The 562,988-nt window shown below is 38.6% G+C and overlaps 63 protein-coding genes, 3 long non-coding RNA genes and 1 other non-coding gene across 91 annotated transcripts in view; 33 read left to right on the top strand and 34 right to left on the bottom strand.

The window, feature by feature from the left end:
* Nucleotides 1-21,085, bottom strand: part of LOC148904930 (serologically defined colon cancer antigen 8-like) — a 35,598-nt gene extending 14,513 nt beyond the window's left edge. Inside the window, exons 1-4 of the mRNA XM_089040839.1 lie at nt 21,042-21,085; nt 13,817-13,906; nt 13,697-13,740; nt 12,734-12,883 (exon numbers count right to left, since the gene is read on the bottom strand). The gene's annotated coding sequence lies outside the window, so the exon portion shown is untranslated. The remainder of the gene's footprint in view (nt 1-12,733; nt 12,884-13,696; nt 13,741-13,816; nt 13,907-21,041) is intronic.
* On the bottom strand, nt 16,006-82,472 carry LOC116289372 (uncharacterized). 3 transcript variants are annotated; one of them, XR_016121844.1, is made up of 2 exons: nt 82,361-82,472; nt 16,006-16,739 (listed from the first exon to the last, which is right to left on the bottom strand). It is a non-coding gene; the product is annotated as an uncharacterized LOC116289372 (long non-coding RNA). The 3 variants fall into 3 exon arrangements; XR_016121845.1 differs by lacking the exon at nt 82,361-82,472 and adding an exon at nt 17,576-17,846; XR_004196327.2 differs by lacking the exon at nt 82,361-82,472 and adding an exon at nt 17,304-17,546.
* LOC116289373 (uncharacterized) lies at nt 18,207-30,256 on the top strand. Of its 2 annotated transcripts, none has more exons than XM_089040840.1 (6): nt 18,207-19,096; nt 25,169-25,263; nt 25,479-25,568; nt 26,862-26,948; nt 27,060-27,302; nt 28,156-30,256. In XM_089040840.1, exons 1-6 carry the CDS (start codon nt 18,349-18,351, stop codon nt 28,372-28,374), a joined length of 1,482 nt encoding a protein of 493 aa, XP_088896966.1. In that variant the 5' UTR covers nt 18,207-18,348; the 3' UTR covers nt 28,375-30,256. The 2 variants fall into 2 exon arrangements, with proteins under 2 accessions (XP_088896966.1, XP_088896967.1); XM_089040841.1 differs by lacking the exon at nt 18,207-19,096 and adding an exon at nt 19,247-22,486.
* LOC116286439 (uncharacterized) lies at nt 49,101-52,443 on the bottom strand. Its single transcript, XM_089023939.1, has 2 exons — nt 51,355-52,443; nt 49,101-51,041 (listed from the first exon to the last, which is right to left on the bottom strand). The coding sequence occupies exons 1-2, from the start codon at nt 52,054-52,056 to the stop codon at nt 49,101-49,103; spliced, it is 2,643 nt and encodes an 880-aa protein (XP_088880065.1). The 5' UTR covers nt 52,057-52,443.
* On the top strand, nt 64,202-73,605 carry LOC148904929 (uncharacterized). The gene is made up of 6 exons (XM_089024106.1): nt 64,202-64,685; nt 67,402-67,466; nt 67,682-67,771; nt 68,543-68,629; nt 68,741-68,992; nt 71,504-73,605. Exons 1-6 carry the CDS (start codon nt 64,202-64,204, stop codon nt 71,720-71,722), a joined length of 1,197 nt encoding a protein of 398 aa, XP_088880232.1. The 3' UTR covers nt 71,723-73,605.
* A 2,581-nt stretch (nt 82,473-85,053) lies between the features above and the next one.
* LOC148904926 (uncharacterized) lies at nt 85,054-95,669 on the top strand. Its single transcript, XM_089040838.1, has 6 exons — nt 85,054-85,407; nt 91,292-93,267; nt 93,370-93,456; nt 93,841-93,927; nt 94,268-94,381; nt 94,720-95,669. The coding sequence occupies exons 1-6, from the start codon at nt 85,101-85,103 to the stop codon at nt 94,900-94,902; spliced, it is 2,754 nt and encodes a 917-aa protein (XP_088896964.1). The 5' UTR covers nt 85,054-85,100; the 3' UTR covers nt 94,903-95,669.
* LOC148904928 (uncharacterized) lies at nt 85,811-87,806 on the top strand. 3 transcript variants are annotated; one of them, XM_089040848.1, is made up of 4 exons: nt 85,811-86,093; nt 86,294-86,487; nt 86,616-86,779; nt 86,971-87,806. In XM_089040848.1, exons 1-4 carry the CDS (start codon nt 86,078-86,080, stop codon nt 87,569-87,571), a joined length of 975 nt encoding a protein of 324 aa, XP_088896974.1. In that variant the 5' UTR covers nt 85,811-86,077; the 3' UTR covers nt 87,572-87,806. The 3 variants fall into 3 exon arrangements, with proteins under 3 accessions (XP_088896974.1, XP_088896975.1, XP_088896973.1); XM_089040849.1 differs by having other exon boundaries at nt 85,811-86,487; nt 86,971-87,192; nt 87,544-87,806; XM_089040847.1 differs by having other exon boundaries at nt 85,811-86,487.
* On the bottom strand, nt 87,881-90,359 carry LOC148904927 (uncharacterized). Of its 2 annotated transcripts, XM_089040846.1 has the most exons (4): nt 90,074-90,358; nt 89,680-89,873; nt 89,388-89,551; nt 87,881-89,196 (listed from the first exon to the last, which is right to left on the bottom strand). In XM_089040846.1, exons 1-4 carry the CDS (start codon nt 90,087-90,089, stop codon nt 88,473-88,475), a joined length of 1,098 nt encoding a protein of 365 aa, XP_088896972.1. In that variant the 5' UTR covers nt 90,090-90,358; the 3' UTR covers nt 87,881-88,472. The 2 variants fall into 2 exon arrangements, with proteins under 2 accessions (XP_088896972.1, XP_088896971.1); XM_089040845.1 differs by having other exon boundaries at nt 89,680-90,359.
* Nucleotides 95,670-117,400: 21,731 nt separating the features above from the next.
* LOC116288491 (uncharacterized) lies at nt 117,401-121,470 on the top strand. The gene is made up of 4 exons (XM_089040851.1): nt 117,401-117,824; nt 118,355-118,452; nt 119,384-119,713; nt 119,956-121,470. The coding sequence occupies exons 1-4, from the start codon at nt 117,644-117,646 to the stop codon at nt 120,136-120,138; spliced, it is 792 nt and encodes a 263-aa protein (XP_088896977.1). The 5' UTR covers nt 117,401-117,643; the 3' UTR covers nt 120,139-121,470.
* An 824-nt stretch (nt 121,471-122,294) lies between these two features.
* LOC116302989 (uncharacterized) lies at nt 122,295-127,916 on the top strand. The gene is made up of 6 exons (XM_089040842.1): nt 122,295-122,798; nt 125,065-125,162; nt 125,600-125,851; nt 126,296-126,382; nt 126,781-127,110; nt 127,350-127,916. Exons 1-6 carry the CDS (start codon nt 122,381-122,383, stop codon nt 127,536-127,538), a joined length of 1,374 nt encoding a protein of 457 aa, XP_088896968.1. The 5' UTR covers nt 122,295-122,380; the 3' UTR covers nt 127,539-127,916.
* A 2,468-nt stretch (nt 127,917-130,384) lies between these two features.
* On the bottom strand, nt 130,385-132,156 carry LOC148904925 (uncharacterized). Its single transcript, XM_089040844.1, has 2 exons — nt 131,868-132,156; nt 130,385-131,719 (listed from the first exon to the last, which is right to left on the bottom strand). The coding sequence occupies exon 2, from the start codon at nt 131,667-131,669 to the stop codon at nt 130,392-130,394; it is 1,278 nt and encodes a 425-aa protein (XP_088896970.1). The 5' UTR covers nt 131,670-131,719; nt 131,868-132,156; the 3' UTR covers nt 130,385-130,391.
* Nucleotides 132,157-132,736: 580 nt separating this feature from the next.
* Nucleotides 132,737-165,165, top strand: LOC116295295 (uncharacterized). The gene is made up of 6 exons (XM_089040843.1): nt 132,737-133,126; nt 162,256-162,353; nt 162,789-163,040; nt 163,487-163,573; nt 164,055-164,384; nt 164,621-165,165. The coding sequence occupies exons 1-6, from the start codon at nt 132,760-132,762 to the stop codon at nt 164,807-164,809; spliced, it is 1,323 nt and encodes a 440-aa protein (XP_088896969.1). The 5' UTR covers nt 132,737-132,759; the 3' UTR covers nt 164,810-165,165.
* Nucleotides 139,583-142,258, top strand: LOC148904924 (uncharacterized; the record flags this gene model as incomplete). The annotated part of the gene is made up of 3 exons (XM_089023938.1): nt 139,583-139,737; nt 140,082-141,101; nt 141,176-142,258. Coding segments are annotated over exons 1-3 (2,172 nt in total), but the record flags the coding sequence as incomplete, so codon positions are not given.
* LOC148904923 (uncharacterized) lies at nt 142,267-144,441 on the top strand. The gene is made up of 2 exons (XM_089040852.1): nt 142,267-143,129; nt 143,308-144,441. The coding sequence occupies exons 1-2, from the start codon at nt 142,468-142,470 to the stop codon at nt 143,312-143,314; spliced, it is 669 nt and encodes a 222-aa protein (XP_088896978.1). The 5' UTR covers nt 142,267-142,467; the 3' UTR covers nt 143,315-144,441.
* LOC116302976 (uncharacterized) lies at nt 149,009-183,849 on the bottom strand. Its single transcript, XM_089023967.1, has 16 exons — nt 183,690-183,849; nt 183,167-183,306; nt 182,892-182,996; nt 182,338-182,412; nt 182,005-182,082; nt 181,873-181,933; nt 181,435-181,547; nt 180,768-180,907; nt 180,174-180,293; nt 179,834-179,916; nt 178,683-179,378; nt 177,906-178,020; nt 177,537-177,631; nt 177,224-177,355; nt 176,765-176,891; nt 149,009-149,112 (listed from the first exon to the last, which is right to left on the bottom strand). Exons 1-15 carry the CDS (start codon nt 183,847-183,849, stop codon nt 176,776-176,778), a joined length of 2,229 nt encoding a protein of 742 aa, XP_088880093.1. The 3' UTR covers nt 149,009-149,112; nt 176,765-176,775.
* LOC148904922 (uncharacterized) lies at nt 150,772-151,756 on the bottom strand. Its single transcript, XM_089040850.1, has one exon. It carries the CDS (start codon nt 151,751-151,753, stop codon nt 150,833-150,835), a length of 921 nt encoding a protein of 306 aa, XP_088896976.1. The 5' UTR covers nt 151,754-151,756; the 3' UTR covers nt 150,772-150,832.
* LOC116302977 (uncharacterized) lies at nt 169,189-170,609 on the top strand. The gene is made up of 4 exons (XR_016121843.1): nt 169,189-169,410; nt 169,832-170,026; nt 170,167-170,446; nt 170,536-170,609. It is a non-coding gene; the product is annotated as an uncharacterized LOC116302977 (long non-coding RNA).
* Nucleotides 170,210-176,479, top strand: LOC148904921 (uncharacterized). The gene is made up of 9 exons (XM_089023968.1): nt 170,210-170,251; nt 170,369-170,446; nt 170,536-170,622; nt 170,829-171,104; nt 171,360-171,539; nt 173,024-173,432; nt 174,608-174,690; nt 174,956-175,480; nt 175,654-176,479. The coding sequence occupies exons 1-9, from the start codon at nt 170,210-170,212 to the stop codon at nt 175,846-175,848; spliced, it is 1,875 nt and encodes a 624-aa protein (XP_088880094.1). The 3' UTR covers nt 175,849-176,479.
* Nucleotides 183,850-184,137: 288 nt separating the features above from the next.
* On the bottom strand, nt 184,138-185,272 carry LOC116302987 (ribonucleoside-diphosphate reductase subunit M2-like). Its single transcript, XM_089024074.1, has one exon. It carries the CDS (start codon nt 185,210-185,212, stop codon nt 184,220-184,222), a length of 993 nt encoding a protein of 330 aa, XP_088880200.1. The 5' UTR covers nt 185,213-185,272; the 3' UTR covers nt 184,138-184,219.
* Nucleotides 185,273-185,534: 262 nt separating this feature from the next.
* Nucleotides 185,535-196,828, top strand: LOC116302986 (peroxisomal ATPase PEX6). Its single transcript, XM_031712426.2, has 9 exons — nt 185,535-187,205; nt 187,755-187,906; nt 188,022-188,197; nt 188,632-189,372; nt 189,862-189,946; nt 191,416-191,586; nt 193,376-193,570; nt 193,834-193,970; nt 194,458-196,828. The coding sequence occupies exons 1-9, from the start codon at nt 185,535-185,537 to the stop codon at nt 194,592-194,594; spliced, it is 3,465 nt and encodes a 1,154-aa protein (XP_031568286.2). The 3' UTR covers nt 194,595-196,828.
* A 3,217-nt stretch (nt 196,829-200,045) lies between these two features.
* LOC116302988 (uncharacterized) lies at nt 200,046-203,161 on the top strand. The gene is made up of 2 exons (XM_031712427.2): nt 200,046-200,512; nt 201,653-203,161. Exons 1-2 carry the CDS (start codon nt 200,463-200,465, stop codon nt 202,158-202,160), a joined length of 558 nt encoding a protein of 185 aa, XP_031568287.1. The 5' UTR covers nt 200,046-200,462; the 3' UTR covers nt 202,161-203,161.
* A 2,956-nt stretch (nt 203,162-206,117) lies between these two features.
* LOC116302985 (uncharacterized) lies at nt 206,118-219,245 on the bottom strand. Of its 4 annotated transcripts, XM_031712421.2 has the most exons (16): nt 218,950-219,245; nt 218,531-218,620; nt 217,678-217,747; nt 214,941-215,065; nt 214,242-214,330; nt 213,195-213,766; nt 212,391-212,540; nt 211,769-211,848; nt 210,678-211,440; nt 209,896-210,254; nt 209,380-209,465; nt 208,548-208,665; nt 207,827-207,878; nt 207,667-207,722; nt 207,003-207,042; nt 206,118-206,502 (listed from the first exon to the last, which is right to left on the bottom strand). In XM_031712421.2, the coding sequence occupies exons 1-16, from the start codon at nt 219,064-219,066 to the stop codon at nt 206,384-206,386; spliced, it is 2,886 nt and encodes a 961-aa protein (XP_031568281.2). In that variant the 5' UTR covers nt 219,067-219,245; the 3' UTR covers nt 206,118-206,383. The 4 variants fall into 4 exon arrangements, with proteins under 4 accessions (XP_031568281.2, XP_031568284.2, XP_031568282.2 ...); XM_031712424.2 differs by lacking the exons at nt 214,941-215,065; nt 218,531-218,620; nt 218,950-219,245 and having other exon boundaries at nt 217,653-217,748; XM_031712422.2 differs by lacking the exons at nt 214,941-215,065; nt 217,678-217,747; nt 218,531-218,620; nt 218,950-219,245 and adding an exon at nt 216,214-216,646.
* A 76-nt stretch (nt 219,246-219,321) lies between these two features.
* On the bottom strand, nt 219,322-219,968 carry LOC148904920 (uncharacterized). The gene is made up of 2 exons (XM_089024234.1): nt 219,838-219,968; nt 219,322-219,704 (listed from the first exon to the last, which is right to left on the bottom strand). The coding sequence occupies exons 1-2, from the start codon at nt 219,961-219,963 to the stop codon at nt 219,609-219,611; spliced, it is 222 nt and encodes a 73-aa protein (XP_088880360.1). The 5' UTR covers nt 219,964-219,968; the 3' UTR covers nt 219,322-219,608.
* Nucleotides 219,969-220,047: 79 nt separating this feature from the next.
* LOC116302970 (abscission/NoCut checkpoint regulator) lies at nt 220,048-225,748 on the top strand. Its single transcript, XM_031712406.2, has 12 exons — nt 220,048-220,107; nt 220,471-220,592; nt 221,817-221,922; nt 222,165-222,261; nt 222,443-222,528; nt 222,683-222,787; nt 223,189-223,342; nt 223,416-223,486; nt 223,715-223,763; nt 224,077-224,153; nt 224,461-224,627; nt 225,187-225,748. The coding sequence occupies exons 1-12, from the start codon at nt 220,048-220,050 to the stop codon at nt 225,266-225,268; spliced, it is 1,176 nt and encodes a 391-aa protein (XP_031568266.2). The 3' UTR covers nt 225,269-225,748.
* Nucleotides 225,706-226,581, bottom strand: LOC116302975 (large ribosomal subunit protein mL40-like). The gene has a single exon (XM_031712410.1). It carries the CDS (start codon nt 226,567-226,569, stop codon nt 226,042-226,044), a length of 528 nt encoding a protein of 175 aa, XP_031568270.1. The 5' UTR covers nt 226,570-226,581; the 3' UTR covers nt 225,706-226,041.
* Nucleotides 226,582-227,741: 1,160 nt separating this feature from the next.
* Nucleotides 227,742-229,529, bottom strand: LOC116302971 (uncharacterized). Its single transcript, XM_031712407.2, has one exon. The coding sequence runs from the start codon at nt 229,284-229,286 to the stop codon at nt 228,219-228,221; it is 1,068 nt and encodes a 355-aa protein (XP_031568267.1). The 5' UTR covers nt 229,287-229,529; the 3' UTR covers nt 227,742-228,218.
* A 148-nt stretch (nt 229,530-229,677) lies between these two features.
* On the top strand, nt 229,678-231,764 carry LOC116302972 (uncharacterized). The gene has a single exon (XM_031712408.2). The coding sequence runs from the start codon at nt 230,056-230,058 to the stop codon at nt 230,887-230,889; it is 834 nt and encodes a 277-aa protein (XP_031568268.1). The 5' UTR covers nt 229,678-230,055; the 3' UTR covers nt 230,890-231,764.
* Nucleotides 231,765-232,317: 553 nt separating this feature from the next.
* Nucleotides 232,318-234,827, bottom strand: LOC116302973 (rRNA N(6)-adenosine-methyltransferase METTL5). The gene is made up of 2 exons (XM_031712409.1): nt 234,331-234,827; nt 232,318-233,991 (listed from the first exon to the last, which is right to left on the bottom strand). The coding sequence occupies exons 1-2, from the start codon at nt 234,782-234,784 to the stop codon at nt 233,759-233,761; spliced, it is 687 nt and encodes a 228-aa protein (XP_031568269.1). The 5' UTR covers nt 234,785-234,827; the 3' UTR covers nt 232,318-233,758.
* A 202-nt stretch (nt 234,828-235,029) lies between these two features.
* Nucleotides 235,030-236,890, top strand: LOC116302969 (uncharacterized). The gene is made up of 2 exons (XM_031712405.2): nt 235,030-235,188; nt 236,005-236,890. The coding sequence occupies exons 1-2, from the start codon at nt 235,050-235,052 to the stop codon at nt 236,343-236,345; spliced, it is 480 nt and encodes a 159-aa protein (XP_031568265.1). The 5' UTR covers nt 235,030-235,049; the 3' UTR covers nt 236,346-236,890.
* Nucleotides 236,891-237,591: 701 nt separating this feature from the next.
* Nucleotides 237,592-251,719, top strand: LOC116302980 (protein O-mannosyl-transferase 2). Of its 2 annotated transcripts, none has more exons than XM_089040866.1 (22): nt 237,592-238,065; nt 239,991-240,075; nt 240,754-240,858; nt 240,999-241,107; nt 241,394-241,502; nt 242,155-242,220; nt 242,353-242,446; nt 242,798-242,904; nt 243,268-243,350; nt 243,591-243,700; nt 244,070-244,136; nt 244,274-244,334; nt 244,804-244,882; nt 245,216-245,370; nt 245,817-245,905; nt 245,981-246,057; nt 246,283-246,354; nt 246,746-246,796; nt 247,532-247,637; nt 249,018-249,158; nt 249,950-250,064; nt 250,252-251,719. In XM_089040866.1, exons 1-22 carry the CDS (start codon nt 237,689-237,691, stop codon nt 250,355-250,357), a joined length of 2,364 nt encoding a protein of 787 aa, XP_088896992.1. In that variant the 5' UTR covers nt 237,592-237,688; the 3' UTR covers nt 250,358-251,719. The 2 variants fall into 2 exon arrangements, with proteins under 2 accessions (XP_088896992.1, XP_088896993.1); XM_089040867.1 differs by lacking the exon at nt 237,592-238,065 and adding an exon at nt 238,564-238,920.
* On the bottom strand, nt 250,484-256,313 carry LOC116302981 (uncharacterized). The gene is made up of 9 exons (XM_031712418.2): nt 256,047-256,313; nt 255,253-255,385; nt 254,432-254,534; nt 254,258-254,326; nt 253,742-253,843; nt 253,172-253,218; nt 252,472-252,506; nt 252,279-252,396; nt 250,484-251,654 (listed from the first exon to the last, which is right to left on the bottom strand). Exons 1-9 carry the CDS (start codon nt 256,183-256,185, stop codon nt 251,498-251,500), a joined length of 903 nt encoding a protein of 300 aa, XP_031568278.1. The 5' UTR covers nt 256,186-256,313; the 3' UTR covers nt 250,484-251,497.
* Nucleotides 256,314-256,569: 256 nt separating this feature from the next.
* Nucleotides 256,570-295,134, bottom strand: LOC116302983 (uncharacterized). The gene is given in 17 exon segments (XM_089023981.1): nt 256,570-257,926; nt 258,061-258,207; nt 258,488-258,809; nt 259,265-259,495; nt 259,869-260,192; nt 260,584-260,910; nt 261,309-261,691; nt 262,051-262,329; nt 262,551-262,699; nt 262,701-262,821; nt 263,840-264,481; nt 264,615-265,299; nt 265,606-266,049; nt 266,472-266,879; nt 267,326-267,597; nt 267,989-273,894; nt 295,068-295,134. Coding segments are annotated over 17 exon segments (10,914 nt in total). The 5' UTR covers nt 295,118-295,134; the 3' UTR covers nt 256,570-257,702.
* Nucleotides 294,954-308,981, top strand: LOC116289563 (patched domain-containing protein 3). 4 transcript variants are annotated; one of them, XR_016118693.1, is made up of 7 exons: nt 294,954-295,843; nt 296,079-296,165; nt 303,827-304,645; nt 304,878-305,965; nt 306,302-306,748; nt 307,459-307,949; nt 308,082-308,981. XR_016118693.1 is itself a non-coding variant. In XM_089023982.1 (6 exons), the coding sequence occupies exons 2-6, from the start codon at nt 296,086-296,088 to the stop codon at nt 307,878-307,880; spliced, it is 2,856 nt and encodes a 951-aa protein (XP_088880108.1). In that variant the 5' UTR covers nt 294,954-295,843; nt 296,079-296,085; the 3' UTR covers nt 307,881-308,981. The 4 variants fall into 4 exon arrangements, 3 of the variants coding, with proteins under 3 accessions (XP_088880108.1, XP_088880109.1, XP_088880110.1); XM_089023982.1 differs by having other exon boundaries at nt 307,459-308,981; XM_089023983.1 differs by lacking the exon at nt 294,954-295,843 and having other exon boundaries at nt 295,874-296,165; nt 307,459-308,981.
* A 1,404-nt stretch (nt 308,982-310,385) lies between these two features.
* Nucleotides 310,386-317,289, top strand: LOC116289562 (pecanex-like protein 4). The gene is made up of 7 exons (XM_031696511.1): nt 310,386-311,427; nt 311,681-311,851; nt 312,523-313,004; nt 313,254-313,360; nt 314,171-315,939; nt 316,022-316,208; nt 316,409-317,289. Exons 1-7 carry the CDS (start codon nt 310,739-310,741, stop codon nt 316,670-316,672), a joined length of 3,669 nt encoding a protein of 1,222 aa, XP_031552371.1. The 5' UTR covers nt 310,386-310,738; the 3' UTR covers nt 316,673-317,289.
* Nucleotides 317,290-317,300: 11 nt separating this feature from the next.
* LOC116289565 (actin-related protein 2) lies at nt 317,301-321,924 on the bottom strand. The gene is made up of 10 exons (XM_031696513.2): nt 321,774-321,924; nt 321,596-321,706; nt 321,328-321,486; nt 321,157-321,213; nt 320,558-320,630; nt 320,195-320,331; nt 319,919-320,004; nt 319,741-319,804; nt 319,094-319,372; nt 317,301-318,741 (listed from the first exon to the last, which is right to left on the bottom strand). The coding sequence occupies exons 1-10, from the start codon at nt 321,819-321,821 to the stop codon at nt 318,571-318,573; spliced, it is 1,185 nt and encodes a 394-aa protein (XP_031552373.1). The 5' UTR covers nt 321,822-321,924; the 3' UTR covers nt 317,301-318,570.
* An 804-nt stretch (nt 321,925-322,728) lies between these two features.
* On the bottom strand, nt 322,729-326,715 carry LOC116289561 (uncharacterized). The gene is made up of 2 exons (XM_031696510.2): nt 326,638-326,715; nt 322,729-325,457 (listed from the first exon to the last, which is right to left on the bottom strand). The coding sequence occupies exon 2, from the start codon at nt 325,440-325,442 to the stop codon at nt 323,562-323,564; it is 1,881 nt and encodes a 626-aa protein (XP_031552370.2). The 5' UTR covers nt 325,443-325,457; nt 326,638-326,715; the 3' UTR covers nt 322,729-323,561.
* An 820-nt stretch (nt 326,716-327,535) lies between these two features.
* LOC148904919 (protein YIF1B-B-like) lies at nt 327,536-333,092 on the bottom strand. 3 transcript variants are annotated; one of them, XM_089024151.1, is made up of 5 exons: nt 330,393-330,530; nt 330,039-330,095; nt 329,729-329,884; nt 329,288-329,381; nt 327,536-328,723 (listed from the first exon to the last, which is right to left on the bottom strand). In XM_089024151.1, exons 2-5 carry the CDS (start codon nt 330,092-330,094, stop codon nt 328,556-328,558), a joined length of 474 nt encoding a protein of 157 aa, XP_088880277.1. In that variant the 5' UTR covers nt 330,095; nt 330,393-330,530; the 3' UTR covers nt 327,536-328,555. The 3 variants fall into 3 exon arrangements, 1 of the variants encoding a protein (XP_088880277.1); XR_016118713.1 differs by lacking the exons at nt 327,536-328,723; nt 329,288-329,381 and adding exons at nt 330,714-330,960; nt 331,425-333,092 and having other exon boundaries at nt 329,803-329,884; nt 330,393-330,586; XR_016118712.1 differs by lacking the exons at nt 327,536-328,723; nt 329,288-329,381 and adding an exon at nt 330,714-331,112 and having other exon boundaries at nt 329,803-329,884; nt 330,393-330,586.
* A 2,349-nt stretch (nt 333,093-335,441) lies between these two features.
* On the bottom strand, nt 335,442-356,730 carry LOC148904917 (uncharacterized). The gene is made up of 2 exons (XM_089024071.1): nt 356,638-356,730; nt 335,442-338,551 (listed from the first exon to the last, which is right to left on the bottom strand). The coding sequence occupies exon 2, from the start codon at nt 338,534-338,536 to the stop codon at nt 336,656-336,658; it is 1,881 nt and encodes a 626-aa protein (XP_088880197.1). The 5' UTR covers nt 338,537-338,551; nt 356,638-356,730; the 3' UTR covers nt 335,442-336,655.
* On the top strand, nt 344,653-351,592 carry LOC148904918 (uncharacterized). The gene is made up of 2 exons (XM_089040934.1): nt 344,653-345,316; nt 351,180-351,592. The coding sequence occupies exons 1-2, from the start codon at nt 344,653-344,655 to the stop codon at nt 351,590-351,592; spliced, it is 1,077 nt and encodes a 358-aa protein (XP_088897060.1).
* Nucleotides 352,825-354,874, bottom strand: LOC116306353 (uncharacterized). Its single transcript, XR_016118698.1, has 2 exons — nt 354,418-354,874; nt 352,825-353,905 (listed from the first exon to the last, which is right to left on the bottom strand). It is a non-coding gene; the product is annotated as an uncharacterized LOC116306353 (transcript).
* A 1,257-nt stretch (nt 356,731-357,987) lies between the features above and the next one.
* LOC116306352 (protein YIF1B-B) lies at nt 357,988-363,528 on the bottom strand. Of its 4 annotated transcripts, XM_031716392.2 has the most exons (10): nt 363,380-363,522; nt 362,488-362,544; nt 361,392-361,445; nt 360,765-360,976; nt 360,546-360,650; nt 360,120-360,198; nt 359,701-359,758; nt 359,391-359,546; nt 358,950-359,043; nt 357,988-358,385 (listed from the first exon to the last, which is right to left on the bottom strand). In XM_031716392.2, the coding sequence occupies exons 1-10, from the start codon at nt 363,396-363,398 to the stop codon at nt 358,218-358,220; spliced, it is 1,002 nt and encodes a 333-aa protein (XP_031572252.2). In that variant the 5' UTR covers nt 363,399-363,522; the 3' UTR covers nt 357,988-358,217. The 4 variants fall into 4 exon arrangements, with proteins under 4 accessions (XP_031572252.2, XP_031572254.2, XP_031572253.2 ...); XM_031716394.2 differs by lacking the exon at nt 362,488-362,544 and having other exon boundaries at nt 363,380-363,523; XM_031716393.2 differs by lacking the exon at nt 361,392-361,445.
* Nucleotides 363,529-363,677: 149 nt separating this feature from the next.
* Nucleotides 363,678-376,451, bottom strand: LOC116306350 (uncharacterized). Of its 2 annotated transcripts, none has more exons than XM_031716388.2 (15): nt 375,559-376,451; nt 375,334-375,436; nt 374,356-374,501; nt 373,732-373,887; nt 373,128-373,210; nt 372,451-372,609; nt 372,009-372,113; nt 371,768-371,874; nt 370,651-370,968; nt 369,503-369,648; nt 369,163-369,354; nt 368,551-368,683; nt 367,749-368,018; nt 367,409-367,547; nt 363,678-364,801 (listed from the first exon to the last, which is right to left on the bottom strand). In XM_031716388.2, exons 1-15 carry the CDS (start codon nt 376,389-376,391, stop codon nt 364,509-364,511), a joined length of 3,183 nt encoding a protein of 1,060 aa, XP_031572248.2. In that variant the 5' UTR covers nt 376,392-376,451; the 3' UTR covers nt 363,678-364,508. The 2 variants fall into 2 exon arrangements, with proteins under 2 accessions (XP_031572248.2, XP_031572249.2); XM_031716389.2 differs by having other exon boundaries at nt 373,128-373,207.
* A 39-nt stretch (nt 376,452-376,490) lies between these two features.
* On the top strand, nt 376,491-381,716 carry LOC116306351 (adipocyte plasma membrane-associated protein). Its single transcript, XM_031716391.2, has 7 exons — nt 376,491-376,653; nt 378,111-378,212; nt 378,296-378,510; nt 378,750-379,008; nt 379,570-379,734; nt 380,575-380,764; nt 381,367-381,716. The coding sequence occupies exons 1-7, from the start codon at nt 376,580-376,582 to the stop codon at nt 381,565-381,567; spliced, it is 1,206 nt and encodes a 401-aa protein (XP_031572251.1). The 5' UTR covers nt 376,491-376,579; the 3' UTR covers nt 381,568-381,716.
* Nucleotides 381,717-382,186: 470 nt separating this feature from the next.
* Nucleotides 382,187-386,761, bottom strand: LOC116306359 (2-oxoisovalerate dehydrogenase subunit alpha, mitochondrial). Its single transcript, XM_031716406.2, has 8 exons — nt 386,657-386,761; nt 386,398-386,580; nt 385,657-386,014; nt 384,991-385,135; nt 384,765-384,826; nt 384,467-384,608; nt 384,281-384,379; nt 382,187-383,879 (listed from the first exon to the last, which is right to left on the bottom strand). Exons 1-8 carry the CDS (start codon nt 386,753-386,755, stop codon nt 383,633-383,635), a joined length of 1,335 nt encoding a protein of 444 aa, XP_031572266.1. The 5' UTR covers nt 386,756-386,761; the 3' UTR covers nt 382,187-383,632.
* A 283-nt stretch (nt 386,762-387,044) lies between these two features.
* LOC116306362 (exosome complex component RRP46) lies at nt 387,045-390,156 on the top strand. Its single transcript, XM_031716410.2, has 7 exons — nt 387,045-387,217; nt 387,360-387,473; nt 387,907-388,028; nt 388,143-388,283; nt 388,545-388,634; nt 388,788-388,874; nt 389,062-390,156. The coding sequence occupies exons 1-7, from the start codon at nt 387,118-387,120 to the stop codon at nt 389,104-389,106; spliced, it is 699 nt and encodes a 232-aa protein (XP_031572270.1). The 5' UTR covers nt 387,045-387,117; the 3' UTR covers nt 389,107-390,156.
* LOC116306360 (arginase-1) lies at nt 389,139-397,820 on the bottom strand. The gene is made up of 12 exons (XM_031716407.2): nt 397,449-397,820; nt 397,267-397,339; nt 394,941-395,065; nt 394,341-394,408; nt 393,827-393,887; nt 393,236-393,331; nt 393,088-393,125; nt 392,676-392,732; nt 392,267-392,371; nt 391,611-391,687; nt 391,396-391,455; nt 389,139-390,832 (listed from the first exon to the last, which is right to left on the bottom strand). The coding sequence occupies exons 1-12, from the start codon at nt 397,551-397,553 to the stop codon at nt 390,651-390,653; spliced, it is 1,047 nt and encodes a 348-aa protein (XP_031572267.1). The 5' UTR covers nt 397,554-397,820; the 3' UTR covers nt 389,139-390,650.
* A 760-nt stretch (nt 397,821-398,580) lies between these two features.
* Nucleotides 398,581-402,936, bottom strand: LOC116306357 (mitochondrial intermediate peptidase). The gene is made up of 3 exons (XM_031716405.2): nt 401,388-402,936; nt 400,509-400,991; nt 398,581-400,007 (listed from the first exon to the last, which is right to left on the bottom strand). The coding sequence occupies exons 1-3, from the start codon at nt 402,718-402,720 to the stop codon at nt 399,721-399,723; spliced, it is 2,103 nt and encodes a 700-aa protein (XP_031572265.1). The 5' UTR covers nt 402,721-402,936; the 3' UTR covers nt 398,581-399,720.
* A 97-nt stretch (nt 402,937-403,033) lies between these two features.
* Nucleotides 403,034-409,084, top strand: LOC116306361 (dehydrogenase/reductase SDR family member 7). The gene is made up of 8 exons (XM_031716408.2): nt 403,034-403,381; nt 404,542-404,666; nt 405,954-406,149; nt 406,581-406,627; nt 407,361-407,480; nt 407,702-407,874; nt 408,421-408,488; nt 408,708-409,084. Exons 1-8 carry the CDS (start codon nt 403,117-403,119, stop codon nt 408,719-408,721), a joined length of 1,008 nt encoding a protein of 335 aa, XP_031572268.1. The 5' UTR covers nt 403,034-403,116; the 3' UTR covers nt 408,722-409,084.
* LOC116306363 (uncharacterized) lies at nt 407,777-410,143 on the bottom strand. The gene is made up of 3 exons (XR_004198253.1): nt 410,026-410,143; nt 409,832-409,931; nt 407,777-407,912 (listed from the first exon to the last, which is right to left on the bottom strand). It is a non-coding gene; the product is annotated as an uncharacterized LOC116306363 (long non-coding RNA).
* Nucleotides 410,144-410,183: 40 nt separating this feature from the next.
* On the top strand, nt 410,184-429,287 carry LOC116306356 (pleckstrin homology domain-containing family H member 2). 3 transcript variants are annotated; one of them, XM_031716402.2, is made up of 31 exons: nt 410,194-410,325; nt 410,673-410,899; nt 413,839-413,901; nt 414,076-414,138; nt 414,508-414,582; nt 414,665-414,748; nt 414,966-415,098; nt 415,404-416,414; nt 416,711-416,766; nt 416,849-416,887; nt 417,549-417,770; nt 417,910-418,020; nt 418,424-418,510; nt 418,723-418,792; nt 419,204-419,292; nt 420,776-420,856; nt 420,978-421,157; nt 421,347-421,455; nt 421,773-421,885; nt 422,188-422,364; nt 422,764-422,963; nt 423,369-423,462; nt 423,742-423,825; nt 423,932-423,988; nt 424,156-424,251; nt 424,458-424,619; nt 424,888-424,965; nt 425,490-425,738; nt 426,326-426,439; nt 426,982-427,134; nt 427,954-429,287. In XM_031716402.2, exons 2-31 carry the CDS (start codon nt 410,792-410,794, stop codon nt 428,134-428,136), a joined length of 4,341 nt encoding a protein of 1,446 aa, XP_031572262.1. In that variant the 5' UTR covers nt 410,194-410,325; nt 410,673-410,791; the 3' UTR covers nt 428,137-429,287. The 3 variants fall into 3 exon arrangements, with proteins under 3 accessions (XP_031572264.1, XP_031572262.1, XP_031572263.1); XM_031716404.1 differs by lacking the exon at nt 410,673-410,899 and having other exon boundaries at nt 410,184-410,325; XM_031716403.2 differs by lacking the exons at nt 410,194-410,325; nt 413,839-413,901 and having other exon boundaries at nt 410,466-410,899.
* Nucleotides 429,288-430,748: 1,461 nt separating this feature from the next.
* LOC116306355 (uncharacterized) lies at nt 430,749-436,245 on the top strand. Of its 2 annotated transcripts, none has more exons than XM_031716400.2 (3): nt 430,749-430,896; nt 432,991-433,156; nt 433,474-436,245. In XM_031716400.2, the coding sequence occupies exons 2-3, from the start codon at nt 433,018-433,020 to the stop codon at nt 434,094-434,096; spliced, it is 762 nt and encodes a 253-aa protein (XP_031572260.1). In that variant the 5' UTR covers nt 430,749-430,896; nt 432,991-433,017; the 3' UTR covers nt 434,097-436,245. The 2 variants fall into 2 exon arrangements, with proteins under 2 accessions (XP_031572260.1, XP_031572259.1); XM_031716399.2 differs by lacking the exon at nt 430,749-430,896 and adding an exon at nt 432,425-432,795.
* A 2,082-nt stretch (nt 436,246-438,327) lies between these two features.
* On the bottom strand, nt 438,328-440,453 carry LOC116306354 (SERTA domain-containing protein 2). The gene is made up of 2 exons (XM_031716398.2): nt 440,244-440,453; nt 438,328-439,877 (listed from the first exon to the last, which is right to left on the bottom strand). Exon 2 carries the CDS (start codon nt 439,874-439,876, stop codon nt 439,097-439,099), a length of 780 nt encoding a protein of 259 aa, XP_031572258.2. The 5' UTR covers nt 439,877; nt 440,244-440,453; the 3' UTR covers nt 438,328-439,096.
* A 1,247-nt stretch (nt 440,454-441,700) lies between these two features.
* On the top strand, nt 441,701-456,770 carry LOC116300849 (uncharacterized). Its single transcript, XM_089023966.1, is given in 5 exon segments — nt 441,701-442,175; nt 442,974-443,157; nt 443,159-443,822; nt 447,410-447,479; nt 452,897-456,770. Coding segments are annotated over 5 exon segments (4,587 nt in total). The 5' UTR covers nt 441,701-442,105; the 3' UTR covers nt 456,496-456,770.
* On the bottom strand, nt 445,630-447,914 carry LOC148904916 (uncharacterized). Its single transcript, XM_089024098.1, has 5 exons — nt 446,929-447,914; nt 446,516-446,589; nt 446,321-446,412; nt 445,886-445,995; nt 445,630-445,800 (listed from the first exon to the last, which is right to left on the bottom strand). The coding sequence occupies exons 1-5, from the start codon at nt 447,307-447,309 to the stop codon at nt 445,684-445,686; spliced, it is 774 nt and encodes a 257-aa protein (XP_088880224.1). The 5' UTR covers nt 447,310-447,914; the 3' UTR covers nt 445,630-445,683.
* A 698-nt stretch (nt 456,771-457,468) lies between the features above and the next one.
* LOC116300862 (uncharacterized) lies at nt 457,469-462,675 on the bottom strand. The gene is made up of 6 exons (XM_031709824.2): nt 462,535-462,675; nt 461,895-462,103; nt 460,983-461,535; nt 460,490-460,901; nt 459,702-459,987; nt 457,469-458,743 (listed from the first exon to the last, which is right to left on the bottom strand). Exons 1-6 carry the CDS (start codon nt 462,643-462,645, stop codon nt 458,158-458,160), a joined length of 2,157 nt encoding a protein of 718 aa, XP_031565684.2. The 5' UTR covers nt 462,646-462,675; the 3' UTR covers nt 457,469-458,157.
* Nucleotides 462,676-463,273: 598 nt separating this feature from the next.
* LOC116300863 (major facilitator superfamily domain-containing protein 8) lies at nt 463,274-468,723 on the top strand. Its single transcript, XM_031709825.2, has 7 exons — nt 463,274-463,408; nt 463,688-463,931; nt 464,480-464,596; nt 465,329-465,487; nt 465,763-466,097; nt 466,216-466,350; nt 467,023-468,723. The coding sequence occupies exons 1-7, from the start codon at nt 463,304-463,306 to the stop codon at nt 467,302-467,304; spliced, it is 1,377 nt and encodes a 458-aa protein (XP_031565685.1). The 5' UTR covers nt 463,274-463,303; the 3' UTR covers nt 467,305-468,723.
* Nucleotides 468,724-472,181: 3,458 nt separating this feature from the next.
* Nucleotides 472,182-476,293, bottom strand: LOC116300856 (uncharacterized). Its single transcript, XM_031709817.2, has 8 exons — nt 476,095-476,293; nt 475,486-475,631; nt 474,893-475,148; nt 474,338-474,582; nt 474,002-474,107; nt 473,702-473,842; nt 473,119-473,274; nt 472,182-472,801 (listed from the first exon to the last, which is right to left on the bottom strand). The coding sequence occupies exons 1-8, from the start codon at nt 476,170-476,172 to the stop codon at nt 472,481-472,483; spliced, it is 1,449 nt and encodes a 482-aa protein (XP_031565677.1). The 5' UTR covers nt 476,173-476,293; the 3' UTR covers nt 472,182-472,480.
* A 1,140-nt stretch (nt 476,294-477,433) lies between these two features.
* Nucleotides 477,434-480,025, top strand: LOC116300857 (uncharacterized). Its single transcript, XM_031709818.2, has 3 exons — nt 477,434-477,949; nt 478,144-478,345; nt 479,186-480,025. The coding sequence occupies exons 1-3, from the start codon at nt 477,653-477,655 to the stop codon at nt 479,413-479,415; spliced, it is 729 nt and encodes a 242-aa protein (XP_031565678.1). The 5' UTR covers nt 477,434-477,652; the 3' UTR covers nt 479,416-480,025.
* Nucleotides 480,026-480,066: 41 nt separating this feature from the next.
* On the bottom strand, nt 480,067-493,638 carry LOC116300855 (WD repeat-containing protein 27). The gene is made up of 23 exons (XM_031709816.2): nt 493,501-493,638; nt 493,061-493,211; nt 492,856-492,986; nt 492,192-492,305; nt 491,261-491,312; nt 490,840-490,910; nt 490,162-490,282; nt 489,211-489,418; nt 488,638-488,741; nt 488,137-488,228; nt 487,029-487,252; nt 486,523-486,608; nt 485,802-485,895; nt 485,583-485,666; nt 485,173-485,372; nt 484,480-484,655; nt 483,532-483,665; nt 482,986-483,083; nt 482,588-482,709; nt 482,045-482,142; nt 481,605-481,707; nt 480,698-480,796; nt 480,067-480,294 (listed from the first exon to the last, which is right to left on the bottom strand). Exons 1-23 carry the CDS (start codon nt 493,636-493,638, stop codon nt 480,238-480,240), a joined length of 2,757 nt encoding a protein of 918 aa, XP_031565676.1. The 3' UTR covers nt 480,067-480,237.
* Nucleotides 493,639-493,882: 244 nt separating this feature from the next.
* LOC116300852 (mediator of RNA polymerase II transcription subunit 29) lies at nt 493,883-496,671 on the top strand. The gene is made up of 4 exons (XM_031709811.2): nt 493,883-493,981; nt 494,270-494,328; nt 494,479-494,563; nt 495,585-496,671. The coding sequence occupies exons 1-4, from the start codon at nt 493,883-493,885 to the stop codon at nt 495,780-495,782; spliced, it is 441 nt and encodes a 146-aa protein (XP_031565671.2). The 3' UTR covers nt 495,783-496,671.
* A 266-nt stretch (nt 496,672-496,937) lies between these two features.
* Nucleotides 496,938-508,220, top strand: LOC116300854 (RNA-binding protein 25). 3 transcript variants are annotated; one of them, XM_031709815.2, is made up of 21 exons: nt 496,938-497,211; nt 498,118-498,188; nt 498,830-498,916; nt 499,230-499,319; nt 499,592-499,649; nt 500,035-500,126; nt 500,982-501,092; nt 501,606-501,659; nt 501,776-501,857; nt 502,047-502,084; nt 502,585-502,668; nt 503,148-503,534; nt 503,776-503,865; nt 504,170-504,243; nt 504,497-504,635; nt 504,778-504,873; nt 505,010-505,171; nt 505,818-506,063; nt 506,665-506,763; nt 507,118-507,165; nt 507,548-508,220. In XM_031709815.2, the coding sequence occupies exons 1-21, from the start codon at nt 497,016-497,018 to the stop codon at nt 507,638-507,640; spliced, it is 2,397 nt and encodes a 798-aa protein (XP_031565675.2). In that variant the 5' UTR covers nt 496,938-497,015; the 3' UTR covers nt 507,641-508,220. The 3 variants fall into 3 exon arrangements, with proteins under 3 accessions (XP_031565675.2, XP_031565674.2, XP_088896982.1); XM_031709814.2 differs by having other exon boundaries at nt 503,145-503,534; XM_089040856.1 differs by lacking the exon at nt 496,938-497,211 and adding an exon at nt 497,708-497,808 and having other exon boundaries at nt 503,145-503,534.
* Nucleotides 508,221-508,333: 113 nt separating this feature from the next.
* Nucleotides 508,334-521,287, bottom strand: LOC116300853 (uncharacterized). The gene is made up of 24 exons (XM_031709812.2): nt 521,115-521,287; nt 520,140-520,297; nt 519,543-519,697; nt 518,930-519,060; nt 518,492-518,627; nt 518,276-518,418; nt 517,888-518,109; nt 517,048-517,140; nt 516,702-516,805; nt 516,248-516,349; nt 515,901-515,972; nt 515,528-515,658; nt 515,110-515,196; nt 514,729-514,794; nt 514,262-514,354; nt 513,609-513,675; nt 513,257-513,421; nt 512,782-512,828; nt 512,226-512,267; nt 511,959-512,145; nt 511,102-511,365; nt 510,509-510,633; nt 510,127-510,222; nt 508,334-509,651 (listed from the first exon to the last, which is right to left on the bottom strand). Exons 1-24 carry the CDS (start codon nt 521,218-521,220, stop codon nt 509,516-509,518), a joined length of 2,928 nt encoding a protein of 975 aa, XP_031565672.2. The 5' UTR covers nt 521,221-521,287; the 3' UTR covers nt 508,334-509,515.
* A 94-nt stretch (nt 521,288-521,381) lies between these two features.
* On the top strand, nt 521,382-529,588 carry LOC116300865 (kanadaptin). The gene is made up of 13 exons (XM_031709828.2): nt 521,382-522,008; nt 522,443-522,614; nt 522,837-522,953; nt 523,105-523,174; nt 524,698-524,840; nt 524,939-525,025; nt 525,467-525,540; nt 525,624-525,693; nt 525,950-526,068; nt 526,574-526,638; nt 526,876-527,341; nt 528,062-528,194; nt 528,828-529,588. The coding sequence occupies exons 1-13, from the start codon at nt 521,382-521,384 to the stop codon at nt 528,875-528,877; spliced, it is 2,193 nt and encodes a 730-aa protein (XP_031565688.2). The 3' UTR covers nt 528,878-529,588.
* On the bottom strand, nt 529,302-531,035 carry LOC116300867 (glutaredoxin-related protein 5, mitochondrial-like). Its single transcript, XM_031709829.2, has one exon. The coding sequence runs from the start codon at nt 530,982-530,984 to the stop codon at nt 530,520-530,522; it is 465 nt and encodes a 154-aa protein (XP_031565689.1). The 5' UTR covers nt 530,985-531,035; the 3' UTR covers nt 529,302-530,519.
* A 5,548-nt stretch (nt 531,036-536,583) lies between these two features.
* Nucleotides 536,584-539,217, top strand: LOC116300858 (sphingolipid delta(4)-desaturase DES1). The gene is made up of 2 exons (XM_031709819.2): nt 536,584-536,721; nt 537,776-539,217. Exons 1-2 carry the CDS (start codon nt 536,640-536,642, stop codon nt 538,687-538,689), a joined length of 996 nt encoding a protein of 331 aa, XP_031565679.1. The 5' UTR covers nt 536,584-536,639; the 3' UTR covers nt 538,690-539,217.
* Nucleotides 539,218-556,616: 17,399 nt separating this feature from the next.
* On the bottom strand, nt 556,617-559,789 carry LOC116300851 (uncharacterized). The gene is made up of 3 exons (XM_031709810.2): nt 559,571-559,789; nt 559,231-559,358; nt 556,617-558,313 (listed from the first exon to the last, which is right to left on the bottom strand). The coding sequence occupies exons 1-3, from the start codon at nt 559,787-559,789 to the stop codon at nt 558,139-558,141; spliced, it is 522 nt and encodes a 173-aa protein (XP_031565670.1). The 3' UTR covers nt 556,617-558,138.
* Nucleotides 559,790-560,097: 308 nt separating this feature from the next.
* The window catches only part of LOC116300859 (two pore channel protein 1), a 10,538-nt gene continuing 7,647 nt past the window's right edge, over nt 560,098-562,988 (top strand). Inside the window, exons 1-5 of the mRNA XM_031709820.2 lie at nt 560,098-560,313; nt 560,528-560,610; nt 560,818-560,938; nt 561,619-561,747; nt 562,480-562,602. Coding sequence (XP_031565680.2) covers nt 560,158-560,313; nt 560,528-560,610; nt 560,818-560,938; nt 561,619-561,747; nt 562,480-562,602 — 612 coding nt within the window. The 5' untranslated portion in view covers nt 560,098-560,157. The remainder of the gene's footprint in view (nt 560,314-560,527; nt 560,611-560,817; nt 560,939-561,618; nt 561,748-562,479; nt 562,603-562,988) is intronic.

Here is a 562,988-nt window from a genome sequence, read left to right as displayed (position 1 = left end):
CTTGCTTTCTAGCTGGGTAGAAAAGAACTGAACTTTTCCTCTCACTTTCTAGCAGGGTAGAAAAGAACTGAACTTTTCCTCTTGCTTTCTAGCTGGGTAGAAAATAACTGAACTTTTCCTCTTACTTTCTGGCTGGGTAGAAAAGAACTGAACTTTTCCTCTTGCTTTCTAGCGGGGTAGAAAAGAACTGAACTTTTCCTCTTGCTTTCTAGCAGGGTAGAAAAGAACTGAACTTTTCCTCTTGCTTCCTGGCGGGGTGGAAAAGAACTGAACTTTTCCTCTCACTTTCTAGCTGGGTAGAAAAGAACTGAACTTTTCCTCTTACTTTCTAGCTGGGTAGAAAAGAACTGAACTTTTCCTCTCACTTTCTAGCTGGGTAGAAAAGAACTGAACTTTTCCTCTTGCTTTCTAGCGGGGTAGAAAAGAACTGAACTTTTCCTCTCACTTTCTAGCTGGGTAGAAAAGAACTGAACTTTTCCTCTTGCTTTCTAGCTGGGTAGAAAAGAACTGAACTTTTCCTTTTGCTTTCTAGCTGGGTAGAAAAGAACTGAACTTTTCCTCTTGCTTTCTAGCTGGGTAGAAAAGAACTGAACTTTTCCTCTCACTTTCTGGCTGGGTAGAAAAGAACTGAACTTTTCCTCTTGCTTTCTAGCGGGGTAGAAAAGAACTGAACTTTTCCTCTCACTTTGTAGCTGGGTAGAAAAGAACTGAACTTTTCCTCGTGCTTTCTAGCTGGGTAGAAAAGAACTGAACTTTTCCTCTCACTTTCTAGCTGAGTAGAAAAGAACTGAACTTTTCCTCTTGCTTTCTAGCTGGGTAAAAAAGAACTGAACTTTTCCTCTTGCTTTCTAGCTGGGTAGAAAAGAACTGAACTTTTGAGCTTGCTTTCTAGCGGTGTAGAAAAGAACTGAACTTTTCCTCTTGCTTTCTAGCTGGGTAGAAAAGAACTGAACTTTTCCTCTCACTTTCTAGCTGGGTAGAAAAGAACTGAACTTTTCCTCTTGCTTTCTAGCTGGGTAGAAAAGAACTGAACTTTTCCTTTTGCTTTCTAGCTGGGTAGAAAAGAACTGAACTTTTCCTCTTGCTTTCTAGCTGGGTAGAAAAGAACTGAACTTTTCCTCTCACTTTCTGGCTGGGTAGAAAAGAACTGAACTTTTCCTCTTGCTTTCTAGCTGGGTAGAAAAGAACTGAACTTTTCCTCTTGCTTTCTAGCGGGGTAGAAAAGAACTGAACTTTTCCTCTAACTTTGTAGCTGGGTAGAAAAGAACTGAACTTTTCCTCGTGCTTTCTAGCTGGGTATAAAAGAACTGAACTTTTCCTCTCACTTTCTAGCTGAGTAGAAAAGAACTGAACTTTTCCTCTTGCTTTCTAGCTGGGTAGAAAAGAACTGAACTTTTCCTCTTGCTTTCTAGCTGGGTAGAAAAGAACTGAACTTTTGAGCTTGCTTTCTAGCGGTGTAGAAAAGAACTGAACTTTTCCTCTTGCTTTCTAGCTGGGTAGAAAAGAACTGAACTTTTCCTCTCACTTTATAGCTGGGTAGAAAAGAACTGAACTTTTCCTCTCACTTTCTAGCTGCATAGAAAAGAACTGAACTTTTCCTCTCACTTTCTAGCGGGGTAGAAAAGAACTGAACTTTTCCTCTTGCTTTCTAGCTGGGTAGAAAAGAACTGAACTTTTCCTCTTGCTTTCTCGGAGGGTAGAAAAGAACTGAACTTTTCCTCTTGCTTTCTAGCTGGGTAGAAAAGAACTGAACTTTTCCTCTTGCTTTCTAGCTGGGTAGAAAAGAACTGAACTTTTCCTCTTGCTTTCTAGCTGGGTAGAAAAGAACTGAACTTTTCCTCTTGCTTTCTAGCTGGGTAGAAAAGAACTGAACTTTTCCTCTCACTTTCTAGCTGGGTATAAAAGCACTGAACTTTTCCTCTCCCTTTCTAGCGGGGTAGAAAAGAACTGACCTTTTCCTCTTGCTTTCTGGCTGGGTAGAAAAGAACTGAACTTTTCCTCTTGCTTTCTAGCTGGGTACAAAAGAACTGAACTTTTCCTCTTGCTTTCTAGCTGTGTAGAAAAGAACTGAACTTTTTCTCTCACTTTCTAGCTGGGTAGAAAAGAACTGAACTTTTCCTCTTGCTTTCTAGCTGGGTAGAAAAGAACTGAACTTTTCCTCTTGCTTCCTGGCGGGGTGAAAAAAAACTGAACTTTTCCTCTTCCTTTCTAGCTGGGTAGAAAAGAACTGAACTTTTCCTCTCACTTTCTAGCTGGGTAGAAAAGAACTGAACTTTTCCTCTTGCTTTCTAGCTGGGTAGAAAAGAACTGAACTTTTCCTCTCACTTTCTAGCTGGGAAGAAAATAACTGAATTTTTCCTCTCACTTTCTAGCTGGGTAGAAAAGAACTGAAATTTTCCTCTTGCTTTCTAGCTGGGTAGAAAAGAACTGAACTTTTCCTCTCACTTTCTAGCTGAGTAGAAAAGAACTGAACTTTTCCTCTTGCTTTCTAGCTGGGTAAAAAAGAACTGAACTTTTCCTCTTGCTTTCTAGCTGGGTAGAAAAGAACTGAACTTTTCCTCTTGCTTTCTAGCGGTGTAGAAAAGAACTGAACTTTTCCTCTTGCTTTCTAGCTGGGTAAAAAAGAACTGAACTTTTCCTCTCACTTTCTAGCTGAGTAGAAAAGAACTGAACTTTTCCTCTTGCCTTCTAGCTGGGTAAAAAAAAACTGAACTTTTCCTCTTGCTTTCTAGCTGGGTAGAAAAGAACTGAACTTTTCCTCTTGCTTTCTAGCTGGGTAGAAAAGAACTGAACTTTTCCTCTCACTTTCTAGCTGGGTAAAAAACAACTGAACTTTTCCTCTCACTTTCTAGCGGGGTAGAAAAGAACTGAACTTTTGCTCTTGTTTTCTAGCTGGGTAGAAAAGAAGTGAACATTTCCTCTTGCTTTCTAGCTGGGTAGAAAAGAACTGAACTTTTCCTCTTGCTTTCTAGCTGAGTAGAAAAGAACTGAACTTTTCCTCTCACTTTCTAGCTGGGTAAAAAACAACTGAACTTTTCCTCTCACTTTCTAGCGGGGTAGAAAAGAACCGAACTTTTCCTTTTGCTTTCTGGCTGGGTAGAAAAGAACTGAACTTTTCCTCTTGCTTTCTAGCTGGGTATAAAAGAACTGAACTTTTCCTCTGGCTTTCTAGCTGTGTAGAAAAGAACTGAACTTTTTCTCTCACTTTCTAGCTGGGTAGAAAAGAACTGAACTTTTCCTCTTGCTTTCTAGCTGGGTAGAAAAGAACTGAACTTTTCTTCTTGCTTCCTGGCGGGGTGGAAAAAAACTGAACTTTTCCTCTTGCTTTCTAGCTGGGTAGAAAAGAACTGAACTTTTCCTCTCACTTTCTAGCTGGGTAGAAAAGAACTGAACTTTTCCTCTTGCTTCCTGGCGGGGTGGAAAAGAACTGAACTTTTCCTCTTGCTTTCTAGCTGGGTAGAAAAGAACTGAACTTTTCCTCTTGCTTCCTGAAGGGGTAGAAAAGAACTGAACTTTTCCTCTTGCTTCCTGGCGTGGTAGAAAAGAACTGAAATTTTCCTTTTGCTTTCTAGCTGGGTAGAAAAGAACTGAACTTTTCCTCTTGCTTTCTAGCTGGGTAGAAAAGAACTGAATATTTCATCTTGCTTTCTAGCTGGGTAGAAAAGAACTTAACTTTTCCTCTTGCTTTCTAGCGGTGTAGAAAAGAACTGAACTTTTCCTCTTGCTTTCTAGCTGGGTAAAAAAGAACTGAACTTTTCCTCTCACTTTCTAGCTATGTAGAAAAGAACTGAACTTTTCCTCTTGCCTTCTAGCTCGGTACAAAAGAACTGAACTTTTCCTCTTGCTTTCTAGCTGGGTAGAAAAGAACTGAACTTTTCCTCTTGCTTTCTAGCTGGGTAGAAAAGAACTGAACTTTTCCTCTCACTTTCTAGCTGGGTAAAAAACAACTGAACTTTTCCTCTCACTTTCTAGCTGGGTAGAAAAGAACTGAACTTTTCCTCTTGCTTTCTGGCTGGGTAGAAAAGAACTGAAATTTTCCTTTTGCTTTCTAGCTGGGTAGAAAAGAACTGAACTTTTCCTCTTGCTTTATAGCTGGGTAGAAAAGAACTGAACTTTTCCTCTTGCTTTCTAGCTGGGTATAAAAGAACTGAACTTTTCCTCTTGCTTTCTAGTTGGGTAGAAAAGAACTGAACTTTTCCTCTCACTTTCTAGCGGGTTAGAAAAGAACTGAACTTTTCCTCTTGCTTTCTAGCTTCGTAGAAAAGAACTGAACTTTTCCTCTCACTTTCTAGCTGGGTAGAAAAGAACTGAACTTTTCCTGTTGCTTTCTAGCTGGGTAGAAAAGAACTGAACTTTTCCTCTTGGTTTCTAGCTGCATAGAAAAGAACTGAACTTTTCCTCTCACTTTCTAGCGGGGTAGAAAAGAACTGAACTTTTCCTCTTGCTTTCTAGCTGGGTAGAAAAGAACTGAACTTTTCCTCTTGCTTTCTAGCATCGTAGAAAAGAACTGAACTTTTCCTCTTGCTTTCTAGCTGGGTAGAAAAGAACTGAACTTTTCCTCTCGCTTTCTAGCTGGGTAGAAAAGAACTGAACTTTTCCTCTCACTTTCTAGCTGAGTAGAAAAGAACTGAACTTTTCCTCTTGCTTTCTAGCTGGGTAAAAAAGAACTGAACTTTTCCTCTTGCTTTCTAGCTGGGTAGAAAAGAACTGAACTTTTCCTCTTGCTTTCTAGCGGTGTAGAAAAGAACTGAACTTTTCCTCTTGCTTTCTAGCTGGGTAGAAAAGAACTGAACTTTTCCTCTTGCTTCCTGCCGGGGTGGAAAAAAACTGAACTTTTCCTCTTGCTTTCTAGCTGGGTAGAAAGGAACTGAACTTTTCCTCTCTCTTTCTAGCTGGGTAGAAAAGAACTGAACTTTTCCTCTCACTTTCTAGCTGGGTAGTAAAGAACTGAAACTTTCCTCTTGCTTTCTAGCTGGGTAGAAAAGAACTGAACTTTTCCTCCCACTTTCTAGCTGAGTAGAAAAGAACTGAACTTTTGCTCTTGCTTTCTAGCTGGGTAAAAAAGAACTGAACTTTTCCTCTCACTTTCTAGCTGGGTAGAAAAGAACTGAACTTTTCCTCCTGCTTTATAAGCTGGGTAGAAAAGAACTGAACTTTTCCTCTTGCTTCTAGCTGGGTAGAAAGAACTGAACTTTTCCTCTTGCTTTCAAGTTGGGTAGAAAAGAACTGAACTTTTCCTCTCACTTTCTAGCGCTGGGGTTAAAAACACGAACTAGCAACTGTCCTCTCACTTTCAGCGGGTTAGATAAAGAGACTGAACTTTTCCTCTTGCTTTCTAGGCTGAGGTAGAAAGACGGACTCTGACTTTTCCTCTTGCACTTCTCTAGCTGGGTAGAAAGCGAACTGAACTTTGCCTGTTGCCTTTCTAGCTGGGTTTAGAAAGAACTGAAACTTTTCTTGGTTGCTAGCTCATGACAAAGAACTGAACTTTTTCCTCTCCCTCACTTTCACTAGCTGGGGTTTAACTGAACGTGTTCCTCTTGCTTCTAGAAGCTTTCTAGCCAAATTAGAACTGTTTCTCTTGCTTCTTTCGTAGCTGGGTAGAAAATGACAAAAACTGACTTTTCCTCTGGCAAAGTAGACTGAACTTTTTCCTCTCACTTTTCCCTCTTGCTTTCTAGCTGGGTAGTAAAAGAACTTTTTCCTCGTTTCCCTGGGGGGGTGAAAAAAACTGAAAAAAAACGAACTTTTCCTCTTGCTTTCTAGCTGAAAAAAAACTTACCTTTTTCGCTTGCTTTCTAGCTGGGTAAAAAAGAACTACTCTTTTCGGGTTAAAGAAAAGAACTTAGAAATAGAACTTTTCCCTCTTGAGACAGAATTTTTGCCTCTCACTATGGAAGAACTGAATTCTAGCTGGGTACTTTTTCCCTCTTTATAGCAGTAGAAAGAACTGACGTGCTTTCTAGCAAGTAGAAAAAGACTGCACTTTTTCCTACCTCTGAGCTTGGTAAAATGAACTTTTCCTCTCACTTTCACTTTTTTTTCCTCTTGCTTGCTTGAAAGGAAAAATCTCCTGATTTCTAGGGGTGGAAAGAACGGACTTCCTACTTTCTTAGAGTAAAGTCTATTTCCTCTTGCTTTCTAGCTGGGTTAGAAAGGAACTTTTTCTCCCCTCTACACTGAACTTTTTTTCCTCTCACTTAAATCTAGCTGAATGCTGGTTAGAAAGACTTTGCTTTTCCGGGGTAGAAAAGAACTAACTTTTTCCTCTTGCTGCTTTCTCCTGAGACTAACTTTTTCTCTTGCTGTCTGGTGGTAAGACTGGTTCCCCGCTGCTAGCTGGGTGAAAGAAAAGAACTGGGTAGCTGAGGGAAAGAAACTTAATAGTTCATTTTCGGCTTATCTCGAATTGCTATTCTAGCTGCGGTTTAGGGGTTAAACTTGAAAAAAAGAACTTTCCTCTGCTCACGGTTGTAGAAGAGCAACTTAGCTTCAGAAAAGAACCGCTAACTTTTTTTTTCCTAGATGATAGAAGAACAAAGAACTGAACTTTTCCTCTTGCTGTTTCTACGCTCGGGTACAAAGGTTCCTCTCGTTTATAGCTGGGTTAAGAAGACTACACAAACTGAACTTTTCCTCCTTTCCAGAAAAGAACACTGAATCTAGCTTGGTGAGAAAAGAACTGAAAACTTTTTCTCTTCGCTGCTTAGAAAAGAAACTACTTTCTAGCTCGTAGAAAAGCACTGAAAACTTTTCTCTAGAACTGCTTTTTTTTTTTCAGCTCTCAGAAAGAACTTTTTCTATTGTTTCTAGCAAAGTAGAAAGAACTGAACTTTTTCCTCTCACTTTCTAGCGGGGTTAACTCGCGTGGGGGTAAGAACTGAACTGAACATTTTCTCTCAGATGGGTAGAAAAGTGAACCTTTTCCGTTTCTTGCTTCTAAGCCGGGGGTGTGAGAAGAAATGAACGTTCCCTTGCGACTTGCTCGCGGTATTAGAACTGAACTTTTACCTCTCTTTCTAGTGGGGTAGAAAGAACTGAACTTTGTCCTTCACTTTCTAGCTTGAACTCCTCTTGATTTCTGGGTAGGTAAAAAGAATGAACTTTTCCTCCTTTTCTAGCTGGGTAGAAAAGAACTGAAACTTTTCCTCTTTTCTCTGGGTAGAAAAATGCTTTCCTAGCTTTCTGGGGGGGTCTCTCACTTCAAAGTAGAACTGAAACTGTCCTTCTAGTGAGTAGAAAAGACTGAACTTTTCTCAGCTGGGTAAAAAGAACTGAACTTTTCCTCTTGCTTTCTAGCGGTGTAGAAAGAACTGAACTTTTCCCCTTGCTTTCTAGCTGGGTAGAAAAGAACTGAACTTTTCCTCTCACTTTCTAGCTGGTAAAAAAAAACTGAACTTTTCCTCACTTTCTAGCGTGGTAGAAAAGAACTGAACTTTTCCTATTGTTTTCTAGCTGGGGTAGAAAAGAAGGTGAACAGTATTCCTCTTGCTTTCTAGGCTGGGTAGAAAAGAACTTGAACTTTTCCTCTTGCCTTTCTAGCTGAGTAGAAAAGAAACTAGAACATTTTTCCTCTTGTTTTCTAGCTGGGTAAGAAAAGAAGTGAACATTTCCTCTTGCTTTCTAGCTGGGTAGAAAAGAACTGAACTTTTCCTCTTGCTTTCTAGCTGAGTAGAAAAGAACTGAACTTTTCCTCTCACTTTCTAGCTGGGTAAAAAACAACTGAACTTTTCCTCTCACTTTCTAGCGGGGTAGAAAAGAACCGAACTTTTCCTTTTGCTTTCTGGCTGGGGTAGAAAAGAACTGAACTTTTCCTCTTGCTTTCTAGCTGGGTATAAAAGAACTGAACTTTTCCTCTGGCTTTCTAGCTGTGTAGAAAAGAACTGAACTTTTTCTCTCACTTTCTAGCTGGGTAGAAAAGAACTGAACTTTTCCTCTTGCTTTCTAGCTGGGTAGAAAAGAACTGAACTTTTCTTCTTGCTTCCTGGCGGGGTGGAAAAAAACTGAACTTTTCCTCTTGCTTTCTAGCTGGGTAGAAAAGAACTGAACTTTTCCTCTCACTTTCTAGCTGGGTAGAAAAGAACTGAACTTTTCCTCTTGCTTCCTGGCGGGGTGGAAAAGAACTGAACTTTTCCTCTTGCTTTCTAGCTGGGTAGAAAAGAACTGAACTTTTCCTCTTGCTTCCTGAAGGGGTAGAAAAGAACTGAACTTTTCCTCTTGCTTCCTGGCGTGGTAGAAAAGAACTGAAATTTTCCTTTTGCTTTCTAGCTGGGTAGAAAAGAACTGAACTTTTCCTCTTGCTTTCTAGCTGGGTAGAAAAGAACTGAATATTTCATCTTGCTTTCTAGCTGGGTAGAAAAGAACTTAACTTTTCCTCTTGCTTTCTAGCGGTTGTAGAAAAGAACTGAACTTTTCCTCTTGCTTTCTTGCTGGGTATAAAAGAACTGAACTTTTCCTCTCACTTTCTAGCTATGTAGAAAAGAACTGAACTTTTCCTCTTGCCTTCTAGCTCGGTACAAAAGAACTGAACTTTTCCTCTTGCTTTCTAGCTGGGTAGAAAAGAACTGAACTTTTCCTCTTGCTTTCTAGCTGGGTAGAAAAGAACTGAACTTTTCCTCTCACTTTCTAGCTGGGTAAAAAACAACTGAACTTTTCCTCTCACTTTCTAGCGGGGTAGAAAAGAACTGAACTTTTCCTCTTGCTTTCTGGCTGGGTAGAAAAGAACTGAAATTTTCCTCTTGCTTCTAGCTGGGTAGAAAAGAACTGAACTTTTCCTCCTGCTTTATAGCTGGGTAGAAAAGAACTGAACTTTTCCTCTTGCTTTCTAGCTGGGTATAAAAGAACTGAACTTTTCCTCTTGCTTTCTAGTTGGGTAGAAAAGAACTGAACTTTTCCTCTCACTTTCTAGCGGGTTAGAAAAGAACTGAACTTTTCCTCTTGCTTTCTAGCTTCGTAGAAAAGAACTGAACTTTTCCTCTCACTTTCTAGCTGGGTAGAAAAGAACTGAACTTTTCCTGTTGCTTTCTAGCTGGGTAGAAAAGAACTGAACTTTTCCTCTTGGTTTCTAGCTGCATAGAAAGAACTGAACTTTTCCTCTCACTTTCTAGCGGGACTTGCTTAGCTGGTAAAAGAACTGAACTTTTCCTCTTGCTTTCTAGCAAAGTAGAAAAGAACTGAACTTTTCCTCTTGCTTTCTAGCTGGGTAGAAAAGAACTGAACTTTTCCTCTAGCTTTCTAGCTGGGTAGAAAAGAACTGAACTTTTCCTCTAACTTTCTAGCTGAGTAGAAAAGAACTGAACTTTTCCTCTTGCTTTCTAGCTGGGTAAAAAAAGAACTGAACTTTCCTCTTGCTTTCTAGCTGGGTAGAAAAGAACTGAACTTTTCCTCTTGCTTTCTAGCTGGGTAGAAAAGAACTGAACTTTTCCTGTTGCTTTCTAGCTGGGTAGAAAAGAACTGAACTTTTCCTCTTGGTTTCTAGCTGCATAGAAAAGAACTGAACTTTTCCTCTCACTTTCTAGCGGGGGTAGAAAAGAACTGAACTTTTCCTCTTGCTTTCTAGCTGGGTAGAAAAGAACTGAACTTTTCCTCTTGCTTTCTAGCAAAGTAGAAAAGAACTGAACTTTTCCTCTTGCTTTCTAGCTGGGTAGAAAAGAACTGAACTTTTCCTCTTGCTTCCTGCCGGGGTGGAAAAAACTGAACTTTTCCTCTTGCTTTCTAGCTGGGTAGAAAGGAACTGAACTTTTCCTCTCACTTTCTAGCTGGGTAGAAAAGAACTGAACTTTTCCTCTCACTTTCTAGCTGGGTAGTAAAGAACTGAAACTTTCCTCTTGCTTTCTAGCTGGGTAGAAAAGAACTGAACTTTTCCTCCCACTTTCTAGCTGAGTAGAAAAGAACTGAACTTTTTCTCTTGCTTTCTAGCTGGGTAAAAAAGAACTGAACTTTTCCTCTCACTTTCTAGCTGGGTAGAAAAGAACTGAACTTTTCCTCATGCTTTATAGCTGGGTAGAAAAGAACTGAACTTTTCCTCTTGCTTTCTAGCTGGGTAGAAAAGAACTGAACTTTTCCTCTTGCTTTCAAGTTGGGTAGAAAAGAACTGAACTTTTCCTCTCACTTTCTAGCGGGTTAGAAAAGAACTGAACTTTTCCTCTTGCTTTCTAGCTGAGTAGAAAAGAACTGAACTTTTCCTCTCACTTTCTAGCTGGGTAGAAAAGAACTGAACTTTTCCTGTTGCTTTCTAGCTGGGTAGAAAAGAACTGAACTTTTCCTCTTGGTTTCTAGCTGCATAGAAAAGAACTGAACTTTTCCTCTCACTTTCTAGCGGGGTAGAAAAGAACTGAACTTTTCCTCTTGCTTTCTAGCTGGGTAGAAAAGAACTGAACTTTTCCTCTTGCTTTCTAGCAAAGTAGAAAAGAACTGAACTTTTCCTCTTGCTTTCTAGCTGGGTAGAAAAGAACTGAACTTTTCCTCTTGCTTCCTGCCGGGGTGGAAAAAAACTGAACTTTTCCTCTTGCTTTCTAGCTGGGTAGAAAGGAACTGAACTTTTCCTCTCACTTTCTAGCTGGGTAGAAAAGAACTGAACTTTTCCTCTCACTTTCTAGCTGGGTAGTAAAGAACTGAAACTTTCCTCTTGCTTTCTAGCTGGGTAGAAAAGAACTGAACTTTTCCTCCCACTTTCTAGCTGAGTAGAAAAGAACTGAACTTTTTCTCTTGCTTTCTAGCTGGGTAAAAAAGAACTGAACTTTTCCTCTTGCTTTCTAGCTGGGTAGAAAAGAACTGAACTTTTCCTCTTGCTTTCTAGCGGTGTAGAAAAGAACTGAACTTTTCCTCTTGCTTTCTGGCTGGTTAGAAAAGAACTGAACTTTTCCTCTCACTTTCTAGCTGGGTAGAAAAGAACTGAAATTTTCCTCTTGCTTTCTAGCTGGGTAGAAAAGAACTGAAATTTTCCTCTTGCTTTCTAGCTGGGTAGAAAAGAACTGAACTTTTCCTCCTGCTTTATAGCTGGGTAGAAAAGAACTGAACTTTTCCTCTTGCTTTCTAGCTGGGTAGAAAAGAACTGAACTTTTCCTCTTGCTTTCAAGTTGGGTAGAAAAGAACTGAACTTTTCCTCTCACTTTCTAGCGGGTTAGAAAAGAACTGAACTTTTCCTCTTGCTTTCTAGCTTCGTAGAAAAGAACTGAACTTTTCCTCTCACTTTCTAGCTGGGTAGAAAAGAACTGAACTTTTCCTCTTGCTTTCTAGCTGGGTAGAAAAGAACTGAACTTTTCCTCTTGCTTTCTAGCAAAGTAGAAAAGAACTGAACTTTTCCTCTCACTTTCTAGCGGGGTAGAAAAGAACTGAACTTTTCCTCTTGCTTTCTAGCTGGGTAGAAAAGAACTGAACTTTTCCTCTAGCTTTCTAGCTGAGTAGAAAAGAACTGAACTTTTCCTCTTGCTTTCTAGCTGGGTAGAAAAGAACTGAACTTTTCCTCTTGCTTCCTGCCGGGGTGGAAAACAACTGAACTTTTCCTCTTGCTTTCTAGCTGGGTAGAAAGGAACTGAACTTTTCCTCTCACTTTCTAGCTGGGTAGAAAAGAACTGAACTTTTCCTCTCACTTTCTAGCTGGGTAGTAAAGAACTGAAACTTTCCTCTTGCTTTCTAGCTGGGTAGAAAAGAACTGAACTTTTCCTCCCACTTTCTAGCTGAGTAGAAAAGAACTGAACTTTTTCTCTTGCTTTCTAGCTGGGTAAAAAAGAACTGAACTTTTCCTCTTGCTTTCTAGCTGGGTAGAAAAGAACTGAACTTTTCCTCTTGCTTTCTAGCAGTGTAGAAAAGAACTGAACTTTTCCTCTTGCTTTCTAGCTGGGTAGAAAAGAACTGAACTTTTCCTCTCACTTTCTAGCTGAGTAGAAAAGAACTGAACTTTTCCTCTTGCTTTCTAGCTGGGTAAAAAAGAACTGAACTTTTCTTCTTGCTTTCTAGCTGGGTAGAAAAGAACTGAACTTTTCCTCTTGCTTTCTAGCGGTGTAGAAAAGAACTGAACTTTTCCTCTTGCTTTCTAGCTGGGTAGAAAAGAACTGAACTTTTCCTTTCACTTTATAGCTGGGTAGAAAAGAACTGAACTTTTCCTCTCACTTTCTAGCTGCATAGAAAAGAACTGAACTTTTCCTCTCACTTTCTAGCGGGGTAGAAAAGAACTGAACTTTTCCTCTTGCTTTCTAGCTGGGTAGAAAAGAACTGAAGTTTTCCTCTTACTTTCTAGCGGGGTAGAAAAGAAGTGAACTTTTCCTCTTGCTTCCTGGCGGGGTGGAAAAGAACTGAACTTTTCCTCTTGCTTCCTTGCGGGGTACATGTAGAAAAGGACCCCTGCTCTAAGGTCACATAGGGGGTTGATGTTATCCTCCTTTATCCCTAAAATTTCTTATGTACGAATAATAGAAATATTGAAGAAAGAACCGTTTTTAAACACATCCCTCCATATTTATGCAGACCAATATGGATATTATAATCTAGATCTTCACGAGAATTTTCAATTATTTGTAGCCTACCTGCTTGACAGAAATTTGTTTACAAGTATACTCTTCACAACTGATTTTACTGCTACATGCTGATCAAGACAAAAGGCATGATTCGAGTGATTGATTGATGACTGTCAGTCTATTGGCAATTAACCTATCAGGCCTTTGGGTCTCAATCAGCTTAATTTCATACCTCAATAAAAACAGCTGTGGTAAATGCTGGGTTGGCATGATCGTACCTTTAAGAAATCAACTTTGGCTTGTAAATGTTGCACCACAGAATAATGTCTGTTTAGTAATTCTGTCAACTCATCAGGATCAGGAATGAATCCAGATGGATCTCCAGGTAGGTTTTGTGAGGTTGCAGGTACATGTAATGGTTCTTTTTGCTTGAAGACACAATCAGTATATGTTATTAATATATTTCAAATTTATTATAAGTATCATTAATGGCGATACAAAATCCATCATTGTTTTCATGGTTGTAATTTTATCGCTCTTTTTTTCAGACACAATCTGCAGAACTGTAGAGGTGAAAATTAAGAAGGTCTTCGTGATTCCATAATAACATTGACAACAATATTACAAAGTTTTGAAGGATATATACACCATCAAAGCTTCTCAAATGTCAAATCGTTTGGCATTTGGAAACAAGTCCCATAACCCACACAATAGTATTGTTCCAAGATCTAATGATCGCTGTCAAAAGTATAGACCACTTAGGCTCAAGCGTAATGTTTTCCCATTTCAGACCATATGTGTCAGTAGCCTCCTGTGCAGACGTTTTCAGTGTCGGCTCATTCTTTCCCCTCCCCACAGTTGCAAATGAGAAAAACACATGAATACGGATACAACTCAAACAAAGAATCTTATTCTCAAGAGAATGACAAGTGGTCTGAAATGGGAAAACATTATGCAGGAGCCAAAGGAGGTCTATTGCTAGCGACCTTAACAGGAAGGAAATTTTGAGCAAAAATTAAAAATTACAACAAAGCCATTTGCCTGAAATTGCCCTGGCTGCCCAAAATACGTTTTATAGCAATTATCATATGTCGGAATCAATCCATGTCAAACACCCTGAACTTAAAGATTGAGCTGTCAATCAATCATTAACAATGAAACTTTCACTAAGCAAAAAAAAGTATTAAAAATCATAATATCAAAAAGCAAATAAAAATTAAAGCAGAATACCAATATTTTACCTGATAATGGTTGTATCTGTGAAGAAGGTGTTTAAGGCGAGAAACTAAAATACAAAATAAGTTCGTTTTAAAATCTTTAAATGTAGCTTGTAGATTTGTTCGCATTAATGTTTTATCTACCTGCTTTAGAGTAACTGTCGTCGTTTGTTGGCGAGCTCACCGGTGAATCAAGTGCATAACGCAGATAATCAAGGCTTTCTGATGCTTTATCTGCAATAGAAAAAGGGAAAAACTGTTTAGTTTTATACCAAGTCATACACTGCAAAGCGTCACTTGACAAGCAGTGATTTGAACGAGGTTAAGTAGAAAATCTACACTCACTATGAACAGTTTTTCGATTATTCGTAACTGAATCATCTAGATCAACCATTCCACTACTAAAAACCTAGCTTATCTTAACCCCAGGGTAGCGAGAAGGGGAGAAAATTGGGATTAAAATCACAACAACAAACACAAAACTTCCTTCTTTGAAAATTATAAAAAAACGCGCGCAAATGGATCAGCGGTCATTTAGTTCCCATTCTCTCTCGACGTTTCTGATCCAAGATGGCAACATTAAAAGCGATTCGTGCAAAGTTTCCAGGTTTAAAAAACGTTTTTGTGGGTGTCTTAGTAGGCGCTGGGTTGACGAAAATATACTACGAGACGACAGGGAAGACTAAAGATGACAGCTCGGGAAATCAGGAGGAAATCGAGAAAATTATCGAGAAAAACGAGAACTTGAAATCAGGGAAGGCGTTTCGTACGATTGATTTGAATGAGGAAAGAGATTTGGTTGATTCTTCGGCTGCGAACGAATTTTGTAAATACGGAGCGCCACATAGTCCGGTGATGTTACTCAAGTACCTAAATCACTGGGTTTGTTATGATCAAGCCAAAAAGATCCCGATTTGGGTAGCTGAGCATCTGACACGAGATAAGCTGAAGGGAACAGCTGATCGAGATCAGGCGAACTTTACTGAGGATCTGAATCTTCCAGCTGTGTTTCAAGCTCATAATAAAGACTATCTGAGAAGTGGATGGCATAGAGGACACATGGCGCCAGCTGGTGAGGAAGAGGGAAGGGGTAGGGTATTGGAAGAAAGGGGAAATCGAACGAATGAAAGAGAGTGTGAGAAATTATTGAAATTGGTACCCCTTTCGTTTAGTGCAGGCTGGAGTAAGTCGTTATTCATTGCATGACTGATACTTAGCCTTTACGGAATTGAAGGACGCGTTTAATCATCTTCTTTATAATACTGACTTGTATAGCGTCTTTTTCACTTGCTCATAGTGAAGCATCAATTTTCAAATTACTTTCGATTCTTGATGCATAAAATGTCAACCGACTCAGGGGCGGATCCAGGATTTTATCACTGGTCAGCGGTCGAGGAAGGAGGATGTCGATTCCCGCGCTCTTCAAATTTAGTGTTTTGGTTTTCTAAATTTGATATTTTCTTTAGCTTTTTTTGTTTAATTACTTTTCTGATGGATCAAGAATCTATAAACACATTTTCTAAGTTACTTGATGAGAAATTAAGCCCAATAATTAGCGACCTTCGCGAACTTAAAGCGAAAGTCTCAAAGTTAGAAGAATTTGAGTGTTATCTATACCAACTTATGAAATGATAATCTTAATAGATCAAAATTTTGTTAATTACTAAAAATTTTCTTTTTTCTATTTATTGTAACAATCTAAAATGAACTGATCCATTTCCTATTTGTCTAATTTTCTTTTTTGTTTTTTTTTTCTTATTGTATTTGTCAGTATTGATTACTAACTTATATTTAGTTTTTTTTTTTTAAGTAATTTCTTTTTCTTTTTTTCTTGCACTATATAATTTTACTCATTCTCTTCCTGTACCAAATTTGCAATTATTTTTCATGTCAAGCTGTCTGCCTAGGTTAGCCTCATGGTTATTGCAGATAGCCTGTACCTTATAATTCGTTATATACACATTGTATTAGTTCTATTTTACTTTTTGGTACAATAAAATATGTATGTATGTATGTATGTATGTATCCAGGGAGGGGTGCTGTGCACAAAGTTAACCCAGGGAAGGGTGCACCCCTTAGAATTAAAGGGAAAAAACAGTACTGGTTATCTTCGAAGTAGGGGCACAAAGTGGAACGAGGAAGGGTTCGCACCTCCTGCCCCCCTCCCCTGGATCCGCCCATGCGACTGATGAAGCGTCCACCAAAATAGCAGTATGCATAATGCAACTCATTTCTACAACTCTGGAAAGGCTTATAGGTCTTTTGCTACGTAATTCACTGCAAAAGTATTGTATTTTTTTACATTGCAGCTGACAACAAGTACAGTCAAGATGCCATGAATGAATCATTTCTCTTGTCTAATATTGTACCTCAAAACTCCAACAATAATGTTAAATTTTGGTTTCGACTCGAAAGTTACTGTCGAGGCCTTACGAAACGCTATTCTGATGTGTATGTTCTATCAGGACCTCTATTTCTACCATCTTTCGACTTGGAAAATGGTAGCAAAGTAGTGAAATATGAGGTAAGAGCTCAGTATAAATTTGTTTTAAGAATCCTTTCCCTTCTATATCTCTCTTCAGTATTTTCTTCTTTCCTATCCTCGCCTCCTGCCTCTCCTCCCTCTTTCTCTTCTCCTTTCCCTTTGTCCCGTCTCTGCTCTTCAATGCTTTTCCTTCTTTGCCCGCCTCTCTTACTTAAATTGAAGGGGGAAAGCTCAGCGACATATGCCTTGTTCTTAGGTGATCGGTGATAGCGAAGTTGCTGTACCAACCCACTTATTCAAGGTCATTTTAGCAGACAGAAAAGACAGTCCTCCTCTTCTTGGCGCCTTCGTCGTCCCTAATCAACCAATCAGCGATGATCGTCAACTGCATGAATTCGAGGTTCCTATAAACACTCTAACCAAGGAATCTGGGATTTCGTTTTTCTCCGATAATTTAATCTCAAGTGCAGGCAACCTATGCCAGGTCGATGGATGCAAAATACTTTCCAAAGAATTCATGGACCGTATATTTCTTGGCAGTAATCTTCGACGTTGTAAGACTCTTGAACAACTGGAAAAACTCTGGAAAGACACAAAAGAAAGAGGTATTACAGATGATAAATCCTTGGCAATTTATGAAGAGAAGATAAAAGAGTTGACAAAGGCAGAGCTCGAGACTGCTGTTTCCAGTGATGATGAAGATAAAAGAGCAAGTGCTTGACACTGATGATGAGGAATGAAAAGCAACCGTGGTCAAGGAAAAGAAGGTCTAGATCTGGGAACGGAGCACTCTCTTCTCCAACTGAGGTTCCCAAAATAATAACTTTACCCCTCCCTCTCGTCCCATAATATTGTTGATTAGTCGTATGACATGTCAAGTAAAGTTAGCTTTGCTTACAACTGATGAACACAATTCCCTATTTGTAATATATTAGTAATTTACATGGTCCTTTAGAGAAAAAAACAAAAAACAATTCAGCCAGAGAGGGCACGTAGAAAGTTGCTTCCGTTTATAGTGCTGACTAGGACATACAACTAGTAGTATAAAACGACTAGCATAAAATGCAATGGCGTAACGACAATACGTACAAGGATAACAACTAATGGTATCTAAACAGCGTATAATAAATTTGAATAAAAATATACCGTATTGCCTCTATTAAGTCCCCAGCCTCCAAAGACTTGACCCCTCCTTTTAATAACCCCAAGTCTGAGGCGCCAAAAATTAAACAATGCTCCAGCCTCTAAAAGCCTCTAATAAGCGCTAAGCGCTGCCCCCCCTAATAAGCTCCTAGTCGGGGTCGTCCTTCACAAATTTGCAAGATGTGATCCTATTACAAGGTACACATAAGAAGAGGAAATATGGTATTTACAAGACCTTCGTCAAAGGTCAAGACTGCGATTGTATCAGTATTTACCTTGTTCATGATGTAATAAAGGTGTGCAAACTTGTGTAATGCAAATATTCCATTATCGGATGATGTCATACGACTTTCATCTGCTTTCGAGTGTCACGTCGTTTATGCATTTCCACTACTTTTTGATTTAGATTCTGATCATTAGCTGTAGTGGAGACGGTAGCCATGCATATGGATATCTCAGAAGAAAAAACTTCTTATTGTTTCCCTAAGTCTTTGAAATTTATAAATATGTAATTGGTTTTGTACTGAAACTTGCCTTGAAAGGGTCAGTGTGACCCTAAAGCGGAATTACGTGTGTGACCCTAATGACCCTAAAGCGGAATTATCATGCTCAGTTCCTACGCGTTTTCAAGAACGAGGCAAAACATGCATGTTTCGCGGCACTTTTGGGCTTTACTTTCTTTGCATTTCTTAATCTCTTGGGCTGTTAATTCCTCTCGAGAATTATGCATTGTTTTCTTTAACTTGATTTTGTTTTCATTTAATGACTTATATGATTTGTGCAGGGTGATCATGGTTGGTAACTAATGATAATATCTAATAAGTCCAAAAGGGCCAATACACACATGAATACTAGCATGACCGCCCATTGACTGACGTAGTGCTATTTCAAGCTAAAGTATTCTAGGTATAATAGCCTGTCTTGCATGGTCAGTCAACCGTAGGATAACATGAATGCTAGTACGAGTCAAATGCAAATTCAAATTAGTTTCGGGATCAAGTTGGTCTAGTAGCGAAATTATTCCTCTTGTCGAGTAATACAGTCAGTCATGTCTTTATTTAATAGACGGACCTCAAAGGATAACCATTCGCTGAATCCATACGCTATCGACTCTGGTTTTGATAATCCAGCTCATGATGAAATTGACATGCAAGATATAGTTGAGCAAGATGATCAAGGCAAAAACAAGCCGAACAATTCGCGATTGAAGTACGATCAGAATATGGCATATGAGACACCAGTCGATGGAAACGTTGTCCATCAAGATTTGTCGGATTATAGTCATATAGTACCAAGCCTTCCTCGACCATTAATTATAGTGGGTCGAAAAAACGACGCTCACGGGAGTAGAATTGTGAATCCATACGCGGTAGATGAAGCGGAGGCCGAAGTTGATCCATCGGGAATCACTAATAGGGGATTATTAAATCAAAGATATGAAGAAGTCAGCGAGAACCCAGGTCATCAATATGCTTATCTACCTAGCCCTAAGAAACCAAAGGACTATGCCCCATCGGGGGAAATCTATCAAGCCGTTTCTGAACTGGATAATGTTCCAAGACATTCGATGGCAAGGCATAAGACTAACAATCTATACGAGCCTTCTTTACAGAAAAAGCAAAGAACACCAAGTCAAAGTACTGATGAAGGCTCTAGGTGTGGCTGTCTGCGAGAAAATCGAATGATCAAACTGTGCTTGTTTGTGATTGCAATACTTTGTCTTCTATGCTTCTTTCTTCTTATTATGGTAATGACAGGACATTTAAGAGAGACCAATGACCAGGCGCAGACCAAAGGTTAGTATACGACTTTATTCATCCGAGTAAACCTTTCTTTTTCTGCATCTTTCATCACTCCCCCCCCCCCCCCCCCCCACTCCCCGTCACCCAAATCCTACCAAAATTTATCATTTTTTCCCCTAACGTCATATAATACTGAAAAATCTCATATTCAAATGAGTAGACAACAGAACTTTAGGTCAGCGGCATTATCAGACTCTGCCAATTCATGGTTTCCCCTCAAACAACAGCGAACCAATTACCGTTCCAGCAGTTTTCCCAGTGGAATTAAAATCTTGTCCCACAAAAAACTACGCAGTATCTGTTTTAAGAAGTACGACAAGGATTTGAGGCAATTTTCTTGCAACAGGGCAATAACCAATAGAAACAATTTATGATCAATTTTTCGCTATCATAGTTTAAATTTCTATGAAATATTGTAGGTAATACACGGCTTCTCCACTGTTTTCCCATTTCAGACCACGTGTCATTCCCTAGAGTATTATTTCTTTGTTTGACGGTTGCGCACGAATATGGATACACCTCAAACAAAGAATCTTATTCTCAAGGGAGTGACACGTGGTCTTAAATGGGCAAAACATTTCGTCCAAGTGGATTTGTCCCATTTGTTGAGCTTGTGGGATAGAGCTGAACGGTAACTAGGGGGAGTGGAACCATGGATTCAAACACATAAGCCTATGTTTTAAAGGGGTACATATATATATATATAGGAAAACAAATTCTCAAGGGAAAGGCAGGGATTGAAAAGAGGAACATCGTAGCTAGATAAAAACAGTCTACTCTTCTACCCTGCAATTTTGCCAAGAATAGCGGCAATATAGCTTTGGGGTGTGAATGGAGGTAGCCGATTTTCAGCTAACTACTAATTTCTTGGCCAATTGTATATATTGGCCATATTAGACTGTGTACTGCGCTCTCACCCCTAACCCCTTAAGGTGATCATGACTAAAAACGATTTCCCCACAGGGGGGAGGGATAAAAGCTGCTGTATTGGCAGGTTATTTAAAATATGAAGAATAGTCAAACATAAAGAACTACGTTTAGACTGTAAGATAGTTTTAAAGGGATATTCGCATTTAAACCTTGAAATCTCGGTTGAATGCTTTTTGTTTAATTGACCAGTCAGTATGGAAAGTGGTTATATATTGGATAGTTAACTGAGATTTTAGAGATAAGTGAGATAAGATTTTTATCAAAAGTATAAAGCTGCACTAACTTTTAGGCGACGTTCTAAAAGCCTGCTTCCCTGGTAAAGTTTCAGCTGAAGGGGTGAGGAAGCGTAACCTATTAGACGTCAATTAAACTAATTTATTTTGGACTTTTGTTAAAAATAAAAATGAAAGCCGGAAACGAGCAAAAAAAAAAGGTTGAAATGGACAGATGGCTATTAGTTTTCTAAAGCGTTGATGGACGTTACACTGAGCTATTTTAGCTTATCTTTCGGCAAGACGGCCGCGTGGAGCGCATTCTCATGAACACTGACAACAACCTGTAGCCGCGGGAGACTGAGACTCTCGAAAAAATCAAGATTCCGCATAATTGAAAACTTATGGCAACACTCAAAGAAAGACGAAGTATATACTTATTACAATAAAGTTAGTCACCTGAAAAGCTATAAAGCTGAGGCCGACAAGGATTATGGGGTAGATACATTTTACATGTTTCAACCGATTTGATAACTGTTGATGGACTTGCACATCTTACCAGTAACAGTCCCACCTCTCCTAAGCATCATCAAGCTGCAGGTTGTATAAAAAAAAGCTTTACTCGTTTGAAATGAATTGTCTCCCATGATCCTCTGTGATCTCAGCTTTCTAGGTTTTTGGTGACTAACTTTGTTGAAATAAGTATATATCGAAGTCACTAATCTGACACAGTAGCGAAGTAGAATCAAAAATATAATGAAAAAGAATACAAGTGCTAGCTGTAGTGTGTCACCTACCTGCTTGACAAGACCCGAATTGTAACACCAGGCGGGACTTGAAGCTTGTGACTAACGTGTCTTACTGTTCGTCAAAGCAGGCGGTTTTGTAATTCATTACAAGTGGTCTACAAGTCGCGCGACTTGGTTTTATTGAAAAGAAACCAAATTTGCACCTGTTTTACCGGCTTCGTTTATTTAACACCAGAACCATTAAGACAATACAAGATTCGACGGTTCCCTCAGTTGAGTAGTTTTTCGTGAACATGCTAGAGAACTGAGCCATAATAGCAGTATCCTAGGCTACTACTTCGTGCATTAAAAACTCTCGGAACGAATAAGTTGCGCAAATATAGTAATATATTCGTAGTACGTAAGTACAGTCACGTGGGAGGGGAGTGTTGTGGGTGGAAGAGGCTGCGTACGTGTCGACTCTTCGTGTGTTGTCGTTTGTCTTCAGGTGTCTTAGTCTGATGCAATAAAATTTCATCATTATACCTAAGCAAATATCATCTACCGAAACTTTTGATTTTTACCGAAAAAAGCCTATGATATAAATATGAAAATCTCGTTTCGCAGCTAAGACTAGCTTTACTAATTTGGTAGCTAGTGGTTTCCAAGTTACGTCACTACAACTGGCAACAGAACGTGACACAAGACATATACTTGGTTAAAACGAAGTCTTTTATTTCTGAAAATCATCCTTCGTACAGGCTTTATCTTGGAATAGGAATTTCTTGTGATATACAATATATTTGGTAGAAGGCTTTTATTGAATTTCCAGGCAACAGATTTGTATTAGTAAACAGCATAGCTATTATATATTGACGGTTATCGTAACACACTGAGCATCCAATCACATTACCTGGATTTTCGCGCGACGTCTGGCGTAAAACTACTGAACTCTTGACTGGTGGCACGATCTGTAGTATTATTGAAACTGCGCGAGTACGAGAACAAATCGCTGTTTGATCTGAGAAAAATGAATCGAGATTCGGCTATTATCGAACAAGAATGTTTCTCCTATGGGATCAATAGACCTGAAGTACAGTTCGTGCCAAATCCGAGTAGTAGATCCAGTCAAAGACTACTAACGCCGATGTATACTAACGAAGAAAACCAAGACACTTCAAATAATCATCACTATGAGGATCCCGCTCGCTTGGCACAACAATCACTAACTAGGGAACATGTTGGTCCAAGGAAAAAGACGAATGACTTATACGAAATGTCTATACCATTACAATCTTTGAACAAAGTCAAACGTGGAGTACGATCTATGTCTCGATCGTCAGACGACTCCGACACGGGCTACACATATCACGGACAAGAACCTGTGTGCCATCGAGTTATATTATATCTTGTTTTACTGCTATCGTTGACTGCGACTGTGTTAGTTATATTGATGATTGCTGGTAAGGTTGGACCGAAATGCCATTCTGGGAACGGTACAACAGACAGCAAAGGTAAGACCACGCGGTTTTGGAAGCACACCACGTTTGTTTTAGGCTTACAACTTCCCGTTTCTTTCAAGACATTTCAGATCGAATATAAGGTACCACTACTCGGGTATATTACTGTATATCTATCTGCTTCTTATTCATTTCAATCGTATGGAAACGCCAGTGAATTGAAACATTACTTAGGGCGTCGGTTTTTAAATAAAATTCGGCTGATGTCTTTTGATTTTCAAATTATTAAATATTTATTAGTAGAGAGAAGTAGTAAGCTTTTATAATTTTTAAAAATCTGGCTGTGGGTGTTGGCAAGGCTTGAAAGCGACACACCTAAATTTTAATCAAAAATATCAGATTTTTATATAGTTTTCATAAGAAATGTATTTCAAATAATTAATATTGTACCCCATAGACTACTGTACAAATAATCACAAGAAATAAATTATAGAGAAGGATGAAAAGGAATTAGTCTTTAGCACAATAGTTTAATATACTGTCAGCGTTAACATTTCCTTTCAATGGAAAAAATGTCTTCAAGGGAAGTTAAGTGCGAGTCTAGCATGCTTTGTTGATGGAACCAAAATGCTTGTCGATTTACGTAATTCTAGCAACATTCTCCATTTCTAGAAATCCGTCTAGAATGAATGAACTTGAGATGCATGAGTGCTTTACTGACGCCACTGCTTCGTGGTGGAAATACTAGCTCCCTCTACCACTTTCAGATGAAAAAAATCGAAAATTTGTCAATACCACCCTGAGAAGGATTGTACTACTCGTGGTTTGATTGGCACAGAATATATTCGAGACTGCATGATAGGAAGTGTATTTAAACCCAAGAAGTATCAAATTGCTAGAGCTATTCAGTTTGGGCGCATTGTTGTCATTTCTATTGTACGACAATGCCTTATCATAAAGCATGCTTTAGAATTTATTATACAATTGGTTGGAGATTAATGTAAATAAGTATATAAAATATAAAGCATTCCTTGGAACAAAGTGAGAATACGATATATAATGATTATAAATAGTGATCATACTTTTAGTACTGAAAGTAACAATGGAAAAATAGGACAAAAAAATTTGCATTCTTTGCCTTCCTGTTGGGATGGTCATTGAATTTAAAAAAAACCTAAGCGTTTGAGTGATTTTACTTAACCTGTGAAACAAAAAGTATTCAATATGTAATCGTAGCATAGTCTTATACACCAGGGGGGGGGGGGGGGGGGGGGGATGGAAATAGGAGCTACTAACCTTCCTAATTTTATTATTTTATTATTTATTTATTTTACTATCTTAGAGTACAAACACTATAGATGTGTAACATAAGTACCACTAAATATTGCTAAATTATGCTAATCCTATTGTTTCCTATTGTTTAATTAGCACTATTTACTACTAAATAGTGCAAAGTGTTGCACACTTTTAGTGTTTGTACTCTAGGAGTTAAAAACCTCTATACTTTACATAGACATATCATATATAAATTTGTCCTTTTCATGATTGTGTAGTTACAAGAAAATATCCATCCCCCACCACAGAGGGAATTTGTAAATGGACCCCCCCGACCTCCAGCAGCTTCCAATTTTCTTCCATACAAACTCTGTAATACTTTTCTGATCCCTTGCCTCCAGAATTTTCAATTTCCTCCATGTGTGGGGTATGGATATTTTCTGGGACTACACAATCAATTTTGAATTTATGGTAGGGATTGTACTTAAAAACCGATCTTACAAAATATGACACTAATGAAAAACGTTTGTGCATGTGTGTATTTCAGAATGTTTTCAAAGAATTTGGAAGAGTTCGAGTGAGAAAACAAATGTTTGTTTTCTCTGAGTATACAAAAACATTTGCGAGACCAAGATACTAAATTAACAAACAATATAAAAGAATTAGCCTTAAAGTTTCAAGTATGAACACCTAAGTTTTGGTATTTTGTAAAGTCCAATCCATCAGGCATAATTGAAAGTCCTATTTATATTTACATATTTTTGACTTAGAGCATGAGCAGATGTTTTTCATTTGTGTATTCATTGTGCATTCATCAAGTTATGCGCTTCAAGTTATGCGCTTTTCGAATTACACACTCGACCATGCCTGAATTTGACGTTGTCACATAGTGCACGTATCTTGATGTCATTAAGAAAGTTGTGTGAGTTTGAGTTATACGATAGGCACGTAACTCAACTGCAGGAAGAGATCTTTCATAGTTTGAGTTACACTCTAATGAATAAATAACAGTCAAACTTTTGAAATTTGCCTTAAAATGTTTTTCTTTTGCTTCAAACTTATGAGAAAAGCCTGCAAATCCTATCAAACTATTTAAGAAAATATTATAGCTGTTGATATCGATTTGTGCACACTGCATGACAACGTCAAATTTGGGTGTGGTCTAGCAGGTAACTCGAAAAGCATGTAACTCGAAGCATGTAGCTCATGAAGCTTTTGCTTCAAACTTATGAGAGAAGCCTGCAAATCCTATCAAACTATTTAAGCAAATATTCTAGCTGTTGACATCGATTTGTGCACACTGCATGACAATGTCAAATTTGGATGTGGTCTAGCGGGTAACTCGAAGGGCATGTAACTCGAAGCATGTAGCTCAACAAATACCTGATCCCACTAAACACATATTTTAGCTGTGTTTTACTTATCTGAGTAATTTTATTTATTTGTAAAAATGTCTTACAGAAACCTCATCACAACGACAGTCATTTTCAGAGAAACCATTGCAAGAGGCCATCACCAGTTTAAAGTCCAATCTGAGTAGAATGGAGATGTTATTGGTAAGTCGTAAATATCTTTTATCACATGTAATAAATGAAAAATAATTTATAAATAATAATTAAACTTTAGTGGGCTAAAAGAATTTATACCGAGTTAAATGTGATATAACTTTGAGGTTTTGGAAGGTTCAGATTTATTATTTAGATATTGTAATATTGATATAGATAAAACACTTTTAAGTACAGGCCTAAATGTTATTCATTTTTTCTTTCAGAATGAGCGAAGAGCCAATGAAACCATTCCATTTCCCCTAGCAAATGGATCTCTTTCAATCTTGGAGCTTCAAAGATATGTTAATTCAAAAGTGAGTCTTCTTATCCATAAACTTACAGTATATAGACTTGATGTGGGTTGTAAGCAGAGGTTGGATTTGGTGGTGATAATTGATTTAGTTCTATCAATAAAGTACTTTCATAGAATTTCTTGCTATTCAGGTGCAAAACAATACTTGTTGTTGGAAGGGGGGTGAAAACTCCCACATCTGAACTTTTTATGGTCCTATTAAACGATATATAATTTTGGGCAAAAGTATAGAACTGACTTTGCAAATTATGGACTTAATGAGCGAACAAGAGAGGATGATTTTTAGTAAAATAAGATGAATGAATGGTAACAAAAGAAGGTAATTGTGTAGAAGTAAAGCCAATCAGATTTTTTGCACAGTTATTAATAAAGTCATAACTATTCCAAAAATAAATTTTTCCAGCATCAGTTGTAACCCAATATCAGACACAAAGCAGTTTCTGCAGTACATTTTTGAAAATATTTCAAAGTCTGAACCTAGAACTTTGTTGAAATTCCAATATGACAGCTGTAACTTTGTTCATGTTCACTGGTCATTACTGTTTGTTTTCATGCTGCACCTAGCTAAAGTACGAAATGCAGCCTCAAAACAGAAAAGAGAAGTTTTGCCACTAATTAATGACTAATTCTTATTATTTCAATGCTATGTATATCAAAGTCTGAATATTTCCTGCAGTAGGGATGTGCAGTGCAAAACTACAGTAATTACCTTAAAGTGCATATGACACGAAAAAAAATTTATGTTAAAAATGTGTATTTTATTGGCATTAATAAGAATATCACAGTTAAATTTGTTTCAAAAACGTATTTCTCTAGAAATTCAAGAAAATTTAGCACATGTCGTGACATCATTTTGTTTACAATACTCCAGATTTAGTTGCAAATACACGAAATATGTTTGAATGTAGAATCTTAATTTCAGGTAGTACACTTTTCAGTTTCCCAACATTTGAAGAGTACTACGTAAGCTATCAAATGAAGCTGAATAGAATATGCCTTTTGTTGTTATTTTATACGAATTACAATTTTTATTTAGTGTGTTACTACCGAATCTAGAGTACGTGTCAACAAAATGACGTCACAAATTGGGCTTAATTTTCTCACATATCTCAAGAATTAAGCTTTTGAAACAAATTTTACTACGATATATTTATTATTATTAACAAGCTATACATTTAAAACGATGAAATGTTTTCGTGTCATATACACTTTAAATCTACCCTGTACATTCTGGTATAATAGTTGCAAAAATAAATTAACATTTCCTGTCTATTTTTTTGTCTTGTTTTCATAGCTTGCTGTAGCAAGCGATAAGCTTCATGCAGCTGATAACGGAATCATATCACAACTTATGGCAGTCAACAGTAGTCTAAATATCAAGGTAAATGTATATTCACTTTCTTTACGATGCAGCACATAAATGTCATAATACAATATAAGTACTATCCCTGAACAGATATGTAACAGAGCTTTTCATTTTATCAAATTTCAGATTAAAGACGTTGAAAAGATGGAAGGTCCACAAGGACTACCTGGGATAAATGGATCCATTGGTAAACAAGGACCTCAGGGACCAAAAGGTCCTATTGGGCCTCAAGGAGCTAAAGGTCTAAATGGCTCACAGGGGCCCCCTGGACCAGGCAACTTTAGTCTGTGCACCTATAGCAAGGAGAAAGGAGTGACACACTTGCAAGGAGATGCAACAAGTGTAACAGTTAATAAACTTCAGCCAAATGTAAGTTTCACTGATAGTATTAAAGTTCTCATTTCTCTTATCCTTTATGTGGTTAAAATGTAGTCAGACTTTAGCAAGTCCCTTTTGCAGTGAGGACTTCAATTTTTTTGTCAGTTAAAAAAATGTATACAGTAAAAAATTATCCCTGTTTTCAATCAATTGGAAATAAGTTTTATTTTGATCTCTTGTTGTATTTGAACTGAATACTTCATTTTATGATAGGGTTTGAAACAGTAGAAAGTTCACAGGAAACAACCTAAAAAAAACTTGTGTTTGCAGTTTGAATGTCCTCTCTGTAATTTATGTTTCTGCTCCCTATTCTTTGTTTGCAACCACAAGTATTTTGCTGGTGCTAAAGTACTTTTTGGTTCCAATCAAAAAACAATCCTTATAACCATGTAGAGCTACTTATAATACAACGCTGAGAAGAAAATTGGAGCATTAGAGAATTTCTAAAATAAGCTATGAGCAAACGAAGTTACCAATATTTTAGTGTAAATGTATGGCAAATGTCCCACAAGCTCAACAAATTAGCTAGAATACAGTATCTCAAAGTTTAAAACTCTGATTGTGGAAATTTGATTATAAATTGTTTTCTATCATTTGCTGTCCTTTGACTTAAAGAAAATGCCTCCTAATTCCTGTAGTACTCTTTAAAACAGAGACCGTAATTGTTTGTGGGACTAATTGCACTGGAAAAATTGCTACAATATGATTAGTTCACTATTATCTGAGGAGGAACAATGGATTAATAATGTTTTTTTAAATTTCAAGATCTATTTTTGAAAGGTTTTTGCTTAGGAAATATTCTTAAAAGAATTCTAACCCTCAGTTCATCTAATGCCTTCTACAGGGTTATGTTATCATTGGACCATTCTGTTCTACTATTGGAGCAAAAGAATACAATCTGGAAGTATATATTCCCCGAAGTGGTGGTAATCCCAACTATGAGTGCACTTGCAAGGGTGAGTCTACACTCTTTCCTCCTCAACAAGATCCAGATAACCCTGGAAATTCAGACAAGAAGGTGATGTGTATTCTTCACTATTGGCTTTGTCCAAATACCATGTAAATATATATAAAGTTTATTTTAGAACATAATAAGAAGACGTTTTTCCTATTCAAATAATTCATGACAATTTTAATCCATTTTCAAGCCTCACAATATTCAAAAAAATAACTTCTTCTGTTGTTGTTTTCGTAAAAGTATTAAATTTAGAAATGTTAAGATTAGGTTTTCTTTAGACAATCTATTTATCATTTTAGGTATATATAATTTATAATACATATATGTTTCTGTTACATTAGGTGAGGAACTTCACAGTCAAAAAATTGTACATATTAAGTGATCCCAAATTAGGATTGTCAGTGATGACAATAAACATTAAATTATAAAAAATATTAAATTAAAAGTGCACATTCTGGATTTTACTAATCTCATGTTTAAGGCCAAAAAAATAGCTCTTTCAAAAACTTTATTCATTAGTATTCAAAGTAAAGTTTTTGAAGTGAAATGAGGTGTTGTATGTTTGCATAGTTAATAGAGGGGAATGGTTATGAAACCTATTGTTATAGATCTTTGTTCACTTTTTTCAAGTGTGACAGTTGCACAGTCCTTTGTTTTACCATTGTTTTACTATTGTTGGCAATCACTGAGTGAACAGACAAAAATCTTTCTTTTGACTGCTAGTTCAAAATCCTTAAAGATTTATAAGAGACATTTGAATATTCCTTACAACAATCCCATAGACAAAGTTTATGTTTACTTATTTTGCAATTTCGGATGAGCATAAATCAAACATTGTGCACTGTCAATACCGGTTCAACCTCAAAAGCGAACAAAGACCTATAACAATAGGTTTCATAACCATTCCCCTCTATTAACTATGATGTTTGTCAAAACTTGTTGGTAGAGAGTAGTTAAATCTGTGCACTGTACTTTTTTGCCTATTCAAAGTTCAAATAAAGACTGAATTTGGGAATAAATTATGTAAGAGCTTATCATTTTGTTACCAAATCCAGATAACCTATTTTATTAGTATGAAGTTTGGAAAGGTAAATTTCATCAAAAATCCATATATTGCACAGTCCACAAGGAGTGTTGGTTTGCTAAACAAACTATAATGAGGGCAATGTATTTGTACTCTCCCTTGCAGGTGTTTTGTGCTCATACTATACTCCCAGTATATTTTAGGGAGAATGCTATAAATGGCTGCAGGGGATACTACTGCGTTTGTTTAGCAAATAATGCAAAAGTATATCAATACAACTTGCTTATTGATTACAAAATATATTGATCAATGCAATTATATTTCTGAGATCAAATGAGTTAAATCTTATGCTAAAGTTGTCTTTAATATCTGTGGAATAGATATATAAGTATATAGGTGCACTGGTACATACTGTATCATATTATAAATACTATAAAATACTATAAATACTAGTGATAAATAAATTCATGACCTGAGACTGTTTGCTGAGCAAATATAGTATTATCATTATTTTGATAAATAAAGCTCTGAACTAAGTCAAGTTTTGAGGGTTTCTTTTAGAGTGCAAACAATATTACCGTGAAACTTTAGTGATACTAAATAGTGCAATTTTATGCAAATTCTATTGTTTTCTATTGTTTAATTAGCACTATTTTGTACTATTTAGTAAACAGTGTTTCACGGATTAATTGTTTGCACTCTACTAAAATCACTGTTTATATGTAAATAGAATAAGTTTTTTGGTTTTCCATTAGTTTTCTTTTTAGGGTTTTAGAATTTTGAAGTAAACAAATAAATTTGCTGAGCAAATATTTTAATACATAATATGATTGGTATGTTTATAGGAAATAATAACCAAATAGAAGGTCTTTAGGTTCTAGTTTTATATTTCTGATGACTATGAAATAACATCAAAATGTAAACGAACATAAATGCAGTAAAATAAAGTATTGTTAACATTCATGGACTGAACGTCATTAGTGGGGATAGGAAGGATTTCAACCAACGACCGTAAAAAATTCAACCTGACAACTAGAGGTTTAACTAGTAACTACGGCTTCAAAAGTTCCAACTGCCTTAAATAATGGAAAACATCAAAATCCTTATTTTCCTTCTTCTTTTTCGGGGAAAGACGCATTGAATAAAAGAAATCATTTCAAAAATTATAATTCAAAGAAGACTCGACAGGGGAGCCTTTTAAAGTCTTAGCATTGATATTTCTTCCAAAAAAACCTTTAAAAATGCCCCTAAATTCGAAAAAAGCTTTCAAGTCTTTCACTGGGTTTATAGAAATACTAGTTAAGGGTTTTTAAAAGAGTTATATGAGCACAAACCTCCAATTTATTCTTTTTGCTTCCTGCTTCCTCCTCATCCGAGATGCGCACGCACGTTAGTGATGGATGCCTGTGAGCACCTGCCTGAGGCTAAATTAATGGCGGGAAAATGGGGCATCACCGCTGATTTATTCACTTTAGAATAAATGAAAATCCAGTACACCGTAGATAGAAATGTGCTTAATGAAACGATATATGCAACAGGATTAGTAATAAAATCAGTAGGTTAGTAAAGCAAGCGACTATTAAGGCCGGTTTAGACGGTGCGATTTTCGCCTACAACTATCGTATACAACACGCTTGCGCCATCCTACAACTCGAGTCGTAGCGTGTAAATCAAGCCTACAACTCGCCTACGACAGACGCGAGCGTGTTGTATGCGATAGTTGTAGGCGAAAATCGTATCGTCTAAACCGGCCTTTATCGCACTACTTATCTGTTGCATTCCAACCAGTTATATTTACTCGTATATTTCTAAATTAAAACATCATTATTGGAGTATTGGCTTAAATAATTTCTTAAAAATAGCTCAAAAAAAATTTTTTAAGGATATTTCCTCAATCTTCCATATTACATAGGCTTAAAAAGTCGATTTAGAAAGATTGGGATATGGAGCTTGTACAAGAGAATATGAACATATTCTCTTGGCTTGTACTATCACGTTCGACTGACCAGAGTGACGGCGCAAACATCCGTTACATTTATGGGTGTTATTATATTTAAGGACAATGCAAGAACTAGGTCAATTAAACAATTTTAAAATAGTTCACCAAGAGTATTTTTTGTCAAAGTGCAACCATGTGAAAAGACGACAACGGCTCTTTCGCGAAGGAAATGGACTTCTCTCAGTTTGGATAATTGTTTAACCATGAGCTCGTTTGGCCACGAAGAAGGGATTATCAAGAATCCCACATTTGGTGAAGACTTCTTTAAAGATCCGGTTCACATTGCAGCTGGTAAAGTTTTAGAAGAAAACAGAAATACTTTGAGAAAGAACTCAATGCAATCTTTCGGCATTGCGGAACCGGCTGAAAAACAGGCATCAGGACTGTCGGGGATTGCCAAGTTTGTCTTGTTTTTGGTGGTTTTTGGTGTCAGCTACGGCTATGGTTTTGTCTTTGCTACTTGTTACGGGTACGATAAACAGAGATGGGAGTTTGAATCAACGAGAAGGTACGGTACATATGTTATATTACACTTGACTTGTTTTAAATATCATTTAGTTGGACATTCAGGTCTATTAATTTGAATAAGTTTTTTGTTTTTTGTTTTGAAACAAAAAACAAAGAATGTTAGTTTAATGTAAATTTTTCATAATGCTAGGCTTTGTTAATCATCTTGAAAAAATTGCCCTAATACAGTCTTGTGATTCTTAAAAAAATCATTGGTTTAGTTGAGCAATTCATTTTTGTATATAGCCTATTCAGTATTACTAATATCGTACTATATAATATTCATGCAACAGATATCTGCAAAATGACACTGCTTAAAAACAATGAAACAATAAATAAAGGTTCAAACGCTAGGGCGAGGTCTTAAATTCTAATGCAAAACCGAGCCCGTGCGTTTGAACTGGTTTACGATACATCCGTGTTTGCACTCTATTGTTCCGATAGAAATCAAAATAGTATTGTTTTCATACCTTGCGTTCTCTCGGGCAAGTATAAGGAAAAGTAATTAAAAGCCTATCTCGGGTTTATAATTCAGCCCCGTTCTCCCCTGTTGATATCCATTCCGCTCCTGGCTTTAAGAATCTGGGTTTTACGCCGAATTTAAGAACCTACATCAAACAATGGATATAGGGTGTGGTTGATTTTTGAGGGCTGTCAAACTATAGTGTTTTTTATGTGCCGTCATCGACTTTTTTGTTAGAAAACTGAGAAGCTAGCTTTGCCGGGGTACGAGAATGGTATAACAAGCTACATGTTTTAAGGGCGGAATGAGTCTTCAGACATTTGGCACAAATATTTCCAAAAAAATAGTTTTAATTATCAAAATAAGAAAAGAAACAAAATACATTTTACACCGGCAATGCAATTTCTAGCACTAAGAAAAGAGAAGAAAGCAAGTCAGTGAATTTTTGTTCTTTCTTGCAATTTGAAATCATTCGTGCATCCATGTTGCAAGACTTATGAAGGTGATTCGTCGGAAGGACGGTAGAAGTGTTGATTACAGTGGGCTATAAGTGTTGATTAGATATACATAATATATACGTAGTATGTACTTGACTAATGTAGAAGGAGAAAATATTATTAAGGGAAAATATTAGAGAAAAACATTCTCGAAATAGTAACTTATTAGAGATGTTCCGTGTAAGCTCACTAACTCACTATTTATGATAATGAGTCAACAAAATATGCAAATGAGTTTAACTAACCACCCGATCAGGCATTGCGTCTACGAACCTGACTCTATCTAACCCATACACACTTTGTTCCACAAATCAAAATTGATATCTTATAAAACAAAAAAACAAGTCAAAGTATCTGGCGTACAAAGAAGTATTTCGAGTTTTACTGACATATTTAAATATAACCATAATAAGATTTATCGAAACTGTAGCATTAATTTGGTCTCATAAGTTAACAATGAATTCAGTCAGATAATGTCCTGAGTATACCATATTTAAGTATATTCGAATTAATCAGTTGAGCTGGAACTGTCCGCGTACTTGTCCAAAAGCATGTTAACCTTGTCCAATGTTTTCATGGCTTTCTTGAACGTAGCCACGTGCACGTCCTCGGCCTTGCTTTTACCTTTGGAGCGTTTTCGTTTGGTTTTGGGCTTTTTTCTTTTTTCATTCTTTTTGGCACACTCCACATCCAGATCACTTTGCTCTGCAGAACTTGAATGATTGGAATTACTGCTCGCCAAATGACCAAACACTTTGTTCCACGAATTAAAATTGATATTTTATTGAAAACAAAAACAAGTCAAAATTACATGAATTAATAAAGTGCCATTAACATTCACTAAGGCCCATGTCTCAAACTGTCTAAAATAGCTCTATGTGGCGTTGTGCTAGAATACGATGATTGTTGCTGCCGTGGGTAAAACACAGACCAAAAACAATAGCATTAAGCTCAGAGTGATTAGCAGAGTTAAAGTGTCGAGCAACTGGTTTAGATAAATCTTTCTTGCGAATGTCGTAAAGGTGGTCTCTAAAACGATCACCTAATCGGCGGCAACAACAATCATCGTAAAACAAAAGAAATGCGCTTAATTCATTCACTTGGCACCGTTAATCCCCACGGGATGAACGAACGCTTTGCTTATAATTAAGTTATTTCTGACCTATTGTGCTTTCGATCCTTTTGTTTTCCTTTGTTTTATGGCTTGCTTTTTTCTTATTGGTTTGTTTTCTCTCTCCTCTACTATATAAACATCTCTCTGACTCTTACTTTCTATTGACTCCGACGAAGGACTAACGTCCGAAACGTCAGTTCCTATTTTCACTACGGTGTATAACTTATCAATCTACGATAACTGTTTCATTAGAAACACCGACGCAGTCCACGCTAGTGTTTACTAGCCATCATCTAGATATTTGTATAAATGTATAAATGTATATGTATATATATACACTCGATTGCAGAAACGTTGTAGTACACATTTATACAAATAACCATTTTCAGCGCTTAAAAACAACTCATTTATAATCTGTACGATCTAATAGACAAGAAAAAATATTTTGACAGTCATTGAATGAAACAAACAATAAATAAAGCGATTTTTCTGTTTTGCATATCATTAAATATACTGAATAAATTAGATATATGTATAAATGTATACTACAACGTTTCTGCAATCGAGTGTAAGTATATATATATATTATACCCGATTGCAGAAACGTATATATATATATGTATATGTATATATATTTGAAAACAAATTCTCAAGGGAGAGGCAGGGATTGAAAAGAGGAACATCGTAGCTAGATAAAAACAGTCTACTCTTCTACCCTGCAGTTTTGCCAAGAATAGCGGCAATATAGCTTTGGGGTGTGAATGGAGGTAGCCGATTTTCAGCTAACTACTAATTTCTTGGCCAATTGTATATATTGGCCATATTAGACTGTGTACTGCGCTCTCACCCCTAACCCCTTAAGGTGATCATGACTAAAAACGATTTCCCCACAGGAGGGAGGGATAAAAGCTGCTGTATCGGCAGGTTATTTAAAACATGAAGAATAGTCAAACACAAACTACGTTTAGACTGTAAGATAGTTTTAAAGGGATATTCGCATTTAAACCTTGAAGTCTCGGTTGAATGCTTTTTGTTTAATTGACCAGTCAGTATGGAAAGTGGTTATATATTGGATAGTTAACTGAGATTTTAGAGATAAGTGAGGTAAGATTTTTATCAAAAGGTTAAAGCTGTACTAACTTTTAGGCGACGTTTTAAAGGCCTACTTCCCTGGTAAAGTTTCAGCTGAAGGGGTGAGGAAGCGTAACCTCTTAGACGTCAATTAAACTAATTTATTTTGGATTTTTGTTAAAAATAAAAATGAAAGCCGGAAACAAGCAAAAAGAAAAAAGGTTGAAATGGACAGATGGCTATTAGTTTTCTAAAGTGTTGATGGACGTTTACAGCTATTTTAGCTTATCTTTCGGCAAGACGGCCGCGTGGAGCGCATTCTCATGAACACTGACAACAACCTGTAGCCGCGGGAGATTGAGACTCTCGAAAAAATCAAGATTCCGTATAATTGAATACTTAGGGCAACACTCAAAGAAAGAAGAAGTATATACTTATTACAATAAAGTTAGTCACCTGAAAAGCTATAAAGCTGAGGCCGACAAGGATTATGGGGTAGATACGTTTTACATGTTTCAACCGATTTGATAACTGTTGATGGACTTGCACATCCTACCAGTAACAGTCTCACCTCTCCTGAGTATCATCAAGCTGCAGGTTGTATCAAAAAAGCTTTACTTGTTTGAGTAATGATGAAAAGGTAAATTATACACCGTGAAAAGATGAAAAAACTTACTGACGTTTCGGACGCTAGTCCTTCGTCGGAGTAAAAGAGAGAGAAGTGAATTGAGAAATGAATTGTCTCCCACGATCCTCAGTGATCTCAGCTTTCTAGGTTTTTGGTGACTAACTTGTTGAAATAAGTATATATCGAAGTCACTAATCTGACACAGTAGCGAAGTAGAATCAAAAATATAATGAAAAAGAATACAAGTGCTTGCTGTAGTGTGTCACCTACCTGCTTGACAAGACCCGAATGTAACACCAGGCGGGACTTTGAAGCTTGTGACTAACATGTGTCTTACTGTTCGTCAAAGCAGGCGGTTTTGTAATTCATTACAAGTGGTCTACAAGTCGCGCGACTTGGTTTTATTGAAAAGAAAATTCTTGCTAATAATTCACCTTCTGTGTCAGATAATCGACCCTCGATCCCAACATCAAAAAAAAAAACTCGCTTTTACAAATACTGACTTGCCATCACCGGGATTTAAACTCAGATCATCTGCGAAACAAGATAAATGCAGTACTCCCTTTGAGAGATATGTAGCAAAAACAAAGAAAGATATCGAGGAAAAGAAGAATGAGATACTTAAACTTGAACAGGTGGACCATGAAATCTCACTAAAATTGCTGAAAGTGCGTTCCAATCCATCTGACGGGAACATGTGTCGGAGTTGTCATCTGCGACTAGGGCACACTGCCCGAAATTGTAGTTATGGAAAGTGCAGTTCTGTATTCCATTGCGGAGAAGAGAAACTCCATCCTGGAGAGTCACAGAACAGGGAGCGGAGGTTGGTTATAAACAAGCTAAAATCTGAAGTTTCCAAAATGGAAAGAGAATTGGAACTGAAAAGACAGGCTTCACAGAACATAAACGAATCATTATTCAACCAAATAGAAAAAAGTATTTTGAAGGAGAATTCTCATACCTACTCATCTCCCGGAGGTTTACGAAATTGGTCGCTTCTGCGTAAACACGTATCTATTATTGAAACTTATTGCAAGATCAAATATGGTGGGAAAATACCGCCGAAACACAAAGTGTCTACACTCTTGTCAGAAGCACTTGAACAAAACATGACAAATTAAACACTGAAACAAGCTAAGTCGAGGAAAAATCCAGCACAGAGTCTTCTTGAAAGTCATGGCATTATGTTCCCACAGGATCCAGGACAACAAAAATCACAGACAGAGATGTCTACTTAATGATCTACTTTTTCGTTGTGCCCCAGTGACAAAGGAAGAAGAGAATGAACAGTTGAATATGGTTCTAAAGCAAAGCTTATTAGAAAAGACCTATAATACTACAAGTCTATTCAGTTTATATAATCAACAAACAGAATCTGAAAGCTGCCACTCGACGGAAATGACAGCACATGAGCAGCAGGTAGGAAGACTCGCGAAATCCGAGTTACTAAACATTGAATTTCACGGGTATTACCTGCGTCAAAGGCCCCTCTAAATGTATGCGTCCGCATCGGAAATAACCCGCGTTGCGAAATAATTCCTACCTGCTGCTGTGTCACGAAGGTTAAAAGATAAGTCTTATATACGATGCATGAATATAAAGGGAAATATTACAAAGCTATTCCCTATCTTTTGTCTGAAATTACCGGTAAGTCTATTCCTGAGGTTTCTGATATGGCAAAAGCCAAGTGGATGTTTTGTCGGTTGGATAAGGATATTCCTTATTACCCTGACATAATTTACGACATATTTTACGAAATAGACCCCAACCACCCCCTGTTAGGATGGATTCCAAGAAAATAAAAATGCAAAACTGGCGTTTGTTTTGCCAGAAACCCCACTGGGGAACGCATCGCGCAGAACACCAAGCTATCCCCCGTGGGGTTTTTTGCATTTTGGGCTTACGGGGCTTATTTCATCCCGCGCCAGAGGCCCTCTAGTACATACACATATATCTTTCTTACGACCCACCAGAGGGTGAACTCCGGACGGCGTCCCGAGACACCCCCTGACTTTTCCAATCGCGAAACCCCCCATCGCGGGGTTGAATCGCACTTTTTATCTTTTCCACCCCTCCCCCCACGGTTGCTGTGAGTGGGGGAGGCTTTTTTTTTCACTCACAGCAACCGGTCCAAATGCGTCTACAGCGAGGCTTGAACTCGGGACTTTAGGCCTCCCCAGCTCCAAAGTCCACGATCACAAGCGAACGCCAGACACATCTGGACGCTTATCTATGTGAAAATTATTATATTTATGTCTTGCACTCTAATTTGCATATGAACCAGACAGCCGACGTTCAATATGTAAATAGAATCCTGTCACGCTCTTTTCGAAGCAGATGCTTACTGAGCAAGCTTTCTTTGAAGCTCTTCTTTTGCCTCCTGGTAGATCTTTTTGCGAGATTCCTCGGAAAGATCTTTTACGGCTGTTTTTTTATTCCTTATTTCCGTCTTTAATTTCTCGTACTTTTCCTCTTCGGCTAAGATAAGCGAGAATTCTACATCGTCTATCTTTCTGTCACGCAAAGCCTTTGAGACAAGATCGGAAATCGTATTTACTTTAGCCCTAGACAGAGCTATTGTCGTGTCATGCTTGGATATTTTGCTTGACAACTGTTTCATAATGCCCGTAGCAACAGCAGAAATAATACCACAGGCTGCCCCAACGCCGGCCAAAGGAACTCCAACAATTATTCCCGGTCCAGTAAGCGAAGTAGCAACGCCGGAGCCCGTCAACACAACGGATATGGATCCTGAAGTTATCGCAATCTTATGTAGCGTGCTACGGGCTCTAACGTATTTCTTCCTAACTTTTTCGTAGTGTTTTGTCTGCCCTTCCAAGTAAGCCAGGATTAAGTTCGCTTTATTAAGCCTGAAGTTTTCGGCGTTTAGTTCGTTAGGTTCCTTAGGAAGTTCAGGATAAAGTGGAGGTGCTGATGGTATAACATCCATTATATATAGTATGTACGACGCTTTTGGGAATGACATTGAGGAGCAGCCACATCACGATAATTGGAGAGCATTTAGGAAGATGTTTCCGCATGCAGACCCTAGTAAGTTTGAGCGTAGACCCGACGGGATTCACTTCAACGGCGAAAGAATGTACAGTAATGCGGACTTGGAGCCAAAGGCGACCGCCAAGCATCCTAAGATTTTACCACCTGGTTATGTTAAACCAAAACCCGTGCATAAAGAAAGACTACCTAATTTTCCAAAGAATCTATTAATAACCAACCAGAATTACCCATTTTACGATGCCGAAGGTGGTGTAAACGACTTTGATAAAATAGTAACGCATTTGAAGATTCCAGTGGGTAAGCAAACGTTTGACGTAGTAGTAAGGAATATCTTTAAGGATTTTAACCTTACGCACACTTCAGGAAAAGAAGCCAGAGAATGGTTAAAGGGACCTAACTTTAAATATTGGACGCAGCAGTTAAACTTTGCAGTTTGGGCGGCTACGAAGGGCTGCGGGGTTGCCGTGGACATGTTTAACACTGCTTTTCTAAGGTTCCATGTGGCTTTTACTATACGCCGCCTATTGAAGGAGCTTAACGTGCCATTACCGGGGGAGAAGCTTTTTAATAGAATGAATAACCACTACGATTCCGCTGCCCTAGAAAGGCTAATGAATGAGTTTAAGCCGCAGCAAAGAGACTTTCGTTGTCGGGAGGGCGCCACGCATGGCTTAGGTATCATTTATCTTTACCATCCGACTGGGACATACCCCGCAGACATGTATCATCAAAAATACCCAGGTAAGTTAGAGTTTGCAGATTTAGGTGGTAGTAGGTGGAACCTTAATCTTATTGAGAAGATTGAGACGATTTACCCCAGTCCATGGGACCCATTTGTATTATTAAAAGGAAAAGGCCTAAGAAACCTAGCTCGAATTAACCGCAGCATAGAGGCATTCGTGTACTGCATCTTAGGAGCGCAGGTAAATACCCGCAGCCCCATTGTTGGATCCCAAGGTGCTTCACAGGAAACGCAACAAGAATTCCTAACTTTATTTGAGTCCGCAATAATAGAAAATGACATATCTAAATCGGTGCAGAGATATCAATTAGCGGTGCAGCAATCAAAGGTTAGACTGGATTACGCTTTGTCGCCTGGTTGTTGGTTAATGCCAAGTAATTTGGTTATCAACGCTAATTCCGTTGTGGGTTATAACAACAAGCTGCAGCGAGCTACTAAGGGTATGAAGTTTGGGGTGAATGACGTGAACTCTGACATGACCAAGGGCATTCCTCACTTCGTAGAGAAACCAAAAAAGGAACATGTAGAAAAACCATCAAAGAAGGCGCATGTAGAAAAGCCACCAAAGAAACCAGTAAAGAAGGTTACCGAGGAATATGACCATAACTTACTAAAAGCCGGCTTAGCCGCCGCAGGCGTTGGTCTGAGCTATTATATATGGCGATGAACAACCCCTACGTAGCTGGTATAGATTGTGTCTATACGACTTACACAGGCGAGAAAAAATACAACCAGGCATCTTGGGTTGATGTCACGGGGATGTCTGTGGACCTGAACTACTCAGGAAAGAAGCTGATAATATGCAGTATTTGCATTGGTACGAGCAGCCATGCCAACGTGGGCTTTAGTTTCCTGGATGAGAATGGCATACTGCAGCCTATGAGAAATAAGACAAACAACAGGGAGCCTGCGCATTTCTCCGTAGAGCCAAACCCCCAAAGCGCCGAAAATCTATCGGTTTGGACTTTCCACATGGTTGCTGATTGCCACGGGAAAGTGAAGCTGCAAATGCGCGTAGATGACTCAGGGAGCGTTTGCATAAATAGCATAGAAAATCAAAGAGATACAGCCTATAATCATAAGACCATTAGCACTTTTACGGTCCTTAGTCTCTAGAAGCAAACTATGTTTGCTGCCCCTTCTAACGAAGGGGACTTGTTCCCTGTAATATATGAATAACCCACACATGAAGGAAGATTGGTTTCTCCATTACCTGGAGGAAAAGGAGTACTCAGAACAGCATTGGTATGACACCGGGCTGTGGGTGAAGGTTGGGGGCCTGGGATTAATCATGTGTACTATTAGCATTAACACGGGGTATTCATGCAATGCTGGGTTTAGGATCGTTGATGAGAATAACCATTCATTACTACCTTACAGAAAAAAAGATAACAATAGGAACCCAGTTCATTTCTCGTCGGAGCCCCCTCCAAAAAGCGGAGAAGACTTAACGCCAGTAATTTTTCATATGATAGCCAATTGTCAATATACGAAGCTTCAGATTCTTCCCAACGACGTTGCCTACCTTCGACTGAACGCCGTAGGCGCTCCTGCTGTAGATGCTACTTGGAATCATAAGCCCATTAGCACCATGACTGCCCTACCGCTAATGCCGAATTATCAAGGCGGTGCTAACACTGTCTTTACTTATCCCCAGTCGAGGATGCCTCGGGTACCCGACGACGATAAGCCGCCAGTAACGTACAAGGATAAGATCAACCCTTCATCTTCTTCAGGAGTACCACTCCAATAGCGACGACCAAGATCCAAATGTTATTCCCCACGAACTTTAACAGTTTGCCGCCGGCCCTAAGTGCCAAGGAAACAACCGAACCCAGCAGCCCAGGAAGACCGGCTGCCATCTTTTTTCCCAAGTCCGTCAGCCCATTTCCTAATTTCTTTACGCCTGCACCCGTAGCCTTAAGCGCGTTAAGGATAACTCCTACTACGGTGCTAATAGCAACCGCAAATGCAAGAGGAATACCATACTTCAAAAGGGCTCTTTTTACTTTTTCCTTGGTGGTAAGCCCCAACTCCTTTTCCAGGTTGTCCTTTTGTGCCTGTAATTCCGCAAGGCGCACCTGAAGGGTTTCTACTTCCTTTTGGGCTGCCTCCCTTTCCTCTTCGGGACGAGTCTGGTCATTGATTATTTCCTGCTGCCGCTCTATTTGCCCCTCCAGGTCTTCAATAGCCTGATCTCTTTGCCGGATTTGCTCTTCTTTAGTGTCGATTTCGGCAACCAACTGCCGCCGTTCCTCCAAAGAGCCGGCTATGGTAATATGCAAGTTTTTGGCTTCTTCCTTGCTCATGTCCAGGTCTTGCAGGGCAAGATCGAAGGCTCTTTGGGCTTGGTCTCTTTCGCGTAGGGCATTTTCTTTTTGTTCTCTCATTTCTATCATTCTTTGGTTTTTATCGTCGATTTCTCTTTTTTGAGCATCAAGGAGTAGTTGGTTTTGTCTCATGTAATCTGCCTCCCTTTCTTCCAACGTTTCTTGCAGCTCCTCGACGCGCCTCTCTAACGCGACCCTTTCATTCAGGGTTTCCAACCTTTCTAAGTCGCTCCGGGTAGCTAGTTGAAAACCTCTTAATCTCGCCACGTCACCCCTAACTTCGCCATTTTCGTCGAAAAGGGGTTGTGGTTTCGTCCAGCGGTTTTTGTCGGGAAATCTCAGGTCTTGGACGCTTATGAAGACTCTACCGCCGCGCTCGGTAAGTTTTACTTCGTCTGGGTTAAAGTTGGAATACGTATCTTTTAGCCGCTGCACGGCCAAGCTTACGGCGCCCAAATTCTCTAGCTCTATGTGCTCGCCCGCCAATATGTACTCGCGCGCTCGGGGATGTCTTAGGGCATTCGTAATTCTATTACTTAGGGAATCGTCAGGTTGTTGGGTGGGAAGCAGCGGTGCTTCGTCGCCGTCGTTGATGTCTTCTTTGCCTTCCTCAGTGGTGGGGTCAAAGTCAGTAGTTTCGTCTACCTCCATTATATATGATAAGCTCAAAGTTAAACCCCAACGTATTACCCAAGCAGGTTGCCGGACTAAAGGCAGAACGCACCTTTCACCGGGTCACATTCACGCCCAGCAGCGCAAAACCAGGAGAAACCTTGTACGTAGGCGTACCCCGCCTAACGGATAACCTAGTCTTAGTTCCTGGCACCTTGGCTTTAAGGTTTGACTTAGCGGTGCAGCCCAGCACCAAGGACAAGCGCTATACCGTCAATAACGTGGGCAGGAACCTCGTCTCTAAGATGAGAATCAAGTTCGCCGGGGAATCCCTCTTGGACTTAAATAGGTACGATCTGTACACCACGTATAAGGATATGTGGCTAACAGCCTTCGACCGTGCGCAAAAGATAGAGCAGGGAATTGGAAGCGTTATCCTTCGTAAGCTTCGCAGCGATACCAACCCGGCGCCTACGGACTCCAGCGGAGCAACCGCAGTAGCAGACGCAACGAGGGTAAAGACCGCCTATGGTAGCAAGTACGTTATCCCTTTGGACTTTGAAGTAATTACGAACCATGGTGCGTATTACCCCAGGCAGTTATCCGAGTTACAGTTTGAAGTAACCTTGGCGGACACTACGAACGTCATTGGAGGTATGGACAGCGCAATTAGCGGGGCTGTTGATCCCTATTCTGTTACCAACTTAGAGCTACAGTACGAAACGGTATACAGCGAAGAGCTGGCCCGTAGCGCCGGCATGGAATACAGCGCCGGAAAGGCATTCCTTTACGACCACGTAGTGATGTACAAGACATTTAGCTTCCTGGATGAGACGGACGAGGTTATTAACCAAAGCATTAACCTCCCCCGAAGAAGTCTCACAGGGTTAATGCTGGTGTTTGCCAAACCCTACGAGGCCGGTAAGCGCAACTCCGAAGCCTTTCACAACCCTAACATTACGAACGTGGGGGTAAATGTCAACGGGGTCCCAAACAAGGTTTACTCCCAGGGAATAAAGCCTGCAGACGTGTACAGGGAGGCAATGCGCAAGTTTGGCGACCAAATTAGTCCTGAGGAATTCTTTAAGGATAAGTATGCGTTATGGATCGACATGCGCACCACCAACGATGAATCTATGCATGGTCAGGGTCTGCGGCTGGTCAACACCCAGGATGGTATTACTTTGGAGATCAAACGCACAAAGAATGCCTCCGCGGGCGACGGCGACAAAATAAACTGCTACGTTTTCGTGGTGTCTGACGCGCAACTGAGCGTAGAAATGAACCAATTGAAAAGCGTTGCATATTAATGACTTCGTTGCCTCAGCCATTCAAAAAGATAAAATATTTGACTAATATACCATGTTACGCGTTTTCGAAAACGACACCGAACTGCAATGCATTGCGCAAGGCGACCAATTGTATTTCAAAGCGAAGGAAGTGGCAGCCGCGTTAGGTTATGAACGTCCCAGGGACGCTATTAGAGTACACGTTTCAGAGAAATACCAGGAAAGATGGGCCGATTTACAAGGGGCTTCGAATCACCGCTCCTTTACTATGCAGCCACATTCCGTGTTCATTTCTGAGCCTGGTTTGTATGAACTGATATTTAGTTCCAAACTACCCAAGGCCGTAGAGTTCCGCGATTGGGTATTTGAAAGCGTATTGCCCACATTGAGAAAGACTGGCAAATACGAAGTACACAGGCGCTTCAATGGCCCTAACAAGTTGGTATTTAAGATCGAAAATGAATTCGACCTGCATAAAAAGGTAGTGGACTACATCCGCAAGTTTTACCCCCAAATGCTCGTGACCCCTGGTCTAGGCGAACTGCAGGACAGCGACGGCAAACGTATAAAGTGCTGGCAGAAAGGATATCAACGCGTCCAGCCCGACCTCCTTATCTTGAACGCACACGTGCGATACCGTGGCTTCTGCGTCGAGCTGAAGACCCCTAAAGGCAATGGGGTATTATCTGAGGATCAACGCCGCCTGTTGCACGAATACGAAAGAAATGGTTATAAAGTAATGATCAGCAACGATTACGACGACATCTGCAGAGCCATCACGGAGTATGCACAAGGAATGCGTTTACCATGTAGGTGGTGCTGCAAGCGCTTTAAAAGCGCGCAGACTCTGGAAACGCATTTAAAGATATTCCATAGGTATAATGGTGAGGCAAATACATTGGCGAGATCTAATAGAAGGTATTGCGTATGAAATAAAAAATTACGTTGTCTTTGAGGATATCAACCGCTTGCGGCTGGTCCTCAAAGACGGTGACGGCGTAGAGTATTCCCTGTGGGCGCCTGATAGAGTTAGGTACGTCATACAGAGCGAGGAATTCACCCATCTGCGCTCGCATGGTAAGCAGAACGGGCGGTGGGAGTTTGACATCGAAAGAAGAGTCACTCCATCTCCCCTCTGCAGTTAAGCGCGTCGGCAATGGTCCGTAGCGCCTTAGGGTCTGCGCTGCACCAATGGCCGGTAAAGTCCTCACCTAGGTAGGTGTGGCGGCAGTAGAGACAGTCATACCTTCGCTCTGCGACGAGGGTGACTCTTTTTTTTTTTAATCTGCTTGGCGCGCTCTTTGACGACCTCCTTAATGACTTCTATGACCTCAGGCCTCAAAATGCAGTCGTTGGGTATCTCGCAGGTAATACAGTCCACATATTGAAAGACTAGGAAGGTGGCTGCGTATGCTATCGTATGTCCATCCCAGAATGTTAAATGGTGGTTAAGACTTTGTTAAGCCACCCACCAAACTCTCCCGAAAGATGCCTCAGAATGTTAAGATGTGGTTAAAATATTGTTAAGGAAGGCCGGAAACTATCTCAGAAACCCTCCCAGAAGGTTAAGATGTGGTTAAGACTTTGTTAAGGAAGGCCGGAAACTATCTCAAAAGATGCCTCAGAATGTTAAGATATGGTTAAGACTTTGTTAAGGAAGGCCGGAAACTATTTCAAAAGCCCTCCCAAAATGTTAAGATATGGTTAAATTCTTGTTAAGAGACAGTTGAATATGTGTTCCTCCTCTCTTACGCATCCACATCTCTCACATTGCTGCCTCCAATATTCCCTGTTAGTCCATGGGACACCTTCTAACGCGTCAAAGCGGGGTAGCATCCTACTTATCTTCCTAAAGTAGTCTATTCGATTCCTTAGGTAATCATCTCTATGCTCACAACGACTCATAAGATCGCCGCACTGGTAACAATCCACTCCTTCCAGATCGTACGTCTCTGCAAAGAATTGGTAACTCTTCTCATGTCTTTTTTTATGCGTTTGTAAACGTTGGCGGCTACTAAGAACCTTATCACAGTAACTACATTCTGTTGTCCTACGGCAAACACCCTTCTTTACGTGTTGCTGCAGCTTCTGAAGAGTGCTGAACTCCCTGTTACAGTTACTACACACCTTACTGATTGGCTTCTTTGTGCAAACTCCATGCCAAACGTGGTATTGCAGTCTTTGTTTGGTACTAAATACCTTCTTACATTTTAAGCAGTCCATATATGCTTAACAATATTTTAACCTCCATACAACATTCTTGAAGGATTTCTGAAATAGTTTCCGACCTTCCTTAACAAAGTCTTAACCATATCTTAACATTCTGAGGCATCTTTTGAAATAGTTTCCGACCTTCCTTAACAAAGACTTAACCATATCTTAACATTCTGAGGCATCTTTTGAAATAGTTTCCGACCTTCCTTAACAAGAATTTAACCACATCTTAACATTATAAGCCATCTTTTGAAATAGTTTCCGATCTTCCTTAACAATATTTTAACCCCTACGCAACATTCTGAGGCACTTCTTACGTGAGTCTTGGACCCAGCTTAACAATATTTTAACTCCCATTTAACATTAGATTGGGTAGCGCATGAAGTCCACGACGGACTCCTTGGCCCACGTTGCCATCGTTATCAGCGCGCCAAACCGCTCTGCGCGCTTCAGACCACACATTTCCTCATATAGCTCCTTTACGCGTTCATTCAGCCGGTCTATCTCCTCCCTTTGCATTTCGACCGTCCTCTCCAGGTCTGACTTCCTTTTGGCGATGTTAACCATCTTTTCTACTGCTTCCACTGGTGTGTAGGCACCCTCCATATAAATGAACCCAGATCACATGCCTTGTAACGCTCTGATAGTAGGACCCACCGGCTGCGGAAAGACCCAGTTTGTGGTAGAGCAGCTATTAGGACCCTTTAGATACCGTTTCGACTATATCGTGCTACTTTGCCCCACCTACGTGAATAACCGCACCTGGACGGGCGTAGGCGCGAAAGATGACGACTTCTTTGTAGATATTTTGGACCCTAACGAGTTATCCAGCCATCTTAAGTTTTGGCACAAACAATTCCCCAAGAATACGCAAACCCTCCTCATACTGGTGACATTGCCTGCGGGGACGACGTAAAAAGACGCACTTCCGAGCTCGTTAAACTCGCCTTTAGCGGCAGACATGACAATATTAGCGTTTGGTTGCTCTCGCAGCAGCTTACCAGCGTCTCTAAGCCCTTCAGGGAAAACATAGGTTCACTTGTCGTATTTTATACTCTGAGCAAGTCTGATCTGGAAACCACCTTAAGCGACTACGGCGGGGAGATATCCAAGGAACAGTTGCATGAATACATGCGGGCATCTAAAGACGCACCAACATTCCAAGATGACCTTCTCTTTGAGGTTTCCGTACGAGGTAAAAATCACCGATCTTTAACTCCTAATGTATATGGAGATTGAGCAGTTGATAGAAGTCCCCACACAGCTAGATGAAAGTAACCTTAAGGAGCAACTTAACATCCTTGTGTCATCTGGGAAATGCAAAGAAATGATAGGCAAGGAACTTACCCATGAGCAGGTTAATAAGTTGTCGGAAGAGGAAGTCAAGAAATTCCATAAGAGATATGAGGCTGCCCTTGCAAGTAAGACCACGGACGCTGTAGCAGACTGAGCCATTAAGTTCGCGACTAAGTTGCTTGGACTTGCGCTGCCCATAGACGACGTGGAGCAACTACGGAAGGACATAAGCGAGGACTATGTCATCGCTCAAGAACTTAAGATAACCTGTGGGTGGTTGTCTTTGAAGTGCGGTAAGTTAATGGCAGTCGCCTCTGCGGCACTTCACGTGGCTCAGCATGTCGACTTGAAGGAACTTACGACGTCTTGGAAAGACTTTAAGAAGGACAGAGAAGTCGAAAGGGTGTTTAAGGCAGCACTTGCCGAGGTACCTGATCAAGTCGCCTCAAGTACTTAGTCAAGTCGTCCTCAGGAATTACCCAGGTCGCCTCAAGTACTTAGTCAAGTCGTCCTTAAGAGCGAGTGTCCCTAAAAATCAAACATTAGTTGGCAAAGCTCAAAAATTCAAAATCGCTCAAACTTTCACCATTTGTAACCTATGGTTAGGTGAGAAATGCTATGGGGTTGGTTTGTAAAAATACTTTTTATTTTGCGAGAAATCCGTGAAAAACTGAAATTAGATGTGGACGTAAAAAAATCACCTTCAAAAACGTCCATATTCAACGGCCTCGTGTGACTCGGAAAAGAAACTTACAAACCTCTATTTTATACCATTGAAACACTCGACTGTTTGTGAATGTATTTCGTGAATTTCAGTTAAATTGGGATAATCTTTGCTTTGGAAAGAAGTCGTTAGAAAACGCTACCAAATTCAAAACGAAATATGGAGGTACACTACAAAATTTTTTTGTCCCACTGCCTTTTGCTCAAAATTCAAGAAATTTTAGAAATGAAACCCAAAAGGGTACTAGATTTTAAATATATAAAAATATTTCTGGGCAAATGCAAGCGCGCTCTGTAATCCAGTGCTGAGTTTGGCGTATTTTTAGGAATCGGTCATGAGTTCTAATATTGCGTGACAGGCCGTGACAGTACTGTCATTACTATTTACACTGTTATTTGCCGTGGTATTATTTAATTCCTTTCGAAGATCATGTAGAAACTTCCATTTGAGTTATATATCACCCAATGAATGAAAGACCTGCAAAATATATGGTAAAAAGTTACAGGTTATATCCAAAGTTTGAAACCAAATACTGGTATGCAAATTTAGCTGAGAAATTCCGTGAGACACTACTGGGAATTAAGCAGTTTAATATACTTTCCCCACTTGCTATGAAAGTTATGAAATGAAGATAATCGACGCAGGAATACATAATCTGTATTATTATAATCATTTTTATTTTCCCCAATGATGTCGAGTCTAGGAATCTGAAGCCCGATAATTTATGCTTTTAAATAAAAAAAACTGTTCTGTACAACACCAATTTGCTTTTTTTTCTTGAATTCATAGTAAAACATAGAACACTATATTGCGCATTTAATTTTTTCCTCTAGTATATATAATACAAAATACAGAACCGGCCAGGGGGGGGGGGGGGGGGGGGGGGGGGAGTTGGGATGGTTTCGAAATAATCCATATGTTTTGCGATACCAATATACACAGAATTCCATGGATGAACGGTCAAATACCTCAAATTATCTAGAAGTGAGTTCTTGAAAATATCAAAAATTGTTCTTGATGTTGCCTTCATACCATTTACAGTGTCAGTACCAGTTTTATAGTGACTCCATTATTAAGAAGAAAAACGGCTGAGTAGAAATACAGAAAATAAAAACTGGAGGGTTAGCCTCATTTTTATACAGAATGATCATGTGTTCAAGTGAGAGTCCCGTGGGCTGTCAAAGCGTTCTTATTTATTGAAGTTGCTTTGCCTTTAGTATTTGTGAATATTTAGACACAGAAAAAGGAGCCGTCAATCAAGGAACACGACTTGATATTTTACGATTTCGAAGGGTCTATCATCTAGCTATTGGTTGCAATCACAACCCTTGACCAAATTGGTAAGCATGTCTACGTAAGGCTTCTTTCTCCTGACAACAATGTCTGATGTGTCAAGGCCAAGGGCTTCACAAATGTCCTGCAACTTGGCTATTGAAAGCGAGTTGATCTTGGAGCTCATTACCATTTCACAAATATTACTGGAATCATGCATAATTGGGTGTGAGTGTTGAACACTGATGTCGGCCAGAACCTGGTTTTGGAGTTCATGGTGCAACTCATTTTCCAAGTCGGCATCCTCTTCATCGTCACTTTCTAATTCATCCGGCACAGTACTACGCTTCGCAGCCATGCGGGAAAAATAACTACGGAGCTGTTGCGTAGACAAAAACTCGCCACTATCAAATAAGCTCATTCCGTTAATGTCTTTTGCAGTTCTCATTTCTCTAGACACATCAGATGGGTCAACTTTCTTCCCAGTGGCCTCTCCTATCAGAAACTTAGCATTAAGGTACTCTTTTTGCTTGTCAGAGAATCTCTTACGCTTACGTGTGGATTTCAGCGCCCAACCCATTTTAAGAGCAGATGATGGCGATGAAGGTGAGCTGGTACCTTGCTGATGAATAACGGGAACTTGACTTGTACCACTTTCTAGCTTGGTTGCGTACACTTTGATAGCCTTGTCATAAAGGGTCTCCTGTTCTAAACAGCGTTTGTGTTTTCCGCATTCCATGTGCGTCTGAAGGGATGAATACCTCACATACGATTTTATGCATCCTTCTTCAGGACAAGTAAACAAACCAGGTTCTTGGCATGCGTCATTGGGCTCAGTGGATTCTGATGAACTGCTGTCAGAATTGTTAGTTGTGCCACTCTTTGGCTGTTTGCAATTTGCTTTCCTGGATTTAACGGGTACAAATTTCGCATTGCCGCACACTCTACACTCGACTGTTGGTAGTTCCCCTTCATCAGGTACGTCGAATTTCTTCCAAGGCAATTCGTTCCCAGGGCCAATGTTATACGCTCTCCAAACCTTGAGTCCTGTCTTGCTAAACTGAATGTTGTTGATGTAACTGATTTTTTCCAACTTGTTGACTTTCTTCAATCGGTTTGTAGGTTGACTACACACTGTTGTACTTACCCCCTGCACGCCGCCAGACGAGTCCATGGCCTCTTTCATTTGAAAAGCTGTTTCAAGGTCGTGTCCAGCATTTAAATACCGCGCCATGTGTGACTTAATCGTGGCCGCCTTACGGTCACACGAGCCCTTTCCACCCTGTGGATCCGAAAAGTCAATTCGTGATATTTCTACATCATTGTATTTAGCGACTTGAGGGACGGTAATAAGGGTCTGTGCACTGTGGTAGCAGGCAGCATTGTCCTGCCTCAGATGAACTTTTTTTAGTTCTGGCATTATTTCTTTGAGCTGTCTGAATACATCGTTCAGAACGGACAGTGCTGCGCAGCTATCTTGGGAAATAGACTTCTCGAATACATGCGCAAATGTCATCATCTCCATCACTCCATCCTTCTTTCTAATAGCTACGGCTAGGTGCCACGAAATACCTCGTTTGGCGAACCAATCCGACTGACTTTCGCGAAATTTACGAGGAATATATTTCATCGCCCAGTCAGAGACTAATAACACTGAAGAATGATCCAGGTCTCTGAGTATGTCCAGTCTACATTCATCCTGATTGATAGAGCGAAGAAGATGAGATTTCCAGGCATGTATATCCTGCTTTGCCTGTGAGAACAGAAAGGACATTTCTTGCCTTTCATCTTCCAAGCAATCGACAACTTTCAAATTCTCTTCAATCTCTGCAATGGCCGACTCCAGAAGAGAACAACGATCGCAACTTGCGTTGTGGGTATGGTCACACGTTCCTTTGTAATGCTTATCATTGGGATCACTTAAAGCGTACACACGACAGTGGTCTGGAACCGTGGAACGTTTGGACACGTGAACCTTAAATTAGATAAAAGAACCTTAATTTCTTATATAGAATCTTTGGAACCCTTGGAAAAGTTGGCAAGAAGATGAACCCCAAAGGAGAAAAAAACGACTGCATGAACAAATGTCAGAGAATAGTGAAATTGCGCAAGGAGACGAGATAATTCTCATACTATTCAATTAGAAACACAATAAAATACATAGTTTATTACTCTTGAAAACATTAATAAAATATTGCTTGTTCTTATTCTGTCAAACCCCACCCAAAGTATCTACAGATAACTAGGCTATTAGAAAAGTTTGTATTATAATATATTTCTTGACATACCTTGTAATCACCCTTCAGGTATCTCTTGGCTTCCTTTAGTTGCTCTTTCTTTGCCTTTGCCCAAGACAAACCCAGTCCGTTGCTATCTCCAAGGCAATCGACAACTTGCTCTAGGTCTTCAAACGCTCTGGCACCCTGCGCTCCAAAATAATCTAAACCTTGGAGAGATTTCCTTATTGAAGCAGAACACACATCCAATATTCTGTAGAGGGTACTACGTCGCATGGGCTTGAAGCCTTCTTCGCTACAAAACGATTCGTACTGCTGAATAATTTGTGCCGGGATGACAGTCCTGATGACATTGGGAACAACTATTTCTTCACTGGACGATAGCTTTAACTTCCTTTCACCGAATGGGAGGTCCTGTACAATATGTGCACTTGTGATAAAGTCAATGAAGTGGCTTAGCTGTCCCGTAGATACATACATTCTAGTACAAGCAGTGTCAGGTAATGCAGCACCACGCCCATGAAGAAGTCGATGATGTCTAGCAATGTTAAATCTATAGCGCGTCAGGTCTGGAATCCACCGCTTAAGTGTCTTAAAGGTGACTTTGTCAGCTATAATCGAAAGTATTTGACGACGCGTACCCCAGTGTTTAGCGTTCTTATAGCATTCAGTCAAGGCATCTAATAAAAGAGAATCTACATCGTCTTCTTGATTTAATGGGATTTCTTGAGCTACGTTCCTTGAACTGCTCATAGCATCCCAAAGGCTTTCCACGTCTCTTGGTGCTATCTCCTCAAGAACGGCTTGAACTGCTTGCCGTGCTTTCCGTGTATAATATCGTCTTGTTCGTCCTTTAGTAGACTGCCACGAGGTCTTAAGCTGATTCCGTACAGGACTTATATCTCTACTGGACAAAAACGCATTTAACTTAGATCGGCAGCTGTTACTGGATGGTTCGGTTTCCTTGTCAGATTCTTCTGAACTTTCTAAAGGCTTATAGAGACTGATGGGTGTCTCTGCTGGCAAAGACAATAAAGTAGGTGTGGAAAGCTTCACCTCCTCATTCTCTCCCTTAACGATACAAAGACAGTAGAAAACTGCAGTGAGCTATTTTCTTTCGTGAAATTGCGAACATAAGCTAGCATGATTGTACAGTCAATCTAAGGAAAGCTGCAACAAAAAAGGTTAAATATTGAATACTGTATACATACTGAATACACCCTTCTCATAATGGCTGACAAGTGCATGAAAACGAGGTCACCCAGTCATTATTTCACAATAAAAGATCGATATAAAATTACATGAAATGACTTTAAAGAAGAAAAGTATGAAAAAATGACATTTGTTTTGATCTTAATTAGCGCTAACAGCCTTTATTTTGAATGATCAGCTTGGCTCAACCTTGCAAGATGACTGGGTGACCTCGTTTACGTGCGTTCATCAGCCATTATGAGAAGGGTGTATAGCGCATTGCAAGTGCAAATGATATTTGGGGTCTCGTTAATTTGAAATAAAAAGTAAATATACAGGTATTTGCTATTCGTATGCAGCTATGTTTCATATTTCATATTGGATGCACAAACTAAAAATAAATAAATGAACAATTATTATTGGTCATACTTTAGACAATGTTACTGTGACCCATAATGCATTTGGTCTTGGAACACATACAGTGCTAGTATTCAGTATTCAACGTTTTTGAACTAGCTCTATTTAGCAGCACGCCATCTGCCTCCCTCCCATCAAACACTTCGGCCTAAGGGTATTTTCAATGGTATGACAGGTATGACAATGGTATGACAATGGTAAAACAGTTACATTTCAGTCAGATGACTGAATTACTCGTCCTGAAGCCTATTAAAGTTAGGGGTGTATTAATAAACTTGAAGGTTTGTCACCCTAATCACTTTTATTTTCTCGGCACACCGTGTGCATCACAACAAGATAATACAAACGATCCAATAAAGAGATGGCATACGACGAAAATCCATTATATAGAGCATTAGTGAAAATCCCCGTCCTCAGACGCCCGGGGACAGGGCAGGAATTAAAGCGGCGAGACTGTGGATTTACGCACATTTAACAGTGCGAATACGGGTGTTAGGGGGAATCTGAGGCGTACTTCAACAGTTTTAGCTATTCAATAGGAGCAACTTTAACTATGTTTTAGCGGCAAGTTTTTCTCCGGGTATTCGGTACAGGGCGCCGGAATTTTAACACAAATGCATGGTAGGTTCCCCATGCTCCTTTTCTCAGACGTCAGTGCATGCATAAATACATATTACGCCTTGATTTTTTGGTTCTTACATGTCATGTTTGACGTTATAGTCTTCGACGGACACGAGTTTTTGTTCCCCAAAAACAAAAACTTGTAGATTTAACAACACATTACAGCTGCAACGTTATATATTTTTAATAAACTTATCTCTCTCTATCTTTCTAAATGTTTAAAGATGGTATACTTACCAATTTAAGAGAACCAATCTCATTCGAAAGGGCTTGTATGCTGCGGGGTGTGTCGCAGTCCCCCTGATCATATAAACAACCACTTTGGGTTTCTTTGCACACATTGAAACTTTCTCTACAATGCCTACAAATACCTTTGGATATGAAATAGTTACAGAAATCAGTGATATGCACATTTCCACGTAAAAAGAACAAAAGCGTAGAGCAAGATAAAAGGTGGCTGAAACTTTTACAACTTTGTCAGATGTAGAGCAAGAACCATATTGTCAATAATTAACTGTATGCTTATTATCATAAATTACTGATGTCGTTCTCTGCATTCCAAAATGCAAGCGTTGTGACTTGTTTTCAAACTAAGTTTACCTGAACCAACTTGAACAAGCACACCCGTCCTCTGCAAAATCTGTTCAGATATCGACAAAGAAATCCCGCGATCTCCTTTTCTTTTCTCGTGTTTCGATATTTCTTGTGGGACGGAACACTTGTTGGAATTACGTCGCCAACCTAAACCAAGCTCTGATCTGTGATGCGGGCAGATGGTACCTGTTTCGTAGAGTTTCTCCCTCTCACCAACGTTGAAAATACCAGATCGTGCTAAAATCAGCTCAGTTTCTGTATCTACTCCAGTAAAAGTCCACAGACATTTATGATTACTGATGTCCTTACAGCAGGCGCGAAGAGGAATAATCTCGATGTTCTTTTCGACATCCCTTCTCTCAAATGAACAAGCAGTACCGGTTCTACTTTGAAAACGACAAGATACTTCCATTTCAGTTTAAAAGATATGAAAATTACGCCAACTAAAACAGCAGAATAAGACTAGCTTCCACCTAGAATACTTGAAATGAATAACCGCAGCACAATCATGAACATACACTTGTTGATTTCAATCTTTGATAAACACAAACAAAGGATGCCGCTAAAGTTTAGGGGAAATAAAAATGATTATAATAATACAGATTATGTATTCCTGCGTCGATTATCTTCATTTCATAACTTTCATAGCAAGTGGGGAAAGTATATTAAACTGCTTAATTCCCAGTAGTGTCTCACGGAATTTCTCAGCTAAATTTGCATACCAGTATTTGGTTTCAAACTTTGGATATAACCTGTAACTTTTTACCATATATTTTGCAGGTCTTTCATTCATTGGGTGATATATAACTCAAATGGAAGTTTCTACATGATCTTCGAAAGGAATTAAATAATACCACGGCAAATAACAGTGTAAATAGTAATGACAGTACTGTCGCGGCCTGTCACGCAATATTAGAACTCATGACCGATTCCTAAAAATACGCCAAACTCAGCACTGGATTACAGAGCGCGCTTGCATTTGCCCAGAAATATTTTTATATATTTAAAATCTAGTACCCTTTTGGGTTTTATTTCTAAAATTTCTTGAATTTTGAGCAAAAGGCAGTGGGACAAAAAAATTTTGTAGTGTACCTCCATATTTCGTTTTGAATTTGGTAGCGTTTTCTAACGACTTCTTTCCAAAGCAAAGATTATCCCAATTTAACTGAAATTCACGAAATACATTCACAAACAGTCGAGTGTTTCAATGGTATAAAATAGAGGTTTGTAAGTTTCTTTTCCGAGTCACACGAGGCCGTTGAATATGGACGTTTTTGAAGGTGATTTTTTTACGTCCACATCTAATTTCAGTTTTTCACGGATTTCTCGCAAAATAAAAAGTATTTTTACAAACCAACCCCATAGCATTTCTCACCTAACCATAGGTTACAAATGGTGAAAGTTTGAGCGATTTTGAGTTTTTGAGCCTTGCCACAAATTTTCGATTTTGTTTGATTTTTAGGGAGACGCGCTCTTAAGTACTTAGTCAAGTCCTATTAAGTTACTTATCAAGTCCTTCAAGTCCTTAGATATAAATGGAAGCGGAGGAACCCGAGCAAAAGATTACCAAGGCTAAATCTCCAGGCAGAGTCGCTGCCGGAAAGGAGCTCGCAGAGATGAATAAGAAGAACAAAGCAAAGAAAGAGGAAAAGGTGGAAGAGAAAGAAGAGGAATCCTTTATTAATCCGGGCTACGTCATTGGCGCGTTGGGAGTCATCATAGCAGCAGGTAGCCTTTACTTACAATGGAAGGCAGCAAAGCCAAAGGTAGAATTAGAACCCGTGCACGTGGCACAGGAGCCCCCTAAGAGAAGCAAAATACCCGTAATGGAATAGCAAGGTCATTCCCATGCGGAATAACCTTCTCGCTTTGTAACCTAATGTCGACCGCGTTATTGAAAGCTGTTGAAGAAGCAGCTATGCTTACTTCCATTGTTGCGGGTATTGGTTGGGTAGGTAAGAAAGTGCTCAAAGAAGACTTTACTGAAGACCCAAGCAAGAGCTTCGCTAATTTTGCTAAGATGACCGCTGCCGTAGGCGGGGCTATCATGGTAAAGGATTACCTACGGAAGGAAAAGTACATTCCTCAGTAAGCGTAGCTTACTTCTAGAAGGGGACTTGTCCCCTGTAATATAAATGGCTAGCGTGGTCGCGGGTGGAATTATTGCAGCTTTAGCATTTACTGGAGCTAATTATGGCGATCAATATTTGGATAGATTAGTCAGAGGCGATCATAGCGGAGAATTGGCCGCTGAGAGGAAGAGACACGACTTAGCGCTGGAGAAATATCAAAGGGACGTGGCGGCTTGGAATGAAAAAAGACAAGCTTACAGGGATTGGTTGGACAAGAACTACCAAGACAAGATGCAGGCAGACAAGAACTTTGAAAATACGGACTACGCCTTTAAACTCTATGCGCAAGCACACCCCGACTTTAGGTTAAGAAAGCCTCAGTTCAAGAATTACTACCAGGCTTCTAAGAAACAAAAAGACAATGAGTTGGTATTTGTAGGAGTTGCAGGGCTGGCCGGAGGCGTAGCTTTGGCGTATCTAATATAATGATCGTCTTTTTGGAAAGCGACAGGAATAACTTTACCACTTATTTGAATCCCCCCATCAAAGCCTGTAAGGTTAGGCTGGTTAGTTGCTCTTTGTACAATTCTTGGTATAATTTAATTAATGGCATGGTCACCGTGCATAAGGGGTCTAACAATTACCAAGGCGTAATGCTACCCGATGGACATTACACACCAATCACCCTTGCTAAGGAGCTCGCCAAGCGCGGTTATACGCTCACCACAGGATTGCCGCACGAAATGACCCTCAAACATAATCTTCCTAACAATTTCTCGGTAACCCTAGGAAAAGCTGATGCATTGGGATCTTTACTAGGTGTCTCAGGCAAGGCAATTACCAACGCGGCCATACCCGTGAAATGGAAAGTCGCATCCTCTTACGAAGTCTATTGCGATTTGGTCCATAGTTACAACAATGGAGAAAAGTCTTCTCTTATGTCCAAGTTTCTGCCCAAAGGTAATCCATTTGACCCAGTAGAATACACCCCCATTTCTTTGAGCTATGACTTGTCTCATTTGGTAGAAAGCATAAACATCACCATCAAAGTGGACGGAGAGACAGTGGATTTCAACGGACGAAAGATCAATCTTGTTTTGGAATTCATATAATGGGTCGAACTGAGGACAAGCTCAAAAGGATTTACTATGGGCCCGAAGGCTATTGGAGAGGAGCGTCGGCCATCAAGAAACTCGCGACCGCGGCCAGGGTATCAGAAGAAACGGCTAAGAACTGGCTAAGAAAACAAACCCTCTGGCAGGTTTATCTTCCCGTGCCCAAGTACATTCCCAGGCCCAGCTTCACCGTAAATGCCCCCAATGTAGTTCATCAGGCGGATTTGCTTTTCTTGCCGCACGACAAGGTGAGAAGAAAGACCTATAGGTACGCTTTGACCGTAGTTGATATCGCAAGCAGATACAAGGACGCCGAACCCATAACCAGCAAGGATTCTGGGGAAGTCGCAGAAGCCCTAGGTAGGATTTATAAGCGCGTCTTGAAATGGCCTAAGCTGCTGCAAGTGGATGCGGGGACGGAGTTCATGGGCGTGGTTACCAAGACCCTGAAAGACCACGACACTAAGATTAGGAGAGTTGAAGCAGAGTACCACAGGGGTCAGAGCATCGTCGAAAGATTCAATAAGAGCCTGGCCGAGCGCCTCTTTGGGTACCAGTATTGGAAAGAGCTGGAAGATCCCTCCAAACGCAACAGGGAATGGACTCAGAGGCTCCCCCAGGTCGTCGCGGCTTTAAACAACGAGGCGGCCAGGGCTACGGGAATGAGACCCAAGGATGCTATGAAAAAGAAACACGTGGAACACAAGTCCTACGTCAGAAGTTCGAGGGCGGTCGGACTGAAGGAAAAAAAGCTCCCCCGCGACATAGTGGTCAGATACCTCTATCAGCCGGGGGAACTCGAAGGTGGCAGTAAGAGAGCCACGGATCCTAACTGGTCCCTGGAAACGTATGAGATTTCGAAGTCCGTCACCAAGGAAGGGCAACCCGTGTTGTATTACCTAAATGGCCCAAGTCACGGATTCGTCAAGGAAGAGCTGCTTATAGTCCCCAAAGACTCAGAGTAGTGCTGCTCCACGCGCCCGATTACACTCTAGGCATGTCAGTCTTACGTTACCTCTGCAATGCCCGCGCTTGTTGTTGATACGATCCACGGAGAACTGCTGATCGTCATTTGGGTCAAACCTCCATAGTAGAGGTATGTTACATTTGGCACACTTTGCCCCTTTCTTATAGACGTCGTCCACGCATAAGTCAAAGACATGACCCTTCTCTTCGTCGTGTCTTTTGTAGCGAAGGAGTTTCTTGGCAATGTTCTCCTTTGCTATGTCTTCTGGGGTGCGGTCGTAACGCAGTTGCGGCCCCCAGGCTCTTTTTAACTGTTTGGCATATTCTACGCGGCTTACGGCGGTGTAGATAAGGTTGCTCCAACACAGCCGCTGGTCTATGATCCATAAGGTTTCTTTTATGGTAAGCCCTTGCGCGCTGTGGACTGTCATACAATAGCCCAAGCGCCAGTCTGGATGGGAGGTTATTTTTTCCACCTTTTCTATGGGCACCCAGGCTTTATCATGCGTTACCGCATTTTGCAGTTGGATGTCGGTACCGGGTACGCAGACGTCGCGGCGCTGCATGCGGGTGTCGTGGGGTTTATAACAAACGGGCACGGGATGTGTAGGGAAGCGCTCTTGGTGTATTTTGAAGAGGTCTTTCTGTATGAGAAACTGTGCTGCGCGCTTACTACTTAGCACCAGATCTTTAGGATGCCAGGCGTATAGAAAGTCCTCGTACTTCTTTGCTCGTACGCGTTTGCGCAGTGTTTTGCATTGCTCGGCGTCACTGAGGCCCCTCAATTCCGCTTTCAGGTTTCTTACTTGATCCTTGCTGCGGTAGTCGGTGTTAATTTCTTCGGAGTGGTCTACGAAATCTTTCAGCCATTCGTGGGGCATTTCTCCGGTTATTGGAGGAGGCTGGCAGGGATCTCCGGCAAATATTACTTGACATTTCCCGCGGAGGAAGTCTACGAATTCTTGAAGGATTTCTAAATTCTAATTTCGTCCCAAAGTATTACTGGTGGTATGTCGTGAATAGCTTCCGGTACCCACTTTTGGCCATTCCAACGAAAGAAGCTGTGGTAGGTCTGTGCGTCGTGGCCCATTTCGCAGAGTTCTCTTTCCAAACGATGCGTTGGCGTTAGCACCTTTATCTTAGGAAAGAGTTCTAACACACGCGTCGTCTTACCGCTGCCTCCCGTACCGTAGAGGTAAGAGAAGCGTTGGTAGGAAATGGGGTCGGCAACTGAAGGTAGAGGCTCTTTGGTAGGCGTTACGGTGCCCTGGGTGTGCTCGCCGTGATATTCTACACGTGCCCTCCAAGACCTTATCTCCTCATCTTTGACGCGCCATTGGCCACTTTCTGCGAGTTCATCGGCAGTGTAGAATTCCTTCATCTTTTCCAACACGCTAGGCTTTACGTATAAGGAATCCGTGGCTACGCGGGGGATATCTTCTTTGTCAAACCGCAGGAGCATTGCGAGAAGGTTGATATGCGCGTAGGCAAGTATGCTGGCGCGGAGGTGGTAATATTGCGGTCGATGATCTTGGTAGTAGCATAAAGCATTCCATTTGCGTTCTTTTTGCTCGGCTTCTATGAAATAGTCCCACTTCTCCACGGAAACCATGGTTCCTTGGTCATGGGCACGCTTGATGAGGAAACTTAACTCACCTTCGTCTGTTATTAGGCGCCTTTGCATATGTTTCTCGCCTTCTTTGGCGCCCTGGGTGAATTTTCCTATGACAATTCGGGCCGTGGGGTTGTGTTCTGGTAACCATTTAGTGAAGGCACTATGGCAAAGTATGGCTTCATGCGCTGTGTATTTCAGGAGTTTACGCTCTTCAAGGAATTTTAGCAGCGGTATGGGTATCCATTCTTTCTCCTGTAAATGCTTGCCATACCAAGCGTAAATTGTGGGATGCGAGTCTTTAGCCAACTTCCAAGACGTTAATCTGACGAACCCTGTTGCTGGCGCGTCGTAGCTGCCATCTAAAGACACGCGAAAGAACTGCGAGTCTGGGTGTCCGTAGCGGTCGTAATATTCCTTACAATCGCCAAGACCTTTAAATGACGCAGGATAGCAATGCTTCATGTCTAAGGAGACGTATTCGTCTTCGTCGTACTCCATATTCCAAAGACCTCCATGACCGTGTTCTACGCACGCTTTGGAGATATCTTTGAACTCTTTTGGGGTAGGTTTCCAGCCGTTTCTCTTCTTGGCAGCTAAGAAGTCTAAGCTGCGGGAGCTAAGGACCTCGTCTGAGAAGTCTTCCCCAAGGGTTTCGCAGGCGCTCTGGATGCGCAGATGTTCGATTTCGGGGCGGTAAAGAGTACCATCTTGCGTCATAAACTGGCTTTCTTCGGGATCAATCAGCCAAATGGAATTTTCATGTATTAACTCTGCCAATGGCGAGGCCTTGTAGACCTTTGTCTCCTTCTTCTTGGGGAACCGAAGTTCTCTCCAAGCGTGTCCGTTGTGTTGGTAGATAATAATAGGAGCGCCTCTGCCTCCATATTTGTGAGTTCCTGGGTAAATGTACCCGTCTGTTATGTCTTTCACGTGTATTCGTCTTTCTAGGGCAGTTTCTAATTTCTTAATGTTGTCTATCGTGGCTCCTGCCCTGCGGGTGACATCTTCCCATTTCCTAATGGCTTCTCTTCTTTTCAGAGTTAACTTACCACCACGAGAGGAATCCTCAAAGAACTCCCTCACCAACTTACCCACGCAGTTGCCGGGATGTCTCATCGGCCTGAGTTTCCTAACGTCTGGCTCTTCAATCTCATACGCGCCGTAGATAACTACAGTAACAGGATAAGCAACTTCGTAGAATAACGCGTCTATACCCACCATCGCACCAGGTCTCGTATCCTTGTTTAATACAAACAGGTTTTGCTTACCTGACGCCCGGATAGGATTACGACCCCTTTCTATTACCCAATCGCCATCTAGGTACTTTATAAACGTCAATTCTAAACGGTAATCGCCTTCAGGAATTAAGTCGATTATTTTTTCAGCCCTTTCTTCATCCATGGTCTCGTCCGTATCTCCCTCCATAAAAGTCGTGAAGGCGAAGTCAGCATCCAAACGATCCAACACCTGAGTCCTCAGCTTGCGCACAGTTTTGTTCCTAATGCTCCTGATAGCGTCCATCTATATCTAAGAAATATTTTAACCCTCGTTTGCGACCCTTAACACAGCAGCAGGTAGGAATTATCGCGCAACGCGGGTTATTTCCGATGCGGACGCATACATTTAGAGGGGCCTTTGACGCAGGTAATACCCGTGAAATTCAATGTTTAGTAACTCGGATTTCGCGAGTCCCCCTACCTGCTGCTACATGTTCCACCACCACCTAGATTCTACTCCTCTGAGAGGTGTTCAAATGTTAATCCTCACACTCAGTTGCAGCAACAGAGCAGATCTACGTCTGCAACAATTACTTCTCTTCAAAGGGATCAAAGCTCCGTTCACCCTAACGAAACTGAGGACGAAAGTGCGGTAACAGAAACAGCTCATTTATTGCTATCTCTGAACAAAGGATTTCATACAAATGCATAACTCAAATAAGAATTCCTGAAACCTGAGTTTATAATATTATCGAAACTTTGAACTTTTATTGAAAATTTGTTATAAGACTTGTTGTTATCATAATGAAGTTGCGTTACAAATGAATGAACTGAATGCTTTCAGAATGCTTTCTAAGTTTTACGCATGCAGGTTTAAGCTATTTGTAATTGTGAATTTTATCATACTAGTCTCTGCGATAATATACTGTAATTTCAACGTTTTCATTTGCGTTTAGATTTGTAATCATATACTAATTTAAAAATAGAATATTTCATTTCAACCGGTAGTAACATTGCTTTAGGATGTTTTGCTCCTGTCATGTTCAGTGTATTAAACATTGGGAAACATATATGATGTTGAAAGATAAAATTTTCTAGCATCTGAGCTAGAAATGTCTTCTACTGCCTCCATGACTGCTAGCTTTAAATCGTTTTTCACGTTGTCTACCAGCCTTCCATTCAGCAAACCTTTGACTTTATTGAAACAGAACTCCACTGGGTTCAAATCTGGCGAATAACTAGGGGTATAAATCAGTTCTATACCCATGTCAGCAAGGTATTCTTCCAATACTTCCCCGCCTTCGTAATGGTGAACTGCTAAATTATCCATAACAATAATATCTCCCACCTCCAAGGCTGGTCTTCCGGTAGTTATGTTCCCTGCGATAGCTGCCTCTTCAAAAAAATTCCAGAATTCAATGGTATTACTAGCTCCATTGATTATATTGTAGTGCTCTGGACCATTCAGAGAAATCAATAAATTAAGAGTTTGATTTGGTGATTCAACTTTTTTCGCGATCTCCACACAGCGTTGCCCAACTGGTGAATTACCGTAAAGACGAGTACCAACATCGGGTGTTTTTATACCAGCCTCATCAAAGAATTTAATTTTCTGTGGATCTTTAGCAGATAGATAATTTATAAAAAGCTGTGTATAGACCATGTTGTCATTCGTGAATCGCTCTCTCGCAACATGCGTTATTTTTTTTCTAGAATATTTTCTTCCTGACAACAACTTAGATTTTATTGCCTTGGAGATCGCGGATAAGGAAATGTCTGTTACATCGCCAACATCATCTAGCACAGCATGCAACTCTCGGAGCGATATGGACCCTCGAGTAGTCTTTAGAACCTCTATCAACTCCAGATCTCCCGCAGATAGCTTGCTGCAGAAATCACCACCCCTCGCTCTTGGATTAACAGTACGGGTTGTACAAAATTCACTCCAAACTTTCCTTACGGTGTTTTTTGCAACTCCGGCTTCTTCTGCAATTGTGCTTAAAGACACAGGCAAAAAGTTGTATAAAGGATCACCACCGTAGCCAAAACACTTTGTAATTATAACCTCTCGAAGATCGTAATCAAGTGATTTCCCTGGCTGGTAAGAACGTCCTGCTTTGTTGATATTCATATTGAATTTGTACACCACAGCGACCGATTTAGTTGAACTTGTCGCCTTTCAAAATGTCAAATTATCATAAATATTTGGCCATTTATAATAAAAAATTCTAAACCCACAAAATGATCCAGCCGAACTTTATTTGCATAGGTTTTTCGATTTTATGTAGTGTATTTGTGATTTCGTGACAAAATAAAACGTTAATAAAAAGTTTCAAAACCTTGTAAAGCGTTACGAAAACATGTTAGTTGTGTTCTTCAAACTTGATATGTTCAGTCGAAACGTTAATTAACCACGCGACAAAGGCGGCCGCTCGTCTAGTCAAAGTGTCAGGTTTAACGCTTGAACAAACGCGGTAAAATGTTTTTCGTTCACGATAGCTCGAAAATGGTAGTAATATATTCGTAGTACGTAAGTACAGTCACGTGGGAGGGGGAGTGTTGTGGGTGGAAGAGGCTGCGTACGTGTCGACTCTTCGTGTGTTGTCGTTTGTCTTCAGGTGTCTTAGTCTGATACAATAAAATTTCATCATTATATCCAAGCAAATATCATCTACCGAAACTTTTGATTTTTACCGAAAAAAGCCTATGATTTAAATATGATAATCTAGTTTCGCAGTTAAAACTAGCTTTACTAATTTGGTAGCTAGTGGTTTCCAAGTTACGTCACTACAACTGGCAACAGAACGTGACACAAATACAGGCTTTACCTTGGAATAGGAATTTCTTGTGATATACAATATATTTGGTGGAAGGCTTTTATTAAATTTCGAGGCAACAGATTTGTATTAGTAAACAGCATAGCTATTATATATTGACGGTTATCGTAACACACTGAGCATCCAATCACATTACCTGGATTTTCGCGCGACGTCTGGTGTAAAACTACTGAACTCTTGACTGGTGGCACGATCTGTAGTATTATTGAAACTGCGCGAGTACGAGAACAAATCGCTGTTTGATCTGAGGAAAATGAATCGAGATTCGGCTATTATCGAACAAGAATGTTTCTCCTATGGGATCAATAGACCTGAAGTACAGTTCGTACCAAATCCGAGTAGTAGATCCAGTCAAAGGCTACTAACGCCAATGTATACTAACAAAGACAACCAAGACATTTCAAATAATCATCACTATGAGGATCCCGCTCGCTTGGCACAACAATCACTAACTAGGGAACATGTTGGTCCAAGGAAAAAGACGAATGACTTATACGAAATGTCTATACCATTACAATCTTTGAACAAAGTCAAACGTGGAGTACGATCTATGTCTCGATCGTCAGACGACTCCGACACGGGCTACACATATCCCCGACGAGAACCTGTGTGCCATCAAATTATATTATATCTTGTTTTATTGCTATCGTTGACTGCGACTGTGTTAGTTATATTGATGATTGCTGGTATGGTTGGACCGAAATGCCATTGTGGGAACGGTACAACAGACAGCAAAGGTAAGACCACGCGGTTTTGGAAGCACACCACGTTTGTTTTAGGCTTACAACTTCCCGTTTCTTTCAAGACATTTCAGATCGAATATAAGGTACCACTACTCGGGTATATTACTGTATATCTATCTGCTTCTCATTCATTTCAATCGTATGGAAACGCCAGTGAAGTGAAACATTACCTAGGGTGTCGGTTTTTAAATAAAATTCGGCTGATGTCTTTTGATTTTCAAATTATCAAATATTTATTAGTAAAGAGAAGTAGTAAGCTTTTATAATTTTTAAAAATCTGGTTGTGTTGGCAAGGCTTGAAAGCGACACACCTAAATTTTAATCAAAAATATCAGATTTTTATATAGTTTTCATAAGAAATGTATTTCAAATAATTAATATTGTACCCCATAGACTACTGTACAAATAATCACTAGAAATAAATTATAGAGAAGGATGAAAAGGAATTAGTCTTTAGCATATGGCGCTCGGAATGGTTCAAAATTGTCATTGCGATGTAATTGAATATTTGTTGTCAATTGCGTTACTTCAGTGCATTGCATTACACACCATTCCACGCGCCATATTAGCACAATAGTTTAATATACTGTAAAGATGAGAGTATGTAACTTACCTATATTATCTTATTATATTATTATTATTATATTATCTATATTATATTATATTATCTTCTACAGTTTAATATACTGTCAATGGAAAAAAAATGGAAAAAATGTCTTCAAGGGAAGTTAAGTGCGAGTCTAGCAAGCTTTGTTGATGGAACCAAAATGCTTGTCGATTTACGTAATTCTAGCAACATTCTCCATTTCTAGAACTCAGTCTAGAATGAATGAACTTGAGATGCATGAGTGTTTTACTGACGCCACTGCTTCGTGGTGGAAATACTAGCTCCCTCTACCACTTTCAGATGAAAAAAATCAAAAATTTGTCAATACCACCCTGAGAAGGATTGTACTACTCGTGGTTTGATTGGCACAGAATATATTCGAGACTGCATGATAGGAAGTGTATTTAAACCCAAGAAGTATCAAATTGCTAGAGCTATTCAGTTTGGGCGCATTGTTGTCATTTCTATTGTACGACAATGCCTTATCATAAAGCATGCTTTAGAATTTATTATACAATTGGTTGGAGATTAATGTAAATAAGTATATAAAATATAAAGCATTCCTTGGAACAAAGTGAGAATACGATATATAATGAGTATAAATAGTGATCATACTTTTAGTACTGGAAATAACAATGGAAAAATAGAACAAAAAAAATTGCATTCTTTGCCTTCCTGTTGGGATGGTCATTGAATTTAAAAAAAACCTAAGCGTTTGAGTGATTTTACTTAACCTGTGAAACAAAAAGTATTCAATATGTAATCGTAGCATAGTCTTATACACCAGGGGGGGGGGGGGGGGGGGGGATGGAAATAGGAGCTACTAACCTTCCTAATTTTATTATTTTATTATTTATTTATTTTACTATCTTAGAGTACAAACACTATAGATGTGTAACATAAGTACCACTAAATATTGCTAAATTATGCTAATCCTATTGTTTCCTATTGTTTAATTAGCACTATTTACTACTAAATAGTGCAAAGTGTTGCACACTTTTAGTGTTTGTACTCTAGGAGTTAAAAACCTCTATACTTTACATAGACATATCATATATAAATTTGTCCTTTTCATGATTGTGTAGTTACAAGAAAATATCCATCCCCCACCACAGAGGGAATTTGTAAATGGACCCCCCCGACCTCCAGCAGCTTCCAATTTTCTTCCATACAAACTCTGTAATACTTTTCTGATCCCTTGCCTCCAGAATTTTCAATTTCCTCCATGTGTGGGGTATGGATATTTTCTGGGACTACACAATCAATTTTGAATTTATGGTAGGGATTGTACTTAAAAACCGATCTTACAAAATATGACACTAATGAAAAACGTTTGTGCATGTGTGTATTTCAGAATGTTTTCAAAGAATTTGGAAGAGTTCGAGTGAGAAAACAAATGTTTGTTTTCTCTGAGTATACAAAAACATTTGCGAGACCAAGATACTAAATTAACAAACAATATAAAAGAATTAGCCTTAAAGTTTCAAGTATGAACACCTAAGTTTTGGTATTTTGTAAAGTCCAATCCATCAGGCATAATTGAAAGTCCTATTTATATTTACATATTTTTGACTTACAGCATGAGCAGATTTTTTTCACTTGTGTCACTAAATGCAAGGACAGGTATTCATCGAGTTATGCGCTTCAAGTTATGCGCTTTTCAAATTACACACAACCATGCCTAAATTTGACGTTGTCACGCAGTGCACGTATCTCTATGTCATTAAGAAAGTTGTGTGAGTTTGAGTTACATGATAGGCTCGTAACTCAACTGCAGGAAGAGATCTTTCATAGTTTGAGTTACACTCTAATGAATAAATAACAGTCAAACTTTTGAAATTTGCCTGTTTTTCTTTTGCTTCAAACTTATGAGAGAAGCCTGCAAATCCTATCAAACTATTTAAGCAAATATTCTAGCTGTTGACATTGATTTGTGCACACTGCATGACAATGCCAAATTTGGGTGTGGTCGAGTGGGCAACCTCAAAAAGCATATAACAAGAAGCGTGTAGCTCAACAAATACCCGGTCCCACTAAATACATATTTTAGCTGTGTTTTACTTATCTGAGTAATTTTATTCATTTGTAAAAATGTCTTTTCAGAGAAACCATTGCAAGAGGCCATCACCAGTTTAAAGTCCAATCTGAGTAGAATGGAGATGTTATTGGTAAGTCGTAAATATCTTTTATCACATGTAATAAATGAAAAATAATTTATAAATAATAATTAAACTTTAGTGGGCTAAAAGAATTTATACTGAGTTAAATGTGATATAACTTTGAGGTTTTGGAAGGTTCAGATTTATTATTTAGATATTGTAATATTGATATAGATAAAACACTTTTAAGTACAGGCCTAAATGCTATTTATTTTTTCTTTCAGAAGGAGCAAAGAGCCAATGAAACCATTCCATTTCTCCTAGCAAATAGATCTCTTTCAATCTTGGAGCTTCAAAGATATGTTAATTCAAAAGTGAGTCTTATTATCCATAAACTTACAGTATATAGACTTGATGTGGGCTGTAAGCAGAGGTTGGATTTGGTGGTGAGAATTGATTTAGTTCTATCAATAATGTACTACGTGCAAAACAATACTTGTTGTTGGAAGGGGGGTGAAAACTCCCACATCTGAACTTTTTATGGTCCTATTAAACGATATATAATTTTGGGCAAAAGTATAGAACTGACTTTGCAAATTATGGACTTAATGAGCGAACAAGAGAGGATGATTTTTAGTAAAATAAGATGAATAAATGGTAACAAAAGAAGGTAATTGTGTAGAAGTAAAGCCAATCAGATTTTTTGCACAGTTATTAATAAAGTCATAACTATTCCAAAAATTAATTTTTCCAGCATCAGTTGTAACCCAATATCAGACACAAAGCAGTTTCTGCAGTACATTTTTGAAAATATTTCAAAGTCTGAACCTAGAACTTTGTTGAAATTCCAATATGACAGCTGTAACTTTGTTCATGTTCACTGGTCATTACTGTTTGTTTTCATGCTGCACCTAGCTAAAGTACGAAATGCAGCCTCAAAACAGAAAAGAGAAGTTTTGCCACTAATTAATGACTAATTCTTATTATTTCAATGTTATGTATATCAAAGTCTGAATATTTACCGCAGTAGGGATTTGCAGTGAAAAACTACAGTAATTACCTTAAATCTACCCTGTACATTCTGGTATAATAGTTGCAAAAATAAATTAACATTTCCTGTCTATTTTTTTGTTTTGTTGTCATAGCTTGCTGTAGCAAGCGATAAGCTTCATGCAGCTGATAATGGAATCATATCACAACTTATGGCAGTCAACCGTAGTCTAAATATCAAGGTAAATGTAGATCTACTTTCTTTACGATGCAGCACATAAATGTCATAATACAATGTAAGTACTACCCCTGAACAGATATGTAACAAAGCTTTTCATTTTATTAAATTTCAGATTGAAGCTGTTGAAAAGATGAAAGGTCCACAAGGACTACCTGGGATAATTGGATCCATTGTTAAACAAGGACCTCAGGGACCAAAAGGTCCTATTGGGCCTCAAGGCCCTGTAGGAGCTCAAGGTCTAAATGGCTCACAAGGGCCCCCTGGACCAGGCAACTTTAGTCTGTGCACCTATAGCAAGGAGAAAGGAGTGACACACTTGCAAGGAGATGCAACAAGTGTAACAGTTAGTAAACATCAGCCAGATGTAAGTTTCACTGATAGTTTTAAAGTTCTCATTTCTCTTATCCTTTATGTGGTTAAAATGTAGTCAGACTTTAGCAAGTCCCTTTTGCAGTGAGGACTTCAATTTTTTTGTCGGTTAAAAAAATGTATACAGTAAAAAATTATCCCTGTAGCCAATCAATAATTGATTGGCTACAGGGATAATTTTTTACTGTATACATTTTTTTAACTGACAAAAAAATTGAAGTCCTCACTGCAAAAGGGACTTGCCAATTATTGGAAATAAGATATATTTTGATCTCTTATTGTATTTGAACTGAATACTTCATATGATAGGGTTTGAAACAGTAGAAAGTTCACAGGAAACAACCTAAAAAAACTTGTGTTTGCAGTTTAAATGTCCTCTCTGTAATTTATGTTTCTGCTCCTCATAGTTAACTATGGGGAGCAGAACATGTGAAATGGCAGTGAAACACCTGTGAAAACTTTCACAGGATTTTCACATATTTTTTTTCACATGTTGATGTGAAAAAACATGTGAAAACCCTGTGAAATGGGTTCCTCCTTTTCACATCCTTAACATGTGAAATAACCTGTGAAAACCAAATCCACTTTTTCAATATAAATCCATTTCACATGCTAAAAACATGTGAAAATCCTGTGAAAACTGAATCCATATAAATTCATTTCACATGGTAAAACATGTGAAAATCGTTTGAAAACCGAATCCATATAAATCCATTTCACATGGTAAAACATGTGAAAAACAAATTTACATGTTGTAATACAATTTTATTTCACATGGAAAAGAATGTGAAATTATTTTATCTTTAGATTTGAAAATACTGTGCATGTGATGTAAACTCCTTAAATTTAGATATCTGAATTAGTTGATCTAATACAGGTAGTTTTTAACTAAGAAATTTATAAATAAGCTTTAATTACACCAAATTTTCTATAAACTACAAGGCAATATTGACATCTCGTGCTAATGATTTATAAATACAGCACTTCATCATCAGTTAGGTTAGATTTACAGGAGTTAAGACCTACAAATTCGAAGGGTAAATTAGTTACATTATATAAAAGAAACAGGTTCCAATCTCAATACAACTTTCCATGAATAGCAGATTTAAGAAAATGCTAGGATTTTGACCTAAATATAGCCACCTAGATTGTCACTTCATTGATGTAAAAATCGGTTTGTAACAGAGGACATTTTGATCGCTTACCTCAGCAAAATCTCTTGGAAATTCGTTGATCTATACAAGATTACCCTCAGGTTATGAAGTATCATATACTAGTTCGTTGTTCCCTGTTTTTCTCAGGGGATTTTAGGCTATTTAAAAGCACAATTATCCATGAACCATCCATGCTTTACCACAAAGAACGATTACAAATAACTGAATGAAAAGTCCGCCTAAATTTGAACTGTTGAATCAGCCAATCAGAGCAAGCAAGGATTTTCAAATATGGCAATCCTATCCAAATATGGTCAAAACTTTACACCAGTCCGGCTCGGTTAGTCATGCCAACATGGCGTCTATCAATTTAGATCGTAATGTAGATCTCGTTCTTTAATCGATATGATTTATTGAAAGGTATAATTTAGGATGTTTAGAGAAGTATTAAAAACATGTTGGAGATGTAGTATAAATGTATTCATCGATTCCTCAAGGTTAGATGTGTAGTCTTGTAAAGTGTCTTATCAAATCAGCAGATGTATATTATCTAACCTTGAGGATCATCGATGCATTTCTCAAGGTTAGATAAATTATTATACATTTGTTTTAAGAATATGGTAGTAGTACTAGATATTTTTATATACAATAACCCACTTTTGATTATGACGAAAAGGAAGAATAATATTCTATTTACCACTTTAAGGTAAGAATTTTGTAATAATTGTATGGAACAGCTAGTATAGTTATATAAAATGTCAACATATATTAAAAGTTTCATACGGTTTTCATTACATGGCTTTGAAAATTTCTTTGTATTTCACATGCATGTGAAAAAAATGATTCAAAATTTCACATGTCAGATTTCACATGTTTCAAAATTTCACATGTTTCAAGTTTTCAATCATGACATTTCACATGTTCCGTTTCACATGTTCCCAAATTTCACAGGTGTTTCACTGCCATTTCACATGTTCTGCTCCCCATAGTTACAGTTGCTTAATGTCCCACAAGCTCAACAAATTAGCTAGAATACAGTATCTCAAAATTTAAAATTCTTATTGTGGAAGTTTGATTATGAGTTGTTTCTATCGTTTGCTGTCCTTTAACTTAAGGAAAAATGCCTCCTAATTCCTGTAGTACTCTTTAAAACAGAGAATGTGAAATTGTTTGTGGGACTAATTGCACTGGAAAAACTGCTGCAATATGATTAGTTCACTATTATCTGAGGAGGAACAATGAATTTTTTTTTTTTTTTTTAATAAATTTCAAGATCTAATTTTGAAAGGTTTTTGCTTAGGAATTATTCTTAAAAGAATTCTAACCCTCAGTTCATCTAATGCCTTCTACAGGGTTATGTTATCATTGGACCATTCTGTTCTACTATTGGAGCAAAAGAATACAATCTGGAAGTATATATTCCCCCAGATGGTGGTAATCCCAACTATGAGTGCACTTGCAAGGGTGAGTCTACACTCTTTCCTCCTCAGCAAGATCCAGATAACCCTAGAAAATCAGAGAACAAGGTGATGTGTTTTCTTCACTATTGGCTTTGTCCAAATACCACGTAAATGTAATATAAAGTTTATTTTAGAACATAATAAGAAGACTTTTTTCCTATTCAAATAATTCATGACAATTTTAATCCATTTTCAAGCCTCACAATATTCAAAAAAATAACTTCTTCTGTTGTTGTTTTCGTAAAAGTATTAAATTTAGAAATGTTAAGATTAGGTTTTCTTTAGACAATCTATTTATCATTTTAGGTATATATAATTTATAATACATATATGTTTCTGTTACATTAGGTGAGGAACTTCACAGTCAAAAAATTGTACATATTAAGTGATCGCAAATTAGGATTGTCAGTGATGACAATAAACATTAAATTATAAAAAATATTAAATTAAAAGTGCACATTCTGGATTTTACTAATCTCATGTTTAAGGCCAAAAAAATAGCTCTTTCAAAAACTTTATTTATTAGTATTCAAAGTAAAGTTTTTGAAGTGAAATGAGGTGTTGTGTGTTTGCATAGTTAATAGAGGGGAATGGTTATGAAACCTATTGTTATAGATCTTTGTTCACTTTTTTCAAGTGTGACATTGCACAATCCTTTGTTTTACCATTGTTTTACTATTGTTGGCAATCACTGAGTGAACAGACAAAAATCTTTCTTTTGACTGCTAGTTCAAAATCCTTAAAGATTTATAAGAGACATTTGAATATTCCTTACAACAATCCCATAGACAAAGTTTATGTTTACTTATTTTGCAATTTCGGATGAGCATAAATCAAACATTGTGCACTGTCAATACCGGTTCAACCTCAAAAGCGAACAAAGACCTATAACAATAGGTTTCATAACCATTCCCCTCTATTAACTATGATGTTTGTCAAAACTTGTTGGTAGAGAGTAGTTAAATCTGTGCACTGTACTTTTTTGCCTATTCAAAGTTCAAATAAAGACTGAATTTGGGAATAAATTATGTAAGAGCCTATCATTTTGTTACCAAATCCAGATAACCTATTTCATTAGTATGAAGTTTGGAAAGGTAAATTTCATCAAAAATCCATATATTGCACAGTCCACAAGGAGTGTTGGTTTGCTAAACAAACTATAAGGAGGGCAATGTGTTTGTACTCTCCCTTGCAGGTGTTTTGTGCTCATACTATATTCCCAGTATATTTTAGGGAGGACACTATAAATGGCTGCAGGGGATACTACTGTGTTTGTTTAGCAAATAATGCAAAAGCATATCAAAACGACTTGCTTATTGATTACAAAATATATTGATCAATGCAATTATATTTCTGAGATCAAATGAGTTAAATCTTATGCTAAAGTTGTCTTTAATATCTGTGGAATAGATATATAAGTATATAGGTGCACTGGTACATACTGTATCATATTATAAATACTATAAAATACTATAGATACTAGTGATAAATAAATTCATGACCTGAGACTGTTTGCTGAGCAAATAAAGTATTATCATTATTTTGATAAATAAAGCTCTGAGCTAAGTCAAGTTTTGAGGGTTTCTCTTAGAGTGCAAACAATATAACCGTGAAACTTTAATGATACTAAATAGTGCAATTTTATGCAAATGCTATTGTTTTCTATTGTTTAATTAGCACTATTTTGTACTATTTAGTAAACAGTGTTTGACGGATTAATTGTTTGCTCTCTACTAAAAATCACTGTTTATATGTAAATAGAATAAGATTTTTGGTTTTCCATTAGTTTTCTTTTTAGGGTTTTAGAATTTTGAAGTAATCAAATAAATTTGCTGAGCGAATATTTTAATACATAATTTGATTGGTATATTTATAGGAAATAATAACCAAATAGAAGGTCTTTAGGTTCTAGTTTTATATTTCTGATGACTATGAAATAACATCAAAATGTAAACGAACATAAATGCAGTAAAATAAAGTATTGTTAACATTCATGGACTGAACGTCATTAGTGGGGATAGGAAGGATTTCAACCAACTACCGTAAAAAATTCAACCTGACAACTTTAACTAGTAACTACGGCTTCAAAAGTTCCAACTGTCTTAAATAATGGAAAACATCAAAATCCTTATTTTCCTTCTTCTTTTTCGGGGAAAGACGCATTGAATAAAAAAAATCATTTCAAAAATTATAATTCAAAGAAGACTCGACAGGGGAGCCTTTTAAAGTCTTAGCATTGATATTTCTTCCAAAAAAACCTTTAAAAAATGCCCCTAAATTCGAAACAAGCTTTCGAGTCCTTCACTGGGTTTATAGAAATACTAGTTAAGGGTTTTTAAAAGAGTTATATGAGCACAAACCTCCAATTTGTTCTTCCTGCTTCCTGCTTCCTGCTTCCTCCTTCTCATCCGAGATGCGCACGCACGTTAGTGATAGATGCCTGTGAGCACCTGCCTGAGGCTAAATTAATGGCGGGAAAATTGGGCATCACCGCTGATTTATTCACTTTAGAATAAATGAAAATCCAGTACACCGTAGATAGAAATGTGCTTAATGAAACGATATATGCAACAGGATTAGTAATAAAATCAGTAGGTTAGTAAAGCAAGCGACTATTAAGGCCGTTTTAGACGGTGCGATTTTCGCCTACAACTATCGTATACAACACGCTTGCGCCATCCTACAACTCGAGTCGTAGCGTGTAAATCAAGCCTACAACTCGCCTACGACAGACGCGAGCGTGTTGTATGCGATAGTTGTAGGCGAAAATCGTATCGTCTAAACCGGCCTTTATCGCACTACTTATCTGTTGCATTCCAACCAGTTATATTTACTCGTATATTTCTAAATTAAAACATCATTATTGGAGTATTGGCTTAAATAATTTCTTAAAAATAGCTCAAAAAACTTTTTTTAAGGATATTTCCTCAATCTTCTATATTACATAGGCTTAAAAAGTCGATTTAGAAAGATTGGGATATGGAGCTTGTACAAGAGAATATGAACATATTCTCTTGGCTTGTACTATCACGTTCGACTGACCAGAGTGACGGCGCAAACATCCGTTACATTTATGGGTGTTATTATATTTAAGGACAATGCAAGAACTAGGTCAATTAAACAATTTTAAAATAGTTCACCAAGAGTATTTTTTGTCAAAGTGCAACCATGTGAAAAGACGACAACGGCTCTTTCGCGAAGGAAATGGACTTCTCTCAGTTGGGATAATTGTTTAACCATGAGCTCGTTTGGCCACGAAGAAGGGATTATCAAGAATCCCACATTTTTTGAAGTCTTCTTTGAAGATCCAGTTCACGTTGCAGCTGGTAAAGTTTTAGAAGAAAACAGAAATACTTTGAGAAAGAACTCTATGCAATCTTTCGGCATTGCGGAACCGGCTGAAAAACAGGCATCAGGACTGTCGGGGATTGCCAAGTTTATCTTGTTTTTGGTGGTTTTGGTGTCAGTTACGGCTATGGTTTTGTGTTTGCTACTTGTTACGGGTACGATAAACATTAGAGATGGGAATTTGAATCAACAAGAAGGTACGGTACATATGTTATATTACACTTGACTTGTTTTAAATATCATTTAGTTGGACATTCAGGTCTCTAGTATTAATTTGAATAAGTTTTTTTGTTTTTGTTTTGAAACAAAAAACAAAGAATGTTAGTTTAATGTGAATTTTTCATAATACTAGGCCTTGCTAATCATCTTGAAAAAAATGCCCTAATAAATAGTCTTGCGATTCTTAAAAAATTCATTGGTTTAGTTGAGCAATTCATTTTTGTATATAGCCTTTTCAGTATTACTAATATCGTACTATATAATGTTCATGCAACAGATATCTGCAAAATGACACTGCTTAAAAACAATGAAACAATAAATAAAGGTTCAAGCGCTAGGGCGAGGTCTTGAATTCTAATGCAAAACCGAGCCCGTGCGTTTGAACTGGTTTACGATATATCCGGGTTTGCACTCTATTGTTCCGATAGAAATCAAAATAGTATTGTTTTCATACCTTGCGTTCTATCGGGCAAGTATAAGGAAAAGTAATTAAAACCTATCTCGGGTTTATAATTCAGCCCCGCTCTCCCCTGTTGATATCCATTCCGCTCCCGGCTTTAAGAATCTGGGTTTTACGCCGAATTTAAGAACCTACATCAAACAATGGATTTAGGGTGTGGTTGATTTTTGAGGGCTGTCAAACTATAGTGTTTTTTATGTGCCGTCATCGACTTTTTTGTTAGAAAACTGAGAAGCTAGCTTTGCCGGGGTACGAGAATGGTATAACAAGCTACATGTTTTAAGGGCGGAATGAGTCTTCAGACATTTGGCACAAATATTTCCAAAAAAATAGTTTTAATTATCAAAATAAGAAAAGAAACAAAATAAATTTTACACCGGCAATGCAATTTCTAGCACTAAGAAAAGAGAAAAAAGCAAGTCAGTGAATTTTTGTTCTTTCTTGCAATTTGAAATCATTCGTGCATCCATGTTGCAAGACTTATGAAGGTGATTCGTCGGAAGGAGGGTAGAAGTGTTGATTACAGTGGGCTATAAGCGTTGATTAGATATACATAATATATACGTAGTATGTACTTGACTAATGTAGAAGGAGAAAATATTATTAAGGGAAAATATTAGAGAAAAACATTCTGGAAATAGTAACTTTTTTGCTAAATTTTCTTTATTAAATAACAAATGTACTTGAAATCTCCTTATTTTAATGACTTGTCAATAGACATTCTTTCATTGACCAATGGTAAGTCATTCATAATGACTTGTTCATTAACCATAGGATCAAGGATGTTTGACAAGGCCTTTCAGTTTTAATTAGGAAGTACATTTTGTAGTAAAAAGCAGCTGCAAATTAATCTACTGTACTTTTCCAGTGAAAACAGGTTTTGGTCATGTACAATTTTGTACATGCCTACTGGAAAAGAGCAGGGTTGTTTGCTGTACAAACAATCACTTCCTAAGCCTTCTTCTGATCTCTTGTTCAGAATTATCCTATTTGTAACTTTAAAATATTTTTAGTATAATCTGTTCTCTGTTAGGTAGTCAAGTCAGCAACCTCTACGTTGTACAAGAAAGCCAAATAAACCTATACTAAAGAGAGTCTGGCATAGAGGAAATCTTTGTGTCCGTAGGGAAATTATCTCTCCCCCACTTTCCCTACGTGACATTAAGTTACATATCAGTCATAAAAATTTTAGTTAATAGATATTGATGTAACAAATGCTTCAGGAAATATGACTGAATGTATAATCCACAGGTGTGGAACCACAAGTTGGTTTTCAGCTTTCAAATAAACAGCTTTATGACATGATTTTAGACCTTCGGAAGAAGATTGAAGAACTGCAAAAGGCAAATGTAACGACCAGTGAAAGAATAAGAGCACAAGAAACTAAAGAAGACTATGACGTCACCCGTTTGCAGAAGGCAATCAATGACACCATAGATATGAGCAAAGCAGATGACAACACTATCACTACACGACTAGCAGCACAAGAGGCCAAGGAACAGAACGATGTCAATCTTCTTTATACAACTCTAAATCAAACGAGAGACAATCTGCAGAAGGCCATCAATGATACCATAGACATGAGCAAAGCAGATGACACCACCATCACTACACGACTAGCAGCACAAGAGGCAAAGGAACAGAACGATATCAACCTTCTACAGAAGGCCATCAATGACACCATAGACATGAGCAAAGCAGACGACACCACCATCACTACACGACTAGCAGCACAAGAGGTGAAGGAACAGAATGATGTCAACCTTCTACAGAAGGCCATCAATGACACCATAGACATGAGCATAGCAGATGACACCACCATCACTACACGACTAGCGGCACAAGAAGCGAAGGAACAGAACGATGTCAACCTTCTTTATACAACTCTAAATCAAACGAGAGAAAATCTGCAGAAGGCCATCAATGACACCATAGACATGAGCAAAGCAGACGATACCATAATAACTACACGACTAGCGGCACAAGAAGCGAAGGAACAGAACGATGTCAACCTTCTGCAGAAGGCTATCAATGACACCATAGACATGAGCAAAGCAGACGACACCACCATCACTACACGACTAGCAGCACAAGAAGCGAAGGAACAGAATGATGTCAACCTTCTACAAAAGGCCATCAATGACACGATAGACATGAGCAAAGCAGATGACACCACCATCACTACACGACTAGCAGCACAAGAGGCCAAGGAACTGGCTGACGTCGACCTTCTGCAGAGGGCCATCAATGACACCATAGACATGAGCAAAGCAGATGACACCACCATTACTACACGACTAGCAGCACAAGAGACGAAGGAACAGAACGATGTCAACCTTCTGCAGAAGGCCATCAATGACACCATAGACATGAGCATAGCAGATGACACCACCATCACTACACGACTAGCGGCACAAGAAGCGAAGGAACAGAACGATGTCAACCTTCTTTATACAACTCTAAATCAAACGAGAGAAAATCTGCAGAAGGCCATCAATGACACCATAGACATGAGCAAAGCAGACGATACCATAATAACTACACGACTAGCGGCACAAGAAGCGAAGGAACAGAACGATGTCAACCTTCTGCAGAAGGCCATCAATGACACCATAGACATGAGCAAAGCAGATGACACCACCATCACTACACGACTAGCAGCACAAGAGGCGAAGGAACTGGCTGACGTCGACCTTCTGCAGAAAGCCATCAATGACACCATAGACATGAGCAAAGCAGATGACACCACCATTACTACACGACTAGCAGCACAAGAGACGAAGGAACAGAACGATGTCAACCTTCTGCAGAAGGCCATCAATGACACCATAGACATAAGCAAAGCAGATGACATCACCATCACTACACGACTAGCAGCACAAGAGGCGAAGGAACTGGCTGACGTCAACCTTCTGCAGAAGGCCATCAATGACACCATAGACATGAGCAAAGCAGATGACACCACCATTACTACACGACTAGCAGCACAAGAAACGAAGGAACAGAACGATGTCAACCTTCTGCAGAAGGCCATCAATGACACCATAGACATGAGTAAAGCAGATGACACCACCATTACTACAAGACTAGCAGCACAAGAGACGAAGGAACAGAACGATGTCAACCTTCTGCAGAAGGCCATCAATGACACCATAGACATGAGCAAAGCAGATGACACCACCATCACTACACGACTAGCAGCACAAGAGGCGAAGGAACTGGCTGACGTCGACCTTCTGCAGAAAGCCATCAATGACACCATAGACATGAGCAAAGCAGATGACACCACCATTACTACACGACTAGCAGCACAAGAGACGAAGGAACAGAACGATGTCAACCTTCTGCAGAAGGCCATCAATGACACCATAGACATAAGCAAAGCAGATGACATCACCATCACTACACGACTAGCAGCACAAGAGGCGAAGGAACTGGCTGACGTCAACCTTCTGCAGAAGGCCATCAATGACACCATAGACATGAGCAAAGCAGATGACACCACCATTACTACACGACTAGCAGCACAAGAAACGAAGGAACAGAACGATGTCAACCTTCTGCAGAAGGCCATCAATGACACCATAGACATGAGCAAAGCAGATGACACCACCATTACTACAAGACTAGCAGCACAAGAGGCCAAGGAACTGGCTGACGCCAACTTTCTGCAGAAGGCCATCAATTACACCATAGACATGAGCAAAGCAGGTGACACCACCATTAGTACAAGACTAGCAGCTCAAGAAGTGAAGGAACAGAACGATATTTCAAAGGTATTTTTAGTTTAGATTTGTGGTAGTATAGTATGTACTGAGAATGCACATGGTTACTGCATTATATTCAATTGTACAAAATATTATTTGATGTCTTAATTTCTTTATATATAGTTAAACGATACTCTTAACCAACTGAAAGCAACTCATACCACCATCTTGTTGAATCTCCAGACAGTGAACAACACGTTAAGTTCTGAGGTAAAATCTTACATGCTTTTCTTCTTCAACTTGCCTTGATCTTTAACTTGCCAGTGAATAAACGGTCCTGTCTTTTCGGGTTCATATCAGAGTATCCAATAGAAAAAAGTATATAATTGTCATTCATTTGCATTGCCATGCTTGAGGTCACTTGCATTTACCAGTAAGCAAGCAAACAACCTTGCCTCTTTTTATTGTATTATTGCCCTAAGAACTTCCCATTTTAATATCTGTCCGTTTTCTATGATGGATACTTTTTGCATCCCTCCCCAAATCTCATGATATCTTTCTTTGTTCATATTCCTTTTTTTTTTTTTTTTTGCTATAGACAGCATACAAAAGTTGTAAAAATTCTAACATCCAGATTCTGTTTTTGTTTAACTAGTTACAAGCTACCACAACAATTCTACAGGCAGCAGACACGTCTCTATCAAGCACCATCACCAACATCAATGACACTTTAACAGCAAAGGTATATACATGCTTACTATTTTTACACAAGTGAATATAACAAATCTGGCGCGCTCATTGGCCACAATTTACGTTTATGCTGCTATATTCACCTACAGGTGAATATAACTCGCGCACGCGCACGTTCGTTTGCCAATTTGTGCCGCTTACAAAGGTAAATAAAATTTTAAAAGACAAAAAAACCTCTCTCCGTTATTAACTAAATTCACTTCTGTTAAAAATACTAAAACAATTATTCGCCTCAAGCTCAGTGAATATCGGGGAATATTTACCTCGCCGCTCGAAGGCTCGCGTCTCGGTAAATATTTCCCAATATTCACTTTGCCTTCGGCGAATAATTGTTAAATATTTATCAAAGGGTCGAGTTGTATACCAGATAGCACCTCTTGTTAGCTTGCAATCCATATAGTTTGACATACATACAAGGAAAACTTTAGCAGAATATCTTGATATCTTGTGCGAGATTGACAGACACCAAGGTGCAAAGATTGACATCAATCAGTTAAATGATTCTCATGAAATCCTCACTGTCCACCTTCCATACATCAAGATCACCACTTACATTTATATTTCAAAAACTTGCAGTACATAACTGGCTTAGTAAAAAGAATCACAATAGACCAGAAACGTCTAATACTTTTCATAAATATTTCCATTTTCAAATAAAATAGATCGATGCTGTCTCAAAGATGCCTGGACCTCCAGGTCCAGCTGGTGCCAACGGTATTAATGGAGTCCAGGGTCCACCAGGAGATCCAGGAGTTGGAAATCTTTCACAATGTGTGGTGATCAGAAGTGCTAGCGCTCCAGAGGCTGTTAATGCGAGTTCTTCTAAAGTTGTAAACGTGCTTGAGGAAGCGGTAAGTAAATCATGTTATTTCTCAATTGACACGGTTTTCTTTGTTATTCACAAGGCTTTATTTTTGTTATAACCCGGTTAATAACTATATATAGATCGTTCGCATTTATAATGAGCAACCTTTGATAGAAAACCTTCTCAATTGATAAATGAAATACTTAATTACCTCGAACGTTGGCAATAAGCCTATACATCCCTCGGGCCTGCTTTCCTCGGGACTGATTTATATGGCTTACTGCCTCCGTTCTCGGTAATTAACTCTTATTAAATAGGAATGGAAAAATTTTGGTTTTCTCCAAAAATTCTGATCTGATTCTGATCGCCGTAAAAATCGACATGTCATGCCTTATAGTTGTGCAAGGAAATACAAAGTGCGTGTGTCAAATACATCATCCTTTGAAGTAAACTAAATTATTGATCCGTCAATAAAGTACGAGCCGGTCAAGATGTGAAAATCACAACATTAACAGATATTTGGCAATGAAATTGTTAAACGAGGACAGGAAAACATTATTTCAAACGGTTACCCTAAAACATCCTCCTTTTCAGGAGCTTTTTTAATTACTTTTTTAAATTAAAATTTCTCTTACTGCAGGGGAAAAAGATCCTACACACCTCATGTTCATCCAATATAGCAGATACAGTAGAACAAGACGTAGCAGTCAATGGTTCTGGCCAGAAAACTTTCTCATGTACATGCAGTGGTAGAGGAAGCGGCTACACTGGCTCTACGGGTGGTGACATGTTATGTTATATAACCTACACGGAATGCCCCTTAGTTTCCTAATCACTCTCCATTTCCATTTTCGCACAATAGCGTGCATTACATCAATTAATAACATATGTTCTGCATAAGTCTGTATTATATAGTATCATACAAATATTCTATTTAAAAGACACAAGTTTTCCTAAATGGATCAGAATGAACAATCGAAGTTCTGTATCATCACAGACGTGACGGCAGCCATTTTGGATGACAGATTGACATCTTGGCGGAACAGAATGCTTTCTTATATGTATATTATATTGATTTTTATTTTCCTGCCTTCCAACATGGCTGCCGGCCCGTATTGAGGAATGGAAGTTAAAAATAATAAATCAAATAAGATGATAATGGAATGATAAAGGCAATAAGTATGCTTTCAATGAATTTATCGACGTTTTCTTGTGTTTTTTTGTCTGGGGGAAAAAAGCGTTCTAGTGCTTTAGTCTACATTCAATGTTTCCGTCGTGTATAGCGAAGCGTACAATTATTAAAGGGAAAAGCCTGAGTAGAGGCGAGAAAGCTTTCTCTGATAGAAAGGTCATGGGCAAGAATGTTATCAACATGGCCGCCAAGCATGCGCCGTAATCGGTTGTCTACAACTATCAATATGGCGTCTTTAATAAATAATAAAATTGAATTCTTTACGTACCTACGAATGAGTTTCCCTTGGTCTGCACGTCTAGAAATGTGAACACATGCCACAGCTTCGCGAAGTGGTGTAACTCTGTTGTCTCGAATGAAAACATTTCGGCAAAACGTCTCCAAAGTATGTGATTTTCAATGCATATCACTGTCTCTCAATAACTGTAAGTAAGGAGAGAATTCCCAAGTTATTTGCCAAAATACTCCTCCCACTAAATGGAGAACAGCTGTACATCCACCTTCAAAATTCCATAAATAGCCAACAATTCTATGAAGTTAACGCCAAAAAATAGCTTAAATTCGTTTGGCAAAACGTATTTAAGGTAATTCCCTTGTTTTGCACTGCGCATTTTTCTGCGCATGCAACTTAAAGCATGTAACTACCAAATTTTAGGCTTTTTTCTTTCGGAAACTAAATAAGAAACATGTTCAAAACCAATTTTCCCTTTTTTCTCTTTTATGAGTAGAGAAATTTCGATTTTTATCTGACTCGCCCCAAGCTCCACTCGGAAAAGTGTCAGTTTTCGACTATTTTGATATGTTTTTTCAAGATAAATCAAAAACGAGAATTGTGACTCCCATTTTTTATTTCAGATTTTTGATAACTGCGATGCTCGCCATTATATATCAAAATATGAAGGAAAGTTTATTGGACAGATTTTGAAATATTTCGATGAGAATAGTTGACATGTGCAATTTTTGGACGTTCATACCTGCATTTTTCACTAATAGTTCAAGAATCATAGTCATCCAATGACTTTGATGGATTTAATAGTGTAGATTATCTAGTAAACTTCGAGTTATAAGTACGTTTTGTTAAATGAAAGTACTTTGAATTAAGGTTCTTGTTTACGGCTTCCGGTTGCTACCGCATTTCACTAAAAAACCCATAAATTGACATATTTCGAGAGCAACTAGCGAAAAAACGAGAATGGTGACCCCATCTTTTTATTGCAGTTTTTAAATGTCCATAACATAATTATTGTCCATGCAAAGTTTCAGGACAAAGTTATTGGCAAAATTTCTTTCAAGGGAATTACCTTAAACTTCCAGTTGTTTACACAAGTATCATGTGAATATTTTGGCTAGGTTGTGAGTAAATAACTTACCTAAAAGTGGTCCAATTCGGATAGTTTCTTTTCCCTGTTTCTCTGACGGACAAAATATATTTCTGAAGCTAAAAATAAAACAAGAACTTTAAGTGCTTTAATGAGCAGGGCCAACTTAGCTCTTTGGTTTTCAAAAGCATTTGGGGTCGAGCTAGAAAGCCTGACACTAAAAGAAGTGAAATCTGGAAAATGTGCATTACATCAGCTCTGGATGAAACAGCAACTCTGCAGAGAAGAGACAGGGAATCACCAAAAAATTGATCTTATTCCACTAGCAGAAAAGAAAAAAAAAGAGCAAATCCTGTTTCTACTTGACAAATTTTCAGTAGGGGACAATTTCTATCATGAACTGACAATGAAAACTGAGAGTTTTCCAAGATCATATCTTATCAGTCAAAGGAGAGATCAGCTAAATAATTCGTGCCACATTGTTCCCAATCTTGGTAATGCAGAAGGGAACAACAACATCACTGAAAACCAGTGAAAGAGATCTAGGAAGAAGAGATGAGAAGAAATGTCACTGACGACCAGAGAGTAAATAGCGAGAAGTGCCCCCTTATCTTAAGGACGTTCATGGGCATTGTTTGCGCGCATCCTTTCTACGCATGAATTTAGTGAGCGCACGTTCATCGTGATGACGTCATTCCAATGTTTTGATAAGCAAAATATTATAAAAACGTCTTTAGTCTCTTATAGCTCTAAATAGAAGTCGGGCACACCCTTTTTATTTCGTTTTTGAAAGTACTCAGTAATACTTATTTTTAGAGAAAAATTTTTAAAAATCTGACGATGGGATCAAATCGAAACTACGTATTTTGTGTATAATTGGAGTAGAATTTCACGTTACGCGAATGCTTCAAATCCACACTTATAGCACAATAACATTTGATATTTCTAATTTTTAACAGAAATTTCGTTTTAAACAAGTTATTTGGTTATTTTCAAGTGTTCTGTGAAAAATGGGGACGACCAATTTAAATTTTTTAATAAAATATAACTAATTTTTGCCAGCTTTTCATGTTTACCTTGATCGCGTGTTTTTACCGTAAAAATGGTGAGCTTCCACCTATTCTGACGGCTAAACGAAGTCGGGGACACCCATTTTTTATTTGCTTATTTTACTTCAAGTATGATGTCCTTTCATCGTGCAAAATTTAAAAAAAGATAAAATAAAATATAAATATAAATAAAAGACTGACGATGGGATCTTTTGCCAATGAAGGTCGACTTTTTCAGCCGTATCCCACAACTAAATTGCACTACTTATCTGTTGCATTCCACTTAATATTAACGTCACTATCAATTATTTACTCGCATACCTTTAAATTAAAACATCGTTATTGGAGTATTAGCTTAAATTATTTCTAAAAAAAATAGCTCCAAATATTTTTTAACGATTTTTTCTGTCATATAGGCTCAAAAAGTCGATTAAGAAAGATTGGGATATATAGCTTGTACTATCTCATTAGATCAGAATGACGGCGCAAACATCTTGTGATCGTCAGAATTAGGTCAATTAAACAATTTTAAAATAGTTCACCAAGAGTATTTTTTGTCAAAGTGCAACCATGTGAAAAGACGACAACGGCTCTTTCGCGAAGGAAATGGACTTCTCTCAGTTGGGATAATTGTTTAACCATGAGCTCGTTTGGCCACGAAGAAGGGATTATCAAGAATCCCATATTTGGTGAAGACTTCTTTGAAGATCCAGTTCACGTTGCAGCTGGTAAAGTTTTAGAAGAAAACAGAAATACTTTGAGAAAGAACTCTATGCAATCTTTCGGCATTGCGGAACCGGCTGAAAAACAGGCATCAGGACTGTCGGGGATTGCCAAGTTTATCTTGTTTTTGGTGGTTTTGGTGTCAGCTACGGCTATGGTTTTGTGTTTGCTACTTGTTACGGGTACGATAAACATTAGCGATGGGAGTTCAAATCAACAAGAAGGTACGATACATGTGTTATGTTACACTTGACTTGTTTTAACATCATTTAGTTGGACATCTAATTATTTACAGATTTTTTTGATCACAAACTTATCGACAATTAAACGGAAAGACACCTTATGACTTTACACTATTCATTATAAACATATTTAGTTTTCTAAACTGTATTTGAATCAATCAGAGGATTTTGTAAATTGCTAACAAAACAAATGTGCATCTTATCAATTTTATAAGCACATGTGCACATATACAGACGCCAACAAACAAAGCACGAATAACATTGTTAATAGTTAATAGAGAGAATGCATACGTCGAATATACTGAATAATCAAAGGTGCAAAGGCTGATTTTCTGAGTATCAGAGCTTAGTATTTACTGAATTCAATTAATAGGCCCTTTGCAGCTAGTGGTCACGTGCTTGGATACCGCTTAGCAACACAAAACTGGAGAGCAAGCCTTCCAGTAAACAAAAGTTGTAATAGGTCAAGCACGCGTGGTTTTATACGATAGTTTCATCGTTCAAAACGCTTAATCCTTTTGCCCTATCTACAAACACAGTAAGATAATCTTAAATTCTCTCCTTTGGACTCGATTTTTGGTTCGAAGTAACGATATTCTTCGCGTTATCGCGAAAAAATTGTCACCGCCGGCCCGCTCGACGGCTGAAAAACATGGCGACTTCGCAAGGTATGTACTTCAAAACTCTCCTTTTTTTTGGTTTCTTTTCAATTATTGGACTTCTAAAATCTCTAAAATAACAGTTTAGATTGTGAATGGTGATCGATTGTAATTGGACGGCATTTTAATGGACGATTTGTTTATTTTTTGTGAGAGTGATTCCACGTCTAAAGTCAAGACTAACCCATGTTTACATATATTCGCTGTAGATGTTAGAACTCCCGACGAGCCATCACATACCAAGAAAAATTCTTCGTACCATTGTTGTGTTCCCTTGTGTAACGGAGATTCTCGATATCATCCTGATTTAAAGTTTCACCGCTTACCAGGCCGTGCAAGGGATGAGCAATTGAAAAAGGAATGGCTGGTGAAGATACGAAGAGATGTGGGCCCACACTTCAAGGTATATAGGAATCTAACAATATCAATGCACAATACGAATTGCCTGTGGATCTTTAAAAAACTGTAATGAAGATAAAAATAGTTGAATACAGTTACATTGTTATTAAAAGGACATTTGATTTATAATAGGTTAACAAAAGTACCAGAGTGTGCTCAAAACACTTCACTGAGGAAGATTACAATCCTCCCACTGATTCTGGACGTCAGTTGCTAAAAAGAGAAGCTGTACCATCAATCTTTGACTGGTCAACCAAATCCAAAGCAAGAAGAAAGATAATTCGACAAGTAGATAGGTAATGAATATCACATATTTCTACTTCAATACATTTCATTTAGACTTGACTGATGGAATTGTACTTGATGTTTATTTTGGTTTAAACCAAAATAATTTTATAATTTTAATAATTTAGTCTTTTATAATTTTTTATTTAGTGTGAACTGAGTGTGAACTGAGTGTCATCATAATTTCAAAACCTTTTTACAGAGACACTCAGACAGATGAAAGTGATGACAATGAAGATAATAGTCCCAGCACTTCTACAACCTTCAGCATGGATGACCTACAAGCACAAGTCCAGTCACTCAGAGCACAGTTCCAAGATGCACAAAAGCAACTTGAACAAAGTAGAAATGAAACTGCAGCTGCCCTCACTGAAATAAAAAGGGTTAAAGTTGAAGCTGCAAAAGAAATTGAGGACATTAAGAGGCAAGCTGCAGAACAATTAGCACTTAATAAATTTGGGCTTGAGAGATTTGGCACAGACAATGAGATCATAAGATTTTATACAGGTTTCCCATCCTATTTACATATTCAGTTCTTTTTTAAGTTTTTGCAGCCATGTGCTGCACAAATGACATATTGTTATGCCTCTGGAGAAAGAGAAAGTAGACCAGACTCAAGAAATATGCTTCTTGTGGATGAATTGTTTATGTTTTGTGTACGCCTCAAACTAGGTCTATTCGGACAGGATTTAGCTCATAGGTTCCGAATACATAAATCGTCAGTTTGCAGGAAATTGATCACATGGACTAATTTTTTGTATTTTCTTCTTGGTAGTCAAGTGATCTGGCCTTCAAGGCAATGACACCGAGAGCTTCGTCGCGAATGAGGTCGTCGTACACCTGTTGCTGCCAGTGGATGGGTAGAACTGCTATTGTCGTTGTTTCGACCCGCGAAGATTGATGTCTCTCAGTTTGCCGACTAGAGTCTCGACGGCCGTTAATCTAATAACTGAAATTTAAAAACTGAGGAAAAAACATTGAAGGATATTTTAGATTAGAAAAAAAATCTTAATTAAATTCTTAATTTATTTTTTATTATATTTATATCATATTAGTATTATATTTATTTGTGCTATTTAGATTTTGTGTTTGTTCATTAGTTTTTTTTTTTGAGTTTTCATTTACAAACAAATTGAAATAGTTACAAAAAGCAATCCAAGACACATGATAAACCAACCTGCATTAAAGATTATCTAATGGGTTATGTAAGCCACATTAATCATACATTCACCAACTTCTTACAGACACTATGCCTCATTATTACCATTGGATAAAATAAGTGGGCCTTGAAAATTTGTAAGGAGGCAGGCTACAGTATATAACTGATTGACTGAACCTAAAGTGGACAATGGCACATCTGAATCAAAAAAGTGGTACTCTTTGACTCTTCTTATTGCCCTCTCGACATGAATTCTAAGACTTGCTAGTGTCTTTGTTTTTTGAACATCTGCGGCAGAGAATTGTTCCTGACTTTCAAGAAACGGAGGAATATTTAACTCTACCCGCTTCTCCCTAAGTAAATCTTCAATGTCAAACCCTTTGTCTGCCATGACTGAATCACCAGGTTCTAACAAATCTAGAATGCCGCTGCACCTTGTGATTTCCTTATCACTAATCCCCCCTGTGTAAAGGCTAGAAACGAAGCTAATAGCTCCATTAGGGGTAATGCCTATCAAACCCTTGAGTGTAGTATTACTCTTATAACTAGAATAAAGCTGCGACTGAAGTAGTAGGGAGGTAGGTGTTTGAACAAAAATCTCTGTACAATCTAAAATGACGTGTGCTTGCATAAAGCTTTTTAAAACCTTCTGGCATAAACCTATCAACATCTTGCCTTGAAGGCCAGATCACTTGACTACCAAGAAGAAAATACAAAAAATTAGTCCATGTGATCAATTTCCTGCAAACTGACGATTTATGTATTCGGAACCTATGAGCTAAATCCTGTCCGAATAGACCTAGTTTGAGGCGTACACAAAACATAAACAATTCATCCACAAGAAGCATATTTCTTGAGTCTGGTCTACTTTCTCTTTCTCCAGAGGCATAACAATATGTCATTTGTGCAGCACATGGCTGCAAAAACTTAAAAAAGAACTGAATATGTAAATAGGATGGGAAACCTGTATAAAATCTTATGATCTCATTGTCTGTGCCAAATCTCTCAAGCCCAAATTTATTAAGTGCTAATTGTTCTGCAGCTTGCCTCTTAATGTCCTCAATTTCTTTTGCAGCTTCAACTTTAACCCTTTTTATTTCAGTGAGGGCAGCTGCAGTTTCATTTCTACTTTGTTCAAGTTGCTTTTGTGCATCTTGGAACTGTGCTCTGAGTGACTGGACTTGTGCTTGTAGGTCATCCATGCTGAAGGTTGTAGAAGTGCTGGGACTATTATCTTCATTGTCATCACTTTCATCTGTCTGAGTGTCTCTGTAAAAAGGTTTTGAAATTATGATGACACTCAGTTCACACTCAGTTCACACTAAATAAAAAATTATAAAAGACTAAATTATTAAAATTATAAAATTATTTTGGTTTAAACCAAAATAAACATCAAGTACAATTCCATCAGTCAAGTCTAAATGAAATGTATTGAAGTAGAAATATGTGATATTCATTACCTATCTACTTGTCGAATTATCTTTCTTCTTGCTTTGGATTTGGTTGACCAGTCAAAGATTGATGGTACAGCTTCTCTTTTTAGCAACTGACGTCCAGAATCAGTGGGAGGATTGTAATCTTCCTCAGTGAAGTGTTTTGAGCACACTCTGGTACTTTTGTTAACCTATTATAAATCAAATGTCCTTTTAATAACAATGTAACTGTATTCAACTATTTTTATCTTCATTACAGTTTTTTAAAGATCCACAGGCAATTCGTATTGTGCATTGATATTGTTAGATTCCTATATACCTTGAAGTGTGGGCCCACATCTCTTCGTATCTTCACCAGCCATTCCTTTTTCAATTGCTCATCCCTTGCACGGCCTGGTAAGCGGTGAAACTTTAAATCAGGATGATATCGAGAATCTCCGTTACACAAGGGAACACAACAATGGTACGAAGAATTTTTCTTGGTATGTGATGGCTCGTCGGGAGTTCTAACATCTACAGCGAATATATGTAAACATGGGTTAGTCTTGACTTTAGACGTGGAATCACTCTCACAAAAAATAAACAAATCGTCCATTAAAATGCCGTCCAATTACAATCGATCACCATTCACAATCTAAACTGTTATTTTAGAGATTTTAGAAGTCCAATAATTGAAAAGAAACCAAAAAAAAGGAGAGTTTTGAAGTACATACCTTGCGAAGTCGCCATGTTTTTCAGCCGTCGAGCGGGCCGGCGGTGACAATTTTTTCGCGATAACGCGAAGAATATCGTTACTTCGAACCAAAAATCGAGTCCAAAGGAGAGAATTTAAGATTATCTTACTGTGTTTGTAGATAGGGCAAAAGGATTAAGCGTTTTGAACGATGAAACTATCGTATAAAACCACGCGTGCTTGACCTATTACAACTTTTGTTTACTGGAAGGCTTGCTCTCCAGTTTTGTGTTGCTAAGCGGTATCCAAGCACGTGACCACTAGCTGCAAAGGGCCTATTCAATTCATTATCATTTTTCAATTAGAATACTAATTACAATATAACACGCTCCCGCATATAGCTGTATAAAAGAATAAGAAATAAAAATAAGAAATTCAAGAAAAGCTAAAGATCAAATTGTTAGCAATTACTTGGTCTTCCATGTGGTAATTTCAAAATTTGCCAGTTTATAAATTCGTTCTTGAATTGATATCTGCAAGATGACACCGCTTAAAAACAATGAAACAATAAGGGCTGTCAAATAACTATAGTGCTTTTATGTCGTCATCGGCTTTTATATAATGGCATAACAAGCTAAGTGTTTTCACTGAAGGGCGGAATAGTTTGTGCATGAACTTCACATTGTTGTTTCTTTTAATTTTCTTTCTTCTTCTTCTTCTTCTTCTTTTATTTTATTTTATTTTATTTTTTTGGACAAATAAAAAGAAGTTTTGAAAAAAGAAACAAAATGAAGCGGCAAATTTAGCAGCAAATGCAATTTTCTTTCACTAAAAAGAGAAGAAAGCTAGTACTTTGTGCTCTTTCTTGCAATTTAGTAAAATCCTCTGTGTATCCATGTTACAAGACTAATTACAGTGAAGTGTCGGAAGGACGGTAGCAGTCTTAAATATGAACAATGAGCTATACGGATCTTCTCTTAAAATTGCTAGTTGAATGAACTGAACAAATTAATAATCGCATCGTTGCCTTGCGAGCATTTCAAGTTTTATGCATGGGTAGCGGTGCCAAATGTTGTTTGTGCCAAAAGAAATAGTTTAAAAATTATAAGGAAAATTATAAACACACGAAGTCTGCTGTCCAACGTACGAAAATCTATTTGTAGAATGCACTTGACTTGGTTACATAAGTCAATCATATCAATTTTAGTTCATGGATATTGCTGTAACACATCAGTAACTATGACTGTATAATCCACAGGTGTGGATCCACAAGTTGGTTTTCAGCTTTCAAATAAACAGCTTTATGACATGATTATAGACCTTCGGAAGAAAATTGAAGAACTGCAGCAGGCAAATGTAACGACAAGAGAAAGAATAAAAGCACAAGAGGACAAAGAAGATTATGACGTTAACCGTTTGCAGAAGGCAATCAATGACACCATAGATATTAGCAAAGCAGATGACACCACCATCACTACACGACCAGCAGCACAAGAAGCGAAGGAACAGAACGATGTCAACTTTCTTTATACAAATCTAAATCAAACGAGAGACCATCTGCAGAAGGCCATCAATGACACCATAGACATGAGCAAAGCAGACGATACCACCATTACTACACGACTAGCGGCACAAGAGGTGAAGGAACAGAACGATATCAACCTTCTACAGAAGGCCATCAATGATTCCATAGACATGAGCAAAGCAGATGACACCACCATCACTACACGACTAGCGGCACAAGAGGTGAAGGAACAGAACGATGTCAACCTTCTACAGAAGGCCATCAATGACACCATAGACATGAGCAAAGCAGATGACACCACCATCACTACACGACTAGCGGCACAAGAAGCGAAGGAACAGAACGATGTCAATCTTCTTTATACAACTCTAAATCAAACGAGAGACAATCTGCAGAAGGCCATCAATGACACTATAGACATGAGCAAAGCAGACGATACCACCATTACTACACGACTAGCAGCACAAGAGACGAAGGAACAGAACGATGTCAATCTTCTTTATACAACTCTAAATCAAACGAGAGACAATCTGCAGAAGGCCATCAATGACACTATAGACATGAGCAAAGCAGATGATACCACCATTACTACACGACTAGCAGCACAAGAGACGAAGGAACAGAACGATGTCAATCTTCTTTATGCAACTCTAAATCAAACGAGAGACAATCTGCAGAAGGCCATCAATGACACTATAGACATGAGCAAATCAGACGATACCACCATTACTACACGACTAGCAGCACAAGAGACGAAGGAACAGAACGATGTCAACCTTCTGCAGAAGGCCATCAATGACACCATAGACATGAGCAAAGCAGATGACACCACCATTACTACACGACTAGCAGCACAAGAGGCTAAGGAACAGAACGATGTCAATCTTCTTTATACAACTCTAAATCAAACGAGAGACAATCTGCAGAAGGCCATCAATGACACCATAGACATGAGCAAAGCAGACGATACCATAATAACTACACGACTAGCAGCACAAGAAGCGAAGGAACAGAACGATGTCAACCTTCTACAGAAGGCCATCAATGACACCATAGACATGAGCAAAGCAGATGACACCACCATTACTACACGACTAGCAGCACAAGAGACTAAGGAACAGAACGATGTCAACTTTCTTTATACAACTCTAAATCAAACGAGAGACAATCTGCAGAAGGCCATCAATGACACCATAGACATGAGCAAAGCAGACGATACCATAATAACTACACGACTAGCAGCACAAGAAGCGAAGGAACAGAACGATGTCAACCTTTTGCAGAAGGCCATCAATGACACCATAGACATGAGCAAAGCAGATGACACCACCATTACTACACGACTAGCAGCACAAGAAGCGAAGGAACAGAACGATGTCAACCTTCTGCAGAAGGCCATCAATGACACCATAGACATGAGCAAAGCAGATGACACCACCATCACTACACGACTAGCAGCACAAGAAGCGAAGGAACAGAACGATGTCAACCTTCTGCAGAAGGCCATCAATGACACCATAGACATGAGCAAAGCAGATGACACCACCATCACTACACGACTAGCAGCACAAGAAGCCAAGGAACAGAACGATGTCAACCTTCTGCAGAAAACCATCAATGACACCATAGACATGAGCAAAGCAGATGACGCCACCATCACTACACGACTAGCAGCACAAGAAGTGAAGGAACAGAACGATGTTTCAAAGGTACTTTCAATTTAGAATTGTGGTAGTAAAGTATGTACTGATCATGTGCATGGTTTCTGCATTTTGTACGAAATATTATTTGATGTCTTAATTTCTTTATAGTTAAACGATACTATTTACCAACTGAAAGCAAGTGATTCCACTATCTTGGGGAATCTTCAGACAGTGAACAACACGTTAAGTTCAGAGGTAAAATCTTATATTTTCTTCTTCTGGCCTCTATATCTTTAACATTCCAGTGTTTAATCGCTCCTGTCTTGTCGGGTACATATCCGAGTATCCAGTATAATTTTCATTATTTACTTTGCCATGCTTGAGGTCACTTGCATTTTCCAGTAAGCAAACAACCTTACCTCTCTTTAGTGTATTATCGCCTTAAGAACCTATCCCATTTAGTAGGGAGGTGCTAGTTAGTACGCAGATCTCCCATTTTAATTTCTGCCCATTATCTATAATGCATACTTTTTGCGTCCCTCCCTCAATCTGTATCTTTTTTTCTTTTGCTCATATTCCTTTTTTGCTGTAGACCGCGAAAATTTTAAATTCTAACATCCCGTTTCTGTTTGGAACTAGTTACAAACTACTACAACAATTCTAAAAGCAGCAGACGCGTCTCTATCAAACACCATTACCAACATCAATGACACTTTAATAGCAAAGGTATGTATATATTTATCAAAGGGTTAAGTTGTATACCAGATAGCACCTCTTGATAGCTTGCAATCCATATAGTTTGACATGCATATAAGGAAAACTTTAGCAGAATATCTCGATATTTTGTGCGAAATATACAGACACCAAGGTGCAAAGATTGACATCAATCAGCTGAATGAATGTCATGAAACACGTGGTCACCGTTCAACATCCATACTCTAAGATCAGCCATTTACATATTTCTATTTTCAAAAAGCTGCAGTTTCATCTGGTTTAGGAAAAAAGTCACAAGAGACTAGAAACGTCTAACGTTAGTAATTAATATTTCCATTTACAAATAAAATAGATTGATGCCTCGTCTGGAGCGGATCTTTCACAATGTTTAGTGATCAGACGGGGAAGTACTGGGATATTAGCCGATGGAAATGCTCTAAGTTCTGTAAGCGTTATTGAGAATGCGGTAAGTCAATTGTATACATGCAGGAATGGAAATCAATTATGAATTGATGCAAGCTTGGGCTAGACATTTTCCATTAAGAGTTTGGAGATGTCTTATATATATTCAAACAGAAATTGTTTGATGTGTTGTTCTTTCTCTTGACATAAGGATTTTTCGTAAAATCAACATCTGATGTGAGAATTTAGTGCATACTACTTAATATTAAATGTACGTAGTCAGTAGAGAATGTACAGTGTGTCGAATATAAATGTAAAATAGATAAATAATGAAGTCTTCCCACAGAGTTCTTTTCAAGAGCTAGTGTTAAGCATTCTTTTGAATTAAAATTTCTTTTACAGGGAAAAAAAATCCTGCACACATCATGTTCATCCAATATAGCAGATACAGTAGAACAAGAAATAGGAGTCAATGGTTCTGGCCAGAAAGCTTTCTCATGTACATGCAGTGGTAGAGGAAGCTACACTGGCTTCACGGGTGGTAACATGTTATGTTATATAACCTACACAGAATGTACCGTCTGATTACAGACTCTTCCACAATCTCCTTTATATACGGAAGTTGAACGATTTCTAGACGCCTATCACGCTTCCCGTCTCGCATAATACCAAAACGGTTGCATCTTTTTATTGAGTTACATAAATTCTTCGTTGCAAGCAGAGTCTATTTTCCTTTTTTTTCTCCCTCCAAAACGAAAGTAAAATAGGCTCTCCTAGGAAAGTACATAAATTCTGCATAACTCTCAGTATCATATACACCTATTTCGAAAATCGTTGTCGCACCAAGAGCCTCAAGTAACAAGTCAAGGCTCCAGAGAACATCGGTACTTTTGATTACCGAATTTATTTATTCTTGGTTCATGCAAGTGGCTATAGCTCTCCACTAATATTATCATCTCAAGCAGAGAAACTTGCTTGGAACAATTTGTGAACTCAATAAATGAAAATGCACCATGAATAAACTAATTACAGCTAAAAGTACCGGCGTTCTCTGCGGTCTTGGCTTGTAGCTTGAGGCTTTTGGTGCGACAACGATTTCTGAAATAGGTGTATATCAATGACGCATGTTACATAGACATAACTTTCCTAAATGTAAAGTACAATCGAAGTTCGGCAATCACTACATAACGACAGCCATGCTGGATGACATTATGACATCTTGAAACAAATATTTTATGTAAATTAATTTTCTTTTTCCGCCCTGCACTCCACCATGGCTGCCGGCCAATAGTAGGATGGATGCTGAAAAATATATACGCATATATATCAAATAGCATAATGATGAAACAATAAAAACAACAAATATCCTTTAGTGTTTGATGTAGTTTTTAAACTGTATGAATTAGAATGTAAAAAAGATTTATCGATTTCGGCGTTTTTACAGTCAGTGTTTACAAATATAGCTCCGAATAAACTGGATCAGTTCTTGATTTAACTGGAATTTGAACTAGCAATAAACCTTAATAATCTGTATTATGGGCCTCGGTAATTAACTGGTGATCTCTGAAGCTAGTCCACTAGGGTACACTGATGCATCTCTAATCAACATCCACTTCCACCCGTATAACATGGTTAACAAATACATGCATAGCCCGCGTCGTGAAGCCCATACGGGTCCACCAGTACAGATTGGACGAGAATATTGTTACCAAATGTCTAAGGGTACAATTTTATTTTCGACTAAAATTTGTGAGATTGAAGTTAGTTTTTCCCAAAGAAAATCCAAAGTTAATGTTGAATGCAAATGAGGATGAATCAGTATCCATTCTCCTAGGTGATCATTTCTATTGTTTTTTTTCTTTATCAATTATTCATAATTTCATGAATTCATGGTTGGTATAGCATAATTCAAAAACTATCTTTAAGTTCTTTGGAAGATCCTGCCCGGTGGGGGGGTACTCCCCTATATTTGCTATACGGGTATGTGCCGCCCTATAGGGTATGGTTTTTCGGCTTTTGGGTCTGGGGTAGGGTATCATTTTTTGACATTTTGTCTGGGATAGGGTATCATTTTAGTCTGGGATAGGGTTAACGACTTGGTCGTTTTTGTCTGGCGAATCAGGCTACGCTTTCTGCCGACCAAAAACAATGAAAATGTTAGTAAATATTGATTGCAATCGATTGTAAAACCGTATTTTCCGTCTTTTAGTCTGGGATAGGGTGTATAATTCTTAGTTTTAGTCTGGGGTAGGGTATGTAAAATCAAAATTTTAGGTCTGGGATAGGGTCAGGGTTTTAAGGTCCTGGCGGCACACCCCTACCCAAGTTGGGGTGGTAGTACCCCCCCGGGAGATCCTGTAATTCCTGTAGCGTTACATTAATTTTTTAAAAAGTACTTTATAAGAAAGAGATTGCATGACAGTATATTGATTTACATATATAAATTTTATCGGTCCATTGGTCACTATTATGTGAAAAACCTAACTTTGAAAATATAAGTACTGATGCATTTATTGATATTAGCTGAGAGAGCAAAGCTGATTCAGTAAAAATGAAAATTTATTTGATTAAATAAACTTGACATTCGCGATGGCCAACAATATACCAATGACATCAACAACATCACCGAAATCCAGTGAAATAGATGTAGGAAGAAGAGATGAGCCAAATTACGAAATACCAGATATAGGTTATGTCAATCCTGTAGACGATCTAACATCGGGATTACAAACGGCACAAAATCATAGAATAAATGCTACCGACAACCAAAGAGGAATAACAACTGCATCCACAACTAATCCAGTGGAAGAGGTGCCGCCTTATCTTGAGCTACGAAGCGATGTGGATCACAGACTATCACAAACTTGGCGCGGAGAACCGTCACAGAACTCCGAAAATATATATCAACCACTTAACACTTTAAAAGATCCTATGTATACACCTCCTGCTACCAACACGAAATCTAAAGAATCATCGGCCGGATGCAGCAAACCTAACAGAGCATACTACTTGATGTTAGTCATTCTAGTGATTTCTCTACTCGCTCTATTTCTTGTGATTTTGGATATTGCTGGAGTGGTTGGTCGTAAAAACTGCTCCTGTCCGGCCAAAGGTGGGTGTACTTGAATTTTTGCTTTAACAAAAGCTTTATTACAATATCCGTGAATGGATTCATTCTTGGTAATGGAAATATCATGTACCAGGAGTGATAATGCATCAAGTGGCCCTCTCAAGGATTTGGTCAAGCTATATCAGTACAAATGCAGATAGAGCTGTGATATTCACTATAATCCACAATTATCATGTAGAAATGCATGTAAAAATAATTGTATAATAGCTATATAAAAATACATTCTTTTCATTTATTTGCTCATCTAAGTTTGCTCAAACTAACTAATCGACTTTATTAAAAGCCGCATTTTAGAGAAATCCGTTTTTGAAACAAGCTTAATCGTGATATTCTTTTATTAATGCAATCAATTTTTTTTCGTGTCATATGCACTCTAATATTATTTAATATATAATATGATACATATTCGTTAATGAGACTTTTTCTGGTGTGTACTCAGATGCAGTGGTAGAAGAATTAGCACAGCTGAAGAACAATCTTACAAGGTTGACCAAAAGAGTGGTAAGATATGAGATATTCTTCTAATGAAATTTATAAACATTTAGTATGAACGACTTGGCAAAAACAAATTGCCTTCATGCCACTGGTTTATAATCCTACTATGCTTGGATTTCAGTATTTTTTCAATCTGATTATAGGTAGATGCTGAAGCCAAGGCACAAGGGCCAATGGGACCTCCCGGTCCACAGGGGCCACCTGGTGCAAACGGTACCCAGGGTTCACGGGGACCACCAGGGCCATCAGGGGTAAATGGTTCGGTAGGCCCTCAAGGACTGATGGGTCCTCCAGGACCACAGGGGATCAATGGTTCAATTGGAAATCTTTCACGATGTTTAGTGATCAGAAAGACCAGCTCTCGAGTAGCTGCTTATTTTAATGCTAATATTTTTGTTACCGTGTCGGAGAATGCGGTAGGTAAAATGTTTACATGCAGAAATGGCAATCAATTAGGACTTTTGCTCGAAGCTAAACTTTAAAAACAAGAATACTTCGTGGATTTTTCTTCGGTTTTCTTTCTTCCGCAAAAATCAATCTGTTAATTGAGAGTAAGACCTTAAAATGTAAATTGAAACTAGCAATTTCTTTTTCGGGAGCTATTAAACATTATCATTAGTATATGTAATAGGACTCCATGCTGTCCAATTAAGAAATAATTAGAAGAGGAAAATTCCGAGGACTTCCAAAATTGGATGAGGCCGTAGGCCGAGTCCAATTTGGCAGTCAGAGGAATTTTTCGAGTCCAATTATTTCTAGCTTGATTGGTTAATCCCATATCAACAAGAAAATAATTGAACAGTTACCTAAATGAGATTAATGAGAAGCTGTATAGTTATCATTATTATCATCATCATCATCATCATCATCATCATCACTATTACATTTCTTTAACAGGGGAAAAAGATCCTGCACACGTCATGTTCATCCAATATAGCAGATACAGTAGAACAAGACGTAGCAGTCAATGGTTCTGGCCAGAAAGCTTTCTCATGTACATGCAGTGGTAGAGGAAGCTACACTGGCTTCACGGGTGGTGACATGTTATGTTATATAACCTACACAGAATGTACCGTCTGATTACAGACTCTTCCACAATCTCCTTTATATACGGAAGTTGAACGATTTCTAGACGCCTATCACGCTTCCCGTCTCGCATAATACCAAAACGGTTGCATTTTTTTATCAGTTACATAAATTCTTCGTTGTAAGAGAGCCTATTTTCCTTTTTCTCCCTCCAAAACAAAAGTAAAATAGGCTCTCCTAGCAGGGTACATAAGTTCTGATAACTCTCAGTATCATATATATATCAATGACAAATGTTACACGAACACAGACATTACTTTCCTAAATGTAAAGTACAATCGAAGTTCGGCAATCACTTACAAAACGACAGCCATGCTGGATGACATTATGACATCTTGAAACAAATATTTTATGTAAATTAATTTTCTTTTTCCGCCCTGCACTCCAACATGGCTGCCGGCCAATAGTAGGATGGATGCTGAAAAATATATACGCATATATATCAAATAGCATAATGATGAAACAATAAAAACAACAAATATCCTTTAGTGTTTGATGTAGTTTTTAAACTGTATGAATTAGAATGTAAAAAAGATTTATCAATTTCGGCGTTTTTACAGTCAGTGTTTACAAATATAGCTCCGAATAAACTGGATCAGTTCTTGCTTTAACTGGAATTTGAACTAGCAATAAGCCTTTATAATCTGTATTATGGGTCTCGGTAATTAACTGGTGATCTCTGAAGCTAGTCCACTAGGGTACACTGATGCATCTCTAATCAACATCCACTTCCACCCGTATAACATGGTTAACAAATACATGCATAGCCCGCGTCGTGAAGCCCATACGGGTCCACCAGTACAGATTGGACGAGAATATTGTTACCAAATGTCTAACGGGTACAATTTTATTTTCGACTGAAATTTGTGAGATTGATTGATTATTTTTTTCTTTATCAATTATTCATAATTTCATGAATTCATGATTGGTATAGCATAATTCAAAAACTATCTTTAAGTTCTTTGGAAGATCCTGTAATTTCTGTAGCGTTGCATTAATTTTTTAAAAGTACTTCATAAGAAAGTGATTGACAGTATATTGATTTACATATAAATTTTATCGGTCCATTGGTCACGGCATGTGAAAAACCTAACTTTGAAAATATGGTTACTGATGCATTTATTGATACTAGCTGAGAGAGCAAGTCTGAGTCGTCTGAGTCAGTGTATATGAAAATTCAATTGATAAAAAAACTTGACATTCATGATGGCCAACAATATACCAATGACATCAACAACATCACCGAAATCCAGTGAAATGGATGTAGGAAGAAGAGATGAGCCAGATTACGAGATAGCAGATATAGGTTATGACAATCCTGTAAACGACCTAACATCGGGATTACAAACGGCACAAAATCATAGAATAAATGCTACTGACAACCAAAGAGGAATAACAACTGCATCCACAACTAATCCAGTAGCAGCAGTAAGGGGGACTCGCGATCACCATTCGGAATCGCCCGGGAATTATCCGTGTTTACGCACTAGCGTCCCCCGCGGGAATTACCCGTGTTCTGTTATATGTTGCGCGAATGTTAAGATATTTGTCTTATATATGCATGAATGTAAAAAGTTCACCAATGACTTCTGTATAATTTGCCTAAGATCCAAAGTTAACATACCTAAGCCCAAGGGTTTCTGGTGTTGTGGTAAGAAAATGCAAATAGAAGATGACACGTCAGCACAGTGTTACGAGTGTGGTAAGAATATTCGTAATGCCGTACCAAATGCTACCAGAGAGCAGTATTACGCCAATGGAGGTCGTAAGAAAACGCCATATAAGAGAATAAAATACTTCAGGGACTGGATGAGTCATATCCAAGGTTTACATCCGATATATTTAAGTGACGAAGTAAAGAAGAAAATCATAGACCATTTAGAAGAGCCAACCCCACAAAGTCTACGGAAAACGTTGAAAAAATTAAAGCTAGGGAAATATTACAAAGCTATTCCCTATCTTTTGTCTGAAATTACCGGTAAGTCTATTCCTGAGGTTTCTGATATGACAAAAGCCGAGTGGATGTTTTGTCGGCTGAATAAGGATATTCCTTATTATCCTGACGTAATTTACGAAATATTTTACAAAATAGACCCCAACCACCCCCTGTTAGGATGGATTCCGAGAAAATAAAAATGCAAAACTGGCGTTTATTTTGCCAGAAACCCCACTGGGGAATGCATCGCGCAGAACACCAAGCTATCCCCAGTGGGGTTTTTTGCATTTTGGGCTTACGGGGCTTATTTCATCCCGCGCCAGAGGCCCTCTAGTACATACACATATATCTTTCTTACGACCCACCAGAGGGTGAACTCCGGACAGCGTCCCGAGACACCCCCTGACTTTTCCAATCGCGAAACCCCCCATCGCGGGGTTGAATCGCACTTTCTACCCCTCCCCCCACGGTTGCTGTGAGTGAAAAAAAAAGCCTCCCCCACTCACAGCAACCGGTCCAAATGCATCTACAGCGAGGCTCGAACTCGGGACTTTAGGCCTCCCCAGCCCCAAAGTCCACGATCACAAGCGAACGCCAGACACATCTGGACGCTTATGTATGTGAAAATTATTATATTTAATTTGCATATGAACCAGACAGCCGGCGTTCGATATGTAAATAGAATCCCGTCACGCTCTTTTCGAAGCAGATGTTTACTGAGCAAGCTTTCTTTGAAGCTCTTCTTTCGCTTCTTGATAGATCTTTTTGCGAGATTCCTCGGAAAGATCTTTTACGACTGTTTTTTTATTCCTTATGTCCGTCTTTAATTTCTCGTATTTGTCTTCTTCGGCCAGAATAAGCGAGAATTCTACGTCGTCTATCTTTCTGTCACGCAAAGCCTTTGAGACAAGATCGGTAATAGTATTTACTTTAGCCCTAGATAGAGCTATTGTCGTGTCATGCTTGGATATTTTCGTGGATAGCTTTTTCATAATACCCGTAGCAACAGCAGAAATAATACCACAGGTTGCCCCAACGCCGGCCAAAGGAACTCCAACGATTATCCCCGGCCCAGTAAGCGAAGTAGCAACGCCGGAGCCGGCCGTTAACACAACAGAAATGGATCCTGAAGTTATCGCAATCTTATGTAGCGTACTCCGGGCTCTGACGTATTTCTTCCTAACTTTTTCGTAGTGTTTTGCTTGTCCTTCCAAGTAAGCCAGGATTAAGTTTGCTTTGTTGAGCCTAAAGTTTTCAGCGTTTAATTCGTTAGGTCCCTCCTTAGGTAAATCAGGATAAAGTGGAGGTGCTGATGGTATAACATCCATTATATATACTAATGTACGACGCTTTTGGGAATGATATTGAGGAGCAGCCACATCACGACAACAGGGATTATGCCAACTGGAGAGCATTTAGGAAAATGTTTCCGCATGCAGACCCCAGTAAGTTTGAGCGCAGACCTGATGGGATTTACTTCAACGGCGAAAGAATGTACAGCAATGCGGACTTGGAGCCAAAGGCGACCGTTAAGCATAAAGAAAGGCAGCCTAATTTCCCGGAGAATTTATTACCGGCAACAGAGGATTACCCATTTTACGACAACAAAGGTGGAGCGGATGACTTTGCTAAGATGGTTACCTCTTTGGAGATTCCCGTGGGTCCTACGAGGTTTAAGACAAAGGTCAGAGACATCTTTAGAGAAACTGCCATGAAACATACCTCAGGGAAAGAATCCAGAGAATGGTTATCAGGTCCCAACATGCGGTATTGGCCGCAGCAGTTAAACTTTGCCGTCTGGGCTGCTACTAAAGGATGCGGTATAGCCGCGGATATGTTCCATATTCCTTTCCTGCGATTTCATATTGCTTTTACTATTCGTAGGATATTGTTTGAGTTAGGAGCGCCGCTTCCTAGTGACACTATCTTTAACCCGAAGGATAACAAATATGACAAAGTTGCATGGGAGCGATTAAGGAATGAGTTTAAGCTTACCAACCCCGATTTTCGTAACAAAGAGGGTACCGCCCATGGTTTAGGAGAGACTTACACCTATGCTTCGTATGTTGGCGCCAGCATAGAAAGACCTGGTATGGGGTATCCTAGTTCATACGAATTCTCAGACTTAGGAGGCAGCGGAACGAAGGGTAATCTAATTTACTACATAGAAAGCAAAGAAAAGTATCCTTGGGCGCCTTTCTTTGCCGCAAAGGGCATTGGACTGAAAAACCTAGCAAGGATTAATCGAAGCATCGAAGCCTTTGTTTACTGCATTCTAGGGGCCCAGGTTAGCACTCGCAGCCCCATCGTAGATGCTTCCGGTGCGTCACAGGAAACGCAACAAGTATTCCTTGTCCTCTTCGAAAGCGCTGTTATCGAGAATGAGATCTCTAAGTCGGTGCAGAGATATCAACTTGCAGTGCAGCAGTCTAAAGTGCGACTGGATTATGCCTTAAGTCCTGGTTGTTGGTTAATGCCAAGTAATTTGGTTATTAACGCCAATTCCGTCGTGGGTTACAACAATAAGCTGCAGCGAGCTACTAAGGATATGAAGTTTGGGGTGAATGACGTGAACTCTGACACTCTTAGGAACATTCCTCACTTCGTAGAGAAGCCAAAAAAGTCACACGAAACGAAGCTACCCGTAGTTAAGAAACCATCAAAGAAGGTCCTGCCTGCGATACCTGAGGAATATGACCATAACTTACTAAAGGCCGGCTTAGCAGCTGCAAGCATTGGTCTGAGCTATTATATATGGCGATGAACAACCCCTACGTAGCTGGAGTAGATTGTGTCTATACGACTTACACAGGCGAGAAAAAATACACCCAGGCATCTTGGGTTGATGTCACGGGCATGTCCGTGAATTTGAACTACTCAGGAAAGAAGTTAATCCTTTGTAGTATTTGCATTGGCACGAGTAGTCACGCCAACGTGGGCTTTAGGTTCCTGGATGACAACGGCATACTGCAGCCTATGCGCGCGAAGACAAACAACAGGGAGCCTGTACATTTCTCCGTAGAACCAAATGCTAGTAGCGCCGAGAATTTATCGGTTTGGACTTTTCATATGGTTACCGATTGCCATGGGAAGGTAAAATTACAAATACGCGTAGATGACACCGGGAGCGTTTGCGTAAATAGTATAGAAAATCAAAGGGATGAAAGATATAATCACGCAACTATTAGCACTTTATCGGTAATGAGTCTCTAGTATATATGAACCCACACGCGAAGGAAGATTGGTTTCTTTATTATTTGAAGGAAAAGGTGTACTTACACAATGACGATTGGGTTGACACTGGATTGTGGGTGGAGGCTGGAGGTTTAGCATTGATTATATGTAATATTCACGTTAGCGTGAAGGAGGAACACGCCATTGGATTTAGAATCGTAGATGAGAATAATTATACGTTACCACCTTACAGGGAAAAAAAGAATAATAGAGATCCAGTTCATTTTTCATACGAACCCGGAGATACTCTAGATGACATGGCGTTGATAACTTTTCATATGATAGTTAATTGTCGATACGCAAAGCTTCAGATTAATACTTACGCGGAAAGCAATTTTAACATTTACATTTTGATAAATGCTGTTGCATCACAATCCTCTATACCGGGTAATTCTGCTTATAATCATAAGACCATTTCTACTATGACTGCCATACCGCTAGTTCCGCATTATCAAGGCGGTGCGAATACTATCTTTACTTATCCCCAGTCGAGGACGCCTCGGACACCCGACGACGATAAGCCTGACATAATACATAAGGATAAGATTAACCCTGCATCTTCTTCAGGAGGACCACCCCAATAGCGACAACCAAGATCCAAATGTTGTTACCCACGAACTTCAACAGTTCTCCGCCGGCCCTAAGTGCCAAGGAAACAACCGAACCCAGCAGCCCATGAAGACCGGCTGCCATCTTTTTTCCCAAGTCCGTTAGTCCCTTACCTAACTTGCTTACGCCCGCGCCCGTAGCCTTAAGCGCGGATAGGATAACTCCTACTACGGTGCTAATAGCAACCGCAAATGCCAGCGGAATACCATACTTCACCAGAGCTCTTTTTACCTTTTCCTTGGTGGTAAGCCCCAGCTCCTTTTCCAGCTTTTCCTTTTGAGCTCGTAATTCCGCAAGGCGTATTTCAAGTGTTTCTACTTCCTTTTGGGCTGCCTCCCTTTCTTCCTCGGTACGAGTTTGGTCCTCGATTACTTCTTGCTGCCGCTCTATTTGCCCCTCCAGGTCCTCAATGGCCTGATCTCTTTGCCGGATTTGTTCCTCCTTAGTATTGATTTCAGCCATTAACCGTCGCCGTTCCACTAAAGAGCCGGCTATGGTGGTTTGCAGGTTATCGGTATCGTCTTTAATTAAGTCTAACTCTTGCAGGGCGAGGTTAAGAGCCCTTTGAGTTTGATTTCTTTCACGTCGAATTTGGGTTCTTTGGTCTACCAGCTCCCTTATTTCTTGGTCTTTGAATTCGACCTCCCTTCTATGTGCGTCGGCGAGTCGTTGGTTTTGCTTCATGTATTCCTCCTCCCTTTCTTCCAACGTTTCCCGCAGCGCTTCCGTTGAGGCGCCTGAGCTTTTGGCCTCCTCCAGGTTCCTTTGTACTTTATCTCTTTCGCGCAGGGTTTTATCCAACTGGTTTCTCATTTCTACCATTCTTTCGTTGCCGAACTTCTTTTCAGCATCGACAATTAGCTGAGTTTGCTTTGCGTATTCTTCCTCCCTTTCTTTTAACGTTTCTTGTAGTTCCTCGACGCGTTTTTCTAGCGCAACCTTTTCATTCAGGGTTTGCAACCTTTCTAACATGCTCCTAGTAGCCTGCTGAAAGCCTTTTAATCTTGAGACGTCACCCCTAACGTCACCATTCTCATCAAAGAGGGGTTGTGGTTTCGTTCAGCGGTCTTTGTCAGGAAATCTTAGGTCTTGAACGCTTATGAGGACTTTGTTTCCGCGTTCTGTGAGCCTTACGTCGTCAGCATCAAAGTGGGAATAACGCTGCGTTAGCTCTTGCATTGCCCACTCTACGGTTTCCCGCGCGGCTGCTTCCGGCTCGCCCATGTTTTGAAGCTCTATGTGCTCACGCGGAAACGTGTACTCGCGTGCTTTGGGATGTCTTAGGGCCTTTGCAATCCTATCCCTTAGGGAATCGTCGACTTGTTGGGTGGGAAGCAGCGGTTCTTCATCACCGTCGTTAATGTCAGCCTGACCTTCCTCAGTGGTGGGATCGAAGTCTGGATCCGTTCCTTCTACTTCCATTATATATGATAAGCTCAAAGTTAAATCCCAACGTATTACCTAAGCAGGTTGGCGGGCTGAAAGCGGAACGCACCTTTCACCGGGTCACATTCACGCCATCCAGCGCAAAGCCAGGGGAAACCCTGTACGTAGGCGTACCCCGCCTAACAGATAACCTAGTCTTAGTACCCGGCACCTTGGCTTTGAGGTTTGACCTAGCGGTGCAGTCAAGCCCCACAGATGAAAGGATTATCGTTAACAACGTGGGTCGCAACATCGTTTCTAAGATGCGCGTAAAGTTCGCCGGGGAATCCTTGCTGGACTTAAATAGGTACGATCTGTATACCACCTATAAGGATCTATGGTTGACAGCCTTTGACCGCGCGCAAAGGATAGAACAAGGAATTGGTAGTGTCATTCTACGTAAGGTCCGCACACCTACGAAAACGCAACCTACTGACGGCAGCGGAGAAACCGCAGTGGCAGACGCAAAGCGAATAAAGACCGCCTATGGTAGCAAGTATGTCATACCACTGGACTTTGAAGTGATTACGAATCACGGTGTGTATTACCCAAGACAGCTTGCCGAACTGCAGTTTGAAGTAACTTTAGCAGATGCTAATAACATCATTGGTGGGCTAAGCACTGCACTTACCACAACAACCCCATACTCTATTACCAACTTAGAGCTACAGTACGAAACGGTGTACAGCGAAGAGCTGGCCCGTAGCGCCGGTATGGAATATAGTGCCGGAAAGGCATTCCTTTACGACCACGTAGTAATGTACAAGACGTTTAGCTTCTTGGATAAGACGGATGAGGTTATCAACCAAAGCATTAACCTCCCCCGAAGAAGTCTTACGGGGTTGATGCTGGTGTTTGCCAAACCCTACGAGGCCGGTAAGCGCGACTCCGAGGCCTTTCACAACCCCAACATTACTAACGTAGGGGTCAACATAAACGGAGTCCCAAACAAGGTCTACTCGCAGGGAATAAAGCCCGCAGACGTGTACAGGGAGGCAATGCGCAAGTTTGGCGACCAAATTAGCCCCGAGGAATTCTTTAAGGATAAGTATGCGCTGTGGATTGACATGCGCACCATTAACGACGAAGACCTACATGGTCAGGGTTTGCGTCTAGTAAATACGCAGGATGGTATAACATTGGAGATCAAACGCACCAAGAATGCCTCCGCGGGCGACGGTGATAAGATAAACTGCTACGTCTTCGTCGTGTCTGACGCGCAACTGAGCGTAGAAATGAATCAGCTAAAGAGCGTCGCGTACTAGGATGGCTGAGGAACGAAGTCATCAATAAAATATCCCTTACGTATAATATGCTTCGCGTATTTGAAAACAACGACACCAAACTGCAATGCATAGTGCAAGGCGACAAACTGTACTTCAAAGCAAAGGAGGTGGCCTTGGCGTTGGGTTATGAGCGCCCTAGAGATGCAATTAGAGCACACGTATCTGAGAAATACCAGAAAAAATGGGTTGATCTACAAGGGGCTGCGAATCACCGCTCCTTTACTACGCAACCAAATGCCGTGTTTATATCCGAACCTGGTTTGTACGAACTGATATTTAGCTCCAAACTACCCAAAGCTGTGGAGTTTCGTGATTGGGTCTTTGAGGAAGTCCTACCCGCGCTAAGGAAAACGGGTAAATATGCAATAGAAAGGCGGTTTGGCGGCCCAAACAAGTTAGTATTCAAGATCGAAAATGAAGCCGACCTACACGCGAAGGTCGTCGACTACACACGTAGGTTTTACCCCGATTTCATCATAGCGCCGGGTCTTGGCGAACTTCAAGATTCAGACAGCAAGCGAATAACCTGCTGGTGAAAAGGCTACCAAGCCGGTCAACCCGACCTTTTAATCCTAAATGCGCATAAGAAATACCGCGGGTTGTGTATTGAGTTGAAAACCCCAAAAGGAAACGGCGTCTTATCCGCGAAGCAATCTAAGAAAATCTCACAGCTTGACGTAAATGGTTACCTAACGATGGTTAGCAACGATTACGACATTATCTGCCGTGCCCTGATGGATTACGCGGATGGCATTCGTATTCCCTGTAAGGGCTGTGTAAAGCGGTTTAAGTCCTACGCCACTTTGAAAACGCACCTAAAGATATTCCATAGGTATAATGAAGCTCAGCTTGACTCACTGGCGTGATCTTGTCCACGGTAAAGTATACGAAATAAAAAATTACGTCGTCTTCGAAGACATTGACCGTTTACGGTTAGTCCTCAAAGACTTAGAAGGCAAGGAATATTCCCTTTGGGCGCCGGATTGCGTGCGGTACGTAATTCAGGGCGAGGAATTCACCCACTTACGCAGCTATGGTAAGGTAAATGGCCGATGGAAGTTTGACATTGAAAGAAGAGTCACTCCATCTCCTCTTTGTAGTTAAGCGCCCGCTGCGCTTTAGGATCCGCGGAGCACCAATGCCCCACAAAGGATCCTTCGGAGAATACCCTGTCGCAATGAAGGCAGGTGTATTTTTTACGCGGTTTGGGTATCGGTGGCTTACGAGGGGTAATGTAGTCGGCAGGTAGTTCGCAAGTAATACAGTCCATATATTGAAAGGGTAATTAGAATGCCTCCCAGAATGCCGTGAAGTAGGCTACCATATACTTAGGGGACTCTGCAAGGCCCCTTTAAAGGGGTCTTTATTTTTATTTATTATTATTCATTATCCTTAATAATAATAAATAAAAATAAGGATGGGATTTGAGACTCTTTGCGCAAACCCTACCTTACTATTAAAGGCCCCAAGAAATGCTATTTCAAAAGTGTCTCAGAATGTTAACAATAAGGTTAAATCTTTGTTAAGTATGTGTGGAAACTATTTCAAAGAGTGTCTCAGAATGTTAACAATAAGGTTAAATCTTTGTTAAGGCAGTTGAAGATATGTTCCTCTTCTCTAACACAACCACAACGATCGCACTCCTGCCTCCAATACTCCCTTTTAGTCCACGGAACGCCTTGGGCGCGTTCAAAGGAGGGGAAAGTGCGGACTATTTTCTTATGGTAATCTATGCGATTCCTTAAGTAATCCTCTTTATGCGGGCAGCGACTCATCAAATCCGCACATTGGTAGCAATCCACGCCTTCCAAGTCATACGCCCCAAAGAGAAATCGATAATTCACTTCATGCGTTCTCCGGTGCGTCTGTAAACGTTGACGACTACTAAGTATCTTATTACAGAAACTACACTGTCTGGTTCGATTACAGACGCCCCTTTTCAGATGCTGCTGCATTTCGAAGGGGTTGTGGAATTCCTTATTACAGTCCTTACAAAGCCCACAAATGCGTTTATCCTGATGTTGTTGCATCTTTTGAACGGTGCTGAATTCCTTACCGCAATCCTTACAAGCGCGGCTAAGGGGTTTCTTTGTACAAACGCCGCGACGAACGTGGTATTGAAGTCTTTGTTTGGTGCTGAACACCTTCTTACACAACGAGCAGTCCATATATACTTAACAATATCTTAGCCTCCATTTAACATCCTTAACAAAGATTTAACCTAAACGTCAACATTCTGAGACACTTTTTAAATAGTTTCCAGGCATCCTTAACAAAGATTTAACCTTATCGTAAACATTCTAAGACACTTTTTAAATAGTTTCCAGGCATCCTTAACAAAGATTTAACCTTATCGTAAACATTCTAAGACACTTTTTAAATAGTTTCCAGGCATCCTTAACAAAGATTTAACCTAAACGTCAACATTCTGAGACACTCTTTGAAATAGTTTCCAGGCATCCTTAACAAAGATTTAACCTAAACGTCAACATTCTGAGACACTCTTTGAAATAGTTTCCAGGCATCCTTAACAAAGATTTAACCTAAACGTCAACATTCTACAGGGGATATCGCATGAAGTCCTTAACGGACTCCTTAGCCCACGTCGCCATCGTCACCAGCGCGCCAAACCGTTCTGCACGCTTCAGACCGCACATTTCATCGTACAATTCCTGCACGCGCTCTTTTAACCGGTCTATCTCCTCCCTTTGCATCTCTATGGTGTCTCTTTTATCTTTTGCGTCGCCGGCAATTCTTCTTACTGCTTCCACTGGCTCCATCGTATATATAATGGATCCGAACCATATTCCTTGTAACGCTCTGATCGTAGGACCCACCGGCTGCGGTAAAACGCAGTTCGTGGTAGAGCAGCTATTAGGACCCTTTAGATACCGCTTCGACTACATAGTGCTGCTTTGCCCCACCTACGTGAATAACCGCACCTGGACGGGCATAGGAGTGAAAGATGACGACTTCTTTGTAGATATCTTAGATCCTAACGAGTTATCCAGCCATCTTAAGTTCTGGCACAAGCAATTCCCTAAAGATACACAGACTTTACTCATACTGGATGACATTGCCTGCGGGGATGACGTAAAAAAGCGCACCTCCGAATTAGTGAAGCTCGCCTTCAGCGGTAGACACGACAATATCAGCGTTTGGTTGCTTTCCCAACAGCTTACCAGCGTCTCTAAGCCTTTTAGGGAAAACATAGGTTCACTTGTCGTATTTTATACTCCGAGCAAGTCAGACCTGGAAACCATCTTAAGCGACTACGGCGGTGAGATATCCAAGGAACAGTTACACGAATACATGCGGCACCTAAAAACGCACCAACATTCCAAGATGATCTTCTCTTTGAGGTTTCCCTACACGGTTGGAATCTATGATTCCTAATGTATATGGACATTGAGCAGCTCTTAGATGAAGTCCCCACACAGTTAGATGAAAGTAACCTTAAGGAACAACTCAACATCCTTGTGTCATCTGGGAAGTGCAAAGAAATGATAGGCAAGGAACTTACCCATGAGCAAGTTAATAAGCTGTCGGAAGAGGAAGTTAAAAAGTTCCATAAGAGATACGAGGCCGCCCTTGCAAGTAAGACCACGGACGCCGTAGCAGACTCAGCTATTCGACTTGCGACTAAATTGCTTGGACTTGCGCTGCCCATAGACGACGTGGAGCAACTGCGGAAGGACATAAGCGAGGACTATGTCATCGCCCAAGAACTTAAGATAACCTGCGGGTGGTTGTCTTTGAAGTGCGGTAAGTTAATGGCAGTCGCCTCTGCGGCTTTGCACGTGGCTCAGCACGTTGACTTGAAGGAACTTGCGGGCACCTTTGGTGCCTCTTGGAAGGACTTCAAGAAGGACAGAGAAGTCGAAAAGGTCTTCCAGGCAGCACTTGCTGAGGTACCTGATCAAGTCGCCTCAAGTACTTAGTTAAGTCATCCCTAAGTACTTGGTCAGGTCGCGCCCAGGTTATTTCCAAGTCGTCCTTAAGTACTTAGTCAAGTACTTATCAAGTCCTTCAAGTCCTTAGATATAAATGGAAGCAGAGCAGCCCCAAGAGGAGCAACGAATCACCAAGGCTAAATCCCCAGGCAGAGTTGCCGCGGGAAAGAAGCTCGCGGAGATGAATAGGAAGAACAAAGCCAAAAAAGAAGAAAAGGTGGAGGAAAGAGAAGAGGAATCCTTCACTAATCCTGGGTACGTCATCGGCGCGTTAGGAGTTGCTATAGCAGCAGGTAGCCTCTACTTACAATGGCGGGCAGCAAAGCCAGGGGCGAAATTGGAGCCAGCGCATTACACGCCTACGGAGCCGCCCGTGAGAAGGAGCAAAATCCCTGAAATGGAGTAGATTTATCACCACGTACCGTGGCGACCTAGATTTTCCTTCTCGCTTTGTAATATAATGTCGACCGCGTTATTGAAAACTGTTGAAGAAGCAGCTATTATTACTTCCATCGTTGCGGGTATTGGTTGGGTAGGTAAGAAAGTGCTCAAAGAAGACTTTACTGAAGACCCAAGCAAGAGCTTCGCTAATTTTGCCAAGATGACCGCTGCCGTAGGCGGGGCTATCATGGTAAAGGATTACCTACGGAAGGAAAAGTACCTACCGACAACATAACTCGTGAAAATCCCTGTGATTTTCTAATATATAATGGCTAGCGTGGTCGCAGGTGGAGTCATTGCAGCTTTAGCATTCACTGGAGCTAATTATGGCGGTCAATATTTGGATAGATTAGTTAGAGGTGATCGCAGCGGAGATTTGGCCGCCGAAAGGAAAAGGCATGATTTAGCGCTGGAGAAATATCAGCGAGACGTGGCAGCTTGGAATGAAAAAAGACAAGCTTACAGGGATTGGTTGGATAAGAATTACCAAGACAAAATGCAGGCGGATAAGAACTTCGAAAACACAGACTACGCCTTTAAGCTTTATGCGCAAGCACACCCCGCGGCATTAACGGGGTTAAAAAGGCCTCAGTTTAAGAATTACTATCAGCCTTCTAAGAAACAAAAAGACAATGAGCTGGTCTTTGTAGGAATCGCAGGGCTGGCGGGAGGCGTGGCCTTGGCGTATCTAATATAATGATCGTCTTTTTGGAAAGCGACAAGAATAACTTTACTACTTATCTGAATCCTCCCATCCGAGCGGAAAGGGTCCGGCTGGTTAGTTGCTCTTTGTACAATTCTTGGTATAATTTAGTCAATGGCTTTGTCGTTGTGGGTGCCAACAAACCAAAGTTGCCAGATTCCCATTACACCCCCATAACACTGGCTAAGGAGCTAGCAAAGCATGGATATACTCTTACCACAGGATTACCCCATGAAATGAAATTCAAGAAAAATAGTGGGAGTGCCAATCTAAAGGACAGTTCATTGGTAGAACTCCTGGGCCTTACTAGTACCACGATAAATAGCGGCAGTACATATGACGTAAAATGGAAAGTCGCATCCTCTTACGAAGTCTATTGCGACTTGGTCCATAGTTACAACAATGGAGAAAAGTCTTCTCTTATGTCCAAGTTTCTGCCCAAAGGTAATCCATTTGACCCAGTAGAATACACTCCCATTTCTTTGAGCTATGATTTGTCTAATTTGGTAGAAAGCATAAACATCACCATTAAAGTGGACGGAAAGACGGTGGATTTTAACGGACGTAAGATCAATCTTGTTTTGGAATTCATATAATGGGCCGCGTAGAGGACAAACTCAAGAGGATTTACTATGGGCCTGAAGGCTATTGGAAAGGAGCGTCAGCTATCAAGAAACTCGCGACCGCGGCCAGGGTATCAGAAGAAACGGCTAAGAATTGGTTAAAAAAACAAACCCTCTGGCAGGTTTATCTTCCCGTGCCTAAGTACATTCCCAGGCCCAGCTTTACCGTAAATACCCCCAATGAAGTTCATCAGGCGGATTTGCTTTTCTTACCGCACGACAAGGTGAGAAAAAAGACCTATAGATACGCTTTGACCGTAGTTGATATCGCAAGCAGATACAAGGACGCCGAACCCATAACCAGCAAGGATTCTGGGGAAGTCGCAGAAGCCCTAGGTAGGATTTATAAGCGCGTCTTGAAATGGCCTAAGCTGCTGCAAGTGGATGCGGGGACAGAGTTCATGGGGGTGGTTACTAAGACCCTGAAAGACCACAGCACTAAAATTAGGAGAGCCGAAGCTGAGTACCACAGGGGTCAGAGCATCGTCGAAAGATTTAATAAAACCTTGGCCGAGCGTCTCTTTGGGTACCAGTATTGGAAAGAGCTGGAAGATCCCTCCAAACGCAACAGGGAATGGACTCAGAGGCTCCCCCAGGTCATCGCGGCTTTGAACAACGAGGCGGCCAGGGCTACGGGAATGAAACCCAAGGATGCCATAAAAAAGAAACACGTGGAACACAAGTCCTACGTCAGAAGTTCGAGGGCGGTCGGACTGAAGGAAAAAAAGCTACCCCGCAACATAGTGGTCAGATACCTCTATCAGCCGGGGGAACTCGAAGGTGGCAGTAAGAGAGCCACGGATCCTAACTGGTCTTTGGAAACGTATGAGATTTCGAAGTCCGTCACCAAGGAAGGGCAACCCGTGTTGTATTACCTAGATGGCCCAAGTCGTGGATTTGTCAAGGAAGAGCTGCTCATAGTTCCCAAAGACTCAGAGTAGTGCTGCTCCACGCGCCCGATTACACTCTAGGCATGTCAACCTTACGTTGCCTCTACAATGGCCGCGCTTATTATTTATACGATCCACGGAGAACTGCTGATCGTCATTCGGGTCAAACCTCCATAGTAGCGGTATGTTACACTTGGCACACCTTGCCCCTTTCTTATAAACGTCGTCTACACATAGGTCGAACGTCATATTCTTTTCTTCGTCGTGCCGCTTGTAGCGAAGGAGTTTCTTAGCAATGTTTTCTTTGGCTACGTCTTCGGGGGTGCGATCGTAACGCAGTCGTGGACCCCAAGCTCTTTTCAACTGCTTAGCGTACTCCACGCGGCTAACGGCGGTGTAGATAAGGTTGCTCCAACACAGCCGCTGGTCTATGATCCATAAGGTTTCCTTTATGGTAAGCCCCTGCGCGCTGTGGACCGTCATGCAGTAACCTAAGCGCCAGTCTGGATGGGAGGTTATTTTTTCCACCTTTTCTATGGGTACCCAGGCTTTGTCGTGCGTTACTGCGTTCTGCAGTTGGATGTTGGTACCGGGTACTAAGACATCTCTTCTTTGCATGCGGGTGTCACGCGGCTTATAACAAACGGGCACCAAATGACTAGGGAACCGCTCTCGGTGTATATTGAGTAAGTCTTTCTGTATGCGAGACTGTGCCGCGCGCTTACTACTTAGCACCAGATCCTTAGGGTGCCAGGCGTATAGAAAGTCCTCGTATTTCTTCGCTCGTACGCGTTTGCGCAGTGTTTTGCATTGCTCGGCGTCACTGAGGCCCCTCAATTCCGCTTTCAGGTTTCTTATTTGATCCTTACTGCGGTAGTCGGTGTTAATTTCCTCCGCATGGTCTGCCATTTCTTTTAACCATTCGTGGGGCATCTCTCCGGCTATTGGAGGAGGCTGGCAGGGATCTCCGGCGAATATTACTTGACACTTTCCACGGAGGAATTCTACGAATTCTTTGAGGATTTCTAAAGGAACGGTGCAAATCTCATCCCAAAGTATCACCGGAGGTATGTCATGGATGGCCTCTGGTACCCATTTTTGTCCATTCCAACGGAAGAAGCTGTGGTAGGTCTGCGCGTCGTGGCCCATTTCGCAGAGTTCTCTTTCCAAACGATGCGTTGGCGTTAGCACCTTTATCTTAGGAAAGAGTTCTAACACACGCGTCGTCTTACCGCTGCCTCCCGTACCGTAAAGGTAAGAAAAGCGTTGGTAGGAAATGGGGTCGGCAACTGAAGGCAGTGGCTCTTCCGTCGGCGTTACGGTGCCCTGGGTGTGTTCTCCGTGATATTCTACACGTGCCCTCCAAGACCTTATCTCCTCATCTTTGACGCGCCATTGGCCACTTTCTGCAAGTTCATCGGCAGTGTAGAATTCCTTCATCTTTTCCAATACGCTCGGCTTAACGTACAAAGAATCCGTAGCTACGCGGGGGATATCTTCTTTGTCAAACCGCAGGAGCATCGCGAGGAGGTTAATATGCGCGTAGGCTAACATGCTGGCACGCAGATGGTAATACTGCGGTCGATGGTCCTGGTAATAACACAGCGCATTCCATTCATGTAGTTTATCGTCGACAATGTAGTCCCATTTCTCTACGGACACCATCGTTCCTTTGTCATGCGCACGTTTTATGAGGAAGCTTAACTCGCCGGCGTCCGTTATTAGGCGCCGCTGCGTATGTTTTTCGCCTTCTTTTGCGCCCTGCGTGAATTTACCTATGACCACCCGCGCTGTGGGGTTGTGCTCTGGGAGCCATTGCGTAAAGGCGCTGTGACAAAGTATGGCTTCATGCGCTGTGTATTTTAAAAGTTTGCGCTCTTCAAAGAACTTCAATAGGGATATGGGTATCCATTCTTTCTCCTGCAGGTGCTTTCCGTACCACGCATAGATTATGGGGTGCAGACCCGCTGCTAATTTCCAGGTGGTCAACCGTACAAACCCCGTTGCTGGGGCGTCGTAGTGACCATCCAACGCAACACGAAAGAATTGCGAGTCTGGATGCCCGTATCTATCATAATATTCCTTACAGTCTCCCAGGCCCTTAAAGCTTGCGGGGTAACAATGTTTCATATCCAGCGACACGTATTCGTCTTCATCGTACTCCATGTTCCACAGACCACCGTGACCATGTTCTACACAAGCTTTAGCTATATCTTTGAACTCCTCCGGTGTGGATTTCCACCCGTTTCTTTTCTTTGCGGCTAAGAAGTCCAAACTGCGACTGCTAAGCACTTCGTCGGAGAAGTCTTCTCCTAAAGTCTCACAGGCGCTTTGAATGCGCAGCTGTTCCACTTCAGGACGATACAAAGTGCCGTCTTGGGTCATAAATTGACTTCCTTCCGCGTCCATTAACCAAATGGAATTCTCGTGCATTAGTTCTGCAAGCGGCGACTCCTTGTAAACGCGCGTCTCCTTCTTTTTGGGGAACCTCAACTCCCTCCACGCATGTGCGTTATGCTGGTAAATTACGATAGGCGCACCCCGGCCCCCATACTTGTGCGTCCCGGAGTAAATGAAGCCGTCGGTGATGTCTTTCACGTGTATGCGCCTTTCTAAAGCAACCTCTAACTTCTTGATGTTTTCAATGGTGGCTCCTGCCCTACGAGTAGCATGCTCCCATTTCCTGATGGCTTCTCTTCTCTTCAACGTAAGCTTACCTCCCCTAGAGGAATCCTCGAAGAACTCTCTAACTAACTTACCCACGCAGTTACCCGGATGCCGCATTGGTTTGAGCTTCTTAACGTCTGGGTTCTTAATTTCATACGCACCGTAAATAACCACGGTGACCGGGTAAGCAACTTCGTAGAACAACATGTCGATGCCCACCAGCGCCCCAGGACGCGTGTCCTTGTTTAAAACGAACAGGTCCTTCCTGCCAGACGCCCGTATTGGATTCCTGCCCTTTTCTATTATCCACTCGCCGTCTAAATACTTTATAAACGTCAACTCCAGGCGGTAATTACCTTCGGGCATTAAGTCAATTATCCTTTCTGCTCTTTCCTCGCTCATCGTCTCATCTATATCTCCCTCCATAAACGTTGTGAAGGCAAAGTCGGCGTCTAAGCGGTCCAGCACCTGAGTTCGCAGTCGGCGCACAGTCTTGTTACTAATGCTTTTGATGGTGTCCATCTATATCTAAGGAATATTTTATCCTCCGTTTGCGACACAAATATTTTAACCTTCGCAAACATAGCAGCAGTAAGGAAATCTTCGCGCAACATATAACAGAACACGGGTAATTCCCGCGGGGGACGCTAGTGCGTAAACACGGATAATTCCCGGGCGATTCCGAATGGTGATCGCGAGTCCCCCTTACTGCTGCTCCAGTGGAAGAGGTGCCGCCTTATCTTGAGCTACAAGGCGATGTGGATCACAGACTATCACAAACTTGGCGCGGAGAACCGTCACAGAACTCCGAAAATATATATCAACCACTTAACACTTTAAAAGATCCTATGTATACACCTCCTGCTACCAACACGAAATCTAAAGAATCATCGGCCGGATGCAGCAAACCTAACAGAGCATACTACTTGATGTTAGTCATTCTAGTGATTTCTCTACTCGCTCTATTTCTTGTGATTTTGGATATTGCTGGAGTGGTTGGTCGTAAAAACTGCTCCTGTCCGGCCAAAGGTGAGTGTACTTGAATTTTTGCTTTGACAAAAGCTTTATTACAATATCCGTGAATGGATTCATTCTCGGTAATGGAAATACCGTGTACCAGGAGTGATAACTGCTTTGACAAAAGCTTTATGACATAATTCTTAAAAATTTGAGCCGCAAATATGGGATTATATTGGCGGCTGGTTGGGAGGAAATATATTCCCTATTGGCCGTGGTCGGGGTAAGGAGAATCGCGATACATAAAGGATATTACAAGGTGGCGTGAAGATATGAAGTCTTTCTTTGAGGAGTGAAATATTTTATATTCAAATTTTTTTTTCGTGGCATACATGTTGGGGGGTCGTGGATGTTCGAATGGGGGGTCATGGTAATTAGATATTATAAGTATATATTAGTTGAGTTACTTTTAGACATAAAAAGTTAGAATATTTAAATAAACAAAATTTAGTAAGATCAGATACTTCAAAACCTTATCATTTTATGTTACTTGCATCAAACGGCCAGTCATAGTGTCATTATTTGTATTTTTTTACGCTTAGTTACGTCTGCTTATGTTGGCACACAAAAGTCTGTTAACCTTTTGTACGATGAAATGGCTGAGTTAAGAAAAAACCTTTCCATCCTGTCCACACAAATGGTAAGTTTTTTCTTGATTCTTTTTATTACTCATGAAGTTATCGAATAATCCGTAATGGTTGAGTTATACCACCTACAACTAAAAGAATCTTGTCTTAGGGATAGCTGAAAACTGTGTTTACATTTTCTTATTTTCTTTCACAAAAACCTTTGAAATACAGTGAGAAATGTTATCCGTGATGAAACAATTAGATCTTTGGACAAAAAATCCTGTAATTAAAAAAAGAAGCATGACAACATTACGAAATAAACTAAACACAGCAGGACAGTAAATAGAGCTCCTGAAGACAAATGTGAGCATAACGACTACTAGTCTCCAGCAGCAATACACAGCAGTAAACACTGAAGCCATCATGAATGCGACTGATATATAATACTATTATAAACCAAGTGTCAAAGTTCAATTTTCCTCAATTTCTATTGGTCGAGAGTGTGTCACGTGAACGTGAAGAAATTCGACTGTTTCCTGGCGACCATTCTGGGAGGAGAATATTATGTTATGGACCGGGAATAACAAAACCGGAAGTCACGTGATTGAAAAATATATAAAAACCGGAAACCAGAAAGCAACACATTTGAGCGCGCGTTTGCAAAATTCATTCACACGTTTTCTTTCACGAAACACCAGATTAAAAATGGGATCTTCGCGATTTTGTTGTTCTCTTTGACACTTGGTATGATAATAAAGCACTTATTCGGCTCGCCTCGTAAAACATCAGCGGTCGAGGGACCACAAAACATACTGTTTCCCTCGGTCCCAGTAAATAAGTGTTAATTACTAAAGAATCCGCTAAAAAAGACCCGCTTGATGGACGTGTCCCTGTGTACCGAATCATGCTTTATTGCAAAGCACCCGAAGTTCAACCTCTATCACTTTCACAGTTGTGTTTTGAAATTCAAATGAAACGTGTTTTTTTTGCTTACATAAACAGATCAATGCAGTGTCTAAGATGCCAGGACCTCCAGGACCACAGGGTCCCCCTGGAATCAACGGTACTCAAGGAATCCAGGGTCCACCGGGGATAGATGGAACTCCAGGATCACCAGGTGTACCGGGGGCTAATGGTTCAACAGGCCCGCAGGGGGCTCCTGGTGCAACAGGAGAACCAGGTCCACGGGGCTTCAATGGTTCAATAGGACCCGTTGGTCCAAAGGGAGACCAAGGAGCAGGAAATCTTACACAATGTGTGGTGAAGACAAAACAAGAAGTAGCGAATAGCGGGCCTTCTGCAGAACGGACAGTCACTGTAACAGAGGGAATTGTAAGCAATTTATCTGTTAGTTTAGTTTATTGCGGTTAGACACATTAATATTAAAAAAATAATCAGAATTATCAATATTAGATAAACATAGCACTTGGTTCAGTAACAGGGCTCTCGTCCCAATTGAAATTTTCCTCTTGCAGAGAGTTTACTCACTCTGACTTTGTCAATATAAATCGTTAATAATAACATAGAATAATATAAATTGTTGAATTTAATATTTGTTAATTTAATCTCAACAGGGGAAAAAGATTCTGAGCGCCTCATGTTCATCCAATAAAGCAGATACAGTAGAACAAGGAATAGGAGCCAATAATGCTGGACAGAAAACTTTCGTATGTACATGCTATGGACAAGGAAGCTTCACTAACTTCCCGTCAGGCGTCATGATATGTTACATAACCTACACAGAATGTTCCGTCTGATTACAGACTCTTCCACAATCACTAGAGCACAGAGAAAATGCAATAACCAAGCCAAGTCGTGGAAGAGCCAAGAAAAGATCAGTAAGACACGATAAAAAAAATGAATTACACTGCCTGATAATATGGGACAACCCCCAGAAATGTCTAAGTAGCACATTGATCCACAAACACACGTACTGAGATACACTGTCTGATAATATGGGACAACACCCAGAAATGTCTCAGTAGCACATTGATCCACAAACACACGTACTAAGATACACTGTCTGATAATATGGGACAACACCCAGAAATGTCTAAGTAGCACATTGATCCACAAACACACGTACTGAGATACACTGTCTGATAATATGGGACAACACCCAGAAATGTCTAAGTAGCACATTGATCCACAAACACACGTACTGAGATACACTGCCTGATAATATGGGACAGCACCCAGAAATGTCTAAGTAGCACATTGATCCACAAACACACGTACTGAGATACACTGTCTGATAATATGAGACAACACCCAGAATGTCTCATTAGCACATTGATCCACAAACACACGTACTAAGATACACTGCCTAATAATATGGGACAGCACCCAGAAATGTCTCAGGTAGCACATTGATCCACAAACACACGTACTGAGATACATTGTCTGATAATATGGGACAACACCCAGAAATGTCTATGTAGCACATTGATCCACAAACACATGTACTAAGATACGCTGTCTGATAATATGGGACAACACCCAGAAATGTCTAAGTAGTACATTGATCCACAAACACACGTACTAAGATACACTGTCTGATAATATGGGACAACACCCAGAAATGTCTCAATAGTACATTGATCCACAAACACACGTACTGAGATACGCTGTCTGATAATATGGGACAACACCCAGAAATGTCTAAGTAGCACATTGATCCACAAACACACGTACTGAGATACGCTGTCTGATAATATGGGACAACACCCAGAAATGTCTAAGTAGCACATTGATCCACAAACACACATACTGAGATACGCTGTCTGATAATATGGGACAACACCCAGAAATGTCTAAGTAGCACATTGATCCACAAACACACGTACTGAGATACATTGTCTGATAATATGGGACAACACCCAAAAATGTCTAAGTAGCACATTGATCCACAAACACACGTACTGAGATACCCTGTCTAATAATATTAGTTAAAGTTAACAGACAACAAATAAAGTATTGATGAACAAATGACTAACATGTTTCTTGTGTATCCTCCCCCCTCCTTTCCCAAAATAATTCGTGCTTCCTTGGCTGCCATTCGCTATCAATGTAATGATGAAATGTAATGAATGAAATGTATATTATTGTAGTTTTAGATAAGTTTAATGATCAATTTAAACTAATATTTTTAATAAATTTGATTTAAGCTTCAAACTTTTCAGTTTTATTCTAATTTTTTTTCTGATGACCAATATACTGTAAAGCGTTGTTGAAGCCTGGCGATATTGACGCTATATAAAATACTCTTTATTATTATTATTATTATTATTATTATTATTATTATTATTATCAATATTAAACCTCTCTGACGTCACTACAATATGTCATTTTTCTATGACGTCACATCGCGCTATAACTATAAATAATCTACTCTCGCCTGATCTTAGCTATTTGAACTATTCGAACCAGTTTAACCCTATTCAATTCATAATTACGAACCAAATGAACTTTGACTCAGAATTTCACTTTCACAAATTAAGGAAGTGCAGAAATATTTCAAGCTTATTTGCCAATAAGTAGGTGTTTTTCCCTGGAGCATTATTGGAATATGTCCGTGCTCGTTTCTATTGTTTTTAAATAGCGTTATTAAATATTGTAATGCGTAGGCGGATCGCATGTTGAATATTATCGTGCCAAAACAAATTATTCTAGACCTTTCTAAATGTTAAGATATCTGACTTAGTTTTGTTTTGCGAAGTTATGATATTAGTTTATACGTATTAATGACATTATGGTAGAATACATTTGTTCTCGATTAGAATCAGTGGGATTATTATTATTTTGTATATATTGTTCTTGTATAGTATGCTTGAGTTAACCAGTTTCTTGTTATGCGCATCCATTCGTGAAATGAATAAAAAAATCGTAAGATCAGATTTTACATTTAAGTAAAGCAAGGCTCACGCGACGAGCTTCTACTTGAGAAGCGTCTTCAAGTCTTAGCGTAACATCGCAGGTGACTGTTCTTTTACATTGTCCATGGCTACAGAGATTAAAATGGTTTCCAAAAACCCGACATTTAGTCCTTATGCAATTGACGAACCAGATAAGCCTTTTCCTTTTGATCTTTCATCAAAAGGACTCGAAAACCCTGCTTATGTAAACTGCGAACCGGCTGAAAAAGCCAACTTGGACCCTTCACCTCATTACGAAGATCCAGGAGCTTTACAAAGACGCAAACCCAACGCTTTGTACGAGTCCGTTGGACCTCAGCAAACGCCGAAAAAACATCAAGAAAATGACTCGGAACTCTATGGATCCTCGAAGAGAGATGCGCGCATAAACTGCATCATATTATTTGTGATCCTATTCATATCGATAATTGCGCTTCTTCTTGTCATATTCATCATACTTGGTATATTGGGACCAAGTTGTACGTGTTCTTCTAAGTCAACAGGTATACTATAAACTCTTGTCAATATTATTCAATCATTTACTATACTTATAAAATGTTAATCTATTTAACATTTGGTCTATTGTTATCATCATCATCCTGAATTCCATATCAAAAATATACTTTAGTTCTCCCTCCCACCTCCCTACTTCAATAACAGTCGAGTAGAAAAGTCTTACAAGATTACATATTTCGAATAATGATTTTCCTAGCAAGCAGTTTTCATTGAGAAAGCGCTGAATAAAAAAGCTATGAACTCCATAAGTTGAACTCTTTTGTTTTTGTTTATCACAGCACACGCATATATTACTTATTGCAATCACTTATTGCAATCACTTATTTTAGTAGACAGATTCTATAGACTCTTCAAAAGAAAACTATTGAGAAAACTAGTTTGGGTTACGTCGAAATATGAAACTTCAGTTTAGGAATATAAGAAGAGGAATGAAACGAGTAATAGAACTTTTCCCCGGTGTTTCTTCTTCAAACGAAATAAAGTATAAAGCAATCCTGACAATTAAGTTGAATTTTATATTCAGTTTTTTGTTTTATGGCGGTTGATTTAGGATATGGTAGGATTTAAAGTCAAGACCCCAGTAATAATTTTTTCGTATTTTGTCAAAACCTTTTGCTTACTTCGTTTAAGATCAAAGTTTCAAACTTTCTTGCGAGACTTTCATCATTGACTCCGACGAAGGGACTAACGTCCGAAACGTCAGTCTATTATCATTCGTACCTACGGTGATAAAATTATCTACTACGACATATTTGTTTCATCAAAGGGTTCGTTAAAGGCATTCCATTCCTAAGGGACCTGATTTAGCTAGGATAATCCTGCATCAAAATTTTCGATTTTAGTTTGAGAAAAGACAATGTTACTAAGGCTGAAGCTTTTGAGTAAAAGTCAAAAACTATGTCTCTGTAGCGCTCAACTTTCTATGTCTCGTTTTTTATCGTCGTCTTTCACTTTCGTCTTTACGGAAGACGATATTATGCTTCCTGTATGAATGTTACTTGGAAGAACCTTAGGAATTAATAATAAGAAACCAAGCCGCGAACCCTTGATGGAATATAATTAGTAAGTTGTTTTCACAAGTAGACCTCACTTTCTTGTTTTATCTCCATCATCATTGACTCTTAGTAGGTTGTGCGATGGCCCCAAGAATAGTAATGCTTATAAACAGGAGACACTGGAACCGGCTTTAATTTGAGTGACATTTCAGTCGTATTTTTATCGAACGAATATAAAACTAAGCTGGAGCAATATATTGGCTTCGATGTAGTGGCATATATTCAAGATCTACCCCAACAAACGGTTCAGTATAAATACTGTTATGTTGTACAGGTTTAAAAGAGAGTCACTTACGACTGGTTTAAAAAGGGGCGTGTTTCAGACTAACGAATTTGGTATTTGTAAATGAGATACTGACGCTTTAGATATGTAATGACGTATTAGTCGACGATCTGGTTGTCAGATCAAGTAGTGGCTGCGATTACTTTCGAAAGTGCATTCTCAATACTCTTTCTTCATGGTTCGTTTGAAGTGAAAAAAAAAATTTAGTGACACAATTTACTAAAAAAAGACTTAAACCGATTGTACCATCTACGGAATGTCAAGCAATGAATTTTGAGTCGTGTAATCGCGAGAGCATTATATTAATAGACCGTTTTACTGACACGGTCTTTAATTAAGGGATGCCAAGGGGGAAAATACGTAGAACATTTATAAAGAATATTAGAGTGGCGGGGTGACGTATTCACTAAATAATTTGAAGTCTTTGTCATTCTTCCAGCACATTTTATTTCAACTACCAGCACATTGCTTTTTAGATGTGCTTCTGATTGAAAAACGTAAAGTTATATAAGCAGAGACCCTGACAGCTCAGCAGTCTATAAATTTATAAAAGTCTATAAATAGTTGCCCCTTAGCATCCCATAATGTCTTTATATTACGACAACCAAATTCAAGATGGCTGCTGTATCTGTTTATATTGACGTCATTATATGACACAAAGTCTGTGCTTGCTGCCATCTTTTCTAGTCTCTTCTTCGTAAAAATAAGTCATAATTATTATATATCAGTCGCTCTTGGTTTATTTAGAAGTTTATTTGCAATATTTGAATAGGAAAAGTGTTTTGAATGACTTTCAACTTTTACCGGCTTATCAGTGAAGCAGTTTCGGAACTGTTTGAAATTGCATTCGCATGCTTCATAATAATGTCAATAATGTCTCAATACAGTGTTATTATTTGTATTTTTAATCGTTAGTTGCGTCTCGTAATGTTGCTTCACAAACCTCTGTTAACCCTTTGTACGATGAAATGGCTGAGTTAAGAAAAAACCTTTCCATCCTGTCCACACAAATGGTGAGTTTTTTCTTCATTCTTTTTACTATTGAAGTTATCGAATAGTCCGTAATGGTTGAGTTATACCACCTACATCTATACCTAAAACAAACTTGCATTAGATTGCTGAAAACTTTCTTTACATTTTCTTAGATATTATGGACTAAGTTGTGACGTATTTCCAGGTCAAACTGCTCACGAAAAAACGCAATGAAAGTAAAACGAAAACTTTTCCCAATGATTTAACCACCACCTGAAACAATTAGAACATTGGACAAACAATCCTGGAAAAAGAAAACTTTGTTATAGAAATACTTTTCGTTCTGGACCCAGAAGTCGTTTTTCCGTATGATTGACGTCGCACTTAAAGCTCTATATGACTATACCCCATCATGCAACGCGGTTAGGTACCAGATCCTACGCAACTTCAAGATGACATTTGTTTTTCCTTTTTTCAGACACAAGAAATGAGAACATTACAAAATAAACTAAACACAGCAGAACAGCGAATAGAACTCCTTAAGACGAACGTGAGCATCACGACTACAAGTCTCCAGCAACAATACACCGCCGTAAACACTAAAGCAAGGGAGAATACGAATGATATAACATCACTGAAGAATGGGTTGACTACAGTTTGGTTACAAGCAAACACGACTAGGGATAAACTTGATGCTCATGTTAATGAGTACAATGCTCTTAAATCACAGGTAGGGGAACGCCTTTAGCGACCAAACGAAACTTTGAAATTAGACAACACTAAATTATTTCAATCAAAAATTCTTTGAAATGCTTTTCAAGAAACTAAAACCAAACTCAATCAAACCAAGTTTGGCAAAGTTTGATTCGGTTACAATTCATTTCGTACATTCTTCATAAGAATTGGGCATCAGTCACTGACACTGAGAATATGACCGCTTTAAATACCTCAAATTACTCTTTGAGAAAAAAGTGAAAAGGAGTGCGACTTTTGTGTGTTTTTTTTTTCTGGTCTCAGTTACGCAGTGTTTGGTATTTTTTACCACCAACAGTGAGCAGATCTACATTTCATAAATAAAAGTGTTTAAAACAGCAGTTTGGTTATTCCACGTGTAAAGCCGGGGACTCAGTGCAGTCTTCACTTATTTCTTTTATCTTTTTTTCCTTCTGAAAAGCTGGAAAATTATACCACAGTGTTGAGAACAGCGGATCAGTCACTCACAACCTTTGTAGATAATATCAACGATACACTAACAGCAAAGGTAAGGTTAGCTCAAACTAAGCGAAAAACAATGAATACGAATTTGTAATGGATGGGTGGACCACGGTACCTCCTCGTTGTGAATTGACCTTTTTCAAGTAAGTAAAAGTGACTCCTTTTGGAAAACAAAGACAAAAGTGAGACTAGGTCAACGGGTTTGTGTGTTTTAAAAAGGGAGCTTCAGATCCAATTTGACCTCAGGTGACTACTTTGTCATGTGGGACCTTTTTGTAGGAACTAATTTCACACATTTCATGAATATAATTTCATAATATAATAAAGCTCGGTACATTCAAACTTTTTTCCTGGGAAAAATGAAAGAAAAAATACTCCTCCATTTCAAAATTTTAGGTTAACAGTTGTGGTTTCTAATGAGACTGTTTTTGCTTACATAAACAGATTGAAGTAGTGTCTAAGATGCCAGGACCTCCAGGACCACAGGGTCCCCCTGGAATCAACGGTACTCAAGGAATCCAGGGTCCACCGGGGATAGATGGAACTCCAGGATCACCAGGTGTACCGGGGGCTAATGGTTCAACAGGCCCGCAGGGGGCTCCTGGTGCAACAGGAGAACCAGGTCCACGGGGCTTCAATGGTTCAGCAGGACCCGTTGGTCCAAAGGGAGACCAAGGAGCAGGAAATCTTACACAATGCGTGGTGAAGACAAAAAAAGAAGTAGCGACTAGCGAGCCTGCTGCAGAACGGACAGTCACTGTAACAGAGGGAATTGTAAGCTATTTATCTGTTAGTTCAGTTTATTGCGGTTCTACACATTAATATTACAAAAAGAATCAAAAATTATCAATATATTAGATAAAAAGAAGCATAGCACTTGGCAAGGTTCAATATATCAGGGCTCTCGACCCCTAAGTAAACTCTGCTTTGTTGGCTTCTTGGCACCAATTCACTGGCTTGGAGAAATCGTTAAGATGGTCGATTTTAATATATTGTTAATTTAATCTCAACAGGGGAAAAAGATTCTGAGCGCCTCATGTTCATCCAATAAAGCAGATACAGTAGAACAAGGAATAGGAGCCAATAATGCTGGACAGAAAACTTTCGTATGTACATGCTATGGACAAGGAAGCTACACTAACTTCCCGCCAGGCAGTATGATATGTTACATAACCTACACAGAGTGTCCTCTGATCTCATGATCACTTTCCAAACAAACTTTTTATACTTCCAAACATCATTCACCATTGTGGTTCCAATATGACGTTTTGGACTAAAGGCCTTGATATTTGGCGATAGGCAATTCAACTTGTTGATCAATGTCGGCTATCGCTTGTCGTATAGAACCTCTATGGCCAACGTCTACAGCGCGGGCCACTTGACAATTCTGAGAGCGGGGTGGCGGCTAAGTCAGTAGAGGTTCTACTGTAGTTGCAATCCATTGTAGAACTGAATTTTTCGTGGTTTTAGACAGTTCTTAGTTATTAACTCTTTATATAATTTTAAAGATTTTTTAAGCAGAAAATTTTCAACTTTTCAAGTTTTTAGGGGGCTTTCATTTATTAGCACATGGAAGTTGGGGGAGGGGGGGGTACGTTATTTTGATTAAGTTTAGAGGGACACGAATAGAAGGATAATGTAAATAGTAAAATCGTATATATACTTTATAAATATCATATTCAGTACAGCTACCCGCTGGGATTGTCGCAGCTGCATTAACCAAGATACTAAGCCTAGGAACTATACCTATAAATGAAAATCACGTAAAGAAAAAAGTTTCAAATTGATACGTATCATATTTTAATGACACACCTCCATTATTACAGACAGTCATGTCATGGAGAACGGACGGGATACCCGCGGGATCCTCTTGTTAGTGATTTATACAGAAAAATGAGAAGTGACTGCAGTGTACTATAATGATAGGTTTAAATTGACTTATGAAAGAATGAAAACGAAGATAAATGAAATAATAAATGTATGGATATTTTAAAGTTTACTGAATGAAGAAATGGAATGATTATGATTCGACATTCGAACGAAGTGAATGAAAAAATAAGAGACTGGGATGAAAAGAAGCCGAGAATGACATTTTATTCATTCAGGATGTTTTACATTTTATAAAAGTTTTGTATAGAGTGGTTTTCAAAAACCCGTGAAATACACTTTAGCGTTTTACACTTTAATACACTTTATTGTCCGCATTTTCTTTTGATTTTCTTTTGTGTTTTCGGTGTATTACAATTTATTACGCATTAGTTATTACACTTTGTTTCACGGGTTTTTGAAAACCACTCTGAAGAATGAAATAAAGCACGATTATTTTAACTCTCCGAGTATTTTATTACATTTTCCAGTGTTTGAAGAAAGAAAAAATGAGGAAGAGAGGGAGGGAGGGAGGGGAGGGGGAGGCAGAAGGAATTAGGGAAGGGGAGTGGGAGGAGGAGTGAGGAAGAGTGTAAAGAGGAGGGAGGGAAAGGGAGAATGGAGGAGGGAGAGGAGATAGAGCACATGATGACAAACTATCGGGTATAACCCGCCGAAGTCGCCATTTATTAGTTCCGTTGACGGAGGAACGCCTGTGCCTTGGCAGTTTGCAATTACATTAAGATACTGTGTGCTGCCCTAAAGTTAACATCAAAAACATTAGATGGTAGGCCAATTGTGGGTGTAATATTACTGATAAGTATTGGTAGAAGAAAGGCGAAAACAGAAACGATATGGATATTCTATTTATTCCTGTCTGTAAAATGCATATACTTCAGTGTTTTTTTACATACATACGCTTACATATTATGGTGCTGAAAAAATATAATCGGATGATGCATGCATACAGTAGAGGAGTGCAAAAAGGTTTGATATAACCTCGAATTGATTTTCTTCAGCCAATAAAAAGCTTTTCCTTTCTGGTCTTCAGCAAATACGGCCTTGCCGTTATGTCTTATACTTAAAGACGCATTGCCACTTACCGCGATGCATCACAATTTGTTTACATTTTGAATTGTGTCACCACTTGTGAAAAAACAATTCTAACCTTTTGAATAAACTCTTAAAATAATGTAAAAGAATCATTTTTGTGCCTTAGTGCTATGTCGGAAAAGGATTTAATATGAAGTTATTATTTAATATACAGTCGATCCCAAAAACGTTGTCCAAGTGAAAAGAGGTTTATAGGACAATAAATGTCACGTGTGTCATTAAATATTCAGTTTTACGCGCGTGTGGAAATAGGAATCTGAACGTGCTGCATCACATGCGTGGCAGAAAATGTCGACGGCGGGTAATTCAAAACAAGTTCTTTCGACTTTAGAAGTTCGGGTTTTGGACTCCAAGAAGAAGTCTAGCTACGTTATAAGAAGTTTACCCAATTTTCCAGTGTTAGAGACCGTTTCAGAGCTACGTTCTGAGCTAGTGAAAGCCTTACCAGACTTAGAGAACGTTCTGCAAGACTGAGTAATGAGTAATGAGCAAACCAATCTGCACGTACCATACCTTCTTGCGCGTGAATCCAAGCCTGTGGACCGTTCTGCATAATGTTTGGGCACTAAAAGCAGAGCCAGTTGTATTGAATATTTTCCACGCTATTTCCGTTTGACCATTTTAGGACTTACAAACAGATTAGCGGCTATCTCCTGGTATGCTTTTGCATAAAACAAATGTTGGTATACCATTCTCCTTTCAGATTCAGTTTTCAATACTGTAATTTACTTTTGCATCAGTATGCTAATTAAAAAATCCACGAGCGTAAAACTGAATATTTAATGGCACACGTGACATTTATTGTCCTATAAACCTCTTTTCACTTGAACAACGTTTTTGGGATCGACTGTATCTATAAACCTCTTTTCACTTGAACGACGTTTTTGGGATCGACTGTATGAATCTTTGAATTTCATGGACCACGAAATTCATCTGTGACCGCGGTGCATCACGGTAAGTGGCATATTCATGTAAGTTTATATAATAATTTTAAATTCTTTAAAATATTTCTCAGTGTCACCATATTCATGTAAGTTTACATAATAATTTTAGATTCTTCAGAGCTGCAGCTGTATTTATTTTAGAAAATAATTGAAATAAAAAAGATCAACTTTATCTTTACTTTGCTCAAAAAATCCTTCATCACAGACAATTCTCTCACAATGAAATACTGATTCATTGATGAAACTAAAAAAATCACACCATGGTAGCCCTGTTAATGCCAGCTGACACTGTACCTGGTAGTAGTAATATTGTGCTCGTTTGAGCTGTAGATTACCATTTTGTCCAACAGTCATATACTGTACAGAACTGAAGTCAGTTGTACCCTCTTTAGTGACTTTGACTTCAAGAAGACCGAAAGGCATGTCATCTTGTTCCTCTGCATCCATGTCATACACCTTTCGGTCTGGGGTACATCCAAGCCAGGGGCATGCAGGGTTTATGACCAGTCCTGATGGATACAGATTCACTTTTCCATCCTTAGCAGTGCTTGCATATGTTGAGGCAGCAGTGGCCTCCATGTCTATACCACGCTGCATATCTGCAGTCACAACCCTTCTCGAAGGATTCATTTGTTTTACGAGATTTTCGAAACCTGACAATCGTTTTGCTACAAGTCCAAACTTACTTGCAGTTATGCGTTTCTCTCTCAAAGAGAACCAAAGTTGACTATCAGATTGTGATAGAGTTGCATTCTCCAGCTCAACAGCTTTATCATGAGATATGATGAGAGAATCTAAGCTTTCCTGTTTCTCTTGTGGTAAACAGATGCTGACTTTGTTTTTAATCCTATCTACAGCGCTCTCCAAAGGCAATGCTGGAAACTCTGTGCATGAAAAGTCATTAATGACATACTCTTGAGAGAGCTTTTGTTGATATGCAAGAACTGAATTTCTAGGGACATTTCCAAATTTAGATGGTACCATTTCAAGATGTTGCATATCTTCTCTCTTTGGAGCCTGGGTGAACATCAGTGGCTGAGGATCTAGGTTCATTAACTTTTCCCTTTCCATTATGGGGTACATTTCAGCAGGCGAGTACAATGTGCTCTTGATAAATCTGGAGTAGTTTGCCCCAAACCGTGGCTTCTTCACCCAAAGTTCCTGGATGGCTTTATTTGCGATCTTTTTTTCTATTGGAACACTCCATCTTTGTGGCAGGCTAGTGCAGGTAAGATCATCAGGTATTGACTTCAGACCAAGTTGCTTGCAGTGGGATATATAAAAAAGCAATCCAATGACATGATGGCAGAATCCTCCTGTACCAGCAACACAGGAACATCTACCTTTTATTGCTTTAGTAGCAAGATTGATATCTGATTCCAGTGTGTGAGGTGCCTCTGACTTTTTCATGGACCTGTAGCATCTGCATGTCACTTTTGCAATATTTGGAGAGTAAGCCACTAGAAAACAATAAAGAACAATAAGCCACTAGAAAACAATAAAAAACAATAAAGAACAATAGGGCTTACAGTATTATGCGAATAGTTTTGAAAAGTACCTAGACGTCAGCCAGCACGAAACATCTAATAAAAGTCAATCGAAAATTACCTTTGACTTCGTGCAAATAGCCAGGCTCAGCGAAGAACTTATAGGCTTTAGAAGTGTTGTCACAGCCAGATTCCTTTTTAGAATACGCCTCTATTTCACTGAAAGTGATCAGAGGAATGCCTGACAGATCACTAGATGCCACTACGAAAAAGAAAACTTCATTTCAATGAGTCATGGTATGTTCCAACAAGAGCAATGGCGATCTCAACTACACAAGCACAAGAGGTAGTTTGTTCGAACTTAAAATGGCTTAAACTCGGCGATGCCGCCTAGCAAAACCATAGTTAAGAGTCCGAAAAGAAACTCGGATGATATAGTTGTAAGTATTTCTATGAAATAATCAATATTAGTTTCTAAAATAACAGAAAACTCCGCCATTTTCACGTGCGTCTCACCCTCGACGCTTCGTCTTCAAGTCGCTAAAAAACCTTCTGTTTTTGATTTGAAACGTTTAAAACACGTTCACAAGAGAGAAAAATATCTGAACAAAGTACTTCTGGAAAATCAACGGCTTTGAGAAAGAATAAAAGGATAAAACAGACACTATAGTTCTGGAAAGGTCACGCTCCGCTACTTAAACTCTTGTTGTTGTCAAGGAATGTCTGGAAAGCTTGCCCGCCAGAGGCTTGTTGCCATGGGGGAATTTGACACGTGATCTATTGTTGCAAAAGGCCTATTACACGAGCATGGCGGTAGTGACGTCATGTGTAATAACAAACACGTTATATAACTGTTTTCTTGTTGATATAACTAGACGAGACTTGCTTAAATAGGATAAAAAAATACACAGTTTTAAATTGCCGACATGCCTCGCGCGCGTAACGTTGTTCAAAACATCACCTTCAACCCCCATTACTCGACTGAAGACCGGACCAAAGATGAGTACGTCAACATGAAACCAATCCCAAGGGCAAGCCATACTAACATAGCATACGAAGGATATGTGGACGATACTAGATGGCATCACCACCATTACGAAGATCCTTCTACTTTGACTAACAAAGACGTGCTCGCAATTTCTTCCCATCGCAGAAGGAATAACGACCTTTACGAGCCTACAGGTCCATTGCACTCCAGAAAACTGTTCCTGGGGTCGTTAGATTCTTCGAATGATAGTCGCCCGGTAAAGAATGGTAAAGATTCCTGTTTGAGTAATTTGGTGCTGTTCTTGATTCTCGTCGTATCTGTCACTGCTCTTGTACTCGTGGTGCTGCTGATCATGGGGTTTATTGGGTCTACATGTTCATGTATGGGACAAGGTGAGTTTTCAATGATATCAAACCCTGAAACAACCTCTGGGCTGATCTAAGTCAGGGCACGGCTAACTCACAGACAGATCCCTGAAACAACCTCTGGGCTGATCTAAGTCAGGGTATGGCTAACTCACAGATTGAACCCTGAAACACCCTGTGTGCTGTTCATATCAAAGTCAGGATATGGGCCAATTCACAGATTAATTTGGAATTCAGCTTGTTAGGTTTTGTAGATGTCAGAAAATCGAAAAATCGAAACAAAAAACAAAAAACACTTGAACTGAATCAAGGGAGAAAACCCATTTTGTGAGTGACAGAAAGGTGATTAGATAGATATTCATTATATATCCCTGTACCAGGTTCGTGTAGTTTTGGAATCCTAAATCTCCAAGGATCAGAGGGACACAGAATTTCTCTTAGTTATGGTTATAAACCTATTGTTATCAGGTCTTTGTTCGCTTTTGATGTTGAACCGGTCTTGAGAGTGCACAATGTTTTATTTATGCTCATCCGAAATTGCAAAATAAGTAATGATAAACTTTGTCTATGGGATTATTGTAAGGAATACTCAAATATCTCTTATAAATCTTTAAGTATTTTGAACTAGTAGCCAAAAGAAAGATTTTGGTCTGTTCACTCAGCCATTGCCAACGATGGTAAAACAATGGTAAAACAAAGGATTGTGCACTCTCACGCTTGAAAAATAGTGAACAAAGACATATAACAATAGGTTTCATACTATCTCTATTAACTATGGTTTAGCTTTATGAACTGAAGACTACAAAAGGAGAATAAAAGACTAAATTCCTAATGTATAACGACGTACAAATGATTCACGATTAATTTTTAGCAAATTGTTCTACTTGTTGAGTCGGTGGTAGAACAGAGGGCGTGGATTATAGTCGATCAGTTCTTCACTAGCTATTTTTCCTAATTCCTCGTTTTGTACGGTCGCAACGGATTAATGATCTCAGTAATCAAAAGAGTTATGCAGATATTCGTTGGTTTTCATCTAACTGCTTTGCAAAACAATAAGGAGTTTGATCACTAAGCCTTAGTTATCAAGTCGGTGTTAAGCCTCGTGGAATTTGACGTGGAAATCAAAAATAAGAGAGAAAGCCGCATAGAAGAAGCGGTCTATTAACTGAATGGAATCGTTGAGTTCAGTGTCCGGACTGAACTGATATGAAAGAGCGCTGATCATTGAGAGAAATTAAGAGATTGAACTAGGAGAGAGAAAATCATAAAGTATCGTATACAATACCGTGAAAATCAAGAATTGGATACCACCTTTTTATGTTACAACATATATATGACTGTTTATAAATTGCTACTGCTACTCTGTTGCTACTCAGCATTCCAAGGCGTTCTTAACTAGATTTATCTTTAATTTTCTATTACGAAAAGTTAAAGAAACTTCTTTAACTATATGTTTTTGTCATAGTCTGCATCATGGCCTGTGCTGTGTATTTATTGCTCAGAAAAGAGGAGTTTTAACTTTCAAACGTTTTCAAGTTCTTCACAGTCGCCATTTCAAATTAATCAAATGCTAAGCCTTCAATGTTTGTTTTTCTCGTATATTTACCGAATGTCTCTATGAATTAGTTACAACATCTTGTTACACCGAAAAATACCTCACTGGCTAAAAACGATCAGTAATAACAAACTTGATAGCGATAAAAATAATACAAAACTTCGTTATTATAAGAGAATATCAAGCCAAGACAGGCGAATTACTTGAAGCTGCTGATAAAAACATTTCATTAATAAGAGTCGAAATCTTTTTAGGATTAGGATTTTTAATCAAGTGTAGCGCAGCTAATCTCTCAATAACTTAAACACTGAAACAAAAACATCAAAGATTACTAAATCAAACATTACCTCTTCAAGGTTTAATATGTTTGATATGATGTCTTAAAAACTGGAAATCTCTGCCTTAGTAAAGAACTCAACTAAAAACTGAAAGTTATGGATACTTTTTCTGGGTTTTCTTGATAATTAATGTAGTTTGTCATTTTTTTAGAGCGTGTTTTCAGAAGCTGGGTTGCATATTTTACCAAATAACTAGATCTGTTTCGAGTTGTGTTTGTAATCATTTAAGTAATCTTCCTAGCTGTCCGACTTAACCCTGGATTGTGTCGGGCAACATAACAAACAAAATTCCACCACATTAACTAATAGAGCGAACAGTTACAACAGTTTACAACAGTTTTTTATTTCCACAAAAATATATATATACATACATAAATTGAATAAGTTACAAATATTGTGGGGGGTGCAAGAGAACAACCTCAGAGGTTAAACAAGCTCTTACACCCTTAAGACGAAAATGAGTAATATTTACATATATGTAAGATGGGAAGAATCATATATAGTACAGTAGTTTTCGTAGTTGAACAACTAGAAATTTCATAAAACAAAATAAACGTACAGGAAAAAAAAAAAAAAAAAAAAAAAGAAGAAAAAATCAGAAAAAAATCAGTAGTTTGATATAAGAGGTCATTATAACGTTACGGACTCTTGATTATGCAAAGGCAAATAGGAAAAATGATGATTTAAAAATGTAATTAGCGAATAAAAAACAATCAAGTAATTAAATGTTCTTAAAAAATCATTCATCTGAGTTAAGCAAATACTTTTTGTAATTCTTTTTGAAGGCTTTGAGTGAACAACTATTTTAATCTCAATGGGTATATCATTCCAAACTTTAACAGCCGCGAATTTTGTACCAAATTTTCCGTAATTAAGATTTTGTCTAGGTAAAAACATACTTTTGTTCGATTTGGAGCGAGTATTATAATTGTGAATTTGTGATAAGTCCGTGAAATAGTTAGAAAAAATTTCTGGCAAGTAATTGTTAGTGTGTCTGAAGACCAGTATACCCAATTGAAGATTAACAATTTCATAAACATTTAACATGTCCAGCTTCCGAAATAACGGTCTACTAGAGGCCCTTCTGTCGGCAAACGTGATGACGCGGAGAGCGCGTTTTTGAAGGACATGAATACGCTTAAGTTTTGATTTGTAAATGCTACCCCAAGTTGATGTAGCATAGGAAACGTAAGAATAAATTAGGTTGTAATATAAGTTTTTGAGTATATCAAGGTTAAGAAAATGTCTGACTCTATATAAAATACCGATTGATTTGGCGATTTTACGCGAAATAAAATCGATATGTGAATCCCATGAGAGGTTTTGGTCGATTATGACGCCAAGGAATTTCGTACTAGAAACTCTGTTTATTGCTTTATCCATTATTTTTAATATCGGTGTTTGTTCTAAGCCTTTAAGTTTTTGTATGGATCCAAACAGAATAAAATTGGTTTTAGAAATATTAACTGTTAATTTATTTGCCAGTAACCAATCCTCAAGTGAATCTAGCTCATTTTTAAGAGGCAGTCTCTGTAAAAGCGGCCCACTGCATTTCGGGTCAGAAAATAGTTTTCCCTCAAACTTTTACCATAGAAAGGTAATTACTAGTAAGTAATGAAAATGACTTTATTTTCTCGAAATTCATCAAAATGATTTTTTTACAGCGCATAAATCCTGGACCACCGTTATCGCTAAATTTGCATTTATTATCAATTGAAAATTGCCCATATTTAAGTCGTCACTGCTCGCAAAATATTAAACGCTTGAACAAACTATTATTTTTCCTGACTTTCACATTCATTCTAGTGTCAAAAATAAGCAAAATTTTGAATGTTAAGCAAAAGGGAAAAAAGGAGAAAAATAAGTATTCATACCCATTTGACGGCTTTTTGAAATCAAGACAAACCCCCCCTCACTAAAAAGCTTTTTTCTCCCAAGTCCAGAACGGGTTACTTAAGTTTTTTACTTCAATCTACTTATCAAAGGTTGATAAAAGTGGATTCATAAAAATGTTTTGCGCTTTTTATGTATCTTCTTCACAGCAACCTCGGACTTTTTCGTGTTTTTACCAAAATGTCTCATGAAATATGCAAATTAAATACTGAAATAAACTATAAATAACCATTATTATTTGCTTGAATTTTACTATATCCGGTGTTAACACACTAAATATGATCTTATTTTCCATTTTTAACTACTTTGAAGTAAAATCGTCTTCAAAAAACACGTTATGATGGCGTTTGACGCGGTCATGAACTGTTTTGAAGTTTATGCAAATTACTTATTGATAATTAAACTAATTTTTCTAAATTATATTTTCCAAAACTATATTTCTTTCCTTTTCTTGTCTTGAAATAACTTAAGAGGGCATGTCAGTAAAAATCGAACAAGAAGCGGCCACGGTTGAAAAATCGATTTTGCTCAAATTTTGTCCAGATGTACTTTATTATATCACAAAATGCACTGCATAGTTTTTTAAGGAAAATATATTTTTATTTTTGAGAAAATGCCGTTTTAAAAAGTCCTCCCGAAATCGCCATTTTAGTGGCCAAAATTTGCGTTGAGTTTACCGAGCGAGTTCAGTACAAAAATCGATTCTGATCAACTTAAAACCCCTAAGACCGTGTTCTATGCTATCTAAATATCCGGTTACGTGACTTACAGGAAATTTGAGTTACTTTTTGTGACATAAATAATCTTAGTTTTAAGACTCGTGATTCTAGGTGATTGACGATATCCCCAAAACAAAATCGATTTTCACCATGCGATAAAGCTCCAAACCCAACAAGTTTCCGAGGGTTAGTTCTTTAAGAAACGAGCTTTCAATTGATGTAAACATTTCTTTGGGCAAACAAATATTCGTTACGCGACGGGTCATTCAAATCTTCAATTTTTGACCTTTCGAAGTCATACGCCATAACTTCCCATCACTCACAAAATCAAAAAATCTCGCCTGGCTAATCTCTTATTCTTACTATTTTACCCTTACAGGCCAAAAAATACACTTGTTATAGCATTTCTTACCTTTTTAAGGCGAAAATCTGGTCTATTAACCTCGGTATTCGTTATAATGGTATCACAAGTCTTGACCATTATCTGTCAGTTGATAACTTCCGTTTACTATCCAATATGTCAACCGTCCAGCGCTTACTAAACGGCGTTTAAAACCCTTGTCGAACAGTCAAGATTGTTTTCCTTTTTATCTGAAGTTCTACGATATCATAATATATCAATATGATTTCAAAATTTATGGTACAGCTGAATTTCCGTATCGAATTTAGAGTACGTAAACAAATGGCCTGGGATTATATGCTAATCAGGTAGACTACGACTTTCTAGGGTAGGGACGGTATGTCCCATTTGCCTTTCTCTGACATCCCAGCGCTTACTAAAAGTTATTTAAAGCCTCTGATTAACTGTTAGATCAGTCGATGTTGTTAATATACCCCAATGATATATATCGTTTGCTGGATATCGTCATCATCAGGAACTGTAAAATAATATAATTTGCGTTTCTGTACTACACAGGGAGCCCGATTCGCTGGGAATCAAGTGCTTTTACAATACAATACGATACAATACGTCTTTATTCACATTTCCTCTTATGTTACATTACATTAAATTATGTATTTAGATCATTGAAAAGAAAATACTTATTTGGTCAAATAAACAAAGCTAAATATAGTTTGTAATGAGAGGAAATGCCTGGAGCCTAAATAAACCATATAGTTTCCTAGTTAGGCTTTAGTCATGTTTTGTGTCAGTTTGATGTAGACAACAAACACGAGGAAAAAGAAATGAAATAATATACAAACAGTAAACAAACAACGACAAAAAGATCGATTAATGATGTGACATGCATTTACAATTGAGTTGGGTATTACATATCGCGATCGAAAGATAAACAAAGATGAAATCAGTTTTAGATAATCTACGAACTCAAACATTTCAACAGCTTGTGAAATTGCTTTTTACTGCCGTCAGTGAAGAACATAAAAGGTACCGCCTGACTTTTTTTGATTGAAGGCAGCAGAAAAAAAAAACAAATTCCAGCTTGTGTTCATTGACTATCGAAAACCGCAGTTATTAATTAGCGATGGTTTAGTGCAGATGTTGTAAAGAAAATGGAAGCTGCGTGTTGTTCGTTTAGGTCTATCGTCGGTACTTCTTGTGGTTTTGATGCCAAAGATCGAAAGCGCCAAACCCAAATTGTACCATTGATGTCCTGTACAAAAGATACCGCAAGGCACTTGTCCACCCTGAGTTTTTCAGGTCCTGAAAATGAGGTAGATCTGATATTGTCTAGAGTAGCATTGTATGATAAGTCGAAGGAGAGCATCAAATCGATGACCATCTGCCCTTATCATCGCGCGACGCTTGGGATAAGCTGGACCAGAGGAGGAGGTACAAGATGTAGAGTTCCGCAGGAGATTTCAGACCATGGAAAGGGTAAAGGAACCTGGCCTAAAGGTGATCGAGGTTTAGGCAAGCAAGAATCATCTATTATATTACGCAATACTGGCGTGTTTGTCGCTCCTGGATCAGGTAAGTTTTTTTCAAAGAACATATATAACTAGTGACTGTTTATAAGTTACTCAGTACTGTCTCTTTACGTTAATATATACATCGATATTACTTCAGGTATTTGCAAGAAATGCCGATATCTCATTAAAACAATGGAAAGTAAAGATTCCTCAAAGTCGGATGTCATAGCTATGGGTGAACAGATAAAAGAGTTGACCTTGGTAAGACAATTTGTCATGCGATTATCATTTACACGTACATACTGCCAGGTAAAGAAGTGAGGCCATTTGAAGGTGCTTGAAGTAATTATTTACAAGTGCGGTATTTTACGGGTCAGTCGTCATTCTTCACATTAGTTTATCAGTACCAAGACTACACGCTTAAGATATATTTCATATGCAGGTACTTACGCCTTAGCTATTTAGAATTTTTCTTATTCATCTTATGAATCTGATGGCATGGCACAGGAAGCCCACCCAAACGACAAGAAAAGCTACACAAATTTTAAAACATCAATCCCCTCCTACTCACACAAACTTTAACATTTAGAACATTTAATTTACAGGAAGACGATGAGGTAACCTTTAAAGCCAGCGCACAAAGTCCAGCTTTTCAGAGCCCACCAAATACTACTATACCTGAAACACCATGCACAGCCTATGAACCCTCAGAACGCTCGCTATTAACAGAAACGGAGGACAAAGACAACTCAGAACCAATGTCAAGAGAACTGCTAAATTCATTTTTAGCCGCAAGGGACATAAGTCCTATTAGAAACCAGCTGACTACACCATGGGATGAAGCTTCGCAAAGAACTAAGCGACGCTATTCGCGTAAAGCAAAGCAGGTTGTCTTTGCAGCTTTAGAAGAAATTGCGCCTGAAAGCTCAGAAATGTTGTTCAGTGTATTACAGTCATCTGGGCAAAAGGATGAGAACGTTGATAAATCACTGATGGATGCTCTTGTTGAATGTTTCAATAACGCAAGTCATTGGAGCACAAGAAGGCAGATCTTGTCGATAATGGCAGATAAGATGCCCTATTCAGCGTTGAAAAACTGGATTCCCGGTCTCTCCAGATACAGGTTTAATGTGGCCCGCCACCACGCATTGCTTCATGGAAGAGGTACTCCCGTTACCATTACAAAGAGCCCGCGTATTTATGTGTCAACTGAGAAACTTGACCACTTTTTGACTTTTATCACAAGTGGTCAAGTGATCCAAGATTTGCCGTTTGGAGAAAAGACATTGAAGTTATCTAGCAATACAAAGATCACAGTCCCAAATGTTGTAAGGACATTAATACCTGAACAGGTGGTGCAGCAATACACTACCTATTGTCAAGAAACCTGTTTTGAACCAATGAGCCGTAGCAGTTTATGTAGAGTGTTGGGTGTATGTAGTGCTTCCGTAAGGAAGTCACTACAAGGGCTTGACTATTTTTCTGCCGATGGTGCTCAAGCCTTTGATGAAATGGAGGAAGTAGTCCAAAAGCTTGGAGATGAGTACGGAAAAGGTCATTCCTGGGCAAAGAATCAAATCAATAAATTGAAAATTGCAAAGCGCTATTTGAAAAGTGATTACAAGGTATGTAAATCATAGGCGGGTCCAGGATTTTGGTTGACGTTAAAACGACAACATCAAATCTTTGATATTTGCAGGTTCATGTGTCAAAAAGCTCACGAGTCCCCGACCACTGTAGAGCGCACGCTCTCAATCATGAAAGTGATTTGGATTTCACCACTAAATGTGACCATCAGCACGACCTAAAATGTGACCGGTGTGAGCTGATTCCATCTGTGTTTGATGAAGTTCATTCGGCTTTGGAGGATCTGGCCATTGACAATGAAGAGAAGAAAGAGATGATGTATGTCATCACCCAATCAAAGAAAAATATCCAAGCCTGGAAAGCCCACCTGCTGCGTGCTATCAATCAAGATGAAGCCCGGTTGAACGTTCTGCAGAGTCTGGGTCCAACCTCAGTGCTTGTAGTATTAGACTGGGCTATGAAGTTTCTCCCGAGGAAGTGCCGTGAAAGCCAATCTGATTGGTATGGAAAGAAAGGTATTTCTTGGCACATTGCAGTAGCTACAACAAAAAGAGAAGGTCAGTTGGAAATGTTGACATTCGTACATGTTTTCAAAAGCTGTACCCAGGACAGCTATTCAGTAATGGCTATCATTGATGATGTTGTGGGGCAACTGAAAACTGAAAGGCCTGAGCTCGAGGAAGTATTTCTAAGGCAGGACAATGCCGGCTGTTACCACAGCGCATTCAACTTACTGTCCATGAAAGAAATAGTCAAAAAACACAAAGTTAAATTAAGGGTCGATTTTTCAGACCCTCAGGGCGGTAAAGGGTCATGTGACCGAAAAGCTGCCACCATAAAGAACCACATCAAGGCATACTTAAACTCTGGAAAAGATGTCGAAACTGCAGAACAGATGAAAATAGCCATCGAATCATTGAGTGGTGTCAATGGAGTAAGAGCTATGCTATGCGACCCGCCTTCAGTCCCAAATTTAGTGCCTTTGAAATGGGATGGAGTTAGCTTCATCAACAACATCTCCTACAATAAGAATGGCATGAAAGTATGGAGAGAGTATGGCATTGGCGAGGGTAAGACCTTGAAATGGAGTGCATTTAGCCTGCCAAAAAGTATTCTTTTGCCAAAACTAAACGTCATTAAAGAAGCTACTCCCCCTAAAGCCACTTTTACAGAGGTACTGCAAGAAAGAGACCAGCGGCGAAATCTAAAAGTATCGAGACCCAGCCTACGCATACGGATGCTGAAAGCTCCAGCTCAGAAGATGAAGAGCAAACGACAAAGCTGTTTCCATGTCCCGACGACGGCTGCATTAAATCGTTCCAGCTTTTTTCATCTCTTCAACGCCATCTTGACGTCGGTAAGCATAAATATGTACTGGAACGCGAAACACTTCTAGACAAGGCGATGCTGTCATACGCCGTAAAACTTGACCAAGGAAATGCGTCATTGGAGAACCAGCCACTTGAAGAACCAAGTACTTCCCGCACATTGGCATATGGCGATGCTCTATCAAAAGGCTGGGCATTGAAGTCATCCACTGTCCAAAGGAAACGCTTGAACAAAGCTCAAAAGGACTATCTTACCAAGATGTTCGATCTTGGAGAGCAGACAGGGCACAAAGTGGATGCTAATACCGTATCTAATTCTATGAGAAAGGCAAGAAACCTTGATGGTTCTTTTATGTTTAATTCAAATGAGTACCTCACACCAAAGCAGATAAAAAGTTTTTTCTCACGTCTTGCTAAGAAAAGAAGGGAGGTTAAAGTGGATGACGTGGACTTAGAAGACGAGATGGAGGAAGATGAGGAGGCAAGGCTCGACGAGGAAGAGTTTGAAGAGCTTGCACACAACATAATTAAGGAAATCGGACTCGGTCATCCCATCATGTTTGAAGCTCACAATCTATGCGAACTAGCTACAAGCTCGAAGCTTTCAAAGTTCTCCATAGCAATGCTGCAAGAAATATGCACTTTTTATGAGCAGGATACCTCTTCAATCAAGGGAACAAGAAAACAGCAATATGTTGATTTGCTTATGGAGTTAATTGGCAATTGCAGCTGTAAAAGGTAATTATTTATTCAACCTGTCTTATTGTTTGTTTATGATAATAATAATAATAATAATAATCATCATCATTTCATAGCTTAACCTCCCCCCCTCCCCTCCCCAATTCCTTCCCCGCCGCCAATTGGGCTTCCTGTGTACACAGTTCCTGTAACTAATTCAAATTATATTATTTTGCAGATCATGAACTATGACTTTGACGATATAAGCCGAACACCCAACTCGTTCTTCGAAAAGCATATTAACAACATCGACTGATCTAACAGTTAATCAGAGGCTTTAAATAACTTTTAGTAAGCGCTGGGATGTCAGAGAAAGGCAAATGGGACATACCGTCCCTACCCTAGAAAGTCGTAGTCTACCTGATTAGCATATAATCCCAGGCCATTTGTTTACGTACTCTAAATTCGATACGGAAATTCAGCTGTACCATAAATTTTGAAATCATATTGATATATTATGATATCGTAGAACTTCAGATAAAAAGGAAAACAATCTTGACTGTTCGACAAGGGTTTTAAACGCCGTTTAGTAAGCGCTGGACGGTTGACATATTGGATAGTAAACGGAAGTTATCAACTGACAGATAATGGTCAAGACTTGTGATACCATTATAACGAATACCGAGGTTAATAGACCAGATTTTCGCCTTAAAAAGGTAAGAAATGCTATAACAAGTGTATTTTTTGGCCTGTAAGGGTAAAATAGTAAGAATAAGAGATTAGCCAGGCGAGATTTTTTGATTTTGTGAGTGATGGGAAGTTATGGCGTATGACTTCGAAAGGTCAAAAATTGAAGATTTGAATGACCCGTCGCGTAACGAATATTTGTTTGCCCAAAGAAATGTTTACATCAATTGAAAGCTTGTTTCTTAAAGAACTAACCCTCGGAAACTTGTTGGGTTTGGAGCTTTATCGCATGGTGAAAATCGATTTTGTTTTGGGGATATCGTCAATCACCTAGAATCACGAGTCTTAAAACTAAGATTATTTATGTCACAAAAAGTAACTCAAATTTCCTGTAAGTCACGTAACCGGATATTTAGATAGCATAGAACACGGTCTTAGGGGTTTTAAGTTGATCAGAATCGATTTTTGTACTGAACTCGCTCGGTAAACTCAACGCAAATTTTGGCCACTAAAATGGCGATTTCGGGAGGACTTTTTAAAACGGCATTTTCTCAAAAATAAAAATATATTTTCCTTAAAAAACTATGCAGTGCATTTTGTGATATAATAAAGTACATCTGGACAAAATTTGAGCAAAATCGATTTTTCAACCGCGGCCGCGAAATATCGAATTTGTTTGATTTTTGCTGACATGCACTCTTAAAAACTTGTCAAAAAGCATCTATTTTAATATATCTGATCTTCTTAAACGGCCCAAACTAAGGAAAATAGTCAAAACGCAATTCATCTACCTCGACGAAATGAACAATGAGTGATTTTAATAATACGAAGTCCAAGATTTTAGTTAATTTGGTAAAAATGTCCGTATTCAATCAATTTAGATATGCTCAAGTGAACGTTTAGAAAAATTTCTAGGTGTAATCGCGCCTAAAGACGATTCGCCTCCTCCGTCCCTTCCTACCCCTCCCCTCAAAGCGCTGCTACGCAGACTATCTAAACGTTCGCTTGGACATATCGAAATTTTAATTGAATGTCAACTTTTGGAGCTCTTGTAGCCTTTTTTTCCTTGTTGTGTTGAAGAGAGGCATGCCTTAGTGGGACGCCAAGGCTAAATTTTCCAGGGCTAAAGTGATGCTTTTCGCAAACTTTCATATATTTTGCTACAAAGTTGTCTTTAGGAGCGATTACGCGGAGCAATATTGCGCTGTTGTATCTCCGTTGCGAGTCAACATGTAAGCTCGTGCTAAATAAGGGATGGACCATTAGAGACAGGTATTTTGGTTGCATGATATTTATTTTTTTGGGCTCAATCCTTGCACGTTATTTTTTTTGCGTACAGTTAGATATTTCCCTTCTAGCAGAAGATGTTGCACGATGTTTTTTGAGGTTTAAGTGCTTGATCGATATTTTTGGGGGGGATTTGATTTACGCAACCCCCATCAACTAACTAGTGGCCCGTCCTTAAGATCCCGCTTTATCAGGTGTTGTTTTGATAGATCCCTGAATAGCTCTTGAATCGCGCATCTTGCAAAAACCCCAGGATATTGTAAAAAGCAAGACATTTTTACGAAATTAACTAAAATCTTGGACGTAATTGATCACTTGTCTTTAACCATAAAGTCGTTTATTCCGTCGTGGTAGATAAATTGTATTTTAACTATTTTTGTTAGTGGGGGTCGTTTTACAGAGAAGATCAGATATATTAAACTATGTGCCCCTGGTAAGTTTTTAAGTTATTTCAAGATAGTAAAAGAAAAAAAAATACAGTTTTGAAAATTATATTTTAGATTAATTTGCACAAGAGAAAATGAACTAAGAGAAGGAATTACCCCTATATAGCGTTGCAACCATCATGTGCACAGTTTGATGCTATTTTTGAACCATTTGTTTTTCTGCACGCGCATTTACTGCGCGCGCTCTACGCTGTTTGTTTGTTACGCTGTTTGCTTCCGTTTTTGGGGTTTTCCCGTTATTTCGACTCTGCATATGAATGTGCACGTCGAAAGCTTGGCAAATACGACAGGAAATTGAAGCAGTAACTTGTTCAACTTTCTGGAGTATTTTTTACATTTATTTTCCAAAGCTTTTGACCTACATCGTCATCTTGAGGGCAGATTTGAACATTTGAACATAAGAAAAGCACAAGAAAACGTTAGCAAACAGCGTAGAGCGCGCGCGTACTATGCGCGTGCAGAAAATCAATGCAAACGATCAAATAAATGATATCATTGGGTGATATTTTTAGAATAGATTCTAAATATAGCATCAAAGTGTGCAGATGATGGGGCACGGGGATTCCTTCTCTTAGTTCAATTCTCATGGTTTGCATTATCAACACTCAATTTGCATAAACTTCAAAACAGTTCATATACCTCACCAAACGCATCATAACATTGTATTTTATGGGGCCTTTTTCGCTTGGGCATATCTAAATTGATTGAATACGGACATTTTTACCAAATTAACTAAAATCTTGGACTTCGTATTATTAAAATCACTCATTGTTCATTTCGTCGAGGTAGATGAATTGCGTTTTGACTATTTTCCTTAGTTTGGGCTGTTTAAGAAGATCAGATATATTAAAATAGATGCTTTTTGACAAGTTTTTAAGTTATTTCAAGACAAGAAAAGGAAAGAAATATAGTTTTGGAAAATATAATTTAGAAAAATTAGTTTAATTATCAATAAGTAATTTGCATAAACTTCAAAACAGTTCATGACCGCGTCAAACGCCATCATAACGTGTTTTTTGAAGACGATTTTACTTCAAGGTAGTTAAAAATGGAAAATAAGATCATATTTAGTGTGTTAACACCGGATATAGTAAAATTCAAGCAAGTAATAATGGTTATTTATAGTTTATTTCAGTACTTAATTTGCATATTTCATGAGACATTTTGGTAAAAACACGAAAAAGTCCGAGGTTGCTGTGAAGAAGATACATAAAAAGCGCAAAACATTTTTATGAATCCACTTTTATCAACCTTTGATAAGTAGATTGAAGTAAAAAACTTAAGTAACCCGTTCTGGACTTGGGAGAAAAAAGCTTTTTAGTGAGGGGGGGTTTGTCTTGATTTCAAAAAGCCGTCAAATGGGTATGAATACTTATTTTTCTCCTTTTTTCCCTTTTGCTTAACATTCAAAATTTTGCTTATTTTTGACACTAGAATGAATGTGAAAGTCAGGAAAAATAATAGTTTGTTCAAGCGTTTAATATTTTGCGAGCAGTGACGACTTAAATATGGGCAATTTTCAATTGATAATAAATGCAAATTTAGCGATAACGGTGGTCCAGGATTTATGCGCTGTAAAAAATCATTTTGATGAATTTCGAGAAAATAAAGTCATTTTCATTACTTACTAGTAATTACCTTTCTATGGTAAAAGTTTGAGGGAAAACTATTTTCTGACCCGAAATGCAGTGGGCCGCTTTTACAGAGACTGCCTCTTAAAGCTGTTGATGCATCAAACATTACTGGCACACATTCCAGTTAAGAGTGTATAAATATGTCTTATAGACCAACGATACAAGATGGTGTAAACACAAAGTGTTGATTTATTAATTTCTACGAAAGAATTACTCGAACTTGAACAACTGTATATGTATATGTATATATAGGTAGATATGGTTTCAAATCTTCAAAACCACATCCGTGATGCTAGTACTAGATTCAACTTGTTTATTGTTAAATTTGTAAAACGTTTCCGCTGACTTCCAGCCAGCATTAGCCATTATTTGATCTATTGGTACGTTTCCTCTGCTGGCCTTTGATGTCGACGCTGCTCTAGTACACTATGTAATAAGAACCAATGTGACCTCCGACTACCTTAAAATATGTATACCGCAGGAGCTCAACTCTAAATCCCATATCACCGCTAGATTTTGTTTATTTCACCGCTAAAAATAGTTCACATCGCCGCATACCTCCGGCATTCTAAAGCCGGTCTACATTTATCTATGTTTTTTTTACCAATATATCGCATGAAAAAGGCCAATGACGCAAACTTCAATGTAGTAGGAGGTCGTTTTAGCAGGTCTGTGTTATGTCACTGTCACTTGTTACCACTGACATATCTAAGCTAGAGCGAGTAACTAGCTTACGACCTTTCGCGCGTACAGCTTGTTACATGCGGATATCGTAGTTTTGGTAGAGTTACGGCGAAACAAGTCTTATAACATTTTACCTCTAAACTTTTTAAGATTCTTTCAACTCAATAGTCGTACTTTTTCCAGTTATAAGTGGTAAGTAGTTTGTTTTGTCCAAAGTTTTGTCATATAAATGTACCTCTATAGTTATTTCTTTATTGAGCTAATGTATGGTGTGGTTTGTTTCTCTGCAGACTATGGCATCCGTTAACAAACGACTAATTTGTTTAAAATTAGCGGCGATGTGAACTATTTTTAGCGGTGAAATATACAAAATCTAGCGGTGATATGGGATTTAGAGTTGAGTTCCTGCGGTATACATATTTTAAAATAGTCGGAGGTCACATTGGTTCTTATTACATAGTAAAATATTGACATATGTAAATCTGTTTGTCATTGCGAGTTAATAAATGGTGGTTATTAGTGGTAAACATGTACGCATATGTTTTATGGTTTTAAAAACATTCCCGGGCTTAGAAACCACCAAGATATATTTTTAGTGTAATTTTTTGGTACCCTCGACATAGTACCCTCGACATAGTACCCTCGACCCTCGACCAAATACCCTCGACCCTCGACACTCGACCAAAAGATAGACTCACAAGGGTAGAGTCCTGACAGATAACGTAAAACGATTGACACATCCCATATTTCTGTGTATTTAGGCGTGGGTTTACGCAACTCAAAAATTCCTTTCATAAATCTGGTAACAATTGGGTTGTTACCGAAGTCTTTTATATTAACTACGGTAGACAAAGCGGAGCGTGCAGTGTTAAGCGTTGAGTAACTGACGCCCTCTTGATAAAGTTTCATGAGGAATTTAAGAGTGTCGTTTACCGTTGGTGAATGGTAATTAACCTTTCCTTGATTACAAAACGCCATCCACCTCCGGAGGTACGTGTTGTACTGTTTTTGAGTGGATGGTCTCCAAGAGGCCAAGAGCACTTCGGTAATGTTTGCTGGAATGCCCAAGTTTCCATAGTGTTCCCTGATAAGGGACATACCATCAGGCATAGTTTCCGACACAGTGGATGTGGTTCGTTGCGTGACGGGTGTCGCAGTAGGTCCATTCTCGGAGCGTAGATCCACGGTTGTCGGTATAACTGCTGCAGTAGTGTTGGGAACCATGTCCGAGTTGGCCATAATGGAGCAATCAGTATTCCATGAGCTTTGTCTTGTGTTATCTTGGATAGGCATTTCGGGATTAGGCTGAATGGAGGAAAGGCATAAAATTCATAATTATTCCAATTAAGTGAAAACGCATCTACATGGCTACTGCCAGGGTCTGGCTTCCACGAGCAATATACGTCAAGCATATTGTTTAGCCGGCTAGCAAACATATCAATGTTAACTGTAGGGAACAATTCGATAATCTCGTTGAAACATTGTTCGTTAATCCGCCACTCATGTTTGTCATTAAACTTTCGCGACTTTTCGTCCGCTTCGATGTCGAGTTTTCCTGCGATATGCACCGCAGAAACCCACAGGTTCCTAGCGATACACCAATCCCACACTTTAATGGCAAGGGAGTTAAGAACAACAGATTTAGAACCTCCCATATTATTAATGTAGGATACTGCTGTGGTGTTATCGATAAAGATACGTACATGTTGATTGTTTAAGTTAGAGCAAAAGCATTTCAGTGCAAAAAAGGCCGCCTTTAATTCCAGAACGTTGATGTGCAGCGTGGCCTCAGAGGACATCCATCGCCCTCCCGCTTTTTGCTCTCCGTATATAGCACCCCAACCAAGGTTAGAAGCATCCGATTTAATAACAATGTCAGGATTGTCCCGCACAATGTCACGTTTGAGATTTTGTACATTATCTAACCACCATCTTATCTCAGAGACAGCACGCGTTGATAAACTCATGGGCCCGGCATAGTTTCCTTTAGACAGAACAAGGGCAAAATATTTTTCTTGTTCGAGTTCCCTATAGTGTAATGGGCCAAATTCAGCCCCAGGGAAGTTGGAAACGAGTGTTCCTATTAACTCAGCGACTTCTCTAATTGAGGGATTAGGTTTAGCTAAAACCACAGAACAAACAGAGACAATTTTCTCTTTCTTTTCATCAGTAGGCACAACTGTCATCGTGTTCGAGTTTAAAATAAATCCTAGAAAAACCAGTTGTTGCGTTGGCGTAAATACTGATTTGTCGGGGTGTACACAAAACCCCAATGAAGAAAACAGCCGCACAGTGTCAACAACATTGTCATAACATTCTCTGAAACTATCACCTTGCAAATAAGAGTCGTCGATATATGCTGAGCTAACATGCCCCATGCTGCGGAGTGTCGAATAAACTGGCTTTAGTAGCTTAGTAAATAAGCGCGGCGCACTAGCTAACCCATTTGGTAAGCAAGTGTACTGGTAGAATTTGCCATCAAACCAGAATTTTAGATATTTCTGATGCAAACTATAAATAGGTACTGTGTAGTATGCGTCTTTAAGATCTACCGACGCCATGTAACACCCTGGTTTCATAAGTTGGATGGCATGCTCCAATGTATCCATCTTAAAATGATGATACACAACATACTCATTGAATTGTTTTAAATTGAGAATCATACGATGCGTGCCGTCCTTCTTGGGTCGTAAAAATATAGTGGATATAAAGTCATCTGGTTCTTTAGATGTTTCTATAATCACATTCTTCTTAATTAGCTTATCAATTTCCTGTTCAACAATGACATGTTCATTGTGATTGAAGACACTAGGTCTGGCATTAGGTCGAGCAATCATATCACTACCGTAAATCATTTCAATTTTAACCCCTTTGACTATGTTAAGTATAGATGGGTCATTTGTTAATTCAGACCATTGATCAAGGTATTCAGTTAGCCTCCCCGCTGTAAACTCAGCAGGTTTAAGTAACCATGATAATATGTCATTGTCTATATCATAGCACATATGGACATCAGGGCATACCTTTATTGGCGTTGGTTGCTTGTCCCCTCCTTTTTCTTCCTGTATTTGGAGGGATGGCCTCTGTCTAAAAAAGAACTGTTTTTACTTCTGCCATACGGCTGGAATCGGCGATTCCCTTTGTAGCCATAGCTCTGGTGGCCGCCATGATGACCCCCACGTGTTGTTGTAGAGGTGGGACGAACCCTCTTTGTCAGCTTGTTTGCCTCGGCGATGTCTTTGGTTATTTTGGACAAGTCGCCAAAGAGAAATTCCGAATCACCATCCCCTGCGGGTGAAACATTACAGAGAGACGCGTAATCCTTGTGGAGCTCTTTTTTCATGGCCATTCTCCTTGATAGGTTGACCTCATGATTAAACTGTAAGCCCATGGCTACACTGTCGGTGATGATCTTTAACAGATCCCGGTCACCAGGATACTTTTTCATCACCAGATCTGCCGCTTTGATGGATGCCATGGTGGATCCCATCAAAATGCCTTGCGACTTTTGTGATTTTGAGTCCTGCGATCGCATGCTGGACGACAACTGGTTCCAAACTAGTGGATTAACCTTAGGGACCCGTAGATCCTTTATGTTTTCTGGACGAACATATTTGTCCATTTTTTCCTTCAGCTTTTCTTCGCTCATCTTTGACTTGACAAGGGTATTGAATATGCCCGCCAGTCCCTCATGAATAGCAGGATCCGTCTTTTCGTTTACATTTAGATCGGCTGCTATGTCCTGTAAGACATCGGGTTCTGGCGTTTTTACCCCATTCTGACTGTTGATGAGTGTCTGTAGGGCTTCGTCGACTATATCACCCTGTCCCGCTTCATGATCATGGCGACTGGACTCCTGGTCACTGTCCTCTTCGGCTTCTCCTGAACAGAAAGAAGCGAAGTTTTGGTTCATTGCTTGCATCTGTCCAAGCAATGCGGCAAACATGCCATTCACATCATGATCACCATTAGGTGGCGTGTCTCTGGCCGCCACAATCGAGCCTTCACCGGCCTCGTCGCCCATATTGTACCAGTGTACGTCGGTTCCTAACCACGTTAGGACCTTACAACAACGTTTAGGTATCAACTACGTTGATCCCAGCTGGATTTCTTGCTAGACTAACTGCGTTATAATAATAATAATAATAATAATAATAATAATAATAATAATAATAATAATATATATTATTATTTATACACGATAAGTTATATACAGCGTATCTCTCTCTCTCTCTCTCTCTCATTCTCTCGATCTTATCTACTACTAAGCTAATTATTACATAATTTAATATTTTGACTGGAAAGAGTTATTACATCTTTAGTTGAGATATGTCCTTTTTAAGTTTTTGTTTGAAAATAACGGGGCAACTCGATTCTCTGGTATTGTTGTTGAGCGCGTTCCACAGTTTTGCACCCTGGTACCTTATTGCCTTTTTTCCATGATTGACTGTATGGAAAAGAGGCAATGTTATTTGGTTGGAACTACGTAGGAGAGTAGCCAACATCTCTCTTTTTGATGTGGTCCTGCAGTTCCTGGTTGGAATCTAGGTTGTAGTAGCACTTGTGCATGAAAACACCCAGCTTGATAGTGTAAAAGAACTTGAGGGGTCTCCAAAGCAGTTGGCGCCTTATCTCTGTTCTTGGGGTGTTCCAGGGCAGCTGGTTGATGACACGTGCAGCTCTGTAGTGTAGCTTGTCCAGGTTATCCATGAGTGTTTGAGTACAGTTACCCCAAAGTAATATACCATAGGTGACGGCTGGAAGAATGATCTTGTAGTAGAAGTCTTGTTTTACAAGTTTGGGAAGGAAGTAGAGCGATTTGAGTAGATTTAGTTTTTGCACAAAAGATTTAGTGAGTTCTGTTACATGGTAAGACCAAGACAGCTTGTCATCTAGTTCTAGGCCTAGACATCTGGTGTGTTGGACTTTCTTCAGCGATGCTTTACCAAATGTGACGTCTGATAAGGGACCAATGAATGGAGAACGTCGCAAGAATCATGTACTCGCACTTGCCAGGGTGAGCAGTCATCCGGTTTGTGTTGCACCAAGCGTACATTCGATGGAGTACAGCATTTATTCTGTTGACTGCAATATCGGTTGTTTCGCCAATGGTGAATATCGTAGTATCATCTCAGCGTACATGTATAACTTATCCTCACCAGTTGCAATATCTGGCAGGTCATTGCAGAAGATAGAAAAAGGACTGGTCCTAAGACAGATCCTTGCGGGACGCCATATCTAACTCGTTGAATACTCGATGATACACCGTTGACAACCGTTGTATGAGCGCGATCTGTAAGGTAGTTCTTTAACCACAATCGTACGTCATCAGCCACACCGAGCATGGTGATCTTGTTCAGGAGAACGCTGTGGTCTATAGAGTCGAAAGCTTTCTTGAAATCAAAAAAGACAGCACAAACAACATAGTTGGAATCAAGGGCCGACCTCCACTGTTCTATCATGTTGGCAAGGAGTAGTTCACTTGAGAGACCAGGTTTGTAAGCCCACTGGAAATGGCTGAACAGGTTGTTGAATGACATGTGTAAAGTAAGGCAATCAGCAACAGTAGTCTCCATTATTTTGCTTGGCACACAGAGAAGTGAGATGGGTCGGTAGTTAGATTTGTCTTGTTCGTTATCCTTCTTGAAGATTGGACAAATTTTTGCAATTTTCCATGCATTTGGTATTAATTTGGTGCTTGCAGATTTGTAGCAGATGTCAGTCAAAGATGGTGCTATAGCGTTGTCTGCGAGTTTTAGTAATTTTGGAGACACGTTGTCTAAACCCATGGATTTAGATGATTTGAGTTTAGAGACTTGTTGACGGATGATCTCACAAGTCACATTAATGGTGGGCAGGAACAGTGGTTGAGTTTGGCTAGTATATGTGGCTACATGATCTGCTTCTGGTTGTCTTGGTGGTAACTCAGAGGCCAATAATTCTCCTACTGTAGAGAAGTGTTGGTTCAGAATTTCAGCTTTTTCCTGGTTTTCTGTAGCTAGGGTGTTGTCTTCACGTCTGATAACGTTAATAGGAGATGAACTCTTGGAACGAGATGATGATTCGTTGACCAGTTTCCAGTAGCTCTTGGTGTCCTTAACTTTATCAAACAGTTGTTTGTAGTATTCAGCTTTTGCTTTCCTAACCTCTGTCGTCAATTGGTTCCTCATTTCTCGGTACTTTTTCCATAAGATGGGGTCGTTGAACTTGATGGCTTGATGGTAGGTCTTGTATCTTTGATTCATTTTGTGTCTGATCATAGGTGTTATCCATGGCAGTGACTGGCTGCGCACTTTAAAGCTTCTGCTGAAAGGTGCATGTTTTTCACAGATGTCTCCAAATAATTTTGTCCAGGCCCAATATGTGTCGTCAAGATCATCAAACGCGTGGCAAACAGACCATGGTGCATCTTCTAAATCTTTTTGGAATTCTGTCTGGTTGAAGTTCTTATAGTTACGCGCCCTGATGATCTTGGGAGGCGGGCGTCTTATCTTGGCGTCGAGGCTGGCGTAAACAAGCTTGTGATCTGAAATACCAAGTTCTCTAGTTCCAGTGGATTTGACCAGACCAACTTTATTGGATATCACTAGATCAATCAGTGTTGCAGTATTGAGGGTGACTCTTGTTGGCGTGTCGTTGCAGACTTGCATGCCGAACTGATTCAGAAGATTTGATAGTTTATTTCTAAGATGTCCTGCAGTACCGGTTTTCTTGTTGTATAAGTCGCAGTTCAGATCGTCAAGTATGACTATGTTTTGTTGTTTTAGCCAGATCCTCTCCAGAGGTTGGGCGAAGTTGGAGAAAAGTTCGTTATCACTTGGTGGTCTATACACAACTCCCATAAGCACCATTGACGCACCAGCCCTTACTTTAATCCAAATTGCTTCGATGTTACTGTAGTCAAAGCATTTTTGATGTTGTACAGATAAGTGGTTTGCAACATAAAATGCACATCCACCGCCTGATCCTCCATGTCTATCTCGCCGCAGTAGTCTGTAGTTGTCAATGGCAAGCTGTTTGTTTAGTACAGAACTGTCCAGACATGTCTCGGTGATTGCCAGAATGTCGTACTTGTGTTCTTGAAGGAGCATTTTGATGTCGTCTACTTTATATCTTAGACTTCTGACGTTAAGATGAGCAACATACAGCGACGTACGCGTGTTGTTGTTGGTAGTATTTTGACTAGCTTGGTTACGCGTCATATTCAACTGTTTGAGCTCGAGCTTGTTGTCTAAACAGTTCTTTTTGCGCGCGCGCTTTCACCCACGACGGTTTCAGCTCGAGCTTGAAATTCAAATCAAATAAAACAAACAAAATCTAATGTTTTTGAATTGGAAAGGAAAAACTAACGAACAAAATAACCGAATAACAAATCTGAAATATATGAAAAAAATCTAAGAAAAGATGTAAAAATAAAGAATTTAGTAACGATATATTAGTTAATGACAATAAACAAAATTCAGAATAAGAATAATGAAAAGATAAGTGAGCAACCAATCAACCAAACGTAGTTGAAGACACGAAAGTAATTTGTCTATGTTTGTTTGATAACGGTAACAAACAAACAAAAAAAACAAAAAAAAAACAAAAAAACAAAACAAACAAACAAAAAAAACCAGAAGTAGATAAAAACGAATCTTTAAGAAAAAAATTCAGGCAGAGAAAACTCAGTAAGTTGTAAAACTAACTTCTTAGATATAAGTTCGAAATACTTTGAGTAATGAAAAGCTAAAATTTAGCATAAAAAATGAGAAAACTTACAGAGCTCAGAGTTTTCTTCCGAAAGGGATGAGCGCGCGCATTGTACTACCAAAAAAGCGTTAGACTAATCCAGAATCGTTTGAAGACTTTAACAAAAATTATAAGAACAACTTGCTTTGAACGCAATCCGTGCAAATGACTTGCGCAAGCGCTGTGCTATCTCATGGGATCACCTGACTTCCTGTCATGTGATAGAATTAAAAATTGCATGGTACAGTACTGTAGTAGACTGTACTCTGACTCTTCTAAGATTTGAAAAAGCTATCGATTGTGCTTTGGCGCGATTGTTTTTTGAGTGCACTTTCTGCTACTTTATTGCTTAAACTTGAAAACTCACTAGCAATCGTAGTCAGCCCACGCTGAACAAGAAAGTTCAATACAGAATTGTACTGTTATTTTTCAATAAACCACTTGAAATTATGAATGTACTGCAGTATTTAATTACAGGATGTGTCCGTTATAACGAGAGTTAAACAACGAAAACGTGCGATTGAGACCACACAAAGTGTCCGTAATTCCGTAATAGCGAGAGTCCGTAATAACGGGAGTTACTTTCAGTCATTTCTTTGTATTTTTCGCCGGGGATTTATTCCCTGTCCGTAATATCGAGGTGTCCGTAATAGCGGGGTGTCCGTAAGGCGAGAGTTGACTGTATTAAAGACTCTCTTGTATATTCAGCAACAAGCCCAAAATCATTATTAAACTATTTTGTTTAATAGTATCCATTTTTATCTAAAGATTTTAATGAAGATTTTGGTGAACACGGTTCATTAATATTCATAGAAAAGAGAACTAAGCTCCGCCTCCTCACTGCCTCAAGTGATCCATATGTACATTTTCGCTAAAGAACCCGTAGAATCATGAGTGCTATTTGGATTGGCAACGAATAAACTATAAGATGCCGTATTCGAGTAATGAGTTTACTCTTACTAGATCTATGAATCACTAGAATCATGAGTGTTGTTTGGATTGTTTGTAGTTTCTTGGCAACGAATAAGCTATAAGATGCCGTATTCGAGAATGAGTCTAATCTTATAGATTACTAGATAGTATGAACCACTAGAATCATGAGTGTTGTTTGGATTATTGTTTATAGTTTCTTGGCAACGAGTAAAACTATAAGATGCCGTATTCGAGAATGAGTTTACTTTTAGTAGATCTATGAGTCACTAGAATCATGAGTGTTGTTTGGATTGTTTGTAGTTTCTTGGCAACGAATAAACTATAAGATGCCGTATTCGAGTATCACTAGAATCACTAGAATCATGAGTGTTGTTTGGATTGTTTGTAGTTTCTTGGCAACGAATAAACTATAAGATGCCGTATTTGATGCGTATTCGTATTAAGATACCTTATGTCGTAAAAGTACAAGAATCTTGTCAATCATGAGATGATTGACAAGATATTAAATATTCTGTTTAAGTCATATGCAGTTCACGTGACGGCAATAAACAATAACAATGCTCCATTGGGATGCTTTTGTTTCAGCGAGCCTAATTTGAAATATGTCCTTTAAAACAATAGGCATTCTGCGCCATGAACAAACACGTTATATAACTGTTTTCTTGTTGATATAACTAGACGAGACTTGCTTAAAAGGATTAAAAAAATACAGAATTGTTAAATGGCCGACATGTCTCGCGCGCGTAACGTTGTTCAAAATATCGCCTTCAACCCGCATTACTCGACTGAAGACCTGACTAAAGATGAGTACGTCAACATGAAACCAATCCCAAGGGCAAAACATACGAACATAGCATACGAAGGATATGTGGACGATACTAGATGGCATCACCACCATTACGAAGATCCCTCTACTTTGACTAACAAAGACGTGCTCGCAATTTCTTCCCATCGCAGAAGGGAATAACGAGCTTTACGAGCCTACAGGTCCATTGCACTCCAGAAAACTGTTCCTGGAGTCGTTAGATTCTTCGAATGATAGTCGCCCGGTAAAGAATGGTAAAGATTCCTGTTTGAGTAATTTAGTGCTGTTCTTGGTTCTCGTCGTATCTGTCACTGCTCTTGTACTCGTGGTGCTGCTGATCATGGGGTTTATTGGGTCTACATGTTCATGTACAGGACAAGGTGAGTTATCAATGATATCAAACCCTGAAACACAGCTAATCCACAGCTCGAACCCTGAAACCACCTCTGGTCTGATCTAAGTCAGGGCACGGCTAACTCACAGATAGAACCCTCAAACAACCTCTGGGCTGATCTAAGTCAGGGTAAGGCTAACTCGCAGATAGAACTCAGTGAAACATCCGCTTGGCTGATTAAAGTCTGGGTACGATTACTCACATATGCACATCGAACCCTGAAACAACCTCTGCGCTGTTCATATCAAAGTCAGGATGTGGGCCAATTCGAAGATCCAATTGTAAATTAGCTTGTTCGATTTTGAGGCAGGCAGAAAATCGGGAAAAAAACAACGCTTGAACTGGATCAGGGAGAAAACCCATTTTGTGGGTGACAGAAAGGTGATTATAAGCTCTAAGGTGCTGCACTGACGTGTTAAGGTCTTAATGAAGAAAGGTAGTTAATTGTCTTTTGAGTTTAGGCAAAGTGACTGGTGTACCAAAGGATGATTAGATAGATATTCATTATATATCACTGTACCAGGTTCGTGTAGTTTTGGGATCCTAAACTCTCCAAGGATCAGAGGGACACAGAATTTCTCTTAGTTTAGCTTTATGAAGTGACGACAACAGAAGGAGAATAAAAGACTGAATTCCTACGGCAGAACAACACAAATGATTCACAATTAATTTTTAGCAAAATGTTCTAGTTGACGGTTAAGTCGCTGGTAGAACAGAGGGCGTGGATTTTAGTCCATCAGTTCTTCACTAGCTATTTTTCCTAATTCCTCATTTTGTGCGGTCGCGACGGATTTATCTCAGCGATCAAGAAGTTATGCAGATATTCGTTGGTTTTCATCATAGTTAATAGAGGAGAATGGTTAGGAAACCTATTGTTATCAGGTCTTTGTTCGCTTTTGATGTTGAACCGGTCTTGACGGTGCACAATTTTGATTTATGTTCATCCGAAATTGCAAAATAAGTAAACATAAACTTTGTGTACGGGATTGGTGTAAGGAATATTCAAATATCTCTTATAAATCTTTAAGTATTTTGAACTAGAAGCCAAAAGAAAGATTTTGGTCTGTTCGCTCAGCCATTGCCAACGATGGTAAAACAATGGTAAAACAAAGGATTGTGCACTGTCACGCTTGAAAAAAGTGAACAAAGACATATAACAATAGGTTTCCTAACCATTCCCCTCTATTGCAAAACAATAAGGAGTTTGCTCACTAAGCCTTAGTTATCAAGTCGGTTTAAGCCTCATGGAATTTGACGTGGAAATCAAAAATAAGAGAGAAAGCAATAGAAGTAGTGGTCTATAAACTGAATGGAATCGTTGAGTTCAGTGTCCGGACTGCACTGATGTGAAAGAGCGCTGAGAGAAATTAAGAGATTGAAGGAGAGAAAAAATCATAAAGTATCGTATACAATACCGTGAAAATCAAGAATTGGATACCACCTTTTTATGTTACAAATATGGCTATTTACTATAAATTGCTACTGCTACTCTGTTGCTACTCAACATTCCAGGGCATTCTTAACTAGATTTTTTCTTAATTTTCTACTACGAAAAGTAAAAGAAACTTCTTTAACTAGATGTTTTTGTCATAGTCTACATCATGGCCTGTGCCGTGTATTTATGGCTCAGAAAAGAGGAGTTTAAACTTTCAAACGTTTTCAAGTTCTCCACAGTTGCCATTTCAATTAGTCAAGTGTTAAGCTTTCAATGTTTGTTTTTCTTGTTTATTTACCGAATGTCGCTATGAATTAGCTACAACTAATATACATCTAATTACACCGAAAATATCTCACTGGCTAAAAACGATCAGTAATAACAAACTTGATAGCGATAAAAATAATGCAAAACTTTATTATTATAAGAGAATATCAAGCGTGTTCTTCAAAGTCAACAGGTATACTATAAACTTTTGTCAATATTATTCAATTATTCACTATCCTTATAAAATGTTAATCTATTTAACATTTGGTCTATTGTTATCATCATCATCCTGAAATCCTTATCAAAAATGTACTTTAATTCTCCTTCCCATCTCCCTGCTCCAATAATAGTCGAGTAGAAAAGTCTTACAAGATTACTGACAAATTTCGATTAACGATTTTCCTAGCAAGCAGTTTTCATTGAGAAAGCGCTGAATAAAAAAGCTATGAAACGCCATAAGTTGAACTCTTTTGTTTTTGTTTATCACAACACACGCATATATTACTTATTGCAATCACTTATTTTAGTAGACAGATTCTATAAACTATTCAAGAGAAAACTATTGAGTAAACTAGTTTGGGTTACGTCGAAGTACGAAACTTCAGTTTAGGAATATAAGAAGATGAATGAACTGAGTAATAGAACGTCTTTCCCGGTGTTTCTTCTTCAAACGAAATAAAGTATAAAACAATCCTGACAATTAAGTTGAATTTTATATTCAGTTTTTTGTTTTATGGCGGTTGATTTAGGATATGGTAGGATTTAAAGTCAAGACCCCAGTAATAATTTTTTTCGCATTTTGCCAAAACCTTTTGCTTACTTCGTTTAAGATCAAAGTTTCAAACTTTCTTGCGAGACTTTCATCAAAGGGTTCGTTGAATGCATTCCATTCCTAAGGGACCTGATTTAGGATAATCCTGCATCAAAATTTTCGATTTTACTTTGAGAAAAGACAATGTTACTAAGACTGAAGCTTTTGAGTAAAAGTCGAAAACTATGTCTCTGTAGCACTCAACTTTCTCTGTCTCGTTTTTTATCGTCGTCTTTCACTTTCGTCTTTACGGAAGACGATATTATGCTTCCTGTATGAATGTTACTTGGAAGAACCTTAGGAATTAATACACCTTTTGCTGTTCATTAACCGCAAAGGAATATTCATTCAAGCGAAAAAGCATTATCATTAGCGCGAAGAGGCACACAATAACGCGAACGGAGTTTCAAGAGCGCGATGGAACTTTCATTAAGGAATTTAGCATAACATTGGACAATCATGAATATGTTTGTGCAGGTTCATTAGCGTTTTCGAAGTTTCATTAGCGCTTTTGTGCAATCAATAGACAAAACCACACATTCAATAACGGTTTTTGGACATTCATTGCGCTAATGAATGTCCAAAAACCGTTATTGAATGTGTGGTTTTGTCTATTGATTGCACAAAGGCGCTAATGAAACTTCGAAAACGCTAATGAACCTGCACAAACATATTCATGATTGTCCAATGTTATGCTAAATTCCTTAATGAAAGTTCCATCGCGCTCTTGAAACTCCATTCGCGTTATTGTGTGCCTCTTCGCGCTAATGATAATGCTTTTTCGCTTGAATGAATATTCCTTTGCGGTTAATGAACAGCAAAAGGTGTAATAAGAAACCAAGCCGCGAACCCTTAATAGAATATAATTAGTAAGTGACTTTCACAAGTAGACCTCACTATCTTGTTTTATCTCCATCGTCATTGGCTCTTAGTAAGTTGTGCGATGGCACTAAGAATAGTAATGCTTATAAACAGGAGACACTGGAACCGGCTTTAATTTTAGTGACATTTCAGTCGTATTTTTATCGAACGAACATAAAACTAAGCTGGAGCAATATATTGGCTTCGATGTAGTGGCATATATTCAAGATCTACCTCAAAAAACGGTTCAGTATAAATACTGTTATGTTGTACAGGTTTAAAAGAGAGTCACTTACGACTGGTTTAAAAAGGGGCGTGTTTCAGACTAACGAATTTGGTGTTTCATGTAAATGAGATGCTGACGCTTTAGATATGTAATGACGTATTAGTCGACGATCTGGTTGTCAGATCAAGTAGTGGCTGCGATTACTTTCGAAAGTGCATTCTCAATACTCTTTCTTCATGGTTCGTTTGAAGTGAAAAAAAATATTTAGTGACACAATTTACTAAAAAAAGACTTAAACCGAGTGTACCATCTACGGAATGTCAAGCAATGAATTTTGAGTCGTGTAATCGTGAGAGAATTATATTAATAGACCGTTTTACTGACACGGTCTTTAATTAAGGGATGCCAAGGGGGGAAATACGTAGAACATTTATAAAGAATATTAGAGTGGCGGGGTGACGTATTCACTAAATAATTTGAAGTCTTTGTCATTCTTTCAGCACATTTCATTTCAACTACCAGCACATTGCTTTTTAGATGTGCTTGTGATTGAAAAGCGTAAAGTTATATAAGCAGAGACCCTGACAGCTCAGTAGTCTATAAATTTATAAAAGTCTATAAATAGTTGCCCCTTAGCATCCCATAATGTCTTTATATTAAGACAACCAAATTCAAGATGGCCGCTGTATCTGTAAAAAAGGTTTATATTGACGTCATTATATGACACAAAGTCTGTGCTTGCTGCCATCTCTTCTAGTCTCTTCTTCGTAAAAATAAGTCATAATTATTATATATCAGTCGCTCTTGGTTTATTTAGAAGTTTATTTGCAATATTTGAATAGGAAAAGTGTTTTGAATGACTTTCAACTTTTACCGGCTTATCAGTGAAGCAGTTTCGGAACTGTTTGAAATTGCATTCGCATGCTTCATAATAATGTCAATAATGTCTCAATACAGTGTTATTATTTGTATTTTTAATCGTTAGTTGCGTCTCGTAATGTTGCTTCACAAACCTCTGTTAACCCTTTGTATGATGAAATGGCTGAGTTAAGAAAAAACCTTTCCATCCTGTCCACACAAATGGTGAGTTTTTTCTTCATTCTTTTTACTATTGAAGTTATCGAATAGTCCGTAATGGTTGAGTTATACCACCTACATCTATACCTAAAACAAACTTGCATTAGATTGCTGAAAACTTTCTTTACATTTTCTTAGATATTGGACTAAGTTGTGACGTATTTCCAGGTCAAACTGCTCACGAAAAAACGCAATGAAAGTAAAACGAAAACTTTTCCCAATGATTTAACCACCACCTGAAACAATTAGAACATTGGACAAACAATCCTGGAAAAAGAAAACTTTGTTATAGAAATACTTTTCGTTCTGGACCCAGAAGTCGTTTTTCCGTATGATTGACGTCGCACTTAAAGCTCTATATGACTATACCCCATCATGCAACGCGGTTAGGTACCAGATCCTACGCAACTTCAAGATGACATTTGTTTTTCCTTTTTTCAGACACAAGAAATGAGAACATTACAAAATAAACTAAACACAGCAGAACAGCGAATAGAACTCCTTAAGACGAACGTGAGCATCACGACTACAAGTCTCCAGCAACAATACACCGCCGTAAACACTAAAGCAAGGGAGAATACGAATGATATAACATCACTGAAGAATGGGTTGACTACAGTTTGGTTACAAGCAAACACGACTAGGGATAAACTTGATGCTCATGTTAATGAGTACAATGCTCTTAAATCACAGGTAGGGGAACGCCTTAGCGACCAAAAGAAAATTTTAAATTAGACAACACTAAATTATTTCAAATAAAAATTCTTTGAAATGCTTTTCGAGAAACTAAAACCAAACTCAATCAAACCAAGTTTGGCAAAGTTTGATTCAGTTACAATTCATTTTGTACATTCTTCATAAGAATTGGGCATCAGTCACTGACACTGAGAATATGACCGCTTTAAATACTTCAAATTACTCTTTGAGAAAAAAGTGAAAAGGAGTGCGACTTTTGTGTGTGTTTTTTTTTTTTCTGGACTCAGTTACGCAGTGTTTGGTATTTTTTACCACCAACAGTGAGCAGATCTACATTTCATAAATAAAAGTGTTTAAAACAGCAGTTTGGTTATTCCACGTGTAAAGCCGGGGACTCAGTGCAGTCTTAACTTATTTCTTCATCTTCTTTTCCTTCTGAACAGCTGGAAAATTATACCACAGTGTTGAGAACAGCGGATGAGTCGCTCACAACCTTCGTAGATAATATCAACAATACACTTACAGCAAAGGTAAGGTTAGCTCAAACTAAGCGAAGACCAATGAATACGAATTTGTAATGGTGGGTAGACCACGGTACCTCCTCGTTGTGAATTGACCTTTTTCAAGTAAGTAAAAGTGACTCCTTTTGGAAAAGAAAGACAAAAGTGAGACTAGGTCAACGGGTTTGTGTGTTTTAAAAAGGGAGCTTCAGATCCAATTTGACCTCAGGTGACTACTTTGTCATGTTGGACCATTTTGAAAGAACTAATTTCACACATTTCATGAATATGGTGGGAAAATCTCGGGACCGTGCAACTAGCTGTCCGTTTGATGAATGGTGTACGCTGAAAGAAAGGCTCGCTTAATAGACGTGGTCCCTGTGTAAAGCTCGGTACATTCAAACTTTTTTCCTGGGAAAAATGAAAGAAAAAATTCTCCTCCATTTCAAAATTTTAGGTTAACAGTTGTGGTTTGAAATTCAAATGAGATTGTTTTTGCTTACATGAACAGATTGATGCAGTGTCTAAGATGCCAGGACCTCCAGGACCACAGGGTCCCCCTGGAATCAACGGTACTCAAGGAATCCAGGGTCCACCGGGGATAGATGGAACTCCAGGATCACCAGGTGTACCGGGGGCTAATGGTTCAACAGGCCCGCAGGGGGCTCCTGGTGCAACAGGAGAACCAGGTCCACGGGGCTTCAATGGTTCAGCAGGACCCGTTGGTCCAAAGGGAGACCAAGGAGCAGGAAATCTTACACAATGTGTGGTGAAGACAAAACAAGAACTAGCGGCTAGCGGGCCTGCTGCAAAACGGACAGTCACTGTAACAGAGGGAATTGTAAGCTATTTATCTGTTAGTTTAGTTTATTGCGGTTAGACACATTAATATTACAAAAATAATCAAAATTATCAATATTAGATAAAAAGAAGCACAGCACTTGGCAAGGTTCAAAATATCAGGGCTCTCGACCCCTAAGTAAACTCTGCTTTGTTGGCTTCTTGGCACCAATTCACTGGCTTTGAGAAATCGTTAAGATGGTCGATTTTAATATATTGTTAACTTAATCTCAACAGGGGAAAAAGATTCTGAGCGCCTCATGTTCATCCAATAAAGCAGATACAGTAGAACAATCTGTAGGAACCAATAGTGCTGGAGAGAAAGCTTTCTCATGTACATGCTATGGACAAGGAAGCTACGCTAACTTCCCGTCAGGCGACATGATATGTTACATAATCTACACAGAATGTCCCCTGATCTCCTGATTACTTTCCAAACAAACATTTTATACTTCCAAACATCATTCACCATCGTGGTCGCAATATGACATTTTGGACTAAAGGCCTTGATATTTGGCGCTAGGCAAATTAACTTGCTGATCAATGTCACCGGCTATCGCTTGTCGTAGAACCTCTGCGGCCAAAGTCTACAGCGCGGGCCACTCGACAATTCCGAGCGCGGAGTGGCCGCTAAGTCAGTAGAGGTTCTACTGTAATTACAATCCATTGTAGACCCGAATTTTTCGTGGTTTTAGATAGTTCTTAGTTATTAACTCTTTGTATAATTTTAAAGATTTTTTAAGCAGAAAATTTTCAACTTTTCAAGTTTTTAGGGGGCTTTCATTTATTAGCGCATGGAAGTTGGGGGAGGGGGGGGTACGTTATTTTGATTAAGTTTAGAGGGACACGACTACAAGGATAATGTAAATAGTAAAATCGTATATGTACTATATAAATATCATATTCAGTACAGCTAGCCGCTGGGATTGAAGCAGCTGCATTAACCAAGATACTAAACCTAGGAACTATACCTATAAATGAAAATCACGTCATGACAGTCATGTCATGGAGAACGGACGGGATACCCGCGGGATCCTCTTGTTAGTGATTTATACAGAAAAATGAGAAGTGACTGCAGTGTACTATAATGATACGTTTGAATTGACTTATGAAAGAATGAAAACAAAAAGACAAATGAAATAATAAATGTATGGATATCTTAAAGTTTACTGAATGAAGAAATGGAATGATTATGGCTCGACATTTGAACGAAGTGAATGAAAAAGAAAAATAAGAGACTGGGCGATGAAAAGAAGCCGAGAACGACATTTTACTCATTCAGGATGTTTTACATTTTATAAAAGTTTTGTATAGAGTGGTTTTCAAAAACCCGTGAAATACACTTTACCGTATTACACTTTAATACACTTTATTGTCCGCATTTTCTTTTGATTTTCTTTTGTGTTTTCGGTGTATTACAATCTATTACACCTTAGTTATTACACTTTGTTTCACGGGTTTTTGAAAACCACTCTAAAGAATGAAATAAAGCACGATTATTTTAACTCTCCGAGTATTTTATTACATTTTCCAGTGTTTGAAGAAAGAAATAATGAGGGAGAGAGGGAGGGAGGGAGGGGAGGGGGAGGCAGAAGGAATTAGGGAAGGGGAGTGGGAGGAGGAGTGAGGAAGAGTGTAAAGAGGAGGGAGGGAAAGGGAGAATGGAGGAGGGAAAGGAGATAGAGCACATGATGACAAACTATAGTGTGTAGCCCGCCGAAGCCGCCATTTATTAGTTCCGTTGACGGAGGAACGCCTGTGCCTTGGCAGTTTGCAATTACATTAAGATACTGTGTGCTGCCCTAAAGTTAACATCAAAAACATTAGATGGTAGGCCAATTGTGGGTGTAATATTACTGATAAGTATTGGTAGAAGAAAGGCGAAAACAGAAACGATATGGATATTCTATTTATTCCTGTCTGTAAAATGCATATACTTCAGTGTTTTTTTTTTACATACATACGCTTACATATTATGGTGCTGTAAAAATATAATCGGATGATGCATGCATACAGTAGAGGAGTGCAAAAAGGTTTGATATAACCTCGAATTGATTTTCTTAAGCCAATAAAAAGCTTTTGCTTTCTGGTCTTCAGCAAATACGGCCTTGCCGTTATGTCTTATACTTAAAGACCCATTGCCACTTACCGTGATGCATCACAATTTGTTTACATTTTGAATCGTGTCACCACTGAAAAAACAATTCTAACCTTTTGAATAAACTCTTAAAAGAATGTAAAAGAATCATTTTTGTGCCTTAGTGCTATGTCGGAAAAGGATTTAATGTGAAGTTATTATTCAATATATGAATCTTTGAATTTCATGGACCACGAAATTCATCTGTGACCGCGGTGCATCACGGTAAGTGGCAATGGGTCTTTAATTACACGAGCATGGCGGTAGTGACGTCATGTGTAATAACAAACACGTTATATAACTGTTTTCTTGTTGATATAACTAGACGAGACTTGCTTAAATAGGATAAAAAAATACAGAGTTGTTAAATGGCCGACATGTCTCGCGCGCGTAACGTTGTTCAAAACATCACCTTCAACCCGCATTACTCGACTGAAGACCTGACTAAAGATGAGTACGTCAACATGAAACCAATCCCAAGGGCAAGCCATACTAACATAGCATACGAAGGATATGTGGACGATACTAGATGGCATCACCACCATTACGAAGATCCTTCTACTTTGACTAACAAAGACGTGCTCGCAATTTCTTCCCATCGCAGAAGGAATAACGAGCTTTACGAGCCTACAGGTCCATTGCACTCCAGAAAACTGTTCCTGGGGTCGTTAGATTCTTCGAATGATAGTCCTCGGGGAAAGAATGGTAAAGATTCTTGTTTGAGTAATTTGGTGCTGTTCTTGATTCTCGTCGTATCTGTCACTGCTCTTGTACTCGTGGTGCTGCTGATCATGGGGTTTATTGGGTCTACATGTTCATGTACAGGACAAGGTGAGTTATCAATGATATCAAACCCTGAAACACAGCTAATCCACAGCTCGAACCCTGAAACCACCTCTGGTCTGATCTAAGTCAGGGCATGGCTAACTCACAGTTCGAACCCTGAAACCACCTCTGGGCTGATCTAAGTCGGGGTACGGCTAACTCACAGATCGAACCCTGAAACAACCTCTGGGATGATCAAAGTCAGGGCACGGCTAACTCACAGATCACACCCTGAAACAACCTCTGGGCTGATCTAAGTCAGGGCACGACTATTCACATATGCACATCGAACCCTGAAACAACCTCTGCGCTGTTAAGCCTCCTGGAATTTGACGTGGAAATCAAAAATAAGAGAGAAAGCCGCATAGAAGAAGCGGTCTATTAACTGAATGGAATCGTTGAGTTCAGTGTCCGGACTGAACTGATATGAAAGAGCGCTGATCATTGAGAGAAATTAAGAGATTGAACTAGGAGAGAGAAAATCATAAAGTATCGTATACAATACCGTGAAAATCAAGAATTGGATACCACCTTTTTATGTTAGAAATATGACTATTCATAAATTGCTACTGCTACTCTGTTGCTTCTCAACTTTCCAAGGCATTCTTAGCTAGATTTATCCTTAATTTTCTACTACGAAAAGTAAAAGAAACTTCTTTAACTAGATGTATTTGTCATAGTCTGCATCATGGCCTGATGCTGTGTATTTATTGCTCAGAAAAGAGGAGTTTTAAACTTTCAAACGTTTTCAAGTTCTCCACAGTTGCCACTTCAAATTAGTCAAATGTTAAGCTTTCAATGTTTGTTTTTCTCGTATATTTACCGAATGTCTCTATGAATTAGTTACAACATCTTGTTACACCGTAAATACCTCACTGGCTAAAAACGATCAGTAATAACAAACTTGATAGCGATAAAAATAATACAAAACTTTATTATCATAAGAGAATATCAAGCCAAGACAGGTGAATTACTTGAAGCTGCTGACAAAAACATTTCATTAATAAGAGTCGAAATCTTTTTAGGATTAGGATTTTTAATCAAGTGTAGCGCAGCTAATCTCTCAATAACTTAAACACTGAAACAAAAACATCAAAGATTACTAAATCAAACATTACCTCTTCAAGGTTTAATATGTTTGATATGATGTCTTAAAAATTGAAAATATCTGCCTTAGTAAAGAACTTAACTAAAAACTGAAAGTTATGGATACTTTTTCTGGGTTTTCTTGATAATTAATGTAGTTTGTCATTTTTTTAGAGCGTTTTTCAGAAGCTGGGTTGCATATTTTACCAAATGACTATAGATCTGTTTCGAGTTGTGTTTGTAATCATTTAAGTAATCTTCCTAGCTGTCCGACTTAACCCTGGATTGTGTCGGCGACATAACAAACAAAATTCCACCACATTAACTAATAGAGCGATTTGATTAAAGCTTTCAATATCGTGCTTTGCTGTTTCTTGTAAATGGAAAGCCATGGGATGCCAATATTTATATTACAGCATATACCAAGGATGGTAGTGTGCGAGGCTCATGAATGCGCCGCCTCTTACCAATGCGACCCAAGTTTGAGTCCCGGCCTTGCTGTCCGTATATGAGTAGAGCTACGTTTTGGTTCTTTGCTGTGCATTCGAGGGTTTTCCTACGAAGCTCTTCCGATTTTCCGCCCTCCTCAAAAATCGATTTTTGAATTCCAATTGGATTCAGTTGAAGAAGAGCCAAACTTTGCAACCGCTTTAAATCCCAATTTATTCATTATATTCCGCCGCATTCCGCCGTCAGGGAAAGCCGTTTTATACTGTTGAGGCACCGCCGCCATCTTTTCTATTAGTGAGGGAATCACGCAAAGCAAACATGGCCATGACTTTCTATCCTTTTGTTGGGATGAAAATGTGGCAACCTCAGATTTATTTACTTTCACCAAGTATTTCTCAGCTGTTTTGATTGGTCTGTAACAGGAGCAAAGCAACAATCTACAGGCACCAGGTCAGTTTTGTCACTACAGCCAATTGAGGACGAGATAGCGAGAATGAAGGGAAACATCACCCTCCTGCAGACAAACATGGTAAGTGGTGTTTTTAAGAACACGTCAGACTTGTTATCATGAAAGCTCTATGGGATCATGCCCATGTAGTCTTTTTCGTGTCCACACCTCCTCTCAGACACGGCTAGCAATGGCCGCGCAGAAGGATAAGAACTAAGCTGGAAATACACTTTTATAGAAGCTGACAATATGAATACCAGATTTAAAAAAAACTTGCAACAGAAAAAACTTGAGCTTTGTGCATGTATGTACGACCAAGTCTGCATAAGAAACTGTACTACAGACCACTTTCAAAATTAGATGCCAAAGCTTTTATGAAAACGTAAACGAAATGGAAAATTTTTATCAAGAAATGGTGTCATTTCTTATATATGATTGCCTTGTTTTCGTTGCTCCCAATTTCGAAAGGCATCTATTTAAATTTTAATAGTTGTATTTGTAGGTCCAACAGCTTAATACAACGAGGGACATCCAAACTAAACTAAACTCTGCGCTCCAGTGGATAGAACACTTAAAGACCACGACAAACAACAGTAATACACCAGAAGAGGATTGGAAGAACTTAGAGATGAAACTGAACTCGACTAATACCAGACTAGAAATAGAACGAGCAAGTAGGCTTGGTGTGGAAGAAAAGGTAGGAATTTCATCTGACAATATTTAAGAATTGTGGTTTTTTTATGAATGAAAATGGGAATAAATAGACAAAACAGAGAAAGGCAACATTAAGTGAAGTACAACGAGAGTGTTGCAGATTGATTACTTCTTTTATCAAAGGCAAACGAAACGTCTAAGAAGCTCGAACAAGGTTGTTGATGATATGACGAAGCTAGAAAACTCGATGGACAGAAGATTGAACCAAGTAAGATGAATTTGTAATATGTTGGGCTCCCATTGATACATGTGTACTTCCGGTAACCGAGATGACGTCACACTGAAATGGCTTGCTCAAGTTTTGCTTATTTTTCTTTACATTTAGTCAGAGGAATCGATAAACAAGATTTGGTTGTCTATAAATGACAAGGTCATGCTTCAGTACCAAGATGTCGTGCAAAAGGTAAAAATAAGATTCACACTTCTATTGAGGACCACATTTATCAGAGTTTGAAAACCTTTTTTAAGGCAAGGTCGTCTGGTTTCTTTTAGATAAACACGACTTCTCAAGAGCTGCGAACAGCCGATAAGGGCCTTTATCACAGCATTATGGAGATGAACAAGACCCTTTCTTATAAGGTACGAAAAATGGTATTTATGAGATGGCGCCATTTTTTTGATAAAGATATCCCATCAGGGTACCTACTGTATCAGAACACGTAGAAACTACAACACGTGTTGAATGCGTTGGGGCCGTGCCCGAAGACAGTGTTCCCATGGGAACAGCAGTGGTACAACAAAATCAAGTTATATATATTTTTTCTTAACATAGTTGTTAATTACTACATCAATTATTTCAGGTAGAAAATATCTCCAAGATGATTGGTCCAATGGGTCCACGTGGTTATAACGGAACACAGGGACCTCAGGGACTTAATGGGACGAAGGGCCTTCAAGGACCTTCGGGATTAAATGGTTCCCAGGGCTCTCCTGGCCCCCAAGGAATACAGGGCCCTGCAGGAGCTGGGAACCTATCACAATGCGAGCATAAGAATATTGCCAGTCCTTCGTCCACCCCAGGACCATCTGCTTCAAACTATGTATACATTGCTGAGCCAGTCGTAAGTACAGCTATCTGTAAAATCAGAAAATCTATCATAAAATCTATCAGTGCACCACTACATGATTGTCTGTAATAGGTAAGCTGACAATCGCGATGTATCTTAATTGACGAATTGACGAATGTTTTGATGAATGTAGAGCTGCTATGTAGAAAAGCCATCAATAAATTATTAACATCATCATCATCATCATTCTTATTCTTATCCTTATCCCTTATTCCCATTCTCATTCTTCTTGTTCTTATTCATTGACAGGACAAGCGCATCATGGGTGTATATTGTTACACAGACCGTGCCGCATTGGTCATGATGGAGTATGTAGAAACTAGTGGAGTTCGAAAATATTCCTGTTCGTGCTACGGTGACTCGTCTTACAAACAAATATCGAGTACTATGAAGTGCTATATGTCATATTGGCAATGCCCACGATGCACCTAACGACTATCTACAAAGCCCCTTGATGTTCCGAACGCGCAAATTTAACTCAAAATGAACTGACAATTGATATTTTCATGATAAATCCAGTTATAAGAAACATCTGATTGAAGAACCGGTTACTCCAAAGGCGCAAAGCATTATGGGTTATCAGCGAAAATATAGAATTTAAACTAAACAAGCACGTGACTGTTCTATTCAAATAGTGCAAGAAAAATTTGGTGAAACATTACAAATATAATTATTCAGCGCTCTAAAATTATTATTACCAATAAATAATAGAATATTTCCAGTAAGTTTGAAATTACTTTTCACGATCGGGTTTCGAGCTATTTCCGGAAATTCCCAAGGCTGGCGAACAACTTCGGAACTTCAAAACGAAGTTTCTTATGAACTAAGTTCGGAACATAGTTCGGAACCCTGTCGTGAAAAGTAATGTGAAACCGACGGTCCGACTGTAAAACAAAAGATTTATAAATAGAAATTGGACTGAAGTCAAAATTATCGACGCGGGAAACCAGTAAGGTTCCTTAATGCATGGTATGACGCTTTTCGTTTGGGAAAGAAAAGAGATTGTAAACTATTATTAATAATTCGATGATCGATTCAAAATAGCAATGCAATACTAGTCTCGAAGACCAATTTTTTTCAAAGTTTATATATTAAAAAACCTGATTATTTAATATCATAATTCATGCACTAGTCGATTGACATTCCCTTTACGTCAATCCCTTCCCCTCTCGACCAATAGTAAACGACCAAGGTAGCAGTGAAAAACTAGCACGGGGGAATTTCGCGCGTGGCTTTTAGCGCGGGAAAAAAGGGTCTTGGTTTCTTTTGAGTGTCGCACGTTCGCATGATGTCTTGTTTAGGTTTACAATACACAATCAATACAGGAAAGTGTCAGCCTGTTGACTTTCTATCCACACCATACTATACATGCCAATAAAATATTTCCGAATCGGACTTTAGCCCTCAGCAAGATCCACTCAACTTAAAATTGGGCGTAATATTTCAGACCACTTTCCTTACCGGTGACATTGATATTTTTGTTCAACTTTTTTTCCATAGACTAAAGCCTTACTAGCGAAAAAAGAAATCGCACTCAAGAGAATAAACCTTGTTTTAAAAGTCCACGATTTCCTATAGTTATTATTATCTCGTAAGCATCTCCTTAGTACTTTGACCCTAAAGTCTAGGACCCCTGAGGCATTTAAATTAGTGTTGACAACAACACAATTTCTTCCATTGTAAAAACACAACGAGAAACCTGACCTTGGCAGTACCTTTCATTGTTTGTGTAAGAGGATAGCTGATATCCAGATGTTTGATACTTGTAAAATTAATATCATCATAGCACAAGACAAGCTTTTGCGTGTCAATGTCTAATAGTGTTTATATCTCAAGCAACCAAACTGCCCCACGAAAACCACGAACGTAAACACTGTTCGTTTTCTGGATAACTAACTATTTATTCTCCAATTAGCCTGTTCTGGGTAAGCAAATGCATGTATCCTAAGATTGAGGGTGCAACCGCGATGTTCCGAGGGCCGGCGAAATCTAACAAAATCTCAGTATCTGCAGTAAATACGAGTTTAGAATTCCATGAGAGGACACAGCCAGAAGCTCAGGCACAAGAGACTCTTAACTCCCAGAATACCTCGAGATTTCAGCTCTCAAACGAACAGAATAAATCACAAGGAACTCTATCTCAAATAGACGTAAGAGTGAAGCCACAAGAATTGGCACCGAATAAGCGTGTGACAAGGTCTAAGGATTATTGCTTGTTAGTATCGCTGGTAATTGTACTGCTTTGCTTTTGTGTGGCGAATTTGATATTTACACTTCATCTTCATGTGTCTTGTGGATGTCGCGATTCAAGTAGCTCTAAAGGTAAGATTCTTTTACTAGTGACACTGAAAGTGCTTTGATTTCTAAAGGGCGCAAAATTGTTTCTCAGACGCACTAATAGAAATACCATGTGAAGCTAAATATCGAGATTAGAGACCCCCCCCCCCCCCCCCCCCCCCTCTCGATCTATCCTTGAAACCGTAGCTTGAAACAATAGTTTATATAGATAACTAGAGTCTAAGATAAGAAAAATAAGTGTCCTGAAATTATGCAGACAACGACTATCGAAACGACACCGTGCATTGATGTCGGAAAAGCTCAACGTTCTTATTATCAATGTAAAGTACTTGTACAGTCAAAATCACAAAAATCAGTGTTAGGTTAGTGTAAAAACTAGCGATAGAACTATTGAATATCTTGAGCAAGACACCATGAAGATTTACAGAAACAGACACGATGGCGTGTTCATCAGGGGATCAGTGTTATATTAAAGTGATTGTGATGAAAAATAACATATCGAAGTCATTTTTGTAATTTGATAAAACCTTCAGTGTATTTATCTGTTGTCATTACCGCCCATTTCCTCAGATATTACTCTACATTCTGGCTTAAGTATTTCCTACTCAATTAAGCCGGTTAACGCGGCTAAACCAATAAAACACGAACGTACTTCTCTTCTTGAACGCCATCAACGCAACCTCACGCAAAATTAGACCGGGATTGTTTAGTTCGCTGTTGAAATCATTTCAATGTTCTGTTACGATGTCAATGATTGGTTAAGACCAGAAACCTTTTTGATTTTCTGTTGCCGTTAATTCCCTATCATTATCGGACGGAATGCGCTTACAATCTCAATGATTGGTTAAGACCAGAAACCATTTCAATGTTCCGTTGTCGTTAATTCCCTATTGTGATTGGGTGGAATGCACTTACGAGCTTGATGATTGGTTAAAAGCAGAAACCATTTCAATGTTCCGTTGCCGTTAATTCCCTATTGTGATTGAACGGAATCAGTGCGCTTACTGTTTACAAGCTTAATTATCAGGTTGGTTCGGAAAAGAAACTATTTCAATTCAGTCTCTTTGTTGATTTTTTGTGAGGTAGAGAAAAACCCAAAACAACGTTGCCGGCAATATATTAATTCCAGTAAACTTAACGTAAAGCGCAAAGAATAAAAAACGAGACGCAAAATCACCATTTTATGCTTGTGTCAACAGCTAATCTAACTAAAATACAAGATATTGTTAACACCATCACAGAGCTGGAGAAGGGAGTCAACACAATAAAAACTTCTACCCAGGTCAGTAAATACAGTCTAACGCTCGCTCTGATTGGTGGAGACCAGTAGAATTTCTAAAAAAATCATTTGCAAAAAGGTCAATTTGATTAGCGGTAAAAGGGACCGATTAAAATAAAACACCCCAAACAGATTAGTCAGCTATTTTGGCATAAATAAGGAGCGCTCTTTTGATTGGGATCGGTAGAGTTAATAATCAATAATTTGCGAGCCTTCTTAGCTTTTCTACGTAAATATTAAAACATACTTTATCTCATCATTTATTTAGGCTTTGATATCAAAAGAAAAGGGTGACCCTGGGCCACCAGGACCCCCGGGCCCACCCGGTCCTCAAGGCTCGTCCGGTGCTCCAGGGCCACATGGTCCTAGAGGAATACGAGGAATAACAGGCCCTATAGGACCTCGAGGGCAAAAAGGTACTCCAGGACTAGCCGGTTTAACAGGAGTACCGGGAGTACGGGGTCCTATGGGATATAACGGCTCACAGGGTATACCAGGACCCCCGGGTCGACCAGGACTACCCGGCCCAACAGGAATACCCGGAGTACGAGGTCCTATGGGATATAACGGATCACAGGGTATACCAGGATCACAGGGTATACCAGGACCCCCGGGTCGAAATGGATCGGATCAAACACCCGGACCTCAAGGACCCCCAGGACCACCCGGTCCAAAGGGGGAGACGGGGACTGGAAATCTGACTCTTTGTGAACATAGAGAACAAACAGCTACAACTCATGCGGCTGGGGAGACGACGAATAGTTTGACACGTCTACTGGACAACTCGATCCCGGTTAGTGCATGAAAACAAGTTAAATATTTCTCGTTATAAAATAACTGTTATAAAACACAGGAGCGCGTGCTTTATGAGAGCACACGTTTTACTGCATTTATTTATCTTCTCGCCGCGCTTGTTTTTTTGATTTTAATTTTAATTTATTCATTTATTTAAATTCATGATGGCAGGGCTGGAAGATCACTGGTGTAGCATGTACCACAAGGTACGGAGAAGAAGCAGAGTTTTACAGCGAGTTGCACCCTACAAGGGGTATAAGAGTCTATACCTGTCATTGCAAGGGATCTTCGCGGTTATTCAATCCTGGTTCGCTCAATGGAGTGAAATGCGTCATGCATTACTGGGTGTGCCCTATTATTACATGACATCATTCAACTGACTATATTACTAAGTGTGCCCTATTTTAAACGTGACGTCATTCAAATGTACTATATTACTGGTTGTGCCCTAGTATAACATGACGTCATTAAAATGTACTATATTACTGGGTGTGCCATAGTATAACAACATCTTTCAATTGACTATATTACTAAGAGTGCTCTATTTTACACTTGACATCATTCAAATGTACTACATTACGGGGTGTGCCCTAGTAGAATGACGTCATTCAAATGTACTATATTTTTGGGTGTGCCCTAGTATGACATGATGTCATTCAAATGTACTATATTACTGGGTGTGCCCTAGTATTACATGACGTCATTTAAATGTACTATATTACTGAGTTTGTTCATTATAACATGGAATGTGCCATAAACCATTGCGAGAATTACATAATTTTTTGAGTCTTAGTAATTGATCCATGACCTCAATTGTGATTCTTATTATTCAAGATCGATATACAATCCTAGATTAGTACATACATTTATAGTGATTGGGTAGCCTGTGTACACAGCAAGCTAAATAACATAATATGTACAGTTTTAATATTATTCGCTCTTTTTTGATTGAAAAAAACTAGCTGTTTTTATCTTATCTTTTTTTCATGAAGGGATTGTGCTTTTGGTTTCAAAAATGTACATATGTATATTTGAATAAAAGTTCGTAATACATTAAAGTTTACTGATGCTAAAGAAGATTTTTGAGCCACCAAAAACACTGAATAATTTTGGCGTTGTGTTTTTACCGGTTTTAGAAATAGTATTATATAAGTTTCGTCCCGTTAATTTTAAAGGAATGATCAGGTACTTCCTTTGAAATCGTTAAATATTAAACACGAAGCAAAAAGGTGTAGCTGTTTTCCCCTTCAACAGAATTATTTTTAGAAAGGAAGTATTTTACCTGTGTAACTGCTAGCTCTGTTGGTTTTCGATGACAAAATCCAGAAGCTTTTTCTTGTTTTCCATTATACATTGAAATAACGAGGTATACCGTTCATCGTACGCAATATCATAAGTTATACTTAGCTCTGAAAACAACAAAAAAACAGGTAATAAGTATTAATATATGGATTGAAGTTTTCATTAAATAAGAGTACGATATATTTACCACGTAACTATTCCAGTATCATAATATTAGGATTTGCTTCCTGCCAAAACTTAAATAGTGTACGCGTCTGTTTCCCGCCAAGTTTTAGTGGCAGACGCGTCCCGGGGTTGAGGAAAAAACTGGGTCGAGTTGGCATTCCAATGCATTGTGGGGCTGTTTCAGGGAACGAACAAAACGAAACAAATTCTCTATTCTAACCATGTTTATTGAAAGAAAGCTTAAGTAAACAGAAAAAACACACTTACACCTAACCTGGAATAAGCACGCTATACGAGTTGTTTTCTTTAGTGAAGAAGACGCAGACTCCAAGCATTGAACTGCAGAATGTCAACGGCGGTGTTGGCATACACACTATTTCTCTTTTAGCAAGAGCTAATGTATCACCTTTGAAGAATATGAAAAATAATCAAGATTTTTTTGAAGAATCCATCAACATGGTGGACATGTTTTGAGCTAAAAGAAAGGAAAGAAAGGAAAAGAATCTATCCAATCGCAGTCCTCCGAACCATTTGAGCATGACGGCATTTCTGCGCTTGGAAGAAATCTCTTGGATATACATTTGTACCTTGCAACGATACATGTGCCACTCTTTGTTCTCCTTGTGTGTCAACATCAAACACGAGGACCAGAGGTTCAAATACATCCCCCACAACAAACGCCCTACCAAAAACAAACAAGAATTAGCATGCTATAAGCAGTTGCATCGATACCAATCTGATGGTTTTTTGAATGTGCGAAAGGTTTTTCTGCCGCGTTTTTGCGCTGGACTCGAGTTCTGCAATAAACCCCTTGTGTGTGACGTCAAAGCAGCTCAATTTGGAGGACAAAACAAACCAAAATTCCATCTCCTGAGATTTGGAAACCTACAATGTCCTCCAAATTGAGCTGTATTCGGACGTGCTGTAAGGAGTCTATACGCTGTGTTTTTAAGTACCTTTCTGTTTGTAAACCTTGGATCAGGAGTGAATCCAAACAAGTAAAACTACTATTCTTTGTCAAATGCCAAGCACCCAAGTTCCCATTAGCACTCAAGGTCACCAAGATATTCTCTACAAAGAAATGACGTGAAAAACTAATAACAACCTCTGGGCTAATCAAAGTCAGGGCATGACTAACTCACAGATCCAACCCTGAAACAACCTCTGGGCTGATCTAAGTCAGGGCATGACTAACTCACAGATCCAACCCTGAAACAACCTCTGGGCTGATCTAAGTCAGGGCACGGCTAACTCACAGATCCAACCCTGAAACCACCTCTGGGCTGATCTAAGTCAGGGCATGGCTAAGTCACAGCTCGAACCCTGAAACAACCTCTGGGCTGATCTAAGTCAGGGCATGACTAAGTCACAGCTCGAACCCTGAAACAACCTCTGGGCTGATCTAAATCAGACATGGCCAACTTACAGATCTGGCGCGGAACCCTGAAACAACCTCTGCGCTGATCAAAATCAGGGCACGGCTAACTCGCAGATCGAATTCGGGAGTTTAGCGTGTTAAGTTTTGCAGAGAGAGAAAAACCAAAGAATCCTAGAATCAAAGGAAAAACCGAACACTACTCATGCACATGTGATGCAGAGTCCAGGAATAGAACCCCAGACCCCAACCTTAATGGAATTGTCCATCAAGGGCACTCTTGAGACCCATGTTTCATGTTTATCCCAGAAAATTTGGAAAAAGCTTGCTGATTCCCTAAAAAGAGTGAAAAACTTACCTTGCACTAGACAGCACCTGGTAACAGCGTCCCTAAACACTACGCTCTTCCATTCTTTGTTCTTCTGATAATAAACATACGCTATCGATGGTAACACTACTAGCACCACCACCATTCTCGACGCCAATACAAAATGTCCTGGATTGGAGACCGAGAGGCTGGATAGTAGTGTTGAAGGTTCGTAAAATGGTACATTGACAGTACAATTGGATGATGATAATGATGATGATGGCGGGAATAATGATGATTGTGGTAGTGGAGGTGTAGAAGAAGATGATGATGATGATGGTAATAATGATGACTGTGGTAGTAGAGGTGTAAAAGATGATGATGATGGCGGTGAAGATGATGATGATGTTGATGCTGGTGGTGGTAATGTAGATGATGATAAGGAATCTTCTCCTTTTGCATTATCCTTTTTTCCTCTTGTTTTAATTGCATCCCACAAACATTTCTCAGCAGGTCGAGCATCAAGCGATACCCCACTCCTAAATTTTTGTTCATCGTTACTACAATTCACAGATAACATTTCACAAAGGTTTTTAACTTGTTCCAGGTCTTCGTCACTATAGCAACACCATCTCAGTGTCATCCCAGTGAAGTGTTTGGGATCTTCAGGGACAAGCCACACGGAACACATCAGGTCTTCGTATAAAAGAACCTCTCTTGGATTGTCGTGATTTTTACTTGATATTACTGGTTAAAAATTGCATAAAAGGTCTTATTCAACACTAGGTGTATAAGACAGGTATTTATATGAATAAGAATAGGAAAAAGGATAGAACGGTGGCGATATACCCCTTGCATGTTAAACCCCCCCCCCCCCCCCCCCCGGGCATGTGACGTTCAAAGCAGCTCAATTTGGAGGACAAAACAAAAGAATTGCAAACTCCTGAGAATTGGAATCCTATTGTTATGTCCTCCAAATCAGTGAGCTGCATTCCGATGTGCTGCAAGGGGCAATAGCGATCAGGGATTTCTGAAGTTTTTGAAAGAGTACTAAACCGAAAAATAATTATTATATTGCATAAAAACCTTCAGGAAGTTCTAAATTTCAAGTCAGTGTAACTAGCTGTCAGTTTAATGAAGGTTGTCTGCCTACTAAGGGCTCTGCTTAAGAGAGTCACAGTATTATTCTGTTTGTCATTTACCTTTTTTGTCCTTAAAGGCCCATCTACTTAATAGAAGTTGCTGTGAACTTAGATAACATACAGAGAAGTCTCCTGCCTGACAACTGAAAAAGAAGTCGAATTTGAAATTCAAGTTCAACAGAAGTTACTGTAATTAAATGTAAACCATGTCACTTATTTTTCACAACTTTGTACACAACCACCACAATTTCTAGTGAAAGTGTACAAGTGTTGCTATATTTTCAGCAGACACTTTCAAACTAGTGAAGTCTTTTGCAATAGAAAAAAAAAACAAAATAAAGAAAATGCATATGAAGAATTTCTTCAAATTGACTGAATTGCAAGTCTGCTGTGAATATACCTTAAGGTGTTTATTCCCTTCACTTCAACACCCTTTTCAGCAATTTTTTCAGTCCAACTTTTTCCATCTTTCACATCAAGGGTATTCAACCATGAGCCCTCTTCATTTGCAAATGAAAACCTATGTAGCATAAATGAGAAAAAAGCATATTTAGCACCATACATTAGCACAATACATTAGCACCACGTGAGTGAGAAGAATTTCTCCCTTGATTTAAGGGATTTTCTCCACAAACCTGTGGCCTTGACCTCATTCCATAAACGAAACAGAATCAGATTGAATTGATCAGCCCATTGTAAAAATGAAATTTCAACATTTTTTAAACAAATTTATGAGGGAGGAAAGGGGAAGTCCATTTTTTGTTGGTGGTAAAAAGGAGTAAGATACCAGCTGTTTTTTAAGAATATTAGGGGGGAAATGTAGGCCATTTGGGGTGGAGGGGGGTAGGGAAGGGTGTGTAAAGAGTCGTTTTGTTGATAGTAAAGGACAGTATGGGTGTTTTTAGTAACAGACTATCTTAGACACAGCTGATTCTGCAGTAATGATGGAGGGCAGACAAGATAATACTTTTATTGATAAGTTTGCATGTCTTACCTCACTGACATGGAGTCTGGTGCCCAACAAACCAAAGACCCTGTCAACAAGCCACAAACTCTTTCACCTGAAGACTGTAAAATGTGATTACACTGAATCCACTGGCACGAGGTCTTGCTTTCTTGTGTGCTTGGCTGAGACTGCAATCAATGCAGTTCATTATTCAACATGTAGAAAAATATCCATATTCTCCTCCTTGGAGGATTGGTCTGAATAGTACAGGATATAGTTGCTTTTTAAAAATATTTTCTGTTGATACCCTGAAACAACCTCTGGGCTGATCAAAGTCAGGGCAAACCCAGCTAACTAACAGATCAAACCCTGAAACAACCTCTGGACTGATCAAAGTCAGGGCATGGCTAACTCACAGATCAAACCCTGAAACAACCTCTGGACTGATCTAAGTCAGGGCATGGCCAATTCACAGATCAAACCCTGGAACAACCTCTGGGCTGATTAAAGTCAGGGCACAGTTTATTGACAGAGAGAGAAAAAGCAAAGAGCCTCTGGAAAACCCCCAAATCAAGGGAAAGACCTAACAAACTCTACTCATATGTGATGCCATGTCTGGGAATCAAACCAGAGACCCCAGTGCGAGAGGCAAATGGACTACTGCTTTTCCACCCTTAAATGCCAAATAATTATTCTAATTATATTGCAGACTTACTTTGGTATAAATGTAACAGACACCATCCCAGCATGCAACAGCAATACTTTGACTGTCATGAGAAAATGCCATGTTTGTTATTCTGACAGTACTCAAATGTTTATACCAGAAGTCTGGAGAAAGAAAGAGTAAAAACGAATGGCATAAAGTTAATCCATTTAGTGTTTCAGATGTGATTTGTTCATTCATACAACTACAGCTCACAATACTAATGAATTGTCTTTCCTTCGCAATCAAGATATCCATCCATCCATCCATCCATCCATCCATCCATCCATCCATCCATCCATCCATCCATCCATCCATCCATCCATCCATCCATCCATCCATCCATTCATCTCTCCCTCCCTCCCTCCCTCCCTCCCTCCCATTCACTCTGATCATCAATCGTATTCATTGCTTTTTCCATTTATCAACCCCCCAAAGAAGTCTATTTACCTTTCTTCTCTCCTTCAAGACTTTGAACATTCCATATTCCAAAGTGGCAATCCAGTGCAGCCTGGATAAAAAGTCTTGCAGTTAATAAGCTACCAAATGTGTTATTGACATTATAAACAATGCTATACTCACTACTGCAAGGTACTGTAGGTCAGGTGAAAAATCCACTAAAACAATAGCAAGGTCTGCATGGAGATGAAGACCTTGTTTCTGTACAATGAAATCAAAGTAAAACTACATAAGAACTCAATACCACCAATCAGATAACAATAAAGCAGCAGCATAGTAAGAGTACCTTAGTGCTTGAGAGGCAAGCACACATGTTTTGGTGCCCTAATTCCTGCATAATCCACAGGTAGCCCAACAAAATAGGAAAAACCACTTAAAAATTGCTCTTTAAGTTATTTTGGTAGTAATACACAAGTAATACTTAAAAATAATTGTAAGGAAACAGAGTCGACTAACCACAATGATGCTAGAATTGTTTACTTCCAAGTCATACATTTCAACTCCATTTGGCCCAGCAATAACTGTTTTGTACTAAAAAGACAATTAAATATTTTATGTATTTTATTTCTAAGGGTATACAATATAAACAACAAGAACATGGTCAAGCTCATAGCAACAGTGTATGGCTTAAACTAGTAATGAGTGTAAACAAAATGTGTCCATAAAACAGAGAGTCTGTAATAATCAGGCATCCATTAAAATGGATCTACTTCATGAATACTTCAAAGTTCAGCTCCCATCAGTAACATGTGTTCAGTGCATACAGAAGTTCCCTATAGTTAGCTGCTCCCCTTCCCTTATAAAGACTGCCCAGGCTACCCATCACAATTTGGGAAGGTTTTCTGGATCTCTTACTCTTCAACATTTCAACTGAGATAATTCTCTCCTAGTCTCCTGCAGCTGCTATTAGTGTTGTCACGCAACGCCAACTTCCCTAAGTAGCTTAGGGGAGTGAGTGTTGTGTGATGACACTAAGAACAGCTAGGAGACTAATTCTCTTCTCACATTACCTTAAGTTGGGTTTTCGGCTCTCCTGTTAAAGTAGTTGATATGGCAATATCTTTTGGTATATAGTACAACGGAATGGCATGAAATAGGCTGAAGTCATTATGAACCTAAAAAAGTGATATGTGGAGTATGTGACGTTTTTCTGGGTGTGACTATCATATCTCACCTTAGTAATGGCATGGGAAAGGTTAAGGTGGGGTGGGGTGGTGGACTGTGCATGTCAAGGAAAGTGCCAGCCATTAATCATGTTATATTGAACCACTTCTGTAATATTCACCTGATACAGATAAGCTTTATTTCCAAGTACAGCATAGATGCCATCATCTGGTGACCATGACTGTCCTTCTAAGGTTTCTCCATTACCATGCTCAAGCTTCTTGTAAATAATACCTTGAAGCGAAGTTGAAATATTTGACTCTAGCCAAGAGAGAAAGAACAATGCAAGAATGAAAAAAGACTTTCTTTTTCTATGAAGTCACTGAAATTTTTTTTCTGTTGCAGAAGTCTCAAATAGCCATTACATATAGCCACATAAACGAAAGGTGACTTAATTTTAATTGGCTATACAGACTATACAAGAAAATGAGAAATGTGGGGATGGCATGGGCTAAGTTAGAAACGTGTCCTCCACAAAACGTTGGACTTTCAGGAATTGACCTTAAAATTCTATGGAATGCTTCTATGTCTTTGAGAAGTGTAAGCAAGAGGAACCAAACAACACAAACAACTTCTTTGGGAGTCTGGGAGACGCGAGTGTGAAGATTTAAAGAGATTTTCAAAAGACATTTTTTCTAACTCACCCTCTATTTTTATAATTATCGCTTCTCCAAAGTCACACAGCAAACTCAAATACTTGCAGTCGTGAGAAAAATTCAAGCAGTTTTGTAACGAGGTAGTAGCAAACCTCAACTTTTCTTTGATTTGTAATAACTTGTGCTGAGAATCTAAACCTCCCGCCATTTTGAACACTAACATGACCGTGAGGGATTGGGCAGTCTAACACAGGAATCCAAAAAACGTTTTATTTTACTTTATTTTTTTTTACTAAATATTTGTATTAAATTCTTTTTTTTAGAATCAAAGGCAGTACTGTGGTATAGCCAGAAAAATGTTACTCCTGAAAATTTATATTTCATACTTTGTAATAATAAAAAAATATAAATAGATTCCTCAGACAGAAATTCAAAATATAAATTCAGTCCAAAAATGTAAATATTTTTTCATGATCTATATCACACTTTAGCTTGATATAACAGTATACAAAGCCTTATTGCTTAAAAAATCTGACTTCTAAGTGAAACAAAAAATAGTTTCTTCAAGACTTGGAAGTTCAGAAATCTTCATTCAAAGAAAAGTGAAAATGCTTGTTATTTTTGTTCATTACTCCATTTTTCTGATATTCTGCAACTCTTTTCTCAAAGAAGTTTGCTTTTCCTTCCAGTGAGATATTTTCCATAAACGGGAATGGGTTACTGGCATTGTAAAACTTATTCAGTCCCAAAGCTACCAGAAGTCTGTCAGCTACAAACTCAATATACTGTACCATGAGATTACAGTTCATTCCCAAGAGGTGGCAAGGCAGAGCATCTACCCAAAATGCCTTCTCGACATCAACAGCTTCACGAATAATTTCCACAATTGTCGTTGGTTGAGGCTTGTTGTTCAGATATGAAAACACTAAACAAGCAAAGTCACAATGAAGACCTTCATCACGGCTTATTAGTTCGTTAGAGTAAGTTAAGCCTGGTAGTAAACCACGCTTTTTGAACCAAAAAATAGCAGCAAACGCCCCGGAGAAGAAAATCCCCTCGACAGCAGCGAAGGCTACAAGTCTCTCTCCAAATGAAGCTGTATTGGACTTGATCCACTTCACAGCCCATTCAGCCTTTTTACTAACACAAGGAAATGTATCTATAGCATTAAAAAGCTTATGTTTTTCCTCTTTATCGCGAATATAAGTGTCTATCAGAAGGCTGTACATCTCTGCATGAATGTTTTCCATTGTCACTTGAAAACCATAGAAACACCTCGCTTCTTGGATTTGTACTTCTTGGCAAAACCGCTCCACAAGGTTCTCTCCGACTATCCCATCGCTGACTGCGAAAAATGCCAAAACCTTGGACAAAAAATCCTTTTCAGCATTTGTTAGTTTTTCCCAATCATTCCAATCTTTACTGAGGTCAACTTCTTCAACAGTCCAGATTGAAGCTAGAGCTTTTTTATAAAAACGCCAAAAATCTGGGTACTGGATTGGAAACAATACGAATCTGTTTGGATTGTGCTTTAGCAATGGTTCCTCTAAGTCCTGGATCTTATTTTCCATTCCAACTTAATGGTTAAAGTAGAAAAACAATATTTTTAAGTTGTGCCATGTGCCTTTTAAATCTCCCTCATTATGCAATGACCAAGTGACCAGGTCTACATAGGGAGCCCAAGCTTGCTTCTTAAAATGTCCTGTTATAAAAACATAATTGTATAATATGGTTGATAAAAAAATCGCTATTTTTTCTAAGACTTTGAGAAGTTTCTATAATTTTTATGTATTTTTATGTATTTTTAATCATTTTTGTACTATATTATCCTGACACACACAAAAAGTGAGCGTGGGCTCCCTGTGCCTGTTACCAGGCTTCCCACAAATCAAGATGGCGGACGACAGGAAGGTTCTTGCCAAAGTCTTCAGTATTTCTTCATCTCAATTCTCTTCTCTTTATGGTCAAGACAGCTTTAAAGTTGATGGTATCGTTTCTTCAAAGGGAAAAGTATTTTGTGGCAACGATCGGTTGACCTTGTATCTAAGTAACGCCACGAATTGTAATCCCGAACGTTGTCTACTTTTGGACGTGCGATACAAACCAGTTACAGAGAACGAACTCAGTCGTTTGAGTATAACTCCAAGCAATGACGATAATTTAGAGGGTGATGATAACCCAGATCGACCAGTGTTTCTGCTGTTAAGGGCAAACATTCTAAGAAAACACGGAATCAAGTCTGGACAAGACGTTTGGCTACAACAAGCTTCTCCTGTAGTGCTTTCAAAAGTCGTCCTCAAAACTAAGCCTGGATACAAGTTTGAAGATAACCTTGTTTCACAATTGTCAGAGTATTTTAGAAATAATAGAAGAGTAGTCAGAGAAAATGATATTTTATCGATACAAAGGAAACTCGAACTTAAAGATAACATTGCTCAGGATGGCAGCAGTATTTGTCTGATGAATTTTGATGTTTTGAAGTGTGAGCCGGTATCTCAAGGTGTCATAGACACTCAAACAAACTTAATCTTGCTCAAGGCAATCGAAAAATGCACAGAAACAGAAACATCTAAAATAACTACAGATCTTGATGAATTTGCCTCAAGCACAAATATCAACATGCTTTCTCTTCTTGTCGCTGATTTTACCACACCTCTACATGGTATATGGTGTGATAGACCACAGAAAAGATGCAAAACAGCAAAGCTCAAAATTCAAGTTAGTGGTTGGCAGGGTTTGCATCAATCATTTTTGGATTCTGGTTACCATGGTAGCAAGCATGATATGAATAGCAGTCATTGTCTTTATGTCTCCCTGGCAACACTCATGGATATTGGCATACAGAATGGAAGCTGGGTGAAGATATGGATCCATGAAAGTCTGGGTAAAATAGCTAATGTTTCTGGTCAAAATGACAACCAATTAACCCACGGCATTAGTCATACAACCAACAAACAAATTGCAGATACCAACCCAAATGAAATGAAAGTTGTCTATCATTATGCTCAGTTATATGCATTAGACTATCAAGGAAGTATTTTACATGCATATGCAAAATCTCCACAGATTTCTGTGTTCCAAAGTTCTAACTCTGTCAATCAAATTATCCATGTCTCTCCGTTGTTGTACTTCAATCTTATTAACAACTCCTCAAACCCTTTACAAGACCCCAAAGAGTTATTTTTGAGGCTTATTCCATATTCTTTTGAAAAGAAAGACATCAAGGTATCCGATGATGAAGCTAATGAGCCTGTTCAGGATAGTGTTCCACCATATGCTAAAGAAGCACAACTTTTTCTTGTTCAGACAGTTTTTACAAGGCCTGGATATGCATTTGACAAAATCCTGGAAAGACATTTTTCAAAGCCAAGAGTTTTGACTGTAGGAGATATTTTTTGCATTAAGTTTGATGGTTATAAGGATTCAATGTATTCCTTGTCATCTGAGCTTGATGGTCAGAGAATTGAGAATTGTATGGTGTATTTTAAAGTCATGAAGCTTGCATGTACTGAGAGTGAAAAAGTTCCTTGCTTGGTTGATGTCGACCACACCACTGTGTATCAGGTATGTCCTATGCATTGGTGCAAAGGTGCTAACACATGTTGCAACATTGCACGCAACATTGCAAGCAGCAAATTTGAATTGGGGTGACACACATTGAAACAAAATCACGCAACATTTCTTGTGTCAGCCTGCTATGTTTAAGATATTTGGTCAGCAGTTATAAATTTGGTGCAAACTGATTGGCTGGAAATTTCAAAATGTTTCAGGTAATGTTGCAGCCATGTTCACATGATGAAATTTGTTGCACGCAATGTTGCAAGAGTAGAGCGCGATTCAACTTCAGATTTGTTTCATGCAACGTTGTGTGCAACAAGTTTGGGGTAGACACACTGCAACAGTCCTGTTGTGTGCAACATTGCATGCAACACTGCACAGTGTGTCAGTACCTTAACATGCTCTTAATGATATGTTAGCAAAGGTTAAGTACAGCATAGAGACAATCTATTAAAATATTTTTCATCTTACTTCTGCTGCTACCACTCCTACTCTGATCCCCCCTCCTCTATCCTCTAGGTGAGTAGATATTGACTCATTTGTTTGATACAACAGGCATCTTCTGTACAAAGCTTTGTACATGTTGTACTGCATCCCAAAGAGGATCTTAAAGTGAAAACAAGCTATTGGGATCTACCAACACCACCTGGACTGGAGGTGGCTACAGAAGGATTGAAAAGTATTATCAAACCCTACTTAAGACAGAAGTAAGTTTCCTTGCTTGCTTGTTACAGAGTATCGATAAAATTAGAAGGTTTTTGAAGGCTCACAGAGTTCTTACACTTCATACCACCTCATGTTGCTTGCTTGTCTTTCGTTTAGTGTGCAGATGATGCCAGCTGTTCTTGTCACAGGACCTCTAGGAGCAGGGAAGAGAACAATGGTCATGGCAATAGGAAGACAACTAGGCCTGCTCACAATGAACATCAATTGTTACGACCTCATAGGTGATTCTGTTGCAGCGACAGAGGCAAGGATTTCTAATATTTTCCAAAAAGGTATGCTGGACAAAGGCACAGGAGTTAAAGTTTTGTCTGCCTTTTTCTAAAGGGGGGGGATTAATGTTATCTTTTTAAAATTTTATAACCATCACTCACAGTTAGGTTTTTCCCTTGAAGTTCACTCCACACACAACCACTACGTTCAGTATTTACAATAAAAACACTCAACATTGTTTACAGTTTTTTCAATGTTCAAGCAGCTAAGAATATATTCTGGGGTGTGGGTTGTATTCGAATCTTTATGAGACTGCTTCAAACGATTTCAGCAAGACTAATAAATAATACTCAAGGGAATGACATGAGGTCCGAAATAGAAAACAAAATACGTTAACGGACATCGTTGTCTGCAATTTGGCCAAACGAAATTCTTAGCTAACCTGAAAGAGTATATTTAGATAGCACACAAGTTATATTTCTGGTCCTTTTTTCAGCGATTGCTTGCCGTCCATGCATATTGCTGTTTCGTCACATCAACGTATTGGCCAAAGACAGAGATGGACTCGAAGATGAGCCACGTATTGCTTGTACACTACAGCAGTCTATCAAAGATCTCCAGAAGCTCTCCAACTGGCCAGTAGTCGTCATAGCAACGTCCTCATCATCCAAGATGTCTGCTCAAGTTCATTCATGCTTTCTTCATGAAGTTAAAGTAAAGACTCCTTCAGAGAACGAGAGAAAACGGATCCTTGAAGCTCTAGCGTCAATGAGTTGTGTCGCTGGTGACGTATCTTTTGGGGTGTTGTCCAAAAGAACAGCAGGTTTGGTCTTAGCTGATTTTGTGGCACTGTTCGCAAAAGCCACTGGTGTCGCTTCGAAACGAATTTCCCGCCATTACGGTTGCCTAAGAGACGACAGTACTTTTGTTGAATTTTCACGACTGGAAAGCTACAACAAGAATGATTGGCGGAACACAATAGAAGATAGAGGCTGTGAGATGGATAATCTTTGTAAGGATGTTCTAAGATGTGGCCCAAAAATAATCCTCAAAGATCTGCAAGATGCGCTTGAAGAGATTCAAGGTGAACATTCTGATGCTATTGGTGCGCCTAAGATCCCAAGCGTGTCATGGCAGGACATTGGTGGACTTGCAGATGCCAAGGCCGACCTCTTAGACACCATCCAATTACCCTTGCAGCATCCGGAACTCTTTGCTTCAGGGCTGCGACGATCAGGTGAGGAAACCCTTTATGCATTTGAGCACGTTGGATGTGACTGCAAACGATCATTTAAAATGACTCTCAATTGGCTTGCACTATGAGCCAATCAGATTGCTAGAATTTGGAAGCCATTTGAGAGTCAAGGTTCAACGCTTTTGCCATTAATGTTGAACTGTTATAAAATCATCAAAAGTAATCAAACACCGCTTCACACAAGTCAAACCAGACTTTCTTGGTGGAACTTTCTTGAACCTGACCTTCACACTAAAATTTAACATAAATAAACGTTTGTTCATTTATTTCAAGTACCATTTAATATTACCGACCAATCTCCCACGTAGTTGATATCCGTGATAATATAAAGGTGCGCAAAGGATGCCTGCTTTATACAGGTCCGACCAGACTTCATTGTTGGAACTTTCTCGAATTTGACCTTGGCATCGAAGCTAACAGAAAAGAATAATCTTTTCACGTGACGCGTACGTTTGTTCCAAATTCTCACAGGTGTTTTGCTGTATGGACCTCCAGGAACAGGAAAAACACTACTAGCCAAGGCTGTTGCTACAGAATGTTCTCTGAACTTCTTGAGGTAGTCACATCTACTTATTTAAAATGATAGAGCAGTTTTCGCATGACTGTGAAAAACTCAGTGCCGTAAGCGTGCGTTGCCTTGACTGTGATGTTTTCTAGAATTTTGATTTGGTAGTTTTTTTCGCACGCCATGTAATTGGTCTGGCAGTGCCGTGACCGTGACGTGACCGTGTTACGCGCCGTGTTTATGTCGTATACCGGGCAGTTTATTGGATGGAAAGTAAATTCTCACGCAATGTGGTCTGGCGTATGCCTTGCCGTGTCGCAACCGTGTTCGTGCCGAGAGCTTTTCACAGTCATACGAAAGCTGCTGTAAGACAAAGTTTGCGCTGACCGACCATGAAAGATATTTCAGTGCGCATCTGTACATTTTCCCTAGAGAGTCTCCTTCGTTGGCGATTCTTGAAAAAAAAATTTTTTTCCATTTTCTCCGCCAAGAATCGCAAACGAGGGAGATTCTGCTAGCAGTGAAGTGTAAATTTTGTAATGCACGAAAAATCTTTCTTTGCTTTTGTCTCATTTTGTTGTTGTTGTTGTTGTTGGAAGTGGTGATGTTTCTTTTTTGTTTGTTTGCTTTTGTTTCATTGTTCATTGTTGTTGCTATTTTCCCTCTTGCTTTATTTTTTTTTTTTAAAGTGGGCTCACACGGTAAAAAGTTTAAAAGAGTGTAATCAAATTTCCTAGTTTTGGTTTGAACACTAGTATTTATATTATAAGGAAATATACAGTAAGACCTGCTAATGAATTGGGAATAACTTAGCAGAACACAGGAATTTTGTTGCACGGCATGAGGCGCATAAGCCAGAAAAAAACCTGTGCATTGGAATAAACAATTAAGATTTAATGCATCCTTTTGTCTTACACTGATTTGTTATTCATCTGCGCCCAGCTATGCACGTAGACTAGATACGCAGTCAAGTGGATTCCTCTGCGTTCTCGAACGCACTACAGTGTCAAGCGTACCAATACAGCAATCTGCCCAACTATGCACGTAGACTAGATACGCGGTCAAGAGGATTCCTCTGCGTTCTCGAACGCACTACAGTGTCAAGCGTACCAATACAGCATACTAATATCAATCTCAATCTTTTATACGGCTCATAATTTTAAATAATTCAAAACATCACCCATCGCGCGCCTCAAAATCTATGATTTTCTGACATTAATATTGCAGACTAAGGCCCCGTCCACACTATGCCGGATAAATTTAAATCCGAATTTTTATTTATTCGTTTAGGCCTACCGTCCACATTAGTCCGGGCGAATCCGGAGCAATTCTTCACCGAAAACGATTTTTTTCGAATACGGTCTCCAGAGTGGAACAATTTGAAAACGCCGGCTAGCCGTATTAGTGTGGATGGAAAACTTTTTTTTCGGTTTCGGTGTGAAAATTCGGATTCAAACTTATCCAGCATAGTGTGGACGGGGCCTAAAACTATTTTTCTATAAATAATTGCTTTTTTCCAGCATCAAGGGGCCCGAGCTTATCAACATGTATGTTGGCCAAAGCGAAGAAAATATACGTCATGTATTTTCCCGAGCTCAAAGCGCGAGTCCTTGTGTGATATTCTTCGACGAGTTGGACTCACTGGCCCCCAACAGGGGGAGGAGTGGAGATTCAGGGGGCGTGATGGACAGGTGAGTTATCATACAAAATTTTACATTAACTTTTTTGAGATAATCCTGTTGTTATCAGAGCTTCTTATGCTGTGATTTTATCTCATGCGTAGAATGTCAAGGCTAAGAGGAAAAAAATAAATTGTGGTTTGAAGCCACCTAATTTCAGTGGTTTTTTTAGTTTCAGATATAAGATTTTCGCCTTTTTAATGTTAGTTTAATCTTTTCCACTGCTAATCAATGGAGTTTTTTATTATTATATTTATTTATTTTTATTATAATTTCAAAAGAAATGTGTCAAGTCCTTCCGTAGATTGTGAAATTTTGAACCCCTTAAAGAACGTTACTTGAGGAGTAAAATTTTGAAATCATCATTATCTTTTTTCTATAGATCAGATATCTTTTCGTCTTTTCCCCTTTTTTATCTTATATTTTCAATGGTGCGTGCCTTCAAATTTCGAGATTTCTCTATACCCTGAAACAACCTATGGGATGATCAAAGGCCCGCCACAGCAAACTCACACATCGCATTACAATTATTTATCGCGTTCGTTAGGTTAGCGTGCATTTGACAATTAAAACTGCCATTTTTAATGTCGTTTTATGGACAAGTGTTCATTTTTTCATTCATATCTATTAAATGGAGTTTTTTTAGAGTACAGTTCAATATCTGTCATTTCTTAAAATAAATGTGGCCCCAGTAGGTCCATTAATTGATCCATTACGCCCTTCAATGTGGCTAAAAAGGATCGGCGACTAATGTAATATTTTAAGCTCGAGTGCATGTTGATGGTCTACATAGATGGGACTCGGTAGCTTGGTTCAATATAAAATAATTTAGACCCACATCGATTCTAGAACCTTCCTTTAAAAATACCTTCAAATTTCCTAACTTCCGAACTCACAGATGGAATTGGAATTTAGCGTGTTAGGTTTCGAGGAGAGAGAATAGACCGGAGATCCGGAAAAAACCCTCAAATTCAGGGAGAGACCTAACAAACTCTACTAATCTTCCATTTCATTATTATTTATTTATCAATCGATCATTTTTTACGCGACTTGAAGTTGTGAAAGGCCCATTGGCCCTCTTCTTCAGTCGTTTCACACAAGGCTCGTAATTTACCTATTACGCATGTTCTTACTACAATATTTATACAGAGATGCCCAGTTCAGCAAAGCTGGTTTGAATGGAGCTCTGTCTAAAATAACCTTACAGAAAGAAAATATAGTACAGAATACAAAAATTAAAGTTACAAAGTACTAAGATTAAAACACTTAACATTTAGTATTGCATGGCGCACAGGGTTAATTGTGGCGAGATCTAAAATGCTTTTTAATGCCAGACTTGAATCTTGTTAAGCCGTGTGGCCTCCTCAGATCCAGCGCAAGGCTGTTCCAGATCTTTGTACTGCTGAACCTGAAGGAGCCCTGATGTTTAATAATAATCAATCCATATCCTTGCTGCTTATCCTTGTTTAGCAGAGGCTGAATTGCAAAGGACGCAGGTCAAAGATTTCAAATCAATAATTTAATAATTTCCACTCCCCCCCCCCCCCCCCCCCCCAACTCCCTAAGTAATAACTTGTTCCTGATGTACCAACGTGTAGAGGCTTTGCACCATCATGTGATGGCAGCCTTGACAGGAGGCAGGAACAATTTAAAAATCTGTTCTAATCTGGTTTACTGGAGAACGAATTCAGTTTCCCAGGGCGAAAAGACTCCACTGTTTTGCCTTCTGTCATGGCTGCCTTCACGTGATGGAGCAAATCTTATAAGCTCCTATTAACATTGTTGTCTCGCGCTGCTTTAGAGTGGTCTCCCAGCTACTAGCAGAACTAGATGGACTTCACAAGTCATGTGATGTCTTTGTCATTGGTGCTACCAACAGACCTGATCTCCTTGACCCCGCCCTCTTAAGGCCTGGTCGTTTTGACAAACTGCTGTACCTCGGCATAAGCGAAGATCATGAATCTCAGATGAAGATTCTCAAAGCTTTGACTTCCAAGTAAGTCGAAAGAACTCTGGTGGTCCTTTCAGTAGAGTGCATACCATATATTCGTGAACAAATTTGTGAGAAATTGCCAATTAAATTTGCACAAATTAGTAAGTTCAGCAGACCTCAGTAGACCTTGGACCTACAAAACGTTACACAAATTTGTACAGTTTTGCTAACTTTTTCACCGCATATAATAATGGTATGCACTCTAGTGCTGTCTTACTCTATAACGTCTGGGTTTTAACACTTTATTTTACTTTTTCAACAACCAGGTTTGAATTGAGTTCAGATTGTGATTTAGAAAGCATCAGCAAACACTGTCCTCTAAACTTCACCGGTGCCGACCTGTATGCATTGTGCAGTGATGCCATGCTCCGTTCCATCAAAAGATGCTTACACGAACATCAGGGTTAGTGGTTATTCCTATGCGCGCATTTAACATGTTCTGGCGGACCCTTTTCACGTTTATTTTGGATGCCAGGCTAACCCCACTTTATCTCGATGGAATTTGTGGCATTTCTTTTGTATTTTCCTGTTCGCCTCGCATCCAAGATCAATTCTAAAGTGAGACTACCTTCTTTGCAACATTGTTTATCTAGGGCGAGGACTAGGCAAACCGGACAGCTACTGACCAGGCTGAATAAAATGGACATTTTTAATATATGTCAGATAATTGTATAAGACCATTGAGCTCGACAAATGGTCCCCGATTTTGGCCGAATAAACAGAAATCACTCGGGAAAATAGAGAGTGCGTAAGGAGATATTCTTTGCATCGTTTTGTAGATTGTCAGGTTTCGACCCCGTCCTCCCACTATATAAAACTCGGCAACTCCCTCTCCACTAAAACCATATTCCTATCTAGATATTCATTTGCAATGTATATTATTATTCCAGGTATTGACGAAGAAATCGATAGCGACATTCTAGTAATCGAAGAAGATTTCCTAGAAGCACTGAAGGGAATAACCCCTTCTGTACCAGAACACGAGCTGCAAAGATACGAAAGAATCCGCCAACACTTCGCATCTTGAGAGTGAATCAGATGTAGTACCATCGAGACATCTGTCAGACAAAAGCACAAGTTACTGCAGTCATCTGGAACAAAGTCATGCGATACTAGAAAATCGGGCTCAAGCCTCTTTGACTTTCATGATAGTTACCGCAATTCCCCCACCACAAGTCAGTCAAGCGAACGCGGTGTCATTTCTGCGCGCTCCAATATTATGCTTTCAAGCGGTCGCGACGACTGTCGTTGAGAGAGGATAATTGTTATTTCCTTGATGTAAACCGATTAAGCAAATGAGTATTAAGTCGAGATAAGCGCCCTAATCTATTACCCTAATGAAATTCTTTAACATCGCAGTAGGCTGTTTCCTACTTTATAGATAACACCAGTAATTTGAGTGCCTCAGGAAAATACTTCTCGGACATTCCACCGCTATATATGAACATCGATAACAAAACGAACCAATCAATACTGATTCTATGGATGGTTGATGACCAAGAACGATCTGGAAACTCTAAACACCTAGTGTATACCAGGCCAGTAGTGAATTGAATAAGTCTTGGTGCGATCACGCTGGAGGTCGAACGAACTCGATAAAAAATTATTCCAGAAACTACTATTTCATTATTAGAGCGGTTTCGTATGACTTGGAAACATACGGTACTGACTTACAGCACGTTCACGATACAAAATACCGTAGCATTGAAATGGCTTCCCATTGTCTTTCATCCGGTAATTCATCCAATCAAAACGCGTAGTTAAGGTACGGCTACGAATTTGCCGTATGGTTTCTCACTCGTGAAAACCGCTCTTGCACGAACTTAAACGATATTTTCTCAATAATATACAGCTATTTCTAAAAGAAAAAAATGGTGATGTAAATGAAATCGGGGGCAAACTGGATCACAACACGAAATTTTCCTAAACCCTTACTGCACATTTTACCGGCATATTTTTTCTGTGATGACATTATTTCACATATGAATATAATACATTTTACGAGGCTTGGTAAGCAACCTGCAACAGAACCTTCGCCAACATTTTAATTCTGAAATAGTTGTATACACCCGATTCGAAAAACGTTATCGGTCCGGGAGATCTGAAATCCGAGACTGAACAACGTAGTTTCCTTTTAGATTGGAATGATATGAAGCACGACTAATAAGTTAGAAATGTGATTTTTCGCATTTTACTTAGAAAACACTGTTGATGAAAGCACAACAATTCCGTTTAGTTTCAGATGTCGGAGCGTCAACGTTTTTTGAAATAGGTTAGACTGCGAGCAGTCGCTCTATTTCTCTTCCTCACTGTCCGTCTGTCTGTCCGTGTCGGTTGGCCGAGGAAGATTGTTTACGAGTCAAAAGTCTCCGTCGTAACCAATCTTTCTCGGCCAATCGACACGGACCGACAAACGGACAGTGACCAAGGGAAATAGAGGGACTTCTCGCAGTCTAGAAATAGGTGTATTCCAGGTGTAGGTGTATCATAGTTTTCGATTGGTTTAGAAGTTACCAGCCCACAGATAATCCTTATAAGGTTAGCCGATCTCGAGTAAATCACCCCGAAGGAATTTCCCTCTCTTAAAGGTAAACGTCGTGGGTGTCTTTTCCCCGACAGGTTTTAGGAATTACGGTTTTACCTGTAGTTCTGTCTCCCGATAGCAAGGGCTTCCATGCGATAGCAAGTAAAAGGCTTGTCTGTTAGTCGCACCAGTTGGCCAAGGATATATTGATCCAGCATTCATTGTCGTTACTGTAGCACCGACTCCCTATAGTTACTGTTCCTATGTTGGGCAAGCTAAAATGTGTTTTTAATATACAGCCCGGGGGAAGGGGAGGACTCTTGAAACGTGGGTAGGGGGACTCGACGGACGGTTTTGAAAATGACCCTAAAAGGTACGCATAAATTAACTGAGATGCTGATTTCAGATCCTAAAAGGTACGACCACATTTAAAATGACGACGCTTCCAACCATTACATTCTTGTATGACGTTTGATATTTTTCAAAACGAACAAATCTGACCCTAAAAGGTACGGAGTCAGCCGGAGATCCGTAAAAGGTACGCGAGGTCTCATTTTCGTCGACCCTAAAAGGTCCGTCGGCCCCCTCCCCCCCTACCCACTTTTCAAAAGGGGGTATACAGCATGGAACAGACACCGATTGCTGAGAATTGTAAATGACTGTCTTAGAACCAATGCATTCTAAAGGTACATTAAAGGGACTCTGAGGTGCCAGACACATCATAGCTTAAAATGTACATCAAATCTTGTTGATTTTGAAAATCGAAATGAAAATTCCATGAAATGCTTTTTTGGGGTGATATCGTCAGTCAAAGTTGCGAAATAACTTAAGCTGGGCTCCCTGTGGAATATCGCGGATTTGATGGCTTGGGATGAATGAGGTGTGATGACGTCAGATAGTGGAACTTGTTGAATAGCTGGAGCTGAATCAGCCAAATTTCGCTATGGAAGTATGGCTGTTCTTTGTCAATTTGAGCCGGAAATTGCTTGAGGAGAAGAATATAATACACCCGATGAAAGTGTGATCGAGGACAGTGAGCTAGAAGAAGTGGCGAACGAGGAAAGGCTTCTAGGAATCGATTAAAGTCAACAATGTGTCGTGATGAAAACTGCTGGCTGATATGTGTTTATGTTGTTAAATGAGCTTATTAGGTAAAAGATTATGAGGTAAATGAAACATTTTATTTCACTTAAGATTTCAATATTTTCTGATGTTAAACTCAACGAAATTTTTAGACGTGACATGCATCACGACTATCGTGTCTGAACCGAGATGTGCTTAGGACTGCATTTAATAGTTTCTCTTCATGACAGAGAAGGCTCATTCCAAATTTAACAAATATTACAAATAAGTGAGTTTTTTTAAGTATTTTCTATTACGTTCTTATATTCCAAATAAGTGAGCTTTTTTCGGTATTTTCTATTTCATATACGTATACGTTCAATGCATATTCATTTCGCTGAAATGCTTTTTCAGCCCTCTGCGTTGTGCTAGTTCTGATATCGCCAATTTATAATTACATCGTGAATGCACGGTTATCTTAGCAAAAAGATCAGCATGTGTGGTATCTAAGATATTAAAGATCTACCTTCCCTGAATGAGGAAGATACTGGCTTTAAAGAAGATGGAAGTGAAGATGAAGTTGCTGACACGTACACCACATCGATTCATTGAAGCCTTTCCTCGTTCGCCACTTCTTCTAGCTCACTGTCCTCGATCACCCTTTCATCGGGTGTATTATATTCTTCTCCTCAAGCAATTTCCGGCTCAAATTGACAAAGAACAGCCATACTTCCATAGCGAAATTTGGCTGATTCAGCTCCAGCTACCCAACATGTTCCACTATCTGACGTCATCACAGCCCAGGCATCCCAAGCCATCAAATCCGCGATATTCCACAGGGAGCCCAGCTTAAGTCATTTCGCAACTTTGACGGACGATATCACCCCAAAAAACGCATTTCATGGAATTTTCATTTCGATTTTCAAAATCAACAAGGTTTGATGTACATTTTAAGCTATGATGTGTCTGGCACCTCAGAGTCCCTTTAAGAAAAAAAATAGATAACTACCTTAAATTCTTATGAATTCGAGTTTGTTGATCGAATATTCTGTATTCCATTGGGAAAGCTTTCCATTGTTTAGGTAAACACTCAATCATAGCAGGGATCGGTCTGATATTTTTTGATGTGCATCGCGGGCACACGGTGGGAAACCGTCCACCGTAACGTGCATGGGTTTCGTGGGGGTTATCCTGTTTGCGATTGGGCTTCCTGTTTACTGATATTGGGCTTCCTGTTGTGATTGTGGCACACGTTGAACGACAACAATCCTAAGAAACGCACGGTCCGATCCATCATCCTTTGAGCACAAGGAGGATGTGTCTGCTACCGCTCTAGAATGAGCTATAAGTTTATAGCGCACGAGGTCTATAAGTCTTGTAGTCCCTGACAACTAAACTCCTGATTAAGTCGACTGCAACACCGTGACTGAATAATGCTATTTCTGATCAACCGTATCACGTAACGCCGCTTCTTCACCGATCAAGACGGTAACGACATAGCTATTTTGAAGTGCCGAATATAGAACCATCTTTGAGAAATAACAATCACATGAAAGCGATCTAAACTGAGAAGTAAATATATATACAGTCAATGTCATTAACGTTGTCCACTGAAAAAAGACATTTACACATTTAGACTAAAGTGAGCCTGAAATTCAACTCATGAATCGAAAATCCAGAATGCCCCGACCATTTAGTGAGGATTTAAGACGGAGAATTGTATTTCAGCGTTTGTTTTATGCCAGAACGTTCGAGGAAACACGTGATATTTCTTTTTGTCTAAATGTGTATAGTGTGTAAATGTGTAAATGTCTTTTTTCGGTGGACAACGTTAATGACATTGACTGTTTAAGAAATGACAAAATTGCTTGGAGTATTTTCCATGACGTCCCAAGTATATCTACTCTAGTTACTTGCGGTGGATCTGCTTCATCATAAAAATAAAATGAAAAATCATGATCATCCACTTCACTCTTAAGGACGAACTCCAACACCCCTAGCCCTGTTCTCTCGTAGGGTGTGCGCAGCGCTGTTAATTACCGCTTCGTAACGTATATTTATTTATTTATATTTATATCTTTATATTATAACAGACTCTGTTCAAGTGGTATAATGTATAATCACTGAATCGCTCCACTAAACATCCGTGGCCTTTATGTTACTGAGAGGTACTTAGTGACAAACTAACTGGTGGCTTTCCAATATCTTAGCAGGTATTATACGATGATTTGGTCCAATAATAACTCAGGATATGTCGAGACAATCTATTCAACTATTAACTGACTCGTACACATGTTCTACTGATTGAAATATTTACCTTAAGAAATTGTTATCCAGTCATTTTCGATAGCTAGGAGGCAAAAAAACAAACTATTCAAAACAAAGCTAAACTCCCCTCTTTTTCGAAATAAAAACAACACGCTAGACTGATTTACGAAATGGTAATTGTATCTGAGCAGAATCAGACAAAATTTTAAAAATTTGGTATATTTATGGAGAAAAGAAAAGCGCTCAACTTTATACAAAATTTGGCAAAAAAAATTCCATTTCTTTAATATTTTTAGTTTGCTTTGTAGACGAGGCAGCGTAATATCTAAACTCCCTCTCATGCAATCGCTTATCTAAGCCACAAACTTGAATATCAAAGAAAATATTGGAATGCCAAAAACTAATAATTGAGAAAGAAGATACGTTAAAACAGGTCACAGTTCGGATATTTCTATTTTCCGCATGGAATTAGATTTTTAAGACCAATAATATTGATATAAAAACGGCCATACAACAGGTCACAATTGAAAACCGTCTCAACCAATCCGAACCCCGCGGGCAACGCGCGGCAGAAACTTCTGGAAGAAACAAAATATGCCTTGTCAAACATCTTACAGTAAATAAATGCATTCATTTTCACCGAAACTTTGCGCGAATTTGTTCTCGCGACATAAAATTCGAAATAACTCCATCTGGAATCTTCGATTGTCTTGAAAACAAGCTACAAGAGTTGTCTGACAATGGGCTCTCCCGAACAACGCTCGAAAGTGCTGGGACAACTGGACTAGGCTTGTATTTACTCATGCTAATTCCGTGTTTTTTCATTGTAAAGATAGTCGGAACGTTCTAGTCAACTTCGGTCGCCGACCGGAACGTCACAATAACATGGTTTTGGCTGGGTGAGACGAATTCCCCTCAAAGAATTTTAGAAAGTGCACCTACTAACCACATATTCTGTGGACTGTCTCTCTAAAGTGGTTGTGATATGTTTTGAGATCTATGGGCAATTCCTAGCCGCAGCAGAAAATTTTCAAGCTGCACATGGCTGACTCAAAGTCTCACCAAACATTGGTCAACCTTCTTCAAGATGGGTAAGAGCAGAATAGTAGATGTATAAATATATCTATATATTTTTTATTATTTTTCGCTGCTTAAGAAAGACTTTAGACGAACATACCAAGTAGGCCAGTCGATATGAGTGATTTATATAAGACAGAGAATAAATTTTAAAACGAAACGCTTATATTTATCGTCCAACCAAATGGCAAGCGACAAAAATAGTGAAAGTCCAGTTCAGCGGACAAAAGAATTTTACTCTAGACTAAAACCCTACTTCGAGGTAATTGGAGCCTCTAGTACTAACTAAATGGATTTCCAAAGCTCTTAAAAACCCAAAAACATTTTAAAATTGAATCTGAAAAATAAATTTAGGGCAACAGATTTTTTAGTATTATTATTATTACTATTAGTTTGGAACGGAAAACGTAAGATAGGATTTTATATTTCATTTCAGGCAAGTCCAAATATGAATTCCGTTAATTCACGAGCAGTGAATCTTTTTATTCTTATATACCTCTGTGCATGGATAAGGTTATAAATATAGTTCGGTTTAGAGAATGTTTTTCTTCTAATTTTTCAGCGCTCAAAACACGTGTCGTTTGTTGAGCTCTTTCCAGAAACTTCTCAAGCACTTTAGAAGGTCGTGCCAAAATTGATTAGACAATCTTGTTTACACTACTATGTAGAACCTAGTAATGTTTATGAATCTGGTATAATCTTTCTTTAAAAAAAAACGCTCCTGATTAAGAACGGGATAATCCCAAAGCTTAAAATTTAGAACTCACGAGTATTTTGGGGGGAGGGGGGTGGTGACTTGAATTAAAAAGATTCGTAATATTCGATGAAGCACCGGAGACAGATAGAAGTTCGTTTTTGAATAAATTTACCAAGTGCTTAAAACAAAACAACAGAAGAACACCAATACTTATATTGGCTACTTATTCTTTCTCTTTAAAAAAAGATTGAAAAATGAAGTTAAAATTTCCGTTTTTATGTTGTTGCTTTTTAAGAAAGTAAAAGAAATAGAGGTGTGTTTCTATAAGAGATGATTCATGTGACATAATAACGATTCCCGCCAGCAAAACCATGAAATCGCAAGATTTATTACATATTATGATATCGTTAACAGTTATTTTATTGTAATCGCTATATTTTTTCCTTTTTTTTTTCAGTTTGAACGGAAGTGAGACTATGTACTGCGACATCGTAAATTCAAATTTATTTGACGACTTTTTCAAAGAGGGAAATTTGGAAGAGAGCTTATCAGATGCAAGTACAGAAATCGTACGAATAGCTACGTTTGAAGTTGGAAACTATAAACCTGAGGAAGTGACTTGGAAAATAGAAGATGGGAGCATTTGCATTCGCGGGCAAAAATCAAAGAGTACGGCGACTGGAGCAACAGGGAGTAAATTTTGTCGATGTGTTCCTATCCCCGAAAATATAATTGCTAAGACAGTAACGGCCCGATTTTGCGTCGGAGGTGGGCTTTTGGTTGTAGAGGGCAAGAAACAAAAGCGACCTCCCCCTCTCAAACGCAAAACAAGCAAGACGGCATTTTTTGGAGACTCCCATTTCAGTCTGTCCGTGGATCTCGGCGATGGCGTCCCCGTAACTAAGAGCTTGAGTTATGAGGTCCAAGAGAAACAACCCAAAGAAGAAAGAGTGCAATTATTTTGATGATAACGTGACGAGAAAATTAATCATTCGTCGGGAGAATAAAAATTAAATGACTCTTATTTCCAGATGAGTTAACAAGCAAAAGAAGACGAGGCGAATCTGCAGCGCAAGAAACATGAAATCTTTGGTTACGCTTTCGAGTCCAGATTATAAATTCCGTATCTTGTCACGTCTTATTGAAGAAAAACTATCAAATGACAGAAATCGAAGAAAGACAAAAAGACGTAAACTAAAACGAAGCTAAAGACAAGAACTGTTCGTTAAGTTCCAAACGGTTTGAATGAAACGGAATGTTCCAGTTTTTTCTCAAGAAAAACTGAAAACAAACATTTTGAATAGTTTTCAAAACAATCAGCAAACCAAAGTTCAATCGATTTACAAAAATACCGAAGGTAATTACAAAAATATTTGGTCTACGAGAGACTTCCAGAAGTGGGAAAAAAGCCCCAGAAAAAAGTTTAAATTCAATAACAATAAAGGTTTTAAGGAATAATACTAATCTTCTCCAATTGTGAAAATTAATTTTAGCTAGAGGTTTTCTTGAATAGAAATTTATTGCGGCTTCTAGAAAGTCATTAATCTTCCTTCGAAAATTCGAATTATTGGAAACGTCAACTTTCCTGAAGTAGATAATATTGAATTCAACATGGTATGAATTATTGATATAAATAAGGGTATTAACCTAGATTACATGAATTTGCTACTTGAATAACAAGGACTTTTGTTTCTTTTGCAGTCATGAATAATTTGACGTTTCTAGAAAGGTCTCCCAATTTATTGAATCTTACAATCTCCGAAATCAAATCGAAAGTCAACTTAAACAGACTCCCAGTAAGAACGCATTTTTGAAAATCAGTTGGACAAAAGAGTTTGGACAAATCTGTGGTTTTGGGGTGTTTAGTTATTGCGAAAAGTTAGACATTAGATTTTTAGAAACGCTTTGCACCAGACTCCATTTTGTATGTACTTCTTCGAGCAGAGATTAAAAAATTGTAAAAATGGCAGAGCGGAGATTAAGAAATTGTCGGCTCATGCCTTCAAGCAAGGCACTTGGTAGCGAAGACTGCACTCAGGGCCGTAACCAGAACTTTTACAGGGAGGGTGCACATCGAATAAAATCGGACCATCGATCGTTTTTTTTTTTATAACCAACTCAGTGGCGTAACTATGGCACTTGCAGGGAGGTGCACAGACAATAATTTGCAGAACCAAAAAGAAATAAGAAGGTAACCAAAAGAACGCAGAACCAAAAAAGAAAAAAAAAAAAGGAGATGGATGAGCGGACCTTAAGCTTTTATAGGGGGTGCACGTGCACCCTGTGCTCCCCCCTGGTTACGGCCCTGGCGCTTAACAGTAATCAGTCCTTCTTGAGAAAAAGAAGCAAAGAAAGAAAGGAAGAAAGAATTCAAAAAATGATTAAAATCATAAAAGAAAACAGATGAGCTATATATGCATAACATAAAATCGATGGAATTGAACTAAAATAAACACCGACATTAAGGGAACACACTAGTAAACATTACTGGGTTGTTAGAGAAGTACTGAAGAGCCCATGAAAAGAAACGTCTTTATCATATAATTATGCATAAAATACCTATATTTATTATATAATTACCAATGAAATATCTATTTTTCTTTATTTCGAAAAATTGATATCTTCACACGTGAAAATAACATGTTATTTTCACGTGTGAAGATAACACCATTGTGATGGCTATTCAAAAATACACGGAAAGAATTGCCTGAAAAAGCCAAAACATACTTCATTGATAATTATATAATAAACAGAATATTACATGGCCGCTTTGGAGATAGGAATTTTATCTTCTCGTGTTGAAAATCTCTCACTCGTTCGCTGCGCTCACTCGTGAGAGATCTTTTCAACACTCAAAAAAGATAAAATTCGTATCTCCGCGCGCCCATGTAATATCCTCTATTTCTCCTTTTCGAAAAACTGATATTTTTCAAATAAAATATCGTTAACATGTGTATTTAAGCTATTAGTTTATAAATAAAAACTTTTTATAATGATAAAAAGCTTGTTAAGTTGATTTTTTGGATAATCATATAATAAACAATATTACATGGGCGCTTGGAGATACGAAATTTATCTTCTCGTGTTGAATATCCTCTATCTATGCCATGGAAAACAAACAAGTTATGTGTATATTACAGCTTTTTGGCAGAATTTAATTTTCTTAAGAAAGCACTAGATGACACTACTCAATGAAAGTTTGCAAAGACTTGAAAGTCTTTGTTATATATGCTCTTACACGTTTTGACCATGTTTTTTGTTGTCTCGATGATCAATTTTCAGAGACCGAAATCGTCAGTGAAGAAAAAAACTCTAATGAATCAAAGAAATGAAAAAAAATCTAGAAGATCAATGGAAACGAGAAAGAAAAAAGAAAGAAATAAAAGGAAGGTGATCTAAAGCAGCCGCACCCTCGGCAATCCAGAGGGAAAGTTCTGTCGCTCGTTTCTCGCTACCAGAAAAAGTATTTTATTCTGGGATCAAGAAACGAGTGACATAACTTACCCCAGGGTTCCCGAGGATGAAGCACGGGAAAATACTGCAAAACCAACCAGTTTGGTACGAAGTCAATAGAAGCTTGTGAACGACCCAACGAAGAGATCAAAGGATTGAAATGCGAGGCGTCGATTACCTTCTTCTTAATTTCTCAGTAAAATAGAAACGAATTCAATAAAGATTGCTTAAAAATTCATTTCACTTTTTCAATAGATTTTTGATTAAAAAATATTTAAAAAAACAAAAGGAAAAACACCTGAGAATATTTTAAATATCGTTATATTTTGACAGATAAAAGAACGAACGCAATGAAATAGAAAGTTCAAAGTCTTTTCAAAATGGCCAAACAAAATTGTTGAAAAGGAAAGTTGGCCAAATTATGAAGGCAATTACAAGAGGCACAAGTGGTTTTCGAAAACTACTCGATGAATAAAAAAGATTTTAGTGAAGAATAACCTCTTTCTAATCCCTTCACGCTCTGTTTCTTGCCATCTTTCTAATTGAGAGTAAAATATAATTGAAAAGTTTAACTAAGATAAGTTCTCGCAAAAAGACCGCCAAGACATTTTAAAATAAGGACAGCGTGGGACGTAAAAAAATAATAATAAATCTCTTAAAGAAATTAAATACGATATCAAATCAACATGAAAACGCTTCCTACAGATTCGTCTGGTTTCCATCACGTGTTCTAGAACGTGTTTCGTCGGCCGGCGAAGACGGTGAGTATAGAAAGACTACAATTTTGCGGTTGTAAAAGATTCTTTCAGCACGGTAAAAAAAAAAAAAAAAAAAAAAAGCACAAATTTTTGGATAAAATAGACAATATTTATATATGGGCAAAGAGAGTACAGATGTTAAAATGTAAACAGACGTTTGTCGATCAATATTTTGATGGTTATGCTATTCGCTAGTAATGGCTCATCCCTTAGTGGCTTGACAGAACCAAGTGTTCTAGAAAAATCCACCTTACTTTATAATTATAAAGACTAGAAAGCGGAAAAAAACGGGGTGTCGCCCGACCACAGAATGTTTAATCAAGCATGTCACTGATTTTGAAAGAACAAAGAGGATGGGATCTCCACCGACAGCTAGCGTCCTTCCTTTCAAAGAGAAAGCAATTTCAAAGCTATCAAAGGATTGATTATTAGGATTCGCGAAAAAAAAAACAACAACAACAAAGAAACAGGAAGTCTTTCAACGTAAGGTGTAGGCTCACTGTACGATTCTAAAATGATATCCAGAGACATGACTTCGAACCGGGGAGGATTATAGGCTTCAAGATCAAATCTTCTAACACCACAACCAAATTACTTAATCATAAGCTGTTGACTGGGAATATTCCATGGTCATTCTAGAACCTGTCTAACCCGCGATATCATCAGTGTCAAGACATGAAGTCAAGCCATGGATTAAACAAAAAGAATAAATTAATTGTGAAGATCGTTGTGTTATATTATCTCCAAATTTTATATAAAATAAATTGCTTGTCATTTATAAATACAATATAAATACTTTTAGAGCATTTTAAGTATAAAAAGTACAGAAGGAAGGAATGAAGGATGCGTTTTAACGAACATCGCGGTTGTCCTATCCGCGTGCTTTGCACGCGACGCGACGAGGAACATCTGTTGTGGAATGAGCTAGAAATTCTATATTCAAATGAATACCGGACAAACTGGACGCGCTTCAGTCTTCAAGGACTTGTAACTTCTTCGTCATCTGAGGGGGATCCTGTGGGGAATCTGCTCTTGTTTTCCTCTGCCCAGGAAGAAGTCCTTGCTCGAACTTTAAAATCCTTCCAATTTTGAGAATCTAAATTCAAAATAGAAAAAAAAAGAATGGATGGATGGATGGTTTTTGACGAATGAAATGGTATGATGTGTTTATTATCAGCTAGCTAGAAAATTTTCAAAACAATGCTTGCGTGACAAAAACAAATAAAGGAAACAGATAAAGAAAGTGACTGCTAATTCACAGGAAATGTCCTGTTGAGCTATCAATGAAATCTTACTTCTATTTTATTACTTGGTAAGGAAAGAGCAGTTCTTGTACGTATGATTGGGTAACGATACGGTATATACAGATATACAGAGAATATTACACGGTGCCGCGAAGATATGAAGACTATCTTCGAGGGGTGCTAATATTTCACGAGTGAGCGCAGCAAAAGAAGATGTGAAGGTTTTGAAAAGCCATTTTAATGTCACGGAATGCCGTAGTGTGTGCGTGCTGCTACAAGTCCATGCGGAAGCCATTCAAGAGTCAAGGTCGCATCACAAGATTAACGAAATAAAATGTCATTAGTGACTTACTTTGCCCCAAACGTTCGGGAAGACGTGGCCGACTTTGACTCTGGAACAAACAAAAATATGATTTGAATAACAATATATTAATAATTTTTATTTGCATTTTTTTTTTTTTTTCAAAAAGATATTTTCCCCTATGGTTTTCCTCATTTCTTCGACGTGTATTCTACATTTCATTTTACTCGACAAATGTTGATTTGAAATGAAATGGATTTTGTCATTTGGAGAAGATGAAATGGGAAGAAAAGAGATGGATGGGTAGATGAAGAAGGGAGAAAACATTGGGTATCATGTGGATGATCAGAGAAAATATAAAATTTAAAAAATAATGGAGAAGGGGATACTCGGAAGGAGGAGGTGAGACAGACAGAAAGACAGACAGATAGACAGACAGACAGACAGACAGACAGGCAGACGGACGGACAGACAGACAGACAGACGGACGAGCGGACAGACAGGGCACTATTGAGTGAGCGGTCCCACTTTCCCCTCCAGACTCAGTAAAGACGAGTGTTATGGTTATAATTCGCGCGCATACACAGGAATCCCAAGCAAAGCACTCGTCTTTACAGTCAAGGAAAATACAAAAAAAAAAACGATGATAATAATCGTGATGAGGGTTGAGCAGAAGTGGTATATAAAGGGAGGTAAACGAACAAATGTTACTCACTTTACATGTTTCTTTTCCTGACGCCGAACAAAGAAAAGAAAGAGCTTGGTCCATCGCTGCATGAAATAATCAATACGATAAATGTTATGATGAAGTGCTACATAGAGTTTGCTTTAATCAAGCACAATGTACACTACTTTAAATGTTGATAATGGCTTACTTTTGAGATTAAACTCCACACGTCGAAGATTTCGAAAAACCCCAGCGATCTCCTGTGGAAAAGGAAATAGTGAAACAACATCATATATAATAAATACAATATTACTCGTAAGCATGTATAAAACATTCCGATATTCACATGCTCAGTTTTTGAGTTTTCGGAGTAACAAACATGGACGGATCCAGGCTAGGGATGGTGAGGGTTGACTTGCAACCATCCCCTCCATCCCCTCCCCCCCCCCCCATTTTGCACAAATAAAAAAATGTTTGTATCTGAAAACCTTTATCAGGATAAAGTTTCACACGGTTTATTTGAAGCACTCAAATTTAATTTCCGTCTTTTGAGATGCCATATTTTCCACTATTTCCTCCGCGGTTTTCCTGTGGTATTGAGGCAAAGTCTTTGAAATTACCTAGATCCGCCCCTAGGCAAAGTACATGGAAAATTGTATTTCCTAGCTACTTTTATAGCAAGACAAACAGACAGATACAGAAAGAGAGAGTCTGACCAGCGTAGCGGCCCAAATGGGAAGGGAAGGGGATTGGGGACTGAGGATAGAAAGGGGAGGGGGACTGGGGAGAGGAAGGAAAGAGAGGGGAGGTAAGTCTGACCACGGACAAACGGACAGGTAGACAAACAGATGGAATATTTGAGCGACAAAGAAGCAGGTAGCATGATGGATACAAGGAGTTCGAAATTCGATAAATAATAGTTGACTTACCGCATGAGAGCTTTTCCATTCAGGCATATTACTATGACTGTCTTGTTTACCTTTCGAACCTAAAACGTCGCCCTTGTTTCGTTCCGTCGTCTCGTCTGAGACAAACTCGTAAAGATCTCTGAAAAATATCAATAAAATTTGGATTTAGTGAGTTGTTCAAGTTCAAAATTTATTACAAAACTTGTGGACTGAACATCAAGTGTCAGTAGTAGTACCAAGTTCAAGTAGAGCAATTTTCGTATGACTGTGAAATACTCGCGGCACGAACACGGTCGTGACACGGCAAGGTATAAGCCAGCCCAATCATATTGTACGAGAATTTACTCTCCATCCAATCAAATGCCCGAAACACGATATGAACACGACGTGGCCACGGTCACGGCAATGCCAGACCAATCGCAGAGCGCAAGAAAAAAATCCCCCAATCGAAATTCTAGAAAACATCACGGTCGCGGCAAGGCACGCATACGGCACCAGCTTTTTCACAGTCATACCAATATACTGTTCTAACGATGCGTGCTTTGGTACAGGCCTTCCTTAGCGCAATGGAAGCCAAGGAAAAACTTCTAACTTTCTCCTCGAATCGCGATATTTATTGTTATATTTTGCTTTCCGAATGACAGGATTGGCCTCATTTTAATGATTTTTCAGTGAGTGGAATTTCTTAAATTTATTCCTAGAGTGCTTGTGACCAACGTTCCGTTGGCAGTTTATTTGTAACGGGGGAGGAGAGGAAGGAATATGCCGAGGTTAGTTGGTTAAGCCCTCGTTATAAATGTCTAGGTAATCTTTAGTTCAGTGCTCTTTAACTAGTAATATTTTGCGTAACTACCTGGCTTTAGAAAGAACCGACTCAGATGCAAGACGCAGCTCAACGGTGAAAGCATGAACAGAGGACAGCATCAGATCTTCGATTGGCTGGGGGAAAAAGTGGATACGACTGTAGTATTTAGTATTGATCAATCAATCCTTAATAATACTTTTTATCGGGGTGGATGGTGGTTGTGTGACGGCGGGGGGTTGAGGTATGTCGGCCGTCCTTGGTTTTACGAGGGTAACGCTTAATAGCCAGTGGCTAACGAGCCTGTGACCCTCGCTACATCATACTTATTTTTTTTTTTCAACCACCAGTCCCCATGCGAACTGGAATTTAGTAGTTGTGTCTTGAAATTCCTTCAAAATTTATTAGCTATCAGGTCTTGCCTAGTTGGCCTTGTTGTGCAAGTTACTAACGAGAGGTTGGACTTGAGGGAAGAGAGGATAACCCTAATCAGCCCGTCCTACCTCCCCCCTGCACCCTGCAACGCATAAGCAGAACGACTTGAACACACTCCATAAATAGACCTACCTTGTCAGTGACATCCCACTGTCGCCTAGTTTGAGGTGGTGCGGAGCAGCAGTTCAATCTCTCCTGAATGAGAGTCTTAGCAGACGAGCGCGGTGTCGAGGGAGGGGAGGGTGAGGCAGCTGGAGGCACCGAGACAAGGGACTCCGGGGACGTTGATCTTCCTTTATCTGGTAAAGACATCCACGCATTGACTGGTGGTTGGGATGGCCTGGGAACTGTTTTATTATCTTTGGAGGCTGGGGGTGTCTTTGGAAGTATATCTATAGTACCTATTTTTGAAATGACAGGAATGTCTGCGTCTGGTGTTTTCGTTTGTTCGTTTTTCTTTGACGAGGTACTAGACTGGTCAATTTTCTCTTCTGATGGGAAAAAGTAATGTTAGAAAATGTTTATCTAGACAACCTTAAAGAGAAGTTCTTAATTTAAGGCAAGAGCATTAGGGCTTCCTCTGACCTGAAACCAGTGACTGGGCCAGATCAAACACAGTTTACTTAACACAGTTTACCTAGACCAGTAAAAAGTTTAAAGAAATAAAAAACGCACACGCGCGAGCTGTGCAGTTAAAAAATACACGAAGATAAACAGAACACAAGAGAAGCGTTAGGAGAACTGCACAGCGAGCAAGATTTTTTTTTTGTAAAACACAAATTATATCAGTCGTTATGTTGGATATGAGTGACGAAATAGGAAGTTTGCGCACGTGCTGTGTACTTCCATACAGCACGCTCCCAACCAATCAAAAAGCAAGATTGATTTCATAGCTAATATAACACATAACATACCTAACACAAACGTTTTATTCTTCACGTCATTCCTGTTCATCTGCAATTCTTTTGGCAAGACATACGTTGATTTTTTAGTGGATTCAAATATAGCCTCCACTGCTGCCTGGGGCTCGTAATCACCGGATAAATGATTAGTGGTACGAGAACTTCTCGGAGTAGAACCTCCACTTAACGGTCTCTTTGACTTGGGTGATATCAATGTAGGGGATTTTCTGATACTCGGACTCCATATTCTAAGCGAAGAACTCGAATCCACGGGTGAATTATCCCTGTTGGACGTCGCTGCGGGGGTAGAATGTCTATGTCGTGGTTTTTTACATGAATGTAAACGACTACCCGATGAAGAAACAGAGTTTTTGACAGCCTCACGGCTGTTTAGTGCACGTAACATAGCGGTCTTGTTGGCACGAGGCAGCGCACTAGAACTAGATGAAGGTCTGGGGGTTTTATCAGATAGTTCGCCTGAATACTTGTCTTTCTCACGCAAAGATTTTTTCTTGCGTTTTTCTATACTGTCGCGCTTGTCATCCATACTCGCTGTCCTCCCTTTTTGTTCTCCATCACTGTCATCTGATGTACTAGTAAATACGCTACGGTTTTGAGATCTGTCTGAATCTCTGGACTCACAGTCACTGGGAACAGATGATCCCCCGGATGAAGGGGCCCGTCTTACGGGACGTGTGCTTTTGGTTGGCGTTCTGATATTCTCGTTGGTGCCTGAAGTAGTCACGCCATGAACGCGGTTAGATTTATCAGTTTCCTGAAAAAAAGTAAAAATACTGATTTGTAACCTTTTCGTTAAAGGCACAGACTGAGGATTCTTATAATAATACTATTATGGGATTCTTAGCTTGGGCTCATTGTTTCAAATTTGTTCGAATTCAATATTCATGTGTCTTCTAATGCCGTTACAGAAAGAAATGATACTCTAGGGAATGACACATGTTCTGAATTGGGAAAACAATACGCCTAAGGTAAAATGGTCTATCATTCCCTCCAAAACGAAATAAAGAAATGGAAGTGAAGGAGAGGAGAGGAGAGGAGAGGAAACGTGTAAGATAAAAACCAAGGATAACAGCAGTGCTTACCGTAACAGAGCGGGGAGTGGATGCTTTTGGACCAGACGTCTTGACCTTAACACGTGAACCTAGTTTTCCAAACTTTATTCCTAGATTAAAGTTTGAAAGATTTCAGGATTTCAATCCAAGATATCTAAGTACTACAGATTTCTTAGAGGTTTTTAAGTGTGACGTCAATCATACGAACGGGTTCAAAAAATAATAATATATTATGTATCAGACATGAAATAGTAGACTGCAAAACAACCAAAGACAATGGATACAGTGCAAACCATATATCCATGAAATAGCACAACAACTAAATAGCACTAAACACACTTTTTTTTCAATCGTTTCATTGGTGTTATTTTGTACTAATTAGTTAGTACTATTCATAAATATCTGTTTTGCACTCTAAAATAAATATATAATACAAACACTTGTCAGCAAACACTTGCGCACATCAATTTTGCACAAATTCTAATTTCTTTAAATTAGTTATGCACATTGTAGGCAGCAATGCGTACTAAGTGTCGGTAAGGTAAGAAATGTTCACTATCAGTACACTGAACATTGCTTTTCTTCACTGAGCTGTTTCCCTTCTGTATTTGGAGTGGTCATTAAGGTTAAACACATTACTGTTTTAACTAACCTTTGGGCCAGTGTTCATTGTTCTGTACATCAATATTTTCCTGGGTATTCACTTCAGTCATGCCAAACACACGTCCAGGGTGGTCCGGTGTTGGCTGAGTCCTGTCATCATCACTTGCTTCACTCGCGAAACTTGAGCTACAAGACAGATCTGTTGGTGGAAAAAAAGAACTTGACTATTTTAAGGCCTCTTCATCTCATGAACTGTCACTGGACAAAACATGCAAATTGGTGCATTTGTGCAGGTTTAAGTAAGAAGCCATTTTAGAGCCATGGTACTCTGGCTCTTAAATGGCTCTTGTCTCAAGCATGATTGGACAGGGTGTGTACTTTGTGCAAATGAGCAAGAAATCACTTTAGTGTCAATGGAATTTTGACAAATAAATGGCTTCCCATCTCCGACACTATGAATGGACAAGGAGAGTATTTTAACAGGTTCAGATGGGAAGCCATTTGAGAGCCATTACATTCTGGCTATGAAGTGGCTTCCAATCTGAAGCACTGCAATTGAACGAGGTAAATTTTTGCATGTACTCTTTTGGAAAGCCATTTGATGGCCAGACTCTTAAATGGCTTCCCATCTTATGCACTGTGGTTGGACAAGACACATATTTGTACATATTCCCTTGGGAAGCCATTTGCTAGCCATTGTATTCTTACTCTTAATTGTACTATAGATGGCTTCCCATCTCGAGCACTTTGATTGGATAAGGTTCAGATATGTACAGTTGTCCAGAATGACGTTGGAAGCCATTTCAGGGTCACTGTACAATCTTATTTATTCTATTTCTGGTCAAAGACAAACCTGATGTGAACTGTTTTTTGTTACTTTTCCTTCTTGTTGACTTACTACTCTTCTCACTCACAGGTTTTTCAGGGATCTCCCCAAACTCTGGCATGAGTGGAATATGAAAAGAAAGAGAGGTCCTTAAAAGTTTCTCATCCCCATCCAAGCCTAAATCCTCAGTTCCTTCAGCAAAATGTCCTTGAGGCACAGTTTCCCAGGCTCCAAATGTTGGTACTTTATAAACAGGGTGAGCAAGCTGTTGAAGCCCATTAGATGATAACGGTACTGACGGAGGGTACGAGGATGGACGGCATTCCTTAAAGACCTCTCTATCCTCCTCGGGTGCTGTAGTTAGCATTGCATCTTTAGTATAACTAGATCCTGACTTTAAAGAGTGTTTTATTTTAGCTTTATTCCTATGTATCCTTGCTTGTAGAACAGTACAATGCTGTGTCGGTATAGCTAATGTTCCAGCCTGTGTGACAATAGTAGCACAGTTGGGGTAGGTATAGAATTCCTCATCTGAAGACTCCCAGCCCCACCAAGATGGTTGTCCATACAACTTGCTTCCTTTGACAATAGTAGTCAGCCTTGAAGTAAGAAAAGTAAAGGAATCTTAAAATAATAGCAGATTAGTCTTTGGTCACAATCACTGGCCAAATTAGTCTTCGCTTAGTCATACTCCATTTTTGCCTCAACGTTACTGGTCAAAATGACTGGCAAGGCAAAGGTTTGACCCAACAAGTCTCAGTTCTGACGGATCATTGTCTGATGTCTTGCCATTAGTTTAAGCCCTGAATATCAAAATTCCAATTTGCATTTACAGTTACCACTCCCTAGCCTCATGGTAGGTGTACTGTAGCCTTCAAGTTTTACAGACTATAAAACTAAATACTGCCATGTTTTTCCATTACAGACAAATGGTTGAAAATCATCAACATTGCAAAGTGTTCTACCAGGAGGTCCACACCCTATGTCCTGTCCATGCCCTCATCAAGCTTCCCTTTCAGGATATTGGAGAGGTCATAACAGGTGTTGCAACTGATGAATGATAGTAATACTTACCTATCAGCATCAGCTGCTTTTGATCCACAGTTGTGACATAACCTGGACATAACTTGATCTGAGGAAATGTTTGGCGATTCATTCAAACCCTTGCAACAATGGAAAAAGATTAGAAAACTAGGGTTAGAAACATAAATATAAAATGTATATCAATCTTACTAAACCAGACCACCTAAACCATAAAAAGAACTTGCCTTGGCCTGATCTAAGACACAGTATGACAGGACATCACAAATCAAATCACATACCACAAGTGAGAGTAAGCCAAAGAAAAAAGAAAACAGCAACATAGCAATTGTGTAAGTACTATAGACCAATTTAGTTCAGGGGTAATGTTGTCCTATTTCGGACCACCTGTCATTTCCTTGAGTATTATTTCTTTGTTTAACAGTTTCACATGAGAAGACACATGAATACAGATACAACTCAAAGAATGAATCTTATTCTCAAGAGAATGATGTATGCAGGCCTGAAATGGTAAAGACCATACAGTCTATGGTATTTAGATTGTGTAGTGAGCATAAACCACATGTTTCAAGTAAATAAAAATTAAGTTGTAGGGATACAAAACTAAGAGTAACAGCATAATATTTGGTGCAGACCAATTCTCATTTGAGAGGCAGATCATCATAAAGAATATTGAAATACTAGTGAACTTTGTTACGTAATACATTTAAGTCGTAATAGTGCACTATTTACATATTCAGTATCCTGTAGATAATCATGACATGTTGTCATACCACCTTGAGTATTATTATTTTCCTCAAACATTGTTAGTTTAGGGTCTTCACATGGGAGCAAATCTACTCGGAAGGTATTCGTATATATAAAGTGTTAAGGTAAACAAAGTTTTTACGGCTCCAAAGATTTCTCGGATACTTATTACTTTACTCAAGCTTTATGATACTAAAATGGCATCCTTGATTATAAGGTTGGTAAAATATTTAGCATAGAAATATAAGAAATTCCTTATCGCTGTTGGTCATATCCATTATAACAAGACATAATATTGAAACTGAGTTTTCAAGTCTAATTCTAATATGTTATTTTTCATTAACGCAATCCTTTAAGGGCAAGAAAACTAATAATCTATGCTTTTAAAACCCAGTTCATGGGTTGTAATAATAATATTAGTTGTGAGAATGGAAGAAGAAAGAAATATCAGAGAGAATGGAATTTTGAGGATTCTGGTTACTCATCCATGAAATATTACGAAAAGAGATGTATATTATGACATGGCATTAATACTCCAGTTTCGAGTTCTCTTTTGCTCAGCCTTAGTCTCGGTTGTGCGTTAAAACATTCAGCTATTCAACCAAAACCTGTGGAATTTTAATCAACTTGTATTGTGCCATAGAACACACTTGTACAAAATTGAGGCTAAGACTAAGCAAAGGCTAACTCAAAATGGCAGTATTATGAAGCATATAGGACATTGTAAGTTTGATTAAATTAGGAGTAAATCTCAAAACCTGGAAAGTGCAAATTACTACAATGTGAAACACAGAATTTATTAAAAGCATAAGAAAAGAATCTCATCAATTAGTACAACTTAAAAGTAATAATAATGTGACAGGTTTCATGAAAATCTAGGCTTATAGTGAAGACAAGCATTAAATGGTGCAAAATCTAAATGGTATGGCAATGGATTACTACAAACATCTGATGATTATTTGAATCTTGGATGTCTAATGCAATCATATATAATGTAAGTACCTTAAGTACATTAGAGTTTTATCAAGGAACATTACTACAATAACAACACTATATATAGTATAGCTTTACACATCCCCACTGTACAAAAAAGTACACAGCTAGAAGAGCTGAGATTGAAATTCAAACTACTGTACATTCAAATAACTGAAGTATGTTACAAACTAAGGTACATGCTTTATCATTAATTTCACAGTATTGAATAAAGATGAACAGTTATATCGCGATTAACTTAGAGAAATAATAAAGATGTTCTTACCAAAAGTAGGCTTAATTTGTTTTCTGGTTCAAGAAGATAACTAACCATCTTCTTGTCCTTATCTTCTAATACCATCACTGAATCTTTGATAGAAACTCGGACCATGAGATTCCTGCAAATCTCACCACAAACCACTACTACCATTTTACTTTTAGTAAACTGGTCTCCAGTTGAATATCGTAGTAAATCCACAAATGTTCTGTCTTCTTCGATAGCAACCCATTTGGGTTGGAAAAGAACATCCTTCCCGCGACAAACCCTCACACAGAACACAATCATGGTTAAAGAGTCTTTAGAATGTGGTTTGAAAGCTCAAAAAGGTTCATAATTTGGAGTTCTTTGTTGAAATACTGTGGCCATCAACAGGTGGCTACACATGAGTGTTTCATTCAAAACAGAGGTTTTGGATTAAAAACAAGAACAGGTACTCAAACCACTACATAATCTTTCCTACATCCTGGTAATGACTGCAAAAAAATTAAAAATTGAGAAAAAAACATTTCAGTCTAAACAAGTGCAATTCACTATCCAAAATTCTTCAACATATTTCAAAACTATGTGGTTTAAGGAATACTGTTTTAAATTAATTCTCTATTCAAAAAAGTTATATTTCTTTTTCTAAGACAAGTTTACCTTAGGGTGTCTATCAAAGCTTGTAACCTTGTCACAAGACCACAAAAACAAAAAATAGAAAAACAATTGAGAAAAAGTTAGTTCCAAAACTAATGTAAATTGAGCAAGTTAGAAAAAAGAGTAAAGTGGCTATCAAGAAATAACTTGATTTTAACACACATTTTTCAGGAACTATTGCTATGATATTAATAATTTATGGCATATTTTTGTCATTTCTGAGACACCTGCGGGTAATCAAAAACCTGCTTTCAAGCCTCATTTACATAACCCATGCTCCATACACATGTATACATTTATTTCCATGTATATCAATTATTGCATGATTTATTTCTTATGTTTTGAAATCCACAGTCTTGTAGTAATTCTATACTTTGTAATCTCATAATAAACAATAGTGTAATAATTAGATTTAGAAAAAAAATACACAGATGATGTCATTATGACCTTAGATGCCTGCTCTCAGGCTAAATAAACAAATGTGATTTTACAAATCTGTTTTACTTCAGACAAGCCATGATTATACCAAGGGGGTAGGGGTGGGGGAAATGCTTCCACTTCCTTCATTAACCTCAAGGAATGACAATTTTATACCATCCTGAGAATTTTCATTCATATTAGTTTTCAATGGCATACAAACTCAGTGGTTGAAAGTTATCGGCTGAAATTTAGGATTTTCACTTTAGTCAATCAAAATTAATCAGTTGATGCCTTTCATGTTTTATGATTAATGATACCAGTGATCCCTTATCCATAGTTTATCAAAAAGAAGTGCAAAATTGTGATGCAATATTCCATTGCTGTAAAACCTTTTTTTTAGCTATCAAAGGATATCATATCCAAATCTGATGGTGTCTTTCAATCTCAGCTCAGCTTGTTGCACTCTCTTCTCATTGACAAATGTCTAAGAAAACAATAGAATAAACAATGAAAATTACACAAAAACATACACAATATATATTTAATGTATGAAGTGAAATTTTTTACTTCAGTATAAAACCCCCCTCTTGAAAAATAAAATAAAATAAAACAAAAAGACAAGCTGAGAGGTTAGTGGGGTCAGTCACAACCCTCACTCTAAGAAAATCTGGTTTAAAAAATAACAAATTTATTTGAATTATAGTGTGAAAAGAGATATAAGAGGTTAACCCTATTGATAATTTCTCCCAAGAAGAAGGTGATTATTGCAGAGGCAGGAAAAACTAGAAAAACTGGAGAAAAATCTTTTAAGTAAGGAAGAGAATAGACCTCCTCGGCTCAGATGTAATGTTTTCCTATTTCAGACCACATGTCATTCCATAGAGTATCAATTCTTTGTTTAATGGTTGTGCTCAGTTGCACATTAGAAGTTACATGAATATGGATACAATTCGAACATAGGATCTTATTCTCAAGCAAATGACACATGGTCTGAATTGGGAAAACATTATGCAAGGGGGGAGGAGGTCTTAATAATAATTGACAACTCAACTTTCATCTGAACATTCTCCACTGTTGAGCCACCCATTCTTCCAGTTTTGCCCCTAGTGTACTCCTATGCATGCTATCATGTTCAAAACACTCAATTATTACCTTACGAACAGATTTGTTTTTTCTGCCCTCCCTTAGAAATAGAAATAGCCTCTCCCCACAGGGTACCCATGCACAGAAAATAGACACACTAGTTTATAACAGTTGAAAGCCTTACCCCATTCAAAGACTCCAGATCATGAATAAAATAAATCCCTTGATCAGGCAGAGCCGTTATCACAGCATGCTCCTTGTCAACACTCCTCGACTGTTGAAATAATTAATATGAAAGATTTTGGTGCGTTTTTGTAGAAATCCCCTTTGAATAGAGTATCACTCAGGTCATGTTAGAGTATTACTGAACAAGACTCTCGCTATCTTTAGATAAATAAGAGTCTGTACACAATACATATAAAACTAAAGTAATAGAAAGCTTCCTGGAAGCCTAAGCTTTGAAGTTTATTTTTGCGAATACATCTTGTGCCAACCAGTCGACAACCAGTCTGAAGTGGACACAAGCTCAACAACATTGCAAGTCCATACCAAAGGGTCCAAAAAAGCACCTTAAAAACTCTCAAAAACTACAGCGATATTCACCTTAAGCATTAATTGTACGTTGTGATGTCTTCCTATAAAGAACGTAGGTCCTTGAAGTTCATGGTAGTATCCTTCAGGACTGAGCAAAGCCAATGGACATCTATTCGTGTCCACCATCTTTACAATTCCACCATTTAGATCTAAATACTGACGATACTTTATCTCCTTACCAGAAACAGCAGTAAATTTAAGCTAGATACTCTTATCTTTTGGGTAGTAGTTTTTAGGACGAAGTTTTTAGCTGTTGACGAGCAAAGTCGTCGAGGTTGGCTGGGTAACGACATCATCGCTGAAAATACAAGATACCACAGGTAACCCACAAATCACGAAATCATTGTCAGGCCTACAATCGATCAAAATTTAAACAGAATAAAATAATCAATATTCTCTATATTTTATTATTCTTATTGATACATACAAAGGCTGAAATTTATACAAAAAAAATCATAGTTAAAATTCATGATTTGATTCGTTGGAAATTGTACTTTTCTGAGTGTTCCAACATCTTCCTATCCATCTTTTTGACTTTTTGTGTGTCAGCTGTACCTCTTGCCCAGCTCAGGAAATCCGCTGGAAGATATTTCAAACTTTCCTAAAAGATAGAGCTCTTATAGTTCTCCCGCAATGTCAGTAGAGTGCCTCGATTAGCTGGCCCATAATTACGTCGTCTTCTTCTCTTGGTTCGCCATACATTCCCTGAACTCTTTCATCTGTTTTTGACATTCCCTCCAATCGTGTTTTTCATGGAAGCAATCCTTCAAAAATTAACAAAGATTAATAGCAATTTTAAAGTGATTCTCTTTACAACCATATAAACTAGGGTTTCCAGATAAAATTCCAACTTTTTTGGGGGCTCTCAAAAAAAAAACTTTAAATTCCATGGCTTACTTGCAGTGCAAAATGAAAGTCAGCACATCCAGATTTTTTAATCCTCACGTCATAAGGGTCTTCCTCATCGTCTTCTCCTTGTATTTCTTCGTCTAATTTTCTACCCCTCTTTTGATGGTGCGCCATCTTACATAATGATACAAGACCGAGAAGCATTGGGAGCTAGAACACTATATTGAGTTCCACATGAAGTATAGTAGCAAATTTAAAATGGCGTCTGGCCTGCAATGTTTTGGTTGTGGAGCTCAATTTGGTATCTTTAAAAGAGAGGTATTTTAGCCTTTACTTTACAATCCAACATGCTCAACCAAAGGCTAAAGGTTTCATAATATTATTTGTCTTAGTTGATCATTATTTTGTCAACAAAGGAAATAATTTTTAAATATTTTTCTAAAATTTGCAATTTAGCATTTTTTGACATATTTTTGGCAATAGAATTTTTTTCTAATTTTTCACTTTCGATTTTTTTAATACCGTATTAAAACTTGGACTCTCTGACACATATATCTCTAGATTTATTTTCCCATTTCTCTATAAAATAGTATAATTGAACACCTATTTAATGTAAGTCTTATGGTAATGATATTAATAATTCAGCTTCAATTTATTAATTTTTAATCTCTTATTATTCAGCATTCTTGTAAGAATTGTGGACACATATTTTGTAGTTCATGCGCATCACAATCAACGGCTGTTCCAAAACATGGTACAGGGAAACACAAAGTTTGCTTCAAGTGTTATAAACTTCTAACGAGGTAAACTTTCAGTAGTGTAGCGTTTCTCGTAACCTTTGCTATGATAGCTAATTGGAGGTATCGAGTGTATCATACCAATCACATCCCTTGTTAAATAATTATCTGATTTGATTGGTGCATATAGAACCAATCACAATTGGTGTATTAGTTTTCGTTATATTAGTTTTTGAATTTAGTTCGGAGTGTCATATAACAGCTTCGCTTCGTTTGGATTACCGTCAAGTTATCATTAGTGTATTAGAACTTATTCTCGAATGCTGCTACGCCACTCAACTTTTTATGTGTAGCGGCACAAAATAGAAAGTGTTGGTTAACTACATAATTATTATATAGTACATAGTCTTATGTGCATACTGGTGTTAAGAGTCTTTTACAGTGCAATGTGCAAAAATATGACCGCATATTTCTATGCACATGCTTTTTGTTGCAAAATGAGCTTTCAAATGCCTCATTTGGTAAAATCAGCTAAATCATCAAAATTTATCGGTTTTAACGTAAAAATGGCAATGCACAAAAGTAAGTTTATAATAGTCAGTAAATACATTATCTCTGGTCACTTTTGCACTTCTTGTTGTAAGACATCAATACATGATGATGCATAGTGGAGTCTTAAACTACTATCATATTCTACCACATCCCCACACCCCACAAGCCATCTGCTGACCCTTGTTTTTTAGTATTTCTTTATTATTAAATAATTCACTGCCTGATCGGTTGTGCTTGTGCTTTATACGAGCTTCAGAAAAACTCATGAATAATTCATAAGCCTTAGATCCAATATACCACTTCCGAGATATGCTTCGCTTGCCACGCACAAAGGTTTCAGTATGAGGCTAAGTGCTAAATGCTCAGTCATTCGTGACAGGCGGTAAGAATAAATTTAACATAGCACGTTAGCCTCATACTGAAACCTTTGTGCGTGACAATCAAAGCATATCTCAGAGGTGGTCTATTGGAGTGGCCTTAAAGTTAACACTCCATAGAGTCTTTTTTATTAGTATTATTTATAATATGCGTGAAGCGAGATGATATTTTACCCCCTTCTCTAGACCATAATCCTTTTCACATTGCTTTTGTTCTTTAATTATGACTATTGTTCCTGTATTCTCTAAGGAATCAAAAATTTTATTATGAAAAAATTTTGAAAACTATTATGGTATAGAGTCGGGGGTAAAACTTCATCTTGCTTCAGGCTTATTAGTAATATGTGCTTGTTAATTATAGTGCACCAAAACAATCAATACAACCAGGACAACAAACTGAACAAAATGACTTAAACAAGATTACTCAATCAAGAGAAAATGGCTTCCAATATCTTTCCTCTAAACAGGTTAGTATACTTTTCATCTTTTTCCTACTATTTATTCACTTCCCATCATTTCACTTTTTTATTCCCAAAACCCTCATTTCCACTTTTGCTAACCCTGCATCATTTCCCTAACACTCATATTTATGTCACATTTCTTCTTAATTTAGACTTTTTTTGGCTATTCTTTCACTTTCCACTATTTCACTTTCCCTCTAAGAAATCTTATTAACTTGAAAATGATTTTAATTGTCATAAACAATAAGAATGTACCTGCCAGTGAGAAGAAAATAGAAAATAAAGAGGAGGATCCTGATGAAAGCATAAGACAAAGACTACTACAGCTAAAAGATAATTCAAATGGTTAGTACAAAGTTTAAAAATTGTATTATTGGTTCCAAGGGATATTCATTCCCTTCCCATCACCCCTCCCCAAAATGAAGGGGACTCAAATTTGAGGGATCTCATGGGGAAATAGCTAGGGTATTATCCACTTTATTCTGCTTTCAAAAATCTGGACAAATTTATGCCATTTCCATAACAGTTAAAACAAAAACTACAGATGAAGATATTGGTAAAAGATTTGAAGAGCTATCTGGAAGAAAGTCAGTTAGCACACAAAAAACAAACGTAAGGATCAAATTTATATTCACTTGGACTTGGTTTACCTTTCCCTTCAATGTGACATTATCAATTTTAGGATAAATACTACTTGTCACTCCATGATAGAACTTTGATGCTGTGACAGGTAACTTGCAAATAGACATTTTTGTTTGATTTAAAGGTGAATGCCATACAACCAAAGAAGACTGAAACAGAAGAAGTTTCTGACTTGTTAAAACAATTTGGTGATGAGTGCAAACTAGACAGTGGTTTAAAATCCAACCAGGTAAATTCTTTAGTCCTAAAATGCTGTTCACACAACAGTTTCTTATGCTTGCAAGTTGTCTTGCAAAAAAAATTGTTTCAAATAACTTGCACTTGCCCAACCTATATTTTCTGATTATTTGTTGCAGGAATAGTAGCATTAATTCTTTTACTTCCTACAAACCTTCAACAACTTTCTGTGCACGACAAGTTGTAATCAAAGTTTGGAGTGAAGCATATAGTCTCTTATATTCTCCCTGCAGCTGATTGTAGTGTCATCACTCACAACACTCTCAACTGCTGGGAGGGAGAATAAGTCACTACAACCTGCAACAGTTTCCATTTGACAAGTTGCAACTTGATTGTTCAACTCACTGATAAAATGGCAGTTTTGGTTGTTTGTATTTTGGTAATTTTTATTAGGAAGAAGTGGACACACCAGGTGCAATTGGGGAATCAAGTAAACGGGATGATGTTCAAGACCTCATAACAAAAACAATGAATCAATGTAACGATGACAAGAATACTGACAGAGAGATAGAGGAAAGACTGGCAAAACTTAAGGATGTTGATCCAAGTTAGTACTGGTATTTCCAATAGTTTTTTGACTCGTATACAAAAAGGTGAAAAAATTTGCTTGTTTTATCAAGGCGTTTACAGGAACCCTGTTCCAGACAGCGATGAAGATGAGGAGACATATAATCAAAGATACCTTCAACAGGTTTGTTGCCATTTTGCCGTCATCATAAACATCATTTTCATCAACTAATAAATCATTATCATGATTATAATCATCATCACCATCATTATCAATCATTATCACCATTTACCACTTCATCATAAACAATATTTGCACATCTCCATCACTGCACTTTCCATTTTCTTCTTTGACTTTAATGGCCTCTTTTCATGTTTCTGGCATCCATTATTACATTTTTATTCTTATTAGGTTCTGAGCGAGGCTTTTCTTGAAGACAAAACAAAAGCCATGGGTATTGGTAAGTTTGGTCCAACTATACTTTACAGACACCCATGTAATACAGACACCCATGTAATACAGACTCCCATGTAATACAGACACCCATGTAATACAGACACCCATGTAATACAGACACCCATGTAATACAGACACCTGTGTAATACAGACAGACACCCATGTAATACAGACACCCGTGTAATACAAACACCCATGTAATACAGACACACATGTAATACAAACACCCCACTATTAAGGACAGGCACTTGTTTTTGTCCCGTAGTTGGCAATGTTGTTGTTTTTTGTTCATTATTGTTTCTTATTCATTTTTATAGATTTGACTAAAAAGAATATTGAAGATAAGGACTCCAAAAAGGGTAAAAGTCAAGGGAAAACAAAAAAAAGAGGCAAGGTAAGTTTTGGAAAGCATCTTAATAATCATTTAGGGTGTGCTTACCTCTCAATCATTAGGGTGGTCCAACATCATATCAATTGCTTGGTGTCACAAATGTTAACATAGATTTTAGATTCTTACTTGTTCTTTCAAACCTCTCTCTGTAAAAGTTCCAGATGAGTAGCATGCCCTGTATTCTGGTCCAATTTTCTATTTTTAGTGGATTTTGGTGCTATTTATTCCACACATCTGCCTGTCTTTCTGCTCATCAATCAGCCCATCCCTAATTTTTTTTCAAAGTCTATCAATTATTGATTAATTTTAGGATAATGTTGATGCCATTGATGACAGTAAAGCTAAGAGTTTTTTCAGCAAGGAATATGAAGCAGATAGTGATGAGGATGAACTACCTTGGTGTTGCATATGTAATGCTAATGCAGTACTGCGATGCCATGGTTGTGATGATGATTTATATTGCAAAAGATGTTACAGGTTTGTTTGCAATACTGTTTACTTCCAGAAATGCCTATTAGGGGCTAATCTAGGGGAAGGGGTGCAGGGGGTGCAAAGCCCCCCCCACCCCAGAATAGCTGACAATATTTTTTATGGAGGCAATCCTGGATTCTGAAACATTTTTCATGTAGCCCTGATTCAAAATCTTATGCAATGTAGCTGCCACTCCCTTCTCTGAAATTTGCATCTTTCAGTGGAGAAAATATTGACATTCCCTGGGACTCGACACATTACAATCTTTAAATGGATTTTAAATGGATAAGTTGCCAAAAGTAGAAACCAATTCTACTTTTTTGCAACAATTGCTGCAACTCATCTCGCAACATTTTTAAAATTTGCGCTGTCGGTTATACACTGCAATGTTCCATGCAGCTTATGTTGCAACTCTGTTGTGAGACAAATTGCAGAGAAAATTTCTTTGTGTAATTGCACCTTTAGGGCCAGGGTATGCCCTATCTCACTACATTTCTCTACTGTGGGGCAGAGGGGTATGAAACTAAAATGTTTGACCTTATGACTACCATTTGGTTGTTTCTAGAGAAGGACACAAAGATGAAGATCCTGAAGAGCATGCAGTGTCACCTTTCCGACCAAAAAAGAAAGGCTCAGGACATAATTGATCCATTTATACAAATAAAATATACAAATTTATCCATGAAACAGTACTATATAACGAGCACTAATTTGTAACAAATAGTACTAATTATGAAGCAATAGGAAACAAAAGACATAGCAATATTTTGTACTAGTGCATAAGTTTAGTACGGTTTCACAGGTTCATTGTATCCAGTCAATAATTCAAATCTTTAAAAAATAAAATAAAATATTAGGAATTGCACTTACACATAGGAATTGCTGATAGAGTGCACGCACTAAATCCATGAACATTAATTAGTACTAATTAGTACTATTTCATACAGAATCCTTTGTTTTCTATTGTTTATTTATCACTATTTAGTACTAAAAGTTAGTATTTGTTTCACAGGTTTAGTGCGTGCACTCTATCAATATGAAAAAGTGGCACGAAGATTATATACAAAACAAGTTACACAAACAGTTGTAAAGAGAAATTTTTAATTAAAAATATTGTATTGCACAAATCATTTACTTGGAGGATAAATGTGGTGGTGCTTGTCGTTTACTATTTCCAGCATTGGACATTAGAAAGTGGTTATTATCTGTATAAATATATTAACCCCAATCATCCCACCCCAAAGGGCAAAAGCATTCACTACCACCATCATTAGTATGCAATCATTTCCTAATCCCAAGAGATCGAAAGGCAAGGCCACCATGTTTGAAGAGAACAACAAACAACGTTAAAGAAAACTCTTGTTAATTTCCTCCAACATGGCGCCTGTAACATCAAATTACATGAATGTAAGCAACTGGACTATTTTTTCTTTTCATCTGGATCCAAGTCTGGTGCTGAATAACCTGCAATTGGTGGAGTTTCAGTAGGTCCAGTAAACTCCAAAGGAAACAGTGTCTTATCAATTTTTATGGCCTCTAGGTACAGATACATTGAGCTCTTTTTCAGTTCCTTCAAGGCTTCCTCACGACACCTCGTCATCTCTTGAATACGCTGTAAATCTTCTTTGTGCTGCTGCATCTTAAATCTAGACCACTCCTTAAGTAGTAATACTCTCTTTTCCTCTTCTTCTTCGCTTATTTTGTTAAGACTTCGTCTTCTAAATGACTCGCGCAGTTCTAAGTTCGGAATGGCCTCTGGATCAATTGGAGGGACGATTTCTGATGGTTTGCGGATTACGATCTTGGGTTTCTTTTTCTTGACGTCTTTACCCTGTTTGGATTTTTTCTTTACATTCGGAGCATGTCTCAGAGGAATGGCCTGTCTCGCAGAAAGAGCAGTTGAACGATTAAATAAAGACAGCCCTGCACGACTCATGAAAGACGCCATTTTGAATTTAGAAATAAACACGCTGACTTTCTATCGCGGGCTCTGATTCTGATCGCACCACAGGAAGACCAAAGAAAAAAGGTCATCCCTGTCTCCGCTCATGCCTATTGCGGAGAACATATTAAAAGGATTGCAAAGAGTGATAAAAAAATATACACAATTCTGAATGGAAAAGATTTAGAATTTTCAGTTGACTCCAAGTCTGAAGAGAATAGAGAGTTAGTTTCCAGGAGATTCAAAGAGTTTAATAATAAACCGTACATCAAACAATGGTAAGGACCTTTGTGTATGGGCAGGCAGAGCTTGGTTATTTGGACATGGCTTAGACGGATTGGTGGCTAATTGATTAGTGAATCCGTTATAATCCTACCCTTCCCCAGGAACTGCGCTTTACTTTACCTCATTTTAACGACCATAGCAGTTCTTCGACTAGGACTGTGCACGCTTGATTTAACAAAGCTGGAAATGTTTCAACAGAGATCTAGATTTACAAGTCTGCTTTTAACTACAATTTCCCTATCCTTTCCTTTTCTGTTTGCAATTTTACCTTCCTAACGTATCGCTTGTGGGAGGTCAGAAGTCAGACAGTTCTTAGTAGCCTAGGGCTTTTAAGCAGTAGGCGTGGCTTTGGCTAGTAAGTCAAGCGATAAATACTTGGAATATTTATTTTGGGCCATTGTTCCATTGGCTACATTGTGTAATTAAGGACGGCACTTCTGAGAAATTAGAGAAGAAGCAGGCGACTCCAGCGTCTGTGTTTTACTGTTTTCAAACTTTAGGGTATAAAGGCCAGTCATTTTTTCCATGACGAGACAAGCCCTTCTACTTGCCCAGTCCTGTCTTTGGCTACCGGATCAGTAGGTTCAAGAAGACTTTCAGCAGCAATTCAATTGTCACACACGCAAACTAACCACTTGATTTTCCGGAAATTTTGTATAACAAGCCTAAATATAACAACTTGTTGAGTAATTTGTTCCAGCGACCATTGAATTCTTTTTTTTTTTTTTTTCAAGGAAAAATAATTTCGAGCAGTTGGTCCTGCCGACAAATTGGTTTCCTAGAAAAGGACACGGCATTCCATTGCTTCTTAGGATAATCAGATTTTATCTTAAAGATCTAAATTATCTAGCCACAAGATAAAAGTTGCAAACAAAGAAAGGGAACTCGATACATTTAAAACCCATAAAAACAGTTTATTTAATAAACGCAGTTTATACATTTTGTTTTTAAAATAAAATCTTATCGGAATTTGATGTCGATCAGTCTGAAGTACAAAGTGAAGATATGACATCCGATAACAGTTCGCTAAGATGAGTTGCCAAAACCTTTTAAAATTTATGAAAATCATTTCTGTATTAAAAAACTTTCTTCAGTTCAATTCTTGAAAGGAATGAATGGAATACGGAAGAACAAACAAAGTTAACAATCATTTGTAAAAAAATTTTCTATGACAATGAAATTTCCCTACTCATATTTACACATTACTAAACTTTCTGACAAACCTTGGCACTCTTTCAACGTTCTACGATTCCTTAATACCTTCTTTCTCGATATTAATATTCATAATTCGGATTTATGCACATGAATTTATATCACTTATTAATTAATTATTCCTATTATTTATATTGTCAAATTAGTCCCTAATGCTCTTAAATTTTAGGGCATTGCCAGTAATGGATGAAACATGTCGCGGGGCCTTGATGAGCCACAGCAATACCCTTGCACTGGCAGCTGTATTTTTGTATTCCGTTTGGTCCTTCCACGCGCCTAAGATTGCTCTGAGCAGCACCATCAGTTGAGCATGTAGCACTTATAATAAGCCACCCACTGGTCTGATAAGCAAAGACATCTTGAGAAGAAGAACGCGACGGAGAAAAAATGACCTGAGCAACTTTGTAAACACAAGTAGAAATGTTTCCACTACCCGGCTTTCCGGGTTCTCCTGGCGGCCCTCGTTCGCCTTGAAGTCCACGCGGTCCTCTTTCTCCCCTTAATTCTTTCTTTAATTGAGCTGTGACGTTGTATCTAGCATTTTTGAGTATGTCGCTGAGTTGATTTCGGAAAAGTATGTTGAGCTGTTCGGTATGAGACTTATCTGTTTCCATTAGTTTCTTGATCACATCATCTCTGTGTCTGACAATCTGATGCAGTTGGGTTAGGTTTGCTTGTAGTATTTTGATCATTTGTTCTAGGTGCTTCGTGCTGGGCGTAGATGCTGAAGTGCCGGTTCGTGGAACACCTTCACTGTGTTGTACATTCTTCAAACAGTTCTCGCAAGACTTCGGCACAAGAAGCCCAAGCACTAACAACACGGCCATCAGCACGGCCGCAAGAGCGAGCATAAGGCTGAGAGTAACCAAAAAACACATCGCTCCTCTACAACGCGACGACTTTTTAGAACTATCAGAACCATCGCTATCAGTTCGGTATCTCTCGTAGAGGTCGTTTGCTTTCTTCCTTGGTCTGATTTCATGGTCGCAAGGGGGTGGGATCTTCGAATTATTCATTCTCCTCATCTGTTCAGCAAGAAGCCGAGGGTCTTCATACTGGTGAAGCTGCCCCTCTCTTGTATAACTATCGTCTGCCCCATTCATTTCTTCGTAAGATAAAGGCAGATGCGGATTCAAAGGACGCAGTTCTTGATTATCAAAGTCGTCTTCAGGGGTAGGGCTGTACACTCTGTTAGGAAATTCAGCTCTGGAGCCAACGCTTGACATTTTCTTAGAATCGCAATCGCTCGTCGTCCTCCGATCAGAGCACGATTAAGATCCTAATTTTCGGCGCCACTAAACGTGTTCAAATTGTCGGTTTCTTCACAATACCACCAATGCAATGAATCAGTTTCAAATCGATTGAATGAATTGAGTCGTAGTAAGAAAACAAACTGAGCAAGTGATTTAGTGAATGTCTTAGTTCCAGTCTAGTGCTTTGTTAGGCTACGCATTAACCGCGAGACTCTACGATTGGTTTCTATAAAAGTAAGGTCAAATGAGCTGCGTCATCGAGCTAGAGGAAATAGAAACACAATACCCTTGCAATATCGATTGCCATATTGATGACAGCCTTTTGTTTATTTTCGCGCCGAATTTCGCGCGTGACCGATCAAAGTGCCTTTACAACGTGCGATGCTGCGAAGATTACTGCAGGGTACCAACTTCATGCTCCATTCTTCTAAGTTTTTTCCCCTGATTCCACCCATTTTGAACCTTTTGTTTACAACTCTCTGCTGATTTAATCTCTTTGTTGATAAGTAATTATTGACTTAAAGGAAGATTTATCAATTAGTGCTCTAGGCTGATTCGGTTGCCGGTCCAGTCTTTACCGTGAATGTTCATCTTTATTAATGAGCTATACGTTGCTATGGTTTACTTGAGGAGCTGGAAAGCATCGATTTTAAGTCATTTTCTTTAGAGGTAAACAATTTGAACTTAATTACGCGGATAGTACTTAGTTTTTAAGTTACCTAACAAGACATAAAGCTTAAAGATGAGGAAGTTCAACAGCAAAGTCAAGAAAAGAGCCCGGAAACCTCAGCATTCCAGAGCACGGGGACACTCTCAACATAACGATGAATCTAACTTAATGGTTCCAGAATCGAGTATTAAGAACGCAAGAATTAGATCAGCGATAGAAAACGGCTCACGAATCCCGCTTCCATCGGATACTAAAGGGCTTAATCTGAGTAAGTTTGAGCACGTAGGAAAGGAAGGACCATTGGTCGTGTATGCACAAGACAAAAAGATGTTCAACGAGTTTGGCCACTTTACCGTTATTACTTCATTTAAACCTTCAGATAGTTTGAGAAACCAGTTATTCTTTGCCTCCGAACCGGTTTCTGAACCTTCGAAATACGAAAATCTAACAAAATCAGCTGAAATAAAGAAAGATGTGCGATCCAAAAAGGATGTAATTCGAGAAGCAACGACAACCTCAGCAAACACAAGACTCTTGAGTCAAAAAGCCAGACAAACGCGACGCCAACCAAATTCTTTTGAGGACTTAGTCAAGCGATATAAAGACAGACAGGAGAAGTATTTCCATTCATTGGGTGATGAATCTTTGTATTTATTCCAAAAAATAGACAGAATGTGTAAAGCGGGAAAGAGAGAAGTTGATACGAACATTCCCTTCCAAGATGAAGACAGTCATGATCCTAAAAATAACGTCAAAACAACAATTCAAAAGAAAGATAAAATGGTTTTTCCAAAAATTATGGCACACAAACCAGGAGTCAAAACAGTTCATATAGAAATCCCAAAACCGCAATCTAATCAAGTGGCTTTCAAAGATAAAACAAAAAACAAACTTCCTTCCATTTAACCTACGATTTTACAAAATTTTCAGTGCAATGTAGAAGATGGTCGGTTGGCTATAGTTTTGGCCAGGACCGTTGCCAAGTAATTATTATTAAGGATATCCGGACAAAACCAGCTTTGAAATTAAAAGAAGCCAATCACAATTACTCCTGAATGTTTGAAAAGAATAAAGTCAAAAATAACAATCTATAAAGAAAAGAAAAAGAAGTAAATTAAGAAATATTTTGAAAAAATATATAACTATTCAGTAAACTTCATTGCTTGAAATTCAAATACTGAAGTTATTCGCCAAATTCCAGTCCATATATTAATTTTTCTGGGTATTTTGTCATAACCACAAATGGCAAAAAAAGTGGAAAGTCAGAGTAGAATTGCGTTAAAGTTTAGATAGGGCCTCGTTCGCACTAGACCGACAAAAATTGTACGAGTCATTTTGATTCATGACAAAAATTGGCTTTAACGAAAAAATTGTTTGGCCTGTTGTGTTCGCACTACAAGATACCAAAATCTGATCCACAAGAAGTATGTGTCAATCAAAATGTAACACTCGCGCAAAATGACGTGTTTTTCGCGCCACGAGTGTTTAATTAATTTAGTCTTTGCATCAGTACTAAAATGTTGCCTCGAAACATCATCATCTCTCTATTTTGCTTCCTCGCTTTTTTGCAAGATCTGATTTACATGCAGCAACAACTTATGATGCTGCTTTGTCTTTTGAGAGTCCAGCAACTTCAAAATCAAATTGTGCTCCGAATAAATAATGGAAGAAGGCGACGAAGATTTCAGTCGTATTGGATACTACCTAGGCTATCGACTTGAGCATTAGCTGGGCCATTTGCGATCTGTAGTAGTTATAATAAAATACGATATTTGCCTATAGGTCTGTCAGCACTTTTTATTTTGTATCCATTGAACATCACGGAATTTAAAGTGTTTCGCCTTTATCCTTTCAGTCATCGAACTAAGACTTATTTGCAACGGATTTTTCTGCATACGTCAGCATCTCAAAACCCCCTCCGTTGATCGTTTAATCTAAGGATAAACTCGAGCAAGTTTCGCAATAATTTCAAATGATGGCAAGATTCCACGTCCTGATTAGTTCACGCCTTTTAGATGTCTTCACAGTAGGGAGATTGATGTTCGAGTTGTTCGTGTTCCTGACCTTCTTCGAGGGCAAGAAAACAACGAAGAACATGTTAGAAAACACAGTAATTTTGAAAATTTGATACCCTTATTATTGTTAGCTTTTTTATTATTTTTGTTATAATTTCAACGATTTTAAATCAATTACGATGGCCTTGCATCGTGGCCGAATTCCATTGCGTGCCAAAACGTACAGCATCTCTTTTTACTAATCGCTTCTACGATGAATTTGTTGACGGGAAATCCGGGCAAAGATCCTAAAGACTAATAACACATGTACAAAAATGGACTCAGCGGCCAAACAATTTATTTTTTCCTCAAATTCTTCATCCATTGGTTCACAACCAATATTTGTCAGTCGCCGAACAATTATTTTTCTTCATCAAAACTAGCTATCTAGATGTTAATCCATTTTTTAAAAAAAACAGTACTAAGCAGAGATATTAGTAAAAAATCGTGCAATCTGAGCCTAGCTCTGTTAGAATTGTTCATCATATCTTTTTTTAAATCTAAAGTGTTTTGAAATACTTTAAATAAACTTCCACTGAGTAAGATAATGGTTTCGTATTCTAGTTTCCTTACGATTCCCCTACGGTTTGCTATCGTGGCATTTTTCGACATTTTCAAGCACTTATCCTGTCTCTGTCAGAGATAATATAATCTAAGCAAGTGTTGATAAAATATAGCACACACGAGATTGCACGAAGTACATCAGTGTAGGGTGTGTACAGTGAACTCGGTTGTCTAATCTAAGCAAGTGTTGATAAAATAAAGTACACACGAGATTGCACGAAGTACATCAGCGTAGGGTGTGTACAGTGAACTCGGTTGTCTAATCTAAGCAAGTGTTGATAAAATAAAGTACACACGAGATTGCACGAAGTACATTAGTATAGGGTGTGTACTGGGTGTCTTCCAGGATCAACAAGCTTCACAGAGGAAACACGACTATATAAACATCACACACGCTCGACCGGAGAGAAATAAAATAGTCGAAAATTATCTCGATTGGTATTCAAAGTTAAGGAAACATTTCTGAGAAAATATTTTGGGAATATGACAGCCGAAAGATAAGAAGATGAAGCATAAATACAGTAGTTTCTTTAAAATTTGTCTCCTGGTTGTCGCGCCATACGTATTTCATTTTAAAACTTTTTTCTTCGTCAAGCGCCCTTCTCATGCTAGTGCTTTGGGTGGAAAGAAGGAAAGAAAATAACAAAAAGTCTAGTGCAACGTTATATTTCGTATATAACCTTTTGAATATCTCTTCTATTCATCTGGAATGATAAATAGGAGAATCTTTAAGGACATATGAAATTAGAAAAGAGGTGGATGAAAAGAGTTTCATCAGCTAAACAAAACATTTGCTAGTTCAGAATTGTTTTGAAGGCAGTTTATCTTTAGTTCAGCAAATATCTATCATAAATAAAGACAGAAAGGATGTTCCCTATGAAAATGTCAAGATTATTCGTCTTTTTTTTTTCTCTCATAAGACATAGATAAACAGGACCTTTGCCATCACAACACACATGGGCATGATGGAATACACATAATTTTGATAATGAAAAAGTACATATGTAAGTATGTACCACCAATACCGTAAAGTCAACATCAATATCAAACAATTAATTGTCATGAAATGTGTATGAGAATGATGGAAAGCACACATGATTTTCGCAGAAAGAAATACATAAGTAAGTAAGAATTGACTACCAATACAGTAAACTATTCTAATCTTCTTTGAAGCTAAATCTAATAAAGTCAACTTCAATATCAACTGATTTTTTGTTGTGGAATTTGTAAGTTTTTGCTAAATTAAACCTCAATTCTGCCAGGACTTCCACTTCAACTCCCCATTCTGAAGCCTTCTTGAGGATGTGTTTTCTTGTTGCTGTTTTGTGCAAGGAATAGACAGATGTTGTGCACATGGAAAGTGCTGTCTGGACAAAAAGCAAGTCAATACCTGCAGGGAATACAAATTATTTTATATCAAGAAAGGATATTAATCTTAGAGTTGTGAATGCATCAAATAAAAGAATAGAAGTACAAGAATTTGCTATGAAGCTCAAGCATCCTTTACATTTTAATTTAAAAGAAGGCAAGAAGTTACTGTTTTGATCTTGCCCCTAGCTATAACCCCTCCCCTACCCCCTTTAAATATAGCTATACCCCCAAATATAGCTATACCCCCCCCCCCCCCAATATAGCTATACCCCCTCCCCTACCCCCCAAATATAGTTATACCCCTTCCCCTACCCCCTAAAAATATAATGAATGATAGCTTAATAACTTAAGTTTTTACCATTATTACTTTTCGTTCCAAAGGGAGGGTTCATGATAATCGTATCGAATGCTTTATTCCTCCAACCTGCAAATAATTCTGTCTGTGACTGGTCTGACTGTGACAGGTCACACTGGACCAAGTCTACATTATCAATATCAAATTCTTTAAGATTCTGCGAAGCTTTTTCAAGAGCATCTTCATCGATGTCAAACCCTACACACGCAGCACAGCCAAGGATGGAGCAACCAACGCTCAAAACACCACATCCACAGCCAAGATCCCCGATAAACTTTCCTTCGATGTCATCAAAGCTTTGATCAATGGTGTACAACATGTGTGAAGCGATGTGTGGTGTCGTAGGATACTGTTCTAGCTCGACCTTGGGCTTGTCAAATACTTCTACTTGTTGTAAGTAGCCTTCGAGTTCCTTTAACCTCATCCTGGAAGCCTTGAAGATATCAATTTTTAACATTCAAGAAAGCCACATTTTGATGATGTTCGTCCGCCATTACTGGTCATCGAATACACAGGAATCCCAACCAAGGTGATACATTCAGCAATCAGTAAAACTCGCTTTCCTTAACAAAGACAAAGCTTTTAAAAACTAAGGAACAAAATGATGAGGTTTGAAACCTAATTTGATTCTTTGCTTACCATTTTTGACATAAAACCAGTTTAAAATATTCCTTATTTAATTTAAAGTCCTTAAATGGGTTACCTGTGGTGTGCATTTAGTAATGGCGGATATTGGGGACAGTAGTGAATGGGTTTCCTTTGACAAAGAAGAGGATTTAACTCCTACAGAATGTCCTGTGCTAGAAAAACCCTGTGATAAACCAAAGTTTATGACTTCAGAGGCTTATATATCAGTACTTGGTAAGAAATAGGATTGAAATTGTCAAACAACATACCAAAAGAAAAAAAGTTTTATGGTGTCGAAAGAAAAAAAGTTTAAGCTTGTGTGATTTTTGTTGATCTATTTTCTTCCAGTTTTAAGCTAATTATGAAGTAAGATTCTTATATTTTATTTTATTTTTATCTAATATTTAATTCTATATTTAATTTATGTATCCCAGACAACCAAGCTTCTTCTTTAGTTGTATGGGTTTTTTTGACATCTGTCAATCAAGGTTTTGATGGTTAACAGATTAACAGAGGCTGGGTTTCTTATTCAGGGAAATGGGTACAATAAATGAACCCAAGAATAGGATTCAAGATTCCAATTCCTTCTAAGGAAGGTAGTAGTTTATCTTCTGGACAAACACAGATGGAGGTGGGGGCACTAAGAAGGACTTTACAAAAAATCTCAGGGCTGTCAACTCTCCTGGATAAACTGGGAGTCTCCAGATTTTGAACCGTATCTCCCAGTCTCCAGATTAGAGTTTCAAATCTCCTGGATAATCCCATTTCTTGTGAGACTTGACTTTCACAACCATAAAATTCCAATTATTTTATGTTGTTTGTGTTATTTTACATTGCTAACAAAATCAAAACATTCCTCAAACTGTTCTTGCAAGCAGGCCATTGTAATATAAGCGATAATCTGATTGGTCAGAAATAAACCAATCATATCAAATGTTACAAAGCAAAAGATGTCTTTTTGCAGGCTTTGTTTGTCCCTTCCCTATATCAATTCTCCAGATTTGAATATCTCGAGGGTTGACAGCCCTGAATCTTACATTTTTTTAACAGAAAATAGGTTGAAGAAAATAAAAGGACAGGACAAATCTGAGATTTCATCAAAAGATTTACTAGAAGGTCTACAACAAGCAAAAGAATGCCATCTTGAGAGGATAATGGCAAGCAATGGAGTCTGTAGTGATCACATAGAGGCCTTTGTCTTAGAAGATAACGATCAACCATTTAGAGACAGCAAATGGTGCTGTACAGCTGCGTATGTTAAAATGTTTCCAAAACAACCAATCAACAGACAAGAGACTGAATATTTAATCAGGGACAAGAATGAAAATGATAATGATCATGTTGATGGTGATGAAAATCTTGATGAAAATGTTGATAATAAAAAGCAATGAGGATACATTAGGAGAGCATATAAAATATTGGTATAAGTAGAGAATGCTCAGTTAGTCAGTGAATTTCTGCTACACAGCACTAAAGAGTATCATAGCAGTAGCTCCCCTACTTGCACTCTGCCTAACTTGCATTTAGGTTATAATCAAAATCTTCCATCTTCATCTACGCAAACATACAAAAGCAGAAAAGCCAGAAATGGAACTCCAGTGGAAACTGAAATTCATTTGTGAAATTTAATATTGAATCTAAAATTCCTCATTGTCAACCTTAATAAAGATTAGCAATTAATGTGAATTTGACATTAATTAAGGGAAAACTGACCTGGGGTCCAGATGTTATTTATTTCTCACTCTCGCATTTGCTGTTTTGATGACACTTGCTCATTCGTTGCAGAAATAGGAAGTGAAATAACCTCTGGAGCCCAGGGTAAGAGAAATCAATTAGTATTTGCAAAAATGCTGCAAGTAAAAAATGCTTAAACAAAATGTGCTAGTTCTGTATAAAAAAGTCAGTAAAATTAAATAAAATTTCAAGCCCATCTTCATCTGAGAAATCAGAATGACTCCTACTTGAAGCACCCTGGAATAACCCTCAGGCTGCTCAATGTCTCACACCTCAAACCCTGAATCAATCTCTGGACTGATCTAAGTCAGGGCACGGTTAACTCGCACTGATGAAACATTGAAACAACCTCTGGGCTGCTCAACGTCAATAGTCAGGGCACGGTTAACTCGCACCATAATCGCACTGATCGAACCCCGAAACACCCTGTGAGCTGCTCAATGTCAATAGTCAGGGCATGTTTAACTCAATTCGAATTTCAATTTGGCTTGTTAGGTTTTTAGGTTTAATTAGTTCAATTGATTTTTTTTTTCCGTTGTCGTCTTAAAATAAAATTACCTATGCGGCGAAAACAAAGATTTTTTCTTTTTAATGTCCTTAGCTTTTTGGGCGTTTTGTCGTTTCCCTTTCGTCCTCCCATTTTGCGTAATTTTTTAGTGATTTTGCTTTAATAAAATCGCGTCCTCTACAATTGATGAAGAAAGATTTAGATGGTAGTCCTTAGAAATAAGAAATAAAATCTTAATAAATCGTAGAGAATCAGCTTTCTCCATTTTAATAATTTTATAATGCGACATTCTTGTCTCCGCGCTGCCACATCACAGGTGTTGCCATGGATCACGACCAGCGTCTTCGATGGCATTCAGCCTGCGTGTAAACTTATTAAACCAAGTTTTTCTTTATCTACTGAACGGTAAACGTGTGCTATTTCTTTCTCTCTAAGATGCAAGCCTAAGACCACTCTCAACCAAAAGGCAACAGCGAGATTTTAGGCATAAAAATGAAGGAGGAAGCCGAGCAAAAGAAGGATAAACTTTCGGACACAGAAGAAAAAGAGCAACAAAATGATATCGAAAAGTCCGCGAAAGAGAAATCGCAAGAAGCGAGTGACGAATCCCGCCAGAATGGTAGCGTTCGTCTACGTAAGGCTAAGAGGAGCTCTACAAACAAGCCTGATAATACCAAGAAAAGTAACGGTAGCAAAAAACCTCCGAAACTTTTTCCCTCAAGCAAAACGAAGTCCACTTTAGCGAAGTCATTGAAACTAAACTTCCAGAAAATGTGTAGCAGTTGTGGAGCTCTGATAGCCCTTGTCGTAGTGGTGATACTCACTTTGGCCACCAGACTTTACAAGTTAAATGATCCCCCTCATATTTGGTAAGTAGAAAAGAATGGGATTTCTCTCTTTCATTTTTCCACTCTAGTTATAAATTGATTGTTCGTCTTTGATAACATCTTATAATCTGTGAGTTCTATTTCTTGGCTTTTACTGTAAATTTTTGCTTTCTGTTGCAAAAAAACATCTACATAAGCTAGTTATTTTTATTTCCTTATGGAGAGAGAAAACTTTAAGCTATAACAAATGAATTTTTAAATTCACTTGTTATATGAAATTGCTTGGCTCTGTTCGGCACTCAAACATTTTAAACTCTCATTTTCTCCTAGAATTTCTTCAGTTTTTCTTAAACATTCTGTCATAATATTGAAATAATGACACGAGGAGAGTCTGAAAACCTAACATAAGTCGTAGTTTTTGATATAATTCTTGATACTTCTTCTCGGCACTTCTTGAAAATTAATCTAGCAAACCCGCCGGAAGTAGAAAATATTACTTCCGGTTTACAAATTTGGAAAAGAGACTGGGGACCATCAGTTCTTAGACTCTGGGTTATACTCTGGATTATACTCTGGTTACTCTACTTATTTTCCAAATGTCTCGGTTGATTGTAAATGATTTTAGTGTAGCTAACTTTTAGTTTGAATCATGGTTATGGCTCCTACGAAGAAAGAAAAGAAAAGAAAGTCCGCAGACAAAACTAACGGGCCAAAAGAAGAGAAAGAAATAACGACAACAGTAAAGAAAGAGGAACCTAAAGCGATCGTAAAACAAGCTGGAAATGATTTTGAAAATCTGAACTTAAAGATTCTGGGGCGGATTTTAGCGTTTTTATGCATTGTAGTCCTAAGTTTTGCTACTAGACTTTATAACCTAAGCGTTCCTAGGCACATTTGGTAAGTATGAAAATGTTTTCGATCCACGCTTTTAATACGAGGAAGAAAGACGCAAAGCAAACTTAGACTTTCGAACTTTAAAATTTCCTAAAGAACCGGGTTTCGAAATTTTGTCTTAGAATTGTTTTTTTTGTCTTTAAGTTAAAGCTTAGATGCTTTGTAGGTAGTTTATTTTAGTTGTGTTCAGTTAATTTTATGATGTTTGGACTACACCCTTGACTAAAATAAACAGCTGAGCTTTTGTGTTTTGACATAAAAAAAATATTTAATTGATGTACTTCAAGTAAAGTCCATAATTCAAGCTCATGAATAGTTAGATAGAATAGTTAGTTACAAGAATAGCTTAAAATACCGCAAAGATACCAAAGCTTTTTATAAAGTTTGTCATCTTTTTGAGATTGTTAATCAAATTACAGATACATAAGCTTAGATCTTTGCAAATACAATTCAAATTGCGTTCAACTTTTACAAACTTTTTACACTTTTGCATGTACAAATTAAGCCCACTTGTATTATCTAGTCGTTCTTTGATCTTTGATGTTAATATTTTTATTTTGTGTAGTATATTTGAAGCTAAGGAGTTCTGATTCGGTCAATTAGATGTCAATAGGAGCACCATGGACATTGATGTCATAACAGCACCTGTACATCAGTTGTGTGACAGGTCATTGAAGTCAGAAGATTTTGGCTACAAAGTTGTTATTTTACAAGTAGCTGTTTTTGTGTTTAACTTGGGGCACTAGTATATTTAGCTTTTACTGCTTAATTTTGTAAATAGAATAAGCATTTTTGGAAGCCATGAAAGAGTATGAATCCTAGAACCCTAATAGCTTGAATTTAGATATATTTTGAAATTAAATCTTTAAAATAATTTGATATATTAGGATTATAAAAGACTGTTAAACATCATTCTGCTGAACTCTACATCTATTCATTTATTATTCATTTAGAATGATTTTCAAATTAAAGAAAATTTGTCATTGGTAGTTGAAAATTTCCTTCAAGTTGAAGATTATCATGATTCTTTTTTCACACTTCGTGAATTTTTTTCTCATTTTTTTTTTTTTTAGTTGGGATGAAACACATTTTGGAAAACATGCAAATTTTTATATCAAGGGTGAATTTTTCTTTGACGTCCACCCTCCTCTAGCCAAGGTAAATGTGAACTGAATTGCAATTTAAATAATCTATCCAGTAATGGAAAGCCTTTTGACTGCTATACTACATGTAATACTTTAGGGAAGCCTTTTGGCTGACATGCTACATGCAATAGTATAGGGAAGCCTTTTGGCTGCTATGCTACATATTGTGATACTATAGGGAAGCCTTTTAGATGGCATGTTACATGCAACACTATATAGGGAAACCATTTTGTTGCTATGCTATATGCAATTCTAGGGAAGCCATTTGGCTGCCCATACCATATGCAATACTAGGGAAGCCATTTGGATGCTATGCTATATGCAATTCTGGGAAAACTATTTGGCTGCCCATGCTACATGCAAAACTAGGGAAGCCATTTGGCAGATATGCTATATCCAATAATAGGAAAGCTATTTGGCTGCTATGCTACATGCAATACAAGGGAAGCCATTTGGCTGCCATGCTGCGTGCAATACAAGGGAAGCCATTTGGCTTTTATGATACATGTAATGCAAGGGAAGCCATTTAGATGCTATCCTTCATGCAATACAAGGAAAGCCATTTGGTTACCATGCTACATGCAATACTTGGGAAGCTGCTTGGCTGCCATGCTGCATGCAATTAATTTGTATGCAATGCGAATTTACTAAATTACTAATTGATATTACCTCTTATTGTGAATGCCAATAGATGTTGATAGCTTTAGCGGGTTATCTGAGTGGATATGATGGATCATTTGCTTTCGACAAGCCAGGAGATGAATATGGAGAACACAGCTATGTTGGAATGAGACTGGTATGTTATGAATTGATGAGGACTTGTTAAACATTGCCCATTTGATCCAAAGATCATCCATATTTTACCCATAAATATTTTGGTCCCATCATTTCTAAGTTCTTATATGACAAGAGTTTATTTCAATTTCCACTCTATAGCTGTGTACAATGCTTGGTTCTCTGTGTGTTCCTCTTGCTTACTTGATGGTCTGGGAACTAACCAAATCAACAGCAGCATCTGTCTTAGCTGCTTGCTTTATTATATTTGGTAGGTACATAGTTTTTATAGGTAATTCTATTTTTAAAAAACTTGTTATTGCTTATCACCGTTCAAGTACGTACAGCAGTGGTGCAGGTTAATGGGGTTGGACTGAAAGCATTTAGAGGTGCCTCTGGCAGCCACTATACAGTCCATTACTATTTATCCCAGATCATAGCTCTAAACAGTTTAAGTTCTAAAGGGTTGATTTTACAAGTACATGATATGGTCTATCAGTGTGCAATGTACCATACTGTAGTATCCATGTTTAGTATTAGTACTTTTGGTATTTTAGATAATGGATGTATCACAATATCTCAATACATTCTCCTGGATCCAATCCTAATGTTTTTCATTATGTTGTCTGCATTCTGCCTTACAAAGTTCCAGTCATACAAAAATGAGTGAGTATAAAGTAAATTGTTTTAAAAAGTCATGCCTTCATCAAGAGAGGAATCAGAATTTCCAAGGGGTGGGAAAAAGGAGTTGAATCTTGAGTTTAAGGGAATCCCTGTATTTGTGGTATTTTCTGGACCTTACACATGAGATTATTGATTTTACTATCAATATCAGGTCAATACACCGATCCCACGGTCAAGGAAAAATATGTTTTTAATATACAGCATGGAACAGGCAACGATTACTGAAAATTGTAAATGTCTGTCTTAGAAATGAGGCATTCTAAAGGTACATTGTGTAGTTCCAGAAATTATCCATACTCACCCCACAGAGGAATTTGGAATTTCCAAAGAGTAGGGGGTCAGAGAAAGAACAAAAATTACAGAGTTTGTATGGAAGAAAATTGGAATTTTCAGGGGGTAGGGGGGTATCTTAAAAAACTTCCTCCGTGAGGGGTGTATGGATATTTTTTGGAACTACACATTAAGAAAAAAAATCGATAGCTTTAAAAAAAAAATCTTCTGAATTTGAGTTCGTGGTCTGACATTCAGTATTCCATTTGGAAAACTACCCATTGTTTGGGTGGGCACTCAAGCAAAGCTTGGATTGGTTTATTGATTACATTTTAAAAACTGTTTTTTGTATTTTATTATTCAGACCATATACCATTCAATGGTGGATCTGGATGTTTGCAACAGGAATCTCTCTTTCATGTGCATTTAGGTAAAACAAAGCTTATTTACCTTCAAATATTTTGTTCCATGTACATTTGAACCTCTCCTTAAAATACTGATGTAGTTGCTTTCAATTTTATCTCTTTTTCCAATATTTCTTTGCTCTGTATCTACATTTCAGCTGCAAGTGGGTAGGACTGTTTGTGATACTTTGGGCTGGTTTAACCACTGCTATGGAATTGTGGGAAATTCTGGGTAATCTGGAAATCTCGTTGGTGAGTGATGTATTTTATCCGCCCAGAAAATATCCCAGGGCATAAAACAATGGCTGAACATTAGACAATGTCTGGCCAGAACTGGTACTTGTCTGGTCAAATTATCTTTGCCTTACCGGTCATTTTGACCAGTAATGTTTAGCTACAAATGAGGTAAGACTAAAGCTAAATCTTATTTGGCTTGTGGTCATGACCAGCGCCTAATCAACCATATTATTTGAAACCCTGTACCCATATCATATATATTTTACTCACTCAAGCTCCCTTGTCCTCAAAAGAGAGTATGACTGTCCTGGCATGCCAGCAGTACATGCATAATGTACATCATGATTTGTATTCTTCTGTTTTTAGTTTGACGTTGGCAAACATTTAATGGCCAGGGTGTTAGGTCTCATTGTTGTTCCAATCACAGTCTACTTGTTCTGGTTTGCTGTGCACTTCAGGATGCTTCCAAACACGTAAGTAAATCAATAGAATAAAACACCCCTATCATCATCATCATCATATCGTTGTCATCATCATCATCATTGTTATGGTGCTATTTTATCATCAGCAAGTCAGCTTGTTGTGTAGATGAGTAATACCAGTTTATTGTATTCTCTGATGAAACAAACACTCAGAATCTTAAAATGAGTGAAGGCAAGACATTGCCCTACACTACTGGCTGAGAACCTGTGAAAATCCTGTGAAAAACCTGTGAAAAACATCTCTGTATTTTAGAAATTTCACAGGATTTTCACAGGTTCTCAGCCAGTAGTGCTAGTTTAAAGTCATGTAAAACGTATAACTAGTCTTTTTTGTAATTATATTTCCTCACACAGTGGGCCAGGCGATGGGTTTTTCAGCTCTGCTTTTCAATCAACACTAAAAGGAAACCAGCTCTACATGTATTCAGTCCCAGAAGGTTAGTTGGTTTGTATCGTCTATATCAAATATTAAGTGAAAAATTGTCAGTGATAGCCACAGAGCTAGAGCATCTTAAAAATGATTTTGATGCCTCTAAATCTGTTATTATTTGTTCATTTGACCATCTAGGGGGATGCATACATCCATCCCTCCCTCCCGCCCTTCGTCCAATTGTCCATCCATCACCATTTATTCATTCTTTGGTAATTAATGTTCACTAATATAATAATGTTTTTAGATCTTGCATTTGGCTCCATCATCACGCTAAAGAACCATAGAGGTGGTGGTGCTTTACTTCACTCTCACACTCACTTGTATCCTAAAGAACACCCTCCAGAGCAACAGCAGGTCAGTTACATTCATCTACTGCTAATTACACTATGCATTTTATCAGCTATAGACCCCTTGCAGCACGTCCAAATGCAGCTCAATTTGGAGGGCATAACAATAGGTTTCAAATTCTCAGGAGATTGAAATCATTTTTTTTGTCCTCCAAATTCATCTGCTTTGATGTCACATATGCACAGGAAAATTTTGGATTTCCAAGGATTTAGGAAATGAATGTCATATGTAGTTCATAGAAAAATTCCTACCTATCCCATGCATAAGAAGGGGATAATCTGATCAAGGCACAAGCTTAGACATTCGTTGATGAAATTTAGATAGGTAGCAAGGGAAAAAGAGGTGGTCAAAAATTGTTTTTGCTTTCAATGACAGGTTACTGGTTACTCACATAAAGATGACAATAATAAATGGCTGGTGAAGAAAGCATATGAACAATATGGTAAGACAATAATTATTATGCTCAATTATTAGATGGGGTTGGGCATATGATATCATAATAATATGATATACTAAAATATATTTATTATAAAATGGGATACTCTTGAGCATAAGACAGTATATTTTCTTTATCCACAGACAGCGAAAAACCTGTGGAGTTTGTAAAGAATGGAGATTGGATCAGACTGGAGCATGTCGCGTAAGAATTTTGACACGATAAAATGAACTTTAAGATTACTTACAGTGCCTCTCAATGTAGCATGTGTAGAATTTTCATTGCAACATATTAAGTGGGTTACGATGGATGTCAATCAAGGGGTCTCTATGACATTTCATAGACATGCATCTTTGTAACCTCTATCAACAATGTCATGAAGAATTAACACTTGACGGAAGCCTAGTAAAATTCTTTTTTGTCACGATGGCAATTTGGATGATTTTGCTCATGCAATCAGGAAGCACTATTATTATAATACTTTGCCTATAAAATCATACCATTGTTGGGAAATGAAGGATGGTATAGCCAGTAACTAATGCACTCATCTCTGAGATCTTGGGTTCCATTCCTGGCCTGCAGGAAGAGGAGGACCCTTCCTCTCCACCAAAACACCAATGTACACCATGTACATGTTTAAATTATTAAGCAGTATTCTTTATAATTTGAATAGGACTAAGAGAAATGTACACAGCCATAATGAAAAGCCGCCTTTGACCAAGCACCATTACCAAGTAACAGCTTATGGAGATGTGAGTAATCTTAAAATATACTCACATTCTTGACAAGGACTGCAATAACACTCTTTCAATATTTTGGTTGAGATTCTAGTAACAATATGATCTTTTCAAAAAACTTAAAATTAGTAACTTTACAAATCTTAAAATTTCTATCCATCTATTTGTTCAAGAGCTAAACTGTTCAACTCTGTAAAGACATGAAACTTGGATAAAGTTTCCTAAGTCAGAGGTTCATGAATTCACTGAGCACACTGCACTATGATTTTGAAGTATTTAACCAACACTAACTTGCCCCTCAGTATATAGTAATAATTAACAGACTAATCTTCTTATTCACTATTTCAGAATGGTAAGGGAGATGCAAACGATTTCTGGAGGGTAGAAGTTGTGAGTGGTGCAAATGCAGATAATCGTGTCAAGACAGTGAAAACCGTCTTTAGACTCGTACATGTCAACCTTGGCTGTGCTTTACACATGAGCACAAAGACACTACCTAAATGGTTAGTATTTCTTTCTTATAGCACGACATGTTGTATACCAACTGTAGGTTCAAAGAACACCTTTCTCCTAATTAATTTGTCAGAGTTTGGCTCTGTGTATTCATTGCTTTTCAGGCTCCAGTTTTTCCACAAAACTCGACTTCTAAATTCGTATTCGATCTATTGTTAGCCTTATCATTTCAAGTGGGTTGCGAAAACCTGTTAGGCTTTCCTTCCACCATAGAGTGGTGAATCCAATTAGATTTTAGATTTCTAGGTGCCCACGGTTTTGCAATATTAGCACTGTAACTGCAGATATAGTAATCCATTTTTAGAGGGGGAGGAGTACGGTCAAAATTGCCCAATGTTTAAAAGCTTTTGTTTTTCAGTGGAAACAATTTCAAATATGACGGGGAAATGTTTTGTTTAATTCCTTACTCAAGTGTTGTGTCTTTGTTGCTGTACAGGGGATGGGAACAACTAGAAGTGTCCTGTAATCCAACGATTTATCATCAAAATAACTTGTGGAATGTTGAAGGCCATGAGAATGACCGAGGTATGGAATAGATGTTTGATTTGTACCTCATTTTAGATAGAAACACTCATTTCATGGCTTGTTTTTTTTCTCCAGTTCCGAAAGCAAGTCCAGAACTATACAAACCATCCTTCTTTGAGACTATATATGAATCGCACTTAGTAATGGCACAAGGTAAGTAGCTTATATTCTAAAATCAACACCATAATAGTTCTAAGATTATTCAAAGTATTCTTAAATCACATTTTTAAGACTGTCAAGTCTCGTACAGAATTGTTTCAAAATAGACAAGAAAATTTGAAAGAAATGGCACAAATAAATTTTAGGGAGAAAAAATGTAATTTCTTTTTTTGTATTTTCCTGTAACCCACGCAACTAATGGTGATGATATTTTTTAGACAAATGCAGGATTCAAGCCAAAAGAAGGCGAAGTGACTTCTCAACCATGGCAGTGGCCTATAAACTATAGGGTATGCGGTGTCGATCGGCGCGATTACACGGAACAATTTTTTTACAACTTGTTTCACAACTGCGTCGTTACATGGAGCATGAGCGTGTAACCTGCAGCGCAATTTGAAAAAATGTTGCGAGACAAGTTATAGAAATCGTCGCAAAAAGTGTGAAATTCGTTTCTACTTTTGGCAACAAACACGTCTACGTTGCAGCGTGTAAGCACTCATGCAACTTGTGTTACAACGCTGTTGCGAGACAAGTTTCAGAGAAAATTGTTCCGTTTAATCACGTCTTTAGGCTTCCCCTCAATTGAAAAGTAGTACTAAATGTCGTTATATGTTTGAAGAATTTGAAATTTGAATTTGAATTTGAAGAAGTAACAAAAATGAATTGGAATTTGTGCTTCAGGGCCAAGTATTCTCTGGCGCAGACAACAGAGTTTACCTCCTTGGAAATCCTGTAAGTTTAAAGCTTTTTAAAGAAATGCGCGTGCTTTCGACGTAACGCGCAATACACTACTAGGCAGATTAAGATTCCCGTTTTTCATTCCCGCAAACGGCAAACGTCACCACGTTTTCATCGTTTCTCGACATTTCAATTTACCTTTTGCAAACCTTCTCGACAAAGACAAGCATTCTTTTGTTTATCTACTACTTGGAGATTTTTGCGATTCCTTTTCACTAATTTTAAAGAATTTTTTAATGGCCAACTGACGTTTCACGTTTGCCGTAAACTAGAATCTTAATCTCTCTACTGTGAAGTTTTCACTCAACGTGCAAGACATATTATATGGCATTGCACACTTCTTACTTCTATTATGAGTAGCCCATACCCCGTAGCCCATGTACAGATTTGACGATACGTTGCAGTGGGCGAAGCAAATAATAACAACCAATCGCAACACCACGGCTCGTAAAAATACCTTTCTAGTAGATTGTTATGGTATTTCTGTTACGCATTTGAAGGGTGAGGCTCACGACATTTACTGATGTAGGATGTACGAAGTTTGGCCGCACGTACGTACATACCGTGGGGGTACTAGATAGATGAGGCAGTAAGCCGTGTGGGATGGGCTCGGATATCAAATAAGAACATGCGTAATAGGCAAATTACGAGTACCGTGTGGGTACTTTGCTAATCCCTACCATCTTACACGATTGGCAAAATTACAGTGACAGTAATATCATTTTGTAGGTCATCTGGTGGTTCATTTTTGGCCTCATGACCTTCTCAATCATGATGTTCTTCTTCTACGCCTTGAAGGCCCAGCGTGGTTACGTAGATCCGCCACAGTTTTTAGGTACGTAATGTAATCGCCGGTCATCAAGTAACGCAGACGAGTAACGCAGTGGAGTAACGCGTGACTTGCTTTAGCCAAAACTTGAAATTTATATAAAAAGAACCTTTTCTCCAAGGTTTTGAAAGCCGGGTGTAAAGGTAGCGGTAGTTCACTCGCTTCTCACCTCTGTGGTCTCGAGTTCGATTCATGGACTCGGCATCACATGTGAGTAGAGTTTGTTAGGTCTCTCCCTTGATTCGAGGGTTTTTGGCCGGGTTTTCCGGTTTTCCTCCTTCCCGGCGCAAAATCTAACTGAACCACTCTTCTATCTGTGAGTTAGTCATGCCCTGACTTAGATCAGCCTAGAGGTTGCTTCAGGGTTCGATCTGTGAGTTAGCCGTGCTTCCCTAACTTAGATCAGCCTAGAGGTTGCTTCAGGGTTCGATCTGTGAGTTAGCCATGCCCTGACTTAGATCAGCCTAGAGGTTGCTTCAGGGTTCGATCTGTGAGTTAGCCATGCCCTGACTTAGATCAGCCCAGAGGTTGCTTCAGGGTTCAATCTGTGAGTTAGCCATGCCCTAACTTTGATCAGCCAAGAGGTTGTTTCAGGGTTCAATCTGTGAGTTAGCCATGCCCTAACTTTGATCAGCCTAGAGGTTGTTTCAGGGTTCAATCTGTGAGTTAGCCATGCCCTAACTTTGATCAGCCTAGAGGTTGTTTCAGGGTTCAATCTGTGAGTTAGCCATGCCCTAACTTTGATCAGCCTAGAGGTTGTTTCAGGGTTCAATCTGTGAGTTAGCCATGCCCTAACTTTGATCAGCCTAGAGGTTGTTTCAGGGTTCGATCTGTGAGTTAGCCATGCCCTGACTTAGATCAGCCCAGAGGTTGCTTCAGGGTTCGATCTGTGAGTTAGCCATGCCCTAACTTTGATCAGCCTAGAGGTTGTTTCAGGGTTCGATCTGTGAGTTAGCCATGCCCTGACTTAGATCAGCCAAGAGGTTGTTTCAGGGTTCAATCTGTGAGTTAGCCATGCCCTGACTTAGATCAGCCTAGAGGTTGCTTCAGGGTTCGATCTGTGAGTTAGCCATGCCCCGAGTTAGATCAGCCCAGAGGTTGTTTCAGGGTTCGATCTGTGAGTTAGCCGTGCCCTGACTTAGATCAGCCCAGAGGTTGTTTCAGGGTTCGATCTGTGAGTTAGCCGTGCCCTGACTTAGATCAGCCCAGAGGTTGTTTCAGGGTTCGATTTGCGAGTTAGCCATGCCCTGACTTAGATCACCCCAGAGGTTGTTTCAGGGTATCGATAAGATTCGATGGTCTTTTTAAGGTAACTAGTTGTCATATATAATATCAAGTAAAGACCTAGCGTGCTATAGTATTCAGCATTGTTTCTGTTTCTAACAGCTCGTCGCAAGCGAGTTGAATCCATCGTGGTGTGGCTACTAATTGCCTGGAGTTTCCATTACTTTCCATTCTACGCCATGGGACGTGTTCTATATTTCCATCATTACTTTCCTGCCTATCTGTTCAGCGCCATGATGGCTGGTAAGTTAAATTGCGCTTTTTTATGTAGGCTTGTTTCCACAGACCCTCTAGACCCTGTACCTTGTCGTATATGTCTTGTCCGGCGGGCCCTTTAACCTGCAATCCTAGCCTCCTACCCAGACTTAGGGTCGCCACGTCTTCACGCAAAGTGGAGAAGAAACGCTGTGTGACGAACTTAAAGTGCACATGAACCCTTCGACAATACTTTCAGTACTGATTCTACACGAAGTAAATAGTTGAATGGTAAAATATTTCTTGATTTGAGTGATGCGTTTCTAAGTTATGAAGGTTTATACTTCCAATATGCTAATGAGTGTGACGTCTATTAAGGCTTAATCAAATATACAAAATCGAACTGGTTCATAGAAACAGTATTTAAAAAGCATCATTATTTTACTCATGGTTTACATGAAAGCTATTTACAATTTTTATTTTCAAAATGGCCAGCATTTAGTATTACTAGTTACAACAAAAACACTCAAATACCTTACCTGACGTCATCATCATTAACATATTGGAAGTATAAACCTTCATAACTTAAAGACGCATCACTCAAATCAAGAAATATTTTACCAATCAACTATTTACTTTATGCAGAATCAGTACTGAAAGTATTGTCGAAGGGTTCATGTGCACTTTAAGGACGTCTGCGCAGGAGGCAATTGTAAGCCTGGCTAGTACTAGGAGCGTATTAAAAGTTCAGTTTAACAACTTTTAAAACCGCCATTTTCCTGAAGTTAATGTTAACTATAGTCCCAGTAAAGCAGTAAACGATTCCCTTTTCTTCACAGGTGTGATGTGTGAGTTCCTCTGTGAAACCATTTCATCATTTGTGAAGGTAGAGAAGTGGCGAGTCATGACGTATTACACTGGAATTGGGCTGCTTATCACCATGTCTGTTGTCAGGTATGTTGTATGTCAGATAAGATTCTTTGTTTGAGGTGTATCCATATACATGCGTCTTCTCGTACGCAACCCTTGAACAAAGAAATGATACTCAAGAGAATGACGGGTGGTCTTAAATGTAAAAACATTACGCCCAATCTGAAGAGATCTCGTGTTTAATCTTTCTACGTTCGGTTCTGTATTCCAGCTTCTATTTGTTCCGCGGTCTTTCTTATGGGATGTCAGGCCCCATGGCTCACCATGTCAACTCCACAGCTCCAGTCTACAAATGGTTGGATTCATGGGAAGTGTAATTCAGTTCATCATGTAGACAACACCCTAACTTCATGCTAAATAGCTACACACCTGCAGAAATTGGATCGTCATCCTCTCTAACGATTATTGTTGTCACGGACAGAAGAATGAAGAGAAAGAACAAGTTCAGCGAATACAAGTTTTACACAAACTTCAGTAGTAAGGCATGTAGATTTATAAGTCTCGATTTTGACCATCCAGCCTCGTAGTGGGAAGGGTCAAAACGAGTCTGGAGGGGCCAAGATAATGGCTGTATTCTTGGGACACCTATGACATTATAAGGGTACGAATGTGAAGATAGCACCGCGCATGTTCGAAATTTGGGCGGAAAAATGGCGGACGAGAACCGAGTCAATACACTGAATGTAAATATGGCGACCACTTTGAATAACTATTGTTCTGGACAGACTAGCCTATCTTACATGTGAAAACGCTTTTATGTTTCCACGTGAACAAGAGGCAAGTTTTAGTTGACAACCGAATTTCCTTCGGGAAGGAAGATTTCGCCAATCGATCGTTACTTGTTGTCAGTGATTTTCCGAACTTGCGCAGTGCATTCTTTACCGAAACGTCCTTCTCAAATACTGTTTTATAGAAAAGAAATTTCCAAATATTTTAAATATCTACCATTTTCATGGCAAACACAGGTACATCAAGTTATTTAATACTGTCAGTGCATAAACTAGAAAGTCTTGAATCATAAATTAACTAAGATTGTTATATATTCATCTTCAAAACTCTATCTTACATAGAAAAAAAATTAATTTATAATATAATATAATTATCATAATTTTGAATATAGATACAAATTTAATTTAGCTTAATCATATAATTGCTTTTAAGTCGGGCGCTGCACACATAGACATTGGCTGATATTAGACTCGGGTACCCTGTGGTAGCATGCACACTCATTTTAACTTGGAACCAAGCATGTGGCCGTGACCAACCGAGCTATATAGGAAATACCCTATTTCGAGAGGCACTCATGTAATAACACAGCTACTCGGTAACCAGGGTAACTGGCTTCCGTCAATCAAATAATTTACTAAGAGTTTGATGGATGGCAGCGCAAAACACAAAAGGAACATGCCGCGTCTGGAGTTGTTTGGGTCGCGTGACACGTTCTAATAAACTAATAATCAATGATCAATTTGTTCAATAGAGAGCAGACCTTGGGGCTGGTAGGGATAGGGGATTGTACCAAATGGGTTCGATCTAACAGTCACTCCAAGATCTTTAGTTAGAATTTCATCAACTTTTTGCAGGTCGGTTGGGTGAGCATGTATGCAACCATTACTAGTAGGAAAGAAAATATTTGTGATATTAAAATAATGAATAAAGAAATAAAAAAACAAAAAGTTTTTTTTTTGTTTGTTGAACAAAATTTGCCAGGGGGATACTGCAGCTTCGCATATGTATTGGCACGCCTAGCACGCGACTTTCACTTTCTTGAATCCAAATAAAAGCAAATGAAAATTTGATAACAGTTATTATAATTTTCTATTTGTCCCAGTTGTAGAGGCCTCACAACTGAAGTCCTGGGTCATGATGGAATTATGGAAATAAATTTCAAACCTTTTTATGTTATATCCCTAAAAATATCCCACAATTTCTTTTGTGACCACCGAGTCTTTCTTGGTTAAACCATGCCTACCTTCTTCATAGCGGGATGGCTCAATGAACCTTAAGTTAGAAAAAGGTTCAACTTTTGCGCGCAACATTCAAAAAGTTGAATAAAAATCATCCCCAACGTTGCGCGTTAAACACGTCTGCAGTTGTGGCGACGTGATGTTCTCTTACTCATACAGCCAACGAAATGCCACATTTTTGGGTACACTGTCTACCCAAAGGCGCGTTTCCCAATCCCTGCGCGACAATGAAGTGTTCAAAAAAGCAGTTTCTGTCAAAGGCTTTTCTTACCTATTGGGCATTGGCCGTGACGAATTCCAGTTTTTCCATTCCCCCGTATGAAGTAATATTCCATATCTTATGTATGGGATAAAGGTGTTCTCCTCATCAGGACCAATGGCCACATTACCTGGAAGTGATAACAAACGCTTATTTAAAATACAAACTCCCAAATTGTCTACTTCTTTTAGTCGTAGAAACTCACCTTCGAGTCCTTTCACTTGTCGCACTACCGGGTATCTGAAAAAATCAACAAGTCAATGTTCACGATCACACCAAAGGCTACTATTGAGACCATCACGTTCTTGCTAGGTACCGCAAACCTCAAACTGCAGTTCGACGCGCCAGGTCTTTTTTTTCGTGAAACGTTTGACATTCAGCAACGCGTCATAATGAGGTCCCTGCTGGAAGAGTCTCCATATTGAATTTCATTTTTGCTGAATGTTTCTCAGTGTTTGAGGGCGTTTTTCGAGGCCTCGTTCCTAGCGGTTAGTGATGAGCGGTTAGCGGTAAACCCGCTGCTAAAGGTTTAAATATTGACGACTCTTGAACTCCAGTGTATGTGGACTAAGCCTCGAATCCAGGAGTTGCTTGTTTTGTTTTTATTATAATTTCTGCTTTTGTTTACCGACCTCAGAACTGGGGCTTAGCCCGCATACACTGGAGTGAACGAGTTGTCAACAAGACTAGCTTTAGTCAAAGTATCTCTTATTAGCGTCCCCCTCTCATATCCCTCCAAGGCCTGCCTCGCGCTCCGCTTCCACCTCCAATGAGTTAATGAATATCGCACAAGATTTTGCGCACCTCTACCTGACAATTGGTAGAGTGTGCAACCATTAGGAAATGTCTATGTATGGAAATCTTACGTTTCGAAAGTTATAACAGCACGGCTTTTGTTTACTTACGGTCCGAACAACACGGGATTCGGTTCAGGACTGTTAAGATCAAAAGTCTGAAAATTAAAAATAAAAATTGTTGTTAAAGATGTACGCATTCTATAGGGGACTTAAACACTCGACCCTTATTGACTGTATTTAATTCAAAATCTTGTTCCTGAATTCTAAACATCGATCCGTCATCCACAATCAACTTTGAGTAATAAATAAGCAGCCTAAGATTCGTGGCTGTCGTTTCTCCTTTTTCCGTGCTTTCGGACCTTCCTGCGCGCAGTTCTACTGATAAAAACAACGGGAAAAAATGCTCGAATTTTTTAGATGCAAAGAATAAAAAAAGATCGAAAGCTGGTCACTCATGACCACGTATGAAACCCTGTCATTTTAACTGCAAAGTTAAACATCTGGCCAAGGTCAAGGTCATGGTGGTCAAGTGGTCCGTCAATGATACTGAAAATGAAAACAATTCGATGGGAAAACCCATTCAACTTGAGCAAAATAAATAACAGGGATTCCGAAAGTGCGCAGTCCCAGCTAAACAAGCAATGAGCACGCTCTTGGACCTTGGATACGATGACTTACCGCAAGTCCTGTTGGTGTGTTACCATCGGTAGTCAACTGGTTTAATTCTTCGCCTGTGTCTGTGATGTGACCATGAGTGCGCACTAGAAATCTATACCTAACCTAATGGTAGATACAAAATATTAAAATCTATACTGGCCTTGTGTTAATATTAATAATGCAGTGCTGTAGTTAATCCTGTCAGGGTCCGCACCCCTGCCTGTGATCTTTGCACGGCCGTTCTCTGAAGCTTTTGTAAAGCCGAGAGTTAAAAAAATTGAACTCATACTAAAATTCCCGTAGTAAAAAGCTAAGAAGGTTGAACATTATTGTCGCTTTCAAAAGACCTTCAAATTTTATAACCCTGAAACAGCAACCTTTGAGCTGACCAATCAGGAAAAGGCTAACTGAAATTTAGCTAGGTAGGTTTTGCAGAGGGAGGAAGACTGGAAAAACCGTCGAATCAAGGGAGGCCCAAAAAGCTCTACATCAGATGTCACGTCCAGAAATAAGTGTGAACAGTAAATCATTGAATACCTGGTAGTTAGAGTCGTATAAGGTCGCAGTTGTCTCGATATTTCGATCTTTGTGGACGGGAATGTAAAGCTATGGACGGAAAATAAATTGAGAAAGATAAGTGAAATTCTTGCACTCATGACAGATGACCTCTGTTGGTGCAAAGGTTGAAAGACTGCACGATAAAATACCCACCTTAAATTTGTATCCCTTGGGGATTTTCCCGTCATCCTTGTAACCGTCGTACATCAGCTGATCCAGCACCAGTGTTGCGCTTTTTATGTCCAATTTACCAGAACTATGAAATCAAGAAAATCGGCACCATTTGAGGCGAATGCCCTCAAAGCGTTGAAAATTTAAACAGAGAAAATTCTTAAAAGACCCTTATCCTCCTCCGTCTTCCATTTCAATTGGATCTCAGTTAGATGGAAAATCATATCAAGATTTGTACGCTTTTACATGCATGCATATACGATTTCAAGACTGTTACGTCATGATATGCACAACTATAAAACTTAAAATATTTAAAGCGTTAACAACGCTTATCAATCATACGCGCGAAATGGTTGAAACGTTTTATGCGACAATAGAGTTTTAGTGGACGCCAATCAAAGTGTTTCCCAGTATATTGTCGGAAAGCCCAAAGCTTTTTAAGTGGGGCACGTGCCTATGGAATGTCATTGATTGACGTTCAACAAAACTTTCTTCGTCACGATGACAAATTGTACGATTTCACGCGTGATTGAGAAGCGCTGTAAACCAGATTTTATATTTTTTTTTGGTTTACTCCGATGAAGGACTAACGTCCGAAACGTCAGTTTCATTTTTACATACCCTACGGTGTTACAAATTATCTATCTATCAACAGATTTTATACGAGTTGGAAGATGCGTTGGCATGTGACAAGCACTGAAATGGCTTTCCAATCACGTGATTGCTAGAGCGGAAACCATTTGAGTGTCCACAGGTTTCCAACCCATATTAGATCTTCGTTATTTATGAGCTAGACATCATACTTATTCACATGGTTGATTCGCTGGAAGTCAGCTAATGCTGTCTGTGTTTGTTGATCGAACGCACCCGTGGTTTTTATACTCGTGACGGAAGGACACCTGGCCAACAAGCTCTGTAATATCATGACGTCTGATCCTGAATACAAAAAGTTACATTTCATTATTAAATTTCACAACAACAAAAATCTCGACTTTCTTCTTCTTCCCTATTCTCACCTACCACAGGAAGCCCAGAGAAAATGAACAGAGTAAAAGATACTTTCCCATATATTTCCATCACTTTTATTTTATATTCTTCTATGTGTAAAGAAAGATATGAGATTCGAGAGGGTGACGTTTAGACTTAAGGTAACGTTAAAGCAATATATATATTTATTTATTTATTTAGACTGACTTCATAAGTCAGTGTTTTCGATCTTTTGTCTATTCTGGATATCGCTCACACACCGTCACTAGGTGACACAATGGAGCGAAACCTACCGCTCATGGAAAATATAGAAATATGGACTTATGGAAAATATTCTTTATTACATGAATGGCTACATAAAAATTTGGAAATCTTTCTAACGATAGTTATTTCAAAGCCCGTTTGCTTCCGCTAAAAATACTCTCGAATTCTACCGGACGTTATTAAGTCAGACTGTAATAAAATCACCGATTGATATTCCAATTCAGCGCAAAACATTACGTAAGTGCTTCTCTCTCTCGAACAGCTAAAAACAAGTTCTACAAGAAGAACAAACAAATAAAGGAAAAAAGTCTGCCCGAAAAAACGTAAACCAAATATATTATTTTACCTTTCATCGGAGGATCCTGAAGTTTCAATTCACGCGTGAAAGGCTTTGGATACGAGTTCGACGCCATTCGAAGTGGATTCCCAAACATTTTAGGCAGAGAGCTTAAAGAGAGCAAAGCGAGAAAGCTTACTAGAATCATGATAACGACACTGCTACTCTCTGTGCTGTATGCTTTCCAAATGCATGTCTAATATCGAGTTATGTTGTTATTTTGTCATTGCATAAACGTGCTGTGACGGCTTTAACTCTTCATCTGTAACGACGATATGGGTCGTTACAGAATTCAACTGTGCTACCATATTTGGGGGCTATGACGGTAATGTGGGGGTCAGTATGAGAGCGTTAACAATATGGTGTTAAATACTTATTTCGCAAGTCTTTGTTAATTTGATAAATGCCAAATAAGAATTTGCATAGCAGTTATATACGCACCTCGATCGCAAGAACGTTGAATTATAAAAATTAAAAAGAACGACAACACAGGAATCAATTATTTTTCAAGCAAACTGAAACTGTTGTAATTATTTCACTTGAAGGTATAGACAGAGACATTTTTGATATTACCTTGTTGCTATATAATAAAACAAACTAGGGGGCTTTAGAATCAAATAATGTGTATCCAGAAACTGAAAGCGGTTTAATACAACCCCCTTATGAGTTTCTTTTGTATCTATATCTTTAAAATACTAATTATTCAGTTAATCAGGAATTATTCAGGAAATGTTATTGTGCACCATTTCGGCAACAAAATCAATTCAGTATCAATCCTGAGTAATTATTGATTTTATTTTATTTTTGAGCTACAATTTATTTTTACGTATATTTCATCAGCCTGTAGGACGCTCTTTAGAGACATTTTATTTCATCATTCCTTATTAATTTTTCTTAGGCTGCATTCATAATGCATGGCAGGGGGGGGGGAGGTGAAATTGAGTGGGGATCGGGAAAATTTTGGTAGGAAAAAGGGGGGGGATGAGCAAATTTTTATCAGAAAAATGGGGGTGATGCACAATTGTTGGAAGAAGCTACAAGCCTTGCTTCGGGAGGATCGTATTTTTTTGCATGACTTTAAGGGGGATGTGTTATGAATGCAGCCTTAATACTATTTTTTCCTGTTCACTTGGTTTTACCCGGGAGGTGGTGAAACCTCCTTGGTTTCACAGGCTAAAATTCAGTAATCTCCTTCCTCTACTTAAGCTAAAAGGTTTTTCATAGCAGTACCGTGTTTAAGGGCAAGAACAATGCAGAGAATTAAAATTCGCGAAGCATTATGAAGTATTATGGTAGTGGGAGTCAAATGACGCCATCATGCAAACGTTCTATTCACGCAATACACCTTGAGTGGACACATCAAGTTATAAAATTATGGGATATCCCTAATATTTTAAGTTGTCTATCATTAGGGCTTCCCGAAAAAAAATTACCGGGGATGATATCCCATAATTTCTGATATACTTTTGATATACTTGTTTAATACATGCGTTACAAATGTAAAGGGTCAAAGTTTTTTGCACAAGGCTGTAGTAAATATGATTCTTCAGACTTACGACGGCTTACGACTTACGACGGCTTACGACGACTTACGACTTAGGAATACAACGGATAGATACCGTGTAAGTAGTTCTTGCTATTTAAATGAGGTGACAGTGAATCCCGTCACTTTTGCACCAATGACACAACCAACAAGGCTTCCATCATCTGGATGAAGTCCTTCAAGTCAGCTAAATTCAGCAACTCGAAGCTATAGACTCGATGTGAAGACATAACCAAGGCAATGATCAAGTTAAGATCCCCTGTCCGATGACCACTGACCTCCCTTGCTTGGGTGATGCTTTTCAATGTCTTTGCCACGTACCTTCCGGGCTGGACATTGGTGAGCTCTGAGGTAAATAAAACGTGAAACGTCTATGAGTGGCATGTGTCATGAAACAAGTATTGTGCACGGATAGGTCACGTGATCCTTTCCACTGTATTTGATAGAAAACTTGAATCCCGTTATTATCATTTACTATACCTGCTATTTCAATGACTTTTTCACTCCTTTTCCCAGTTTCTTTCTCTGTTTTTTTGCCCTTCTTTGCATTCGTTGTCAGAGGCTGAAATACCAGCGTCCTTTTCTGCTCCAAAAGGTACACTTTACCAAATTTTGGAGCTTTGAATCCTAAAAACATAAAAACATAAAATCGTAAAATCATTTTCATTTTCATTTTCATTTTCTCTTGAACCGATTATTGATTTATTAATACGTTCATGAGCATGACAGCGGATATAAAGGTTCTCGTCTGTGCTTTGAGGGTTACCCCCCTCCCCCCGGGTTTTATTTCCTCCCTCCATTAAAATCAACTCCTAAATTCCAATTCAGTTATGGAAGGAGTACCACAAGCTTGTTAGCCACTGGCTATGAAGTGCTATCCTCGTAAAACAAGGACAATTTATTTTACCTTTTCTAGAATGCAGAAAAGCTTGGACTCCATGCTTAAATCTTTCAGTAGCTTTTTTCTGTTTGTAGGTTCTCGCCAAGTAAGATATCTGTCCAAACTGGTTACGATAGGTTACTGCAATGGTGTTTGCTAGGATACTTCCCGTTACTAGGGCATCTTCAGGCTCACTTAGAGCCAAGTGATCACCAGGACACACGTACACATCAATGTTACCATCCACGAGCAAGGACCATGCGTCGTCTGAGCTTTCTTGCAATGGTTTAATGGGAGTGTATCGCTGATCAGCGCTTTTTAAAAATGCAATTGGACCTTTGTAGTGTACCTGCGGGGAAGAATTGAATATCTAGGTGAATTTGTTATTGTTATATTTGGTGTATGAGTGTGTTTTTCATTGTTTGTTTGTTCTTTGATTTTTTTTCTTTCTATTTTTTGTTTTTTGTTTTTTTGTTTTTTTGTTTTGTTTTGTTTTGTTTTGTTTTGTTTTGTTTTTTTGTTTTTTTTGTTTTTTTGTTTTTTTGTTTGTTTTTTTGTTGTTTGTTTTTTCAGTGTCATTTCATACCCCATGTCATTCTCTTGAGTACAATTTCTTCTACAATTTCTGGACTAGTACCCTTCCTCGTTTTCACCACAGGAAACCCATCCATCTCGAACCGCCACACAAACCCCAGCGAGTAGCCTGCGACTGAGGAGGCTATATTAGACCATAGTTAATAGATACACCTAATCATAGTTAATATTATCTATGATTAAGTCATATAAAGTGTTATATTGCCTTACCGCCCCAGGTTTCCATTCGCGATGTTTTCGAGTAGCCAGCTGATTATCTTGATGCAGTGCCTCCTTCAACCGCCTGATATCGTACAAAGGTATGTCAAGTTCCCTTGCTTTGTTTTGTAGAAATTCAATTGTCTGGTTTTGCGTCTTTCTTTTTCTTTGTTTCTCGTATTCCTCAGGCGGGATGTTCAGTGTTTGAGATGCGAGCTTGGACAAAACTTGTTCAAACGTTGCCTGAAAGATGTTTCAGTGATTATTGTTCACAAAATAAAGAAGAAGAAAAATGAAAAAAAAAAATGTAGTGTGACGCTGTCGAAAACGCCTTTCATGGCTTCCTGTGGGACATGATAGGTAATCAGTCTAAATAAACAGCTGTTGAATGAGCTTGAGCATTATATCGCAAATAGTCCACTACCGAGATATGCTTCGCTTGTCACACGCAAAGGTTGTAGTACGAGGCTACGTGCGAAATTAAATTTATTCTTTACTCCTATCACGAATTACTGAGCATTATGCACGAAGCCAAACATTGAAACCTTTGTGCTTGACAAGCGAAGCATATTTCGAAAGTTGGCTATTATCAAGAACTTTGAATACGTTTATTTACCTGGAAAAGGTCTTCCATCATATCTTCCAGCTTTCTGCCTCGAAACAAAATTTCAAGCCGTGCAGCACCAGACCGGTTCTGCATTTCCCATGGAAATGTGTCAATCATTGCCACGAAAGAAATCTCTTCTCCCTCCTCTATTAGAATACTTGCCATTTCATACGCTACGAGTCCTCCAAAGGACTGGCCTCCCAGAAAATAAGGACCACGACGTTGGACTTGCTTGATCATTTTGACATAACTTCGCGCGAGTTCATTTACACTTCTGTTATCACCGGTCATTGTAGGGTCGGTGTATCCAATTGCGAAGAAAGAGATAAGGTTCTGTAACAATATCGCAAGAAAAAGCAAGATAGAAGAAACGTTGTGGTTTTGAAATCTGGTTGCAAAGTTTGCAGCGCGCGAGCAGATGGCGTTAGCAACAGTGCTCTCATCCCTATTAAAACACATGAATAAGGTGGAAAACTAGTGAAAACTAGTGTAAACTGCGTCGGTGTTTTCAGTAAAACAGTTGATAGATAGTTCATCTCCGATGAAGGACTAACGTCCGAAACGTCAGTTTCATTTTTACATACCATACGGTGTTACAAATTATCTATCTATCAACTGTCCTATTAAAACACAGTTCTTCGACTAATCAGATGGCGAGTACTACTTAAGCTATACTATATTTTGAAAATAGTGTATAAGGTTCTGCATATTTTGTACAACAAACCTGTGTCTTAAATGCTGCTGAGATTGGTATAAGGTTCATGGCATACCGTCCAGCAGGGTGAATACAGAAAAACATGACCTTCGCTCCTTTAGGCGTGAAAAGAGGCATAACCTGATAGGTTGCTGTCGGACAGCTCTCGTCCTTTGGGTACGTTTCACTCGTTGTTTCATCATCGTCATGAGTGACTGCGTCTGTATTTTCTTGCGTAGTATTCGAACCCTCTTTATTAGAAGGACTGGAGTTTGATTGACTCTGAACTTGTAATTTGGTGAGCACGTCTTGTACAACCTTGGCGGGAGTAGTGTCGTGTTGCATGAAGTAGAAGGCCTTCGATTTAAAAAGATATTTAAAAAATAATAGATAATTAAAATATTTATTATTTCTGTGCTTCTCGTTTACGTGAAAGTAGTGGGGACCTTAATTTTCACGATGGTTCCAACTGGAAATGAGACTTTGGAAAATCAATATTGATCGTGAGGGGAATGGGGAGGAAAACCACAAGACCTGCCCCAATCCCCAATCTCGCGTATGCAGGACAATAAGCAATAGTCATGCAGTAGCCACCTTAGTTTGTTTGACTTAGTTTGTTTGACCCTGGCCGCCGCTACCATCATCACGCGACGTACGCTTTTTCCCCTGAGTAGCGTTACTTAGACTGGTTTGTATCTATATAAAGAATGAGTACTATATAAGCTAACCTCGAACGAAACAGTATATAGGCTAACCTCAAAGGAAACTTGTAATGTTGTCTCGAGCTGCATCTTCAACGTCAGACCGAAGAAAGAGTCCAATCCATAGCTGTATAAGCTGGTGTTAAGGTCGATTTCTGAAGGAGACACTCCGACCCACTGAGAAATGATCTCATAAACATATTCTTCGACCATAGACTGTTTCTTCTTATGGTCGCTCTCCATTATTATCCTTGGACCGAGAGAGTCCATATCTTGATGGGTCCTTTGTACGTCAACTTCTTCCTTGATTGCTGTAAAGCGAGCTGAGTTTTTAAGTGCAACGGATGTCTCCATTAGCCGTGACCAGTCTGCATCAAATAAACCGAGCTGACAAACAAGTGGGTATTTGATAAGGATTTCTTCCATGAACTTCACACCTGGCAAGGGAAACATGAAAAGTGGAACGATTAGATCTTTTATACCAATATGGCAGACATCTTAAATTCTATTTTTTTTTAATTTAGACATTATCATGGGATGCCAAGGGGGCAACTACTGGAACATTTGTAGACAGAATAGCTGTTAGGGTGTCTTGTTATATAACTTTACGCTTTTCAATGAGAAGCACATGTATAGCAATTACATTTGCTGGTATGCGAAACAAAAAGAATTTCAAATGCATTCAAAAATCTGAATCAGTTACTTGCAAAAGTATACATCATTTCTTCATGGACGAAACGTTTGTTGTTATGACATAAAAAATTGGAGATAAACTATATTAGAGTGGATGACTTGCCTGTTTGGGCATCCGTCATCCTGTATCCAGCCCTGGAAAGCATTTTTGCAATATCTTCTTGTCTTTGCAAGACTCCAGCTCCCTGAATTGGTCCCCAGTTGATTGAAAGAGCTGGTAATCCAAGGACACGTCTTCTGTAACATGCGAGGCTGTCAAGGAATGCATTGGCTGCTGAGTAAGATGCCTGCCCAGGGTTACCAAGCAAAGACGCAATCGACGAAAACAGAATAAAAAAATCCAGGTCCATTTTTAAACTCATTTCATGAAGTATCGATGCACCTGTGAAGAAAAAGTGAAATACGATTACAGCTATTTCGAGATCCATATTCGTTTTCTTACTTTTCTCCCGTCTTTTCTTTCTTTCTTCCTTCCTTCCTTCCTTCCTTCCTTCCTTCCTTCCTTCCTTTCTTTCTTTCAAAATCTTTTTTTCTTCTTCTTTTTTTGTTTAGACGTGTTTTAATGTAACTTATGTTTTATTACAAAATTTTTGAACATTTTACCAGTAACTTTTGGTGCCATGACTTTATAGAAAGAGTCACTGTCAACTTGTGAAATGAGCTGGTCGTGTAGCACCATTGCCGTTAAGACAATCCCTGCCATGCTGGGTAACTGTACAAGTTTATCTGCATAAAGAGCCTGCATTTGCTCAACTGGACGCATCAGCTTGGAAAATCTTTATTTTTGCGCCAGTTTCTTTTTCTAGTAAAGAAACTTCCTGCAGTTTTGAACTCGAAGGGACGGATCGAGCTACAAGGACAATGGTGCCAGCTCCTTCAAAGAAGCACATGAATTTATAATCATTAAGATTGTGATGTCATATTCTTATATTGTTATCCTGGCAATGTTACACTAGGAAATTTAGCAACTTGTCAACGATTTCGTTGCAAGACAAGTAATGATGATGATGATGATAATAACTTATTTGTTTAGGCGCATTACATTAAAACATCAATGTTCTCAAGTTGCACGAGAAATTCTTAAGCATAACTTGCCTAATCAGCTTGCAATTCTGATGTAGCGTGTTGTCGCAGTTGTGAGAAGTTGGCGGAGATACAAATATGCGAGATTAGTTGCAAGGAATATTATCTTTAGTGGAACTCAGCACCATTAAGGCATGGCTCTTTTGAGGAAGTGATGGAAAATCAGTTATTTATTCATATCTTTGACAGTTTACTATGAATCTTTCCCAAATTTGGCTCGTAGTAGTAATTCTTCAAGGCAAGCAATTACCGCATATCTGTTACCATGGAAACCAGGTCATGTGACCACAAGGCCGCCATCTTGGATTTTTTAAACAAATCGTTTGTAGTCGTATTGAAACTACTTCAAAAGTCCTGAAAATCCATATTCCTTTTTATATTTGCAATACCTATATGGATCTAATTGGATATCTTGGAAATCATATTAAGTTTAATTTTTAGAATATTTTTAATTTTTTGGAAAATACAGAAAATATTCTAAAAATTAAACTTAATATAACTTCCAAGATATCCAATTAGATCCATATAGGTATTGCAAATATAAAAAGGAATATGGATTTTCAGGACTTTTGAAGTAGTTTCAATACGACTACAAACGATTTGTTTAAAAATCCAAGATGGCGGCCTTGTGGTCACGTGATTTAGTTTCCATGGTAACCAAGGCTCTAAGGTTCCTTCTTTTCACAAAAGACATTAACTTGCCAAGTTTGGGGAAGATTCGTAGAAAACTGGCTATGATATAGCGAAACAGTTTTTCATCTGAGAGCCATGCCTTAATGATGCTGAGAAGCACCTTAAAACAAATTTACCTTTCTGTGCCATCCAGCGTGCAACCTCAAAACCAAACCCTCTTACTCCCCCAACAACCATGTAAGTACGATTACGCTTCAGCCCATATTGATCGAAGCCAACTGGCAACACCTGTGCGTTGTTTGGTTTCTTTTCCTTTTCGATAAACGTAAAGGAGGAAAACGACATGTTCATTGACACAGTCGGATTCAGCTCACTCCTAGTAGAACTTATTTCGTCTGATAGGAAATCAGTGATGAGATTACATATGGTATCTGCGCTTGCAGTTTCTGGTTTAGCAAAACTTTTTTTGCTCTCTGCACCTTGATCCAAGCTAACTCCTAAGATATCAAAGACGCTAGTTTCTTCCTGTTCAATACCAAGGACCTGCTTTTCGATACCTGAACTCTGCAATAACTTCAAGCAGTTAGACCACATTTCTTTGAATTTCCCTAGAGGCTGCAGTATGTCATTGTAGGATATCCTCTGATACGAAATGCATTTATCCGAGGGGATCATCACGTTGCCATGGAATGTTTCTCCAAGCATTACAATTTTGCCTCCTGGTCTCAGAAGGTTACAGCTCTTTCGTATGCTGTTTGGTTGAGGCTTGTAGAAGAAGATGGAAGCTTCTACTGTACTTGAATATTGTCTTGGAAATTCTTTAAGCAAATCATTAAAATTATGTCAAATTTAGTATAAGTTTCATCATATATTAAGTAGCTGTACACATTGGAACTGAAAAGCTGTCCGAGGCTAATTGGTACATAATGATGATGATAATTTTAATAATACCTGCATATTGTGAATCAGTCACTACAACGGCTCCATATTTCTCTAGAAGACGTTTTGAAACCTCTAGTCGTGGCTCTGAAGACGTAGAGAACACCGAAAATCCTAATGCTCGAGCTACAAGCAAACCTGCAATGCCCAGATCCCGATTAGCTTCGTTGATAATAATTGTTCCACCCACTTTCGCGCCGATTGTTGCTTGTTGAAGCGCATAATGTGCTAGGGTTAGACAGCTGGGCAAAGTTGCAGCTTGTTGTGGGCTCAATTGTAAATGTTCAGGTTTTGGGATAACCTCGGACTGGTTGACTTGAAGGATGTTGCTAAGCCGCTGCTGTTGTGAGGCTCCAAAAACAAACTCCCCAGTTTTCAATCCTGAGTTGATGATTTGACCTGAAAATCCAAAATACTCGCTTCCACTTTTCAGACGGCCTTCGATGTTCGGTGGAATCCAGAAATGACTCACTGCAATTTCTAATTCATCTTCATTTACGGGACAACTTCTAGTGCCATATTTTAGACAAATCTTCTCTTTGCTTGGATGAAGTAATGCATATACCAGACTGGCATCGACTTTAAGCGTTTGAGGCAAATCTTCACTTACAACTTGAGTTTCAGATTTGATTCTTGTGAGACGGTTGACAAGTCTTTTTCCATCTCTGAATGCTATTTCATCCTCTGCTCCATTGTTCTAAGGTAACAGAAAGAACTTAGTTAATTTTATACTGTTTGACAAGTGAAAACCATGCATATTAAAGACTAGAATCATTTTCTGTATTTACTGATTGAGATATGTTTTAGCCCCGCGCGCACTTAAAATGAGGTTAAATCATCCCATTGTATTCACTGGAACAACTCAGGCTCATGTCAAACGTCAAACTCCACATGAGCCGAACCTAATGACATCAAGGAAGACCGCCTTAATATCCATTGTTTCAATTAAGTTCGGCCCATGTGAAGTTCGTAGTTTAACCTGAGCCTTATTGACTTAGCCTACCTTGATCTCTTCTACAAGGAGATCTAATTCTGTGTCGTTCGCTTTGCAGAGGTCAATAATAGTTGTTCTGAGTTTAGGAATTTCGAGGGATGCCGTTCTGCACAAACCCCAAACTGTGGACCCCGAAGGTAATGATGTGTCTTCCATGCCGGTGATTATCTGAGCACAGCAACTGACAGCGACAAATTGACAGGAATTAATGTTTGGCAACTGGCTCTGAACTTCCACGAGGATCTTCAGGACCTCCACAGAGTTCATGAATGCAAGTTCTTGACTCTTGTCGATGCTCTCAATATTTGAAAGATTTGAGTTGACTTGTAGTGGCGTAAAGTTTATGACGATCAGCTTAGAGAAGAACGTGTCGTCTGGGGCTGGCAAAGCTGCTCGCAAAATGTCAGCCAATGCTTGGATTTTGGTATCTTCAGGTAACTCAATCGGTACGACCTTAAAAGCAAATCGTCATACATTCATGATTATGAAGATAAAAGCTAAAAATTACGAGACTTAGTCAAACTTGCATAAAATAAACTAAAATGAGGTGCTGCCGATAAGCAAGTAGTCTTGTAACATGCATTTTGGGCTGTACTTCGTAGGCACTAGTGATTCTCATTTACACCCTTTAAAAGCATAGCTCAGACTTGGGAATACGTTTGTATGAGTGGACAATATGTAAATAATATTGGCACAAAAGAAAATATGCCGGAAAAACATATAGAAAAACTTTGGGAAGATCCTATATTGTTGAGACATTTCTCTGCTTGCATCGCCAATAGTGTAACTGTTGGTGTGCAGCAATATGTAACAAAACCTTCACCAACCTTTTCTAAATAACTGTATACAAGAAGGGAAGGTTGTTATTTACGCACCTTGGCTGTAACACTCGTCGTAAACTTCTTCGCAAATGAACTCGCAATGCCATGATTATCATTTAACACCACAATAAGGCATTTCGAAAAATCAAGGAAGCTCCCAGTCTCTCTTAATTCTGAGGCAATCCATTCGGTTTGATAGCACACGTCGCATAGTTTAGGTGACCTGACAAGATTTGTGATGTCGGTGGATTGAAACTTTTCGATAGTGACATAAACTTTTCCAAAAGCATCAACCAGCCTCATGTCATAAGTGGTGATGTTCCCAGACTCACTTTTAGCCACGTGACAATATGTGGTTTTGGGGATCCTTGAATCAATCACGGTAAAATTCTGCACTCCGATTGGAACCGAAATACTTTTTGTTTCTTGGTCCGGTTCGTCATCTTCAACTGCAACTGCAGTCTAAATTGAGAAAAATATGAAGGGCTTTTAGTTTGTGAAATATCAAGGGTAAAATCTATCTACTCTTCTATCCCCACTTCTTATTCTTTTAACCAAAGTTTTAGCATTCGCTTCAGTTCCGGGCCACTATATACTTACAGCGCGATGTGCAAAAGTGTGACCGCCAGCGATAATGTATGAATCGTATGATTTTATGCACGGGAATATTTCAATGCAAAGATGGCTATTTTTATCAAATAAGGCATGTAAAAGCTCGTTTGGCAGCAAAAAGCTCGTGCATGGAAGCATGTGAATAAATTAAATTTGGTCATATTTTCGCGCGTCGCACTCTAAAACTCGGCTTGGTTTGCTACGTTAATTAGAAAACAAGAATACTGAGGGAAAAACTTCCCCTCGGGTCAAACAAATAATTTGGCTTGATAAAGTCAAAGGTATATTTAACGAACCTGGAAGCATGCATCGACAAACGCTGGATGTATCACATACATGGGTATCTCGGAAGCAAATGGACCATCCATTTCCAGCACGCACAATGCCCGGTCCCCTTGGCGCCAAACTCTTCTAAGTAGTGAATAACAAGGGCCAAAGTCAAAGCCAAATTTCTCTGTCACATGTCGGATTGTGGAAAGTGGGACCTCATCCATAGACGATATTATCTTCTGGAGTGCAGGATCGAGGGTTTGTTCTGTTAGCGCTTCAGGATTTGATGACTGACCTGCTGAAATCAAGAACGAAATCAATTATCCACGGTGTGAAGTAAAGAGCAGAAGATGAATACTGATTTTCACCACAACTGTTAAGAACTACAATTTATGATTACCTCCTACCCAATATTCTGGATAACCAATGATTTTGATCTTTTGCATTTTAATTAGCGTCTTCACTTAAATGCAAAATAAAGATGAAATGACTCTGCCGTGAAGTTGACCGTGTAAGTCGAAAGGTAGACAAAATAAATGTTAAAAACAAACAGAAGTTTGAAGAAGCAATGTATTATAACCATGAAGATGACAGTTTGTGGTATATAGCATATAATATAGATCAGTGCAGGTATTTTTATTCAGGTATTTCAGTTTTATTTCATGATCATATAGTTAGGATTTACTGACCTCTGCTCAAACAATCAGGATAGTTTGCAGAAGAGTCAGCAACAATCCCTCCAGTTGCTAGCACCATTTCTGTGCCGTCTTCAGGATGTACACTGACAACAGAAAAGTTTGCTTCTGTAGTACTGTCATTCGTCTCCAGTCTAAGTCTCAGCAGACGTACTTGGCTCTCTGGTAGTGTGAGCAGGTTTGTGAAGCGTACATTTGTGATTTGTAAGCCTTCAGAACAATGGAACCTTTCGTAGGCCATTGCAATGGCCATCTCGACAAATGATGATCCAGGAAGTACTGGCCCTCCTTGAATGATAACGTGGTCTTTAAACGTGGGAAACCTGTGAAGATCAATCTCTGTTTCCCAGCATTGAATACCAGAAAATTGCTCCGTAATTCTGACCTCAGCTAAAAAAGGATGTCTCGGATGAACGTCGTTGGTGGGTTCTAAAGAACGAACGGTGTTTGAAGGAGGATTATTTCTGTACCAAAAACGTTTCTCCTGCCAGGGGTATGTGGGAAATCGCACAAATTGTCGAGGTTCTTGCCCGAGGAAGCTGGACCAAAGAACGGGATAGCCAAAGACGTAGAGTTTACAAATCGTATTCTTCAAAAACTCTGCAAGCTGGTCTTTTACTGACTTTTTTGGAAACGCCCCAAAGTGTATGACAGGACTGTTGGAGGACGCAGTTACTCTCACTGAGATATTGTGAATGTAATGTCTCAGAGCTGTCTGGGGACTGATTTCAATTACCATCTTCAAACCATCTTTGAGAGCGTTTTTCATGGCATGATAGAAGACAACAGGTTTTCTCATATTGTTCCACCAATATTCCTCGTCAATCTGTTTGCCTAGTACTTGATCACCATGTACAGTGGAGTACATAGGTATCCGTAGCGTTCTCGGCTTGATTTTTAAGCTTTTAATGTCTTCAACGAATATTTTCTTGATGGCGTCAATTTGGTAGCTGTGAAAAGCTCGAAGAGTTGACAGCTTCTTCCAAAACACGCTAGGATGATTAAGTTTAAGATGGTTTCCAATACTTTCTACAGCATCAGCATCGCCAGAAATGGTAACATTTTCATAGTCATTCACTGCAGCAACACAAACTATGTTCTCCAGTTTCAGCTTTATTATCAGTTCCTGAGTTTCATCCTGTGATAGTCCAACTGCAGCCATTGAACCTTTCGTTGAACACCTCTCATGACACTTCGATCGCACCAAGACAATTTTCACTGCCGCCTCCAACGTAAGGGCTCCTGCTACGCAGGCTGCAGCCACCTCTCCGAGGCTGTGTCCCACTACAGCTGACGGTAGGATTCCCCACGACTCAAGTAGCTTTGAGGTAGCATATTGAATGGCAAAGGTGGCAACCTCCCCAACTATGGTACCCTTCACTCTTGTCTCTTTCTCGTTCAAGGAGAGCTCTTCGATTAACGACCACTTTTCTCCAGCATCCTTGACAATTTTGTCAATTTTAACAATGGCTTCATTGAATATTGGCTCTGAATGCATCACTTCTCTTCCCATACCACTCCAGTTGGTACCTTGTCCTCCAAATACGAACAAGAGGTTTTGGCTATTGTTGTTTGCAGCTCCAGAGATAATATGTGATTCCTTTCTTAAGGTTTTATTTGCAAACGAACAAAGCGAGTCTGCAGCATCGGAAAGAGTGTTGAATACAACAGCCAGGCGTTGTTCATGATGGCTTCGCCTTTCAATGAGCGAATAAGACAAGTTGAGCTTGAATTCGCTTGTTTCTGGCTGTTCTCTCAACCAGGGCTCAAAGTGCTTTACAACGTTCACAAGGCCATCTTCAGATGGGGCTGATAAAGTCAAGATAAAACAATCTTTGGTTATCTGATCACAAGTGGTTTGTTTTGGCTTCTTTTCTTGTAAAACTTCTCTAAGTATGGCATGCACATTCGACCCCCCGTAACCGTAAGAACTCAGAGCGGCTGTCCGACGTTTTCCTTGGGCCGTTTTCCATTCTTCTAGAGCCTCCTGAACTATCATTCCTTTGTCAGTGAGCTTAAGTCTTGGATTCAAGTTTTTGATGTTAATGGTTGGAAGAAACATACCCCTCTTGATCATCAATGACACTTTAATAAGCCCTGCTAGCCCTGATGCGGACTCTGTATGGTTAAGGTTTGACTTGACCGATCCAACGCGAAGAATTCTTTGGCTTATAGTATTCTTGTCACAGTATGTGCTGGCTATAGAGGACGCTTCTACGAAGTCTCCAATAGCGGTTCCAGTCCCATGGGCTTCGACGTACTCGATGTCAGCTGCATCAAGTCCAGTCTCTTCGAGAACTGACTTTGATAGTTCTGCCTGCGTTTTAGGGCTTGGAGCAGTAATTGGAACGGCATTTTGTCCGTCGTTGTTCATACCAGAAGCTAAAATCTCGCAGTAAATGTCATCATTATCAGCTAATGAAATCTGTGTAACCTTTAGAATAACAGCCACGAAGCCTTCGCCTCGTCCATAACCATCGGCAGAAGCGTCAAAACACTTGCAACGGCCATCTGGAGCAAGAAGACCACCAATACTAAATGTCATCTGTACTGCAGGATCTAGAATAATGTTAGGAGCACAGACGATTGCTACGTCACACTGGCCGTTGATAAGACAATCTTGAGCAATCCTAAGTGCTGTAAGAGAAGATGAGCATGCTGTGTCCACAGCAAGACTTGGCCCAGTCAGATTCAAGGAAAAGGAAATTCGATTTGCTGCAATGGATGATGTTGTGCCAGTTGAATAAAACTGATCCATGTTATAGCAATTATCCCGCTGCATTACTCTTGCAGCGTAATCCAGGTTCATTATTCCTACAAAAACTCCTGTTTTGCCTTTTTGTAGGTCTTCTAATCGAAGCCCAGCATCTTCAATTGCTTCGTAGACGACATGAAGAAGTATCCGTTGCTGAGGATCCATAGCAGGAGCTTCTTGTGGTGAAATCTTGAAGAATTCGGCATCAAATCCTCGTATGTCTTCCAGGAAAGCCCCACCAACGGTGCAGAGTCTTCCTTTGACAAAGCGCTTGGGATGATACAACGAATGAAACATTTTATACTCTTCTGGTCGATTAGAAGGAAACTCGGTTACGCCGCAATGACCCTTTGAAAGCATTTCCCAGAATTTCTCTTTGTTTTTTGCTTGTGGAAACCTACAGCTTATGCCAATGACTGACACTGTTGGCTTAACATTTTGTGTGCTAGAAATCTTATTTTCGTTTTCCAAGTGGTTGTTGTTTTCTAGCACTGTTTGATCTTCAGATTTCGTAAGCTGCGTTAAATCAAACCACTCTTCAAGTGTCATCGCTTCGGTACACTTCTCGACTGGCTTGCTAGATAGCAGCATAATTGTTGGTAAAAGTGCTAAGGTATGAAAGAGCACGAATACAAATAATAATGGAATCACATATAGAAATATCTTATCCAAGTGTGGTAAAACAAAGGCAAGAGAAATAGAACAAGCACATGAAATCAAAACTCCACAAACGATACTTGGACCAATTGAAGACAAGGACGCCACTGTTCTTTCTCTTGTCGTTTGCTCTGTAGATACTGCGCGCACTTGTAGGATTTGGATGTTAAAGTGAAGAGACCAAATCAAGCCAATAAACAAACAGGTAAAGGTGACTGGATTCAAAGGGACGTCCCAAAGCTGTATGAGTACTACCATTTCTACTACGTGAAGAATGAAAGACATCACCTGGAGTATTCCCAGACGTATACTTGCGGTAAGTGGTTGAGAGCATAAAAATATGGCTAAGGCTACCACCACTAGAATTTTGGTACATTCGTCTTGGAATTTCGATATCATGTCAATTAGTGAGAAATGACTAGAACCAGCTATTAGGTCGTATTCATCAATAGAGTCTAAATCCTTACGTAATGCAGCAACTTTCTGTTTGTCATTCTCAAATTTGCCATCGAGCTCCATGAACAAGTGGAAACGAGAGATTAAAATTGATTCTCCTTCTGTTTTGGTAGTGTTTGCGTATATTATATCATTTCGAAAGACGGCGTTTTTAGAAGTCGCTAAAAATTTGTGGAGGCAGGATCGAAACTGGTCCTCTTTGCAAGGGGCGTGTTCCTTTGAAGCCCATGACAGCAGATGTGATAGCCAGTTAGTAACGTTTCTCCTGCTGTAGTATTTGCCACTCAGCTGGTTTGAAATTTTGATTATGTCATCTTGAATGGAAACCTTTCCGTAATCGATATGGCCATTGAGGATAACGTTAATGTCTGTTTCTTTAAAGTGGTTTGCTTCAACGGCTTTAAAACGAGAAACATGCGCAGAGTGAACTATGAAAGCGTTATCTTGATACTTTAATGGCCCCGTTTTTTGGTGGATATAAATACAGCCTGCAATTATAACAACGCTGAAAATGATGACAATGACTAGAAAATGAGTCTTCACTAAAGCTCTCGCGTATATCTCCATGGACCTTGTGAGCCTTCCTTTCCGGGGTCTTGCCAGGCTCTGGATATCGGTGTCATTTATTGAGGGCTCTATTTCTTCATTACAGGAAGCACCGGAGCAGCACTGCCTGACATTAAGAAAGTCTGGGCATCTCTTTAAACACAGCACATAAAGGCCTACGAGAAAGCTCGTACATAAAAAATAGGCCACAGCAGTAGCAATCAGTGCAAGAGCATAAGCATACATTATGCCGCGGAAATTTGTCATGACTACAAATCCTAACACCACAGCATCAAAGATAGCTGTAGTGGTAAGGATGAGACCAATCTTAGTCAGACATCCAGCCACACGATGCATTAATGACGGAACCTTTCTTTGGTATTCTAATTCTTGAATAAGCATCAGTCCGTCACTTAAACCTTTGCCGACGAGGAAAACAAGTATTATGGTGGTTGCATTTGAGAAAGCCACACTGAATAGAAACCCTATAGAAACAGCGCTTAGTAAACACAGTCCAGTGCACAGAACACTCAAAAAAAACATATACATGCTTCCCGTTGTAGAGGTCGATAGCTTAGTCAATATAAAGGTCAAAATGATGAGAGAAGGAAAGCAAATAATAAGAGGTAGGACACGAGGAGCGAAAAGCTGATATCCGTAGCCGTAGATATCGGTATCTGTTGCGACGTACAAGTTCACACAGGACATTTCTTTTTGCATTGACTTTACTTTTAAAATAAGCTTCCTCTCCCAGTTCTGAATTTGATTTTTGTCTGCCGAACCCTGTGGCTGGTGTAAGAAATACGTTATTTTTATCGCGGTTGCAAAGACCGCAGGTGGACCACCAATACCGGGGTCAGAATTTATTTTAAACTCGCCGAATATCTTATTTTTGTCGAAGGGTAATGTTCGTCCGTTGGAAAGTAACTTTGATCTGCCATTCCACTGGTCGATAAGTACACTGGAATAATTTTTTATCATATCAGGATTAAAGTCAAACAATTCGAGAACGTTTCTCATCATGCAAATACTTTGGGTATTGTTTCTGTTATCTTGACTCTTAGCGCAAAGGCTTTTGAATCCTGTAATATTGATAATCGTATTGTGAATTTTCAACGCGTCCAACAGACAGTTTTCATTCAGAATATTGGATCCTTTCATCGGCGTAAAAATGAGTTCTTCCTTTCTGGTTTTCTCGAAAGGAAAGTGTTGTTTTACAATGTTCAAATCTTGTTCGGATTGGGATTCAGTAGGATAGAAAAGACTGTAGGATGGGTTTGCTTGCTGCATGAGCAGAAATCCAAGGGTGCTCATCGCCATTAATGAAAAAGGTATAAGTACCGCTGACCCAGGATTTCGTGCAATCGCCATGCCAACTTTTTCAAGGAATTTTTGGCATTTTACGAGAGGAAGATGCATCCATAGAATCAAGCGGACCAAACAACCAGTCCTTCGCTTTCTAGATTTTGGTTTTGTTGAACTGAACCTGTAACAGAAAATTTCGGAATAAATTTTAAGATCAATTTTTCGCATGTGGGAGAGGAGTAGTATTACCAGATTATCAGTTCAGCAGTCAGTCCGTTCGTCGAATTTTAAGCTGGCTTTTTAAATTTGTATCACAGAACCTAGCGGGTTACCTGTGGCAACACGGTCATAAAATACCTTTGTTTTTTTTACCTGTGGTTTCACAGTCGTAAAATGGCTTTGTTTTTTTTCTCCGCGACAAAATGACAAAGTTGCAAGGTTTATTTCAAAAACTGGCGATAATGTTATCTTAGCAAGTCACGTGATATGTGACGTCACATGCCCAAAATCGTTGGGGTGACTGACAGGGCACGTGACTACATCCCTGCCAAGTTTCGTAATCACAGGTTGTATTGCCGCGGAGAAAATGGTACAGGGGCCACCAGAGGTGTGGGGCCACCAGACGTGGGGCCACCAGACGTTGGTGGAACGTGCCAAGGTTATTTGGCGAGCCGTGCGAATGTGTATGCTTTTAATTTGAGACGTCGATGCACAACAACCTAATTACATATGCCAAAATCCGGATCCCGGAACTGGAATTGGAGTTCCAGATTGAGTTTGACGAGTATGGCAATAAACGCTCTGCCTGCAAACGACTTTTAACACTGTCGTTCGAAATTTTGCAACTTATTTTTACTTTTCCTTTAGATTCTTAGAGACTCTGACACTAGTAAACCGTCCCAACCAGGGTCTGATTTATCATTCGACTTCGAGACGTCACGAAATACTTTATCTGTATTTTTGGAAGCTCAACCAACTAAATCCTCCATGCATGTTGAAACCAGAGCTTACCCTGAAACCAGGGTCTTGTTTAACTTTTAGAATATGTCCATTCGGATTTAGAAATATCAGTGGACATAAAACTATGAAATTTAAAGCAATTGCAAGAAACATCTTTGATTTACTACGGTCTTAAATGAAGCATTTCGATTTATAAAAAATAACCAATCAGCACGCGAGAAATTTGTAAGTTATTGTAAAAATATATTTTGAGATCATGGCACTTTAGGAGAATTCAGACTGCGAAATGACGTTAAGACACACTCCCTCTGGACCCTCTCCAGTCCCACGCAACCCATTCTACCCTGTTACCAGGGTTAAGTCCCATTCCTTTCTGGTACTTGCAAGGATCCCAGGTAGCCCGGTTTACCCTGCTACCAGGGTCTAGTTTTGAGCTGAAATGCAATGTCCACTACCGTCTTAAAAATTTCATGATCCTTTGTCCACAGCAGCCGAGATGGCACCAAAGCACGATTTATGCTAATTAAGTGGAAAAGTGTACGGTTTTGGTTGACTGGTTGAAAAATCAATATTGGTAAACTACATTCATATTGAAAGTACTTATGATTTAGTTATGATTTATAGATTAATTATAAGTGGCTACTTATTCGTTAAATGTTATTAAGCATGTCATTAATCTAGCTTCTCCTCAACCTTCTGATAACAAGCAACTATTTCATAATGACGTCACATTAAAACAAATTATTGTTTTTACGCTACGGACCATCGTCGCTGAAGGGGATGGAATGACAACAACACAGCTTCAATCACATTGAAATTTGGTTTATGAGCTGGTAATGGCAAGAAGAAATAAATATTACGCTAAATACCACGAACGAAGAGGATTAAGCTTAAGTTTAGCCTAAATTTTTATCACTTTAGCCGATGTAAACAGCTCAGTTTCAATTTCTTTGTCGAAGCCCTTAATTTCTTGAAATTCTTGACCATTTTTTGATGCCATTTTAATTTCGTCACCAAATACTGTTGGCTTCTCTAGATTTCTACTTCTGGAATACCCTGCGAGCAGAGTCTCCTTTTAACTCCTCTACGTAGTTTGCTAAAATATTGAGATGTAGGCCTTCTTTGCCTTAAAATCATTTACCTAATTTTATTATGATTAATGAATTTACTACAGTGCGGTTTTCTGTATTCATATAATTTTAGAATTGTGACGTTATAAGCTGCTCAAAATGGCTAAAACATATAGTTTCTGTAACTCATTAGACAGAGTTGTTTACCCTTGCGCCAAACCCTAAATTTGGATCGATAACTGAAACATGTAGCTTGATCTTGGTATGTCGTGCCTGCTGGCATGCGCTAGCTTAATTCTTTATATATAGCTACTCTCGCATTTTATGTATCATGATCACTACCTTTACCACTGTGTAGGTGGACATGCGATGCTTCGTAACTTCTTTTTATCGTGGTGAATTGGCTGGTTGGCAAAATATCAGAAACACGATGGCGTAAAAAACCCACTGAAGACGCTTGTGACGACCATATTTATTTTTATGTCTGTGCTTACAATATCTACAGAGCCTACAGTAATTGGCGAAAGCTGTTGTGATGTCCTGGCCTCAGGGAAAAAGTTAATGAAATGATAAAATCTGCGTACTTGTTGTATTTATATAGTATTATACGATTGTATAAGACGGCTTTACTTATCGGTTTACTTAATTAAAAACTTTGCAATTTTGTAAATCGAACTAGATAGAAAAGAGAGACAATATATACATATAAATATGCAAATTGAATACCGCATAATGAAAAGCACAGACAAAGAAACAAAAACAAAACCATTCTGTACTTACATAGAATCAGTAGATACTAATTGAAGCATGTACGTTTAACCTGAACTTGGCTTCCAAAAGACTGCCACAATTAATGACATGAGTCTCTATACACTATTCAGTATGCAGTATTCGACATTTTTTGAAATAGCTGCAAATATGTAAAAATATATATATTGTATTTATCTAAGATGTATGTTGTATCCATGCACAACATCCCTGTAGCTGCAGTTTTCCTAAAATGCGTTGTTAAATGAAAATTGATTAATTGTTTGAAATTCCTCACGAAGTTTATAGTCAATCTTTAGTAGTATAGGGAATGGGGGTTCCAGCGCAATCTCAACACGGGGTAAGACCCGCGTTAAAAATCCACCTACGGACGACCCCCACTCCAAGTGTGGTTGAGGGCAACAGCGCACTTAAATATGTTAGTCTATATATGGAGTGCGAAGAATGTAAGAAGTTCGTTAACGACTTTTGCATAATTTGTCTAAGACCTAAAGTTATCATACCTAAGCCAGAACCCTTTTGGTGTTGTGGTAAGAAAATGCAAATAGAAGACGACACGTCAGCACAGTGTTACGAGTGTGGTAAGAATATTCGTAATGCCGTACCAAATGCTACCAGAGAGCAGTATTACGCCAATGGAGGTCGTAAGAAAACGCCATATAAGAGAATAAAATACTTCAGGGACTGGATGAGTCATATCCAAGGTTTACATCCGGTATATTTAAGCGACGAAGTAAAGAAGAAAATCATAGACCATTTAGAAGAGCCAACCCCACAAAGTCTACGGAAAACGCTGAAAAAATTAAAACTAGGGAAATATTACAAAGCTATTCCTTATCTTTTGTCTGAAATTACCGGTAAGTCTATTCCCGAGGTTTCTGATATGGCAAGAGCCGAGTGGATGTTTTGTCGGCTGGATAAGGATATTCCTTATTACCCTGACGTAATTTACGAAATATTTTACAAAATAGACCCCAACCACCCCCTATTGGGATGGATTCCCAGGCGATGATTTTACACAAGTTTTTTCACATTTGTGTAATATTTTGTGAAAACGATGCAGGCTGTGTAATATTTTGTGAAAACGATGCAGGCTGCGTAATATTTTGTGTAATATTTTGTGAAACTAATTTGCATATGAACCAGACAGCCGGCGTTCAATATGTAAATAGAATCCTGTTTTGCTTTTTTCAAAGCAGATGTTTACTGAGCAAGCTTTCTTTGAAGCTCTTCTTTCGCTTCTTGGTAGATCTTTTTGCGAGATTCCTCGGAAAGATCTTTTACGACTGTTTTTTTATTCCTTATGTCCGTCTTTAATTTCTCGTATGTCTGAAATTACCGGTAAGTCTATTCCCGAGGTTTCTGATATGGCAAGAGCCGAGTGGATGTTTTGTCGGCTGGATAAGGATATTCCTTATTACCCTGACGTAATTTACGAAATATTTTACAAAATAGACCCCAACCACCCCCTATTGGGATGGATTCCCAGGCGATGATTTTACACAAGTTTTTTCACATTTGTGTAATATTTTGTGAAAACGATGCAGGCTGTGTAATATTTTGTGAAAACGATGCAGGCTGCGTAATATTTTGTGTAATATTTTGTGAAACTAATTTGCATATGAACCAGACAGCCGGCGTTCAATATGTAAATAGAATCCTGTTTTGCTTTTTTCAAAGCAGATGTTTACTGAGCAAGCTTTCTTTGAAGCTCTTCTTTCGCTTCTTGGTAGATCTTTTTGCGAGATTCCTCGGAAAGATCTTTTACGACTGTTTTTTTATTCCTTATGTCCGTCTTTAATTTCTCGTATGTCTGAAATTACCGGTAAGTCTATTCCCGAGGTTTCTGATATGGCAAGAGCCGAGTGGATGTTTTGTCGGCTGGATAAGGATATTCCTTATTACCCTGACGTAATTTACGAAATATTTTACAAAATAGACCCCAACCACCCCCTATTGGGATGGATTCCCAGGCGATGATTTTACACAAGTTTTTTCACATTTGTGTAATATTTTGTGAAAACGATGCAGGCTGTGTAATATTTTGTGAAAACGATGCAGGCTGCGTAATATTTTGTGTAATATTTTGTGAAACTAATTTGCATATGAACCAGACAGCCGGCGTTCAATATGTAAATAGAATCCTGTTTTGCTTTTTTCAAAGCAGATGTTTACTGAGCAAGCTTTCTTTGAAGCTCTTCTTTCGCTTCTTGGTAGATCTTTTTGCGAGATTCCTCGGAAAGATCTTTTACGACTGTTTTTTTATTCCTTATGTCCGTCTTTAATTTCTCGTATTTGTCTTCTTCGGCCAGAATAAGCGAGAATTCGACGTCGTCTATCTTTCTGTCACGCAAAGCCTTTGAGACAAGGTCGGTAATAGTATTTACTTTAGCCCTAGACAGAGCTATTGTCGTGTCATGCTTGGATATTTTCGTGGATAGCTTTTTCATAATACCCGTAGCAACAGCAGAAATAATACCACAGGTTGCCCCAACGCCGGCCAAAGGAACTCCAACAATTATTCCCGGCCCAGTAAGCGAAGTAGCAACGCCGGAGCCCGTTAACACGACAGATATGGATCCTGAAGTTATCGCAATCTTATGTAGCGTACTCCGGGCTCTAACGTACTTTTTTCTAACTTTTTCATAGTGTTTTGCCTGCCCTTCCAAGTAAGCCAGGATTAAGTTCGCTTTATTCAGACGAAAGTTTTCGGCGTTTAGTTCGTTAGGTGTAGTATAGGGAACATCTGGGTACAACTGAGGTGCTGATGGTATAACATCCATCATATATACTAATGTACGACGCTTTTGGGAATGATATCGAGGAGCAGCCACATCATGACAACCGGGATTATGCCAACTGGAGGGCCTTTAGGAAGATGTTTCCGCATGCAGACCCCAGTAAGTTTGAGCGCAGACCTGATGGGATTTACTTCAACGGCGAAAGAATGTACAGCAATGCGGACTTGGAGCCAAAGGCGACCGTTAAGCATAAAGAAAGGCAGCCTAATTTCCCGGAGAATTTATTACCGACAACAGAGGGTTACCCATTTTACGACAACAAAGGTGGAGCGAATGACTTTGCTAAGATGGTTACCTCCTTAGAAATCCCCGTGGGTCCTACGACTTTCAAAACAAAGGTCAGAGACATCTTTAGAGAAACTGCCATGAAACATAACTCAGGGAAAGAATCCAGAGAATGGTTATCAGGTCCCAACATGCGGTATTGGCCGCAGCAGTTAAACTTTGCTGTCTGGGCTGCTACTAAAGGATGTGGTATAGCCGCGGATATGTTCCATATTCCTTTCCTAAGATTCCACGTTGCTTTTACTATTCGTAGGATATTGTTTGAGTTAGGAGCGCCGCTTCCTAGTGACGCTATCTTTAACCCAAAGGATAACAAGTATGACAAAGTTGCATGGGAGCGATTAAGGAATGAGTTTAAGCTTACTAACCCCGATTTTCGTAACAAAGAGGGTACCGCCCATGGTTTAGGAGAGACTTACACCTATGCTTCGTATGTTGGTGCCAGCATAGAAACGCCGGGCATGGGGTATCCTAGCTCTTACGAATTCTCGGACTTAGGAGGCAGCGGAACGAAGGGTAATTTAATTTACTACATAGAAAGCAAAGAAAAGTATCCTTGGGCGCCTTTCTTTGCCGCAAAGGGCATTGGACTGAAAAACCTAGCAAGGATTAATCGAAGCATCGAAGCCTTTGTTTACTGCATTCTAGGGGCCCAGGTTAGCACTCGCAGCCCCATCGTAGATGCCTCCGGTGCGTCGCAGGAAACGCAACAAGTATTCCTTGTCCTCTTCGAAAGCGTTGTTATCGAGAATGAGATCTCTAAGTCGGTGCAGAGATATCAACTTGCGGTGCAGCAATCTAAAGTGCGACTGGATTATGCCTTGTCACCCGGTTGTTGGTTAATGCCAAGTAATTTGGTTATTAACGCCAATTCCGTCGTGGGTTATAACAACAAACTTCAGCGAGCAACCAAGGACATGAAGTTTGGGGTGAACGACGTGAACTCTGACACTCTTAGGAGCATCCCCCATTTCGTGGAGAAGCCTAAGAAGGAGCACGTAGAAAAGCCCGCACCAAAGAACGTAAAGAAGAAGGTTTTGCCTGCGATACCTGAGGAATATGACCATAACTTATTAAAAGCCGGCCTAGCAGTCGCGGGTGTTGGTCTGAGTTATTATATATGGCGATGAACAACCCCTACGTAGCTGGAGTAGATTGTGTTTATACGACTTACACAGGCGAGAAAAAATACACCCAGGCGTCTTGGGTGGACGTTGAGGGCATGTCAGTGAATTTGAACTACTCAGGGAAGAAGTTAATCCTTTGTAGTATTTGCCTTGGATCAGTAAGTCACGCCAACATTGGTTTTAGATTTTGTGATGACAACGGCGTACTGCAGCCTATGCGTGTGAAGACAAACAACAGGGAGCCTGTGCATTTCTCCGTAGAGCCGAACACCGACAGCGCTGAGAATTTATCGGTTTGGACTTTTCATATGGTCGCCGATTGCCATGGGAAGGTAAAGCTGCAAATGCGCGTAGATGACACCGGGAGCGTTTGCATAAATAGCATAGAAAATCAGAGAGATGAAAAATATAACCACGCAACCATTTGCACTCTTACGGTAATGAGTCTCTAGAAGCAAATTTATTTGCTGGTATATATGAACCCACATACTAAGGAGGATTCATTCCTTTATTTTCTGGAGGAAGATAGATACTTGCGTAATGCTAATTGGGTTGACACGGAATTGTGGGTGAAGGTTGGTGGGTTGGGATTGATTATGTGCACAATTTGTATTAGCGTAAGGGAGGAATATGGTATTGGATTTAGAGTAGTAGATGAGAATGACGATCCATTGTTACCATACAGAACACTGAAAAATACTAGACGGTCAGCTCATTTTTCATATGAACCGCCAAATAGTCTAGACGATATAGTACCAATAACCTTTCACATGGTAGCTAATTGTCAATACGCAAAGCTTCAGATCAATACTGACGCAACATCTAACGTTAATGTCGAAGTTAAGATAAACGCTGTTATTTCACAATCAGCTGCGCCAAGCGATTCTACTTTTAATCATAAGACCATTTCTACTATGACTGCCATACCGCTAGTTCCGCATTATCAAGGCGGTGCGAATACTATCTTTACTTATCCCCAGTCGAGAACACCCCGTGCACCCGACGACGATTATAAGCCGCCAGTAATACACAAGGATAAGATCAACCCCGCATCTTCTTCAAAAGGACCACGCCGATAGCGACGACGAAGATCCAAATGTTATTCCCCACGAACTTCAACAGTTCGCCGCCGGTCTTCAGTGTCAGGCTTAAAACGCTACCCAGCAGCCCAGGAAGACCGGCTGCCATCTTTTTTCCCAAGTCCGTTAGTCCATTGCCTAATTTCTTTACGCCCGCGCTCGTAGCCTTAAGCGTGGATAGGATGACTCCTACTACGCTCGAAATAGCAACCGCAAATGCCAGCGGAATACCATACTTCACCAGAGCTCTTTTTATTTTTTCCTTGGTGGTAAGCCCCAGCTCCTTTTCCAAGTTTTCCTTTTGTGCCTGTAATTCCGCGACTCTTTCCTGAAGGGTTTCTACTTCCCTTTGAGCTGCTTCCCTTTCCTCTTCGGGGCGCGCCTGGTCATTGATTACTTCTTGCTGCCGCTCTATTTGCCCCTCCAGGTCTTCGATGGCCTGATCTCTTTGCCGGATTTGCTCCTCCTTAGTATTGATTTCAGCCATTAACCGTCGCCGTTCCACTAAAGAGCCGGCTATGGTGGTTTGTAGGTTATCGGTATCGTCTTTAATTAGATCCAACTCCTGCAGGGCGAGGTTAAGAGCCCTTTGAGTTTGATTTCTTTCGCGTCGAATTTGGGTTCTTTGGTCTACCAGCTCACTTATTTCTTGATTTTTAAATTCGACCTCCCTTCTATGTGCGTTGGCAAGCCGCTGGTTTTGCTTCATGTATTCCTCCTCCCTTTCTTCCAACGTTTCCCGCAGTGCTTCCACTGAGGCGCCAGAGCTTTGGGCTTCTCCTAAGTCCTCCCGTGCTTTGTCTAATTCGCGCAGGGCCTGATCCACCTGATTTCCTATTTCTTTTATTCTTTCATCTTGATGGGCGGACTTCTTTTCAGCATCGGCAAGTAGCTGACCTTGCTTTGCATATTCTACATCTTTTTCTCTTAACTCCCTTTGCAGATCCGCGGCACGTTTTTCCGCGTTGGTCCTTTCGGTTAAGTTGTGCAGCCTTTCTAACAGGCTTCTAGTAGCACGCTGAAAGCCTCTTAATCTCAAGACGTCACCCCTAACGTTGCCCTCCTCATCAAAGAGGTTTTGCGGTTTTGTCCAGCGGTCTTTGTCGGGAAATCTTAAGTCTTGGACGCTTATGAGGACTTTGTTTCCCTTTTCCGTGAGCTTTACGTCGTCAGCATCAAAGTTGTCGTAGCGCAGCTCTAGCTCCCGCGCTGCCCACTCTACGGTTTCCCGCGCGGCTGCTTCCGGCTCGCCCATGTTTTGAAGCTCTATGTGCTCACGCGGAAACGTGTACTCGCGTGCTTTGGGATGTCTTAGGACCTTTGCAATCCTATCCCTTAGGGAATCGTCGACTTGTTGGGTGGGAAGCAGCGGTTCTTCATCACCGTCGTTAATGTCAGCCTGACCTTCCTCAGTGGTGGGATCGAAGTCGGGGTCTGTTCCTTCTACTTCCATTATATATGATAAGCTCAAAGTTAAATCCCAACGTATTACCTAAGCAGGTTGGCGGGCTGAAAGCAGAACGCACCTTTCATCGGGTCACATTCACACCTTCTAGCGCTAAGCCAGGGGAAACCCTGTACGTAGGCGTGCCCCGCCTAACGGATAACCTAGTATTGGTTCCTGGTACCTTGGCTTTAAGGTTTGACTTAGCGGTGCAGTCAAGCCCCACAGATGAAAGGATTATCGTTAACAACGTGGGCCGCAACATTGTTTCTAAGATGCGCGTAAAGTTCGCCGGGGAATCGCTATTAGATTTGAATAGGTACGATCTGTATACCACCTATAAGGATCTATGGTTAACAGCATTTGACCGCGCGCAAAGGATAGAGCAGGGAATTGGTAGTGTCATTCTACGTAAGGTCCGCACACCTACGAAAACGCAACCTACTGACGGCAGCGGAGAAACCGCAGTAGCAGACGCAAAGCGAATAAAGACAGCCTATGGTAGTAAGTATGTCATACCATTAGACTTTGAAGTAATCACGAATCACGGTGTGTATTACCCAAGACAGCTTGCCGAACTGCAGTTTGAAGTAACTTTAGCAGATGCTAATAACATCATTGGTGGGCTAAGCACTGCACTTACCACAACAACCCCATACTCTATCACTAACTTAGAGCTGCAGTATGAGACCGTGTACAGCGAAGAGCTGGCCCGTAGCGCTGGCATGGAATACAGCTCCGGGAAGGCATTCCTTTACGACCACGTAGTGATGTATAAGACGTTCAGCTTCCTGGATAAGACGGACGAGGTTATCAACCAAAGCATTAACCTCCCACGAAGAAGTCTCACGGGGTTGATGCTGGTGTTTGCCAAACCCTACGAAGCCGGTAAGCGCGACTCCGAAGCCTTTCATAACCCCAACATTACTAACGTCGGCGTGAACATAAACGGCGTTCCAAACAAGGTTTACTCCCAGGGGATAAAGCCCGCAGACGTGTACAGAGAGGCCATGCGCAAGTTTGGCGACCAAATTAGCCCTGAGGAATTCTTTAAGGATAAATATGCGCTGTGGATTGACATGCGCACCATTAACGACGAAGACCTACATGGCCAGAGTTTACGTCTAGTAAATACGCAGGATGGCATAACATTGGAGATCAAGCGCACCAAGAATACCTCCGCGGGCGACGGTGATAAGATAAACTGCTACGTCTTCGTCGTGTCTGACGCGCAACTGAGCGTAGAAATGAATCAGCTAAAGAGCGTTGCATATTAATGTTAAAATATTTCTTAAATATACAATGCTTCGCGTATTTGAAAACAACGACACCAAACTGCAATGCATAGTGCAAGGCGAAACTTTGTACTTCAAAGCAAAGGAGGTGGCTTTGGCGTTGGGCTATGAGCGCCCAAGAGATGCAATTAGAGCACACGTATCTGAGAAATACCAGAAAAAATGGGCTGATCTACAAGGGGCTGCGAATCACCGCTCCTTTACTACGCAACCAAATGCCGTGTTTATATCCGAACCTGGCTTGTATGAACTGATATTTAGCTCCAAACTACCCAAAGCTGTGGAGTTTCGTGATTGGGTCTTCGAAGAAGTCCTACCCGCGCTAAGGAAAACAGGTAAATATGCGATAGAAAGGCGGTTTGACGGTCCAAACAAGTTAGTATTTAAGATCGAAAACGAAGCCGACCTACACGCGAAGGTCGTCGACTACATACGTAGGTTTTACCCCGATTTCATCATAGCGCCGGGTCTTGGCGAGCTTCAAGATTCAGACAGCAAGCGAATAACCTGCTGGCGAAAAGGCTACCAAGCCGGTCAACCCGACCTCTTAATCCTAAATGCGCATAAGGAATACCGCGGGTTGTGTATCGAGTTGAAAACCCCAAAAGGAAACGGCGTCTTATCCGCGAAGCAATCTAAGAAAATCTCGCAGCTTGACGTAAATGGTTACCTAACGATGGTTAGCAACGATTACGACATTATCTGCCGTGCCTTGATGGATTACGCGGATGGCATTCGTATTCCCTGTAGGGGCTGTGTGAAGCGGTTTAAGTCCTACGCCACTTTGAAAACACACCTAAAGATATTCCATAGGTATAATGAAGCTCAACTTGGCTCACTGGCGTGATCTTGCCCACGGTAAAGCATACGAAATAAAAAATTACGTCGTCTTCGAAGACATCGACCGTTTACGGTTAGTCCTCAAAGACTTAGAAGGTAAGGAATATTCCCTTTGGGCGCCGGATTGCGTGCGGTACGTAATTCAGGGCGAGGAATTCACCCACTTACGCAGCTATGGTAAGGTAAATGGCCGATGGAAGTTTGACATTGAAAGAAGAGTCACTCCATCTCCTCTTTGTAGTTAAGCGCGTCTGCTAAAGTCCGCTGCGCTTTAGGATCCGCGGAGCACCAATGCCCCACAAAGGATCCTTCGGAGAATACCCTGTCGCAATGAAGGCAGGTGTATTTTTTACGCGGTTTGGGTATCGGTGGCTTACGAGGGGTAATGCAGTCGGCAGGTAGTTCGCAAGTAATACAGTCCATATATTGAAAGGGTAATTAGAATGCCTCCCAGAAAGGCGGCTGCGTAGGCTAGCATATACCTTTAAAAGGGGTCCTTATTTTTATTTATTATTATTAAATATCCTTAATTCATTATTATCGAATATTCTTAATAATAATAAATAAAAATAAGAATGGGATTTGAGACTCTTTGCGCAAACCCTATCTTACTATCTTAGGTCCTTTCTAACTCCTACGGGCTTTCCTTGCAGCCTCATTACCGGCATGCCAAGCTTCGAAGCGATCTAAGTACTCTTTAAAGCCGCCTTGGCCTTCATACAAACACTGCCAAATATGCTGGTCACTTCTTTGACAGCCGCAGCGATCGCAGGTTGCCTCCCAATATTCCCTATCTTCCCACCTTACGCCTTCTACGCAGTCAAACTCCGCAAAGCGCTGGTCGATTTCCTTCTTCCGGCGCGTTAACTTCCTTTGGGTTTCCTTTGGGCAACATCGTGCGGCAACGTCGCCGTGCTCCTCGCAAGCCACGCTCAGCAGGTCGTAATTACCGCGGCATCGATGTCGGTGCCATTCATCGTTCTTGTCCTCCTCGCAGCGCTCACATACGTTCTTTAGGCAAACGCGGTTATCCACGTGGTAATCCAACATTTGCGCGCTGCTAAAGAGGCGATTACACTCCTTACAACGCCTTTCGCGTGCCTTCTTAGCGCACACCTTTTTTTCAACGTGGTATTTTAACATTTGCTTCGAGCTGAACTCCTTGTTGCAGTGCACGCACTCCATATATAATAAGGATTTAATAACCACTATAAGGGATACCGCATGAAGTCCTTAACAGCCAGAAACTATTTCAAAAGTGTCTCAGAATGTTGACGTTTAGGTTAAATCTTTGTTAAGGATACCTGGAAACTATTCCAAAGAGTGTCTCAGAATGTTAACAATAAGGTTAAATCTTTGTTAAGGATGCCTGGAAAGCCCGTAATGGTTAGTAGGCGGCTTAAAATAGTAAAGTAGGGTTTGTGCAAAGAGTCTCAAATCCCATCCTTATTTTTATTTATTATTATTAAGGATAATGAATAATAATAAATAAAAATAAAGACCCCTTTTAAGGGCGCTTGCGGGATTCAAAATAGTAAAGCTAAGACACTTTTTAAATAGTTTCCAGGCATCCTTAACAAAGATTTAACCTTATTGTTAACATTCTGAGGCATTTTTTGGAATAGCTTATGGGCGACTTAACAAAGATTTAACCTTATTGTCAACATTCTGAGACACTCTTTGAAATAGTTTCCAGGCATCCTTAACAAAGATTTAACCTTATTGTTAACATTCTACAGGGGATATCGCATGAAGTCCTTAACGGACTCCTTAGCCCAACCGGCCATCGTCAAAAGCGCACCAAACCTTTCTGCACGCTTCAGACCGCACATTTTATCGTACAACTCCTGCACGCGCTCTTTTAACCGGTCTATCTCCTCCCTTTGCATTTCTATGGTGTCTCTTTTATCTTTTGCGTCGGCGACAATTCTTTGCACTGCTTCCACTGGCTCCATCGTATATATAATGGATCCGAACCATATTCCTTGTAACGCTCTGATCGTAGGACCCACCGGCTGCGGCAAAACGCAGTTCGTGGTAGAGCAGCTATTAGGACCCTTTAGATACCGCTTTGACTACATAGTGCTATTATGCCCCACCTACGTGAATAACCGCACCTGGACGGGTATAGGAGTGAACGATGACGACTTCTTTGTAGATATTTTGGACCCCAACGAGTTATCCAGCCATTTGAAGTTCTGGCATAAGCAATTCCCTAAAGATACGCAAACCTTGCTCATACTGGATGACATTGCCTGCGGGGACGACGTAAAAAAGCGCACCTCCGAGCTCGTTAAGCTCGCCTTCAGCGGTAGACACGACGATATCAGCGTTTGGTTGCTCTCGCAGCAGCTTACCAGCGTCTCTAAGCCTTTTAGGGAAAACATAGGCTCTCTCGTAGTATTTTATACTCCGAGCAAGTCTGACCTGGAAACCATCTTAAGCGACTACGGCGGTGAGATATCCAAGGAACAGTTACAAGAATACATGCGGCACCTAAAAACGCACCAACATTCCAAAATGATCTTCTCTTTGAGGTTTCCGTATTCCATTAACATATATGGACATTGAGCAGCTCTTAGATGAAGTCCCCGCGCAGTTAGACGAAAGTAACCTTAAGGAACAACTTAACATCCTTGTGTCTTCGGGGAAGTGTAAAGAAATGATAGGCAAGGAACTTACCCATGAGCAGGTAAATAAGTTGTCGGAAGAGGAGGTTAAGAAGTTCCATAAGAGGTACGAGGCCGCCCTTGCAAGTAAGACCACGGACGCCGTAGCAGACTCAGCCATTAAGTTCGCGACTAAATTGCTTGGACTTGCGCTGCCCATAGGCGACGTGGAGCAACTGCGGAAGGACATAGCGAGGACTACGTTATTGCTCAAGAACTTAAGATAACCTGCGACTGGGTGTCTTTGAAGTGCGGTAAGTTAATGGCAGTCGCCTCTGCGGCACTTCACGTAGCTCAGCACGTTGACTTGAAGGAACTTACGATGTCTTGGAAGGACTTCAAGAAGGACAGAGAAGTCGAAAAGGTCTTCCAGGCGGCACTTGCTGAGGTACCTGATCAAGTCGCCTCAAGTACTTAGTCAAGTCGTCCTTAAGTACTTGGTCAGGTTGCGCCCAGGTTATTTCCAAGTCGTCCTTAAGTACTTAGTCAAGTACTTATCAAGTCCTTCAAGTCCTTAGATATAAATGAGTGAACCAGAGTCGAAGGTAGAGCAGCCCCAAGAGGAGCAAAAGATTACCAAGGCTAAATCTCCGGGCAGAGTTGCTGCCTGTAAGAAGCTCGCGGAGATGAACAGGAAGAACAAAGCCAAAAAAGAAGAAAAGGTGGAGGAAAAAGAAGAGGAATCCTTCATTAATCCTGGGTACGTCATTGGCGCGTTAGGAGTTGCTATAGCAGCAGGCAGCCTTTACTTACAATGGCGGGCTACGAAAAAGGTAGAACCACCAACATATCACGCGCCCGTGCACGCACCTGTGGAGCCGGCTGTTAGAAAAAGTAAGATCCCTGAAATGGAGTAGATTTATCACCACGTGCCGTGGCGACCTAGATTTTCCTTCTCACTCTGTAATATAATGTCAACCGCGTTATTGAAAACTGTTGAAGAAGCAGCTATTATTACTTCCATCGTTGCGGGTATTGGTTGGGTAGGTAAGAAAGTGCTCAAAGAAGACTTTACTGAAGACCCAAGCAAGAGCTTCGCTAATTTTGCTAAAATGACCGCTGCCGTAGGCGGAGCTATCATGGCAAAGAATTACCTACAGAAGGAAAAGTACCTGCCAACGACATAACTCGCGAAAATCCCTGTGATTTTCTAATATATAATGGCTAGCGTGGTCGCAGGTGGAGTTATTGCAGCTTTAGCATTCACTGGAGCTAATTATGGTGGTCAGTATTTGGATAGATTAGTTAGAGGTGATCGCAGCGGAGATTTGGCCGCCGAAAGGAAAAGGCATGATTTAGCGCTGGAGAAATATCAAAGGGACGTGGCAGCTTGGAATGAAAAAAGACAAGCTTACAGGGATTGGTTGGACAAGAACTACCAAGACAAAATGCAGGCGGATAAGAACTTTGAAAATACAGACTACGCCTTTAAGCTTTATGCGCAGGCGCACCCCGCGGCATTAACGGGGTTAAGAAAGCCTCAGTTTAAGAATTACTATCAGCCTTCTAAGAAACAAAAAGACAATGAATTGGTCTTTGTAGGAGTCGCAGGGCTGGCCGGAGGCGTAGCTTTGGTGTATCTGCTCTAACGAAGGGAACTGTGTTTCCTGAAATATATGATCGTCTTTTTGGAAAGCGATAAAAATAACTTTACCACTTATCTGAATCCCCCCATTAAAGCCCATAAAGTTCGGTTGGTTAGTTGCTCTTTGTACAATTCTTGGTATAATTTAGTCAATGCCTTGATCACTGAGCATAAAGGCGGCGGCAATTATCAAGGCGTATTGCTGCCCGATGGACATTACACACCAATCACCCTTGCTAAGGAATTAGCAAAACACGGTTATACTCTCACCACAGGATTGCCGCACGAAATGACCCTCAAACATAATATGTCAAATTATTCAATGACTTTTGGAAAGTCTGACCCATTGGGATCTTTATTATGTGCCTCAGGCAAGACGATTACCAACACAGCCATACCTGTGAAATGGAAAGTCGCATCCTCTTACGAAGTCTATTGCGACTTGGTCCATAGTTACAACAATGGAGAAAAGTCTTCTCTTATGTCCAAGTTTCTGCCCAAAGGTAATCCATTTGACCCAGTAGAATACACCCCCATTTCTTTGGAATATGACTTGTCTAATTTGGTAGAAAGCATAAACATCACCATTAAAGTGGACGGAAAGACGGTGGATTTTAACGGACGTAAGATCAATCTCGTCCTGGAATTCATATAATGGGCCGCGTAGAGGACAAACTCAAAAGGATTTACTATGGACCTGAAGGTTATTGGAAAGGAGCGTCAGCTATCAAGAAACTCGCGACCGCGGCCAGGGTATCAGATGAAACGGCTAAGAACTGGCTAAGAAAACAAACCCTCTGGCAGGTCTATCTTCCCGTGCCGAAGTACATTCCCAGGCCCAGCTTCACCGTAAATACCCCCAATGAAGTTCATCAGGCGGATTTGCTTTTCTTACCGCACGACAAGGTGAGAAAGAAGACCTATAGATACGCTTTGACCGTAGTCGATATCGCAAGCAGATACAAGGACGCCGAACCCATAACCAGCAAGGATTCTGGAGAAGTCGCAGAAGCCCTAGGTAGGATTTATAAACGCGTTTTGAAATGGCCTAAGCTGCTGCAAGTGGATGCGGGGACAGAGTTCATGGGCGTGGTTACTAAGACCCTGAAAGACCACAGCACTAATATTAGGAGAGCCGAAGCAGAGTACCACAGGGGTCAGAGCATTGTCGAAAGATTCAATAAGACCCTGGCCGAGCGTCTCTTTGGGTACCAGTATTGGAAAGAGCTGGAAGATCCCTCCAAACGCAACAGGGAATGGACTCAGAGGCTCCCCCAGGTCGTCGCGGCTTTGAACAACGAGGCGGCCAGGGCTACAGGAATGAAACCCAAGGATGCCATAAAAAAGAAACACGTGGAACACAAGTCCTACGTCAGAAGTTCGAGGGCGGTCTTCCCCCAGGAAAAGAGATTAGGTAATGTCACGGTCCGATATCTCTACGGACCGGGTGAATTAGAAGGAGGATCCAAAAGAGCTACGGATCCTAATTGGTCTTTGGAAACTTACCAGATCCGAAGCGTAATAGCTAAGAAGGGTCAGCCCATCTTGTATTATCTTCACGATGGCCCCACACGTGGGTTCGTCATGGAAGAACTGCTTATCGTGTGATGTCCGAATGCTATCGTATGCACTCCGTCATCACACATCCATCGCTTACCGTCAAATGCAGACAGTGACACCTTCTCCTGCGTGACGTTATGTATCTGATGACCATAGCTGCGCAGGCTGTTCATCTTATGCCGCTGTTCCTTACGTGTTCGTAATACGTTGAGGTAGGACTCGTGCGTAATGTCCTTCTTAACCACGTACTTTTTTACGCCTTTAGCTTTCTTTTCTACGCCGTCTAACTTTAGCACGCTGTACATCTTTGGTTTCAGACCCACGTACTCTACTATGGGTTTTCCTAACATTTCGTCTTTCATCTTCCCAATTACCTTCTTATTCTTCGCAGAGTAAAGGAAGTGCTCCTTCGGGTAACCGCTGGTGTCGTACTCGTCTATGTCGGGGAGGCAGTCTTTGTAAACGTCTTCCGTTTGCACTTCTAGAATTAGGGAGTCGGTGTCTGTGTACAGGAGGCGACAGCGGTCTCCGTACTTTGGCTTAAGCTTATCGTAGTAGAACTCATACATAAGCAGCTTCGATAGATCCAGCACCGTAAAGCCTGTGTAAACGGGCTTGTTTAGTAAGAGGTTTGCCCTTTTCATGTGAATCACGTAGAAGTTCAGCATTTCTACGTATCTAACGAAGCCTGGCTGTGACACGTATGCTTCTGCTTCCTCTTTGGTGCCGACTATTTTTACGCTTACGCGCTTGCGGATGTTCTCCATTGTCTTACCAAATACGCTATTGTTCATTAGTTTAAACAGGTTCTTTTCGAAGTCATTCTTTGCCTGCGTACGCTTTTGCGTGTTAAAGTCAATGTAGGGGCGCATCCAGGGTTCCTGCGTGAATTTTAGGACTCTGTGGATCTTCTCTACGCGCATTCCGTGTCGCACGTAGAACTGCAGGTTGCGGTAATGTACCACATACTTCTTCTTATCCATCAGGTTCATAGTTAGTTTCCTGTACGGTTTGTAACCAGGGCACATTTGCTTTTGCAGCGGACTTAGCTGCTTAAATGGTATCTCTATCGCTTCTGGTGCTAAGGGGAACTCATTGTGTTCGTCGTGCAGGCGCTCTGGGTACTCCAGATCCACTTCTAAGACGTAACCCTTGTCTTCCTCCTTTCCTACCTGCATGTAGAAGTCTATCGGCTTCACTGGATCCCATTCGAAGTCTCTCACAGGTAGGTACTGTGACATTGCCCAACCATAAAGGTTATTCGCATCCAGGTAGTAAATGTATGTGGTTGGTTTCTCTGGGTCGTGCTCTACTAAGGGGTTGTTTGCGCGGGCGTAACGTCGGCTGGGTCCGCATACGCCGCCACGAATACCGTCTTCCATAAACCGATACATGTCGTACTCCGTTAGGAGATCCAACTGCGCATTTGTCTTCTTTAACAAAGCACTCCAGCTGAGCCCAGGAGCCGTGTAGAAATTAGCGGGATCCAATCCGTAATATTCCATAGCCATCTTTCTGAAGCTTTGGAAAACATCTGCAAGCAGCACTACGTCAGACCTTAGGTAGATGTCGTGGTAGTCCCCCATGTTCTCACAGGAGTACTTTTCCCACACGTCTAACGCATGCTGGTACTCCTCATCCTTTATGCCGGACTCGTTTAGGGTGCTGTAGAAGCGATCTTTGGGTGGTAGGGACTCTTTGAATCGATCCCAGGAATCCATGTATTCGTATGGGTAGACTCCTTTCCTTTCCGCACCATATTGACTGGAAATGGGAAAGTTGGTGTTATACTTTACGAGGTTTGCCAAGGAGTCCGCCATAAACTGCTGCGAATCTAAGAACTTTAGCTTACCCACAGTTACGGACATGTAGCGCTCTTTGTTGTTGGGTATGCATTTGACGTCGGAGCCGTCTGTTCCTTGTAGTAGCAAATGGGAGTCGTAACCGCGGAGGTTGTGAAAGAACACCGGAATCTCCATATCTGGATTTACTTTGAAGTTTATATTGCATTTCCAATGAGCCGCTCCTCTGTATTTACCAGTGATGTGGCAGTGATCCCTAACCTTATCCACATAGAAATCCTCAACAAATGCTTTGTGGCAGTGAATGCAGTGCGTGGAGGGCTTTCCCGGCTTCTCACCTTTCTTAGCATACTTCCCGCATTTAAAATGAGCTTCTCCTAGATACTTTCCATCTTCATCCCACGCTTTCTTGGCTCGTCTTCCAAACTGAAGAAGCGTATGTTGGCAAATGTGGCATTTTTTTGCCTTGTTAAAAGCCTCCTGGTTCTCTTTGGTAAATTCCATCTTCTTTGGACGTCTTAATTGTTCTCTAATCTCCCCCTCCTCTTCTCGCAATGCTTCTAGAAACTCATTAGCTGCGTTCTTACCTCGGTAAATCACAGGAGGGTTTGCTTTACCGTCTGATCTGACTACTATGTAACCAAAGGAGCAGATCTCGTGTAATCCTACCTTATTCGTGGCACCACGTTTCTGCTCTTCCTTAGTTATCAACGCTTCGAAGTCTGCATATATCACGTAAGGCACTTGCATCTGCTTTTGATGGTTTGCGTATGAAAGCTCTTTGTTGGTGGGCATCTGGATCCGTTGCGCCACTTCTTCGACTCCGCGGCAGATCTCATCGTGTTTCTTTAGGGCATTTAAGGATGTAAATGACAGCAAGCAGCAGTCACAGAAGTACTTTTTGCCTTTGTGCTTAGTATGTCTGTAGAATAGTCTGCTAATGTGTTTAACCCATGAGTAGTGTCCGCCGTGGTAGAATAAATGTACGCGCTCTCCTTTACTTTTTGACAGAACTAACGGTACTATCGTCTGCTCTCTGACTCCGTAAACGTTAATTGCTAGATCGTTTATTTCCTCAAATATGGGGATGTCTATCAACTGCATGGGAAATTCCACACCATCCCACTCTAAATCATCTGTGGGATACTTACTTGTCCTACAGGGATCCTTCTCTGCTGGATACAGTGCAGACCTGATTGCCCACATAAAGCATCGATTGTCTTCATTCTTCACGTTTACAATAGCCTTCTTCCTTTCTACCCACGTTGGTAGCGGTACGTAACTCCCCCCTCGTATGGGTACGTACCTGGCTATACTTATCTCTATTCCTTCAACCTCCTCTACTGTCCAACCCGATCCTTCTTTCGTGTAGTTAGACAGCGACTCCATTATTGCTTCTAAGGCTTCACTGAGTGACCTATCCAGATTCGTGGATTCTAATATCACTAACGACTTTGATCGCAACATTGCTGTCGTCATTACCTCGTCTTTTGACAAACTTACTTCTACCATTATGCTCGCTTTCAGGGCTCCTAATTCTTCTATACCTTTTCGGAGAGTCCTTTTAACCTTCCTTTCTGACTGACGCCAAAACTGTCTAACGTCAATCTCACCGTTACCGGGTATTGACACCGTGCTGAAGTTGCTTTGGGATTCCATCTATATAATAGGAAATATTTTATACCTAATACCAAGCACTTTTTAGGTCGTCGTAGTCGTACTCACAGTCCTGACAATGCCAAAACAATTTAACCTTAGTCTCAAACTTCTTACCACATCCACAATCATAACTGCTCATACACTTCGTCTTCATTTTCAAATGCTTTTTCAAATCCGCTTCTTTCTTAAAAGTTCTCTTACATTCTTCGCACTCCATATATAGACTAACATATTTAAGTGCGCTGTTGCCCTCAACCACACTTGGAGTGGGGGTCGTCCGTAGATGGATTTTTGACGCGGGTCTTACCCCGTGTTGAGATTGCGCTGGAACCCCCATTCCCTATACTACTATCTTTTAGAAGAATACGTTATGCACGATAATTTTTTTTCTATAATTAAACCGACCGTACCTGTACCTCCTTTGACCCGACCGCCGTTGCAATTCTATTTCCTCGTCCATATTTTCTAAGAGGAAGATTGATAAGGAAGACGCTTAGATTTTATCAAGAATGAGTAAATTACAACTCCATCTTGACTATAGTTGAGTTCTTACCTTTGAAACTGCCCTCTTGTCTTTGACCTACTTTGCGTATATTGGGCGTAAATTATCTCCTTTGTAAGGATGCCGATGCCTAGCTAACTTGAAGGCGGAGCTTAGTAATCCGCTTGTAAAAGGGGAGTGAGCGAAAAAAAACAACGCCCATCAAAGAGTACATTATAATGATTTTCCATCTGACGGTTACGATCACTAAATTTCAGTTAACTCCCCCTGCTGGTTTCAACCATTGACGTCGCTTCAGCTTTATTGGTTTTTACTTTCGCTAGTCAATTAAAAGCCTTGATTCTTTCTGCATTAATATGAATACATCATCTCGAAAATTCCAGCTAAAGGGTAATTTCTGTGCTCTGATTCTCCATACAGCGTTTGCTTAAGACGTAAGAAAATTATTTCGTAGGCGCACTTTTGCTAATACTTACAAAACCAAGTCAAGGTAAGCTCAATAATAAAATATGACGTTTGCACTAGTGGTAACATAATAAACCATTGCACGTCACGTGCAATTGGTCACGCGATAGTTGTGCTGGTCACGCACGTTCGCGTCCAAACCTTCAGTTGTTGCCATTTCTAAATTTGTAATCACAAGTAAAACAAGAAGGAAAAAACAGCTTTTCATTCAATAAGGCCGTATGTATTACTGTCTTTCTAATTATATTTTTTGCTTTGACATGTGTGAAAAGCTTTTTCATTTGCTCATATGGTAAAACCATATTTGTATGTTTTTGTATGTGAAAATCGATTACCAAACGCGCTGCAACACCGTGTCCTCAATATAGAAATCGCCATTTAGCTCGATTATATTCGTGAATAACCTTTTACTCGCTTTTGAACTGGACTACTGCTTTACAATTTGGATTTTTAGGGACGAAATGTCACAAACAAGAAGAGAAGCAACTTCCAAAGCTGACAACAGCTCTGTGCATCAAAAGCAATCAGAAGAACCGAAAAGGTGAGCGAAAAATCGATTATCTGTTGGAAAAGTCTTCCTTGCCATATTATATTCAAATATCGAAAAGCTGAATTGGAGGGGAGAAATATCCCTATGAATTGAATAGAATCGAATAGAATCTTCGTTAATTCAGTGCTATCCTGATCTATCTTCAACTCGCACTTTACAGGAAGTATCAATCGTTTTGTACTAGTAGTCCAGTCCAATAAACCATACCAATATAAGAGAAGGAAAGTAGCTTCTTTCCGAAACGTCTCCTTTGCTAGAGTACTTTGAATCACTAGCTATCGATATTATATGCACTTCATGGTTGCATACTACTCGCGAGTTAGCTTGTTTTGTATATTGTGCTTTCCTTGTGTTTCTCTAGTGCATTCCGGGTATCCACTTTGTTTCCTTGTATTCCCTTGTGCTTTCCCTGTTACTCTAGTGTAGTGTAGCTAAAAAATAGAATTTTGACCGCCTTAAGGAATATATTTACACATTAGTAGCAAATTTTTAACAACAGTGTTGAAAGCCGTTCGTAGGCAGAGCATTTATGCCATACTCATCAAAGTCATCGAACAACTCAATCTGGAACTCCAATATTCCAGTTCCGGTCCAAATTTTGGCATATGTAATAGATTTCATAAACGTGCATATTCGCACGAAAATTGTATAGCTCGCTTTAAAATCAAAATACTTCATTTAAGAGCGACTGTCCAGAAATATCGAGCAAAATCGAAAATTTGTGGCCACAATCAAAAAAATAAAAGTCCTTCATTTTTGGTCTGTAGACAATGTTTTTTGCGTTTATGAACGTACTGGGGTCGGTTTTTCGATCTACGTAAAAAATCCGGATTTTTTTGAAAAAAACGATTTCACCCCGTGTCGCTCTAAAAATTGCTCAAGAAACGGCTGCGAATTACGCTTTCAAAAACATTCTCGCTCCAAGTGAAAACCCAAGTTACAATCAAATTTGCAACTGAATTCAAGAAAAGGGGTGTTGAACAATTGTTCCAGGTGATTTTAGACGTTTTAAACTAAACTTTAGATAGAAAAAATTGCATTCTTCCAGCACAGTTATTCACAGTCTCGATTTTACCTCACATTTATAAAAGCGATTTTTTGCATGTGGCCATTCTCCAATTTTTACAAAACTCAAGCTGTACAATGTTCAAATGATAGAATAACACGAACTACAAAAATTAGTTTGGGTTTTTCCACGGGCCTTATGAAAACTTTATGCGAAGTTGGAAAAATTTGCCATGTAAATATGCAAATTAGCAGTTTGTTTACATCTCCACACCACAGATCACGGCCGCGAAAAAAGTCATCTAAAATAGTTTTAACAGCTTATTAATCCACACATTAGCCTATCTAAGGACTATCTAAGCATGATTGGCCTTTGTTATTATTTTAAACAATTATTTGTTGAAGTTAAGCCTACACTTCCGGTGTTGAAGACACTCAGCTTGCTTGCCTGGGTGGCATTCCATCGGTGCGTAGTAGACTTAGGCCGCGGTCACACTGGAGCTTAAATGCTGGCTAAATAAATAACACTTGTTTGTTTAACCTGTTCTATACAGAAATGCATGTGTGACCGACCTTTACCTCGATTATGAGATTTCATGTAATCCGAGGCGAAAACAAATAAAACTACAAAAGTTCCGAAGCTTAAGTTAAGACTAGTTCTTAGGAGGTTAGAAACGAGCTAAGTAAACACTTTAATGAAGGAATAACATCTTGGCCAATGAGCGAAGAGTAGTTTGTTCATCTGATCACTACTCACTTCGGCACTTTCCCGCGTTTTTTACCTGAAGCTTAAAAGTTATCATGGCTACACGCTTGCTAACCGGTACAGTTTGTCTGAATCGTGTATTCTCTCGCTCTAGCTCGGGACCGACTAGAGCAACAAGCTCTTCGAAAGTATTTTTTGTCATCCGGAAATGTTCTTTCCAGTACATGGTTTGGGAGGCGTTGTTAAGCTGTACTTCGAACCAGCCAATCTGTGGCCGAGGTAAAGTCCAAAATCGCCTCTCATGGCGTCTAGTTAAATTTTGATTTGCAGAAATACGAATGCTGCTGTGTTCTGCAATAAACGCTGCCTACGATAAGCAAACTGTTGCTGTAGTACTTGAAATATTCGCCTTCTTGTTTGACGTCTACGCAAACTTTGGTTTTCACGTGAAGTTACAATCGTACGCCAGATAAACAACGAAAGATAAATGTTCATGTCGGGAGCATGAACTGAAATAACCTTAAGTGATTCGCAAAGGTTTATGTTTATTTAACCTATAATAAGACAAGCCATTTATCTAATGTGACCACTTTGTTCTTAATACCGTCTTAAGATTGTTAAGATCATAATCAAAAGAAACCCATCTCAAGCCTATTCAGTGGCCCCAGTGTGACCACGGCCTAAATGACTGTTAACATGCTCTATAAACGTTACTATTCCTCACTAGTGGTATCCAGCTTATCACATAGTATTTTCACATACTAAGTATGCTTGAAAGTTTGCATTACTTTGTAAATAAGCAGGGATCAAACCTGTCAAATGGCGTGACAAACAACAGTTTGCGCGGAGCAGGACGTGACGTCGTTTGGTACAGTACGTTTTTTATTGCCTGAACATCTTGTGATTTGGCATAAACTAAAGAGAATCACTCGTTATCAAGACTCTCTATGAGCTTTCAATTATATTGTTCTTTACGACAAAAAAACCCCCATTTGAATAAGGCTGCGTTCATATTGTATGGCAGAAGGGGTGGGGGCAGATGAAATCTTTAAGTGACAAAACAATTCTTAAGACCACCCAAAAGTCCCCCAAAAAATAATATACCCCCCCCCCCCCTGGCAAACTCTCGTAGCTTCTTCTAAAAATTTTGCATCCCCCCCATTTCTCTGAAAAAAGGTTTTCAACCCACCCACCCCCCCCCCCCCTTTTTATTGGTAAAACTTTTTCCGATCCCCCCTAAATTCAATCTGCCCACCCCCCCCCCCCCCCTCACCACCACTCTCTGGCATACATTATGAACGCATCCTAATATCTCATGGAATTCAGACATCAAAGAACTAGTTTATATAAAAGCTAACTAGAATCATCGAACCACATCCCACATCGATTTGCAATCAAGTAGCTTGCGTCCCTCGTGTTGTTCGACTTAACAAAGTCAATTCTTCCATTCGTAAGATAACTTCACTCTCTTCGTTGGCCTCCCCAAGACTATTTCTATATGTGTAAGGGACTGGTCATAAAGTATGGGGGGTTGGGGGGGGTTGGGGGGGACAAAATCAGGGGATGGGTCACATAATTTTGAACTCCTTAAAAGGGGTGGGCTGTTGATAAAATTTGACAACTAAAATGGGTGGGCCTGCAATTTTGCTTCAAAACTGGTTTTGGGTCATCAGGATTTTCAGCATCATTTTATTTGGGCCACGATAAAAAACACTGATTCTATTCTGATTTTGCCCACCCCCACCCCCCCTATATTTTATGACCAGTCCCTAATCAATGATGTAGTAGCGTCAAGCTTGCACAATTTCACGACTGAGCACTGCGCAAGTAGTCATGGCGTCGTATAGACCGTATATATTAGTCAATGTCATGCTAGCAATCCACCAACCTTCCTGAACCAACAGTAAGAAAAACACCAGTCTCTTTTAACACAGTTTTCGATCCACTTTTGCTCAAACCCCACTCTGCTTTTGGATTCCCACTCTTTCTTTTGGGTCAAACCCACAATGACCACCAATGATAGCTTGAAAAGAACATGATTCACGAGCCTCCATAACTGATGCTCACCATAATTAACAAATTTCTATACTGACTATAAACACTTTGTTAAATGCTGCTTTTATTTTTGTCTACCTGGTAATGTACAACAATTTTTTGGAATTTGATTGAAACTATCAAATTCCTGGACATTTCGGCCACACACGCGTCATGTTCAGATCACAGTTCTATCAAATCGCACTATCGACATAAAATGTTATATATATATATACTTTAAAATGTATTTTCTTTTTTCTCAGTCTTATATCAGATTTACGCTTCCACGAAACCAGGCGAGTCTATAATACATTCGATCTATTGTACAGCCATGAAGCTAGTGGGGTAGGGGAGGGGGAATTGTATATCAGGCTACAACTGCACTCATTATACATGTAACCAATTTTAAACATGACTTCGATCAAGCAAGAAAACATATGACAGCTAAAAAAAACAAATCTTGATAATGAGTGATTCTCTTTAGTTTATGCCAAATCACAAGATGTTCAGGCAATAAAAAACGTACTGTACCAAACGACGTCACGTCCTGCTCCGCGCAAACTGTTGTTTGTCACGCCATTTGACAGGTTTGATCCCTGCTTATTTACAAAGTAATGCAAACTTTCAAGCATACTTAGTATGTGAAAATACTATGTGATAAGCTGGATACCACTAGTGAGGAATAGTAACGTTTATAGAGCATGTTAACAGTCATTTTAAGTCTACTACGCACCGATGGAATGCCACCCAGGCAAGCAAGCTGAGTGTCTTCAACACCGGAAGTGTAGGCTTAACTTCAACAAATAATTGTTTAAAATAATAACAAAGGCCAATCATGCTTAGATAGTCCTTAGATAGGCTAATGTGTGGATTAATAAGCTGTTAAAACTATTTTAGATGACTTTTTTCGCGGCCGTGATCTGTGGTGTGGAGATGTAAACAAACTGCTAATTTGCATATTTACATGGCAAATTTTTCCAACTTCGCATAAAGTTTTCATAAGGCCCGTGGAAAAACCCAAACTAATTTTTGTAGTTCGTGTTATTCTATCATTTGAACATTGTACAGCTTGAGTTTTGTAAAAATTGGAGAATGGCCACATGCAAAAAATCGCTTTTATAAATGTGAGGTAAAATCGAGACTGTGAATAACTGTGCTGGAAGAATGCAATTTTTTTCTATCTAAAGTTTAGTTTAAAACGTCTAAAATCACCTGGAACAATTGTTCAACACCCCTTTTCTTGAATTCAGTTGCAAATTTGATTGTAACTTGGGTTTTCACTTGGAGCGAGAATGTTTTTGAAAGCGTAATTCGCAGCCGTTTCTTGAGCAATTTTTAGAGCGACACGGGGTGAAATCGTTTTTTTCAAAAAAATCTGGATTTTTTACGTAGATCGAAAAACCGACCCCAGTACGTTCATAAACTCATCTAATAGTGTCTACAGACCAAAAATGAAGGACTTTTATTTTTTGACTGTGGCCGCCCCGTGCTCGATATTTCTGGACAGTCGCTCTTAAAACGTAAATACAGGCTAATATTTGCCCAAGATCTCTTTCATAATTGCTGTACGTTTTATAATTTATCGATATTTCTTAATGAATCATCATTTTTTGAAGAAAAATTAAAGGAGATCAAAACGCTTCGATTGTTCAGGTACTGGGTGAAAGGACCTCTGTTTGTGTTAGAAATCTAAAGGAGTTTATACTTAGAAGTTACGTTAGCTAAAAAATGAAATTTTGACCGCCTCAAGGAATATATTTACATTAGTAGCAAATTTCTAATAACAGTTTTGAAAGCTGTTTGTAGGCAGAGCATTTATGCCATACTCATCAAAGTCATCGAACAACTCAATCTGGAACTCCAATATTCCAGTTCCGGTCCAAATTTTGGCATATGTAATAGATTTCATAAACGTGCATATTCGCACGAAAATTGTATATACAGGCTAATATTTGCTCAAGATCTCTTTCATAATTGCTGTACGTTTTATAATTTATCGATATTTCTTAATGAATCATCATTTTTTGAAGAAAAATTAAAGGAGATCAAAACGCTTCGATTGTTCAGGTACTGGGTGAAAGGACCTCTGTTTGTGTTAGAAATCTAAAGGAGTTTATACTTAGAAGTTACGTTAGCTAAAAAATGAAATTTTGACCGCCTCAAGGAATATATTTACATTAGTAGCAAATTTCTAATAACAGTTTTGAAAGCTGTTTGTAGGCAGAGCATTTATGCCATACTCATCAAAGTCATCGAACAACTCAATCTGGAACTCCAATATTCCAGTTCCGGTCCAAATTTTGGCATATGTAATAGATTTCATAAACGTGCATATTCGCACGAAAATTGTATATACAGGCTAATATTTGCTCAAGATCTCTTTCATAATTGCTGTACGTTTTATAATTTATCGATATTTCTTAATGAATCATCATTTTTTGAAGAAAAATTAAAGGAGATCAAAACGCTTCGATTGTTCAGGTACTGGGTGAAAGGACCTCTGTTTGTGTTAGAAATCTAAAGGAGTTTATACTTAGAAGTTACGTTAGCTAAAAAATGAAATTTTGACCGCCTCAAGGAATATATTTACATTAGTAGCAAATTTCTAATAACAGTTTTGAAAGCTGTTTGTAGGCAGAGCATTTATGCCATACTCATCAAAGTCATCGAACAACTCAATCTGGAACTCCAATATTCCAGTTCCGGTCCAAATTTTGGCATATGTAATAGATTTCATAAACGTGCATATTCGCACGAAAATTGTATATACAGGCTAATATTTGCTCAAGATCTCTTTCATAATTGCTGTACGTTTTATAATTTATCGATATTTCTTAATGAATCATCATTTTTTGAAGAAAAATTAAAGGAGATCAAAACGCTTCGATTGTTCAGGTACTGGGTGAAAGGACCTCTGTTTGTGTTAGAAATCTAAAGGAGTTTATACTTAGAAGTTACGTTAGCTAAAAAATGAAATTTTGACCGCCTCAAGGAATATATTTACATTAGTAGCAAATTTCTAATAACAGTTTTGAAAGCCGTTTGTAGGCAGAGCATTTATGCCATACTCATCAAAGTCATCAAACAACTCAATCTGGAACTCCAATTCCAGTTCCGGTCCAAATTTTGGCATATGTAATAGATTTCATAAACGTGCATATTCGCACGAAAATTGTATAGCTCGCTTTAAAATCAAAATACTTCATTTAAAACGTAAATACAGGCTAATATTTGCTCAAGATCTCTTTCATAATTGCTGTACATTTTATAATTTATCGATATTTCTTAATGAATCATCATTTTTTGAAGAAAAATTAAAGGAGATCAAAACGCTTCGATTGTTCAGGTACTGGGTGAAAGGACCTCTGTTTGTGTTAGAAATCTAAAGGAGTTTATACTTAGAAGTTACGTTAGCTAAAAAATGAAATTTTGACCGCCCCAAGGAATATATTTACATTAGTAGCAAATTTCTAATAACAGTGTTGAAAGCCGTTTGTAGGCAGAGCATTTATGCCATATTATTCCAGTTGTTCCGTTCCGGATTTTGGCATACGTAATTAGGTTCCATATATAAACGTGCACATTCGCACAAAAATCAAAATACTTCATTTAAAACGTAAATACAGGCTAATATTTGCTCAAGATCTCTTTCATAATTGCTGTACATTTTATAATTTATCGATAATAATAATATTGCTATGTACCTCATGTTCCTTTGTGAGTAGACTTTGAAGCGAAAACAGTTCATATAAAATAAGTATAGGTTATAACGGACTGTATTGTGAAGTTCAAGATAATAACGATAATAAGATAATAAGATGATATCACAGGTATCCCAGTAATAAGTTTTGCTACTTGCGTAACGGCTCGAAGCAAAAGCTCATTAGATTGTTTTATTGATCAACAGCCATCAACATGGGTCGACGCCCTGCCGCTTCTACTGGTTGGCGCTCTGTCGATGTTTTCACCAAAAGGTGGAGAAAATGTTTGCAGCTTCCAGTGGAACGATAGCATCACATCCCAAAATAATACTCCTGTTGTGTTTGACTATCGTTGGATGCTTCTCAATCGGTTTTGCTTGGCTGAACTTCGAAAAAAGATCGTCTAAGATTTTTGTGCCGCAAGCAAGCCAAGGAATGAAGGACTTAAAAAAAGCCGAACAGCATTTCAGGCTCAACTTACGTCAAGAGATAATAATTCTTGTCCCGAAATCCAATGAGAAACTCTTGTCAGTAGAATGCTTAAAGGACGCACTTGCGATCCACCAGAAGATTGTCAATCTAAACCAGTACTCCAAGATCTGTGCAACTCTGTCTGGTATTGAGGGCTCCTCATCCGACGAATGCATGTTTATAAATCCTTTAGAAATATTCAAATTCCAAGAGAAGAACTTAGTCAACATAAGTTCACAACTCGGTGTTGCATCTCTTTGTCCTTCGCCCGCTCTCATGAGCAATGGCAGACCTTCTTGTCAAAATATGAAACGCATGTTTGGGAATGACAAAAAGAACATTGGCAACATCTCAGACGTTCAAGCAATGCGACTCGTTTATTATCTGAGAGAGGCAGACTCTGATGAAGACTACGACAAAGTTATTGCCTGGGAACAAGCGTTTCTCGATATGTTGTCATCATTAAAGAATAACATGACCTGTGCAGAGATCCTTTATGAAGCCGAACGCAGTTTAGATGATGCTATTGATGACAGCAGCAGTTCGGATATAAGGTAATGGCTTCTTTGTCACAAGCAAATATTCCCCCTTCGGTCAAATAACTATACTGAGAGAGGTTATCTGTTCTTGTTTTGGCGCTCACCTGCAGCGAAGTAGAACCTCTGGAAACCGAGGGTATATATATATATTAGTCAGAACGCGTACCCCCCCGTACCCCCCCCCCCCCCCCACTCCTCCCTTCAGCCCTCATGCGCAATTCAAATAAAATTTATTTTGGTTTTGTAGGTACTTTGCGCTGACGTTTACGATCATGATAAACTTTGCCAACATCATGTTGGGTAAGATGTGTCGGAACCCACTGACCGGCCACTCGTTGCTTGGTATGGGCGGTGTTATCTGTGTTGCTCTTGGCATAGCTGCAGGGTTTGGATTTTCCATGATTATACAAACTCCGTTTGTGAAAATAGTAGGTGTTCTACCTTTCCTGGTAGTTGGAGTAGCTATTGATGATTTGTTTATAATCATTGACGAGCTCGATAAGCAGTCCCGTGATCTATCAGTGAAAGAAACTGTGGTGCTAGTGATGTCAAACACAGGGGCCACCATTACCATGACAACCATAACAGATCTGGTGGCCTTTGCAGTTAGTGCTTCGTCGCAATTCCCCTCAATTCAGTATTTCTGCACGTATGCTGCCTTCACGATAACTTTTTCATACTTGCTTATCGTAACAGCATTCGTTGCGCTGTTGACCTTTGATGTCAAAAGAATAAAAGCCAATCGCCGCAACTGTTTGCCTGTCTGCTTTGCACCGCCGCCCAAGGAGGGCAAACCACCATGGGATGAACCTCGACAGGCAACGTCCAGTAAGCTAATGGAAAGATGGGGCACATTCCTCATGAAATCGCATATCAAAATCATCGTCATCCTTATATCTTTGGGTCTCCTGGGTGCTGGAATCTATGGGACAGTTAACATCGGTGAAAGTTTCAATAGATCTCTGCTGGTGAGGGACAATACCCAGTACAAGGCGTACCTACAGGCAAGAGATAGATTCTTTGAACGACCCATTGAAGTGAGTGCTGTGGTAGACGAGCACTTAAACTATGCCACGAAAACCTCACAAGAAGCCCTTCAAAAATTAGATGGCATAATAATACAAAATAAACACTACAAGAACCAGATTAGTTCATGGATTGACGAATTCATATCATTTTGTCAACGACGAAATCTGACTACCGAGGGTTCAGATTTCATTCCAAATCTAAAAACGTTTCTTGCAACTCCTTTTTATTCTCACTTTACGCAAGACGTTAAGCTTTCAGATGACAAGCAGAGTGTCGTGGCGTCGCGCATTTTGGGCTACATTCAAGGTAAAATCATGTGCTTAGTTTTGTATTGTGCCTAGTCGGTGTTCACTTGCGACGCAAACAAAAGTGAGCCATACAGTGTCGGTCTTCTCTTCAGGTGTGAGAAATTATGAAAAGTGAACAACGTACTTGGTGCGCATCTCTGGCCCTTATGCTTGTGTTGCAAGTGGCATCAACACATATTGCCAAACAGAGTCTCCTGGCTGCAGAACTGACGGATTATATGATGCATTATAAACCTACTTTAAATATGAGACAATACATGTTTATCATTGTTTCTGTGTATTTAACTTAACTTCTGGTTTTTCTTTTCTTTTTTCCTTCTTTTTTTTTTTACAGATTCTCATTCCTCGGTGTTTCAGCGCGATGCTATGCTGACTTTACGCAAAGATTTATCTACAAAGTCGTCTCTCCGTGCCTACCCAATTGCCAAACCCTTCATATATCTAGAGCAATACGCAATCATTTTTACGGAAACAGTGAGAAACTTGGCAGTTTCTTCGTTAGCAATCTTGCTAATCACAAGTCCTTTTCTTGTTGACTTAATCGTTACCTTCCTTGTGTTTTTGGGTTTTGTGGCTCTAATCTTCGAGTTGTTTGGATTGATGTTTATCTGGGGAGTATCCTTGAACTCGATTTCTATGATCAATCTGGTGATGGCTATTGGGTTCTCAGTAGATTATAGCGCGCACATCGCCCTTTCGTTTCTCAAATCAGACGAGGCAACGCCAGAGAAGCGGGTGGTACACGCCTTAGAGAGTGTTGGTGCCAGTGTTACCCTAGGAGGTATGTCGTTAATAGAACCGTTCGTTCTCTCTCCTCGGTGCCTTCTTTGCGAGCAGAGTCTCTCCTCTTTCCTTCCCTTTAAGCGGGGAAGAAGGAGACTCAGCCGATGTAGAGCGTTAAAATTTATTGATAAGACTCGAACGAAACCAGTAGTTTTCAAAACGGGTTTTCTTAACCAAATACACCGACGTAATTCGAATGTAATTTGACGCGGCGGCTGTCAAAATCATGTATAGTATTTTGTCAGCGTTCGGCCGAGTTACCTAACGCATGCTCGATAAAATGATAAACGTCCTACATCAGCAGCGTATCCTCCCCTCAATTAATAGCAAAGGAGAATAGACTTTGCTAGCAGGGAACTCAGTACCTGGCCTGTAAACAAACAAGGAGTAGGGATCAACTAAATGTTCTCTACTTCATATGCAGCTGGCAAGTAATTGCTCTTTCAAGTGATTAGCAGCATCAAAATTTTGCGCTCTAACATATGGATTATATATATAAACTTTCATTGGAGGTAAAGGGATGTAGAATCCTGGATTAAAGATGGAGAATAGGGAATCCAGGATGAGGAATCCGCAATCCAGCGTTTCATCGAAATGCAAAATCCATCTTTCATTCCGGATTCCCATACACAGTCAAACCAAATTAAAATCATGCAGAAGTCCACTAACTACGGACTTCTGGTGAATGTCTTTTCTTTTTCGTTTCAGGCATAAGCACACTTTTGGGAATACTGCTGACTGCGCTGTCAGATTCCGAAATCTTCCGTATATTTTTCAAAATGTTTTTTGGCATGGTTCTTCTTGGTCTCCTCCATGGACTCTGCTTCCTGCCAGTTTACCTCTCTGTCATTGGCAAGTGGAGTAAGCACGTTTCTATGGCATTGGTCAACGAATCCCGTGTACAGAACGGAAATGAACTGGTAGATGAGGTTCATGCGAATGCAGATGCTTTAAACGAACTCGATGCAAAAGCCTGTGGAAGCCAACAAGGAATGTTTCCAGCCATAAAAACTAAGGATTCAGCTGTATTGGAAGGACAAAAAACCCAAAACACTAACAAAGCTGAAAATAATTTTGATACTTATCCTCAGACCCACCAACAAGCATCGAACATCACGACTAAGCTATGATCCATAAAAAACATTACAGCAACTGAGTGCTATGTAGGTTCAGGTTCTTGGACACTGTTTCAACCACAGGTAGCCTCTGTTCTAAAGCTGTATTTCTAGAAAGAATGTTTGGGTTTGTTTTCATCGTATTTTATATAAAGAAATTTAAGAGTACAATTCACTAACCTTAGTTGACGTCTTTTTATGCATCTTCAATTGCAGGCGATTTCCCGATGGTTTTTCTTCATTTTATCCATTTCCTTCAGATGGAAATGATGACAAAGGAGGTTGACCAACCGTCTTCACTCTCGGTACGTTCTACTTGAGGTCGATTCATTCAGAAAATACAAATTCTGTCGCAATTTTACTTCACAGGAGCACGAATGTATAGTTCTCCGATACGTCCATACAGATGAATAAAACCCAGATATTAATACACAGACCATTAGCCTTGCCTTGAATTTCGAACTTCGACTCGGTTTACTCTGCAGGTTAGAGACTAAAAGCTCACGGCGAGGCCTGGAAACCATAAAATTTATATCGCTTTTGGATACATTCGAATCGCTTCGAATCCCTTCGGGAAAAGGAGTGTTTGGAGCCAACGATTTAACTATCAATTCACAATGGAATTTTCCCCTCTTTTTTCCGTTAACAATTTTTTCAACATCTTTTGATATAGTTTTATTGATCGTTTTAATGCGAAGTAAAAATGCGACAGTAACCTTTCACTGCGGTTGATAATTCATTGTTTAATTCCCCGGACGCCATCTCACCGAAGGGATCCGAAGGGATCCGAATAGAAGGTATCTGAAGGGATATAAATTACCTCATTGTCATTTATTCTAAGGAGATTCATAAAATGAAGAAAAACCCTTGAAATTGTCTGCAGTTGAGCACAGGGCTTTAATACCAACAGATAAACTAAGTTTAGTAAGTTTTACTCTTAATTAAGTTCCTATAGTAAAATACATTCTCCCTTGAACTGGTACAGCTCTAGAACAGAGCTTTTGCTGCCTGTGTTGTCAAATATTGTACAATCACCCACCATACCATAGTTAGCTATGCACCTACTCAGTCGTGACAGTATGGAACAAAAAAAATAAAAAGATTGATCGATTGAAATGATTGATTGAATTAGTTTTAATAGTTTAGTTTATTAATATTTCGTCACTAGAAAATAACGGAGACTCTAACACAGGGCAACGCCCCAATTGCTATTCAGCCCCTTATAAACTACAAATAGGTAAGAATGGATGATAATATAATAATAATATTAATATTAATAATAGAATAGATAATAATTGAATAAATAGTTAACGAAAACGATGGAACACTTGTACCTTAGGCAAAAAGATAGTAATGCTGTACGAGATTACTAACGCGGGGACGGACCATTAGATAGTTGATGGGGGGGGGGTTGCGTAAACCCCCCAAAAAATATCGAGCAACCTCTTCTGCTAGAAGAAATATATCTAACTGTACACAAAAAAATAACGTGCAAGGTTTAAGCCAAAAAAATAAATATCATGCAACCAAAATTCCTGCAACCCCCCTCCCCCCTATCAATTATCTAATTGTCCATCCCTAAGGCGGTCTGTATGAATTTGTTATTTTATCCTTAAAATGATGAAAAATGATATCTTTGAATTTTGGGACAGATTCAGCATGCTTCAGAGAACTAGGGGGTTTGTTCCACAATTTAACACAGACCTGAGAAAAAGTACTTGTAAAGTATAGCTGACAGTGAGATAAACGAGGCAGAAATTTGTAGGATCATAACTGCACGTGCCATGATTTGAAGTTGCGGGGATCAAAAAGCGGCCTAAATCTGCTTTCATGAGCCCAGACTTAAATTTAAACAAAAGAACGAGGTCATGTGTATCCCTACGATATTCTAACGGAAGTAAGTTTATCTAGCCTCTCTTTATAGGTCACCTTTCTATCAGGATAATTAAAAATGAGTTTTGGTAGCGCGACGTTGAATATTTTCAAGTAACCTACGATGTAAAGCTGTGTAGGGGGAACACAGACACGAGGCATATATTCTAATATCGGTCTAACTTACATAAGTTTTCTTGTTGATATGCCGGTTGGTAATGTCTTTACCGCACGCTCGCTTTACGAGCCCGAGGACTCTGTTTCCCTTTGCGCACATATTCTTGATATGGGTAGAAATCATTAATACTACTATAAATTAAAACCTACAAATATAATGGAAAACTAGAAAAAAGGAAACAGTTTTAGAAACTATTCATTCACTTCATTGCTAGCCTGCGAAACGGCCCCCTTCCCCCAACGTTACGTTGTAGTGTGGATCCACAAGGCGTAGCCGAGTGGATCCGCATGCTACTTTGACAATGTGATGACGCAATTTATCGTCAATAAGAGGATAGACACACAAAAAGTGATGTCTAAATTTGTTAAATCGACCATTTTTTCAATATTTTTCGAATGGGAGTGCTGTGTTTTTCTTTAGTTGTTATGGGTTTCCTGTGGCGAGCGGAAACTTTGACGTCACAAGTCGTTTTTCTTCGTTCACAAATACTCAATGTGTGATGTTTTGGACCAAATTATGGCATGAATTTAACTTTCTGCTGAACAAATAACGACAGAATCTTACAAACGAAGGATAAATGTCATTTCTGAATGTGGTTAAAGGCTGATTCACCCCAGAACAGTCCCAAGGCATCGATTTTTCGGTTTATGATGTTTAAGTGGTAAGAAAATGGCCTTCACGACGAATTAAACAAATAATTACGTTTGGAATCGAGACTGATAAAGCCCAGGAATATCACCTTAGTCGCATTATATTCCCAAATCACTACGAAGATCATGGCTTCAAAGTTAACTCAGTAATCGAGAAATCAAGATTCGATCAAATGAGTGACTCCGGAGCACCGTTGCTTAACGACTATAAACTAGACTTCTTCAAGAAACGGTTTCCACAAACATTATTAGGAGGAATAAAACTTCGCCTTGGCTACGATGCTCCTTTTTACGTGTATTGTAACCAGGTCTTGGTATTTCTGGTGCCTTTATTGCTTGGTGGAGTACTGACGATTATTTCCGAGTATGAAGTCTTATCATCTTCGATCTGTTGCTATGTGTATGGATGCTTAGTTACATGTCTTGTACTGACCGCAAATCTCGCTGTATGGTTTACGAACAGACGATATACGAACGTCTCTAAAGTACAGCCTAATCTCCTGGCTGAGGAAGATGAAGTGGAGTTTGAGTCTTGCTGTGGACGTGAGACATTCCAGTTTATATTTTCGACCAAGAAAAATGCAGCAGAAATCGTTATTCAAGGAATATTTTCTGGAATATTAGGTGCAATAATGTTCCTTTACTTGCTACCTGTCAATCTAAATGATCTCTATGGCAACACCGCAGTAACTGTGATTATTTATGGATTTGGTTGGATAGTGGTCTGTATTGCACAGTATTCCATCATTGCCACCCCTCCTCCAGAGCCAGCCATATTCAGACGACATTTATGGGTGGATATTGCCCCATTCATGCGACCATTTTATGTTTTGCTGTTTGGAATTTCTGGCTTGATAATAGGGTATGTTTTTTAATGAAGTTGTTTGAAAAATTCTAATATCCACTTATACCATAGAACATTGCTTTCTCAAGGAATCCATGAGTACTGATTGCTTATCATTTATTCTTCAATTTATCCACCTATTTATCCATTTGTCCATCTCTCCATCCCATCCTCCATCTATTTAACCCCTCCACTAACTTCATTTGTTCACCCTCATCCATCCATCAATTTATCCTTCATTCATTGATATGATGATGTTTTCAACCTACAGGTCTCATTCTACTCTCATTCTTTTGAATCAAGTTCTTCATGCTGTTTTCCCATTTTTACTTTTCCTGTGGACATTTGGAACTCTCCCTCCACTGGATGCCCTTTTTTCCTGGGTAACCGAGCAGCTCTTGGTATTTATTCTTGGTGGATCTCCCATGGCCACAGATTTAAGGTTTGTACCTAGTATACATAGTGCAGTTTTCGTATGACTGTGAAAAGTTCACAGCATGAACACGGTCGTGACACAGCAAGGGATACGCCAGAAATCACACTGCACGAGAATTTACTCTCCATCCAATTAAATACCTGGAACACGGCATAATTACAGGGCGGACACCTTCACCCCAAGATCACGGCACTTTTAGACCAAACATAGAGCAGTTTTTGTATGACTGTGAAAAGCTCATTGCTGTAAGCATGATGTGTTGTGACCGTGATGCTTTCTAGAATTTTATCAGCCAAATAAAATTCTAGAAAGTATCACAGTCACGGCACGTCACGCTTACGGCACTGAGCTTTTCACAGTCATACCAAAATTGCACTAATGGTGCACTTCATTGGGTGGCTGGGTTTTCATTTGTGGGCAGGTGTGTTCCCAGGGGGGAGGAGGGTCATAGGGATCTGACACCCTCCACCCTTGATTCTATGTATAACTAATGCACTTTCTTGTATGACCACATTCGGAGTAGTTGGTCTCCAATGAATGAAAAGAGTTTCCATTTCCCCCCTCTTACATGCACACACACCTCTACTGCCTATAGACTGAGGAAAGTATGTTTATATATATAATGACAATATGAAAATAATCCTTACCACATCTGACACCAATCCTTTGGTTTTCAGGCTTATTGTGATGCTACTTATATCCATGATTCCTGCAATTTTGGCCATATTTATTCCCAGCCATGTTGTTGTCATTATCCTCTCAAGCCTCTTTGGGTACATCTTAAGTTTGGACATATTCAGCATCGCTGCCTTGATAAGATCCAAGATAACTAATAATATCTCTCCCAAAAAACCAAGTGCCCAACAATGGTCCATAAAAGAAATTATAATAACACTGACTCTGTTGGTCCTGGCTGTGACATGTGGCAGTGTTGGTGTCGTTCTCTCTGATAAAGTCACTTCATTGGATGGTTTTAGCTTAACATTTTGTGTGCTGCTATTTATACTCAAGTGTATGGGTGATATGCAAGGAGTCTATATCATGGGGTTTGTGAGAAATCCTTTGTACCCGAGAAGTATAGAATCGAGAACAAATTTTGATAAGAGAAAGAGAAGACTCAGATACATTGCCTTGGTGTACCACTTCTTGTTGTCATATGGTAAGTGCTAAAGGTAATAGGATCCAATGAAGTGGATTTCAGTAGGCTGACTACTGAAATTATTGCAGAGCATTGTAATATGGTTGTTGTATAAAACAGAAGTCAAGGGAGAGACCTAACGAACTCTGTTCATTACATGATGCTAAGTCCAGGAATCAAACCTGTTGACCCCTAAGGTGGGAGATGGGTGCATGACCACAGTGCAACCCAGTGAAACTCTAATAATTATTTAATTATCCTTGCTTGCAGTGTGTCCTCTTTGCATGGTAACTTTCCTTGGACTTGGACTTCAATCACAAAGTACTGGATTCTTGGCAGTCATGACGGCTCTTGGTATTGTGAGGGCTCTTAGACAGGTACTGGTTCTAGAAAAGATTTTGTGTGAATATTGACAGCATCCTCTGAATTAATCACATGCACAAGTTCTCTGCACCTCAATTAAAAATGCTCCAATCAAACAGGACAGTGTGTTAAAATCACAGCATGGCATCTAAAAAAATGGCTTCAAATAGACCATTTTGGCTTGGGCATAATATTTTCCCATTTCAGACCACCCACCATTCTTTAGAGTTTAATTCTTTGTTTAATTGTTGCACATGAAAAGACACATAAATATGGATAAAACTCAAAGACAGAATCTTATAAAGAGAAAGACAGAAGTGGTCTGAAATGTGAAAACGTTACACCCAAGTCAAAAAGGGCTATACCCCAAATTTCAAGCAGGCTACATCTGGTGTGTGGTAATGGCATTGTTTTAAACCTGTTGCCATGGTGATAAGTGTTTAATATCCTCTATAGCTAGTGTATGTCGTCTTTAAGTAATTCAGTATAAACCGCCACCCGGTTAGCTCAGTTGGTAAGAGCGTCGGTCTGCTGTGCGGGAGGTCGTGGTTCAAGCCTCGGCCGGACCAACACTCAGGGTCTTAAAATAACTGAGGAGAAGGTGCTGCCTTTGTAATTACATCTGCAAATGGTTAGACCTTCACGTGGCTTGGATGATCACGTTAATGGCGGTCCCGTCCCTAATTAACTAGAGACGTTAAAAGAGGACCATGAGTTTATCAGTTGAATTACTGTCAAGTGTTATCCTCTATAAACAAACTTTATTATTATTATTATTATTATTATTATTATTATATTAACCTATATGTCTTGATTTGTTCCAGGTGTGGCAGAACACTTTCAACAGTCTTCTTGATCTCTCCATAGTGTGTGTCATCAATGCATATCTTGTAGCATATACTGCAACTTGGTGGAACAATGCTGGCCTTGCAATACAGCTTGTCTTGGTAGCTGTATGCCGAGACAGACTCCAACAACTGTTCCAGAAGGTTGTTTTCATGTCCAACCTTGCTGTGACTTCTTTTGGTCTCAAGAAGCAACGCCACAAATCAATTCCTACCATTCTTATTTTGTCAGTCTTCCTATTTCCTATAGTGTTATCAGTGATTCTAGTGAGTGCTGTCTTGTCGTCACCTCTTCTCCCATTATTTTGTCTTCCTTTGTTTGTCATTGGGTTCCCTCGTCCACTTCGCTCATGGCCTCAAGGAGGAGACACTGTTATCTCGTCCGGTCCTGATGCTGTTTACTACCAGCAATTAACTCCAAAAGTAATATCCTCACTTAGCCAGTCCCTTGCAACAGGGTCCCTTGGGAGTAGACAAGCAGGAGACCATTTCATGCTGAGATTCCAGGATAGATTAGTTTGGATTCATGTGTTAGAGTGTGGCTACCGGTATTCCTGTGCTATAGTCAAGGGACTAGAGATGCAGGAGACGTCATGTCATACTGTTGAGGCTGCAAGGCTGGATGAGGTCTTTGAAGCTGCATTTGTACGTGAAGATGAGCAATCTATAATCTACTGTAACCCTTATCCTTGGAACACTTTAAGACCTTGCGATGTTGCTAAACTTGACTCGTATTCTGATGCCAGGAATGTCCTAACTGGAATTATTGACCAGCCAGAAAATTTACAGAAAGTCTCAGAGAATTTCTTAAAAACTCTCATTTGGGTGTTTATCCAAGACCGCAAAAATTCCAACAGGAATGCTGGTGAAAGAATGGCAACCAGAGAAATGAAAAGTGGAAAAATGAGAGGGGGAAGTACAACTAATACTGAAATAACTGTAGTCAGAATGCCAAGTCGTGATGGCAATCATGTTGATAATGTTATGATTACTTCTTCAGAAGCTAGGAAAACAGAGCCCGTAGCTTTGCCCAGAAGCAGCTCTTTACCTAGCATCAATGGAAGTATCTGGTCTCAAGACAGCTTACTTGTTGGAAACAATGTTTCTCCTAAGGGGCTCTCCCAAGTGAAGCATGAAAACAAAGGGAAGGATGTTGATAGCTTGAATTCCTTCGAACTTGATGAACTTACTGCATTTAGACCAGACAAAACTCAAACTCCTGAGTTTTCTTTTGGGGGATTTCCAGCAGTTGATACGGGCAAGAAAGCCACAAAGACTGGTGGAGAGTTTAGAGAAACTACTCTGAACACAATCGAAGTTGAAGACACACATGTCAATAGCACAAAGACAAACACATTCGTTGCTACCCCATTCCATTCTGAGACCTCATACCAATTAGACTTGCCTTTAAAATGGAAGTCAGAACTGCCTCTCACGGACAAACAGTTAAAACCCATCACTACAAAGTTTCCCCTGTCGTGGTATCAACATGTCCTATATATTTCAGAATTAAATGCAAATACTGACGATTCCATAGCAAGTGATTCAGTACTGATGGAATGTTACGAGCATTTAGTGTCTACATGTTTTGCTTTAGTCGAGGTGTTGGGGTATCCAGGGGCATCTTCTTTCAGTTCAGGGCCTGTGCACCCATTAAAGGTGTTTAGTGGGGAGATTCCATGGTCACTACATTCAGACTGGTTGCAGAAGGAATGTCAGCTTATGGATCTCGTCGTCAAGGCATACAGGTGAATATTCATAGAGAATTTTCTCTGCGTGGGAAACATTGTTTCGATTTCCAATGAATTAACAATTTTTCCATTCCATTAGGTATGCCTTTAAGTTAATGTATGACGAGGCTGTTCTTGGTGAAGTAACAAGCCACGAGGAGTTAGCGGAATATCTGACAGAATATGATAATGATTGGTACATGGGTAAAGACACTGACGAGGACTGGGCAAGAGCAGTCATTAACAATAAACCCAACTTGTTTTCGCTTGGACGCAACCCAGATGACGTAAGTGTGTTACAATCAGCATGCTCAAAGGATCATGGTTTAGACTGGGAGCAGTTTTTCTTAATTTTTGTCACTCTTCATATTTATAGCCATTAAACACTCCCAGGGGGTTGGGGGTGACTCTTTAGTCTAGGAATTGCCCATTTTGTTTGGCACATCTTATGTTCCTGTAATAAAAGTGTTTTATATCTGTATTTCAGGGAACTTACACCAGTCGGGTATTAACAAAACAAGCAATCCTTGCACCTGTTGGTCATTTGAATAGTGAAGCTGTTCGTGGCCATTGGGCGTCATTAGCTCTTGAATTACTTTACTTCACCAATGACGACGAAGAGAGATACAGTATTCAGGCCCATCCTGTTCTCTTGAGAAACCTGACAATACAAGCAGCCGACCCCCCACTTGGGTACCCTGTGTACTCTTCTGGACTTGTCTCTGTTCCTGTGCATGTTTCTCCTTTGTAAGGATTATGAATTTGGGTACCCTGTGTAATTGTATGGACTAATCAAATTCTGTTGGGTGCCCTGTGTAGATCTGAAAATAAATATTGTAACATATGAAGGACATATACCTCTATAGAAAAAGATGTAAATAGTGTGAAAAGTTATTGGCCATAAAGAAAGCATGAAAAGATTCAATAGACCACTTGCACCGACTCCCAAGAAGAATTTTGTCCCCCAGAACAATTCCTCTAGGACATTAATGCAAGGGATCTATACTCCAATTTCAAGTTCTGTGTTGCTCAGGATTAGCCTTGATTTTGGGCAGAATATTCATGTGTTCCAGTGAAGGTCCGTGGAATTTCAAAGTGTTTGTCGTTTGTATTGTTGAAGTTGTGCATTCTTTACTTCACAGTACTGTAGTTGGTATCTGTGAATAATTAAACACTGATACAAGGCTAAGCCTGTGTGAATGAATCTGCACTCAAGGAACACAGCAGTAATTTGGAACTTGAAACTGGTCTATTTTATCATGGAAGAATGTTTTCTGTAGTAACCTTCTCCAAAAGAAAATGGATGGGAGAAGAAACGATTCTACTTCCACACTTTACTAAAATAAAGCCTCAATAACATATACTATACAGCTGAATACTTGATTTAGTATTTTTATTGCTTTTCTATAAAATCATTTTAAGTGTAAAAGAAATATTTTGACAAGAATATTCAATGGAAATTTACAATAATTATGCTGAATCTTATTGTGGCTAAAACAATAGAAAAATACCCCCTTTTCCTGGCTAATGCATGCTGAAAGAACGACTGGTGTGTGTCAATGTCTATCAATTGATGAAGATAGACATCTTACAACCTGAAAATATTTCTCCACTCCTGACACTCTTACAGTAAGTTATGCTATAACTACTTTAACTTTATCCTGTTATTGATTATTATGGCATTTAATTCAGCAAATCTATACAAAGTACAGTATAAAATATTGCTGATGATGATGATTTTGGATGATGATGATGATGATGAGTTCACCACATTTATTCTAATACTATAGCAAGCAAAATAAATGCCTTGACAACTTGTGAACACAACAAAAAAATAATTCTAACGACTCATCATTACTGATGAAAAATCATTTTCTCTGCCATCATGTTGCCATTTTCAAATCACTCAAAATTCAACCTTAATTCAGAGCTTTTTATATCATATATCTTCTCAAGCACAAGAACAAACGATATTCAAAGAAAAAATGATGGCGTGATATGAAATTGTGCAACATTTATAAGGCTCAATGCGTCTATAGCAAAATTAGATTTCTTTTATAAGAATCATACTTCCCAGAAAAAATTATCAAGAAAACTTTCAGATATTAGCATAGAGTTTGTCTAAAGCTTTTCTTAAGGATAGCAAAAATATATAATGTAATATTGTTAAATTGCCATTATTGCTTGCTATATATCACGTGACTTTTTGGAGTTGACTGGGGGGCAAACAAGCGGTTAACTGGGGGGCAACTAGTGGATGCCAAGTCAAAACATCAAAATAAGTCCTCAAACTATTGTATTTGACTATTTTCACGACATCAAACCACAAAACAAGAGATCAAAACAACCTCCAGGATTCTACAAGCCATCAAAAAAGAGCTATTACCGGAAGTGACGTCTATTGATAGCAACCTATTGGCAGAAAGGATAGAAATCCAACTAAGAAAGGAATCCCCATTTGTCTAATACATGAAAGCTTCCTAAATTTCTCCTAAGCATGATATGAAAGAAGTCGATAATAAATCAAGAGTAATTATTATCTAGAAATGATTAAAGAAATTGTATTTTAAAATATGGATGGGCCGTTCAGGTTTTCAAACACATACCTCCTTGTAATTGTGCAACTAGGACCATTTATTTTTTATTTTCTTAGCTAACTTTGATACCTAACTTTTCAAGGCATTTTATACCCTTCTCTTCGTACTCCTGTCTCGTCATCCAGAAGTTATCCTTGTCCTTCATAATATCAGCTAACACGGCTCCACCCATGAAAACCATGTGCTTTCGCCGAGGAGGATCCTCAATACGAATCTTGAATTTCTGGGGAAAAAATGTATATGCAAATATTAATCAAAGGGAACTACCATATATACACAAATCAAAGCTATTAGAGTCATGTGTCTACAACCGTACTGTATAGTGTACTGTTAAAAGAATTGTCTATAAACTATTAATAGTCTATCACGTCAAACCAGCTCAATTTGGAGGACAAAACAAAATAATCTAAATATCCTGAGAATTGAAAACCTACTGTTATGTCCTCCAAATTGAGCTGCATTCTGACATGCTGCAAGGAGTCTATTGGTGATTGACCTCTAGTGCCAAAAAGTAGCAGTTTTGAAAACCAAAACATTGGCAGCTAACTCGCGTTTTCAATTCCATTTACTCGTACCGATAGTTTTGACACATCTCCCTTGAGTGTCCTTTCCAAGTACAATTGCTTGATCTCTCTCTCCAGTCTACTCGGCAGGCCAGGATACATAGTAGTACCACCAGATAATACAATATGCTTGTAGAACTCAGAACGAGTATCAATATCAGCTGCTTGAATTGTATTAAACAGTAGCTCTGCTACTCCAACACCTTCAATGTTGATCAAGTGAGGCTGGAACAGTGCCTCTGGGGCTTCAAAACGTTCTCCACTCAGCTTGACTACTCTTCCATCAGGAAGCTGAACAAATACACATCAATGAGACATTATGGTTAAAAAGAAAAGATCAGAAAATATGCATTATAAAAATCAATATCAAAGTGATCGCATAAATAACCCTACCAATACACAAGTTGAGAACTATGCACCCCTCTTAAAATATTGTCTTGAATGCAGGGCAAACATGGAAATACAAAAGAAAAAGGCCACAAATTTCATTGAGAAATAAGTGTCATTTCTTTACTATTTTCATGTCAGCCTCACATCCATGATACTTTTGATACTTTTGAGAAAAGTCCATTGGTAGGTCTTTCCTATTGTTTGTGTCTTTCAGTTTTCGTTTCTACATGACAAAGAAAAGTCATAAACAAAGTACTATATATACTCACAGTATATTGTTCTACGAGCACAGTTGTTTCTATTGCTAGTTTCTGTTCTTGTTCAATATTGTACCTAAAAAAAGTATCAATAGTATTGTTAGACAAATGCCAGAGTGTCATACAAGTTAGAAACAGAAACAAGTCTGAAGCCATGAAACAGAAAAGTTAAGAAATTGGTTCTACCTACCCTACATAACAAAGTTTTTCCTTCATCATTCTGACAGTTTCAAAATCAGCAGAATGGTTAAAAGCATATCCTCTAAGCAACATCAACTGTTATAAAGATTGAAAAAATATAATTGAAATTGAGATGCAAGACTAGCATAATGGCAATTTGAGTGGAGTGATGTATATATGTCGTAAATATTCATTCAGTGTGGAGTGACTAAGTGAATGGAAAGTCCCTCAAAGTGATTGTTCACTTATACTGTAACAAATACTTTATAGAAAGAACCAGCCATACTTTAATGAGGTATTTAGTGATGTCGCGTCCTGCTATGTCCAGTCTTCTTGTGAGGTGAGGCAGAGCAAAACCTTCATATACTGGGCAGATATGGGTTACGCCATCACCAGAATCAACCACAACTCCAGTTAGAAGACCTTAAAGAAACAGCAAAACTATGTGAATAATTATAATTATAACAATAACAATAACAATAAAAAATACATCTATTTATTTGAAATTGAGTGTTGATTGCTTCTGTAGATGCAGAAGGTTTCAAGGGGTTGCAATAGTCATGACATACTTGTAAACATAACTGAAAGTACACAGCTTTAGCAATTATAAGTTAATAAATACAACAACAACTCTAGCAATCATTCCTACCTTGGGCATATAAAGTTAAAACTGCTTGAATTGCAATATAAACACTATCAAACTGGTAATGTTCAAACATAACCTGAAAGAATAGTATCAACAGAGAAAAATAACATAAATCCTCTTGCCAAAAAATCCCTCACATCATACAAGCTACCATATAAAAAAAAACAAATATCAGTCACACAGTTCATAACTTCAAAATCTCATTTAGAATTCTGATTACCCAATATGACAACTAAAGACATTTCAAAATAACCCTGATTACAACTTGAAATTTAATAATATAGGTCATATTTAGAACAAAGTATTGCAAATAGCCGTGATTTGACAATAGGAACGACATAAGCTCAAGTTTCAGCACACAAGTTCAGATATTTCTACTTGCGAAAAGCATCAATTTTCCAGCTGTTAAACCGATTTATTTAGCTAGTTGAGATATATCAATCTTATTTTCTTAAGATTTCATACAAATCTAGTAAAAGGTGTTATCGTATTAGTAATGAAATGTAAAGCAATTGGGCAGTCAAATATAAACAAAAAACAAGACTAGACTTGTTAACTTTTTATTATACAATCTAATTTACTTAATTGTGTCTAATGATTACCTCCACCATTTTTTCTCTGTTCTTCATGGGATTCATTGGCGGTTCAGTCAGCAAAACCTAAGAATATAAAAAGAATTTGTGATGGTATAATACGACAGGAAATAAAGAGATGAAGAAGAAACCCCACCTACAAGCTTTCGTGTCAAAGAATCAAAACTTTGTCATTCTTACCTTGCATTCCCGAGGGTTAATGTTTAGTTTAGACTCGCCAAATGTGTAGTCCCAAACGTGTTTCATGTCGTCCCAGCTCCTGACGATACCATTATCCATAGGGTAATTTACTTCGAGCATATATCTCAGCTTACTTGCTTCATCACCGACCATTAAATCCTATCAAGACACCAGGAAGTTATATTTTTGACCGGTTTTACAGCACAGTACGACTTGTATTGAGCTTTGCAGAAGTTAGGGCTCTTGAGTATCAATTTGGGTTTCTTACCTTTATTTCGATGTCTCCGACTTTTTGTGTTGATCGTATGATTGGTCTTCCAACCATTGACGGAAATATGTGAGCAGGGAAGTTGGATCCTGCAAATCCACACTTTACAAACTGAAAAAAAGGGGTTTTAGTGGGAGATAACTTAAAAAGGACACATCCATAAGGTAGATGAACGTACCCCAGTTCCATTATCGCATACGATGACTTTTTTACCGCTTGCGTCCATGGCGGATGGAAGCCGATAGACGAACAACTACTATGCAGAATATCCAAGATGGCAGAACGCAACTTCCTCCTCCACCTTCTTATTTAGTCACGTGATAATGTAAACATTAACCCCTCCTCCAGCCTCGTTCTAACGTTCATAGAAAAAGCAAATTTAACAAATCGAAATCCCTTTCTTTACTCCTGGGTATTGCTATTGTCTATTACCATTTATTAATGTTTTTGAAACTCTAAAAAAATTGTTTGGGAATTTTAAAATCGTCGTTTCAAATGTGTTGCACAGGTAGTCCAATCAATTCGGCGTGTCTTGCAGCTTCGAAGAGAACAAGTTTGTAAAGTGCATTGCACCATTTATGTTGAAATATATATTTCGTCGTCTTTAAGAAATATTATATAGATAAAAATCAGAGAAGATAATATAGGTAAGTTGTAGTGCTTGGGAACGAGGTTATTCCGGGCGAAAGCCCTTGGAATTAAATTCGGAAAAATTAATTTCCGACCTCGCTGGGAGGTCGGAAATTAATTTTTCCGAATTTAATTCCAAGGGCTTTCGCCCGGAATAACCTCGTTCCCAAGCACTACAACTTACCTATATTATCTTCTACTATTTCATTAGTGCCACGCGGTCCACATACTCTCATCTTTAGATAAAAATCATATTGGTCTAGCTAGCTCTCCAACAAACCGTTTTCACAAAAGCCAAGACGCGGGAGTAGATTATACCATCGGTTCAAAACTAGTCTCGGGCAACAGTAAGACAAACAGCGTTTTATCATTCGAACATTCCTGTAATAGACAATGACATAACTCACTTTATTTTTAAAGCAATCTTTTATATGCAAAATATCCTTTCAAGTCTCTGTACATCTGTATGGACTCTAACAAGTAAATATATATTTCATGGCCAATCGAACTTTTAATACAAGGTAATAAATAACTTAAATTAATTTTGATCCCTGGAAAAGCGTTGAGGTAGCCTGCATAGCCGGCCCTCTTTTGCGGCCTCAAAAGAGGGCCGGCTACGCAGGCTAGCGTTGAGGTTACTGTAACTCCTTTTTTTTAATTATACTGCTAAAATTCATATTTCATGGCCAATCGAACTTTTAATACAAGATAATAAATAATTTAAATTAATTTTGATCCCTTGAAATGCGTTGAGGTTACTGTAGCTCCTTTTTAAAAAAATTATACTGCTAAAATGGAAAAGGGACTGAAACAAAATACCAAACGATGGGGTAAGCCATTACGAAGTTGAACCTTCGGACCCAACGATGCATATTTTTTGAGCAGATGCCCTTTTAAATATATAACATTCTACCAAAAACGAAAGTCAAATTTCACTGGAAGTAAGCATGTCCTGAAGTGAGAACAGTCCATAAATTCAATTTACTGAAGAGTAATTGGTCAATACCTCAATACCTCACTATAGGCGTTGGAATGGACGAAAAGCAATCTCGAAGAGTGTGCCGCGAGCAGTTTATTACTCAGGAAATCTACTCTATGGCCCGCTTAGATGAAGATGAAGTGACCCTAACTCTTTTGTTTTGGATGACCACTGAGCGATGCGGAAAAGACGTCAACAGCACTGGAGTCACCCTACCTTCATTTTAACGGGGCTTTGGCAAGTTCGTTTATATAATGTTTCGCGTTTCTGTAACCCAGATAAACTTTGGGTGTGGCACGCTTTTGTTGCTGGACGTTGCCATAGAAAAATCGAAACAGGATGCAAAACCAGATGTTGTCAAGGAACTTGGAATGCTATATTTCCATCAGCAGGGAATTTATCCAAACATGCATGGAACTTGGGGTATCTACACGTAAGAAAACGACCCGGCTTGTAACGACTCCAACTAGACCCCATACCCCCAACTTGAAGCCAGCTTTGTGAGTGTTTCAACACGTCTAATCCGTACCGATTGCGTGCATAGAGGCCTGGGGAGAACATAGAGTTAATCCAGTAACCGTTGATTAGGACCTTGGTGAAGTAGACAGGATCTCGAAGCTCAGGGGGAAGGAACAAATACCCAGACATTGTTGGCCATCCATTTATTTCAGTATAAATGTCTGGACTGTGGAACACTAAATACCCTTTGCGACGTTTTAATATCTGTCCGTTTGCGTCCCACTTTGGTGCTGAATACCCATTCAAGTTGAACCCCTTTTGTCGAAAGTAATCCTGGAACTTTCTAAGATTGGTCATATTTTGGGATAACAGTGACATATCGCCATCTAAATCCCAAGGGATGTAACCACTCATCTTCACAGCACCTAGCACTGAGCCTGCGTCGAGCTCGTACAAAATGTTATGCTCCGCACAGAAGTTCTGAAAGAAGTTCATAGCTCTCCCATACTGTTCAAGACAACAATATGGCATAAGAGCATACTTAGTCACTTTAGTTCGACACTTGTAGGAAATTTCTTGGCAAGAAAAAGCATGTTTTATACCTCCTGGGAGAAGAATTCTAATGAATTTCCATTTTGCGGAAAAGAATCGCCATACTTCTCTGTTCCTCCGCTTTGTTTCAGCTATTCGTTCATTGGTGATATACATAGCATCGGGACAGTTCATAGTCTGATATCCCGTGTCGAGCACCCTTAAAAAGAAATCCTCAAACACAACCTCTTTGGGTAGTTTTTCTCCAAATTCATCGGATTTCAGGATTTTTGTTTTGGCCACAAATGGGCCCTCCAAATCATCGCAGAACATACAGGATCGAGAAGAATAGTGGTATCCTTCCGTATATTCTAGAACGTAGTTTTTCTTTTTTATCTGGCGACATCCAACCTTCCAGTGCCCAGTCCAGTTACGAAACGACCCTCCAACCACCCCAACGTAGTCCATTTCACTTATCATACGAATTTGTCTCCTCACACGGACCCACCACGCGAAATGAACCACATCGCGCGCGACAAGGGTGTAAGGCGTGGTAACCTTGGCAACCAATTTATTCCAAATCTTCCCCATTGTGCTCCTTTCTTCGACAGTAATAGCAGTCACGTTTGGAAACTGCTCGGCCATGTCTTTAATTTTTGTGTTTTTTGGTGCTATGTACACCTGGACGCCTGGGTATGTCTTGTTTATCCCATCCAGAACCAGCCCGATTTTGTCCTCGTACGGTTCAGGATAGTTTACAGTGTTAAGTAAGATGGTCAGGACTTGCGGCAATGGCTTGACGTTGGAACAGTTTTGTGTGACCCAGCCGAACTGAAAGAAAGGATATCCCTTCTTCTCGCCGAGATATTGCTCTGGACACACATCAAGGGTGTCGTTAAGGTCGATAGGATAGGTTTCCTTCTCTACTTCAATAATTCTGCTGTATTTGAAGTTTCGGTCGAGTTCTTCCAATATACCTTCCAGCTTTAAAAGCGTATGTTCTGGAGGTTTGACATTTTGATCGAGGGAACTCTTCAAGTCTCGGTGTATTTCACTCAGCTTCATGCTTAAGTCTCTTTTGAACGGTAGCAGGTCTGTGTAACGTGGTGGGCAGGGGGGAGTTCCAAAGCTACTTGAATCAAGCAGGAGAGAGGTGAACAACGTTACCAAGATAATGCATGCGCAGAAAAGAATAAACAATATGCGACGATTAATGGTTTTGCTTGAAGCGGGATGAGACTGTTTCATTTTAGCGATCTGAATCTGCAAAAGAAAAAATAAATCAATATATTTGGATGAATTTTTTTCTTAATTGCCAAAAAATGTATAATAGTCAAAGGACCTGTTCGTCGGCATTTATAACGGTTGTATCGTCGTGTACGGGAATTGTCAGGGGAATTCTATTCAAATTCAAATTTCAAGTAATCGGCTAGTAATCGTACCCTACGACTAAAAAATGAGACCACCCAACCGAATTCACTTCGTGGTCTAGGGGTTAGGTTTAGGGTTAGGGTTAGGGTTGGGGTTGGCATTGTAGTAGTTCTTTGGTGCCGAAGGTACCGAGTTCGATTCTTGGTGTCTTCACTTAATTTTTTTTCTAAGTGAGGAGAACAAAATTTCTAAGTCCCACTCGTGTGTTCGGAAACCTATGACGTACTTCGTTAATCCGTACACGACGATAGTACCTTTATAACATCCATACAGGTATTCAGCGATTTCAAAATGTCACGCAATCTATGAATAAGATCCCTTGAAAGTTTAATAGGACGTAATGTTATGACGGTGGGGATAACACCGAGAAAGTATTTCGAATTGCATTCAATTTGTATATAGCTGAAGTGCATGTTCTGATAATAATTCTGCAGTTTACCTTTCATTTCAGTCTTATCTACCAAAACTACAAGAAACTTAAAAGTTCTTATATACTCCTTCTTGCGAGAAACGCTAAAAAACATTAAAACAAAACAAGATAGAACAAGAGACAGATAGAACAAAAATAGATAAAATAATTCTCCATTGATCGCTGCAATGGTGGGAATAAATATAATGAATTTACTACAAGCCTGAATGAAATGTGATTATCAATCTACTAAACGGAACGCTTCGGCTTTAAAGCTACCAATGTTTTGTAATGGGGTGAATGTTAGAGGTCGTAAGCTTATTTACAAAAGCAGCAGCTTTGTTGGCTTTAGCTGACAAAATAGTCAATATTTTTTTGCAGTAGTGAATGGAGAAAAAGTCATAAAGTATTCCTTAGCAATAAGACCTATGAAGTATCGTTTTTTTAAATATAACAAAGTCTTCGTTTGAAAAGACGCTCGATCTGCTCAAGGGTCGGTAGTCATAGTTAGCAAATGGCCGCGTCTGCAAGTTTAGTAAAATTTCGCGCTATATGAAATGCAGTTGTTGGCGAGTTTGGAGAAATCATGAAAGAATTTCATACCTTAGGGCGTTGGATGTTGAATAAGGTTTTTCTTGGTAAGAATATCGTAGAATACTGGATGCAAACACATCGAACTTATTCCTGTAATACGATACTGCCAGTTGACCTCCCGATGCATGCACGTGGATGCGAGATGTGACGGCTCCACAGGAAGCCCAATCATTCATACATATCATAGTCAAAACATATCAAAATAAGTCCTCAAACAATTGTATTTGACTATTTTCACGACATCAAACCACAAAACAAGAGATCAAAACAACCTCCAGGATTCTACAAGCCATCAAAAAAGAGCTATTACCGGAAGTGACGTCTATTGATAGCAACCTATATAGCTAAAGGAAGTGTGAAAGTTCAAGGAATAACAATGAAAGAGATTAAATCAAGCAGAAAAATGACAATAAAAGCGCATAACAAACAAAAAATAAAATGAAAACTTTTACTAACAGAGTCTGATTGTTTGTTAAGTTCTTAACTTAACTTAACAGACTCTATTAGAGTACAAACAATTAATCCGTGAAACACTAATTACTAAATAGTACAAAATAGTGCCAGTTAAACAATAGAAAACAATGAAATTTGCATGAAATTGTGCTATTTAGTATCACTAAAGTTTCACGGATTTACTGTGCTCACCCTAGAGCGAAAGTTTTCATTTAATTTTTTTGTTTGTTTTGCACTTTTATTGTCAGGGGGGGGGGGGGGGAGGGCTTACAATCAGTATCCTTCTTTTTTCGATCCAGGTACCATTTTCTTTTCTGTTCCAATCTATTTCCTCCGTTCACTTTACTCAGATAGTTTTGTCTTGATAAACATCTTTTTATGTATATTGATTTCTTAACTTTCATACAATATTATTCTTTTGTTCTAATGGTAGTTTAAAGATTTAATACTCATGTTAGTGGTAGGACACGGCACTTTTACTCACCCCACCTCTCCTCAGGAGGTACTACTACTTAATCTAGGAAAATTATAATTGACCTCTGGAACAATTAATGGTTCATACTCAAGGTTGGAGTGATTGTTGTCATACAATAATTGCCCTATTTCACTATGACATCACATCAAAACAATCTATTGTTTAAAGGCAAAGGATCATGGTTGTCGGAGAGGGTCAAATCAACGCAAATTCACTGAAAATTGTTCTAAAACCCGTATCAATCTACGAAGAGAAGTACAATAGCCAGCAAATGCTCAGAATATTTTTAGTACATATTAACACATATAATATCTGAAAAGCAGGCCATTTTAGATTAAACTGTTTCGCTAGGAGCAAATTTTGTCGAATTTTCTATTCGATTTGGCGATTCTATCCCTCACATAAACAAGCAGTGACGTCATAGTGAAATAGTGCAATTAATGTGCTTCATCTGACATGCAGTCACTCAAAAAATGCACCACATACTTATGCATAATTTTACTTTTTACAAAATAATCTTCTGATGAAAAAACGCAAGGAAGTTTCAAAAGGCCACCAATTTCATAGCAATACTGCAAATTATTCCTTATTCAAGTTGTTTGCCATCTCCTGCCTAGGCCAAGATCCTTTCCCAACTAGTCTGTGTGCAGGCCAACTTCACCAGATAATGACCAGAGTGGGCCTGCACACGTCCAAATACTGGTTCCTCCTTTGACTTCTTTCTTTCACAGAGGTCTTCAGAGCATAAACTAAATGAGTTGAATGCAGGTTAAACTGGAGATCAAATCTGCCTTTTATCTGCCTTGATCCTTTGCCTTAAATTATAAACACAGCATAGAGCTGTAAACAACATGAAAACCAACAGTCTACATAGTTTTCACTTTCTCTTAGGATGTGCTAGAATATCAAATCTACTTCATACATATTCATGACCAAGATAACACATGAAATCTAGACTGTCATGAAAAAATAATGATAGATACTGTAAAAAAGTTTTCTTTATGACTCTACTGTAGTTGTTGAGGGTCTTAAGTGGTTGGTCAAGAAGTACATAAAGAAAGGTTGCAAGGCAGCAATAAATAGCAGCAAGTAGATCCGCCTTTTGCTTGTACGTGCAATACTATCTGATTCTGTCTCAGGCATGATGATTAGACGAAGGGTTCGAATCTAGAAGGAAAAAAAAAAACCAAAAAATTAATAAGTTTAAGAGTTTCTTTGTTCGTGGGAGTCGTGACTTTACTACTTCTTTGTTTCATCCACGTTTTTTAATAGTTTTTTAACGTTTTTCAATAGTTAAAACACTGGTCACTTAAACTTTACTTTGCAATAACATGTGTATTTATTTATCATTTTCTGATGTTTTCATTTATTTACTCATTCATTATTTCCATCTTTCTTTTCTCCCTCAGCTCTTTCATTCCTATTTTCTATTATTCAATTGTTCACGCTGTTTGGTTCTTATTTAATCCATTTTTTCTCTTTTTTTTATTGATTGATTGATTGATTGATTGATTGGATTGATGGATGGATGGATTGATTCATCACAAAAATATTCAAATATTCATTTATCACTCCATCCTTCCTATATTTTTCTTTTTTTTTCCTCTCTCCCATTTTAGCTTTTTCCTCTTCACCTCCATCCTGTTTGTCATTTTTTTACATCATTAATCAGATTTTTACAATATTAATAAGAACATTTTGTCTGTTATAACATTCGTTGTTCCTACTAACCAAAAAGAAAGCATCAGTAATACTCATGTAAATAAACACAGTATAATATCCAGTAGAATTGAAGAGAAGACCTGCTAGACTGCTGAGAATCATTCTGAAATGGAAGACAACATCATAACGATAATAATCTCTAGGTATTATAAAACACTGGATGAATGAAAAATGCCAACAAAAAATCTTTCGGCAAAGGAAATCAAAAGAATACAAATTTAAACATTAAAAATCTGCACTTCTTGATGAAATGGAAAAATCGAAAAAAAAGATGTTGCCCATAAAAAATGTATGGAAAATTAGATCGCAATGATAAGGAACCTGAACTAGGTATTAGAAAAGATTAGATGGCCTTAGGGGTGCTAAAAAACTACAATTCTGAAGAATGAAGAATGAAAAATGCCAAAAACTAAAACCTTTGCTAAGGAAATCAAAAGAATGTCTGCTTACCCAAAGTACTTATATCCACAGAATGCTAGCAAGTCTAGAGTTTTGACTTCTGCTTGCACATTACAAACGTACATGGAAAATATAATAGCCATGATTTCAACCACCAACCAGATCAGAGCCGAGCTTGCTGTGATTCCTAGCTGTTCGGGGGTGAATCTAAATGTATGAAATAGAAGAGAAATGATTGCAATTATTCATGTAAGAAAAGTCAAGGGAAGATCAAAGGGGTGAATTAGGTGGAATTAAAAAAAGATGTTTACTACTTTCTGCCATGGACAAGTATTTATGATGATTATTTTAGGTTACATACCTGTTTTGAGTACCCAGTACAAGGCCAGCAACAAGTACATATGTGACAAAAGCCATACTATAAAAAAAATAATGCTTTACAATGTTGAACACTTTTTTGGCAATTATTAAACATTATATATATTATTATTATATATATATAATTATATATATTATTATGTTGATTGCATAAACTTCTTGTTTATAATAACAAAATGAAACAAGGTTTGAAAATTCTCTACAATACAGACCATGCAAGCTAGTTGAATATGATTATTTTATGCACTTGTGCATGTGTGCAGTCAATAAATTGATTAATTAATAAACAGTCAAATAATACAGTACTGTAAATATATAAAGTTGTTTTGGTACTCACATCAATTGCAGTTGTAATTTGTGATTTTAAAAGCGATCCATGACCATTCACCATTTTCTTTCTTTTTAGCATCTATAGATCTTCTGTGAATAGAGTCACCCATTATGTAACCGTCTGACTGGCCAGTCCTTGATAAACCGTGATTAGAAAGAAATAGTCCACTATCTCTTTGTAAATGGGATGTTTTCTGTGACCTATATGGAAAACACAAACATCCTTTTATTGATTTGCCTTAAGCATTAAAAAATGGTTTTCCTCGTATTATACTCTGATAAAAACACGCGGGATGTGAAGAGAACACTTGAGAAGAATATAACTCACCTAAAGTATGCAAGGGTATGCAGTAAAACAACAGTCCTTTGTTCTAGTATCTCTTTCCTGGTACCAGTATTCTGTATTCTATTGTCATCTCTAGATATGGAGTGAAGAAGCATATCATAAAGACCAGGAGAAGTCTTTTCAGCAAATGCCCTCATAAGTTTAGGATTGTACAGGTCTGGTCCCATGGTCTGATAGTGGTTGTACAAGGCACACTGGAATTTAGCCACAAGGTTTTCAAACGTCATGCCTGAAAACATAAATTTTGTTTGTGTGTGAACATTAATTTGTAAAATTAATATATAGTGCTCCCACTAATACTTCCTGTAATATAAATGTTTTCTTTAGATATAAACATGCAGCTTTATGTGAGTGTTTGTGTCAAGGGCAAAGATGTGGTTGCATGTTAAAAATAGTTGTAATGTACTTAGAGTATAGTACTAGAGTTACTACATTATATAGTGAGGTCATTAAACCTGTATAATAGATATTACACTAACACTCTGTTCCATTGTTTTCTTTTGAGTCCGTTTGACTGTTATAATAACACTTTTACAAGCAATTTCTATTTCATGGATTAAATGCCCTCAACATGTTATTTCATGCTAAATCTATTGCTTTAATGTTTATTGCTCTGGAGATTATTTGCACCTAAAACCTATGATGAAATTTATTTATGTATGCTGCATAACAGAATTGAAATACCATCATCACCTTTCATTGTGTATAACCAAGTTGAAAACTGGTTGATAACATACTGGTTGAAGATTTATTCGAGTTTGTTGCGTTACGTTTGTACTAGCCATATTTGGAATGACGATGTAGTGATCACGCAACAGTATTCGTAATTAAAATAAATCAGTTCTGCTCCAGATTTTGTGCTGTTTAGTTGTGTTTTTGTTTAGTCCAAGTTTTAGTTTTAGTTTCACTTATTTTCCTGCGACCTATCTTGGAAAAGACCTGCAATGAGTTTCATCATCTTTGCCGTTCAACATCAACTTGGTCACATTTGGCGTCGCGAGCAGGATAGATCGCCAGGAAACAGAGAAGATGAAGATCATGATTTTAAACAGACTCCAAAGAGAAGTTTAAAAACAAGAAAAAGCACCAGTAGAACTCAGTTCGACACAGTTGGTCGAGTGTCGACCTTAAAAGAGGACCACGGAGGAGAGGATTGTTAGAAGAAGAAGTAGAAAGAGAAGGAAAAAGATGGAGCTAAATTTACGTTACGCCGAGCTTTTGAAACACGCGCGCCATTTCGTTGGATGACGATTTTTGCTGTTTTGTTTCAACTGTTGAACTGAATAACGATTCACAGACGATGACTGATAAGTAGATTCTGAATGAAAAAGTAAAGTGATAATACATGAACACTTCAAGAGCAAATTTAAGCGGGAAGTAGAAGACAGTGAAACCATAGTTGTACCAAATGTACAAGTCATGTGTTCGTGAGATGAAGTACTGAACAAACACTTACGCGTTTGACATAGTTGTACCCAATGTACAAGTCGCGTGTTTGGGAGATAAAGTACGAGGGAAAATAATGAACACTTACACACTGACATGAGCTGGGACTCTCGCACAAGATAGAAATGGAAGTACGGAGAGCATGATAGAACGTTACACAGAGCACAGTCTTAAGTTTTATCGGGAAGTTCAAGTGGAGGCTAAAGAGAGCGAAGATGATAAACTGGAATTGGTTGTCAGGTCTTCGCGGGAAGCCAGAGGAACATAGATTTAACTTACAGACAATTGTGTTTTTCTGGACATTTCTCTGAACTTTGTAGTTTTGGTATTATCTATTGAAAGCCTTGTATTTGTAAAAGTTTTGCATTTATGTTTGTTGCCGTGGACGACAACACAATTTGTTGGGAGGTGTGTAACCAAGTTGAAAACTGGTTGATAACATACTGGTTGAAGATTTATTCGAGTTTGTTGCGTTACGTTTGTACTAGCCATATTTGGAATGATGATGTAAGTGATCACGCAACAGTATTCGTAATTTGAAAAATAAATCAGTTCTGCTCCAGATTTTGTGCTGTTTAGTTGTGTTTTTGTTTAGTCCAAGTTTTAGTTTTAGTTTCACTTATTTTCCTACGACCTATCTTGGAAAAGACCTGCAATGAGTTTCATCATCTTTGCCGTTCAACATCCACTTGGTCACAATTGTCTCAGACTTTTCCAGTTTTCCAGTTTCTTTCCAAACACCAGATTCAACGAGTACCTGACCATTCTTATAATAATTATAAATTCTGTTAGACAGATAATCTGAGTGGAGACGGTACTCCCACTGCAGGTGTATATGAATCTTTGTCTCGACCCCAAGACCATAATAATAATAAAGAAGAAGAAGAAAAACACGGTAAAAAAAAAAAAATGCTATATGTAAATGTATAAAGTATAGGGATATATGGTTTATCCCCAGCAAGCTGTAACAAGTTTTTTGAAACTGTAAAATAAAAGAAACACAGTGGAAACAATATATCGTTGAAACACTATTACTAAATTGTACAGAATAGTATTACCTGAACAAAAGATTTAGCATAAAACAGTATAACTTAGCATTAATAATATTTCACATATATATTGTTTGCACTTTATTGTAAAAAGGAGAAAAATGATACAATAAAGTTGTTGTTGTTAGAGACTTGTTCTAATTTATTTATTTACTTACATAATTCATATATTTAATTATATGTTAATTTTTTATTTATTTATTAATATTAGAGTGGTTTTCATAAACCTGTGAAATTCGTACTCATTTATTTAGTGCTATTCCGCTTGAAGACTTTTGTTTTCTATTGTTCAATACCTGCTATAGTAAATAGTATTCGTTGTTTCACGGGTTTTTAAAAACCACTAATTTTTAAAATTATTTTTTGCTTTATTTTATTAGAGTGCTCACACTAAATCCGTGAAACAAATACTAATTTTTAGCACTAAATAGTGATAATTAAACAATAGAAAATAAAGGATTCTGCATGAAATTAGTACTAATTAGTACTATTTAATGTTCACGGTTTTAGTGCATGCACTTAAATAATAATAATAATATGATAATTGTTAATCACTAACTAAGATTTCAGTTTATCCACATAAAAACTACTACCTTTTTCGTTTTGATTTCTGGTGGAGAGGGTGTTTTTTTTTCTTGATACATGTTTTCATTTTACAGGAAAAAAATGAATTTCAATTTTAAACTGAATCATCCATGCATTTTAGAACTCGTTTTTATTTATTTTTATTTACCTGATGGTTTATATTATTGTCATATTGTAGTCTCCTTCGTGTTTTGACATAGTTGTTATCGATGATTTGGTCGGAAACCTATCAATGAAATTTTTTACCATTGTTTATTGTTCATATTTTGACTGTCGATGGTTTAAAATTGTTTCGTAAGCTTACCCTTTTTCTCAATGTCTTCGCAGTCGGCGTTTCATCTTTCGCCGTTAACTTTGCGTCCGCATTCTGTTGACATTTGTGGCACCATCTTGTGCCAGGTTTATATTCATTTTTCTTTTCACCAGCTGTGTCCAAAATTCTAAACATTCGTGTTGGAATTGGATGTTTGTGGAGTGTTTTGCTGTGTCCCCACGTCGAAGGACAGGAGCACCGTCGATCGCTTTTCATAACTTTGTTTTTATGAAAAATACATGTTTTCTCCTTCACTTACACCAGCAGCACGAGCAAGATTGATGTTACAAGGACTGACATGACCATAGCATTGCTTTCTTCTAGTTTGCGTCGAAAAAACGCATTTTTTATCAACAACCGAGCCTACATTGTTGACAAATTGAGACAATGCCAAAATGCAAATTAGCCATGCTGGATGTCGTCGGGCCGCGAGTGGCGGCATTTTTAAATGATTATTTTTGCTTTGTATAAACAAAAGTTTTTTTGTATAAATCAGTAGTGTATCACAATCGAAATTATCTTGCTATTGCGAAAAGGACAACCTTAAGTTTTCAGTATTTTTCTTAAGTTTTGCGATTTTGTTTAACAGATCAAAAACAGTTTTCCGTGTTTGATACTCTGATCAAAACACGCGGGATGTTGGGAGAACACGAGAGGAGCGTAGGAAACCACGACGCGTAGCGGAGTGGTTTCCAGCTTCTCGAGTGTTCTCCTAACATCCCAAGTGTTTTGATCAGAGTATCAAACACAGAAAACTGTTTTTGATTTTGTTTTATAAAATAACAAACGCGCGAAAAGATCGAAAAAAAGCAAAGTCTAAGTAAATTCTCCCTACGTGCCGTCTTATTCAAACTGACCAATGAGTGCGTGCGATAGATTAAAAATGACGACAGCGTGTTTTGATACTCTCATCAAACATGGTTTTCGACCAATCATAGCGCGCGTAGTATCCCAATTATTTTATAAAAAATAATCAAAACACCGGCATCAAAAAATATAAGTTGCCTTTAGTTACGCTACGCCATCTCCGAGCGTGCGCAGTGCGTTTTTCACCAGTGTCGAATGATTCCTGGAATAAAACACACAGCCCGCCTTTGAAATTGAAAACAGAGAAAGCGTTTTCAAATAGATCTTCTTCCAATTATACTCTGGTTTGTACTCAGTTGACTCCATCGAAGTCGTAGTCGTCTTTCGTATTAATTGAAGTTCAGACAATTAATTCATCACAGAATTCGCTTCAGAATTCAACAAAATAGCGAAGAACTAGGTGTTAAAATGAAAAAATTAAAAGGACGATTACTCATCTTACTAGATAAATTGAGTATTTAAAATTTTTAATCGAACGAAATATTTAGAGTCTTTGAGAATGTGAACAAGCATAAGGAGGGCACAGGAAAACCAATCTTCGAAAAGTGCAACAAGTATCCACGAGTTCGCCAAAGGGCGTTTGATTTTAAATTATACTGCTAAAATTCCTAAAGGCAAATTTGCTGTGGAAAAGGAACTGCTCAAAAACAAAATACCAAACGATAGGGCAAGCTGTGACGTGGGGTGTTTTTCCCGATGACTGGGATGGGGCGGACTAGCTCGTCCCACCGTACACACACGTAGGCTTTTTTTTTTCTTCTGGTCTTTTATTCGCTCGGTTGTCTTCTTCACTCGTCTAACTATTGGTCTAACCTTAATCTCAAGCAAACCATTAGGATTGACATTTTGGTTCCGAGAACACGTTTCTTGCTCACCGATCAATTGATACTGTTTAACTCTGACACGCGTCTCCGTTCTCCCCTGCGACATGTGGAACCAAAATGTCGAGCCTATTCATGTAATCCTAGAAATAACACTCAGAGCAAATAGACCTACTTTTCTTAATTGATTAATTGATTCCTACTTAAGTTTCGTGCTTGATAATCTGTTTTCTATGATGATCTACAATAATCAAACTTGACAAACATTTTGTCCTATGAAAAAGCCCGTTACAAAGTTAAACCTTCGGACCCAACGATGCATTTTTTTAATAGAGCAGATGCCCTTTTAAATATATAACATTCTACAAAAAACGCAAGTCAATTAAATACTCACTCATAGCAGTCCATATAAATTCTTTACTGAAGAGTAATAGATCAATACCTCAATACCTCACTATAGGATTTGGAATGGAATGGATCGAGTGCATTGATTATACGGATGTTAACAATTCTGTACCGTGATCGAGCGGCGTGCCGCAATCAGTTTATCACTCAGGAAATCTACTCTATGGCCCTTATAAATGAAGGTTAAAGTGACGCTACTGTACGGGCTAACTCCTTTGTTTTGGATGACCATTGAGCGAGGCGGAAAAAGACGTCGCCAGCACTGGGGTCACTCTACCTACTACTCTATCTAGATAATGTTTCGCGTTTCTGTAACCCAGATAAACTTTGGGTGTGTTTAGGCCATCATGAGTAACGTTTACGAGACGATGAAAGGCAGACTCATACTTCTGGACGTTGCCATAGAAACATCAAAACAGACTGCTAAACCAGATGTTGTTAAGGAACTTGGAATGCTATATTTCCATCAGCAGGGAATTTATTCAAACATGCATGGAACTTGGGGTATTTACACGTAAGAAAACGACCCGGCTTGTAACGACTCCAACTAGACCCCATACCCCCAACTTGAAGCCAGCTTTGTGAGTGTTTCAACACATCCAATCCGTACCGATTGCGGGCATAGAGGCCTGGGGAGAACATAGAGTTAATCCAGTAGCCGTTGATTAGGACCTTGGTGAAGTAGACAGGATCTCGAAGCTCAGGGGGAAGGAACAAATACCCAGACATTGTTGGCCATCCATTTATTTCAGTATAAATGTCTGGACTGTGGAACACTAAATACCCTTTGCGACGTTTTAATATCTGTCCGTTTGCGTCCCACTTTGGTGCTGAATACCCATTCAAGTTGAACCCCTTTTGTCGAAAGTAATCCTGGAACTTTCTAAGATTGGTCATATTTTGGGATAACAGTGACATATCGCCATCTAAATCCCAAGGGATGTAACCACTCATCTTCACAGCACCTAGCACTGAGCCTGCGTCGAGCTCGTACAAAATGTTATGCTCCGCACAGAAGTTCTGAAAGAAGTTCATAGCTCTCCCATACTGTTCAAGACAACAATATGGCATAAGAGCATACTTAGTCACTTTAGTTCGACACTTGTAGGAAATTTCTTGGCAAGAAAAAGCATGTTTTATACCTCCTGGGAGAAGAATTCTAATGAATTTCCATTTTGCGGAAAAGAATCGCCATACTTCTCTGTTCCTCCGCTTTGTTTCAGCTATTCGTTCATTGGTGATATACATAGCATCGGGACAGTTCATAGTCTGATATCCCGTGTCGAGCACCCTTAAAAAGAAATCCTCAAACACAACCTCTTTGGGTAGTTTTTCTCCAAATTCATCGGATTTCAGGATTTTTGTTTTGGCCACAAATGGGCCCTCCAAATCATCGCAGAACATACAGGATCGAGAAGAATAGTGGTATCCTTCCGTATATTCTAGAACGTAGTTTTTCTTTTTTATCTGGCGACATCCAACCTTCCAGTGCCCAGTCCAGTTGCGAAACGACCCTCCAACCACCCCAACGTAGTCCATTTCACTTATCATACGAATTTGTCTCCTCACACGGACCCACCACGCGAAATGAACCACATCGCGCGCGACAAGGGTGTAAGGCGTGGTAACCTTGGCAACCAATTTATTCCAAATCTTCCCCATTGTGCTCCTTTCTTCGACAGTAATAGCAGTCACGTTTGGAAACTGCTCGGCCATGTCTTTAATTTTTGTGTTTTTTGGTGCTATGTACACCTGGACGCCTGGGTATGTCTTGTTTATCCCATCTAGAACCAGCCCGATTTTGTCCTCGTACGGTTCAGGATAGTCCACAGTGTTAAGTAAGATGGTCAGGACTTGCGGCAATGGCTTGACGTTGGAACAGTTTTGTGTGACCCAGCCGAACTGAAAGAAAGGATATCCCTTCTTCTCGCCGAGATATTGCTCTGGACACACATCAAGGGTGTCGTTAAGGTCGATAGGATAGGTTTCCTTCTCTACTTCAATAATTCTGCTGTATTTGAAGTTTCGGTCGAGTTCTTCCAATATACCTTCCAGCTTTAAAAGCGTATGTTCTGGAGGTTTGACATTTTGATCGAGAGAATTCTTCAAGTCTCGGTGTATTTCACTCAGCTTCATGCTTAAGTCTCTTTTGAACGGTAGCAGGTCTGTGTAACGTGGTGGGCAGGGGGGAGTTCCAAAGCTAATTGAATCGAGCAGGAGAGAGGTGAACAACGTTACCAAGATAATGCATGCGCAGAAAAGAATAAACAATATGCGACGATTAAAGGTTTTGCTTGAAGCGGGAAGAGACGGTTTCATTTTGGCTATCTGAATCTGCAAAAGAAAAAATAAATCAATATATTTGAATGAAATTTTTTCTTAATTGCCAAAAAATGTATAATAGTCAAAGGACCTGTTCGTCGGCATTTATAACATCCATACAGTTATTCAGCGATTTTAAAATGACACGCAATCTATGAATAAGATCCCTTGAAAGTTAGGCCTAGGGCAAACGTCAAACTTTCCATGCACCGAACTCATTAAAAACAATGGATATCAGGTGATAATGAGGCGACATTCTTTGATGTAATTAAGTTCGGTGCATGGAAAGTTCGACGTTCGCCCTAGGCCTAAGGAACTTGTTGAATATCCTTTTGAAAAATACTTGTCAAGTATTTCGAATTGCATTTAGGGACTTGTCAGAAATTAGCAGGGGGGAGGGGGATGGAAACATGGGGAGGGTCATAACTTTTTAAGACCCCAAAAAAAGGAGGATCAAGAAAAAATGGGCTGCTTAAAGGGGAGGGTCGTTCAAATTTATGCTTGAGCTCATACAGTTGTTGGTGCACAGTATAAACAGATAAGAAAAATTAGGGCTATATTCGGTTCAAATAACCACAACAACAACAAAGCATATCAGATGTATAAACTGTGAAGTACTATTTAAAATAGATTAACCTGTATCAAATGTCCTAAAAATGTCTTAGATTATGAATATATTTGTTTTTGCTTTAATAGAGTTTTGAGCTTTCCTCATAATCACTATTTTCAGCATCAGCATCAGCATCACCATCAGCACTGCTATGAGCATCATCATCATCATTTATGTCATCAGAATTAATAGCGGGAGCTCCCGCGCGGGCCACCATACTTAAGAAAAAATGATAAACCATCGAGTTGATTTTTCATGGCTTGGCTGACGTCACTTCCGTCCGTCCGTGTACACAACACAGGAATCCCGCTTGATGTCAAAGCAAAACTACTCACAAATGCGGCTCTCAAGTGCATAGAAAGAATCGCTTTATTAGGACAAGTTATAGACCAAAAACAATATTTAAAAAAAACTTTTATGTAGTCAAAGATGGATAAAGAAGTGTTCTTCAAGAATTCAGGTGTGTGTTTTTTGGCAAACAATCGTCATTTGGTTGTTGTTTTTTTTTTTTTTTTGACAAGCATTTTTCTCGACGAATCGGACAAATCAAAGACTTTCTCTCAAAACTTTTTATATTTCTATAGATAAGCTTAATTTATTTTAATGCTGGAGGAAATATAACACGGAGAGCATATTACGACAACAAATATTCGTCCTTTATTTAGCTTTGTAAATCTTCAACAATTCGGTTGTTTTTAACCAACTATCGTATGTTTTTCGTTCAAGAAAAATGCAGCTTTGTTCGCCTCCTATCGCGGGGTCCCATCGACAAAACAAAGAAGACTTTCATTCAATAATTTTATATCTTTCTACAGATAATTCATTTAATTATTGAATAAAATATAAATTTACACCAAATATTCAACTGTTTATTAAGCTGTTCGAGCAAGTATGATTATAAAAATGAGTTTAAATTTGTGTTGTTGAGAGATGTTATTGTATACCCTAGACTTTCACTTTAAAAAGCTAAAAAATATTCCAAAAAAATTTACAAATGCCAATTTACTGACAAAGAAATTGGTCATTTTGTATTTTGCATTATTTTCTATTTTGTCTCAGTTGTTCTTGTCAAGTTTAACTGAATGTAAACTTCGTCTCGTTCTGTAAAAGACGTAAGTAAGCAAGCTTATTTTCTGCTCACCTTAACCAGTTTTCAAGTCTGTTTTTTAGTCTTGATTTGTCCTAAATCTCCAGATTTTCGATTTCAATGAAAGACATTCGAGGTCAATTTCCCTAAACTTGATATTGTATTGTATTATCTGTAGTTATCTTTCGTTTTTTTAAGTAAAAGAGATTCAAAGCCTAAGACTGTCGGCCTTGGAAAACTTTGTCGAAGAATCTTCCAAGAACAAAACTAGCCCCTGGGGGTGGTGGTGAGTTGTGTACAAAGTTCTTTAAGTGGGAGAGTATACTCGCGCAAAAAAACAACAAAAAAACAATGTAGTGCATTTCGATTCGATTTCACTGCATGGTTTTTATCATGGGAGAAATTATCTTCAACTCGAATAAAAAATAATTGAAGATTTTTTCTCCGATCTTATTTTTACCTTTCAGTTTCATTCAAATTGTTCTCCCTGTGACTTCCGTATTGGGAGCTCCGCTTTTAGGCAGTGCCTAAATATATATATTATGATCATTTAAACAAGAGGGGAGGGCCATGGTATTTTATGCTAGGCCCAAGGTGAGGGTAAGGAAATTTCATTCCCATTGCTTGGACCAAGGGCACTAGGACACCGGATGTGGTTGGATTTTTATAGGTTTTTTTTTCCCTTTCGGTTATTTGAATTAAATTAACGTTATACTTGTTTACTTATCTTGTGTCCGTGTTCCTTCGTTCGCTGTTGTAATGCAGACGTTTTCATTCCAAAGGTCAAACGGTTTGAATAGCCTATGAGCGTTACTTCTTTAACGGCCGTTCCGTACTTAGTCTCCCCCACAGCCGCTTTCAGTGTCGTCACGCAAAAAGCGTTGCGTGACGACACTGAAAGCGGCTGTGGGGAAGACTATTTCGTACTTGACTCTGTTACGTTTGTACTATACCAACGACAACGCGACCGCGCGATGCTCCTTACGTCAGTAATATTCAACCGTCCAGAGTTAATATGGTTAATCAAATCCACCTTAAGTTCCATATAGAGCCCTCGCGCGGTCGCGTTGTTGTTGGTAAAGTACAAACAGAGTCAAGTACGGAACGGCCGTTAAAGAAGTAACGCTCAAAGGCTATTCAAACCGTTTGACCTTTGGAATGAAAACGTCTGCATTACAACAGCGAACGAAGGAACACGGACACAAGATAAGTAAACAAGTATAACGTCAATTTAATTCAAATAATCGAAAGGGGAAAAAAACCTATAGAAATCCAACCACATTCGGTGTCCTAGTGCCCTTGCTCGGACGGGTCACCCCATTTCCAACCCCAAATTCAAAATTCCCACCCCTCCCCCCTGCTAATTTCTGACAAGTCTCTAATAATTCTGTTTTTTAGCTGAAGTGCATGTGCCAATAATCATTCTGCAGTTGACCTTTCCCTTCAGTCTTATCTACCAAAACTACAAGAAACTTAAAAGTTCTTACACTCCTTCTTGCGAGAAACGCTGGAATATTCAAAAACAAAACAAGATAGAACAAAAATAGATATAATAACTCTCCATCGATCGCTGCAAGGGCGGGAATATATGGCGCTCAATCCCCGCCAAAATTGATGGTATGTATTTGAAGTTCATCGCATGAATTTTGCATTCGAGTAAGTTTTTTCGTTACCATCTCGTATTTCATATGCTTCATCAAGGGTTCAACATACGTGTTTAATATTTGTCGTTCAAGTTTTACATTCTTGATTGTCGCTGATTCATTCTAAACTCCACGCCACGTATTTGTCCTTCGAGTTTCACATTATGAGTGGGGCGGATATGTGCAAAATTTAGGCCGAATTGTTCACTTTTGGCTTAAAAGCACCAAATTTTCAGGAAATATAGCTTTTAGCATGCTAATCAATATGTGATATAGTGCCAATCTAAAATATGGTGCTGACGTAAGATATTGGGAATGTTGCAAAATGACGCCATTTTGAACCGGAAGTGAAATATCAAGACTCAAAAGTCATAAAATTCACACTCGAATTGATTTTATTTCGCTCAATTTGTATTTGTAGCTATTCATCAGTGAAAGTTTAATATGACCTACGAACTTTTAGGGCAAGAAGGGGAAAATCTGCACACTTTCTTGGCCTCTATTTATTTAATCGGAAGTGGATGCAACATAGACCGGAAGTGAAACATTAGTGCTTTTAATCAAAGCATTCGATGTACATTCTGTACCTTTTATACCTAATAAAAATATCAAATAATGCTCTATAAGGAATTTTTAGCCATGAAACGACTTTTAGGGTTCTTGAAAGTTTTCGTCTTGGAGGGACTGGTAAAAATACCCATAATGCAATGGGTATCATGGACCGCCATTTTGTTTTTGGCTGGAGAGTCCTTTATCAAAGCAAGTAGCGTTACAAGAACAAGAAGGGTCCACCAAGTTACTGCAAGTAGTCTTTACACCCTACTACAAAAGGCATACATCAGGTATCAAGAAAATGATGGAGAAAGTGTCCTCACGTTTGATGACTGGTGCCAGAGGCAGATTTCAGCAATACCACACTTTCAATTCTGATACACAGCTATGCAGCTTGAATTGTTGCTGTTGGTGTTCGTAAGATCAATCCGCCAAGGCAACTTCAGTCTTTACATCGACTTCCTTTCAATGATTCTACCTTGGTTTTTTGCACTGAACCACACCAACTACGCACGCTGGCTCTCTGTTCATTTCCGAGATATGCGCATGCTCAAGGAAACCTCTCCAGATGTCGTCACTCAGTTTAACAGCGGTTTCTTCACCATCCACAAGTCGCCAAGATGTTTCTCAGCTATCGCGATTGATCAAGCCCATGAGCAAAACAACGCCATGGTCAAAGGGATGGTGGTGCTGTGGGCCTAACAGAAGACCCCAGTGCTCTTCGTCGGTGGATGGTATCAGGCCCAGAAATAGCAAGGCTAGTGAACGAGTTTGAAGCCGATGACGAAGCCGACAAACAGCCACCTATCAAGCACCATGAAGTAAAAGCAAGCTTCCAAGTTTCATTTACTCGCGATGTAAAGGCACTTGTCGCCACGATAGAAGAAATGGGAACCCATTCATGAAAGAGAGCGAAGATCTGCTTGTTCTTAACACTAAAGATATTGCTGGACCAGCAGCAGTTACAAGGATGCACCAAATAGAGTCGTTTGGAATACAGCAGTTCAAAACCTTCATATCTGAGCGTATGGAAAAAAGAACCACTTCAATTTATGAACCTATTAAAAGAAACAAGCTATGATTTTTTAACGAGCCTACACCCAAGAGATCCAAGGCATCACAGCAAATTTCATCTTTAAAGAGCGACTGCTCTCTCTTTTCCAGGCTGTTTCTATCTTGACAAACAAGAGAAGGTGACCTCGGTGATTTCTTTCAACACAAGAATCAAGCGTGCCCCCCCCCCCCTCCCTGTCTTACATGAGGCTACGCCTCCCTGGGAAGAAATCAGAGCTTGCTGAATGCTTGAAGACGTACACCACACCAAAAGAGGAATTGCTCGGTAACATCAATGTCATCGTTATTGATAGAGCTGCCGTTGTCAATATGGTACAGCCTGGAGCTGTAGAAAAAACATTCATCAACTATGCTGACCAATCCTTCTTGCCTTATGTAAAGTCACAGCTTCGTCATGCAAGATGTGTGGATATTGTCTGGGATGATTATATTGATAACAGTTTGAAAGCCACAACAAGATGTCATCAGGGTGCTGGTGTTCGACGGCGGGTCACAGGAAACATCCAACTTCCACGTAACTGGAAAGATTTTTTGCGAGTCGATGCCGGCCAATAAGCGCGAACTTTTCAAGTTCTTAGCTGAATGTGTGAGTTCTGTGGATGTGGAACCTGGTAAACAAGTCATCACTACACATGGCGAAGAAGTACTATGTAATATCCCACGTGACACATCAATGCTAGCTCCCTGTTCGCATGAAGAAGCGGACACAAGAATGTTTATTCATGTCTCAGATTCAGTCAACCAAGGCTTTAAGAACATCCTTCTACGAACCGTTGACACTGATGTCCTAGTTTTAGCAGTCGCTGTTGTCCATCAAGTTCCCCATCTTGAGCAATTGTGGGTGGCATTTGGCACTGGGCAGCATCTGAGATATATTCCAGCACACGAAATTGCAAGCAGCTTAGGGCCACACACATCAAAAGCACTGCCAGTATTTCATGCTTTTACAGGCTGTGATACTTAATAGATAATAGGGACCTTAAGCATCTAGGACGTCCAGGACGTTGAATTTTGACCGAGAATTCCTGGGACGAGAACGGCGCGCGCGGTAGCGTCCTTTTGGCGCCAAAAACCTTAAGCACCTTGAGTCCCGGACGTGAAAAGCATTTACTGTAATTGAAACAAATTGTTTACGATTTTTGTCATAATGTGTTCATTCAAAAAAACCAGAGAAATGCTTCTTTTAAGTCTCCAAAATGGATGGATTAGTGAAGAAGAATTTTTGATTCTCTACGAAGCAAATACCTCCAAAAATTTACCATTTCCCCACGGCAATTACAGCCGCTTCGACCTTGAAAACATCGACGAAGCAGAATGTTTACGCGAATTTCGAGTTCGGAAAAGTGATGTTCCTCGTTTAAAGGTTGTCTTGGGATTGCCAGATGCTTTTTCTTGCAAACAAAGATCACTGGCAGAAGGAACGGAGGGACTTTGCATGGTCCTTAAGCGTTTGGCATACCCTTGTCGGTATAGTGATATGATCCACAGGTTCGGACGAGCAGTGCCAGAAATAAGCATGATTTGCAATCATGTAATCGACTGGATTTATGATCATCACAGCGATAAAATAACCGAATGGAATTTCAATATCCTCAACCCTGCACTTTTAGAAACGTATGCAGCTGCCGTAACTCAGAAAGGTGCAGCGCTAAACAATTGCTTTGGCTTTGTTGATGGGACTGTAAGGCCCATTTGTCGTCCAGGAGAAGCACAAAGGATCGTTTATAATGGACATCAACGGGTACACGCCCTAAAGTTTCAGTCCGTGACTCTACCAAATGGTCTCATTGCCAACCTGTATGGGCCTGTAGGTAAGAATTGTTTTATAGCTAGTTTTTTGAAAGTAAACAAACTTTTACTTTTCAAAACTTCCTAATAAAAAAATAATTTCTCGTCAGACTTTTTCAGGGGTATCCCAATGCATATACAGGTTTTCAAACCCTTTTATAGGGAAATTTTATGTTTTATCATAAAACACTTTCCTATTATTTGTTTATAAATAAAAACAACTCATACAAAATAATTTTTGTCATTACCACTTGTAACCGGCGGCAAGGCGCTCAGCTATGAATCAGATTGCAAGTGGTTTTGACAAAAGAATTTATTGAAAAATTCACACAACTTTACAATACACGAAAAAAAAACGGGAACGAGATTGCAGGATATCTCTTTACATCGTAGAGAATTCCTTGTCTTGATATGTGCAACGTCTTCAAGAACTTTTACTACACTGATTTAAGCTTAGTTTGGGCCTATTTTTATGGAAAAACCTGCATTCTTAAGACCTTACACATCCTATGCAATGTTGCACGCCCTAGGCGCAAACAGGATGTCCCAAACACGAACTTACGTAAACAAGCGCCAAACCTAGGCATGACTCACTGTAATGTAATTACGTACGGAAATTATTTCTTGCTTACGCATTTTCCACGCAAACAGTTAACTAAAGAATTACATTCCTATGTGTACACGAGGCATTCCTAATTAAAAATATAGATTTATGACTAAATAATTACTGTCCAAAATAGTGTCTTTTGACTCTGTCACACTTGCCCCTCCTTTTTGTTTGCTTCGTCCTCGAACAAATTCAGGAACAATGATACGCAGGTGGACTCGTCAGTGCTGAAGTGCGGATCTTGGAAGATTATAGAGGTTGCTGTGTTGGCCTGCCGTTGTCCTTGTGGAACGTCGGAGTACAGGTGCAGCCAGTTCTTCCTCAGACGCATCGTCACTATCATCATTATCATCAGGTTCAGCTGGTTCTGTCATTGGTTGAAAGGCGATTGTCATTCCTCCAATGTCATCTTCTTCATCTGATGATTCTGGCGATGCAGTACATGTTTGTCTAGACCTGTCAGCTTGCCTGTGTCGTCCTCGTATCTCCAGCATTGGTCTTGGACACACTTGCATTTCTCCTTGACTAACAACTTTATCTCCTCCATGTCCATCAGCTCTTTCAACGACGTATGTATTGTTGTCTCTTCGTTCGACGATTTTGTACACTTGGCTGGCCCATTTATCTTGAATCTTGTTTCTTCCTCTGACTTTACGGTTGCGAAGGAGTACTCGCTCTCCAACTTGTAGTGGTTCGGCCAGTGCTCTGCCCTTCTGGTCATGGATCTTCTTTCTGATGGTAGCAGCTTCCTTCAAGTTTTGTGTCACAGTGGTATAAGCTTCTCGTAGACGAGTCTGGTGCTTGGTAATCCATTGCTGGTTGTCTACTGTCACTTGTCTGTCATCATCAGGAAGTAGAATGTCCAAAGGTAGCGTTGCATCTCTACCAAACATCAGGTAGAAGGGTGAGTATCTAGTCGTTGCATGTGGCGTAGCATTATAGGCGTAACATAACTCTTTCAGGTGTTCAGGCCACCTTCTTTTCTTTTCTGCTGGTAGAGTTCTTAGAAGCTCATGTAGTGTACGGTTGAATCTTTCGCACTGCCCATTTCCTTGAGGATGATAGGGGGTTGTCCTTGACTTCTTAATTCCATACACTGCACACAACTCCTTGACTAGTTCTGCCTCAAATGACTTGCCTTGGTCAGAGTGTATTCTTTGGGGGATTCCATACACAAGGAACCATTCTTTAATCAGGGTCTTGACTACGGTTGTAGCTTTCTGATCACGGGTAGGTACAGCAATTGTAAACTTTGTGAACACATCTGTTAACACGAGGACATTTTCTCTTCCATCTGTTGCAGGCTCAAGCAAGGTAAAATCCATCGCTAGCACTTCCAATGGCCTAGTAGCTAGTAGGCTGCCCATCGGCGTCTTGACTGGAAGGTAGGATCCTTTGGCAATGACACATCTTTCACAATTTGAGATCCATTGCTTCACATCTCCTTGCATACCGGGCCACCAACATCTTTTCCTCAAGAGCTGTTCTGTCCTGTCTTGTCCTTGATGTCCACATTGATCGTGCGCACCCTTCAGTACTTGTGATTTCATTGATGTGGGGAGTAGCAGTAACCGAAGCTCACTTCCCTGTCCGACTCCTGTACGGCGGTAGAGAACTCCATGGCTTTCCTCAATCCTGTTCCAGTGACTAAGCAACTTCCTTGTATCCCTTGTCTCTTGTTGGCTTTGCCTTTTACTTGGCCGACGTCCAAGGTTTCGGTAGTGGAGGAGACGACTGATACATGGGTCCTCCTGCTGTAGTCGTTGGATCTCTGTGAGAGGTGTGGTTGGGAATGAGGTTGCTTGCTCCTCCAGCGCACTTGTCTCTGTGTTGCTTATGAACGCTGCTGATACCATCAAATGTTGACGTACCTCTTCTGGTAGGTCTGTAGTATTGGTAGAATAGGCTAGTGTACTTCTTACTTCAACTGTGGTTGGTTCTTCATCTCGGTTGATGCGACTTAGAGCATCTGCATTCTGGTTGTGACGTCCAGGGCGGTACTTGATGGTGAAGTTGAAGTTTGCTAACTCTGCAGCCCACCTCTGCTCCACAGCTTTCAGCTTACTCTTTGACTGTAGGTATGTCAGCGGGTTGTTGTCTGTGTAGACGACAAACTTCGATCCCAGCAGGTACTCCCTGAACTTCTCACATACAGCCCACTTCAAGGCTAGTAGTTCCAGCTTCCTTGATGAGTAGTTCTCCATGTTTCGCTCTCCACCTCTCAGGCCTCGGCTGGCATAAGCGATCACTTTGACTCTTCCGTCCTGTTCTTGGGACAGCACGGCTCGCAATCCTTCGTTGGACGCATCCGTCTCTAGGATGAAGGGCTTGGTGTAGTCCGGGTAGGCCAGCACTGGTGCTGAGGTTAGTAGATTCTTTAACTTGTTGAAGCTCTTGTGGCACTCTTCTGTCCACAGTACTCCAATCTGCTTCCGGTAGTCGACGCACATCCTCAAGGCTCCAGACTTCTTTCGTACAAGCACTATTGGGGAGGCATAGTTACTCTCACTTGAACATATCACTCCTTTTTCTAGCAAGTCTTGTAGATGCTGTTGCACCTCCTGGTATTGGTTTGGAGGAATCCTTCTGTAACGCTCTGTGACAGGCACATCATCGTCTGTGTAGATGCGATGATATGTTGTCTTTGTACAGCCAAGGTCCTCCTTACATGAAGCAAACACCTCTTCATTTCTTTCGAACATCTGGAGAGCTTTCTCCCTCTGAAGTTCCGTCCCGGGGAAATGTTCCAGGGTAATCCCGTGAGGGGGTGTCTGTATCCTTTGCCAACGTACTTTGCCCACAGCTTCCCGTTGGGGTGGCATCTGAGGGTCAGCACTAAGGTTACAGCACACTGTCACCATGTTATTCTCGTGTAGGAACTCCAACTGCTCTCCTCTCTTGACCATCTCTCCCTCTCGCACAATTCCAATCCGCGTCCTCGGCTTTAGCCATATGTCCTTTGCCGTCTGGTTGGCAACTCTGACATAGTAACACGTCTTGGTAGTATCCACGAGAGTACTGGCCACGGTGAGGTTTCCTTCTACTGGTACACCAAGGGGTTCGATCACAGCATCAGTGCCCCATGATGGGCCTGTGACCAAGATATCAGATTCTGTGAAAGCAGGGACCCAGACTTTGTCTGAGCCGGCTACTTTCACAAACCCAGTTTTACGTTTACTCTTCTTCTCTTCATCTTGCAGGATCTGTTGGTATTGGGGCACCTGCCCAAGAACGTTGGTTCCCAGTAGGCCAGGTACCCTCCTCTGCATTACTGTAGTGGCTGCTGTGTCCTTCGTGATGAAGATGCCGCACCCAGGGACCACCACTCCTCCGATCTCTACTGTAGCGACGATATATCCAATGTAAGGGATGTCCAAACCGTTAGCTCCTCGCAGCTGCAGTAATCTTGTTTCAGGGTGTAGGTCTCCTAGGGTTGGCTGTAGCTTTTCCCTGTAGAACGACTCGGTGATGAGGGTAACCATGGAGCCCGTATCCACTAAGCTTTTCACAGGTACTCCGCCAATCCTCGCCACCACTGTGGGACTTGTCCCGACAAACTTTTCGTTCTGAAAAAGAGAATTAGAGCCACTACAGTTCCTCTCCACGGCGTGGCTCACTGCCGTGGAGAGCTGGAGTTTGACTCCTTCTGTGGTGCTGCTGGTGCCTTGTCTTTCAGGGGCTTTGGGCAGTTCGGCCGAAGATGTCCAAGCTCGTGGCAGTTGTAACATCTCCTCGGACCACGTGGGGGACCTCGTGGTGGTGATGGGCTCGCGAACTTCATGGTAAGTTGGGTTAGCAGCTTCTGCTGCTCATCCAGCAATTTTTGTTGCTGCATGAGCCTCTCCACCAGGGCCTTCTGTCCTGCTGTAAGCTCTTGGATGGCATTTACTTGGTTGCTCTCCACCAACACCTCCTTGGCCGCTGCATGGCGATGTGCTCCTCTATTTGTGTCTTCCGAGCTACAATAGGCCTCTTGCCTCACCTCGTTGAAGGTCTTCTCGGGATGTTCTCTGATATAGCGCTTGAGATCCCTGCGCAACAGGTTGTCACGCAAGTTCTCAACGAATGTGTCTCTGAGGTTCTGGTCCTTGTTTTCCAGGGCTCCTACGTGTACTCTGGTTATGTGCTCCGCCATTGACATCAGGGCATGGGCAAAGTCCTGGATGGGCTCCCTGTCACCTTGTTTTCTGGCGAAAAACCTCTGGAGAAGCTGGGTCTTGGTGAGCTTCTCCCCGAAGACGTCTCTTAGAATCCTGAAGAAGCCATCCGGGTCTGTCCAGTCATCCACAGGCCTTAGTCGAACTTCATCTCGAGCCGCACCTTCTAAGCTATGGTACAGGAAATCCACCGCCTCTTGACCAGTTAACTTCTGGGCAGCCACAGACCTCTGTGCATCTGCTATCCAGTCTTCAAGCACTTTGTCGTCTCTGCCACCAGCATACTTTCTCAGCTTCTTCTCCCTTGGCACTGTCACTTTTACCACTGGTGCAGGAACAGGTTGGGCAGGGGGTCCTCCTTCAGCCTGCATGCCATCCAGCTGTGCCTTGAGTGCAGCCAATTGCTCTGTGAGTGCAGCCACAGCTTCTTCTGCCATGATTTCAGTCTCGTTCCCGTTGGTAAATAATCAGTAACTACTAATGTCAACTTTCTTGCTATCCCACTTCTGACACCAAAAATGTAACCGGCGGCAAGGCGCTCAGCTATGAATCAGATTGCAAGTGGTTTTGACAAAAGAATTTATTGAAAAATTCACACAACTTTACAATACATGAAAAAAAAAAACGGGAACGAGATTACAGGATATCTCTTTACATCGTAGAGAATTCCTTGTCTTGATATGTGCAACGTCTTCAAGAACTTTTACTACACTGATTTAAGCTTAGTTTGGGCCTATTTTTATGGAAAAACCTGCATTCTTAAGACCTTACACATCCTATGCAATGTTGCACGCCCTAGGCGCAAACAGGATGTCCCAAACACGAACTTACGTAAACAAGCGCCAAACCTAGGCATGACTCACTGTAATGTAATTACGTACGGAAATTATTTCTTGCTTACGCATTTTCCACGCAAACAGTTAACTAAAGAATTACATTCCTATGTGTACACGAGGCATTCCTAATTAAAAATATAGATTTATGACTAAATAATTACTGTCCAAAATAGTGTCTTTTGACTCTGTCACACACTTATACAAAAAGGATTCAGAATAAAACAAAAGTTCATTGCTTGATATGTTTGAATTGATTAAAAGATTTTAGTTGTTCTTTATGTTTCAGAAGGCATAAAGCATGATGCAGCTATGCTCAGAGATTCACACTTGCTTATCAACATGGAACAATATGCATATGCTCAAAATGGAAATCCAATGTGCATATATGGAGATCCAGCATATCCCTTACGTGCACACCTTCAAGCACCATTTAGGTGTACTCCTCTCACAAACCAAATGCAAGATTTCAACAAATCTATGAGTTCAGTGAGATCCTCGGTTGAATGGATTTTTGGGGATATTGCCACATCATTCAAATTTATTGACTTTAAGAAAAATCTGAAAATTGGTTTGAGCTCAGTTGGCAAATTATATGTTGTCTGTGCATTAATGAGAAATGCCCTTACATGCCTTTATGGAAACAGCACATCCACCTTTTTTCAAGTAGATCCACCATCACTGGATGAGTACTTTGCGTAAAATGTGATATTAAAATTTATATTAAAAAAACCGCATGGAAAGAAGCCACTAAACCTGTGATATCTAGATACTTGACTCTAATTCCATTGTTTGTTTTTTTCTTGACTTGACTGCTTACAGTATGTCCATGAAATAAGTTCAAAGTTAATCATTATTACAGCTATTAAGCAAACTATTAGCCACTATCACTCAACTAGAAAAGTACAACCAGAAGTGTAAAGCAATGCAAGGGGAACACAAAGTAAATAGAGAAAAATATCAATAACTTAAAGTGCTACTACGACGAAAATCGCTCAAACTTGGATTCAGCTGAAACTTCCTAAGAATACTCTTCAAAGGTCCAATAATCACTGTATGAAGTGTTTTCTCGATATTCAGGACGACAGTATGATATTTTTACGATTACTTTTTGGAATCTGTGACGTCATACACTCAACATCGAACATCGCTCCATACATTTCTTTGTAGTTTATGATCAAAATATCAGTAGTAAAGGGAGAAAGAAATACCCAAACACCCCAAAATATAAATCATAGTCACAAGTAATGTGAAATAAGCACATTAGCCACCCTTTGGGCTTCATAGGAATAAAATAAATTAAGGATTTATATACAAAGAAATATATGTAGCAATGTTTGATGTTGAGTGTATGACGTCACAGACTCCAAAAAATAATCGTAAAAATATCATACTTTCGTACTGAATATCGAGAAAACACTTCATACAGTGATTATTGGACCTTTAAAGAGTATTTTTAGGAAGTTTCAGCTGAATCCAAGTTTGAGCGATTTTCGTCGTAGTAGCACTTTAATTTTTCTGGTTGAGTGAGTAGCTAATAGTTTGTTAAATAGAGTAACTTTAGTCTTGCCTCATGGACACAGCAAGTAATTTTTATTGCACAGGTTTAAGGAATTCACTCTAGAAAGAAAATGTTGCCCTATTCAGTACTTATTTTAAGTTGGATTTTTTTTCTTTTGCTTTGTGTACTTTAAAAGAAAGTGAGCAAAGGAAATGTAAATTTAAAGAGCAGGTATTACTTACTTATGCCTTGACTATGACTTTGGTCATTTCTTGTACTGTGAAATTTTGACTGCTGCTGATTGTCTTTCTCCGGTGTTACATAAAGTATGTAAGTAATGTAAATAATTGGAAATGATATCTGTATATAGAATGTTTTTTTAAAGAAAAACAATAACCAGACATTTTAGGCAATGAAATATCTAAAATGCATCTTTATTGAATGAAATAACTAATTTTCTCTTTGCTGATATTCTATCCATCAGTTACATACTATAACTACAACTTGAATTTACAGATTTAAAAATCTGGATGATTTTATGGGTAAAAATTAAAAGTCTGCTTTAAGCAACCGTTCAAATATAATATATTTAATGAGTTAATTCACAAATTCTGTAAATAAATATAATTTATGGCGCAACTGCTTTTTTTCAGATGGAGAATGAAACCTGTAACAATTTTTGAAAAATGTGTCTCATCAAAGGCTCCAAAATTCTCACAGTACAATAAAAGGGGACAAACTTTCAAATATTAATCTGTTTTCTTACTCAAGAGGGTAATAAGCAACTGCTGTTGGTGTTGCTGCTGCTGGTTGAGCATCATTTGGAATTGCTGAATCTGCTGCTGGTTTTGCTGTCGTTGCTGCTGCTGTTGACTTAAGACTAGCTGGATAAATTCCTTGTGTTGTTGATCTGACTGCACTTTATGTTGCACGCTGCTTTCCAGTTGCTTGTTTTTTATCTCTAGCTCTTGTTCTCTGTATTGCTGCTCTATTTCTGCTCTCTCTCACAGGTAATTTACAGTATCAGTTCCATTTGATCTTCTCCGTTTACTGATTTTCTTTTTTGGTTCTTCATCCCCACTTTTTTTCTTAGTCTCAGCTCAGCTAGCTTCTCCATTGCCTTAAGCCTTACATCTTCTGCTTCTTTTTTTTCTTTCTCCATTTTTTCCTTGGTTTTATCTTTTTCTACCTGAACCACTTCATTTGCTACCTCAATACGTCCAATGACTTCCTCAAGTAGAGCATCTAGTTCAGTCAGTTCTGGACTAATGCCACTGGTACTTTCCTCATTCTTCATCTTTTTCTTGAACTTTTCAATTATCATGTTCAAGTGGTCTCTCACTGCTCTCTTATCCACCTTAAATTTTGGGCTGTGATGGTTGTTCAGATTGTCTGCAACTTGTTGCCATAGCTGAGCCCTTTGTGTTGTCCTTTCCTTTGCATTGTATGGCTCCACATTTAGAACTTCTCTGATCAATAAGATGTTTTTTTCCTCATTCCACTCCATTTTGCTCCTACAAAAAGTTGAAACGTCAATTTGTTATTGAAATTCTGTTGACCTCGGGATTTGTTTTAGGTTTAGGTTTATAGTATTATGAGCAAGTTGTCGGTAAATATCTCCTCTATTCATTCATAATCTTAATTCCTCCTATTATACAAGCAAAAGATAAAAAAAATTCATTTATTAGAATTTTAAGGGTACAAATTTAGTTTTATAAATTACAAAAAGAAAAAGAAAAGAGCTCAGTTTTTACTGTTAAAAGTAAGCATAAATTGCTAGTTTACCCAATTTATACTTCACACAAACTATCAAACATGGGTAAGGTAATGTTTTCGGACTTTTTCCGGTTTTTATTTGAAAGAAATGCCATAAAATTCTACACAAATCTTCAAGCTTTTACAATGACAACTCGTTTCCTCGACCAAAAGTTGTCCTCGTATTGACCAAGGTTACCAAAAACCCAAAACAACAAAAATATATAACAGCTAATAATGTGATAAATAGATAAGTAAAGGCTTTACTTACGGAGTCTTTGATTGAGCGTCTGGAATAAATTGGAATGGACTCATTGTCAACGTTTAGGGAAAGTATTTACAAAGTTCTCTTCAGCACTTGAACCGGGTAAAATTCACGTTCAGGACAGCGTTTTCAGCTTCATGACGGTGGCTTTAGCACATGCGCAGTACACGCAGGCGCAGATTATTACTTCCGGTTCACGTCCTGGACGTCAACGTCCTAGATGCTTAAGGTCCCTAATTACTGAGGCACGCAGCTCACGGCTACGCCCTCAGCTGCCTGCATTATATACCTATGAATGCTGTGTGCCGAAGTGATTATCTAGTATAATTATTGTTCTTATCAAAATCCAATTGTTTTCTTTCTAGCTTGTTTATCATAGAAACAAAGCCAATAATGAATGAACTAAATATGTCTGATTTTCCTCTATGCATTTGTTGGGATAATGCAGACTGAAAACAATGGATTTTGATAAGATCAGTAAATATTGTGTGTTCCTTTGCTGGACGGAGTAAGAAGACTGCCCTAGAACTCTGGGAATGCTACCCAGATGTTACCCAAGCTTTTCTAGAGTTGGCATCTTCTCCCAGTGATATCAGGGAAGAATGTATTGGCCACCTTGAACGTTTTGTCGTACTTATGTACGACAAAACCAGTGAAAAGACAAAGGTAAACGACGCAAGAATGCAACTATTCAGCCAGAAAGGAAGATCACTCGAATTCATTCCTCCAACAAGAGCAGCGTTTACACAACACACCAAGTGAGCTGCGTATCAAGGGGGCCACTGCTGGAGTCAGGCACTCGTTGCAAGTCCCCAACTCCCGAGTCCACAAGACTGGGGCTGGACTATGACGACAGATGGGTGGCAACCATACTGAACAACTTTGCCTGATTTAACAAAGTCCTGCCGTGAGCTAGTGCGCTGTGGCTGTAAAAAGGGGTGCAAATCAAGATATTTGTGCGTGAAAGCTGATCTGACATGTACTGCCTTATGTTCGTGTACTGGGGAATGTGTAAGAACTGAATAAACCCTTGGAAGGAGAAACTTGACATTGATATTTAACTACTACATCACAAGATAAAGAAAACTTGTTTTCGTCAAAGTACATCAAAGTTTTTGATGAAACGTTAAAATAGTATTTACATTGTCAGTGACAGTTTCATCAAAGCTTTATTAAAGAAACTATGATAGTGTAAACCAAACCTAGCCTCAGTAAATTTCAAAATGTAATAGATAAGCATATACATGAGAATCCTGTTTTCTGGAACTTCCTGAATAGGGAAAAGCAATTGGTTCGAAAAAAAATTGCTTAGGCAACATTTGATTCAAATGACTGGGAAGTTCCAAAACTGGGTATTCCTCTAAAGATTTATTTACTGTATCTACACCAAAGCATTTATAACGCCGTGGCTTTCGTGTTTCTGCCTCGCAATGTTTCACTTCCGGTCTATGTTGCATCCACTTCCGGTTAAATGAATAGAGGCCAAGAAAATGTGCAGATTTTCCCCTTCTTGCCCTAAAAGTTCGTAAGTCATATCCAACTTTCACTGATGAATAGCTACAAATACATATTGAGCGAAATAAAATCATTTCGAGAGTGAATTTTATGATTTTTGAGTCTTGATATTTCACTTCCGGTTCAAGATGGCGTCATTTTGCAACATTCCCAATATCTTACGTCAGCACCATATTTCAGCATGGCACTATATCACATATTGATTAGCATGCTAAAAGCTATATTTCCTGAAATTTTGGTGCTCTTAAGCCAAAAGTGAACAATCCTAGCACATATCCGCCCCACTAGAATATAAAACTTGAACGACAAATATTAAACACGTATGTTGAACCCTTGATGAAGCATATGAAATACAAGATGGTAACATAAAAAAATTTACTCGAATGCAAAATTCATGTGATGAATTCAAATACAAACCATCAATTTTGGCGGGGATGGAACGCCATAATAAACAATAGCTTTGTTGGCTTTAGCTGACAAAATAGTCAATGTTTGTTGCAGTAGTGAATGGAAAAAAAGTCATAAAGTATTCCTTAGCAATGACACCTTTGCACTATCGTTTTTTTTTTATTTCGATTTGCTCAAGGGTCGCTAGTTAATTAGCAAATAGCCGCGTCCGTAGAAATATGGTATTGCAAGTTCAGTAAAATTTCGCGCTATATGAAATGCAGCTGTTGGAGAGTTTGGAGAAATCATGAAAGCATTTCATACCTTAGGGCGATGGATGTTGAATAAGGTTTTTCCTCGTTAGAATATCGTAATGGATGCCGAACACATCGAACTTATTCTCGCTGTCTGCGAGATGACGCCTCCACAGGAAGCCCAACATTCATACGAGTAATTTATTAGATCATAGACGAGATGGTAGGGAAGCACTCTTTACTTTTCCTACAAAAACCCTACTATATTTAGGATATAATGCTAAAAACTTTTTTAACCTGTTTGAAACTGATATATCAAGTAATTACTGTCACGGATTAAAATGCAATCAGCACATTATCCTCTCCCAGGATCCTCACCCTGCTCAATATTTACAATATGGGGAGGGCTTGCAATCAGTATCCTTCTTTTTTGGTCCATGTAACATATTTTCTTTTCTGTTCCAATCTATTTCCTCCGTTCACGTTGCACAGATAGTTTTGGCTTGGTAAACATCTTTATTTTATGTTATGTTATGTTATTATTTTATTGATTTCTAATATTAACTTTCATACAATAATTTTGTTCTAATGGTAGTTCTCTGTCATCTGTCATTTAAAGATTTAATAGTCATGTTAGTGGTAGGACACAGCACTTTTACTCCCCCCAACTCTCCTCAGGAGGTACTACTATTTAATCTAGGAAAATTATAATAGACCTCTGGAACAATTAATGGTTCATACTCAAGGTTGGAGTGATTGTTGTCATACAATTGCCCTATTTCACTATGATGTCACATCAAAACAATCTATTGTTTAAAGGCAAAGGATCATGGTTGTCGGAGAGGGTCAAATCAACGCAAATTCACTGAAAATTGTTCTAAAACCCATATCAATCTACGAAGAGAAGTACAATAGCCAGCAAATGCTCAGAATATTCTTAGTACATATTAACACATATAATATCTGAAAAGCAGGCCATTTTAGATTAAACTGTTTCGCTAGGAGCAAATCTTGTCGAATTTTCTATTCGATTTGGCAATTCTATCCCTCACACAAACAAGCAGTGACATCATAGTGAAATAGTGCAATTAATGTGCTTCATCTGACATGCAGTCACTCAAAAAATGCACCACATACTTATGCATAATTTTACTTTTTACAAAATAATCTTCTGATGAAAAAACGCAAGGAAGTTTCAAAAGGCCACCAATTTCATAGCAATACTGCAAATTATTCCTTATTTAAGTTGTTTGCCATCTCCTGCCTAGGCCAAGATCCTTTCCCAACTAGTCTGTGTGCAGGCCAACTTCACCAGATAATGACCAGAGTGGGCCTGCACACGTCCAAATACTGGTTCCTCCTTTGACTTCTTTCTTTCACAGAGGTCTTCAGAGCATAAACTAAATGAGTTGAATGCAGGTTAAACTGGAGATCAAATCTGCCTTTTATCTGCCTTGATCCTTTGCCTTAAATTATAAACACAGCATAGAGTTGTAAACAACATGAAAACCAACAGTCTACATAGTTTTCACTTTCTCTTAGGATGTGCTAGAATATCAAATCTACTTCATACATATTCATGACCAAGATAACACATGAAATCTAGACTGTCATGAAAAAATAATGATAGATACTGTAAAAAAGTTTTCTTTATGACTCTACTGTAGTTGTTGAGGGTCTTAAGTGGTTGGTCAAGAAGTACATAAAGAAAGGTTGCAAGGCAGCAATAAATAGCAGCAAGTAGATCCGCCTTTTGCTTGTACGTGCAATACTATCTGATTCTGTCTCAGGCATGATGATTAGACGAAGGGTTCGAATCTAGAAGGAAAAAAAAAAACCAAAAAATTAATAAGTTTAAGAGTTTCTTTGTTCGTGGGAGTCATGACTTTACTACTTCTTTGTTTCATCCACGTTTTTTAATAGTTTTTTAACGTTTTTCAATAGTTAAAACACTGGTCACTTAAACTTTACTTTGCAATAACATGTGTATTTATTTATCATTTTCTGATGTTTTCATTTATTTACTCATTCATTATTTCCATCTTTCTTTTCTCCCTCAGCTCTTTCATTCCTATTTTCTATTATTCAATTGTTCACGCTGTTTGGTTCTTATTCAATCCATTTTTTCTCTTTTTTTTATTGATTGATTGATTGATTGATTGATTGGATTGATGGATGGATGGATTGATTCATCACAAAAATATTCAAATATTCATTTATCACTCCATCCTTCCTATATTTTCTTTTTTTTTCCTCTCTCCCATTTTAGCTTATTTCCTCTTCACCTCCATCCTGTTTGTCATTTTTTTACATCATTAATCAGATTTTTACAATATTAATAAGAACATTTTGTCTGTTATAACATTAGTTGTTCCTACTAACCAAAAAGAAAGCATCAGTAATACTCATGTAAATAAACACAGTATAATATCCAGTAGAATTGAAGAGAAGACCTGCTAGACTGCTGAGAATCATTCTGAAATGGAAGACAACATCATAACGATAATAATCTCTAGGCATTATAAAACACTAGATGAATGAAAAATGCCAACAAAAAATCTTTCGGCAAAGTAAATCAAAAGAATACAAATTCAAACATTAAAAATCTGCACTTCTTGATGAAATGGAAAAATCAAAAAAAAAGATGTTGCCCATAAAAAATGTATGGAAAATTAGATCGCAATGATAAGGAACCTGAACTAGGTATTAGAAAAGATTAGATGGCCTTAGGGGTGCTAAAAAACTACAATTCTGAAGAATGAAGAATGAAAAATGCCAAAAACTAAAACCTTTGCTAAGGAAATCAAAAGAATGTCTGCTTACCCAAAGTACTTATATCCACAGAATGCTAGCAAGTCTAGAGTCTTGACTTCTGCTTGCACATTACAAACGTACATGGAAAATAGAATAGCCATGATTTCAACCACCAACCAGATCAGGGCTGAGCTTGCTGTGATTCCTAGCTGTTCGGGGGTGAATCTAAATGTACAAAATAGAAGAGAAATGTTTGCAATCATTCATGTAAGAAAAGTCAAGGGAAGATCAAAGGGGTGAATAAGGAGGAATTAAAAAAAGATGTTTACTACTTTCTGCCATGGACAAGCATTTATGATGATTATTTTAGGTTACATACCTGTTTTGAGTACCCAGTACAAGGCCAGCAACAAGCACATATGTGACAAAAGCCATTACTATGAAAAAATTAATGCTTTACAATGTTGAACACTTTTTTGGCAATTATTATACTTTAGTATTAAATTGGCCAATACAATTATAATCCTAGAACAATTTATTTTCTTGGGTCAAGTGAGAAATGAAGCAACAAAATAGAATAAAACATGATGGGAAAACTAAACTAATAATATCCTACAGCTCTCACTTCTACATATTGATCCATCCCTTCCAACCCACCAACAATATGTCTTACATACGGTATCTCATCCTAAGCCAAAACCTTTTGCCCTCCAACACCCTCACTCGTAAAAAAAACACATGCAGAGATAGCCAAGTAATGCAGGCTACTACAGTAATAAAATGAATACAAATATTTACCAGGAATGTATAGGTCTGGTGCATTTATTTCATATCTTGGAGCAACAGGTTCTGATTTGTTGTACTGGACTGCCCAGTTCTACAAAAGAATTAAAACAAATTACAGGCTGACACTTCACTACTGAAATCCCTTTTCCAAAGTTTGAAGCAAGACAGCAGTAACAGCCTCATTGTGCATACTAGGATTCCTATACCACCACGAAGCTACAATCAACCATCCAATCCTCAGCTTACTAAGCGCTGGAAAAGGAGGACTAAACATGCTGGAGCATTTTGATCTCATGACCAAGATTGTATGCACCACAAACAGTCTATTAGGTATTGGCTGAACTTCACAAGTGAGTTTGATAGTTTCGTACTAGTATAATGCTGAATTATTATCCAACTTAAAGAAGTGCAATCACAATAAGAATTGTTTAATTTTACCTTGTGTGTAAAAGGGAAGAGAAGTAAACCAAGTTTCTTTACAACATAGCCAGTGTCAACTGCAAAGTAGTATTTTAATTTGGAAACAGAAACAAATCTGTCGAGCTGAAAGTAAAAATAAACAAAGTATATAAATATTAAACAGATTTTATCTCATCCCCTTGTCAAAGATGATCCCATAATAAATGCGACTCCATAGTATCTGAAATTAATACTCACATTTTTTTCTACATACTCCTTTCCTTGTGATGCCATGTTAGTGCCATACTGAAAAGCCATGTTAGTAACAGGCGCTTGAAGGAAATCTACGCCAGCATACTGCTGACCAGGACCAGGCATTGGTCCATGCTGGTCTGCACTGGTGTCGTCAAACAAATGGGAGGACCCCATACCACCACCACCATACCCACCAGGCTGGTGTCTTTGATGAGCTATAATGAAACAATTAACACAAAGCTAAAGAAACCATCTCCTTGTGTGAAGAAATCTTAGTTTATATACTTCCCAAAATAATTTTGATTTTTCACATTTCCAAAAATGATGCCTCTTCTCCTTCCCACAACCCAGCATAGCAATATTTGAAACAGAAGCCATTATTATTTGTGTGAAGTGAAAGACGTATGACGTGAGTGAAATAGGTTCAGAACAACACAAGGAGGACAAACTTGTATCTCTCTCCTTGGACTTCACTCAAGAAAAAGACTGAACAGAAATGTGCTGTTATAATTTTGTTGAAGAAAGAATGTCAAGGTATTGAAGCGTGGAAATATTGGTTGGAAATGATTTTAGAAAAGAATTTTTTTAAGTACATGTGTTAGCAGCGAAAGAATTAGCTAAGAATACTACCTTTCTGTCTGACATTTCTCTTCTGAACTGGTGGTGGATTATAGTAAGAGCCCTCTGTTTCAAGAGACGTTAATTAATAAGATTAAGTAAGGTCAAACTTTTTAACACCAGAATTTAACCGTGAGGAATATATCACAGGAAGATAAACAATGGGATGTCAGGAATCCAGTTTTCAAATTGTTACTCTATATTTTTAGAGGTCTGCAAAAATTCAACAAAATTCAAAAATTTATTAATTTTTTGTGCTTCAAAAAGAAAAAGAAATCGTACTTAACATATAGGCCTAATTGAAATGACTTGCCAAGAATAGAAAGAGTTGTGCAAAACCTGCATGCATGAAATTAAAATTTGGTGAAATAGGGATTTAGTGGACTCCATAGCTATAGTAGTTTAAGAAAACATCCGGCAATTACTTTTAGCTTTGTTTAAACTAAAATCAGTTATCTTATAGTTCTAGCCTTCTAGTCTCTACCCCATACACAGATTATCAAATCATGTCTTCAAGAAACAAGTCACAATCGTTTTAAATACCTTAGAAGGATAGAGAAAATAATGTATAGTTTCAATGATACCGAATATCAATGAATGGGCGGAATATCAAGCAATGCCCAACTTCTAGAAGACTATCATTTAGCATGAAAAAAGCATTACCTTTAGAAGTTAGGGTTGGTTAATCATTATGCAAGCAATGGTTTTAGAGTAACTGCCTATATATTTTTTATCATTACTGAAGTTAAATTTTAAGAAAATTTATCATTTATGTAAAAATATTGTGAGTGTCAAAAAATATTGTCATTGAACTTTCCATGAAAAAAGGCAATATTTACAGGAATTATCAAAATCAAGAATTATGTAAATTTAGGTTACCGTATTAATGAAAATAGGAAAGAAAGAATGATTGAAAAAAAAGGATGATTGAAAGCAAATGGAAGTTGAAATGAAAGTGTATGCCAACTTCTCCCAAAAGCTAACAAACTAGAAACAGGAATCTTGAAGAAATGAATGATGTGTTACTAAGAGTGAACGAGAATGAAACAGAATGGAATGAAATAAGTAGTGGATTAAAAGGAATACACTGTAGTACTTATAGTTGTACCAGAATGTACAGAAGTTATTCGCCTTCTTGGCACAGTAGAACTTTTAGGATAAGAATCTGGAGGGCAGAAAAAAGCAAACAAAAAACAAACTTTTGAGAATTTTTTTTTTCAAATACAAAAACGTTTGTTTGGATGAGATGTAAGAGAACACCTTATTTGCAAAATTTCATGTACGATTCCATTGTGAATCCAGTTAATTTTGAGTTTTAGAAGACTGCAAAATTTTCTCTAGTGTTTGAAGTCAAACTCTTACTTGGTCACCTTACCACAGGGTTCCCAAAACTCCTTTCTGGAGGAAACTGTTTGCAAAATCACAAAAGTGATAATAAAACAGCCTTATATGAGATAAAAACAGTGTTTTAGAAGATTTTTTTAAGTTAGAATCTGAAGGGCTTTAAAGTACAAATCAAATGGTGCTAGTATAAAGAATGTTTTGTCTCTGATACAATGGATAATTGTGTATATAGAAGTCTGGCTCGTAATCAGAGAATTTTTATTATTTCAGAGTCTGGGATTATGAATTTATCGTACAATAGAAAGCGAGAGAGGAAATCTCGTTATTAACTTAAAGAGGAAAAAGAAGAAAAATGAAACAACTTTAGGCTTGAAATGCCAAAACAAAACTTATTTTTTACTATTTAGATTAAACTTAAAAATTGAAGATATTTTAAGATCTTTAGAGCTTAGAGACTTTACTATATCTCTTAAATTTAATTAGAGATCGTTAGATTTTAGAATAGAGATATATGTTGACTTTGAAGTAAAATAATTTGAAGTAGTGATGGTGAGCATGCAACGACTATCGAGGGTGATGGAGTCAACTGTCGTCAAAGAACTGCAGCAAAAACACATTACAAATACACGTATCTCGACAAAAATAAATCTACTTACCGCTCATAGGTGGGTCCATCTCTGCGTTAAGTAAAAATTATGGTTAGAAGATCATAAAACCAGAATTTTTAAAGGTTTTCCAAAGCACTTAGTTTTGCAAGTGAAGTAGGGAAGGCAATATGGCGTAGTGCGCATGCTCAGTGTATAGACGTGACGTCATTATTTGTACGTGGCACAACATCAGGACAGACATGTCAATCCAACGTCATTTACCAGGGTTCTTTTTCTGAAATTGTTGCCGTTATGTTTTACGTTCGTCAAGAGAGAGAAATAGTTACTGGAAAAAGATTATCATAGGTAAAAACAAAAAGATGCATTTATTTCCAAAGATATTTCTCCCACCCCACCCTACATTTGACTTTCATAGGCTTAATGATGCTTCATTTCTTACAAGTTCGGAAACCGAAGAGGAAAAAAACTAAGTTTTAATTTCAATTTTAGCACATAAATTTTAGAGTTTTTCTTGTCTATCTTCACTGTTTATATTTGGATCTTTGTTTCAAATCATAAGTCGACAGAGGACAATATTGAAATTAACTATTTTTTACTTGATTTTGCTAGTATTTATCAGAGTATACTAGCATTTTTACCACAATTGTAAATTTTCTCGCGCGCTGATTGGTTAAAAAACGTCGTAAATAAGAGGCCATACCAACAAATGGCGTCATGCAAGATTTCGTGCAGTCTATTTCCTAGAGTTTTGTGAGTTTTGTAGTAAAAAACAAATTTACGATGGTTGAGCGTGGTATGTCCTCTTATTTACCACGATATGACGCCAAACGTTGGTCAAAATTAGTTATGGACCCACTCGGCTTACGCCTCGTGAGTCCATAACATTTTGACCAACTTTTGACGTCATATCGTGGTAAATAAGAGGACATACCACGCTCAACCATCGTAAATTTGTTAAATTCATTGTCTTTTTGCTATTTCTATAAAACTTTAAAAAGATGAAATTTTTTGCCGATTTTTTTTTCCTTTATCAATTTAATCCAAAGTGGGCTTCCTGTGCATTTCAACTCCTATAAAGCTAATCTTTGAGTACAGAATTTTCGACCGCAAAACTTGTTATGCTTATAATACTACTTTTAATTACGAAATCTTTACCAAAGACATTTTAAACATTTCTTTAAATTATCTTGGATACGAGGCTACCAGATGTGAACTCGAGGTCTTTCTTTGTTTCTCCTAGTTTTTTTCGACACACTGCCTTATGGCTCTGTTTCCAGTCTTTTTTCTGACAATCTCTACTGCAGTAAGAAACATCCTTACAGCCCATACATCTCTTTAGGTCTCCAGATGTCTTGTGACAAAAGTGACATCTAGGAAGGGCCTGCGCCAGTATTTTTGGCGCAGACTGAGACGTATCTGTGATGCCACCAAATAGAAGTTTGCTGATGCTTTTCTGCATCGATGATGTATCTAAAAAATGTTGGGAAGAATAAAGGAATACTTATTTTTATCGTACGACAGTGGAAACTACAGGCTATCTGGAGTCCAAATGCGGATAATCATGCTATTCTCACTGAATAAATTATCACCAAGCAGTATAAATAAAGTCAACACACATGACTCATTGCATAACGTCGTTTGGACCTTCGAAGTACGAATTTTTCTCGCTGTCCCCACCACCGCCACCAGCCATAAGCCAACATTTCTAGTGCTCTATGCATGCTGATGAAACACAGACGGGACTTGAGGCGCTTATGCTGACGGCTAGTATATTGTGGGAAAAAGTTTAGGTTTGTTGTATTCTATTTGTTTCGTTTTGCCGGTGCAAAGAAAATTTGAAAGATATAATTTGTACTGAGAGTTCACGTGGCGCAAGGAGCGGCAGCAGGAGATGGGGTTCAAAACCCTGAACAGCAAGCGCCGGGAGCAGTAGTTCCACCGGTTGGCGAGCAGCAGGTAATTTTGCTGCAGTTCTTTTATCTGGGAGAGTTTGTTATTCCCTTCGTGTTGGCGCTATTTTTTGCCTGCTAGTTTATCTGGACCTCGTGGTTTTGTTAATGCACGCTACTACTATTTTATACGTTATTATATGGTATTTTTGGGAGCAGTTCTAGTTTTACTCGAGTAGTTTCCCTTCAGATTTGCATCCAAGGCATGCTACTACTATTTTATGCGTTATTACATGGTATTTTTGGGCGCAGTTATAGTTTTACTCAAGTAGTTTACCCTTCAGATTTGCATTTATTTCTACCCTCGTCACACTTGGTTGGTTTGGTTCTTTGTTCATGGCTTGTTCTTTAGCGCCCTTGGTTTCATCGGTTTTAGCCTTTTATGTAGGTTACACTTTTTTGCCCTGGGGAGTCTTTTGGTGTACGGATCTGCTTCAGCGTTTTTATTTCACGCGGTCCTAGTGCTTTTGTGTGATATTTATCTTCGTAGTTTGTGCAGTTTCTTGGGGCTATATAGGCCTAAAGAACAGCGAATATGCCGCGTAATTAATTTGAGTTAGTTTGGCCTGGAGAGCCAATATTAGTAGGGCTAGCGGCCTGGAGAGCCACGAGTTTGTCGCGTAATAATTTGAGTTATCTAGATTGGCCTGGAGAGCCAATGTGAGTAGAGCTAACGGCCTGGAGAGCCGCGAGTATGTCGCGTAATATTTTGAGTTAGATTGGCCTGGAGAACCAATGCTGCCTGGAGAGCCGTGAGCAGGGTGTTTTGTATCAAATACTTGTGTTGTACTGTAGTACGTTAAAGGGCTCGGAGAGCCACGGGAGCGTAACCCCCTTTTCGGCACGCGTGGTTAGCCATGGTTGTACAATGCGTTTTTTAGAATTAGGCCGGAAGTTGGTCTCGTAGTTTAAGAGTACTGACTTAATCCCTCTCTGCGAATTCTTACAGCCTGCAGATCGCTTAGAGCTGTTAGAACAGAAGGTTAAGGCTCTGGAAAGAGAAAAAGTCGTCGGGTCCTGCGAGAACGCCTCGGTCGCACTAAGGAGACACCTTAATAGGCCGGCATCGCTGTTTGACCGTTACGAAGCTGTTGAGCTGTTGGAAACCCTGGTTTCCTGGTTCCCTGAAACCCTGAAATTTATTTCTCCCCTTTCTCGCTGTTCATGATCATCTGGGATTATCTTGTCGCGTCCTCCGTTGGCCCTGGGGGGGCCTTCTCAGTGCTCTAATTCCGGACCTAGTTCAGAGCCTGGGGCCAACAGAGGGTCGGGTTTCCGGGGTTACCTAGTCGCGCTCACCCTTGTTTGGTTTTGGTTGCGTTCTAGGTAAATGGTTCCCCATTTGCTTCGAGACTTCACGTTGCTCAAAAGCTAATCCCCGAAGGGGCGATCCCCTTGAGGTGCATTACCCAGGAAACCCCACCCTTTGTTGGTCCAGGGCGGAGGCATTGGCAGACGTCCCGGTCTCTCACCCTGATAATTTACTGAGTGCTGTATAAACTTGTTTCTTGGTATTTTGTTTTGTTTCGGTCCTGCTTTTTACTGCTTTGGACTTCGTTGAGCTTTGTTCCTTTGGTCACACGTCCCAGCGCCTATTTCACACCGATTATACAGGATATTTGAGTAGTGGATAGTGGAATTATTAGCCGGCTTTATGCTTCAAGTTTTGAGTATTGGATGTGGGTTCTTGGGTTTGGATGTGGTTTTTGAGTTTTGGATGTGGGTTTTGAGTATTGGGTATATGGGGTTGAGCATAGTAAGATTAAAGGTTGGCATATTACTACTGGATTAGTTATTATGCACTACTACGACTGGAGTTTGGCTATATACCATCTCGTTGTATTGTCAGGGACAAGGAGCGGATCTCGCCCCATAACTTAATCATACTGCGACGTGATAATGGCTTCAGTGAGGATATATTACTATTGAGAATGCCTAGCTCAGAAATTTATTCACTGATCTGATTTCGACCAGGAAGTCGCGTTTCGTATAGGGAATCCTGTTAGCATTCCGAGTTGCATTCCCAGGGACATGGCATTCCTCCCAGGAAATTGGAACACACATGAACGGTATATAGCCCAAGTTTTTGTTTGTTTGTTTGTTTGTCTCATTATCAGTGGAAACTTACCCTGAAAGAATATGTTATTTCTTTCCCTTGGAAACAAAGGGGTCACGAAAGAAGCTTTCCACAGAGAATCAGCACTGACTTCTTCTTGTGGAATACGAACAGCATTTGTGTACAGCATCTTACGCAACAGGTCTAGTTCCTGTTAAAAAGAATAAAACGTCTGTAACTACAGTATACAAAAGCTTTAATAACTAGAAAGCATTTAAGATTTCATGAAATAAGACATAAGCCTTTCCCGCCAAATCATTCTAGCTATGTCGTGGCGAAGTCGCACCATAGTTAATAGTTACTATGGTCGCACTGATGCAGACTGTGCGAACGGCTCTTCCGCATCCTTTACCTTTTGGTCAGCCCACGTTCTCAGGATCGATGCTCTCATTATTGTCGACAAGAAAGACCTCACAAGCGCTTCCGAGCCTGTTGGATTTTTCTTCATAATGTCACCATACTTTTTACAATCGTAGAAGATAATCTTGATGAGAGGGAGATAATTCCATCGATAAATTTTTTCCACTTTGATTATAAACCCTTTCTTCCGCTTAATATCATCAAGGGTGTTATAAGGAGCTCTAACAAGTGGGTTGTCCTCAAGAGCGTACACTTTTGGAATCTACAATACAAAAGCAAAAGAAAATAAACTATCATATTCTCTTGACAAAAGTTTATAAGATGAATACGAAAAAAAGATTGACAGTGTATATTTAGGAAATACATGGGGGAAACAACGTAGAGTTGTCGCTTTACGGTTTACGATTTACGCCGCAACGTCGTTTTTAAGCGGTTTACTTCTTATAAATTGTACCGAGATCGTTGAATTCATATGTGTTGCAGTCAACTGATATCCAAATGAAAACTAACTGGCTCAGGATATGCCGCGGAACTATAAAGAAATCTCGTTTACGACATCATAGACAAATATTTCTCCAGGGAGGGAAATGAATACACTAACTCTTGTTAGGTTATAGAAAATTAAGGTTTTGCACTGATTTTGTAGTACTAAGGGAAAATATATATGGGTAACCATTTCTGGATCAACAGTTATAAAATAATTGCAAAACATTCAGACAAGAGAAACTGATTTTTCTCTTGATTCAGATCAAAGCCGGAATGGTAAGAAAGCCGCGATATTGAATGTTAATTACCTTGGGTTCTTCTACATGTCCTTGTAAAATCTTCGATATCGATTCTCTCAAGTCGAAGAATGCGTCGCCACTTTTTCTTTCGCTCTTCAGTTTCATGTCCAGTTCCGTGCCAAACATATGACCACAAATTATTCTAACAAAAAACAACAACAACAAAAACATGAACTCAGTTGAATCTAGAAACCGGGTCGTGGACGAATTGAATAAAGGTCGAGCATATTTGAGCACATGGTTTGTGGGGTCTCTACCTCGGACCCCACAAACAGCATTTGTTCAGTTAATGAACGCTATATTATTAGCGACACACATCATCCCTATTCCTTTCGTTAGAGTTTACGATACTGATTAGAGTGCATTTAGTCACTGTTGAATAGTTAGATTAATTTCTTTAATTTAAATAACTAGTTAGTTGACATCATCTACACGGGTCACGCCAATTCGGGGGTTCGATATTCGTTTTCTCCCCTGATTTTCAGTCCGCTGGCACTTGAATTTTCAATTTGTGTTACTTCAACTAAAATAGTAAATAACTAATCTAATTTAGCTAACGTCAACTACTGAACGGTTTGACTAAATCCACTCTACCAACAGTCTGGGTAGATAATTACTCACACTGTATCGTCAAATCCGGAGTCCCAAATTTCCAAGGCGTGGAAAGGAACTGGTGCAATATTCTGTATCACACGTTCTCCTACTGTTCCATCCTCTCTCTTGGGCATCACACACACTATTTTACCCTGCTTTCTCGAGATCTGGAATTTGGATGACTTTTCGTTGACAGAGCATGAAAAGTATATTGTGCACCTACACTTTGCAAAAAAGATTTTAAAATATATACGTTTGTATTCGATTAAATACCCTAAGAACGTTTGCGTAGGAGGATAGAAAATCAGGAGCTGGAGAAAAATAGTTACGCCAAATTAAATGAAAACGAAAGGATGCTGTTACTTACTCTTCCCCATCTTCGAATTTCACATTGATATTTGTTGGACACTTTTCTGGATAAAATTGGACGTCCATTTTTGCTTTACACTTGTTAGGGTTGAGAATTGCAATTTCCGCCTTGTATGAACATTCACTTTCCTCGACTTTAATCACCTAAAAAAGTTGAAAAGAAAGATTTCCCATTTTTCGGGAAATTCTATACCGGTTTATCCGGAAAGAATGCAAAGCACGCAAATTGGTGTAGCATTATAATATTACATTTTTTTGTGCGCTTTTAATTTTTTCTATGACAGCCGCGTTGGTCACTGCATGGAACTTGGACAACGGTTGTCTGAGCGAAGCTACTAGGCAGATTAAGATTCCCGTTTTTCATTCCCGCAAACGGCAAACGTGACCACGTTTTCATCGTTTCTCGACATTTCACTTTACCTTTTGCAAACCTTCTTGATAAAAAGACAAGTATTCTTTTGTTTATTTACTACTTGGATTTTTTTTCGATTCCTTTTCACTAATTTTAAAGAATTTTTTAATTGTCAACTGACGTTTCACGTTTGCCGTAAACGAGAATCTTAAAGTCTCTACTGCTGAACAACGACAAGGGCGGATCCAGCCAAAATTTTAGGGGGGGGGGGGGGTAATTGAGTTTAGGGGGGGGAGCTAATTGAGTTCCTTCCGTCAACACAACGGAAAACAATCAAAAAGCACCTAATTCTTCAGTTTTGTTGTGTGTGTGTGTTTTTTTTTTGCCGAAGGGGGCTTCAAGTGAAATGTCGAGAAACGATGAAAACGTGGTCACGTTTGCCGTTTGCGGGAATGAAAAACGGGAATCTTAATCCGCCTAGTAGCTTCAGCCCCCCTTTGCCCCCCCCCCCCCCCCTGGATCCGCCCTTGAACGGTACCCACTACATGACCGCGGCACGCCTGACGTCCGTCGCGCAAAGTCATAGTAAATCTGCTCCATTATTTTTAGCGTTACGAATTCAGTACTACAGTCAACGTATGTCCCTCTCCCAAGGCAGAGGCCGGAATTTAGCGAAAACATGAAAAAAAAAATGCAGATTTGGATGGACATTGGCTTTCGACAAGAGACCATCAGGGACAGAGTCTCCGTTATATATGAACTCTTCTTCTATAAAACCACATACTGAAACCCACCTCAAGTGCACTGTGCTCTTGTTTCTTTGGTCTAACGTCAAATGTCTGAACGCAATCCAATCCAAACGTTTTTACTGGATCCACTCGTCTTACAATGGACACTACATCCTCATCTCCAAGACAGACTGGTTCGCTGTCTATAGTAGTTGGTTGCAGGGTGTTCGACATAATGCTCAAGCATGACGTGTCTTTGATCGCGTACCAATCTTTCTCGAGGATGTGAAATGTAACTACACGTTTGGAATCGTCATATCGTAAACTGTTGTAGATGACCCGGCGTTTGAGATTTAAGGGCGGAAACTCATTAGACTCAGGGTCCTTGGAGTCAAAAGAAACAACTGGGAATAAATTTGATTCATAATGTGTATGTGCATCTGAGCCCAGTTGTATGAAGGGTGGATAGCGCTATCCGATGGATAAATCTTATCCAATGGATAGATATATTGGATATCAGTATCGACTTATCCACTGGATAAGGATTTATCCGTTGGAAAGTGATATCCACTCTTTGTACAACCAGGCCCAGATCTGATACTAGCAGAAAGAATAACCCATGGTAAATGAGTGATGATGACGACAGTAGTGATTCGATCGATATAGCAAAGTAGAGGTAGTGAAACTGTCCATGGCTATGGTAATGTAATGATACAGCGCTACTGCCGGACGAAATAGGCCATTTGCAGGACTTGGTCACGTGCATGGTACAACTTGACCAACAAACCAGCTCTGATGAAAAAACGATCGCGACATAGTGCAGTTTTCGTATGACTGTGAAAAGTTCACGGCACGAACACAATAATGAATACGCCAGACAAATCACATTGTACGAGAATTTACTCTCCATCCAATCAGTTACCCGGAACACGGTATAAACACGGCGCGGACAAATTCTAGAAAGTATCACGGTCACGGCACGTCACGCTTTCAGCACTGAGCTTTTCACAGTCATACGAAAACTGCACTAATAAGAAAGAGCACCTCAAAACTAGTACCATAGCCAAGTTTGAACGTTTTGAGATGTGAAACGAAAAGGAAGTATAGTTGAAGATTCGAAATTTTACAAACAATGTATAGCACGTTGTAGGAAACCAAGTCGGTTTGCCATGGGGATACTTACTTTTAGGGGTATCTTGGAAATGTCATCGAATATAATGATCATTGGGATTGGAGTACACCATGAAGCAGTAGAAATATCTATCTTTACATTAACTTCAACTATGGGCTCTGTATGAAAAGAAAAGGTAATCCAATCTGGGTACGGGAACTATTCAACGGCCGACTGGATAGAAGAAGAGATTGAGAAAGAGATAGAGAAAGATGGAAGGGAGAAGGCTTAGCGGAAGCCTTTGTTAGTTTACCTTTTATGCTACCAAGTGATCCATTTATCAAGTTCCAGGACAGGCCAAATTTATCTTCAAAGTCCCTTGGTAACTTACTTCTAAGAAGGTCTAAAATACGAGCCGCTGCATGAAGAGAAATTGCATGCAAAGTTAATGTACTAGCAAGGTGCAATAATGAGTCTTAAAATAAAATAAAAATAAATAAATCACTTTATTTAAGTGTCTAGTCATTCTAGCGCTTTTGCACTAATTGGGGACCCTTTTCGCTCACACGCACTACCACTACATTCCGCATATGCTATGCACACAACGCTCAGCTCAAATGTTGATTTTGCCATATATGTAATCATTTTCAGTTTAGACTTAAGTTAACTTATTATTCACAGTCTTTGCTTCAATCAATCAGTAAAGTTCCCGACCAAATGTATGTATAAATTAAATTATTCATTTATCGACTAACCTCCGCCTTCAACGATTGGATCGAGCTGCTGTAGAATTCTGAGCAAAGTAAGAGGCGACGACAGGTTGGGTCCAAAGACTTTGTCCTTCGATAGTCCAACCAGATCGAAACATCTTTCGACAAGTATGAAAAGCGCTTGAATAACTTCATCCCCTTCCTCTATTTTGCGAAAGAAAAATATCTAAATCGTAATGGATCAATGAATGATCAAACGTCTGCGCATGCTCTGAATCCGTACGCAAATTACTCAAAACATATGTAAATTTGACTTTCAAACATGCCTGATAAATTGGACTTCACAAAATGCCAAAACTTAGTGTCCATGCTTGTAATTCTTTCATATTGTGTTTGTTAATACAGTATCTTGGTCTAACTAAAGTATACTCGCGTATTTTTTTTGTTGTATACTTGGAGAAAACAAACATTTATTTTTTCATTCAAACTCTTCTAAATTCTTATAGAAAACGTGCTGAAATGTACGCATGCGCAAACGTTTTTCTCTAGTGTCGATGTTCCTGCTTTGTTGAAATTAAATATATTTTATTTGTCCTTATTTGGGTATATATCAAGAATATTCCTCATTGTTCTACCCAACTTGATACGACAATGCATTGATCTCGTCACTGCGTCGATATCGAATATGGAATCAGTCGGAATTTTAATGCAGCTTTACGAACCTAGTGTTAGCAATGTCCTTGTTCTTTCTGTTTTAACCCAACAAAAAATCTCCTGAGATGAGCAGATATCATCTGGAAGCCTTCTACGATTACAAAAGTATATAAACCTTCGAAAAATCAAAATCAATGCTACAAAAATATGCAAATTTTATTTTAACGAAATCTTCATACATGGATAGCGCGCGCTACTCAATCAAGTCAGTGACCCTCAATCTCGTACCTAGAGCCTTCATTTTTTACTGCGCATGCCAGAGCCTTTATTTTTTACTGCGCATGCTCGATGAAATTTCGACCGTCGAGCATGCGACGAAATGCGATGCGATGAAGTAAGAAATAAACCCGGTTGTACGAAGCCTGGATAGCGCTATTCGGCGAATAAATCCTTATCCAGTGAATAAGTCGATGCTGTTATACAATAAATTTATCCACTGGATAAGATCTATCCATTGGATAGCGCTTACGCTATCCAGGTCAGGCTTCGTACAACCGGGCCCTGGGTACGAGATTGCGTGACCCTGGCGTGCATTATAAATTTTGGGATGCACGCTCGCGGCAGCTAATCAACCAATACCGGTATATCGTAACTATGTTATAAACAATGTACCTGTTTCCTAAGTCAAAATCCACAGCTAGTTTTAAGCCCAGGATGGTTGGCAGAAGATAAGTGTTAACACCAAGACACTTGCTGTAATATTTCATGATATTTTCACACTCTTTAAACCACAGCATACTTGAGGTGAACATCTGAGACTCAAGGGGTCTAAAAATGAACACAAAATGAAAGTAAAAAAATAAATCGAAAGCAAATCAAAGAGTAAAAATAATAGGCCAAAACATTCGCGATGACAGTTGTAAGATCGATCTTTATTATGAGGTGACCTCAAATATACACCTTTTTCAATAAACGTTGTCATCGCCGAAGGCAATAGGCAATAGGCAATAGGCGCAAAGCGATTAGATCCAAGATTCCAAGATCAATTGAATAGCTCGAATGACTTGTATTTCTGCATGCTTCTTATTCTCGTCAAGAACATGGACCATAGTGTTGAGACTGATTCAACGTTCTTTGGGTATTGAACGAAACCGTTTACATGTCGGAATGGTACAATATCTTCTAGACTACGTGCAGCCGGACGTTTAGTTAGTTAGGTCCGGCTGCATGCAGGCTACCTATCCCCTATCGCCTTTGGCAATAACAGCTAACGTTCATTGAAATAGGTGTATACACCTTTTGAGTCTTGGGCTGCAGCAAACAAGTATATTCAACAATCCAATGTGATCAGCGACGTTGCTGGTGTCAATGACGTCAAACCTCATGCCTTGGGGGAGACGGCTGGTACAAAGCAATAGACCATCGCCGGTCCAGAAAAATACCTGAAATAAAAATTTCGTAGTAGACCCCGTTAGAGAGATTATAGAGATATACCAGATATTCGAGGAATGAATATTAGGAGATCTATGTTTAAGCTTTATCCCCACCCAACCCTCCTGCGTTGTCTAATTCCTCAGCTTGGGCAGTCTTTTGGTTGCTATTCTTCTACATTATTATTTTTTAATATGAGAATGTTAGCCTCTCACGAAACAAGTCCTTCCATAATAAACATCTCGTTCTTATTAGATACTACTGGTTTCTGCTAACTAGATGTGAAAAATTTACAAACCATTATGCGTTACAACTTTATGCGTCTTTTAAAACTTTCTGTTTGACTAACTTTATTGAAATAAGAATATTATTTCTTATCATCTATGAAATAGCTAAGCTTACAGTCAATTCAAAAAACGTTGTCGTCGACCGGCTCAAGCTTACGCGACTCGACCGAAACGAATATGGGTAAAAATCACTGAAGCGGCTTAAATATTCGTTCTGAATTAATTGTTCCCGCTAGTAATAAGATAATAATGGTGAGAAACAATTTTAGGTTTAGGTGAAGAAAAACGAAGTAGTTATGATTCAGTTCACAATTCCGAAAATATGAAGGCATTAAAAAACGTCTCCTTCAACACTTCCCGCTCGACTACGAAGGTTCGTGCTGTAAACCAGGCATAACTAGTCAGATAAAATTATGGAGTCAACTCGCCTTCAATGATTACTACCCAGAGTTCCTTTCGGTCCAGTCGCGTAGGCTTGTATTCGTCGACAACATTTTTTGAATTGACTGTATACATACATACATACACACACACACACACACATAAGAGTACTAACGGTAAACGTCGTAGCAGTTTTAAATTGTTGGAACCTTTTCACCAGCAACCGGAGGGTCTCTTTACAACAACCTGTGATGGATCGACATCGTATGAGGTCGCTTCTGAAAAAAAAATATCAGTATATACTGAATTAATTTAGCTCTATATTAATGAGGATAATAATTAATGTGATGGTGTTCATGCATGGCGATTTTCATGAGATTTTTCAATCTCTTTATCCTACCTTGAAAGTGGCAAATATCCTTCAAATGCACAAGCAGTATAATGCACTCTCCATTTGTGATCAAAAGGTCGAATCAAGGTGGGATTAACAGAGTGTCGTTCATCGTTTGTGGACCCCTCTTCAAACCAGTGCTTTATTTCCTTATAATACGGACTGGACTTTTTGATGAAATCGCTTTTGACGTTTGGTGCCATCATTATCTGTTGCATTACATGTACATGAAACTTTTCCAGGCTAAGTGATTTCTCACTAATGAGTTGTTTCCTTTCTTCTTTTACGCTGTCAACATCCAATTCCACTTCTTTCCAGTCTTCCCAAATGGCTTGACATTCTTGAAGGACTTTGCTCTCTTGAAACTTCAAAAAACTCTCGCATTCATTAAAGTCCCTCGTTATGAGAGATGCAAGAGTTGCTCGCAGCCTATCAGAATGATCCTTAGAAAGAGCCAAGTTGTACCAGACATTCCATAAAAAGTCTACATCATCATCCTCTCCAGGATCTATCGTGTTTGCTATTTCTAAAACGACAGCGTTGCGAGCTACAATAGAAGGGTCATAATCATTCAAATGGAAGCTTATGCTCTTTGGACGTTCGTTTGGTTTTCTGAGTGACAATCCTGAGACTGTAAAAAGCAAATTTCTCACATCGCCGGAAGCCAGTAACAGTACGTCCAAGTGTTGGTCTTTTTGTGTTCCTAGATTTTCTGTCACGTCTTGTCCTCTTGTGTTGCCGTATGAATAAGAGTACGAACCTTTAGGATAAAGAATGGTAGCTGCTGGATTGTGGAAACCCAAAACTGGTACTCTTTGACTATCATATAAAGCCGCCATCATTCAACTCTTGCTTTAAGTAGCGCCACTTTCGGTTTGAATGATTCCAAACATGTACACAGGGAGCCCACAGACCTACGCATGCTCATATCAGCTTGTAGACGTAACGTGATCGCCATTACGTGGCAGTAGGCCACAGCTTGTGCATATTCATACATTATTGTGGTTCTTCTCTCGATTTTAAATTTACCATGGCGAAAGACAAAATCGCGGATAACCAAACAGACAAGAAAAGTAAAGAAGTAAACCACGAAGCTAATGGACGGTAGGTCTGGAATCTTAGATCAAGATCCTTCCACTTTTATCCATCGCCGAGTATTATGCATAACATGAAAATATTTTTGTTCTTATTAAATACAGAAATGTCGTTCTAAATAAGATATCAAACAATTTTTAACTTGTATCCCACCCATCGGGTTTTAAGATTAAATATTCAATTATTTTTCCATATATTTAAAAAAACGTTTTCTCCAGGTTCTCGTCTTTCTTCAAAAGCCAACATGCTAAGAAACTCCTTTCATATGTGTTGGTTGCTACCTTGACTCAGATCAGCCAAGAGGCTGCATGCTCGAGGGTTTGATAAAATTGGTGTAAATAGTTTGATTTTAGTGTTCATGGAGCTGAGCACAACAGGAGGAGAGAGTCTTTCCTCCCATCCTGGAGCTGGGATATTCCTAGTTCCTTTCACAAGGTGGTAATTAAAACACAGGTAGCCCAGTTCAAGACTCACTAATGCACCTATCAGCGGCTTCCCTGTGGGATTGACCCCCTGGCTGACCAGGGAGATTGTAAAAATTCATAAACAATGTTGATCATTTTTCCCAGGGGTAGGGAAGTTATTCTTTTCAATGTCCCCTGGTCGAGGCATTCAAATCTACAATCTCCCTCATTTTGGTTGAAATTATTGTTATTGTATTTTGAAAACTGAACTCAACACGTAACCATGCGGTTTGCTCGATATTTCAGGTAGTTTTTCATTGAAAAGATTGAAAAAAAACTCTCATGAATTGAAGAATTCACATTTGAAAGTAAAAATAAATCAAGGTGCCCTCGAATTCGTATCTATGAAACAACAAAGGATGTCAAAAAACATACTTCACAGTGGAATTCTCTCACCTCGTCAGCCATCTTGACGAGCAGAGATGCATCTGGGTATTGGCAAATAGCACAGGTTACCCAGCCCGACCAAAAACGTCCGTGGTCTAAAAAATTTTTAAATCAGGAGCTATTTCTTTAACTAGAGAGTAAAATCAATCCCCCTGGTGACCTCTGCAATGAAAATAATTTCATTACAATCCCCCACCTCAGTTTTTAGCCACGAAACCAATGTCGCAAATTTTCCCAACCCCAGGGGGAATAACTGGATCCAATCCTCCTATATTCTCCCACCCATCTCCCTGGTCAGCCCAGGGGTCGACCCCACGGGGAAGCCGCTGATAGGTGTATAAGCATGCTTTAACTAACTGTTTTCTGGCTGTATAATGTTTTCTGACCATATATCATTCCCTAGGATATCATTTCTATATTTAACGCCATAAGAAGACACTTTAAAATAATATGAATGCAACTCAAACAATGAATTATGTTCTTAAGAAAATGATGTGGTTTGAAATGGGAAAAATATATTTATTTATGCTCAAGGTAATAATTCATATTGGGCATATCAGTTAAATGTTTCCATTTTGATAGAAAAAATTCAATATTTTTCATTTTTATTTTCAGGTCTTGCATGGGTATTTGTACTGTTGTGTTATTAGTAATAGTTGGATTGTTTGCTGCTACAGTCTTATTAGTACCATCGCCTATCGACCCAAAACCTTTTAGGTATTTATCATTATCATCATTCTTCTTCTTCTTCTTGAAAGTTGAAAGTAATTTGAAATAAGAAAATTCTAAATATTTTCTAGCTTGCCAGAGCCTTTGCCGAAGTTAGAAGGTCCTTTGGAGCAAAATGAAGAGCTAAGGAAAACAGAAAGATTATATAAAGGACAAATAGCCGGCCCAGAATCCATTGCCATTGACTCTGAAGGAACTGTATACACAGGTCTTGCAGATGGAAGGATTGTGAAATTTGTAGATGGAAAAATTGTTGATGTCGCAAGGACTGGCAAACCACCCTGTGGTCAGTTTCTATTCACTCTGCATATGATTATGTATATTGAATTATTTGTAGAATTATTTCCTCCAGAAAACGTTTATTTTCTGAGAGATTGGTGCTTGCTATTATATCGTTCTTGACCCTAAGATTAATTGATGGTACTACACACAAAAATGCCCCCAAACGTAATGTCAGAAATTGATGCATGTGAAACCAGTCCAGAGTTCTTTTGATTTAAATGGCATCAATGTTTTCAATTCCAGATTTACCAGAACTAGAATCCACTTGTGGTCGACCACTTGGCATGAGGTTTAACAGATATGGGACCAAATTAATTGTTGCTGATGCATATTATGGGTTACTGGAGGTTGATGTCTTATCTGGAAGTACAAGTACTCTTGTGCCGCCAACACCTGGAGTCCATGGGGACCCATTTAAATTCTTTAATGACTTAGACATTGATCGTAAAGGAACAATATACTTTACTGATTCTAGCACAAAATGGCAGAGAAAAGATAACAGGTGATAGGGACTATTCATTATTATTTTATCTCTAGGGAGGGGCTGGTAAAAAAAAATTAACCTAGTAAAAGGGGGAATAGTCAAATTATATACAAGATAGGAGTTTTGGTCTCTTGAATTTTTCATTTTTCCCAATCACATAAAAACGTGGGAGTCTAAAATATTATACTTTTAATAGGAGAGTGAATTAGTTTTGATTCGAGCCACCCCTCCCCCCATCCCAGACACATATGCCCAGACATACACAATGCATGGCCCCTTATTTGACATTATAAATTAAATTTTTGTTACAAACATTAATTTTAAAATGTACCAAAAAATTAATCTGGTTAGGCTTGAAATAAATAATTTAAAAAAACAATTAGTTTAGAAAGGAGGTTATCTCAAATATGTTAATGGCTATGCAAAAAGGAAGTACAGACTTAAATTTGTTAACTGCATGAGTTTACAGTAAATCCAAAATGCACAGAGAATTTGAGTTATGAACATTTAAAATGTACAATTAAAGAATAAAATTGATGGAGCTAGAAATTAAAATTATAGTTTTTGAAATGTGAATAGATTTGCAATCTTGGAAGGAGATGCTACTGGACGCCTCATGGCATACCATAAGACAGGAGAACTAGAAGTCCTCGTATCTGGTCTTCATTTTGCTAATGGTGTACAGATAACCACAGAAGGAGATGCTGTCCTGGTGGCAGAAACAGCATTGTCAAGGATCCTCAAGTTAGTTTATAATATATTTTTTAATAGAGTGCAAACAATATAACCCTGAAACTTTAGTAATACTAAATAGCACAATTTCATGCAAATTCCATTGTTTTCTATTGTTTAATTAGCACTATTTTGTACTATTTAGTAATTAGTGTTTCACAGATTAATTGTTTGCACTCTACCATTTTTTTCATTGCTATGCATTGATTGAGACATTAGTCATGACAGGTAAATTAGGCAATATACTACCATCAATCAAATAAACTGTTAGTTTAAGTCCCATTTGAATGACAGTAGTCTACTGCTTGATTTCTCTGTCCCAACATTTGTCTTGATCAGTGTGTGGCAATGAACACAGTGGTAACTGGAAGTTGGTATCTTTGAATATCGTGGTATCATGGAATGTATAAATGGGAATGATCCTGGGTTCACATCAGGTAGAAAACATGGAGATTAAATGGGAGCGTGTTAAAAAGTGACATTTATAAAAGGAGGGAGAGAGTCAAGGGAAGAGAGTCAGAACTTGAGATGATAAATGTATTATTTGCAGAAAAACCTACAGACAGGTAATACATTTATCATGACAAGTTCATACGATATCAGGGATTGACCAATGGCTCTTGGCCAATTAGGAGTAAGATATTGAGTAAAATGTATAAAATATAATCAGTCAATGTTTTAAACTTGAGATAACAAATGTATTATTTGTAGAAAAACCTACAAACAGATAATACATTTAACATGTCAAATTCATAAGATATCAGGGATTGGCCTAAGGCTCTTGGCCAATCAGAAGCGAGATAGTGAATAAAATAAAAAATTCTAATTCAGTCAATAATATTTCATTTTTAGGTATTACATTAAAGGTCCAGATGAAGGCAAAACTGAGGTTTTCATGGATAATCTTCCTGGTTTACCTGACAACATACGTCAAAGCAGTAATGGTGGTTATTGGATTGGTTTCAGTGGTGTAAGGAAGGCACCATTTTCAATGTTAGATATGCTTGCCCCCAAACCACTGCTGAGGAAAATTATTGCAAAGGTAGAGAAAAATATTTATTATATTTCTCAGGCTACTAACCAAACTATAACCATATAACCTTAACTCTTCCCAGTAGACCGTTACACCCAAGGTGTTTACGCCAACAAATTTTGATCACATGGTACTTTCAGAAGCTCATCACATGGTACACAAAATGTGATCACACAATCAATGTTTCTCAGCCGCGGGTGGGTTTAAAAGCTCCTCTGGATGGGTTGAAAAAACGTTGGGTGTAACAGTCTACTGGAAAGAGTAGTAGGACAAGCTAAATGAATGATTGACTTCCTTGGAGTGATATTTTACTTGGGCCATGAAAAAATATTAAGCATATTATACATAATTATAGACACAAATTCTGTTGTTTTCTTTCATTTTACTTTGACTGTTGTCACTAATCATACAACTATTTTTCACGAGCCAAGTAAAAATCACTCTAGGCTTGAAGATTTTTACTAACCAAACTGTATATATCTAGTCCCCTACCAATCAAATTGTGCGAAACTCTATATTTAAGTCCAAAATCAGACTAAACAGTAACGCAATGCTTTAAAAAACATTCTTTTTAATTTTATGATCTAACCATTGCATTATCCTCTCTATAGTTAATACCTCAAGAATGGATAATAAAGTTAGTTCCAAAGTATGGTTTGATCCTTGAAGTGAGTGACGCTGGTAGAATTCTAAGGAGCTTCCACGATCCTGGTGGTCAAGTTGTTTCATCTGCTAGTGAAGTACATGAGGAAAATGGTGTCCTATATATTGGTTCATACTTTGATACTTTCCTTGGCAAACTCAAGTTATGAAAAAAGTTTTTAAACATTAGTTAATAACTAATTAATTTCGTTTTTTTTTTTTTACAGTAACGTTTATAATTTTATTAAAATAACAATCTTGTAATGAAGGTACCCAGGCCTGTAGGCTAGGAGGGTGCAGGGTGCATTCACAACCCCCCCCCCCCCCCCCCCCCCACTCATCTCCTAGTATGCTGTGACAAGTAATGGAAAACTTTACAGTTAAATTACTAATGTATGATCTGTTCAAGAATCCAGTGTGCTTTTGAACATAGTGCAGGTTGTGTGTACTATTTGCTTACTAATTCCTTATATATTCATGGTACTGCTAGAAGAACTGCAACATCACTGTCATTAAGATGGACAGAGTTTATACAAAATACAGTCAGTATTAAAGTATTCCATATGAGAAATTGCAGAAGAGACAATTTCTGTGCATCTTTTTGGGACCACTGGCATTACTAACCCAAAATAAATAAATAAACTAAATAAATAAACTTTTGATTTATAATCAATAACAAGATTAATAATAATTGAATATAACAGAATCAATGACAAATTTCAAACGTCTTCTAATAACAAAAATCCATTTACAGTACACCAAAAAAAAAACTTATTATATATATCATAGTAAGTTGTAGTTCTTTTTTAATGTTTGATACTCACACAGGTTTTACAAAACTTTTTCATTCAACCTTTATGGGATTTTTTTTAAAGCAGTCTGTACAGCCCGTCTCTGTACCGTTACTAATAAAATAATGATGAATAATTTGATTCTCAAATAAAAATAAGAAAATGAAAACAGTGTTAAAAGAGTGAAATTTATACAATTATCTAAGTCTTATTATAGAGTGCTTACACTATGTCCATGAAATAAAATCTAAATAGTTACTACCTAACAGGTTTTATTTCAACTGGAACAGCTTTAGTAACAATACACAAAGTATTATCTTTCTATTGTCTTGAGTATTTGGTCTCCCTTGTGTATTGTTACTAAAGCTGTTCCAGTTGAGTGATAGTCACTAAATAAAAACTGTTAGATAGTAACTATTTAGATTTTATTTCATGGATATAGCGTAAGCACTCTAATATTTTCTTGAATGAGTAGGAGTATATTTAACAATCCAGTTAAGTTTTGGAGGTAAGTGTTCGACCAAGTGTTCACAAAGAAAATTAAAGGGGTAACTGTAATAGACTGTTTAGGCTAGTTGAGAATAATGTTTTCTCATTTCAAATTAAATATCTTTTTCTTCTCATTCTCTTGAGAATAAGATTCTTCATGTTTGTGATGCTCAAGGGAATGACACACAGTCTTAAATGGAAAAATATTCAGGGTTCCTGCCGAGGTAACCACTTAAAATTCAAGGACTATTCAAGGAGTATACAAGGACCCAAAAATGAATTTTCAAGGAGTATGCATGTTCAGCTAACTATGCCAAGATTTTGCACGGTGGTTGCACATGGCTGACTTTCAGATTTTCCGATCTTTTTGACTAGATCTATTTCAGAACCATGCAATTAATGAATAAAGCAAAAATTCAAGGAGTTTCGTTAAAATCGTAAAATTCAAGAGCTTTTCAAGTGCCCTTGAAAACGTGAATTAAATTCAAGGAGTATTCAAGGAGCTTAAGGAGTAGCACGAACCCTGATATTACAAAGTTGGAAAGGTCACCTCCCACCCCAAAGGGCACAACCAATGACCATGTCTCATCTGCAACACAATCTGTATATGTGCATTATCCTCATCATAATATATTAACTCGTTTTATTTTACAACCTAGAGGTATATCTAAAGTCCTTATTTTTTCTTTCCTGTTAAAAAGTGGGACAAAATGAATCCTTAACAAACCAGACATAAAAGAACAACTTTGGAATAATTTATTGTACCATAATACTTCATTTTACAGTTCCATTCAGTGACCATGAATAATATTTACAAAGCAAAACTATAATTTTTATCATGTGTGGCAACTCTAACTTCGTCTTTGAAATATTATTCGTGATCACTGAATGGAACTGTATAATCGAGCATCCTAAAGGTTCATTAATTCCCCAGGGGGTTCCACTAAGTCGCTTCCTAATCCTTAGCATGTGCCTCAGTGGGGTATTCATGGGGGTATTTTGCAATTTGTTCAAGACACTCCTTGTACTGCTCCTCTAAGTGTTTGGGAAGCTCTTTGTATACATCATAAAACAATTCTTTGACTGAGGGCTTGAGGGCTTTTTCTGCTTCAGAAAATGCCTTCATAACCTGCAGGCGAGCCTCTTTCTTCCAATCTTGTTCTTGATTCTGGTCCCACCATCCTTTATTTTCCAGGTAGTATCTTTTTTAAATAAATGGTTTAAATGAGAAATTGTCCGTTCAGTAAAGAGGTTCCCAATACCCTCAAGAAAGAAATAATCCCTCCCCCTGGTAATTTGGACCATTTTGTTGACCGTCTGACAAATAAAGGTCAACAATCAGCTAAATGTTTGTCAATGCCAAGTGAAATTCATTTGTTCTTGGAATGAAATTCTATCATAAAGAAGTGAGTGAGTGAGCAAGTGTTGGCAATGTGTTGGCTAAGTGTTGGTCATGTGTCAGCCATTGTGCAACAGTTGGCCAAGTGTTGACCAATATGTCATAAAGTACACAATAACTGCCCCCCCCCTTATCTTCCTCACGAAAGAAACATCAACCAAGTGCTTATGGTTTCTCCTTCCTCCATTCTCTTAAAAAGCATACCTTAACCTGGAGATTGGGTGATCCTCTTTGTCCCAATAATTAACCTCTTTCAGTGAACGGTACACTGACGAATCATCACTCGTACTATGATGACCAATTCTAAATCAAAAATCCAGAAAGAAAAATTTAATATTTGATATGAATTATTCCCGCTATAAAGATTATTAAGATATCATTAGATTGTACCTATATGTCATGGCTTCCACCAACACAGGCCTTGACTCTTTTACAGCGATATCTCTTGCTTTCTTTGTTACATTGTACACGGCAAAGACATCATTGCCATCAACTCTGATTGCTAACATTCCATAGCTTCTTCCTCTGCATGCTATAATTTAATTACAGTGTGGATTTAAGAAGATAGCCACACTTATGGCATTTTGTCCCAGGGTGATGCAGCTATTCCAGTGAATGGAACGAATATTTACCCAAGCTAAGGAAGCCTAGTGTCAAGGGAAGCTATAATTAGTGCACTCAAACTTACCAATACCATCTCCTCTGTACTGGTCATGAGTTGGAGTCGATATGGCGTATCCATTGTTGCGACTTTAAGAATAACAATAAGAGTGTATGAAAATTTGGATAAAGGAAGCTTCTTAACAGCATGTCTCAATCATAAATTTACATTTCTACCTTTCTTGGAATTAAATATAAATGACTTGCAATATATAATGCTTGAATGAAACAAGTTAGTGACTATATTTGCTTACCAGAAAAATAAAACTGGTGCATCTAAAGTTGCTGCAAAGTTCATTGCAGCATGGGCATCACCTTCACTTGCTGCACCATCACCAAAGTAACACACAACACAGTTTGGTTTTCCTAGTCTCTTGTAGGCATAAGCTGCTCCTGAAGCTGTGGTCAAAAAGTGATAAAAATGATCAAGAAATTAATCTTTAGGTAAACTGATTTCAACATCACATCAACCACTACTAACACTACCACATTATTATATCATGAGTTATGAGAATAATTTATAAAGCACTCTTTTCCATATAGATATGTTCCAAAAGTGCTTTACAATGAGTTATGAATGAGAGTTAGTTAGTATGAGTCGTAGGCACTAAGGGTGGTCACTGCAAGTATCAACAGTTGATAGTTACTATCAAACGAATCTGATTCATTAAAAATAATAGCAAATTATCTCATTAATGTAATATCTAGCAATGCTTAGAATGTTTTTAGTGTTTTTCCCCTCTCCTCCATCATACTGTTAGTCAAATCCTTGCCTTGCCGATCATTTTGACCAGCAACTTTGAACCAGAAATGAGGTATGACTGAGCTAAAACTAATTTGGCCAGTCATCATGACCAGCCATTATATTTAGCCCACTTCTGAAATGACTGACAAAATAAAAACAGAAATCCAAGACTTACCTTGAGGCATCTGTGTCGCAAGAGTGGATGAGATGGTAACGAAGTTATGCTCTTTTGATCCATAATGAACAGGCATTTGACGTCCTTTACCCACATCATGCATGTTTGCATAGCACTGGTTCATAAAATCTGCCAGACCAAATCCTCTCCACATCAGAACACCAGCCTCTCTGTACTGACCCATTATCAGGTCCTCGGAGTGTAAGCCTGCTGCACTGCCGAAGTGTGTTGCTTCCTCGCCATATGCCGTCATGTAAAATGATATACGCCCTTGTCTTTGGGATTCATACAAGACACGATCCATGGTATTTAACAGTGTCATTTTCTTGTACATATCAATGATCATGTCTTTATCCAACTATAAATAATCAATGAAAAAATGTCTGCAGCGGCATGGCTAATGATATGTTCCAATGTAATGTGATTAGGTAATCAACAGGAAATGGGAAACCATTTCAGTGTTATAACATACCTACCATTCCATGTATATTCTGTAAGTGACTACCATAATGTTCCCATCATCAAAATAGTAAACAATAACTTCCTTCCCCACTCCCCCTAAGTTACCCGTTTTGCAACTTAAATTTATTTAATTTCAACTGAAGAAACTACCAACGTAAGTATAGGTACCTTTATCTTTTAAGGAAACAGGAATGTAAGGAGACTTTTCTTCTTTTTTTTCATATGAACAACATTTTAAGCTATGCATAAAATTAATTTTTTATGGGCAATTGTCTTTACCTTAGGATCATGGCCCTCATCTATGATGGTTCCTCTTCTATCCATTACTCTATAAACAGGAATAATACCTCGAGGATCACTAGGGTCAACAAATTCTATCTTTTCTGTAAATTCACAATTCAAAGCTCCAGGAAATCTTGGCTTCTCGTTGTATTCTGGCGTTGAAAAGGACGTGGATAAAAACTAATAAAAAACGATAAAATTATCAATAGGATGTTTTTGAAATATAGGCAGAAAGAAAATTAATGTCTATTCTTACTTTTGGGAGAGTTCTGAAGTGAGGAATGATTCGTGAACGAAGAACACGAGGAGCAGTTCGCTGCAGAACTGACCTCAAAATCCATGTCGTATACGCCATCTTGAATCAGTGACAAAGCAGCTTCTCTAGGGTACTGTTAGGCTACCGAAAACAAATAAGGGAGGGGAGGGTTAGGAGAGGGATTTTTAAACCGATCTAAAACTAAGACTATAAGCTGTTTATCATTTATGATGCACGATAATAATAACAAGCTTTCTTAGAAAATCTTTTTTCCCATCAATTAAAAGTTTGCACAATAATGTTTGTGACAATAGTCATTACATTTCCTTTCCCCTCTCCCCTGAATCTATTTTTGCTTACGTAGTTCCAGTCTCTTTCGCAAATCAATATGGCGGCCAAAGTTGAGAGCAAAGTTTTGTCATCACGTGTAGTTTAGAAAGAAAGGTGAGTGACAAGGAAAAATGGAAATCGAGACAGAAAGAGCGATATCCGAAATAAGAGCAATGTACTGCGAGCAAGACCTTCTTTCTCAGACCGATGGGTCGGCATCATTTAAACAAGGTTTGATCCTGAAAAAATACATAATCTTCATATCAAGCTTAGAGATTTTCTGACTCCATAATGTTTTTCCTTCACATTATTTACAAGACCTGTCAGTCTATCAGTAGTTTTAAGTAATTTGAACATGTGTTGTTTAATATAGGAGCTACACGAGTCATAGCAGCCGCATACGGGCCAGTTGAAGTCAGATCCAACAAGGAGTTGCTAGATAAATCATATGTAGAGGTGATATTCAGAACTAAAGTCGGCCTTCCTGGTAAGCTTGGTCAGTTTCTAATGAAAATATTAAATCTTTAATGACTTCAAAGTTACGGGCACGGACACTGCTTTTGAAGGATTGCAAATAAGCCTGAAGCGAGATGACGTTTTATCCCCGTCTCTAGACCATAATCTTTTTCATGCTGCTTTTGTTCTTTAATTATGATTATTGTTCCTGTATTCTCTAAGGAATCAAAAATTTTAATATGAAAGAATTTTAAAAACTATTATGGTCTAGAGATGGGGGTAAAATGTCATCTCGCTTCAGGCTTATTATCAATGGAAGAAATTCAAGTTTGGGCTCCCTGTGGTGACTACCTTTTTTACCATTTCCGAATCCATTCCACATACTGCTCATTTTTTCATTTTCGATGATTTTTGCACATTTACTCAAGTGCAATATTTTTGATCATTTTTTCAATTCCAAACAGGATGTGCTGAAAAGTCACTGGAACAAATTATCAAAAAAAGCTGCGAACCAGTTATCTTGACATCTTTACACCCAAGGTCTGCTTTGACAATAATTGTTCAAGTGGTGCAAAACTCAGGATCTGTATCTTTTATCTTTATCTAATCCTTTCTTTTGGATTCCTGTGGAATGCATGCCACAGGAAGCTCACCAAAATTAGAGCTAGTATGAGATAGTACTTTCCTTAATAGATCTTAGTTGTTTTCATGTGCTGTCAATGCAGCTTGTATGGCCATGATTGATGCTGGCTACCCAATGAGATGTACTGTGGCCTCTGTTACATGTGCTCTCATGGACAATAATGAAATCCAGCTCGACCCTACTCTGGAACAAGAACAGGTATGTTCTGGTCCAGGAAAGATGTGGTGCCCTGGTGATATGTAGCCTTGAGACCTAGACGCCGAATGTTCAAGCTCTATCTAGTGCACTCACATTGTGTTTATAGGTGAAAAAAGTATGTCTTTCTACACCAGAGGGCTCATAGTGCTATCATACTCTCAGACCAACAGTGGCCTCTCTCCACCCAGGTGTATAAATGAGAGTTGGGGTTAAAACAAATGGACACCCATTTACTTCTGTTCGTTGATTTTTTTTGAACAGGAGGCCAGTGCTGTTTTAACATTTGTGTTTGACAGTATAAAACAAAGTCTCTTGACTTCTTCTACAAAGGGAATGTTCACAATAGAACAGGTGAGAGCAGCGAGATTACAGTCCATGTTGGGTTACCTGTGGTGAGGTGAATGGGAATCCCATTTTATTACAATTCCATTTTGTCATCATTTTTTTTATATAAAAAAAGGAAGGATTATTTGCCACTAATCGACTTGTCTTTTTATCTGCCAGTTTAACCAGTGTCTTTCTGCATGCAAGGAAGCTTCAGGACATATCTTCAAATTCTTTAGACAATCAGTGGAAAGAAAGTTATCAAAGGTTCAGTGATTATCATTATATTGATTCAGTTTTGATTAATCCCTTACTAAGCATCTATTGAAATTTTTGATACTCCCAGTGTCTACTCCAAGAGCTTTGCCATATGAACCATTATGCATTCAAAACACAATCCTTAAGCATCCTTACTTTTTATTTTATTTTTTAAATTTTTTCCTCCTTATTCCAGGATGCCAAGTACCAGAACATCAACACCAATCCTCTAGACACCTAAAGATACATCACCAATGCACAAAAAATGGTAGATTACGCACTGAATTCTATTTTTATTATTTACATTCTATGACATAGGTTCATTGTGTATTCATGTTAACACTTCAAGCCATTCTCTTTTGAGAAGGCCTAGCTTAAACTACTGTACAGTATCAAAACAAAAACAAACACTTATATGAGCTCAGAAAATATCCAGAGGAGATTAACATGGGGATAGACCAAAAACAGCATGGGACTCCTAATATGAATCCCTTGTCTGTAGAGAAGAAAAACAATTGAGGAAAAGTTTGGTTTGGGCTGCCATTTGGGTATGGATATTTCCTGAACATTTGCTTCTCAAACTTAAATAAGGAAAACATGAAAACAAGAACTACCATTGGCAATTGAAAAAATTCTACTTTCAATGCGTAGACTTGTTATTTCAAAAACTACTTAATATATTTACTATTAATATTGATAGTGGTATATTCTTAGAGTGATTTCATATAACCAATGAAACAAATATAACAGTCGATGTTTGACAGTTGAATAAAAAACAAAAGCAAACAATGGAATTAGTTTCTACTAATTTCTGTTAGCCTTTACTATTATCTATTTCATTGGGTATATGGAATTGCTTCATCGTTTATTTTATATCATTAATTGTATTGATTTTTATTATCATTATTTAAAATTATTATTAATTAGGCATTTTGTTATCAATAAAATATTCTTACGAGAAAAGCAGACTTTACAAATTTACTCTTTAGAGTTCAAGTAAAAAATTCTCAGGTTACTGTGTACTTTATGACCAGCTGATACAAATAATTGATTGGCACTCAGCCAGTCATGGGTTGATCTTGCACCAATGATTGATTGACAAGTGTCATCTAATGATAAAGTACAGAATGACCAATTAAATTCTCAATTATGCTAGATTCTTTGCGAATTCTTAATAAATGTACACATGTATCATGCTGTGAAGATTCATTAAGAGTGAGCTGATGCATGTTGAATATTAAGAGTATTTATTCCTTGGATAATAAAATTGTTGTCTATAAAGATTTTATAATGACTTACAAATTTCTCGTATGCTGATTGGTTAATTTTTATCATCAATAAGAGGACAGACAGATAATGCTGACGTCAATGAGTGCATGCTTTTTCCATTAGTTGTTTTGATCAGTAAAAAGTTTTTATCATTTTTATTATTGTAAAAAACAAATTGACATCAGATTTTTATGTGTCAATAAATTGCGTAGTACTTTGACAATGTCATGGCGAAATTTATTGTCAATAAGAGGACAGACAAATAACAAACTGATGTCAAATTATTTGTTAATTAGACAGTTCGAGTAGCCTTTATAGAATATGCACATGCACTGATTTGTTAGTTATTGTATTTGCTTTTGTTTGCTCCTCTATAAAGAGAGTTGAATAAGTGGGTAAGATTTTTTTGCCCCAGGCCAAACATGTATCCCCAATTTTACCAGCCCTTCAATTAGCTCTTTACTGATTGAAAGCAATGATTTTTTTTTCCTTGCTGGTTAAAAATAAGCTTTTCTCTCATTTGTTCGACTTAGCTTTAATAGCTTCATTGTAGGGTATCAGATCTTCTTCTGGTATTTTAACATGTTTTCCGAGCATTGCTTCAACAATTTGCATGCCAGTTTCTGCTGTCCTTAAAGCCTCGATTCCATCTCCCAGTCTTGGATTTATTTCTACCAGGTCTAAACCTTGTAGTTTCCCTATTAATCAAACATCCAGAAACAATCAAAACAAAGTTGTCTTGGCCAAAGAGACACTAAATATAATTATACTCTAGTTCATCCCCATCAATCACAATTATCACCATCATCAACTTCATAGTCATTGTCATCATCTCAAATAAACCTTCATCAGCCATCATCATCAGCCATTATCATCACCACCCATCATCCCCAGGGGGTAACTCTGGGGTAAAAGTATTGGGTGTGCTCGTCCAAAATTTTCAAAAATAACCCTTAAAGATACTGTAAGTCCTTTAAAGAGGGCGTGGTTGGACGCTTTTTTACCCCTCAGAGTTACCATAAAAGATACCAAGAAATGCCAAAATTCTAAATTTCAATTTTAACACCCCAAAATATCCAAAATTGCTGATTTTTGCTGATTACCCATCATCATCATCATCTTCATCATCATTATAATCACCATTAACCATCATCATTATCATCGCCATTATTACCATTAAACATCATCATCATCATCATCATCGCCATCAACCATCAACATCAGCATTATTACCATTATTATTTTATTATTATCTTATTACCTGTTTCGGCAACTGCCTGAGCAATGTAAAGTCCCTCACTGAGTGTTAAACCACCTCGAACTACAACAAAAGAAAATAACTCTTTAAATCAATATATCTTAACAATAATATATTTTCCTTGTATAACAGTGGTTTCCCACTAGCCTTATACTCATGCTGAATAATATATATAATGGCATATTAAATTAATGTAAATGTATTGTTATTTTTAGTACCGGCAGTGCCTGTCGTTGGTGCTACTTCAGGGTCCATTGCATCAATGTCAAAACTCACATGAATTGGACATTCATTGCTGCAAAATAACAGTTGATAATATAAAGCACAGTAGATATTAATTTTGTTGTCAGAAGATAGTTACTAAAATTTACAAAATAGGTAAACTCTATTTAGTATCTATGAATAACTGAAACAAACACATGTATAACCGAATTTGTCTGTTCTTGCTCGAAAGGGTTGGGGGGGGGGGGGGGGGTGGGGGATGGACTAGGTAGGGCAACATCTGAGACCCTAGCTAATATCCTAATGAAAGCCCTAGGTTGGTACTAAATGACCATTCCTCCTTTTTTCTCAATAGGATGTTTGCATGATAGCATCATTTGACTCCCACTACCAGAATCCCATGCACATTTTCTTCTGTTCAGTCCAATATTGTCTTACTATTCTCATGAGGAAATATAAATTTGAATAAGAAAGAAAATTTATGAAGCATTTTCGTACTAACACCATCATGCAAACAACCCATTTCTTTTACTTTGCTTAGTGATGCTTTAGTAATTAAGTACTCTAGTATATATCAATGGGGGGGGGGGGGGGAATATTATTAGTACTATATTTTATTTTATTCATATTATGTTATTAATACATAACATACTTAGGACTGATTTGCTCTAGAGCTTTCTGCATAGTGGTAACGATACCAAGTTCATCAATATCCTTAATGTAAAATGCTGTAATACCAAGGTCATTTAAAAGTTTTCTGTTAAAAGAAAAAAAAGATAACAGTGTCAGAAACCTTTCCATAATAATACCAAACTGTTGGTGTATAGAACCATTCCTAATCATGGAGATGGATGATGGTTTTTTTTTTTTAGCTACAATCTTGGACAAAAATTATGAGAAATGTTTAGTTGTAATGGTATTTTCATGATAAACATATAAAAAATTCTTGGACTTTTTTGGGGTGCTCCATCCTCTTGAGCCTGATTTTGTTTAATGATCCCCCTTCCTGGTATAAAATGAACAGTACCCATCCCTTTGCAACAGAATTAAGGCTTGCTTACTGTTCCTGTGGTTCCACATCCCTTAATCCAACATAAGCTATCTTGCTAGGAGGAATGCTAAATGTAAGGAAAAGAAGAGAATCGATTATCAACTATCGTTTCTAAAAATACCTCATATATTCAACAATATTTGCTTTAAAATGAATTTCACAATTTAACTCTTATTTCTTCATTTTGTGTGCACATAACCGACAGCCTTAAGTCCCTCTTGTAAATGAATGGCTCTGGTTTTATCTTCTTAATATGCTACTACCATCCTCATCTTCATCACCATCATAATCATCATCATAATCATTATACTCATTGTTATCATCATCACCATCCTCGTCATCATCATCCTCATTATCATCATCATCAACATCATCTTCACCATCATCATCATTACCACCATCATCATCATAATGATACCTACCATCTGTGAACCCACTCATAACCAGGAACAACCGGAAACTGTAAATATAACAAATAAATCTATAGCATCAAGTTATTGTTGTTACAACATATTAGTAAATGTAAAGAATATCCATATTGTAATGATAAATGCAAAATTCAATACTCACACTTGGAAACCCTTTGATAATCCAACTGACAGGCATTCCATGAATGTTACCAGAAGTAGTAATTAATGGAGAGTTGATATCAGCATGAGCATCAACCTGTCGTTCAAATGTGTGTAACATCTTCATTGAATTATTAAATTTGGTGCATTGATCACAAGTATCCAGTCTGTCTTAGTTTATAAATAAATTGAATGTGGGTTCAACCCCTGGCCAGCTCAGCTCATTGATCAAATTAAGTCCTAAAAAACTGAGAAGGTGCTGCTTTTTTTATTACATCCATAGATGTTTAGACCTTTATGTCCTCTCGGCTAAACGTGACATTCATTACTGCGTTTTTCTATATTCTGCAAACTCGGAAATTCCAACAGCTTGTTATGAAATTGGTTTTCATTGCTGCCAGTTAAGAGAATAGAAGGTACCAACTGATCATATTTGATTGATGGCAACGAAAAAGCAAATTTCAGCATGCAGCTTGTAACTTACATGTCTGCAGAATATCAAAAATCGCAGTATCTGTAATACATAGGCCATCACAACCCTGCAGCTTGCAGGTTCTCATCTAAACATATTGTCAAATCGTACAACTCTTACCCATAACAAACAGGTGTTTTTGTTGAATAGATAATGCCCAAATGTTGTGCCTGTAGCAATGCTGAAACAATAATTGAAACAACAAGTACATTAATTATTATTATTATTTCCTTTTTAAAAAAGAGGTTGGATCGAGCTGAAGGCCAGTGATAGGCAATATATAAGTAATAGAAGATAGGTCAAAGAAAAACTGGAATAACTCAGTTTCTTAACTATTATATGTATATCATTCTTGTCAAGAAAACAGAGGTTGTAGTGGACAAAAATATTTCAAACTCCTTGATAATTCGAGTTTAGTTGTTTATTTTTCTGACTTTAAATGATCTATATTGCCTACCTCCTATACCTCATTTGGCTCCAGACAACCTTTTTAAAAATACTAAGGCGTATAATTCATGTATTCATTTATGTAAGAACAATATATACACAGTGCAACATATAATAGATAGTGATTTACTTGGAATAATAATTTAAGGTAAAGGTAATTTTTGGAGAGTCTACATTTTTGATATACCTGTGATCGCCACCAATCACAATTGCTGTCTTTCCTTCTTTCAAAGCCTTGAAAACTGCATCAGCAGTCTAGTTAGAAGAAAAAGGAACATTGAAAATTTGAGTGTGTTTATAGTTAGCATATTCATTATTCTCAGCTATTTAGGCATTTCTCAATTATTAAGCCTACTTATTCATTATTCACTGATACATATCCATCAAGGATAGGACTGGTATGCAACATATAAATGTTATAACTTTTGTTTGGCAAGCTTCAGTCCAGCTTCAAACTTTATCAATGCCCCAAAACAGCATCTAGTTTAGAGACTGTTCAATGTCAGGCACATAGCTTATACTGACAGATTGAAATGGAATTTAGCATGTTTGGTTTGAATTTAGCATGCAATGAGGGGAAAACTGGAAATAATCAAGGGAGAGACCTGAAAATTCAAGGGAGAGTCTGGAAATTGAACCCAACTAGTATAGTATCCCAGAGGTGAGAAATGAGTAGGCTACCACTACACCACCAACCCTTCATTCCCTAGGCTCAAGTTTAGGGTTGATTCTTGACTTAAATTTTGGGTCTCTTCTTTGATTTGAGGGACTCAACAATTATAATTACCTGACGCGAGACATGCCCGCATGTTGTTGGATTCTTAACAAGCTGGTTATGAACATAAACTTCAGGCTGATGTTCTGAGTCTTGGTGTTCTAAGTCAATAGCCTCAGCAGTAGATAATTTTAAACCTGAAAACAGTAAGACCATTGTTACTGATCTGGATTTATGATAAGAGTACAATATCATAAAGCTTTGATCCTTGCAGATGTGTAATGTGTAGTTCCTAGTTCCAGAAATGTATCCATTTCCCCACCCCTCCCATGGAGGAATTTGGAATTTCCAAGGGGTAGGTGGGAGGGGGGTCAGAGAAATAACAAAATTGCAGTTCGTATGGAAGAAAATTGGAATTTCCGAGGGTAGGGGGGTCTTAAAAAAACCTGTGGGGCTGGAGGAGTATAGGTAATAATTTCTGGAATATACAATGTCTATAATTTTTGTAAACAACATTAGTTATTAAACTACATAGATCTGATATATTTGACAACCAATCCCCTTCACACATACATGAAAATACCAGGGCCATAACCAGGGGGGAGCACAGGGTGCATGTGTACCCCCCCATAAAAGCTTAAGGTCCACTCATCCATCTCCATTTTCTTTTTCCTTTTTTTTTTTTTTGGTTCTGCTTTGTTTTAGGTTTTTTTTTAGTTCTGCTTTCTTTTGGTTACCTTTTTTTTTCTTTTTGGTTCTGCAAATTATTGCCTGTGCACCTCCCTGCAGGATCCCTAGTTACGCAGTTATGCCACGGAGTTAGTAGTAAAAACACGATCAATGGTCTGATTTTATTCGATGTGCACCCTCCCTGTAAAAGTTCTGGTTACAGCCCTGAATACTTTTATATTCATGTGTTTATATTACACATATATGCGTGAAAATATGCGGAAAACTGCGTATGACTGGAGTTGAGAAAGCATGTCAAAAATCATGTAAAAACTGAACGATTCAGTAGCCGACGCACAGGGAGCCCGGCTTGGTGATGCTAAATCGGTAAAACAATCACATTTCATATGTTGATGACATTACATAATAATCGTAACTCAATACACCCCTATACAAACGGTCACTACGTAATAGAACTTGTAATGCAATAGCGTTAGACGCCCCGTAAGAAGAGAGAAAGGAGAGAAGGGCTGAAACAAAATATACTAGCCCTTTTAAAACCTCGATTTTCTAGTCTTGTTTTAGAGTTAGGGCTCTTAAACCTGGATCAAGCGAAAGAGTATAGATTGAACCAAATGAGGGAGCGTTGATTTCCTAACTTGTGAGCAGTTCTCATGATATTTTCGGCAATTTCGGCAAGCTTGGTTTAAAGTTATGTGTACCAGCAGTTGATGGGACATGTTTATGATTAACCTAGCCTAATCTGCCATTTTTCAATGAAAATAACAAAAGGTCTTGACAGGTAGAAATGTTTTTTTCCCCCGCTTTTTTCCAGAACCGACTGACTCTAGTTGTTGAAGGAAAAACGGTTTTTAGGAGACGTCCAAGTTCTCTGTTGTCTATATTTTCTTTATCCTGAACTATGAAGCCGGTAGCTCTTCGTATATTTCGGCAATTGATATTTCTTCAGAGCCAACTTCAACGTTTTTAAGTAGCCTGTCCTCGAAGTTTACAAAAATAATTCTTAGTTTATATAATTGATAACAAACTCATTTAGTATTTTTTTAAATCAGTTTTAATACCTACAATTATGGACGAACTCAGAACTAGTACATTTGAGTACACTTTCGATGATGTCATGCTGGTTATGAATAAATTAAGTGTCCCATCTGGTGTCCCATCAACTGCTGGCACACATACAACGACTAAACCTAGCTTGTTTCAGCCCTTCTCTCCTTTCTCTCTTCTTAACGCGTGCGTTACACTTAGCCGTTATGTATTTGAATTTGAATTTATCACGGTATTAAGTTTCGCGTTACAAACACTGGTGTTCTATTACGTAGTGACTGTTTGTATAGGGGTGTATTGAGTTACGATTATTATGTAATGTCATCAACATATGAAACGTGATCGTTTTACCGATTTAACATCACCAAGCCGGGCTCCCTGTGGCCGACGTAGCTAGCTTGAATTTGGGGTAAAAAAAATTTCCTTTCGCGCGTCTGGAAGTAAATTTATCAAGCTTAACTACTCGTAAAATCTATATGAGTTAAACATTGAAAGTTGGCAAAAGAAATACCATCATCTTAAATTATTTTCACTTTATTCTTTTCTGTGCTCAGTAGTACAATCCCCCTGACACACCTCCATCAATCGATGACGCAACCGAAAAAGCTCTAAAAGATCTAAACTTTATCCCCGAAAAAGAACCAAAAATGATACAACTTACCAATGTTTTTCAAACGTCCATAGAATCCAACATCCCTCAGGAAGTTAGGAGCCAAATCGACGCCTTTTTTCGTCTTACACGGGAATAAAAACGATAAGTTTTTGATAGAAATGCGAACAGTTCAGAAGTCAAGCCGTTCTCCAACGTGGCCATGGCCGTGATCATTACTCTTTGATACTTACTTGTCCTCCAGAAAAAGGGACGTTGATAACTTCGACAGATTGTTTTCCAACCCAAGAGCTGAATGCTCTAGATAGATCAAGAATTTTTTTTCTGTAAGTGAACATAAGTAGATTTTCGATCTTTTTGTTTCGACTTTTCTATTGTGATAGATTCCTTATTTTGATGGAAATGGATTAGTGACTTAGTCTAATAGCTTACATTCTCGTACCCAGACCCTACTCAACCTTAATACTCAATCTCGGAAAATCCAATTTAAAAAATCCTTTCTTACTAATCTCTGATTAAGATTCTATGATAAGTCAAAGTTGTCCCTTAGAATGATTAATCGTTGATTTTAGGCTTTTAAAGTATTTAGAATGGCAAAATTGGAAGCCAGACGATAGTAGGAGAACTGGGGCGAGTACAGCTGTTGGTTCTCCCCGTTCATTGGTCGTTCTCGGTTGGTTCTCGCGCTTCGTGTGTTTTTGAGCACGTTTCATTATTTTTGTAAGTTTTTGTTTTCAGTAATTTTTCTCCCTACGTGACAGCCCTCACGCCCCATTTAGAATGGTGGTTTCAGTTCTATTTTCGGAAAGTTTTAAGAAATGCATATTTAAATGATTTAATAGAAATAGGAATACAAATAATGGTATAATGATAAAAATAATGATGATGAAGATGATGATGAAAATAATAATAAATATTCTGTTTGAATAATCTAGAAATATGAATACAGATAATGGCATAATAATAATGATAATGATGATGATGATGATGATGATGATAGGGAAAATGCGTTAAACCAAATAATGGCTGTAACCAAATTAAATGCATTGCCAAATATATTTAAAATTCCTTTGCTTTGTGAAGCAATTATAAATTCATCATGAAATGAAAAGTGTATAAAAATCAAAAAAGTTTTAGAGTTTACTCATATAATTTACCTAGTAGAGTGAAGGCATTTATAAACCTGTGAAATGGAAAATGCTAGTCAGCTTGTAATAGACAAATAGAAAACATTGACACAAAAGAAAACATTGGAATTAGGGTCCACTAAAATGTGTTAGTCAAATATATATTTCATGGGTTTATGACTTCACTCTATCATGGACATGTAAGCATCTCATATTCAAATGCATGAATATTTATATGTAAATAAAAAATATATTTATTTAGGACCACGTTTTTGAACGACTAAGAGCAATACTCCGAATATAAATTGCCTGTGTGTACTTTAGTAGTAGTAAATGGCCAGTTCTGGGAATTTGACTTTGGCTGATTTCTTGGAATTTCACTAGTTACTTAATTTCCAGGAATTTGCTGACCAGGCCTTTCTCAGAATTTTGTCAGCCTTTTTTCTCAGAATTTGACTGCTTATCTGTTTCATTGCTTAGCATATTTTATTGATTCAGGGCATGTTTAAAGTGCTACTCTGACGAAAATCGCTCAAACTTGGATTCTGCTGAAACTTCCTAAAAATACTCTTTAAAGGTCCAATAATCACTGTATGAAGTGTTTTCTCAATATTTTTACGATTATTTTTTGGAGTCTGTGACGTCATACACTCAACATCAAACATTGCTACATATATTTCTTTGTATATAAATTCTTAATTCATTTCATTCCTATGAAGCCCAAAGGGTGGCTAATGTGCTTATTTCACATTACTTGTGACTATAAATTATATTTTGGAGTGTTTGGGTATTTATTTCTCCCTTTACTACTGATATTTTGATCATAAACTACAAAGAAATGTATAAAGCAATGTTCGATGTTGAGTGTATGACATCACAGACTCCAAAAAATAATCGTAAAAATATCATACTTTCGTCCCGAATATTGAGAAAACACTTCATACAGTGATTATTGGAATTATTGTATTCTTAGGAAGTTTCAGCTGAATCCAAGTTGAGCGATTTTCGTCAGAGTAGCACTTTAAGAGTACTTTAATATATTAGTTCTGTGATGCAAATCAGAGGATCAGTATTTTTCAATTCTGTGCGCTAGAACCAGCCATTTACTACTACTGCTTTTTACACATTAACAAATCACAAATTTTAACTGAATCTTACTTTTAATCTCACAAATCACGCACACATTTCGAGAGAAGAATCAAGCGTCACAGTAAACCTTGAATTTACAAATCATGCTCCACATTTTTCTATTTTAGCACATCGATCCCTGTACCACCCTCTGGAAATGGAATACAGCATCATCAAGGTGGGATTTCTATTTTTGGATATTTTGTTGTTCCATTGGGGTATCAACAAATTTTGATTGTAATTCTCTTCATCACTGATAGAAATGGTTGGAAGCAACGAGATCATCCCATAAAGATTGCACCATATCATTAATAGTAAGCTCATGTCCTAACATGTTAGCCACTAAGCTATTGGGATCTTTACTGCCACCATGCGCAAGCATCGTATTCCGATACCTTTCACCCATTTCCCTGTTGAAGGGATCAGCAGCAAAACACTGGTGCCACACCTTTGATGCAACAGCTCGTGACCACAGGTAGGAGTAGTAACGGGCTCCATAGCCGTTAAGGTGGCTGAATCTTTGTTCCCATGCAGTACCTACATATGTGACAAACAATTAATGGGATAATAAATGATTTATGATTTATATAGGGCCCTATATATGTATATATATATACTTATTTCAAAAAAGTTAGTCACCTGAAAAGCTACAAAGGTAAGATTGACAAGGATTATGGGTAGATACATTTTACATGTTTCAACCACTTGATAACTGTGTTGATGGACCTGCATGTTTTTACCAGTTAGTCTCACCTCTTTTTGGCATCATCAAGCTGCAAATAGTATCAAAAAATCTTTACTTGTTTGATATGAAAAGTTTTCCATTATCCTCAGTGATCTCAGCTCCGTGATTTTAACTTTACTGAAATAAGTATGTATATGTGTGTGTGTGTGTGTGTTACTATTAGAAAACAATTACTTTGATATTTTCATTGTTGAAATACTTTCCAAAAAGGCATAAGTATTTGGTTTCCAATCGCACTTTGTGCTTTAAATTTGTGCTCATGCACATTGGCTATTTACTCATAGATTACTGACCTTCAACATAAGGTATAGCAGTGTACTGCTTCTGTAAGCTAGTCATAGTATCAGTGGTTGACTGTGCTAAAGGATGCTTTCCATGATAAACCTGATCCACCATGGAGTACAGCACTTGTCTCTGCATCTCAAGTGCTCCAAACATGTTTCTTGACTGACTTAATTTTATAATTGTTTCATCTGGGAGAGAATGTCCTGTACGATAATGCTTGGCAAACTTGGATAACACTCTAGGATCCCACACAAAATTTTCCATGAGGACCGATGGAACCTCAGCAAAGTCTGTGGCACATCTTGTCCCAGTTACATGCTGATATCTTGTGCGAGCAAGCATAGAGTGCATGGCATGGCCCATTTCATGGAAAAGATTCTCAACCATGCCATGGGTCAGTAGTGATGGAGCTGACAGTGATGGAGGAGGAAAGTTACAAATTACTGCTACTATTGGTGATTGGTATGAGCCATCTGGAAGTGTTCTGCCACCTAAAGCAACATGAGATCAAAACTCTTGTCAGCATAAATATCTCAGACAGTGAAATCAAACTAATACAATATGATACGACAGTCTTATCCTGCCAATATGAATCAGCTTTCATAAATGAAGGCTGGTATAAAATCAATATGTAACCACTACAGGGCTCGAAATAGAAAAAAAATTGTAGCCTGCCATAGTAAGAAAGCATGCTAAAAGGAGGTCATTCCAATAAATTTTGCATGCCATTTTATTATTTATTTAGCAGAGTATCATTATTTCCACCTGCAAAACTTGAAATTTGGCCATTGGCATGCTGCTATTTTGAGCCCTGCACTATAATATTATGTAACCACTACTTATTCTTTAGGAAGGGAGGAAAACAAAACAAATATTTAATTTCTCACCCCTTATTGTAAAATGAGAATCTTGTTGGATCTTTTCAGGTCTGACTAAAAAGTCACAATAAATATACCCAAGCAGGCCCTCTGTCTCATGCACAACTCCAATCTTCTGTACTTCAGGAGACCATAACTCCCCTGGTAATGCATCTTCTGGTACCAAACTAATACCATAAAGATTTTGAAAAAGAACATTCAGTCCTTCCATACAAGATCCAAGTGGAAAGTAAGCTGATAAAGAATAAGAATTAAAATTTAAGCTCCGTGACTTGGCCATCCCTATATAATACTGTAAGTCCCATGGCATTATGCGACTTTCTTTACTTTGACTGTCTAACTGCTTCATGTTGGTTAGAATCTCCAACTCATTTTTTGCTGGTTTTTCAAGCATTTTTGCAGTAAGCTTTAAAAAATCTAATACATTCTCCGGTGTTCTTGCCATTGTTCCTTTCAGTGCACGGCTAGCATAAGTTGGGAAGTCAACCAAGTTGGCGAGCTCATTTCGTCCTGACAAAAGTAAATCAAGGTACTGCGTTTGCGACTCTATAGGTTGGAGGTGAGCTCTAAAGGCCAGTGCTCTGAGCTCTTCATTAGATGACTCAAGGTACATGGTATCTATAGAAACATTGTTACCACTAGTAGGGAAGGAACTAGTTATCTTATCTGGGCATTCTCTCTTTGGTACTAAAACTGGCATGCTTGCACCATTACTAAAATAGGCCCCAAGGATCAAGACTTTTTCTTGAAGTTCCACAAATTTTTTGCGTTTCTCTTCATCCAGATGTATTCCACTCAATTCAAAGTCAAAGAGAAAAAGCTCTGCAACTTGCAATGTCTCTTCATCCATAGTTTTACTTTGTTGGTTTGTGAATACCGACTTCATTGAACGGTATAATTCACGATTAGTATTTAACGTTTCAACAAAGGCACTTATCCCTAAAGACGTTTCCTCTGCAGCTTTTCGGAATTTTTTATCTGGATGCGACATTCGCACAAACTCTGCTAAGTCAGCGGCTCTGCACAGCACGTCAGACAATTCATCAAATACACCGACTAACTTTAGGTTTGATTCGAATTTTAAAGCCTTCTCTACTAACTTCTCCCCTTCTATCAAGGCTTGACGCTTCATTTTATGAAAGCCCGAGCTAGTATTAAGCTCTGAGAGTCCAAATAATCCAGTAGCTTTGAGAGAATAGTCTTGTCTTGCTTGAGGGTAGTTGAAGGCAGTTGCTAAAGGACTCCATGTGTTCACGGCTTTTTGTGACTGTCGGGTAATAAAAAACCTCTGGATTCGACTGAATTGACTCCTAAGCCCTCCACAGGCTTGTAATAGCTTCATATTCGCATTTAGATTCTATATATAGCAAATTAATAACTCAAAACAAAGCTACTGTGTCTAGAACACGCAACAAAGCGTTACCCTTCCGTCTCAAAAATAAATGCGTTAGCCACAGGAAACCCAAAACATTTACTGGAGTCACGAAAACTTTCCTCAACAATTCAATTATAACTCTAAGAAAGGATACAGTTTGAATGACTGTTTTAATCAGCAGATAAGATCCTTTTTTATTTTCGAAGCATGAGGATATCTTTTTCATATTGAAAATTTGTCAGATGTCAGTGTTTAGCTGAATTTGGGTTTCCTGTGGTGTCATATCGATTGATTATCGATTGTATAAACAAAAAGCCCTTGAAGAGACGTAAGTTTCACAATCGAGGAAAAATCCCGTCAAAAATGGTCTTCCTTTACGTTTTGCTGGCTATTCCCGTTATTTTGCTGGTTTTAATATTCCTCAGTGACTGTGATTTCACGTTAAAGTTTTGCGAGAAGTTTGGCGCTTCTCCCAAGAGTCAGTTTTATGGCCGTGTTGCTTGGATCACAGGAGCTTCTAGTGGAATCGGGGAAAATCTTGCCTATGAACTTGTGAAATGTGGCTGTAAGTTGGTTCTCTCGGCTAGAAGGATGGAGGAATTGGAGAGAGTGAAGAGAAAATGTGGTGGTAAGGAATTATGAATCATTTTCAAGTTCTTTTGTGCTAATTCATAATTCACCTTCATCAGCTGTTCATCTGACATAAATTATTATAAATTTACGTACATAGTGATCGTTCTATAAAGAACGCGAGATCGATCTAAAGAATTGCAAAGTTATTTTTTGCTCCAATAGAGAGGACGATACATCATCCACAGTGAGAATGAAATGATGGCCAAGGTTTACTAAACAACATACATTTATGTTAGAGGTGTAAGGGGGAGTTCCCTGTTAGTAGAGCCTATTTCTTCTCTGGTATTAATTGAGAAGGGGAAATAAACTCTGCTGATGTAGGACATTATATTTGTCGCGCATGTGTGGGATAACTTAGTAAAACTTTCAAAAACCTCTGCATGATTTTGACAGCTGCCACGTCAAATAACATACTAATAATAGCAGGGGCGACAGAAGCTAAGAAAATTTGGTGGGGGGGCACATACCCCCCGGCCCCCCCAGTTCTGCCTCCCCTGAATAGAGGTTTTGCACCATCATGTGATGGCAGCCATGTCAGATGGCAGGAACAATACAATCGTTTTAAGCAAGAAAGAATTTAATTCCCAAAAGCAAAGGGATTTTATTGTTCTGCCATCTAACCACAAGCTGTATTATGGGTGTGGGCACATGATAGTGCAAAACCTCTATTAATCCTCTACCATTTTGCATTGCATTTGCTTATGCAAATTATGTGTATCCAGTAAAAAAATGGTTATAGAACTGTTTTCATTCATCTATTGTAGTATAACAAAAGAAATATTCTACATCAGTAGAGTTTCCCTCCTTAAAAGAAAAGAGAAAAAGAGGAGAGGCCATGCTCACAGGGAAAAAGGGGAAGGAATGAAAGCTTGAAAAATTTAAGAAACTAGTATGCAAAAGTTTAAAGTGACAGGGCTTTGATTGGAAAATTTAGTAGATATTAGTATGGGCTGGGTGGGTGGGGAGTTTTCATTGACAGCAGCGAAAAATCAAATTTTAGCATGCAGCTTGCAACTGCCGAGTTCGCAGAATATAGAAAACTGCAGTAAGATTTGGGAATTTTGTATCCCTACTTTTGAAGGTGATTTTCATCATTAGATAATGAAGTAGTTTCTTTTGTTTATTTTCACACATATTATTTTCTCCATTCCACAGAAATCGCCCAACCTCTTTACCCATCGTATAACATAGACCAAGACATTCTTGTTCTTCCCATGGATGTTACAGAATTTGAAAAACATGAGGAACACACAGATACTGTTTTAAATCATTTTCACAAAGTAATCCAGCTCTTGGCTAACTTTTTTGTTATCAAACTTGCAATAGCTTTATGTCTTTCTAACATATCAGAGCCCAGTTGCTTAAATCAGTGATTATCCAGTTGACTTAGTGGCAGATCCATGATCATTGGAAAGGGGTGGCTGTTACCTAGCAAGCTATAATAGACCCGTTTTGAATTCCAAATTACCGCTGTGTTTCTTGATTACAGACTCATTTGCACAGGGTTAGCCTCGAGTTTGTGCAGAATATTCATGTGTTCCAGTTAAGGCCCATTGAGTTTCAAAGTGTTTGTATTGTTGAAGTTGTGCATTCTTTACTTTACCATTGGTATTTGTGAATATTTAAACACTGATACGAGGCTAACCCTGTGCAAATGAGTCTGTAATCAAGGAACACAGCGATAATTTGCAATTCGAAACTGGTCTATTGGTGAATAAATACTTTGAGACCCTGACAACACAGGAAGCCCAATTCCTATAAGTTGCAGGTTTAGTCTTCCAGATCCCCTTCAGCTAGCAATGTTGCGTGGATGAACAATCAGGAGCTACATGTACCATTTGTGGGTTTTGTAGTATCTGGAATTAACTTTGAACTTGAAATTTCTTCATGACATTAGATCTAGAAATTATGCATGAGGGTCTCATTGTTTTATTTGTCGATTTTAGTATATAGCTCTTTTTTCAGATTTTCCCTTTCGCCTTATTCTTATTTTTAAAACTCTGAAGGGGATGGCTAGCAACCAAATCCACCTGCATGAATTTACCTCTTGAAGACAAACAAACAATGAGATTTGCTGCAGTTTTCAATATTCTGCAATCTCAGTCATTTTAACGGCTTGTTGTGTAGTTCATTTTTACTGCCGCCAGTCATAAATGTAAAAGGTACTGGACTGATTATTTTTGATTGATGGCAGCAAAAAACCAAATTTCAGAGTGCAGCCCCTAGCTAGCATAAGTTCTTACAATATCAAAAACCCAAGTAATCCAGGATCAGAACAAGCTTATGCCAATAGGCCATTTCACGGATCCCGTTACTCAATCTCAGCCTCGTCAGCGTGTAATTATTCTTTAGAATTTGACTACAGTCCGCAGTAATGAAAGGAATTTACACATAAACGAACAATTGAAACACTTAAAAATTTCACAGGTTGTAGGCAATTTCTAAAGAATGTATTGCACGCTGACCAGGCTGAGGTTGAGCAACGGGATCCGTGAAATGGTCTATTCCTTGGTGCACTGCTCATCATTAACAAAAAGATAAACATCAGTTATCTCTATTACCATCAGATTGACATTCTAGTAAATAACAGTGGGAGAAGTCAGAGAGGATTGGTGATTGACACCCCAGGTATTGCAGTAGAGGAAGCCATGCTAAAGTTGAATACCCTTGCAGTGATATCATTAACAAAAGCAGTGTTGCCACACATGGTGAAAAGAAAGAGTGGCCATATTGTCGTTACAAGCAGTGCTGCTGGAAAAGTCGGTAAAGATAAAACCTACTTAGAATGGCTTTCATAATTGGGGAATTTTATGCTCAAGCAAGCAGACGTTCATGGGGAGGGAGTGGTTACGTGACAGACCCTAAGAACATCTGTGTAGAAGGCTACCAAAAATGCAAACAAACAAAATTCTTTTACCTGAAATTGTGTTGCTCCCGTGCCTGCCTGTGATACTTTTGAATCCAACTCTTGTTTTTCACACGAGTTATCCAATCAGACAATAGATATGGAAATGGTAAAACATGTTGCAGTACTGAATTTGCCTTGCCACATTTCCATATGTATGCAAGTGTCTATGGCTTTTGAAAAAGCCAGAGTTTTATCTGACTCAGCTACCAGAACAAGTTTAAATAGTGCTTTATCATGCTATACAATGTTAGATTTTCAAAAATGCATTTACATTTACTGGTTTCAGGTGCACCAATGTCTGCCTCATATTGTGCGACAAAGTTTGCTCTGCAGGTGTGTCTCAATTGATTGTTACATTCATTAAGAAATGTAGTTCATATATAGATTAGGGGAAGTGGGCAATGTTCCATTATGCCAGCAATACACATGCTTATGCATTTCATTCTCTGAGTTCATATTCACAGGAATCGTGCATAAAATAAATGAAGTTTCAGTGCCAAAATGCGATGTGTAAAATAGTAACTTGTAGTCATGCCCAACGAAAAACTCAAATAAAAACCAGCATTGTTTGTCACAGTGAAAATTTCCAAGTATTTTCTATTATCTAAGTCAAAACAAAATATTTTCCACAAACAACAACGAAAAAATAATATTTTTTAAAAAGGTATTTGGTGAATCTTTCCGAGACTAGTATGAGTGTTATTTTCTTTATTTTCGAGCAAAAGCTTTTGGTTTATTGAGCTGAAAACCTGGAACTAGAAAATATTGAACTTTGGACATAATTAATGTTCATTATTGGCTAAATCGTTCCGGCTGATGAGAAACAAAATCACCTGGAAGTAATTAGACTTTTTTATCTTTCACCAAAAAGAAAAAAGGGAAGGTCTATGTTTCTTTATTTAAACTTTTGTTGGGGGGGGGGGGAGGGCAGTGTTTGCCCTCCCTCAACCTCCCCCCCCCTTCCTTGATAGGCACCTGAGCCTTGGAACACATAACCAAACAAATATTCTGTTATATTTCACATCAAGGACTCAGTTTGATATACCATATTCTTTTATTTTCTAAGGGATATTTTAGTGGTTTGAGGTTAGAAATCTTTGATTCAAATATCAATGTCACACTGGTTTGCCCTGGTCCAATTTCAACTAACATCAGAGGAAATGCCTTTACTGAAGATGTGAATGTGGTAAGTTAAAACCAGCCTGACTATCAGAATTGTCAGAGACAAAAACAATGAGTTATGATTACTAAGGGATGATTTATGAAGGTTAATGGGGGGGGGGGGGGGAACTAGTCACTCCTAGATCCACTCCTGAGGACATTTTCTGGAATTGGACAGATATCAAAACAATTGTCATACTTGTCAATTTAAGATACTTGGTCAATCAGCCATCTTTTTTTCATCAGAAAGTCAAAGACAAGACAGAGCCTGCAACTGGGGACAAAAGAATGGATGCTAGCAAATGTGCTCACTTGATCGTAGTTGGCATGGCAAATAAGTTGGATGAGTTGTGGATTTCACCCAATCCCGTTCTGTTCTTTCTTTATGCAAACCAGTATATTCCATCTGTTACCACCTGGTGAGTAGCTTGAAAACCACAGGGGAAACCACATGAGGCTTTTGATTTACAATGTATGAGAAAAGAAAATGTATAATAAAATGGACTGTGTATCAGATGTATAGTTGCTTTTTAATTTCTTATACTTTGAAGGTTTCTATGAAAATTGGAATAAGAATCCTCTGAGCTACTCTATGGAACCACTATGAAGTCCCCACCCCAAAACTCCTAAAGTATCCCAATTAGAGTTAAGGCGCGATTACACTGATCAATTTTCTCTGCAATTTGTCTTGCAACGGCGTTGTGACGCATGTTGCATAGAGCGTTGCAACGTTTAACCTACAGTGCAATTTGAAAAATGTTGCGAGACAAGTTGCAGCAATTTGTTTATACTTTTGGCAATGATGGCGTCTCCCTTGCACCGTGAACATGTAGACACTCTTGCAACTTGCGTCGCAACGCTGTTGCGAGAAAAGTTGCAGAGAAGATTGCTCCGTGTAAACGTGTCTTTAAGCTTCCAAAAGTAACCCAAAGTTAAGATTAACTAAAATCATTTTATTTTATCAGGGTTGCTAAGAGGTTAGGACTCAAGCAAATACAGAAGATGAGAGAAATGTCTGATATTAAGCCAAAAGGTTTGTTCTATAATGGTATAACGTAAGCGTCTCTCACCAAGCCGACCTGGTTTTGAATCCTGGACTCGGCGTCGTTTTTATTGAGAATAAACTTGGTGTTGTGATCAAGGTCCATCGCCAGTGGTTGGTAGTTCTATTCCCACCAATACTCCGTTCATTTGCCGGTTTTTATTTCATCACAAATCTTAACTTTTTTTTTCTTTTTTTTTTTTTTCCCAGAAAAGAAAACTTAAATGTGGACATCTGTGAAAAAATCCTTTTGTAGCTTGAAAGAATTGTTATTGCTGTACTTTATGTTAGTTAAACCAAGAGTCCATACTTGATCATAAAACCTCAAATCAAACCAGTGTGTTACCCTTGAAAAAGAATCAAAATGTCACCTAGTAAAATTAATAAAGCATTCCATCCATATTCAAGTAGTGTCATGACCGTGTTCGTGCCGTGAACTTTTCACAGTCATACGAAAACCGGGCCATGAAAGTTAAACTAAAAGTCCATACTTGATCATGAAACCTCTAGTCAAACCAGAGTGTATTACCACCTTGAAAAAGAATTAAAATGTCACCTAGTGAAATCAATAAAGCATTTCATCCATATCCAAGCCTCTTCTAAATGCAAATTTTAGCGTGAAGCTCGCAGGCACAGAGTTCGCATGTTTATGAAAGTTGCAGTAAAACAAGTTTGTAAACTAGCGTTTTGGGAAGTATATGGCAGCTTTGTCAAGATTAGTTCAGTCGTAAAATATTTCAGGAATACGGAGCCCTTTTAGGGCCATCGACTTTTCTTTAGCTGAACGATTTTTTTTTACGTTGGCGACTTTTTTTTAAAACTTGGTCGACTCTTTTTTTCAGTGGTCCACAATATCAAACCTACTTCAACGCTAGTAAGTGATTTTCTTTGTTTCGGTCCTCAAAGATTCTTAATGATTTGAGAAAAGGGCGTTACGCGGCGCAATTTTGCACAGAAAGTTGTCTGAGCAGCCGTTGCACGCGAATTACGTTGCACAAAAATTTCAGCTAAAACGATTCAACGTGTAACAGGGTCTTTAGCGCTTATATATTTGCGGGTTGGTATTATAACAGTGGATTCCACAGAGTGGCTCTTCTTCCACTGGATTCCAATTGGAATTTAGAAATTGATTTTTAGAATTTAGAAGTTGATTTTTAGTGATGATTAGCATAATCAATGTATTTCTATTTCAGATCATTTCTTCTTCACTTGAGTATTATTCCTTTTGTTTATCATTGATGTTTGACTGTGAAACAAACATTTTTTCTTAATAGTTGGTCTATGATGGAGAACAATGATTATTTTCCACTGAGAGTAAACAAAACAATATTTACCTTTACTCAAAGTTCTTCCACCAACTCTATCCCTCAGTTGCCTCCAGGCCGAGTACCCTGAGTCCATATTTGTCTTTTAGACTTTTGGCTGCACGAAGACCTGGAAGGTGAACATTTGGGCATGAATATTTTTCTATTGATCACATGACCATCATTTTTTTTGTCATAGAATAACAGTTCTGTTTTCACCGTACCACTTATCCCAGCGCTATGATGATAACATCAACCTCCTCCGCCATAATAAGAACATTTGAATCATACATAATAGAATACGTTTTATAAACTGATTAATATGTAGTCTCTCACATGAAGCGTGACAGCCATGCACAGGGGGCCCAACAATTGAACAACAAACAGCCGCCTGACACATCAATCGATATCTTCGGCCAGACAACAGCCCGCTCAAACCATAATGCCTGTAGTATACATATGTTTGTGCGTCAAGCAAGTGGTCAAGAAATAAATCTAGTTTGATGGCTTCTCCGGAAGAAAAGGTACTATTAGCATATCAACCAGACAGTCTTTACATTGAATTATTTATGCGTTTCCACGATAAGTGCAACGCTAAAGCACGACATTTTGAGATCACTTATAGTTTTACGCTACGGCGCGCGCGTTAAGAATCGCATAGGTCACTTAGTCACGTATTAATCTTCAAAACAATTGAGTCACCACCGTCTTCCTCTATTTGTATTACTGACTTCCGAGGCCTTTCGTCACTGAACATTGCTAGAATAGTTGGTTGAAAAGAGCAGGACATAATTTGGGAAATGCAGTTGGTGAACTGTCTCGCATCATGAACAGTTAACTAAAAGTGCAAATCGATATTCGTTTTGTACAGTCTGTTATACGAAACTCAAGAAGATTACCGCGTCAAAAGATTGACAGCTAAGGAGAACGATAACACACGGTACCATCTATGTGGTATTAAAACCGAAGTGAATTTACTGCATTATCATTATGGAGGGCAATGAACCGGACTGGAAAAGTCGTTGTGGTGTTTTAGAAGAACAGTTAGCACGTTTCAGAGAACAGGCCGCTAAAGTTCGCGAAGTCATAGGACAAAAGGTAAAATATATTCGTTCGATCGCCACTGAAAACTCCCTTCAAATATTTCAATATGTGATTAAATTCTCCAAGGATTAAAGTACTAACAGCTGTGAACGGATTCTCAAAAGAAGGAATATTTGGCTATATTCGAATGTTCTTGTTTCGTGAATTGATTTTGACCTCAGAATAATTTTATGATTTTATGATGGAATGTTCGATTGTTCCAAATAAACCACGAGTTATTGATACCATTTATACCATCGTCAAGACTGTAACCACCCTTTCAAGTGTTAAATTATTAATCATAGGATTTTAATATACATCAAATGTACAGTTAATATATATTGGAATTCCAGAAACAAGTGTTGACCCAGCTGAATTGAAATCTCGACCCGACATGAGTCGGGCTTGTAAAGCTGTTAGGTCTTTATACATGTCTAATGTGAATTTTTCTTTTTTATATAATCATCGCTTATTTAAATCTGCTTCAATTTACTTCAACAAAAGACATATCATTGACTCTTTGCATTGGCAGAAACTAATTGTTTTGTCATTCAATGAGTATGAAAGTAAAATTAAAGTGTTTGTTTCTCTATTTGGCTATACGGATGGCTACGACTACGCGATCGTTTTAGACCCGGGGTTAGATCAGTTCTCGCCGGGAAAGGGAAAGATAAACAAAAGAAGGTGGTACTGTTACTAGTAGATTTTTAGGGCATGTTGAAGCCTAAAACTTTGCGCAAACAATTAAACATTTTATTTTCCTAGTTAGTTCATGGTGTCCGCCATTATACTGTGCTCGCAGTGATCTTGATAAGACTATGTGCATGTGGTGTCTGATGATTTGAAAGATTCGATAAAATTGTAACATCTAAACTCTACTTTAGTTATCTGTTTATACAAGAGTATTAATCGTAACAACTTGTCATCTTCTCAAAAATCTGTTGATTGTATTTTGCAACAATAACAGACACACAAGTCGTACAATAAGAATATTGCTTGTTGTTTTGGAATGAATAGAATGAAATACTAACCGATAAGATCTCTAGTAATTTCGCGTCGAATGGTGTCCCCGTAGAGACTCAAGGATGGAAACTTTGTACACTAACAACCCTACAAATATTCATATTATTTATTCCAAAAACATGAGAATTCAATGGCACACTATAGTCTCCAGTTTCAAAAATATAAACTAGCTTAAAATAATTTCTATGAAAAATATGAGTTTTTCTTGTTTAGTTAAATAGTGATAATTTTGTGTTTTTTTTAACGCGGTCAAAAAAAATTGAATGGTATATTATTAAGTGGGTAATTTATTGTTTTGAAATTATATATTAAAATGTATTAAATTTATTTAATCTGTTCGTGATGCATAATAAATAATACTTGTTCCACAGGATGTATGGATGCCAGCTTGGCTCATACTCCCATAACAGAACCCATTAAGATCTTTCTAATTCTAAATATTGATATTGACACTCTTCCGGTTCTTTCGATTATATATGCAAGCTAAATTAAGAATGTGCTTCAAAAGCTTGTAGGTATATTGGTGTACCTGACTTCACCTTGTCTATTCTACATGTATGTAGCCTGAACTGGGACGTATTTAGAGGAGTTAGGGTATACATGTGCAAGAGGCAATAATTATCATAATGCACATGATTTTTTAACTGAAATATCCCACTGCAGATAACATAAGGTTACTTATTTTGGCATAAAAAAATAAATGTTGCATTAGTATTTGTTTTGTTAAAAGTACTGTAATATACAGGTGGGTGGCCATCACTGTAGACAGCATGAATGATATTGATATTTCATTCATTTATCTTTAGTGCACAGCTTTAGTTTATCTATCTCTAGATCATTGTCCTTTTCCCAGACCAACCCAATGTACAGAGTACATATGTGATTGACATATACTCACTTCCAGCTTTACTTACAGGAAAGCAGTTTATCTTTATAATCTTTTTATAACACTGTGGGTGAACAGTTTTTTTGGGAACATCAAGCAGGAACATCAAGTCTACCTATATGTCTAAAAGATTGTCATAGTTTTTCAGTCTAAGCAAAATATTATTGGAATGAATATTCAAATGAAATTTAGACAGTCCTAGCTATTAGCAGAAAAGTAGTTTATCAGATACTATAAAGTCAACCATTGGACTTTAGAGAACATCTTTAGAGAACCCCTTAGGTTATATATGCCTAAGATAAATTATTATAGTTTTTCCAGACATCTTTATTCAAAGAATAAGCACTCCTAGCTAACCACTCACAGGAAATCCATTTATCTATATAATCACCATACAAATCTCTGATTGTAATACTAAAGTACCAATATCCTTTGGCTAATGGTCAGAAGTTTCTTCACTTAGATGTAGTCCATCTTTGACTAATTGATAGTATCATGATAAGATATATTAAGTTAGATTTTTGGGTTAACCATAGTTATTTGGTACAGCTATTCAGTCGGATTAGATAAAGGCAGTTCTTTCCTGTTACTGTCTGTCATATTCCATGAGAAAATGCAAAAAAACGTTTTTACAAAAGGGTGCAGTGTGTTATCTCGATGCTAAAGTCATCCAATTACCAAAGTTCCCTTACTTTGACTTCTTGTAAATGCTGTCTTATGGCATCATATATTGTAAATTTTGTTTATGGACTTTCAAAGCCAATTACAGGTTTTTTGACATTTAAATTAGAAGTTGTTTAAGTTAAATGCTTTTTACAGTACCCTTATTAATGGGGTCCTCTGGGAAATTGTACTCACAGTTGGTATATACTTTATGAATATTAAGATTTAAATGTAATTTTTTTCATGTCTAAAACAAATGAAATGCATGAAGATATATTGTGATATATATTTAACATGATTAAAATAGATGTACAGTCTTGCTAATTTTGTGTACTAATGTTGTACTAATTAATGCATATAATGGCTTTGACCCATAATTTAGGTTAATGAATTAGAACAAAAAGCTGCCAGTGCAGAAGCAAAGGCTGTAAAGGAGGCATGCAAGGTAAAAGGATTATAGTTTACATCTATATGGTTTTGTATGATAATCCTAAACATGCGATGGCTATGTTTGTATGTTAGCATGTAATAATTATGTTATATGGCACACACATGCACAGTTTTATAGAAAAAATCTTGATGAGAAATATTTCTGATATCGATTGATTTCAATTCGCAGGTTAAAGACTTGGAAGAGAAAAATGCCAGCGCAGAAGAACAAGTCAATGAAGCTATGCATAAGGTAAATACATATAAGAATAAAAAGAAAAATATGGATCTCAGAGTTTATCCATTTTCTAAATTAAGTGTGTTACATTTTTTTAAATTTTAGTATTATTTTGTCTATTTTCACATTACAGTCAACTCTCTTTACAGTGGACTCCCCTGGGAAGGTCACTTAGTGTCTGTAATGTAGCAAGCAGCCACAATGATAAGAATTAATTATGGTCATTCCTTCGTCATTATTTTGGCTGAGGACTTTCTTTCTGTCCACAATAGTGAGGTGTCCATAATATCAGGGTGTCTGTAAAGCTAGAGTTGACCGTATTGCAAAAGATGTTGAAATAATTGTCAAAAAATGCAGTTGAAGGTTTGTTTTCTGTTATTCTAGATTACATTGTTGGAAAACAAACTAAAAGAAAACGAAACAGTTATTTGTAATTTAAACAAAGACTTGGAATCAGAGGTATTTAATAGAAAATAATTTTCATTTTTGATTTGAATGCATTTAAAATTAAATGATTTACTCTATTTCTTATTTGTTAAAGAGACAAGAACGAATTAAACATGCACAGCAAATAGAAGCCAAGGCTTCAAGCATTAGAGAATGGGTTCAAACTAAAATGTCCCAGGTAATCCATTGTTTTCTAAAATGTTTCTTTAAATCATGAAAATTCCAGCCAAACAGGTAAATGGAATGTACTGGTAATTGAAAAATTGGGTTAATGTTTATTTTATTTCTTGGTATTCCATTTATAGCTTGTGACTGTAAGTACACACACATTTTATAAATATTGCTTCCTTTTAGGAACTGCAAAATTTATACCCTCTTCTTTTATTATGTGGTAGGTTGACATGGAGTCATCTCAATTAAGATTAGAGATTGAGCACATGAAGAGAGAGAATGTCAATCTAAGGGAGGCTAATCACCAAGCAGATACTTTAATTAAGGAAATGAAAGTCAGGCTTAAATTCAGCCAAGGTATGAGAGCTATAAAACCTTTTTCTTTATAGCATCTATTTAGATCTTGTGCTGGGTTACCATATTGAGTTTTGATGGACAATATCAAAGCAGATTGTAGTGGTTAATGCATGGTACTTAATAAACAAACTATGTGCATGGCAAGGCATTAAGGATTTGATAATTAGCAAGTTTAATAACTATACACTAAAATAGTTAATTTTGATTTATATGCTAGTGGGCTACATAAAAATCCATAATAGAATACAGGATTTAAAATAGCCCATCAGTTAGATTTTATCAAAATACTTATGTGTTTATTGCAGACCAAGTTTTAAGACTTTCTGAAGAGCTTGCTGATTTTGATAATGATGAAAGTCGAGAATACCAAATATTAGAACCCCCAGTAAAAGATCAGGAGAATAATACATGTACATGTAGCCAGGAGAATGGAGTATCATCATCTGAAAAGTGTCCAGGCTGTTGCACACCTTTGGAAACTAATATCCCTACTTCACCAACATCTGTTGAAGTGCCATCTTCCCCTATGTCGACTAGTACAGGTGATGCACAAATTGGTGACCATCAAAGAGAGAATGACCAGACAGATGAAAAGGATGATACAAATCAATCTAAAAATGACAATTCTGAAACTGCAATAAAGAGGTCATCAAGTGGAAAATCCCCATCTAAGATTCCTAGATACATTGGCCAGTCTGGCAAAACTGACCAACAACAAAATCCTGGAAAAGTGTCTTATTATATGTCTTTAAAAAGAGGAAAAGAAAATGATGGAAACAGAGCAAAGTTTTACATTCAAGTGCATGACATGGAAAACACTAGTCCTTACATGCAACTGGTACGACATGAAAGTAACACAACAATAGACTCTGAAAGAGACAGCTTGGCAGATGCCTACTCTAATCCTTTTGACTTTATCAGTGCCAGTAAAGATCCATTTCCAGAGGACCACAATCAAAGAAGCATTCTTAATAGTGTCACCTCCCTATGTTCAAATGACCCATCAACTTTAGATGTCAACAGCTTATATGAAGCTATAGTAAAGCCTATACAATCAAAATGGAGGTCAGGAAATAATAGTGAAGCACCACAGTCACCTCCTCCACCCCTTCCCCCTCGCTTTGATGAAAGCATGACTCCACCTCCTGTCCCACCCATCCCCCAAAATTTCACCAATTCAAAAGACATAGTTAGAACACTAGGAGAGTTTACTAGTTATTTACCAAGTGATTCATCTCAAGAAAACATTGACTGTGATAGTATAGCTCCAAGCCTGCCATCTTGGGTGAAATTGAGTGATTCATCGACCTCTTTAGGTATGTGAAATTGTGTATGTAAAAAAGTCTCTTAAAATAGCAATCTTAAAAGGTATCTTAAGAGCAGAAAGCAGGTTTTTTTCAGAAAATTTTATCGCGTATTTTTAATAATTATATGACTTACTATTCTTTGTTTGCGCATGACGTCATAGCCGCCATCTTGATTGAATTTTACAAAAGAATTGTCAATGATTTTGTAATATAGACTAATATCATCCAACATGGCCGCCGTGTCACTCCCTTGGGAATGATTGAAAAACAGCAATAACTAACATATTTTTTATATATCTTATCAGGTACTGACTCACCACCCTACGCTACTCTCGAAAGCACCAAAAACCTAATACTTGGGGTATGTATAAGAATTACTTGGGTTTATGATAGTGTGTAAATTCTGAGTTTGATTTTAGATGTTTTCTCTCTCTTTTATTTAGGATCAGGCGCCCTGTCCAGTTTACGCTACACTCAAAGGGGTAAGGCTGTTTCCTAACTTGAGATTAGAGAGTTTAGCACGTCATAGCTTTAATGTTCATGGTATTTCTACTCTCTTAGCTCAAAAACTTACGATACTCAGTTGTTTTCAAAAGATGTCATTGTTGGTGGACTCTTCTTTCTTTGTTGTTTGATCGTTTTTGAAATTCTTGAGTTTGTTAGTTATTTGGCAGTTTCTCAGAGACGTTATTTAGCTATCAATAAAATAAATACATAATAAAGCGCTTTCTACCTGAACTAGAAGAGCTGAAAGTTCGCCATGTTTTTTACTTCTTCTCCTTCTTCTTGCTTCGCTTTTCTTCCAAGCTTCCCGCGCTTTTGAAAGCTTGCCAAACGCGCGCGCGTTGTATCTGGTCCAGGCTTTGCGCAGCCTGTAATTCCACAGGCATATTTTCGAATGTTTTCAAATTTTCGAAGAAAAAATAGAAGTTGAAACAAGTAAAACGAATCAAAAACGGAATTGGATTTCAATTTCAAATAGTTACTATTCGTAAAGTAGAACAATGTTATTCATAAATCAGAAGCACCGAAAAATCTAGAACTAAACATCAGAAGTCCATCTGAGAAGTGACCATGCTTTTAAGGCACTTCAAATTATGTAAACCGTATGGTCTTTTACTAATACTGTTTTCTTCTTTTCAGCGAGCATCTCAAATTCGTAACACGCCTTTTTCAGGAGAGTCAACTGACTCCTCAGATCATGATGACGACAACGTTAGTAGATGCAGCGACGATTACCTTAAACCTGTCGACTCTGATGTAAAATCAGAGACCTCGGAGGGAGAAAATTCGAATCGCTTTCAAGAAAAGACAGAAAAAGTACTTAAAACTTGTGCTGCGTATACTACGGTCAGCTTGAAAAAGGTTAGCGTAATTTGCTCTAGATACTTTTCTGGCTGTCACCCTATGAATTATCTATAGTTTTATTTCTAAAACCGATTCAAAGGTAAACTATGTCGCAACACTACTGAAAAATTTTTAACATAATGTTTCGTTCCTACAGGAAGACCAAAGGAAAGAAGGCTACTTAACTAAACTCGGTGGTCGAATCAAAAACTGGAAGAAAAGATGGTTCGTTTTAGAAGATGGCAAACTGTATTATTACAAAACCCCGGTAAACGTCAGTCATTATTCATCTTAGGCTGCGTTCATAATGTATGGCAGAGGGGGGGAGGGCAGGTGAAATTTATGGAGGATCGGAAAAATTTTTACCAGTAAAATGGGGGGAGGGGGGGTTTGAAAATTTTTTTCAGACAACTGAGGGAGATGCAAAATTTTTAGAGGAAGCTACGAGAGATTGCCCGGGGGGGATAGTTATTTTTTTGGGGACTTCAAGGGGGTGTCTTGAGAATCTCTTTGTCATTTAAAGATTTCACCTGCCCCCCCCCCCCCCCCCCACCCCTCTGCCATACATTATGAACACAGCCTTAGCCAATGAAATTAACGCTTGATGTACTCGTGCTTTGTCGGTAAGGATGTACAAATATTTAATTTTATCATTGTATTGTTTTGTACAGACTGATGTAAACCGTAAACCTTTAGGCCAAGTTCCTTTGGATGGTTCCTGTCGAATATCAAGAACAGAAGGTGATTTGACCATAGAGGTAAGCCCAAAATCTCAACCTAATTATATTTCTAATATATATTTTTTGGTTTGGCAGTATGCCGTAGTTTGCAGGCGGGGCCCGTGTGGGCTTCGTCTTTATGCCAATCCATTTTTTGCAGCGAATGTGTAATTTTGATTATTCTCTTCCAATTATACGACCTCATTTGATTTTGGATTTGTCGATTTTGAAATGGCTGACTGCTTTTTCAGGTCTCAACACCTAACAGGACTTATTATCTTACTGGCGAAACATTAGAAGAGGTGGACGAGTGGCTGAGAGGTACTGATAATGCAAAGTTACGGGCGACATATTACAATAGCTACATGTCTTGGCTCAGAGCAAGTCATTGATTGGTCAAAATTGCCCAAAAACAGATCACTTAAGAAAATAATCTGAAAAAAGATTCTTCTTCTTGGGGAAGAAACTGTTCTCACGCCCGTCCAGATGTTATTTTTCAGTGTAAATGTTCTTAACAATTAGCACGAGAAATATTCGGCGTTGCTTGCGCACACCTTGATAGCATCAATTAAACGCAGAAATGTAATCTGCTATAAATGATCGTGGCTTTTTAAAAGTTTGACTAATTAATGCTACAAGAAAGGCGGCGCCGTAGGAAACCCTCAGAAAATACTGACATACCGACGACTAATTTAACCGCAAGTTAAGTGTTATTTTTGGTTGTGTTTTTAGTTTTGCATAACGTGATGCGGAAGTTTACGGCCAGCCCTCTCCTGGCACAGATGCCTGAAAATGAAGTTATGTCGGGATGGATAACCAAGGTAAATGAAATATTTGCATGTGTGGTATTTGTGTGGTAAGGTAAAATATTGAGACCATATGAGACCATATGCCATACGAGTCCAGCAGAAAACAGCTTTAGTACTTTACTCCAGCTCCAAAGGTAATCCTATGCCATAATTTTAAGCTGCAAAGTGGCGTTCAAGATCTGATGGGTTTTCTACTTCGCGGCTTATAATCGTTGCTTGATTTTAATTTGTCAGGGCCGCTGGAACCAGGGTAGGTTAACTCTAGGTAATGTGGGCACCATCAAGTCGGTGTAGACATACTATATTGCGACCTCTCGACATATGCGCGCGGAGTGATACTAGCAATTATGATATTAGCAATCATTATAAAATTGAAATTTATGCAGGATTCGTCAAGAGACAAACACTTGTTAATAATTAGAGCGTCAAGCGGGCTTTTCACGAGGCAATGACTAGACTGTATCACATAATTTTCAAGACTTTTTTGATGCAACTTGATATAAAATGAATTTCAGATTATCGGCCACGATTTTAAGAAATGAAGCTCCTTTAATTAACTTGATGTTAGGAAAAATACGTGGCATCTGATTCAATATGGGAGGGGACGGTCGGAACATGTTCGGCAGTATATAATGCACTTACCAAGCCGAATTTTGTACGTTTAGCAAACCTTTCCTGATTTTTAGAAATGATTAAAAATTCAGGAATTTTTGGTAGTATTGAAGGTTAAAAGGAGGCAAGGTGGCCATGGGGCGCACACTTGACGTTTGTTTCCTGTCGTGGTCACAGCGCTAAAGAGTTTAGCGCTGAATTGTTCGTCAGGTAGACAAGGGGGAAACCGCAACTTGAAACCTCAAGAGAATGACTCAGAGGCGCGTAATTAGTTTAGTTATACAAACACGTGGAATAATCCACCCGGCTGAAGTGGAGTACGTATCGCATTTCTTTACAATACCTGTTTTTGTAAGGGACTGACTATCGCTAGAGACATATCATTGTTTAGTTGAAAGCCAAACACAAAACCGTTAGCCCTAGAAATAGGATATTTTTACCTTTGTGTGAACCGCCTCTATTAGCTGCGTCTGACATCGTTGCTGCTATGTATTCTTTTGTCGTCTTTCTTTCGGTAATAAAAAGAGACTTGTAACAGATAAGGTATCATAACATCTTTATTACCAGGCAAAACTTACAGCAATAACAAACGTACCATTTGATTTAGTTATATGTACACGACTTATGTTAGGGACGTGCCGTGCCGTGCCGTGCTAACTGTTACGTGTCTCAACATTCTGATTGATTGATGCAACCATATTTAAAATTCGATTATATGTACACGACTGAGGGACGTGCCGTGCCGTGCCGTGCCAGCATTCAGATTGATTGACGAAATCATTTTCGCGCGATGCACGCGATTGGTTAAATGGAGATGACGTTATTTTTCTGTACCGTAACATTATCAGTATAATTTACTCATTTAAAATTCTTAACTTCATAGGTTAAAAATGGTTCGTCGAAGAGAAGTTGGTGTGTTCTTCGTGGGAAATATCTCTGTTATTACAAGAATGAAGAAGACACGGTACGTTTGGCCACAGGGAGCTCAACTTAGATAACAACAAAATCTGGAAAAATTCGTGTTCAATTAATGTTTTGTGTTTGAGACCGAATTTTTATTTTATTTTTTTCTTCAAAACTGGCAGGTACCATACAGCATGGCAAACTTGATGGAGATTGTCGTGGAGGAACTAGAAACAGCAGAGTCTGAAGAAGATAGGAATTCCGAATCCCCATCCAATTCATACAGACACTTTACATTAGTACTAAAAGGAGAAAATCAATCAAGTCCGACCTATCTTTTAATAGACTCTAAGGCTGAAAAAGTAAGTTGGTCAAAAGACGATCGGTTTGGGTAGGGTAGGGTCTTCAATCGACCAGCGCAAGGGCAAAAATTTGAAATTAATTTTTACTACACGAGGTTGAAAAAAGGGCTTTTTTAGAATTCAATTAGTGTGCGCACCTGTTTCTTTATTTTTTAAGGTAAAAATAGAGTGTTTGTTTACAAATTGCAGGACTCGTGGCTTTTTCACCTGATCGTTTCTTCAGGAAGTGGGCTTGGAAACAAGGGCACGGATTTCGAGAAGGTTGCAGCCAAACTTGTATCATTAGATGGCAATCCAGGTACCAATTTGACAAGTTCTTTTTTAATTTAGAGCTAATCGTATGACTGAAGACTCACGGTACTGACGTCACGTGACCGTGACAGATTTACGTTCGAGCATTTTTATTGGTGGAAAAATAATCTCGTCCGAACCTTTTTATTAGTGGAGAAATAATCTCGTGCTCCTTGATTGGTTCAACGAATGACATCAATCCCATGCCGTGCAGTCACAGTAATATCTACTCTAGTAGTTAAGGAGTCCGCTGACCGCAAGTGCGTGTTCACTCACAGGAAGGTCGCGAACACTGACAATATACTTTGATGAATCTGTTTACAGACAGCGAGCTATGGAACACACCTATACTTACATTCAGTAAAGAAGCTATCACTAAACCACTCACCACGTTACCATCTGAAAAACTGGAAGAAGAAGCAATTAAATTATTCAAGGTATGTTCCAAAACAACAGACATGTTTAAGGTGTATTTACGACCTCTTTTTGACCAGCTATTCAACAAACAAAACGTCAAACACTTCAATAACCCACTCGGCCTGCTCTCGACCTGTAATTTTTACAAGTAAGGTCACTAATTTCGTTTCCTTCAGTATCATTTCTTCTATAGTACCAGTTACAAGCAGTTGCGCAAAAGTGAGCGAACTGATAAAATGATGACAAATTCCCATGCGCGTGTGTTTTACGCCAGTATGTTTGTTGGGTAATTAGTAATTTTCCGGCCTGTATTTTTCTTCAGTCGATATTGCTCTTCACTACTGTTGCTACAGAGGAAACAGCGATTGATTATCACGTGTCATTGGCCCAGAATGCTTTGCAGATCGTGTTAGATCATCCTGAGCTTCAAAACGAGATTTACTGCATGCTCGTTAAACAGACGTCGAAACAGATCCATCGGGGACCAGAAGACTTAGGGGTAAGAAGAACTGTATATGACTAGGGTAACAGGGGAGTATGAAGACACGACTGGGAGGGGGCAGGGTACATCGCTGTGTTGTCAAAAAGACCCACAGGGGACCAGAATACTTAGGAGTAAGTAGAAACTGCACATGACTAGGGTAACAGGGGGAGTATCAAGGCACGACTGACAGGGGGAGGGGGCAGGGTTTCGTTGTGTTGTCAAAAAGACCCACAGGGGACCTGAAGACTTAGGGGTAAGAAGAACTGCACTTGACTAGGGTAGGAAAGTATGAGGACATGAGGAAGGGGGATATGCATGGTAAATGTCACTCTTGACAATGCCGAAACGGGAAGCACGGTTGGTCTATCCTCCTAAAACAAGGACAATTTTTATGCTTACGTTGTCTTTTCCCAGCATTTTCTGATGAACTGTGGCAAGCGTTCGTGGCTGCGCGCCGACGCGTCGGTAGCAGAGACAATCGACCTTCGTCCTGTTCAAGAGTATGTGTATCTACAGACATGGCAGTTGATGGCATTGTGTACGTCATTGTTCGTTCCTAAGGAACAGCTGCTGTCTTTTGTTAAAGCTCATTTAAAGAGATCCTGCAACTTAAAGTAAGGAAAAAAAACTAAGTATCTACTCATTTGTCTTTCCATTCTTTCCTTCCATCCTTGGTCGAGTTGGCACTGCAGTGCATTGTAGGACTGTTTTAGGCGAAAAAATAGACGCCATCTTGGAAATGTGTCCCCTATATAATACAGTCCCAAAATTCACTTCAGTGCCATCTCGACACAGTTTTTTCCTCCAGCACGGAATGGCTAATTTCATCAATCTATCCAAACTCTCATCCATTCTTTCCATTCATTCATCCAGCCACATTTACACCCATCTATCCACATACCCACCCATCCCATCGCTAACTGATCCACCCAAACTCACTCGCACCCAACCATCGAGCATTACTCGTTTTATGAATCAGTATTACAATTGAAATAACTATGCAATCATTTTCGTTTTAGAACACGACAGGGAAAGTATGCCGCGTACTGCGTTCGTAGCTTAGAGAGAACAATAGCCAACGGGAAAAGAGAAGCAAGACCTTCTAGAATGGAGGTACGACGGTGACAAATACATTTACATATGTAGCGTGTTAAGCATTACCAGATTCTTAGACTGTCTAATACATTTGCGCATATATTCATAAAAAATCAAAATAAATAGGATTTTGAAATGGCGCGGCATTCTTTTTTATATTAATAATAATAAATAATAATAAAATAAATATTAATGGGATTAACAGTGGCACTTCTTCCACTGGTTTCAAAAAATGAAATGATTAATGTCAGTTACATTAGTTCTGATTAATGTTATCGTGGTAATTTTTTCCCCTAGGTAATATCAATATTACTTCAAAACCCGTATGATCATTCCTGTCCAATGAGTCTACCCGTACACTTCGTGGATGGCAAAACTCACGTAAGGCGGTTATCTTTTTTCTTATCTTCTATCTATTTTATCTTCTAAGGGTAACTTAATCTTACTATTTATTTTACGCCTTTTAACGTGTGTTTATTCTTTGAAGGTATTTGGATTCGATGGTTCGACTACGGTTGAAGAATTCATTGAAACAATAAACGCGGTAAGACGTTGCAGCCTCTCAATAGCAAACAGATTTCGTACGAATGGCAGTTTTATCGCGGGGATTATATTCTTGAGAAACTTTTTCTATAAAGGAAAACAAAATTTAAGCCCATATAAAATTGGACGTGGGGGAAGTAGTTCTCACGTATAAACTTCTCGTTGCAGAGCCTTGGCATCCGTGATTCATCCCAGAGTGGTTACGCTATCTTCACAGACAATCCTGTTACTCCAATGGAACACTGTTTGCAAGCAAGTGTTAAGGTGAGCTATGACTGTTTATTGGCTACTTTAAAATTTACAGAATCGAGTTCTCCTGGGAGGGTTGGTGTGGGGTAATGCACATGTCTCACTTAGGATCCTCTAGGTCAACCCCTTTCAAAAACGTAAGCCTTAAAAATCTCTAACTTTTTGGAAGCCTCTGCTAGTCCACGTGATCACAATAAGGAAGCTTTTTTCTCTTTTTTAAGCTATGTGACGTCATTTGCAAATGGGAGCAGGCCATGCGCAGTAATTGCAAAGGAAGACTGGATTCTAGTCGAGTTATCAAACTCTCCTTCAAGAACCGATTGTACTTCAAAAGCCTCTCTGATAAGGACACTCCAAAGGAGAAGTACTTCATGGTCTTTCAGGTGAGTTAATATTTATGACTTGGGTGTTAAACTTCACCAAAGGGTTCTAATTTAATGGGGACAGTTTCCCACTCTAGGATAGACGGCGGAAAGGTTTGTCCAACCCACTTGATAAGGCAGCCGATAGATAGAGTTTTGCGGAGGGTGGAAACACCGAGGAACCCAGAGAAAATTTTTCGAGAGAATCAAGAAACAACTCTACTGACATAGCCACATCACCTGTGCTTGGCTTCCTTGATTTGATGTATTCAAATTTGTTATTTTACAGACGAATATTAACGTGGTTAAAGGCAGATTTCCAGTGAGCAGAGACATTGCCATCGAGTTTGCAGCGTTGATGGCACAGGTCAGTAAACTGTATAGCTGTCATGTACAACTATAACACATGCTATAGTCTTTGATGTCCAGCATGTAAGGCTTTTGGGTTATCTTCCCCGGGGGTCCCTTCCCTCTCACAATTGAATATTGCATTCTGCGCTTTGCTGCAGTTTAGATTCAAGGAACAGGGTCAAAGGACAAGAACATTGAGTTATTTCTCTCTACTGACTCCACAAAACCACCACTACCTACCATCTCCAGGGACAGATCCAATCCAGATTTTCTTAAAGAGGGGTTTCTACCTGCAAGGGCCATTCACCCCGTCAAAACACGCCGAACCAAAAAATGTAAACATTATATTCTGTTTAAAGAACCCCTACAACCTTCCCCCTGGATCCGGTCTCTACCTCAGTCCCCCTTTATCAAAGATAGAAACTCAGAGACTCACTTAAGTCTGCATTTGCTCTTTTTCTCATCCCCTCGCCTGAAACTCACGTTCCTCGCACGATTTTACAAAAGATCCATAGTTAGAGCTTTTTTGAAATATTTCAGATAAATTACGGCGACTACAAAGCTCACAGCAACTCCTTGCCAAGCAAGAGAGTCCAGACGGTCATCTCAAAGTACTTCCCAAAACACTTGAAAGAAGATTCCAGTGACAGCGAGAAGCGATCTCTGACCTTGAAAATGGCTGAGAAGTGGTCCACATTCCATGGCTGGAACGACCAGGAATGCGTGGACAAATACCTGGAAAATGCTCGAAGATGGCCGTTCTTTGGAAGCAAGTTGTTCAAAGCACAGGTGTGTTGGAATACAACCTGCATTTCCAAAAAAAATTACTTATACTTTTTATATTCTTTATATATATTCTACCATTTAAGGATTTTGCGGGGATGGGCTCTAGGACGTTTTAGAGGGAATGCATGAAAATATGTAAGAGTTAATTACCGAGAACGGAGGCAATAAGCCATATACATCCCGAGGGCCACAGGCCCGAGGGATGCATAGGCTTATTGCCAACTTTCGAGGTAATTAAGTATTTTATTTATCAATTGAGAAGGTTTTCTATCAAATGTTGCTCATTATAAATGCGAACGGTCTATATATAGTTATTAACCGGGTTAATAACTAACTACATATTGACCTCGCATTTATAATGAGGGTTATAACAAAAATAAGCCTTGTGAATAACAAAGAAAACCGTGTCAATTGAGAAATAAGAGATACCTTGTTAATTTGATAATTTATTCTTATTCCTTCATATAAAAATATATATATCGCACTAGTTGGTAGAATTTCGGAATATAAAAAATCATTAGCTTGGACTACCTGTGTCGTATTCTCCAACCCAATGAAGATAAATACTAAACAAATTCATTTCTTTCTAGCAAAGAGAAACAACATCTTCCAGCAAGAGGAGAGCCTCTTCATCCGTGAATTCCCAGCCAGTCTGGCTAGCAGTAGAAGAAGACAGCATTAGTATTCTTGAAGGAGAGAGCCTGGTAAGCAGCATGTTTGAGGATATATACTCAGAATTTGTTTCGCGCATTTGATCATATTTCATGTGGACACTTGCACAATACTGAGAAATAATAATTTAGTAATAATTTTGAGTGACTCCATTTTCATTTTTGCCGGACCCGACATTGGTTTAAGAGTGAAAGCCATTTAAGTGTCACGTGACCGCATGTGAGACTTCGGCCTCACTCGCTACTAAAATAAAGAAACGTAAAAGTCTGAGGATTGGGAAAGCGTGATAAAAACGTGAGGTTGGGGTGGGGTTCGAAAGCAAAAGTAGAACCTTGCGAATGAAATAAGTGTGACTAACATACCTCTTTTCATAATCCGTGACTAATATTCGGTCCCCCTCCCCCTTAATTGTTTTGTTGTTGTTGTTCAGTATTAGTTTTTGGGCTTTCATGAATCAAAAAAGTTCGTTGAAAATTTGATTCACGGAAGCAAAATTTCCAGGCATCTCAATTTATCATTTCGCGTAATAACGAAAATTAAGATTATATCTGAAGAGCTGTTTTATCTATTGCAGCGACTAATGTGCCGATACAAGTATAAACACGTGGTCACCTTTGGTGGTTGTAAGGATGACTTCATGTTGGTTGTCAACCAGTCTATCATGAGAGGCGGTAATACAGTAGAACAAGGCACTCAAAGACTGCTCTTCAATATGACCAGGGGCAAGGTATTTGTCAATCTTCAATCCAGAGCCCACGTTCCCCTCGGTCAGCACCGAGAATCGTTTGAAAAATGCACAGTATATACAATAGTGCCTTTCACAGTTCCCTGCGCCGTCTTGAAAGGTAGCCGTGCCTTTATCAAAACGAGACGAACCGTGAGCTTGCAATGATAGAGACCTTTTTTTAGCACATTCAACAATTTTCATTTCAAGCTCATCGTTCGTCTCGCTTCGATGCAAAGGCATGGCTATCTTTCGAGATTGCTCAGGAAACTGTGACGGGGACTATTAACCTTTTCGGGTTGGGTGTAATGTTTTCCCATTTCAGACCACATGTCGCTTTCTCGAGAATAAGATTTCTTGTTTAATTGTTTTATACTCTAGGGAATGACACGTGGCCTGAAATGGGAAAAAAAATTTGACCAAGAAGCCGAACCGGTCTATTAATTTCCAACTAAGGAGAGGTTTTTGGTCCAATATTATCCAAATGAAACCCGTGTCAGCACATGTTGATGTAATCCAAGGGATGGTCACTTCAAAGTTGGGAGGAGCGGAAATCGTGCGGGAAAACTGCATCAGCTCCCGTGTTTCCTTCGATAAAAAAGACATTAAATCTTATTGCCATACGGTAACAACTTCTTGGTTGATTCAGGGCACGGTTTACTCACAGATCGAAATCTGGCTTGGGTTTAGCGCAGGGAGGAACTGCCTGAGAGCCCGTAGAAAAACTTTCAAAACAAATCAAGCACTTGGGATAAACAGCAAAGCAAAAAGAAAACAATGAACTCTTTTTTTTAGCTTACTTAATGTTATATTTCAATTTAGATTTTAGAAATAACCCTCTTAATGGCGAGTTACATCAACGCAATCGTTCGGCAAAAGGGAATCACGTGTGACTTGCCGCCAGCGACCCCAAAAGCCAGCGGTGGTCCTTTGGAGAAGAAAGTCTGGGACCTTGAGAGTGCTGAATGGCCTATTGTTCCTGGATCTAGCGTAGGTCTGTTATGATACCCCTGAACCACCTTACTTACCCAGAAGGATAACACGAAGCAAGGAAAGAAAAAAGAAATTCTAAGTGCATTCGAAATTGAGTCTTGCCTTGTTCTTACGCATGCGTTGATGTTATTCTAAGATCATCGTCTTAGAATAACATCACCGTGTACAGTAAAGTAAAGAATGCACAACTTCAACAATACAAACACTTTGAAATTCCATGGACTTCACTAGAACGCACTCTGACTGAAAAACGAGCGACAGTGCTACGGATCAGAAACACGAAAATGATAATATCAAAGGGTACCAATCCAGGCTGCACATTTTAAAAAATTATTTAGAACAATACGATTGAATTCATCAATATATTATGGTCTTGACCGTTATTGTTATTAATTTTTTGTAAATATTTTTATTCAAGTGTAAATTGTAATAGATAAGAATTTGGGAGCTGTTAGCATGAACAATTTGATCGTACCGCCCGAGGTAACTCTTTTGTTTTGGTGTCCCTTCAAAGAAAAAAATACCCTTAGCTTGAACTAGGGAGACCTCTCACCTTAAGGTTGTCACTCTCGCCTCCTTTACATTTATATGATGGTAGAGAAGGGCAATTTTTAGTTAGTGTGATTGGGAAATATACGGCGCTGTCTTTGAACTTTGAAATAGCTTCCCATTGACTTCCCGTAATTCATCCAATCATTACGCGTAGTTACGGTTACGGTAAGATACTTACAGTACGACTACAATTTTACTGTATTGTAACCACCTAACACTGGCGTTAGGGACAACATTTTCTTTTCCCGAAGGACATCAAAGGTAAAAGAATTAGCCCTAGCTGTAGCGTCACCCTACTTTCATGTTAACAGCCAAGACACCGAGCCAAGATTTCAAAGAAATTCTAGAGCAAAATGAACTCCAGTTGATTTGTTTAGTTTAAATTACGCGCTAGTCATTTTGCAAGGGAATTAAATCACGAGAATGATCTACATTATTGAGATAAGTAAAGCATTTGTTATTTTATATGGATATAGATATAGTAGTTTATCTAGATTATACTTGAAGACTGCCGGCATGTGCACTAATAATATAAATTATGAAGATATCTAAATATTATATAAGTATTAATTGATTAGCGTAGAATAAACTATAGAACGAATTAATGAAAACTTGCATGTGGTATACTTGAAATAACTTCCCAGATACCTTTTGGTTCGTTTGTTTGTTTTTGTTTTGTTTGCTTGGTTATTTTATTTTGAAAATTTTTAAACATTTATGGGAAGCCTTGACAATGAAAAATCATTCCTGAATTAATAAGAAAATGGATCGGAGGAAAGAGCATAACGAAAGAAAGTTGGAATGAAATTAAGGGATTTTTTCCACAACGACGGTCGGAAAGAAAGAGTTAAAGGAATCAAAAACGTGATAAATAAAAAAAAGAAATAAACGGAAAAAGGAAAACTGACAAAGTAAGGGAAAGAAATAATGGATAAGAAGAAATGAAAGGAAAAAAAGTATTAGAAAGAAGAAAAGAAAAAAGAAAAAAAAGCTCTAACCCTGAGTGTTATAGTTTGCGGCATATGTAAAGTGGTCTAAGAGAGCTTTCCTTTAAGTCGAACCGACCAGTCCGAGCGTCCAGTTTTCAAATGGTAGGTGTCTGTTGTTGTCATTGAGTTTTGAGACCTTGGCTAACCAATTCTAACGCATACCATTTGATAACTAGCCGCGTCGGACTGGTAGGTGAAACTTAATGGAAAGCGCCCTAAGTGTAGCTGAATCCAAAAATCCCAGCCAAAACAACTTCCTCATGCAATATGCAGCTCCTTGGAACCCCACTGCGATTCAACACATTATTCATTCTATGGAAGAGTAATGAACGTGGACCCCGTGTTTCTCTTTAATATCCTTTGCCTTTAATTCTTCCCGCTGCGAATTGTTCTGATCTCTTGGAGCTACTGGAAGTATCAAAGGCTGACATCGAAACCAACTTTGTTTGACGGTTGTGTGTATTAACCTTGATTAACTTGCCGGTTAGATTCATTAAATTTTCTTAAGTCAACAATCAATTCTTTTGATTGAAGATCGAAAGCCGGCGAGCTTCAATGAAATTTATCAATCAGCCAAGAAGCAGCAAAATGGCTTCCGTCCATTAAAAAAGGGATTTGCGTGGTCAAGAATTTAGTGCAGCCAAGAGTGAAAAAATAAGCTTAAATTCTGTAACACTTTAGCATCAAATAAAAGATACAGTCCTTAATTACACTAACAGAAAGTATAGTTGCGCAATATTTATTTCTTCCTGTCTACATATCGTTTCCAGAAAAGTCAATGAATTGGCATTGATTTTCGAGAAAAAAAATCGCTGCGCAAAGCCAAGAGTTCAGTGATGACATTGCAATCAGCCGGTATATTGTCGCTTTACGCAATCTGCAAGTGCCTTGAAAGTTAATTCGCGTTAGCCACTCTCGATTAACAAATCTTTCTCTTCATTTTCGGCTGATACGAGAACTCAAAACCAATCGGATAGCATGGCATTATATTTGTTTGTAGACTGAGACAATATTATGCAGATCAAATGATTAGAACCACAACACATGAATGGTTGCAACACTTCTCATTAATTCAATTTTAATGAAATGCAAAAATGAACCGCCAAAGTAGATTGGACCGACCATCGAGAATTTTCATATCAGACCACTTCACAAATAGAACACGGCATTTCACTGTGGATCACGATCATTTGGTTTTGGCGCGAGTGTACTTTCTATAGCGACGTAGACGGTGAGTGCTTACCTTGATTTTGTTTAATTCTTTTTAATAACCTTGATCTTCGTATCGATTGGAATCCTACAACTTCGACAATAATTGAAATCCTTTTTTGATCCCGTTGAACGATGCACTGCTGTTTAGAGTTCAAAGTGAAATTAATAAAATCGCATCATAAGAGTTCGAATAAATCAACGGTGAAGTTTATGGGTTAGATCGTTTATTAATTCACCGTAAAATGCCATAATTTTTTTATTAGTTTGTTTATTCAATTTTCTTCTGGGATCGACGGTGAAGTGTCTTTCACAAGCATTTAAATTAAAAATGCACAATTCGAATTCGAGGCGAATTAACAAATATCGTTTCTACAGATCTTGGAGATTGCGAAGCAGTGTTTTCTGCAAACAGGAACAAGGGCTAAAAGCATTAATAGGGTATCTCACTGAATTGAAATTCTTAGACTCAATATTTACAATCAAAATTAGTCCAAGTCTAAAACACAAATGGCACATGGTTGACGGAACATCGATCTTTCAAATGTTCTGCTGTCGGACGTTCATGTGTTTATAACACTAGGATTTGATGATAAAGCTATCGCTGTAAAAGGCCACAAACGCCTCCTCAAGACTCGAGAAGTCACTCAAGGAATTCTCTTCTCAGCCCTCGACGAATATAATGCGCTATTAGGATCCAATATGAAAAGGAATTTCCCGTATTTTCCTAGGAAACTGATAAAAAGACATTTCCCGCTAAGCTGTTGAGCTAAGCAGGTGTAGTTACACTTCTATATCAAACACTGAATATAAACCCTGGAGTTTTCGATTTATTTTCAATTCCAGCCGTAGGAAGAGAATAACAAAATAATTTCAAGTTGATAAAAGGCGAGTTAATATGGCTTTTGTTTATTTTTTTAAGTCGGTTGTAGCTGTTGTAGTTTGTCGTGTTCTTTTCTTTGGCAGACACTTGACTGAGCATGTTGTCGTTTCCGAGGATCGCGATGGTTTTGGCGAAAAAATAGATAATATTGAACAACGAAGACAATTAAATAGTTAGGTATAGAAGTCGTAAATGTGCATGTTATGTATATTAGCAGCCTACTCATTCATTATTGTCCTATGACCTGTTTTTTTAAGCGAAAATTTAAACTTCATTTCCAGTCGCGGGTGGAAGTTTGCAAGTCTGCAGCGTAGACAGCATTTTACTTTCCTCTAAGATGCAACGCCATTTTAATAGCGTTGGACACAAAAAGGACAATGCTCGAGCTTACCTAAGCATGCCTTAATTAATCATGCCTCCGAGAGTAAAAATATATGAAATATTTAAAAGTTACGAGTCAAAAAACCAAGTTATAAACGAGGAGAATTTCTTAATTTGGCCACAAGTTAGGTTCATGCTTTGTTGAGCATCCGGAAATCCTACCCGGCGATGTGATTGGTCCGTCGGGAAAACACGGGCAGGTGTGTTGACAAGTTATTGACACTTCAAACAATGGGAAGCCCGCTGAATGCTGCGGAAGCCAATCAAATGTCGATTTGAACCTGAGGCGGTGTCGATAGTTTGTAAAGCAGCAGAGATGGTGTCTTTGAAGACATCTGCCGTTTGAGAGGCCAAACTACCCAGATTAGTTCCTCTTTATCTTCATTCAGGGGTTCCAACACGTTCATATTTCCAGATTTCTGTTTATTCGGTTAATTGTATATCCGTGTACTGGCTATTACATAGTTCTCCAATAATGGAGTGTTCATATTCATATTTCGATAAAATTATGATGGTTGATGGTTTTGATTAGAGAAGATTAGTCTCATGAGACAACAAGGTCGAAAAGGAGATCTTTGACGATTAGCAACTAGCAAATTTGTATAAAGAACCGAGCGGAATTTCTGGATTATGAATAAGTGTTATTGTTAGAGATAGGTATGCGTTATTTTCATTGAAATCTAAACAGGTTAAAACGTATTCAATATAGCGAAATATTGTCGATAGATGAATGATCATGAAGATGTATCGGTCCTTGCATGAAAATACGCATCAAAATTTGTACACATGACATCGTAGATAGCGGTTAATCATATCACTGACTAAACTTCAGGTATTTAATTTATCTTTCAGGAAAAGCAGAATTCAAGGCCATGTAAGATGACTGCCATTCTGCCAACTACGACTTTTCATGCTTTTGGGATGGAGGACCAGTGTTTGGATGATAGCTTTTTCACGGATGGATGGGAAAACGCTAGCGACGATTTTGCGTTTCTCTGTAGTAATCTTGTAGAACAAGGTAAATGAATAGTCTATCGGGAGTAATTAAGGGTTAAAATCAGTACAGTGGTTTGAATGATCATGAAGCCCGGGCAACTGAACACAATGTTGAAATTCAATAAGTATTATATGTACAAACGTGTGATTACATTGATCGATCTTGTGATCAATCTTGTCAAATAGACCCGCCGCATTCAAGCAGTCACCCAACGATTAATATGTATTTGTCAACTATTTTCCTCCAGTCAAAGGTTGAAAATCAAGCAAACCTATCGTATTGTTTATCAAAGACAGTGTTTATAGCTTTTGTTGAATGTTTGTCATTCGTGTTTGCAGACGCATTTCCCGCCAAAGATAAAATCCCAAGAGGAATCAAGCGTACAAGAGATGATAATGAAGTTGTACAAAACCCACAACAAGTGACCGATACATGCTCCCCTACCGCAACAAGGAGTAACTATTTAAACGGTTCGACAGATTCTCAACGACAAGGAAGATTTCTAATACAAGTGTCGTTCGAAAAACTACGTCGCGTGGAGGATCCGGAATCTTCACTCCGGCGCTCGGTTTTGATAAATAATACTTTGAAACTTGTTCATCGCGAAGTCTATGGAGTTAAAAGCCCTTTTGGATTAACAAGTGCAATGACAATGAACGTAGACTCTCAAATCATGGGGAACTCTCCTATGAATCTTCAACCTTCGCGGAAAAGAGCAAAACATTTTTTAAATGAAGTGAATAGAAATTCGTGTTTTTGTAGGCGGAAAGCGAGCGAGGAGGAAGGCACAATAACGCCTGAAGAAAAAAATTGTGAACGGTGTACACTAGCTCAAGTCTTGAACGAGGATCTTGAAGACGATGTTTTTCAAAATGACAATATACATTTGGAGAAAGAGTCTTCGATTTTTAGTGAATTGGACAGTGTTTTTCATAGCTTTGTATGCGCCTTGGAATCATAGACGTCTGGATGGACACACAGCTAATACATGGAGAGACATTCAAAATACAAATAGCGTGACCAAACGATCCCATGCATCTACAGATTTATAGGAATTATTATGGGTTCAGGAACATCACGAAAGAGAATTAACAGATCTATAGTGCTTTTGTAAGTACACTTCAACAGGAGTACAACTTCAATCTTTTTCTCTGGCGTTTTACAGAATATCTTGTTAGAAAAATTGTCAATTGAACCTTGAACACTGGAAAAATGCAAATTTTTTTTGTCGTATTAAATTCTCAATTATCTTTAGAAGTGATTCAGGATCACAGAATCACTGAGAGTGAATTATTTTAGATGCAAATTGAGGTCGTATCAACTTGGAACATGAGGTTAAATTCTCCCATTTATGATCATTGTTTTTTTTAAATTTTGTTTTACTATTCATCAAAGATTTTAAACAATTTTTTTCCAGACATATTTTGGAATGCTAATGGAATGATTTCTGTCTTCCTGACTTCAGCCCATCCCTTCCTTTTCTGTTCTATCTCAAATCCAAACTAAAAAAAAATTGCTAGAAATCTGATTTGCTTGACTAATTCAATTTTAGGGAGTTGATTTTTATGGTTACTATGGTGAACTATAGAAGTAACTTCATTTGTTTATAAATAGTTAAAAAATAAATTATCTTGTATTTTTGGACAATATAAATGATGATAATATAGCTCTCATTGTTCTTCACCAGTCAATTCTTCCAACTAACTAATAATTTATTGGTTATTAATATTTTCAGGAATTGAGTAAAATGAACTTAGTACTTATAGGTTTTTTTAATGCAGTCCTGGGGGTATTTTCGAAATATTATATCTAGATTATTATTCATGGACAGTCTGAGAATACAGAATGCTTAACCTTGATACTAAAAACATTTTCAGAAGATTTCATGAATTTTTAATTTTGTTAAGACATGAAAGATAGAGTTTTAAATTGATCTTGGGATCTAAGGAAAAAATATTTTAGCTATTTTCAGTTACAGCATAGACATGGCTTTTTAGCACTTGAATGGCTTCCAGTTTTGTCTTTTAAAAACATCACTGTAGCCAATCAGATTCGAGAACACCATTAAATTTGAAGAACTTTTAGTTTTTTATGCTGTGGAAGTTAAAACAGACAATATAGCTTGATCAACAAAATGAAGTGGCTTCCCAGTTTTTAAAAGCCTTAAATTAGCCAATCAGATTGGAGAATATATATCAGGAATGGAAATTATAGGATATTCATGGTATGATTAAACACTGAAATGGCTTCCAATTTTATAAAAGCATCAAATTAGCCATTTTAATTGAAGGATAGGTATAAAATTGTGTTTTCATATGCAATGAAAATTGCAGCAGAATCATGACTTCATCTAACACTGAAATGGCTTTCCACTTTGTAAAACCATAAAATAGCCAGTTGAATTGGAGAATAGGCATAAAATAGTGTTTCATATGCAATGAAACTTACAGCACAAATACAGCTTGATTTACACTGAAGTGACTTGCCATTTTGTAATGAGATAAAACTGTTTCAGGGTTTGATAAAATTAACGTTTGCATGGTTATATAACATATACATATAATCATCTCTAATGTATTCTCTTAAGTCTCTACTTACCCCTTGGTAATCTAATCAATCAGTATATGCATTTTGGTGTTGTGTATTTCCAGAATTTATCCATACCCCTCTCCTCCACAGAGGAATTTCTTTAAAGGCCCCCCTAACCCCAGAAATTTCAATTTTCTTCCATACAAACTTTGTAATTTTGTTCTTTCTCTGCCCCCACCCCTAGGAAATTCCAAATTCCTTTGTGGGGTGGGAAAGGGGAGGGGGTATTGATAATTTCTGGAACTACACATTCCCCTTAAAATCTTATCAAACCATGACCATCTCTGGGCTGATTCAAGTCAGGGTGCTATATATGATCAAAGTTTAGAGAGAAATCAAAAATCTAACAGTAATTACAAATTATTTTGGATATATTATGCCAAAAAAACTTATATACTTATATATACATCTATAATATAGATAGACATGTATTAGATACAGATTCTATTTACATTTGTAATACTATGATATTTATGTACTCTATATGTGAGATATTAAAATGCATTAACAGATTTGTGCATTTGAGATTGCATTTCTGACTGTACAGCGTGTGCAAGTAATATTTGATAGATATTCAAGGATGATAAACACCTAAAGGGGTTGGCTAGCTGGGGGAAATTGTTGTCTTAATTATTGTCCTAGGGATTTTGAGGGTCACGCTTTGGAGATATACCTGTTAAAATGATTTAATATATAACAAAGGAATAAATTGATCACTTGTAGGGTGGATTAATAGACCTTTTTCGAGTTGCAAATTACCATTGCGTTTCTTTCGTTATAGACATAATTACTCAGGGTTAACCTTGTGTCTGTGTCTAAATATTGAAAAATACCATTAGTAAAGTACAGAAAGCACAACTGACTTCAACAATAAACACTTTGAAATAGACCCCTTGCTTGTGACAAGTTGAGCTGCATTCCAGCGTACTGCAAGGGGTCTATTCCATGAACCTTCACTACAACACATGAATATTCTACACAAAGTCAAGTCTAACCCTCAGTAACAGAGAACTCAAAACTGGAGTAATTAATGATCTAAATATGGACACAAGAAGTTGCATAATAACTTGGTAAAATAAACTTGGGTAAAATGCCCCGAAAGGCAGGGGTAGCAACACTTTCCCACTCCCCTTTATAGCAATAAACCAGTTTCATGGGAGCCATGTTGTTAAACAATAGAAGATTTTTGTTTGGGAAACACATAGTTTTCATGTACAAACATTGCCATTTTTCTCTATGACCATTTTATAGACCTCATTATCTTGTGTGTAATATGTTTTTCCATTTCAGACCATGTCATTCTCTTGAGTAATACAAGACAGTCAAAAATCAATATTCATTTGGGCTTTTCATGTGAGTCTATCAAACAAAGAAATGAGACCTAACACATGGCCTGTTTATTCTGAAGACCTCCACGCCAAAATCAGGAGCATTTAGTTGTCAACAATTCTCTTTCATACATCTATAAATTAGCTATGTTAGTATGGACCTGGGTAAGATTTCTCAACAGGCTACACACATATGGTGAACCAGCTATAGTTATTCTTTTAATTTTTTAATAAATAAAAATAAATTATAACTCATTTGTTATAGAACCCTAATTAGCATAACTCAATACAATACTGAAAGTGATAGTGAAAATGTTAAAAAAGGTGACTAGTCTTCAAAATCTTGGTATTGGATCCAGAATATTACTGAATCAGTTTCAAGGCAGACTGCAGATAAAATGAAAAATTGTTTCTCAAAAAAAAAAAAAGAAAGAAAGAAAGAAAGAAAGAAAGAAAGAAAGAAAGAAAGAAAGAAAGAAAGAAAGAAAAATCAATATAAGGTATTGCCGAATTGAAAAGGAAGTCTAAAGAACTTAAAATTTGAAGAAAATCATCCAAACCAATCAATTTACAAATATTAAGTTCTAAATGAAAAAATACCCAATGCAATGGCTATATAGAGATAAACAAAATTTCCAGACATGGAATAAATCTTTAGGAATTTTTAATTCTTTCAAAGCCCTATTTACATTTTAATTTTGTTTTTGATTCAATGGATTATTTAATTCCTGTAGATCTTATCTAATTTTGAGTTTCTGTGAAGGTTTTTGCTGGATTTCAAAAAGAGAATAAGAGAATATAATTCAGGCAACTCCAAGGAAAAGAATAATGAAATAAAATAGAAAAAATAACAAAAAGATTTAAAAACTTAATTAGCACATGTGTATAATTGAACAAAATGTAAGTAACCTCAGCTTCCCTTTTCAAGTTTTGAACAAAAAAAAATTATATCGTGATTACAATTAACAGAAAACAAATTTCATGTGTGATTTTCAAATTCGTAACGAAAGAGGTCGTTTAGTTTATTTTATAAGAACAAAGTTTAATAGCTAGAAGTTTGATAATAGAAAGCTTTTTGAATTTACATATCTAGTTTTATGCCAATGGTCCTGGTTGGCTGCTTGGCAACCAGGGTATATACTAGTAATTCCTTCTTATATTCTTATATTAAATTTTCACCTGTTATCTTGATTTTTATTATAAATAATCTGCATGAAAAAAAATTAAAACTTAAAAAGCAAGTGAAGTACTCAAAAAACTAATCCAACACAACCATTATTATCATAAATTTTATTGTGTTAAAGCTATCACAAATGTAGTCTTTACAATCTAGTTGGAAATATGGATAATTTATTCATTTAAAAAATTGCTATTCTATATACTTTACAAATTTGAAGCTATACAACCTACTATGGACAATACCTGACAAAATGTCTATTCCTACTATGAGCAGAAATCTTTAGCGATACCAAATTTTGGCTGATATTTATAGTTTTAATTTATGTGTCATATCTGTACAATGATACCTAGCATGTCTTTATAAACATTTACAGTTTATAAATTTTCTATTTTGGTACTTCAACAAGAAGCTGATCCGCTAATAAATATCCTATGCTTTGGAATATTTCAAGGCTATAATGTTTATAGAAGTATGTATATTTTTATATGAAAAAAATAGATTCCTACTGGCCATTTTTGAATGTCATAAAATATTCATTTAGGAAAAGGACGGCCAAAACTCGAGACTCGTAAAATTTGAAATATAAATAACTTTAGTCTCACTAAATGATCACTCCGCAGTGTTTGCAGAATGTTTGTTAATGCTAAACTGTTTTTGAAAAGGCGCCTGACTTTTTTGGAAAGTTTAATTTTTTCAAAAATTTGGAAACGAAAAGCTTTTAAAGCGATGTGAAAAGGCTAGTGAGCGATGTCCAAAGAAACCATTTCAGTGTTTGAATTAATGAGATTCTAAAAGCTCGTACGAATCAGAAACATATAGATTAAGAAAGATTGTCATTGTTTAACGTTCTTGGTTCACTTTTTTCTATGAACCAACGAGGATTTGCATAACTTGATCCAGTTCATCAAAGTTTTCATTCGTTCTTTCTCTCTTCATACTCTCGCCGCATCGTGCTGTCAATGAATTCGAAAACCCCCAGGCGGCGCAAAGCTCTTCTACTTCTACCGACAAACCGGCAGCATTACAAGTATCGAAATCGTACAAAGACAAATCTATATCTCCAAACTCAAGCTCGTCAGTTAACTCAAGCCCCAAAAGCGAGCTACAGCTAACGATTTCGCGTTCTAAATCACTGGCCTTCTCGCTGCTCGCATTGTTGTTTGAGTCAGTGGTGTCAGTGTTTTCCGACGTGTGTTGTTCCCTTCGTTCCTCGTAAACCTTACAACAGTCCAGTCCCAATTCCCGAACAATTTTATCTCCCAACAAGTTTATTTCTTCTTCAAAGTGAATTAGATCCATTGGCTTGTTAAGCGCTTCACGAGATCTGTTTTGAAGCAGAGATCCATTGTGAGAGCCGATCATTCGAGCGCCAAGACGACTGTCGCTAGAATGACTCGAGCAAGGTACATCACATAACAACTGCTTGATTTGCGCCCTCTCTTCTTCTATATCCTCTTCTATTAATTTTATAGTGTTTGCTATGAGCACCGTCTTGCTGAGCATTGGCTCGCTATTGCAGTAGTTCTTGCGGAGCTTGCAGAGTGAAATATCGAAAATGGTTTGTCGTTGGTAGCAACGAGTCTGCAAGTCTCCATCTGCATCGCTTAATTTACGTTTGACTCCGTGTACACGCTCTTCTATCATCCTGAAAATTAAAGAATTCAAATGTTGTTCAATACCAAATGCACTGCCAATGTCATATCTTATCACCCCTCTTGCAAATACCGAGCTTATCAGCCCTAAGTTATGGTAAAGATCTACTAATTCTGCCGGCATTATGGATAGACTAAGTCTTGTGCTCACTTCTTTCGATGTCATCTAAGAAACAGGACAGACAAATACAAGACCTCTAGCAAGTACAAGTCTTACGAAAACAAACATCTGGTATGACAGTAAAGAAAGTTATTCCCAAAAGATCACAAATACAAAAGATAAGTCAAGAAAACTTGCAGGTAGATTATTTCTCATTATTTAGCATCGAACATCCGTAAACAAGATTCCATGAACTTACCGAGATTTTTTTAGCTCAATCTTCCCAAGTAAGAGGTCAAAAAAACCTCCAAACGTTTAAAACTCAGAGTATCGACTCTTAACCGTCCTGTCAACTGGTCATAAAGTAGTTATGGTGCAATAAAAGGAAAATAAATCGAAATACAAGCTAAGCAAAAAAACTTCCTTCGTTTCTCGAACGTTCACAGCGCAACAATAACCCGTAAAGGCAAATCGATTAGCCGTGACCTGACAAACGCCACTCAATTGACGTCACGCACCGTATATGGGCTTTTAATGACAGGTACTTTGACCAAATTACCACCATATTTGGATGCGATTGACACTTTATTGGCTTACTTCCGGTGCATAATCGTTCTAGCGTGACCTAAATCGTGACAATTTTGCCCTTGTATTGGAGGGGTAAGTAGTAAAATGACATTTATTTAGCGGAAACCGGAAGAGAAGTGTGCGGAGGAGTTCGGTGATCTGGTAAACAACCCAAATGAAAGTGAAAGTAGTCACGTTTCGACGATCTACTGGGTTCTTCAGATCTTGAAGCCTTATTTTTCATTCTTTTCACTCAATTTGAAATATTTTATTGCTTCAAAATGCTTTAGGAACTTTTTTTCTAAAATAAAAGGTTCGAACATGATAAAAATTTTAGTTTTAAAGCAGCCTTGATTTAAAAGCAAAACTTTCCATAGGTGTCATATATTCTACTAAAAATCACCTCTTTAGTCTCAAATACACATGTTGGTGATAGATCAGTAGGTAATGTAGATTAATGAAAATTAAATTCCTAACTTAAAAATTGCGCGAATTTTCTTTGCTTTCGAACTCTACAAGTGATCACGTCGTATCAAGTTTATGACGCGATGTTTTGAAGTGACATATGCGTTGACGTCACGAGGGAGGGAATTCCCAGCGACAGAAAACTACAAGATGTGCCGAATTTTAAGAATTAATTCGAAAGCGGCTCGAGTGAGCCCAGTATTTTTTTTTTCTTTTTGAAGAAATAGGAATAAAATACAGCGGATGATATTCGAGGTAGGCAACAGAATAGATATATTTGATAGTTCTCACAGCGCAAAACTTCCGAACGGATTACATAAAATTGTTCTTGAAAGAAATGCAACACAATTTTTTTTGCGATATTTTTTCTTATCTCATTAAAGTATCGAGGAAATCATTTCTGTTGTGTGAAAATTCATATAAATATTTTTTAATTTCTAAAAGTATAAGTATAAAAATTACGAAGTGTTAAAATACGCGAAAAGGAAGGGCGAGTCAATCATTTCGATAGATACTTTCACTTCCTCCCTTATCGCTTCTCGCGTTACGCAATCATTGTAAAAATGTTACATTATGATCTAGAGTTCTGTCACGCACCTGTTTGTCTTTCAATTTCAGTTCATTTCGTTGTCATAGTTTGACTTTTTATTCGGTGAATTGATTTAGTAATATGTTTTAGTAAATAATGATTTCGGCGAAGAAAAATCACTAAACTCTTTACTGAATGTTTAGAAAATGAAGAAAGTGGATTTAGTCAGCAACATTTTCCTATTAAGTAAATTCCTAAGTACTACCCTTTTCAATCCTCCATCTCCAAGACAGTGGTGCTGTGTTTAAAATCTCCGGCTCAACAAAATAAGATATAATATCGGAGTGGCAGTCGTAGCATTTTCCGGTGGGAGCTCGGACTAAACGAGTCACATGTCTCACATGCTTGTCTAAGTGAAACTCCACTGGATTCAGATGATATTAAATTGTGGAAAGGATCGTGAAATCTTGTCTTATCTACATGTCTGCCTGGATAAACGACTAGGACAGTTAAATCAACGGCTAACGCATGGTTCACGAGGATACAGCGTCGATTAGAAGATGTCTTTTTGTAATTTATACCGAGGCCAGATTATTCTTGTTTTGTTCTTTCAAATAGTAGCAACTCGAGGTAAGGATATTTAGTAATTCCCTAAAGATTTATGAACTAATTTCACGCTATTAATTTTTTTCTGCAATAAAGGCCAAAGGCCATCTCATCTCCTATTTAATAATTAATTGGGCTTCCTGTGTTTTAGCTCTGGGTTAATCTTTAGCTATCCCGATCGTAAGTCATCGTACATTAGTGCTAGCTGTCATGAATTATTTTGTTATTTGAAATCATCAAGATAAACTTGATGCCAATCAATATATCTCGAATAGCGCAGCGCAGCCGTGACGTCATAAAAACGAAAACAAAGGCGAAATTCGGACAAACAAACTTACAAGTTTACTTTCAGCAGATTATTTTCACAGCCGATCGCAGTTGATCTTAGTTTACATGGGTTATTATTGTAACTTTAAGTAAAAATAATAAAATCGGTTCGTATAATCCTCGTAGCGGTTAAACAGAATGCAATGTTTGTCCAAATCTTTAAGCTATTTTTAGAATCAGCGCGCTGCGCTATTGAATATATTTGTGTGTAAAGCAGCCCGTACTCAGACTAGTTACCCTGTGCATAGTTAATAGAGGGGAACTAGTTCCCCTCTATTAACTATGCCCTGTGTCAGCAGCCCATTACCCGTGAGCGCACAACTTGGCACCAATACGAATCTAAAAATAACCAGTCTGCTGAGAAAATGATTGCTCGAGATTGTGGTAATAGTTGTATGCTTCAGGTAATGGGCTCGCGCCCGCTGTGGTTAGTTTCAGGGTCGCATTCATGGGGCCAGATAAGTATATAGTTTAAATCATTATTTTCATACAAAGCAGATACACAGTTCAATGAAGTCTACGTATCTCAAGCTAGAGGTGTCGACACATCATCCTGTGGTACGCAACTCCAGCCTTGTAAATCTATTTCTGCTGGTGTATGGCGAGCGGACAATGATGCTCATGTCTATATAGATGGTACAGGGACACAAACAAATCCATATTCCTGTCAATCATCGACTGGGAATCTATGCCAATAAAAGCCTTTCGCTGATTGGGGTCCAGTCGCCCGTCAATGTCAGATGCCGAGATGGCCTGGGTATAAGTCTAGACCACTCTGATCTCAACTATAATGGTACTACAATCAACTTGACAAGTATTTGGTTTCTTGGAAGCCCTGTATATGCTCATGACGTCAATCTTCAAATTGACAGCTGCGCTTTCGTCAAGGGAGCAAGTGCTGTAAATCTTACCCAGTCCGCTGGGTCACTCAACATATTATTTACAAACTCGTCTTGCCAGAACACCAGTTCTTGTATCATCGTTGATGCAAGTAAATTGCGTCTAAAAACAACTCAAGCTAGTTTAAGGATTCATTTTACAAACAGTAATGTAACTGGCACTCGGTTGAGTTCACCGGCACTCCCAAGCAATGCCTTGGCGATACAAGTGGTTTCTAGTGATGATAACCCAGGGCCGATATCCTGTGATATTTCGATACAAAACGCTGTCTTTACAAATAATCAAATTGGTCCTCAAGGTGTCATTAGTGTTCTGTGGTATAATGGGTTTTTGTCGTTGCTGCTTGAAAACTTTTCGTTTTTTGGCAACAAGTTTCACTCGATGAAAAAATGGATTTGTCATGTAGGCAAACATATAGACAAATATATGGGCAAATATCATATTTGACTAATAGTAGACAATATTTGCCCAATGACTGTATATGATATGTACCTACACATTTATCCCATGGGCACAGATGGCAAAGTCCGTATGGCCCAGTAAAATCCCAAACGGCAAATATATAGCAGATATCATATCATCCATACATTTACCCGGTAGTAAATGTGAATGCTCATTTGATATGTGCACGTATTTGCCCAGCCCGTATATGTGATTCATGCCTTACATATACCCTGTATTTTCCCAGGCCGTATATGTGATTAATGCCTTACATATACCCTGTCTTTGCCCAGGCCGTATATGTGATTAATGCCTTACATATACCCTGTATTTTCCCAGGCCGTATATGTGATTTATGCCTTACATATACCCTGTCTTTGCCCAGGCCGTATATGTGATTTATGCCTTACATATACCCTGTCTTTGCCCAGGCCGTATATGTGATTTATGCCTTACATATACCCTGTGTTTCCCCAGGCCGTATATGTGATTTATGCCTTACATATACCCTGTATTTTCCCAGGCCGTATATGTGATTTATGCCTTACATATAACCTGTGTTTCCCCAGGCCGTATATGTGATTAATGCCTTACATATACCCTGTATTTTCCAAGGTCGTATATGTGATTTATGCCTTACATATAACCTGTGTTTGCCCAGGCCGTATATGTGATTAATGCCTTACATATACCCTGTATTTTTCCAGGCCGTATATGTGATTTATGCCTTACATATACCATGCGATATGCTCTGACCGTATATGTGATTAATGCCCCCTTAATGCCTTAGATGTACCAGCGCGTCTTAGCCATATTTGCTCAGTTGAATTATGCTCATCATATTTGCTCTAAATTTAACTATATTATCAGTCTTCAGCTATTGTCACTTATGGCAGGCCAAAAAAAATAGAAACGATATATGTCGTGACAACCACCTCATACTTTAAACATAGCTAACCTATACTAAGAAGCAGGAAAAAAGACATAAATCATACTGAAACATTTTTATTGTGAATTTCCTTTTCTTGACGACTGATTAACTATGAACAATTTGTTAACTACAACTAATTGAAAATGTTAGTTCTGTAAATTAATTATAGGTGTTTGTTTCATCTTGTGACAGAATTTGTGAAAGGAGATCATAATATATTTAGTTGTCAATCGATCTGTGGCTTATGTACGATTCTTTTTATATATTCTGTAGTAGTACACTTCATTTATAACTGCAAAAACTTAATTAAGGACACCGAACGTGGTTGGGTTTCTACGAGTTTTATGAATTAAATCTTGTGTCACTGTTCCTCCGTTCCTTTGGCCTGATTCCTAGGGTTTTCCTTCTTCTTTCGATTATTTGAACATTATACTTGTTTACTTTAAGAAATCCAAAGGTCAATAGGCTTAGATAGCCGCTGCTATACCGTTTGACCTTTGCATTTCTTCAAGTAAACGAGTATAACGTTCAAGTAATCGAAAGAAGAACGAAAACCCTAGAAATCAGGCCAAAGGAACGGAGGAACAGTGACACAAGATTTAATTCATAAAACTCGTAGAAACCCCAACCACGTTCGGTGTCCCAGTGCCCTTGATTTGATAAAAACCTTTAGGCTCTCAATGCCCATTCGGGACCTCCAGATGGCCTTGGGCGTCTTGACGGCTCCCCGATTTTCCGCTTCAAAAGCATGGTGAGACTGCGCTCTGACAGCCTCCTTTTTGCCTTTCGGTCCATGCTTTCCATGAACTGATTAGCTAGGGGGCTTCTCCATGGTAGAGGGTGTTTTATTAAAACTTTACTCTGCTTAATAGGGCCCCCTTCGTTATCAGAGCCACTGTCCGCTGTATCGTCATCAGCCTGGTCATCCGCCTCTTACATCGACTCCTCTGATGACATATACTCCAGTTTCATAATTGCTTTGACTTTCTCTTTGTCCCCTGGTGATAGCGAGGTTGACAAGTCCGCTGCCTTGGATCTGGATTTTAGGAGCTAAAAGAAAAAAGAAAAAAAAACACCGTCAGTCAAAGTTTCTTATTAAACAAAGTCATAATCGTTGCAAATTCAGTTTACTCACATTTTGTTTTCTTTGTGTTTTCCGCTGCATCTTTTGATGCCTTCCAAGGGCCCCTGAACGCTCTCTTTTGTTTCTCTTTCTTCTCGTCAGAAAGTGGCTTTTAAGGGCAGCTGAAATTATATCAAGTACCCATATATTAAAACTTGAGACAAAATTTGTTAGAAATTTTGGCATTTGGCCGACAATTATTCCTTTAGCATCCATTTGTTTTTGCTTTGTTTTGTTTTGTTTTGTTTTGTTTTTTTATTATTTTTTTTATGTTATTTTATTTCAAACTGCTTCCCCTCCTTTCGGCATTTGAATATTTCTAAAAGGATTTCGTTACCCCCCTCCCCCCCGACCACCAACACCCTATGTCCTCACCCCTCCCCCCCGGGTTAACTTTGATAGGTGCATAAGGCCTTTCGCACTTCGTAATATAAAATACATAAATACCTTCTAACTCGACGGCAGAGACATCCTTATGAACATTCAGAACTCTATCCCTTATTGCGTTATTAATCTGTTCGTTGACGTCATCTCTGAAACTAATTAGGAAATGCCATATTTGAGTGGTAAGTGGAAACTTAATATGGAAAGAAACTATGGATGATTCAGACAAGATCATTTTTATTAAATTTTCATACTTACGCTTTAGTAAAATCCCATATAAGAGGGTTTTCTTCCCTGTCCCGTAATTTCTTTGCTACCAAGCGTACTTCAGACTGTAATAACATAATATAATTCATTAAAATCATAAGACATAGTAATAATGTTTTCATTATTTTTATGGCTGTGATTGTATAATATTGGGGAAAAAATCGAAATCAAATCAATTCCTTTACAAAAAAGGAAATTATCATTATCATTCAGTGTCTTGTTATTGGAAATCAATAGTAAAGTTTGGTAGCATTAACCACTACCATGGCGGGTTTCCCGCCAATTTTAGCATTGCATAAATTATACCGCTGCATAATTATACCAACTACTCTTCGCGCCAAGAATTCCCAGTAAAATTATCAATAGAAATAGCTTGCTTTTTTAAATATTGCCACTTTGCTTACTGCAACAGCCTTTGAGACAGTAATCTTGGTCTTGCTGTTGTCCTTGTTCTGCTGGCTTTCTTTTAAGGCCGCTAGTATTTGGCGGTTTTGTTCTTGCAGTTCTTTAAACTGTTTCACAATCGTTTCGAAATTTGAAGAAATTTCTTCTTTTTCGCTGTCGGGGTCAACGTTCTCATTCTCGCTTGTTGCTTGCAATAAGCGATTTCTGTGTTCTCTTAGCACATCCTCGTTACCACCAGGGACAGAGGGAATAAGTATATTAAGCCTTTGAGAATTGGCGCCATTTTCAGTATGTCTACTCGTACTGCTTGTACTGGTAGTTGCAGTAACAGAATGGATTGGCATTGGGCGTCCTGGTAAAGGTGTAGATGTTCTTCCCATTTTTTGATCGCGACGAATGAACGCAATTTATAAGCAAAGATATAGAATGTGCGGGAAACTAGATGACCGACAGAGTTTGTTACCTGTTTGTGACCAAAAGGCGAATGAACGAATAAGCACATCCACCGAACAAATCTACCCCCTATCTATCACGGCGTATCACGTGACTTGTGATGACATATACGTTCATATAATGAAGTCTAATAATAAAAAAAGGAATAACTGTCTTATAAAAATGCTGAAGTTGTATCCAGGATTCATGTTAAGTAATATATCTATTATCTTAAAGCTATTTGCTCCATTTTATAAAGTTATGAAATTTTTTCTAAAGCCTAGATTCACGAAATATCATTGCAATAAACTTGATTAGCTTCTAGCTCTAAAACCATCGTACCATTATCTGCCGCCAACAGTGACAGCTCTAAGGAAAAGGGCGCGGTAATAAAGATCCGGCGTGCTTTTGTCCAGTGGTATGTGGTTGATGGACGTGGAACTTTATTACGCTGGAATATGGCTGTTAGCCATTCAAAATGCTTGGATTTTGAGTAATTATCCCAATGATACACAACGTCTTTTTAATTATATAGTTCTGGAAAACAAAATGTCTTCTGCAATGTCAAAGCGTTATCATTGCTTTCATTGTAACGAAGATTTACATTACAGAGTATTTTGCCGTCACAAAGAAGAATTTTATGATCCTTTAACAAATCAATGGCAATTACAGCGGAATGACGACGAAGACTCAAATGATAGTATTTTCACTCACGAGATTGACGGCCAGAACGACACTTCTTCTAATGACTACAGCGAGATAAACGTTTTGGACCAAACTGATCAAGACTCCTCTGATGTGCCAAATACAAACCAACCATCAAGTGACGAATTCTTACCAGCTACTTCACAAAAAGGTATTGATGTTATACGTTTATTTGATGATTAGATTATATAATCTTTAAATGTTAAAGTCAAACTGCATAGATAAAAGACTGAATCTTTAACAAGCGGCTGATTTGCACATGATCTAGCTCCCCTATTGGATTTACTACCAAGTATTAGTGTTATTGAAGCGAGATTAAGTTAGAGGTACAAATGATTTTTTTCTATTTCTATCTTAGCCTCGTTTTCACCGTTACTTTTAAGAAGGGTGCATTATTAAGTAATCGGCTTATGGTTGCCATTAAAACCTCAGTGTTCATTCAGAAAGGTTCATTCAAAGAGTTTATAAAATCATAGCTAGAGATAACTCATTTAAAACGCCAAAAAGAATTTACTATGTTCAAATGGATATTGCTGTACATTTTTGTCTCCAAATCAATTCATGACTGTGGTCATCCTGAGATAGCATGGTATCCGGCAAAACATGTTTGTCAAGTTAGAGAAATACAATTATAAGTAATTTATTTAATATGTCTCTTGGGTTTTTTATTTTCGATTTATCATTTTTCTTTCACGAATTATAAATTGTTGTTTTGCTGACTTAGAAATTTATATTTTATTTTCAATGGAAATCATTTATTTTCAGAGCAAAATTTGGGTCAAAATTATACATTTAGGGACCGGTCATTATTTAAGTTGGAGGTAGGGGGGGGGGGGGGGGGGGGTGGAGGAGAAATTGTCAGTGACGCAAAAAAATTTCAAGGCCCCCCCTTTGAAGGCATCCAAGTTTATCGAAAACCCCCCATGGATTGTAGTAAAAAATTTAAAAATTTTCCCTAAAAGTCATTTTTAAATTTCAAGACTTTCACTAGCAAAAATTTCAGCCCCCCCCCCCCCCCCCAATTTTTTCTCCCCCCCCCCCCCCCCCAACTTAAATAATGACCGGTCCCTTAGCCCATGAGGTTTTTTTTACTGACATTTTTTTTTCTAGTATTATAATGGTTTCAGACTTTATCTTATACTATGTTGCAGTTATACAATGCCGAATGAATAAAATACATCGTATTTGCTTATGTTTAAAGGAGACGGAATAAATAACTTTGAGGAAGAAGATCAAGTGTTTTGGGATGACAAGTTGGACAGTGAATCTGACCATGAAGAGATAAGAGGAAATGAAAGAAGGAGATTGGTTGAAACTTGGGATATTGATATCGAAGACGTAGAAAGAGATTTTGAACAATCTAGTGCAGAAATAAGCGTTGCCGTCGAAGCAAGTTCCCGAGTGACCCTTATTAACTGGATTGCCTTGTTTGTGTGCTTTTGGTCTGCATACTTTTCTGTACCAGACCGAGGCATTGATATTCTCCTCGCCTTTTTTAAAGCGATTTTTCAGGTTTTGTGTGAGCTTTCGCCAATCATTTTCCCAACCGCAGTATTGGTTTTCCCGAGCTCCTTCAAACTCTTGAAAAATTATCTTTCTTTTAAAGATAAGCATTCAAAGTATGTTGTTTGTCCGAAATGCGACACCCTATACCGTTTTCAAGACTGCATAACAACAAGATTCGGGCGTGTCATTGCTAAACCATGTTCTCACATTGCTTTTCCGAATCACCGTCAATTGTTTCGCCGCACACCTCGTGGAGCGGAATTGCTTAAGGAAATTCGTTTGAAAAATGGACAGACGAAATTGTACCCACATAAAGTTTATTGTTATAAAAGCATCAGAGACACTCTAACTCACTTTATTAAGCGACCAGACTTTGTACAAAAATGTGAGATTTGGAGAAATCGGAATGTACCGGACGATATTTTAGTTGATATTTACGATGGCCAAGTGTGGAAAGATTGACAATATTTTAACGGCACTCCTTTCCTTGCCCAGCCTAATAATTATGCTTTTATGCTGAATGTTGACTGGTTTCAGCCTTTTAAGCACAGTGTCTATAGCGTTGGAGTCATATATATGGTCCTCCTAAATCTTCCGAGAAAAGAAAGGTACAAAGAGGAAAACGTAATAATAGTTGGGGTAATACCTGGTCCACACGAGCCCAAATTGAATATCAATACGTACTTACAACCACTTGTAGCCGAATTGAACTTATTGTGGCACGAAGGCATCCAAGTTCGGCCTCATGGGAGTAGAACAGCAAGATGTTTTCGAGCTGCCCTCCTTTGTATTGCTTGTGACATTCCTGCACTAAGAAAAGTTTGCGGTTTCTTAGGATGTACTGCTCACCGAGGGTGCTCAAAGTGCACAAGATTTTTTCCCGGAGATTTTAGTAGAATAGATTTTTCAGGTTTCGAAGATGACGATACACCAAGGACAAATGAAGAGCACCGAAGAGAGGCTCAGAAAATACTCAATGCAACAACCGCTGATGAACGAAACCAAATTGAAACGTCCACTGGAACAAGATATTCTGAACTCTTACAGTTGCCTTACTTCGATTGTACTCGTTACCATGTTGTTGATCCTATGCACAATTTGTTTTTAGGGACAGCAAAACATTTAATGAAAAATGTATGGCTAAATGCTGAAACGCCAATTATTTCTAAAGAAAATTTGAATAAAATCCAGGAAAAGGTAGATGACGTCAAAGCACCATCATTTATTGGGCGTCTCCCGAAAAAGATATCAACATCGTTTGGAGGATTTACTGCTGATCAGTGGAAAACATGGACTCTCTTGTATTCTGTATTCTGCATTTGGAATATCGTTCCAACAGATGATTTGGAGCTGTGGAGGTTATTCGTATTGTCCTGCTTTCACCTTTGCTCTCCACTTATTACAACTGAAGAGCTACAAGAAGGACATGATTACCTAGTGGAATTTTGTAAATCGTTTGAAAAACGATATGGAAAGGAACGTGTTACGCCAAACATGCATCTACACCTGCACCTCAAACAATGTATTTTAGATTACGGGCCTGTATATTCATTTTGGCTTTTCAGCTTCGAACGTTTCAATGGGATTTTAGGAGCGTTTCGAACTAACAATAGATCTGTTGAAATACAAATCATGAGAAAATTTCTCCAAAAGCATGAACTAAGAGATATCCCTTTACCAGAGAGATTTCGAGAAACTTTCCAACCAGTATTTCAACTTCTTCAGGAGGCACAACAAGTAGGAACACTTGGCGAAAGCATCCCATCAATACCATCAACACTTAATCTTTCAGTTGGTCAAGTACTACGTTGCTTAGAGTGGAGCAATATGAATGCATACTCATGTTTTTCACCTCGATCCATTGATGTTCTTGATGATGACTATACAGAATATCTCTTTAAAGCTTATGAAACAATTTTACCTCAACACTCGGTCATTGAATGTGTTACCGATACGTTTGAGAGAATTAGTACCATTGGATATTCGGGGACAAAGCTAGGGTCCTCTGACTCTAGACTGGAACGTTCTTCCTTCATTCTTGCAAGTTGGTGTGGCCAATATAGTGGCAGTATTGAGATCGATTCATTTGACTTGCGCCCCGGTGTTGTCGATTTCTTTCTTAAACAAACCATTATAATTGATGGCAAGCAGGAATCATTGTGTATGGCAAAGGTTCGATGGTATCAGCGACATCCAGAAAGACACAGGATTGGCAGACCACATGAAATTTGGTGCAGAAACTTGTTTGAAATGGAAGGGCCCTCTACATTCATTCCCATACAAAGGATACACAGCCAGTTTGTTGCTGCTTACGATGTTATTGACAAAGAAAGAGTATTAATTGTTTGTCCTTTACAACGTAAATTGTACGGATGATGGAGATGACAGTAAAGTATCATCCAGGAAAAATATTCAAAGCTATCAAAAATAAACTGTTTGAACTGTGCATCAGTAACTAGATAGTCAAAATGAAAATTGAATGAATTCTTTGATGAGTTTAAAATTAGATGAATTAAAATAATTATGAATGAAATTGCATATATTGCCAATAAAAAAGATGAATTCATATGTTTAGACTAAACAAAATTGATGCTTCAAATAATATTACAGATGTTAGCGGTTTGAAATGCAGCTGAGGTTAATGGGTTAATGAGTTTTCTTATTGTCACTGGAAAAAACGCATGTACGACTTACGCATATTAAAAATACATCGTCCGCGTTTTTTCCTGTGTGTATCAAAGCATATAACCTAACCTCACTTTCATGACATCAAAGCAAAACAATGATTGAATTAATGTGGTCGCAACATTGATGTCATGCGTTAGGAGAAAAAATTGACACATATGACTGAGATGGACCTGCATGCACTCCCCCCTCGTAAGTCGTAAAAACAAGCCAACATCCATCATAATTCAGTTGAAAAATTATTGATTTGTTTTGAAAAGTTTTGATTGCAATAAATTGAAACGGAAACCTCACATCGGATATACTCAGTTTGGGGTATTGTATTTGCTCCCCAGGTAAATATGGGGCAAAGCCTAGTGCAAAGTTGATTTCATATGTGCCCTTCATTTGACAATAGGGCAAATATAGGGCAAAAACGGTTATCATATATCCCCACTGGGTAAATGCGTCTAAACTAAGGGCAAATATATAACATATTTACCCATGTGTTCAGATGTATGGCAAAGCAATGGCAAATTTATTAGAAATTTACCCCGACTTTTGCCTGCATAGGCAAATGTATGGGCAAATATAGAGCACCATATTTGCCCAACATTTGCCAAGCGGACATATGATGACCAAATCCATTATTTCGTCGAGTGTTTGTTTCACGTAGCCCTGCTAGCATTATTGTCATCGAAAGCCATGACATCGAAGTCGTCATAAACCGCGCATATTTCTCCACCAGTACAATGGGTCGCGTTATGACACTAGACGCCACTTACAGTATCGTGGTTCGCCTCTTGAACAGCTATTTCACTGAAGAACCGATCGCACCAAAGGGAAGCGTAGGGTTATTCTATCTGGATTCAGAACATTTAAGCGATGTCATCATTACCAATACAACGTTTTCAAACATTCAGACCAATGGGGTGGGGAGTTGCATGTCCCTTAAGAGCGGAGGTGCAAACGTACTAGTAGTTAATTCAACGTTCAGAAACAACCACGCGCGATGCGCGGGCATCTTTTGGATGCCCGTTGAAGAGTCGTTGGTTCTTGTCTTTCAGGGTTGCTATTTTGAGTCCAACGGAGCGGATGAACCTGGAGGGTTGGCCAGTTGTAAAGGCAAGTCTGTGAACATCACAATGCTGGACTCAAAGATCAATGGCAGCAATGTTCAAGGACCGGGAGGGGTCTTTGACGCGGGATTCAATGTTTGTGACAGCCAAGGCGAAATATGGCGCGCGAATGTGGCATTTAAAAACACTGTAATTGAGCATTGTTCTTGCACTGGTTCAGGTGGTGTTGCAGCAATAGATTCAATCGATGGTCACATTACTGTACAAGATAGCTTTTTTGGAAATATTAGTGCTCAAGGACCAGGTGCTGTGCTATGGGCGGGTAACACTAAAACATCCAGCGCCAGCTTACACATTAAAATTTCTAATACTGTTTTCAAAAACAGTACTACACAGGCTCCTGGTGGTTTAATAAGTGGTGGCAGGGTAAGAAAATTATTTTTGGACAAAGTCGCAATAGATTCAGCAAGTGCGTACATAGGACCAGGCGGTGTACTAGACATCGAGGGTGAAAATGATATGGAAGTAAATATCACTAACAGCACTTTTAAGAACTGTAAAGCCGCTGCACCAGGAGGAATATTGTACCTGACGGCAGATAAACCGCTAACAATGGCGATCTCGGATTCTGTTTTCGAGTCTAGTGTTGCTCCGGGTCCAGGGGGTTGTATGTACTTAATGTTAGGACAGGCCTATGCCACGTTTAACAACGTAACGTTTAGAAACTGTCAAAGTTTATCAACTCCAGGCGGAGCTGTGTATATTATTGCAAGGACTTCTAGTGAGATAGTATTTCATTCCAGTGTTTTTCTCGATAATACTGCACGGGCGAGTGTTGGAGGAGCATTGTGTATAGACCTTCCACAAGATATTATCAGTGATCCGGGCTGTATTAAGCACTCAATTATCGACGACCCTTCCACACCTCACAGATCATGGAACTATAGCGGCGAAGTCCAAATCATTGACACATCTTTTGTCAATAACACGGCTCAAAGCGGAGGAGCATTGGCGTTTTCAAGAGGGCAGCACGTAATGCAAAGCTGTACATTTCGGGATAACTTTGCAAACCTGCGAGGTGGACATATCCTCTCGTCGTCAGACTCAACTAGCTTACTAATATATGACTCGAAATTCACGCAGACACGAAAAACACAAGTTCTAAACGATGATGATAAGCATATGTGTGTGTCTTTCAGTATAGCATCTTTCATCGATACCGACAGTCGAGGTCCTTTGATATTGAAAAACTCCTCATTAGAGTCCAAGTCGTTAGGAGACGTCAAGCCGTTGGTCATGGTGTCCCAAGGAGGGTATGTCAGTTTTGACAACAACACATCCTTGATATGTCCACGAGGGAGTGACTTGGAATTCTTGAACTTTACTAACACAGTCAACACTGAATTTGAGTCTAATTCGTGTAAGATTATCTTAAGTGTGTTTCAGTTTAATTGCAAGGCATGTCCTGTTGCTTCGTACAGCCTTCAGCATGGACGAAGTGCTGGCTTGGAAAAGATCGATAGTTTCAAGTGCTTGTCTTGTCCATTTGGAGCTGAATGTCTACTGAGCATTAAAGCAAAAGCAAACTATTGGGGATACCAAGTACCACGCCAAAACCCACCCGCTCTTACCTTCACTAACTGTCCCGCGGGATACTGTGAACATCCCGAGCAAAGGGACTCTCTTAAGTACAACAGTTGTCGTGGCAACAGAAGTGGAATATTATGTGGTCGGTGTAAGGAAGACTACACTGAAACTCTTCTGTCACCATCTTGTCGACGCAACAATGAATGTGATGACACGTGGTTATGGGGTGTGGCAGTTGTGATGCTGTTGCTCATGGCAGTGTACTTGGTTCACAAGCCTCGTTTTAGTGTCTTCATCAGAAGGCAGATCTTTTGGTTTCGAAAAGACAATAACGATGAAGAAGTTCCTCCAGAACATGGGGATGTCAAGGTGAAGAGTCATGACAAGGGATACTTAAAAATAGTCTTTTATTTTTACCAGGTGGCCAACCTTCTCTTGATTTCCACGTCGTATAACACCATCATAGAGTCGCACCTTCTTCAGCCTGTTGTCGGGTTCTTCAACTTCCAGTTCAGGTTTTCATCCAGTGGCTTCTTGTGTCCCTTCCGTGGTCTCACAGTCGTCACCAAAGAACTCTTCATGGCTTCACAAGTATTTGGTTTGTTCATCATGATCTTGTTCTGCTACTTCTGCCATGTCTTGGTTCGCAAGTGCAAGTCCCTACCTTCACCAAATCTCGGGCCTTACTTAGGTGCTGTGCTGGAGACCATGTTGCTAGGCTACGCCGTGTTTGCTAACACAGCCCTTAAACTGTTACAGTGCACGACCATCGGTGAAGAATCACGGCTGTTTATTTCTGGTCAAGTGTTGTGCTATCAGTGGTGGCAGTACTTGTTGATGGTATTTGTTGGTGTAGTGATTGTGCATTTTGTACTTATCCTTGGGCTTGGTTCGTATTGGCTGAGAAAGGGAAGCATATCGGTAAAGGGGTTTTTATTGGGCTGTACGCTTCCACTTCCCTACCTAGTGTTCAGACTTGCCCGCCATCTCTTCTTCCGACAGCGTCAGCCCAGTGAAGAATCTGCTGAATGGAAGGCGTGCATCGAGGATGTTCTTTTTGGTGCATTTAGGCTTCGGGAAGGAGACTCCTACGGTGCTTTATACTGGGAAAGCGTTTTGACGGGCAGACGTTTGATCATCATTATCATCTACGTGTCCTTTTCCGACCCTCTGTGCAAACAGCTCCTATTAACGTTCGTCTGTGTCGCCATCTTGATCCATCACTTAACCGTGCTTCCATTCCGTAACGCGAAAGCCAATAATGTAGAAATGGCTTCTCTGTTAGGCCTGATAGTCATTGCTATAATCAACATGTTCAAAGCAAGTTTTTTGACCACTTATGGCCAGGATCCCCAAGGCCCTCTACTGCGGTGTGCACAAATCTTAGACTCGATTCAAATGATTATATTAAGTGTGGTACCAGTGATTTGTATCTTGTTGGTCATAGCGTCTGTGGTTTCCCAACTTGTTCGTCTTTGCACAGTGATGGGTCTTTTTGTTTGTGTAGGCTGCTGTAAGCGTTACTTCGCCCAGGAGAGCAGACCCTTGCTCGAGCCTACTGACTTCAATGAATCCACTGTAGTGCAAACTTAATGCTGGAGTAAGAGAAAATGAACTAAGAAAAGGAATCCTCGCACCCAATCATGAGAACTCTTTGATGCCATTTTTAGAATCATTGATTCTTTTTTTTAGAATCTTTCATTAGAACGTTCAGAGATCCCTTCTCCTGGTTCATTTTCTCTTGGCTGGAGCGTATGCTTTCATGTGATAAAAGATTTATCAGTGAGTGACCTTTGATGTAGTAATACATCAAAATATGTGCCCTAGAATAAGGAATTTCATAATTTAGAACTTACCAAATATCTTGTTAAAATGGTACTAATTAGATAAAAAGAAAATAAAAAAATCAAAATGACCCCTGGTTTACAATAGTTTTAAGAAAGACGAGTTGTATAATAACAATATCCACTATTTCCTTTACAAAACAGCTGCAATAGACCCCTTTCGAATTCCAAATTACCGCTGTGTTTCTTGATTACAGACTCATTTGCACAGGGTTAGCCTCGAGTTTGTGCACAATATTCACGTGTTCCAGTCAAGGTCCGTCGAGTTTCAAAATGTTTGTATTGTTGAAGTTGTGCATTCTTTACTTTTCTGTTGGTATTTGTGAATATTTAAACACTGATACGAGGCTAACCCTGTGCAAATGAGTCTGTAATCAAGGAACACAGCGGTAATTTGGAACTCAAAACTGGTCTATTAGACATTACATCTACTTTTGAGTTAATGTAAATTCGTGATGAGGGAAAATCTGGGGTCTGTCGAAAATGACGATGAACACTAAATTTAATTACTTAGACTTATTTTAAGCGTTAAGAAAATATTTCTAAACCAGTTATAAAACAATCTAGAAATACTTTTTGGTTTGGGGGGGGGGGGGGGGGGGGGGTGTTCATCATGTGGCAAGTTTGATATATTCTTGATCTTTTTCAGCGCCCGCACTCACTGTTTAAAATACAAAATATTATGGCGAATAAAGTTACGTTTTAGTTCAGTTAGGTGCTAGTTTAACGATTAAAGTTCTCTTTATTGTTCGTCAATGGGTATGCAAAGTTTCAGATTCAATGTATATAAATGCATGGTCAAGTTTTCCAACGTATTCGTAATCATACATAAAGAGAGATAAAACTGTATATTTTCCCGGTAGCTTCATGCAACCGCACAATATTACAGTGATGTTTTCAAGCAAGAAAGAATAAGAACATAAATAATGCTCTTTGGTCTCAAGTTATTCACTCTTATAATGATCAAGTTTTGGGATTTTTTCTAGATATGCATGATTGACAAGTTTAGTTTAGCACGGATCGCTAAGCATCTTCTTAGGCTCTCAGGCTTCCTCAGTGGCTCTGCCATATATTATAACACAGGAATCCCAAAAACATTCTGTATGATAAATATGGAGTAGCCTGCGGAGGATGCTAGTAAACACGTTACTTTGAATTGTTAATCTATCGATGTATTGTTTTTGCTAGAGAGTAAGTGTCAATAGTATAAAGTAAATACTATGACTCTTTAAAACAACGTAAAATCAACAATGAAATTGTTTATTTTTTAATTGTTGATCGTAGTTCTAATCGATCGTTTTACGTAGAATAAAGTTAGTTTACATTTCCAAGTCTGGTTGTCGTGCATTTGGTCAGTTCACAGTGTTCACAATGATTATAATGATCAGAACCAGCAGTCTTGAGTCACTATTCAAGAATCTAACAAATCTTGAACGAACTCCAGCGATTGCTCAAGCTCTTTCACAAAAGTCACTTCCTTTCCATAGCATGGATGCTGAGGATTGGCATTGACAGTGATCGAAATCGCTTTTCTCCCAAACATATAATGAAGCGCCATTGATTTTGGCGGCAAAATACACTTGACTCCAGGCCTTCCAATCGCCTCGATTTCGGGGTACCAACATGGATTTGAAGTGACGTTCTCCGCAATCTGAGGAGGCAGAATATCAAGCCAAGGTGCTCTCAGATACTCCACACTAACTTCTTTCAAACTTTTATTAGGTTTAGGAGCATTTCTAAATGGCAGACGATTGGAAAGCCCCAAAGTTCTGTACAGGGAATCAAGATGCCATAGATTGATTTCCCCTTTCTTGTAACGCATGACCTCGTCTTTGTAGCTTCGTAATGCCTTCTTTAGCAAAGTTTTCAGTCGTAAGTGTTCTTCTCTAATTAGGGTTTGATTACCGCTGCTCCTAAGTTTACAGGCTTGTTGGACGAACTGCTTCATGTCCGCCATACTGCTGTCCATGAAAGTCATCCCACCGAATCGCAAATTCCTTTGGAAATAAGGTTATTGTATCATTAAGATTGTAGTTTTAAAAAGTAGGTTTTAGAAGCACGCCCGGTGACGAACGCTGCTGATGCGTCGCCTAACCGCTATGGCGTAGAGGGTTAGTTCCTATATGTGAGTAGATTTGCTTGTTGGTTCTCTCCTGCGCTGAGGGTTTTTCTCCGGGATCTCCATCAGTTCCTCCCTCCCAAAAAACACACAATTTAATCGTGGTGGAGAGCACAGGTTTGTTAGCCACAGGCTATAATGTTCTACACTCGTAAAATAAGGACGATTTACTTTTGCGAACGTTGTCAGTGACAAAATCCAGACAGATGCCAAAGCACCTTAAACATGCCACGTAAGGAGTGGCCTTCGGCACAGAAACACGAAGGTCGTTATTTTTGGTGTACAAAGCCGCCATGTTAGAAAACAAAGAAACCATTTGCAAGGGAATAACATGTGATCTTAGATAGGAAAATCGATTAAGCTCAAGCTGAAAGATCTAGGCCTGTTGGAGAAATTCCGCAAACATAAAGCTATATATAGTGTTTGTTGTTATAGATCCAATAAAACTTGGGTGTGGCGTTTTAATTTCTCAATTCAGATCACGTCTCATTCCCCTGAAAATTATTTCTTTGCTTGACTTTCATCCATATTTATGTATCTATCAAATCGTTTCTGACAAACAAAGTAACAATACTCAAGTAAATGCTCGTGTCGTGAAATGGATGGATCTTATTCCTCTTAGCTTGGTGCAATGTTTTTCCACTTCCGACTACGTGACATTCTCTAGAGAATAAGATTCTTCGTTTGAGTTGTATTCATATTCATGTGTCTTTCCATGCACAACAGTTAAACAAATAGGTGATACTGTGGGAATAACACGTGGTTTGAAATGGGAAAACATCGCTCCACGATGAATAAGGGCTATTGGACTTATTCTTCTTTTTTCCCAAGTTTACCTGATACTAACTACTTCATTTACACTCATGGGTCTTCCAGCGATCATGCCCAGGGCAAGCTGCATGCCAGCTTGAAACACACCACCAGGCGTAGCTCCATGGCCTTTACACATCTCTTCAAAACTAAAACCACGACAAATCTGGAAGACGTCGGTGGAGAAAGGCTTAAAGGGCCCTGATTCCCGACTGGTTTGAATCTTATAATCGATACTCCGTCGGAAGTACTCGTCTGTTGTGTCGTCCCAGGTGATTGGATATGAGCCTGGATAGGTCGAATCGTCAGCGTCTGGAAGATAATACAACAGATAAATGTGCTTGGCCTGAATAAACGAATGGCAAAGTGGGTACTAATTCTACGATTTACTGCGATTCCCAGTCACACGCGACCAACTAGGCCTTCATCGCAAACGAAAAATTGAGTTTTGGTGGACGTCAATCAAAAGGGTTTCTACCGTTTCTATTGGTTTCTACACCAGGACTGACCTGAATACTCACGTGCTAACGTGCAAACACCGTTGCCCTTACCTCTCATGCTTCTCTCATGCTTATCTAACGCTTGGAGAACAAAAGCTTGAGTAGGAATAAGTGTCAGCTCACCCATCCAGATACTAGCGTCGCTTAACCGGGCTTGACTATATTTTTCCTTTACATGGTACTGTATACCCCTTTAAGGGCGTTTCCCAGTTCCCAAGCAATAAATAAGTATATGAGTACTAGAAACCCTATCCTCGCGCGCGCCGCAGAAGTTGAAATGCTGCGTGAAGCTAAAATACGAATTAATAACTTACCATCGGTGGTGGTTTCCTCTTCAAAAAGACTTTCACTCCCAACTGCAATCCGCACAAAGTTTGTCCCAACTGTCCCTGTCATTCCCGCTATATAGTTATTAACGAATCCTGCAACTCCATTGCCAAACACAACCAGCTGAACACTCTTGTCGTACCAACGATTAACGAAATTTCCCGAGTAAAGCGCGAACATTGCTTCGTTGGCGCTTCGTGGAAAGTCGTCAGGGTCGAGCGCCACAGTGAAGAGAGCATCGCGAATGAGTGCAAGATTTGTTGCGTTTCTTTGACTGAGGCACTTGAGGCGCTGTTCCTCTTGACAACGTTCAGAGGGAGTCAAGCTTGTGATTACAGCCATTGGTGTTGACGGTAAGTCTCTTGTAGCATCCATTTTCAGTATGAGTCGTATTTGTTTCTGAAGGCAAATCATAATCAAAATTAATCAAAACAGATATTTAACTGAATTTAGAGATAAAAAAAGAGTTTACTAACTCACCCTCAGCTGTTTACCAGTGAGCCTTCTTTCTTTTCCATGCTCGTTGGTGCGAATCAAGTCCAGTTTATACATATGTCCTTGTACCATCACAATAATGTGCTTCGAATTTTCTTCAGGGGCTTTGTAACGTTCAATAGATCCTGGACGAAACTGCATCGAGCAAGAAAAAATATAGTTGTACCATTGCATTGAGAGCGGTGATCCCTTGATGGTATCTTGATCAAACTCAACACTGTTGTAAAAATCTCTGGCCTTCATAAGTCCATCTATAAGCGAAGCAGCGCGGCTAACCATAGCTTCTTCTCGGGCCTCTGATGAAACTGTACCATTATCTGCTAGAGGGGTTTCATTTTCTGCAATGCCGCCCTCCACTGATGTCCCAGCATGCCTTGGGCTCCCACGGATCAAGACGCCATATGACGTCACAGGTTGGGATGGGATAATGTCTTGGTGGAAATACACTTCGTCATGGCGGATACCAAAAGTGTCTCCGTGATTTGCAGGTGCATACCAGCAGTTGTTTATGGGGTCTTGTGAATGTAACTCACACATCCTGTATTGGAAGGGATAAGGTCAAAACAATTGTCTTCTTACGGGACCTGATCTAGAGGGTTAGAATAAGGGGTTATCTGGTACTCAGCACCTCTAGAAGTGAATTTGAATAATCCTTGGAGGTGGCAGATTTTAGGGTTGTTCACAGGGCTTCCGTGACCTCCCTTTTAGCTCGGACTTAGTATAAATAAAATATTGTTAATTGCTAAGAATTTGCAGCCTTGTTGAATTTGTGACCCCCCTCCCCCCACTCAAACTCCAAGATCCACCCATGCTTTGAAACAACATCACATCCTTGATTATATATTTTGTGTTTAGTAAGAGAGATGCAGTATGGAAAGTGAATATGTTCATTCTTACCTCTTGTGGGCACCTTTGAGTCCTAAGATACCGATTGCAGTTTGGACAACAAGTCTGTGAAAACCAAGTTTCATCTTTGTCGTACAAGACAATGTTCTTCTTCGTACAAGAAAGTCCACAAGGCATTTCAGGGAGGGAGGGTCGGGGATTGGTAGGTTTTCATCCCAATGAAGTACTCTTTCCTGCAAGTCTGTCCTTTTCGTCTCCTCCTGAAACAGTTTGACAGTTTACTTAGGTTTCCAAATAGATTTCGATTCTAATTTAAAATTAAATATTAGCCATTCTGAGGTTTAGGAAAAAACTGGGTCGAGTTGGCATTGCAGTGCATTGTGGGACTGTTATAGGGGAAATATTTCCAATATGGCGCCCATTTGGTCCCCTACGAAATCACAAAAATTAAAAATCCACTACAATGCCAACTCGATCGACCCAGTTTTTCCTTCAACCTCAGAATCGAATATCTGTTACACTAATTCTCAATCTGGGGGACAAAACAAAAGAATTCTTCTTATTTTAGGATTAAAATTTTAATGTTTTTTTTCCTGATTTGATCCCCAGGATGCATGGAATGAAGCGCAAGGGGTTTGTATCAGTTAATATATGAATTGCTTGCCTTCATATAACGACATTTTCTGATTACCTTTTTTCTGAGATTGTTTGGATCTGTTGCAGTGCATAGCGGCGAGGAATATGGCTTCTTCCCGTAAAATATTCTTCTCACAATAGCGTGACAACGAATCGATCTGTACATTACGAAACCTCAACAGAGACTTGCCTCCTCGATACTCTTCAATCTTTATATTTCCGCATAGATATATTCTTTGAAAAGAAAGTAACGCAATACCAGGAAAACATTAGACAGGTCATATGATTCGGATTTCCTAAAATAACCATGAGAAAAAATTTCACATCGGCCGTAGTTTTCTCAGAATACGAGGAAGGGATTTTTCCCTCTGAAACCGGACATGATAAGCTAATTGAATGTCACAAGACCTGGGCCTGAGGCCACACTGAGAGGTTTAACTAAAGTTGAGCTATATCTAACATTAGTTAAATTAATTACGAATCCCATCTTCTGTTAAGTTAACTCTAGTTAGGTGCTATGTTCGTCGGTAGGGCAAAATAATAGAATTTAACAGAACTCAATCTAAAGTAAACGTTGTAAGTTGTTATTATGTTAGTTAATCTTGTTATTACGTCATACTGTCACGCGGAGATCTAGAAATAACACTGAGAAATTAACATACATTGTTTTCACTTTTTCTTATACACCATCCTTCTTCCATATAACATCCTAAGAAGCTATAAAGAGCAACATTTAGAAACAGACTTTGTTACAAGATAATCATACCTTGTGAAGCTTTACAGACAATTCATTCACCCGTGTGAGTTTGTTTTTTTCTCGGAAAATGGCATTGAGCAAGACGAACGGCGCTGTGGTCCTTTTAGTAGGATTTGTCAACTATTTAGAATGGGCAATAGTCATGACTACAATATATCCATATATTCTATCGGTAAGTACTGGCAGCTTTCTTCTTCTGAAGAAAGATTATTCTGTATTCTTTAATTATTTACATGTAGGCTGACCACGTCGTTGCTCGAGTGTGTTCGATGTTCAATTTTCGGCTTCTCGTGAGTTCTTAAACCTACCCGAAAGGAGATAATTGGACCTCTGGAGCTCGGGGTACCGACTATCCAGCCTTGCATATTACATACGGCCCCTAAAAAATACAAAATAATATGACGTGAAATGAAAATTAGCAATATATATTATTATTCATCGATCTTTACAGCTGTCAAAGGATGTGACTTCTGCTACAGTCTACTTGTCTTTGGCTCAAAGTCTATTCCCTTTAGGACAAGGAATCTCTCAACCAATAGCCAGCCTTCTCGTCAAGAAGATGAGTGAGATCAAGATCGTTCTTATCGCTTCTCTTATTATAGCCATCGGTGGAAACGTGACGTACATGGCAGCGCAGAAAGCTGGTTCTGTTGTGCTGATCATTGTGGGAAGAGCCTTGGCTGGCTTTGGTGCAGGTAAGGTACTCGTCCACTGGTAGCCCACATCAGTGTACTTTCAAAGCTGGGATAGAGCTTTTACGGTGTAGTGACGTCAATCGTATGGGAGTGGCGGAGTGACTTCGGGGTACAAAACGAAAATCAGTTTTATGGAGTTTTTTTGTAATTTTTCATCTTGACAAGATTTTTTGTCCAAAGTTCTAATTGTTTCATGCGGAGGTTAAATTATTGAAAACGAGTTTTTGCTTTATTATAGCGGTTATTATGAGCAGTTGGACGCAGAAATACGTCACAACTTAAAAGTTCTATTGTGATAACAGTCGGCTTAAATTCATGGAGCTAATTTTTAAACAGAAATGGCAACTCAGTCATAACCGCAAATGGTCGAACTGTATGACTCTTGATCAAGGCATGCATAGCTTTTAAAACTCGACCGGCGCAAATTAAAAATCTTTATTTCATGTTATGCAATCAATTTTTTATTTCAGTTTTGTATCAAAAAATATATATAATAATTTGAATGAAAACTCATCATATCGTTGGATTTGACTGTCAAATTTGTTTAGGTAGTGGAGGAGTTGCGTATGGTTTCATCGGGGCAAACAGCAGCCGAGAAAACCGCGTAAAACTGATGTCTTATTACCGAGTCACTTGTATGATCGGAGTGATGTCGTCTACGATCGGTAAGACAAAAACTACAATTGGTTACTTGTTTGATTAAGAGTAAATGGTTTGATTTAAGTTAGAAAACTCATTCATAATTCATGAAGAAAACACAATAGAAATCATGACCATGAAGGTGATTTTATATCGGATAAAGATTCGTCTTCATTTGCATAAACTTTAACTTGGATTTTCTCTATCCAACTTGGTTCAATTCGTAAAGAATTCGGTACAGTATGAGAACATACATCTGGAGTTTTCTAAGCCGTTTAATAAACTCGCAGATCGTGTTTTATCGGGTCTAAAACCACTCGGCTACGCCTCGTGTTTTATACCCGATAAAACACTCCTGCTCGTTTATTAAACATTACTTAAAACTCCTCTGCGCATGGAAGATTCAGTAATTTTCCAGCAACGATGTGCGCTTTCTTGACTGCGTTACAAGAGTAGTATGCCACATTACTAGTAGGTAAACAACAACTAAGAGACTGCGTGACGCACCAAACGGAATGCGTTACAAGACCAGTATATAATAGCACAAATGCAGCACCAAAGAACTGTGTGACGCACACAACAGAATGCGTTACAATAGCATAGACACAGCATGCATGCGTTACAATACCAGTAAACCTGCGTGACAAGGATATGTTTTCATGAGATGAGGATCATAAACTATGCGCAAGGCCAGAGGAAATATTTGGCATGAGAAGATTAAATGATGATTTCTAACATCTTATTTTCTCAAAAACCAGCATCAGCAACATTCCTTCCCGGGTTTGGTAAGAATGCTCTTGGTAAAGCAACGGGGTTGAACGAGTTCACAGCACCAGCTGCCCTTACCATTCTCTTCTTGTGTATCTCATTAATCCTGGTGACATTTGTACTTAACGAAGCTGACTGTTCTCCAGTAGGTAAGTGTATTAACTCAGACGTCCTATTCTTCATTCAAAAACAAACAAACAAAAAAACAAAAAAAACCCCAACGAACGCCTATTGTAATTTGTCTATACCCAATGTCTATTTGTCTTTTTTAACAAATCCTGAAAGTTGCTTGTCAATAACGTATGTAGCTTGTTCGCGCGCAACTATCTGAAGTCAGCCGCGGTGCGCAACAAAGATATGCACAGATAAATGCACACCTTCGATCTTTAGAGATATTCGATTATTTGCTTCTTTTTTTCTTAAGGTGAAGCTGGCGACGGAGGATCAGTCGCACGTTCGCTCAAGTCACGTGGTGTATTACTGGGTCTAATGCTCTATCTTCTTAACGGCTACGTGACCACGTGGGTTGGTTTCACCATGCCATTGGTCGCTTTCAATCATTTTCACTTTAACGTGCATGAGTACGGTTGGTTGATGGTTGGTGTGTCTGGCATAGCCACTATTTCTGCCTTCACCATGGCGTTCTTGTCCAAGTCCAAATGCATGGCGAACAACAAATATGGCGACTGGAGAGTCATTGTTGGTTGTTATATTTTCATGTCTGTGGCCATCATTATTGCTTATCTTGGGGGACCATCAGTGAGTATACTTGACTCTTAAATGGCTTCCAACGTCGAGGGTTCTGCAAATTTTTTAATCTACAATCTAAATCTTACACCTTTCATTCTCACTGATTCGGAATGTTTATTTTCTTCAGGTTTTGAAGTCTTCGCCTCAACATACTAAGGAAGAACTCTTCATTAGTGGAGTTATTTTAGTGTTTTTAACTTATTCCGTCGCTGGTGTAATATTGCCATCCATGACGACAAAATACGTAGCCAAAGCTATGATGGTAAGTACTACTCTTCCAGCCTAAATATAGTATACACCTAATTGAAAAAAAAAAAAAATTTGAGAAGGTCACATCATCGAAGCTAAGACCGAAAAGGATTTTGGGTACTCCGAAATGTGTATTATATTTGCATATATACATGTAAAAATGCACAGTAGAGCAAAGTCGGTCGACCTAGATTAACAACATGGCAAAGCCATGATGCATAAAATGTGCACAGGAAAGGAAAGCTGCAATACGCATGAAATTAGCATAATTGTTTGTCTTACCATAGGCCTTTTCTGAGTTCGATAAATAGAATGCATTGTGGTCTAGATTCGGTACAAACAACACCATATAAGGTATGATGAACAAAGACGTTTGTACCGAAGCTAGACCAAAATGCATCATGTTCGCTATCTCAGAAAAGGTCTATGCTTCCCTATCGGTCTTAGCTTTGATGATATAACATTTTGCTGAACCCGACAACGTTTTTTCAATTAGGTGTATGAGTAGTACTTAATGTATTAGAAATAGGTGGATCACCAAATACATTTATTGGCAGTAATAAAATAAATAGAGGATAAACCCGTCTTATTTGACACAAATTCTGTACGAGTTCCTCCATTTGCTTCGAAAACGTCAGATTATAAAAGTGTAAAGTGTATTATTTTGTTCTTTTCTTTTCCTCAGCCTGTGATAATGCCTTACTGCATCGCCGCAATGTCAATAGGAAAAGTCATCGCACCCCTCGTCAGCAAAGCCGAGCTAAGCATTCAAGGTTGGGAGTTTCTATTCATGGGAACATTAGGACTTACTATTCTAGGTCTTGTTCTTTTTGTGTGCTTTTTCCGCGAACCGGAGCCAGAAGAAACCCCGCTTTTACCAGCTGCAGGGGCTACGTTAGCTAGAGATAGGACGAGTTCAGCAGAGCAGGGAATAGTGGATTCTTATCCCCACACTAGCGAAGAATAATGGCGAAGGCAAGAAGGAAAATGAGTGGTTTGTCGAATGATAGCTGGTGATAAAGCTTGTCCGTTCAGCAGACAGCGTTACGAAATGTGGCTTTCATCTCCAGAAATCATCAGCCATCAAAGAGACTACAAAATATAAACAAATGTTTTTAAAAAGGACTGATAAACCAACATGTAGGCATATGCACCTTTATCACACGGCGGCCATGTTTATTCTTGTGAAAATAAAAGCCGTTTAATCCGCATAAATTTATTCTCAAGGATTTGAATGCGAGGCTACTCGCAGTAGAATCTACTGTTTAAACCAACATGGCTGCCGCGAGAAAAAGTCCCATAAATACTTGAATGAGCCTGAAGCGAGATGACGTTTTACCCCCGTCTCTAGACCATAATCCTTTTCACACTGCTTTTGTTCTTTAATTATGACTATTGTTCCTGTATTCTCTAAGGAATCAAAAATTTTAATATGAAAGAATTAAAAAAAAAAAAAAAATTATTATGGTCTAGAGACGGGGGTAAAACGTCATCTCGCTTCAGGCTTATTGGATGAAATTTTCACGACTTGTCAATTTATCAAGATGACCACTTTATTATTTAACAACTAAACAATTAAAGTCTTTGTTTTATAATGAATACTGGTAGTAATCATTCAGTATTGATCGGGATCACTATATTCATTACTATGGCAACAGTACCAGTTTCTCAGTACGTCTATTTCTTTATTTTTTCAATGATCGATTGAGAGTCACATAATTTTTGCTTCATTATATCGCAACACTTATTTTCACTCATATTATATATATTGTCTATTTGGCTAGAGTGACCACAGTAAATCCGTGAAACTTTAGTAATACTAAATAGCACAATTTCATGCAAATTCCATTGTTCACTATTTTGTACTATTTATTATCATATGACCGTGAATCTTAGAGCCTGGACACTAGCAAATCGAGCAATCTGATTGGATAGATCGCATCGTGGTCTAGATTCTCCGGTATTAACCGGTCCGATCGCATATTAATCTTACGGCGAAAACATTTTGTCCTTTTCTATGAAAAGTGGTCATATAATAAAACTCTTATCAACCGAGCTTGGTCGGTCTGTACGGGATAATCTTGACCTCGGTCTGTACATTCCGACCTCGGTCAAGATTATCCCGTACAGACCGACCAAGCTCGGTTAATAAGATCTAAGTAATTAGTGTTTCACGGATTTACTGTGGTCACTCTTTTAGGTCTAATACAGATTAGCTTGATTTTCATAAACCGGTAAAACAGATATCATTAGTTAGGATGTAATAGTGAAATGACAAAAAAAAAACATGTCAAAAAGATCACCACGGGACCAAAAATCCCACAACTATACAATCTAGAATATCAGTAATTCTTGACAATTAATAAAACGGGTAATAGGTGTTATATGCAACGTAGCGACTTTATTAAATTGTTATAAAATTTTACAATAAAGATAATTAGCCTATACAATAAGTGTCGACCTCTAATCTAGCAATAGGTATTAATAACAAAAAATATTTAAGTGGCCTAATAAGTATTAATGAAACAAATACTGTCATAGCTAATTTAAAATTAGATATATTTATAGACATAATTGAGATGTGATGTCGAATTTTTTTATGAGAGAAAATCATGTATATGAATACAGTTCCGTACATTAATAGACCTACTTCGTACGCACTCACTCACAAACTTCTAAAGATACAACTTATTATTCCTTTAAAAAAAACGTATTTCAATAATGTCGTCAATGAAGTGAGAACCATGTGGTATCCTATAAGAAAATCCTTATGAACAGAAACGTAGAAAACCGGGCCAAAATACATAATATATGCCAAATGACATAGAGGAAATTAAAAATCGTACTTTCGCAAACGTTATTCGACATCTAGGCAATAATAAGCATAATGATACTAAATAATAATAATAATAATAATGATAATAAAAAATAATAATAATAATGATAATAATAATGAATAATAATAATGAATAACTATAAATTTCGGCTTTTCCAGGATAATCTAGACTAAGAAGCTACCAGTGATTCAACGTAATGCAGGCTCGTGGATCGCAACCAAGTTTGGTTGTTCTTGGAAGATGATGACTGAAAGAGAAGTTAAATGCCACGACTAGCACAGAAAGAAAAAATTCGCATTAAAATGAAATATCTAAATAGGTAAGATCTATGCTGGAGGAATGTTATTATCAATGACACATGTATAGCCAAGGTTTGTTGATCCGAAACAAATGGAAGGGAAAGATGAAACAAAAAAAAAAAAAAAGAGGGGATTAAATGTAGAAGATAGCAATGAACGAATTCGAATGAAAAAGAAAGAATGAACGAAAGAATGAACGAAAGAATAAACGAACAAACGAACGAACGAAAGTAAGCCCGGGAACCTGAAGAAAGAAGAAAGGAAGACAAGAAGGGAGAAAAAAATGAATGCCGAAATTGTATTTCCAATTTTTGACCGTTATTAAAAGTAAATGCCGGATACGTAAAAATTTTTATTTGACTGAATTTAGAAACCATGGGATTCTTTTTTAAATCCAAGACCAGTTTCCAGCTCCCTCTTGACTGCTCCGCCGCCCCTTTTCCGACTACAGAGCCGACAAAAGGGAACTCAAAAACAAGGCCCTGGTCAAACCTTGACTGTGCCAAAGTTATTGATGTTGTAGGTAACCAAGCAACCACACACTTTCCCCCTCGCTATCGTGGAGAGAAAAAGTGGCCGTTCACTCGTGTCACATAATACATGGCCGGCGCTAACCTTAGAACCGAAAGACCGAACTAAACCCTAGGCGCAGTTTAAGTTTGTGTGTGTATTGAAAAAAACCGACCAGCACTGTATAAAAAACAAGTAACAAATCCTCCATTCTAAATCAAACAAGACGTATTGAATAGATTTGTTGATCCAGGTCGTCTCCAGGTCGTTTCCAGTGATGTCCAGCGTTGCCGTTAAAAAAAACTAACCTAGATTTGGCCAATTGACCCTGGCAAATGCCAGTCAAAAACACTAAACCCCACCTAGATTTACACGTGGTAGCTTCACCTATACATCTCTTAGGGCTTCGTATACTCAAAGCCCTGCTAATCCTAGACCTAGTCCTAGTATTATAAGTCTTGACTTGCAATAAATATACAGAGAAAAATTTAAAAAAAAACCAAACATATTTTAGAAATACTTATTGCACGTCAAGACTTGTTTCACATGTTCCATATTTGATTTAGGAACGACCAAAAACCCCACTCTTAAGAAAAAATAATAATTCACCGATATCCCGAGCAAGTGAAACGAAAATAAAATTTGAACATTAAAAATATGGATTCATGGTATTAAAAACATGTTTTTTTTTGGAAACTTGCTCAAGTATCTTGCGTTGATATTAACACGAGTTACCCTTGGTTTTCTATGTAGCCGTGTACTTGATCATGGATCTTGGTTAGATGCCTGTGATGAAAGATAAATAATACATGCTTGTTTAAAATGAATGAATTCTTTTGTTATATCTTCCAACATGGCGGACATCCCTTTTGTTATTGTGCTCTCTTGGGATTGATTGCAAACCAAGAATTGTACCCACGAAAAGACTCAAATCCTTACAAATATTTAGAGCTGATTACTGAAAAGAAAACTGCTAGTCATATACTTTTTACGAGAGTGAAGTTTAATTTTGTATTAGTTTGAGTTCAGTTTAAATTATGCTATCTCTTGTGGATTATTCTTTTCTTTGAAATAGTTACAAGGTCTGGACCTGCCCAGCTCTTTGACCGTCTTCTTGCCTTTTTTTACTACATGAAATAAACAGAAAGAGTTCACTACCAAGTTTCAAATAAATTGGCATGAAAGCCGTTGAAATGAAGACACTAGACACCAACCTTAAAAACTTCACTAAATAAACGTTCATAAATTCTATTTCTATCCAAACAGTTTGGAATTTCCATCGAACTGCAGAGTATTAAACATAGCTATTAATTTATTGAAATATTTAACAACGCAGTATAATAAAATTGCAAGAAACTTTTACTGTCTTTGACTGTAATCCAATTCTTTGTAAGAAAGGCTTTCATCACATTCGAATACCAAGGAAAATAAGCCGCTAAATAACAAGAAATTTGGCTGCTTCATTCAAATTATGCGGCCATTACTGAATTGAAGTTTTGTAAAATATGCTAAGAAATTACTGAAGGAAAACATCTACTAGTGTAAAAGCTAAGTACGACATAGAAAGCTTGTCTGTAATTTCTTTTTCAGTATAGGGGAATAATGTGTAGAGTTACGAGATGAATTTTACCCTTGACCAACTTACCATTTTTCTCCCAAAGCTGCTTCATAGTTTTTCTTCGAAACTGCATTCAAAAGTGTCGAGGTAAAGATCATAAAGCACCTGATCACGTGATATTTTTCATGTCAATCACACCATTTCGTCCAATCAAAACGCAGTATATCAAGGAATCGAATGATGCATGGTTGCACGTGGAATCACTGCTTTATGATCGCATGGACATTGATCAAATAGAATTGAGAAAACGTGACGGCTGCTTGCAGATCTCTCGTGGATTCCTTTTTTGGTAATCCTTATAAGGCCATTTTCGTTGGAATTCTTGCATGATATCGGTGTTATCAATCATGCGAGGAAACGTGCGAGGAAACATTTGCGAGAGTATCTGAGTTGGAGGGGGCTGGGCGAGCACACGCGTTTTGGCGGGAAAATTCCCGCCAAACCCACAGGTAGCCTAACAAGTTAGGAAAATTTTCGATTCAGTTTTATTAGTCAAACTTTTCGGGTCACAAGTTAGGCGGCAGTTTAGCAATGCTTCCTGAAAAAAGTGTAGAAATAAAAAAATCGAAAACTCAAGAAGTAATGTCAATATCATTTTTTAATTAGAATTCTATTATATTTACACCAAGGGTGACAGGGCACATTTTTAAATGAACATCTTTTAATGGAGGGGGGCTACATATTTTTTCCATACGGAGGTCAAAATAAGACAAAATATTAAGATTCAATTCTCGTAAAAAAAGGAAGGAAGGCTTTAAGTGGGGGTGGCGCGCTAGAATTTGAATTTAGCGTGTATGGTTTTACGACTGCGTCTTTTTTATAATTACAAATTTAATGCCCTGGATTTCATATAGTTTTAATTATTTTCTTCATTTAATTTTACTGAGACTCTTTCACTCGAAACTCTACACATGGATAACAGAAAGGTCCAACGTCCTGTACAGGCACGCTGTCGTCATCACCTGTCACTTTGGTTTCCAAGGTAACCGTGAAGTTTCTTAGCAGTGTGACTAGTAGAACCTTCATAAAAGCGTCAGCAACTCGGTATCCCATACACCTGCGTGGGCCTATTCCAAAACGGCATAAGCTTTTGCGCATGCTCGGTGTTTCGTTGTCGAATCGTCGTGGATTGAAGGTATCGATATCTTCCCAGACCCCCTGGTCGCTGTTGACTGCACTGTTGTCGACTGAGACTTCAATCTGAACGCAAAAGAAATGAAGAAATTGGTTTAGTTATTCAATTTGTTATATACGCAAGTCTACATTCTTGTTCACCTTATACTCTCACTGGGAATGAAATAAAGAATGTCGTACTAGCCAGTGACAGCCCTGACATTCCCGACCAAAATATGGCTGAACTGACTCACTTTACTCTTTTTGAATTTTGTTTGCATTTCAACATTGCCTTACCGAGGAGATTGTGAGCTAAATATATTCGTTACATTACTTCATTTTTGATAGAAAAGTCTATTATTTATATTTTTCATGGTTTCAGACAATCTAAGATATTAACTTACCCCTGCAGGACTGTGGAAGTCTCCAATCATCATTGGACAGGGAACATATTCTGGGGTACTGATTACCATGACGGGACGTTTTCTAGCTGATTCTTTAACCACCTTCCCTAAGAAGTCCATGTCGTTGAGAACTTCTAGATTTAAGGATCCTGAATGCTAAAGACGTAAAAAGCTTATATGTGAGATGATAATGTTGTTTCCACTTTTTCATCAGTATTTTAAACCTTTTCACTCTTTTCATTTCTTGGTGTGTACAGTTTCAGTGAACATCAACGTTCGATTTCACATATCCTTAGATGCTCGCATTTAGTCTTCGTAGGACGAAATGATATTTTTTTAGTCAACTTATAGAACTTTCTTTCCCGGAAAGGGGTAGGGGGAAATCTGACTCCCCCTCCATTGTTGCATAAAAAATGGCCTTTCCTATATTTTCCATTCTGTTTATTGTAAGTGTATTAAAAGTGTTGTGTGACTCGGATTAATTTATGTGCCAGCCCCCACCCCCTCATGAGGAAATGTTTTGATGACAACCCTCAAATTCCACGCCCCCATCCTCCCCGATAAAAAAAGAACGGTGCCTTACTTCTGAAGTCAAGTTTTTAATCTCAGTCGTGAGCTCCTCTTGGATTTGTTGATGAAGAGCCACATGAAACAGAAGCCAAGCTGTGGCACCACACGTGATGTCTACATTAGCAAGAGATGCCTCCTCCAGGGTTTGCTGAAACTAGAACATATAAAAGAAGGTAAAGCCCTAGACTCCGTGTGACCTCTATAAAAATCCTGAATCTGTCCCTGATAGACCTGTACAACTACTCGGTACTACCCTAAACCTTCGAAGAACAATAGGGTTTATTTTCGGAGGAAACGCATGCGCACAACCTACCTCTTCACATGATAGAGCTTCTGGATTCTCAGCAAGAGTTTTTTGCATCTTGTAAAAAACACAATCTGTGTCTTTAGATTTTCCTTCCACGAAACGCTCCTGAAAACTAACAAAAGCAAATTCTACATTAGTCTGGATCTAATAATTAATTATGAATGAATTATTTATCTTAGAAATGTCCTCTTATGGTCTCTTCTCCACTCCATGCAGCCCATCGATTCAAATCCAAATCAAATCAAAATGTGATAAAGAGTAAAAAAATTGAAACATTAAACCATTGTGCGCCTTCCATTCTTTAAGATGCTAAATCTAATGAAGTAAGGAGGAGAAAATTACCGCTCGTTGAGCTGCAGCCATCGTCTTTCAAACTCCGACGTTTTCCGGTTCGTGTCGGTAGGCAAGTATTCGTAAAACGGAAGTTTAACGAACGGATTCGTGAAAGTATCGGCAATTAAAGCACCCACAAGAGTTCTTAGTTCTATTAATTCTTGCAGCTCTTTTTCAGGTAAATCTCTTCCGTATGTAAACTTCATCAGCATTTTAAACGTCAATAGTATCAAGTCATCCATGTTGAATTGACCCTAAAATGAACGAAAACATGTATTAGCGCGCTGATGCGACTGCGCTACAGGATAGAGATATTTCTTTCCGCCCGTCTATTCATCAACCCATCCATTCATCGGTACACTCCGATCCATTCATCCATCCATAGGTCCGTCCGTCCATCAACATCGATTCATCCACATCATACACTCATCCCAGTTCATCCATGCATCCATCAATGCATCCATCCACCCATGCATCCACCCATGCATCCACCCACTCCGATTCACCCATCCATTCTTTACAACAACTTCGTTAGAAATTATTATTCAAATCCTTATACAATACCTCTTTCTCCTCTCTAATCAGTCTTAGATACTCTTTGCATTCTTCTTCCATCATGCTGATCGTCTTTTCCACGCTCTCTGCACTGTAACATCCATCAAAGCTACTGCGTATGCGCTTGTGTGCCTTACCGCTGGCCGTTCCAGCCGCATTACCAAAAAGCTGGCGAAATACACAACCAAGTCGAAAGTCCTTTGTTCGTTCATACTTGTGTTGCTTGGCCATGAACTTCACAGCAATATGAGGATCGGTTATTATTCTGTTTAAGGATAAATATTTTTACAGAATGAATTTAAAATATTTCTATGGTTAATTGTATGACCTCCTTTTTACACGCTACGCGCCCAAAGTGTTGTCGGCTATCAGTGACTTGAACGCGTTTTTTTCTTTTTGTCTTTTGCTTCTTGCAGAAGCCCAGTAACTTTCGTAGAAGGAAGGGAAAATTCCATTGTGACGTAAGTGTCACGCAGTGAAAATAAATCATTGCGTGAAAAGCCTTTACTGAAGCGAAACTCCGTCACTAGTTTCTGATAATCGGTTGAGTTCACCTCCAAGTTTAGCCAGGGAAAAAAGGGTCCGATTAGACTTTTACTCACAGTTTTGGTGGACCAGGCAAGAATCGAAGCAGGTACATCCCGAATTTCTTCAAAGTTTGATCCTTCATCGCTATCAGTGGAGGCGAAAACGTCCTGAAGGAAGTTCCTTTGATGACTACACCAGAATCATTCTTCCAGAAATAAACCTACAAATATTTTTACATACAGTGTTTAATTTCATATCATTGATTCTTTACTTTTCATATAAAAAATTCACGGCAGAAACCGGAAGTTAGTTCAACATTATTTCACAACCTTCAAATGGTAATTGAATATTACATCAGTTAAGCCAGAAAATCAATATTAAAGACATTTCCTAAAGCATTTTATTTGGGACAGAAAACGCTCATATACTGATACATATATGGGTTCTTAATTTGTTCCCTCCGTTTTTCATTTTGCAAAAAAAAAAAAAAAAAAAAAGTTTTATATTTATTACAACGATTTTAGTGTTTTGAAATTTTCTTTAGCCAAATATTTTAGTGTCTTTGATATTAGTCATACGTTTTTCACCAGCTTTTAGCATGAGTAGCATGGACTAAAGAATCAGGGTAGCAAACTCAAGCGAGTTGAGCAACTGGATGTTTTTTTTGTGGCACTAAGACTTACCTCATTAAACCATTTATAAACCCACAGTACACAAACCACCAAGACTGCAATAACGGCGATGACAAGGCTCGGAATCATCTTCAAGACTACTCAATACTAATACTGACTGAAGGAAAAGATCTGGACTCACTGAAAACCGAAATCCCTATGAAGCTTCCAAGTGTCACGCAATCGTTTTGTTAACCTTCCGGGGACTTCCTGTCTACGTAAGTAGAACTTCACGTGACTCGGGGATCTATTCGTGGCGTCTTTCTTTGTAATAAGGTAATAATCCCTAAATAATCTCATATGACTAACGCAGGACGATTTGTCAACATCAGGTCACGAGATGTTCTCAGTTTTCCTTTTTGTATCCATGCGTGACGTAATTATATTGACATTCCTTGATCGATTGAGCTTTCCAAGAAATATTATACCATACCGCTCGGTATTGCCCAACCAAAGTGCACCAAACTATAAACAAGTTATTGCAGTCTTAAATTCGTTACACCTGTGCGTGTGCAAATATGAATGACAGTCTTCTTGTGTATATTGAATCTCGATTAATTTCACACATAAAATTGAAAAATGAGATATTCAATATGCATGTTTACAATGACGTCATAACAGGAACCCAGTTGGTAATTTTTGGAATTTTGATCCTTTTTTCTCAGAAATGACAGCAATTGTTCCTGTCTTTATGTTGTCATGATCACAAGGTATTTCACTTTATTGTTTTTACTCTGAAAATAAACTCATTGTTTACTGATATACGTGGGGTGGGGAAAAGTTGAAGCTTTAGTTGACGTGACTGAAGTGAAATCAATGAATTAATATTTTAGCAATCGAGGGGATTTACGATATTTGACAAAATGATAGTGGAGAATCCCAGTAAAAAAAACCTGAATAAGATCATTATTCAACATTTCATTTCGTTCGTAGCAAAAAAAAAACAAAAAAAACAAAAAAAACAACAAGACTCATTAATTTGCTAATCTCGTGATTCTTGGAATCGAAGTTACGCGACAGGCAGCGGTGCAAAATTAAAGCTGATCAGGGGTATTCTATTTTCCAAACTCTATTAATTTTGTTTTAATTTGACTGTATAAATGAAAGCAAAGATTAAAATGAAATACTTATTCACGGGCCTTTTTTTGGAATCAAACTACTGCACAACAGCCAGTTGATCGAGCGTATCTTTTTTTCAAGAGTGCTTGTATTTTATTTTATGTTAAATGAAAACAAAGGAAAGTTGACCAATCTTATCTTTCTTAGAAATCGGCGTAAGTGCGTGACAGCCACCAGTGCAGCGACAGTACGGCTAAATTTATCGACACATAATCCAAGAACGATCTTGTTTTCTTAGTAGGAATTTCACCGATGTAACACCCGTTACAGCAGAGATGACGTCAAATATCGTTGCCCAATTCGCATTCGGCGGGTGATATAAAAGGCGCGCCTAAAAACCCCAAGCTCATTATCTTTTGGTGTTTGTTTTAATTACACTAGCCAGCCTGAAATCACGAAATCTCAGTTGTGTTTGGAACATTTCCACCAAAGTCGGCAATTTCACATCAAGATGGTTCTTAACTTTGATCAAGATGAAAACAGCTGTGTCCACCAAACTGGCCGAGAAGTGATGTCAGGCAACGGTGTAGTACTTTTTGGAATGAGTCCCGGGAATCCCTACTTCAAATCTCGTGTCATTGAAGACTACGTACAGTATCTCGGAAAGGATAATCGAAGGATAATTGTGGTCGTGCCACAACAACCTGCGGAACACACATATAGAGCATTGGGTAGCAAGGATGCTGTGAAGAGAGCTAAGAAAAATGCCAGTCAACTCAAATCCCACTGCAGGAGAGCTATTGAGAAGGTAAGAATTGCGAGTTCAATTATTTGATAGATAGTATGGTCGATCTTTAAAATTAATGTAGAACATGCTCGAGACTTGATGATGAAATAGGTAGAAAAGGTTTCAATCATCCGCGCTCATCCATCAAACATTCACGAGGCTGATCTAAGTCACGGCACGGTAACTCATAGATCGATTCCTTTTTTTCCTTCAAGGTTGGCAAAACTGAAAATGTAGCCGGAGACTTCCACATGCTGGACTGGATCAAAGAGGTGGATACCCACGAAGCGTACATCGCAGCGTTGGACTTTGTCGTCAATTTCTACAACAATAACCTCGAGTTTCGCCTTGACACAGCAAGAGCTACTGCTAAAGTCTTGGGAAAAGATACCATGTCTTCTGATGACAGTGGATCAGGTAAGATCGACTGAATACTATTTCATTTAGCTTAAAGTGCAAATGTACCCTTTGACAATACATTCAGCACTAGTTCTGCATAAAGTAAATAGTTGATTGGTAAAATATTTCTTGATTTGAGTGATGCGTATCTAAGTTATGAAGGTTTATACTTCCAATATGTTAATGATGATGACGTCAGGTAAGGTATTTTAGTGTTTTTGTTGTAACTAATAATACTAAATGCTGGCCATTTTGAAAATAATAGTTTTAAATAGCTTTCATGTAAACCATGAGTAAAATAATGATGCTTTTTAAATACTGTATCTATGAACCAGTTCGATTTTGTATATTTAATTAAGCCTTAATAGACGTCACACTCATTAGCATATTGGAAGTATAAACCTTTATAACTTAGAAACGCATCACTCGAATAAAGGAATATTTTACCATTCAACTATTTACTTCATGTAGAATCAGAACTAAAAGTATTGTCGAAGGTTACAATGACGACGTGTAATGATGAGAGCTCTCTGAGGAGGGAAGGACGCTTCTGAGAATTTACTAAATATTTGTGACGGAAATCGAAAAGATTCTAAGAATATTGAATTTAAGATGCAACTAAAATAAACGCATTTAAAATGAAAAGTTTGTTATGAATACGTTTAGCTGCATTGAATATGGGGAATGAGAGAACATAACCGCATCAAAAATTTCATGCTAGTTTACCAATAGAAACGCTGGCACTTGGTATTTGCACTTCCTCCTCCTTTGACAAACAACGTGTTTTCGTCATGTGTTTCCGTTCTCTTTTCAAATATAAATAATCATTAATAATAAATAATATATTTTATTTTATAGAATCCTCCGACTCTGAGCTCGAAGATGACGAAAATGTTCAAGAAGGAGTATTTTACTTGTTGAAAGAACTCGCCTTTATCATCGCCAGCAAAGAGATTTTCAGGGCAGACAAAGTAGCTGTAATCTATCATCGTAGTTGGCCGGTGTATGAGAAATTCGTGAACGGCGGATATGACGGAGAGCCTAAGCAGGGACTGGGACTAGCAATCATCAAATATATCGATCACTAACTGTTGTACTTAGGAATAATTGGGTGTCATAGCTTGAATTACATTAATTAAGAGTATGAATTAGACCTCTTTAGCTCGAATATATTATTTTTCCTATTTCAGTCCACGTTTCATTCTCTTAAAATAAGTTCCTGTTTGAGTTGAATAGAGGTTTTGCACCACCACGTGATGGCAGCCATGTTAGATGGCAGGAACAATACAATCGTTTTACATGAGAAAGAACTCAATTCCCGAGAGCAAAGGGATTTCATTGTTCTGCCATCTAACCACAGGCAGTCCCAGCTGGATTACGGGCGCCGACACGTATGTTTCTTCTCATGCACAACCGTTAAACAAAGAAGTAATACTCTAGAGAATGATGGTCTGAAATAGGAAAACATTACACTCCAAGTAAAGAGCGCTATTTCATATTATATACATGTATAAAAAAAGATGTTCATATTTATAATGGGGTTTATATTTTTTAATCTGATAATAGGATTTTTTGGACTAACAACGCACTTGTAAATTATTGAATATTTAAATTATGTTTTCATCAAGCTAATGCTTCTTGGAAAAAGTTGTTAAGAATCATTTTATTAATATAAATATTAAATTTTCTTTAAACCTTTATGTGGAGAGATTGTCATAATAAATACACATTGATAAACTATAATAATATGGTCTTCCTACCTCGCATGCGGCATTTCTAAAAGATTTTACTCTTGTCGTTCTTGGAAGAGAGAGTTACTTGCGCAAACATTTCATGTTTCATCTGGAATCTTTTTATTCCCACCTTCGCTTGTTCCCTGACCATGTTTGCAATGGTATGAGGACCTGACTCTAACGCAATTCCTCGGTGTAGAATTTGAGTTTTCCGTCGAGAGAAGCAGCCGCCAGCTAAACAGAAAAACAAACGAATGATTTGAATTTCATTAGACTATATGGATTATCGGATTGACTTTAAGATAGTATCCAGCACTGGACTATATGCTACAGCTGTATCCCCTGTCCCCAAACTGAGGACTGTATCCGCCATCTCCCTGGGGATCCCCTGGGTATCCCTTGTCAGTATATCCTCTTGTCCCTATTGCTTTTGATAAGCATGGTGTCTCTCCATCCCCTTGTCACTGTGTTGAAACATTGACATTTCTGCTATATTACTGCTCTTGCAGCACAGTGTTGCTGCTGTTGTTGCAAGAAATGTCGTAGTACACTGCACTTTTTCTCTTGTGCAGGCTTTATAATAACATATATATTTGCAAAGGTAACCAAAAAGCATTACATGACGCAGATGGATTACCTCAGAGTGCGCAGGATGAAATGCGACATCAGCAACTACTTCTGTATGTCCCGTCAAGCGATGACAAAACGAAGAACCGCGAACATCAAAAAGATAAACCTTGAAACAAAGCGAAAAGACAAAACTAGTTATTGCCTTGTGCTAATCTTTCTTTCTCATTGGTTGGGGATGCGTGCATTCTAAGAGCACACAGCACACGCGCGCACTTTCTATCTTGTCATTCGTATCCAAAATAACGGCTGCTCAAATAATAAAAAAAAGTTACATAAAGACGTGCGTGATTGATGTGCTGTACTTAGTTATAGCAGTTTTCGCATGACTGTGAAAAGCGCAGTGTCGTAAGCGTGCAGTGCCTTAACCGTGAGTTTTTAGAATTTTAATTGGCTGATTTTTTTCTCGCGCAATGTGATTGGTCTGACAGTGCCGTGACCTTGGCGTGACCGTGTCCGCGCTGTGTTTATGCCGTGTTCCGGGTATTTGATTGGATGGAGAATAAATTCTCAGGCAAAGTGATTGGTCGGGCGTACGCCTTGCCGTGTCACGACCGTGTTCGTGCCGTAAGATTTTCAGTCTACTCTATAAAGCACTGGGGATTGGCCAAGCACTCGCTAACTCGTTCCGAACACTTCTCTCGTGTTCTCCGCCTGCTTTATAATTGCGCACAGCACGCGCGCGTGTTTTCGTTTTCATCAGTAATCTATAAAAAGTCAATATATTATTCATAAATGCTATAATTATAGGCAAACAAAACCACAATCCTAGATTAATTTTCAATCTCTAGAATGCGCGCTCGTCCAAATTCCGAGAGGATATAAAACTACTAGAAAGAGGAATACTTATCGACGGGAAATCTGGTTCTCGAGGTCATACCCTATGCAGTACATATTGTGTAAAACTCGAGTCTTACCGAACGATCCTCAGAGCCTGTTGCTATGTATCTTGAACAAGGACTGATAGCGATCCCTGTGGGATGAGATCTATTCACATGTCCTTCGTAACGTCTCACACACCTTAAATTGAAAACAATATCCTGAATCACAAACGCTTCACATTTTATCGATACCCTGAAACCCTCTGGGCTGATCTAAGTCATGGCACGGCTTACTCACAGATCAAACCCTGAAACAACCTCTGGGCTGATCTAAGTCAGGGCATGGCTAACTTGCAAAATAAATAGGAATTTAGCGTGGTTTTACGGAGGGAGGAAAACTGGAGAAAAACCCACTCGTATCAAGGAAGAGAAAACAAACAAATATAGTTATTTTCTTAAATTCATAACTTATGGGCGCCAAAAATTTAATAGTCACTGATAATGATTAATGATGATTTTTTTATCATAATTCTTACCGGTTTGTCCTGAGGTCCCACATCTTGATTCCATCGGTTACTGCAGCCGTCAGGAAAAGGTCGTACGCTTCGGGCGAATGGGATGCGTACGCTGATCCCTAAATGAAGAAAAAATGAGAATAAGAAAAGTGGGAAGACATCGGTTGCTGGTAATCATCTGATGACACTTGTGAAGAGGTAAGGGTGGCGTGGGAAAGCTTGGAATCAAAGGATAATCTTCCCCAGCAATTTGAAAAAGGGTAACAATGACGCAAAACTGAATGGGTCTGTACTCTTTGTTGATACAACCTATGCCTCACAACGATGCAATATAACAGTGGGTTTACTTTGTTTTACGTGCATCCGAACGAGGGTTAGAGGGTATCTGCATAATATTAGACCATCCATACATACGGAACAAAGAAGTATAGATTCAGGAAAAGAAGCAACGTATGGAACAAACTAGGTCTCAGCCGGGGTAGAGGCGTAATCGATGAGGAAGCCCTTTTCTTCGAATCCAAACCTTTTTGTGCCTTTATGCTAGCGGTTCTATGTACGTCGTACCTGATTCTGGCAAATAGCGTGGGCAGGACGAGAATGAGCATCCATAAGGACGCGCACACTCCGTCCCACATTCATGTCAAACACTTCAATAGATTTGTTTGAACCACAACATAGTGTAATATCTTAGGGATTCATGTTAAGTATATAATCACCCGAGTTCATGTTCTACCCTATCTAAGGGGAAACGTAATAGACAAATGACAATGCCAGAAGTGGACACTGCTTAATGCCCAATCTCCTGAATCTTACGCTGAGTTCCGGGCGTTGATCCGCGAAGCTTAAAGACTACGTGTCTTTTTTCACTTTTGGGAGGGAGAGGGTTGGGGGCACACTGATCAAAGTGAATGATGTTCAAAAGAAGTAGTGATTTTTTTTGTTAGTTGATGGTGAAAGGATACAAGAGTGGAAGCCGTTAACGCATGAGAAACACGTGATGCTTTGCGCACGTTCTTGTTGGAAGAGTTTCACCAGTTTGTATTTACTGTGGCTTTGATACCTAAAAGAATGAAGAACGAATATGGAGAAACTGAAAGGAATTTCCCATTTATTATTATTTTTCTATTCCACCCTTTTTCGTAAACGCCCTGGGTCTAGGACAAGGGATTCCAGTGAATGACAGGAAAGGGGAAATTGATACAGTGCAGTTTTCCTTCCTCTTGTCTTCTGTTTTCTTTTCCTCCCCTTCCCTTTCCATCCCTTCCCTCCCCTTTTTTCTTTTCCTCCCCTTTTTCCTCCCCTTTTCATTTGCCCACTCTTCCTGCATCCTTACTCTCCAAAGCTCTTCCAATAATAATAATAATAATAAATAATAACAATAACAATAGTAATAATGATAATAATAATAATAATAATGATGATGATAATGATGATGATGATAATAATAATAATAATAGACCCCTACTCTCTCACGCACCATCTAACATATTATCACATCTAATACTGACCTCTTGATATCATCTTTTTGTGGGTCAATATGGTACTTGTACAGATACAAACCATTGCCACAACTGACCATTATAAACTTGTCCACGTAGTAAAACGACGCTTGAGTGATTTCCTTAGGAAAAGGGGGATTGTCCTGCAACGATATGAAAAACGTTAATGTCAAAATATGTACGAAAACATTTCAAGTTCTATAAGATTTTCCGTAGGCTAATCCCTGTCTGGAGGCATAACACTAATGTACTAACAAATCACTCATGACTGTAAGCTGCACGGCTGCTACTAGCGCCTTAATATGCAGTCCGTAAAGTCCTCCACTGGTCATTAATGTAAAGCGCATTGAGACGTTGTATAAATGCGCTATATAAGAACTTCCCATTATCATTATTGATTCTGAGTCGGCTAATAAGGATACCCAAAATGCATTTGTATATTTTTATATCTCAAACAGTGTCCAAAACAACGAATTCATTGGGGAACCGGATTCATTCTCTCCTAGAAACCCCAAAAAATCGTGATTTTTTTTGTATTTTTCTTTTACCCTCATTCTTTGAAAAAGTGGTCTATGTGAAGTCGTTTTTCTCCAGACATAAGAGACGTCACAGATTTTGATCCCGGAAGAACCGGGCTAAAGTGAAAGTGGTCTATGTGAAGTCGTTTTTCTTCCCAGACATAAGAGACGTCACAGATTTTGACCCGGATGAACCGGGCTAAAGTGAAAGTGGTCTATGTGAAGTCGTTTTTCTTCCCAGACATAAGAGACGTCACAGATTTTGACCCGGAAGAACCGGGCTAATGTAAAAGTGGTCTATGTGAAGTCGTTTTTCTTCCCAGACATAAGAGACGTCACAGATTTTGACCCGGATTAACCGGGCTACCTGTGGTCAAACTTCTTCCGCAACTGCTCGTACATTATGAATTCATTACACATACTATATTACCAATATTACCTTATTCTTTGCTTTTGTATCCGACTCAGTGTTGAAGTTATGACTGACAGTGGTGAAGGTCAATAGAGGATCGGAAAGGGCTGGGCTCCACAGACGAACGGTTCGATCAGTAGATGACGTCAGCAGCCATTTATTGTCATGACTGAACTGTATATGGGTTAACGAACCATCGTGTCCTGATCAGAAAGAAAAATAAGATGTTTTATTTATGTAAAACGTATTTTATGAAAATAGCGCATCTGTATGAATGGTAATGTGAACGTTCCGTGCCGTGCCGTGCCGTGCCGTGCAGTGCCGTGTGCCAACTGTCCTATTTTACTAAGACGTCACGACTTGTTTATAAGGGGGACAGAATGGTGAAGAGTAATACGACATTGGGGTAATTTTACTCTGCAGCTGTATTAACAGCTCTGAAATGTCTGGTTTTGAAATATTTCATAAACCGGTGTTTGTCCTACAATGCATACGATATTTCAGTGGTGTCTATTATTGCTTTTCTAAGTTCTAAAAACATACATTTCCCCCGCTGTTTTCTTTGTTTTATTGCTGTTTTGCCCCCCTCCCACAACCATCATTCTTAGCGTTAAAACAAAAGATTGTTTTCATGTAAAGTCGTGTTGTAATAAGGCATTTCTGATTTAGTATTATCTATAATCAACGGTAAAATCACAGTCTATGTTATCAGTTCCATACCTGTAAGAACCGTGTCTTTATTGTTCGATGGAGGTACTCGAAGAATGCGTGCGCTTTTGTTGGACAAGGCGCACGCTAAATGTCTACCATTGCCACTGTAAGTAATACAATTGATGCCTGTTGGCTGGCTGGTCAGGGACATCTTTTCCTGGAGGTGTGTTGGTGGATTGCTTTGCATTGGGTATTCTTTTCCTATGACACTAAAGTGGAAACATCATTTTTAGGAAACTGGATGTTTTAGTGGGAAGTGTGAAATGGGATGAATGAAAGGATGCAAAAGGAAAGATTACAGGGAGGGAGGGAGAGAAAAGAAGGAAGGAAAGAAGAAGGGATGGAGAGAGAGAGGGAGGGAGGGAGAAAGGAAGGAAGGAAGGAAGGAAGGAAGAAAGGGATTCTCAGAACCGACGTACCACCTAAATAACCCAGAGCTTGACTTTTTTGAAGGAGCTGAGCTCTTCTTGGCAGAGTTCGTTTTTGGAGAAAACATTTTCGACCTTTGAATTATAAAATAACAAAAGAGTATAAAAAAGTACAAGCGGGTCTGAAATTGTATAATTCCTCAGGTTTAACAATAGTTTTCGTAAACCCTAAAATCATACAAGGGACTGTATTTGCAAGTTTTATTGTACCTTGGAGCATCTGTATAGCCTGAAGACTTGACTTTAGACTTGAAAGTTAATGGTTGATCTTGAGCTAATGATGTCTTCCCCTTGGTGGACGGTCCTGAAATTAGACACAAATAGAAGAGGTGGTTCTAAAAATAACAAACACTAAATACAAAATAGAAGAATACAAAATGAATGACGTGTTAATTATTAACTATTCTCTTATAGGTGTTTAATTCTCACTTATTAGTTAAGTGTCAGCACACTAGTAACATCTAGAAAGCAGTAATGTAATTAAGGAAAGTGTAATGGTGGTCACTGGAAACTTGACGATGGACTTCCCAATCCTCCATTTTACAGTTTTGGTCAGTGATCAGGAATAATAGTTAGAGAGATAGATAGATAGACACCTTTATTTAAACTTAAATAAAATAACAACAGGGTAGTCCAGTCAGTGGCAAAATGCTTCTGCTATCAAAAGGAGCCCTGTTAAACATATACACAATATACAATAGAAAATAGAAACTAAAAGGAAGATAGATATAATACTATTAATCTGCAATATTCCAAGTTTCAAGTCAAGGCTTCTGCACATAGAAAAAGTATAGTTTATCATATGAAGCAACTCCAACCTCAGCTTGGAAGTATTATTCGTGGTCACTGATCAAAACACTGTGAAATGGAGTATTAGCCGGTAGTGTATCCGATCGACGAATTTGCTTTTTAGTAGTTGTTGTATGACTACCTTTTTTGAGTGTTTTCTTGGATGGTGGGATGGAACTCTTGGGAAGAAGTTCAGCTTTCAAAGGTGAATTAGCATGAAGGGGTTCACTGAAAACAGAGGTATTCATGTATATAAATATGAAAAACAAGGAAGATGAGTCAATTTTTTATTGATACCATTGAAAAACCTCTGAGCTGATCTAAGTCAGGAGATAACTTACACATCTCTGGGCTGATCAAAGTCAGGGCATGGTTAACTCACACATCCAACCATGAAACAACCTTTTTGATGTGATCAAAATCAGGGCATGGCTAATTCACAAATCAAATTGGAATTTAGCTTGTTAGCTAAAATTTGTGGAGAGAGGAAAATCGGAGAACTCAGAGAACTCAGAGAATAGCCTTCAAATCACAAGAAAGACAACACATCTCACTGCTTACATGTGACTGCAAGATGCCACAGGTGATAGGCAAGTGTCCCACCGCTAGGCCACCCTCAATTCCCCAAATTAAATGAGTTTTGCTAACCTAGACAAGACAGTAATAACAGAAGTCTCCAGACCAATTACTGCTTTTGCTTCTGGTTTCCTCTCCTCAATGATGTCACAAACACCTTGTGTACCAAGGCCAGAAGATTCTGACAGACGATTGGCAAGCACATCTACTGGATTTGCGTCCTTTTCTAGTTTTGGCATTCTGATGTTAATAATATGTATAGCACTGTTGAACAAGCTTCCAATAACACACTGAACCTGTATTCAAATCAATAAGACAGTTTAAAGTTAGAATATTTCTATAATATGCCCAAAATATTACCTGGCATCAGAAAACAACAAGGTGGGTTGGCAGAGGTGTGTCCATGGGTGGGATTGGGGATAAGGGGAAAGAACAACTAGTTCTTTTAACTAGTAATGTTATTAACTGATATAAACCTGACAGGAAATGTTCTTCTCAGCTCTTGGATTCTCACATTATGGGTGTGTGAGAGTGGGGGGGGGGGGGGGGGGGGGGTGGAGTGTGTGGAGGGAGAGGAGAGGAATGTGAACATGCTTAGTTGAATTATAATAAAATTACATCATGAACTAAATAAATATTAAATGCATGGAAACAAAATAAGTACTTTTACACAATGTACAAATGTTTGGAGGGGAAGGAGGGAGGGGTACCAGGCTAATGTTAATGTTAACCCTTTCACTACTAGAGCAGCCAAAAGTGGCCAACCAGAAATGCTACATTTTTCCTAGAGTGGCCATAAGCAGCCAGCAGAAAGACATTTGATTTTGGCTTTTCAATTACCCATCCGCTAGGACATTTCTCTGTATTGAAACATGTGTGCTATTGTTTATTAGATCATTAACCAATCAGATTCTATCAACTGCTTTGATGCGTGCTATAAGGCCTCAATATCTACTGAGCATATGTTTTTCATTTTGATATTGAGAACTAAAAAACACCCTAATTATGTTCCAGGAAGAGCCTGAGTTGGGCCCTTTTAGCCTCTAGTAGTGAAAGGATTAAGGTTATAGTAGTTCAGCTTGATACAACAACTTTCAATGTGTGGTGACAGAAAAAATCTCCACACCTCTCCAGCATCAAGATAACAGTTAAATAAACCTTATATTTGTGACAGTCTTACCACATTTTGCTCCCTTTCTGTAAAGGCATACAGTCCAGCGGTAGGAAGATGGTATTGAATATTGTCCAGTTCATTACTGGATAGTATTGGTACTACAAAATGAAACATCACAAATACATCACAAGTACATCAAAGATTTGAAAAGTAACTAAGAAAAAGGCTATGATGTAAATAATACTTAAAAAACTCATTAATAATTCATGAAGGAAACACAATAGAAATCATGACCATGAAGGAGGTTTTATATCTGATATAGATTCGTCTTCATTTGCATAAACTTTAACTTGGATTTTCTCTATCAAACTTAGTTCATTTCGTAAAGAATTCGGTACAGTATGAGAACATACATCTGGAGTTTTTTAAGCTGTTTAATAAACTCGCAGATCGTGTTTTATCGGGTCTAAAACCACTCGGCTACGCCTCGTGTTTTATACCCGATAAAACACTCCTGCTCGTTTATTAAACAGTACGTAATGAATTCAATAAATTTCAGTAAATCACCTCTGAAATCCAAAACATGAAGCAGTTCCCATGTGTTACAGTTAACCAATAATACTGATGCTGTCATTCCCACTACAAGAATCGATGGAACATGAAAGATGTCACTATGAAAGAAAAGTTTGGACAACATAGTTTTAGTGGCTACGAATTGGTGTATAATTAGCAATATATAATGAAGAGAGAACATCAAGGGTGGTATAGCTGTAGTGCACTTGCCTCTCACCTCTGGGGTGTCAGGTGTGATTCCTGGATTCGGCATCACATGTGAGTAGAGTCAGTTGGGTCTCTCCCTTGATTGGAGGGTTTTTCTCTGGGTTCTCCAGTTTTCCTCCCTCCAAAAAACCATGCTAAATTCCAAATTGTTTTGCAAGTTAACTATGCCCTGACTTTGATCAGCCCAGAGGTTGTTTTAGGGTTTGATCTGTGTAGCTGGGCCTGACTTTGATCAGCCCAGAGGTTGTTTCAGGGTTTGATCTATGAGTTCTCTAGCCATGCTCTGACTTTGATAAAGTATATACATGTAAGGTATGGATAAGGTATCAATAAAACTTAGTATGAGAGCTCTATACTCACTTAATCTGGGACTGTGATGCAGCATTCAGAAATGGAAGCAAGGGGGACTTTGTGCCTTGCATCGTCTGTCCAGGAATTTTCATAAACTGGAGCCCAAGTATAGCTATCCCAGCCTCTGCATCAACCCCACTAGTTTTATCACTGTCTATTATATCTTGTTCATATTCCTCTTTTTGCCAACTGGGATTGCTGCTTATAATGGCAGGCCCTAGAAAAAACAAGTGCCATATGAGTCAGGAAACAGCACACAACTTAATAACCAATTAATACAGATTGAGAGAGAGTAGGTTAGATAGGCATATTTTGGGATATTGGGCATTTTCTAGGAGTCTTAAAAATTTAATGATTTACAGATTTCTTAAAAATTAATACGATCAATCCAAATTATTAAAGGCAGAAAAAGAGGTTTATAAATAGTTGACTGATTATGGTATGGTATTTGAAGATCATTACGATGTCTGTAAGTACCATATTAACTACTTATTTCCAAATGCATCTTTAAAAAAGAAAAATCAACAAACAAATAAAATAACAACAATACAGTCTTACAATTATTAATTAATTAAATAATAGAGAAAATTAATTAATTATTAAAGAAAGTAATTGAGTTTTGGTTTTAAATATTTTACATATTTACAAATGCATCCTAAGTTTAGATTGCAACAGACCAGTTTTGAATTCCAAATTACCGCTGTGTTCCTTGATTACAGACTCATTTGCACAGGGTTAGCCTCGTATCAGTAATATAAATATTCACAAATACCAACAGAAAAGTAAAGAATGTACAACTTCAACAATACAAACATGTTGAAACTCGACGGACCTTGACTGGAACACGTAAATATTCTGCACAAACTCGAGGCTAAACCTGTGCAAATGAGTCTGTAATCAAGAAACAAAAGCGGTTATTTATAATTCAAAAGGGGTCTATTGAGATTTCAAAAGCCCTACCTTTTGTTGTTGTATCTCCAAGTACTTTCTGTTTATCCAAGGTTTTCTGAAGGTTTTGGCTGATATCAATTTCATGCATGCAGCGGAAACTGCTGTCTTGACCAAGACCATACACTCGAACCTTAATAATTTCAGATATACATCATTTAGTTGACCAAATTAACTTATAGGTTTTCCCATTTTATGGATATATATGTAACGAAATTAACAAATTGCTCATGGATTAAATCCATTGTCTGTCCTCTTATTGATCAAAGATGACGTCTTAAAATGTTCAAAACCTCAGAAGCTTGCAGAAAGATGGAAAAGGATAGAATAACTTCAAATTTTATACAGCCCTGAAACATCCACTGGGCTGGTCAAAGTTAGGGTAAAGCCAACTTACAGATCAAACCCTGAAACAACCTTTGGGCTGATCTAAGTCAGGGCAAGGCTAACTTAGCACAGATTCAATTGGATTTTAGCTTGTTAGGTTATGGAGGGAGGAAAAAATGAGAACCTGGAAAAAGACCCTTGAACCAAGGGAGAGTCCTAACAAATTCTACTCACAGGTGATGCGGAGTCTGGGAAGTGAACCTGATACCCTAAAGGTGAGAGGAGAGTGCACTACAGCTACTCAATGTAACCCTTGATCACCACAGATAGTTATTCATCTACATTAGAAAAATGTTAACCAACCTTGCCATCAGTTGATCCCAAGGCCATACAGTGCTGTGCTGAATCAAAAGCAAGAGAAATAAAGGGAAAACCTGAAAGAAAAAAAAATTTGTTTCAATCCCTTTACAGTGTATATAATGCTAGCAGAAATTAGAATTAGAATTTTGTCAGCCAATGGCTAACATAGCTTCCTACGTATATGTTATTTGGGTTGTCACACAATGTTTCTCTCATGAGGTCAGGGAGAGAAATGCAGAGTGGCGGCATGACAACCTTAAGAACATTTGCGTAGGAGTAGAAGGCTATTGACAAAACAAGTGGATAGAGTTCAGGGATGAATATTCATACAATTGGTTCTTTTTGGGTACAAATATAATTTCTTTTTTAATAAACCCCTGATGTGGTATAGAATATAAAGTGTATAAATAGCCAACATACATACCGGATACGATAGGTGACTGATATACCAGACATGACTCCTGGATATCCCAAACCTAGATGTCCAAGACAAAAGATATTACCTTGTAGTAAACATTATTTTTTTCGTGTCTAAGGCTAGGTCTTCCATGCAATAACACTATTTAGTAAAAATACACAGGTGATTATTGAAAATCTCATGCCCTGATTGGTCGAGAAACTCACACTATCACACGATAATCACCTCCAGCGATAATCCAAAATGGCGGCCAGCCACTTTGTTGCTGTTACTGGGAAAAAATGTATTTTATCTTCTTTTTTTGTCCCTTTCTTTTTGAAAGAATCACCTGTGTATTTATACCAAAACAATTATTTGCCTCTGCAGCCTCAATGGATAACTCGCATCTCAGTAAATATTCCCCAATATTCACTTTGCCTTCACCAAATAATTGTTAAATAATATTACTCAAGAGGATGAATAAGATTACAGCAATTTTTTTGGTATTTGTATTTGTATTTATTAGCTTTTCCCATTAGGGCAAGGAGACCACAACAGCTTTTTGCCAATTACAGTTGGCCCTGTAGAGTTTAGAATTTTTTATTTATCATACTAATACCTCATTCACAAGCAACATTAGCTAACCTGGTTTTGTTATTCATTTCTCTATCCTACTTTTTTCCTTGTTTGCCATCTTTAAACAAAATTAAAACTACTTCCCTGAGGAAGTTTAGTTAAACAAGGGTTGAAACTTGCATGTTGCAAATGTCTACCAAAGTAGTTTGTTTAAACAGCTTTAGGTTAAGGACGTGGTCTGATATGAACTGCTGGGGTATTAGTTATGACAATGTATGCCATGCCCTAAATATATAGAAGGGTCACATGACCTCCCATTATGTCTTGGGTTGTCATATTAGGTTAAACTAAGCTAAATATCATTGAATCATGGTTGTTGTACCTTATAGGTTCTGTCTTCTGCTATTGATATTATTATACATTCATTCCAAGGACAAAACTGAGCTTGTGTCAATGGACTTATGTGCCCTTCGAGAACAGAATCCAACTTGCATGTCTTTTTAATGGAAAAAAAGAATGAATTCTTTGATTGCATGTTACAAAGGTACCATTTAACAAAAAATTCCTTTAAGGTTTCTTCGTATGTAAGTGTCATTAAATATTGAGTTGTTGTTTCATCTTCAGGCATATATTTCTCAACATGCATTGTTAACAGCACTAAAATGGCTGCCATGTTTTTTGTCTTTTGACTCTCTTGGGAATGCTTGCAGTCCGTCATTATTGTTTACTCAAAATAATTTGGTGCATGCATACAAGGTCAGTTCCTTAAGGGTCACTGGGATAGGATAATGCTCCAGTATAACTACATGAGCAAAATTCTCTGGATTAAACCACCATTAGTAGCTAAGTAATTCGCAAAATGTTCACTTGGTTAACTGGACTCTGTGGCAGTTCATGATCTTCTTCTATTATTTCAAAACTTAATGAGAACCTTGTGCAGAGGTGCAAACAAAAGTGAACTACACAACACCATATTTAACAATACCCTCAAAGCAGTGGTCTTTTTCTATTCTCTGTATTATAGTGGAAAAAAACTGCATATATACCTCAATATTCAAGATCCAGACCTCCTTGCCAATACAAGCAGAGATTAGAATATCTGATGAATTGAAGCTTATGTGCTGCACATTTCCAAGATCCTTGCCGACACAAAGAGGCCTAAAAGTTTCATCTTTATCTAAAAACAAAATGATCAGTGTCCAGGAAATATGATTACGAATGAATATGAATTAACAAACAAAGCAATATTACCATGGCAACCAGAGCTGTAATTAGCATATCCCTTGGTAATATTCCAAATATAGATAAAGTCTTCCGATACCGTGCAGAGTAACATTCGTTTTCTCTTGTTCCCAAAGCAGACACATGTTACGAGCTTCTTGTGTCCTGATAGTTGTAAAGGCTGATAATGAGAAATAGGAAAGGTAAATGAAAAAATAGATGGACATCTTTTCTCATTTCTGTACTTTCGTCCTTGTTGCCATAGCAACGGTTTAAAACTCAATGTAAGTTTTGTACCGTGTTTGTTAATCTCACACCTCATCATCCACTTTATACTTTTACAAAAGAATTAACAAAATCGGTAACTATAAGATTATCAAGGCGCGAATACCAATGCATTCAGAGCTGTAAAGTCAGTCACTTTCCCAAAAATAAGCTTAAAAACACGAAATTACCAAATAATGTCCTACATTTTTAGATAGATTCGGTATCCACCAAACACCAATAGTTGTCTTTGAGAGAGGACATGCAATAAACTGTTCATTACTGGCTAGTTGTCGACAACCATTGCAAGCAGCTCGAACAACTCCTTCATGACTTACCGCCATTTTGTTTGAATCATTTGTAGCATACCACAGGAAGCCCCAGTTGGGTATTTGAAGCAAAAGTAACACAAAGGGTTTTAATATTCTTCAAATTAACTGAAACCAGTTACCAGCCTAAGAAAATGGCATAAAAAATACCTTAGGTAAGTTTTAACGCTTTTTATTAAAATTTATTTACATAATGATCAGATGAAGATTCACTGCTAATAAACACAGAGGTTGGGCTTCCTGTGATTTCACATGCAAGATGGCGTCCAGTAACACTGGTCAGGCTCAGCAGAACCAGGATCCTGAACACATTATCAAGCTAAAACAGCTTATACATTTCCTTGAAACCACTCTTATGGTAACCAACAATCTTAAAATTCCTATCCTTAACCGTCTACCTTTTATATTACTTTATAAAACGCTTGAAATATGTATTTATAAACATAATATGATCACGAACTTTACAACATGGATGCACAAATTTTATCTTCCATTATAGTTTATCGCCAACATACCTGTAGCTTGGATTTTTTAAATAATAGGGGAGTGGGGGGGGGGGGGGGGGGGGGAGAGGGAATGATTGAAAATCAAATGAATACTTGAAAGCGTAAATTTTATTAATTTATATTTTGCTGTTGTTTTTCAGACGCTAATGCATCAAGCTGATGCAGCTCTGCAGCAAAATATGGATTCAGTTAGTTCTGGGTGAGTTATTTTCACTATATATTTTACTGGTTTTTTTTACAGATAATTATGAAATAATTATCGTGATATTTATGAATCACATATGTATTAATACCATTTTAAGCCTGAAAGCTGCTTATTTGGTTTAAATTTCTGTCTATTTTTCTTCAGAAAAACAGCTGATGAGAATCCTCACAGACTGGAAAGTTCCTTTGAGGATTTCATGAATATGTGTGACCAACTGGAAGATCTTTTGGTGAGTTTTTTAAAAACTTTTTCACACAGCAACCACGTTGACTTTGACTTATAGTTAATAGAGGGGAACTATTAACTATGGTTGACTGGAACAATAAATTTTCCCCCTGCTTAGCCTCACATTCAAGCCTGAGGGTTGGGGTACTCTTCCCCATTTAGGGTAGGGATGTGCCGCTGAGCCCTCTGAACCCTGACCCTGTTCCAGAGGAAAATTGCTGAAATTCATACCCTGTTTAAGAGCAAGATCGCTGAAAACTGTACCCTTTTCCGGTAGTGCGAAAATAGATACCCTTTTCCAGAGAGGAGAAAGCGTGATTTCATATACCCTGTCCGAGAGCGAGCGCGATTTTATATACCCTGTTCCAGAGTAGAACCGCTGAAAACCATACCCTGTTTGACGACACATACCTGTATAGCGAATATAGGGGAGAAACCACCCTTCCCCCGGGCATTCAAGTGCTTCAGGATGAGGTTATTAGTGGTTAAACAAAGATTTTTTCTCATGGGGAAAAACATGGCAGTCTGATCCATTGACATCTATATTGAATTTGTGGGATTATTGTCATAGTAAAGTAAATTTTAGTGAATGTCAATAAAGATATCAAGGATACATGCCTATGGAATGTTATCATGTCTTGATTGACATCCACCAAAAATTTCTGGAGAACTAGAAGAAAAACCCTCAAATCCAGGGAAAAACACCTAACAAACTGAGCTCATATGTGATGCTGATTCCAGGCATCAAACCTCTGAACCCATAAGTGAGAGGCAAGTGTACTACTGCTAGGCCACCCTTTTGATTACCTGTGAAGAGAAAAACAGCCTACTTTTCTTCTCCCTTCTCCCCACTTACTTGACTCCAATGCATGAGCATCCACGGGAATTCCAAAACACTCCCCCTTACTGAGTTTGGAGGGAAAGTGGGACCGCTCGCAGTCTACCATTTCTATGAAGTCGTAACCATGCTTCTTGGTTTCCTTGTACTGATAACTACATTTCACCTTTCACCTTTTTTAAATCAGGAGACAATGAAAGCAACTGAAAGACAAACAGTTCTGAGTATGAAATATACTCCAAGATCAGTAACAAATACCAAGATGGATGCAAACCAAGACACACAGTCATACTCAGAATACCTTAGTTTGGTCAAAAATCAAATTACTTTATCTAACGATCTCCAGGAATTGTTATCTGATTTTGTCAAATCTAAGCTTACTTGACAATTATGATCCCAATACTACATTTTATAGAGATTTATGAATAATCCTAATAGTGGTTTTCAATATTAATGGAGAACAGATTGAGAATTTTGAGTAGTGAGGCTCACCTCAAAACAATAGTCAAATTTTATATTTTAGGCGATACTATTTCACTCATTTAGATATCATACCTTGGTAGGAAAGAAGGTATGGATGCCTCTGAATGTACCCTAGATCTGCTCCTGAATAGAATATATTGCAGTTAATAGGGCAATTTTTTTATTTTGTTTGATAATGGCACAGGTAAAATAAAATGAGTTTTCTGTCAAGAGCTATGTCACCACTGCCCATTGCTATATGCTGTTCGAGACAAAAGCTGTGACTCGTAAATCAGGGCCATAACCAAGGGGAGTGTTTTGGGTGCTCACGCACCCCCCCTCACCCCAGTACAAGCTGTAAGTTTGCTCAACATTCATTATTGGATCTTTTTTTTTTGCTCCTGGAAATGACTGGAATTTCATAGCACTTTTAAAATGGTTGTTAGTTTAGACATTCCCATTTCCATTTGATGAGTGCGCCCCACCCCGCAAAACCCCAACTGACTACTGTCAAACAAATAAACTGAGAGTATGTAAAGGTACATGGAAAACTACTCTAATGATCTATTTGATTGACAGTTATGTATTGCCGATTTATCTGTTGCGACATTTTGTCTCAATCAGCACATAGCAATGAAAACAGTGGTAATTATTGTGTCTTTCACAGATAATAGATTCTAAAATTAGTTAAATTAAAATTTATACCACAAATATCCTTACATTCAATGTACTCAGGGTAGAATTCTTGTAGATTAGATTCAGAATGAATTGTAGTATAGTGTAAATAATAAAGTTGGAATACGTTGAGAAAATGTTGCCTATTTGTTGTTGTTGTTATTGAAAATCCATGAAAGGATAAACAATTTTAATTAAAAGGTCTGGTTTTTATAATTTCTTTATTTTTCTTTATTTTTTTTTTGTTCTTTTTTGTTCTTTTTTTTTTTTTTGTGCAAAGAAAAGCTAGAGAAAGAACTAAAGAAATTAAAGAAGAAAAAAAATCGCTGTGGAGCAAAAACTCACTGTCGTACCCCACTCAGGTGAATTTGCTCCATCAAGTCGAGGCTGTTTCTTTACGTATATCAGATGTCCGCCATTTTGAAAATTGTGTAGTCCTTCAAGAACTTTTAAATCAGAAGTCGTTGCTTAATATTCAACCATGGCTTACCGTCCGCCACAGCAACAACGGCTATTACCTCCTCCAATGCCTGTACTATCTATTTCAGGGAATATGCCGCCAGGAATTCCTCCAACTATAACTAATGTTTCACTATCTATACCACCACCTCCTGTACCACCAAGTTACCCTGGTATGGGATTCCCTGTTCCACCACCTTTACCACCACAAGCACCAGGTAAAACCACTAAAACTTGTTGAAATAACTCCAATGCATGTATGCCTGATAATGTTTATCATTATTACGCTTTTATTCAGTGTAAAATCGTCGATGAATTGGTAAAAAAAATTCGAAAGAACGGATGACACGTGCTGAGAGAAGCTATTAAAGATGACACAAGCTTGTTTTTTTTGTCGTATACTTAAGACTATAAAATTAAATCTATTGAATTCCTCAATTTATAGATCAGCAGTGATTTCACTGAGTATATAAGCCCAGTAATATGAACATACTATTTCATTTGGGTATATACTTTACTATACTTTACTTTACTTTACTTTATTCAAGAAGTCAATACGAGATACAATTACACATAACCTGCAAATAGCTATGGCTAGTCGAGGCAGGTTAATGTGGTTATAAGAATACAATATTTACAAGTATTGAATGAATAATTTATAATGTATAAGTGTATACGCGTATATGTCTTTGGAAAAAACCATTACATGCTCAAATATGCAAAGCATTACTGGGCTTTGATGGATAGCATCACTTCATATCATTATCCACATTTAAGTCAAAATGTTGATTCTGTTCCTGAAGATACAATCCATGGTGGGTCCAACTTCAGCTATAATGGTGTACAGAGCAATTAAGCTGCTGACACCTTCACACTTCTTTCTATCCAATCCATGGCTTACATGTTTGTCACTAGGCACACAGATCTAACTTCAGTTATATTAGTGTACAGAGCTAATTAATGACACCTTCACACTTCTTTTATGCAAGAAAAAAAAGTAAAATCGAAAGAATCCTAAACCTTTGGTCGAAATTACAGCCAAGCCGAGGAGGTCTATTGAATATGGAAGTTAGCTTAGTACTGTGTTGGGATTGAATAACCTAGGTCTATTTCTGTCTTAACAGGTATACTCCCTCCTCCAATTCCTCCACCAGGCACAGCTATGCCAGGGATTCCAGCAGCACCTATGAGTACAGTAAGTTCATTGAAGTGGTTGTTTTGATCAGTCCAATCAAAAAATAAGTGTGTTTCTTGTTGCGCGACCGACCCTAATTTCCTTGCCAATTTTTGCTGACCCTAATATTTTTTTCATTCTCAAATGCACCACAGGGTTTCCAGTAAGCTCATTTCCACTGTTGTATCGGTACCGACCCCAATTATTTTTCTAATGCAACCGGAAACACACTTCTTATTCTTTCATTTGGCCTCATGTAGGGTTTCCAACTTCAAATAAAGTTACAGCTAATTGACCAGTATCTCTCATGTTTTGATTGGACTTTCAGCAGCTTTGTCTGTACTCCCAAGTCTAGGCTCCCACTATGCTCAAAACTCTGGCACTTGAAATTACTTTTAACTTAAAAAAATATTTTAAAGCTTATTCTCAGGGATGTGGTTGGAAAATTAATTTTTTTGGAAAATATTTCACAATCATTCATGATGGTGGGTTCAAAACCTATTTTTACTGATTTTTTTTTGGGAATATTAGAGTAGTAAGTTGATTGTAGATTCAAAATTTAAACATGAAATCTTCAAAGCTACATTTATATTCCCAGACTTACTGGTCATGTGTGACTTGAATTAACTGTAACCATCATATTATTATTTTCTGTTTTGCAGAGTTCTAGTACCCCATCTACTATTGTCAGACCTCCAGTTCCAAAGGGAGGTACACCAAATTCTAATAATCAAAACAAAGAAAATAAAGTAAGTTTGCCTTACTCAGGGATCAAGGAGTGTGTATTGTATATATTGGGGTATATAGGGAAGGGGTGAAGTGTTATCTGTTGGTACATTAATCAACCCAAAGATATCACTTATTTATTTTTAATTACAAGCCAAGTTATGACAGCCATTTTTTATATTTGTTTTCCTCTCAAATCTGAAATCTGTCCCACAAATCAGTATGGCCCCCTTCTCAATATTCATCTGCTCTCTTGTACGGGGACCCTGATGATATCAATACATTAAGACATAAAGATTGACCTCAATGTTTATTTTTACTAATTTATTTTACTAGTCGTCGACTCCTTCAAATCCCACTACTACAGTATTTGTTGGAAATATAACAGATAGAGCATCCGATGCTATGATTAGACAAATTCTTATGGTAAGTAATCAATACTACAGCATTGAACCATTTTCTTGAGCCTTGCTAAATGTTTGGTAATGCAGTAAACTTCTGTTGCAGTGGGGCCATGACCATGGATCCTTAATCTCCTTTTGTTTTGACTTGTACTCCTTTTGACTTGTAAAATTAAGAAGTCATTTTTTAAATTGTTGAAGAAGTTTACGGCAGGAAAAAAGTTCTTATTTGAAAAATCCAGTGACAGATTTTGTGACCATCGTGAAATACAAAGTTGTCTATTATATTTTTCCTAGAAATGTGGGATTGTTGTGAGTTGGAAACGAGTACAAGGAGCAAATGGAAAGTTACAAGGTAAGGATTATTGGTTAACCAGAGCCTGCACTTATTCTTCTGTGCTATTGGAGTCTTAATTTTATTGAACCCTGAAACAAACTCTGGGCTGATCTAAGTCAGGGCACAGCTAACCCACAGATCAAATTGGAATTTACAATGCTAGGTTTTGTGGAAGAGGAAAAAATATGAAAACCCCAAAGAAATACCCTCAAATCAAGAAAGAGACCTAACTAACTCTACTCACATGTAATGCTGAGTCTAGGAATTGAGCCCATGACCCCAGAGGTGAGAGACACCTAGAGGGGAACACTACCACTACACCCCCCCTGATTCCCTAAAGACATGATAGCAGGAATCACAGTGTTCTGATGTTATTTTTTCTCTCGGTTCATTCTGATATTAGCATTTGGTTTTTGTGAGTACTCTGATCCTGAGGCAAGTTTACGAGCTATACGACTGTTACACAAACTTCAAGTGGGAGAAAAAAACCTTGTTGTAAGTACAGTGTTATTGGTTATATATATAATCTTTACAGATCATATACACATATTTCGAAAACACTGTCAGTCTGAGATCTGAAATGGAAGATCTGAGACTAAACAGGACTTTCATGCTTGTTACTAGGTCTCAGATTTCAGACCTCCAACTGACAACACCTTTTGAAATAGGTGTATACTGAATGTTGTAGTCTAGTCAAACAATTCTAACATTAATGATTTGAAGCTTTTAAATTTGCATCTATCACAATAGGCCATTCTTACTAACATCATTCTTACTTACATCTACATATTATGTATCCCAGATATTTACTACAGCTCTAATTTGCAACATCTGGGTAATTGACGTCTATCAATCAAATTTCCAATTGTCCGAGATGATATTTTTTGATTGATGGAATACAAAATCTCATATGATAATAATAATATAAAGTTCTTAACAAACACATCATGTGACGTTTCCATGCTTTTTATCCAGACGGATATAAAAAAAATTGAAAAAAATTGAAAAAAAAGTCAGTTACTCCTGGTGAACAGGTAGTGTTTTAGTGCAGGTTTAAACTCTGGAACTGAAATTGAGTACTTAATTGCATCTGGGAGATTGTTCCAGAATGCCAGTGCAGCCAAAGCAAAGGTTCTTTTTCCAAACGTTGATACATATAGGGTTGTGCTTATCACACAATTATGAAATAAAAATTACATTTATTTTGTATTTTTCCTCCTCAATAAGATGTGAGATGGTCTGTATTTTTGATTGATGGATGTCAATTCCCGTACTATACATATAGGGTTGTGTTGGTCACATAATTATGCAATAAAAATAATGTTTGTGTCGTTTTTTTTTTAATATAAGGTAAAAGTAGATGCCAAGACAAAAGTATTGCTTGATGAATACAAGGCAAGCAAGAAAGAAAAAATGAAAGCCAGTGGTAACAGTAGCAGTAGTAGTGGCGGCAGTGATAAGGTATGTAGCAGATAAATGTCAACATGAAGGGAATCTTCCATTTGAATCTGAATTCAGAATCATTCTAGATAAATTAAATGATGAGATTAGGTTTATTTTAATACACTCAACAAAATTACTCAATTGTGATTGGACAAGAGGAGTACAATTAAAACCCAAATTGTATCTGTAGAGTCCCAATTAAGTTGCTCAAGTTTGTTGAGTGTATTATAAACAAAAAATCACACACATTTATAGATACTTGTGATGTTTTGAAATTACTTGCCTAAAGGCTAGTCCATTTTGAAAACTTTCAAAACATCACTCGTACCTATAAATTCCGATTTGTTATGATAATCTAGGAAGGAAGGATAGAATAATTTTACATTTTTCACTAACTGAAACGAAAACTCTGAAAAAAGCCTCCTATGCTGGGAAAGCATCTTTGCTCAAGAGATTAGCATGTTACATGTCAATAGTGCTTCATGTTTTTCTTGTATACTCATTGCACTGTTATGTCTGATATGACTACAGAAGGAGGATGGTGAAGCTGAAGATGAAGAAGATGACCTTGATGACGAAACACTAGTAAGTTATAAAAAACATGGTTAAACTCCCATTATAAAATTATATCTTAAAATGTGTATATGACTTGTTTGAGGCATTAATAAAGGGTTTGAAAGTTTCTCTCTTGTTTCTTGTAGGCAGAAGATCAAAAATGCAGAAAAGCTTTGATGGGACTGCTAAATGACAATGCTGATGTATTAAATGGAAAATTTGATAGCTGTAAGTTGATTGGGAAGTCTGTTGCACATGATCAGAGTAGCTAAGACAAGGACCAAAGACATATTAAAGTTAAATGCACTAGGACTGCTGAGAAAATTGGACACTTGTATGACATCTGTTTGCCTTAAACCCATTATTGTGAAGTACATGAAAGCCTGCTCTGACTAATGTTTTCTTATATTTCCATAGTTACTGATATACTACGTCCATCCCATAGTGGCAGAGAGGTATCAATTTATTTTTAACTATTATAGACCCCTTGCACTGAGTCCCGAGAGGAATTGTTCTGGGGGACAAAGCAATAGACTGTCTTTTCTTATGCAAAAACAATCCATTGTTTTGTCCTCCAGAACAATATTCCTCTTGGGACTCAGTGCCAGGGTTTTATGAAGAGCAGTTTTCGTATGACTGTGAAAAGCTCAGTGACATACGCCGTGACCCTGATGTTTTCTAGGATCTTAGTTGGGCATTTAGGAATCTGATTGGATAAGAAGTGAATTCTCTCACACTGTGATTGCTTTGGCGTATACCTTGAGTGTCATGACCATGTTCGTGTCTTAAGCTTTTCACAGTCATTTGAAACTACTCTATGCTATATTTTTCTGTTTTTGTGAATTAGAATAAACAAAACAAACAAACAAACCAAGCAAAAAGAACAAAAGAAAAACAAAATCCACAAGTTAAAAAAAAGGAGTAATTCCTTTTATTTTTTTTCTGATATATTTAGGAAAATCTAGAGGGTTTGGATATGGACCAAAGCAAGAAATCTTTAGTGTCAAGAGAAATCAAGATCTTTAGGGATTCGTACCGAGTAAGTAGGGTTACCTTTTACTTCATTTGAGCTTTTTTTACCTTTTCCTGGTCCACCACCCCCCCCCCCCCCCCCCCAAAACACACACTTCCCCATTAGCACTTCTGTCTGGAGTTACAGAACGTGTTGCATCATGGGGTTGTTTTACAAAGCACTCTAATACTTATATGGCGTCTTTTTGCTTGCTTATAGTCAAAAATGATAGGAAAGTGATATAGGAAACCTTGATTGTCGTGTTATTTTTCAAATTTCTTTCGTTTCTTGATGCATAGAATGTCAACTAACTGATGAAATGTTCCTCACACCAGCCCCATATTACCACACATTTCTGTAACTCTAGAATAGCTATTAAAGCTTGTCATTCTCCCAATGTTTTCCCATTTCAGACCACATCATTCCCTTTAGTATTATTATTTCAAACGCTTCACATTGTGGTGTGTCGTACACTTCGCTTATTTCATTGACCTTTTCCATAGAAGGAAGACAAAAAGAGAGAAGAAGAAAAGCGGGATAGAGAAAGAGATTCAGACCGGGAGAGGAGCAGAGACCGCAAGCGGGAACGAAGCGAAGATAGACTAGAAAAATCTTCCCGGGAAAGCGAGCGTGACCGTGACAGAGACCGTGATCGTGACCGTGATCGTGACAAAGATCGTGACAGAGATAGTGGCCGAAGTCGGGATCGCAATCGTGACCGCGATCGTGATCAGGATCGTGATCGGGATCGGGACAGAAATCGCGAGAAAACAGAGCCTGATCGTGCTAGAAGTCGTGACAAAAGTCGTGATCGGGATCATGAGGAGTCTGATTCGTTTGAAAAAAGACGGCTCGAAAGAAAAATGCGCGAAAGGGATTTAGCTTACCAAGAGGTACTTTTAACATTCTTATTATTTTGATTGCTCTTTTCTTTTTTGCTAGGGCTCCTATTGGCAGACAGCCCAAAAAACGTTGCTATGTTTTTTGTTTTTTGATTTGGAACCATGATGAAAATTTGAAAAAATGATGAAATTTGCGCAATAGTATCCATGAGTCTTAAAATTACCCAGTAGGCCTTTGCACGCATCTATGAAATATTACAATGAATTCATTACTTTTTAAATATCTTTTTAGCGCTTAAAAGTGTGGGAAGCAAGAGAAAGAAAAAGATTACGTGAATACGAAAGAGAATACGAAAAAGAACAAGAAAAGAAAGATGAACAGGTAAGACTTGTAGATGTGCATTGAATTGAATTAAGCCTTTAGATACCGACCACTCGACTTAGTCTCTATAGTGGTCGCGTTATAGAGGTGATGTAAAGTACTCATCAACCCAGTGCGCTGTCACTCTTGCTGCACATGCTCGACTAAATGGCATTTTGTTGAGAGGTGATGGTAATAAAAATCGAAATTGTATTTTTTTAAGGGCATAAAGTATCGTTTAAGGGTGGTCGCTTCTTAGAGGTCGATATTTACCCAAGAATCGTACAAACACGTAGTAACTGTGTGTGTTTTACTGTCCTCCCAGGCAAGAGAACGAAAACACTTACTGGAATTCCTTGAAGACTATGACGATGAACGGGATGACCAGAAATATTTCAAGTAAGAGGCACCACCTTCGTCATCACATCTTCATCTATCTTCTACTTAAACCCTTATCATTTTCAACTCCATACTCCTCCTCCTACTCCTTCCCCTTCTTATCCTCCTCCTAACCACCTCCTCCTCCTCCTCCTGCTACTGCTGCTCACCATCATCATATCTTCTGTATTATCACCACCAACACTAACGTTATAATATTCTACTATTTTTTGACAACCTCATCACCACCAACATATTTCTATGTTATTTATAGGGGTAGTTCGTTGCTAAGACGTCGAAAAGATCGAGAGTTAGAAATAGAATCCGACGACAGAGATAGACAACGAGAACTCGAAGAAATAGAAGAAATACGAAAGCGAATAGTGGACCAACAGCCAGATGACGACATGACGGTAAGAAACCCTTTCCTTGTTTTCTTTTCTTTGTCTGTCTGTCTGTCTGCTGTCTCCCTGCCTATCTGTCTTCCTGTCTGTATGTCAGCCTGTCTGTCGTCTGTCTTTTGCTTTCTAATATTTTATATATATTTCATTCTAGGAGGAGAGAGAAACAAGTGAAAAAGAAGAACCCATGGAGGAAGATGGTTATAAGCCCGCCCTGATGCCGACCTTTAAACCCGCCACACATGTACATGTATGTATAACGTATTTTCATCAACCATAAGTTATTCATCTTTTGTTTGCAACTCATACAAAAACGATTCTACTTTCCACACTTGTACGACCATACTTAGTATTGATGTGTCTTGACCTGTCTTGTGCTTATTTAGGTGGAAGCTGCTCCCGCAGTGCGGTCACCCAGTCCTGAACCTGAACCTGAACCAGTGGCTGCTGGACCACCCCCTAAAAGAGCCCGAGAAAATGGAGTAGAAACATCAGAACCTCCTGCGAAGAAGACCTTTGGATTCGAAATGAAATTACCGACTAACCTGGTAAGTGAATGAGACAAGATGTGGGTAACAGAGACTGAGATCATTAGCCAAGTGTTATGTGGTCTAGTTTAGGTACAAACATCTTTTTATTCATCATGGCTTATAGAGCGTTTTCACGTGACGTCACAGCGGCCATTATGGGGTACCAAAACAATACATTTTCTATCCTGCGGGAATTGAACTCTATTTTTATGCAAATACTGTGCAGAAAGTTTCTATTATTTATGGCTGCCTTCTCACGTGAATGAAAACGCTCTATATGGTGTCATGTGCACCTTTTTTTTCCCCAGACCTTTTTAGCGTGGGCGTAATCTTTTCCCATTTCAGACCACGTGCCTTTCTCTCGGGAATAAGATTCTTTGTCTGAGTTGTATCCATATTTATGTTTTCTTTTTTCATGCACAACGATTAAACAAAGAAATGATAATCTAGCGAATGACACGTGGTCTGAAATGGGAAAACACTACATCCAATATGAAAAAGTTTTATACTACCACTAGACGCACACAGCCAGTACAATGCTACTCTAGGTGGATACTTCGCACGCGGGAAACTGGAAGATCTAAAACAGTAACCTATTTAGCGAATTTCTGATATTTTGTTAGTTTTGCCTAATTTTAGTTTTCTAACTTTTACCGCACATCAGCCTGCTTCAACCCCAGCTGATCGTAAGAAACTAGAAGCCGTCTTTGGTAACCAGGACGAGGAGAGTACAGAGTCGACCAACGGCAAGCGAAAACTGGTTCCACTGGACTACGAGGAAGACAGCGAGGCAGCAGAACTGCAAAGCGCTGAAGATAAGAAACGTAATATAAAGTCACTTATTGAGCGTATTCCTACCGCAAAAGAGGAACTCTTTGCGTATAACTTGGAATGGAGTATCGTCGACCAGGTACGTCGCTATTGTTGTGTTGTTTCTATTGCTTATTATTAACCTCTAAGAGAACTCTGTCATCTTGCTGGGTTTCCGTCGATTAACTGGCAATCAAATCTGCTGGATTCGTTTGGATAATTGTTGAAGTTAAAGTGTCAAGTGGGAGTAAGTATTTGACCAGCAAACTATATACCTTCAGTATACCTTAGTTATAGCGACTGTTAGTACGAGTAGTGTATGTATGTAAAACTAGTATATATGAAGCTAGTGCTGGCCTGTCGTGTCGCGGAAGGAGCTTACTTGCCATCTTCACTGTTTTTTCGTAAGTATCACCACGTAGTTCTAGTACTCTGTATTCTATTTAAACCCGCAGATAGTGTGCTAAACATCTGTCTAAAAATTACTACCTCCCTTCGAAACACCCTAGAGAACAAAACTTAGCTCTGCGCATCCTTCCCTCCCCCCGTGGAGAAGAGCATAGCGAGAACAGACGAGTTCTCCCTGATAACCCCCTACTTGGGACTATATGACCAGTGCTGATAAACCTGCTACGATAAGTATTTTTGTTGGCTTTTATTGGGCGCATAGCTGATGGGTTTTGCGACAATTATTCTTTTAGACTTTAGTAGATCATAGAATACGACCCTGGATCAACAAGAAGATCATTGAATATATCGGCGAAGAGGAACCAACTCTAACAGAATTTATATGCGGGAAGGTGAGTAAGACGATATCTTAGTAGACATAGAGTATAGGGTTTGGGCGATCACGTGACCGCATTCAATTCCAATGTCAAGAGAGATCAAAATTGAAACATTGAAATACATTCGCCGGCATGTGGTATATGATTGTGACCCGAATTTGGGCATGTTCAAAATAACCTTCACGACCTTAGGTATCAAATTCAGCCCCACAATCCAATACGGCACAATTTCGTTTCCAGTCTTCCATTGCATTCCAGGTGACGTCACGTGATTGCGCAACTCTATTGCCCTGTTATTTCGTAAGCTAAACATTATTGGTAACTAAGGTTTTGGCAATTGATGATGGATTTTATTATCATCTTTTCCAGGTTCTAGCCGGTAGTTCACCTAAAAGTATACTTGATGATGTGTCTATGGTAAGATTTGACACTGATAATAGTGGTTAATGAATCCGACATACGTTTGCGCGCAATCATGAAATAGACCATTTTCGAGTTCCAAATTACCGCTGGTTCCTTGATTACAGACTTATTTCCTCAGGGTTAGCATAGAATCAGTGCCTAAATATTCACAAATATCAACGGTATAGTAAAGAATGCACAACTTCAGCAATGCAAACGCTTTCAAATCCCATGAATTTTCTTCACGAAATCGAACTAGAAACTGGAGTTTAGTGCCGTGTGTATTTCCCACGTCAAGGAAGTTACTTGATGATGAATCTTGTATAAAAGCGTAAAGACTACAGTCGCATAAAACTACAACAATGTCGTAGTACTAATCACTCTCAACACTTCCCAGGTACTCGATGAAGAAGCAGAAGTCTTCGTGGTCAAAATGTGGAGACTGCTGATCTACGAGACAGAAGCCAAGAAGATTGGGTTGGTCAAGTAGCGTTAGACCTCTTAAATTAACTATTCAGTAGATGTAAATATGATTACCGTATGGCGGGAAACTAGGTGTGATTTTTGACGCCAAGATCGACTCGTTTCCAGGTCCTTACTGAATCCAAGATGGCGGCTGTTAAACTTCCCCCATCCGTATGTTCAATGCAAAAATTCACTTTCCTCCCCCCTCCCCCACGCAGAATTTTTGGTATAAAAGGATAAGTATGAATCTAGAACAGGTTTTAACAATTCAGAAATCCTGCAAGCTTCTCGCAAAAATCCCTCTAATTTTTGTCGTCCTTTCATCTAACCTCGGAGAGAGAAAAAAAACGCTTTATATTTTGTTGTGCTGGCAGATTTCTTTCCAACACGCTCAATTTATTATTGATCTTATTATTGAATTCTTACAGACTTATAGTAAATCCAGTCAATTCCCTGCATTTTTCCCTTTATCCAAAAAAACCCAGCGGAGTCCCTGTAGTTTTTGCCTTTCTTTCATCCATTTTCCTCGTCATTTCTTATGTGTTACTCCAAGAGCCCATGTTCTCTTGGTTTCTCATAATCAAATAAATCGTCTTTTAGCTTAATTTGGGATATTATTTTCTATGTATTTTCAGTAAAGCCTATATTTCCCTTAAACTCCGCAAAGAGAACGACTCCAAATGCAAACTAGTCTTTTTTTGGTCCTTTTTTTTTGTTTGTTTTTTTGTCGTGTTAGCCAATCAGAAGAGCAGGTGAATTCGCCCAATGTTAATTCGCTTCCATAATGTGTCCCTTTTTGCTTTCATCACGAAGAAAAAGCATCTTTTACTTCTCGGGTCAATAGATAAAGGTTCAAACGCTAGGACGAGGTTTTGCATTAGAATTCAAGACAGAGGGCCGCCTAATGCAAAACCGAGCCCGTGCGTTTGAACTGGTTTAAAATATCAACTAAGCCCTAAATTCCATTGTTTCGATGCAAAACACGAAATACTAAATTATAATGAATTCAGAGAGATAGATTACTGTTGCTTTGTTCTTTTGGAAATAGAGTACAATATATCCGCGTTTGCACTCTATTGTTCCGATAGAAATAAAAATAGTACTGTTTTCATACCTTGCGTTCTCTCGGGCAAGTATAAGGAAAAGTAATTAAAAACCTATCCCGGGTTTATAATTCACCCGCGCTCTCCCCTGTTGATATCAATTGCGCCGCCGGCTTTAAGAATCTGGGTTTTACGCCGAATTTAAGAACCTACATCAAACGATGGATTTAGGGTGTGGTTGATTTTTAAACCTATTTAGTTCGTTGTTTGTTGTGCACATTTCAGACCATGTGACCATGGTGAATGGGCAATTTGCATACAAAGGTAAATGGGGTTTATTTTCAATCTCGTACGCAGAGATTCTCCGGGTACGATATTGGTCTACTGTGAGCAACTCTGTGAGCAAAAATATGAACTACAAACCATCAAAGGAGTCCCAAATTTTTCTTCCTGAATCAAGTAATTTTTGGGCAATCGAAGTGTAATCCAAGCAATTCCAATTAACAACTCTATAAACGATAACTGGAATTTTAATTTTCAAATATAGTGTATACTATTAATCAACTATAGTGTATACTATTAATCAACTATAGTGTATACTATTAATCAACTATAGTGTATATTATTGATCAACTATTATTTTGACGCATTTGTTCCTTGTATTCTATCCAAGTTACAATTCAATACTTGAATTTTTCTGGATTTCTCTTCCCGACTCGAAATGGTAACGAATGGAATACCGTGTTAGAAGCGGAAATCTTTTTCCTTCCATGAATTTGCCATCGCTCTTTCTTTGGAATAAACTGGTACCCCCCTAAAACTTCGTTATACGTCGGGGAAGACAGACAATGAATAGTTCAGGTATGTATTTCATTTTCTTGAGGTAATAGTCGTAGTAATATCTTCTGTAGTTGCTTCTTAGCTGATAATAATCCACCTTGCTTGTTTCGTAGCAAGTAAACTTTCTGATACTGTCCAATCAGTCCTAGCAGCCTGAAAAAGATAACGAAACAAAAATGAACTTTGTATTCATGAAAACAGATTTCCTCGATTTGCTTTCCCCTGTACACGTGCATCGAGAGTTCACCTGCTCAAGGGGTCAAAAATTGATATATTTTGGTATATTTGATTTGGATTCCAATTTGCTCTTGAATATTTAATGAAAATTGTGCTCGATAAGAAAAATACAATTAAAATATAGCAATTTTTACTACCCATGATCCCACTTTTTGACCCCTTGTTTAGCGCTTAGAGCAGTAGCGCTGAACTCTTGTTGAACGTGCATGACGACTTGAGTGAGCAAAGGCTTTATCGACTCCATTCCACCGACAGTCGTACGGCGCATGACCATTTGCAGATGACTGCTTTAGAGAAAGGGCTTTTGATTGCAAACCACTGCGCATGCGTATGAGCTCCTTTCTTTACCCCACCCCAAAAACTGCAAGTTAGCAAGCGTCTGTTGACCTACCTATTAGCAAGGTCTGTCCTGTTAATGATTGGCACATCTTTTAGGGTCTTTACATTTATGTTTTGTTTCTTGGCCAGTAAGATGACTCGACATATCCTGACAAAAAGGACTCAGATTACTTAAAAGAAAGAAACGCGGGATAACGCCACGAACACTACCCCTAATCTTCGCGCGGTAGTTTCCAAGTACACTTCTTCCAATTTTGAGTGTAAAAGGAAACCTGGGAGGGGGACCACGCGTGCAAACCATGGTGCAAAAAAAAAAAACAAACAAAAAAAACAAGAATGCGCCCCAAAATGAAAATATAAAATTCAGTTGACGAAGAAAAAAATCTCCAGAATTCCTGTATCTTTCCATCCCCTCCATTTCAATGATTACATACTTGCAAAGGTACACTAAGATATCGATAGTGATGTCTAGCTCTTTCAGGATTTCACTGTTCTGGGCACATTTGGGTTCTGCAGATTGGTAAGTGTTTTGGCATTGACGAATGTGACGTGTAGCTTGCTGTAAATGTGAAAAAGAAAGGAAATAAAAATATATTGAGCCAATGATGATATTCAATTCCATTGTTTCTACCAGAAGTTCTTGAATGTCAGGCCTGCATTTCTAAACCTTCGGAGAGTGTGATTGGTCGGTTTTGAATTGATAAAGATGACATTTGATTGGTCGATATTTAATAGGTCAACGAATGTGATTGGTCCATTTTGCACTTCATAATTGACTGCGATTGGTGTATACAATCCAGTTTATGAAACGATCCCTTCCCAAAAGTATTTGGATGCGAATTTTACACGAAACACAAAAGAAATCACACTTTTTTCGATGGATTTTATTGCATTTCTTCTGTATTTTCATGTTAGCTTCGCATTCAAGATACTTTTAAGAAGGCGGATGGGTTAGCTATTAGATACCTTCTGCGATTGACGTCTTTTTTTCTAGCGTCTTAATTGAACGATCTTAAATCATTCTTACCTGTAGAGTATCGAGGCCTATGGATGTCAACTCTGTATCTCCGCCATCGTGCAAAAGTCTCCACAGTAGGGTCCCCTCGTGTGAATATGCCACAGGATGAACCCCACGGGTCTCCTGAGGGGCATGACTTGCCTGTTCGGCCTCAATTTTTACTAGAAAGGAATGAACTTTACCAAGGTCGTTAAGAGCGAGCCCGATTTTTCCCGAAGCATCAAGGAAAGCATGTCTGCTGATGATGTCTGGCAGGGAAGACTGGACTACAGTCTATAAAAAAGGAAGTAAAAATACATCAAAGACATTTTAAAACCCTTCGTCTTCTTTATTTCAATTAAACCCCGCCCTCACAACTGACCACCCCTTCCCTCAACACGCACCACCCCTACCCTCAACACGCACCACCCCTTCCCTCAACACGCACCACCCCTACCCTCAACACGAACCATCCCTACCCTCAACATCAAGCCACGCTTTTTTTAAAACCATCCACTTTCAAATTTCGAACCCTAAACAACCTCTGGGCTGATCAATGTCAGGACGCGGCTTACTCACAGATGGAATTAGAATTTAGCATGTTAGGTTGAAGTTGTGAAAGGCCAATTGGTCCTCTTCTTCAGTCGTTTCATACAAGGCTCGTAATTTACCTATTACGCATGTTCTTATATGATTTCCGAGCCCATCCCACACGGCTTACCGCCTCATCTCCCGTGTTGGGTTTAGTGGAGGCAGGAAATCGAACCAGAGACTTCAGGGGTGAGAGCCGAGGGTACAATCCTTACAGCACCCTAGTTTCCTTAAGGTCTACTTGTTTGAAATCCACGCAACGCTATTTTAACACTCTGGTCAATTTATTAACTCACCATGTCTGTATCTGCCTTCCACGACAAACCAGCACCTGATAAGAATGCTGGGACACTCATACACAGAGGATTCACGTGACCAGGTAGAGACCAATCGCAGACGAGCATGCCTAGAGCATCACACGTAACAGCCGTCTGTACGGCGTTGTTGATTAGTGTCAAGCTGTCGTCTGTATTAGCACATGCGCTAAAAGAAAAAGATAGTTAAGAAGGGTGATTCAAAAACTAAATATATCAATGAGGAGAAAAAATTCGTAATGTCCTTACCTGTTCCATGTCAAGGTGCCAGGACAGACAAAGAAACCAACTCTGACAAGAAATGAAAATATCAATCAAGTTTTGGAAACTTTCCAAGCTATTAAGGTATCAGTCATTATTTAAGTCGGAGGGGGGAGGGGGTGGGTGGAGGAGGAAATGGGGGTACCTCTTTTTTTAGTGGAACAGGGGGGCCTTGAAAGGTCAAAATGAGGATTGGGAAGATTTTTTAAACGATTGAAGGAGGTACCCGAAAAACATGGTTGCTATTAGGTTGGGTCTCTAACTAGTCTCTAACGGGCACAAGAAAAAGGGTTTCAATATTTTCGTATACTTGCTGTATTGATTCACTACAGTGGGTTACTTCTGTCAAGCAAAAACCTTCGGGACCTTGCCTGGTGTTCGCTTAAAAAAGGGTGTCCGTTCAATAAATAAAATATTTGTTTCAAATCAAATAATTTAGGAAAATTGTGGAATAATTTTAGAAAAATTTACCGCGCAACTAACTGGTCGTTTAATAAGGGTTGTCCTCTTAATAGAGGTATCAATGTACGGTTTTATAACATACCCGGCGTCTGACAGCAATCTACAGTGTTTCATGAAATCATAATCAACCTGTAGAAGAGAATTAGATAATTGAAATATTTTAGCAAACACAAGAAGAAAAATATAAGGAAATTCCTAAATCACAATCGACCTGAAGAAGAAAAGTGCAATATTTTAGCAGCTTTTTTGAATCATTATCAACCTGTAGATACTCCTTGTCGACCTTAGCAATTTTTCTATGATTTTTTCTGCTTTTGGTCACAAATTTAAGTTCGTAATAGCGAGGGCACCACTACAGCATATTACAGCGGACAAGAAAGGTTTAAATTTCTTACGGTTGGTGAAAAACCAGATAATCCATAGAAAATCTCTTGAAATACACAGGACGACCAGAAACAGATGGTAGATCTGTTGGTAGAACTATGCAACTGAGGAATTCGCGTAATGGGTTAACCCAAAACTGCATGGTATAGAAATGGCCGTGGGGACTCACTTACCCTTCCACCGTATTCCATGGCGATTACATCTGTGGGTAGATTACTATGCAACTGAGGATGTTCGTGCAACGGGTTAGCCCAAAACTGCATGGTACGACCATGGGATCGACAGGATTTATACATACGTTGAAGGTACTCCATGTACAGGCCTTCTTTTCCTTTGGCCTGAAATAAAAACACGAGTTAGGTTGGCGTTTACATGAAAACGATTTACGAAAATGAATAATTATCATGTATTGCTGGGTGGAAAAGAAAGGAAAAGAGAAGAGAAGAGAAGGGAAGGGAAGGGAAGGGAAGGGAAGGGAAGAGAAATGAAGAGAAGAGAAGAGAAGAGAAGACACCTTTAATTTACCTCAGCGATAACATAGGATTTTCCTCTACCGAATTCATCAGTAACATCAACTCCCACATGAGCGAATCTACGACGTAAAGAAATAATGAGTTAATATTCTATGGTCGATACCGGCAAATAAAAAAAACTACCCTATCATACAGCCACTAGACTGTGCCGGATAAAAGAGGACGAGCCCTCTCTCTCTCTGCTCTCCGGCCTAGCCTGTGTGCAGTCGCTTCCCACTCCTCTCCTCAAGGGGGGGAGGGGAGGGGGTGAAAAGCGGCTGTACAAAGGCTACTCCCTTTCTGGTCTGTGGCAGCTGGATTTGAATGTTTGAATTCTGTCGGCGTATTTTGATACTACGATGCCGTCACCTGATTGGCTCGGTCAGGTTAAGCGGGAAGGGCGTGGGATCAATTACTGGCCAGACCAACACTCAGGGTCTTACTTAAAATCTGAGAAGAAATTGCTGCTTCTGTAATTACATCTATAAATGGTTAGAATTTCGTGTAGTTTGGATAATAACGTAAAATGACGTAAGGAAACCCTGGCAGTGATCACCCTCAGTGTTTGGCCTCTAAGAATGATTTACTAATGTATGGGACTATAAATATTTGACTGTATGGACCTATAGAATTTTCTTAGTCGTGTTAAGCGATAGAATAAAATACCTGGAGGAGGAAAAGCATGGGAATGTCTGGTTGTGAAGATCGAGAACGAAATTGATACTCTCTTGACTAGATGGGCAAAGACAACTGTGAACTCTGAAAAAAAATAAGAGAGGACTTAGGTTAGGCTTCACGTTAACACAAAAAAAATCATGCATTGCATTTCTAGGCAATTATAAAGGAGTAAAAATACATTTTCCCAATTTTGATGCATCCGGGACTCATTTGACCTTTGTTAGACTGATGCTTGCCAAGGACCCAAATGTGTCCCAGGACTCACTTCACTTGTGTTGACAAGGACCTCTTAATGATTGGTACCCATAATGCAATGCATGCTTGGGACCCTTTGAAAATCATTTCTGACACAATCCTAACACGAGTATCAGGCTCTCCTTCCTTTTCCCCTCTCCCCAGCCCCCTACCCCAAAGGCCTTAATCTTATAATGAACTATGTCTTGGCAAATACTTACTTTTCATCTATTACCTCTAGGTCTATAGGGATCTCTGCTAAATGCGCATATTGTTTGAACTTTATCCTGGAAAAAAATTGAAATGAAATATAGGACTTATTATTAATATCGCATTTCTTCCATTATGCATGAGGTGTATAATAATGAAATAATAAAAACTATATTTTGAAACATAAAGTCATCCTCATTTTGTGATGGTAGCAGTTCACAGCCAGTGGCTCAGGAGTAAAAAAAACCTGATGTTTGCGGGGGGAAGAAAACTAGAGAACTCGAGGAAAACCCTTAAAACACCAAAAAAGGATTGACTGCAGGTGAGAAGAGATGCGTGGTGACATACTTCCATTAAATAACAAAGTAAAGAATATACAAATGCTGACTTACCACTGACTAAAGCCAGACAAGCTCTCAACATGAGGTACTAATTCAATATACCTTGCTTTACAATACTTGTCTAGTTTGATGATGTCACTAGGAAAAGAAAATCAAAAGGCCTACTGAAAGATTGTGGATTACAATATACAAAACGTTCCCTGATCGGCTGATTCACTTTGGCTGAGATAAAACGAGGTCACCAATGATAGATCCAGGATAATTTCAAAGGAGTGGGTGTTACCTAAAAAGCAAGTATATAGCTTCCTCTTTAGATTTTACAGTACTCTTTATTTTTACTTTTAATACTACAAAACAGGGGCAGCTAGCACACACCTTACACACCCCTCCCCCCTTCAATCTGTCTTTGGTCACCAGGATGATTCAAGAAACAAAGGCAAACTTGGTCCACAGAAGAAGTACTTCCTACCCTTGTGTGTATGGTGTGTTGTTCCTATGCACGCTATCATGTCCACGGTAAGCAAATGTATTTTGCATGTAAAGCTGAAGTTGATTAATCTTGACACTTGATAATACATCTACCAAAGACAAGAGAGTTTCCTAGACAGAAAGGAAAGAAACCGCTTCAACAGTTCAGTAAAAAATGGAAACAGAGCTTTTTGGCTTGGGTGTAACGTTTCCCCATTTCAGACCACGTGTCATTTTCTTGAGAATAAGATTCTTTGCTTGAGTTGTATCCATATTTATGTGTCTTCTCATGCACAACCATTAAACAAAGAAATAATACTCTAGGGAATGGCAGGTGGTCTGACATAGGAAAATATTACAACCAAGCTCCTTACCAGTTTTGGAACCCTTCCAGTTGATACATCAATTAGAACACCACGGTATTTAACATCCGGCCAATCACTTATCTAAGAATCATGAAGACAATAAATTAACCTCAAACACTTAGGTGATACAGAGTTTCCCTACGAGTGGGAAATGTACAACTTATATTACTTTCGACAAGAACCAAGTATAGTTAGTGTTAAATGGTTTCAAACTTTATTTTTGGACTCCATTTTCCATCACAACACAGTTATCAATACCATTATTAAATTAAAATATATAAATATATAAAGAATATTAAAGTAAAGTATAGCTGCTACAAAATGATCTAAGAGCTAAAATACAACCCAGTACTGACCTGTGATGTTGGAACACCTTTGTCTTTACACGACCGTAATAACTGTAGAACAGTGTTAAGTGCATACCACAAGGAGACCGCTTCACTGGCCATGATGGACATCTTAAATTAACACAAAATTAATATAGATCTGAGTTTTCAAATAAATATGTTGACCATTTTGATGAAATATGCTTATAATAATGGATGTTCATTGGTCGTACATGATGACTAACCACATCAGACTGACCAACATGTGACCAGTCAATGTGACTGGTCAAGAGCACCAGCCTATGAGGTGTTGGGATGGATAAGTGCCAATTTCAGTTGACCAGCCAATATTTCCAACCCTGAAACTAACTACCCCCTCACGAACCACTGCACTGGGATGGCTGTGGTGGAAAGGACAAACCACAGGGAGCCCAATGAAAACTGGTTGGTTTAAAGCTGAGTTTGACTTATTGAAAGTAGTCACCTTGGCTGTTGATACATTGATTTTATAACCTTCAGGTCTGGTAAATAAATTGGGACAAATCTTGCAATCAATGCTTCCAGATGGCAATGGAGTCCATTCACCATCTGAAAAAAGAATTTACCATTAAAATTGATGGGCCTTTAGCCATACTTCAAACATGTATATTGTCATGAGAATAGATACCTTTGTGCATTAATATAATTGAGACAACACATGGAGGAATTCATTGTTACAGTCAACATGGCTGCTGCATGAGTAAGTCACATAAAATACTCAGGGATGGGGTGGATTCTCGACTGTTGTCCCTCCACTCTTACAGCAAGAAAAAATAAGTCTTTCTACATACCTTCTGCAATAATGGTCATATCTATTTCATATCCAGCTTGTTTGAAATGTGGCTCCATTGTTTCCCACATGGTACACAGCTCTTGTAGACAGCCTTCAAAACAGATTGAAGTGCATTTATATTCATTTAAAATCTAAGTCAACAAATTAACTTGAGTGTCGAGCAATGAGCCAGTGAAGTGCAAATACTTAGTACACATTATGTAACACTGAAACAAATGATGTTCCAGTGACTTTAAAGTGTGAAAGTGTGCAAGAAATTGTGGCAGCAGTTTTCATATGATGGTGAAAAGCTTGGTGCTATATGTGTGGGCACATTAATAGCGCAGCACACTACTTCTAAAAATAGCTTAAAGATTCAGACAAACATTACATTCTGTTTAACCGCTACGAGAATTATACGAACCAATTTTATTATTTTTACTTAAAGTTACAATAATAACCCATGTAAGCTAAAATCAACTGTGATCGGCTGTGAAAATTATCTGCTGAAAGTAAACTTGTAAGTTTGTTTGTCCGAATTTCGCCTTTGTCTTCGTTTTTATGACGTCATGGTGGCGCTGCGCTATTGTCATGACCAAGATGTTTTCTAGAATTTTGATAAGCTGAAATTTTTCTGGCTCAATGTGATTGGTCTGGCAGTGCTGTAATCTTGGCATGACCGTATCTGTGTCATGTTGATGCCCTGTTTTGGGTATTTGATTAGGTAGAGAGTAAATTCTCCTGCTGTGATTGGCCTGGAGTATGCTTAACAATGTCACATTTCACGCTCATGCAATGAGCTTATCAGTAGTCATGCAAAAACTGCTCTAGCAGTAGTACATGACCTTACAAATATTACCTGTACTGGGTCTGTGGATGTAAACAAGAAGAGTGGAAGAGGGTTTATAATGTCCACCTCTAATCTCTAGCACTCGCTGTGGTGATGGCCACAAAGTACCAAATAATGGATCTTTAGAAGCACTGGATTCAGTTGACAGCTGTCTTGCACGCATCGAAGGAGAGAGAGATGGTAGTAGCGAGGCTGTTTCTATGGATGTTGCTGATTCAGAAACAAAAGAATCTGAAAGAAACAAAGAACTATTCGTTAAGGGTCAGAGAGCAGAGAATGCTCTGGTAAATAAGCAAAATTCTCCAGCTTTAACTACCATGATCTTCTCCTATTAGAACCCTGATGACATAATTATTAATCATATAATTTAATTTTCTGGTCAAAAACAAAATTTTACCTGCATCTGAGAAATCTTTATCATTTCCAAGTAAGACTCCATTCTGGACAATTTTTCTGTCTTTTATACTGGCAGACCTCAAAAAGACAGACCTCATTACTTCATCAGAAGCCAGATCTACTGGAGTTTTACCTTTGATGCCACTGAAATACAAAGATCAAATTAATGTCTGCAGTCATGCAAGTGCATTACCACTCAATCTAGTTTTCTACTTACCCATCTGTTGCCTTAATATTTGGGTTCGCACCAAACTCTAGAAGTATTTGGACAACTTGACAGTCTCCTCTTTTGACAGCATCGTGCAGTGGTGTCTCTCCATTGGCATTTTGTATGTTTACTTCAGCATTATTCTCTGTGAAAATCATTAAACGATTTCATATTTTCCTATTTCAGACCATACATTTGTCATTCTCTTGAGAATACAATTCCTTGGTTGTCAGAGTTGTAACTAGATTTTTTATGTATCTTCTTATGTGCAACCATTAAACAAAGAAATAATACATATAGGAATGGCAAGTGGTATTGGTTCAAAATGGGAAAACATTATACCCAAGCTAAAAGGATCTATTATTATTATTATTATTATTATTATTTAATAAATGAATAAGTGAATATTATGTTTGATTTGTACTAGCTAAAAGTCTTTTTCCTTACCACACAAGAGTCTGACCATCTCCTCTGTCCCATAACTTGCAACCCAATGTAGAACCTTATTGTCACTTTCGGCACCATCAGAAGCATTTGGACTCACTCCACACTTGAGAAGCCGAGACACCCTTGGAACACTGACAAAAAAAAAGAAGCTTAAATATGGTGTAGTGATAGCTCAATTACAGTGAGGGGACTCGTTATTAAGCAGACATCCTTAAAGGGACAGCTAGTTGGGTCGTTCTAATTCTTTTCTTATATGTACTGTGAAACAAACCCATATTCAGAGCACACTCTTTATTAAGTAGACGCCAGGCAAGGTCCTGAAGGTCTCCGCTTAATAGAGGTCACACTGTATTTACAGTAAAACAAACCTTTATTCATAGAGGTACCATGGTACTTACAGACCTTTATTCAGTAGATACCCTTTTTAAGTGGATACCAGACAATGTCCTGCAGGTGTCCACTTAATAGAGGTACCACAGTGAGTGCAATTCATACATTTATAAATTTCACACTGTTTGAAATCCATGATTAAGTTTAATTTATTCAGGTAAAGGTTTGAATTATTCAGGTATTTTCTAAAAGCCTTGAATATAATGAATAAATGCTGACTTACTTCCCCCCAGCGGCAGCTTGTAATAATTCTTCATTATAAATCCCAAGTATATTCTTATCAGTACAGTAATCAAATGCTGTTGCCCCTTCGTGGTTAGTAATGGTAGGGTCTGCTCCTGCTGAAAGCAGAGCTCTGACACCATCGGCAAAACCTAACTGTAACATAAACAGACAATGACATCATTTTAAATGTAGTCCCATAATCTTAAACCTCCTTGTAACCTCAAAAAAGATTAAAAATAACTTGGTTTAAGATTCCAGGGTAAAATAAGCAGTGAATAGAAGTCCACAGGATCTCAAGATCTCCACAGGATCTCAATATAATGGGTAATTTGAAACATATAATAAGGTATTCAAGATAATTGGATGTATTCCATTATAGCTACCACTCTGGAGGATAATGACAAAGATCAACATTTGATATATACTGCACTACAAATATAAGGCAGCCCAGGAAAGAGCCTCTTAGCCCCACTTTCATAATTTTTAAAGCAAGTTGTGGTATTCCCCTGAGCCCCACTACATTAGCCCTCCCCTTCCCCCTTGCTCAAAAATATGCCCCACAGTCCCATTTTTACAGAATATTTTTGGTATTAACCTTGGTTGCTAAATGAAGACATGTCCCAGCATCACTGTCAACGTAGTTTAAAATAATCTTCAATATGTCATAAGGATCTGTATATTCTTCAAAATATCTTTGTCTTGCCATAGGGTCATCCTCCTCATCATCTCCAAATAGTTCACCTTCTTCCCTAACTGGAGAAAACAACAAGAACTGGGATTTATATGTACTTTATTTTGAAAATCATTGAATTATTCTTATTCCTTTATAACAAGTGTATTATTGCTTAAAGGTTGAAGCATTTTCTTTCCTTTCACTTTCTCTGCTTCCCTTTCTTATAATTATTCCTCCTCCTTTCTTTTTATTTTTCTCTCCCATTCCATTCCTTTCTTTTCCCTTTCTTTCCATTCCATTCCTAAGTTCCCTTCCTTACTTTACCTTTCCATAAAGAAGAATGTAAATTATATTGATTTAAAGTTCTGACTTCAATGAAAAAGTGGGAATGGAAACAGTAAAATGAAAATAGAACAAAATATTTAATATTGAGGGAAATATATTTACGCGAAATGAACCAAGGTTGGAATGAATGAATAGATGTTTTTAACAGCATTTCACAATTTTTTTTAACGTAAAATATGCCTAAAAATAAACACACATGATCTCCTTGCGCGTTTTGCTAGCAACGTAAGCTATTGGTTTGATTTTCCACTGTCATATAAATCACTAACAAAGACAGAATGCGCTATTCATAACAACAAAAATATCTCGATATTATCGAAGCATTTTTGTAAACAATGCATAATGTTCTTTTTTTTGTCCTTTTTCCTCAAGGTTTTCTAAAAATATAAGAACAAGATAATGAAATCTAATGTAAAAATGGAATAAAAATACTATTCAAATACAAAGAAAAGCAAGCACTCTTTGTAAAGTAGCATAGGAAGGAGAAATACTTTGACTTTTCGAAAGCCGGCGAAGAGAGCGAAGAGAACAGCTGAGAATGAAAGAGCTTACATTCAGCTGCAGTAGAAAGAATGCTCCTGACGATGTCTGCCCTCCCGAGTAAAATGGCATCACGAAGATTGGACACGCTTTCTTTTAGTGCAGCTTCATCGTCCATTATTTTTCTTTAAACGTGGAAAATATTCCACATCATCTGACTTTTGCTCCCGAAAAAACAAAATGGCCGTCACATGAGCCCGTGATACGGAAATCATAACCAGCGGTATTAGTGAGTGAGTCTGCGTTCATATTAACCAGCGGGTTTGCGCTAAATTCAAAATGGCCGACGAAGAAGAAAAGGTCGTGGAAGAAAAATGCGAACAAAATGAAGAAATTAGAACAGAAATGTTGCCTCCAGAGCTTCCTAAGAGCGTTAAAAATAAAGTCAATAGTAATGAGCCGGAGAATCGAGATCCAAAGTCTGAAAAAGATGGTGAAGGAACAGTGAAAATGGCTCCCCCGTCTCAAGGTACTGATGTCAAAAGCGAGAAAGATGCCATTGAGAGTAAGAAAAAATTAGAAGATAAAAAAGAAACGTTTCCAGAAATTCCGTACAAGGAGCCATCATGGAGTGGCATACCTGATGAACCCTATTATTTAGAACTCCTCAAAGGTGGATGTATCAAATCTACTAAATATCTGACTGAGAAACCTTACTATTTGTTTGGAAGATTACCAAACTGTGACCTTGTCATGGAACATCCTTCTATCTCGCGGTACCACGCAATTATTCAGTATAAAGCAAGTGAAACTGGGAAAAGTGACAAAGGGTACTACCTGTATGATCTAGGTAGCACTCACGGTACTGTTGTTAATAAAGTACGAATAGAACCAAGGAGGTACTATCGACTGAGAGTGGGGTATGTCATGAAGTTTGGGGGAAGCTCAAGGCTTTATATTCTCCAGGTAAAGTAGTGATACTTATAAGGTAATAGATCCCTTGCATGTGTCAAAGGAGCTTAATTTGGAGGGCAAAATAAAAGAATTTCAATCTTCTTCGAATTGGAAACCTATTGTTTTGCCCTCCAAATTCCATATACTTGGTATGCAAACAAATGATAGGCATCATGGGATGGCAGTCATTATATACATACAGTTTGCCAATAGTTCTTTTGCTCTGTTTTCCCACTTTAGAATTTGTTTGCTTATTTCTTTTTAATACCAGCACTGTCAATTTAGTACTGTAGGTACACTATATGGAGAAATCTCTGACAAAGAATTCTACCATATTCCTTAAAATGACACATAATCTGAAATGGGAAAATATTACCCCCAAATGAATCGGGTCCCTTATGAAAGTAAGAAACTGATACAAACTTACTCTACATGTACATACCAAGGGTCCAGAGGAAGTAGAAGAAGATGAGGAAATGATTGCAGAACAACGAGAAGGTTCCGCCAAGCACGGTAGTGAAGTTGGAAGGGTGATGAGTGAAGAGGAATATGAAGAATGGAAGCAACAGAAAGAAAAGAAACCAGAGGAGAAAGATGAGGGAATTAGTTGGGGATTTGGTAATTCTTGATATTTGTTGTTGCTGTTCGTATCCACTGTACTCTTATTAACACTAATTTTTGTCTTAGTGATTGGGTTTCCTGTGGTGCTCCTACCACAGGGAGCCCAAGGCTATGATATGCACACACATGTATTCTACAGAAAGCAATGTTGTCTCACCATACTACATTCAAAGGTTCTTGTTAGATGTATAATGCTTAAGGATTTCTAAAAATAAACAGGTGAGGATGCCGTAGAGGAAGATGCCGTCAATCCATTTGCATCAGAACTTGAAGTAATGGAGACACATGAGTTTAAAGATCCTAAGAAAACTCTACGAGGCTACTTTGAAAGAGAAGGTACATTGAGCTTTGTTGCCAGCACACAGTCTTGACAGATTGCAAAACAATATGTCTGAATTTTCCATCATAAGAATTTATATTTATCTGCTTACTCCTCAGTCTGTAAAACTGTAATGTATTATTTGATTTTTGATCTTTGTCTGGTTAGGTCTAGATCTGGAATATCAGGTTGAAGAAACAGGACCTGGTCATGCAAGAGTCTACCATTGCAGAGTCAAGTAATGCAGCATTGTAAAATTTATTACATTTACTAGCTTTAAATGTCAACATCTGAGAAATCCTTTCCTTGCCTTTACACATGATTTTCTCTTTTCTGAACCAATTACATTTAAATTTATCTCTGCATAAAACCAGTTGTAGATGTTAAAAACCACCAATTCATTTATTATATAAATACAAAACATTTCATAGCTGTGAAACTGCTCTTCTTCGAGTACAAAATGATATCCTCCACTCCATTGACAATCGTTCTTGTGTTGCCATGCTACTCTTGGACCTATCTGCTGCATTTGACACAGTTGATCATCAAATTCTTCTAGATCGTCTCCATACAAAATTTGGCATTTCTGGCATAACTCTTCAATGGTTTAAGTCCTACCTCACTGATCGCTTTCAATTTGTTTCCATTGATGATTTTTCTTCTGAAGCCCTTCAACTTGATTGTGGCGTACCTCAAGGTTCTGTACTTGGTCCTTTGTTGTATCTCCTTTATACTTCTCCAGTAGCTGATATCCTCCGAATACACAGAATGTCTTTCCACCTTTATGCTGATGACACTCAATTATATATTCCTTTCTCCTGTAATGATGATTTGTCCCTTAATGATTCCATGAATCTGATTGAAAACTGTCTATCTGATATTGATGCTTGGATGACTACAAATAAATTGAAACTAAATAAAGGCAAAACTGAATTCCTGTTATTTTCTTCAAAGCACAGCCCACAGTTAACTCTTCCTTCTCTTCAATTTGGTTCTGATGTGATAATGCCCTCAATGCATGCTCGGAACATTGGTGTCATATTTGATACGCATCTTACTTTGGTTCGTCATGTGAATAATATTTGCAAGTCTTCTTTTTATCATCTCAGAAACATTGCTAAAATAAGAAAATACATCTCTTTGAAAACAACTGAAACTCTCGTCCACGCGTTCATATCCTCCAAACTCGACAACTGTAACTCTCTGCTCTTTGGCTTACCAAACAAACTCTTAGATAAACTACAATCTGTACAGAATGCTGCTGCCAGAATAATCACTCTTTCCCATAAACATGACCACATTACACCTATCCTCGTTAATCTGCATTGGCTACCAATTGAATCTAGAATCAAATATAAAATCCTATTACTTACTTTTAAAGCTCTTCATGGCCAATCTCCTATCTATATCCGGGAACTCATTTCAGTGTATAAACCGAACCGTAATCTTCGTTCTGCATCACAAGTTCTTCTATCAGCACATTCTTATAATCTTAAATCTTATGGTCATCGCTCCTTCTCTGTGGCTGCTCCTGAACTCTGGAACTCACTTCCAATATCTCTCCGAAATGCATCAAGTCTAGCCTCATTCAAAACTGAACTTAAAACTTATCTCTTCAAATTAGCATATTCTTTGTAAATAATTTTATTTTGTCGTTGTCTTTGTCGTTTGTTTACTAGCGCTTAGAACAGATTTGTATTTGCGCTTTATAAATAAATATTATTATTATTATTATTAATCTACATGTATTATCTTTCATAGGCTTCCTGTCGAAACAGCCACTGGTGATCCTTTATATGCAGAAGCTGCTGTTACAGGGAAGAAGAGAGAGGCTGTCTTAGCATGTGCTGCAGAAGCCTGCAGAATACTTGACATGAATGGACTTCTTAGACAGTCATCACATGGTACAACATTTAATAACTGAGCTCGTTTTACATTTTTATAATGTTAAGATATTTCGTTCATGAGAAGGGATTGTTAACATTGAGTTTTTTGGATGTAGAAAGCAAGAAACAGAAAATGAAAAACTGGGAAGAGAATGATTACTACGATAGTGATGAAGACACATTCCTTGACAGAACAGGATCAAGTGAGTTTTTCAAAAAGGCATTCATTTTCGTTTTACATTTTCAAAACAGGAGTTATATCAATCTAACCTTTTGTCCTTTTCATTCTATCATTCCTCTTTCTTTTCCTTTCTCCTTTAATTTTTGCTTTTTAAATTCATCCTTTCTCCCTTTACTCCCTTCTTTCCTTCCTTCCTATCTTCCTTCATCCTTTTTGTCTTCCTTTTACTCTTTTCCTCTTTCTTTCTTCCCTCCCTCCATTGTTCCATTGCTTTATCCATTTTTCTTTTCTGCTTTCTCCTTCCTTCCATCCTTTTCCCTTCTTTCCAGCATTCAATCACCCAGTTTTTTCTTTGAGTCATTGAATCATCTCCTTGTTTATTCATTCTTTCATTTATTATTTCCTTTATTCATTCATCCATTCATTTTCCTCATAACTTTATTGGTATTGATTTCCTCTGTAGTTGAGATGAAGAGAATCAAAAGAATGAAAACTGTTAAAAAAGACAAAGAAGAAACAGAAACCTTTGAATCTCTAGTATGTTTATTATGTTTGATTTGCCATCTTAATCTTCTTAGCCCATTTGTTAAATTACATAAACTTGTTTCTTTTTCGTTCAGAGTTCTAAATTAAAGTCAGTAGAAGAAGAAATTGCATCTCTTGAAACCAAGCTACAGGAAGCTATGGAAGGTATACCAACATGCCAAAAACTTTTTTTAACCTGTCCAGAAAATTATATTATATATGTACCCAAGTGAACTTGAACAAACATTTTTCAGTAGTATTTTAGTTGAGTGTGCGCTAGTATAGCCAATGAGTAACTCTACTCACAAACAAACTGGGAATCAAACCCTGGTTGCATATGTTAAGGTGAGAGGTGGTCTCACAACTACATGCCAACTGTGCTTCCAAGTACTGTTCACTTACCTCTGTCATTTTATATTAGCCTCAAAAGCTGCTAAAGAAAATGAAGATTCTCTTGATTTATACATGAAGAGTATTGACAAATGCATGGACAAGACTGCTAGAATGCAGATGAGAAGAAAAATATATGACCTTAAGAAAGTAAGTTAACAATTTTGTTGTTAAATGATTGGTGCTGTTTTCCATTGATGCAATACTTTTATTAAAAAAACTCTATGTTATTGGATCCTTAAATACAGTATCCTTTTGGCTGATCTAACTCACGGCATGACTAAATCATTGATCAAACACTGAGACAGCCTCTGGGCTGATCTAATTCAGGGTATACATGTAGCTAACTCACAGATTGAACATTAAAAAATCCCTAATGACTAAATCACTGATCAAACACTGAGACAACCTCTGGGCTGATCTAATTCATGGCATGACTAAATCACTGATCAAACACTGAGACAACCTCTGGGCTGATCTAATTCAGGGTATACATGTAGCTAACTCACAGATTGAACATTAAAAAATCCCTATCTGGGCTGATCTAAATCAGGGCACAGCTAACTCATATGAGTATAAGATTGGGGATATCATTTCCATAGAGATTTAAAGATTAGATTTCAGAATGACATTTTCACTTTTGGTTTGCTAACAGGAGAAGCAGCTATTAGCTAAGCTTGTTAAAGTTGCACAACCAACATCACTTCCAGAACTCCTAATGTAAGTATAAAATTATTATATAAATGCATTCATAATAGATCGCAAAAAATATAATCTTCTGCCTTGGCTGTAATGTTTCACAGTATGGGTGAAAGGTCGAAGATTGAAATTCAATTTAGTTCAATAAATTTGATTTTAAAGGATAATGGAGCACAACCAGAAAATGTGATTTAAACAAAATGCAAATGCGTAATGCCCGTTATTATTATCATATATTTTATGCATTTTTTTTCACAGCCCAAAACTGTCATCCAAGGAAGGAGTTCAGGAAATTAATAAAAAATTGGAAGAGAAAAAGATCAGTACCCCAGGTGTAGCTACAAGTACTGCTAGCCAGGAAGAATCTACTACTGGAGTAGGCTCTAGCATCAGACATGAACAAGCTGTATTAGATGATAAGGCCTCCTCAAAGGATTCAATTTCTTCACATGATCCCAACAGAGGAACTACTGGTTCAGACAAACATGGAAGTATTGAAAATAGTGAAAAAGAGATTGAAAGCAAAACCACAAAATTTGCAATGCCTGCTTTACCATCTTTGAAAAGCCCCAAACCAAAACCAAAGAAAGCTCCACCACCAGATAGCAGTTTAAGTAGGGTGTTAGAGGGGCTGAAAAGTAGTACTACTAATGAGAAGGATACAAGGAAGGAGCGCAGATTCAAGAAACATCAAGCTCCTGAAGAACAAAGTGGAGCATTTCAGGTAATGAAAGACCGTTCGTGTTCCAGAGTGCTGTCATGAAATAGACTATTTTTGAATTAGTCAAAAAAATGCTGTGTTCCTTGATCACAGACTTATACAGGATTAGCCTTATATGAGTGTCCAAATATTCACAAAAATTAGTATATGTAATAGGTCTCCATGCTGTCCAATTAAGAAATAATTGGACGAGGAAAATTCCGAGCACTTCCAAAATTGGAAGAGGCCATAGGCCGAGTCCAATTTGGCAGTCAGAGGAATTTTTTGAGTCTAATTATTTCTTGATTGCGGAGCATGAAATCCCATTACCTATTAATTATATAGCTGCCTAATTAATCCCATATCAACAAGACCTGTCCGATTAAGAAAATAATTGGACAGTTACCTATTTGGGATTAATGAGAAGCTGTATAATTAATATCAGCAATTGGGTAAAGATACACAACTTTAAGGATACAAACCTTTTCACTGGAATGCATGAATTTTCAAAGTATTTCTAATGAAATCAAGGTTAGCCCTGTAGAACATAGAATTCGAAACTGGAGTATTCAGTAGAACTCATAATTAGTATTTAATATTATTCTTCATTTTCAACTGTTTGTTTTTGTTGTTGTCCCCCAATGTCACAACCTTCTTCTTTACACTCTGTTGCCTGAACGACTCTTCTGTGAATCAAGACCTGAATCCTTGATATTTATGTAAGTGTCTTCTAATCCTTGCTAGGAGATGATTGAGAAAAAGAAAAGAAAAATAATGCCTCAATATTCACCATCATCACCACCACCCTCGCCACCAGCACCAACTCAGACTGAAAGTTTAATGGATGAGAATTATTCAGATTGGATCCCACCCACTGGTAAGATAGCATTAGTTAATTATTCCTCACTTCTACGTGTATGAAGAAAACTGGATGGGATTTTTTTATATACAGGGTACAGACTAAGAATTGACTGTATCTCCACTATGATCCCTAGAGAAACTGCTCTCTGATGACAGTGTATGCTCAGAAATAACTATACTGACAGATACGGGGCACACAATAATCTTATTAATTCTCTTTTTGTTAGAGATAATTCTTTGAAATTGTATTGCTACCCTGAAACAGTGTCTTGGGCTGATCATAGTCAGGCACAGATAACTCAGAAAAATGGGTATTCTCCTACGCAGCTGCTGTAAGTGTTGTTACACAATGCTTGCTCCCCTAAGTCTTCTTGCATATCACACATGTTGCTGTCTGACGACACTAACAGTGGATGCAAAGGAGACTAAAAATTGGGGAGCCCAAAGAAAAAGCCTTCAATCGAGGGAGAGAGCTAATGAACTCTACTCACACTCAATGCTGAGTCTGGGAATGAAACCCAAGTCCCTTGAGATGCTAGGTGATTGCACTACTGTTATGCCACTCTTAACACTCAGGAACTAACTACATTACACACACATCATGACACATTCTTAGAAAATAACATTTATCTTAATGATTCTTTTACAGATCAAAGTGGTGATGGTCGTACCAAGTTAAATGAAAAATACGGTTATTGAATTGCTCATCTTTTATATCGAAAATTACATTAGAGCCTGCTCCAAAAACTCTACTATCTACAGTCAACCCCTATTTAATTTGGGAGACCAGTCACCAACCATTGTATTACACTATATATGTTTGAATGCATACATATATATTATCAGGACAAAAAAACAGTAGTCCATAGTAGTGGGGTTTCTAAGAGGGACTGACAGTTACAACCAGTGTTGCATTCCATGCATATTGCTGTTTTTGAAGATCTGAGGTTTTAGCCTCATTAAGTCACCCATCCACAGATACCATTAAAAGTCAGTGAGAAAACATTAGTATTGTTCAACTTGCAAATGGTTTAATTGATAAACAAGGCTAAGCATGTGCAGATGAGTCTCCAGTCATTAAACACAGTCGTATATACCAAGTAAGAAAAGGGACTATTACCTCTTTGATTTAACTGTACATTTTAATCAGGGTTATATATTGTAATTCAGAATATGACAGCAACCTATGGCAGGACAAAATAATTGGTCCTTATGTATCAATCTGTACATTATCATGAATCTTTTTGTAATTCTAAAAAGTGTTGAAAGAAAATGTTATGACATAGAACTAAACCAGAGAAAAAGTCTTAGAACACAAATGGGAAATGTTCACAGCCATGAGTGTCTATTGTAAAATGAAAATACATCTTTCCATTCCAAAATAAAATTATAGAAAAGGCTGAAAAAGTACTTTAATATGAGTTCCTATTTCCTTTGCTCAGTCTTAGCCTCCATTGTGTACGAATGTGTTCTTTTCGTTTATTAAGGTCCATTCTATAGTAAGAAAAGTACGTTCTATGGTACAACATGTGTAGATTAAAATGTGTAGAATAAAAATGGTAGAATTTCTGAATTTCACAAAGTTTCCCCATCTCAACCCATCTCATAACTTGATCAACTGCCAGTTATGATTCGCCTTGCCCTTCCCAAACAAATATGCACAAGCAATAGGGCCTTTACATTAAAGCTTGAATTATATGCAAAAACACACCAAGCCTCTAAAAACAAAGGATATGTTAATTAACCCACTTTTGTGTTGCATCATTGTGAGGCTCAGGGTGCTTCTGCATATTATTAGCATGCGTAAAAGGTTCTAGTAATACTTCATATTTACTAGCAACACTGTTGTGACAAGCTCATCACAAGTTGCTTCGTGTCATCAGCCAATGGATCTCTGGTTAGTGCATGAATAAAAAAGGCTTACCATACATGATGTATTGCCATAAAGCATTTCTACACACAAGGTGACAAGCCAGCCATGTTGGTGTATCAAACATTAGAAACTTTCTGCACATTTGCATAAAAATAAAGTTCAATTCCCTGAGGAAAGAAAATTTATTGTTTTGGTAAACCAACATGGTCGCTGTGACATCACGTGAAAACGCTCTATACAACACTGAATCTCAATACTTTGCTTGCTTTGACATTATAGGAGCAATTTAGTTTATTTAAAAATGATTTTGTTCAACATGTCATTATTCATTCACAAGTTATTGTTAGCAGATGAAATTTAATCTTTCGTCCAGCTATACAGTCATGTGACTGTTGGTAAACTGCAAAGCCAACGGGATCAATCAACTCTATCTTGCCAACTCAATATCTTTTAAGAAAATGCACAAAACTAGCTGTTCTCTTTATCATTCTCTTCCTCCTTTTCCAGTAGAGCAGATTTGATTCCAACCTTCTTCAGCTCTTCGATCAAGTCTCCATCTCGATGCATTTGCAACAAAATGTCACAACCTCCAACAAACTCGCCATCCATGTAGACTTGCGGTATCGTAGGCCACTGAGAAAATTCCTTAATCTTCTGTCTTAGCTCTTCATCATCAAGTACATTGTAACTCGCAAAGTTCTCAACTCCATGCATGCGAAGAATCTGAACTACTGCGTTACTGAATCCACACATGGGTTGTGTTGGAACCCCCTTCATAAACACCACCACTTTATCATTTTTGACAGTCTTTTTAAGTTCTTCATCAGTCCATTTCGTAGCCTGATCACTAAACTGTCTTAAACGAAGCCATAACGCTGAGCTAGAGGGCTGTGATAATATTCTAGGAGCGAAGATTCTTCTTACAGTGAACATGGTTATGAAATCAAGATGGCGGAATATCTTTCTATGTACCAGTCTCCTCGCCAAGGGGATGTGCTCATGGATGCCATATAGTAATATAGTCGCCCGTGTGGACGCTTATTGTCATGTGTGTAGTCCATGTCGCCGCTCGTGTGGTATTCGCTAGCCATTCACTACCGTCCATGACCGCGTATGGAGATACATGGTCACCTCTTACATGTACATGGACATCCCTAGCCATACATAGCCATGTATAGACAGTATAGACATGTATAGGCATAAATAGCCGTATATAGCCATACATAGGTGTAAATAGCCATAAATTGGTATACTTACGCATACATAGGTACACAGCCATACATAGCTACCCATGAGCATTCATAGCCAAATATAACCATACATTGCCATGCATAGCCATACATAGCCTTTAACCTGAACTAAGTGTATCCCTTAACTTGACCGAGGACTATCCCTAAACCTGATTTAGGAATAGCCCTAAAATGTTTTTTTGTTTAAGTTATTACTCTCAAAAGAGAATGAATGAGAACTGATTAGCATATTAGTATATCAGTCACTCCACTTCAAGCCTGCTGCGGCATAGTCTCCCCCACAGCCGCTTTCAGTGTCGTCACGCTACGCTTTCTCCCCTGACTAGCAGCTGCTTACCCGAGCACAACATTCCTTTCCTATTGTTTGTGTTCAACCAATTAGATAAGGGTCATTGTGTTTCAAGAACCAATCAAAACGTTTCGAATTTGACAACTTGTAAACATTCGCGAGACTAGAGAAATAATTCTAAGACGCATTTGAGTGGAAGTTGGAGAAAATCTTTGGGAAATTAAAATTGAATTTGTTATTGTTAAATGTTTAATACTAGAAAAAATATTATTGGAGACGGAACTAAGTGTTTTCTTTGTTCATAAAGAAAGAAAATATTTATATTTTTATAAGTTTAGCTATCGACATTGTTTAATCGGCCGACAGTGAATTCGAGTTTGTACTTACTATCGAGCTCGTACCAAAATATTAGAAGCAAAAAGAAACTGGAAAACTTTTTTAAAAAGCGTAATTTAGACTCTTGGAAGTTAAATGAGACGACTCAAGATTTAAGAGATTGAATTCGAATATAAAGTCTGACAGTATTTCTAATAAACGAAGAAGATGAGCCGCGCAGATCACATTTTAAACAACGAATGCAAGGTATTAAGCTCAAGAAAATCACAAAAAGGCTAGATAACTTTTAAATCTGACACTGTCACACCGTTGACTTCCACGGTTATTCATTGTAAACTTCTGAATGCTCACAGTTCTGGTATTTACTTCTCGTATACTGCGAGGATTAGCTCAATTTGATACTGTTAGAAAAGTTGTTTTGTTTTGTTTTGTTCACACTGTTAGAAACGTCGTGAAAAGTGAACACGAATCGTTAGCTAAAGCGTTATCTTATGGCCAACCTTCTAACGTCGCGTTTTATAGCAGTTTGAACTCCGAACTCCTGTTATTCAAAAAGTCCTCGAGCTTGTCTCGAAAGAAATTACTGGGCTATACTCTAGAGCGCCAATATTTTATTCCTTTGAGCGATTTCCCATATCCAGTAGGCAGATTTTCAAAGAAATCTAGTTTTTCTTGTAAAATCTTTCGTATAGCGTCTTTCTGATGATCATTAAACTGTTTGATGCGAAATTTCTTAGCTGCTATTTCGAAGCCTTCGACGCATCGTGCTTTCCATATGGCGCGAATGGTTCCTGGTTTTCGAGAACTGAGCCGTGATTGGTTAATTCATAGGAAAGGAATGTTGTGCTCGGGTAAGCAGCCGCTACTCAGGGGAGAAAGTGTAGCGTGACGACACTGAAAGCGGCTGTGGGGGAGACTAGCTGCGGCACGGATTGTACGTTTCTTCGCACTCCGGCTTTTATTTCCAAGGCTGAACAGTAAGTTTGAATTCAGAGAACTCCTCCTTACAGTCTGTAAAAAATATCGGTAAATAGGTAAGGTTTGTGTTACCATTAAATGTTTTATTTCTATGTCAAGCTAAATGTTGTTAATGGTTTAATTGCTTTAATTGGTTTTAAAACATACAAATATGCTTCATGACTTTGTCCTGCACGCACATGTTTTGGTTGCTTTGAATTCTGTTGAAGATAATTACTCCATAAGATTCGTATACACTTGTACTGAAGCATTATTTGCATTATTGCTTTACCGTTTTTTTCGCCCGGCTCACTATATATATTTGTGTGTGTGTAAGCTTTACTATTTTCACTGTATCGCCATGCTAATTTTTATTTATGCAAAACGTGCATTTTTTACGACTCAGGTGTTGATCCTCGCGTGCGTTACATTTATTCACAGTTTGATTTGTGTTCTGTCACTCGTGCACAAGGAGTATTTTTGTTTAGTGGTAATTACCAAAACAAATGTTGCCGTATTTTTGCATGTTTTGATACTGGAAGATTATTTATTCAAAAAATTGCATATTTTGATATTGGCTAGGTATAGTAGTACCCCTCCCGCTATAGGATGACAGTTTTGAAAGGGACACTTTATATTCCCTAGTCGGATTACTAGAGCTCGAGATTGTCATTCCCTAAACTACCTTCCTCCTTGTTTATGGTTCTCCTTTCTGTTTCTTAGCCGGTTTTCTTCGCAGGAATAAACTCTGTTCTGCAGACCCTTGCGCGTTATATTTAGCGGACATTTGCAAAGTGGCTCAGGGGTTGACAGCAAATAATTTGGTATTAACTCAGCATCGCTTGCCCACTGAACTCGAACCTTTACTTGCTATAAATGATGGTATCTCAGTATAAACATGTAATCTTCTGCTAAGGGTGGTCCCATGCAGTTTCCCTGGTTTGAAATTTTTTATTTTATTTTAAACGGTGTCTTTGAGTATAGGGCGTTAATAATGCTTGACTCTGTATAGAAAACCATAATCGACATAAAATGACTCTAAACTTTCTTATCAAACTTGTTGTTTATCGCTTCGTCCATGAAGACGGTAACGGCTAGAAATCCTTCCTAATCAGCCTCCGTATCGTGTACAGTTGCTTCATGATACAGCCAACTGGAAGGATAAAGAATAACAGGCTTAGTTTGTAATTGAATGGTGTGTTTTAAGAAAAAAGACTACATCGCGGGCGTAGAGTGCATATCACGGGCCCCTCACAGACCAAATTACATACATTTACTGTATTTTATGGTGTCCTTCTCCGCCCGGGATATAGTCTTCCACCCTATGTATCTTGGTTTGACTTTGAACCATTTGGAATCCATCTTTTCAATTTTTACCACTTCTGGTATGAACAAAATCTTACAACTTATCAGCTTGTCTGAGAGGATAAAAACTAAGTTTGAAACTACACTAGTTACATTCGTGCCGTGCCGTGCTCCTAAAAGGTGTATTCACAATATTCTAGCGTAATGGGGAAAGTGAAATTTGAACGCCGCAAAGATAGGGGATAACAAAATATTCCGATTATACATTCTATACTATATATAGAAATCGGACTCGGATAGTCCTTAGAATTTTTTCGATACCATGCAGATCAATGTCACAGTGCAGCTCAAAAGAGAGATCATGTTGAATATAATTTTGCTTGGTCTAGGTTTGTGGAGGGAGGACAACCTTTCAATGTAGCACCCAGTTCCTTGAAGGAGGGGAAGGTGTGTTGTAAAGGTGTACACTGTGTTGTGGGTAAATTTATTTTGATGCTCGTAAAACCATTTCTTTTTAGACAAACACAAAGCAAATTGCATCATTGATACCTATTTCACTTGCTCTTTTAGAATTTGATAGTTTTTACCTCAAAATCCAAAATTGTGGAAAATCCCAATCTGGATTAACCCCTTGGATTGGACTTTTCTTAGGTGGAGTGTGGGATCGACAATAACATTCCTTAAGCATTTCAACTTCAAAAATCATGGTCAAAAGTCTAACCTTACTAGAAAAATTGCTTTGACGCACTTATTTTTAGAAATCGATCAAAAATATGGTGTTTATGAGAAGGAAATGGTCAAGGCTACTGCGTGAGAAACTTTGAATCTATTCCACTTTTTTGCCATTTCTTTTAGTCTTTATCACTGACAGTGATTCTCAAAAGACGTTCGAAAACTCCTCACTTGTGGTCATGCGAGATACCAAGCTAAAACAGAAAATAGAGCGGCGTACAGTTACTATGATACCGCGCAAAGAGTAAAAAAGGAGTCTTTATTCCAAAGGGATGGATATTCTGTACAGTATCCCTGCATCAATGCTATCCAAGTGAAGACAGAAAACGTGAGTAGTGATATTTATTTATTTTCGAATATATATATGTATGTATGACATCTGTATGTATGTGTTTATTATTGTCTGTTTAAACGTATGGACTGCCTGTGGTGTGATGAAGGCGAAATATACCACAGGGAGCCTAACCCCTTTTCTACGCTTGTTCTGATTCAACTTAGACACCAGATTTCGACTTTACGGTTTTGAAATGGCCTCTCATAAATTAAAAGGTTATATGTTTTGATCAATGCAGAAAAAAAACAAAAATAGTTATAGAGAAACTTAGTGGAAGAATATGGCTTAGGAGTCGGCGAAAAGGAGCTTCAACCGGAAAGGTCCTTTCACTAGAAGTGAGCTGAGCACCAGCCGATGAGTGAGCTACTTTTTCACATTCATCATTCATTGAGAAGAACTTTTTCAACTTCGAGAAGTTATATATTTTGGTCAACTCCAACAAAACAAATAAATAAATAAAAGACCAAAACAATTAATGGACGAATATGCTTCAAGATTTGATTAGGAGCTTCAAAGGTCCTTTCACTAGATGTGAGCTAAGCGTAAGACCATGAAGGAGTGACTTTTTCACTAAAATTGAAAATTTATCGTATTTTATGGGGTCCTTCTCCACCCGGGTTCTAGTGTTCCCCCGTATGTATCTTGGCTTCACTTTAAAACCCATTTGTAAGCCAATTTTTAAATTTCTACATTTTTTAGTTCCAGTATTGAAAAAATTATATAGGGTAGATTCTATATGGCTGTAAAAAAACTCACACGGCCATACGGCCACGGACGGCAGTGAATGCTGGCGTACGTAATACCATAGCAGCGACTATATGGACGACACACACGACAACCAACGTCCACACAGTCGACTATATTGTATATGGCAACAGCCATGAAACACATGGCAAGCGGTATCCATGGTCCGATAGATATACAAATCAGGTCAAGCTAGGTGACCCCTAATAATCAGGCGATATGGTGCGGCATTTGAATAACAAAACGTTTTTTCAGGGTTTGTAAACCTTTTATGTTTTTTTTTTCTTTCCGAAAAAAAAGGGGCTCTCGCATTCTTTCTCATTTTTAACACCGCGTACGTGTACGTTCGTTATGCAACTCAGTTTGTCGTCCTCCAAAGGTAGCCCAAATTCGGCTTTTGTCATCTATGTTCTTGGGGAAAATCACCAATATAATCATTAGATCGATCGCGAATAGATGTTATAATAAAAGTCCAAATTAGTAATATATTACCTTGAACATTTATAGCATGGATATATAGTTCGTGCTCATTTTGACAGCGTGCACAATATAAATGATTGATAGCTGTCATTTATTATTCACGCAGCCAAGCCTTCTTCATTGGACTTTCTTCGTCCTCTTCTTTACAGTTGTCTTACAAAATGGGCGGCCAGGTCTCGAGGACCGACTTTGAATGGTCATATACTGAAGAACCCCATGCGAGCAGACGAAAAGAAATACTGGGTAAGCTAGGGCTAATGGGATTCTTTGCAAAAGTGATAGTTATGTGGGAATGCGAGGTGGAATTTTCAAGAAAACATCCTTCGAAAACTAGGACTTGCCAAGTCCAGCCGGCGTACTTACTGTTTCGTAATCGTTTGAAATTCAGTAACACGACTTTGAGCATTTATGGATGGTTGGATTGGTTATGCATCATGGCCGTAGTGCTTATGATCTCTCAAACATGACTTTCACAATATGTGTTAGCTAGGGATATTTCTAAACGTTGGTTTCTTTAGATATTTCACCAGTATGGATTTGATTTGAAGGCGTATAAATTACAGTCGTTTCAGATCCAGATTTTGACATGGTCCACCTTATAATTTCACAGAAATATTATAGATTCTTGTCGAGGGATCTCCTTCTTTCTAAGTCATAAAAGTTATAGTCACTTCATATTAAACCGTAAGAAATATTTAATTCTAAAATTGGATTTCTCATGCATACGTATCATAAGCTTATGTAACTCTCCCCCTAGAGTCTCAGAATTTACCAAGAGATATTTTATTCAATCGTTTTATATAATAACCTATGTGTTGACAAATGTGAAATATTTTTTGAAATTAATAATTTTTTCTCGATGTGGATATTTGGTTTTATTTTTATACAATGTTTTATCCTGTGAATTTCAGATTCACACTATTTCCTCCATTGTATCTTAACTATTGCACATGTTTTATCTTTGAATTTCATAATGTATTGAATCAGGATACTCTCCGGCAATCAGAGTATGTAAAGATTCCGACCAATTTATTAGATTGATGGAGGTCAATTGCCCAATTTCCCTGTTGCGACTGTTGCCTCCAACAGTTCATAGTATTGAAAACATTGGTAAGGGAATGAAATAAAGGTCTGAAATGTCAAATAGTACACTTGTATAATTCTATGGAATTATTGGACTTTTAAAAGCTGATAAAAGTCTTTTATTCTCATCATTTGGCCCAAATGGTGGACAGGTCAAACACTGTGCTGTCAGCCAAAAGCTTATCATTCTAATTTTTTTAATTTTTGGTTTCAGCTAAATATCCTGAGATCAAGAAGCTTATGGGATTTGACCCAAATTTCAAATATCAAGTGGCATTTCTGGTGGTCCTACAATTCCTACTAGCGTACATAGCCAAGGATCTCTCCTGGCCGCTGCTCATTTTGGTAGCATACATTGCTGGTGCTGTGATAAACCATGCATTGTTACTTGCTATTCATGAGATATCTCACAACCTCGCATTTGGACATTCAAAGCCAATGTACAACAGACTACTTGGCTTTTTTGCCAACCTGCCAATAGGCATTCCAGTGTCTATTTCATTCAAGAAGTATCATCTAGAGCATCATCGTTACCAGGGAGATGAGGAACTTGATGTTGACCTGCCGACAGAGTTTGAAGCCAGGATGTTTTTTAATACCATAACCAAGTTGCTATGGGTGATCATGCAGCCATTCTTTTATTCTCTGCGTCCCATGTTCGTCAATCCCAAACCACCCACCAGCCTTGAGGCGATCAATTTTGTTTTACAGGTTGTGACAGATGCTGTAGTTCTATATTATTTGGGTGGCAAGTCGCTGGTGTACTTGATTGCTTCCTCACTCCTTGGTATGGGCCTCCACCCAGTGGCAGGGCACTTCATTGCCGAGCATTACATGTTCACAGAGGGGTACGAGACCTTTTCCTACTATGGTCCTTTGAACTTTGTGACCTTCAATGTTGGCTACCACAATGAACATCACGACTTTCCTAGTGTTCCTGGTTCAAGACTTCCTATGGTCAAAAAGATTGCTTCAGAGTATTACGACAAACTACCTCACTATCATTCCTGGAGTAAAGTTATATATGAATTTATTACAGACCCAAAGGTCGGCCCATTTGCACGAGTAAAGCGCAAGTCAAGGAATCAACTTGTAAAACAGACCCTGGATGACTCAAAAGATAAATAGAAAAATGACATTGCTGGTAGGGTTAGCATAGTAGTGTTGGTGTTCTAACTTGGAAAAAATCCCAGAAAAAATAAACATCGGACTTGACTCAAAGGACTAAAAAGATGCTGAAACAATATTGATTCTTCAAATAACTTATACTTGATGATGCATTAGGTACTAAGATATAGACAATGAAAGATAAAATCCAGATATAAGCAGAGAGAACCAAGCTATCATAAAGCTTTGGCAAACATATCTGGACAAATATCTTCATCACAGTTGCACTAGAAATAATCAAAAATGTAGCATATATTAAATTTTGTAATTTCCAGAACTTAATATTTACAGTACATTTTGATTCTTGATTTATATTTATTTTCTTAATATCAAGTAAAGAGATTTATTGAAATTGTATAATTATGGTCCAAAGAAAGAGCTATCTATTTGTCAGCTTCAGTAAGGTATCTTTTTATTTCAATATTCAAAAAATAGTGTTAGTGTTTTCTTCTGGAAGGATTTGTTCAAATAAAAAGGAAAAAAAAACTTGGTGTTTTGTAGTATATTATTATCTAGCCCAAGATCAAATAGAGCTCCAGTGTGAGGAGATTGGAGGAGAGATGTTTTACAGGGTAATAATAATTTATTATGTTGTAGTCTAGCTTTACATACTATGACTGGTTGGAAAGTAGTAGTATAGGGGATGGGGGTTCCAGCGCAACGACCACCGGAGGATTACCCGTCTAAAGTACCCCCCTCGATTCGTACCGCGATTACCCGCATCCCGTGTTTATGTAAAATATGTTAGTCTATATATGGAGTGCGAAGATTGTAAGAGAACTTTTAAGAAAGAAGTGGACTTGAAGAAGCATTTAAAGATGAAGACGAAATGTATGAGCAGCTATGATTGTGGATGTGGTAAGAAGTTTGAGACTAAGGTTAAATTGTATTGGCATTGCCAGGATTGTAATTATGACTACGACGATTTGAAAAGTGCTTGGAATTAGGTATTAAATATATTCTATTATATAGATGGAATCCCAAAGCAACTTCAGCACGGTGTCAATACCCGGTAACGGTGAGATTGACGTTAGGCAATTCTGGCGTCAGTCAGAAAAGAAAATTAAAAGGACTCTCCGAAAAGGTATAGAAGAATTAGGAGCCCTGAAAGCGAGTATAATGGTAGAAGTAAGTTTGTCAAAAGACGAGGTAATGACGACAGCAATGTTGCGATCGAAGTCTTTAGTGATATTAGAATCCACGAATTTGGGTAAGTCACTTAGTGAAGCCTTAGAAGTAATAATGGAGTCGCTATCCAACTACACGAAAGAAGGATCAGGCTGGACGATAGAGGAGGTCGAAGGAATAGAGGTAAGTATGGCAAGGTACGTACCAATACGAGGAGGGAGTTACGTACCTCTACCAACTTGGGTAGAAAGGAAGAAAGCTATCGTAAACGTAAAGAATGATGATAACAGATGTTTCATGTGGGCAATACGATCAGCACTGTATCCAGCAGATAAGGATCCATGTAGGACAAGTAAGTATCCAACAGACGATTTGGAGTGGGAAGGCGTAGAGTTCCCAATGCAGTTGATAGACATTCCCATATTTGAGCAGGAAAATGACCTAGCCATTAACGTTTATGGAGTCAGAGATCAAACGATAGTGCCGTTAGTTCTGTCAAAAAGTAAAGGAGAGCGCGTACATCTCTTCTACCACGGCGGACACTACTCATGGGTTAAGCACATTAGCAGACTATTCTACAGACATACTAAGCACAAAGGTAAAAAGTATTTCTGTGACTGCTGCTTGCTGTCATTTACATCCTTAAATGCCCTAAAGAAACACGATGAGATATGCCGCGGAGTCGAAGAAGTAGCGCAACGGATTCAAATACCCACCGAAAAAGAGCTTTCATATGCAGACCATAAAAAGCAGATGCAAGTACCTTACGTGATTTATGCAGACTTTGAAGCGCTGATAACTAAAGAAGAGCAGAAAAGTGGTGCTACAAATAAGTTAGGCTTACATGAGATCTGCTCCTTTGGTTACATAGTAGTCAGATCAGATGGTAATGCTGACCCCCCTGTAATTTACCGAGGTAAAAACGCAGCTAGTGAGTTCCTAGAAGCATTGCGAGAAGAGGAAGAAGAGATTAGGAAAGAATTGAGACGTCCAAAGAAGACGGAATTCAACAAAGAAAACCAGGAGGAATTTCACAAGGCAAAGAAATGTTACATATGTCAACATACGCTTCTTCAGTTTGGAAGACAAGCCAAGAAAGCGTGGGATGAAAATGGAAAGTATTTAGGAGAAGCTCATTTTAAGTGTGGTAGGTATGCTAAGAAAGGTGAGAAGCCGGGAAAGCCCTCCACGCATTGCATTCATTGTAATAAAGCATTCGTTGAGGACTTCTATGTGGATAAGGTTAGGGATCATTGTCACGTAACAGGTAAATACAAAGGTGCGGCTCATTGGAAATGTAATATCAAAGTAGACCCAGAAATGGAAATACCTGTATTCTTTCACAACCTCCGCGGTTACGACTCCCATTTGCTACTACAAGGAACAGACGGCTCCGACGTCAAATGCATACCCAACAACAAAGAGCGCTACATGTCCGTAACTGTGGGTAAGCTAAAGTTCTTAGATTCGCAGCAGTTTATGGCGGACTCCTTAGCAAACCTCGTAAAGTATAACACCAACTTTCCCATTTCCAGTCAATACGGCGCGGAAAGGAAAGGAGTCTACCCATACGAATACATGGACTCCTGGGATCGATTCAAAGAACCCCTACCACCCAAAGATCGCTTCTACAGCACCCTAAACGAGTCTGGTATAAAGGATGAGGAGTACCAGCATGCGTTAGACGTGTGGGAAAAGTACTCCTGTGAGAACATGGGTGACTACCACGACATCTACCTAAGGTCTGACGTAGTGCTGCTTGCAGATGTTTTCCAAAGCTTCAGAAAGATGGCTATGGAATATTACGGATTGGATCCCGCTAATTTCTACACAGCTCCTGGGCTCAGCTGGAGTGCTTTGTTAAAGAAGACAAATGCGCAGTTGGATCTCCTAACGGAGTACGACATGTATCGGTTTATGGAAGACGGTATTCGTGGTGGTGTATGCGGACCCAGCCGACGTTACGCCCGCGCAAACAACCTCTTAGTAGAGCACGACCCAGAGAAACCAACCACATACATTTACTACCTGGATGCGAATAACCTTTATGGTTGGGCAATGTCACAGTACCTACCTGTGAGAGACTTCGAATGGGATCCAGTGAAGCCGATAGACTTCTACATGCAGGTAGGAAAGGAGGAAGACAAGGGTTACGTCTTAGAAGTGGATCTGGAGTACCCAGAGCGCCTGCACGACGAACACAATGAGTTCCCCTTAGCACCAGAAGCGATAGAGATACCATTTAAGCAGCTAAGTCCGCTGCAAAAGCAAATGTGCCCTGGTTACAAACCGTACAGGAAACTAACTATGAACCTGATGGATAAGAAGAAGTATGTGGTACATTACCGCAACCTGCAGTTCTACGTGCGACACGGAATGCGCGTAGAGAAGATCCACAGAGTCCTAAAATTCACGCAGGAACCCTGGATGCGCCCCTACATTGACTTTAACACGCAAAAGCGTACCGCAGCGAAAAATGACTTCGAGAAAAACCTCTTTAAACTGATGAACAACAGCGTATTCGGAAAGACAATGGAGAACATCCGCAAGCGCGTAAGCATAAAGATAGCCAGCACCAGAGAGGAAGCAGAAGCATACGTGTCACAGCCTGGATTCGTTAGATACGTAGAAATGTTAAACTTCTACGTGATTCACATGAAGAAAGCGAATTTATTCCTGAATAAACCCGTATACACAGGGTTTACAGTGTTAGACCTATCAAAGCTGCTCATGTATGAGTTTTACTACGACAAGCTAAAACCGAAATACGGTGATAAGTGCTGCCTCTTATACACCGACACCGATTCCTTGATACTAGAAGTGCAAACGGAAGACGTTTACAAAGACTGCCTCCCCGACATCGATGAATACGACACCAGTGATTACCCACGCGATCACTTTCTTTACTCCCCTAAAAACAAGAAAGTAATCGGGAAAATGAAGGACGAGATGAAAGGAAAACCCATCGTGGAATACGTGGGCCTGAAACCCAAGATGTACAGCGTGCTAAAGCTGGACGGTGTAGAAAAGAAAGCTAAAGGCGTAAAAAAGTACGTGGTTAAGAAGGACATTACGCACGAGTCCTACCTCAACGTATTACGAACACGCAAGGAACAGCGACATAAAATGAACAGCCTGCGCAGCTATGGTCATCAGATACATAACGTCACGCAGGAGAAGGTGTCACTGTCTGCATTTGACGGTAAGCGATGGATGTGTGATGACGGAGTGCATACGATAGCATTCGGACATTACACGATAAGCAGTTCTTCTTTGACGAACCCACGCGTGGGACCATCGTGAAGATGATACAAGATGGGCTGACCCTTCTTAGCTATTACGCTTCGGATCTGGTAAGTTTCCAAAGACCAATTAGGATCCGTAGCTCTTTTGGATCCTCCTTCTAATTCACCCGGCTCATAGAGATATCGAACCGTGACATCGCCTAATCTTTTTTCCTGGGGGAAGACCGCCCTCGAACTTCTGATGAAGGACTTGTGTTCCACGTGTTTCTTTTTTATGGCATCCTTGGGTTTTATTCCCGTAGCCCTGGCCGCCTCGTTGTTCAAGGCCGCGACGACCTGGGGGAGCCTCTGGGTCCATTCCCTGTTGCGTTTGGAGGGATCTTCCAGCTCTTTCCAATACTGGTACCCAAAGAGACGCTCGGCCAGGGTTTTATTGAATCTTTCGACGATGCTCTGACCCCTGTGGTACTCAGCTTCGGCTCTCCTAATTTTAGTGCTGTGGTCTTTCAGGGTCTTAGTAACCACGCCCATGAACTCTGTCCCCGCATCCACTTGCAGTAGCTTAGGCCATTTCAAAACGCGCTTATAAATCCTATCTAGGGCTTCTGCGACTTCCCCAGAATCCTTGCTGGTTATGGGTTCGGCGTCCTTATATCTGCTTGCGATATCGACTACGGTCAAAGCGTACCTATAGGTCTTTCTTCGCACCTTGTCGTGCGGTAAGAAAAGCAAATCCGCCTGATGAACTTCATTGGGGGTATTTACGGTGAAGCTGGACCTGGGAATGTACTTAGGCACGGGAAGATAAACCTGCCAGAGGGTTTGTTTTTTTAACCAGTTCTTAGCTGTTTTTTCTGATACCCTGGCCGCGGTTGCGAGTTTCTTGATAGCTGACGCTCCTCTCCAATAGCCTTCCGGTCCATAGTAAATCCTTTTGAGTTTGTCCTCTACGCGGCCCATTATATAAATTTGATTCAAGCGAAGGATAGGACAAGATTGATCTTACGTCCGTTAAAATCCACCGTCTCTCCGTCCACCTTAATGGTGATGTTTATGCTTTCTACCAAATTAGATAAATCATAGCTTAAAGAAATGGGAGTGTATTCTACCAGGTCAAATGGATTACCTTTGGGTAGAAACTTGGACATAAGAGAAGACTTTTTTCCATTGTTGTAACTATGAACCAAATCGCAATAGACTTCATAAGAGGATGCGACTTTCCATTTCACAGGTATGGCTGTGTTGGTAATTTTCTTGCCTGAGACACCTAGTAAAGATCCTAATGCATCGTATTTTCCTAGGGTTACCGAGAAATTGTTAGGAAGATTATGTTTGAAGGTCATTTCATGTGGTAATCCTGTGGTGAGAGTATAACCGCGCTTGGCGAGCTCCTTAGCAAGGGTGATTGGTGTGTAATGTCCATCGGGTAGCATTACGCCTTGGTAATTGTTAGACCCCTTATACACGGTGACCATACCATTGACTAAATTATACCAAGAATTGTACAAAGAGCAACTAACCAGCTGAACCTTATAGGCTTTGATAGGGGGATTCAGATAAGTGGTAAAGTTATTCTTGTCGCTTTCCAAAAAGACGATCATTATATATTAGACGCTCATGCTTTGCGTCAAGCAAAATACGCCAAGGCCACGCCTCCTGCCAGCCCTGCGACTCCTACAAATACCAGCTCATTGTCTTTTTGTTTCTTAGAAGGCTGGTAGTAATTCTTAAACTGGGGCTTTCTCATTCTAAAGTCGGGGTGCACCTGTGCATAGAGTTTAAAGGCGTAGTCTGTATTTTCAAAGTTCTTATCAGCCTGTATCTTATCTTGGTAGTTCTTGTCCAACCAATCCCTGTAGGCTTGTCTTTTTTCATTCCAAGCTGCAACATCTCGCTGATATTTCTCCAGCGCTAAGTCGTGCCTCTTCCTCTCAGCGTTAGATTCTGCGTTTTTATCACCGCTAACTAATTTATCCAGATATCTACCACCATAATTAGCCCCTATAAATGCTAAAGCTGTAATAACTCCACCTGCGACTAAGCTAGCCATTTATATGTTAGGTAGGTACTTTTCCTTCTGTAGGTAATTCTTTGCCATGATAGCCCCGCCTACGGCAGCGGTCATCTTAGCAAAATTAGCGAAGCTCTTGCTTGGGTCTTCAGTAAAGTCTTCTTTGAGCACTTTCTTACCTACCCAACCAATACCCGCAACAATAGAAGTAATAATAGCTGCTTCTTCAACAGTTTTCAACAACGCGGTCGACATTATATTACAAAGCGAGAAGGAAAATTTAGGTCGCCACGGGTGATAAATCTACTCCATTTCAGGGATCTTACTTTTTCTAACCTCCACAGGTGCGCGATACGTTGGTGGTTCTACCTTTTTCGTTGCCCACCATTGTAAGTAGAGGCTGCCTGCTGCTATAGCGACTCCTAACGCGCCAATGACGTATCCCGGATTAATAAAGGATTCTTCTTCCTCCACCTTTTCTTCTTTTTTGGCTTTGTTCTTTTTATTCATCTCTGCGAGCTTCTTTCCCGCGGCAACTCTACCTGGAGATTTAGCCTTGGTGATTCGTCGCTCCTCTACTTGAGGGGTTTCCTCCGCCTTCGATTCTGGTTCACTCATTTATATCTAAGGACTTGAAGGACTTGATAAGTAACTTAAGACGACTTGACTAAGTACTTAAGGATGACTTAACTAGGTACTTGAGGCGACCTGGGTAATTCCCGCGAATGACTTGACTAAGTACTTGATAAGTCACTTGCAGGTACTTGACTAGGTACCTCAGCAAGTGCCGCCTGGAAGACCTTTTCGACTTCTCTGTCCTTCTTGAAGTCCTTCCAAGATGTTCCAAAGGAACCTAGTACCTCCTTCAAGTCGACATGCTGAGCTACGTGAAGTGCCGCAGAGGCGACTGCCATTAACTTACCGCACTTCAAAGACAACCACCCGCAGGTTATCTTAAGTTCTTGGGCGATGACATAGTCCTCGCTTATGTCCTTCCGCAGTTGCTCCACGTCGTCTATGGGCAGTGCAAGTCCAAGCAATTTAGTGGCAAGTCGGATAGCGGAGTCTGCTACGGCGTCCGTGGTCTTACTTGCAAGGGCGGCCTCGTACCTCTTATGGAACTTCTTGACTTCATCTTCTGACAGCTTATTAACCTGCTCATGGGTAAGTTCCTTACCTATCATTTCTTTACACTTCCCAGAAGACACAAGGATGTTGAGTTGTTCCTTAAGGTTACTTTCATCTAACTGTGTGGGGGCTTCATCTAAGAGCTGCTCAATCTCCATATATGTTAATGGAATACGGAAACCTCAAAGAGAAGATCATCTTGGAATGTTGGTGCGTCTTTAAATGCCGCATGTATTCGTGTAACTGTTCCTTGGATATCTCACCCCCATAGTCGCTTAAGATGGTTTCCAGGTCAGACTTACTGGGTGTATAAAATACTACGAGAGAGCCTATGTTTTCCCTAAAGGGTTTAGAGACACTGGTAAGCTGCTGGGAAAGCAACCAAACGCTGATATTGTCGTGTCTGCCGCTGAAAGCGAGTTTCACTAATTCGGAGGTACGCTTTTTTACGTCGTCCCCACAGGCAATGTCATCCAGTATGAGTAAAGTCTGCGTATCTTTAGGGAATTGCTTGTGCCAGAACTTCAAATGGTTGGATAACTCGTTAGGATCTAAAATATCTACGAAGAAGTCGTCATCGTTCACGCCTATACCAGTCCAGGTGCGGTTGTTCACGTAGGTGGGGCATAATAGCACTATGTAGTCAAAGCGGTATCTAAAGGGTCCTAATAGCTGCTCTACCACGAACTGCGTTTTACCGCAGCCGGTGGGTCCTACTATCAGAGCGTTACAAGGTATGTGATCTGGGTCCATATATAGATGGACCCAGTGGAAGCAGTAAGAAGGATTGTCGCCGACGCAAAAGATAAAAGAGACACCATAGAAATGCAAAGGGAGGAGATAGACCGGTTAAAAGAGCGCGTGCAGGAGTTGTACGATGAAATGTGCGGTCTGAAGCGCACAGAAAGGCTTGCTGCACTCTGGACGATGATAGGCTGGACTAGGGATTCCCTTAAGGATTTCATGCGATACCCTCTGTGAATATATATATATATATATATATATATATATATATATATATATATATATATATATATATATATATATATATATATATATATATATATATATATATATATATATATATATATATATATATATATATGGACTGCATTACATCTGAATTAGCCGCTGACTGCATAGTCGCTACCCCTCCAACGCCAAAGCCTCGTAAGAAACGCAGCTGCCGTCACTGTAATGAGGTATTCTCTGAAGGAGACTTCGTTGGACATTGGTGTCCTGCGGATACTAAAGCACAAAGGACTTTAGAAGATGCTCGATGAAAAGGTCGTAAAGAAGGTCTTACTGATTTCCACCAAAGGAATTAGCATAGACCTCATTTTTTATTGTTATTTTGTTAAATGCTGCACAGATGACATTGAAGGATAGTCTATTTTTTATTGTTATTTTGTTAAATGCTGCACAGATGATGTCAAAGAATGGTCTATATCTTTCATCGTTAAGTTCCTACAAAGAATGAAATCTACATTCGTCTCTTACCGTATTTTAACAATTTAACAATAAAAAATAAGATCTACGTAATTGTCTCTTGCTGACATTTAACAATTTAACAATAAAAAATGAGGTATATATAATGAAGTGCATGCAATGCGATAGAGCCTTTAGTAGCAAGCAGCGACTGCAATACCACCTTTCCAAGAAAGTCTGTCAAAAGACCATCAACACTGTTTGTGGCGACTGCGGTAAGGAATTGTCCACCGTACAGGCCCTACGATATCACCGCGAGCATAGAGTCTGCCTTAAAGGCCATTGCCACCGATGCGATGAACCCCTCTTTGAAGAGAACTGGCATAAATACCGCTGCCGACGTTACCACCTCGAAGAAGTCGTCTGTGAAACCCACGGCGATTTAGCAGAGCGATGTTGCCCCCTTGAAACCAGCCGGGCTTTAGTGCTGCGTAAAAAAGAAATAGACCAAGATTTCGTATGCTTTGACGACTACGAAGGAGTAAGATGGGAGAACCGAGAACACTGGGACGGCATCTGCGATAAATGTGGTTGTCAACGCAGCGGTCAACATATTTGGTGTTGCCTGTACGAAGGTCCCAAGCCTTTAGACCATTACCTTGCAATACGAAAAGAATGGTCTAATATATGATGTTACCTTACATCGCAGCGTTCACAGGAGGAGCCTTGATTACAATATCGATCAATTTCATGTCAGAAAAAATGAGGTCCGACGTAGCAGACCAATACCTAGAAGCCCATGAGGATGACTAATCACACAATGGATTAGCCTCCGCCTTTCTTTCAACGTCGAACTTCCATCGACCGTTGACTTTACCATAGCTACGTATGTGAGTGTACTCTTCGCCTTGCAGTACGTACCGTACGCAGTCAGGAGCCCACAAACTGTACTCTTGGCTGCCGTCTAAGAGGACCAACCTTAAACGGTTAATGTCCTCGAAGACGACGTAATTTTTTATTTTGTATGAAATGCCTTGTATTAATTCACGCCAGTGTGTTTGTTCAACTATCATTATACCTATGAAATATCTTTCGGTGCGTTTGTAGCGTCTCCTGTGACTTGAAAGCCTTAACACAGCCAGGACCCTCTTACATTACATAGACGTCTTTAAGAAGGCCGCCGAACAAAATGCAAAGGACAAAGCCACCCAAAAATGGTTTAATTAGTTAATATATATGTCATCTGAAACGATTGTGAACGCTATCCTTATAGGTCTACCTGTGCTCATGGCTGCTAGTATCGCGTATAATTACGCAATAGACAAGCATGGTATAATCATGTGCCCCGTTTGCGAAGAGGTTTTCCCAGCAAGTGAGGAATTTCCTCTTATCAACGCCTATGACATTGATAGCTCATACGTCAAGAAAAGATTGGAATGAATATTGCAGGTGATAAAAAAGTCGTCGCTCACACCTGCGCATTCGTAGGCGGAGCATTAATTTATTGGTCGCTTAATCACATAATGGATTAGCGTCGGTGCGGCGTTCGATGTTAAACTTCCATCGACCGTTCACTTTACCATAACTTCTTATGTGTGTGTATTCCGCACGCAGTCAGGTACCCATAAAGTACTCTCTTCATTGTCATGCGTCAAGATTAACCTCAATCGGTTGATATCTTCAAACATGACATAATTTTTTATTTTGTAAGTTTGACCCAGTGTGTTTGTTCAACTATCATTATACCTATGAAATATTCTTTGGTGGGTCTGCAGCGTCTCCTGCCTCTTAAAAGCCTTAACACAGCCAGGACAAGGTATGCGAATGCCGTCGACGTAACGGTCAATTTCCCTGCAGATCAGATCGTAATCATTGCAAACCATCGCAAGATAACCATTCATTTCATATTGCGTCAATACCGCTTTTTGTTTGTCGGACAATACGCCGTTACCCTTTGGCGTCTTCAACTCCAAGCATAACCCATTATATTTTTTATGTGCATTAAGAACTAAGATGTCAGGCTGACCTGCCTGGTAACCTTTCTGCCAACATACTATTCTTTTGGAGGCCGAGTCCTGTAATTCTCCAAGACCTGGTGCAAGCAATAGGATAGGGTGGAACCGACGTATGTAGTCCACGACTTTCTTATGCAGGTCAAACTCATTCTCGATCTTAAAGACTAACTTGTTAGGACTATCGAACCGCCTTCCTATTTCATACTTACCTGTCTTTCTCAATGCGGGGAGAACGTCCTCGAGGACCCAATCCTGGAATGTCTCTGCCGTTGGCATCTTAGAGCTAAATATTAGTTGATACAACCCAGATTCGGTTACATACAGGGAATTAGGCTGTGAATACGAGGGGAGGCGATTCACCTCCACTCTAAGTTCGCTAAGCTTTACCTTATATTTTTCACGAACATGCACCTTAATTGCATCTTTTGGACGTTCGTAACCCAACGCCAGCGCCACTTCCTTTGCTTTGAAGTATAGTTTATCGCCTTGCACTATGCATTGCAGTTTGGTTTCGTTGTTTTCGAATACGCGAAGCATATTATACGTAAGGGATATTTTTTTATCAAAAGGATGAGTGAGCGCAGCGAACGAATCAATAGGCAACGCTCTTTAGCTGATTCATTTCTACGCTCAGTTGCGCGTCAGACACGACGAAGACGTAGCAGTTTATTTTGTCACCGTCGCCAGCGGAGGCATTCTTGGTGCGCTTGATTTCCAATGTTATACCATCCTGCGTATTTACTAGACGTAAACCCTGACCATGTAGGTCTTCGTCGTTAATGGTGCGCATGTCAATCCATAACGCATACTTATCATTAAAGAATTCCTCGGGGCTAATTTGGTCGCCAAACTTGCGCATTGCCTCCCTGTACACGTCTGCGGGCTTTATTCCCTGCGAGTAGACCTTGTTTGGAACGCCGTTGATATTCACACCGACGTTAGTAATGTTGGGGTTGTGAAAGGCTTCGGAGTCGCGCTTACCAGCCTCGTAGGGTTTGGCAAACACCAACATCAACCCCGTGAGACTTCTTCGGGGGAGGTTAATACTTTGGTTAATAACCTCATCCGTCTTATCCAGGAAGCTAAACGTCTTATACATCACTACGTGGTCGTAAAGGAATGCCTTCCCGGAGCTGTATTCCATGCCGGCGCTACGGGCCAGCTCTTCGCTGTACACGGTTTCGTACTGTAGCTCTAAGTTAGTGATAGAATAAGGATCGACAGCTCCGCTAATTGCGCTGTCCATTCCTCCTATGACGGTCGTAGTGTCTGCCAAGGTTACTTCAAACTGTAACTCGGATAACTGTCTGGGGTAGTACACGCCATGGTTCGTAATTACTTCAAAGTCCAAAGGGATAACGTATTTGGTACCGTACGCAGTTACTACCCTTGTTGCGTCTGCTACTGCGGTTGCGTCACCGGAGTCCGTAGGCGCCGGGTCGGTGTCGCTGCGAAGCTTACGAAGAATAACGCTTCCAATTCCCTGCTCTACTTTCTGCTCACGGTCGAACGCCGTCAACCACAAATCTTTGTACGTGGCATACAAGTCGTACCTATTCAAATCCAACAATGATTCCCCGGCGAACTTTACGCGCATCTTGGAAACCAAGTTCCTACCTGCGTTATTGACGACATAGCGCTTGTCCGCAGTACTTGGTTGTACCGCTAGATCGAACCTTAAAGCCAAAGTCCCAGGAACCAACACCAAGTTGTCTGTTAGACGGGGCACGCCTACGTACAACGTCTCCCCTGGTTTTGCGCTGCTGGGAGTAAAGGTGACCCGGTGAAAGGTGCGTTCTGCTTTCAGTCCGCCAACCTGCTTAGGTAATACATTGGGGTTTAACTTTGAGCTTATCATATATAATGGAAGTAAAAGAAACGGATTTCGATCCCACCACTGAGGAAGGTCAGGCTGATATCAACGACGGCGATGAAGAACCGCTGCTTCCCACCCAACAACCTGACGATTCCCTAAGACATCCCAAAGCACGCGAGTACACGTTTCCGCGTGAGCATATAGAGCTTCAAAACATGGGCGAGCCGGAAGCAGCCGCGCGGGAAACCGTAGAGTGGGCAATGGAAGAACTAAGGATGCGTTATTCCCGCCTTGATGCTGACGGCATAAGACTCACAGAACGCGGAAACAAAGTCCTCATAAGCGTCAGAGACATGAGATATCCCGACAAAGACCGCTGGACGAAACCACAGCTCCTTTTCGACGAAAATGGCTCGGTCAAGGTTAACGTGGCAAGATTAAGAGGCTTTCAACTAGCTACCAGAAGTGCGTTAGAAAGGTTGGGAGCCCTGAATGAAAGGGTCGCACTAGAAAAACACGCCGAGGAACTACAAAAAACGTTGAAGGAAAAGGAAGCAAATTACGAAAAACAAATACGGCAGCTAACCGATGCTCAAAAGAAAGAAATCAAGGGCAAGAACGAAGTCATACTGCAATTCAGGCGAGAAGCTGAAACGGCTTTAGACGAAAGAGACCAAGTCCGACACGCCTTCGATCTTGCTCTAAAAGACCTGGATATGAGCAAGGAAGAAGCTAAAAACTTGCATATCACCATAACCGGCTCTTTAGAGGAACGGCGGCAGTTGGTTGCCGAAATTAACACTAAGGAAGAACAAATCCGGCAAAGAGATCAGGCCATCGAAGACCTGGAGGGGCAAATAGAGCGGCAGCAGGAAATAATCAACGACCAGACTCGTCCCGAAGAGGAAAGGGAGGCAGCTCAAAGGGAATCAGAAACCCTTCAGGAAAGAGTCGCGGAATTACAAGCGCAAAAGGACAACCTGGAAAAGGAGTTGGGGCTTACCACCAAGGAAAAGGTAAAAAGGGCCCTCTTGAAGTATGGGGTACCTTTAGCATTTGCAGTCGCCGTTTCAAGCGTCGTAGGGGTAATCATATCTGCCCTTAAAGCTACAGGAGCTGGTGTGAAGAAGTTAGGCAATGGGCTGACGGACTTGGGAAAAAAGATGGCAGCCGGTCTTCCTGGGCTGCTGGGTTCGGTTGTTTCCTTGGCCTTAAAGGCAGGAGGTGAATTGTTAAAGTTCGTGGGTAACAACATTTGGATATTAGTTGTTGCTATCGGAGTGGTACTTTTGAAGAAGATGAGGGGTTAATCTTATCCTTGTGTATTACTGGTGGCTTATCGTCGTCGGTCGTCCGAGGCGTTCTCGACTGGGAATAAGTAAAGATAGTATTCGCACCGCCTTGATAATGCGGTATCAGGGGTAGGACACTCATAGTAGAAATGGGCTTATGATTCCAGGGTCTGTCGGGAGTGGCAGCGCCGCCGGCGTAATTTATCCTTACGTTGCCATCGTGGGGGAGAATTTGCAGCTTGGCATATTGGCAGTTGACTATCATATGAAAAGTAACCGGCGTTAAGTCTTCTGCACTTAGCGGAGGGGGCTCCGACGAAAAATGGGTCGGGCTTCTATTGTTAACTTTTTTTCTGTATGGTGGCAATGGGTGGTTATTCTCGTCGACGAGCCTAAACCCCACGTTTGCACCATTACCCGTGTTAATGCTAATAGTGCACATTATTAATCCCAAGCCACCGACTTCAACCCACATTCCGATGTCAATCCACTCATTCTTTTCGTCATATTCCTTTTGGTCTAAATGGAAAACATGATGGGTTTCCTTTACATGTGGATTCATATACTTAATACCGTAAGAGTGCTAATGGTAGCGTGATTATAGAGCTGGTCTCTTTGGTCATGTATGCTATTCACGGTGATGATTCCCGTATCATCTACACGCATTTGTAATTTTACCATCCCATGGCAGTCGGCAACCATATGGAAAGTCCAAACGGATAGATTCTCAGTGCTGTTAGGGTTGGGCTCTACGGAAAAATGCACTGGCTCCCTGTTGTTCGTTTTTGCGCGCATAGGCTGCAGTATACCATTCTCATCCAGGAACCTAAAGCCGACGTTGGCATGGCTGCTCGTGCCAATGCAAATACTACAAAGGATTAACTTCTTTCCTGAGTAATTCAAATTCACGGACATGCCCGTGACATCAACCCAAGATGCCTGGGTGTATTTTTTCTCGCCTGTGTAAGTCGTATAAACACAATCTACTCCAGCTACGTAGGGGTTGTTCATCGCCATATATAATAGCTCAGACCAATGCTCGCAGCTGCTAGGCCGGCTTTTAGTAAGTTATGGTCATATTCCTCGGTAACCTTCTTTACTGGTTTCTTTGGCGGCACGTACGCCTTTTTTAATGGTTTTTCTGTGTGCTCCTTTTTTGGTTTCTCTACGAAGTGAGTAATGCCCTTGGTCATGTCAGAGTTCACGTCATTCACCCCAAACTTCATATCCTTAGTAGCTCGCTGCAGCTTGTTGTTATAACCCACAACGGAATTGGTGTTAATAACTAAATTACTTGGCATTAACCAACAACCAGGTGACAAAGCGTAATCCAGTCGCACTTTAGACTGCTGCACCGCTAATTGATATCTCTGCACCGACTTGGATATGTCGTTCTCTATTATTGCTGACTCAAATAAAGTTAGGAATTCTTCTTGCGTTTCCCGCGAAGCACCTTGGGATCCAACGATGGGACTGCGGGTATTTACCTGCGCTCCTAAGATGCAGTACACAAATGCTTCAATGCTGCGGTTAATCCTGGCTAGGTTCCTTAAACCTTTTCCTTTCATCAACACGAATGGATCCCAAGTGCCGAGGTAGTTCGATTGGATTCTGGTAATTAATGAATTATTGCTCTTATCACCACCCATATCACCGAACTCTAACTCATTACTTGGGTATTTCTGATGCCCATAATCGACCGGCTTCTCACCGTTGGCACCCCAAACGTAAACGATGCCAAGGCCATGCGTCTTACCCTCCTTATACCGAAAGTCTCTTTGCTGTGGTTTGAACTCATTAATTAACCTTTCTAGGGCTGCGGTGTTATATCGATTATTCATTGGATTAAATACCTTATCTCCCGGTAAAGGTACGTTAAGCTCCTTCAACAACCTCCTTACCGTAAAGGCAACGTGAAACCGCATGATTGGAACGTGAAACATATCCGCGGCAACGCCACAACCTTTAGTGGCAGCCCAGACAGCAAAGTTTAACTGCTGCGGCCAATATCGCATATTGGGTCCTGCTAACCATTCCCTGGCCTCTTTACCCGACGTATGCTTTAACATTGTATCCCCATAGATATTCCTTACTACTACATCAAATGATTGCCTACCCACTGAAATCTTCAGGAACGTTACCATCGTTTCAAAGTCGTTTACACCACCTTCAGCATCGTAAAATGGGTAATCTTCCGTGGTTAACAATAAGTTTCTAGGAAAATTGGGCGCTTTATGCACGGGCACCTCCTTCGTTATTGGCAAATGCTGTGCTTTTTTCCTCTCCTCATGCGGCTCCAAGTCCGTATTGCTGTACATTCTTTCGCCGTTATAGTAAATCCCATCGGGTCTTCTTTCGAACTTACTAGGGTCTGCATGCGGAAACATCTTCCTAAATGCTCTCCAGTTGGCATAATCCCTGTTGTCGTGATGTGGCTGCTCCTCAATATCATTCCCAAAAGCGTCGTACATTAGTATATATAATGGATGTTATACCTTCAGCACCTCAGTTGTACCCAGATGTTCCTAATTATCACGCTACCACTAAGGATACAGGTCCTAACGAACTAAACGCTGAAAACTTTAGGCTTAACAAAGCTAACTTAATCCTGGCTTACTTGGAAGGGCAGACAAAACACTACGAAAAAGTCCGAAAAAAGTACGTCAGAGCCCGGAGTACGCTACATAAGATTGCGATAACTTCAGGGTCCATATCTGTTGTGTTAACGGGCTCTGGCGTTGCTACTTCGCTTACTGGGCCGGGAATAATCGTTGGAGTTCCTTTGGCCGGCGTTGGGGCAGCCTGTGGTATTATCTCGGCTGTTGCTACGGGTATTATGAAACAGTTGTCAAGCAAAATATCCAAGCATGACACGACAATAGCTCTGTCAAGGGCTAAAGTAAATACAATTACCGACCTTGTCTCAAAGGCTCTGCGTGACAGAAATATAGACGACGTAGAATTCTCGCTTATTCTGGCCGAAGAAGACAAATACGAGAAATTAAAGTCGGACATAAGGAATAAAAAAACAGTCGTAAAAGATCTTTCCGAGGAATCTCGCAAAAAGATCTACCAGGAGGCAAAAGAAGAGCTTCAAAGAAAGCTTGCTCAGTAAACATCTGCTTCGAAAAGAGCGTGACGGGATTCTATTTACATATCGAACGTCAGTCTAGAAAATATGCAGATTAGTTTCACAAATCTATTTCACAAATGTGAAACGTTTTCACAAATGTGAAGGAAAATTGTGAAGGTTTTGATTGGCTGAAAACATATGACGTAATCGTCCACTATCTTCTTGGAATCCATCCTAACAGGGGATGGTTGGGGTCAATTTTGTAAAATATTTCATAGATTACGTCAGGGTAATAAGGAATATCCTTATCCAGCCGACAAAACATCCACTCGGCTTTTGTCATATCAGAAACCTCGGGAATAGACTTACCGGTAATTTCAGACAAAAGATAAGGAATAGCTTTGTAATATTTCCCTAGTTTTAATTTTTTCAATGTCTTCCGTAGACTTTGTGGGGTTGGCTCTTCTAAGTGGTCTATGATTTTCTGCGTGTCTAAATATACCGGCCGAAGACCTTGGATATGACTCATCCAGTCTCGGAAGTATTTTATTCTTTTGTATGGGGTCTTCTTACGACCTCCATTGGCGTAATATTGCTCTTTGGTAGCATTTGGTACGGCATTACGAATATTCTTACCACATTCGTAACACTGTGCTGACGTGTCGTCTTCTATTTGCATTTTCTTGTCACAACAAACATACTTATTTGGTGGTGGGGTAACAAACTTGGGTTTCAAGCACTTTACACAGAAATCATAAGCAAACTCTTTACAATCTTCGCACTCCATATATAGACTAACATATTTTACATAAACACGGGATGCGGGTAATCGCGGTACGAATCGAGGGGGGTACTTTAGACGGGTAATCCTCCGGTGGTCGTTGCGCTGGAACCCCCATCCCCTATACTACTAAAGTATCAAAAAAGAGTGCAGTGTTCATGTCACATATGGTTATTTTAATTGAATCTTTTATTTATTTGTCAAAGTATCAATAATTTTTAGGTATTACCTTTTTACTAATAATGATTATTATTCATTGTGATTATGAACATACATACAATAAACAGTGAGGCAGTGTGTACAAATGGACCAAATCCACTTGTGCATAATGTTTTGCCCATTTCAGACCATATGTCACTCTTTAGAATAATATTCTTTCTTTAGGTTGTATAATATTATCCTTATTCATGTGTCTTCTCATGTGCAACCATTAACTAGGGAAATATACTCTAGGGAATGACGTGGTCTGAAATGGGAAAGCTGTGAATTTGGTCTATTAAAGGAACTCTTCACATGGCTGATCAAAGTCAGTGCACAGCTAACTCATAGATTTAATTACCACTTCAGTACAAGCCATCAGATCATATACATTTAATTGGATTGTGTTATGATCACCAAAAAGTTCAGACATTGTTCCCAGATTTTGTTACGAATGTACTGACTTTTAAATGAATCATTTACTTGATTTGTTGAGTTGGCTTCCTAAATACAAGCAAAATATAATTTTTCTAACTTGATTGAAGCTTTTTTTACTAATATTTAGAGGAACACAAACAAACCAAGTTAATGATTTGTTCAAAAGTCAGTACATTTGTACAGAAATCCGAGAACAATGTCCAACCTCTTTGGTAATTGTACACAATCCAACACGATTTATACCATGTGACACTAGCACCAAAGCATTGAATTGGAATTTAGCTTGTTAGGTTTTGCAGATAGAAAATTAAAACTGCAGAAGCTGGAGAAGGAGAGTTAAAATCAAGGGAGAGACCCAATAAGCTCTATTTACATGTGGCGTGCCAAGTCTAGGAATTGAGGTACCAGGTGAGGTGAGTGTAAACTACTGATAGGGCATCCCTATCATGATTTCCAGTAACAAGGTTACTCACTCATAGAAATATTTCTACCCCAGGATTTAATGACCATAATATCACTTCAATTTTAACTAGCACTTCAAATAGTCCCTCATAGTCCCTTTACTTGCGCCATCTTGAAAGGTAGCCGTGCCTTTGCATCGATGTGAGACAAACAGTGAGCTTGCAATGATTGAGACCCTTTTTTAACATCTTGGACAATTATTGTTCATGTCTTTATCATTGCAAGCTCACCATTGAAAGGCATGGCTATCTTTCAAGATGGGGCAGGGAACTGTGAAGGGGACTTTGCCCTGGGTTGGAGAGACTCAAAATTTTCAACCCCATTCAACAACTTCATATTGTACTTATTCTTAGAAAGGCTATTAAATATTTACACTAAAGATTATTTTCTTTATACTATAACTTTAAAGAGAATGACACTCCACATGAGCAGCCCATTTCTGCTTTAGGATTATCAACGACAGCAAAAGCGGATTTTATGAGTTCTTCTTTGTAATCAATAGTTGATCCATTAATAATTTCTAGCGAAGCCTCATCAACGACAACCTTGACACCTTCCCTTTCAAACACTCTGAAAAGGAAAGTGAATGTTTCAATTTAAATTTCATTATACAGGTATACTTTTGTTCTGAAAAAACTTGAGACAGTTGAAATTGATAAAATATAAATCTTAAATCTTTTTATTTTTATGTAGTGATGCAGGGAGTCATTGCTCAGTCTCCCTAGAGACTATAGAGACATACTGCACACTCACTATCACTGCTCTTTTAGACAACTCTAAACTTGCATGTTGATTTTCATGGAAGGAGAAAAATCAGAAAAACTGGGCCCAGTTGGAAGCATGGGTGGCGTAGTGGTGAGAGTGCTTGCCTCTCACCAATGCGACCTGGGTTCGAGTCCCGCTGAGCTCGGTGTCCTATGTGAGTAGAGTTGTTTGTTGGTTCTCTTCTGTGCTTTGAGGGTTTTCCAGGATTCTCCGGCTTTCCTCCCTCTGCAAAAATCGACTCTTAAATTCCAATTGGAATTACAGTGGATGAATAGCTACTCTGTAGAAATGCCACTGTTAAATCCCATTTATTTATTATTTACTTTATTTATTATTAGTTGTATGAAGAGTGGATAGCACTATCCGACAGATAAATCTTATCCAAAAATTATACTTATTCATTTGTCTCATGACCATGGCAGTTGTGTGGGTCGTCATGTTTCGACTGCTACTGTGGTGCAAGTCTTAGACTAGAAGGTGGTGTAGTTCTATACGGTCAGTCTGGCTAACTTTAGAATCACACCGGGGCTATGATTGGCTGTGTCTGGTGGGCATGAAGGAATCTTATCCAATGGATAAATTACTTGGATTACAGCACCAACTTATCCATTGGATAGCCCTACAGCATCCACCCTTTGTTCAACCAGGCCCTGGAGAATAACCCTTGAGGCACATGAAAGACGAAAGCGAATGATTTCCTCTTTTCGTTCTTTCCTACCTACCTGTCTTCATCTTCTTGTTTGTTATCCAGCTTGAAGACGTATTGAAAACCAGAACAACCTCCACCTTCAACCAACACTCTCAAAAATTTATCCTTGTCATTTTCATCAGCTGTTATTTTCTTCATTTGCTAAAAAAATTAAAAGGTTTATCCAGAATTTCTACGACATAACTGATAAAACAGCCGAGATATGAAGTTTACCTGGATAAGTTTTACTTTAACAATTCTTTCCACGCAAAATCTGATTAATACAGAACTGAATAACTAAAGGAACAGGTAGCTAAACTCCTAATTATGATCAAGTTATATATATATATATATAACAATTTTCTACAGTATACCTGGACACACTTCTCACTGATGTGGAGCAGTCGTTCACTATCTTCTCCTTCGCCAGTTGAAGTAGACCCAAAACGTCGATATAAATCACTATTACGAGTTCTTTGATAATTAAATTTTGTCTGTAGTAACTTTTGAGAGCAAAATCTTTTATGAGAGGGGTAAAAATGTCGAAGTTTTAGGAGAGTTCTTCCACAACAGAAGATTCTTGTAGACGCCATATTTTGATTCTTGGTAGCCTGGCCTTGTCTGACCTAAGGTTATGCAATACCCCCTCACCCACCCGGGTAGGGTAGGCTGTTTGAAAGAATATAAAATAACTTTTCAATTTTCTCCATCTTTTATATCGAAATCCTCTTTTTCCTTCTTTTCAAAAGGATATTTCCAGAGTAGAGTTTTGTATTTTTTCTTGTAACTCGCGACACAGGTATCCCAAACTAACCGATCAAACCAAGGGTGTTACTTTTGTCTTCTAAGGGGGGCTGGGTGTGCAGATCATTATCATCCGGAGCACGGAGGAGATATCGGCTAACATCGACTCCGGACGTCCGACACTGGCGCTCTTGCATGGAATTATTACTTCACAATAATGGAAAATGACATCGAGTTTGATGCTTTGTCAGATATTCGTAAACATTTCAGGGCAGTTTCGTTCACCCCTGCTACGGAATTTATTAATATTGATTTGCGTAACGACCCAATTCCAAAGGAAGACCGCAACAAGGATCGAGTCGTGCACGGCTCGGTGAGTTCGTTCTGTGCTTTGTAACAACTCTCTGTAAAGCTGCAGCTTCTGTACTAGAGTTTTCTAAACTCATGAGCAACTCATAACCCGGCCATTTGACCTCCTTTATTAAGAGATTTACCAGTCTATGACATATTTTAACAAAGCTATTCACTAACTCGTGGTAGGCTTTAGGGAGCTTATCTCATTTAATAACCGTTCTCTAACTTTGTAGGAAGTACTGCTAGCTGGTATTCTAGTGGAAGAAGCTTGTAAAGGCGGGAATGGATATTTTCAAACTTCTCCGAGAGAACTACGGTAAGTATTTCTTGCCAATGACATTGCATATAGTATTTGACTTAGGCTTGCAATTGTTTACTTGCTTTTGGCGGATATAATAGGTTAATCATTAACTAAGGTTAACATGATTTGTTGAATTAACAAGTACTCATACCACCTGTATGGACATATTATTTAATTGTCTTGTTATAAACTAATAGCAGTGCATCATTATTTCTCATGTAGGAGTTACAAGATTTATAATAAACCGGTCCTCATATTTGTTGTCTATCTATTTGTCTGCCTTGATCTATCTTTGGCATTATTTGAGCAGCCAGCAGTACCAGGACTTGCTTTGCCTTACTGGGTAAGTAAGACCTTTTTAGTCAATAACACATACATAGACCCATACATAGACATACATAGCTGTGTTACGAGAGAGTGACCTAAGAACAACCCAGATGTTTCAGGGTTTAAAAAATAATTGATTGATTGAAGCCAAGGTTTTAAGGGGGTAGTGTCTTCTTGGGATCACATGATTTTTTTAGTTGGTTTCATCATTTGTGTCAAAGTACAAAATAAATTTGTGGTGATATGATCTCATTCTGCTGTGTTACTTGAAAAATTCTCAAGTGGGCTTCTTATGAATACAACTCATAGGTTAAAAGGTTCTAGTAGATATCTTCACAACATATGCACCTATTTCAGAAATCGTCACAACGAAAGCCTCAAGCAACAAGCCAAGACCGCAGAGAACGCTGGTACTTTTAGCTGTATTTAGTTTATTCATGGTGCATTTTCATTTATATTGACTTCACAAATTGCTCCAAGCAAGGCTGCTTGAGATGATAATTGGTGTAGACCTATAGCCACTTGCATGAACCATGAATAAATCTGATTATAATTAAAAGTACTGACATTCTCTGCGCCCTAGGCTTGTTACTTGAGACTCTTGGTGCGACAACGTTCTTCGAAATAGGTGCATATAAGATCAAAAGGAAGCCCCATTAATCTATTGATGCTGTTTCTTCAATTTTATTTTTCTAGGCAACTCTCATTCTGGAATACTTCTGCCTCCTGGTATTTACACTGCGTCTCTTTCATGTCTGGTCTTTCGCTGCTGGGGTCAAATTTTGGAAAGACAAGAAGAACCTAATCTTGCTGCTGATTATTGTGGTGAGAATGATATGAAAGGGGTACTGTGATTGTTGTTCTAGTAAACCGAAGCTTGACATGGTCAGTCAGCGCTGAGCTGATGATGTCTGCAGCCAGGCACAGTGCACAAGATTTCTGTCTGTTTAATGAAGGTGCTAGTACTTGACACAGTCATGGTCACAGTCATACCAGGCATGTTGGTAAAACATACTAGCATTAGCCTGCATACATATGAACATAACTGTGTGTTAAGTGTATGAGAGAAAAGTCCAGCTGCATGCTGGCTATGCTAGCATGTGTTTGCTATTGTTCATGACTGTACCTTGTCCCTCTGCTCTGATATCATGTTTTATAGTTCTCACTAGTCTTAAGCAGCCTCAAGTCACTGAAAATTGTGTCTTTTTCCATTTTGGTCACTTGTTCTCATGTTTACTGAAGATAAACATATCCTGCAAACTTCGCATGTTATGCAAGTTGGGTATGTAAAGTATGCTTATTTATGCATTCATGGAGACTGAATGTGATGCAGTTAAAGATGTGCGCCATATCAGGTCCTTGCATTTGTGCATATATGAAAACCAACGGTCACGTGGCAGTATTGTTTCCCTGCACTTTAGTTGAATGAGCATTAATCTTGCAATTAGTTCTAGGAATAAATTTTTGCCAAACCATGCATTCAGACCTTGTTATCACATGTTATTACATGTTTTGTTTCTATGGTTACAAATTAAAATGATCATACTTTCTCCTCAGATGACCTTTATAGATATGATTATGTATGTGATATTCCAAGAGGCAAATTTGAAAGCACACTCTATCAGATGGACACGAGCATTAAGACCTCTGTTCTTAATCAATCTCAGTGAAGGCCGACAGGTAAGAATTCACAGGCTTGCTTTAGTTGAAACGTTCACTGTATTTTAGTCACTGTTTTGCTTCCTCCATTCCCCACCCCCTCCCTTCCCTTCATGATCAACCTTTAGTTCTACAAAGGGACGATACTTGTTGGAAGCTGTTTTCATCAGTCTCTAACAGGAGTGGAGATGTCATTCTTTGGGAGGGGGAGGGGGAGGGGGAGGGGTACAAAAATCGTCCTTGATTTTGCGAAGGTAACACATATGACTTTGGAACCAGCCACCAGATGACCCTCGTTCTATGACAGGATTGCACTTTAGAATTAGTTTTAGACAGATGAAAGATGATGAATAGATGAGAACTTGGAGATAAACTCTCAAAGTACAGGAGAGAACCAGGAAGCAACT

The sequence above is a fragment of the Actinia tenebrosa genome, unplaced genomic scaffold (assembly GCF_029948245.1).
Source record: "Actinia tenebrosa isolate PJP-AT-01 unplaced genomic scaffold, QUT_ActTen_1.0 PGA_scaffold8__29_contigs__length_14323225, whole genome shotgun sequence".
In the NCBI taxonomy this organism is placed as follows: domain Eukaryota; kingdom Metazoa; phylum Cnidaria; class Anthozoa; order Actiniaria; family Actiniidae; genus Actinia; species Actinia tenebrosa.
The sequence above is the reverse complement of the archived record's forward strand: the minus strand, read 5'-3'. Positions and strand labels throughout refer to the sequence as shown.

Bases quoted from the DNA above. Each gene is read 5' to 3' on its own strand.
- LOC116289373 (XM_089040840.1), top strand. From the start codon at position 18,349: ATGTCTTTATTTAATAGACGGACCTCAAAGGATAACCATTCGCTGAAT. The intron at 25,264-25,478 runs GTAAGTCGTAAA...TTTTTCTTTCAG, and splicing joins GTAGAATGGAGATGTTATTG to AATGAGCGAAGAGCCAATGA. The intron at 26,949-27,059 runs GTAAATGTATAT...ATCAAATTTCAG, and splicing joins ACAGTAGTCTAAATATCAAG to ATTAAAGACGTTGAAAAGAT.
- LOC116286439 (XM_089023939.1), bottom strand. From the start codon at position 52,056: ATGAGCAGTTCAAGGAACGTAGCTCAAGAAATCCCATTAAATCAAGAA. The intron at 51,042-51,354 runs GTATGTCAAGAA...ATCTAATTTAAG, and splicing joins ACCTGAAGGGTGATTACAAG to GTTCACGTGTCCAAACGTTC.
- LOC148904929 (XM_089024106.1), top strand. From the start codon at position 64,202: ATGAATCGAGATTCGGCTATTATCGAACAAGAATGTTTCTCCTATGGG. The intron at 64,686-67,401 runs GTAAGACCACGC...ATGTCTTTTCAG, and splicing joins CGGTACAACAGACAGCAAAG to AGAAACCATTGCAAGAGGCC. The intron at 67,467-67,681 runs GTAAGTCGTAAA...TTTTTCTTTCAG, and splicing joins GTAGAATGGAGATGTTATTG to AAGGAGCAAAGAGCCAATGA.
- LOC148904926 (XM_089040838.1), top strand. From the start codon at position 85,101: ATGAGCTCGTTTGGCCACGAAGAAGGGATTATCAAGAATCCCATATTT. The intron at 93,268-93,369 runs GTACTTTCAATT...ATTTCTTTATAG, and splicing joins AACAGAACGATGTTTCAAAG to TTAAACGATACTATTTACCA. The intron at 93,457-93,840 runs GTAAAATCTTAT...GTTTGGAACTAG, and splicing joins ACAACACGTTAAGTTCAGAG to TTACAAACTACTACAACAAT.
- LOC148904928 (XM_089040847.1), top strand. From the start codon at position 86,212: ATGGACGATTTGTTTATTTTTTGTGAGAGTGATTCCACGTCTAAAGTC. The intron at 86,488-86,615 runs GTATATAGGAAT...GATTTATAATAG, and splicing joins ATGTGGGCCCACACTTCAAG to GTTAACAAAAGTACCAGAGT. The intron at 86,780-86,970 runs GTAATGAATATC...ACCTTTTTACAG, and splicing joins ATAATTCGACAAGTAGATAG to AGACACTCAGACAGATGAAA.
- LOC148904927 (XM_089040845.1), bottom strand. From the start codon at position 89,955: ATGGACGATTTGTTTATTTTTTGTGAGAGTGATTCCACGTCTAAAGTC. The intron at 89,552-89,679 runs GTATATAGGAAT...GATTTATAATAG, and splicing joins ATGTGGGCCCACACTTCAAG to GTTAACAAAAGTACCAGAGT. The intron at 89,197-89,387 runs GTAATGAATATC...ACCTTTTTACAG, and splicing joins ATAATTCGACAAGTAGATAG to AGACACTCAGACAGATGAAA.
- LOC116288491 (XM_089040851.1), top strand. From the start codon at position 117,644: ATGTATACACCTCCTGCTACCAACACGAAATCTAAAGAATCATCGGCC. The intron at 118,453-119,383 runs GTAAGTTTTTTC...TTACATAAACAG, and splicing joins CCATCCTGTCCACACAAATG to ATCAATGCAGTGTCTAAGAT. The intron at 119,714-119,955 runs GTAAGCAATTTA...TAATCTCAACAG, and splicing joins TCACTGTAACAGAGGGAATT to GGGAAAAAGATTCTGAGCGC.
- LOC116302989 (XM_089040842.1), top strand. From the start codon at position 122,381: ATGGCTACAGAGATTAAAATGGTTTCCAAAAACCCGACATTTAGTCCT. The intron at 125,163-125,599 runs GTGAGTTTTTTC...TCCTTTTTTCAG, and splicing joins CCATCCTGTCCACACAAATG to ACACAAGAAATGAGAACATT. The intron at 125,852-126,295 runs GTAGGGGAACGC...CCTTCTGAAAAG, and splicing joins ACAATGCTCTTAAATCACAG to CTGGAAAATTATACCACAGT.
- LOC148904925 (XM_089040844.1), bottom strand. From the start codon at position 131,669: ATGAAAAAGTCAGAGGCACCTCACACACTGGAATCAGATATCAATCTT.
- LOC116295295 (XM_089040843.1), top strand. From the start codon at position 132,760: ATGAAACCAATCCCAAGGGCAAGCCATACTAACATAGCATACGAAGGA. The intron at 163,574-164,054 runs GTAAGGTTAGCT...TTACATGAACAG, and splicing joins ACAATACACTTACAGCAAAG to ATTGATGCAGTGTCTAAGAT. The intron at 164,385-164,620 runs GTAAGCTATTTA...TAATCTCAACAG, and splicing joins TCACTGTAACAGAGGGAATT to GGGAAAAAGATTCTGAGCGC.
- LOC148904923 (XM_089040852.1), top strand. From the start codon at position 142,468: ATGCTGTCATACGCCGTAAAACTTGACCAAGGAAATGCGTCATTGGAG.
- LOC148904922 (XM_089040850.1), bottom strand. From the start codon at position 151,753: ATGTTTGCCGCATTGCTTGGACAGATGCAAGCAATGAACCAAAACTTC.
- LOC148904921 (XM_089023968.1), top strand. From the start codon at position 170,210: ATGACGAAGCTAGAAAACTCGATGGACAGAAGATTGAACCAA. The intron at 170,252-170,368 runs GTAAGATGAATT...CTTTACATTTAG, and splicing joins TGGACAGAAGATTGAACCAA to TCAGAGGAATCGATAAACAA. The intron at 171,105-171,359 runs GTAAGTACAGCT...ATTCATTGACAG, and splicing joins TATACATTGCTGAGCCAGTC to GACAAGCGCATCATGGGTGT.
- LOC116302976 (XM_089023967.1), bottom strand. From the start codon at position 183,849: ATGGCGGGAGGTTTAGATTCTCAGCACAAGTTATTACAAATCAAAGAA. The intron at 183,307-183,689 runs GTGAGTTAGAAA...TCTCTTGGCTAG, and splicing joins GATAATTATAAAAATAGAGG to AGTCAAATATTTCAACTTCG. The intron at 182,083-182,337 runs GTTAGTCGACTC...TTCATTGTACAG, and splicing joins ACAATTCTAGCATCATTGTG to AAACAAGGTCTTCATCTCCA.
- LOC116302987 (XM_089024074.1), bottom strand. From the start codon at position 185,212: ATGGAAAATAAGATCCAGGACTTAGAGGAACCATTGCTAAAGCACAAT.
- LOC116302986 (XM_031712426.2), top strand. From the start codon at position 185,535: ATGGCGGACGACAGGAAGGTTCTTGCCAAAGTCTTCAGTATTTCTTCA. The intron at 193,571-193,833 runs GTAAGTCGAAAG...TTCAACAACCAG, and splicing joins CTCAAAGCTTTGACTTCCAA to GTTTGAATTGAGTTCAGATT. The intron at 193,971-194,457 runs GTTAGTGGTTAT...TTATTATTCCAG, and splicing joins ATGCTTACACGAACATCAGG to GTATTGACGAAGAAATCGAT.
- LOC116302988 (XM_031712427.2), top strand. From the start codon at position 200,463: ATGGCTGACTCAAAGTCTCACCAAACATTGGTCAACCTTCTTCAAGAT. The intron at 200,513-201,652 runs GTAAGAGCAGAA...TTTTTTTTTCAG, and splicing joins GTCAACCTTCTTCAAGATGG to TTTGAACGGAAGTGAGACTA.
- LOC116302985 (XM_031712421.2), bottom strand. From the start codon at position 219,066: ATGGTGGACACGAATAGATGTCCATTGGCTTTGCTCAGTCCTGAAGGA. The intron at 209,466-209,895 runs GTAGGTCTATTT...TTTTTCCCCCAG, and splicing joins AGTGGGATGTCACTGACAAG to CCAATCGAAGATCTGATGCT. The intron at 206,503-207,002 runs GTAAGTCACTAA...TTTTGAATTTAG, and splicing joins TCCCGAACGTTTGGGGCAAA to ATTCTCAAAATTGGAAGGAT.
- LOC148904920 (XM_089024234.1), bottom strand. From the start codon at position 219,963: ATGGCGCACCATCAAAAGAGGGGTAGAAAATTAGACGAAGAAATACAA. The intron at 219,705-219,837 runs GTAAGCCATGGA...TAATTTTTGAAG, and splicing joins ACTTTCATTTTGCACTGCAA to GATTGCTTCCATGAAAAACA.
- LOC116302970 (XM_031712406.2), top strand. From the start codon at position 220,048: ATGGCGTCTGGCCTGCAATGTTTTGGTTGTGGAGCTCAATTTGGTATC. The intron at 223,343-223,415 runs GTTAGTACTGGT...TGTTTTATCAAG, and splicing joins ACTTAAGGATGTTGATCCAA to GCGTTTACAGGAACCCTGTT. The intron at 224,154-224,460 runs GTAAGTTTTGGA...GATTAATTTTAG, and splicing joins AAACAAAAAAAAGAGGCAAG to GATAATGTTGATGCCATTGA.
- LOC116302975 (XM_031712410.1), bottom strand. From the start codon at position 226,569: ATGGCGTCTTTCATGAGTCGTGCAGGGCTGTCTTTATTTAATCGTTCA.
- LOC116302971 (XM_031712407.2), bottom strand. From the start codon at position 229,286: ATGTCAAGCGTTGGCTCCAGAGCTGAATTTCCTAACAGAGTGTACAGC.
- LOC116302972 (XM_031712408.2), top strand. From the start codon at position 230,056: ATGAGGAAGTTCAACAGCAAAGTCAAGAAAAGAGCCCGGAAACCTCAG.
- LOC116302973 (XM_031712409.1), bottom strand. From the start codon at position 234,784: ATGTTAAAAATTGATATCTTCAAGGCTTCCAGGATGAGGTTAAAGGAA. The intron at 233,992-234,330 runs GTAAAAACTTAA...TATTCCCTGCAG, and splicing joins TGGAACGAAAAGTAATAATG to GTATTGACTTGCTTTTTGTC.
- LOC116302969 (XM_031712405.2), top strand. From the start codon at position 235,050: ATGGCGGATATTGGGGACAGTAGTGAATGGGTTTCCTTTGACAAAGAA. The intron at 235,189-236,004 runs GTAAGAAATAGG...TTTTTTTAACAG, and splicing joins GGCTTATATATCAGTACTTG to AAAATAGGTTGAAGAAAATA.
- LOC116302980 (XM_089040866.1), top strand. From the start codon at position 237,689: ATGAAGGAGGAAGCCGAGCAAAAGAAGGATAAACTTTCGGACACAGAA. The intron at 241,503-242,154 runs GTGAGTATAAAG...TTTATTATTCAG, and splicing joins TTCCAGTCATACAAAAATGA to ACCATATACCATTCAATGGT. The intron at 245,371-245,816 runs GTTAGTATTTCT...GTTGCTGTACAG, and splicing joins ACAAAGACACTACCTAAATG to GGGATGGGAACAACTAGAAG.
- LOC116302981 (XM_031712418.2), bottom strand. From the start codon at position 256,185: ATGATTCTAGTAAGCTTTCTCGCTTTGCTCTCTTTAAGCTCTCTGCCT. The intron at 254,327-254,431 runs GTGGGTATTTTA...TTCCGTCCATAG, and splicing joins CCAAGGGATACAAATTTAAG to CTTTACATTCCCGTCCACAA. The intron at 252,397-252,471 runs GTGAGTTTCTAC...TATCACTTCCAG, and splicing joins ACAAGTGAAAGGACTCGAAG to GTAATGTGGCCATTGGTCCT.
- LOC116289563 (XM_089023982.1), top strand. From the start codon at position 296,086: ATGTCACAAACAAGAAGAGAAGCAACTTCCAAAGCTGACAACAGCTCT. The intron at 304,646-304,877 runs GTAATGGCTTCT...TTGGTTTTGTAG, and splicing joins AGCAGCAGTTCGGATATAAG to GTACTTTGCGCTGACGTTTA. The intron at 306,749-307,458 runs GTATGTCGTTAA...TTTTCGTTTCAG, and splicing joins TGCCAGTGTTACCCTAGGAG to GCATAAGCACACTTTTGGGA.
- LOC116289562 (XM_031696511.1), top strand. From the start codon at position 310,739: ATGAGTGACTCCGGAGCACCGTTGCTTAACGACTATAAACTAGACTTC. The intron at 311,428-311,680 runs GTATGTTTTTTA...TTCAACCTACAG, and splicing joins ATTTCTGGCTTGATAATAGG to GTCTCATTCTACTCTCATTC. The intron at 311,852-312,522 runs GTTTGTACCTAG...TTTGGTTTTCAG, and splicing joins CCCATGGCCACAGATTTAAG to GCTTATTGTGATGCTACTTA.
- LOC116289565 (XM_031696513.2), bottom strand. From the start codon at position 321,821: ATGGACGCAAGCGGTAAAAAAGTCATCGTATGCGATAATGGAACTGGG. The intron at 321,487-321,595 runs GTAAGAAACCCA...GTGTCTTGATAG, and splicing joins TCGGAGACATCGAAATAAAG to GATTTAATGGTCGGTGATGA. The intron at 320,005-320,194 runs GTATGGCTGGTT...TCTTTATAACAG, and splicing joins TCACTAAATACCTCATTAAA to TTGATGTTGCTTAGAGGATA.
- LOC116289561 (XM_031696510.2), bottom strand. From the start codon at position 325,442: ATGAAACAGTCTCATCCCGCTTCAAGCAAAACCATTAATCGTCGCATA.
- LOC148904919 (XM_089024151.1), bottom strand. From the start codon at position 330,094: ATGGCTTTTGTCACATATGTACTTGTTGCTGGCCTTGTACTGGGTACT. The intron at 329,885-330,038 runs GTATGTAACCTA...TCATACATTTAG, and splicing joins GTACTGGGTACTCAAAACAG to ATTCACCCCCGAACAGCTAG. The intron at 328,724-329,287 runs GTTAGTAGGAAC...TTTTCCTTCTAG, and splicing joins TTACTGATGCTTTCTTTTTG to ATTCGAACCCTTCGTCTAAT.
- LOC148904917 (XM_089024071.1), bottom strand. From the start codon at position 338,536: ATGAAACCGTCTCTTCCCGCTTCAAGCAAAACCTTTAATCGTCGCATA.
- LOC148904918 (XM_089040934.1), top strand. From the start codon at position 344,653: ATGTGTTCATTCAAAAAAACCAGAGAAATGCTTCTTTTAAGTCTCCAA. The intron at 345,317-351,179 runs GTAAGAATTGTT...TTTATGTTTCAG, and splicing joins CAACCTGTATGGGCCTGTAG to AAGGCATAAAGCATGATGCA.
- LOC116306352 (XM_031716392.2), bottom strand. The intron at 360,651-360,764 runs GTGAGTATTAAT...TTTTACTTTCAG, and splicing joins AGGAGTATGTAGAAAAAAAT to CTCGACAGATTTGTTTCTGT. The intron at 358,386-358,949 runs GTTAGTAGGAAC...TTTTCCTTCTAG, and splicing joins TTACTGATGCTTTCTTTTTG to ATTCGAACCCTTCGTCTAAT.
- LOC116306350 (XM_031716388.2), bottom strand. From the start codon at position 376,391: ATGATGGCGGCTTTATATGATAGTCAAAGAGTACCAGTTTTGGGTTTC. The intron at 368,684-369,162 runs GTGAGTAATTAT...GTTTTTTGTTAG, and splicing joins TCCGGATTTGACGATACAGT to AATAATTTGTGGTCATATGT. The intron at 367,548-367,748 runs GTAAAGGATGCG...TCTTTTTAACAG, and splicing joins GAACGTGGGCTGACCAAAAG to GAACTAGACCTGTTGCGTAA.
- LOC116306351 (XM_031716391.2), top strand. From the start codon at position 376,580: ATGGCGAAAGACAAAATCGCGGATAACCAAACAGACAAGAAAAGTAAA. The intron at 378,213-378,295 runs GTATTTATCATT...AATATTTTCTAG, and splicing joins ATCGACCCAAAACCTTTTAG to CTTGCCAGAGCCTTTGCCGA. The intron at 380,765-381,366 runs GTAGAGAAAAAT...TCCTCTCTATAG, and splicing joins TGAGGAAAATTATTGCAAAG to TTAATACCTCAAGAATGGAT.
- LOC116306359 (XM_031716406.2), bottom strand. From the start codon at position 386,755: ATGGCGTATACGACATGGATTTTGAGGTCAGTTCTGCAGCGAACTGCT. The intron at 384,827-384,990 runs GTAAGCAAATAT...TTATTCTTAAAG, and splicing joins GCACCAGTTTTATTTTTCTG to TCGCAACAATGGATACGCCA. The intron at 383,880-384,280 runs GTATGCTTTTTA...TATTTAAAAAAG, and splicing joins CACCCAATCTCCAGGTTAAG to ATACTACCTGGAAAATAAAG.
- LOC116306362 (XM_031716410.2), top strand. From the start codon at position 387,118: ATGGAAATCGAGACAGAAAGAGCGATATCCGAAATAAGAGCAATGTAC. The intron at 388,029-388,142 runs GTATCTTTTATC...AATAGATCTTAG, and splicing joins TGGTGCAAAACTCAGGATCT to TTGTTTTCATGTGCTGTCAA. The intron at 388,875-389,061 runs GTTCAGTGATTA...TCCTTATTCCAG, and splicing joins TGGAAAGAAAGTTATCAAAG to GATGCCAAGTACCAGAACAT.
- LOC116306360 (XM_031716407.2), bottom strand. From the start codon at position 397,553: ATGTTCACTTACAGAAAAAAAATTCTTGATCTATCTAGAGCATTCAGC. The intron at 393,888-394,340 runs GTATATCAAAAA...TTATTGTTTCAG, and splicing joins GTGATTGGTGGCGATCACAG to CATTGCTACAGGCACAACAT. The intron at 392,372-392,675 runs GTAAGCAAGCCT...TTCTTTTAACAG, and splicing joins GATGTGGAACCACAGGAACA to AAAACTTTTAAATGACCTTG.
- LOC116306357 (XM_031716405.2), bottom strand. From the start codon at position 402,720: ATGAAGCTATTACAAGCCTGTGGAGGGCTTAGGAGTCAATTCAGTCGA. The intron at 400,992-401,387 runs GTGAGAAATTAA...ATGTTGCTTTAG, and splicing joins TTCTCATTTTACAATAAGGG to GTGGCAGAACACTTCCAGAT. The intron at 400,008-400,508 runs GTCAGTAATCTA...TCACATATGTAG, and splicing joins TGCTATACCTTATGTTGAAG to GTACTGCATGGGAACAAAGA.
- LOC116306361 (XM_031716408.2), top strand. From the start codon at position 403,117: ATGGTCTTCCTTTACGTTTTGCTGGCTATTCCCGTTATTTTGCTGGTT. The intron at 406,150-406,580 runs GTAAAGATAAAA...TACTGGTTTCAG, and splicing joins CAGTGCTGCTGGAAAAGTCG to GTGCACCAATGTCTGCCTCA. The intron at 406,628-407,360 runs GTGTGTCTCAAT...TTATTTTCTAAG, and splicing joins CGACAAAGTTTGCTCTGCAG to GGATATTTTAGTGGTTTGAG.
- LOC116306356 (XM_031716402.2), top strand. From the start codon at position 410,792: ATGGAGGGCAATGAACCGGACTGGAAAAGTCGTTGTGGTGTTTTAGAA. The intron at 418,511-418,722 runs GTAAGCCCAAAA...CTGCTTTTTCAG, and splicing joins AAGGTGATTTGACCATAGAG to GTCTCAACACCTAACAGGAC. The intron at 422,964-423,368 runs GTAAGGAAAAAA...TTTTCGTTTTAG, and splicing joins AAGAGATCCTGCAACTTAAA to AACACGACAGGGAAAGTATG.
- LOC116306355 (XM_031716400.2), top strand. From the start codon at position 433,018: ATGACTGCCATTCTGCCAACTACGACTTTTCATGCTTTTGGGATGGAG. The intron at 433,157-433,473 runs GTAAATGAATAG...TCGTGTTTGCAG, and splicing joins TAGTAATCTTGTAGAACAAG to ACGCATTTCCCGCCAAAGAT.
- LOC116306354 (XM_031716398.2), bottom strand. From the start codon at position 439,876: ATGATAGAAGAGCGTGTACACGGAGTCAAACGTAAATTAAGCGATGCA.
- LOC148904916 (XM_089024098.1), bottom strand. From the start codon at position 447,309: ATGGGAAGAACATCTACACCTTTACCAGGACGCCCAATGCCAATCCAT. The intron at 446,413-446,515 runs GTAAGTATGAAA...TTTCCTAATTAG, and splicing joins ATATGGGATTTTACTAAAGC to TTTCAGAGATGACGTCAACG. The intron at 445,996-446,320 runs GTATTTATGTAT...ATATAATTTCAG, and splicing joins CTCTGCCGTCGAGTTAGAAG to CTGCCCTTAAAAGCCACTTT.
- LOC116300862 (XM_031709824.2), bottom strand. From the start codon at position 462,645: ATGTACAGATCGATTCGTTGTCACGCTATTGTGAGAAGAATATTTTAC. The intron at 461,536-461,894 runs GTAAGAATGAAC...CTTCCAATACAG, and splicing joins CTCAAAGGTGCCCACAAGAG to GATGTGTGAGTTACATTCAC. The intron at 460,902-460,982 runs GTGAGTTAGTAA...ATTTGCCTTCAG, and splicing joins TCACTGGTAAACAGCTGAGG to AAACAAATACGACTCATACT.
- LOC116300863 (XM_031709825.2), top strand. From the start codon at position 463,304: ATGGCATTGAGCAAGACGAACGGCGCTGTGGTCCTTTTAGTAGGATTT. The intron at 465,488-465,762 runs GTAAGTGTATTA...TTTTTTCTTAAG, and splicing joins AGCTGACTGTTCTCCAGTAG to GTGAAGCTGGCGACGGAGGA. The intron at 466,098-466,215 runs GTGAGTATACTT...TATTTTCTTCAG, and splicing joins CTTATCTTGGGGGACCATCA to GTTTTGAAGTCTTCGCCTCA.
- LOC116300856 (XM_031709817.2), bottom strand. From the start codon at position 476,172: ATGATTCCGAGCCTTGTCATCGCCGTTATTGCAGTCTTGGTGGTTTGT. The intron at 475,632-476,094 runs GTAAGTCTTAGT...AAATATTTGTAG, and splicing joins TTTATAAATGGTTTAATGAG to GTTTATTTCTGGAAGAATGA. The intron at 474,108-474,337 runs GTAATTTTCTCC...TGCTTTTGTTAG, and splicing joins TGGCTGCAGCTCAACGAGCG to TTTTCAGGAGCGTTTCGTGG.
- LOC116300857 (XM_031709818.2), top strand. From the start codon at position 477,653: ATGGTTCTTAACTTTGATCAAGATGAAAACAGCTGTGTCCACCAAACT. The intron at 477,950-478,143 runs GTAAGAATTGCG...TTTTCCTTCAAG, and splicing joins GCAGGAGAGCTATTGAGAAG to GTTGGCAAAACTGAAAATGT. The intron at 478,346-479,185 runs GTAAGATCGACT...TTTATTTTATAG, and splicing joins TTCTGATGACAGTGGATCAG to AATCCTCCGACTCTGAGCTC.
- LOC116300855 (XM_031709816.2), bottom strand. From the start codon at position 493,638: ATGGCGGTAAGTCATGAAGGAGTTGTTCGAGCTGCTTGCAATGGTTGT. The intron at 486,609-487,028 runs GTTAGCAAAACT...CTCTGTTTTCAG, and splicing joins GTTATTACTGTCTTGTCTAG to TGAACCCCTTCATGCTAATT. The intron at 484,656-485,172 runs GTATGGAACTGA...CTTTCTGATCAG, and splicing joins TAAAGACACGGTTCTTACAG to GACACGATGGTTCGTTAACC.
- LOC116300852 (XM_031709811.2), top strand. From the start codon at position 493,883: ATGGCGTCCAGTAACACTGGTCAGGCTCAGCAGAACCAGGATCCTGAA. The intron at 493,982-494,269 runs GTAACCAACAAT...GTTGTTTTTCAG, and splicing joins TCCTTGAAACCACTCTTATG to ACGCTAATGCATCAAGCTGA. The intron at 494,564-495,584 runs GTGAGTTTTTTA...TTTTTAAATCAG, and splicing joins ACCAACTGGAAGATCTTTTG to GAGACAATGAAAGCAACTGA.
- LOC116300854 (XM_031709814.2), top strand. From the start codon at position 497,016: ATGGCTTACCGTCCGCCACAGCAACAACGGCTATTACCTCCTCCAATG. The intron at 500,127-500,981 runs GTAAGTACAGTG...TTTTAATATAAG, and splicing joins TGGGAGAAAAAAACCTTGTT to GTAAAAGTAGATGCCAAGAC. The intron at 506,064-506,664 runs GTACGTCGCTAT...TTATTCTTTTAG, and splicing joins AATGGAGTATCGTCGACCAG to ACTTTAGTAGATCATAGAAT.
- LOC116300853 (XM_031709812.2), bottom strand. From the start codon at position 521,220: ATGGACGATGAAGCTGCACTAAAAGAAAGCGTGTCCAATCTTCGTGAT. The intron at 516,350-516,701 runs GTGACTACTTTC...TGTTAATTTAAG, and splicing joins TCAATGTATCAACAGCCAAG to ATGTCCATCATGGCCAGTGA. The intron at 513,422-513,608 runs GTAAATTAAAGG...TTTTTATTTCAG, and splicing joins AATCCTATGTTATCGCTGAG to GCCAAAGGAAAAGAAGGCCT.
- LOC116300865 (XM_031709828.2), top strand. From the start codon at position 521,382: ATGGCCGACGAAGAAGAAAAGGTCGTGGAAGAAAAATGCGAACAAAAT. The intron at 522,009-522,442 runs GTAAAGTAGTGA...GTACATACCAAG, and splicing joins CAAGGCTTTATATTCTCCAG to GGTCCAGAGGAAGTAGAAGA. The intron at 527,342-528,061 runs GTAATGAAAGAC...AATCCTTGCTAG, and splicing joins AACAAAGTGGAGCATTTCAG to GAGATGATTGAGAAAAAGAA.
- LOC116300867 (XM_031709829.2), bottom strand. From the start codon at position 530,984: ATGTTCACTGTAAGAAGAATCTTCGCTCCTAGAATATTATCACAGCCC.
- LOC116300858 (XM_031709819.2), top strand. From the start codon at position 536,640: ATGGGCGGCCAGGTCTCGAGGACCGACTTTGAATGGTCATATACTGAA. The intron at 536,722-537,775 runs GTAAGCTAGGGC...TTTTGGTTTCAG, and splicing joins CAGACGAAAAGAAATACTGG to CTAAATATCCTGAGATCAAG.
- LOC116300851 (XM_031709810.2), bottom strand. From the start codon at position 559,789: ATGGCGTCTACAAGAATCTTCTGTTGTGGAAGAACTCTCCTAAAACTT. The intron at 559,359-559,570 runs GTATACTGTAGA...TAATTTTTTTAG, and splicing joins TCAGTGAGAAGTGTGTCCAG to CAAATGAAGAAAATAACAGC. The intron at 558,314-559,230 runs GTAGGTAGGAAA...TTTCCTTTTCAG, and splicing joins AAACAAGAAGATGAAGACAG to AGTGTTTGAAAGGGAAGGTG.